The sequence below is a fragment of the Eleutherodactylus coqui genome, chromosome 1, assembly GCF_035609145.1.
Source record: "Eleutherodactylus coqui strain aEleCoq1 chromosome 1, aEleCoq1.hap1, whole genome shotgun sequence".
Lineage (NCBI taxonomy): Eukaryota > Metazoa > Chordata > Amphibia > Anura > Eleutherodactylidae > Eleutherodactylus > Eleutherodactylus coqui.
Genome location: NC_089837.1, coordinates 268,227,133 through 268,779,741, shown reverse-complemented (window position 1 = coordinate 268,779,741; position 552,609 = coordinate 268,227,133). Strand labels below are relative to the sequence as shown.

General features: G+C 46.4%; 1 protein-coding gene across 1 annotated transcript; it reads left to right on the top strand.

The window, feature by feature from the left end:
- Nucleotides 1–109,149: 109,149 nt before the first annotated feature.
- On the top strand, nt 109,150–488,417 carry LOC136633167 (myosin-binding protein H-like). Its single transcript, XM_066608696.1, has 11 exons — nt 109,150–109,437; nt 164,210–164,344; nt 265,696–265,863; nt 358,709–358,797; nt 380,923–381,118; nt 419,571–419,710; nt 422,385–422,544; nt 475,222–475,358; nt 480,884–481,070; nt 482,631–482,662; nt 488,279–488,417. The coding sequence occupies exons 1-10, from the start codon at nt 109,182–109,184 to the stop codon at nt 482,639–482,641; spliced, it is 1,479 nt and encodes a 492-aa protein (XP_066464793.1). The 5' UTR covers nt 109,150–109,181; the 3' UTR covers nt 482,642–482,662; nt 488,279–488,417.
- Nucleotides 488,418–552,609: the final 64,192 nt, after the last annotated feature.

The window sequence follows — 552,609 nt, the reverse complement described above, 5'->3', positions numbered from 1 at the left end:
AACTATGCAAAATGGTGAACATATGTTTTTCCGGTATCTCTAAAGTAACCACGACTTCATAAGATTTCCGTGTGAACACCAGATAAACACCAGTACCAAATTAACTCAGGCGAAGCCGGGTATATCAGCTAGTAATTATATATATACAGCTGGTATAACTTATACCAGCTATACATATATAATTACAATTCCTTCTCTACTCACCTCTGCAGCAGTCTCTGGGCAGCCTGTATTGGGAAGTCCCCCGTACTTTGATCACATGACCAGATCCTGGTCATGTGATCTGCAGCCACAGGTCCTACCTCAGCTCCTGTGCATCCAGCTCTCCGGAGGTGAGTAGAGCCGCACTAGCCCCTCCCCCTGGTAATTGCTGGCCGGCAGAGACTGATAGACAGCAGCTGTGAACACTCACAGCTGCAGTCTATCAGTGGGAGGGCCACGCGCCGTGGGAGTCTGCAGCCTGTAATTAGCTGCCGATTCCACGTATAACAGCTCTCCCCTCTGCTCTTGCCGACCTGCGGAGCTGCCTCCCGTCTCTCTCCTCTTCTCTCCCTCCTCTCCTCTCCCTTCTCAGCCATCATACGGTCGACAGCGCCGGTCCCCTGGGCCCCCTAAGCTCAAGGGCCGGGTCACTGTTGCAACCCCTGCTTCCCCTCACCGTACGCCAGTGGTACTGGTGTTTATCAGGTGTTCACACAGAAAATTTTATGAAGTCGTGGTTACTTTGGAGATACCGAGGAAAAAAATATGTTCAACTTTTTTCATGGTTCTTTGCGTTACCCAGGAAACACCACGTGGAGGTAACCATGCGATGTATATAAAATAAAAAAATAAAATTAAAAAGATTTGTGAAAAACAAATAAGAAAACAATTGAATTTTAAAAGGAAATAATAATTTCTCATTAAAACTAAAAAGGTAGTTTTTGAAAATGTCACCCTACAGAATGTGCCACCTTGCACACTCTCCTCATTTTTACCCTGGTAGGTAACTCCTTTTTTTATTCAAATTTCCGAACCAGACTAAAGGTTGCAGACCCTTGTTATATTTAATAGCATACTCCATCCCAGCAGTCCATGTCCACTTCCTTTTGTACTTTACAGCCTTTCAATACATATGACAGTCAGTTTTATTCTTGTCAGTATATACTCATTTCTAAATGCGTTTTGTTTTGCTGAGAAGATAACTGTCTCATATATTGCAGGGTACAGATATGTTATTAGTTACATAACATAGGAATGGCCATGCCAAATTTCAAGTTTGTGCAGTAAAGATGTCTGTTATTAATTACATTACATAGGGGGTCACTTACTTTTATGTATAGGATTGAATAATCAAGTTGTAACCCTTTGAATTTCCAATATTTAGTACGTAGAGAATGGTCATGGCAAATTTCACATTTGTGCGAGTGAGTCAGTGAGTGAGTCAGTGAGTCTTTTGCGCTTAAAATTGAAAGAGGAAAAACTAATGGGTTCCAACTCGATTATTCAATTCTAAGCGCAAAAGAATTAGCGTCCAAATTAAACGTACGTAATCTAATTCTCTCACTTGAAATTTGGCACGAGCATTGATTATGTCATAAAGAGGAAAAGCTAATGGGTCCCAACTCGAGTAATGACATAATAATTAATGCTCGTGCCAAATTTCAAGTGAGAGAATTAGATTACGTACGTAAAATTTGGACGCTAATTCTTTTGTGCATAGAATTGAATAATCGAGTTAGGGCCCAATAACTTTTCCTATTTATGACACAATCAATGCTCGTGCCAAATTTCGAGTTTCTATAACACCAGAAAGTGAGAGAATTAGATTCCGTACGTAAAATTTGGACGCTAATTCTTTTTTGCTTAGAATTGAATAATCAAGTTGGGACCCATTAACTTTTCCTATTTATGACACAATCAATGCTCGTGCCAAATTACGAGTTTCTATGACACCGGGAAGTTGGAGAATTAGATTCCGTACGTAAAATTTAGCAGCTAATTCTTTTGCGCTTAGAATTGAATTATCGAGTTGGGACCTAATAGCTTTTCCTATTTATGACACAATCAATGCTTGTGGCAAATTTCATCTTTCTATTACACCAATAAGTGAGAAAATTAGATTCCATACGTAAAATTTGGACGCTAATTCTTTTGTGCATAGAATTGAATAATCGAGTTAGGGCCCAATAACTTTTCCTATTTATGACACAATCAATGCTCATGCCAAATTTCGAGTTTCTATAACACCGGAAAGTGAGAGAATTAGATTCCGTACGTAAAATTTGGACGCTAATTCTTTTGTGCTTAGAATTGAATAATCAAGTTGGGACCCATTAACTTTTCCTATTTATGACACAATCAATGCTCGTGCCAAATTACGAGTTTCTATGACACCGGGAAGTTGGAGAATTAGATTCCGTACGTAAAATTTAGCAGCTAATTCTTTTGCGCTTAGAATTGAATTATCGAGTTGGGACCTAATAGCTTTTCCTATTTATGACACAATCAATGCTTGTGCCAAATTTCATCTTTCTATTACACCAATAAGTGAGAAAATTAGATTCCATACGTAAAATTTGGACGCTAGTTCTTTTGCGCTAGAATTGAATAATCAAGTTGGGACCTCTTTACTCATCCTATTTTGAACATAATCTATGCTCTTACCAAATTTCATGTTTCTACGACATCAGGAAGTTGACGAATTAGCGGCGAGTCAGTCAGTGAATCAGTGAGTGAGTCAGTGAGGGCTTTCGTCTTTATATATATATATATAGATTACCCATACACATCAACAAATCAGAGATGCAGGTCCAGAATTGCAATCAACTCCTATGATTAGCTTCACCTGGTCTGGGATTGTCTCAATATGCAGCTCCTCCAACAGCGCGTCCCCACTTTTCTAGTGAGCACGTGCGTGTGCCTATAATGCTTTGCATCAGTCACATGATCAATGTGCCCATAATGCTTTGCATCAGTTATATGATCAATTATCGTTGCATATAAACTATGGAGGAATAAAGGAACGTTTTATTTGCATCTTCTATGCTGTCACCGCTACCTATTTTCTTCTCAGTGTATAGGCAGAAAAAAAGAGAGATTTTACTCAGACTGTATGTCAAAATGCCACTACACAGAATGTCCACCTCTCAGACGCTGCTCATAACACACAGATCAGATAGATTCCTCTCAGTGTATAGGCAGATAGGAGAGAGATTTATCTCAGACTGTGGCCTTAGTCACACGGGCGATTTTGCCGCGATTTGCGGATCGCATGACCGGGGCCGAAAAATCGCCCGAAAAAAACTGCTCCTAGCTGCGTTTCAATAGAATCGGGCCGGAGCTGTCCAGCGTATTGAATTCAATGGAGCTGGCAATACAGCTGGCTCCATTGAAAGCAATGCGCTGCGGGCGATCTCACGATGAATTGTCGGGAAGGGCTTAAATATATAAGCCCTTCCCTGCAATTCATCCAGAAATGTGTAAAAATAAAAAATATATATATATATACTCACCTTGTCCCGGCAGATGGAGTTCAGCGCGGCTGGCTGGCAGTGGGTGTGAGTGAGAGCTGCCCCTGATTGGCTCAGCGCTGAGCCAATCAGAGGCAGCTCTCACACCCATTCATGAATTCATGAATGGGTGTGAGTGAGAGCTGCCCCTGATTGGTCCCTGGGCTGAGCCAATCAGAGGCAGCTCTCACTCACACCCATTCATGAATTCATGAATGGGTGTGAGTGAGAGCTGCCTCTGATTGGCTCAGCGCTGAGCCAATTAGGGGCAGCTCTCACTCACACCCACTCACACCCACTGCCGGCCGGCCGCGTTGAACTCCGTCTGCCGGGACAAGGTGAGTATATATATATTTTTTATTTTTACACATTTCTGGATGAATTGCAGGGAAGGGCTTATATATTTAAGCCCTTCCCGACAATGCATCCCGCGAAAGCCGGCAGCCCATTGCTTTCAATGGAGCCGGCTGTATTGCCGGCTCCATTCAATTCAATGGGCAAACATAGTTCTTCTCTGCCACAGCTGTTACAGCTGTGGCAGAGAAGAATGATTTGTCTAGTACATGCTCTCAATGGGGTCGGCGCTGCTGCCGCCGGCCCCATTGAGCGCATGTAGAGAAGAGACCAGGAATCGCAGATCGCAGATAGGTGCGATCTGCGATTTCTGTTCTATAATTTATCGGACGAGCGCATAAAAAGCACTCATGTGTCCGATACCATTGCAAAGCAATGGTTTTATAAAATCGCCGGACGCATGCACATGCGCAAATCGCGCGAAAAAACGCCCGTCTGACTAAGGCCTCTATGTGAAAATGTCACTACACAGAATGTCCACCTCTCACATGCTGCTCATAACAAACAGATCAGATAGATTCCTCTCAGTGTGTAGGCAGATAGGAGAGAGATTTATCTCTGTATGTGAAAATGACACCCCACAGAATGTGCCACCTCACACACTCTCCTCATTTTTACCCTGAAAGGTAACACCCCTTTTTATTCAAATTTCCTACCCAGACTGAAGGTTGCAGCCCTTGTTATACTTAAAGGCATACTCTATCCAAGCAGTCCATGTCCACTTCCTTTTGTTCTTAACAGCCTTTCAATACATATGACAGTCGGTTTATTCCTGTCAGTATATACTCATATTTCTAAATGCATTTTGTTTTGCTGAGAAGATAACTGTCTCATATATTGCAGTGTACAGATATGTTATTAGTTACATAACATAGGAATGGTCATGCCAGATTTCAAGTTTGTGCAGTACAGATGTGTGTTATTAGTTACATTACATAGGGGGTCACTTACTTTTATGCATAGGATTGAATAATCAAGTTGTAACCCTTTAAATTTCCAATATTTAGTACGCAAAGAATGGTCATGGCAAATTTCACATTTGTGCGGTAAAAATTTGTGTAATTATTTGTTGCATCGGGAAGTGAGAGAATTAGATTACATACGTAAAATTTGGATGCTAATTCTTTTGCGCTTAGAATTGAATAATCAAGTTGGGACCCATTAACTTTTCCTATTTATGACATAATCAATGCTCGTGCCAAATTTCAAATTTCTATGACATCGGGAAGTGAGAGAGTTAGATTCCGTACGTATAATTTGGACGCTAGTTCTTTTGTGCTAGAATTGAATAATCGAGTTGGGACCCTTTTACTGTTCCTATTTTGGGCCTAACCTATGCTTGTGCCAAATTTCATGTTTCTACGACATCGGGAAGTTGGAGAATTAGTGGCGAGTCAGTCAGTCAGTGAGTGAGTCAGTAAGGGCTTTCATCTTTATATATATATATATATATATATATATATATATATATATATATATATATATATAGATAACATTTTAAGTGAAAAGGTTAAGCTTGTTACAAATGCATATGACCGTATGAGACAATATGTCTGCTTTAGAACGCATATTGAATGCAAGGTAGCGTCTAACATCATGGCCGTGAAGCCGTATCCTTATGCATCATCGCGCGATATCCCACTTGACCGGTGCTAGCTGAAACGCACAGTGGAACACATCGTTGTCTTTCTGTGATCCATGTCCAATGTGTGCCTCGGCGTGATGACTCACGTCACATTTAGGTCCACATATGAACACCCCTACATTTCTGTATATAAGTAAGTACTTTTGTTTTTTATCGTTAGGCTTGAGAAAGGAGTATATGAACTCTAAAACGCATTGCCTGTTACATGCACTATCCTTTTAACACTGGCTGTGATTTGAAACCTGTTAATGAAGAAACAAAAGAAGAAACGTCACTGTTTGCATCCTTCAAAGCTGAATGGTTGAGTCCAGATCTCCCCAGTGAAGTAAGTGATCTCCATTTTGCTTCAGCTTACATCATATTTACAGGTGTATAGTAGCGAAAGGAGGTTGAACGTTTTCCTGTTGTATACTGTTTTTTACCTAGGCTGGATACCCCAGATCGCTTCTCCCTGCTGCTCTCCTGACATGATTGGGATTTTATGCCTGATGAATCACAAAATCTGTAGTGGACCCTTTTGGTGTGGAGTTCTGTCTATTGACAGACTTCATACCAGACAATTAAGTCCACCTTTACTTGGACTTCTCTTTATAAAGTGTTTTTTCCAATTCTGGAGTGCAAATACCTCACCTTGCCAACATAAAGTAGACATGTGGTAAATGTTGTTTATTAACTATGCTCTATCGTATGACAAACGATCTTACAAAAAAAATGTCAAATTTTCAAAAATACCTTTGGATTTTTAAAAATACATTAAAGGGGTTGTCTCGCGCCGAAACGTTTTTTTTTTTTTTTTCAATAGGCGCGAGACAAACCCAAGGGATGGGTTAAAAAAAAAAAAAATATATATATATTACTTACCCGAATCCCCGCTCTGCGACGACTTCTTTCTTCCTTCTCCAAGATGGCCGCCGGGATCTTCACCCACGATGCACCGCGGGTCTTCCCCATGGTGCACCGTGGGCTCTGTGCGGTCCATTGCCGATTCCAGCCTCCTGATTGGCTGGAATCGGCACACGTGACGGGGCGGAGCTACGATGACGACGCGGGACCAGCTCTCCGGCACGAGCGGCCCCATTCACCAGGCAGAAGACCGGACTGCGCAAGCGCGTCTAAAAACGCCAGAAGACAGAGAATTTAGACGGATCCATGGCGGCGGGGACGCTAGCAACGGAGCAGGTAAGTGAATAACTTCTGTATGGCTCATAATTAATGCACGATGTATATTACAAAGTGCATTAATATGGCCATACAGAAGTGTATGACCCCACTTGCTGCCGCGAGACAACCCCTTTAATGCAAAACATATTGAGTAAAACAGCACTAACATAAAGTACAATGTATCACGAAAAAACATTATCAGAATCGCTAGAATGAGTGAAAACCTTGTGCATAAAGTGACACAGATCCGATAAAGGGTTAATTAAGTTCTAGGACATGACACATTTCTCTGTTTTAACACTGGATTTAGATTGATTATTTACACTTTTCAGATTTGAAGCTGTTAATCCCTTTGGCTTGTTTTTCTTTGAAAGAAGCAGGCATGTATTCAGGGGTTGTTGTTTAATACATCTCAGATAATAAATTTAACCTTCTTGACAGGACACCACCTGTCATTGCTCAATCCAACCATTCCAATAAGATATACATAGAGTTATTCATATGAAAGTACATATCCATCTGGCATCCTTGGAAGATTAACTACTTGGCTGACATTTACAGTGCACTAATCCTGACAAGTGCAATCAGTTTAGGTCCTTATCATATACTTTTCTTTTTCTCCAGGCAGATTGGACTTTTATTTGGTAACTTGTGAAACTAAATATACTTTTTGTTAATTTGCAAATTATAGGTAGATTTATTGCAGTTAGGAAAATACCCTTGACAGATCAGCAATCTAATCTCTTGGTGCTGCAAATGTATTTTTATGTGGTAATAAATTTGGAGTGCTTTTACTTCTCCAAGTGAATCTGAGTCTATTTTTTCTTGACATGCACATTTTGTTTGTAGGAAATTTTGGTTGAAATCTTTATCCTTTTTTTATTTGTAGAAAGATCTGAAATTTACAGAAATTTGGAAGAATTGGCAATTTTCAAACCTTGAGTTTCTGCTTGTAAAATAAATGTTAATTAACTTGTCTTACAATATCTTGAAATATCTTATTTTTATGTCACAATCATTTCATAAATGTATTTTTAATGCTTCATTGCCACTTAGACAATCACATGAGCAGTGGGGGCAGTATCTTGCTCGATAGCAAAGGCAGAATTCATTGCCCTAACTAAACCTGGATTTGTCACTGAAGACAACTCAGTTCCACTCCATAGCAGTCCGGTTTCGTAGTTCACAGGACTACTGCAAATAGAGACAATGGTGGGGGATGTCAGAGACAAAACACATAATGGGTTAATGGGTACTGTAAAACCAAATGTCCTTTAGCCAAGTGCCTTGAACTGTTTCTGACAGACCCAGGGGCCTGTAATGATGATGCCATATGTCTCTGGATTAAGAACATCGAAACAGTTGGAGCTGATCGTGCTTGCCGGATGATCAGATGATCCTCTTTACTGGTGGTCTGTCAATGGCATCCTGAGCACTGTTGCCTTGTGTCACGCATCCAGTGGCCCCAACACCTCCTAACAGTCTGGTTAGAATGGCCCAGGTGGTGGGCAATTTGTAGATACAACCAACCAGCCTCTTGAATTCCAGTGATTCACCCCCTCTTAAACTCTGTTAACGAGGCAAAATTACTTTGATTGCATCATAGAGGCATGTCTAGTAATCAACAAGCTCTATTCAAGGTCCACTACGCAAAAGTAGCCTCTGTGAGGCTTTTTTATAGTCCAAGGGTGGAACCATTTATAGGGCCTCAGATGGCAAGACTATTTATCTAATCATGCCACAACTCAAATCATTTGCATATCTGTCTAACATGTACATTTTGCAGCAAAACAACTCTTATTTCTAGGTGCTTGATTTTTGTTTTGACAAACAGGGTGTCCAGCTCATTTGGATTCATGACAAGGGTTGCTCATTGTGTTCAGCTGATTTTTGCAGAATCGGATCAGGTCAGCTGACTCAATTTTTGGTAAAAATTGCTGGAAAATTTGGTTTTCCCATAATGCGTGGTGGTGCGCCCTCAATGAATGTGGCTCACTGGTTTGCACTGTTGCCTTGCAGGGCTGGAGTGCAAGGTTCAAATTTACTCAACAACAACATCTGCATGGACTTTGAAAAACTCCATAGAGAAGTTGCCCTTGGGCAGTTTTGAACCTAAGAATCCAGCACTGCAAAGCATCCCTATTAATAAATGAGCCACCACACTTGTTTGTTCTTCTGCATAGGAGAAGTAGGAAAAAAAACACAAAAAGGGTATCAATATTCCATACAGATTTGAACCTAGAAGTCCAGCACTGCAAGGCAGCAGTACATATAATTGAGCCACCACATGAAAAAGAACAAAAAAAGGACATAAAAGTTCCATGCATATATTGTCCATAGTCAGACTTGCACAATAAAATATCAATATTTGCAGCTGATGCAAAACTATGTAAAGTAATTAACACAAGAAAATAGTATACAGTTGCAAATGAATCTGATAAGCTGGAGGCTTGAGCAGAAAAGCTGAAAATGGGGTTTAACACTGATAAATTTAAGGTTATGCATATCCACATAGAAAATACATGCCACCATTACATGCTAAATAGGAAAACGCTAGGTAAAACTAACATGGAAAAGGACTTGGCGAACTCTGCCTGAGAATGTGATGGTGGCAAACTTACTAAAATAGTTTGAGGAGCCTGGACACCTTTCTTAAGTGTAACAGTATTACATGTTATAGTCACTGATTACTCAGAAGGTTGTTGATCCTGGTAATTTTTTCTGATTGCCAGCTTGGAGTCGGGATGGATTATTCTCCCTAAAATGTGGAAAATTAGCTTCTATCTCCATGTTTTTCTCTGGATCAACATTGTTGGGTAATAGACTGAACTAGATGGACAAATGTTTTTTCTTCAGCCTTACAGACTAAAATAATATGTCACTGCTCTTACAGTAAATAGCCCCCTGTATCTTGGAGTAAAAGACTTCTTTCCTCTAGACGTAGAGGATGCCCCCTTGTTACAGTTACAGTCCTGGGTAAAAATAGATAGTGAGAGGGATCTCTGTATTGTCCCCTGATATATCTATGCATAGTTATTAGGCCAACTCCCAGCCATGTTTTTTTCTAAACTAAATACCCCAATTTTTATAACCTCTCTGGGTATTGTAGTCCACCCATTCCATTTATTACTTTAGTTGCCCGCTTTTGAACCTACTCAAGCTCTAATATGACCTTCTTGAGTACCAATGCCCCAAACTGTATACAATATTTTATGTGTTGTCTGACCAGTGGTTTGTAAAAAGGGAAGTACAATGTGCTTGTCATGTGCCCCTAGCCCTTTTTTGATGCACCCCAGGATCCTTTTTGCCTTGGCAGCAGCTGCCTGACACTAATTGTTCCAGTTAATTTTACAGTTAACTAGAATCCCCAAGTCCTTTCCATGTCAGTTGTACCCAGTGGTTTCTAATTTAGGGTGTAATGTTGACATGTATTTTCCATGCCCATGTACATATCCCTACATTTATCAGTGTTTTTAGCTTAATTTTCTACTTATCTGCCCAATTCCCCAACATATCCAGATCGATTTTGCAACCGCATTCTGTCTTGTCATGTCAATTATTTTGCATAGTACTGTATCATTTTCAAATATTGATATTATACTGTACTATCTTTCTAAAAGAATAGGACTAGAGATGAGCGAACGTACTCGTCCGAGCTTGATACTCGTTCGAGTATTAGCGTGTTCGAGATGCTCGTTACTCGTAACGAGTACCACGCGATGTTCGGGTTACTTTCACTTTCATCTCTGAGACGTTAGCGCGCTTTTCTGGCCAATTGAAAGACAGGGAAGGCATTACAACTTCCCCCTGCGACGTTCAAGCCCTATACCACCCCCCTGCAGTGAGTGGCTGGCGAGATCAGGTGTCACCCGAGTATAAAAATCGGCCCCTCCCGCGGCTCGCCACAGATGCGTTCTGACATAGCTGAGGGAAAGTGCTATCGTGTTGGAGCTGCTATAGGGAGAGTGTTAGGAGTTATTGTAGGCTTCAAGAACCCCAACGGTCCTTCTTAGGGCCACAGCTAACCGTGTGCAGTACTGTGGAGGCTGCTTTTTGCAGTGTTGCAATTTTTTTTTTTTTGGTATATCGGCCGTGCAGAGCATTGCGCCCTGCAGTAATACTCCAGGGACAGAAGTGCGTAGGCAGGGACAGAAGACATATTAATATTATTGATTGAATATAGGCAGTGGGCCTTTGCTAAAAAAATTTGGGCAAAAAATCTATTTGGCCTGCCTGTCACTGTGCTCAGTGTTCTGGGTCTGTGTGTGCTGGGTGTAGTAGTTCTACAAAATCATACGCAGCCAGCTAAGTGTTACAGCAGGCTTGCACCAAATTATTTCCTGGCTCTGTCTGGGCTCTGAAATCACCGCTGTGTTGCAGTTGACAGTGCAACACTCTGCAGTTCTGTGACATACTCCAGGGACAGAAGTGTGGAGGCAGGGACAGAAGACATATTCATTGAATATAGGCAGTGGGCCTTTGCTAAAAAAATTTGGGCAAAAAATCTATTTGGCCTGTCTGTCACTGTGCTCAGTGTTCTGGGTCTGTGTGTGCTGGGTGTAGTAGTTCTACAAAATCATACGCAGCCAGCTAAGTGTTACAGCAGGCTTGCGCCAAATTATTTCCTGGCTCTGTCTGGGCTCTGAAATCACCGCTGTGTTGCAGTTGACAGTGCAACACTCTGAAGTTCTGTGACATACTCCAGGGACAGAAGTGTGGAGGCAGGGACAGAAGACATATTCATTGAATATAGGCAGTGGGCCTTTGCTAAAAAAATTTGGGCAAAAAATCTATTTGGCCTGCCTGTCACTGTGCTCAGTGTTCTGGGTCTGTGTGTGCTGGGTGTAGTGATTCTACAAAATCATACGCAGCCAGCTAAGTGTTACAGCAGGCTTGCGCCAAATTATTTCCTGGTGTTCCGTAAACGAAGTCAGCCTCCAACCACAGGCCAATAAGCGGCACATTTAATTACAGCGTTCTGTTTCTGCACTACTGGTAATACACCATGCTGAGGGGTAGGGGTAGGCCTATAGGACGTGGACGCGGGCGAGGACGCGGAGGCCCAAGTCAGGGTGTGGGCACAGGCCGAGCCAGTGCGGTGGCCAGGGGTAGAGGCATGGCCAGACTGAATAATCCACCAACTGGTTCCCAAAGCGCCCCCTCGCGCCATGCCACCTTGCAGAGGTCAAGGTGCTCTACGGTGTGGCAGTTTTTCACAGAGACGCCTGACGACCGACAAACAGTGGTGTGCAACCTTTGTCACGCCAAGATCAGCTGGGGAGGCACCACCACCAGCAGGCGCAGGCATATGATGGCCAAGCACCACACAAGGTGGGACGATGCCCGTTCACCGCCTCCGGTTTGCACCACTGCCTCTCCCCCTGTGCCCCAACCTGCCACTGAGATCCAACCCCCTCTGAGGACACAGGCACTACCGTCTCCTGGCCTGCACCCACAGCCTCACCTCCGCTGTCCTCGGCCCCATCCAGCAATGTCTCTCAGCGCAGCGTCCAGACGTCGCTAGCTCCACTGTTTGAGCGCAAGCGCAAGTACGCTGCCACGCACCCGCACGCTCAAGCGTTAAACGTGCACATTGCCAAATTGATCAGCCTGGAGATGCTGCCGTATAGGCTTGTGGAAACGGAGGCTTTCAAAAGCATGATGGCGGCGGCGGCCCCGCGCTACTCGGTTCCCAGTCGCCACTACTTTTCCCGATGTGCCGTCCCAGGCCTGCACGACCACGTCTCCCGCAACATTGTACGCGCCCTCACCAATGCGGTTACTGCCAAGGTCCACTTAACAACCGACACGTGGACAAGCACAGGCGGGCAGGGCCACTATATCTCCCTGACGGCACATTGGGTGAATTTAGTGGAGGCTGGGACAGAGTCAGAGCCTGGGACCGCTCAAGTCCTACCCACCCCCCAAATTGCGTGCCCCAGGTCGGTGGTGGTATCTGCGGCGGTGTATGCTTCCTCCACTAAACCACCCTCCTCCTCCTACGCAACCTCTGTCTCGCAATCAAGATGTGTCAGCGGCAGCACGTCGCCAGCAGTTGGTGTCACGCGGCGTGGCAGCACAGCGGTGGGCAAGCATCAGCAGGCCGTGCTGAAACTACTCAGCTTAGGAGAGAAGAGCACACGGCCCACGAACTGCTGCAGGGTCTGACAGAGCAGACCGACCGCTGGCTTGCGCCGCTGAGCCTCCAACCGGGCATGGTCGTGTGTGACAACGGCCGTAACCTGGTGGCGGCTCTGCAGCTCGGCAGCCTCACGCACGTGCCATGCCTGGCCCACGTCTTTAATTTGGTGGTTCAGCGCTTTCTGAAAAGCTACCCACACTTGTCATACCTGCTCGGAAAGGTGCGCCAGCTCTGCGCACATTTCCGCAAGTCCCACACGCACGCTGCCACCCTGCGGACACTGCAACATCGGTTTCATCTGCCAGTGCACCGATTGCTGTGCGACCTGCCCACACAGTGGAACTCTACGCTCCACATGTTGGCCAGGCTCTATGAGCAGCGTAGAGCTATTGTGGAATACCAACTCCAACATGGTCAGTGTAGTGGGAGTCAGCCTCCTCAATTATTTACAGAAGAGTGGGACTGGTTGGCAGACATCTGCCAGGTCCTGGGAAACTTTGAGGAGTCTACCCAGATGCTGAGCGGGGATGCTGCAATCATTAGCGTCACCATTCCTCTGCTATGCCTCTTGAGAAGTTCCCTGCAAAGCATAAAGGCAGACGCTTTGGAATCGGAAATGGAGGCGGGGGAAGACAGTATGTCGCTGGATAGTCAGAGCACCCTCATGTCTATATCTCAGCGCGTTGAGGAGGAGGAGGAGGGGGAGGAGCATGAGGAGGAGGGGGAAGAGACAGCTTGGCCCACTGCTGAGGGGACAGATGCTGCTTGCCTGTCATCCTTTCAGCGTGTATGGCCTGAGGAGGAGGAGGAGGAGGAGGAGGAGGAGGAGGAGGAGGAGGATCCTGAAAGTGATCTTCCGAGTGAGGACAGCCATGTTTTGCGTACAGGTACCCTGGCACACATGGCTGACTTCATGTTTGGATGCCTTTCTCGTGACCCTCGCGTTACACGCATTCTGGCCACTACGGATTACTGGGTGTACACACTGCTCGACCCACGGTATAAGGAGAGCCTTTCCACTCTCATTCCCGAAGAGGAAAGGGGTTAGAGAATGATGCTATACCACAGGGCGCTGGTGGACAAACTGATGGTAAACTTCCCATCCGACAGCGCTAGTGGCCGAAGGCGCATTTCCGCGGCCCAGGTAGCAGGGGAGGCGCAGAGATCAGGCAGCATGTACAGCGCAGGCAGGGGAACTTTCTCCAAGGCCTTTGCCAGCTTTATGGCTCCCCAGCAAGACTGTGTCACCAGTCCCCAGTCAAGGCTGAGTTGGCGGGAGCACTATAAAAGGATGGTGACGTAGCCGATCGCACGACCATCCTCGGTGATGCCTCTGCCCCCTACAACTACTGGGTGTCGCAGCTGGACACGTGGCCTGAACTCGCGCTGTATGCCCTGGAGGTGCTTGCTTGTCCTGCGGCTAGCGTCTTGTCAGAGAGTGTGTTTAGTGTGGCTGGGGGAATCATCACGGATAAGTGTACCCGCCTGTCAACCGACAGTGCCGACAGGCTTACACTCATCAAGATGAACAAAGCCTGGATTTCCCCAGACTTCTCTTCTCCACCAGCGGACAGCAGCGATACCTAAACAATACGTAGGCTGCACCCGCGGATGGAAGCATTGTTCTCTATCACCATCCAAAACGGGGACCTTTTTGCTTCATCTATCTGTGTATAATATTCCTCCTCCTCCGCCTGCTCCTCCTCCTGAAACCTCACATAATCACGCCGAACGGGCAATTTTTCTTAGGCCCACAAGGCTCAGTCATATAATTTTTCTAAACAATTTTTATACGTTTCAATGCTCATTAAAGCGTTGAAACTTTCACCTCAACCAATTTTTATTTTTACTGGGCTGCCTCCAGGCCTAGTTACCAATTAAGCCACATTAACCAAAGCGATTAATGGGTTTCACCTGCCCTCTTGGTTGGGCATGGGCAACTTTTCTCAGGTACATTAGTACTGTTGGTACACCAATTTTTGGGGGCCCTCGCCTACAGTGTAATCCAATTAATTTTTTGCCCACCTGCATTACAGCTGACGTTACATCAGCTGTGTTGGGCACTGCAATGGGATATATTTATGAACCGCCGGTGGCTTCCTGGCACCCACCCATGCTGTGGGACCACAGGGAGTTGTAACTGCATGTGTCCACTTCTAAAGAACCCCAGTCTGACTGGGGCATGCAGTGTGGGCCGAAGCCCACCTGCATTAAACATGACATTATTACCTCAGCTGTGATGGGCAATGCAATGGGATATATTTATGTACCGCCGGTGGCTTCCTGGCACCCACCCATGCTGTGGGTCCACAGGGAGTTGTAACTGCATCTGTCCACTTCTAAAGAACCCCAGTCTGACTGGGGCATGCAGTGTGGGCCGAAGCCCACCTGCATGAAACATGACATTATTACCTCAGCTGTGATGGGCAATGCAATGGGATATATTTATGTACCGCCGGTGGCTTCCTGGCATCCACCCATGCTGTGGGTCCACAGGGAGTTGTAACTGCATGTGTCCACTTCTAAAGAACCCCAGTCTGACTGGGGCATGCAGTGTGGGCCGAAGCCCACCTGCATTAAACATGACATTATTACCTCAGCTGTGATGGGCAATGCAATCGGATATATTTATGTACCGCGGGTGGCTTCCTGGCACCCACCCATGCTGTCGGTCCACAGGGACTTCACAATAGGGAGTTGTACCTGCCTGTGTCTATGAATTAAAAAGCCCGGTCAGGTTGGGGCATGCAGTGTGGGCCGAAGCCCACCTGCATTTAATCTGACGTTACCTCTGCTGTCCAGGGCACTGCAATGGGATACATTTATGTACAGCGGGTGGGTTCCAGGGAGCCACCCATGCTGTGGGTGCACACGGAATTCCCATTGCGGAGTTGTACCTGCCTGTGACTATTTATAAAAAACCGCGGTCTGACTGGGGCATGCAGACACCTTGACAGAATGAATAGTGTGTGGCACATAGGTTCCCCATTGCTATGCCCACGTGTGCAGCTCCAGATGGAGGTGGCACAGGATTGGATTTCTCATTGCTTATGTACAGCATTGTGGACTATCGCCCCGCCCCTTTTAAAGAGGGTCGCTGCCTAGCCGTGCCAACCCTCTGCAGTGTGTGCCTGCGGTTCCTATGGCAGACGCACTTATAAATAGACATGAGGGTGGCGTGGCATGAGGGCAGCTGAAGGCTGGGAAGGGACAGTTTTGTGTGCGCTGTGGACACTGGGTCGTGGGGGGGGGGGGTTGGGCAGCATGTAACCCAGGAGATGTGGCAGCGGAGTGTCATGCAGGCAGTGATTGTGCTTTGTTGGAGGTAGTGTGGTGCTTAGCTAAGGTATGCATTGCTAATGAGGGCTTTTCAGAAGTAAAAGTTAAGAGGGGGGGGGGGGCACTCTTGCCGCTATTGTGGCTTAATAGTGGGACCTGGGAACTTGAGATGCAGCCCAACATGTAGCCCCTCGCCTGCCCTATCCGTTGCTGTGTCGTTCCCATCACTTTCTTGAATTGCCCAGATTTTCACAAACGAAAACCTTAGCAAGCATCGGCGATATACAAAAATGCTCGGGTCGCCCATTGACATCAATGGGGTTCGTTATTCGAAACGAACCCTCGAGCATCGCGAAAGGTTCGTCTCGAGTAACGAGCACCCGAGCATTTTGGTGCTCGCTCATCTCTAAATAGGACCCAATGCTGACCCCTGTGGTACCTCACTAATAAAAGTGACCCAATCAGAGTATGTACGATTAATAACCACCCTGTGCTTTCCATCATTGAGACAGTTAATTACCCACGTAGGGTCTGTTTAGACCTAACGATTTCTCCTTTGAACAAGCGAATGATGTCAGAGTTCACTCAGGCAGCCTGTGTATACAGGCAGATATGTTGTTAGCTTATTCATACAAGAAACCCTAAACCGTACAGAATATTCAATGTGTGGTCTGACCAGTGTTTTGTAAAGAAAAAGAACAGTATTCTCGTTATGTGCCCCTATATGTCTTTTGATTGGAGATGAGCGAGTACACTCGTCCGAGCTTGATGCTCGTTTGAGTATTAGGGTACTCAAGATGCTCGTTACTCGAGACGAGCACCACACTGTACTCGAGTCAACTCCATTTCCCTCCCCGCATGATTAGCGCCATTTTCTAGCCAATAGACATCCAGGGAAGGCATTACAACTTCCTCCTGTGACGTGCCAGCCCCATCCCACCCCCCTGCAGTGAGTGGCTGGTGAGATCAAGTGACACGCTGGCAGAGATTAGGGAAAGTGCTGCTGCTCATTCAGGGAAAGTGTTAGTGTAGGATCCTGTCCTCAAGAACCCCAATGGTCCTTCTTAGGGCTACATCTGACCTTGTGCATTACTGTTGTGGCTGGCTGGGAGCAGTTTTGCACAAAATTTTTTTTTTCCATCTCGGGCTGTGCAGGCCATTACAGCTATAGCGTTCTCAGTCTGCAGTCTATTATACAGAGTATAGGGAAAGTGCTGCTGCTGATATAGGGAAAGTGTTAGCAGAGGTGCTGTCTTCAAGAACCCCAATGGTCCTTCTTAGGTCTACATCTGAATGTGTGCATTTTACTTGGTGCCTGCTGGGAGTTGTAGTGCTGCCTACTATATTTGTATTACGCAGCTAGGCCTGTTTGCAGCCTTTCATAATATTTTTGTCTGGCTGGAGTGTGCAGTAAAATAATGCTCTGACAGTGAAAGTGCACGCAAATAATTCCTGGCCTCCTGCGACCTAACTTATTTATACCATTCTGTGTCTGCAGTGAATTTGAGGCAGAGCGTTGGGCCACAGCCATTTCTACAGGGAAAGCTGTTATTTACACTATACACTCCGTATCCTCAGTGCAAAAAAACAAAATCTCCTTCTTAGGCCTTAGTCAGACGGGCGTTTTTTCACGCGATTTGCGCATGCGCATGCGATTCGCACATATATAGAACCAATGGTTCGCTATGGTATCGGTCACATGTCCGCTTTTTATGCGGATATGCGATAAATTATAGGACACGACGATTCGCAGATCGCGCCTATCTGCGTTCGGCGTTTTATGTGCGCACCAAAATCATTTTTTTTCGCCGGCCAGTCTGTTTCATGCGCATTTTGATGCGCACGGCGATTTTTCTCCGGTCAGACGGGCGTTTTGCTGCGACGATTAACGCGGCTAGGTGCAGATTTTTCCCGCGATTTTTCGCCCCCGGTCACGCGATTTGCGCATGCGCATCCAACATGCGATCCGCAAATCGTGCAAAACAACGCCCGTCTGACTAAGGCCTGAGGGCTACATCTCACCGTGTGCATTTTTCTTGGGCCCTGCTGGGAGTTGTAGTGCTGCCTCCCATATTTGTATTACGCAGCTAGGCCTGTTTGCAGCCTTTCATAATATTTTTGTCTGGCTGGAGTGTGCAGTAAAATAATGCTCTGACTGTGAAAGTGCACGCAAATAATTCCTGGCCTCCTGCGACCTAACTCATTTATACCGTTCTGTGTCTGCAGTGAATTAGACAGCGGTCTAACAGCAAAACAGTACCGTTATATTACCGGGGCCACTGCAAAGTATTTCAGCTTAGCCGCAGTGCAGAGCGTCTCACAATACCATTTCCGTTGGTGGGGTTGAGATCGCCGCAGTTACCAGCACTATCCACTGTCTTTAGAATCTTCTCCCCCTTCACACAGCCTCTATAATCTACAAGTCTCTGTGAGCAGTAAATTACCCCTAGGTATCAGCACAAGACAGTGTGTTACTTTTTGCGAGTCACAGCATAGAGCCTCCGCTATCTACAAGTCTCTGTGTGCGGTGAATTAAGACCCAGTTGTCAGTGCTGTACAGTGGGGTAATTTATTTGGCCCCTGCTCTATTCGTAATCCGCCATGATGAGGGGTAGGGGTATGGGTCGAGGAAGTGGACGCGGACGTCCAAGTTAGGGTGTGGGCACAGGCCAAGTTCCTGGTCCAGGTGAATCACAGCCGGCTGCTGCGGGATTAGGAGAGAGACAAGTTTCTGGGGTCCCCAGCTTCATATCTTAATTTATGGGTCCACGTGGTAGACCTTTATTACAAACATCCAGATAATCAGTAAAGTTGGAGAGCAGCACAACCTTGTAGTAGTAGATAAAGATGGATACGCTCTTGGTGCACGGTCCAGGAATGGGTCCAGACTTGAAGATCCCCACAAAACCAGGATATAACCAAACAGGAGAGAGGACCAGCATACAGGAAACTTTGCAAAAAAATCATCTTCTTTATTCCCCAGTACAATGCATAAAAACTGCGAAGTTTCGACCAAATAGAATAGGTCTTTTTCAAGCATGCAGTATATGGGCAATAAGCCCCTTTATATAGTAACAAACAACACCCACATTCAATTAAGAGTACACACCCACAACCTTATAGAGCATGATAGGTCCAGAAACAAGTGATAGCCAGCTGTAGTAAATAAATTATCAAATTGCAATATAACCATGCACTTAACTCACCAATATAATCAAGCATGTGTCCTAATTAGCGTCCCTCATCACGGGCTGCGCATGTACAACTAAGCATCCAATCAGCGGACTGCCCATACCCATCATCGACCAAAAATCGGCATTGCGCAAGCGCATGTAGTGGCGTACGTCATGCGCCGGTATATTGCAGCGACCAATCCAGGCGCTGCCCTTACCCTTTATGTGCATCTTATATTCGCTGCGCATGCGCCGTCGCTCTTGTCAGGAGATACTTCCGCACAATATTCGCGTCATGCGCCAGTATATTACAGCCACCAATCAAGGAGCTGCCCTTACCCTCAATGCACATTTCATATTCACTGAGCACGCGCCATCACTCATGCCGGAAGATACTTCCGCATAATGTTCGTCAGTGCTGACAGGCAACCAATTATAGCGACGCCCATACCCATACTGAGCCCAATGTAGCTACAGCGCATGTCCCTTATCCAACAAAAAGCTGTAACATATTCACTCCTCAAAGTGCAGCGTCTCCCAAAAATACAAGAAGACTTCTAACAAGGTTCAATCAGAGTGAAGCTAATATTCGCCTCAATTCAAGATACTACACAAGACATCGTATACTGCTCAAATATTGCCAAAAATGTATTAGATCAAAAATAAGCATCGAAGCAAAACCACATGTTAAAAAGGAACAAAATATCGGGAGACTAGTGCAGGTATATATTGCATAGATTGTATAAAGCAACTGAATAGTCTTGCAAGTTCCAATATGAGTGCTTCACAGCTTTAGGTAACAGCTTCACATAGTAGAATCTGGACCTCAGATCATGATCTATAAAAAACACAATATCAAAAAACAGACATAATAAAATCATCTAACATATATACCTATATAAAAATTAAAAAGTCCATGTGTAACTCAATGTACAAGTCGGAGACAAACTTACATACGGAAAAAGGAAAACAACATTACAACTATATCATAGGCATAATAGCCAAAAGTTGCCTCATTATTACAGAAAAGGTAGGGTGTTATATTCTTTATTCAAACCATTTGGACTTAATGTGTCAAGCACATGTATCCACTTTAGCTCCAATTTTTTTAACAATCCTTCCCTGTCTCCACGCCTATAGAGGGGAGGAACCTCGTCTATAACCCTATATCTAAATTGGCACACAGTATGTCCGGCTTCTGTAAAATGTCTAGCAACTGGCGCCTCTCTGTTTTTTGTTTGAATAGTACTCTTGTGTTTTGACATACGCTGGCGAACTTTCACCAACGTATAGCAAACCACATGGGCAAACCACCAAATACATGACGAAGGATGAATTGCATGAAAAGCGTCGTCGAATACTAAATTGTTGTCCAGTTCTAGGGTGAGAAAATTTATCTCCCCTGATCAAGTTACTGCATGAGGCACAGTTCATGCACGGAAAGCATCCTTTTTTATCAGAAGGTAGGAGGCCTCTCTTTTTAACAACGCAACTCGACCTATCCGTCCGAACAACTCGAATGTTTTTACCTCTGCTAAACTTCTGCTAAATAAATGTTACAAGGGTCTGCCTATACTTCTGCCACATAAATGTTACAGGGGTCTGCCTATACTTCTGCTACAGAAATGTTACTAGGGTCTGTCTATACTGTTACTACAGAAATTATACTGGGGTCTGCCTATACTTCTGCTACATAAATGTTACAGGGGTCTGCCTATACTTCTGCTACATAAATGTTACTGGGGTCTGTCTATACTTTTACTACAGAAATGTTACTGGGGTCTGCCTATACTTCTGCTACAGAAATGTTACTGGGGTCTGCCTATACTTCTGCTACAGAAATGTTAATGGGGTCTGCCTATGCTGCTGCTACAGAAATGTCACTGGGGTCTGTCTATACTGTTACTACAGAAATGTTACAGGGGTCTGCCTATACGTCTGCTACAGAAATGTTACTGGGGTCTGTCTATACTTCTGCTACACAAATGTTACTGGGGCTGCCTATACTTCTGCCACATAAATGTTATAGGGTTCTGACTATACTTCTGCTACAGAGATGTTACTGGGGTCTGTCTATACTGTTACTACAGAAATGTTACTGGGGTCTGTCTATACTGTTACTACAAAAATGTTACTGGGGTCTGCCTATACTTCTGCTACATAAATGTTACAGGGGTTTGCCTATACTTCTGCTACATAAATGTTACAGGGGTCTGCCTATACTTCTGCTACATAAATGTTACTGGGGTCTGCCTATACTTCTGCTACAGAAATGTTACTGGGTCTGTCTATACTGTTACTACAGAAATGTTACAGGGGTCTGCCTATACGTCTGCTACAGAAATGTTACTGGGGTCTTTCTATACTTCTGCTACATAAATGTTACTGGGGTCTGCCTATACTTCTGCCACATAAATGTTACAGGGGTCTGCCTATACTTCTGCCACATAAATGTTACAGGGGTCTGCCTATACTTCTGCTACAGAAATGTTACTGGGGTCTGCCTATACTTCTGCTACACAAATGTTACTGGGGTCTGCCTATACTTCTGATACACAAATGTTACTGGGGTCTGCCTATACTTCTGCCACATAAATGTTAAAGGGGTCTGCCTATACTTCTGCTACAGAAATGTTACTGGTGTCTGCTTAAACCTTTGCTACAGGAATATTACAGGGCTCTGCCTATACTATGGGTGCACTAAGTATTCCCATCGCGGTGTTCTACCTGGCACAAATACACTGACTGACTGGGCCATGAATTGTGGGCCGAAGCCAACATGTATTTTCTCTCGTGTTACCACAGTTATCCGCGGCACTGGTTTGGGCCAAAGAAGAGCAGCGATACAGCAGACGTTGACAGCTGCACTAGCATTGGAGTCCGCTTCATGCCCGTGATTGCTGAGCGTGTGGGCAGAGGCCTATGTCTTGGGGGTAATACAAGAGCGCAGGTTGGGCCCATGGAACTTCTTTCTGGTTAATGCAGTTTTTAGAGCGGTGAAAGCAAACGTAACTGATTTAATGAGATGTTCACAGCTGCAGTAGCATTGGAGTCCGCTTCATGCCTGCGATTGCTGAGGGTGTGGGTCAGGGTCAGGTTCGGTCCCAGCCTCCATCTTGTGTGACCCAAGGTGCCGCGAGTGACATAGCAATGGGGAATCCATGTGTCCACACACTACTCATTCTGTTTGGGTGCCGGATACCTCATCGACAACGGAAGGGGAAGGCCATCTGCACTAGTCTGCACCCTACCCCAGTCAGTCAGTGTATTAGTGCCAGACAGGTAAAACACCGCTATGGGAAGTCTGTGTGCACCCACAGCATAGGTGAGTCCAAGGAACCCCAAGACATGAACCATGAAGAAATCAGAGTGCCCAAACAAAATCCCCGTATATGCTATTATCTTGAAACCTAAAAATTGCAAGACACTCAAAATATGCAATTTAAAATTGTACTACCAAATGGTCAGCATTAATAAATAAACAAATAATATAAAACGTAAAAGATTGGTTAAAACTGGATTAACAACATAATTAAAATATTTATAACGATTTGATAATGGAAAATTATAACTATATAATCCAATATTTGTATGACTATAATGAATGGAGCATAAACTAATATGAAATAAATGTAGCCTGTATATTACATTCTATTAGCAAACATTATTATTCTATAATATATTAATTTTTTTCTAAGATGTTTTGAGATGAAATATCCAATACATCTCCTTCTTGCGTAACTCTGAAATGGATCTATGCATAATGTGTTCAAGTAGTGTGATTTTTAAACTATTACATTGACTATTATGTCTCTCTCCAAAATGTCACGATAGACTTGGATTTTTTTATAATTATTTTTTATATTAAATCCATGCTGATTAAGCCTAGTGCATAATTTATTTGTAGCTCTTCCTATGTATTTATACCCACATGGGCATTCTACCAAATACACGACATATTGAGTATCGCACATCATTCTTTGTTTAATAGATAGGGTGTCTCCTACTTCAATCTACTTCTACTTCAGAGAAGCCCCCTCTTAGTGATGGGGAAAGACCTTATTTTATCTGGGTGTCAGATGGAAACATGAAACACCAACCAGGATAGTAATTTTCAGCTTAATATTTAATCATGTAAAGCAGCAAAGTAACAGGCAATAATACTGGTGACACGTTTATGTGCACACAGACTCTTTCACCAAACCATATAAACACAGACCATATCATACACACTTATATACAAAAATATATTACCAATTGTGATGGGGTAATTATGGTGTAAGTCCGCTGTTAACTCTGGCTGAAAGTGGGTGGCCACAGGGTGATGTCACACGGTGATGCGACAAAGTCGGCCTGCCGTAGTCCAGGTCACATGGGGTCCCAATGGAACGCATGTTATGCGGTCCACATAGTTAAAACTACTATGGTGAATCTGCTTCGGGGTCCCTCTTATGTGGCGCGCGGATACCTCAGGCTGGTGGGGACAATCACGTGACGGTGCTACACAGTGACGTCAACATGTTGACGCCCAATGACACGTGGCATCTAAATGGAACGCATTTTCTGTGTTCCACAGTGCTGGCATAAAAGTCAATGGCATGATCCTGAATATGGGGATGCACTAGAAAGACTTTATTGACAATCAGATGGGCAAACAATGTACATGGAGGCAGTTTTATGTGCTGGAAATAGAAAACACCCAGTGCATTGTAAATAATAGATAAAAAAAACAATCTGATAAAATTTGGGAAGAATTAGTGTGTGTGTGTGTGTGTGTGTGTATGTATAATATATATATATATATATATTCTACAGTGATTAAAAGTACTGGAGGAAAAAAATATGGTATTATGGTTGAAACTCATCTTTAAACTGTTTTATTGGTATTAGGTAACAACATATGGTGCAAAGATTTATCTTGCTACACACAAATACAACGCCTGTATATATAGAACACAGCACACCGGGTATCCATATGTGATGAGATATCAGTCAAGTAATTGTGAGCTGTCTAGAACTGAAAACCTAGGAGGAAGCCATTAAGGATCCCCCGGTTGCTCATGTAATAGATATAAACACACACATTGTATCCATAGCAAGTGCAATCTTATATTTGCCTGTATAGCATTAAGAAATATGACCTTTAACAAACATTAGATAATAAACAATCTTAATAAAGGAAAAATTGAAGAAATAATAGACGCAATGCCTCAGTCTTGTGCATGTTAACCTTAAAATTCCTAAGCTGGCCAAAGCGTGCAAATTCTCCCAGGATGACCGGGAGAGAGGTTTTGGGGCTGTGATATGTGCATGAGGAGGTCGTCAGCGTAGAGGGCTGTTTAGTATTGCCCATGCCCAATAGTAATGCCATGCATGTCTGCGTTTTTCTGAAGAGCTATGGTCAAGTGTTCCATTACAACTGCATATAGCATTGGGGAAAGTGGGCAGCCCTGTCTAGTTCCATTTTTAATGGAGAATGATTCAGATAAAAGGCCATTGGCCCTTACCTGCACTGTAGGATCAGAGTAAAGGGCCATCAGTTTCCCAAGGAACTTGGGACCCAAGCCAATTTGCTCCAGAGCGCAGTATAGGAACCCCCAATGCACCCTGTCGATTGCCTTCTCAGCATCGATGAACAGTAAGCATAGCAGTAGTTTTAGGTTTAAGGCTCTTGAAATCAGGAGAAGGGTTTTATTGGTATTATCCTTGGCCTCCCTGCCCGGGACGAATCCCACCTGGTTATTATGTTTGATTGAGGGTAGAAGAGGGCCCAACCGGTTTGCTAGGATTTTGAAAAATAATTTGACATCAACATTAATCAGTGAGATGGGGTGGCAGTTTTCACACACCAGAGTATCTTTTCCCGGCTTGGGTATCATTGTGATATACACCATAAGTGCCTGACGTGGGAATGGAGAAGCTAGGGACATTTGATTAAAGACCGATGTAATGAAAGGGGAGAGCAGCCCCCGGAATCATTTGATGAATCGGGGCGTAAATCCATCAGGGCCGGGGGATTTACCCCCCGGGGACCCTTTAATGACTTCCTCTACCTCTTCCTTAGATATATCTCTCTCCAAGAAACCACTTGTGTCTGCAGGGATCAGGGGAGGGCAGTTTCTCGCACATAAGACTGGAAATGTGCACGTAGGGCCTCTGGTGCCATATTGTCCAAATTACCTTCAATTTGATATAACTTCTTATAGTAGTCCCGAAAGGTGTTTGCTATTTTAGTTGGATCATACGTTTTCTACCCTGATTTCCTGTTAATTGAGGGTATGTAAGTGTGTCCACTTTTGTGTGCAGAAGACGTGCCAGGGGGCGTCCACATTTATTGTAGTGTTCAAAGGAATGTTTTTGGAGTAGGTCGAGGGACCACAGATATTTTTGATCTAGTACGCATCTCAATTCTTCTCTGTCGTTAAGTAATTCAGTCAGGGCAGACTCGGATCTATTGTTTTTGTGTGTGGCTTTTAGGATATTGATTTTGTCAATCAATGTTATGATTTTATGGGAGTTTTCCCTTTTTAAATGTGTCCCGTGTTTGATTAAGACCCCCCCCCCTTATCACGCATTTTAGGGCGTTCCATTGTGTTGGAGGGGGTGTAGGGTCCTATGTGTGGTGTAATAAGAAGTCAGATATTGTTCATTTGATGTCTTCGCAGCAGATCTTCGTTGTCATTAAACCTCCATTTCCGTGGTCAGACCATATCATATTGCCAATAGATGCCTTTGGATGTAGTGTCAGGGCATGATGGCTCAAAAAGAAAACATCTATACGGCTGTATGATTGATGTGTGGGTGAGTAATAGGAATAATCCCTATCTTGTGGGTGCAAGATCCGCCATATGTCAACTAGTTGGAGTAGGTGGAGGGTCCTGTTAAAAGACCTGATCTGGACCACAGGGAGGTGGTCCCTGGGGGTTGAGCAGTCTATTGTTGGGTTTAAAGGCAAATTGATGTCCCCTCCTACTACCATTATACCCTTTGCAAAATCTAACAGAGACTGGAGTAGAGTCCGACCCATCTGAATTTGTCCTCGGTTGGGGAGGTACCAGTTGACCAATGTGAAAACCCATGCTTGAAAAAGACCAACATTTGGTCGAAACGTTGCGTGGTCATGTTTTACCTGTATATGGAGAAATAAACTTGCCAAAGGTTTTATGCACTGAAGAGGAATCTGCTGCTGTGAATCCGTATTAAGTTCTGCTCCAGACCCTGAGTTTGAGAAAGACATACCTGCCCTCGGGATTACGCGGAAGCCCATGACCTCGTGCGGCAGAGTCCTGTGGATGGCGATCGATGCTCCCTTCGCTTTTGTGGTTGGGTTCGTGCTGTGGAACCAGGAAGTATACTGCCTGTCCTTGATGATTGGGATGTGCCCAGACCGAAAGTGAGTCTCCTGTAGAAGCAATATTTTAGCCCTTTGTTTATGTAACTGATACAAAATCTGGGACCCCTTTTGTCGGGAATTCAAGCCCCTTGCAATTAGGGAGCATAAATTCAATGGGGCCATTAACTCTGTGTTCTACTATCTGTATTTCATATACGATGTGAGGAAATTTCTGCCCGATACAAAGCCACCGAGCCACCGATATAGGCTTCCATGTCATTTTCGGTTGGGATCGTGTTGATGCGAGAATGCAGGTCTTTGAGTTCTTTCATGGACTTGTGAATGGGGCTGATGCAGGGGGGGTTGCAAAGGTCTCTGTGTCAGCTGCACTAGAGGGGCTGCTTGCCACACCATTTATTTTAAAGCACTGTGGGGCTGAGGAGCAATTTCATTTTGGGGTTTCCTGTTGGCAAAGCCCTCTCATTTATGAGGGGAACAGAGGTCTCTCTGTCAAGAACCGGGGTCCCAGGGAGAGCAGGGACATCCTTTGGTTGGTCCTGCTGTCTCTCAGCCTCAGTAAGGGTGCCTGTCCACAGGCGATTTTGAATTGCGTTCCCCACAGCGATAATTCGGCCGCAGGGAATGCAATGCACTCTTTCCATAGCATTGCTATGGAAAGCACTGCCACCCTTTCCACGAGCAGAGAATCATAGCGATTCTCCGCTCGCGGCCAGCTGCGATTCTCGGTAGTCAGCCTATCTGTCAGATGGTCTGACAGCGCAGATCCGTCTGCAGGCTCCTGCTCCCAGGCGGTGGCTCCCATGGCGGACATCCACCCTGGAATACCGTAATGCTCGTGGACAGGCAGCCTAAGGGGTGGGGAGGTTGCTCCAGGGATTGACCGTGCAGCCCCAGATAGATGCTGAGCTGGGAGCTTTGTCTGGCACTGAGTCAAAGAGTTAAGCCACCTGCAGATGGCCGGGTCACATCCTGCTGCGAGAATTCTCACAACGAGATGCGGACCCATGCCTCTGCACAGCCCTGCGGCTTACCCGCTCACAGCTTCTCCTGTCTGCGCTATGTGCTGGCTGCCATCCAGCCAACGCATGTGCAGAGCAGAGCCGGCCTGTTACCACTGACATTTCTGTGCGGGCCTCTGCGAGACCCACACAGAAATAGAACATGCCATGATTTGTTTTCCGCGTGTGTTGTGTAATGCAATCCTATGCAGGTGGGCATGGGCGGAAATTCTGCAGGAAATCTCGCTGCAGAATTTCCGCCCATGTGCGGGGGCCTTAGACTGAGCCTGGAGCTGTGTCTGGTACTGAGCCAGAGGCTGAACAGCATGCTGTGTCTGGCACTGAGCCAGAGAGTGAGAGCGAGCAGGGAGCCGTGTCTGACACTGAGCCAGAAGCTGATACCAGGGCTATGCTGGGAGCTCTGGCCACATAGAGCCTGCAGGGAAAATGGTGGTGCCCACTACTGGGGCCTGGACTGGTTTGGGGCTGTGTCCTGCAGTTTCTCTGCTCCCTGCCATTCCGCTGGACCTCATTAGCTGTTTCTCTGGTGGTTTGTGCACAGGAAGAGAAGAGCGGGTAAGTGCTGTGGCTGCATCATGTGGCATGGTGGCTGAGCTATTCCCCCGAGAGGGGTCTGTTGCTCTCACCTGGAGTGCAGGGATGTCATCGGTGGCTGGGGAGCTCCGTCCATTGTCCATTGCTGCTTGCTGTAAGGGAGGGGGAGATGCTCCTTATGCCATAGCTGGATCTGTGGCCTGTGTGTTGGTCCGTTCAGGGGCCCTCTCCTTTCCCTCTGTAATAAATTTGCGGATACTGCAGGCAGAACCGGGGCTCTGAGTGGTCTTCCGGTGACCCTTGGACTTTTTCTGGTTGCCCATGGATCCTCTCCTCCTTGTTGCCTGGGGTTTTCAGTAGGTTTTCTGGGACCTGTTAGGGAGCTCAAGCTAAGTGCTTCTTCTTCCCTCCATAGCCAGACCACGCCCTTCATGGTTGAAACTTATAATAGTGTGTACATGGAATCCTCAATTGTTGCATCTGATGTCACAGAAGGACTAAATTAAAAGTAATTTATACCAATAAAATATATAATCTAAAATATAATTTACATGTAAAAATGCATATAATCTATACATAAAAAGCTTTAAGTTCAGAACTAGATTTTTTCTAAAACTTCATTAAGGCCCTGAGGCTATAGCGTTCCCAGATTAAAAATCCAATAAATTTCCCTACTTTTTAAAAGAGAGAATATTCCTGGTCTCACACTCTCAAGGGGCGTTATTTTCAAAACAGAAACATTATTTTTTGTGATGATATAAAAAAATGCATTGAAACACAATCCCTCTCCAGCACGGGAGCCTACACCTCCACCTCCACCAGAAGCCATTCAGGAGGAGGCAGTCGGTAAGTGTAAATAGTCTGTGCAACTTTTCTCAACTCCCAATTGACGACCTAAATAGGGCTGCCACACACTTGTGATTGCGTTTTGGGCTTTACGTGATTGTCAGTGGGACTTTCTAATGTTAAAAACGCAATGCGCCAACAACGCTGTGGCGTCCGTTCCATTTTTGTAACATGAAAAGTCACATTGTCAATCTGGTTACCCAAAAACACCATTGCAAGTGCGTGGGAGACCTAATTCAGCTTTTGGGTCACTACTAGAGATGAGCGAACGTACTCGTCCGAGCTTGATACTCGTTCGAATATTAGCGTGTTCGAGATGCTCGTTACTCGTGACGAGTACCACGCGATGTTCGAGTTACTTTCACTTTCATCTCTGAGACGTTAGCGCGCTTTTCTGGCCAATAGAAAGACAGGGAAGGCATTACAACTTCCCCCTGCGACGTTCAAGCCCTATACCACCGCCCTGCAGTGAGTGGCTGGCGAGATCAGGTGTCACCCGAGTATAAAAATCGGCCCCTCCCGCGGCTCGCCACAGATGCGTTCTGACATAGAGGAGGGAAAGTGCTGTCTTGGTGGAGCTGCTATAGGGAGAGCGTTAGGAGTATTTTATGCTTCAAGAACCCCAACGGTCCTTCTTAGGGCCACATCTAACCGTGTGCAGTACTGTGGAGGCTGCTTTTTGCAGTGTTGCACATTTTTTTTTTTTGGTATATCGGCCGTGCAGAGCATTGCGCCCTGCAGTAATACTCCAGGGCCAGAAGTGGTGGTTAGGCAGGGACAGAAGACATATATTGTGAGGCAGGGACAGAAGACATATATTGTGAGGCAGGGACAGAAGACATATTGATTCAATATAGGCAGTGGGCCTTTGCAAAAACATTTGGGGAAAAAAATCTATTTGGGCTGCCTGTGACTGTCCTCAGTGTTCTGGGTCTCTGCTGGGTGTAGTAGTCCTCCTAATTCATACGCAGCCAGCTAAGTGTTACAGCAGGCTTGCGCAAAATTATTTCCTGGCTCTGTGTTGGCTGTTAAATCACCGCTGTATTGCAGTCCACAGTGCAACACTCTGCAGTTATTTGACATACTCTAGGGCCAGTAGCGGTGACGCAGAGAGAGAAGAGATATATTGATTGAATATAGGCAGTGGGCCTTTGCAAAAACATTTGGGGAAAAAAATCTATTTGGGCTGCCTGTGACTGTCCTCAGTGTTCTGGGTCTCTGCTGGGTGTAGTAGTCCTCCTAATTCATACGCAGCCAGCTAAGTGTTACAGCAGGCTTGCGCAAAATTATTTCCTGGCTCTGTGTTGGCTGTTAAATCACCGCTGTATTGCAGTCCACAGTGCAACATTCTGCAGTTATTTGACATACTCCAGGGCCAGTAGCGGTGACGCAGAGAGAAGAGATATATTGATTGAATATAGGCAGTGGGCCTTTGCAAAAACATTTGGGGAAAAAAATCTATTTGGGCTGCCTGTGACTGTCCTCAGTGTTCTGGGTCTCTGCTGGGTGTAGTAGTTCTCCAAATTCATACGCAGCCAGCTAAGTGTTACAGCAGGCTTGCGCAAAATTATTTCCTGGCGTTCCGTAAGCGAAGTCAGCCTCCAACCACAAGCCAATAAGCGGCACATTTAATTACAGCGTTCTGTTTCTGCACTACTGGTAATACACCATGCTGAGGGGTAGGGGTAGGCCTATAGGACGTGGATGCGGACGAGGACGCGGAGGCCCAAGTCAGGGTGTGGGCACAGGCCAAGCCAGTGCGGTGGCCAGGGGTAGAGGCATGGCCAGACCGAATAATCCACCAACTGGTTCCCAAAGCGCCCCCTCGCGCCATGCCACCCTGCAGAGGTCAAGGTGCTCTACGGTGTGGCAGTTTTTCACAGAGACGCCTGACGACCGACAAACAGTGGTGTGCAACCTTTGTCGCGCCAAGATCAGCTGGGGAGGCACCACCACCAGCATGCGCAGGCATATGATGGCCAAGCACCCCACAAGGTGGGACGATGCCCGTTCACCGCCTCCGGTTTGCACCACTGCCTCTCCCCCTGTGCCCCAACCTGCCACTGAGATCCAACCCCCTCTGAGGACACAGGCACTACCGTCTCCTGGCCTGCACCCACACCCTCACCTCCGCTGTCCTCGGCCCCATCCAGCAATGTCTCTCAGCGTCCAGACGTCGCTAGCGCCACTGTTTGAGCGCGAGCACAAGTATGCCGCCACGCACCCGCACGCTCAAGCGTTAAACGTGCAAATTGCCAAATTGATCAGCCTGGAGATGCTGCCGTATAGGCTTGAGGAAATGGAGGCTTTCAAAAGCATGATGGCGGCGGCGGCCCCAGCTCGGTGGTGGTATCTGCGGTGGTGTATGCTTCCTCCACTAAACCACCCTCCTCCTCCTCCTACGCAACCTCTGTCTCGCAATCAAGATGTGCCAGCAGCAGCACGTCGCCAGCAGTCGGTGTCGCGCGGCATGGCAGCACAGCGGTGGGCAAGCGTCAGCAGGCCGTGCTGAAACTACTCAGCTTAGGAGAGAAGAGGCAGACGGCCTACGAACTGCTGCAGGGTCTGACAGAGCAGACTGACGGCTGGCTTGCGCCGCTGAGCCTCCAACCGGGCATGGTCGTGTGTGACAACGGCAGTAACCTGGTGGCGGCTCTGCAGCTCGGCAGCCTCACGCACGTGCCATGCCTGGCCCATGTCTTTAATTTGGTGGTTCAGCGCTTTCTGAAAAGCTACCCACACTTGTCATACCTGCTCGGAAAGGTGCGCCGGGTCAGCGCACATTTCCGCAACTCCAAGACGGACGCTGCCACCCTGCGGACCCTGCAACATCGGTTTCATCTGCCAGTGCACCGATTGCTGTGCGACGTGCCCACACAGTGGAACTCTACGCTCCACATGTTGGCCAGGCTCTATGAGCAGCGTAGAGCTATTGCGGAATACCAACTCCAACATGGGCGGCGTAGTGGGAGTCAGCCTCCTCAATTATTTACAGAAGAGTGGGCCTGGTTGGCAGACATCTGCCAGGTCCTTGGAAACTTTGAGGAGTCTACCCAGATGCTGAGCGGGGATGCTGCAATCATTAGCGTCACCATTCCTCTGCTATGCCTCTTGAGAAGTTCCCTGCAAAGCATAAAGGCAGACGCTTTGCACTCGGAAACGGAGGCGGGGGAAGACAGTATGTCGCTGGATAGTCAGAGCACCCTCATGTCTATATCTCAGCGCGTTGAGGAGGAGGAGGAGGGGGAGGAGCATGAGGAGGAGGGGGAAGAGACAGCTTGGCCCACTGCTGAGGGTACACATGCTGCTTGCCTGTCATCCTTTCAGCGTGTATGGCCGGAGGAGGAGGAGGGGGAGGAGCATGAGGAGGAGGGGGAAGAGACAGCTTGGCCCACTGCTGAGGGTACACATGCTGCTTGCCTGTCATCATTTCAGCGTGTATGGCCGGAGGAGGAGGAGGAGGGGGACTTCTCTTCACCAGCAGACAGCAGCGATACCTAAGCAATACGTAGGCTGCACCCGCGGATGGAAGCATCGTTCTCTATCACCATCAAAAACGGGGACCTTTTTGCTTCATCAATCTGTGTATAATAATCCTCCTCCTCCTCCTGCTCCTCCTCCTGAAACCTCACATGATCACAACCTCACATAATCAGTTGAAACTTTCACCTCAACCAATTTTTATTTTAACTGGGCTGCCTCCAGGCCTAGTTACCAATTAAGCCACATTAACCAAAGCGATTAATGGGTTTCACCTGCCCTCTTGGTTGGGCATGGCCAATTTTTCTGAGGTACATTAGTACTGTTGGTACACCAATTTTTGGGGGCCCTCGCCTACAGTGTAATCAAATTAATTTTTAGTCCACCTGCATTACAGCTGACGTTACATCAGCTGTGTTGGGCACTGCAATGGGATATATTTATGTACCGCCGGTGGGAGCCACCCATGCCGTAGGTCCACAGGGAGTTGTAACTGCATGTGTCCACTTCTAAAGAACACCAGTCTGACTGGGGCATGCAGTGTGGGCCGAAGCCCACCTGCATTAAGCACGACATTACCTCAGCTATGTTGGGCACTGCAATGGGATATATTTATGTACCGCCGGTGGCTTCCTGGCACCCACCCATGCTGTCGGTCCACACGGAGTTGTAACTGCATGTGTCCACTTCTAAAGAACCCCAGTCTGACTGGGGCATGCAGTGTGGGCCGAAGCCCACCTGCATTAAGCACGACATTACCTCAGCTGTGTTGGGCAATGCAATGGGATATATTTATGTACCGCCGGTGGCTTCCTGGCACCCACCCATGCTGTCGGTCCACACGGAGTTGTAACTGCATGTGTCCACTTCTAAAGAACCCCAGTCTGACTGGGGCATGCAGTGTGGGCCGAAGCCCACCTGCATTAAGCACGACATTACCTCAGCTATGTTGGGCACTGCAATGGGATATATTTATGTACCGCCGGTGGCTTCCTGGCACCCACCCATGCTGTCGGTCCACACTGAGTTGTAACTGCATCTGTCCACTTCTAAAGAACCCCAGTCTGACTGGGGCATGCAGTGTGGGCCGAAGCCCACCTGCATTAAGCACGACATTACCTCAGCTGTGTTGGGCACTGCAATGGGATATATTTATGTACCGCCGGTGGCTTCCTGGCACCCACCCATGCTGTCGGTCCACAGGGAGTTGTAACTGCATGTGTCCACTTCTAAAGAACCCCAGTCTGACTGGGGCATGCAGTGTGGGCCGAAGCCCACCTGAATTAAGCACGACATTACCTCAGCTGTGTTGGGCACTGCAATGGGATATATTTATCCCATGGTGGGTTCCAGGGAGCCACCCATGCCGTGGGTCCACAGGGAGTTGTAACTGCATGTGTCCACTTCTAAAGAACCCCAGTCTGACTGGGGCATGCAGTGTGGGCCGAAGCCCACCTGCATTAAGCACGACATTACCTCAGCTGTGATGGGCAATGCAATGGGATACATTTAGGTACCGCCGGTGGGTTCCAGGGAGCCACCCATGCTGTGGGTGCACACGGAATTCCCATTGCGGAGTTGTACCTGCCTGTGACTATTTATAAAAAACCGCGGTCTGACTGGGGCATGCAGACACCTTGACAGAATGAATAGTGTGAGGCACATAGGTTCCCCATTGCTATGGCCACGTGTGCAGCTCCAGATGGAGGTGGCACAGGATTGGATTTCTCATTGCTTCTGTACAGCATTGTGGACTATCGCCCCGCCCCTTTTAAAGAGGGTCGCTGCCTAGCCGTGCCAACCCTCTGCAGTGTGTGCCTGCGGTTCCTCCTCATGGCAGACGCACTTATAAATAGACATGAGGGTGGCGTGGCATGAGGGCAGCTGAAGGCTGGGCAGGGACAGTTTGGTGTGCGCTGTGGACACTGGGTCGTGCGGGGGGGGGGGGGGGGTGGTCAGCATGTAACCCAGGAGATGTGGCAGCGGAGTGTCATGCAGGCAGTGATTGTGCTTTGTTGGAGGTAGTGTGGTGCTTAGCTAAGGTGTGCATTGCTAATAAGGGCTTTTCAGATGTAAAAATTGTTGGGAGGGGGGGCCCACTCTTGCCGCTATTGTGGCTTAATAGTGGGACCTGGGAACTTGAGATGCAGCCCAACATGTAGCCCCTCGCCTGCCCTATCCGTTGCTGTGTCGTTCCCATCACTTTCTTGAATTGCCCCGATTTTCACAAATGAAAACCTTAGCGAGCATCGGCGATATACAAAAATGCTCTGGTCGCCCATTGACTTCAATGGGGTACGTTACTCGAAACGAACCCTCGAGCATCGCGATAATTTCGTCCCGAGTAACGAGCACCCGAGCATTTTGGTGCTTGCTCATCTCTAGTCACTACCCACTCTTTTTTTCCACTGCGAAATTCACCCCGCTTTTTTCAGCAGGGGGCTATGGGACTTAAAATCGCGAGGGCCCAAAATCTCCAGATTGCGCAAATTTGCAATGTAGCGCAATCTCGATTTTAACATTACAAGTCCCATAGACCCCTGCAGATTTAAAAATGCTGCTAATTTTGCAGTGACCTAAAAAAGGTCGTGGTTAGTCACCCTTTGATGTACCCTCCAAATTTTCTAACACTCCATTTTTCTCCTTGTCAGCTCAAGACCCCCCTGCAACTGCAACCACATCTGCAGAGGGGTCCCCATGGAGCCTGCCTTCCCTGATGTCACCACAGCCTCTGGTGGAGGTGGAGAGACCCAGTCTGGACCCTGGCCGCCCTGTGACTGGTAAGGACGGCACACTTGGGCCTCTACACAGTAACATCCTGATAGCATTTTTCTGACATTTTTGGTAGTACACACATTCACCAGAGTAGGCTACATAAATTTAAACACACAGTAGGAGAGCAAGGCACACATTTACACATGCCTGATCGCTTGTCTTTCTCTTTTGCCACAGTGTGGAGAGATGTCCCCCCTGATGAGAGGGTGGCGTGGTTCTTCCACGAAATCCGTCTATGCCACCTGCAGATTGATTTTCTGCAGCAGGGGCTAGACGGATTGCGTGAAAGGCTGGCCAGCCTCCATCAGTGGGGAGTGCATCACTTCCCGACGATGGAAACGAGGTCGCTCCACTGTCATGCCAGCTCCCCACAGTCCCCATCCCCACCATCGCCCTTGGACCTTTCAAGAACAATATGAAAGTCTTTGTGGGGGTGCAGAAGGGTCCGTTTTTGCCCATCATGGCAGCTGGCCCATCATCAGAAGAGCCATGTTTCGCGACGTCCCTCAAAAGACAGTTTTGAGCCATGTTGGCTCACTGCCCATTTTTGCCCAAAATTTGAGCCATGTTGGCTCACTGCCATTTTTTTAATAAAAAAGTTTTGAGCCATGTTGGCTCCCTGCCATTTTACAATAAAAAAGTATTTTCACAACACAAAGAAGCAAACGTGTTTTTATTTCTTTATTAATAAATCTTTGTTGTCACATGCACATACAAGGTAATAAAGACTTAACACTAGTAAACACACACAGTATGCTCCTAGGCAACTCATGGATCAAACTTGGAACTCTTGCGGGAGCTTTTATCACTTCTCTTGGACGGTACAAAGGCTCCAGCAGAGATCCATGGTTAGAGCCTGCATTGAGTGGTTTTTATTGCGTGTCACGGACAGCATTTCAACCCTCAATACTCATTTCAACCACATTACACAGTGGGACATGCGACAGTAGTTAGAGAAATCACACAGTTAGGGCTCAGCTACACGGGCGCATCGGCGCCCGTGTTTACTGCAGCCAGTAGACGGCCGTACCTGAAGACGGACGTCTCTCTGCAGCGCCGGGAGGAAGAACATGTGACCGGCTTCATTGCCGGTCATGTGTTCTTTCATCAGCGCTGGAGAGAGACGGCTATCTGCAGGTATGTCTTCTCAGTCACACGGGTGCATCGGCGTCGGTGTACGGGTGCCGATGCGCCTGTGTGACTGAGCCCTTAGGTGTTTGTAGTCTCTAATCTCCACAGGAACACATTTGCAGCCTCAAGACCCCCCCCCCCCCAACAAAGGAAAACAAAAAAAAAGGTTAAGGGTTCCCTTGGCTACGGGCCCCAAATGAGGTATTGGTTTACTACCTTGCCCTACTTCAGCTAACTGTTTTAAAAGTGTGTCTCATTTTGAAAGCTGAAGGTGGGCAAGTTAGTACAAGCTCGCAATCCACGTCAAGGATCCTCGTTACTTGCGAGTCCCTAACTAAGAGAATGTGCCAATAATCAGCTAACTACAAAAAAGGGGGCACAGCCAGCTTAAAAAAAAAAAAAATACAATCTTGAGAAACCATCTCATCAGCCTCCTCGAGCATGTTCCAACTGCCATGGAAGTGCTCCCTGTGGAGATAGGAAATACTCCGTGAAGAGGTTCCTGACGAGGACAGCAGATTGTGCTGGCCTACCATGCTGCACAGCCTCCTCCAAAACTTCGCCCCCAAAAGCAGTGGGTAAAGGATGCGCAGCATTCAAAACTGTATCATGTCGCCGGCAGAAATTATGAAGAACCACACAGGCCCTAATTACCGCAGACATGTTCTCAGGAGCCAGCTAAATGGTACTTAGCAAGACTCACCAACGATTAGCGAGAATATCAAATGCACACTCCACATAACGCCGGGCACGTGTGAGGCGGTAATTAAAGACCTGCCTCCTGGTGCCAATGTTCCTGCAAGCAAAGGGCCGCATGACATTATTAGACAGGCCAAATGCCTCATCTGCCACAAAGAAATGGGGCTGCTGTACCTGATGAGCCAGGAAGGGCCTGGGGCGCAGGAATAGAAAGCTGCTTTTCCCTCAGCAGCCTACCCATTCTGGACGTGCTGAAAATGCGAGCATCAGCAGCACTTCCAAAGGCCCCAATATCAACCAGCAGGAATCGATATTTACTGTCAGCAACAGCAAGGAGGACCACTAAAAAGAACTGCCGATAGTTGAAATATTGTGAGCCCGAGTTAGGTGGCTACTGGACATGAATATGCTTCCCGTCCAACGCCCCAATGCAGTTTGGGAACTGCGCAGCACTCATAAATCCCTCGGCGACGTCCAGCCAATCTTGATGGGAGGGAGGAGCCATCACCAAAGGTACAAGACACTGCCAAAGGACGTCACAGGTCTCCCTGACGATTCCCCCAATGGTAGAGCGGCCAATCAAGAACTGCGAATGCTGCGAAGAATAGGAATTCCAAGTAGCCAGAAATCTGTGGGAGAAGAGGAAATAAAAATGTTGCAACTTTGCAACATGACATGAACTTTCTATATATAGAAATGCATCATTTTACTAAACAGACTACAAACATAAGGCCTCCTTCACACGGCTACAAATCGCATGTATGAGAAGCCCATGGTTTCCTATGGGCTCCCACCCACTGGCGATATTTTCTTTCTTGTGCTGCGAGAGCACGAGAAAGCCCTCGCATCGCAGCGCAAGAAAGAGGCCGGTATAGAACCGGCATATCGCAAGTGGTTTCAATGGGGCCAGCGACAGCAGCGCTATCCCCATTGAAAGCATAGGGAGAATGCCGCGGACGTCTGCCACAGCTATGACAGCTGTGGCAGGAGTTTCCTTCATCTCCGCACAGCTGTGGCAGAAGTCCGTGGCATTCTATTCCATTGCTTTCAATGGGATCGGCACTGCTGCCGATCCCATTGAAATCAATGGTTTCAGCCAAGCCACACAGAATGATTATCGGGGAAGGGCTTGAAATATAAGCCCTTCCCTTATAATCATCAATAAGTGGTGAAAAAAAATCAAAAAAATTTATTACTCACCTCACCTGTGCTCAGCCGTGTCCTCCTGCTGGCTCCCCGGCACTGCTATGAAGCTCTTTCAGCAGTCAGGGATTTAAAAATCCCCGCCTCCTCAAAGGGCTGTGCAGATTGGCTGAGGGCTCAGCCAATCGCAGCTACTGCTTAGCTATTGGCTGAGCGCTCAGCCAATCACACATAGCTCTTAGCTAGTCATTCATGAATGACCCAAAAAAAGGCAACAAAACAAGGGTTGGCCAGAAATGGCCCAAATAAAGGAAAAAATACACGCCTGTATTACTGCTGTAAGATCGTGCAATTATTTAGAAGCTGTCATAACACTACTAAGATTTGAAGAATGGTGATCGATCCACCATCACTTTATGAGGAGCTCACCGTGGAACAGAGGTGAGACTAATTATTCTGCTGCATCAACGATCCCTTGATACCGACTACTCAAGTGCTGTCAAACACACCGCAGCAAGATGTGGAAAAACAAAGGACAGCAATAATTAAAAATGGATGAGGAAGGGGTGGGGCTGATATACGTTGTCCTTGTCTGCAGGGGGAGGAGGATGAAAGAGCCAGGAGGAGGAACTGAGCTCCTGCTCCTTCCCCACCCCTCCCCACTATTTGCAATAGGAGGGGGCGAGACGGGGGCGGAGCAAAGTACCGCTGCTTAGCTCCGCCCCTATCCTGCCCTTCCCATTGTTAATAGTGGTGAGGGGTGTTGAAAGGGCAGGAGCTCAGTTCATGCTCCTGGCTCTTCTATCATCCTCCACCTGCAGACAAGGACAACGTATATCGGCTCGGCATGAAAACACGAGCAATATGGGGTTGTCTGAATAAGCCCTAACATGTATAGACAAAGGTACAAAGGCTACACAGGGAAGGGATGAAAGATAACGACAGATGATGTGACCCAGAGACAGATGAGAACTTACCGCAGAGTAACCAGGAGTCTTTCCTCAGCAGAGATACTGTCACGCATGTTGGTATTTTCTGTGCGTAATCCCGGCACGCACCACCTCCAGAAGTTCATCGAACATGCTGACCGACAAACGACAAAAGGCAATGAACCTGTCCGGGTACTGCCTCAGTTCCCCGTACAGCGAGTGAAACATCCCAATACGTTCCCGCAGCTCCACCAGGGGACCAGTACCTCCTAGTCCTCCTCCTCCTCCTCCTCCTCCTGACCGGCCCAGGACTATCGCTAGCCCTAGGTTGGTCACTAGCAAGGTAGCCAAACACATCCTCTGGCAGCCGAGCAGAAAGCCTAGATAGACGCATCATCAACCAGGTAAAGAAAATATCATCTCGCGACGACATCTCTCCAGCTCCAGTAATGTCACGAACATCCAGGTAGAACCAGAAGCAGAATGAAGAACAGGCCTCATTAGCAGCTATTTATAACACCTTGTAGTGGGCTGCGGCATGATTACATGCACGGCGAAAAAGTTCCGGCCGGCCCAAGATTCATGCGCATTTTGATGAGCACGGCGATTTTTCTCAGGTCAAACGGACGTATTGCTGCGACGATAAAACGCGGCTAGGTGCAGATTTCTCGGTGAATCGTCGGCCCCGGTAACGCGATTTGCGGATGCGCATCCGTTATGCGATCCGCAAATCGCGCGAAAAAACGCCCGTCTGACCGAGCCCTCAGGGGGTTGATCATTCTTTATAGGGACTTCCTTTCTTCTGTGAACTCTTCTTCTGCAGCATTTGCACCTGTTCAACCCGCATCTGTAGGCACCTTGCAGGGGTCTAGACTGTGGTAATAGTTTATTGTTTCTCTTTTGTGTGTTATGGGCCCTATTATGAGGACAGGATTGAACAATGATATTTTTGAGTGTTTTAGTCTTCCAAAAAACCACTGACGGTTTCTCGGGTATCTTATTACACAAAAACGGATCTCCCTTTAAGATATTCCAATGTCGTTGTAAGACTTTCTTGATTTTAACGTGTTGTGTAGAGATGAGCGAGCACCAAAATGCTCGGGTGCTCGTTACTCGGGACGAAATTATCGCGATGCTCGAGGGTTCTTTTCGAGTAACGAACCCCATTGAAGTCAATGGGCGACCCGAGCATTTTTGTATATCGCCGATGCTCGCTAAGGTTTTCATTTGTGAAAATCGGGGCAATTCAAGAAAGTGATGGGAACGACACAGCAACGGATAGGGCAGGCGAGGGGCTACATGTTGGGCTGCATCTCAAGTTCCCAGGTCCCACTATTAAGCCACAATAGCGGCAAGAGTGCCCCCCCCCCCAACAACTTTTACTTCTGAAAAGCCCTCATTAGCAATGCATACCTTAGCTAAGCACCACACTACCTCCAACAAAGCACAATCACTGCCTGCATGACACTCCGCTGCCACTTCTCCTGGGTGACATGCTGCCCAACCCCCCCCCCCCCCCACGACCCAGTGTCCACAGCGCACACCAAACTGTCCCTGCCCAGCCTTCAGCTGCCCTCGTGCCACGCCACCCTCATGTCTATTTATAAGTGCGTCTGCCAGAGGAAAAGCAGGCACACACTGCAGAGGGTTGGCACGGCTAGGCAGCGACCCTCTTTAAAAGGGGTGGGGCGATAGTCCACAATGCTGTACAGAAGCAATGAGAAATCCAATCCTGTGCCACCTCCATCTGGAGCTGCACACGTGGGCATAGCAATGGGGAACCTATGTGCCACACACTATTCATTCTGTCAAGGTGTCTGCATGCCCCAGTCAGACCGCGGTTTTTTATAAATAGTCACAGGCAGGTACAACTCCGCAATGGGAATTCCGTGTGCACCCACAGCATGGGTGGCTCCCTGGAACCCACCGGCGGTACATAAATGTATCCCATTGCATTGCCCATCACAGCTGAGGTAATGTCGTGCTTAATGCAGGAGGGCTTCGGCCCACACTGCATGCCCCAGTCAGACTGGGGTTCTTTAGAAGTGGACACATGCAGTTACAACTCCCTGTGGACCGACAGCATGGGTGGGTGCCAGGAAGCCACTGGCGGTACATAAATATATCCCATTGCAGTGCCCAGCACAGCTGATGTAACGTCAGCTGTAATGCAGGTGGGCTAAAAATTAATTTGATTACACTGTAGGCGAGGGCCCCCAAAAATTGGTGTACCAACAGTACTAATGTACCTGAGAAAAATTGCCCATGCCCAACCAAGAGGGCAGGTGAAATCCATTAATCGCTTTGGTTAATGTGGCTTAATTGGTAACTAGGCCTGGAGGCAGCCCAGTTAAAATAAAAATTGGTTGAGGTGAAAGTTTCAACGCTTTAATGAGCATTGAAACGTATAAAAATTGTTTACAAAAATTATATGACTGAGCCTTGTGGGCCTAAGAAAAATTGCCCGTTCGGCGTGATTATGTGAGGTTTCAGGAGGAGGAGCAGGAGGAGGAGGAGGAATATTATACACAGATTGATGAAGTAAAAAGGTCCCCGTTTTTGATGGGGATAGAGAACGATGCTTCCATCCGCGGGTGCAGCCTACGTATTGCTTAGGTATCGCTGCTGTCCGCTGGTGGAGAAGAGAAGTCTGGGGAAATCCAGGCTTTGTTCATCTTGATAAGTGTAAGCCTGTCGGCACTGTCGGTTGACAGGCAGGTACGCTTATCTGTGATGATTCCCCCAGCCGCACTAAACACCCTCTCTGACAGGACGCTAGCCGCAGGACAAGCAAGCACCTCCAGGGCATACAGTGCGAGTTCAGGCCACGTGTCCAGCTTCGACACCCAGTAGTTGTAGGGGGCAGAGGCGTCACGGAGGACGGTCGTGCGATCGGCTATGTACTCCCTCACCATCCTTTTACAGTGCTCCCGACGACTCAGCCTTGACTGGGGAGCGGTGACACAGTCTTGCTGGGGAGCCATAAAGCTGTCAAGGGCCTTAGAGAGTGTTCCCCTGCCTGTGCTGTACATGCTGCCTGATCTCCGCGCCTCCCCTGCTACCTGGCCCTCGGAACTGCGTCTTTGGCCACTAGCGCTGTCGGATGGGAATTTTACCATCAGTTTGTCCGCCAGGGTCCTGTGGTATAGCATCACTCTCGAACCCCTTTCCTCTTCGGGTATGAGAGTGGAAAGGTTCTCCTTATACCGTGGGTCAAGCAGTGTGTACACCCAGTAATCCGTAGTGGCCAGAATGCGTGTAACAAGAGGGTCACGAGAAAGGCATCCTAACATGAAGTCAGCCATGTGTGCCAGGGTACCTGTATGCAACACATGGCTGTCCTCACTAGGAAGTTCACTTTCAGGATCCTCCTCCTCCTCCTCCTCAGGCCATATACGCTGAAATGATGACAGGCAAGCAGCATGTGTAACCTCAGCAGTGGGCCAAGCTGTCTCTTCCCCCTCCTCCTCATCCTCCTCATGCTCCTCCTCCTCAACGCGCTGAGATATAGACAGGAGGGTGCTCTGACTATCCAGCGACATACTGTCTTCCCCCGGCTCTGTTTACGAGCGCAAAGCGTCTGCTTTTATGCATTGCAGGGAACTTCTCAAAAGGCATAGCAGAGGAATGGTGACGCTAATGATTGCAGCATCGCCGCTCACCATCTGGGTAGACTCCTCAAAGTTTCTAAGGACCTGGCAGATGTCTGCCAACCAGGCCCACTCTTCTGTAAAGAATTGAGGAGGCTGACTCCCACTGCACCGCCCATGTTGGAGTTGGTATTCCACTATAGCTCTACGCTGCTCATAGAGCCTGGCCAACATGTGGAGCGTAGAGTTCCACCCTGTGGGCACGTCACACAGCAGTCGGTGCACTGGCAGATGAAACCGATGTTGCAGGGTGCGCAGGGTGGCAGCGTCCGTGTGGGACTTGCGGAAATGTGCGCAGAGCCGGCGCACCTTTCCGAGCAGGTCTGACAAGCGTGGGTAGCTTTTCAGAAAGCGCAGAACCACCAAATTAAAGACGTGGGCCAGGCATGGCACGTGCGTGAGGCTGCCGAGCTGCAGAGCCGCCACCAGGTTACGGCCGTTGTCGCACACGACCATGCCCGGTTGGAGGCTCAGCGGCGCAAGCCAGTGGTCGGTCTGCTCTGTCAGACCCTGCAGCAGTTCGTGGGCCGTGTGCCTCTTCTCTCCTAAGCTGAGTAGTTTCAGCACGGCCTGCTGACGCTTGCCCACCGCTGTGCTGCCACGCCGCGCGACACCGACTGCTGGCGACGTGCTGCTGCTGCTGACACATCTTGATTGCGAGACAGAGGTTGCGTTGGAGGAGGAGGAGGGTGGTTTAGTGGAGGAAGCATACACCGCCGCAGATACCAGCACCGAGCTGGGGCCCCCAATTCTGGAGGTGGGTAGGACGTGAGCGGTCCCAGGCTCTGACTCTGTCCCAGCCTCCACTAAATTCACCCAATGTGCCGTCAGGGAGATATAGTGGCCCTGCCCGCCTGTGCTTGTCCACGTGTCCGTTGTTAAGTGGACCTTGGCAGTAACCGCGTTGGTGAGGGCGCGTACAATGTTGCGGGAGACGTGGTCGTGCAGGGCTGGGACAGCACATCGGGAAAAGTAGTGGCGACTGGGAACTAAGTAGCGCGGGGCCGCCGCCGCCATCATACTTTTGAAAGACTCCGTTTCCACAAGCCTATACGGCAGCATCTCCAGGCTGATAAATTTGGCTATGTGCACGTTTAACGCTTGAGCGTGCGGGTGCGTGGCGGCGTACTTGCGCTTGCGCTCAAACACTTGCGCTAGTGACGGCTGGACGGTGCGCTGACAGACAATGGTGGATGGGGCCAAGGACAGCGGAGGTGAGGGTGTGGGTGCAGGCCAGGAGACAGTAGTGCCTGTGCCCTGAGAGGGGGGTTGGATCTCAGTGGCAGGTTGGGGCACAGGGGGAGAGGCAGCGGTGCAAACCGGAGGCGGTGAACGGCCTTCGTCCCACCTTGTGGGGTGCTTGGCCATCATATGTCTGCGCATGCTGGTGGTGGTGAGGCTGGTGGTGGTGGCTCCCCGGCTGATCTTGGCGCGATAAAGGTTGCACACCACTGTACGTTGGTCGTCTGCACTCTCAGTAAAAAACTGCCAGACCTTTGGGCACCTCGGCCTCTGCAGGGTGGCATGGCGCGAGGGGGCGCTTTGGGAAACAGTTGGTGGATTATTCGGTCTGGCCCTGCCTCTACCCCTGGACACCGCACTGCCTCTTGCAACCTGCCCTGCTGCTGCCCTTGCCTCCCCCTCTGAAGACCTGTCCTCAGTTGGCGTAGCAAACCAGGTGGGGTCAGTCACCTCATTGTCCTGCTGCTCTTCCTCCAAATCTTCTGTGCGCTCCTCCCTCGGACTTACTGCCCTTACTACTACCTCACTGATAGACAACTGTGTCTCATCGTCATCGTCCTCCTCACCCACTGAAAGGTCTTGAGACAGTTGCCGGAAGTCCCCAGCCTCATCCCCCAGACCCCGGGAACTTTCCAATGGTTGGGCATCAGTGACGATAAACTCCTCTGGTGGGAGAGGAACCACTGCTGCCCAATCTGAGCAGGGGCCCGAGAACAGTTCCTGGGAGTCTGCCCGCTCCTCAGAATATGTCATTTTCATGGAGTGAGGAGGCTGGGAGGAAGGAAGAGCAGCAGCCAGAGGATTCTGAGTTGCAGCAGTGGACGGCGCAGAACTGTGGGTGGACGATAGATTGCTGGATGCACTTTCTGCCATCCACGACAGGACCTGCTCACACTGCTCATTTTCTAATAAAGGTCTACCGCGTGGACCCATTAATTGTGCGATGAATGTGGGGACGCCAGAAACGTGCCTCTCTCCTAATCCCGCAGCAGTCGGCTGCGATACACCTGGATCAGGAGCTCAGCCTGTGCCCACACCCTGACTTGGGCCTCCGCGTCCTCGGTCGCGTCCACGTCCTCTAGGCCTACCCCTACCCCTCAGCATGCTGTATTACCAGTAATGCAGAAACAGAACACTGTAATTAAATGTGCCGCTTATTGGCCTGTGGTTGGAGGCTGACTTCGCTTACGGAACACCAGGAAATAATTTTGCGCAAGCCTGCTGTAACACTTAGCTGGCTGCGTATGAATTTGGAGAACTACTACACCCAGCAGAGACCCAGAACACTGAGGACAGTCACAGGCAGCCCAAATAGATTTTTTTCCCCAAATGTTTTTGCAAAGGCCCACTGCCTATATTCAATCAATGTGTCTTCTGTCCCTGCCTAACCACCACTTCTGGCCCTGGAGTATGTCAAATAACTGCAGAGTGTTGCACTGTGGACTGCAATACAGTGGTGATTTAACAGCCCAGACAGAGCCAGGAAATAATTTTGCGCAAGCCTGCTGTAACACTTAGCTGGCTGCGTATGAATTTGGAGAACTACTACACCCAGCAGAGACCCAGAACACTGAGGACAGTCACAGGCAGCCCAAATAGATTTTTTTCCCCAAATGTTTTTGCAAAGGCCCACCGCCTATATTCAATCAATATGTCTTCTGTCCCTGCCTAACCACCATTTCTGGCCCTGGAGGATGTCAAAGAACTGCAGAGTGTTGCACTGTGGACTGCAATACAGCGGTGATTTAACAGCCCAGACAGAGCCAGGAAATAATTTTGCGCAAGCCTGCTGTAACACTTAGCTGGCTGCGTATGAATTTGGAGAACTACTACACCCAGCAGAGACCCAGAACACTGAGGACAGTCACAGGCAGCCCAAATAGATTTTTTTCCCCAAATGTTTTTGCAAAGGCCCTCTGCCTATATTCAATCAATATGTCTTCTGTCCCTGCCTAACCACCACTTCTGGCCCTGGAGTATGTCAAAGAACTGCAGAGTGTTGCACTGTGGACTGCAATACAGCGGTGATTTAACAGCCCAGACAGAGCCAGGAAATAATTTTGCGCAAGCCTGCTGTAACACTTAGCTTGCTGCGTATGAATTTGGAGAACTACTACACCCAGCAGAGACCCAGAACACTGAGGACAGTCACAGGCAGCCCAAATAGATTTTTTTCCCCAAATGTTTTTGCAAAGGCTCACTGCCTATATTCAATCAATATGTCTTCTGTCCCTGCCTAACCACCACTTCTGGCCCTGGAGTATTACTGCAGGGCGCAATGCTCTGAACGGCCGATATACCAAAAAAAAAAAATGTGCAACACTGCAAAAAGCAGCCTCCACAGTACTGCACACGGTTAGATGTGGCCCTAAGAAGGACCGTTGGGGTTCTTGAAGCCTAAAATACTCCTAACACTCTCCCTATAGCAGCTCCACCAAGACAGCACTTTCCCTAAAGTATGTCAGAACGCATCTGTGGCGAGCCGCGGGAGGGACCGATTTTTATACTCGGGTGACACCTGATCTCGCCAGCCACTCGCTGCAGGGGGGTGGTATAGGGCTTGAACGTCGCAGGGGGAAGTTGTAATGCCTTTCCTGTCTTTTTATTGGCCAGAAAAGCGCGCTAACGTCTCAGAGATGAAAGTGAAAGTAACCCGAACATCGCGTGGTACTCGTCACGAGTAACGAGCATCTCGAACACGCTAATACTCGAACGAGTACGTTCGCTCATCTCTAGTGTTGTGTACTATATTTTGTAATAAATAAAGATTTAGCAGGAGACTTTTTCTTTTTCTCCATGTTCCAGCTCACTTGAGTTTCTAGAGGGTCCTTTCTGATAAACTTCATTAACTAATTGGGCTGGATAATTTTTTTCCTTAAATCTTTTTAAGGTTAGTGCTTGTTCTTTATAGTCCTCCATCCAGGAACAGTTGTCTAAAATGAATTTGATCGCATCTGAAATAATTCTCTTCTGATTTTCCGGAATTAGGATGTACCTAGTAAGAAAAAAAATCTATGTTATTTAGGCCTTTCTCATTAGGAATGTTTGAATATAACAACTTAACATCTAGGGTACATAAAATGCATCCCTGTTGCCACTTTACAGTTTTTTTAAAGGCTTAAGAAATGTCCGGTATCTCTTATATATGCTGGTAATGCAATAACAATCTTCTGCAGCTGGTGATCTATGTACTCTGTCACTGTTATGTCTATGGTATCTGTCTCTTCCTGAAACTAAAGTGTGACCATCCCCTGCTGCTTCATCTCTGCTTAAATAGCACCATTGCTAACTTCTTGGATATTTCCACTGTTATGTCTATGGTACGTGTCTTTTCCTGCAACTGTAGTGTGCCCACCCCCGCTGCTTCATCTCTGTTTAAATTGCACCATTGCTACCTTCTTGCATATTTCCACTGTTATGTCTATGGTACGTGTCTCTTGCCTATATTGAATACAGGTCATATTTTGTGCATCTTTTGTGTACCCTCCCCCATATAGTATCATCCCCCACTTCTATGTAGACTTTAAACGAAAAATATATCCACAACAGCAGCACTTTAAATCCCCATAGCGGTGGGACGAACCTGCGATGCAGCAGCCACCGGGACACGGATCAAATCCCAAAGTTGCAGAAATAAAGATGAAGTGGCAGCATCAAATGGTGCAAAGAAATGCAAGTGCGTTTATTTTCCAATACAAAAAGTATGGGAAAGTAAACGCACTTGCATTTCTTTGCACCATTTGATGCTGCCACTTCATCTTTATTATCTACTAGCTGATATACCCGGCTTCGCCCGAGTTAATTTGGTACTGGTGTTTATCTGCTGTTCACACGGAAATCTTATGAAGTCGTGGTTACTTTAGAGATACCGGAAAAAAATATGTTCACCATTTTGCGTAGTTCTCTGTGTTACCCAGGAAACACCACGGGAGGTAACCATGCGACGTTTCCTTTATATAAAATGACATCAGGAAATGAGAGAATTAGATTCCATACATAAAATTTGGACACTAATTCTTTTGCGCTTAGAATTGAATAGTCGAGTTGGGACCCATTAACTTTTCATATTTATGACACAATCAATGCTTGTGCCAAATTTCATGTTTCTATGACATTGGGAAGTGAGAGATTTAGATTATGTACGTAAAATTTGGACGATAATTCTTTTGCGCTAGAATTGAATAATCGAGTTGGGACCCATTAGCTTTTCCTATTTATGACATAATCAATGCTCGTGCCAAATTTCCCGTTTCTATGACACCGGAAAGTGAGAAAATTACATTCCGCACGTAAAATTTGGACGCTAATTCTTTTGCGCATAGAATTGAATAATGGAGTTGGGACCCATTAGCTTTTCCTATTTATGACATAATCAATGCTCGTGCCAAATTTCCCGTTTCTATGACACCGGAAAGTGAGAAAATTAGATTCCGTACGTAAAATTTGGACGCTAATTCTTTTGCGCATAGAATTGAATAATGGAGTTGGGACCCATTAGCTTTTCCTATTTGTGACATAATCAATGCCCGTGCCAAATTTCACGTTTCTATGACACCGGAAAGTGAAAAAATTACATTCCGCACATAAAATTTTGACGCCAATTCTTTTGCGCTAGAATTGAATAATCGAGTTGGGACCTACGAACTTTTCCTACTTATGACATAATCAATGCTCGTGCCAAATTTCACGTTTCTATGACACCGGAAAGTGAAAAAATTACATTCCGCACGTAAAATTTCGATGCCAATTCTTTTGCGCTAGAATTGAATAATCGCGTTGGGACCCATTAGCTTTTCCTATTTATGACATAATCAATGCTCATGCCAAATTTCACGTTTCTATGACACCGGAAAGTGAGATAATTAGATTCCGTACGTAAAATTTGGATGCTAATTCTTTTGCGCATAGAATTGAATAATCGAGTTGGGACCCATTAGCTTTTCCTATTTATGACATAATCAATGCTCCTGCCAAATTTCGAGTTTCTATAACACTGGGAAGTGAGAGAATTAGATTCCGTACGTAAAATTTGGACGCTAATTCTTTTGCGCATAGAATTGAATAATCATGTTGGGACCCATTAACTTTTCCTATTTATGACATAATCAATGCTCGGGCCAAATTTTAAGTTTCTATGACATTGGAAAGTGACAGATTTAGATTACGTACGTAAAATTTTGACGCCAATTCTTTTGCGCCAGAATTGAATAATCGAGTTGGGACCCAATTATTTTTCCTATTTTGGAGATAATCTATGCGTGTGCCAAATTTCATGTTTCTACGACATCGGGAAGTTGGAGAACTTTTGGCGAGTCAGTGAGTCAGTGAGTCAGTGAGGGCTTTCAGCTTTATATATATAGATGTACACTTTAAGTGTGGAGGTGTTATTTATGTAAGCAAGCCATAAAACCTCTGGGTGGGTCACTAGCTAGTTGCTTAATGGATCTAATTGAACTAGTCCCTCCCAGGTGTTGGCTGTTGCTTGGTCTTAAAAGTAGTAGCCATTCACTAACACGTATGTGGCAGTGTACGCATGTGGCTATTCCTTGTGATGAAGTGTGACCATGATCAAGTGTAACTTTTATGCAGTTTAACATGGCAGTTCAACAGGGCAAGAGACAGGTATGCCGCATAAATTGTCCTAAAACCCTGAACTTCCTGACCATCACTACTACTATAGTGTCTATTCTTATCTCCTCCATTCTCCAACCATGTACAGTTCGCATGCACTCTTCACTTTCCTAAAACGTCTCAATCCCCCTGAAGCCACAGTGAAACATAACTATCGCCTTCATAAATCCCCTCATCACCTGCTCAACCTCGCTATCCTGCTGTTACTTGCAGCAGGAGACATCTCTCCCAATCCTGGTCCACCCTCTACTGCCCCTAACTATTACTCCCCACCTGCCCCACTAAGACACCCTTCTAGCCCAACTACTAGTCCCTGCATATCCTCCCCAGTTTCCTTTCAGACCTTAGTCACACGGGCGTTTTTTCACGCGATTTGCGCATCGCATGACGGATGCGCATGCGCAAATCGCGTGACCGGCGCCGAAAAATCGGCCGAAAAATCGCCCGAAAATCTGCTCCTAGCCGCGTTTCATTAGAAACGGGCCGGAGCTGTCCAGCGCATTGCATTCAATGGAGACGACAATACAGCGGCTCCATTGAATGCAAGCGCTGCGGGCGAGTGTGGGATGAATTGTCGGGAAGGGGTTAAATATATAACCCCTTTCCTGCAATGCATCCTGAAAAGTGAAAAAATAAAAAAAATGTATGTACTCACCTGCTCCCGGCAGCTGGAGATCCCGGCGGCCGGCCTGCAGTGGGTGTGAAGGGGGTGTGACTCAGGCTTGCCCCTGATTGGCTCAGCGCTGAGCCAATCAGAAGCAAGTCTCAGTCACACCCATTCATGAATTCATGAATGGGTGTGACTGAGATCAGCCTCTGATTGGCTCAGGCTGAGCCAATCAGGGGCAAGCCTGAGTCACACCCCCTTCACACCCACTGCAGGACGGCCGCGGGGATCTCAGGCTGCCGGGAGCAGGTGAGTACATCCTTTTTTTTTATTTTTTCACTTTTCAGGATGCATTGCAGGAAAGGGGTTATATATTTAACCCCTTCCCGACAATTAACCCCGCGCACGCCGGCAGCCCATTGCTTTCAATGGAGCGGCTGTATTGCCGCTCCATTGAATTCAATGGGCAAACATCGTTTTTCTCTGCCACAGCTGTTCCAGCTGTGGCAGAGAAGAATGATTTGTCTTCTATATGTTCTCATTGGGGTCGGCGCTGCTGCCGCCGGCCCCATTGAGCGCATATAGAGAAGAGAACAGGAATCGCAGATCGCAGATAGGTGCGATCTGCGATTTCTGTTCTCTAATTTATCGGACGAGCGCATAAAAAGCGCTCATGTGTCCGATACCATTGCAAAGCAATGGTTTTAAAAAATCGCTGGACGCATGCGCATGCGCAAATCGCGGCAATAAACGCCCGTGTGACTGAGCCCTCAATGTGCGCTCTGGAATTGCCAGTCAGCATGCAACAAACTCCCCACCATCTATGACTTTTTCACTGCTGAATCCCTAGACCTGCTATCTACAGAAACGTGGATACAGCAGTCTGACATGGCCTCCCCTGCTGCACTGTCTTACAGTGGCCTGCAGTTCTCCCATATTCCGAGACTGGAAGACAGGTGAGGGGGAGGAGTAGGTGTTCTTCTCTCCCTGCAATGCATCCTCCAGGTCATCCTCCCCGTACCCTCACTCACTTTCCCATCATACGAGGTACATGCCCTATGACTTTTCAGTCCACTGTCCATGTGAATAGCAGCTATCTACCGCCCCCCAGGTGCTCCTCGCCTGTTTCTGGACCACTTTGCCACTGGCTCCCCTACTTCCTCTCCTGCGAAATCCCTAACCTCATCCTGGGAGACTTCAACATCCCAACTAATGACCCCATCTCCCCATCTGCCTCTCAGCTTCTATTGCCCACCTCCTCCCTTGGTCTCTCACAACTCACAGCCTCTCTCACTCACAGGGATGGCAATACTCTTGATTTTGCCTTCTTCTGTCTCTGCTCTGTTTACATCTTCACTAATTCCCCTCTCCCACTCATATCCCCGCTGCTAAAGAAATCAATTCTTGACTTGACTGATGCTGTCAACTATCGACCAATCTCCAACCTCCCCTTCATCTCCCAACTACTAGAACGCCTATTTTACTCTCGCCTTATAAGCTATCTCTCAGAAAACTCTTCTTGACTATCTACAGTCCGGCTTCCGCCCCCTACACTCGACAGAGACCTCCCCGACTAAAGTGTCAAACGACCTCCTGATGGCCAAATTGAGGGGCGACTACTCCCTACTGATCTTCTTCGATCTCTCTGCAGCATTTGACACTGTTGACCACAAATTCCTCCTCAGTATGCTTTGCTCCTTTGAACTAAAGGACGATGCCCAGCTATATATCTCCTCCCGTGACATCACAGCAACATTCCTCCAGAATGCCACTGATTGTCTGCTTGCTGACTCTAACACTATGTCCTCTCTCCATCTAAAACTGAACCTCTCAAAAACTGACGTACTGGTGTTTTCGCCCTCTACTAACCAACCTCATCCTGACATCTCCATCTCAGTGTGTGGCACCACCATAACTCCAAGACACCACGCCCGCTGCCTTGAGGTTATATTCGACTCTGATCTCTCCTTTACCCCTACATCCAATCTCTTAACCGAACATGCCAGCTGCACCTCAAGAACATTGCAAGAATACACCCTTTTCTCACCGTGGACACGCTAAAAATGCTCACTGTTGCCCTTATCCACTCTTGGCTCAATTATTGCCACCTCGCTGTTGATAGGCCTTCCCTGCTCCAGACTCTACCCACTCCAATCCATCCTGAATGCGACAGCCAGGCTCATTTTCCTGTCCAGCTACGTGGACACCTCTGCCCTGTGCCAGTCACTGCACTGGCTGCCCGTCAAATAGAGAATACAATTTAAACTCACTACCCTCATCCACAAAGCACTCCACAGCACCGCCGTGCCCTATATTGCTTCCCTCATCTCAATTCACCACCCAGCCGCGCCTTTCGCTCTGCTAACGAAAACAGACTAAGTGCCCCTTTAATTTGAACCTCTCATTCCTGCCTCTAAGACTTCTCCAGAGTTGCACCAGTCCTCTGAAATGCTCTACCAAAAAAATATCCGGGCAATCACTGACACACTAAACTTCAGGCGTGCTCTAAAAACGCACCTGTTCAGGAAAGCATACCATGTCCCCTAAACCAAACCCCTCTGTACTCTGCCTGATAACATACTCCCTGCCCTACCGACTGCAGTTCCTGCTAGCTGTAATCAACCGGCACCTGTAGTCATACCGATTTCGCCACTATACGGCCTGACCATTGCTTATATGTATAGCACCCCTCACCCCTACTATTTCCATCAATTGATTACTTCGTGTAACTGTGGTCCTGTTTTATTTTTTATTTTATTTCCCCTGTCTTGTAAGCGCTGCGGAATATGTTGGCGCTATATAAATAAAGATTTTTTTCATTACTCTAATAATGTACTTGTCACAGAGTCTACTCCCGAAATTATGGGACGCCCAAGTGAAATTTTTTTGTTCTTATGGACTTTAGGTAGAAAATAGAAGTAAGGTGTTTCAGGATGTTTTATTAATATGTAGTCTCTTTCTTTCTTGGTTAAGCACTTTGATTCCAGAGCATTATCAACAAGGAACTGAAGGGATTTTATGACTTCGTCTGTGGGATTGTGGTCAAATTTCACATAGTAGTTTTTATCTCCCAGTATCCTCAGTGATTCTTCGTTGTAAAATTTGCTATCCGTACTTACAGTAGCCCCTCCCTTATCAGCTTTTTTTATTATTATGTCGCTGTTATTGGCTAGACCAATTAAAACACTGTTCTATTTTTTAGCTATATTAGTAAAATGTTTTTTTTAGGGTCACGCATTTTAGTCAGATCATGTAAGACGTTCTGGTAAATTACCTTTACTTTCGATGGGATAAAATGTACTTTTTGGATTTAAATTTGTTGAATTTATAGTGAATCTATAGTGGAATTGGTATGATGTGGGGTAGTAAGAATTGGTTCTTTAAGGGGCCCTGAAAGTTTACTAATGGCAAAATGACATGTCAAGGTAAGTTTTTTGATGTATTGATTAAAATTTACAAAGAGATCAAATAGATTAGAAAACGATGGGGGACTCTAGGACAACCCTTTAGCTAAAACATCGAGTTCTTTACTCTTTAAAATATAGCTAGACATATTAAAAATCCCTACACTTTCTTCCTCTTCAGTTGTTACTTCCTGGTTAAGGTATTTATTTTAAGTTTTTGGTGGAGTTTTTTACACCTTTCTCCTTTTGATAGCCTTTTCTGGTTGGGATGAGGGTCCTGGCCGGTGTATAAAATTGGGTAATTTGGGGTCTGGGTATTGGTATGGGCATTTTTATTTTGGAAGCAGTGCTTCTTGTTTTTCTTGGGTATACCACAGATTAGGGGGGTGGTTGGATTTTTTTCCCACATTGGGTTGGTGCTTTCATTATTTTTGGATCGGACCTGGGGGGGGGGGGGGAGGGGATACAAAACTCGATCTTGGTTTACTAAGGGGGATGCGGGACCTCTTTCTAAAAAAGAGGAGTGAGGGGGGTGGAGAGAACCTGTAGGAGATTTAAGGAGACAAGTTTCCACTGTACAGGGGGTATGTAATTGAGTGGAATTCATATTTGATCCACACAAGGCAGGAGATAAGATTGGAATTGATTCTACTTCTACCATGGATGGGGGGGCTATAGACTCTACAGGGTTTTATGGGTTAGAATGAAAATTATTCGAGGTGCTATCATGGAGAATATAAGATTCATTATTCATCTCAGATTTTTGCAGCTTCAAATAGTGGTAGTTGTTGATGTTGTTGGGGGAATTGACGATTTCATTGTTATTTTTGGGGCAGAGGGAGATACATTTTTTTGTTGAATGTGCAATATGAGGGAATTCTATGATGAAAGGAGGGATTACTTTTTTTGTTATTACCCCTTGTGTAGTTAGTACTATGGTAAAAGCTTTTATTTGTAAAAGTTGTGGTTTGTCCTGTCCAATTGTGTGAAGGGGGTTTGACCCAGTGTGGATGGGGGTTAGAATCAGGAGGGGTCAAGCTGGATTTTTTATATTCCCATGGGAACATCTTATTTGTCTTGAAATCTGATAAATCTCTCTTAAATGTATTAATCTTATAGCATCTAATTGCAGGGGTTTAATCCTATTACACGTTTACAAGAAAAAAATGGGGGTTTACTGTTGCAATTCTCCTAGGGGTAAGGGCTTGCTATCTGACTTGTATGGGAAAGCAATCTGGGTTCTATCCCATCGTAGGGGTCCAAACAAATGTTTGATAATACTAGCTCCATTTTTCGATCCAACAATATCAACAAAACCTCCTATAAAGTACCAGCAAGTAAGTATCTTATGCCTGCATGGCTCTCTAAAATGTTTCCTTCTCATCCAAATCTATGTTTTTGTAATTATGCAGATATCAGGATCTTATCCCATATGCTATAAACTTGCCTAGTCACCCAAGCACATTGGAAAAGAATCGAGAAATTCTTAAATTCCAAATTTAGTCTGGTTCCAACTATCTCCTTGGTCTGCACTCTTGAATGCTAATAAAATAGGCCTACACGAAAAATACTGACAGATATCAGCTCATATTCTTTCACCTGATAAATGGACTATTGTAGTTGGAAGTCTTCCACTATTCCTTTTCCCAAAACTCTTGCCAAAATTAACTGAATTCAATGTTTTGAAAAATTGACCACTATTATTGAAAACAAATTGCCCAGATTTGAGGCCATATGGTTAGAATGGACTGCTAACTGGCTTATGTAAATGCTCCTATTATAGCCGAGTATCTGGGTCACTGTTAAGATCCAGGTTCTGTCCTCCATTTTGTCTCCTGTCAGCCATTTAATGAACTTTAGCTTAACACTCTTAAGAAGCCGAGATGAGGACTCATCTGGGCGCACAGCCAAGTTTTGTTATCTCAGCAGTTCTCATGAAATATAGCTTGTTTAGTTGTCTCAGCAGTTCTTATGAAATGTAGCTAGTTCTCAGCAATTTCTAGTTCTCTGTATTTTTACCTCGGAACTGTGTATGCAATTAAAATGTTGTGCGTCAACACCTATTATCAACCGTCGCCCTCGATCCACAAAACAACTTGCATAAGCTTTGGCATAAAGTCATGTATACTCCCTTCTCTTTCCTTAAAAAGCTCTATGCCTGCAGAATAAACTTAGAATTCTTTGAACACAGCAACCTGTCTGTGTCTCACTGACTTCTCCAGGCCTGAAATAATTTCTACTAATTTGAAACTCAGCAACATATCATTGGGGTCCCTGGAATGTCTCTAACAGTCACATTTGATAACGTTTTTGGTTAAATAGGCTACATAACGTGCTACATTACTTCCTTTCTTCTCAGCTATAATGTAATATATACCCTTAGTTGACAGTTATCTCCTTGTCACTCACATTAGATTTTAGTGACTTTACATTGTACTGCTGCTTTCTCATTTATCTACTGACTCTGCATTGTTATTTGTCCCTGAAATGCTAGATCCCCTTTCTTTCTTTGTATTACTTGTCAAAAATGTAATAAAGAGTTTTTAAAAATTCTCCCTTTTTAACCCCTTAGTGACAAAGCCCGTTTGCGCCTTAATGACCAACTAGCTTGTTTTTTGTGGAATAAGTTGCATTTTTATTGGCATTTTTGGTTACATATAATGTACTGTATAAGGGCATATTTCGGCCAGCCTATTTCATGCTACTGTGTGATTCGGGGCTCCGCGTATTGCCAGCGGGTGGGGAAAGGCAGCTGAGCTGTCTTCCTCTTCCCTCCCCTCGCCGCCTCTTTGAATGGGAGGAGACAGGGTGGGAGCTAGTGTGCTGAGCTCCTGCCCCCTCTCCACCCCTTGCTGCTGTTTGCAATGAGAGGGCAGGGCAGGGCGGAGCTTGGCTCCACCTTCTCCCATTGTAAAAAGCAGCAAGGGGCAGAGAGGAGAAGAGAAGGGGAAGAAGTTTAGCAGCAATGCTGTTAAACTCCCTCCCACCTCCCTTCTCTGGCAGCTGTCATTGGCTCCCGTAGGAGTCTATGCAGCTGCTGCTAGCATTAACACCTTCCCGCTGCAGGACACAGCCGGCGTCCCGCTGCAACAGCGGGGGGGGGGGGGGGGCATCGGAGATGCGCCCCCCTGCTGTTAACCCCTTCCCTGCCGCAATCTAAGTAGATCATGGCAGGGAAAGAGTTCACAGCAGGAGCGGACTCCCTTTGTGTCTCCGGCCGGCACTCGCGATGTCATCGTGAGAGCCCAGCCTGTCACCATGGCAACAGGGCGCCAGACACTGGCGTCCTGTATTGCCTATGCCTATGATCGCTGTATAAGCAATAAGGCATGGCAGAGCAGTAGCCCTGCCATGCCTTATGACAGCGATCATCAGGGCAGTGGTTAAAGTCCCTCAGAGGGACACAAATGTTGTAAAAAAAAACAAAGATTAAAAAAATGAATAAAAAAAATGTAAAAAAAGAGTTTAAAAACCATTTTTTATGCTTTTTCTCAGATTAGCATAAAAAATGGTAAAAAAAAATAAAACCCCACATATTTAGTATTGTCACGTCCCTAACGACGTGCACAATAAGTTGCACATGCTTTTGACTGTGCACGCAAAAAAACGCAAAAAAAACCCCTAAAAAACTGAGGCAAAATGCTAATTTTTAGCATTTTGCTTCACTAAAAACGCAATAAAAGTGATCAAAAAAGCCGTATGTACCCCAGTATGTATCAGTAAAAACTACAGCTCGTCTCGCAAAAAATAAGCCCTCACAGAGCACCGTACATCAAAAAATAAAAAAGTTTTGAATGCAGCGATTTAGAATAGAAAAAAGATTTCCAAAAAAAGGGTTTTTATTGCAGAAAAGTGGCAAAACCTAAAAAAATGTAAGAATTTTGGTATCTTTGCAACTGTACCGGTCCGCAGAAAAAATGGATTGTGTCATTTATGCTGCATGATTAACGCTGTAAAAAAAAAAATCTATGGCAGAATTGATGCGTTTTCTCTCCCTGCTATCATAAAAAAAAAAGTTTTACAATGTAGTCTATGTATCCAAAAGTGGCACCCATAAAAACTACAGTTCGCCACGCAAAAAACAAGCTCTCATACCGCCGCGTCGATGGAAAAATAAAAACGTTATGGCTTTTGATAAACGGAGAAGAAAATCCGCCAAAAACCATTGTAACCATTATTAATCTGTTTACTGAACTCCCAGACAGTGATCTAGGCCATTTGCAAGCAAATGCGGTAGAGGATAAAGTGTCACATTAAATAATGATCTCCCCAGACTTAAGGTATGGCTTGATCCACTATATTCCCCAGGAATCTTGTTATATGCAAATGGTTTGACAGGGATAGTGCAATCTCTTTGAAACATTCAAAAACAAATATACACCTACCTCCGATAAAGATTGTATAATGAAGTATTCTGGTAAAACCAAATACCCAACCCTCTTTTCCCTGAACATAGAACCCTGACGAGACTTGATACAATCATATTTTGCTCTACTGGATAACACAGTACCAAACTGTTTTTTCTTGATACAGTTGAAACGTGGTTGGGTCCATTCTCAGGGTATATTTATGGTGTGATATCTATCTACGAGGCTTTTTGTGCCCAAAGTCATGCTACAGTGGCTGTTTTCTCCACCTCAGGTTTTTGCTGATAAGATACGGGTTGGAAATATCCAGGGGATAAAACTATAACTTATTGTGTGTCCATATTTGTATGGGCAGGGGGTTCTTTTAACCCCTTAACTTAAGGACATGGCCTATTTTGGGCTTAAGGATGCAATGATTTTTGGCAAATTTTCATCTCCATTTTTTAAAAGCCATAACATTTTTACTTTTCTATCGACGCGGCCGTATAAGGGCTTGTTTTTTGCACGGCGAACTGTAGTTTTTGACAGTGCCATTTTTGGGTACATAGACTATATTGTAAAACTTTTATTATTTTTTTATGAAGTGGGATTTTAATTTTTTTTAACCTTTTTTTATGCTAATATGAGAAAAACCACAAAAAAGGTTTTTTTTAACATTTTTTTAACATTTTTCTTTTTTGTACATTTTTATTGTCTTTTTTTACACCATGTGTGTCCCTCTGGGGGACTTACACCACAGCACTGATGATCGCTCTGATAAGGCATTGCAGGACTATTGTCCTGCAATGCCTTGTCGCTTATTACAGCGATCACAGGCAGTGGCAATACAGGACGCCGGTATCTGGCGTCCTGTTGCCTTGGCGACCAGCCGGGCTCTCTGCAATTACATCTTCACAGTGGGAGCGCGCTTCCTCTGTGAACCCTTCCTATGCCCCGATCTACATAGATCGCGACAGAGAGGTGGGTTAACAGCGGGCGGCGCATGTCCGATGCACCGTGGCTGCTGCAGCGGGAGGCCGGCTATCACTGACAGCCAGCTCCCACTGCCGGATAGCGCGAGATCGCTTTTGATCTTGCGCTATCCCCAGGGCGTAAGTTTGTGCCCTCTTGCAGAAAGTACCCCACTGCCAGGACGTAAATTTACGCCCTGGAGTGGGAAGGGGTTAAAGTATTTAAATAAAAGTTACATTTTTAAAAAATATTTTTATTATTTTTTTCTATTTGAATTTAGAAAACCTTTACTCAGTGATTTCTAACATTATAGGGCAGCTAGAATAACACAACTGACTCGTTGACTGTTAAATAGGTTATGCACAATGAGTCCAGTTAGAAACACATCTAGTTGCAACATGCTTACTAGCCACATTTATTTGGGCAACTGTTCCAATATTTTACTTAGTTCCCTCATCACATTGTATTACTTTTTATTCAATAGAACTGTGGAGAGCAGTTTGATTTAAACTTCAACTTCTATTTTTAGTGTAAATGCTCACTTCCCTCTTAGTAAATCCCTTGTTCCCTCGGGTGCAGTCATTTAGCACTTCTCATGTTGAATAGCTAAGGGGTTAACATGAGTATATGATTTTCTCATTCACAACCATCTTATTTTGGTTAGTTCCTTTATAAATCTATTTCACCCCCTTATGTAAAAATATTCAGGGTACAAAAGGTTTCCTCCTTTTTAAAATCTACACATGGAGTTGAAACCAATTAGGTTGTCATTAGAGATGAGCGAGCACCAAAATGCTCAGGTGCTCGTTACTCGAGACTAGAGATGAGCGAGCATACTCGTCCGAGCTTGATGCTCGTTCGAGTATTAGGGTGCCCGAGATGCTCGTTACTCGAGACGAGCACCAGGCGGTACTCGTCTCGATTAAACGAGCACTGACCATTGAATTCAATGGAGCCGGCAATACAGCCGGCTCTATTGAAAGCAATGGCCTGCCGGCGAGCGCGGGATGAATTTCGGGAAGGGCTTAAATATATAAGCCCTTCCCTGCAATTCATCCAGAAATGTGTAAAAAAAAATATATACTCACCTTGTCCCGGCAGAACAATGTTAGCCCATTGAATTCAATGGAGCCGGCAATACAGCCGGCTCCATTAAAAGCAATGGGCTGCCGGCGATCGCGGGATGAATTGTCGGGAAGGGGTTAAATATATAAGCCCTTCCCTGCAATTCATCCAGAAATGTGTGAAAAAAAAATATATATATACTCACCTGGTCCCGGCAGACGGAGTTCAGCGCGGCCAGCGGCAGTCCTCCTGAACTGCTCTGAACAGCTGTGAGTAGTATTCAGCAGCTGGGGATTTAAAATCCCTGCCTGCTGAATGAGCTGCCTCTAATTGGTCACAGCCTGACCAATCAGAGGTAGATTCCACTCACACACCCATTCATGAATTTATGAATGGGTGTGTGACTGCTGCCTCTGATTGGCTCAGCGGGACCAATCAGATGAGAGGCAGCAGTCACTCACCCATTCATAAATTCATGAATGGGTGTGTGAGTGGAATCTGCCTCTGATTGGTCAGGCTGTGACCAATTAGAGGCAGCTCATTCAGCAGGCAGGGATTTTAAATCCCCGGCTGCTGAATACTACTCACAGCTATTCAGAGCAGTTCAGGAGGACTGCCGCTGGCCGCGCTGAACTCCGTCTGCCGGGACCAGGTGAGTATATATTTTTTTAATTTTTACACATTTCTGGATGAATTGCAGGGAAGGGCTTATATATTTAAGCCCTTCCTGACAATTCATCCCGCGATCGCCGGCAGCCCATTGCTTTCAATGGAGCCAGCTATATTGCTGGCTCCATTGAATTCAATGGGCTAACATCGTTCTTCTCTGCCACAGCTGTTACAGCTGTGGCAGAGGAGAATGATCTTTATGCTGACAGTGCGGGGGGGAGGGAGGGGGGGGGGTCTCACTCTTGCCACTATTGTGGCTTAATAGTGGGACTTGGGAACTAGAGATGCAGCCCAACATGTAGCCCCTAGCCTGCCCTATCCGTTTCTGTGTCGTTCCCATCACTTTCTTGAATTTCCCAGGTTTTCACAAATGAAAACCTTAGCGAGCATCGGCGATATACAAAAATGCTCGAGTCGCCCATTGACCTCAATGGGGTTCGTTACTCGAAACGAACTCTCGAGCATCACTGAAAGTTCGACTCGAGTAACGAGCACCCGAGCATTTTGGTGCTCGCTCATCTCTACTCGAGACGAAATTTTCGCGATGCTCGAGGGTTCGTTTCGAGTAACGAACCCCATTGAAGTCAATGGGCGACTCGAGCATTTTTGTATATCACCGATGCTCGCTAAGGTTTCCATTTGTGAAAATCTGGGCAATTCAAGAAAGTGATGGGAATGACACAGCAACGGATAGGGCAGGTGAGGGGCTACATGTCGGGCTGCATCTCAAGTTCCCAGGTCCCACTATTAAGCCACAATAGCGGCAAGAGTGGCCCCCCCCTCCCAACAATTTTTACTTCTGAAAAACCCTCATTAGCAATGCATAACTAAGCACCACACTACCTCCAACAAAGCACAATCACTGCCTGCATGACACTCCGCTGCCACTTCTCCTGGGTTACATGCTGCCCAACCCCAAGACGCTAGCCGCAGGACAAGCAAGCACCTCCAGGGCATACAGCGCGAGTTCAGGCCACGTGTCCAGCTTCGACACCCAGTAGTTGTAGGGGGCAGAGGCGTCACGGAGGACGGTCGTGCGATCGGCTACGTACTCCCTCACCATCCTTTTACAGTGCTCCTGCCGACTCAGCCTTGACTGGGGAGCGGTGACACAGTCTTGCTGGGGAGCCATAAAGCTGTCAAAGGCCTTGGACAGTGTTCCCCTGTCTGTGCTGTACATGCTGCCTGATCTCCGCGCCTCCCCTGCTACCTGGCCCTCGGAACTGCGTCTTCTGCCACTAGCGCTGTCGGATGGGAATTTTACCATCAGTTTGTCCGCCAGGGTCCTGTGGTATAGCATCACTCTCGAACCCCTTTCCTCTTCGGGTATGATAGTGGAAAGGTTCTCCTAATACCGTGGTTCGAGCAGTGTGTACACCCAGTAATCCGTAGTGGCCAGAATGCGTGTAACATGAGGGTCACGATAAAGGCATCCTAACATGAAGTCAGCCATGTGTGCCAGGGTACCTGTACGCAACACATGGCTGTCCTCACTAGGAAAATCACTTTCAGGATCCTCCTCCTCCTCCTCAGGCCATACACGCTGAAAGGATGACAGGCAAGCAGCATGGGTACCCTCAGCAGTGGGCCAAGCTGTCTTTTCCCCCTCCTCCTCATGCTCCTCCACCTCCTCCTCAACGCGCTGAGATATAGGCAGGAGGGTGCTCTGACTATCCAGCAACATACTGTCTTCCCCCGCCTTCGTTTCCGAGCGCAAAGCGTCTGCCTTTATGCTTTGCAGGGAACTTCTCAAGAGGCATAGCAGAGGAATGGTGACGCTAATGATTGCAGCATCGCCGCTCACCATCTGGGTGGACACCTCAAAGTTTCCAAGGACCTGGCAGATGTCTGCCAACCAGGCCCACTCTTCTGTAAAGAATTGAGGAGGCTGACTCCCACTACGCCGCCCATGTTGGAGTTGGTATTCCACTATAGCTCTACGCTGCTCATAGAGCCTGGCCAACATGTGGAGCGTAGAGTTCCACCGTGTGGGCACGTCGCACAGCAGTCGGTGCACTGGCAGATTAAACCGATGTTGCAGGGTGAGCAGGGTGGCAGCGTCCGTGTTGGACTTGCAGAAATGTGCGCTGAGCCGGCGCACCTTTCCGTGCAGGTCTGACAAGTGTGGGTAGCTTTTCAGAAAGCGCTGAACCACCAGATTAAAGACGTGGGCCAGGCATGGCATGTACGTGAGGCTGCCGAGCTGCAGAGCCGCCACCAGGTTACGTCCGTTGTCACACACGACCATGCCTGGTTAGAGGCTCAGCGGCGCAAGCCAGCGGTCGGTCTGCTCTGTCAGTACCTGCAGCAGTTCGTGGGCCGTGTGCCTCTTCTCTCCTAAGCTGAGTAGTTTCAGCACGGCCTGCTGACGCTTGCCCACCGCTGTGCTGCCACGCCGCGCGACACCAACTGCTGGCGACGTGCTGCTGCTGACACATCTTGATTGCGAGACAGAGGTTGCGTAGGAGGAGGGTGGTTTAGTGGAGGAAGCATACACCGCCGCAGATACCAGCACCGAGCTGGGGCCCGCAATTCTGGGGGTGGGTAGGACGTGAGCGGTCCCAGGCTCTGACTCGGTCCCAGCCTCCACTAAATTCACCCAATGTGCCGTCAGGGAGATATAGTGGCCCTGCCCGCCTGTGCTTGTCCACGTGTCCGTTGTTAAGTGGAGGGCTGGGACGGCACATCGGGAAAAGTAGTGGTGACTGGGAACCGAATAGCGCGGGGCCGCCGCCGCCATCATGTCTTTGAAAGCCTCCGTTTCCACAAGCCTATACGGCAGCATCTCCAGGCTGATCAATTTGGCTATGTGCACGTTTAACGCTTGAGCGTGCGGGTGCGTGGCGGCGTACTTGCGCTTGCACTCAAACACTTGTGCTAGCGACGGCTGGACGGTGCGCTGAGAGACATTGGTGGATTGGGCCGAGGACAGCGGAGGTGAGGGTGTGGGTGCAGGCCGGGAGACGGTCGTGTCTGTGTCCTCAGAGGGGGGGTTGGATCTCAGTGGCAGGTTGGGGCACAGGGAGAGAGGCAGTGGTGCAAAGCGGAGGCGGTGAATGGCCTTCGTCCCACCTTGTGGGGTGCTTGGCCATCATATGCCTGCGCATGCTGCTGGTGGTGAGGCTGGTGGTGGTGGCTGCCCGGCTGATCTTGGCGCGACTAAGGTTGCACACCACAGTTCGTCGGTCGTCTGCACTCTCAGTGAAAAACTGCCAGACCTTTGAGCACCTCGGCCTCTGCAGGGTGGCATGGCGCGAGGGGGCGCTTTGGGAAACAGTTGGTGGATTATTTGGTTTGGCCCTGCCTCTACCCCTGGCCACCGCACTGCTTCTTCCAACCTGCCCTGCTGCTGCACTTGCCTCCCCCTCTGAAGACCTGTCCTCAGTAGGCTTAGCAAACCAGGTGGGGTCAGTCACCTCATCGTCCTGCTGCTCTTCCTCCGAATCCTCTGTGTGCTCCTCCCTCGGACTTACTGCAATTACTACTACCTGAGTGATAGACAACTGTGTCTCATCGTCGTCGTCCTCCTCACCCACTGAAAGCTCTTGAGACAGTTGCCGGAAGTCCCCAGCCTCATCCCCCGAAGCCCATCGGTTGGGCATCGGTCACGACAAACTTGTGAACCGAGAGCAAGGCAGGTGGTTTGGTCTCCGCAACCAGAAAGGACGCACACAGGGTGGTCAAGTTAAGAAAAATGTATTTACTACAGGTTAATAAAGGCAAGTTAATGGTAAAAGAACAGGAATAAGGACAAGCAAAATACACAGTATAGTTGGAACAATTCAAGTTAGATTTCACAATATATTCCACGTTTACTATGTCCACCTCCACAGCATGGACACTGAAAGGACAATAGTCCCAAAACTATCCCTAACTGACCCTAACTTCACATTTGGGTGCGCACCCCTCTTACCGGTGGTCCGGGTGGACTGCTTACAGTTTGTAGAAGCGTGCGTTGGGGCCCAATGTCGTTCTTTCCTTGTATAGTGAAGCGTCCTCTCCTCATGGTTATCACAACATCCGAGGCAATAAGATTCTTCTCAGCAGGCAGGAAAACAAAATGGAGGCAATGAAATCCAACAGCAAGTAGCTCAGCACACTGACAGTCCTGCAAAATCCATACACATAGGTGTGATATAAGCCAGGGGTTGTGCAGTTACCGTCCGGTACTCAACAGCACTGCCAGTCTTTAGCTTTGGTGGCAATGTCCACAGCCACAATGTCAGTATTACTGGTTAGCCACTGGGCACAGTCCTTTCAGCATGGCTCCACTGAACATACTGTCTCTTTACACTCTGTCTGCCTCTGGACTGAATTACACACAGGTTAGCTGCACAGGAAAGTCCTCTAAGATCTCCACACACTCTCCATGCAGCACAGACACTTGGCTCTCTCTCTGTAAAGATGGCTGCTGCTCTCTCTGTGTCGTCACATCCTGCTTCCTTTTCATACTGTGTCTGCAGACAGGCAGGCTGACCTCATAGGGGTGTGTCCCTCCAGCATCACATTCCCATTGCAGGGGCTGCTGTCTTAAAGGACCAGAATCACAGAAACACATAAACACTCAACTTTAACACAGTATAAACAAATGAAACTTGGCACATCATTGGGCTGTATATTAGGACAAGTATATATGCACAGAAGCAGCACTCCTATTGCCATAAGGCTGGGACACAGTCTGTATATTACATATTCCCCCCCACTTTAAGATTGGCAGTCCCTGCCAATGACTGAATATCCAGAGGGTTGTACTTTTATGCGCAAAGTGGTAGTGTACCGTTGTATGGCAGGCCAAACAAACTCATCCTGCAAATACCGAACAGGGAGGGTGCCAGCATTTGTCCTAGTGGTCCGTCTGAGGACCTGTGAAATACTCTGGGGCACTTCAGCCATGGGCTGAGAAGTACTAGCAGACTCCGCACCAGTGGGGGCACAGGCTGGAGGCTCAGTAGTCACCGATGGAACATCCTCAGGAGCAAGGATTGGCCAGCAATCATCCTCATTGTCATAGGCCCATTCCACACCACCAGTCTCTGACTGTGGGAGCTCGTTGACATTGGCAGTTCTGGTACAATTTGTTTCTTCAGAATGACATAGGCGCAGCATATTTCTGTGAAGTACTCGAACACAATCAGCTCCTTCCTTCTGGACTTGGTACACTGGCCCATTGGCATACTTGCGGCAAACAACACGATATGGCACAGCCTCCCATCTGCTTTCCAGCTTCCCTTGGGGCTTCTTGACACGCACCAGAACCAGGTCGCCTGGCTGCAATGGTGCTTCTTGCACTGGGGTCTTATCAGAATGAGAATGCTCTCGTAGACGCTGCCGCACCAATCGATGGATCGTCTCAAGTCTCTGCCGATGTGCTCGTACCCAGGAGTTTGGATCCCTTGGAGGGAACCCATCCACATCAATCAGCTGTAATTCTCCCATACTTCGCCCAGAACGCCCAAAGAAGAGAGTATAAGGGGAGTACCTCGTTGTAGAATGGACCTGATTATTATAGGCCCAGACCATCTCAGACAAGAACTGAGGCCATTGTAACTTCTTGTCTTCCTCCAGCGTCCGCAGCATCTGTAGCAGAGTTCTGTTGAATCTTTCACAGGCCCCGTTCCCTTGCGGATGGTATGGAGTTGTGTGCGACTTCTTTATTCTATAGATACGTTGAACTTCCTTCATTACATGGCCCTTAAAGCAGGCTCCCTGATCGGAGTGGATGCGTTGAGGACACCCATACACTCGAATGAAATCTTGACACAGAGCCCGAGCTGCTGACTCAGCTGTCTGGTCCTTGGTGGCGGTTACCACTGCAAATTTGGTAAAGTGGTCCACCATTACGAGGCAATACTGATGCCCGCTGTTGGATGGGCCCACCATTAGATAGTCTATCATGACGATTTTCAAAGGTTCCTGGGTCACTATGGTTTGCAGGGGAGCCCTCTGTTCTATTGCCTTATGGATCTCACAAGTTTGACAGCTGCGGCATACTTCTTCAACCATTTGACGGAGACCATGGCAGTAAATCAGACGCTGTAACCAACTAAAGGTCTTCTCGTGACCAAAGTGACCATTCTTGTTATGAGCCTCCATCGCCAATGAGCTAGCCAGTTCACTAGGCACCACAATTTGGTATCGAACGTCGATTTCAGAAGGTAGATAAACCTTTCGGCAAAGAACTCCATTTTTCATCTCCAACTTCTCCCACTGACTCAGAACCGATAATATCTCCCGTGTCAGTCGTTCTCTTTCCTCTCTACAGGGCTTCTTGCCTTCCTCAACAAACTTGATCATCCGTGCCAGCCCCTCATGGGCCTGCTGCATCTGTGCCCATTCCTGTCTTGAGGGACCAAAGAAAGGAGCCACTTCAGTCCCTTCCATTTCACACTGATTAGCGGTGGCCAAGGCCTGTGAAAATCTGCTGAAGTCAGGCACCTCCACATGCTCTAACTCGTGATCCACATCTCCTGTGGGGGTCTGGGTAGTTACCCTAGAAAGTCCATCAGCATTCTGGTTCTCTGTCTTGGACCGATACTTAATGTGATAATTGAACTTAGACATTCGGGCTATCCACCTCTGCTCTAAAGCCCCAAGCTTGGCATTTTCTAGATGAGCTAATGGGTTGTTGTCAGTCAGTACTAAAACTTCAGCCCCAGTCAAGTATTCAGAGAATTTCTCAGTCATGGCCCATACTAGTGCCAACAGCTCCAACTTAAATGAACTATAATTCTTAGGATTTCTTTCAGAATCCCGCAAAGACCGGCTGGCATATGCTATAACCCGCTCCTGGCCATCCTGAACCTGGGAAAGCACTGCTCCGAGACCATACAGGCTCGCATCCGTATATAGCTGGAACGGTAAGTGGTAATCAGCGTACGCCAAGATTGGGGTCGTTGTCAGAGCATCCTTCAATTCCCGGAAGGCTTTTTCCTATTCAGTTCCCCATTTCACAGGCCGGTTCTTCGGACCACCGGATGTGCCCCGTAGGAGGGCATTTAGTGGTGCTGCTGCCCTGGCAAAATCCTTAATAAACCGTCGATAGTAACCGGCTACTCCAAGAAACGCCCTCACTTCTCGCAGGGTAGTTGGTGTTGGCCAATCCTGAATAGCCGCTATCTTGTCCCTCGACGGTCTTACCCCTTCTCCTGATACGCGATGACCCAAGTAATCAATTTCAGATTGGAACAACGGACATTTGCTGGGTTTTAATTTGAGCCCATGTTCCCGCAGTCGTCGAAATACTTGACCCAGTTGGTAGAGATGGTCTTTAAAGGTTGCAGAATACACTATAATGTCATCCAAGTAGATGAGAGTGAACTCAAAGTTGAAGTCACCGAGACATTTCTCCATCAATCTCTGGAACGTTCCGGGTGCATTTGTCAGCCCGAAGGGCATCCGGTTAAATTCATGTAGTCCCATGGGCAAGATGAAAGCTGTCTTCTCCTTGTCTTTCTCAGCCATCGGCAGCTGCCAATACCCACTAGCCAGATCTAGTGAAGAGAAGTACCGAGCTCTCCCTAGCGCTGAGAGGGACTCCTCAATCCGGGGTAAGGGGTAGGAATCTCTCACGGTGCAGGCATTTAACTTCCGATAGTCTACACAAAACCGAAGAGACCCATCTTTTTTTTTAACTAACACCACTGGAGCTTCCCAGGGACTTTGGCTTCCTTGGATGATCCCACCTTGCAGCATCTTAGTCAACAGTTCTTTCACTTCCTGATACAACTGTGGAGGAATTTGTCGGTAGCGCTCTCTAATTGGAGGGGTGTCTCCTGTGGGAATCTCATGGCAGACCCCAGTTGTACATCCAAAATCTTCAGCGTAACGCGTGAAAGTGGCTCTGTTTTCCCACAACAGCTCATCTATCTTCTGGACCTGTTTTGGAGAACACGAATAAGTCTCCATCTTCATCTGTTCTCGAATTGCACAGCCATTCCATTCAGAGGAGGGACCCTCATCTTCTCCCATAGACACGGTTATGGTCCACTCATCTCTTTCAGCCGGCTTCAGATGCATCGGCGTTACCCCCTTTACTTCTTCCGGAGTTACATAGATGTTAGCCAGCATCCTTCCTGGTGTCAGATCTACACTCTGGTCCCGGGTGTTTACACATCGGAGTGGTACTCTCCCATTGCGAACTATTGCCAAGGAACGGGCTACTAGCGGATCAACACCTCTTTCGACTGCCGGCAGTGGTTCTACCAAGACAGCTATGCCCTCTAACTTCTGACAGGTGCCTACAGGCATGGACACTATCATCTCCCGACAGGGTGGCAGTGTAACTTTTGTATGCATAGGGACAGAAATTCGTGCCAGAGGACGCTGTGCATCCGAGCTTTCCTGTAAGCCTCATATCTGGATCAGCCGCTGGAACGCTGCTCGAGTAGGCCCATGGGTGGTAGTTTGTTTCCAATAACCATGACCTTTCTTTTCAAAGAGGATCTGATCCAATTCTTTTAGCACATTCATCCCCAAAATGACAGGGGCCTTTACTTCATGTGGCTCCTGTACCACCACAATGCCTTTCTTACCTAGATCTTGACCACATAACCGGACATTCATCCAGGTCACTCCCACTACTGGGACTGGTAACTGGTTGGCTGCGACCACTCGTACGAATGTATGGGGATCATATTTCACATGTTGTCGGAAGTACCGTTCATAACAATCTCTACTCAGAGTCGTTACTTGAGAACCCGTGTCAATCATCCCGATAACCGGAATACCTTCTAATTCCATTTGGATGACAGGACTTGCAGCAATTAGGTCATCATCAGGGCATTTCCCCCACATAATCTCCTTCTCAGTCTCCCCTACTCCGTGCCCTACAGGAGCAGGGGACCTTAGTTTAACGGCAGTCTCTCATAAGCTTGTCGCAGGTCTGGACATCTGGCAGCAACGTGGCCCATCCGTCCACACTCCCAGCAGCGTATTTCCCGTCGTTCTGGACATCGATTTGGGCCCCTTCGGTAAGCCCCTTGGTTTCTCCTGAGCGCTGTACTAAATTATTGGGACCCCTTCGGTAGGTCCTGTTCTCATCCCTCCAGCAGGGTTGTGGGTGGTTCTGACCTTCTTGGTGTGGACGGCCCACTCCTTCATCTCTAGTTCTCTGGAAGTCTGCAATTCTCATAGAGTTTTCATCACAACAGGTTTGCAAGCGTTCCATTTGCTCTTGCAATTTCTGCATTACTGTTAGAATTTCTATAGCTGGCACTCTTTCTACTGTTTCTAGACTGGAGCTAGCCCCCTGCGACAAAGTGACTCCAACTGCGGTCTGGGGCTTTGGGACAATACTATTGGCACGTGAGATGGCCTCTACCTGCACGTCATGAAATTTAGCATTAGTCTCTCGTCGTATAAAGTCCTGCATAGCAGCAGTCAAACTGCCGTCATGGATCCCCAGAACAAACTGGTCACGGATAGTCCGATCAGGGTTACAGAAGGCCGGTGAGCCTCTTTCCTTCCCTTGAATATCTCGAATCAGTTCTTGTAGGGCATTTGCATATTGGGGGAAACTTTCATTCTCCTGTTGCACTCTCTGGAAGAATCGAGCCTGCAGCGATCCCAGCAATGCTGTTTCTCCATAGATGGTATCTAGAATCTGTACCACTTGCTCAAATGTCTGCCTTTGATCGAATGGCCTTAATATCACTGTGGTCTTAGCATCACCTTGTAACGTCAATATTGCTAACTCTACTAGTACTTCTGGTGCGGTCTGGTACATTCGCTGGACCATTCTTATCTGCTCCACCCACATACTCACAGACATTTACTGACTCACTATAGCCCCTGCTGGCATTCCTCCTCTGGCACCATTCCCTCTAACTGGTGCGTTACCGTCCATTCTGGAAAGCGGATCCTGCCGACTAACGCCAATTTGTGAACCGAGAGCAAGGCAGGTGGTTTGGTCTCCGCAACCAGAAAGGACGCACACGGGGTGGTCAAGTTAAGAAAAATGTATTTACTACAGGGTAATAAAGGCAAGTTAATGGTAAAAGAACAGGAATAAGGACAAGCAAAATACACAGTATAGTTGGAACAATTCAAGTTAGATTTCACAATATATTCCACGTTTACTATGTCCACCTCCACAGCACGGACACTGAAAGGACAATAGTCCCAAAATTATCCCTAACTGACCCTAACTTCACATTTGGGTGCGCACCCCTCTTACCAGTGGTCCAGGTGGACTGCTTACAGTGTGTAGAAGCGTGCGTTGGGGCCCAATGTCATTCTTTCCTTGTATAGCGAAGCGTCCTCTCCTCACGGTTATCACAACAACCGAGGCAATAAGATTCTTCTCAGCAGGCAGGAAAACAAAATGGAGGCAATGAAATCCAACAGCAAGTAGCTCAGCACACTGACAGTCCTGCAGAATCCATACACCCCGGTGTGATATAAGCCAGGGGTTGTGCAGTTACCGTCCGGTACTCAACAGCACTGCCAGTCTTTAGCTTTGGTGGCAATGTCCACAGCCACAATGTCAGTATTACTGGTTAGCCACTGGGCACAGTCCTTTCAGCATGGCTCCACTGAACATACTGTCTCTTTACACTCTGTCTGCCTCTGGACTGAATTACACACAGGTTAGCTGCACAGGAAAGTCCTCTAAGATCTCCACACACTCTCCATGCAGCACAGACACTTGGCTCTCTCTCTGCAAAGATGGCTGCTGCTCTCTCTGTGTCGTCACATCCTGCTTCCTTTTCATACTGTGTCTGCAGACAGGCAGGCTGACCTCATAGGGGTGTGTCCCTCCAGTATCACATTCCCATTGCAGCGGCTGCTGTCTTAAAGGACCAGAATCACAGAAACACATATACACTCAACTTTAACACAGTATAAACAAATGAAACTTGGCACATCATTGGGCTGTATATTAGGACAAGTATATGCACAGAAGCAGCACTCCTATTGCCATAAGGCTGGGACACAGTCTGTATATTACAAACTCCTCCGGTGGGATAGGAACCATTGCTGCCCATTCTGGGCAGGGGCCCGAGAACAGTTCCTGGGAGTCTGCCTGCTCCTCAGAATGTGTCATTGTAATGGAGGGAGGAGGCTGGGAGGAAGGAGGAGCAGCAGCCAGAGGATTCAGAGTTGCAGCAGTGGACGGCGCAGAACTCTAGGTGGTCGATAGATTGCTGAATGCACTTTCTGCCATCCACGACAGGACCTGCTCACACTGCTCATTTTCTAATAAAGGTCTACCGCGTGGACCCCTTAATTGTGAGAAACGGCAGAAACGTGCCTCTCTCCTAATCCTGCAGCAGTCGGCTGCGATACACCTGGATCAGGAGCTCGGCCTGTGCCCACACCCTGACTTGGGCCTCCGCGTCCTCGCCCGCATCCACGTCCTCTAGGCCTACCCCTACCCCTCAGCATGGTGTATTACCAGTAGTGCAGAAACAGAACGCTGTAATTAAATGTGCCGCTTATTGGCCTGTGGTTGGAGGCTGACTTCGCTTACGGAACGCACAGCAGAGCCAGGAAAGAATTTTCGCAAGCCTGTAGTGAGACGTAGGTGCGTATGACTGAGCTAGTGGAATTCACAGCGCAGAAGCAGTCAAGTGTCCAAAGGCCACTAGTAGGCCTTAAGTGTTTTGCTTCTATTTTTTTAAAGGCTGAGCTGAGACAGCAGACAGATACTGCAGGCAGCGTATATATGTATACTGTTTCCCTCTGGACGGGATGACGGCGGTGATGTAATGGGCAACGCAGAGCCAGGAAAGAATTTTGCGCAAGCCTGCTGTAACACTTAGCTGCGTATTAATTAAGACTACTACCCCCAGCAGAGACGCAGTACACTCAAGACGGTCACAGGCAGCCCAAAGATAGTATTTTTCCCAAATTTTTTTGAAAAAGCCCACTGCCTATATAGACAGTATATCTCTTTCACCTTTCCCACTGTCCCTGCCTCACCACTACTGGCCCCATACTATGAAAAATTACTGCAGACTGTTTCCCTCTGGACGGGATGACGGCGGTGATGTAACGGGCAATGCAGAGCCAGGAAACACTTTTGCGCAAGCCTGCTGTAACACTTAGCTGCGTAATAATTAGGACTACTACCCCCAGCAGACACGCAGTACACTGAGGACGGTCACAGGCAGCCCAAATATATATTTTTTTCCCAAATTTGTTTGAAAAAGCCCACTGCCTATATAGACAGTATATCTCTTTCACCTTTCCCACTGTCCCTGCCTCACCAGTACTGGCCCTATACTATGTACAATGACTGCAGACTGAGGACGCAATGCTCTGCATGGCCGATATACAAAAAAAAAAAAAAAAGTCCAACACTGCTAAAAGCAGCCTCAACAGTACTGCACACGGTCAGATGTGGCCCTAAGAAGGACCGTTGGGGTTCTTGAAGCCTAAAATAACTCCTAACACTCTCTCTATAGCAGCTCCAGCATCAGCAGCACTTTCCCTGATCTATGTCAGAATGCATCTGTGGCGAGCCGCGGGAGGGGCCGATTTAAATACTCGGGTGACACCTGATCTCGCCAGCCACTCACTGCAGGGGGGTGGTATAGGGCTTGAACGTCGCAGGGGGAAGTTGTAATGCCTTCCCTGTCTTTCTATTGGCCAGAAAAGCGCGCTAACGTCTCAGAGATGAAAGTGAAAGTAACTCGAACATCGCGTGGTGCTCGCCTCGAGTAACGAGCATCTCGAACACGCTAATACTCGAACGAGTATCAAGCTCGGACGAGTACGTTCGCTCATCACTAGTTGTCATTAACAAGCACAAATATTTTCTCATATATGCATTGTTCTACTATCATATTATGCAGATCATTGATAATTAAGTTCACTAAGTGTATTTGAGGAGAATGCTAAATACATAAATGCTAGAATCATGGGCCACAGACCTACCAGATGAAGAGGTTCTGATGGTTCACACACACCACTACCGGTCCCCCCTTCCTTCCTCCCACCTAGTTCCCAAAGAGCAATTTAATATCATGAAGAAATTTCCACCTATCTAAGAAAAAAGTTGCTGCATCAATCAAGAACAAACTTTTCTCTTTCTTGAAAATCTAAGTATCTATGGAATCACTAGCTACCATTGTTTGAATTACTGTTATGTTCTTATTATGAACCTAATAACATTGATTATTTTCCAAATTATTATAATATCAAATGATTTATTGCAAAATTTTGAGATTGAAATTTACAATTCAAGAATGTTGTGGCTTAATTGTTAATGAATTATCTTGAAAAACCTAATAAAAACAAGTTGGATTAAAAAAAAGGTTTTAATTCAATCTGCTCAATTCAAAACTGTGTGTACATAATGATTGTACAATCGTAATTAAAAAATAATAACAGGGGCGTGGCCAGCGCATGGAGGGATAAGGAAGCAGCCTTGAGAGCTCCCGCGGCATCCACCCGTAACCAGACCCCAGACACCGACGAAACCCACCTCAGGAACTCTAGCAGCGGTCATGGGAAGGCGCAGGACCGATAGAACAGAGGCGCCGGCGGAGGACAGCAGCGGAGGGACGATGGAACGCTACCTCTGCACTCCGCGTTCAGCTGCCGGCAGACCCAAGATGGCGCCGGAGCGCCACGTGCAGGAGACTCCGGCGGCTCAGCCAGGAGTGGGGAGCCCCGCTGAAGCAGCCAGCGGCACCACAGCTGACAGAGGATCTCCATCACAGAGTCCCACAGCCCACGGGGAAAGCAGGAGGAGCGGCCCCATGATCTTCTCCAGCGCCCATGGAAGGGCACTTGTGAGTACCACAGGCAGCAGCTGCGCTGCACACCAGCACTCCTCACCCCCCCCCCCTCCTGAACAAATGAGACAGACACCTGAGAGGAGTAGTAGTCCCCCCTGGAGCGAGACACACTCCCCCACAGACTTCTCCACAGTGACCCCTAAGAAAGCAAGGAGGGTGCTGCCGGCAATGTTACCACATGAGGCAGGGGAGGATAGCTGGAAAGCCCACATAATGGCGATCCCCACAAGAGATGAACTGAGCGCCCTCTTTTCTAAATTCGAAGCATCCAATAAGCAGGCTGTAGAGTCAATCCATACAGAGGTACACCAAATTGGCCATAGGCTGCACCAGGTGGAGGAGGTGCAGGAGGAGACGGTGGCCATTTTGGAATCACATAAGCAGGCGATTCAGGCTCAGGCAGATCAGATTGCTAATCTTACCTCTTTATGCGTATTTTGGACAGACCACCTGAGCGCCCGATTGAACTCGATAGGATCCACAGAGCACTAGGCCCAAGAGCGACTGATGTAAACCATCCGAGAGACGTCATATGCAGGGTCCACTTTTATCGGGACAAGGACACTATACTCCGTAAAGCAAGAGACCAGCCAGACCTCCTAGTATGCGAGGGCAAACCCATCATTATATTACAGGACTTAGCCCGTCACACACTGCAACTGAGAAGGGCTTTGCGACCTCTCCTGACGGCACTTAAAGATCACGGGATCCAATATCGCTGGGGATTCCCATTCTCGCTGTCAGCAAAAAAGGATGGCAGATCTGCGATTTTCCGTTCTCTTGGCGACCTGCCCAAATTCTTAGGAACTTTCGAATTGCAAATGATTGCACTCCCTGAGTGGCCCCTGCCTCCTAGCTTGCTTACGCAGACCACACGGGAGCAGTGGCAAACAGCCCGCCCTAGAAGACAATGAGAGGACCGTCGAGGAGGGGGCCACACCACATGAACAGAGACCCCTATTCCATGAAAGTTTATTTGTATGCGCCCTCCGTGCAGGAGATACTTAAGGCTGGGGTGCCTGCCTGACGCTTTTGCGTGTGGGATGGCAGGGTCTGTCCTCGGCCGTCTCCCCGTCTCCGGCCACTTGTCGGGGGGGGGGGGGGGCTCCCGTCGAAGCCCACAATGTCTGTTTCAGCCTTCCTGTTCAAGAGGCCCAGTTCTGAGGGGGCCTACTGTTTATAGTTTGCATAACTGTACCGGGACGTCGGTGTCCGGGGTTCAGCAACAGAGACCTTTTTGAGGTCTTAAGTTTGAGTTTCGATAATTTTAGAGGGTGGTCGTAGCCGGGGGGTGTCACCTGACCCTTGATGTGCTTTCACTCTCCCCACTGGGTGACTAGTTGCGCATTTGAACGCGACTTCTGGCGAATCGCTGGTTCTGCTGATTCACCAACTGCTGGCCGTCTTGGCCGCTCACTACCTCTTCTCCCTTTCTTACCCCTGAGTTTCCCCTTCCCTTTCTCTTTTACACTCTGCTGTCTTTCCTTCCTACATTTCTTGCCTGCCCGGTCTCTGAACTACACCATACGACACTCACATTATGTCTAACCTCACATTCGGCACCTTCAATGTGAGGGGCCTAAACAAACCAGCCAAAAGGGAGCAAATTTTAGACTATCTACACAAACAACACATAATGATAGTATTATTACAAGAAACGCACTTCCATGCGGGGAGCGTCCCCAGATGCAAGCATCGCCACTACACGACCTGGTTTCACTGTCCCCACCCGCAAAAAAAGGTGGGAGGAACCTCTATTGCCATCCACAGAAATTTTCCACACAAACTCCTCTCCTCAGAGATTGACCCCGAAGGATGTTTTCTGTTCATAAAAATACAGCTGGGTACGGAGGTTTTCACAATCGCTAATGTTTATTTCCCAAATCAGGCGCAGGTTCGCTTTGGGATCCGGATGCTGGGGGCTATGGCGTCCTTTGCTGACGGGTCTTCTATAATCCTGGGAGGCGATTTTAACCTGGGACTGAATCCTGGCCTCGACTCATCAGAGGGTAAGTCCGCTATATCACACACAGCAACACGCAGACTAGTGAGGGAGCTGACATTAGTAGACATGTGGCGTGTGCTACATCCCAAGGTCAGGGACTATAGTTACGACTCCTCGGCACATAATAGCTACCACCGCATAGACTACCTATTCCTCTCACATAGACTTTTAGATAGGGGCCCGGGGTGCTCAATAGGGGCGTTTTTGTGGTCTGACCATGCTCCGGTCTGGGGGTCCCTGGAGGGGGGTCGGAGGGACAACACAAACAACAACTGGAGGCTCAACGATAATTTACTGAACGACGGGGTCTGCCTACAGGAGATCCAGGTGGCGATAGAGCAGTTTAAAGCCAATCATCAACTGGACGATACCCCAGCCCCAATTAAGTGGGAGGCTCTTAAATGCATGCTGCGAGGTATTTTTATATCCCATGGGGCATGCCTGAAAAAAGAAAGAAGTACTACACTTGAGGGTCTGCTCGCTAGACTGGGTCTCCTGGAGTCATCCAACAAAGCGGCACCTTCGGACCAGGGGGCGGCAGAGATTTCAGACGTCCGCAGCCAAATCCTGCTCTTGCTAGATCAAACCTCGCTATGTCAGAGAGATAAGGCAAAGGTCAGTTTTTATGAATACGGGAACAAGTGTAGCAGAGGGCAAGCTAGGGCTCTTAATCCAAGATCCCCACAGACTTACGTATTTTCTATCCAGTCACAAAAAGGGGTACAGGTACATACAAATACGGAAATCCTAGATAGTTTTCATTCTTTCTATCATAAACTATACAACCTACAGAAAGATCGCACAGGAAGCCCAGAAGAAATAGCAAAGGGTCAGGACACCTATCTACTACAAAACTGCCCCAAAATCATCCCTGAAACCGATGGCCACTCACTAGAAGAGGACTTCTCACTTGAGGAACTTAGCGATGGTATTCGGGCCCTCAAGGTGGGAAAGAGTCCTGGACCCGATGGCTTCACCCCACGTTTCTTTAAGATCTGCGGGGAAGCGTTAGCCCCCATAATGTTAGATGCCTTCAACGCCATATCACATGAATGCTTTTTCCCACCACAGGACTGCAGGCCATTATAACAGTCATCCCTAAACCAGGAAAGGACCCCTCTGCCTGTGGTAGCTACAGGCCTATATCATTGCTAAATATAGACACCAAAATCTATTCTGGGATGTTGGCGGCTCGTCTTAGACCACTTGTCCCCTCGCTGATAGACAGGGACCAGGTGGGATTTGTCCCCGGAAGGGAGGCGGGGGACAACACAATTAGAACATTGGCTATTGTATCATGGGCGTATCGCTCGGGAGACCCACTGTGCCTGCTATCGGTGGACGCCGAGAAGGCTTTTGATAGGGTGGATTGGAGGTTTCTAGAGGCGGCCCTGCGGATGGTGGGCATAGGCCCGCGCTTTTTGAGTAAGGTACTAGCCCTCTACCATGGCCCTACAGCTAAGGTACGGGTCAACGGACAACTTTCTCAGCCAATAAGTATTAACAATGGCACTAGGCAAGGTTGTCCCCTGTCTCCCTTCCTTTACATACTGGTGATGGAGACATTAGCAAGCGCCTTGAGAGCCAATTGCAGCATACAGGGGGTCAGGGTGGGCCAGACAGAACATAAGGTTGCTCTGTATGCAGACGACCTGCTGATTTACGTCACCAACCCCAGAATAGCACTCCCCTGTATCCTAAATGAGTTTGAGGTATTTAGTGGAGTCTCTAACTTCAAAGTAAACCTTAATAAATCCGAAATATTAAATGTAACCTTGCCCAGAGGAGAGAAAGAATCTTTACAACTAGCATTTCCCTTCGCATGGAGAGAGGAAGGGATCAGATACCTAGGGACAGTCATAACAGTGGAACCTGATAAGCTTTTTGAAAAAAACTACACCCCGCTGCTTACAGCCCTTGAAAAGGACTTGGATAGATGGAGGTCTCTGCCGCTGTCCTGGTTTGGAAGAATAAATACAATCAAAATGAACTCCCTCCCCAAATTTTTGTATGTCTTTCAGACAGTCCCTATAAAATTAACAGGCGCATTTTTGGCCCGGATACGGAGATTAGTTATGAGATTTATCTGGGGTAACCACAGGCCTAGGCGTAGATGGAAGGCCCTTTCAGGCCCGAAAGCAAGTGGAGGAATGGGAGTCCCCAATTTTTCACTTTATCACAGGGCATCCTTGACCAGATGTGTGTTAGACTTGTTCCACAGTAGGGACCAGAAAAGATGGGTGGGGGTGGAGCAAGACTCAGCGCTTTTTGGGGGGCGAGGGTGCATTTGGATCCCGGGGAAAGACAGACACAGAGACCTGGGATTCTCGCCTTTCATCGAGAACCTACTCAGTGCCTGGATTGGCCCAGCTATCAAGTCTGAGCTGATTACATTCCCGGGTCCACTCACCCCACTAGTAGGTAACCCGGAACTACTGGCTTTCCTAAAGGGCACACCCCTGACAGCTGGGATGACAGACCCAATCCCCAGGATAAAGGACATTCTGACGGACACAGGGCTAAAGAGCCTGCGGGAGGTATTGGAAGGAAGAGGTCCCCCAGCCGGAGCATGGTTCCAATACCTACAGCTATGCCACTATGTTAAGTCCATGGGCTGCCAGCAACAACTGAGGAGACCAATCACGGCTTTTGAAAAGATATGTATGTCTAAACCAGAGACCCCACAGACTATCTCCTCACTATATAGCTCCCTTCTAGAGAAAGACACATCAGGGGGAAATAGGACCCTAAAACTGACCTGGGAGAGAGAACTAGGAATAGATTTTCAGGCGGAGTCCTGGGAAAAGGCTTATATAATGACCCATAAATTAAGCGTCTCCAGCAGACTACAGGAGCTTAATTATAAGATTCTGACCCGAATATACCCCCAGTATCCGGATCTCTGTTGGAGGTGTCTCAGCGAACGGGGGACCTTTGTTCACCTATGGTGGTCATGCGCACAAATCCAACCACTGTGGCGCGAGGTGGAAGCTCTATACACAGTTGTTTGCAAAGGGCCGCTTAACCTCACCCCTGAGGTGGCACTCTTATCCATGCTCCCAGGGTCAGTGTCACGAGCAAAGGGCTCCTTACTGCGCTTTTTCCTACTGGCTATGAGACAGATCATTCCCAGGAGATGGAAATCGGCAACCCCCCCATCATGTTTGATGTGGCTGGAAGCTATAGATAATCTAAAGCAAATGGAGGAACTTTGTGCCAAGGACAAACTGAGGTACTCTAAATTTTACAACACCTGGGCAGTGTGGCTGCAGTTTCGGGCTTAACCTAGACTAGACACGTGGTTGGGTGGTGGCGTTGCTGCTCTCTAACGCTTCAGAACACCCTCAAGCATAAACAATGAATCTTGCATTTTTGACGAATCTATATATAGGTGGTCATAGACCGGACAGGCATCTTCATCAAATTCTCTCTTCTCCCTCTCTTCTCTTTTCTCTATTCTCTCTTTTTTCTCTCTCCCCCTCTCCCAACTCCCTAACCCCCCACCCAAATCCCTACATTGCTCCCTTCCCCTCCCCTCCCCCCCCCCAGGGTTCGCCTGGGTTAGCTATTGGGCCCGGGAGACCCCTACACCCTTCCAGTCCTCCAGACTAGGGATTTATAGCAATTTACAACAGAGGACTGTAGCCCATTTTGTTGTGTCATATTAGATTTCAATTTTTCATAAATAAATAAAAATGGCTGGGACAATAAGAGCCGGTGGAATTATCAGGGAGTAGAGTTTGTGGTTAGGTTTTGATTGTTGAATGACAAACCCTGCAATGATACCCTATTGTACTGTCCGTCACAGCTAATAAAATACTTTTTGAACCATAAAAAATAATAACACATGTTGCTTCTTTCATGATTTTATTGGTATTTATAACATACATTCTCAAGTTGCAATACATCTAAACTAACAACAAGAGAGGGAAAGATAAGGAGATACAGAGGAAGAGGGGGAAAGAAGCACAGAGAAAAGGAAGAGGACAGGACAGAAAGGAGGGGTGGTGGGTTTGAAGGAACAAAAGTAATAAGAGAAGGATTTCTGGCATTGACAAGGCTTTTCCACACACTTGATGTTCCATCAGATGGATTTCCACCTCCTCAGGATGATCTGTCGCATAGCAAGTAAGAGAAATCAAAAAATCAGAAGGCAGCGTTCTACAGTGGGAAGGGGTATTTATAATTTATTGATTTTTAAATATTCTAATATTATATAATATTTTAACTTACCCTGACGTGACCGGGATTCCCTAGGGAGCACTGGTGCGTCAAAGATCAAGGTAGGTAGAACAACCAGGTAGGTTAGAAATCTCAGTTCTTGGTGTATCCAAGTCTCCCTTGGGGACAGGGAGCTCAGGTGCATCCAAATGTTGGTAGCTGGCATGGGGAGTATAGTGGTCACTGGTCCTTACGACATCCCATCATGTAGCGCATCAAATGGGGAGTCTGAGTATATATGCTTGGATTATGGATTATGCTTGAAAAAGGCTTGTGTTTATAGCCGAAACACGTCACATTTGTTTTAAAAGAATAAAACTTTCTGAGGATTTATCAGGACCAGTTCCTTTCATCTACCTCTGTACCCTATACAACGCTGTTCTGGATTAGGGGTGCACTTCTGGGAGGACCCCCTGTGAAGTAGGTTCTGCACTTTTTTACTTCCTTTTGGAGTGTGTTCACTGGAGCGCTGGGAATTTTTATTGGTTTATGATAAAGTAAGAGAATTCGCAATAGGGATCTCTTAGTTTGGGCTAATGATCCTGGAATCATTGACAACAAGGCCATTTTGGGAGTTAAACTAACTGAGTACCTACAAACGGAGGCATAGAGGGCACCGACCTGCCAAAGGAGGTGTATTTTAGGACATGACCATCACTGATGGTTCCCTTATCCTGAAGACACCTCCAGCAAACATCCGGATACTGGGGCTAAATTCTGTCCAACTCCACTGGGGTCCTATACTATCAAAGTAAAATTTTGTAATTAAGTTCCTGAATCCTACTGGACATGTTCCTTTTGTGGGTCAGAATGTAGGCCTTTCTCAATGACTCCTCCCGGGTAACGCTACCTAGCTCTCTTTTTCATCTCCATTCTAGAGTGCCGCACTCGTCTCGTGTATCGTCTTCAAGGAACAGTTGATATAGGGCAGAAAGTTTAAGTGGATTATAGGTGCTGGGTATCCCTGAGGAACCTGTCATAATGACAAAGTTGCAAGTATTGGTACCATGGTCCAGTCAGGTACCAATGGGAGACCTCCAAACTTTCCTGAAGGGACTTAAGTCTCAAACCTGGAACCAAGTTGTGAACCCTAGGGGCATCATCAATCATCCTAACCATTACTGAGGACACACGGAAGAATGCTGGGACATCTGGATTACCAACCAGTGGTATGAGAAGGCCTGGTCTGGAAATCAATCCAAGTTTGTTAGCAGGGACAACCCAGGCCCCAATCAGGCTATAGAGGAAAGGCAAAAGCCCCAAATTCCTGTGTCTCCTATTTCCCTGTAGCCAAAGCAACCCTAGCCCTCTGAATGGAGCCATGTCTTATTTGGCCTTCACCCACAGTTTTTGGGCTCCACTGTGAAATAGCTCCAGTACGTGTTTGGTCAGAAAGGCCCTATAGTATAATGAAAAATTAGGCAAGCTCATACCTCCACTCTCCTTAAGACCGGAAAGAGTCCTCCATTTCCGCCTAGGCCTACAACTTCCCCAGACACACCTCATCATGGATTTCCTCATTCAAGTCAAGAAGGCCCCTGAGAGTTATATAGGTATTGTCAGGAGCATGTGTAAGAACCTAGGTAAGGAATTCATTTTGTCTGTGTTAATCCTTCCAAACCATGACAGCGGAAGAATTTTCCGCCTATCAAAGTCTGATTCTATGGCAGTCAAGAACAGTTTGTAGTTTCTGTCAAAGAGTTTGTTTATTTCCACTGTAATCACGGTCTCCAAATATTTAATCTTATTCTCCCTCCAAGAGAGAACGCAGAATTCAAGGCATCTACTTCATGTTTTGCTAGGGTCACATTCAGAATTTCTGACTTGTTTAAGTTCACTTTATAGTTAGAGACCTTCCCAAATATTTCAAATTCTTTTAGGATACAAGGAAGTGCCATTCTGGGATTAGTAATGTAAACCAACAAATTGTCAGCATATAGAGCTGTTCTGATTGTCCTATCAAAAAAATGTTGGTACTGTGTTAGCCAGTAGACAAAATGTGATTGTTTTCAGCAAGAAAAAACATGTTATCTTGTAGATATGATACTTTTCAATGGCTAACAAATAAACATGACGGTAATGCGAGCTTTCGAGCTAAAGCAGGGTTCTGCTTCAGGCTTAAATTAAATAGATCTGAAGAGGCATGCATATTTATACACACATACTTATGACAAGGCACAGACATGGCTGTGAATAATTTGCACTTAAAAGAATACTAAGACAGAAATACAAACATCTTTAAATAGTCACTGATAAGGGAATGATGGTTTTATAGTCCCTGAATTAGTGTTTTTTTTCACCAGGCCAGCAGCGTTATCTGTGGCATAGATTTCTCATACTTCCCAGTCACGCATTAATCCTCGTGAAGAATTTTGCCCTTTATTGAAAGTGTCAAAAGTTGTTATAAATTTATATTCCCAAATTCTTCTATGGCTTTGTGACTTGAAATTGCCTTTCAGTTTCATAACTTTCATATCTTCTATGTCATGTTCATGACTAGAAAAAAGCTCCGCCACAGGGAATTCTGTCTTTCTCTGTTTAATTGTGTGACGATGAGACCTCATCCTCGCTTTAAGTTTTTTCCTGTTTCTCCAACATAAAGACCCCAACAGGACATTTACTACACGGGATTAGGTACAAAACATCAGACATGAAACATGTTAATGTCCCCAGGATCTTACAGTCCCATTATTTGTTGGGGTTTGCATCCTGTCCCCAGTCTGTAGATGTGAGCAGGTCTTGCAGCTCCTTACGTTACAGGGATAAGTACCTTTTTGTGTGTCAGAGGGCAATGCTACAAAGTCCCTCAAATTTTGAGGTTGCCTATAACACATTGTCCTATCTTGAGCCCCTGTATATTTGGGTTTGCCCTATGAGCATTTGCCAGGGTCTCCATCACTAAGATATAAAGGAAGGGAGACAGGGGGACAGACCTGCCTCGTACCGGAATTAATCTTAATCGGGTCTGATAGCTGTCCGTTAACCTGGACCCTTGCTGAAGAGAGAGACATAACCCAACTCAGAAATCTATGGCCTAAGCCAATTTTTTTAGGATTGCCTCCATGAAACGCCAGTCCACCCTGTCAAACGCCTTTTCTGCATCAACTGTAAAAATGCATAATGGATCCCCAGAATGGCGTGCTTGTGATAACCAGGCCACTGTTTGTATTGTGTTATCCCCTGCCTCCCTTACTGGAATAAAGCCCACCTGATCCTTGTGTATCAGTGAGGGGATAATAAACTGGAGGCGAGCGACCAACTTCCCGGTGTAAATCTAAAGTTGGGGCAAGTATAGCCGAGGCAGTGGGCCAATCAGGGAGTGCAAGCATAGGTAACTCAAAAGTCCCTAGGAATTTATAAAGAGCACCTAGAGTGCGGAAGATGGCAGACTTCCCATACTTTTTAGCTGATAAGGAGAATGGGAAACTCCAGCGATAAAGGATCACCCTGTCTTTAAGTGCTGTTAGAAGCGGTCTAAGGGCCCTCTGTAGAATAAGTGTGTGACATGCCAAGTCCTGCAGGATGATGACCGGTTTGCCTTCATGGACGAGGAGGTCTGTTTTTTCCTCTGGCTTTGCAGAGTATAATGTACTTATCCTTGAAAAGATCCTTTGTATCCTTTATACAGACCCTTCATCAGGCTTCATTAGCCTAATGAAGGGTTGATAAGAAGGACCTGAAAGTTTACTGTAACTTCATGTATTTTTGTTAGCCATTAAAATTGGTTTTACACGCTTATCGATGGAAATATGTGATCTGTGGTAGTTAATAAATACTCTTATTCCAGTTAACATAATATACTTTATAGAGTAGATCTCCTGATAGGTAGTCCATCTATGATTCCTTATGTTTGTAGAGTGGAATATCTACCAAGAACTGTGTCTGATCACTCTCTACTCTGTCATTCATTATGAATGGTGGGGAATTTGGTTTGGATAGAATTTGGAGTTTAAGCCCTATTTTGTTGAACCTTCTTGATGATAATGCTAGAACGGAGGAGGTTCTATTGCAAACTTTTCTGATTAATATTGGTTCTTCAGTGCCTGCGGTGTGGGACACTATGAAGGTTTTTATATGTGGTCACTATATACTGAAAATTAGTTTACATAAATCTAAATCTTAGGAGATTTATTAGGGCTCTTCAGCGAGAGCTTTGGATGCAGACCAAAGCCATGTATATTCTCCCACTAATCAGGCGGAAATAAATTAAAAAGAGACACAGTCTCAACTTGTGGATCATCTGAGAGATGTTCAAAAAATAAACATCTTTTTATGAAGTGGGAGATCTTTGAGGAAGGGGAAGCAAGGGGTTGTTTTTTTGGCTTCTGTCTTTAAGGAACAGGAATCATCATCTTATGTGGCAGCATTGTGAAGGTGTGATAATTCTATGGTTACAAAGGAGGATGAAAGTTTGTAGACATTTTTCCTCTTTTTAAAAAGCTTTATGGTTTTAAATTAAGTGTGGATTATGAGGATCTTTATAAATATTTGGCTGCAATTGCCAACTTTGTCAGATGATGAGACATAGGTATTAGAGGCTCCTCTGACACTGAATGGGTTAAGGGGTACAGTAGCAGCACTTTATAATGAAAAGAAATCTGGGTTAGATACGCTAACAAATGAATTTTTTAGCCACTACCACGATATCCTTCTGCCACATTTATTGACAATGTTTAATGAATCATTGCAGGAAGGTATACTTCCACCATCAATAAGAGATACAACAATTATCTCAATTCCTAATCAAGGAAAAGATTTGTCTCTTCCTTATTTCTATTGTGAAGTATCTCTGTTGACCACTGATGTTAAAATCTTGGTGAAAGTACTTGCGAATAGATTACTTTTATTAATGATTCATTTAATACACGAGGATCAGTCCAGCTTTCTTCCAAACAAATCAACTGCTATTAATTTAACCCCTTAACCCCTTGAGTGGCACGCCCGGAAAAGTTCCGTGACGAGCTCCACTGCTCATAGCAACATAGCCCGGAAGATTTCCGGGCTATGTATCACTATGGGAGCTGCAGAGCACAATGCCACAAGCTGTGACAGTGTGCTCTGCCTGCACAGACCCAGAGAGAACAAAGCAAGGGCTTTGAAAAACCAGCAGAAGATATTGCAGATATGTCGGCAATCTCCTGCACTGGTTTGTTTACAGGTTGCCATAGAGACCATCGGCTTGTCAGAAGCAAGCCGATGGTCTCTGTGGCAGGGAGAGCTGGTTGTTAGCTGTCAGAGGACAGCTAGGTACCTGCTCTTACAGCAGAGATCAGAGAAAACCTCCGATCTCTGCTGTGTTAACCCTTTACATGCTGCAGTCTATGTGACTGCAGCATGTAAAGGGCTGTCACTGCAGCATGTAAAGGGCTGTCACCATCGGACCCCCGGAATGTAATCAGGGGTCCTGATGGGTCCCTGTGGAAGTCCCCTAAAGGGACAAAAAAAAATAAAACATTTTTAAAAAATTAAAAAAAAAAAAAGTAAAAAAATTATTAAAAAAAATAAAAAAAACACTTGTCTCCCTTTACTTTGTAAAAAATCAAAAATACAATCACACATGTGGTATCCATGTGCGTCGTAATGACCCAGAGAAGGAAGTTAATACATTATTTAACCCCTTAATGACATGGCCCCTTTTTTCTTTTTTCCCCATTTCTTTTTTTCCTCCCCCCTGTTTAAAAAATCACAACTTGTCCCGCAAAAAACAAGCCCTTATATGGCCATGTCAATGGAAAAATGAAAAAGTTATGGCTCTTGAGACGCAACTGCAAAACTAGTTGAAATTCAATGATTAGACCATTTTAAAAAACCTGCCCTGGTGGGCACGACAGGGTGGTAGGAAACCTGCCACTCAAGGGGTTAAAGACGTGGCCTTTTTTTCATTTTTGCTTTTTCCTCCCCACTTTTAAATCATCATAACTATTTTATTTATGCATCGATGTACATGTCTGAGGGTTTGTTTTTTCCTGGAATAAGTTGTATTTTTCAATGGTACAATTTAATGCACCATATAATGTACTGAAAAACTTTTTAAAATTCTAAGTGGAGTGAAATGGAAAAAAATGAAATTCCACCATTTTTGGTGGGGGTTGGGGGAGATTGTTTCCACAGTGAACACACTGCAGCAAAAATTACACAACTTTATTCTGTGGGTCAGTATGATTACTATGATGCCAAATTTATATCTTTTTTTTTTGCTATACTACTTCTGAAATATAAAATATCTTTGGAAAAAAATATATCCTTCTTCTGACAGTCCTAACTTTTTATTATTTTTCCAGCATAGTTGTGCAATGGCTCGTTTTTTGTGGGAATTCCTGTAGTTTCTATTGGATTACATATGACTTTTGGATAGCTTTTAATTACATTTTTCCTAGGAGACGGGGTAATCAAAAAAGCGCAATTCTGGCGTTTCCTATTTTTTTTATTGTGCAAGGTAAGATTTGCTAATTCCTGATGCATTCTGGAAAAATCAAAGAGTCCACAGTGAGTTAGACAATTACTGGGTTTAGCCAGGTTTAGCTGTTCAAGGACATCACCTGACCATATTTTGGAGCTCCTGGGAGGTAATTCACTCATCCTGGAATGCACTGTGAATATGTAGAGAGTCATAGTGAGTGGGACCATTACTGGGTCTAGATTAGAGGAAATCGCCAGACCACACCCGGTTAAGTTTCACACTTAGTAGCTTCTTATAGGTTATGTATCATCACAAGAATTCTTGACTTTTAGAAGCTCGGTAGTGGACATAAACATGGAAGGGGAGTGCAGCCATATGCAATGTATGCTATATGTTTACAGACCCACCAGAAGAAAGTCGCCCCTCCGCCATCTTTTTTTCTAAACCAAATCATCCCAATTTAGATAACCTCTCTGGGTATTGTAGTGCATCCATTCCGTTTATTATTTTAGTTGTCCACCTTTCTACCCACTCAAGCTCTGATATGTCCTCCTTGAATACTGGTGCCCCAAACTGTACACAATATTCAGCTATACAGCTATTTTCCTTTAGGTACTCCAGGATAGCATCTCTTAGAAACCCTTGAAATATTTTACAAGCAATAGGAGTAAGACTTACCAGGCTGTAACATCCAAGTTCTTTTTGACTCCTTTTTGAATATCTGCACTACATTGGGTTAAGTGCCAATCCATGGTACCAACACCATCACCATAGAGTCTTTAAATATAAGAAACAATGGTCTGTCTTTCACATTATTTAATTCCCTTAAAAAGCTGGGGTGTATGGCATTGGGACCTAGTGATTTGTCCATTTCAATCATTTTAAGACTGTTCTGTACTTCTTCCTTGGTTTTACTGGTGACTAGAGATGAGCGAGCACACTCGTCCGAGCTTGATGCTTGTTCGAGTATTAGGCTACTTGAGATGCTTGCTACTCGAGTCGAGCACCACGCGGTACTCGAGACAATTTCATTTTCCCTCCCCGCATGTTTAGCGCCATTTTTTTAGCCACTAAACATGCAGGGAAGGCATTACCACTTCCTGCTGTGACGTCTCAGACCTGTGCATGTCTACAGCAGTCAGTGGCTGCCGGGATCAGGTGACCACCGAATACTGAAGCTGGTGCCGCCCGCGGCTCGCCTCAGACGCATGCTGGCAGAGGTTAGGGAAAGAGCTGCAGCTGAGATAGGGAAAGTATTAGAGTAGGGATCCTCTCTTCAAGAACTCAACGGTCCTTCTTAGGGCTACTCCTCATTGTGTGCATTACTTTTTTCGCTGGCTGGGAGCAGTAGTGCACCAATTCTTTTTTTCAAGCATCTAGGCCTGTGCAGACTATTTCACATATCCCATTCGCTGTGTGTGCTGAATTAGCCAGATTTCTCATCGCTAAACATTGTTCTAATTTTTTCTGGGGCTGTACAGACTATCCCACATATTCCATTCGCTGTGTGCGGTGAAGTAGCCACAGTTATCTGCAGTATCCACTGGGTTAATAGTTTTCTGCCCCTGTGCAGAGCATCTCACAATACACTTTCCTTGTGTGCGGTGAAGTAGCCGCAGTTATCTGCACTATCCACTGGTTTACCTTTTTCTTCCACTCCATACAGCCTCTCTTATCTACAAGTTTTTTTGAGTGGTAAATTACCCCTAGCTATCAGCGCATGACAGCGGTTTAATTTTTTCTGTCACAGCATAGAGCCTCCAGTATCTACAAGTCTCTGTGTGCGGTGAATTAGCCCCAGTTCTTAGCGCTATACAGTGGGGTAATTTATTAGGGCCCAGCTCTATACTTTATCCGACATGAATGGCTATTCAAGGACCTCATACACGGTAGAAGATGTACACTGGATGGCATTGTCAATTATAGAGCACATTCTAAATGAGGACCGTACAGATAGATTAGATGAAGGTAGTATATGCAAAAATTCAAATAGATAAACAGTAGTTAAATGCTAATGACTTTTCCAAAGTACCTGACTCCAAAGTTACTAATCCTAAATCACGCTTACGACACTACACTTAGAACTCAATACTGTTATGTCAACCATGCACACTCAGCTTGCATGCTCACTAAAGGCTGACACTTGGCCCATGTAAAGGGGCCTTTAGCTTTGGGTTGATAAAACGCTTCTGTTCCTTCTCTATTTGGAATGGACATAGGAAGTTCCACTGATGCAATTTGAAACACACTGGTTGAGTAACCCTAGCCCCGATTACTCACCTAGGCAAAGCAATGAAGACTGCAACCATAAAGCAAAAGGGAGGAGACACAAATTAGATATTAGAAAAAACTTTCTGACAGTGAGGGTGATCAATGAGTGAAACAGGTTACCATGGGAGGTGGTGAGTTCTCCTTCAATGGAAGTGTTCAAACAATGGCTGGACAAATATCTGTCCGGGATGATTTAGTGAATCCTGAACTGAGCAGGGGGTTGGACCAGATGACTTTGAAGATCCCTTCCAATTCTACCAGTCTATGAGTCAAGCAGACTATTAGTGTTTTTTAAATGTAACAATGCATATCAACTAGAGATGAGCGAGCACCAAAATGCTCGGGTGCTCGTTACTCGAGACGAAATTTTCGCGATGCTCGAGGGTTCGTTTCGAGTAACGAACCCCATTGAAGTCAATGGGCGACCCGAGCATTTTTGTATATCGCCGATACTCGCTAAGGTTTTCATTTGTGAAAATCTGGGCAATTCAAGAAAGTGATGGGAACGACACAGCAACGGATAGGGCAGGCGAGGGGCTACATGTTGGGCTGCATCTCAAGTTCACAGGTCCCACTATTAAGCCACAATAGCAGCAAGAGTGGCCCCCCCCCAACAACTTTTACATCTGAAAAGCCCTCATTAGCAAGGCATACCTTAGCTAAGCACCACACTACCTCCAACAAAGCACAATCACTGCCTGCATGACACTCCGCTGCCACTTCTCTTGGGTTACATGCTGCCAAATCCCCCCCCCCATGACCCAGTGTCCACAGCGCACACCAAACTGTCCCTGCCCAGCCTTCAGATGCCCTCATGCCACGCCACCCTCATGTCTATTTATAAGTGCGTCTGCCACAGGAAAAGCAGGCACACACTGCAGAGGGTTGGCACGGCTAGGCAGCGACCCTCTTTAAAAGTGGCGGGGCGATAGCCCACAATGCTGTACAGACGCAATGAGAAATCCAATCCTGTGCCACCTCCATCTGGAGCTGCACACGTGGGCATAGCAATGGGGAACCTATGTGCCACACACTATTCATTCTGTCAAGGTGTCTGCATGCCCCAGTCAGACCGCGTTTTTTTATATATAGTCACAGGCAGGTACAACTCCGCAATGGGAATTCCGTGTGCACCCACAGCATGGGTGGCTCCCTGGTACATAAAAATATCCCATTGCATTGCCCATCACAGCTGAGGTAATAATGTAATGTTTAATGCAGGTGGGCGCCAGGAAGCCAGCGGCGGTACATAAATATATCCCATTGCAGTGCCCAACACAGCTGATGTAACGTCAGCTGTAATGCAGGTGGGCTAAAAATTTATTTGATTACACTGTAGGCGAGGGCCCACAAAAATTGCTGTATCAACAGTACTAATGTACCTCTGAAAAATTGCCCATGCCCAACCAAGAGGGCAGGTGAAACCCATTAATCGCTTTGGTTAATGTGGCTTAATTTGTAACTAGGCCTGGAGGCAGCCCAGTTAAAATAAAAATTGGTTCAGGTGAAAGTTTCAACGCTTTAATGAGCATTGAAACGTATAAAAATGTTTAGAAAAATTATATGACTGAGCCTTGTGGGCCTAAGAAAAATTGCACGTTCGGCGTGATTACGTCAGGTTTCAGGAGGAGGAGGATGAATATTATACACAGATTGATGAAGCAAAAAGGTCCCCGTTTTGGATGGTGATAGAGAACGATGCTTCCATCCGCGGGTGCAGCCTACGTATTGCTTAGGTATCGCTGCTGTCCACTGGTGGAGAAGAGAAGTCTGGGGAAATCCAGGCTTTGTTCATCTTGATGAGTGTAAGCCTGTCAGCACTGTCGGTTGACAGGTGGGTACGCTTATCCGTGATGATTCCCCCAGCCACACTAAACACACTCTCTGACAAGACGCTAGCCGCAGGATAAGCAAGCACCTCCAGGGCATACAGCGCGAGTTCAGGCCACGTGTCCAGCTTCAACACCCAGTAGTTGTAGGGGGCAGAGGCGTCACCGAGGATGGTGCTGCAATCGGCTACATACTCCCTCGCCATCCTTTTACAGTGCTCCCGCCAACTCAGCCTTGACTGGGGACCGGTGACACAGTCTTGCTGGGGAGCCATAAAGCTGTCAAAGACCTTAGAGAGTGTTCCCCTGCCTGCGCTGTACATGCTGCCTGATCTCTGCGCCTCCCCTGCTACCTGGGCCGCGGAAATGCGCCTTCGGCCACTAGCGCTGTCGGATGGGAATTTTACCATCAGTTTGTCCACCAGCGCCCAGTGGTATAGCATCATTCTCGAACCCCTTTCCTCTTCGGGAATGAGAGTGCAAAGGCTCTCCTTATACCGTGGATCGAGCAGTGTGTACACCCAGTAATCCGTAGTGGCCAGAATGCGTGTAACGCGAGGGTCACGAGAAAGGCATCCTAACATGAAGTCAGCCATGTGTGCCAGGGTACCTGTACGCAACACATGGCTGTCCTCACTCGGAAGATCACTTTCAGGATCCTCCTCCTCCTCCTCCTCTGGCCATACACGCAGAAAAAATGATGGCAGGCAAGCTGCATCTGTACCCTCAGCAGTGGGCCAAGCTGTCTCTTCCCCCTCCTCCTCATGCTCCTCCCCCTCCTCCTCCTCCTCTGGCCATACACGCTGAAAGGATGACAGGCAAGCAGCATCTGTCCCCTCAGCAGTGGGCCAAGCTGTCTCTTCCCCCTCCTCCTCATGCTCCTCCCCCTCCTCCTCAACGCGCTGAGATATAGACATGAGGTTGCTCTGACTATCCAGCGACATACTGTCTTCCCCCTCCTCCGTTTCTGATTCCAAAGCGTCTGCCTTTATGCTTTGCAGGGAACTTCTCAAGAGGCATAGCAGAGGAATGGTGACGTTAATGATTGCAGCATCCCCGCTCACCATCTGGGTAGACTCCTCAAATTTTCCAAGGACCTGGCAGATGGCTGCCAACCAGGCCCACTCTTCTGTAAATAATTGAGGAGGCTGACTCCCACTGCGCCGCGCAAGTTGGAGTTGGTATTCCACTATAGCTCTACGCTGCTCATAGAGTCTGGCCAACATGTGGAGCGTAGAGTTCCACTGTGTGGGCACGTCGCACAGCAGTCGGTGCACTGGCAGATGAAACCGATGTTGCAGGGTCCGCAGGGTGGCAGCGTGTGTGTGGGATTTGCGGAAATGTGCGCAGAGCTGGCGCACCTTTCCGAGCAGGTATGACAAGTGGGGGCAGCTTTTCAGAAAGCGCTGAACCACCAAATTAAAGACATGGGCCAGGCATGGCACGTGCGTGAGGCTGACGAACTGCAGAGCCGCCACCAGGTTACGGCCGTTGTCACACACGACCATGCCCGGTTGGAGGCTCAGCGGCGCAAGCCAGCGGTCGGTCTGCTCTGTCAGACCCTGCAGCAGTTCGTGGGCCGTGTGGCTCTTCTCTCCTAAGCTGAGTAGTTTCAGCACGGCCTGCTGACGCTTGCCCACCGCTGTGCTGCCACGCCGCGTGACACCGACTGCTGGCAACGTGCTGCTGCTGCTGACACATCTTGATTGCGAGACAGAGGTTGCGTAGCAGGAGGTGGAGGGTGCTTTAGTGGAGGAAGCATACACCCCCGCAGATACCACCACCGAGCTGGGGCACGCAATTCGGGGGGTGGGTAGGACGTGAGCGGTCCCAGACTCTGACTCTGTCCCAGCCTCCACTAAATTCACCCAATGTGCCGTCAGGGAGATATAGTGGCCCTGCCCGCCTGTGCTTGTCCACGTGTCTGTTGTTAAGTGGACCTTGGCAGTAACCGCGTTGGTGAGGGCGCGTACAATGTTGCGGGAGACGTGGTCGTGCAGGCCTGGGACGGCACATCGGGAAAAGTAATGGCGACTGGGAACTGAGTAGCGCGGGGCTGCCGCCGCCATCATGCTTTTGAAAGCCTCCGTTTCCACAAGCCTATACGGCAGCATCTCTAGGCTGATCAATTTTGCAATGTGCACGTTTAACGCTTGAGCGTGCGGGTGCGTGGCGTCGTACTTGCGCTTGCGCTCAAACTGTGGTGCTAGCGACATCTGGACGCTACGCTTAGAGACATTGCTGGATGGGGCCGAGGACAGCGGAGGTGAGGGTGTGGGTGCAGGCCAGGAGACGGTACTGCCTGTGTCCTCAGAGGGGGGTTGGATCTCAGTGGCAGGTTGGGGCACAGGGGGAGAGGCAGTGGTGCAAACCGGAGGCGGTGAACGGGCATCGTCCCACCTTGTGGGGTGCTTGGCCATCATATGCCTGCGCATGCTGGTGGTGGTGCCTCCCCAGCTGATCTCGGCGCGACAAAGGTTGCACACCACTGTTCGTCGGTTGTCAGGCGTCTCTGTGAAAAACTGCCACACCGTAGAGCACCTTGACCTCTGCAGGGTGGCATGGCGCGAGGGGGCGCTTTGGGAACCAGTTGGTGGATTATTCAGTCTGGCCCTGCCTCTACCCCTGGCCACCGCAGTGGCTCGGCCTGTGCCCACACCCTGACTTGGGCCTCCGCGTCCTCGCCCGCGTCCTATAGGCCTACCCCTACCCCTCAGCATGGTGTATTAGCAGTAGTGCAGAAACAGAACGCTGTAATTAAATGTGCCGCTTATTGGCCTGTGGTTGGAGGCTGACTTCGTTTACGGAACCCCAGGAAATAATTTGGCGCAAGGCTGCTGTAACACTTAGCTGGCTGCGTATTTATTTGGAGAACTACTACCCCCAGCAGACACGGACCCAGAACACTGAGCAGAGTGACAGGCAGGCCAAATAGATTTTTTCCAAATATTTTTTTCTAAAGGACCACTGCGTATATTCAATCTATAATATGTCTTCTGGCCCTGCCTACACAATTCTGTCCCTGATGTGTGTGTCACGGAACTGCAGTGTTGCACTGTTATAAACTGCAACAGAGCGGTGATTTCAGAGCCAGGAAATAATTTGGCGCAAGCCTGCTGTAACACTTAGCTGGCTGCGTATTTATTTGGAGAAATACTACCCCCAGCAGACACGGACCCAGAACACTGAGCAGAGTGACAGGCAGGCCAAATAGATTTTTTTCAAATAATTTTTTCAAAAGGACCACTGCGTATATTCAATCTATAATATATGTCTTCTGGCCCTGCCTACACAATTCTATCCCTGGAGTATTACTGCAGGGCGCAATGCTCTGCACGGCCGATATACCAAAAAAAAAAAAAAGTGCAACACTGCTAAAAGCAGCCTCCACACTACTGCACACGGTTAGATGTGGCCCTAAGAAGGACCGTTGGGGTTCTTGAAGCCTACACTAACTCCTAACACTCTCCCTACAGCAGCTCCAACACGATACCACTGTCCCTCAGCTATCTCACAACGCATCTGAGGCGAGCCGCGGGAGGGGCCGATTTTTATACTCGGGTGACACCTGATCTCCCCAGCCACTCACTGCAGGGGGGTGGTATAGGGCTTGAACGTCGCAGGGGGAAGTTGTAATGCCTTCCCTGTCTTTCAATTGGCCAGAAAAGCGCGCTAACGTCTCAGAGAGGAAAGTGAAAGTAACCCGAACATCGCGTGGTACTCGTTACGAGTAACGAGCATCTCGAACATGCTAATACCCGAACGAGTATCAAGCTCGGACGAGTACGTTCGCTCATCTCTAATATCAACATTATCCACCAATATATCCCCTTAGCACAATATATTTAACCTCTAGATAGAAAGTACAATGTAGCACAATGTATGGGCTAAACGATTACTGTGACTTAATATAAAGCACAAATAAACAAATGCAAATAGAATAGAGAAAGATGCATTCAGCAATTCCACTAATCCCAAGTCACACTTACAACATGGTACCTTTAGAACATAGTACAGTTATGTCAGCCACACACTCTCTCTTAAGTTTGGGTTGATAAAACACGTAGTTGTAGTGCTTCTGTTCCTCCTCTATTTGGAGGAAGAGACACTTCAAAATATTGAAGAAAAATACATTTTCAGTTTACTTGCAGAAGCAGAGGAATGAAAGCATGTGACCCAAAGAAGCAAGAGAAGTCAGTCAATACCCATACTCCTTAGGAACCGATACTAAGCTCTCATGCAGGAGAACAACGTAGAGGTACAGCAAGAAATGAAGTGTTGTTGTGAAGAAAAGGAGAGTGATGGTTGTGAGGAATTCCCTATTGAGAGGAACAGAGGCAGCTGTCTGCAGATCTCACAAGAGGCATACTGTCTTCCAAGCGCACAAATCAACGATTTGTCTGATAGGCTATCAAGACTCTTTAGTCCTACAGACCATTACCTATTCCTATTGATGCATGTAAGCACAAAAGACACTGCAAAAATGGATCTTGCAACTATCTGCAGAAACTTTGAAGACCTCAGCAGGAAAGTGAAGGAACTAGGGGCATAGGTAATCTTCTCATCCATCCTCCCAGTGGATGGCCATGGAATAGGGTGATGGAACAAGAATCTAGAGGTGAACAACTGGCTACGTCGATTGTGCAGTCAGCAATACTAAGAATAGTTTGGGTGGATCACCTGAAATATATGATGAAGCTTAGATGCTATAACTTGGATCAGGAATTTTCTGTTTTTTACTCAAACGGGAGTGGGTAGATAGACTTCTGAGACTCGTTTTCCTTCCAGAGATGGCTGGAGAATGGCATAACTCCCTAAATGCAATGATCATACCTGATTCACAAGGTAGGCCCGTGGAGCACCCCATACTCGTACTCTTGTTTCTTTTTCTTTTTACTTTTTACGTTTCCTTCTTCTCCCTCCCAGCCTAGATTTGCCCCTCTGTTCTACTGCCACAGTTGAAGGTGTTGGGGAAAAGACCCCCTTGGTATGTCATCCCGTGTCCAAATTGAAATAAATCTGAAGATTGAAAGAATTAAAGAGTACCAATTGGTAGGGAGAAAAAGACGCACACCCTCTGTCGATAGTATACAGGATTGTCTCCAAGTTTATTGCATCTCCAACAGCTCTTTTTATAAGCATAACACATAATCAAAGTTATGTTGATTCTGAGCCAAATAATTACATAAATGTCTTTACTTAAAGTCTATTACTTATCTATTAGCTGATAGTTCAAAGTCTATTCTCAATAGGTACTTTTTCCTTATAGTCAGCTAACTTCTATATAGTTGTGCTTATTATAACTTTATTTATGGCATTTATCAGCTGGGAGCTTTATCTTATCCTCCTCCTGACTAAATATCAGCTGTTGTTTATTACTGTATGAGGTTATCCTGACTTGCTATAATGACATAAGGTCATACGTGCTATTCTAATACAAGAAAATGAACAGTCTTTTAGGACAGTAAGATTTAAAGGTAATATCGCACAAAATGGGGTCATGAGCAATTTTCCCCACAAAGGGTTAACCCTATGTTAGGACTGGAGCTCTCCACACCAGTGGGAATGATAGTTTAGAGAATAAACCCCACTAGAGAGTAGGTCTTTCTTAAAAGCAGGACCTATTTGAGTGAGATGGCCTTTCGAGGTGGCGATTCTTGCTTATGAGGGTTGGTTAAGAATTTGCTTTGACAGTCAGCTTTGACCACCGGTTAGCTTCTGCAATTTCATTTATTGTACCATATACCCCATGTTCATTCTGTACTTGTAATGGATTTTAATAAAAACCTTTTGAACATAAATAGATCATGGGAGAGATCTCTGTATTGACCCATGATATATTTATTAGGTCATCCTTTAGTCGTCTTTTTTAGAAACTAAATAACCACAATTTCGATAACTTCTTTGCGTATTGTAGATCACCACATTTCATTTATTAATTTGGTTGCTCGTCTAAACCTGCTCAAGCTCTGATATGTCCTTCTTGAGCACCAGTGCCTAAAGCTGTACATTATATTCCAGGTGTGGTCTGAACATTGATTTGTAAAGAGGAAGAACAATGAGGGACATTTAAAAAGGCTTCTATGCAGTTTTCTGGCATAGGAAGGTTGCAAAACTTGATGCAAAGCTGCTTCCACAAACATTTTGTGGCTTTTACGAAAAGTGGGCAACGCTCATTAGAAGAGATGTGGCCATCCTGGACTAAAAAAAGACCACTCACCATCTTCGTTATCTCTTCTCTAAATGGGATCCAGTTCTTAACTTGGGGTTTCCAGAACTGGCCACTATAATACAGATGAGGTCTGACCAAAGAAAATTAGAGGAGGATAATTACCTCACGTGATCTAGACTGTATGCTTCTCTTAATACATCCCAGAATTGTGTTTGCTACTGTATCATGCTGTTGACTTATGTTCAGTCTGTGATTTATTAGTATACTCAAGTGTTTTTCACATGTGCTGCTGCTTAGCTCAATTCCTCTTATTCTGTATGTGCTTTTTTCGTTTTTCTTGGCTAGATGTAGGACCTTTCATTTCTCCTTGTTAAATACCATTCTGTTAGTTGCCACCTACTGTTCAAGTTTGTCTAGATCTTTTTGAATCCTCTCTCACTCTCTTCTCTAGTTTTAGCCATCCCTCCTAGCTTTGTGTCATTGTCACACTTTATCATTTTCCCATGAATTCCCTTTAGATCATTTGTAAAAATATTGAACAACACTGGGCTTAGGACAGAGTCTTGTAGTAGCCCACTTGCCACATTCATTCAATTGGATGTTGACCACTCTTTGAGTACCATTACTCAGCCAGCTGTGAATCCACCTAACAGTTGCCTTGTCGATCCTATATTTGGTCATTTGTTCAATAAGGATGGTATGAGATACTTAGTATACCTTGACTTTAGTAAAGCATTTGACAGTTTCTACTGCATTTGCTGGATCAAACCCGTCAGTGATACTGTCATAAAAGGAAATTAGATTTGTTTGGCATGGCTTGTTTGTTGCGAACCTATGCTGGCTCTGGTTAATTACTTCATTCTCATCCAAGTACTTGCATACATGCTGTTTAAAAATATGTTTAAAGATCATTCCTGGTAAAAAAAAAAGTCAGGCTCGCAGGCCTGTAGTTTCCTGAGTCCATTTTCTTCCCTTTTTTGAAGATAGGGACAACATTTGCCCTTCTAAAATCCTCTGGGACCTCTTATGTTCTTTTGGAATTTTCAAATATTATGGCGAGTGGTTCAGCAGACTTGAATTTATTTAAATTAGTTAAGTATTACCTCACCATTTCTTTGTTTCTAGATAACCTGCATTCTTTTATTTCACCAGTTTCACTGAGGCAAGAATAGTCCAAGAGCTTTGACCTTTTCACAAACTGGACTATTTAAAATCTAACTTTTATTAGTACAAATTAAAACGTATATGGGAAAACTAAACAAACACCTCACAAATTTTCAAATAGTTGATTTGATATAGGACAATTACCACATTTTTTCAAATGTAGTAAGTTCAACTGTTAAGTTGAAAATAGGTACCAGGATGTTGATGTAGCTGCGTACCTGAAAATATTTAAGCCAAGAACACCCTGGAACTATAGACTCTTCCCGCTAGATCAGCAAGAGTCCGCATATCTAATGATCGCACCACATTGCATATTCTGGGGAACTCCACTGATGCAAGAAATGAGAGATAAGTAGGTAACATTATAGAAGGTAGTTGAGGATTTCCCAATAGTGGTGTGAGGGGGGACCAGGCACTGAGATTAGGCTACTCTGTTTAACAATTTTCCTCCATGACTGTAAAAGAATCCGTAAGAAGGTAGATTTTCCCAATTTATCCCAACCTGATCCCTAGGGGGGCCAGAATGTTCCCTGAATCTGAAGAGGATTCAGAGTCATTTCTATTGTCACCCAAAGTTTGGTTGTGGAATGGTGAAAAAAATATAGGACACAGTTACATATAGTATTTTTATGGTACAGGTCTATAATGGGCAGGCCAGTCCCCCCTTCCCTCTGTGATTTAGAACATGTTAGTGTTCTATTTTTAATGCGAGGCAAGGTATGTCTCCAGATTAAATTTAGTGATCATCTTTCACAGCTACTCAAAGTAATACTTAGGTCTATTCCAGTGGATAGTCTGGAACATATATAAGATTTTACTAAGAATATCAATTTTTTATTGCCTAAATTCTTCTGAACCAAGAGAGAGGAAGACCATGCCACCCTCTGAGTTCTGATTTAAGGATCAAGAGAAGGGCTTTATAGTTTAGATCAAAGGTTTAGCTCAAGATAATTTGGTTTAAGTCAGCTGTGCGCTGAATCCCTAGGTATTATATAGATCATAGACAACAACACATGTTATACTTAAAACAGATCAAATGTCATTGGGTGAAACAGTCAATCATAGCCAGGTGCAACATACATAATATAATCACAGGTTTGGGAGTGTCATACCCAACATTATGTTCAGGCTGCCACCGGTGCAGATGCATGTCACTGATGTGGATCACTTCCTGGATTGCTGATGCAGTTCTCACGAGACTAGCAGGGTTCCTCTGTCCCACGTCATCACTAGCAGTCTTCAGAGGCAGTAGCAATGTTTGTAGTGTGCTATCTCTGACAGTGAGGGCTTGGTTGCTATGGTGATGTGCTATAGGCACCGGAGGCTTGCACATGCGCTGTGAGCATTAGTGGAAGACTGCTAGTGATGACGTGGGACAGAGGAACCCTGCTAGTCTCGTGAGAACTGCATCAGCAATCCAGGAAGTGATCCACATCAGTGACATGCATCTGCACCGATGGCAGCCTGAACATAATGTTGGGTATGACACTCCCAAACCTGTGATTATATTATGTATGTTGCACCTGGCTATGATTGACTGTTTCACCCAATGACATTTGATCTGTTTTAAGTATAACATGTGTTGTTGTCTATGATTGGTGTAGGTGGAGCTTTGGGGGCTATTTAATGTTGGAGTCTGTGTATGTTATTTAGAACTTGATAAAGACCCTTGGATGGAGGGTTGAAACGTCGTGTGGGCACAATAAATATTTATTCTTTTATTTAACCCCTGGAGTGCTGCTCTCATACATACTTTGCTGCTGAAATTGTGATCCAGGATCCAGGATCTTTGATGAGCGTGCACCAGCTGGTGAGGACTGTCTTCCCTGCATATTTGAAGGTGAAGTGTGTGCTGTGATCAGTGTTATATATTGGATTATAGGTATTATATAGATGTATTGTTGCAACTGAAGGGGAATATTTCCTGGAGGAGTCTAGCTTCTCTTCTCTCTGGGGGATGGAGATGTTTAAAATAATGGGTTTTTGTAAATTAATTTTAATGTTTCTGATTCTACTATATCTACAAATTTCTTGCAAGATAACAGGAAGACCTACTCAAGAGACAGGAACTTATAGCAATAGATCATCCGCGAAAAGGGACAGTTTGTGCTCCTGGTCCCCTATGAAAATTCCATGAATAGAAGTGTTTGTGAGAAGAATATGACTCCATGATCTATCCTATGTGTAGCAATTTTGTATCAGGTAACCATCTTGTATGCCTCTTTCATTTACATTAATTTTCCTTTAAAATGAACGAGGCCAGAGCTACCTGGAGATAATGATGAAGCATCCAGACTGACCAGCATGTCAAGATGACTTTTGTCTCGCTGTTCACACATGTTCCTGAATATTTATACTAAACATTTTATTGTTATACATTCCTATACCCATGTTCTGAGAAGCCAATCATATATGATTAGCTTCTGCCTGCGAGAAGTCTGTTTGGCGATTTAAATGTTAAATTTGTTATCATGCATATTTATATTTGTGTCTTAGTTTTACAAATCAATTGTAATAAATGAATTATAATAAATTAGAATTATTGTAATTAAGGCATATGCCTCTATAAAACACTGAGGCCTGTCAATTAATAAACAGATAACTTTTTATCACATCCTGTTGTATTGTGGTATAACAAGTTAGTTCCAAGCTTGACTTGACTATAAAAAACCTAATTTGAAACCCAAAGACATACTTTGGAACGTAATCTTTAAGCTTTCACTAACAGATATGTTGTTCCTAAGGGCATTTACCAAGGATCCATAACCAGTATATATAGATAAGAGGAGATTGGACAGTCCTGTCTTATTACATTCCTCATCGTGAAGGGCAGTGAAAGAAGCCTGTTGACTCTTATTTGAGCTGTAGGATTGCTATAAAAGGACAAGATGCAGGATAACATTCTGGGGGCTAGGTCTATTACAGAAAGAGTGGCTTTTAGGAACTCCCAATGAACCCTATCAAAAAGCTTTTTCAGCATCTCTAGATAAAAAGGATAATAGGGTATCGGATCTACGGATCTTTGAAATCAGAGAGAAGTTTTTAATATTATCCTGAGTTTCTTGGCCCAGGACAAAGCCAGCTTTTTACTTATGTATAAGGAGAGGAATAGGTACTTAAGTGATGGGTAATCATTTTAGAGAATATTTTAATATTGTTGTTTATTAAAGAAATGGGAAAAAAGTGACAAAATGTCGAGGGGTCCTTCCCTGGCTTAGGTATTACAATTAAAGGGGTTGTCCCGCAGAAGCAAGTGGGGTTATGCACAGGACAGGTTAAGACAGGAATCCCCTTTTGTAAGGTCCTTTCTCACGAGCAGCGTCCTGGCTCCTCCCCCTTCTCAACGTCATCATGTAGCTCCGCCCCTGTCACATGGTGCCGATCAGCCAATGAGGTGGCTGGAATCGGCAATGGAGCTCAGAGAGCTGAAGAACATCCACAGTGGACCATGGTAGAAGACCCGCAGTGCACCATGGGAGAAAACCGTGGTGCACCTTGGGAAAGGACCGGCGGCCATCTTGAAAGAAGAATTTTTATAAGTTCACGAAACGAGCTAATGGTGAGTAGAAAGGCTCTTTAAAAACGCTTTCCACGGGTAGTGTAGTATGTTTGCTTTAGAAGGGGGACTGGGAAGAGAACAAATTTACATTTCTGCCACGGGACAACCCCTTTAAGTGTGCTTGGAGGGCCTGAGGGGTAAAGGCACAGCCCCGGGAGACAACTGTTAAGAAAATTGTAGATCAATGTATTAGTTAATTGTTCTTTTATTGCATTGTAGACTAGAAATATATAGCATGATGCTAGTATAAGTAGTGAAGGGGTTAAATGAAACCCTTCTATAGCCCTGCATGTTTTCTGATGGGACAGATAAGAGATAAGACAGTCTCCTAGACCACCCATGTATGCATGTTTACATGCAGACAGGAAATAGGACAGACTTCTAGACCCCCCTTGCATTCCTTTTTCCTGAATTCATAACGGTTTCATTGTATGTTATAGTTACACCTTAAGAGGTGTAACTTTTCACAGGGGGGGCAGTAAAAGTCTAACTAGAAAATTCAGCCCTATTCACAAGAAAGACTTATGCTAAAATAATAATCTTTATTAGAATAAAAAAGAGACAGTAGACTCAGGGCACAACACAAAACAAAGAGTTGGAAAGGATGTTGCAGCCACTCAAGGGTGGTCAAGCCACCAGGTGGCAGCGCCTCCGACCAACCTAGGACAAGACGTCGTTAGCTACAAAAATACTCTTGTTAGAGAGATATACTTATTGGAACTAGAACTATGGATCGTGTCACTGTATGGGAATGATAAATCCTCAACCAGAGGATAAGATGATCATACACTTTGTTCAGATATTTCAGTCAGACCGAAACTGATGATAGTGTCACGGTCACGTCTCCATATGTAGCTAACGCAACAAATACTTAGTAAGGACTTGCGTGTCTTAGTGCAAGAACTACAGAATTTTCTCACTAGGTACACTATTCTTAGGTTTATTGCATCACACTTTTGGTCTCGGGTTATTGCATCGTACTATCGTACGAGATTATAGTACGATGCAATAACCCGAGACCAAAAGTGTGATGCAATAAACCTAAGAATAGTGTACCTAGTGAGAAAATTCTGTAGTTCTTGCACTAAGACACGCAAGTCCTTACTAAGTATTTGTTGCGTTAGCTACATATGGAGACGTGACCGTGACACTATCATCAGTTTCGGTTTGACTGAAATATCTGAACAAAGTGTATGATCATCTTATCCTCTGGTTGAGGATTTATCATTCCCATACAGTGACACGATCCATAGTTCTAGTTCCAATAAGTATATCTCTCTAACAAGAGTATTTTTGTAGCTAACGACGTCTTGTCCTAGGTTGGTCGGAGGCGCTGCCACCTGGTGGCTTGACCACCCTTGAGTGGCTGCAACATCCTTTCCAACTCTTTGTTTTGTGTTGTGCCCTGAGTCTACTGTCTCTTTTTTATTCTAATAAAGATTATTATTTTAGCATAAGTTAAGAGGTGTAACTTAAATTAATCATTTTTGTTTTAGCCTATCATGTATTCTTATTAATCTTGGAGGTATATACTTTTCCTGTGATGGTACATAAGCTGCGAACACCTTAGAATAAAGTAGAAATCATCTGATACTGCACAGGCTGGTGTGATTTGTATTTCTCCTGGGCGTAGACTTCTACACGAGATCTGTGATCATCTTCTCTTTGATAAACACATAAATTCTCCTTACAACAACCTTAAAAGCCTTGAGCATTAAGTCTGATGCCAACTCTCTACTTGCTTTATAATAGAATCATAGAATAGTAGAGTTGGAAGGGACCTCCAGGGTCATCGGGTCCAACCACCTGCTCAATGCAGGATTCACTACATAATACCAGAAAGATGTCTGTCCAGCCTCTGTTTGAAGACTTCCATTAAAGGAGAACTCACCACCTCCCATGGCAACCTGTTCCACTCATCTGATCACCCTCACTGTCAAAATGTTTTTTCTAATATCTAATCTGTATCTCCTTCCCTTCAGTTTCAATTAATTATATCTTATTATTGATTGCCTCTAAAGTTGTCTGGCGCTCTCCTTGACTTTTATTTTCTGAATCCTCACTATCGAAAAGTTTTTCTAATATCTTATCTGTATCTCCTTCCTTTCAGTTTCAATTCATTGTTTCTAGTCTTTCCTTGTGCAAATGAGAATATGGTTTGATCCCTCTGCACTTTCACAGCCCTTAAGATATTTGTAAACGGCTATTAAATCTCCTCTCAGCCTTCTTTTTAGCAAAACTTTTTTTTTTTTATCTAGGAGTGAGTCTGTTAGATCCCGGACTCTTACCAGCCTTCAGGGACTGCAAGGCCTTCTTTAGTTTGTCTGATCAAGAATTGAAGTCTTTTCTTTGCAAATAAACCCAGGAGAGTTAGGCCCTAAATATCAATCAATGTTGTTTTGTATTGATGCCCCCGAAGAGATAGTTGGAGTAAAAATATTATATAATTTAGCGTAATAGGAGTGAAACTCTTCGAGGATCCCCAGAAGTGCATGTACTAGGCCACTGTAGGAAAAGTTATTGGAAAGAATGTGGGAGTGGGATGAACAGGGATATAATGCTCTAGCCAACCATCTTTCACATTTGTCCCCATATTTGTAGTATCCCGCCCTCTTCCTGACTCTAAGATATAAAGTTTTTAGGTTGAGGAGTAGCAGAATATTGTGACTGAGAGAAGATTCGGAAAGCTTATGAATATCCCCCTAAGGACACATTTTAATGCTTCTCACTGAATGCGGGCTTATGAGGAATCCAACTGGTGATCAGATTTTAAATTGTTGATGGTTTTCCTGATGTCTGCACTATCCGTTAATAAATTATCATTTAGATGCCAATTAGAGCCTTTGTTCTTTTTAGTCTTATAACCAAGAGAGCCATAGACAGGCATATGATCCGACCACAGAAAAACATCATCATGCATCTAGGGTGTCTGTCCAGGTGATCATGTGAAGCAAAAAGCTAATCTAATCTATAGGAGTTGTGTGCCATGGAGTGCAAACTATAATCTTTTGAGTGAGGATGGAAAATTCTCCTTAGATCTATCAATTTGCAGATTGCAGATTAGAAAACAGAAGAGCAGCTCATGGAGGTATCTATAGAGGGGCAAACATGAGATTAAAAGTCTCCTTCCAGTATGATACTGAAACCCTCAGCAAATTTAGCCAGTTTCTGAAGAGCTTTGGTCCCAAAAGAAATTTGCTTCTGGTTGTGAAAATAGTGGTTAGCAATAGTATACATGGGCCCAGAAATCAGGATCTTTAGAAAGATGTATAGTCCCACTTTGTCAATAAGTGAAGCTGCACAAGTGGAATTGAAGGATTTGTGAAAAGCTATTGATACTCTGCATGCTTTACAGCTTAAATGAGGAGCATTTAGTATTTATTACTAGTATTTATTTTCACAACTAGAAACACCAATGGCCACAAAATGGGTCTCTTGAAACCTAGCTATCATGATTTTCTTCTTGTTGTGTCTGTATAGAATTTCGCTACGGTTCTCTGATTTATTGAGATCTCTGGCATTATAAGTACAAAAGAACAGGAACACCATCTCATCCTAAACAAGCTATAGGTTATAAGGTCAGCAGGCCAGTCCCGCAGAAGAAAAGGAGTGAAGCAGGAAAAGGAGGAGAAGAGAAAAAGAGAGGACATAGGAAGGTATAAGTATTGGAACAAAAAGTAACAGAATCTTGGGCCCCAATTTAAGACTAACATTTGACAGTTGTCACTACAACATATTGTGTTGCAAGCCCTAAGTGAGGGGGAAAAAAAACAGTAGCAAGTCGCCATCTCCGTTGCAACCCATGCATCTAAAATTGATCCCCTAGGGAATAAGTTGTAGAATCTAGGCATTTGAATAAGATATGGAAGAAAACAATTTCAGTTGCAGAGATCCCTCAGGGCTCCTTCGTTTAATGATAACTAGTAAACAGAACTGTGAAAATAGAGCCCAGGAAGAACCAGTCCCACCCCTGCTCCAACCATGCCTAACACTCTCACATAACAATGAACCATTGGACCATTTATACTTGGGGATGATCAAATAACTTGAGCAGAAATTTAGGACAGCACCTCAGCATTCATGCAGTTGACCTCGCACCGGGCCAAACAAAGAACATAAGATGAAAACTCTTGCAGAGATGAGAATATATTCCCTAAGTAGTCAAGGAATGGGCTCTTGTAGAGCTTCGTCTTGCCTCAGATTCAGTAGGGTACCATTTCTCTCTGGGTGGCAGGTGTGGAGGCATAAGTGACTTTGGCCAATTCAGTAGTGTAATCATAGGTAGCTCAAATGTGGCAAGGAATATAGAAAGATCTGCCATCGCACTTGACACTGAAATGGAAGGGGTAACCCCATCTGCATGTTATGTCCTTCTCCTTTAGGACCGCGAGTAGTACACATAAAGCCCTGTGGCGCTTAAGTGTCCACCTAGCTAGATTATGGATGGCAGTGAGCGTAACGTCTTTGAACTTGAAAGGACCCTTTTCTTCTCCTCATAAAAATGGATCTTCCAAATCACTTCATATGAGTGAGAAGGGTTTGAGACCTTGGGGCCTAGGAATCTGTTGAGCCTGTCAATTTCCACATGGGACATAGCAGTACATCAAATAACGCATTTTTGTGCCCACTCTTCCAATCATGCTGGCTCTACCTCCTCGCTCAACCCTTTAATGTGGATATTGTTGTGATGGTTTTCAATATCGTCCAAATGCGTAAGGATATCATTTATCTGATTTGAGTGTTCCTGTAGGACTGCATGATGATCGTTTATATGTGTAAACATCTGATCTTGATTGACCTCAACCTCTGCTAAATTATGTCTTATGTGTTGTACCTCACCTCTTTCTGTAGGGACTCCAGAGCCTGCGTATTAGACGACTCCAAGTAGGCGAACAAGCTGTCCAAATTCTTTTTGGTGGAGATGGCCTTAAGGGCCTACCAATGCCAATCAACTAGGTCCTCAGTGTTTGGGGAGCAGGAGGAATTTCTCCCCGCTGGAACATATGGAGGAGAGGGGCCAGAGGAGCAGTGGGACCACTGCATGCTAGAAGTGTGTTGAAGGGCCAGTGTGTGTAAGGAGCCTAGCAGACTTCCGCTTACCACCTTCTCTGTGGAAGGCTGCAGGGTTCCATAAGGGGACCTCCCCGCTGTCCCACTCCTACATATTGGAGGGTCCAACGCAGGAGACACGAACGTGGAGTGCGGCTGCCATCGCCATCTTGGGAGACTGAGCCATGCTGTGCTGACAGGGCTGAACACTGAAATATAGCACTACGGAGCCCAAATCATTTTCTGCTGGGGCAGAGGTTCTTTTGCACTGACCTATCTTCCAGAGTAGATGCTAAGAGGTACCTATAAAGTTAATTATATGTTGGGGTCTCCAGGACTGCTGGAACCACGCATAGTAATTTGCCATCCGCTAAGCCATGCTTCCCCTTTCCATGATCTATTTATACTCCGGACTATGACTGTAACAAGGGAGCATAGTCTACATATAGAGCAGTGGTCGCCAACCAGTGGCTTGCAATTCCGTGCTATAACTTGCCAAGGTAGTCCTGAGTTATAACCATATGCACTGGCAATTGACATTAATGCAGACATATACAAACCGCCAAACAGCTCCAATTCAGATGGCTTAATACTTACTGCACATGTACATTAGAACTACATGCTGCTTTTCAGCGTGACACGTGTTGCATGGCCAAAGCTTGGAATATAGCTCAGTTATATTGCATATGAATGCAAGTGAATAGGGTCATCGGGTTTGGATTTCTTGTGATTGTTTGGTCATGGTAACTTCCCAGTCATGTCATGATCACATTCAGTTACAGTAAGTTGCAATGTAGCAGGGCCATGGTGCAATATTTAGTCAAATAATAATAATAATAATCTTTATTTGTATAGCGCCAACTTATTCCGCAGTGCTTTCAGGCATGGAATAAATGCAAAACAATACAACAATTACAATGTGAGGTACATTCAGTTTGAAACAAATAGGGTGGGGTTGGTACAGGAGGTCAAAGGGGGGTGGGGAGTAGCGAGGCATGGGGAACAGCACGCAAAATAAATTTACTATCAGAGATATACATATCTATAATCAATACTCTAAGCACATTAAATAATGCAAGGTTCTTGGTATATAATTCGAATCCCAATGGAATTATATCTCAATAGAAATATATAGATGCACGTTAAACCATGGCTGGCTCCTAACACTAATACTAGGTGGTAAATCTCATCGTTGGTAAAAAGGCCAATGTAATTCATATGAATGTTATCCTACCTTCCCTGGTTTTATTTGTAAGCTTAGTCCCAAGAGAGGAGCATTCTGAGAGGTAGGAACCCAACTTTCCCTGGTTGAGATTTACCACCTGGTATTAGCGTTAGGACCCATCTGAGAGCTTGGTCACCTGGACGTTGGTAAATGGGCCAATGTAATTCGGTCAAATTATATACCAAGAACCTTGCATTTATTTAATGTGGTTATAGTATTAATTATAGATATGTATACCTCTGATAGTAAATTTATTTTGTGTGCTGTTGCCATTTTTGGTTTCTGCTTCTACTGTATGTTGCAGCCATGCTTTAACGCTAACCCATATATTTCTATTGAGATATATATTTCCATTGGGTAGTGCTGACCTATTTTATATTTTTTTTATAACAAAAGAGATGGATGCAATTCCTCGCCTTCTTGCTCTCTATATTGGGAGATTGCTCCATGCACCATTTTTTTCCCACCCAGAAATTCTGCAATATTTTTATGAATTATGGTTTAAAGTTCCCTGTATTAAAATCACATAAACCAAAATTAAATTCAAGACATTTATCTTCCTAGATTGATCATTAGTAATTTATATTAGTCTATAGAGGATGCTAGGACTGGTTATACCTCTGAAACTTGTCAGGAGAAGCTATTTTTGTCCTAAGAATTTGAGTGCCCAAATGCTCTAAATATACAGAGACAGTTTGTACTAAAACAGATGGTAAAATGCCTGACAGGAGCCTATATAAATCAGAACTCTCTAAGGTTTTTACTGTCACACTGCTGCTGTAAGGGAAAGAGACTCAATCATGCCAGCAAAGGTCCCCATAAAAAAGTCCCCAGCACCCTCTAAAGCTGTACAGGGCAAGCCTGCAGCTGCAAAGGTGGCTGCTCCATCACAGACAGTTGAAGAATCTAGCACTAAAGACCTTGATAATCTCGCATTAATTCCAGAAACGCCTGCTCCGCTTACTGAGGCTCCTGGAGCGGATTACACTGCCCCTGCTCCAGAGGTTATTGCAGAAGCTGCCGAGACTGTGAAGGAGACACCTCCTCCAAAAGACGGTAAGGACATTCAGTCCATGAACTAAGATGCACATTTCGAGAGTAGTGTGGAGGGTTAAATGTGTTGTGAGACTATGGACATTAGACTGCTGTTCCCACCTGCTGTTTTATCTGTGGTTTTATTTTCATATAATAATAATAATAATGAAGACCATGTTAGTAACAGCTTCCTGCTGACTGTAGCCCTTATTCTTGCTTAGCCTTCCATCATGTATAAAAAAGGGACCTTTGTCTGAAGAGTGGGATATATTTGGCATATATGCCCCAATCTTTCTGAGGACATACTCTGAACATGACAAAAAAAATTGTATGGATATATATGTATATATTAAAGTAAAGTAACTGTGTGAACAGGACATACGTTCACAGACTGTCATTACAGTATTAGATTAGGGAAACAGCAGTAAGAGCTCTGGAGCCAAGCCATCCAATCACGCCTGAACCTCTCCTTTTTGTTAAAGGCACTAGTATACACGCTTTCATACCAGCAGTTATTAACTGACTTTATAATATTGCAGATAGAGGAGTTGGAGCTACCAAGATGTGTATAATTGGAGTGCATAGAATATTTGGAGGTTGATCTGCATCTAAGTTCAATAGAGCTAGAGCAGGGTTGGGAGGAATCTGAATCTTGCTAAAGTTTGTGATAAGGTGAAAGGCCTGGCCTCAGAGACTGAAGATATAGGGCAATCCCACCACAAATGCAGCAGTGAACCATCCGTGGACCCGTGTCTCCAGCAACACTTGGAGAAATGGGGAGCCATTTTATTTAAAGTGCAGGGAGTTAAATACCATCTATGCAGAATTTTGTGAGCGTTTTCAAAGTGGTTTGCTTATTGGCAAGTTAACTGAATTAAGGAATATGTTTTGTACCACTGGTTTGTCCGAGATCTGGATTTTTAGATCATCTTCCCATTTCGTGTTCATATTCTCCATATAATGCATAAAGAGCTGATTTAATATGGCATAGGGATAAGCCTTTGTTAGAACCTTGAAGTGATAAAAGCCAGGCATCAAGTTTTGATGGCACACTGATTCTTGTAGGGAGGGGATGTGGGATGGCTTTGTAAGGTGGCTAATTTGCAAGTGTTTGAAATAATCTAATTTAGGGATGCTAAATATTTGGGATATTTCTAAAAATGTTTGCAAGTGCCCATCTTCCCAGAGCTGGTTAATATGGGTTAGGCCTAACTGTTTCCAAATGAAAAAAGATAAATTCTCAATGGCAATTTTAAGTACCCTTATTCCAGCTTTGTGGAGTGGGAAGGATATTAATTATATTTTTTTTGCTACCACGTTCCCCACATTGGTAACTGCAAGAAGAGTGGCTAAAGTTAGAGAGGGTATAGAGATTTTAAAAAATGAGCTAACAGATAGTATTGGTTAAATCTATAGTTCTCAATAGTGACCCACTATTTTATAAATTTAGTCACGCAAATCTAAGTTGATCTAATATGGTCGCTCCGTAACACTGAATAATGGAAGGGGATCTGAGGCTGCCATTTTTCCAATAGATGTGGAGGATATTTCTTCTGAGCCTGGGTTTCTTTTTCCCCCAGATGAAGGCCAATAGTGCAGATTGGATATCTTGAAAATAAGTGATTGAAAGGAAAATGGGAATGTTGTGAAGCAGCTATAATATTTGGGGGAAGATTATCATTTTAATAGCTGATATTCTGCCAAGCAAAGAGATCCCATATGTTTCTAGTTTATTTAGTTCTGTTTTGTTGGATGAAAGAAAGAGCTTAAAATTCTGGTCAAAGAGTTTGGACAAAGGGAAGGTTAGATGCATGCCTATATAGGAAAGAGCTTCTTCAGTCCAGAAAAAAAAAATATTTTTTTTTGTGGGGGAAGAGACTACAAATTTTTTAATACCTATAATGAGAATTTGGGATTTGGAGTTAATTGTGTAGTAAGAGTTCTCAGGAAACTTGTTGATTAATGATGTTTACTGCCGGCAAAGATAGAGTTGGCTTCAATAAGGCTAGTATGACGTTGTTGTCATAAAGACCAATTTTATGCCCTTTAGTACTCACCCAGAAATGTCTGGGGATGCCCTAATCTGTTCCGCGAAGGGTTCCATTAGCAGAGCCAATATTAATGGGGACATGGTGCAATTCTGTCTAGTACTATTAGCCTGGGTTCGCACAGGGTGGATTTGCTGCGGTTTTGCCGCGGATTGCCGTCGCATATCCGCACTGCGGCAAAATCACAGCATTTGCAGTGCAATGCAGCACAAATGAGTTTTCCAAAAAGCTGTTCTCACAGGGCGGATTTTTTCCGCACAGCCGCAGTGCGGAGATGCAACTGCGGCGCGGTTTTCAAAGATGCAGCATGTCCATTATTCTGTCTTTTCCGCAGCGCTTTTTTGTTCATAGACCTCTATGGATGCAGCAAAATCCGCGGCAAAAAGTAAAAAACGCTGCGAAAAAACCGTGTGCGGATTTTTCCGCAAGAAAATCCGCAAGCCAAAATTAACCTTTAAAGCGGTTTTGCCGCAGAAGCATTTCTTCTGTGGCAAAACTGCAACGGAAAAACCGCGGCAAAACCACAGCAAATTCGCCCTGTGTGAACCCAGCCTTACTGATCAAAAAGGTTTTGGACGTGAAGCTTAAAAAATATAGGGACATTGTGGCAGACAGGAAACTTCCCCTGAAATCAATCTTCTCAGGGACAACCCATAGGTAGTCCCAATGTACCCTGAGGGATCTGGAAGAGACAAAACCCCTGCTCAAGCTGGTTGAAAAAATGATGCATCAGGCCATTATAGATAGACCTTTAACTGAACATTTCTTCAGAAATTCGCAAAGGCTGGTTTTAGGATAATACATTCATATGCATACCACTAGGTGTCAGGGATCGTTTAGAGACAATAGGCAGATGGTATGGCAGAACCATATCTTGGATGAAGTAAATTTGTAGAATTTGTAGAAAATGAGAAGAAGGCAGTATACAGTGCTTCTTAGGTGATTTGTTATGTAATCCAGGGGAGCAATATACAAAACACTGTGTCTCTTTAGAGACTTGATATGATCTTTCTGTTGAAGAATTACAGTAGGTATCCCTTTAAAAATGGGAGTACAGGCCTATTATTAAACAGACATGACAGTGCACAGTACCTTTCCCTATCTTGCTTTATGCAGCCTCTACATTGTTTTTTCCAGTGAGGAAGTCCTTCCCTCTCTTTCCCAGGCTTGAAATAATAGATTCAATCTGCCCGACAAGATGGCAGCCGCTGTATGAACAAAGCCCTGTGAAGCCAAAATAGTGGATCCTGGTGGTGCTGGGCCTGTAAAGAGAATCTTTCTGGACTCCAGTCGCAAAAGGTCTGACCACCTTCCCTCTCTGGGGCTCTGGCTCTGGTTAGAAGCACTGTCATGTCATGTGTATAGAAAGAGCTTTCTCTCTCCTCTTTTCAGCGCTGCAATCGGGAGTGCCGCAGGTCAGAGCACAAGCTAAGATGGGATGACAGATATCGGCAATCCCTGTTATCCCTGACAAAGAGCAGGAGTGGCAGCCACCGCGGTCAGGTGAGCTGCAGGGCTGGGCCTCCACTGGGCGGCAGCATGTGGCAAATCTTGGCCAGAAGCACCAAAGCTTCAGTAGGCCACAACAGACTGCAAGAGCACTAAATGTGTTCCAGGGAACTCTCACCTAGGATGGGAAAAGGATAGCTAACACTAGAGAAAAGAGGATTCAAAAAGATCTAGACAAGCTGGAACAGAGGGCTTCAACTAACAGAATGCAAAGTCCTACCCTGGGCAAGAAAGAGAAAAAAAGACACAAATTAGAACAAGTTCAGAGAAGAGCTAATGGGATGATGAGTGGTCTGCAAACCATGTCCTTTAAAGAAAGGTTAAAGGATCTGGGAAATAAGAAGGCTGAGAGGAGACTTAATAGCTGTCTACAAATATGTGAAGGGCTGCCACAGTGCAGAGGGATCAAACCCTATTCTCATTTGCACAAGGAAAGACTAGAAACAATGAATTGAAACTGAAAGGAAGGAGATACAGATAAGATATTAGAAAAACTTTTCGATAGTGAGGATTCAGAAAATAAAAGTCAAGGAGAGCGCCAGACAACTTTAGAGGCAATCAATAATAAGATATAACGACTCACCTGGTGCCAGACATGTCACCCTAAGGTGATCATGTCAGCACCCAGTGTCCCGGTAGGCATATAGCATTTACTTTACAAATAAATGCAAAATCCACTGAATTGAAATAACTGGAGAGCTGCAGATTTCACCAAAACTCCATTCCTCATAAGAGGTCGGATAGTACAAAGATAAAGTAAGAAAAAAAACGGTAATCCTGCGCTGCTTCTCATTAAAGAGGACTGATTTTTAAAAAAAATTTCAACGGTCAACTTCAGATTAGAGACAAAACATTTATTAGTACAATAAAAGGTCACAGCCTCATATAAAAAAACAGGCAATACTTGCGGAACAATATGCAACGCGTTTCGGCATGCTAGACGCCTTTCTCAAGCATCAGAAGAAGGCGTCTAGCACGCCGAAACGCGTTGCAAGTATTGCCTGTTTTTTTTATATGAGGCTGTGACCTCTTATTGTACTAATAAATGTTATGTCTGTAATCTGAAGTTGACCGTTGACATTTTTAAAAAAAATCGGTACTCTTTAATGAGATGCAGCGCAGGATTACTGTTTTTTTCTTACTTTATCGATAGTGAGGGTGATCAGATGAGTGGAACTGGTTGCCAAGGGAGGTGGTGAGTTTTCCTTTAATGGAAGTTTTCAAACAGAGGCTGGACAGACATCTGTCTGGGATGGTTTAGTGATCTTGCATTGAGCAGGGAGTTGGACCCGATGACACAGGAGGTCCCTTCCAACTCTACCATTCTATGTGATCTGAATATTGCCAACCACAGTCCATTATTCTCTTACTTAGGTCAAGTGACATTTTAAATAATTATTTCTTTATTAAAATTATTATGTAGTAATTAACATAACAAACTTGAGAAGTAACAGCCTAGGTCTAAAACAAAAACTCTATAAGTAAAAAAGGGTGTTAAATGGAGTGTGTACATTAACATTATTTGCATGAGTCCACAAAAAGATGAGTAAAGATTAAAAAGAATAATAAAAGGAGTAGGAGTAAACTGTCCACCATGACTGAGTACCATAGAAAGGAAAAAGAAAAAGAAAAGAACAGTGGTTGAAGAGATCAAAACAGACCATATTGTCTCTCACGCCATATGGGCCCAGCCTAAACAATGCATCTCTGAAGAAATAACAATGTAGGTAATGTGTACACTATGTTTTTTTTTAGACAAATATTTAATCCAAGGTGCCCAGGAAAAAATGAGGAGGTTTTAGTAACGTATCTATAAAAATTTAGTCTCTCCAAATGATACGTAAGATTAATGGAATTAATAATTTTGATCAAAGAGATGCATCTGAAGATTCCCATTTTTCTGCATTTCAAGTAAGATGCAAGAAAGATATCGGAGATAAACTTCCATCTTTTTATTCAGTTATTATCTGTAGACTAAAAGCCAAGAGCCAGGTCCAGGCCTACAAAAAATGATGTGGTACAGTATAAGTAAAATAAAAAATTATGTTCCAGAAAGAACAAATGACAGGGCAGGACCACCACAAAAAAGTAGGTACCCTTGAGACCATAAACTCTCCAACATGTTTCAGGGATAGAACTATTTATTTTGGTGAGTCCAGCAGGAGTTAGATACCAATGCTTGTTAAACATTTTTAGTTCAAGACAGGGCCATCGTTCAATCCTCCAGTTGGAATCAATGTTTAAAGCTTTGTTCCAATAATTGCATATGAAAAGATTTGCTTCGAGGAGCTAGGGAAAAAAATAAGAGATGGAAATGTCCTTGGATGCCCGAGTAGGCTAGAAAAAAATAAATAAAATCAGACTTGGTTCCCCATCTAGGGATCAATGCGGGAATCTTAGAAAGGCAAAAAACATACTACTAGGTATTGGAAACGACTTACAAAGTGTAAGAAAATTTAATATATAAAATTGTTAAGAATAGTCTGGAGTTTGGGATAGAAATTGCTGCAATTCTAAAAATTTAGAGAATGCGTGGCAAAATCATCATTTTAACCGCTGCTATCCTTCCCACCCAGAAAATAAAGGGTTTATAAAGTAATTTTAGAGTTATGGAATGTTTCTAAGCATGGGCAAATAATTTTTGATGAATGTTTAGGAACTAGAGTTTGTTAAATGAATACCTAGTTAAGGTATGGAATGGTCATTCCATACATATGGGAAGGAATCACATATGTTTTTTAGTTTTATCATCAATCCCAACACCCAGCAATTGGGATTTTGTAATGTTTACACTAAAATGTGAAATATTTCCAAAATCAGACATTTCTGATTTGGCCTGTTTTTTAAAGAGGAGATTATCCCCCTCTACTCTTCCTTAGTCCGACCACATCTGGAATACTGTGTCCAGTTTTGGGCATCCCACTCAAAAAGAAATAGACAAACTGGAGCAAAGTCAGAGAAGAGTTACAAAGATGGTGAGCAGTCTGCAAATCATGTCCTATGAGGAACAGTTAAAGAATCTGGGAATGTTTAGCTTGCAAAAAGGAAGGCGGAGAGGAGACTTAATAGCTGTCTACAAATATCTGAAGGGCTGTCACAATGCAGAGTGATCAGCCCTATTCTCATTTGCACAAGGAAAGACTAGAAGCAATGGGATGAAACTGAAAGGGAGGAGACACAAATTAAATTTTAGAAAAATCTGTGAGGGTGACCAATGAGTGGAACAGGTGGCCACTGGAGGTGGTGAGTACTCCTTCAATGGAAATCTTCAGACAGAGGCTGTAGAAATATCTGTCTGGGATGATTTAGTGAATTCTGCACTGAGTAGGGGGTTGGACCCGATGACCCTGGAGGTCCCTTTCATTCTATAATTCTATGAGATAGGGTCCTTTAACCCCTTGAGTGGCACGCCCGGAAAAGTTCCGTGACGAGCTCCACTGCTCATAGCAACATAGCCCGGAAGATTTCCGGGCTATGTATCACTATGGGAGCTGCAGAGCACAATGCCACAAGCTGTGACAGTGTGCTCTGCCTGCACAGACCCACAGAGAGCAGTGCAGGGCTTTGAAAAACCAGCAGAAGATATTGCCGGCATATCGGCAATGTCCTGCTTTGTTTACAGGTTGCCATAGAGACCATCGGCTTGTCAGAAGCAAGCCGATGGTCTCTGTGGCAGGGAGAGCTTGGTGCTTGGCTGTCAGAGGACAGCTAGGTACCAGCTCTTACAGCAGAGATCAGAGAAAACCTCCGATCTCTGCTGTGTTAACCCTTTACATGCTGCAGTCTATGTGACTGCAGCATGTAAAGGGCTGTCACTGCAGCATGTAAAGGGCTGTCACCATCGGACCCCTGGAATGTGATCAGGGGTCCTGATGGGTCCCTGTGGAAGTCCCCTAAAGGGACAAAAAAAAATAAAAAATTTTAAAAAAATTAAAAAAAAAAAAAAGTTAAAAAATTATTAAAAAAATTAAAAAACACTTGTCTCCCTTTACTTTGTAAAAAAATCAAAAATACAATCACACATGTGGTATCCATGTGCGTCGTAATGACCCAGAGAAGGAAGTTAATACATTATTTAACCCCTTTAATGACATGGCCCCTTTTTTCTTTTTTCCCCCATTTCTTTTTTTCCTCCCCCCTGTTTAAAAAATCACAACTTGTCCCGCAAAAAACAAGCCCTTATATGGCCATGTCAATGGAAAAATGAAAAAGTTATGGCTCTTGAGACGCAACTGCAAAACTAGTTGAAATTCAATGATTAGACCATTTTAAAAAACCTGCCCTGGTGGGCACGACAGGGTGGTAGGAAACCTGCCACTCAAGGGGTTAAAGTTCAGGTGACATCATTTGCATAGATGCCTACTTTGTGTTTCTGATGTACTAATTTAATTTCTTTGATGTTATTATTTGTTCTAATATGTTCAGCTAGAGATCCATAAGATTTATCACCGTGACAGCCAATTTCCCTTAGCTTAATTATTAGAACCGTATCACCGAAGGGAACCACTGATTATTAAAATATAACTTTTATTCAAATTAAATAAAAACGTGCGTGATCAAACTTGTGAATTGTGTGCCTCTTCTTTACTAGGATAACACCGATATATTGATATTTTGTCGTAATGTTTTGTTTTTATGTTTATGTCCTCATATTTATTGCTGACTGTAAATTAGAACATAAAGATCCTGCACAGTAAACTTTACTGTGTGGGAAAGAAAGATTCCTTTATTCTTTCTTATTTATTGTTCTGTTTCGCAAATATACGGCTCCGTTCACCTTATTAGATTTATTTAGTAAGCAAGCCTCAATGGACAACCAATTTTCAGTTGTCAATTCTTATATATATTTGCCCCACCAGTGGTTTGGTCAAGTCCCAAGGACTGTGACGTTGTATTGACCAGTCACCTATGTCCTATTAACACACTGATGTCAAATTTCTTACAGTCAGTCTCTGGTATTTAATGGGACATTCACAAAACCATATATATCAGTGTCCAGCGCTGTAATTTCAACTAATGGCGCTGCATTAAACGGCTGTATATATATGTCTTGCATTCATTCATCATTCAGCCATACTGTTTACTTGTGAATGGCTTATATGAGGCTGTCATGGATCCACATATAGTTGACAATGTGGAAACTATCAGCCCTTTATTTGCATATTTGTATTCAGCATATCAAGTTATGGGGACTGAGTGTTAGTCTGATGGACTTAAATTTTATCACCCATCAAGACTCTCTTTAACCCCCTTTTTCTAGCAGTCATATTCAACATCTAAAGTTCTAGGGACTGAATATTAATCTGATGGATTTAGATTTTATCACCCATCAAAGCTCTCTTTGTCCCCATCTAATTACTATAGAACACCATCAACGCATTTCTACAGCTAGCATCGGTGTAGCTGCGTTATCAGGATGGTATAAATCAATATAGATGTGAACAGCCTGACCGACTGTGAATGAATGAGCATAGATAGTCTGTAGCCTCACTCCCAGGCTTTAAATAGCTCAAACCACGCCTCCCCTGTCAGGGGGCCCGTCACTGTTGCTCCAATGAGCTCACTCTGTCCAATGCAATCACATGGATAGCTGTGTACAGAGTGCAGGACTTCATTAACCCCTTATGGGATGATGTTTGTCGTTAATCTGTATATATGTTAGGACACTTCAATCAGAACAAGCACTTGCATTAGGTAATGTATCTTTTCATTGCACTGCCGATGCTTTTATTCAAAATGCATTTTAGGCAGGGATCTAAAATGTAATCATGGATATGGAGGATACTGGAACAACCCAGCCATTACTCCATTGATTCTCATATTATATTTAAATAGGAGTACTGAATGTAGTAGATGTTTGTTGTTTATATAAAACTCCCAATTATTATATACTAGCTGATATACCCAGCTTCGCCCGAGTTAATTTGGTACTGGTGTTTATCTGGTGTTCACACGGAAAATCTTCTGAAGCCGTGGTTACTTTAGAGATACCGGAAAAACATATGTTTACCATTTTGCATAGTTCTCTGCGTTACCCAGGAAACATCACGGGGAGGTAACCATGCGACGTTTCCTTTATATAAAATGACATCAGGAAGTGAGAGAATTAGATTTCATACGTAAAATTTGGACGCTAATTCTTTTGCACTTAGAATTGAATAATCGAGTTGGGACCCATTAACTTTTCCTATTTATGACATAATCAATGCCCGTGCCAAATTTCACATTTCTATGACACCGAAAAGTGTGAAAATTACATTCCGTATGTAAAATTTGGACGCTAACTCTTTTGCGCTTAGAATTGAATAATCGAGGTGGGACCCATTAACTTTTCCTATTTATGACATAATCAATGCCCGTGCCAAATTTCAAGATTCTATGACATTGGGAAGTGAGAGAATTAGATTTTGTACGTAAAATGTGGACGCCAATTCTTTTGCGCTTAGAATTGAACAATCAAGGTGGGACGCATTAACTTTTCCTATTTATGACATAATCAATGCCCGTTCCAAATTTCATGTTTCTATGACACCAAGAAGTGAGAGAATTAGATTCCGTACGTAAAATTTGGACGCTAATTCTTTTGCGCATAGAATTGAATAATCTAATTGGGACCCATTAGCTTTTCCTATTTATGACATAATCAATGCTGTTGCCAAATTTCACATTTCTATGACACCGTAAAGTGAGAAAAATACATTCCGTATGTAAAATTTGGACGCTAATTCTTTTGCGCATAGAATTGAATAATCGAGTTAGGACCCATTAGCTTTTCCTATTTATGACATAATCAATGCTCCTGCCAAATTTCGAGTTTCTATGACACCGGGATGTGGGAAAATTACATTCCGTACGTAAAATTTGGACGCTAATTCTTTTGCGCATAGAATTGAATAATCGAGTTGGGACCCATTAGCTTTTCCTATTTATGACATAATCAATGCTCCTGCCAAATTTCGAGTTTCTATGACACCGGGATGTGGGAAAATTACATTCCGTACGTAAAATTTGGATGCTAATTCTTTTGCGCTTAGAATTGAATAATCGAATTGGGACCCATTAGCTTTTCCTATTTATGACATAATCAATGCTCGTGCCAAATTTCACGTTTCTATGACAGTGGAAAGTGAGAAAAATACATTTCGTACGTAAAATTTGGACGCTAATTCTTTTGCGCATAGAATTGAATTATGGAGTTGGGACCCATTAGCTTTTCCTATTTATGACATAATCAATGCTCATGCCAAATTTCACGTTTCTATGACACCGGAAAGTGAGAAAATTACACTACGTACGTAAAATTTTGACGCTAATTCTTTTGCGCATAGAATTGAATAATCGAGTTGGGACCCATTAATTTTCCTATTTATGACATATTCAATGCCCGTGCCAAATTTTAAGTTTCTATGTGAGAAAATTACATTCCGTACATAAAATTTGGACGCTAATTCTTTTGCGCCTAAAATTGAATAATCGAGTTGGGACCCATTAGCTTTTCCTATTTATGACATAATCAATGCTCATGCCAAATTTTGAGTTTCTATGACACCGGGAAGTGAGAGAATTAGATTACGTACGTAAAATTTGGACGCTAATTCTTTTGCGAATAGAATTGAATAATGGAGTTGGGACCCATTAGCTTTTCCTATTTATGACATAATCAATGCTCGTGCCAAATTTTGAGTTTCTATGACACCGGGAAGTGAGAGAATTAGATTACGTACGTAAAATTTGGACGCTAATTCTTTTGTGCATAGAATTGAATAATCGAGTTGGGACCCATTAACTTTTCCTATTTATGACATATTCTATGCCCGTGCCAAATTTTAAGTTTCTATGACATTGGGAAGTGAGAGATTTAGATTACGTACGTAAAATTCCGACGCTAATTCTTTGCGCTAGAATTGAATAATCGAGTTGGGACCCAATTTCTTTTCCTATTTTGGAGATAATCTATGCTTCTGCCAAAATTCATGTTTCTACGACATCGGGAAGTTGGAGAACTTTTGGCGAGTCAGTCAGTGAGTCAGTGAGGGCTTTCAGCTTTATATATATAGACTAGCTGATATACCCGGCTTCGCCCGAGTTAATTTGGTACTGGTGATTATCTGGTGTTCACACGGAAAAGCTTATGAAGTCGTGGTTACTTTAGAGATACTGAGGAAAAAAAATATGTTCACCATTTTGCATAGTTCTCTGCGTTACCCAGGAAATACCACGGGGAGGCAACCATGCGACGTTTCCTTTATATAAAATGACATCAGGAAGTGAGAGAATTAGATTACATACGTAAAATTTGGACACTAATTCTTTTGCGCTTAGAATTGAATAATCGAGTTGGGAGCCATTAGCTTTTCCTATTTATGACGTCATCAATGCTTGTGCCAAATTTCCCGTTTCTATGACACCGGAAAGTGAAAAAGTTACATTCCGTACGAAAAATTTCGACGCCAATTCTTTTGTGCATAGAATTGAATAATCGAGTTGGGACCTATGAACTTTTCCTATTTATGACATAATCAATGCTCGTGCCAAATTTCACGTTTCTATGACACCGGAAAGTGAAAAAATTACATTCCGCACGTAAAATTTGGACGCTAATTCTTTTGCGCATAAAATTGAATAATGGAGTTGGGACCCATTAGCTTTTCCTATTTATGACATAATCAATGCTCGTGCCAAATTTCCTGTTTCTATGACACCGGAAAGTGAAAAATTACCTTCCACATGTAAAATTTGGACGCCAATTCTTTTGCGCTAGAATTGAATAATGGAGTTGGGACCCATTAGCTTTTCCTATTTATGACATAATCAATGCTCGTGCCAAATTTCCTGTTTCTATGACACCGGAAAGTGAAAAAAATCACATTCCGCACGTAAAATTTGGACGCTAATTCTTTTGCGCATAGAATTAAATAATGGAGTTGGGACCCATTAGCTTTTCCTATTTATGACATAATCAATGCTCGTGCCAAATTTTACATTTCTATGACACCGGAAAGTGAAAAAATTACATTCCGCACGTAAAATTTCGACGCCAATTCTTTTGCGCTAGAATTTAATAATCGAGTTGGGACCCAATTTCTTTTCCTATTTTGGAGATAATCTATGGTCCTGCCAAAATTCATGTTTCTACGATATCGGGAAGTTGGAGAACTTTTGGCGAGTCAGTCAGTGAGTCAGTGAGTCAGTGAGTCAGTGAGGGCTTTCAGCTTTATATATATAGACTAGCTGATATACCCGACTACGCCCGAGTTAATTTGGTACTGGTGTTTATCTGGTGTTCACACGGAAAATCTTGCGAAGTCGTAGTTACTTTAGAGATACTGAAGAAAAACATATGTTCACCATTTTGCATAGTTCTCTGCGTTACCCAGGAAACACCACGTGGAGGAAACCATGCGACGTTTCCTTTATATAAAATGACATCAGGAAGTGAGAGAATTAGATTACGTACATAAAATTTGGACACTAATTCTTTTGCGCTTAGAATTGAATAATTGAGTTGGGACCCATTAACTTTCCATATTTATGACACAATCAATGCTTGTGTCAAATTTCATGTTTTTATGACATTGGGAAGTGAGAGATTTAGATTATCTACGTAAAATTTGGACGCTAATTCTTTTGCGCATAGAATTGAATAATGGTGTTGGGACCCATTAGCTTTTCCTGTTTATGACATAATCAATGCTCGTGCCAAATTTCCCGTTTCTATGACACCGGAAAGTGAAAAAATTACATTCCGCACGTAAAATTTTGACGCCAATTCTTTTGCGCTAGAATTGAATAATCGAGTTGGGATCCATTAGCGTTTCCTATTTATGACATAATCAATGCTTTTGCCAAATTTCACGTTTCTATGACACCGGAAAGTGAAAAAATTACATTCCGTACGTAAAATTTGGACGCTAATTCTTTTGCGCCTAGAATTGAATAATGGAGTTGGGACCCATTAGCTTTTCCTATTTATGACATAATCAATGCTCGTGCCAAATTTCCCGTTTCTATGACACCGGAAAATGAAAAAATTACATTCCGCACGTAAAATTTTGATGCCAATTCTTTTGCGCTAGAATTGAATAATCGAGTTTGGACCCATTAGCTTTTCCTATTTATGACATAATCAATGCTTGTGCCAAATTTCCCGTTTCTATGACACCGGAAAGTGAAAAAATTAGATTCCGTACGTAAAATTTCGACGCCAATTCTTTTGCGCTAGAATTGAATAATCGAGTTGGGACCCATTAGCTTTTCCTATATATATGACATAATCAATGCTCGTGCCAAATTTCACGTTTCTATGACACCGGAAAGTGAAAAAATTACATTCCGCACGTAAAATTTGGACGCTAATTCTTTTGCGCCTAGAATTGAATAATGGAGTTGGGACCCATTAGCTTTTCCTATTTATGACATAATCAATGCTCGTGCCAAATTTCCTGTTTGTATGACACCGGAAAGTGAAAAAATTACCTTCCGTACGTAAAATTTCTACGCCAATTCTTTTGCGCTAGAATTGAATAATCGAGTTGGGACCCATTAGCTTTTCCTATTTATGACATAATCAATGCTTGTGCCAAATTTCCCGTTTCTATGACACCGGAAAGTGAAAAAATTAGATTCCGTACGTAAAATTTCGACGCCAATTCTTTTGCGCTAGAATTGAATAATCGAGTTGGGCCCCATTAGCTTTTCCTATATATATATATGACATAATCAATGCTCGTGCCAAATTTCACGTTTCTATGACACCGGAAAGTGAAAAAATTAGATTCCGCACGTAAAATTTGGACGCTAATTCTTTTGCGCATAAAATTGAATAATGGAGTTGGGACCCATTAGCTTTATCTATTTATGACATAATCAATGCTCGTGCCAAATTTCACGTTTCTATGACACCGGAAAGTGAAAAAATTACCTTCCGCACGTAAAATTTCGACAACAATTCTTTTGTGCTAGAATTGAATAATCGAGTTGGGACCCATTAGCTTTTCCTATTTATGACATAATCAATGCTCGTGCCAAATTTCACGTTTCTATGACACCGGAAAGTGAAAAAATTACATTCCGCACGTAAAATTTTGATGCCAATTCTTTTGCGCTAGAATTGAATAATCGAGTTGGGACCCATTAGCTTTTCCTATTTATGACATAATCAATGCTTGTGCCAAATTTCCCGTTTCTATGACACCGGAAAGTGAAAAAATTAGATTCCGTACGTAAAATTTCGACGCCAATTCTTTTGCGCTAGAATTGAATAATCGAGTTGGGACCCATTCGCTTTTCCTATATATATGACATAATCAATGCTCGTGCCAACTTTCACGTTTCTATGACACCGGAAAGTGAAAAAATTACATTCCGCACGTAAAATTTGGACGCTAATTCTTTTGCGCCTAGAATTGAATAATGGAGTTGGGACCCATTAGCTTTTCCTATTTATGACATAATCAATGCTCGTGCCAAATTTCCTGTTTGTATGACACCGGAAAGTGAAAAAATTACCTTCTGTACGTAAAATTTCTACGCCAATTCTTTTGCGCTAGAATTGAATAATCGAGTTGGGACCCATTAGCTTTTCCTATTTATGACATAATCAATGCCTGTGCCAAATTTCATGTTTCTATGACACCGGAAAGTGAAAAAATTACATTCCGCACGTAAAATTTTGATGCCAATTCTTTTGCGCTAGAATTGAATAATCGAGTTGGGACCCATTAGCTTTTCCTATTTATGACATAATCAATGCTTGTGCCAAATTTCCCGTTTCTATGACACCGGAAAGTGAAAAAATTAGATTCCGCACGTAAAATTTGGACGCTAATTCTTTTGCGCTAGAATTGAATAATCTAGTTGGGACCCATTAGCTTTTCCTATATATATATGACATAATCAATGCTCGTGCCAAATTTCACGTTTCTGACACCGGAAAGTGAAAAAATTAGATTCCGCACGTAAAATTTGGACGCGAATTCTTTTGTGCATAAAATTGAATAATGGAGTTGGGACCCATTAGCTTTTCCTATTTATGACATAATCAATGCTCGTGCCAAATTTCACGTTTCTATGACACCGGAAAGTGAAAAAATTACCTTCCGCACGTAAAATTTCGACAACAATTCTTTTGTGCTAGAATTGAATAATCGAGTTGGGACCCATTAGCTTTTCCTATTTATGACATAATCAATGGTCGTGCCAAATTTCATGTTTCTATGACACCGGAAAGTGAAAAAATTACATTCCGCACGTAAAATTTTGACGCCAATTCTTTTGTGCTAGAATTGAATAATCGAGTTGAGACCCATTAGCTTTTCCTATGTATGACATAATCAATGCTCATGCCAAATTTCACATTTCTATGACACCGGAAAGTGAGAAAATTAGATTCCGTACGTAAAATTTGGACGCTAATTCTTTTGTGGTTAGAATTGAATAATCGAGTTGGGACCCAAATACTTTTCCTATTTATGACATTCAATGCCCGTGCCAAATTTTAAGTTTCTATGACATTGGGAAGTGACAGATTTAGATTATGTACGTAAAATTTCGACGCCAATTCTTTTGCGCTAGAATTGAATAATCGAGTTGGGACCCAAATACTTTTCCTATTTTGGAGATAATCTATGCTCGTGCCAAAATTCATGCTTCTACGATATCGGGAAGTTGGAGAACTTTTGGCGAGTCAGTCAGTCAGTGAGTCAGTGAGTCAGTGAGGGCTTTCAGCTTTATATATATAGATGATGCATTATGTGACACCATGCATAATGTTCAAATGATATATATAAATCACTTTGACACAAATACATGTCTAGACGAGATGCAGCCACTGTTTCATGATCACCATGTCATATTTGCATGTGATTTGTTTCCATCCATCTAATATATGTGACATATACTTTATTGTATCACTAGGACACAAAATCCCTCTGGTTAAGACACCATGCTTGATGTTCAAAAGAGAGTGTCAGTCACTCTGATAATCACAGGCATGTTATAAACGGGTGCATGCACTATTTTCACCCTATCATCTATATATGTGGTTCCATTGCAACCATCTGTACAATTAACTAAGTTATATGTTGGCACTCATCAATTGTTATTATCATTGGGAATAGATGATAGATTCTGTTAGATATAATGGGCATACCCCCCGTCGGGGAAACAAACCCCAGTCTCCTGTGTGACAGGCGGGGATACTCACCACTATACTAACGAGGAGTTTATTCATTTGATACATAAGGTATGCACTTGTCTACAAACCACATGGAGGTGACATACACACAAAGTGGTCGTCACATAGTACCGTCTCACCTATATGGGCTATTGGAAGTCAAAAAACTCCATTACAACATAGTAACATAGTAACATAGTATGTAAGGCCGAATGAAGACATTGTCCATCTAGTCCAGCCTGTCTATCCTACTGTGTTGATCCAGAGGAAGGCAAAAAACCCCAAGGCCAGAAGCCAATTAGCCCTTTTGGGGGAAAAATTCCTTCCCGACTCCCTAATGGCAATCAGACTGTTCCCTGGATCAACCCCTAATAGTTCCTACCTGCCTGTATACCAGGATTGACACTTAACCTAATATTTATATCCTGTAATATACTTCTTCTCCAGAAAGACATCAAGTCCCCTTTTAAACTCCTCTATCGATTTTGCCATCACCACAGTCTAACTGCTCTTACAGTAAAGAACCCCTTTCTGTGTTGGTGATGAAACCTACTTTCCTCTAATCGTAGCGGATGTCCTCTTGTTACCTTTGTGGTCCTGGGTGTAAACAGATCACGGGAGAGATCCATGTGTTGTCCCCTCATGTACTTATACATGGTTATTTGGTCGCCTCTTAACCTTCTTTTTTCTAGAGTAAATAGTCCCAATTTGGATAGCCTCTCTGGGTATTCCAGTCCCGTCATTCCATGTATTAGTTTAGTTGCCCTTCTTTGAACCCCTTCAAGCACTGTGACATCCTTCCTGAGCACCGGTGTCCAGAATTGTACGCAGTATTCCATGTGAGGCCTGACGAGTGCCTTATATAGTGGAAGGATAATGTTCTCGTCCTTCGCCCCTATACCTCTTTTAATGCACCCCAAGACTTTATTTGCCTTTGCAGCAGCTGACTGGCATTGGTTACTCCAGTTTAGTCTATTATCCACTAATACCCCTAGATCCTTTTCCATATCACTTTTCCCCAGCGGTACCCCATTAAGTGAATATTTGTGACATCCGTTCCTCCTGCCCATGTGCATAGTCTTACATTTTTCAACATTGAACTTCATTTGCCATTTTTCTGCCCAAGCCCCCATCTTATCCAGGTCCGTTTGTAGCCACACATTGTCTTCCGTTGCATTAATTATATTGTATAATTTTGTGTCATCTGCAAATATTGATATTTTGCTGTGCAGCCCCTCTATCAGGTCATTAATAAATATGTTGAACAGAGTGGGGCCTAATACTGAGCCCTGTGGCACCCCGCTAGCGACTGTGGTCCAATCAGAGTACGAACCATTTATTACCACCCTCTGCTTTCTTTCGTTGAGCCAATTTTTTACCCACTTACACACGTTTTCGCCCAGTCCGAGCTGCCTCATTTTGTATATTAGCCTATTATGTGGCACGGTGTCAAAGGCTTTAGAGAAGTCCAGATATACAAGATCAATAGATTCTCCCTGGTCCAGCTTAGAGCTTACTTCATCGTAGAAACTGATCAGATTTGTCTGACATGAGCGACCCTTCATGAATCCATGCTGTTGAGGAGTTATTCCCTTAATCTCCTTGAGGTACTCATCGATGGCGTCTCTCAGAATCCCCTCGAAAATTTTTCCCTTTACTGAAGTGAGACTTACTGGCCTGTAGTTACCAGGCTCACTTTTGCTCCCTTTTTTGTAAATTGGAACCACGTTGGCAATGCGCCAGTCCAATGGTACTACTCCGGTCTTGATAGTGTCTAGAAATATTAGGTATAGCGGCCTAGCTATCTCGTCACTTAGTTCCTTTAGTATCCTTGGGTGTAATCCATCTGGGCCCGGTGATTTATCAATTTTAGTTTTCTTTAGACGCTTCCGCACCTCCTCCTGCGTTAGGTATGAGATATTTTGTGAGGGGTTCGTTTTATTCCCCTGCATCTCGTGTGGCATTTCCTTTTCTTTGGTGAACACACTTGAGAAGAAGCTGTTTAGTACATTTGCTTTCCCTTCGTCATCATCAATGATTTCTCCTGCATTGTTTTTTAAAGGGCCAGCGCTCTCCCTGCAAATCCTTTTGCTGTTTATGTAGTTGAAAAATAGCTTCGGGTTGTTTCTGCTCTCTTTTGCGATCCGTCTTTCTGCTTCCTCCTTGGCAGTTTTGATCGTATCTTTGCATATTTTGTTTTTTTCCCTGTATGATTTTAGTGCTTCTTCGCTGCCTTCTTGCTTTAGTAGTTTGAACGCTTTCTTCTTTTCGTTTATTGCCCCTCGTACCGTCTTGTCGAGCCACATTGGTTTCCTTTTAGCTGAGTTTCTTTGATTTTTAAAGGGAGTGAACTGCTCACATGAGGTGATTAGGATCCTTTTGAACTTTTCCCATTTTTCCTCCGTACTGATATTTTTGAGGATGTTGTCCCAATTAATGTTACCGATAGTAGTTCTAAGCTCATCAAATTTTGCTTTACTAAAGTTTAGTTTCTTTGTCTCTCCCTGATAAGGCTTCCTATTAATTGACAGCTGGAAGTTGATTATATTGTGGTCGCTGTTCCCCAAGTGCCCCTCAACCTGCACCCCCCTTATACGTTCCGGTTTGTTAGTTAGTACTAGGTCCAGAATGGCTCTCCCTCTTGTTGGTTCCTGCACAAGTTGGTTTAGGTAATTGTCTTTAATTACTCTCAAGAACTTATCACCCCTGTGAGATTTGCAGGTTTCGTTCTCCCATGTTATATCTGGGTAATTAAAGTCCCCCATGATAATTACTTCGTTTCGTTTTGACACCTCATCTATCTGCCTTAGTAGTAAGTCTTCAGTTTCTTCTGTTGCTTTTGGTGGTCGATAGAAGACCCCTATCAGGATTTTGTTATTTTTTCCTCCCTGTATTTCTACCCACAGAGATTCCACCTGTTCGTCTCCTACCCCTATATCCTCCCGTAGCCTCGGCTTCAAGTTCGATTTGACGTACAGACATACCCCTCCCCCTTTCTGGTTCCTTCGGTCTCTTCTGAAGAGATTGTACCCCTGCAAATTCACCACCCAATCGCACTTATTATCAAGCCATGTTTCAGTAATTCCGACTATATCATAACTTTCATCAGTCATTCTTGCTTCAAGCTCGCCCACTTTACCGATCAGACTTCGTGCATTCGTGATCATACAATTTATATCATTTTTTTTGTTTTTTAAATTTGTTTTGTTGCTATTCGTACTTATGGCTGATCTATCAGTTCTAACTGTACTAACCCCACCCCCTGCTCGTCCCCCATTCCCTTTGCTTGGACCCAGATCGCTAATTACACTGGCTACCCCACTATTTCTCGTTTTGCCCTCCCCCCCAGTCCCTAGTTTAAACACTCCTCCAGCCTTCTAGCCATCTTTTCCCCCAGAGAGGTGGCGTAAATAAATTGTACCTTTAAGACACGCAGAACATTTATATAAAGGCTACAAATGATAGTTTCTCATTTAGACCTTTAGGGGAACAGCAATCCATTCTGTGGATCCATCGCGTTTCTTTTTGCAGTAATTTCTGATCAACATTTCCTCTCCTTCCATTATCCCTGATTTTCTCCAAGCCCTGAAATTTTACGGATTCTGGGTCGTTATTATGTTTTTCTCGCACATGTATGGCCAAACTCGTATTATCTCCCCTGTTGATGTTTCCGATGTGTTCTAAGACACGTCTCCTTAATTGGCGTATGGTCTTTCCAATATAATCAAGTGAGCAAGTACAAGTGGCTTTATAAATGACCCCAGTAGTTCTACAATTTATAAAGTCCCGTATTTGGTAGATTTTACCAGTGGACGAACTGGTAAATAAGGCTCCACGTTTAATAAATCTGCAGGCTTTAGATCCAGTGCTCGTTTTAGTACTGTTGAGCGATCCACTTTCTGTTTTCTTCTTCTAGTTATCCTTTCTATCCCAAAATATGCCAAATCTCTCATATTTCTGCCATGGACTTCTATGAAATGTTTCGCTACTCCTGAATGGTTTTTGTTGCCCTTTTCTATATTCCTAATGTGTTCTGTCATGCGCGTTTGTAGTTTACGTATAGTACAACCCACGTACATAAGCTTACATTCTGTGCACATTACTATGTAGATTCTATTAAAGGAATTACAGTTCATATACCCTTTTATCTGAAATTGTTTTTCACCAGAGCTATCACAAAAACCATTACATTTATGTGCATATTTGCATGTGCTACATTTTACACTTCCACATTTCACGAATCCATTGTGTGTTAGCCAGTTTTTATTAGTACTTGTTGTCTTTGAAGAGAATGAACTGGAAGATAACGTATCACCTAAATTCCTACTTCTTTTGGCTACAACCCTTACACCCCTACTCAGAATGTCTCTAGTTATTCTATCTTGGTATAGTACGGGTAGATATTTCAAAAATATTTTTTTGATATTATAAAACTCTTCACTGAACCTTGTGGAGAACACTAATTGATTGTCTCCACTCCTATTTTTACTTTCTGAATCTTCTAACAGCTGATTTCTATGTTTCTTTTCTATTTTATGGGATGTTTTCCCAAGGAGACTTTTTTTTATACCCTCTTTCTTTTAACCTATTAGTTATTTCAATTTCCGTTGTTTTGTAATCTTTATTTAAAGAGCAAGATCTTTTGGCTCTGATCAATTCTCCCATTGGGATTGCGTTGATCACATGCTGTGGATGTGCGCTTCGTGCATGCAGTATTGTGTTTCCTTTCTTTTCTAAAGGGTTTAAATATAATTTTCCCATCCTCATTAGATCCTATTACAGTTAGATCCAAGAAGGATATATTTTCCTTCCATTAGCTGGTAAACTTCAGATTATACGTGTTCTTATTAATATAAGCCCCAAACTCTTTTAAGGTCATGTTCATATCCTTCTGTGCCTTCCTTGTCCAGATAATAATAATATCATCGATGTAACGAGCATACCACACCATGCGGTCCCTAAATGGATTATCATAGCAAAAAGTAAATTTGGTCTCCCAAAAACTCATCATTAAATTTGCGATAGTTGGTGAGAAACGGGAGCCCATTGGTGCTCCCGATATTTGTAAGTAGTATTTACTATCAAACAAAAAAATTGTGAGTAAGTAGAAATTCAATAGATAATAAAATAAATTCCTTTAATTCTGTTGTATAATCACTGTGAAAATCCAAATGATATTTGACAGCCATCAGGGCCGCATGGTGTAGTATGCTCGAGTATAAGTCAATCCCATCGCATGTAATCCAGCATGAATCAGGATCCCACTTAAATTCCTCTAATTGCTGTATGATCATTTACTGTCACGTAAAAAACCCGGCACCCTCTTGACCAAAGCCTGCAGGGATCGGTCTACCTACGAGCTAAGACGCTCACAGGGTGAGCCGATCCCTGCTACTATTGGCCGAAAGGGAGGGGGAAAAATTTGTTTATGAACTTTTGGTAGTCCATAAATAACGGCCATAGTCGGATATTCCGGGACCAAAAAATTGGCTTCTCTATCCTCCAATACGCCCATATTGAGACCTCTTGATACAAGATTTTTCAGTTATTTCAGACATTCTTCTGTTTGATCCACTTCCATCTATATATATAAAGCTGAAAGCCCTCACTGACTCACTGACTCACTGACTGACTGACTCGCCAAAAGTTCTCCAACTTCCCGATGTCGTAGAAACATGAAATTTGGCACACGCATAGATTATCTCCAAAATAGGAAAAGTAATTGGGTCCCAACTCGATTATTCAATTCTAGCGCAAAAGAATTGGCGTCAAAATTTTACGTACATAATCTAAATCTGTCACTTTCCAATGTCATAGAAACTTAAAATTTGGCCCGAGCATTGATTATGTCATAAATAGGAAAAGCTAATGGGTCCCAACTGGATTATTCAATTCTATGCACAAAAGAATTAGCGTCCAAATTTTACGTACGGAATCTAATTTTCTCACTTTCCGGTGTCATAGAAACAGGAAATTTGGCACGAGCATTGATTATGTCATAAATAGGGAAAGCTAATGGGTCGCAACTCGAATATTTAATTCTATGCGCAAAAGAATTAGCGTCGAAATTTTACGTGCGGAATGTAATTTCTTCACTTTCCGGTGTCATAGAAACGGGAAATTTGGCACGAGCATTGATTATGTCATAAATATTAAAAGCTAATGGGTCCCAACTTGATTATTCAATTCTATGCGCAAAAGAATCAGCGTCCAAATTTTACGTACGGAATCTAATTTTCTCACTTTCCGGTGTCATAGAAACGTGAAATTTGGTACGAGCATTGATTATGTCATAAATAGGAAAAGCTAATGGGTCCCAACTCCATTATTCAATTCCATGTGCAAAAGAATTAGCGTCCAAAATTTACGTGCGGAATGTAATTTTCTCACTTTCCGGTGTCATAGAAACAGGAAATTTGGCACAAGCATTGATTATGTCATAAATAGGAAAAGCTAATGGGTCCCAACTCCATTATTCAATTCTAGCGCAAAAGAATTGGCGTCCAAATTTTACGTACATAATCTAAATCTCTCACTTCCCAATGTGATAGAAACATGAAATTTGGCATGGGCATTGATTATGTCATAAATAGGAAAAGTTAATAGGTCCCACCTCGATTATTCAATTCTAGCGCAAAAGAATTGGCGTCGAAATTTTACGTACGGAATGTAATTTTTTCACTTTCCGATGCCATAGAAATGGGAAATTTGGCACGAGCATTGATTATGTCATAAATAGGAAAAGCTAATGAGTCCCAACTCGATTATTCAATTCTATGCGCAAAAGAATTAGCGTCCGAATTTTACGTACGGAATGTAATTTTTTCATTTTCCGGTGTCATAGAAACGGGAAATTTGGCACGAGCATTGATTATGTCATAAGTAGGGAAAGCTAATGGGTCCCAACTCGATTATTCAATTCTATGCGCAAAAGAATTAGCGTCCAAATTTTACATGCGGAATGTAATTTTTCACTTTCCGGTGTCATAGAAACGGGAAATTTGGCAGGAGCATTGATTATGTCATAAATAGGAAAAGCTAATGGGTCCCAACTCGATTATTCAATTCTATGCGCAAAAGAATTAGTGTCCAAATTTTACGTGCAGAATGTAATTTTTCACTTTCCGGTGTCATAGAAACGGGAAATTTGGCAGGAGCATTGATTATGTCATAAATAGGAAAAGCTAATGGGTCCCAACTCGATTATTCAATTCTAAGCGCAAAAGAATTAGCGTCCAAATTTTATGTACGTAATCAAATTCTCTCACTTCCTGATGTCATTTTATATAAAGGAAACGTCGCATGGTTACCTCCCCGTGGTATTTCCTGGGTAACACAGAGAACTATACAAAATGGTGAACATATGTTTTTCCTCGGTATCTCTAAAGTAACCACGACTTCATAAGATTTTCCGTGTGAACACCAGATAAATACCAGTACCAAATTAACTCGGGCGAAGTCGGGTATATCAGCTAGTTCTTTTATAAACAGTCTCATTGGTCAAGATTTTGTTTATTTGCGCAGCGTAAAATGCAGAGTCCATTATTATGATGTTTCCTCCTTTCTCTGATTTTTTTATGGTTATGTTCTCATTATCGGTTAGTGCTTTCAACTCCTTTCTTTCTTTGGATATTAGATTATCTTCTTTATTTTTAATTTTTTCTTATTTTCTTTATAAATCTAAAAGTTCTTGTTCCAGCACGAACTGAAAATCACTCATATGGTCAGATCTGGATTCAATGGGATAGAACTCTGGGTTTGAGATCTTGAAATTCACTTTATTCCTTTCTTGTTGTTGTACTTTTTGTGTATATCCACTTTCTTTTTCAAGATCTGTCAAATCAATTAAAGCCATAATTTCTTTCATATTTTTTCCCACAAATTCATTTTTCATATCCAGTTCCAAGTTTGATTGTTTTTCATAATAATATCCTAGTTCTTTTTTTATATGGAAATGTCTTTTTACAGTGAGAGATCTTATAAAGCGATTGATGTCTAATGTTACTGAATGTTACTGTGGCCTGTCTTGACTGCTACTACTACTGAAATGGAACGAATACTGTGCTCCCCCTATACTGCTGCTAGTGATATGTTACTGGGGCCTGTCTAGACTGCTACTACTACTAGAGATGAGCGAACGTACTCGTCTGAGCTTGATACTCGTTCGAGTATTAGCATGTTCGAGATGCTCGTTACTCGAGACGAGTACCACGCGATGTTCGAGTTACTTTCACTTTCATCTCTGAGACGTTAGCGCGCTTTTCTGGCCAATAGAAAGACAGGGAAGGCATTACAACTTCCCCCTGCGACGTTCAAGCCCTATACCACCCCCCTGCAGTGAGTGGCTGGCGAGATCAGGTGTCACCCGAGTATATAAATCGGCCCCTCCCGCGGCTCGCCACAGATGCATTCTGACAGAGATCAGGGACAGTGCTGCTGGTGCCGGAGCTGCTATAGGGAGAGCGTTAGGAGTTATTTTAGGCTTCAGGAACCCCAACGGTCCTTCTTAGGGCCACATCTAACCGTGTGCAGTAGTGTGGAGGCTGCTTTTTGCAGTGTTGCACTTTTTTTTTTTTTGTATATCGGCCGTGCAGAGCATTGCGTCCTACAGTAATTTTGCATTGTCCAGGGCCAGTAGTGGTGAGGCAGGGAGAGAAGACATATTTAGTGTATATAAGCAGTGGGCCTTTCCAAAAACATTTTGGAAAAAAAATCTATTTGGGCTGCCTGTGACCGTCCTCAGTGTACTGGGTCTCTGCTGGGGGTAGTTGTCCTAATTCATACGCAGCCAGCTAAGTGTTACAGCAGGCTTGCGCAAAATTCTTTCCTGCCTCTGTGTTGCCTCTTACATCACCGCTGTATTCCTGTCTACAAGTGTACTGGGTCTCTGCTGGGGGTAGTTGTCCTAATTCATATGCAGCCAGCTAATTGTTACAGCAGGCTTGCGCAAAATTCTTTCCTGCCTCTGTGTTGCCTCTTACATCACCGCTGTATTTCTGTCCACAAGTGTACTGGGTCTCTGCTGGGGGTAGTTGTCCTAATTCATACGCAGCCAGCTAAGTGTTACAGCAGGCTTGCGCAAATTCTTTCCTGCCTCTGCTGTGCGTTCCGTAAGCGAAGTCAGCCTCCAACCACAGGCCAATAAGCGGCACATTTAATTACAGCGTTCTGTTTCTGCACTACTGGTAATACAGCATGCTGAGGGGTAGGCCTAGAGGACGTGGGAGCGGGCGAGGATGCGGAGGCCCAAGTCAGGGTGTGGGCACAGGCTGAGCCAGTGCGGTGGCCAGGGGTAGAGGCAGGGCAGACCAAATAATCTACCAACTGTTTCCCAAAGTGCCCCCTCGCGCCATGCCACCCTGCAGAGGCCAAGGTGCTCTAAGGTGTGGCAGTTTTTCACAGAGACGCCTGACGACCGACGAACAGTGGTGTGCAACCTTTGTCGCGCCAAGATCAGCTGGGGAGCCACCACCACCAGCATGCGCAGGCATATGATGGCCAAGCACCCCACAAGGTGGGACGAAGGCCGTTCACCGCCTCCGGTTTGCACCACTGCCTCTCCCCCTGTGCCCCAACCTGCCACTGAGATCCAACCCCCCTCTGAGGACACAGGCACGAGTGCCTACCGGCCTGCACCCACACCCTCACCTCCGCTGTCCTCGGCCCCATCCAGCAATGTCTCTCAGCGCAGCGTCCAGACGTCGCTAGCGCAACTGTTTGAGCGCAAGCGCAAGTACGCCGCCACGCACCCGCACGCTGAAGCGTCAAACGTGCACATAGCCAAATTGATCAGCCTGGAGATGCTGCCGTATAGGCTTGTGGAAACGGAGGCTTTCAAAAGCATGATGGCGGCGGCAGCCCCGCGCTACTCGGTTCCCAGTCGCCACTACTTTTCCCGATGTGCCGTCCCAGCCCTGCACGACCACGTCTCCCGCAACATTGTACGCGCCCTCACCAACGCGGTTACTGCCAAGGTCCACTTAACAACGGACACGTGGACAAGCACAGGCGGGCAGGGCCACTATATCTCCCTGACGGCACATTGGGTGAATTTAGTGGAGGCTGGGACAGAGTCAGAGCCTGGGACCGCTCACGTCCTACCCATCCCCAGAATTGCAGGCCCCAGCTCGGTGCTGGTATCTGCGGCGGTGTATGCTTCCTCCACTAAACCACCCTCCTCCTCTTCCTACAACGCAACCTCTGTCTCGCAATCAAGATGTGTCAGCAGCAGCAGCACGTCGCCAGCAGTCGGTGTCGCGCGGCGTGGCAGCACAGCGGTGGGCAAGCGTCAGCAGGCTGTGCTGAAACTACTCAGCTTAGGAGAGAAGAGGCACACGGCCCATGAACTGCTGCAGGGTCTGACAGAGCAGACCGACCGCTGGCTTTCGCCGCTGAGCCTCCAACCGGGTATGGTCGTGTGTGACAACGGCCGTAACCTAGTGGCGGCTCTGCAGCTCGGCAGCCTCACACAAGTGCCATGCCTGGCCCATGTCTTTAATTTGGTGGTTCAGCGCTTTCTGAAAAGCTACCCACACTTGTCATACCTGCTCGGAAAGGTGCGTCGGGTCAGCGCACATTTCCGCAAGTCCAACACGGACGCTGCCACCCTGCGGACCCTGCAACATTGGTTTAATCTGCCAGTGCACCGACGGCTGTGCGACGTGCCCACACGGTGGAACTCTACGCTCCACATGTTGGCCAGACTCTATGAGCAGCGTAGAACCTGCTCATAGCACCTGAACCAATTTTTATTTTAACTGGGTTGCCTCCAGGCCTAGTTACCAATTAAGCCACATTATCCAAAGCGATTAATGGGTTTCACCTGCCCTCTTGGTGGGGCATGGGGAATTTTTCTGAGGTACATTAGTACTGTTGGTACACCAATTTTTTGGGGCCCTCGCCTACAGTGTAATCCAATTATAAGTGCGTCTGCCATGAGGAGGAACTGGAGGCACACACTGCAGAGGGTTGGTAGGGCCAGGCAGCGATCCTCTTTAAAAGGGGCTGGGTGATAGCCTACAATGCTGTACAGAAGCAATGAGAACTCCAATCCTGTGCCACCTCCGTCAGGAGCTGCAAATGTGGGCATAGCAATGGGGAATCCATGTGCCACACAGTATTCATTCTGTCAAGGTGTTGCATAGCTCAATCCACACTGCAAGGGGAAAGCCGTCAGCGCTCTGCCCTCTACCCAAGTCAGTTAGTGTCTTTGTGCCAGACAGGTCAAGCACCGCGATGGGAACTAAGTTTGCACCAACAGCATAGGTGGGTTCTAGGAAGCCCAAGACATGAACAAAAAATTGATCTGAGCGGCCAAACATGGCAGACTTGCCCCGTGCCCACGACATAGGCCTCGGCCCACAGCTTCAGCAATCCTAGGCAGGAAGCGGACTTTCACTGCACCCAGGACATAGGCCCCTGCACAAACCCTCAGCAATCGTGTGCCTACAGCGGACTCCAATGCTAGCGTAGCTGTGCACGTCTCATTAGCGCTGTACTGCTCCTGTAGTTTGTCCCAATGCAGTGCCCCAGATAGTAGAGCTAACGTCAGATTAAATACAGGTGGGCTTTGGCCCAAACTGCATGCCCCAGTCAGACTGGGGATCTTTATAAGTAGACACAGGCAGGTACAACTCCGTGTGGACCGACAGCATGGGTGGGTCCCAGGAAGCCACCGGCGTTACATAAATAAATCCCATTGCATTGCCCAGCACAGCTGAGGTAACGTCAGATTAAATGCAGGTGGGCTTCGGCCCACACTGCATGCCCCAGTCTGACCCGGGTTTTTAATACATAGACACAGGCAGGTACAAATCCCTAATGTGAAGTCCGTGTGTACCCAAAGCATGGGTGGCTCCCTGGTACCCACCGGCGGTACATAAACAAATCCCATTGCAGTGCCCAGCACAACAGAGGTAACGTCAGATTAAATGCAGGTGGGCTTCGTCCCACACTGCATGCCCCAGTCTGACTGGGGTTTTTAATACATAGACACTGGCAGGTACAAATCCGTAATGTGAAGTGCCTGTGGACCCACAGCATGGGTGGCTCCCTGGAACCCATCGGCGGTACATAAATGTATCCCATTGCAGTGCCCTGCTCAGCAGAGCTAAAGTCAGATACAATACAGGTGGGCTTCGGCCCACAGTGCATGCCCCAGTCAGACTGGTAATATGTACCTTAACAGTAACCGCGTTGGTGGGAATGTGGTGGCGACTGCGGACCTAGTAGCGCGGTTTTATTTAGTTGGTTTTCGGAATGTGGCCAGGATTAAGTGGGCCGTGGCGGGGGGATGGTGGGGGGCTCTCTTGTTGTGTCATTAAAGGTGAAATTCTTGGACTGTCACCAGACGGACCGATGCAAAGGTATTTTCCAAGAATGTTTTCATTGTTGGAGAAAAAGGGGGATGTTTTTGAGGCACTACGTGTCCTCTCCATGTGTCAGTGGTTATATGCACCTAAACAGTAACCGTGTTGGTGGGAAATGGCCTCGCCGCCATCATATCTTTGGGAAGCCTCCGTTTCCACACCCCAGTGACATAGCATTAGCAGCGGTACAGGCAGAGCCCAGAATTAGTAACATTTCAGCGGTAGCATTAGAGACAGGCCCCGTTAACATATCACTAGCAGCATTATAGGGGGAGCACAGTATTAGTTCCATTTCAGTAGTAGTAGCACTCAAGACAGGCCCCAGTAACAATTCCGAAGCAGCAGTATAGGGGGAGCACAGTATTAGCTCCATTTCAGTAGTAGTAGCAGTCAAGACAGGCCACAGTAACATTCCCGTTGCAGCAGTTTAGGGAGATAACAGTCTCTTGCACATTTCAGTAATTGCAGTATAGACAAGGAGCCAGTTACATTTATGTAGCAAAAGTGTAGACCAAGCCCACACACCTTGCTGTACCATGAGTGCAGGCGAAGCCCTTAAAAATTACTAGGATTACACTGTAGGCAAGGGCCCAAAAAAATTGGTGTACCAACAGTACTAATGTACCTCAGAAAAATTGCCCATGCCCAACCAAGAGGGCAGGTGAAACCCATTAATCGCTTTGGTTACTGTGGCTTAATTTGTAACTAGGCCTGGAGGCAGCCCAGTTAAAATAAAAATTGGTTCAGGTGCAAGTTTCAACGCTTTAATGAGAATTGAAACGTATAAACATTGTTTACAAAAGTAATATGACTGAGCTTTGTGGGCCTAAGAAAAATTGCCCGTTCGGCGTGATTACGTGAGGTTTCAGGAGGAGGAGCAGGAGGAGGAGGATGAATATAATACACAGATTGATGAAGCTAAAAGGTCCCCGTTTTTTATGGTGATAGAGAACGATGCTTCCATTCGCAGGTGCAGCCTACGTATTGTTTAGGTACCGCTGCTGTCCGCTGGTGGAGAAGAGAAGTCTGGGGAAATCCAGGCTTTGTTCATCTTTATGAGTGTAAGCCTGTCGGCACTGTCAGTTGACAGGCGGGTACGCTTATACATGGTGATTCCCCCAGCCGCACTAAACACCCTCTCTGACAAGACGCTAGCCGCAGGATAAGCAAGCACCTCCAGAGCATACAGCGCGAGTTCAGGCCATGTGTCCAGCTTCGACACCCAGTAGTTGTAGGGGGCAGAGGTGTCACCGAGGACGGTCGTGCGATCTGCTACGTACTCCCTCACCATCCTTTTACAGTGCTCCCGCCAACTCAGCCTTGACTGGGGAGCGGTGACACAGTCTTGCTGGGGAGCCATAAAGCTGGCAAAGGCCTTGGAGAATGTTCCCCTGCCTGCGCTGTACATGCTGCCTGATCTCCGTGCCTCCCCTGCTACCTGGCCCTCGGAACTGCGCCTTCTTCCACTAGCGCTGTCGGATGGGAATTTTACCATCAGTTTGTCCGCCAGGGTCCTGTGGTATAGCATCACTCTCGAACCCCTTTGCTCTTCGGGTATGAGAGTGGAAAGGTTCTCCTTATACCGCGGGTCGAGCAGTGTGTACACCCAGTAATCCGTAGTGGCCAGAATGCGTGTAACGCGAGGGTCACGAGAAAGGCATCCTAACATGAAGTTAGCCATGTGTGCCAGGGTACCTGTACGCAACACATGCCTGTCGTCACTACAAAAATCACTTTCAGGATCCTCCTCCTCCTCCTCAGGCCATACACGCTGAAAGAATGACAGGCAAGCAGCATGGGTATACTCAGCAGTGGGCCAAGCTGTCTCTTCCCCCTCCTCCTCATGCTCCTCCCGCCTCCTCCTCCAAAACGCGCTGAGATATAGACATGAGGGTGCTCTGACTATCCAGCGACATACTGTTTTCCCCCGCCTCCGTTTCCGAGCGCAAAGCGTCTGCCTTTATGCTTTGCAGGGAACTTCTCAAGAGGCATAGCAGAGGAATGGTGACGCTAATGATTGCAGCATCGCTGCTCACCATCTGGGTAGACTCCTCAAAGTTTCCAAGGACCTGGCAGATGTCTGCCAACCAGGCCCACTCTTCTGTAAAGAATTGAGGAGGCTGACTCCCACTACGCCGCCCATGTTGGAGTTGGTATTCCACTATAGCTCTACGCTGCTCATAGAGCCTGTCCTATATGTGGAGTGTAGAGTTCCACTGTGTGGGCACGTCGCACAGCAGTCGGTGCGCTGGCAGATTAAACCGATGTTGCAGGGTCCGCAGGGTGGCAGCGTCCGTGTTGGACTTGCGGAAATGTGGGCTGACCCGGCGCACCTTTCCGAGCAGGTCTGACAAGCGTGGGTAGCTTTTCAGAAACCGCTGAACCACCAAATTAAAGACGTGAGCCAGGCATGGCACGTGCGTGAGGCTGCCGAGCTGCAGAGCCACCACTAGGTTACGGCCGTTCTCACACACGACCATGCCCCGTTGGAGGCTCAGCGGCGAAAGCCAGCAGTCGGTCTGCTCTGTCAGACCCTGCAGCAGTTCGTGGGCCGTGTGCCTCTTCTCTCCTAAGCTGAGTAGTTTCAGCACGGCCTGCTGACGCTTGACCACCGCTGTGCTGCCACGCCACGCGACACCGACTGCTGGCGACGTGCTGCTGCTGACAAATCTTGATTGCGAGACAGAGGTTACGTAGAAGGAGGAGGAGGAGGGTGGTTTAGTGGAGAAAGCATACACCGCCACGGATACCAGCACTGAGCTGGGACCCGCAATTCCGGGGGGTGGGTAGGACGTAAGCGGTCCCAGCCTCCACTAAATTCACCCAATGTGCCGTCAGGGAGATATAGTGGCCCTGCCCGCCTGTGCTTGTCCACGTGTCCGTTGTTAAGTGGACCTTGGCAGTAACTGCGTTGGTGAGGGCACGTACAATGTTGCGGGAGACGTGGTCGTGCAGGCCTGGGACGGCACATCGGGAAAAGTAGTGGCGACTGGGAACCAAGTAGCGCGGGGACGCCGCCGCCATCATGTTTTTGAAAGCCTCTATTTCCACAAGCCTATACGGCAGCATCTCCAGGCTGATCAATTTGGCTATATGCACGTTTAATGCTTGAGTGTGCGGGTGCGTGGCGGTGTACTTGCGCTTGTGCTCAAACAGTTGCGCTAGCGACGGCTGGACGCTGCACTGAGAGACATTGCTGGATGGGGCCGAGGACAGCGGAGGTGAGCGTGTGAGTGCAGGCCGGGAGACTGTCGTGCCTGTGTCCTCAGAGGGGGGTTGGATCTCAGTGGCAGGATGGGGCACAGGGGGAAAGGCAGTGGTGCAAACCGGAGGCGGTGAACGGCCTTCGTCCCACCTTGTGGGGTGCTTGGCCATCATATGCCTGCGCATGCTGGTGGTGGTGAGGCTGGGGGTGGTGGCTCCCCGACTGATCTTGGCGCGACAAACCTTGCACACCACAGTTCGTCGGTCGTCTGCACTCTCAGTGAAAAACTGTCAGACCTTTGAGCACCTCGGCCTCTGCAGGGTGGCATGGCGCGAGGGGGCGCTTTGGGAAACAGTTGGTGGATTATTCGGTCTGGCCCTGCCTCTACCCCTGGCCACTGCACTGCCTCTTCCAACCTGCCCTGCTGCTGCACTTGCCTCCCCCTCTGAAGACCTGTCCTCAGTAGGCTTAGCAAACCAGGTGGGGTCAGTCACCTCATCGTCCAGCTGCTCTTCCTCCGAATCCTCTGTGCGCTCCTGCCTCGGACTTACTGAAATTACTACTATCTCACTGATAGACAACTGTGTCTCATCGTCATCATCCTCCTCACCCACTGAAAGCTCTTGAGACAGTTGCCGGAAGTCCCCAGCCTCATCCCCCGGACGCCGGGAACTTTCCAAAGGTTGGGCATTGGTCACGACAAACTCCTCCGGTGGGAGAGGAACCATTGCTGCCCAATCTGGGCAGGGGCCCGAGAACAGTTCCTGGGAGTCTGCCTGCTCCTCAGAATGTGTCATTTTTATGGAGTGAGGAGGCTGGGAGGAAGGAGGAGCAGCAGCCAGAGGATTCAGAGTTGCAGCTGTGGACGGCGTAGAAGACTGGGTGGTCGATAGATTGCTGGATGCACTTTCTGCCATCCACGACAGGACCTGCTCACACTGCTCAGTTTCTAATAAAGGTCTACCGCGTGGACCCATTAATTGTGAGATGAATCTGGGGATCCCAGAAACGTGCCTCTCTCCTAATCCCGCAGCAGTCAGCTGCAATACACCTGGACCAGGAGCTCGGCCTGTGCCCACACCCTGACTTGGGCCTCCGCATCCTCGCCCGCGTCCACGTCCACGTCCTCTTGGCCTACCCTTACCCCTCAGCATGGTGTATTATGAGTAGAGCAGAAACAGAACGCTGTAATTAAATGTGCCGCTTATTGGCCTGTGGTTGGAGGCTGACTTTGCTTACGGAACACACAGCAGAGCCAGGAAACAATTATGCGCAAGCCTGTAGTGAGAACTAGGTGTGTATGACTGAGCTACTGGAATTCACAGGGCAGAACCAGTCAAGTGGCCAAAGGCCAGTGGTAGGCCTTAAGTGTTTTGCTTCAATTTTTTAAAATGGTGAGGTGAAAAACCAGACAGACACCGTATGTAGCGTATATATGTATAATCTTTCCCTCTGGCGGGATGACGGCGATCATGTAATGGACACAGCAGAGCCAGGAAACAATTATGCGCAAGCCTGTAGTCAGACCTAGGTGCGTATGACTGAGCTACTGGAATTCACAGCAAAGAACCAGTCAAGTGACCAAAGGCCAGTGGTAGGCCTTAGGTATTTTGCTTCAATTTTTTAAAATGGTGAGGTGAAAACCAGACATTGTATGCAGTGTATATATGTATACTCTTTCCATCTGGCGGGATGACGGCGATCATGTAACGGACACAGCAGAGCCAGAAAACAATTATGTGCAAGCCTGCTGTAACGCTTAGCTGGGTAAAAATGAGCGACTACTACCCCCAGCAGACACGCAGTAAACTGTACACGATCACAGGCTTGGCTGGGTAATAATGAGCGACTACTACCCCCAGCAGACACGCAGTAAACTGAAGACGGTCACAGGCAGCCCAAATATAGTAGTTTTTCCCTATTTTGGGGAAAAAGCCCACTGCCTATATAGCCTGTATATGGATTTCCCTGTTGGAGGATAACTGTGGTTATTGAAAGCACAGTGCAGCCAGAAAAAATTATGCGCAAGGCGGGGAATCAATGAGCGACTACTAGTACCCCCAGCAGACACGCAGTAAACTGAAGACGGTCACAGGCAGCCCAAATATAGTATTTTTTTCCAATTTTGGGGAAAAAGCCCACTGCCTATATAGCCTGCATATGGATTTCCCTGTTGGAGGATGACTGTTGTTATTGAAAGCACAGTGCAGCCAGAAAAAATTATGCGCAAGGCTGGGTATTAATGAGCGACTACTAGTACGCCCAGCAGACACGCAGTAAACTGAAGACGGTCACAGGCAGCCCAAATATAGTATTTTTTCCCAATTTTTGGGAAAAAGCCCACTGCCTATATAGCCTGTATATGGATTTCCCTGTTGGAGGATGACTGTGGGTATTGAAAGCACAGTGCAGCCAGAAAAAATTATGCGCAAGGCTGGGTATTAATGAGCGACTACTAGTACGCCCAGCAGACACGCAGTAAACTGAAGACGGTCACAGGCAGCCCAAATATAGTATTTTTTTCCAATTTTTGGGAAAAACCTCTGCATATATAGCCTGTATATGGATTTCCCTGTTGGAGGATGATTGTGGTTATTGAAAGCACAGTGCAGCCAGAAAAAATTATGCGGAAGGCTGGGTATTAATGAGCGACTACTAGTACCCCCAGCAGACACGCAGTAAACTGAAGATGGTCACAGGTAGCCCAAAGATTTTTTTTTCCAATTTTTTTGAAAAAGCCAACTGCCTATATAGTCTGTATATCTCTTTCCCTGTACCACTGTCCCTGCCTCACCAGTACTGCCCCTATACTTAGTAAAATGACTGCAGACTGAGGACGCTATGGTCTGCACGCCCGATATACAAAAAAAAAAAAAATTTAGCAAAACTGCTAAATGCAGACACAACAGTACTGCACACGGTCAGATGTGGCCCTAAGAAGGACCGTTGGGGTTCTTGAAGATGAAGATAACAGCCTAACACTCTCCCTATAGCAGCTACAGCAAGACGGCACTTTCCCCAATTTCTCTCAGCGTGCATCTGTGGCGAGCCGCGGGCGGCCCCAGTTTATATACTCGGGTGTCACCTGATCTCCCCAGCCACTCACTGCAGGGGGGTGGGATAGGGCTGGAACTTCACAGGAGGAAGTTGTAATGCCTTCCCTGTGTTACTATTGGCCAGAAAACGGCGCAAAATTTTCTGGGAAGAAAATGGAAGTGACTCGAACACCGCGTGGTGCTCGTCTCGAGTAACAAGCATCTCGAGTACCCTAATACTCGAACGAGTTTCAAGCTCCGACGAGTACGCTCGCTTATCTCTAGTTTTAATGTTTTGATGGCTAATAGAATTTCAGACACAGTGATTGGTGTAGAAAGAGAGGCAAATTGGTTTGGTGACAGGCACCTGAGATTAATGTTCTACAGAAAATTTCAATTGGGCTTGATGTGTATCTTCTCTTAGTTTATATAGAGTGAAATAATATGAAGCAAATGCATTAGCAATTTCCTGGGGATGAGTAATTTTATGTCCACCAGAATCCAAAAGATATCTTATATTTTCCTTAGATTTAAGACTTTTTTGGTCAATAGTGCCAGAGTACGGTTATTGTAATATAAAGAGACTGAGAAAGTGTCCCCCCACCTGTCCAGTATCAATCAGCTGCCGTTCACAACACTAGAAAAGTTGAGCTGACATCCTTTCCCCCTTGAATCTACTATAATGATAGCTACATAGATACCCTGTTTCCCCTACAATAAGACCTACCCGAAAATAAGCCCTAGCTATATTTTTGTTGAGGCTTGAAATAAGCCCTAGCTACACTAGGCTCAGTCCAGGTCCAGGTGCATCCTGCTCCTCTTCATAGCTCCAGCACGTGCGCGCTTTTCGCAGTCCTTGGCACTTATACAATATCACTTCCTGGTTATGTGATTCATAAATCCCGCTTCCACGAAGCGATGGCTATGATTGGTTTATCGACCGCTGCTTAGCCAATCAATACAGTGCTGGATGAACCAATGTGATGGCTGTGATTGATTGATCCAGCACTTCATTGATTGGCTGAGCAGTAGTCAAAGAACCAATCAACAGCCATCTCATTGTGGAGGTGGGATTTATGAATCCTATAACCAGGAAGTGATGTTGTATGAGCATCGAGGACTGCAGGAAGCACGCACCGGAGCTATGAAGAGGCAGGCTCGGCCCAGGTTACTCCCACTATGAAGAGGAGTGGGAGTTACCTGGACCGAGCCTGCCAGGTAAGTATAATAAGACATGCTCCGAAAATAAGACCTAATCCCTCTTTTTGGGCAAACATTAATTGACAGGGTCTTATTTTCAGGGAAACACGGTATAAGCCAATAGATAGATATTGTATGTAGAGACATTAAGCTGTCAGACATTTTGTGTGTCAGGCCATGGGCCTAACTCCGCTTCCATTTTATGTTTGTTATTTACCAGGATACTGAGAAGCTGGATAAATTACAATGGTCTAATCTTCCCTTCCTCCTCTGTATCTGATAAGCCTTTGTTGTACAAGAGGACAGGAAATCCTTTGTCCCAGTGGCCATAAACTAGCTAATGACAAGCAGATGCTAAATTGACCCCATTCTGGTGTGGAGTGACACCTTGAATGGTTCACGCAGACATCCTGGAGCCCAACTTCATATTAGAAGGGAGTCTTCTAATAAAGGATATTTGGGCGTATGAAGGTCCTATACTCATATGAATCAAATTTTCAGAATCGAGTGGCCCAGCCAAACAAAACACATCTACACGTAGTAAGATCCAAGGCCCAGAACACCCAGATTATCATATCTGGGAAAATGATAGATCTGTCCATATTTGTGTGTAAACTCTACGCGTAATTAAAATCATGAATAAAAATATGGCGGGCAAATATTCACGATTGGCCGCCCTCTCGCCAAGATATGACTGAAACTAGGGAATTATGATTTTTCAGAGTTCCTAAAAATGTAACCCTCCCTTCTCTGTATGACCTTAGAGGGGGTGCGGAGAAGGTGTGTACTGAGGGACCCTTTAAAATGTGGGACCCCACAAATCCAAATTGTCGATCCACAGAACTGTACTTCAGTATATGGGCATCCCTCGGTTCTGGATCTCCACCATCCAGACCCCTTTTGGCCTCAAAATCTGGTACCTTTCTTTTAATTTCTCCTGTTTATTTTATTATTATTCTCCCATCCAGCAACCTTTTTTGTATATCTTTGTACATTTTATATATATTGCACTGCTTGACATTTCTAGAATAAATCTGCAATTTATCAGTTCAAGTCCTGAACGTTTTAACAATGTACCATATACTCCAAATATTGTATTCATAATTTGGGTTCCAGTTTACCATTAAGAAACTGGTGGTGGGAGCATTTATTTCTAATGCGTATTGTAGAGCTTTGGAGTGCTTTAGAATAGATCAGGTGGACGATTTAAGCTTTGCTTCGCATGTGCGCAGGAGCTTGGGAAAGCTGGGTACAAATCAGCTTGTATTCTAACAACTTCAAGCTTGCAATACTGCAAAGGGATCAAGGACAGAGGTGGGATCGACAGGTATCATCCCTTCTTCTCTCTGCCCCTGTCCAGTATGGGACAAATTGGTTTGCAGTGCAGGGCCAGGCGGATTGCTGTAGAATTCTGGCTGTAGGTGATGGTCACTTGTCTGGTTGACTTGCAGAGTCTCGGAGAGTTGGGTACCAGTCGCTCCACAATCTAAGCCTTCTCCTCACCTGTACGTGACAGTTGTCATGTGCGTAAAACTGCATAATAATTTTTTGAAAGATATGTTTTACTGTCAAAGATTCAAACAGTGTCCACTGATAATGCAATCAGTCTGTGCTACCCTGTCAACAAGTGTACTCTGTTCCCCAGGAGAAGAGGCAAGAGAGTTCAGAGAGCTGCTCAGTGGATTAACCCCAGCAGTGCCCCTTTGAACTGAACTGCAGATCAGAGATTGGAGCTTCAGAAAGATCATTGGCATATTCCCTGTGTATTCTGGGAAAAGCAAAAGAATCACTGTAAATGGGAAAATTGTTGGGATTAGCAGGGTCTAGCTGCCAGACCATGCGCTGTATGGCAGTTGTACATTTAGTAATATCCTATAAGTTAGGTATCTTCACTACAATTCGTAACTTTTAGAAATTTAGAAGTGAACAACAACTGACAACATGGAAAAGGAGAGGAGCCATTTGGTGAGCTGCAATGTATGCTATATGTTTACAAATCTACCATAGGAAAAGCCAACTTCACCTGCCAGAAATGTAAGCTTGTGTATCTACTGGAGTAAAAGGTGCAAAGTCTTCAGGAGAGAATAGCTACTATGAAACTCATTAAGGGACATGAGGATTTCCTAGACAAAGTAGAAGAAAGTCTTCAAAATGTTGAAGGAAAAGAATTATCCAATGTACCTGCAGAAGCAGAGGAATAGAAGAATGTGACCCAAAGAAGCAGGAAGATCAGGAGTAAGCCAGCACCCATACTGCTCAAGAACCAGTACCAGGTTCTCACACAGGGGGGCCTGGTACTGGTTCCTGAGCAGAAAGAGAAAGAGGTACAGCAAGAAATGACTCTACCCACAAAGAACAGAGCAGAGGAGAAAGAGTTAGAGAAAAATGACTTTACCCACAAACAACAGAGCAGAAGAGAAAGAGGTACAGCAAGAAATAACTCTACCCAAAAAGAACAGAGGAGAGGAGAAAGAGGTACAGCAAGAAATTACTTTATCCACAAAGAACAGAGCAGAGGAGAAAGAGGTCCAGCAAGAAATTACTTTACCCACAAAGAGCTGTGTAGTAAGCGCACAGAATCCTCTTGAATGGAGAAATAGAAGTGCTCTTGTGAAGAAGAAAAGGAGAGTGGTGGCTGTGGGGGATTCCCTATTGAGAGGAACAGAGGCCGCTGTCTGCAGAACTGACACCTCACGAGAGGTGTGCTGTCTTCCAGGTACACAAACCAAAGATGTGTCTGATAGGTTATTGGATGCTTATAAAATGAAAATGGTGAATTGGTTAAGAATGATGTTGAGAAGGCCGAACTTTTAAATTCCTATTTTATATCTGTTTTCTCTCAGAAAGTAGATGGAACATAAACTGTTCTTCCCTGTGCTATTGGGGGAATAAAAGAATGCAGGCTATCTATAAGCAGAGAGATGGTGAGTGAACACATAGCTAACTTAAATGAATTCAAGTCTCAAGGTCCAGATGAATTGCATCCTAGAATACTATAGGAAGCAGCGGAGGTAACTGCTGAACCACTCGCCATAATCCTTGAAAATTCCTGGAGAACCGGAGAAGTCCCAGAAGATTGGAAAAGGGCAAATGTTGTCCCTATCTTCAAAAATGGGAAGAAGGTGGATCCAGGAAACTACAGGCTTGTGAGCCTGACTTTTATACCGGGAAAGATCTTTGAACAAGTTATTAAACAGCATGTATGCAGGTACTTGGATGAAAATGGAGTAATTAACTAGAGCCAGCATGCATTTGTAACAAACAGGTCATGCCAGACAAATCTAGTTTCCTTCTATGACAGAATTATTGACTGTGATGGATATAGTATATCTTGACTTTAGTAAAGCATTTGACCAAGTATCTCATACATTACTTATTGAAAAAAATGACTAAATATGGGATTGACAAGACAATTGTTAGGTGGATTCACAACTGATTTGTGCTTGTACTCAAAGAGTGGTCATAAATGGCTGCACATCCAAGTGGAAGTATGTATCAAGGCCAAAAGGCTCTGTCCTAGGTCCAGTGTTGTTCAACATTTTTATAAATTATCTGAAGGGAATTGATGGAATACTGATCAAATTTGCCGACAACACAAACCTAGGAGTAATAGCTAACGCTAGGGAAGAAAGAGAGAGTGTATTCAAAAAGATCTAGGAAAGCTTGAACAGTGGGCGGCAACTAACAGAATGGTATTTAACAAGGAGTAATGCAAATTCCTACATCTGGGCAAGAAAAATGAAAAAAGCACATACAGAATGGAAGGACTCTAGAGATGAACGAGCGTACTCGTCCGAGCTTGATGTTCGTTCGAGCATTAGGGTACTCGAGATGCTCGTTACTCGAGACGAGCACCACGCGGTGTTCGAGTCACTTCCATTTTCTTCCCAGAAAAGTTTGCGCCGTTTTCTGGCCAATAGAAACACAGGGAAGGCATTACAACTTTCTCCTGTGAAGTTCCAGCCCTATCCCACCCCCCTGCAGTGAGTGGCTGGGGAGATCAGGTGACACCCGAGTATATAAACTGGGGCTGGCCGCAGCTCGCCACAGATGCACGCTGAGAGACATTAGGGAAAGTGCCGTCCTGCTGTAGCTGCTATAGGGAGAGTGTTAGGCTGTTATCTTCATCTTCAAGAACCCCAACGGTCCTTCTTAGGGCCACATCTGACCATGTGCAGTACTGTTGAGGCTGCTTTTAGCAGTTTTGCACATTTTTTTTTGTATATCGGGCGTGCAGACCATAGCGTCCTCAGTCTGCAGTCATTTTACTAAGTATAGGGGCAGTACTGGTGAGGCAGGGACAGTGGTACAGGGAAAGAGATATACTGGCTATATAGGCAGTGGGCTTTTTAAAAAAAAAATTGAAAAAAAAATCTTTGGGCTGCCTGTGACCGTGTTCAGTTTACTGCGTGTCTGCTGGGGGTAGTAGTCGCTCATTAATACCCTAGACTGCTACTACTACTGAAATGGAACTAATACTGTGCTCCCCCTATACTGCTGCTTTGGAATTGTTACTGGGGCCTCTCTTGACTGCTACTATTACTGAAATGGAACTAAGGCCTTAGTCAGACGGGCGTTTTTTCGCACGATTTGCGGATCGCATGACGGATGTGCATCCGCAAATCGCGTGACTGATGCCCGAAAATCGCCCGAAAATCTGCTCCTAGCCGCGTTTCATTAGAAACGGGCTGGAGCTGTCCAGCGCATTGCATTCAATGGAGCTGGCAATACAGCCGACTCCATTGAAAGCAATGCGCTGCGGGCGAGTGTGGGATGAATTGTCAGCGCTGAGCCAATCAGGGGGCAGGTCTGACTCAAACCCCCTTCACACCCACTGCCGGCCGGCTGCGCGGAACTCCGGCTGCCGGGAGCAGGTGAGTATGTATATATTTTTTATTTTAACACTTTTCTGGATGAATTGCAGGGAAGGGCTTATATATTTAAGCCCTTCCCGACAATTCATTCCGCGCACGCCGGCAGCCCATTGCTTTCAATGTAGTCGGCTGTATTGCCGGCTCCATTGAATTCAATGGGCAAACATCGTTCTTCTCTGCCACAGCTGTTACAGCTGTGCAGAGAAGAATGATTTGTCTTCTATATGTTCTCAATGGGGTCGGCGCTGCTGCCGCCGGCCCCATTGAGCGCATATAGCGAAGAGAACAGGAATCACAGATCGCAGGTAGATGCGATCTGCGATTTCTGTTCTATAATTTATCGGACGAGCGCATAAAAAGCGCTCATGTGTCCGATACCATTGCAAAGCAATGGTTTTAAAAAATCGCCGGACGCATGCGCATGCGCAAATCGCGCCAAAAAACGCCCGTCTGACTAAGACCTAATACTGTGTTCCCCCTATACTGCTGCTAGTGATATGTTACTGGGGCCTGTCTAGACTGCTACTACTACTGAAATGGAACTAATACTGTGCTCCCCCTATACTGCTGCTTTGGAATTGTTACTGGGGCCTGTCTTGACTGCTACTATTACTGAAATGGGCGGTTGGGCAGCATGTTACCCAGGAGAAGTGGCAGCGGAGTGTCATGCAGGCAGTGATTGTGCTTTGTTGGAGGTAGTGTGGTGCTTAGCTAAGGTATGCCTTGCTAATGAGGGTTTTTCAGAAGTAAAAATTGTTGGGGGGGCCCACTCTTGCCGCTATTGTGGCTTAATAGTGGGACCTGGGAACTTGAGATGCAGCCCAACATGTAGCCCCTCGCCAGCCCTATCAGTTTCTGTGTCGTTCCCATCACTTTCTTGAATTTCCCAGATTTTTACAAATGAAAACCTTAGCGGAGCATAGGTCCCATACAAAAATGCTCGGGTCACCCATTGACTTCAATGGGGTTCGTTACTCGAAACGAACCCTCGAGCATCGCGGGAAGTTCGACTCGAGTAACGAGCACCCGAGCATTTTGGTGCTCGCTCATCTCTAGAAATCAAGTCTTGTCTCAAGCACACCTGACGCAACTAATCAAGGGCTTCATTAGTTGCATCAGGTGTGCTTCAGATGAAATTCTTCAAATATTTAGACTGGATAGGGCTTTGTTGACTACCATTTGATTGTATGTTAGAAGCATGACTTAAGGTGTTTTTACACCTAATTAGTTATCATTTGAATGAGCGAACAATGTTAGAGTTCACTTGTTCGCTTGTGAAGCCTGTTTATACAGGCAGATAAAATGTATGCTCATTCTTTACCTAAATCAATCGGTTATTTATATTCACTGTATGACTGAACTAGAATGACTTTAAACTGAACAATGAGCAAACAAGCCAATGATGATTTTCATGCTTACATGAAATGAACAATGAGCGAACAAATATCATTCATCGTTCGATCATTGGTTGTGTTTACACTGAATGATTATTGTTCATTTTTGCTAATTTACATGCTATTTGAATGATAATCACTCCATGTAAAAGGACCTTAGGTCAAGAGAAAAGATCATTACTTTGTGCAATCAAGAAAAGAATACCAAAAAGATAGCAAAGACACTGAATTATCTGAATTATACAGTTGGAAGCATAGTTTTCAAGATCGAAATTAAAGAAACACTTGCTCCACTAAATGGACCTGGCACAAAGAGGCAGCTGCCACCAGATTCCTGAGGAGGCAGGAGGTCAGAAACCCTCGAATGACTACAAAACACCTGCAGCAAGATTTGGCGGCATGAGTCACTGAGGTTTCTGTTTGCACAGAAAGGTGTATTCTAAACATTGAAGGTGTTCATGCCCAAACACCAAGGCACTCAAAAGCACAAGAAAAGTCAGTTTCGATGTGCTCAAAACCATATAAATAAGAGACAGTTTCAGGTCTATAGAGTAGCAGTATGCTTGCAAGAGGAGGATTGATGCATATGCTAAAAAGAATACCCTGCAAACTGTGAAGCATCACAGTGGTTCATTGAGAAGAAAGTGTCACACCTTCTGCGAGGAAGCTGAAGCTTGGGTGTCATTGGACCTTCAAACAGTACAATGATCCCAAGCAACCCTCAAAATGCATCAAGACTTGCTTGTAGAGGAAGTCCTGGAAGATTCTAGAGTCTTCTTCACAGTCGCCTGACTTGAACCCTATAGATATTTGCTGGGATTAGAAGAAAGTGGTTGTAGCACGCAAATGCAAGTATATTAGGGAATTGGAGGCCATTGCCGAAGAGGAATGGGCTAATATTTTTTTAAAGAACCTACTGCTTGTAAATTTGGGCAAATAAACCAAATTTTAAATGGGAGTTGAATAATTTTGATTGCAACTGTAATATATACAGTTCATGTATGTAATATACACACTGTACACAGTTACTGTAGATAAGCATTCACAAGCACAGTTTAAATTTCCTGTTTTGGATATAAATACGGTTTAGTCACTTAGCTACTTAATTGAAAAAGAGATATGTCCTTCATGTTCAACCATGGAAAGAGAGTGAGTGTGGATGGAATTTGTGCTAGAAACTAGTTTCTAAACACTGGCTACATAGTGTGCTAGAGGAACCAACTACCAGTTTGGTCAGTGAAGGTTAGTAGTCAAGTTCTTCATGGTAATGATTGTACATAGAGAATTTCATTGAACGGTTGGAAAACTCAATACCTTCAGGATAAGCACTGGTTCAATAGTTTATAGGTTTATTATAAAATGTATATTGAAATTAAAACTTTTGTATTTTTAATGAATTGTGAATGCGCTAATGTGATTTCAATAAACACTGGAGACTTTTTACCATAGATTTCACACCTAATCATAATCTCTTTACAAATGCATGTATTTGTACATAAACTTGACATTTTTAATTGAATGTTATAAAAATGTTCAACCATTTACTTTCTAGTCTTGTGTCCTATTACAGAGATAGCTGGAAGACTGCTATTTTTTTACAGTCCATCAGTCAGGCAGATTATAAGTATCTGATTGACAGGAGCCTGAGTACAGAGCACTCAGGCTATCTCTTGAAGTCCCATAGAAATGAATGAAGCAGTAGTATGCATGTGTATCCACAGCTCCATCCATTTGAAGATAATCTGGTGATCTGGCCATTCTTGTGATCGTGGGGTTCCCAGCAGTCAGACCACAACTGATCAGATACTTAGCTCCTACATAATGGCTCAAGTGACTTTTGAGCGATAATCGTTGTGTCATTTGCAGCGCAAGATGATCGCTCAAGATGAGCAATCACCGAGCGCTCGGAGCGGAGGATGCAGAAGACAAGCAAGGTGTCCCGCTTGTCTTCTGCAGCCAGCTGTTCCCCGCTCCAACCACCTGGCTGTCATACAGCCGAGCGATCGGAGCAGAGAATGCAGAAGACAAGCGGGGTGACCCCGCTTGTTTTCTGCCTCCACCTGTTCCCCACTCTGAGTACCCAGCTATCATACAGCCGAGCGGAGGATGCAGAAGACAAGTGGGGTGTCCCCGCTTGCCTTCTGCATCTAGCTGTTTTCTGCACAGAGCGCCCAGCTGTTATACAGCCGAGCGCTCCGTGCCGGGTATGGAGAACAGAGCTGGACCGCTCTGTTCTTTATACCCAGCTGTCATCAGGGAGCGGGATAAAGCTGAAACAATAGTATCAGCTGTATCCCGCTGTGAATCCCTGATAAGACTCATCGTTGTCTTTCAGCAGGCTGAAAGACAATGATGAGCGACAGCTTAACAAAAACCGCACGATGTCAGTGCAGTTACACACAACGATAATCCATCAAAACACGCCTTTTGAGCGAATTTTGAGCGATAATGGTTGTGTCTAAATTGGCCTTTATGAATAGGCGATAATTTAGTCTTATAGGGACTATCTCCTTAAACAACTTAATTTGTATACAAGCTCGAAGGAAATTAAGAGTGGGGCATGCCAAAGGTATAAATGAGGTTCAGAAAAAGTGTTTTAATAAAAAGCTAATCACAGGCACAATTTAAGGCACAATTTGAGATTATTTGGGGAAGAATCAAAATAATTTGATGAGTAAGTAGATGCTACGAACAAACTTTCAGCACATGTGGTTGAAAAATCATCAGTAAATGCCTATAAATATAACTGAAATAAACTTAATCTATCCTAATGCCAGTGACAGATGAGTGTATACTAGCCCTTATACAGATGTGTCCTGGCCTGACCCCATGTCCCTTGACCTGAACTCAGACATTTTAGGAAACCATAATGCTTAGAGTTTGGATCAGGATACCTGTTGGTCAGGCCAGGACACTCATCCATATTACAGACATATACAGGGTAAATGCAGCTGGTAAATGCTTGTCTGCTGCCATCTTTAGAGCCCATTCACAGGGGTGTATTTTTTACTGGCTGAGTACAAACTGACTGCGGATTCATTGAATCAAATTGGTGTATTCAAAGGTGCATATTTTAAAAACTCACAAAAAAAATCATAGCATGTTTTATCTGGGCCAAAAAGACCATGAAAGGCTAAGGGAGGGTAAAACGGCGGTGAATATGTATGCTACATGCGTATTCACTACTTTTTTATGCATGTTTCCAGGCGACAGTGTAAAAAAAGGTGACATTAATTGGGCCACCTTACTTTTTTTTGCACTAGTGAAAAAAATGAAGTGAATATGGAAGTAATACGGATGTAAAAATGCGTACACTCATCAAAGAAGCTTGCAACATGCACATGCAGTGATAACTGTGTGATTTTCACAGATCAAAATTGCATACCCCTGTGTGAATGAGCTCTTTTGGCTATGTTCCCAGGGCAGTTTCAGATGGCCGTATGTGCAACTATGCTCACTGCGACGGAGCGTAGTTGCACATGAACGAGTTTATTGTTTTTCTCTCTTCAGCCATTCAAACTCTGCATCATAACGCAATAGTTTGAAAAAATATCTGGAAGAAAGGTTTAACTATGTGTGGGACATATAGGGCAAGTCCTTTATTTTTTCGCCCATACTATTAAGGTGCGAGAATCCCGATAGTGAAAACAAAACCATTGAAATCAAAGGTTTCGTTTTGTCCCGTTATTCCGCCTTGATTATCACGGCCACATAATGAGACTAAAACACATATGTCCGTGTAAGCACTGAGACAAAGATAGAGAGATTTATTTATTTTTGAATATTCAATGAGAAAATTTTATGTAGAGGCAGACTACATGGACCATGAGGTATTTTTCTGCTGTTAATCTTCTATATTTCTAAAGAAAAATTCCATATAAAAACAAGGTTGTTAGCATGTGAAAATATAAAACATTTTGTAATTTATATAGGTTATTTGATGTTAACAGTGAAGTTATATTATAAATAGAGATGAGCGAACGTACTCGTCCGAGCTTGATATTCGTGCGAATATTAGGGTGTTCGGGATGCTCGTTACTCGTAACGAGTACCACCCGGTGTTCCGGTTACTTTCAGTTTCCTCTCTGAGACGTTAGCGCGCTTTTCTGGCCAATTGAAAGACAGGGAAGGCATTACAACTTCCCCCTGTGACGTTCAAGCCCTATACCACCCCCCTGCTGTGAGTGGCTGGGGAGATCTGATGTCACCCGAGTATAAAAATCGGCCCCTCCCGCGGCTCGGCTCAGATGCCTTGTGAGTTAGCTGAGGGAAAGTGGTATCGTGCTGGAGCTGCTGTAGGGAGAGCGTTAGGAGTTAGTGTAGGCTTCAAGAACCCCAACGGTCCTTCTCAGGGCCACATCTAATAGTGTGCAGTACTGTGTTAGCACTGTATTTTTATTTTTTTTTCCAAAATTGGATCTGCAGAGCATTGCGCCCTGCAATAGGGACAGAAGTGGTGGTTAGGCAGGGAGAGTGTTAGCAGTGAGTGTAGGCTTCAAGAACCCCAACGGTCCTTTCTAGGGCCACATCTATCCGTGTGCAGTACTGTCCAGGCTGCTGTTAGCAGTGTTGCATATTTTTTTTTTTTTCTCAAAACCGGCTGTGCAGACCATTGCACCCGGCATTAATACTACAGGGATAGAATTGTGTAGGCAGGGCCAGAAGACATACATTATTCATTGAATAGACGCAGTGTGGCTTTTCCTTTGAAAAACAAGGGAAAAAATTCTATTTCGCCTGCCTCTGACAGTCCTCAGGGCTCTGGGTACGTGTGTGCTGCGTGCAGAACGTTAAAAAAAATCAGACGCAGCCAGCTACGTTTTACTGCAGGCTTGCGCCAATTTTTTTCCTGCATGGGAAATCCCTGATCTGCTGTAGCGAATAACTTTGCATCACTGCAGTTCTCTGACACATTTGCAGAGCCACAACACAGTTATTAAACTTAGTAGTATTCATTGAATACACGCAGTGTGGCTTGTCCTTTGAAAAACAAGGGAACATTTTTTATTTTGGCTGCAGGCTTGCGCCAATTTTTTTCCTGCATGGGAAATCCCTGATCTGCTGTAGCGAATAACTTTGCATCACTGCAGTTCTCTGACACATTTGCAGGGCCACAACACAGTTATTAAACTTAGTAGTATTCATTGAATACACGCAGTGTGGCTTGTCCTTTGAAAAACAAGGGAAAAAATTCTATTTTGGCTGCAGGCTTGCGCCAATTTCTTTCCTGGCTTGGAAATCACTGGTAATACAGCATGCTGAGGGGTAGTGGTAGGCCTAGAGGACGTGGACGCGGCCGAGGACGCGTAGGCCCAAGTGAGGGTGTGGGCACAGGCCAAGCTCCTGATCCAGGTGTGTCGCAGCCGACTGCTGCGCGATTAGGAGAGAGGCACATTTCTGGCGTCCCCACATTCATCGCCCAATTAATGGGTCCACGCGGGAGACCTTTATTAGAAAATGTGAGTAAAAGAAATGAAAAAGGAGGGTGGAGCAAGACCCAGTGAGGGTAGTGGAATATTTATGGAGTACAAAGAGTTTTCAATGATTGAGTATTTTGAATGGTGGAGGTGCTGCCAACCAGATGACGCTCCACCAGTGTGGGCGTAAGTGTAGCGAAAAGGATGTGAAAAGAACTGGTATGGAGGCGCAACACTCTAAGCTACTAGAAGATGTAGATCAAAGTCCAATGTGTGATGGTGAAAGCACTTCTTTTTTATTATTTTTTCAGAAATTAAAAACCAGCAATGGAATACGCGTTTCGGGGAAGAACCCCTTTGTCAGTTCGGCTGGATAGGACAACTGGATGCCTAGGGGTGACACGATTCCAAAGATGTATAGAATGTGTCGGAGGTCCTGTGTGCAGGAGGACAGGGGAGAAAAAAAATGCTTTAACCCTGTCCTCCTGCACACAGGACCTCCGACACATTCTATACATCTTTGGAATCGTGTCACCCCTAGGCATCCAGTTGTCCTATCCAGCCGAACTGACAAAGGGGTTCTTCCCCGAAACGCGTATTCCATTGCTGGTTTTTAATTTCTGAAAAAATAATAAAAAAGAAGTGCTTTCACCATCACACATTGGACTTTGATCTACATCTTCTAGTAGCTTAGAGTGTTGCGCCTCCATACCAGTTCTTTTCACATCCTTTTCGCTTTATTAGAAAATGAGCAGTGTGAGCAGGTCCTGTCGTGGATGGCAGAAAGTGCATCCAGCAAGCTATCATCCACCCAGAGTTCTGCGCCGTCCAGTGCTGCAAATCCGAATCCTCTGTCTGCTGCTCCTCCTTCCTCCCAGCCTCCTCACTCCACTACAATGACACATGCTCAGGAGCGGGAAGACTCCCAGGAACTGTTCTCGGGCCCCTGCTCAAATTGGGCAGCAGTGGTTCCTCTCCCACCAGAGGAGTTTATCGTCACTGATGCACAACCATTGGAAAGTTCCCGGGGTCCGGGGGATGAGGCTGGGGACTTCCGGCAACTGTCTCAAGACCTTTCAGTGGGTGAGGAGGACGATGACGATGAGACACAGTTGTCTTGCAGTGAGGTAGTAGTAAGGGCAGTAAGTCCGAGGGAGGAGCGCACAGAGGATTCGGAGGAAGAGCAGCAGGACGATGAGGTGACTGACCCCACCTGGTGTGCAACGCCTACTCAGGACAGGTCTTCAGAGGGGCAGGCAAGGGCAGCAGCAGGGCAGGTTGCAAGAGGCAGTGCGGTGGCCAGGGGTGGAGGCAGGGCCAGACCGAATAATCCACCAACTGTTTCCCAAAGCGCACCCTCGCGCCATGCCACCCTGCAGAGGCCAAGGTGCTCTAAGGTCTGGCAGTTTTTCACAGAGACGCCTGACGACCGACTAACAGTGGTGTGCAACCTTTGTCGCGCCAAGATCTGCCGGGGAGCCACCACCAACAGCCTCACCACCACCAGCATGCGCAGACATATGATGACCAAGCACCCCACAAGGTGGGACGAAGGCCGTTCACCGCCTCCGGTTTGCACCGCTGCCTCTCCCCCTGTGCCCCAACCTGCCACTGAGATCCAACCCCCCTCTCAGGACGCAGGCACTACCGTCTCCTGGCCTGCACCCACACCTTCACCTCCGCTGTCCTCGGCCCCATCCACCAATGTCTCGCACCGCACAGTCCAGCCGTCGCTAGCGCAAGTGTTTGAGCGCAAGCGCAAGTACGCCGCCACGCACCCGCACGCTCAATCGTTAACCGTCCACATAGCCAAATTTATCAGCCTTGAGATGCTGCCGTATAGGCTTGTGGAAACGGAGGCTTTCAAAGCTATGATGGCGGCGGCGGCCCCGCGCTACTCAGTTCCCAGTCGCCACTACTTTTCCCGATGTGCCGTCCCAGCCCTGCACGACCACGTCTCCCGCAACATTGTACGCGCCCTCACCAATGCGGTTAGTGGCAAGGTCCACTTAACAACGGACACGTGGACAAGCACAGGCGGGCAGGGCCACTACATCTCCCTGACGGCACATTGTGTGAATTTAGTGGAGGCTGGGACAGAGTCAGAGCCTGGGACCGCTCACGTCCTACCCACCCCTGGAATTGCGGGCCCCAGCTCGGTGGTGGTATGTTCGGCGGTGTATGCTTCCTCCACTAAAGCACCCTCCTCCTCCACAACCTCTGTCTCGCAATCTAGATGTGTCAGCAGCAGCAGGACGTCGCCAGCAGTCGGTGTCGCGCGGCGTGGCAGCACAGCGGTGGGCAAGCGTCAGCAGGCCGTGCTGAAACTACTCAGCTTAGGAGATAGGAGGCACACGGCCCACGAACTGCTGCAGGGTCTGACAGAGCAGACCGACCGTTGGCTTGCGCCGCTGAGCCTCCAACCGGGCATGGTCGTGTGTGACAACGGCCGTAACCTGGTGGCGGCTCTGCAGCTCGGCAGCCTCACGCACGTGCCATGCCTGGCCCACGTCTTTAATTTGGTGGTTCAGCACTTTCTGAAAAGCTACCCACGCTTGTCAGACCTGCTCGTAAAGGTGCGCCGGCTCTGCGCACATTTCCGCAAATCCCACACGGACGCTGCCACCCTGCGCACCCTGCAACATCGGTTTAATCTGCCAGTGCACCGACTGCTGTGCGACGTGCCCACACGGTGGAACTCTACGCTCCACATGTTGGCTAGGCTCTATGAGCAGCGTAGAGCTATAGTGGAATACCAACTCCAACATGGGCGGCGCAGTGGGAGTCAGCCTCCTCAATTCTTTTCAGAAGAGTGGGCCTGGTTGGCAGACATCTGCCAGGTCCTTCGAAACTTTGAGCAGTCTACCCAGGTGGTGAGCGGCGATGCTGTAATCATTAGCGTCACCATTCCTCTGCTATGCATCTTGAGAAGTTCCCTGCAAACCATAAAGGCAGCCGCTTTGCGCTCGGAAACAGAGCCGGGGGAAGACAGTATGTCGCTGGATAGTCAGAGCACCCTCCTGTCTATATCTCAGCGCGTTCAGGAGGAGGAGGAGGAGCATGAGGAGGATGAGGAGGAGGGGGAAGAGACAGCTTGGCCCACTGCTGACGGTACCCATGCTGCTTGCCTGTCATCATTTCAGCGTGTATGGCCTGAGGAGGAGGAGGAGGAGGAGGAGGAGGATCCTGAAAGTGATCTTCCTAGTGCGGACAGCCATGTGTTGCGTACAGGTACCCTGGCACACATGGCTGACTTCATGTTAGGATGCCTTTCTCGTGACCCTCCCGTTACACGCATTCTGGCCACTACGGATTACTGGGTGTACACACTGCTCGACCCACGCTATAAGGAGAACCTTCCCACTCTCATTCCCGAAGAGGAAAGGGGTTCGAGAGTGTTGCTATACCACAGGACCCTGGCGGACAAGCTGATGGTAAAATTCCCATCCGACAGCGCTAGTGGCAGAAGGCGCAGTTCCGAGGGCCAGGTAGCAGGGGAGGTGCGGAGATCGAGCAGCATGTACAGCCCAGGCAGTGCAACAGTCTTTAAGGGCCTGGACAGCTTTATGGCTCCCCAGCAAGACTGTGTCACCGCTCCCCAGTCAAGGCTGAGTCGGCGGGAGCACTGTAAAAGGATGGTGAGGGAGTACGTAGCCGATCGCACGACCGTCCTCCGTGACGCCTCTGCCACCTACAACTACTGCGTGTCGAAGCTGGACACGTGGCCTGAACTCGCGCTGTATGCCCTGGAGGTGCTTGCTTGTCCTACGGCTAGCGTCTTGTCGGAGAGGGTGTTTAGTGCGGCTGGGGGAATCATCACAGATAAGCGTACCCGCCTGTCAACCGACAGTGCCGACAGGCTAACACTCATCAAGATGAACAAAGCCTTTATTTCCCCAGACTTCTCTTCTCCACCAGCGGACAGCAGCGATACCTAAGCAATACGTAGGCTGCACCCGCGGATGGAAGCATAGTTCTCTCTCACCATCCAAAACGGGGACATTTCTGCTTCATCAATCTGTGTATAATATTCCTCCTCCTCCTCCTGCTCCTCCTCCTGAAACCTCACGTAATCACGCTGAACGGGCAATTTTTCTTAGGGCCACAAGGCTCACTCATATAATTTTTCTAAAAATTTTTTATACGTTTCAATGCTCTTAAAAGCGTTGGAACTTTAACTTGAACCAATTTTTCGTTAAACTGGGCTGCCTCCAGGCCTAGTTACCACTTAAGCCACATTAACCAAAGCGATTAATGGGTTTCACCTGCCATCTTGGTTGGGCATGGCCAATTTTTACTGAGGTACATTAGTACTGTTGGTACACCAATTTTTTTGGGCCCTCACCTACAGTGTAATCATAGCAATTTCTATGTTCTTCGCCTGCACTCATGGTACAGAAAGGTGTGTGGGGTTGGCCTACACTTTAGCTACATAAATGTAACTTGGGCCTTGGCTATACTGCAGCTACTGAAATGGAACTAAGACTGCGCTCCCACTATACTGCTGCTTCGGAATTGTTCCTGGGGCCTGTGTAGGCTGCTACTATTACTTAAATGGAACTTAGACTATGCTCCTCCTATACTGCTGCTTCGGAATTGTTACTGGGGCCTGTCTTGAGTGCTACTATTACTGAAATGGAACTAATACTGTGCTCCCCCTATAATGCTGCTAGTGATATGTTAGTGGGGCCTGTCCTAATGCTACGGCTGAAATGTTACGAATTCTGGGCTCTGCCTATACCGCTGCTAATGGTATGTCTCTGGGGTGTGGAAACAGAGGCTTCCCAAAGACATGATGGCGGCGAGGCCATTTCCCACCAGCACGGTTACTGTTAAGGTGCATATAACCACGGACACGTGGAGAGGACACGTAGTGCCTCAAAAACATCCCCCTCCTCCTCCAACAATGAAAACATTCTTGGCAAATGCCTTTGCATTGGTTCGTCTGGTGGCAGTCCAAGAATTTCACCTTTACCGACACAACAAGAGAGCCCCCCCACCATCCCCCCGCCACGGCCCACTTAATCCTGGCCGCATTCAGAAAACCAACAAAATACAACCGTGCTACTAGGTCCGCAGTCACCACCACATTACCACCAACGCGGTTACTGTTAAGGTACATATTACCAGTCTGACTGGGGCATACAGACACCTTGACAGAATGAATAGTGTGTGGCACATAGGTTCCCCATTGCTATGCCCACGTGTGCAGCTCCTGATGGAAGTGGCACAGGATTGGATTTCTCATTGCTTCTGTACAGCATTGTGGGCTATCGCCCCACCACTTTTAAAGAGGGTCGCTGCCTAGCCATGCCAACCCTCTGCAGTGTGTGCCTGCAGTTCCTCCTCATGGCAGACGCACTTATAAATAGACATGAGGGTGGTGTGGCATGAGGGCAGCTGAAGGCTGCGCAGGGACAGTTTGGTGTGCGCTGTGGACACTGTGTCGTGCAGGGGGGAGAGGGGTTGGGCAGCATGTAACCCAGGAGAAGTGGCAGCGGAGTGTCATGCAGGCAGTGATTGCGCTTTGTTGTAGCTAGTGTGGTGCTTAGCTAAGGTATGCCATGCTAATGAGGGCTTTTCAGAAGTAAAAGTTGTTGGGAGGGGGGGGGCCCACTCTTGCCGCTATTGTGGCTTAATAGTGGGACCTGTGAACTTGAGATGCAGCCCAACATGTAGCCCCTCGCCTGCCCTATCCGTTTCTGTGTCGTTCCCATCACTTTCTTGAATTGCCTAGATTTTCACACATGAAAACCTTAGTGAGCATCGGCGAAATACAAAAATGCTCGGGTCGCCCATTGACTTCAATGCGGTTCGTTACTCGAAACGAACCCTCGAGCATCGCGATAATTTCGTCCCGAGTAACGAGCACCCGAGCATTTTGGTGCTCGCTCATCTCTAATTATAAAGTTTAAAAATTCTGATATTTTTTAATAGCGGAGAGAAGACCATTGTACAATAATAGAAAAATTGGCAATTTAAGAAACAGTTGGCAGCTTTGTGAAAACTGAGCAAAAGTAAAGTGTAGCAGCTACCCTTGGCAACCAATCAAATTCCAGTTTTCATTTTTCAAATATCCTTTGGTAAATGAGAGCCGTGATCTGATTGGCTCGGGGAATTACTTGAGCTTTCTTTTGCACTTGTTGTTGTTGTTAGCCGTTTAGTCGGTAACGGCCCTCAGCAAACCTAAAGGCAAGTTTTCGGTTTTGCACTGCTTCTTTCAGTTGTGTGATATCCATGCCAGTATCAGATTTGACAGTAGCAAGCCAGGTCTTCTTTTGCCACTGATCTGTCTAAGCTGGTCATCTTGCCCTCTAGTGATATATCAGGTTTTATACTATTCAGGATTTCTCTGTTTGTTACTCTTGCTGTCCAGGATAAATGGCAAAGGTTCCTTTGCACTAGTTTTCCCAAAAGTAGGAAAATATTTGGGAACTTCCCATTTGAAAATGAATTACAAATTTTCTTTTCTCTATATGGCTTAGATAATCACATTACGTGGTATCAAAAATATTTCTTATTAGAGTTTTTATTTTTTGTTTGACTGGATGTTTTTAATTTATTTTCAGAACCACCTTGTGCACCGGGGCATTTGACAGTGGATGGGATTGAAGATACCTCTTTATCCTTGAGATGGAAGGTTCCTGAGACAGAAGGAAGCTCTGTCATAGATGGATATTTGATTGAATACCGAAAGCAGGGCAGTAAGTTCAGATAAATGTTTCAAATATGTAATGTATTTCTGGATATAGTTCTGTAGCTGAGACATGTGATATAACTAATTCAGATTTTTCAGATATGAAAGTCTTTAACAGTGCTAAAATTCCTTTAAATACAGTTTTTTTTTGCATATTTTTACATTACACTTGTCAACATGCACAATATGATTGGTCATAGAGGGCTAAAATGCCATACCAAAAAAAAATAAGCCTGAGGAGGAATTTTACCTGAGCACCCTGCGTGGTGCAGCGTTGCATTTTGTTTCCTGAATGGACTTTTTTGTGTTGCATTTCCTTGTTGCCTGGAGCATAATAAAGACTGAAGTAAGTTTTTGCACGTTTGGAGTCCAGAGTGTCTGTGCCGACCCCATCCCCCTGACGGACTATTACAGCGGCTTGAACTGCAGATCATCTGTGTGGGTTTCCCACTGTGAGGTACTGAGGGGCGTGATAGTGGATGGTTGCTACATCGCCCCTAGGTTCCGCTATTATGCCTAGTAGGGCTGGAGGAAGTGCATGTCCCGCTGTTTGAGACATAAAAAGCTTTTCTTTAAAAGTATCTGGGCCTGTTTTTTGGAATGGATGTCAGGTTGGTAGTGGGGCCATCCATTCCACTTCCTCCACTCCAGGTTGTGGGCGAGGTCAATCAGCACAGGGGCTGAGGCTGAGCCAGGCTAGGGGTAGATATAAATAGCAGTGTGCATGGACACAGGAGGGGAATAAGATGGCTGCTGGACCCTGGCAGCCTGTGATACCTGCATTTGTGTTAACTATTCTGGACTGAAATAAACGCAGGTCACGCCTGCTTTTGGACTTTATCCATTGGTTTCCGCCTTTGACTGTCGCCCACCCGCACTCTACCGAGCTGTCCTCCCACATATGGTGTTTCGGGTGCGGGCAGGGAATAGGCGGCCCTAAAAAGACATACGCAAGAAATTGACACCTGCGTCTAACGCTGTATGTCCTGGGTAAAAGCCGCTGGTGCCCTACTTAAGACTGCTGCCATGGAGGACCTGGTGCGACAGCTGGTGCAGGTTTGTCTACAGCAACAAAACGCCCAGGCAGAGGCAAGGCAGCTGCAGCAAGAGACTAATCGCCTGCTAATGGAATAAATGGCAACACTGCTAGAGGCGATGATGATACAACGGCCTGCGGTCACAGCAAGTCAGAGCACCCACCCACAAGGGGGGCAACCAACCGCAAGGGCCTCGGTGCAAGCTACGCTGAAGAACATGACTGCCGCAGATGACGTGGAAGCCTGAACGTCTTCGAGAGGGTTGCAGAGCGAGAAGGGCTGCCCATGGAGCAATGGGCAGATGTGTGGTCCCTTTTCTGTCGGCGGAGGCCCAAAAGGCCTACTTCAACCTAAGTGAATTGGACTCCCATAACTACGCCAAACTGAAGGCCGAAATCCTTGCGCGACTCGGAGTGACCATACAGGTGCGTGCAGGCCGGGTACATGCCTGGAGGTACTCGGAGATTCCCAAATGCATGACTTAATACACCTTGTCTCCAAGTGGCTTCAACCAGAGAACTGCACTCCTGCGCAAATGGTTGAGAGGATCGTTTTGGATATCTTCCACCGTTCCTTTCCACCTGTGGTGCAGAGTTGGGTGGAACAGGCTGGGCCAACTGACACCAACCACCTCGTGAACCTAGTTGAGAGGTACTGTGCCACGGAGGAACTGTTACAAGCCTCTTCGAGACGGGGCCGCGGCAGAGAGGAAAAGGGTTCCCGTCAAGTTGGTAAGACTGTATCTTGTTCGGCTCCCAGGGGGCCCGTGTGGAAAAAGGGAGGGGGGGGGGCTCAGGTGGCGAGCCAGCGGTTGGCCCACATCAGGGTGCTCGAGAGCGGGACCCCGGATGCCTACAGTGCTGGTGGTGGCACGAATGGGGTCATGTTGCGGCACACTGCCCCCTAGGCTCTGAGCCCATGGACTGCAGCTCCGGGCGAAGGGTCTCCCTGTACGCATGCCCCTTGATAGCCGCCGAAAACCTGTCTGTGGATGAGCCACAGGTATGTTCGGTGAACATTGAGGACTTTCTGGTCCAGGCTTTGTTGGACTCCGGAAGCCTTGTGACCCTGGCTCGTTGGTCAGCGCAACCTCTTACAATGGAGGCCGAGTGGGTGTACTGTGCATCCACGGGGACACTCAGGAGTACCCCACCGCTACTGTACAAATAGCCACCCCTTGCGGCACCGCTACCCACGAGGTAGGAGTGGTTAAGGCCTAATGCATGAGGCTATTATTGGAAGGGACTTTCTACTGTTCTGGGCCATGTGGAGGAAAAGTACTTTGGACAATAGGAGTGTGGCTAATAATGTTGGGTGTCAGGAGGTAGGCCCTGAGCCGTATGACCCGTACACTGATGTCGATAGTCCCCTAGCTGTACTGGCTGGTGACACATAAAGCTTGGCAGAAGTTCCTGCCATGCCGGACCTTGAGGTGTCGCGTGAAAATTTTGGGTCTGCTCAGCTGAAAGACCCAACATTGATCAGGGCCCGGGGTACCTCAAACTCCAGGTGGGAGTGAAGCTTACCCTTATATGGCTGTTAACAATGACATGTTGTACAGAGTGGATAAGGTGCGCGGGGAAGAACTGGAACAGCTGGTGGTACCTCAACCCTATCTCCGAGTAGTTCTCGACCTGGCTCATAAACATGTACTTGGAGGTCATCTGGGGGCGGAAAAAACCCACGAACGAGTGCTGCAAAGGTTCTATTGGCCCGGGGTACATGAGGAGGTTAAGCGGTATTGTGCCTCATGTCCTATATGTCAATTAACGGCTCCTAAACCTCATTTCAGGAGTCCATTGGTGCCCTTACCCGTTATCGAGGTACCATTTGACCGGATTGCCATGGATTTAGTCGGTCCAGTAGTGAAGTCCGCTAGGGGACATCAGTATATACTGGTCATTGTAGACTATGCCACGCGGTATCTGGAGGCAATTCCTCTGAGAAACACCTCCTCCAAACTCATTGCCCGAGAGCTGTTCCAGATGTTCTCCCGCACCGGTATTCCCAAAGAGATCCTTACCGATCAAGGAACTACGTTTATGTCAAAAGTAATGAGACAGATGTGCAAACTTCTAAAGATTAGACAACTGCGTATATCACCCGCAAACTGATGGCCTGGTTGAAAGGTTTAATAAAACTTTGAAGAGTATGTTAAAAAGGGTGGTCAGCCAAGATGGGAAGGATTGGGATTGTTTTTTTGCCAGCCTTGATGTTCGCAATACGTGAGGTTCCCTAATCCTCCACAGTTTGTTTTCCGTTTGAACTGCTGTATGGTAGACACCCACGCGGTCTCCTCGACCTCGCCAAAGAAACTTGGGAAAGTGAACACACCCCCTACAAAAGTGTTTGGTAGAACATATTTCAGTAATGCAGGACAGAATAGCAGCTGTCATGCCCATTGTAAAGCAACACTCGGAACAGGCACAAGTGGCACAGAGTCGAGTCTATAACCGGTCGGCCAAAGTCAGAACCTTTTGCCCGGGAGATAGGGTGTTAGTCTTGGTGCCTACAGTAGAGAGCAAATTCTTAGCCAAATGGCAGGGGCCCTATGAGGTGCTTGAGCGCATAGGAGAAGTCAATTATAAAGTGTACCAACCTGGCAGGAGGAGGCCGGAGTAGGTATACCATGTGAATTTGCTTAAACCCTGGAAAGAACAAGAGTCTCTGGCAGCAGTGAATGCGCCGAGCAGCCAGGTTTTTGTGAAGTCCATGGACAAAACTCCTGAGGTAGCTATCTCAGGGTCCCTATCTAAAGTGCAGAAACAGGAGGCAAAGGAGTTGGTCCTTCGAAACACGGATGTGTTTTCAGAACTACCGTGATGTACGTCAGTGATCAAACATGACGTCGTCACGGAACCTTACGTACGGGTCCGAGTGAAACCCTATAGAATTCCTGAAGCACGTAGACAGGCTATGTCAGACGAAGTAAAGAAGATGTTGGACCTTGGGGTCATTGAAGTGTCAAAAAGTGATTGGTCTAGTCCCATTGTCCTGATTCCTAAGCCCGATGGCACCTTGAGGAGTTTGACTCCTACCCGATGCCACGAGTAGATGAGCTAATAGAAAGGCTATAGGACATGCTCGGTTCTTCTCTACCTTGGACCTGACTAAAGGGTATTGGCAGGTACCACTTACTGATGAGGCCAAAGAAAAGACTGCCTTTTCTACTCCCGAGGGGCTCTTCCAGTATGTGTGCCTGAGCTAGATCATATTTTCCTCCAGCAGATTTCGGGGTATTCTGTAGCTTCCAAATTGTATAGGAAAACAGTATGCGCACACTGCCCCAAGTTGGACGCAAGATATCAGTCTCATGTCCAAAATGGCTCTCTGAACAGAAACGTCCAGACAGCCTCATTTATTGAAACACATAATACCTGCCCTTTATGGGCGTTTAACAGATTACATCAGTAACATATATACATTCTTATTCGCTGGGTTATATAGAATTCCCCGCCTCCCCCTCTCCACACCTCTCTCAAGTCCGGTCTACATAGGAGCCTTTGTCTTAACATGCGGTCAAAACTGAAAGTATCTCTTTTGTTGGAGAAGTTTCTGTGTGGGGGATGGGAAAGGGCTAGGAATCCACCCAGTATTGAATACAGGTATACATGTAGTACTAGGACTTTTAACTCTTAGAGGCTGCTTGTGCAACGTATGTATTATGCAGTCATTAGCCTCTAAGAGTTAAAGTCACTACAGCTGCGTAATACATCTAGTTTAGTACAAATCAATAGACATTTTATGCTAACTAATCATCATGTCTATCACATGCCTACCTTTTGGGCTACATGGGGCACCAGCTACGTTCCAAAGAATGATGGATATCATCCTGAGATCTCACCATCGGTATGCCTCCGCCTATCTGGATGGAATCATTATATTTAGTAATGACTGGGACAGTCACTTGGCAAAAGTACAGGAGGTAGTTGATTCCCTCAGGGATGCAGGGTTAACGACAAACCCCAAGAAGTGTATGTTGGGAGTGGAAGAAGCATGTTATTTGGGGTATGTGATAGCAAGAGGAGTGATTAAGCCCCAAATTAATAAAGTAGAGGCCATCCAAAACTGGCCCCAACCATTGACCAAGAAACAGGTGAGAGCGTTTCTAGGGATTGTAGGCTACTCCCGCAGGTTCATTCCTAGCTTTGCCACCATAGCAGCGCCCTTGACAGAGCTAACAAAGGGAAGAAGTTCCACCATGATCAAGTGGAATGACGAGGCCGAGCAGGCATTTCGGAAGTTAAAGACAGCCCTGTGTAGAGAGCCGGTCTTAATTACTCCCGACTTCAGCAAAACATTCATAGTACAGACAGATGCTTCTGATGTAGGTGTGGGGGCTGTCCTTTCCCAAGTGGTTAGAGGTGAGGAGCACCCAGTCACCTATCTTACTAGGAAACTTACCCTCGCTGAGAGAAATTATAGCATTGTGGAACGAGAGTGTCTGGCGATAAAGTGGGCTTTAGAGTCCCTACAGTACTATCTGCTTGGACGACATTTCAGATTGGTGACAGACCACTTTCCTCTCACCTGGATGAGTCAGGCCAAAGAGCGAAACGCTCGGGTGACGAGGTGGTTCCTTACTTTACAAAATTTTAAATTTGACGTAGAGCACAGGGCTGGCAAGCTACAAGGAAATGCCAATGCGTTGTCCCGAACCCACTGCTTGGTTAGTAAATGTGTTCGCCCCTATGGGTTTGAGCAGAGGGGGAGGAAATGTGAGGTACTGAGGGGCGTGATATTGGATGGTCGCTACATCGCCCCTAGGTTCCGCTATTATGCCTAGTAGGGCTGGAAGAAGTGCATGTCCCGCTGTTTGAGACATGAAAAGCCAGGAGTGCAATGTAATCTCCAGTAAGTACTTGCTGGAGGTCTTTTCTTTAAAAGTATCTGGGCCTGTTTTTTTGAAATGGATGTCAGGTTGGTAGTGGGGCCATCCATTCCACTTCCTCCACTCTAGGTTGTGGGCGAGGTCAATCAGCACAGGTGCTGAGGCTTAGCCAGGCTGGGGGTAGAAATAAATAGCAGTGTGCACGGACACAGGGGGGGGGGGGGGGGGAGATGGCTGCTAGACCCTGGAAGCCTGTGATACCTGCTAGAGCTGAAAACCCTGCTGTGTGGTGCACCTGTGGAGCAAGACCTGGACAGGCAGGGACTGCCTAGTGTTATTGCCGGACTGTTATTTTTTGTGCCTGAAGCTAAGGCTGCATTTGTCTTAACTATTTTGCACTGAAATAAATGCAGGTCACGCCTGTTTTTGGACTTTATCCACTGGTTTCCGCCTTTGACTGTCGCCCACCCGCACTCTACCGAACTGTCCTCCCACACCATGCAGATTCTGCAATTCAAATTTGCTTGTGCACATTGGGCCAAAGGCTGTGTTAACGCTGCTGTCAGAGAGTCCTTTAGAGCCTCTGTTGGCAGTTCTGTCAAATTCAAATGAAAGAATTGTGCATAACAATCAAAGCAGAAAACAGGATGCTCCTAGTATAATATTGTTTTGTATTGTGGTGGTGTTGGAATGACCTGTATGCTCCCACCTATCTTTTATGAAGACAATTGTCTATGCTTTCCAGCACTTCTAGTGCTTCAATGTGATGTGTATGAAATCTGGGTGTGCGGAACTCCTTTAATCTTTAAGGAGATGGCTTATTTTGGCCATAAGGACGCAATGATTTTTGGAAGATTTTTATCTCCAGCTTTCAAAAACAATAACTATTTTTATTTTTCTGTTGACATGGTCATACAAGGGCTTGTTTTTTGCACAGCGAACTGTAGTTTTTATTGGTACCATTTTTGGGGACACTGTAACTTTTATGATTTTTTTTTTGAGAGGAGGGAAAGAAGCACCTCAATTATGCCATTGATTTTTTTTTCCAGCGGAGGAGGAGCTTTTTTTTATTATAAATTTAAAATCGTCTTTAAAGACCACACTACGGGTAAATATATGTAAAAGAGATGAACATGAAGAGAAACAATAATAATATCCTCATAGGGGTTTTTATGGGACACTAAAAATCTATTACTGAGGCAAGTAAATGAAGTAGCAAATCACAGGGAGGTAATTATTATGGGGGAATTTAACTATCCTGATATAAACTGGGAAGCTGAAACCTGTGGATCTCATAAAGGTAAAAAGTTTCTGTCCATACCGTAAGATAATTTCGTTACCCAACTTGTACAGGATCCAACTAGACAGGCAGCCATTTAGGACTTCACTTGCCTCTCTATACTAAACTTTAGGCAGGCAAAGATCAATCGGCTTAAAGATGCTCTTTAAGTTTAACTTTATTGACTGGGATAATGGTCTTTAAAGTAAGAATGCAGACAATAAATGGGAAATATTTAAAAACATCTTAAATAATGTGAGCGGTCCATACCATACAGGAATAAAGAAATTAGGAATAGGAGAAAAACAATATAGCTCAATAAAGATATAAAGGGGGCAATAAGCAATAAAAAGAAAGCATTTAAACTACTAAAACAAGAAGGCATTGAAGAACCACTAAAACCTATTATGAAAAGGATAGATTTTGTAAAAAGCAGTTAAAAGCGGCAAAGTTGGAGAAAGAGAGGCTAATTGCCAAAGAGAGTAAAACTTCCCCTAAACTGCTCTTCAAATATATAAATAATAAAAAGATTAATACTAAAAGTGTTGGCCCTTTAGTAAATAATGTAGGAGAAATTGTAGTTGATGAGGAGAAAGCAAATCTATTAAATAGTTTTTTTCTCCAGTGTACTCACAGAGGAAAATAAAATGTCAGATGATATGCAGTGATAAGGTAAGTGCTCCACTAAATGTCACCAGTTTAACACAGGAAGAAATCTTAAAAATATTAAAATTAACAAATTCCCTCAAGGCCCATTTACATGGGCTAAAAAAAATCGCTAATCGCGATCGTGGTTTTTCGGGCACTGTTAGCTGATCGTTAAAATCAAGCTAACCTAAAAATCGTTGCTCACTTTTATCAATAGTTCTCCGGGGGGGGGGGGGGGGGAGTGCTGATAGCATTGTTTTCCCTTTGAGAACAAGGGATCTGAGCACAGATAATAGCCTTTGGCTATTAGCTGCCTTCAGTGAAAGCTTCATTTGCATACATAATTGGTATTTAAGTAGCTGAGTAGCTGCTTAAATACTAACTAATTTTTATGCAAAATGATCGCTCAAAGCTGTCACTCAAACTGTTGTTTGAGCAATCTTTGAGCGATCATCGACCCATGTAAACCAGCTTTTAGAGAATTAAGTAATTTGACAGACCATTGTTTTTTATATTTATGAACTCTATAGTGACAGTGTCTCATACACTTAATTAGAACATAGCCAGTGTGGTGACAATATTCAAAAATCACAGAACAGTGAGCGCAGAAACTACAGGACAGTAAATCCTACTTTTATTGACGGTAGTAAGGTTGGAATATAAACTGAAAATGCTTGGTCTGGGTGATAATGTTTGTAAGTGGGTAATAGAGATGAGCGAGCGTACTCATCCGAGCTTGATGCTCGTTCGAGTATTAGGGTGTTCGAGATGCTCGTTACTCGAGACGAGCACCACACGGTGCTCGACTCCATTACATTTCCTTCCCTGAGAAATTTGCGCGCTTTTCTGGCCAATAGAAACACAGGGAAGGCATTACAACTTCCTCCTGTGACATTCCAGCCCTATCCCACCCCCCTGCAGTGAGTGGCTGGGGAGATCAGATGACACCCGAGTATTTAAATCTGCCCCGCCCGCGGCTCGCCACAGATGCACGCTGAGAGAGATCAGGGAAAGTGCTGTCTTGCTGTAGCTGCTATAGGGAGAGTGTTAGGTGTTATTTTAGTCTTCAAGAACCCCAACGGTCCTTCTTAGGGCCACATCTGACTGTGTGCAGTACTGTTGAGGCTGCTTTTAGCAGTGTTGCACAATTTTTTTTTTTTGTATATTGGGCGTGCAGACCATAGCGTCCTCAGTCTGCAGTCATTTTACAGAGTATAGGGGCAGTACTGCTGAGGCAGGGACAGTGGTACAGGGAAATCCATATATAGGCTATATCACAGGCAGTGGGCTTTTTCCCAAAAAGTGGAAAAAAATACTATATTTGGCCTGCCTGTGACCGTCTTCAGTTTACGGCATGTGTGCTGGGGGTAGTAGTCGCTGATTAATACCCAGCCTTGTGCATAAGGGACACCAAAGGGACAAAAGGTTTCAATAGCGACTTATGGAATACCTTGTGAACCCTCCATGTGGCTGGCAACCCCAGCTCGTAGGCGAGTGGGTTCACCACACGTGTGATGGCAAACGGCCCCACGTAACGTGGCGCCAGCTTCAAGGACGGGACCCGCAATTTGAGATTTTTAGAAGACAGGTATACCTTCTGTCCCACCCTGTAAGGTTCAGACACAGACAGACTCTTCCCAGTACGCAACTGCATACGGGCCCCCGCTGCCTCCAAGTTTCTCTGTACCTCTTTCCATACTCCCTGAAGCGTATCTGTGGCATCATCAGCTGCCGGACAGACAGATGGAGTAGGGATTGCTCTAAGGAAGCGAGGGTGCTGACCGTATACACAAAAAAAGGGAGACACCCCAGTGGAAGAACAAAGGCGGTTGTTTAGTGCAAACTCTGCCAACGGCAGGAACTCTGCCCACTGATGAGCCTTTTCGCTAGCAAACAACCGTAAATATTGCACTAAATCTTGGTTCTTCCGCTCAGTCTGACCATTAGTCTGTGGGTGGAACGCTGAAGAGAAGGAAAGCGACGTTCCCAGGTTTCTGCAGAAGGCACGCCAAAACTGCAACACGAACTGAACCCCGCGATCAGATACAATATTTTGGGGGACCCCATGTAGGCGGATTATTTCCTTTACAAAAATCATGGCAAATTCTTTTGCCGAGGGTAGCTTTTTTAACGCCACAAAATGTGCCATCTTTGAGAATCGGTCGACCACCACTAAGATAGTGGTGCACTTCTGGAATTCTGGTAGGTCAGTGATGAAATCTACCGATAAGTGCGACCATGAACTGGAAGGAACCGGTAGCGGTCTCAGAGGACCCTCCGGAGGACGCCGACGACTCTTATTGCGAACACAGACCGAGCAACCCCTCACAAAGTTGCGGATCTCCTGAGACATGCCTGGCCACCAAAAGTGTCTGGAACAAAGCTCCAGGGTCCCCTGAAACCCTGGATGCCCGGCGAGAACCAACAAGTGAGACTCATCCATGACTCTAGGGCGTAGGGTCTCTGGCACAAACCATCTGCCCTCCGGCACCCCTGAAGGGGCGTCCTGCTGAGCATCCTGTAGTTGAGGGACAAAGTTAGACTCTACAGCTGCCACCACCACGCCGGGGGCTAAGATATTCTCGGGAGTCATGGTCTCACTATCCGGTACCCCGAAACTCCGTGACAGGGCGTCCGCCTTCACGTTCTTCTCCCCTGGGATATATGTCATGACGAAATTAAACCTGGTGAAAAACAACGCCCACCTGGCTTGACGAGCTGTGAGTCTCTTAGCATTGGCGAGATATACCAGATTCTTGTGATCAGTGTACACGGTAATTGGGTGTCTAGCCCCCTCGAGAGCCCATTTGATAGCCAATAATTCGCGGTTACCCACGTCGTAGTTCCGTTCTGCTGAATTAAACTTCCGCGAAAAGAACGCACATGGGCTATAACCAGATCTCCCACTGACTTCCTGCGACAATACTGCTCCTGTCCCCACCTCAGACGCATCTACCTCAATGAAAAAGGGTAGTCGTGCGGCTGTATTAGCACCGGGGCAGTCGTAAATGCCCTCTTTAGATGACTAAAGGCCTCAAGGGCTGCAGGTGACCATTTTACCAAGTCGGCCCCCTTCTTGGTCAGGTCGGTCAGGGGTTGCGCAATAACCGAGTAATTCCTAATGAATTTGCGGTAAAAATTTGCAAAACCTAAGAACCTCTGGAGGGCCTTGAGGTTGTCTGGTCTGACCCATTGGGAGATTGCTGCTACCTTATCAGACTCCATCTGAATCTTCGTGGGTGAAATTACATAACCAAGGAAAGATACTTGGTTATGTGCATTTCTCTAACTTGACAAAAAGTTGATACTCGCGCAAACGGGTCAGGACCAACCTCAGGTGCCGCACATGTGAATCCCAGTCAGGCGAGTACACCAGAATGTCATCAAGGTAGATGACTAGAAATACCCCGAGGAAGTCGTGAAAGACAGCGATCATAAAACCCTGAAACACAGCGGGAGCGTTACAGAGACCGAAAGGCATGACCAGACATTCAAAATGTCCTAACGGGGTGTTGAATGCCGTCTTCCATTCATCTCCCTCTCTAATGCGAATTAAATTGTAAGCCCCCCGCAGGTCCAGTTATTCAGTTACGGCACTCTGCCCCCCCACGAGCGCCAGGTGGGGTGCCCTGATCTTCCCGCACCCCACTGTCCCTGCCTACTTGCCTTGGCCCTGGCTAACCCCAGGCGGACAACTGGGCGGCGGTCCCTGCGCTGGCTAGGGACCTGGCGACTACCTAGATGGAACTACTAACGGGGGACAGAGTGCCGACAGAAGAGGCAGGTGGAACAGACCAACAGAACTTACAAAGCAGAGCAATGCTGGAGATGGAGCTCACAGGAAAACTGAAAGGACACTGACAAGCAACTAGAGCAGACTGAGACAGACCTGACTAGAGGCTAGCAGAACCAATAACTGGCAGTGAGCTCAGGTCACTGCCAGCCTTTTAACTTAAAGCCTCCGCCCGAGGGGGGGAGAGTGGGAGGAGCCGACTCTCCCCCTGTTGCATATGGAGGGTGGAGGAGAGCGGGCGGCACCCTACGGGCGGACACGCCCACGCCGCTTCACGCTGGCTGCTCCACGCGTCCGGCAGAGCCCCGACAGCAGAGTTCCGGGACGCCAGAGCCGACATCGGAGAGTCGCGCGCTGGCTGCGGGGACCGAGCGCCGCCCTGCATGGTAACAACACCACGCTGAGGGGTAGGGGTAGGCCTAGAGGATGTGGATGGGGGCGAGGACACGGAGGCCCAAGTCAGGGTGTGGGCACAGGCCGAGCTCCTGGTCCAGGTGTATCGCAGCCGACTGCTGCGGGATTAGGAGAGAGGCAAGTTTCTGGGGTCCCCAGATTCATCTCATAATTAATGGGTCCACGCAGTAGACCTTTATAAGAAACTGAGCAGTGTGAGCAGGTCCTGTCGTGGATGGCAGAAAGTGCATCCAGCAATCTATTCACCACCCAGTCTTCTACGCCGTCCACAGCTGCAACTCTGAATCCTCTGGCTGCTGCTCCTCCTTCCTCCCAGCCTCATCACTCCATGAAAATGACACATTCTGAGGAGCAGGCAGACTCCCAGGAACTGTTCTCGGGCCCCTGCCCAGATTGGGCAGCAATGGTTCCTCTCCCACCGGAGGAGTTTGTCGTGACTGATGCCCAACCTTTGGAAAGTTTCCGGGGTCCGGGAGATGAGGCTGGGGACTTCCGGCAACTGTCTCAAGACCTTTCAGTGGGTGAGGAGGACGATGATGATGAGACACAGTTGTCTATCAGTGAGGTAGTAGTAAGGGCAGTAAGTCCGAAGGAGGAGCGCACAGAGGATTCGGAGGAAGAGCAGCTGGACGATGAGGTGACTGACCCCACCTGGTTTGCTAAGCCTACTGAGGACAGGTCTTCAGAGGGGGAGGCAAGTGCAGCAGCAGGGCAGGTTGGAGGAGGCAGTGCGGTGGCCAGGGGTAGAGGCAGGGCCAGACCGAATAATCCACCAACTGTTTCCCAAAGTGCCCCCTCGCGCCATGCCACCCTGCAGAGGCCGAGGTGCTCAAAGGTGCGGCAGTTTTTTACTGAGAGTGCAGACGACCGATGAACTGTGGTGTGCAAGGTTTGTCGTGCCAAGATCAGCCAGGAAGCCACCACCACCAGCCTCACCACCACCAGCATGCGCAGGCATATGATGGCCAAGCACCGCACAAGGTGGGACGAAGGCCGTTCACCGCCTCCGGTTTGCACCACTGCCTCTCCCCCTGTGCCCCAACCTGCCATTGAGATCCAACCCCCCTCTCAGGACACAGGCACGACCGTCCTCGGCCCCATCCAGCAATGTCTCTCAGCGCAGCATCCAGCCGTCGCTAGCGCAACTGTTTGAGCGCAAGTGCAAGTGCGCCGCCATGCACCTGCACGCTCAAGCGTTAAACGTGCACATAGCCAAATTGATCAGCCTGGAGATGCTGCCGTATAGGCTTGTGGAAACGGAGTCTTTCAAAAACATGATGGCGGCGGCGTCCCCGCGCTACTCGGTTCCCAGTCGCCACAACTTTTCCCGATGTGCTGTCCCAGCCCTGCACGACCACGTCTCCCACAACATTGTACGCGCCCTCACCAACGCGATTACTGCCAAGGTCCACTTAACAACGGACACGTGGACAAGCACAGGCGGGCAGGGCCACTATATCTCCCTGACGGCACATTGGGTGAATTTAGTGGAGGCTGGGACTGAGTCAGAGCCTGGGACCGCTCACGTCCTACCCACCCCTGGAATTGCGGGCCCCAGCTCGGTGCTGGTATCTGCGGCGGTGTATGCTTCCTCCACTAAACCACCCTCCTCCTCCTACGCAACCTCTGTCTCGCAATCAAGATGTGTCAGCAGCAGCACGTCGCCAGCAGTCGGTGTCGCGCGGCGTGGCAGCACAGCAGTGGGCAAGCGTCAGCAGGCCGTGCTGAAACTACTCAGCTTAGGAGAGAAGAGGTACACGGACCACGAACTGCTGCAGGGTCTGACAGAGCAGACCGACCGATGGCTTTCGCCGCTGAGCCTCCAACCGGGCATGGTCGTGTGTGACAACGGCCGTAACCTGGTGGCGGCTCTGCAGCTCGGCAGCCTCACACACGTGCCATGCCTGGCCCACGTCTTTAATTTGGTGGTTCAGTGGTTTCTGAAAAGCTACCCACGCTTGTCAGACCTGCTCGAAAAGGTGCGCCGACTCAGCGCACATTTCCGCAAGTCCAAGATGGACGCTGCCACCCTGCGCACCCTGCAACATTGGTTTAATCTGCCAGTGCACCGACTGCTGTGCAACGTGCCCACACGGTGGAACTCTACGCTCCACATGTTGGCCAGGCTCTATGAGCAGTGTAGAGCTATAGTGGAATACCAACTCCAACATGGGCGGCGTAGTGGGAGTCAGCCTCCTCAATTCTTTACAGAAGAGTGGGCCTGGTTGGCAGACATCTGCCAGGTCCTTGGAAACTTTGAGGAGTCTACCCAGATGGTGAGCGGCGATGCTGCAATCATTAGTGTCACCATTCCTCTGCTATGCCTCTTGAGAAGTTCCCTGCAAAGCATAAAGGCAGCCGCTTTGCGCTCGGAAACGGAGGCGGGGGAAGACAGTATGTCGCTGGATAGTCAGAGCACCCTCATGTCTATATCTCAGCGCGTTTTGGAGGAGGAGGAGGAGGAGGAGCATGAGGAGGAGGAGGAAGAGACAACTTGGCCCACTGCTGAGGGTACCCATGCTGCTTGTCTGTCATCCTTTCAGCGTGTATGGCCTGAGGAGGAGGAGGAGGAGGATCCTGAAAGTGATCTTCCTAGTGAGGACAGCCATGTGTTGCGTACAGGTACCCTGGCACACATGGCTGACTTCATGTTAGGATGCCTTTCTCGTGACCCTCGCATTACACGCATTCTGGCCACTACAGATTACTGGGTGTACACACTGCTCGACCCACGGTATAAGGAGAACCTTTCCACTCTCATACTTGAAGAGGAAAGGGGATTCGAGAGTGATGCTATACCACAGGACCCTGGCAGACAAGCTGATGGTAAAATTCCCATCCGACAGCGCTAGTGGCAAAAGGCGCAGTTCCGAAGGCCAAGTAGCAGGGGAGGCGCGGAGATCAGGCAGCATGTACAGCGCAGGCAGGGGAACACTCTCCAAGGCCTTTGCCAGCTTTATGGCTCCCCAGCAAGACTGTGTCACCGCTCCCCAGTCAAGGCTGAGTCGACGGGAGCACTGTAAAAGGATGGTGAGGGAGTATATAGCTGATCGCACGACCATCCTCCGTGATGCCTCTGCTACCTACAACTACTGGGTGTCGAAGCTGGACACGTGGCCTGAACTCGCGCTCTATGCCCTGGAGGTGCTTGCTTGCCCTGCGGTTAGCGTCTTGTCAGAGAGGGTGTTTAGTGCGGCTGGGGGAATCATCACGGATAAGCGTACCAGCCTGTCAACTGACAGTGCCGACAGGCTTACACTCATAAAGATGAACAAAGCCTGGATTTCCCCAGACTTCTCTTCTCCACCAGTGGACACCTTGGTTGGGCATGGGCAATTTTTCTGAGGTACATTAGTACCGTTGGTACACCAATTTTTTTGGGCCCTTGCCTACAGTGTAATCCTAGTAATTTTTATGGGCTTCGCCTGCACTCATGGTACAGCAAGGTGTGTGGGGTTGGCCTATACTTTTGCTACATAAATGTAACTGGGGCCTTGTCTATACTGCAACTTCTGAAATGTGAAAGAGACTGTAATCTCCCTAAACTGCTGCAACGGGAATGTTACTGTGGCCTGTCTTGACTGCTACTACTACTGAAATGGACCTAAGACTGTGCTCCCCCTATACTGCTGCTTTGGAATTGTTACTGGGGCCTGTTTTGACTGCTACTACTACTGAAATGGAACCAAGACTGTGGTCCCCCTATACTGCTGCTTCACAATTGTTACTGGGGCCTGTCTTGACTGCTACTACTACTGAAATGGAACTAAGACTGTGCTCCCCCTATACTGCTGTTAGTGATATGTTACTGGGGCCTGTCCAGACTGCTACTATTACTGAAATGGAACTAATACTGTGCTCCCCCTATACTGCTGCTAGTGATATGTTACTGGGGCCTGTCTTGACTGCTACTATTACTGAAACGGAACTAATGCTGTGCTCCCCCTATACTGCTGCTAGTGATATGTTACTGGGGCCTGTCTTGACTGCTACTATTATTGAAACGGTACTAATACTGTGCTCCCCTTATACTGCTGCTAGTGATATGTTACTGGGGCCTGTCTGGACTGCTACTACTACTAAAATGGAACTAATACTGTGCTCCCCCTATACTGCTGCTAGTGATATGTTACTGGGGCCTGTCCCTAATGCTACCGCTGAAAAGTTACTAATTCTGGGCTCTGCCTATACCGCTGCTAATGCTATGTCACTGGGGTGTGGAAACGGAGGCTTCCCAAAGACATGATGGCGGCGAGGCCATTTCCCACCAACGCGGTTACTGTTAAGGTGCATATAACCACGGACACATGGAGAGGACACGTAGTGCCTCAAAAACATCCCCCTCCTCCTCCAACAATGAAAACATTCTTGGCAAATACCTTAGCATTGGTCCGTCTGGTGGCAGTCCAAGAATTTCACCTTTAACGACACAACAAGAGAGCCCCCCCACCATCCCCCCGCCATGGCCCACTTAATCCTGGCCCCATTCCGAAAACCAACTAGGTCCGCAGTCACCACCACATTCCCACCAACGCGGTTACTGTTAAGGTACATATTACCAGTCTGACTGGGGCATGCACTGTGGGCCGAAGCCCACCTGTATTGTATCTGACGTTAGCTCTGCTGAGCAGGGCACTGCAATGGGATACATTTATGTACCGCCGATGGGTTCCAGGGAGCCACCCATGCTGTGGGTCCACAGGGACTTGACATTACGGATTTGTACCTGCCAGTGTCTATGTATTAAAAACCTAGGTCAGACTGGGGCATGCAGTGTGGGCCGATGCCCAACTGTATTTAATCTGACGTTAGCACTACTATTCGGGGCACTGCATTGGGACAAACTACAGAAGCAATACAGCGCTGATGAGACGTGCACAGCTACGCTAGCATTGGAGTCCGCTGTAGGCACGCGATTGCTGAGGGTTTGTGCAGAGGCCTATGTCCTGGGTGTAGTAAAAGTCCGCTTCCAGCCTAGGATTGCGGAATCTGTGGGCCGAGGCCTATGCCGTGGGCGCTGTGCAAGTCTGCCATGTTTGGCCGCTCAGATCAATTTTTTGTTTATGTCTTGGGTTTCCTAGGACCCACCTATGCTGTTGGTGCAAACTTAGTTCCCATGGCGGTGTTTGACCTGTCTGGCACTGACTGACTTGGGTAGGGGGCAGAGCGCTGACGGTTTTCCCCTTGCAGTGTGGATTGAGCTATGCGACACCTTGACAGAATGAATACTGTGTGGCACATGGATTCCCCATTGCTATGCCCACATTTGCAGCTCCTGACGGAGGTGGCACAGGATTGGAGTTCTCATTGCTTCTGTACAACATTGTAGGCTATTGCCCCGCCCCTTTTAAAGAGGGTCGCTGCCTGGCCCTGCCAACCCTCTGCAGTGTGTGCCTCCGGTTCCTCCTCATGGCAGACGCACTTACAAATAGACATGAGGGTGGTGTGGCATGAGGCCAGCGTGTGGCATGAGGGAAGCTGAAGGCTGCGCAGGGACACTTTGGTATGCGCTGTGAACACTGGGTCGTGCGGGGGGGTTGGGCAGCATGTTACCCAGGAGAAGTGGCAGCGGAGTATCATGCAGGCAGTGATTGTGCTTTGTTGGAGGTAGTGTGGTGCTTAGCTAAGGTATGCCTTGCTAATGAGGGTTTTTCAGAAGTAAAAATTGTTGGGGGGGGGGGGGTGGCACTCTTGCCGCTATTGTGGCTTAATAGTGGGACCTGGGAACTAGAGATGCAGCCCAACATGTAGCCCCTCGCCTGCCCTATCTGTTTCTGTGTCGTTCCCATCACTTTCTTGAATTTCCCAGATTTTCACAAATGAAAACCTTAGCGAGCATCGGCGATATACAAAAATGCTCGAGTCGCCCATTGACTTCAATGGGGTTCGTTACTCGAAACGAGCCCTCGAGCATAGCGGGAAGTTCGACTCGAGTAACGAGCACCCAAGCATTTTGGTGCTCGCTCATCTCTAGTGGGTAAGTAAGTGGCTCAGTGAGAGAAATCAGAGGGTAGTTATTAATGGTGCATATGCTGATTGGGTCACTGTTAGTAGTAGAGTAGCACAGTGGTCAGTATTGGGCCCTATTCTAAGTGTCACAATTGCACACTAAATCAGAAACCACTGGCAAAAGTGACATGGAACAGGGCTTGGGGGATTCTAGTTAGCTGTAAGTTTAACTGGAGCGACCAGTGTCAGGCAGCTGCTGCAAGGCAAGCAGGATCATGGGCTGCATCAAAAGAGGTCTATGGGCATATGATGAGAACTTTCCTCTTCCTCTTTACAAATTACTGGTAAGGCACAAATGAAATATTGTGTACAGTTTTGGATACCGATACTGAATATGGACATATCAGAGCTTGAGTGGGTTTAAGGACGGGAAGCTAAATTGATAAATAGAAGGGACAAGCTACAATACCCTGAGAGGTTATCAAAATTGGGGTTATTCACTTAGAAACAAGATGACTGAGGGGCTAGAATAACTATAAATGGCTATATCAGGGAACAATACAGAGATCTCACCCAAGATCTCACCCAGGACTGCGACTCTAACATGGCATTCTCTATGTCTAGAGGAAAGCAGTAGATAGGGGGTTCTTTACTGTAACAGCAGTGAGACTATGAAACTCTCTGCCTTAGGGCATGGCGATGGTGAATTCTATAAAAGAGCTTAAGAGGGACCTCAATGCCTTTCTTGAGCCTCACAAAATTACATGCTATAGTCACTAATTACTTCAGATGGGTTGTTGATCCAGGGATTATTCAGATTGCCAGACTTGGAGCCTGGAAGGATTTTTTTTCCATTAGATGAGGAAAACTGGCTTCTACATCATTGGGTTTTTTCTTTTTGCCTTCCTCTGGACCAAAACTGGAAAGGGCAGGGGGTGTAATTTGGAAGCTCAAATCCTGGATCGAAATGAGTGACTGGCAACACTGAGATCCATTAACAACATGGAAAGGAGTTTGCTGCTTACTAAGCAGGCACTTGTTGGGGTAGAGGCAGGGGCAGATGGTAGTACGGAAGAGCAGGGGGAGCAGGCAGCTAGCTGGGTGACAAATAGGAGGGGTAGAGAGAAGAGAACCAGGGAGGCTATTCCTTAACTGGCACAACCCAACAAGTTTGCAAAGTTGGCAGATGAGGGAGATGCAATTACAGAGCCAGCACCGCTGCAGCATGACATGCCCTCTGAATGCCAAGGAGATGACTGCTCCAGTGAGAAGGAGATGGGGAGTGCAGGGCAGGTTAGACAGGTCCTAGTGGTGGGGAATTCAATTATAAGGGGGACAGATAGGGCAATCTGCCATAAAGACTAGGATCGTCAAACGGTGTGTTGTCTTCCTGGCACTCCAGTTCGACACATCACGGCTTGGATTGACAGATTACTGGGAGGGGCTGGTGATGATCCAGCGGTCATGGTGCACATTGGCACCAATGAACGAATTAGAGGTCAATGGTGGACCCTCAAAAATGATTTCAGGGACCTAGGATTCAAGCTTAGGACGAGGACTTCCAAGGTAGTTTTCTCGGAAATACTACCTGCACCACAAGCCACATTAGAAAAGCAGCAGGATCTTAGTGAGGTAAACAAGTGGCTCTGAAGTTGATGTAAGAAGAAGGGGTTTGGGTTCCTGGAGAACTGGGCTGACATTGCTGTCGGCTACAGGCTCTACCATAGGGGCTGGCTGCATTTTAATGGGGAAGGTGCAGCTGTGCTGGGGGAGAAGATGGCTAGGAGGCTGGAGACGTGTTTAAACTAAGGGCTGGGGGAGGGCAAAGAGCGAAACAAAGGGGTAGACAGTGTAGATAGCGACCTGGGACCAAAAAATGGAAAAGGGGGCCCGAAGGGGGAGGGGTCAGTACAGCTAGAACTGACAGAACATCCAATAGTACCATTAGTAGCAAAATGAATATAAAGAACAACCACTGTATAAATTGTATGGCAATGAATGCAAGAAGCCCGATTGGTAAAGTGGGTGAGCTTGAAGCGAGAATGTCTGATAAAAATTACAATCTAGTAGGAATAACAAAAACATGGCATAATGATAAGAGCTATTGGGCAGTGAATTTACAGTGTTACAATCTCTTCAGAAGAGACAGTGGAAACCAGAAAGGAGGAGGAGTATGTCTGTATGTTAAATCGTACTTAATGCCAAAGCTACGAGAAGATATAGGTTACAGTGCTCAGCCAATCAGAGGCAGCCCATTCAGCAGGCGGGGATTTTAAATCCCCGCCTGCTGAATACTACAGAGGGAAGTTCAGGAGAAGAGCCAGCTGGACGCGGCTGAGCCCTGGCTGCTGCAGAGAGGTGAGTATAGATTTTTTTTTATTTTTTACACTTTTTTAGGATGGTTTGCAGGGAAAGGCTTATATTTTAAGCCCTTCCCCTAAAATTACTACAGTGCTTGCCGGCAGCCCATTGCTTTCAATAGAGCCGGCTGTATTGCCGGTTCCATTGAATTCAATGGGATAACTTCGCGCTCCTCTGACAGCTGTGGCACAGCTGTGGCAGAGGATAGCGGGCAGCACTCTTTTTGAGCGTCGAAACGCCCGTGTGACCGAGCCCATTTGTGCGGATGAACACTGCTAGCAGCGTTTTTTTCCGCCGTGCCGCCAGCTTCAGTCCCACGACTTTTTGAGAGCATCAGTTATGCGCACAAAAAATCGTGGGACAAAACGCCCGTGTGTCTGAGCCCTGACTCCTCATCAGCATGGGTTCATGAGGGGTCGATCATGTCAGACTAATTTGATCAGCTTCTACGATGAAGTATGTTCTAGGTTGGACCTGGGAGAGTCTATTGATCTCATTTATCTGGATTTCTCTAAAGCGTTTGACACCGTGCCACATAATAGGTTGATATATAAAATGAGACAGCTCGGACTGGGCGAAAATGTGTGTATCTGGGTAAAGAACTGGCTCAGAGATAGAAAGCAGAGGGTAGTAATAAATAGTTCATACACGGATTGCTAGTGGGGTGCCACAGGGTTCAGTATTAGGCCCCATTCTGTTCAACATACATATCAATGACCTGATAGGTGGACTGCACAGTAAAATATTAATATTTGCAGATGATGCAAAATTATACAAGTCAATTACTACAACGGAGGACCATATGCGGCTACAAAACGACCTAGATAAGCTGGGGGCTTGGGTAGAAAAATGGCAAATGAAGCTCAATATTGATAAATATAAGGTTATGCACATGGGCAAGAGAAACAGATGTCACCAATATATACCGGGGTACTGATGGGGAAAAGTAATATGGAAAAAGACCTGGGGCTACTAGTGGACTGTAGACTTAACTAGAGCAATCAATGCCAGTCAGCTGCTGCAAAAGGAAAAAAAAAGAATTAGGGTGCATTAAAAGAGGCATAGGGCCAAGGGACGAGAACATAATTCTTCCACTATGCAAGGCACTTGTCAGGCCTCACATGGTATACTGTGTACAGTTCTGGACACCGGTGCTCATGAAGGATGTTGCAGTGCTTGAGGGGGTTCAAAGAAGGGCAACTAAATTAATAAACGGAATGAGAGGACTAGAATCGCAAGAGAGGCTAAAAAAAAATGAGATTTTTCACCCTGTAAATAAAACGCTTAAGGGGCTTCCAAATAACTATGTAGAAATATATGTTATTCACCGAGGCAGTAATTCTTCAAATAAATTCTAGAGCAATCACTGAGGAAGAATGTATTCTTCAAATAAATTCTAGAGCAATCACCGAGGAAGAATTGATGTAGAAATACAGGGGAGGACAATACATGGATCCCTCCCATGATCTGTTTATACCCAGGACTGAGTCGGTAAAAAAAAGGGCATCCTCCACATCTAGGAAAAAACAGGTTTTATCACCAACATAGAGAGTAGTTCTTTACTGTAAGAGTAGTGAGACTGTGGAACTCTCCATCTAAGGGCTCCTTCCCACGAACACATATACGGCGACAGCGTTTTTATGTTTTCACACCTACTCCGTATAAGCACCTGAATGAGTTTTTTTCGGCAATCAGGGCCAGCATTTTCTCGTCCATTCACACGACCGCGAGAGTCGTTTTTAGTGAAAAAATATGCTGCACCCCAGAAAACCCTCGCTCTGCCAAAATCCTCGGGATGCCTTCCAGTGCCTAAGTAGAGGCACCTGTAAGCTTTTCGGAGCATTGGACACTGCAAAAATGCCTCCCCCTCCCTTCTCTTTCCCTGCTCCTATAGGAGTCTATAGGACCCGCCGTCGTATATTGGCCAAAACATAGTTCCATAACTATGTTTTGGCTAAGCGTATATACGCCGGACGCTTATATGTTCTTTTTTTTAAGCTCTGCCGACGTATTTACGCGCTGTATATTCGACCGTGTGAACGGCTGCATTGGAAATCAATGCTTAACATGGGTACTGTATATGCCCCCGGGCATGAAAACGCACCGTATATGTGCTCGTGGGAATACAGCCTGAGGATGTGGTGATAGCAGAATCCATAAAGGAGTTTAAGAGGGACTTGATGTCTTTCTAGAGCACTACAATATTACAAGATATAGACATAAGGTGATCAGCGGGGTTGTTTATCTCAAACGTTGATCCATGCCATATGGAGTCAGGAAGGAAAACTTTTCTCCATAGGAGTTAATTGGCTTGCAGGGTATTTTTTGTCTTCCTCTGGACCAATAAGGGCGAGGTTAAACCAGGCTAAACTATATGGACATTGTTTTCATTCAGCCTAACATATTATGTTATTTTTAGAGATGAGCGAGCACCAAAATGCTCGGGTGCTCGTTACTCGGGACGAAATTTTCACGATGCTCGAGGGTTCGTTTCGAGTAACGAACCCCATTGAAGTCAATGGGTGACCCGAGCATTTTTGTATATCGCCGATGCTCGCTAAGGTTTCCATTTGTGAAAATCTGGGCAATTCAAGAAAGTGATGGGAACGACACAGCAACGGATAGGGCAGGCGAGGGGCTACATGTTGGGCTGCATCTCAAGTTCCCAGGTCCCACTATTAAGCCACAGTAGCGGCAAGAGTGGCCCCCCCCTCCCAACAATTTTTACATCTGAAAAGCCCTCATTAGCAATGCACACCTTAGCTAAGCACCACACTACCTCCAACAAAGCACAAACACTGCCTGCATGACACTCCACTGCCACTTCTCCTGGGTTACACGCTGCCCAACCCCCCCCCCCCCCCGCATGACCCAGTGTCCACAGCGCACACCAAAGTGTCCCTGCGCAGCCTTCAGCTGCCCTCATGCCACACCACACTCATGTCTATTTTTAAGTGCGTCTGCCATGAGGAGGAACCGCAGGCACACACTGCAGAGGGTTGGCATGGCTAGGCAGCGACCCTTTTTAAAAGGGGCGGGGCGATAGCCCACAATGCTGTACAGAAGCAATGAGAAATCCAATCCTGTGCCACCTCCATCTGGAGCTGCACACGTGGGCATAGCAATGGGGAACCTATATGCCACACACTATTCATTCTGTCAAGGTGTCTGCATGCCCCAGTCAGACCGCGTTTTTTTATAAATAGTCACAGGCAGGTACAACTCCGCAATGGGAATTCCGTGTGCACCCACAGCATGGGTGGCTCCCCGGAACCCACCGGCTGTACATAAATGTATCCCATTGCAGTGCCCTGGACAGCAGAGCTAACGTCAGATTAAATGCAGGTGGGCATCGGCCCACACTGCATGCCCCAACCTGACCGGGGTTTTTAATTCATAGACACAGGCAGGTACAACTCCCTATTTTGAAGTCCCTGTGGACCGACAGCATAGGTGGGTGCCAGGAAGCCACCGGCGGTACATAAATATATCCCACTGCATTGTCCATCACAGCTGAGGTAATGTCATGTTTAATGCAGGTGGGCTTCGGCCCACACTGCATGCCCCAGTCAGACTGGGGTTCTTTAGAAGTGGACACATGCAGTTACAACTCCGTGTGGACCGACAGCATGGGTGGGTGCCAGGAAGCCACCGGCGGTACATAAATATATCCCATTGCATTGCCCATCACAGCTGAGGTAATGTCATGTTTAATGCAGGTGGGCTTCGGCCCACACTGCATGCCCCAGTCAGACTGGGGTTCTTTAGAAGTGGACACATGCAGTTACAACTCCGTGTGGGCCGACAGCATGGGTGGGTGCCAGGAAGCCACCGGCGGTACATAAATATATCCCATTGCATTGCCCATCACAGCTGAGGTAATGTCATGTTTAATGCAGGTGGGCTTCGGCCCACAATGCATGCCCCAGTCAGACTGGGGTTCTTTAGAAGTGGACACATGCAGTTACAACTCCCTGTGGACCGACAGCATGGGTGGGTGCCAGGAAGCCACCGGCGGTACATAAATATATCCCATTGCAGTGCCCAGCACAGCTGAGGTAATGTCATGTTTAATGCAGGTGGGCTTCGGCCCACAATGCATGCCCCAGTCAGACTGGGGTTCTTTAGAAGTGGACACATGCAGTTACAACTCGCTGTGGACCGACAGCATGGGTGGCTCCCTGGAACCCACCGGCGGTACATAAATATATCCCATTGCATTGCGCATCACAGCTGAGGTAAAGTCAGGTTTAATGCAGGTGGGCTTCGGCCCACACTGCATGCCCCAGTCAGACTGGGGTTCTTTAGAAGTGGACACATGCAGTTACAACTCCGTGTGGACCGACAGCATGGGTGGGTGCCAGGAAGCCACCGGCGGTACATAAATATATCCCATTGCATTGCCCATCACAGCTGAGGTAATGTCATGTTTAATGCAGGTGGGCTTCGGCCCACACTGCATGCCCCAGTCAGACTGGGGTTCTTTAGAAGTGGACACATGCAGTTACAACTCCGTGTGGACCGACAGCATGGGTGGGTGCCAGGAAGCCACCGGCGGTACATAAATATATCCCACTGCATTGTCCATCACAGCTGAGGTAATGTCATGTTTAATGCAGGTGGGCTTCGGCCCACACTGCATGCCCCAGTCAGACTGGGGTTCTTTAGAAGTGGACACATGCAGTTATAACTCCGTGTGGACCGACAGCATGGGTGGGTGCCAGGAAGCCACCGTCGGTACATAAATATATCCCATTGCATTGCCCATCACAGCTGAGGTAATGTCATGTTTAATGCAGGTGGGCTTCGGCCCACACTGCATGCCCCAGTCAGACTGGGGTTCTTTAGAAGTGGACACATGCAGTTACAACTCCCTGTGGACCGACAGCATGGGTGGCTCCCTGGAACCCACCGGCAGTACATAAATATATCCCATTGCATTGCCCATCACAGCTGAGGTAAAGTCAGGTTTAATGCAGGTGGGCTTCGGCCCACACTGCATGCCCCAGTCAGACTGGGGTTCTTTAGAAGTAGACACATGCAGTTACAACTCCCTGTGGACCCACTGCATGGGTGGCTCCCTGGAACCCACCGGCGGTACATAAATATATCCCATTGCAGTGCCCAACACAGCTGATGTAACGTCAGCTGTAATGCAGGTGGGCAAAAAATTAATTGGATTACACTGTAGGCGAGGGCCCCAAAAAATTGGTGTACCAACAGTACTAATGTACCTCAGAAAAATTGCCCATGCCCAACCAAGAGGGCAGGTGAAACCCATTAATCGCTTTGGTTAATGTGGCTTAATTTGTAACTAGGCCTGGAGGCAGCCCAGTTAAAATAAAAATTGGTTCAGGCGCAAGTTTCAACGCTTTAATGAGCATTGAAACATATAAAAATTGTTTACAAAAATTATATGACTGAGCCTTGTGGGCCTAAGAAAAATTGCCCATTCGGCGTGATTATGTGAGGTTTCAGGAGGAGGAGCAGGATGAATATAATACACAGATTGATGAAGCTAAAAGGTCCCCGTTTTTTTGTTTTTTTTAACAATTTGTTCTTTATTGGATTTTCCTTGATAAGACATATACAGGGTAAACAATGAAACCTTTACATATTTGAACAATTTAGAGAAGAAAGAAGATAGGTCCTCTACATTTGCGTGCTGTTTGATCGAATGTCGTTCGATAATATTTAAAGACATTTGTACACAACATGAGGCCTACATTTGAGTATGTATATTCTTGTACTTATGTCTAAATAAAAAAGACAATTCTGTGAAACTTGGTTTCTGTAGAATACAAACAGGGAAGGAAGAGGAAGGGTGGGGGGTAGTGGCTATTTAGGGAAGAAGCGTATCCATGGGTTCCATTTATTTAGGTAAGGTCCCCGTTTTTGATGGTGATAGAGAACGATGCTTCCATCCGCGGGTGCAGCCTACGTATTGTTTAGGTACCGCTGCTGTCCGTTGGTGCAGCCTACGTATTGTTTAGGTATCGCTGCTGTCCGCTGGTGGAGAAGAAAAGTCTGGGGAAATCCAGGCTTTGTTCATCTTTATGAGTGTAAGCCTGTCGGCACTGTCGGTTAACAGGCGGGTACGCTTATCCGTGATGATTCCCCCAGCCGCACTAAACACCCTCTCTGACAAGACGCTAGCCGCAGGACAAGCAAGCACCTCCAGGGCATAGAGCGCGAGTTCAGGCCACGTGTCCAGCTTCGACACCCAGTAGTTGTAGGGGGCAGAGGCGTCACGGAGGACGGTCGTGCGATCGGCTACGTACTCCCTCACCATCCTTTTACAGTGCTCCCGCCGACTCAGCCTTGACTGGGGAGCGGTGACACAGTTTTACTGGGGAGCCAGAAAGCTGTCAAAGGCCTCAGAGAGTGTTCCCCTGCCTGTGCTGTACATGCTGCCTGATCTCCGCGCCTCCCCTGCTACCTGGCCCTCGGAACTGCGCCTTTTGCCACTAGCGCTGTCGGATGGGAATTTTACCATCAGCTTGTCAGCCAGGGTCCTGTGCTATAGCATCACTCTCGAACCCCTTTCCTCTTCGGGTATGAGAGTGGAAAGGTTTTCCTTATACCGTGGGTCGAGCAGTGTGTACACCCAGTAATCCGTAGTGGCCAGAATGCGTGTAACGCGAGGGTCACGAGAAAGGCATCCTAACATGAAGTCAGCCATGTGTGCCAGGGTACCTGTACGCAACACATGGCTGTCCTCACTAGGAAGATCACTTTCAGGATCCTCCTCCTCCTCAGGCCATACACGCCAAGCTGTCTCTTCCCCCTCCTCCTCATGCTCCTCCCCCTCCTCCTCCTCAACGCGCTGAGATATAGACAGGAGGGTACTCTGACTATCCAGCGACATACTGTCTTCCCCCGCTCTGTTTCCGAGCGCAAAACGTCTGCCTTTATGCTTTGCAGGGAACTTCTCAAGAGGCATAGCAGAGGAATGGTGACGCTAATGATTGCAGCATCACCGCTCACCATCTGGGTAGACTCCTCAAAGTTTCCAAGGACCTGGCAGATGTCTGCCAACCAGGCCCACTCTTCTGTAAAGAATTGAGGAGGCTGACTCCCACTGCGCCGCCCATGTTGGAGTTGGTATTCCACTATAGCTCTACGCTGCTCATAGAGCCTGGCCAACATGTGGAGCGTAGAGTTCCACCGTGTGGGCACGTCGCACAGCAGTCGGTGCACTGGCAGATTAAACCGATGTTGCAGGGTGCGCAGGGTGGCAGCGTCCGTGTGGGACTTGCGGAAATGTGCTCAGAGTCGGCGCACCTTTCCGAGCAGGTCTGACAAGCATGGGTAGCTTTTCAGAAAGTGCTGAACCACCAAATTAAAGACGTGGGCCAGGCATGGCACGTGCATGAGGCTGCCGAGCTGCAGAGCCGCCACCAGGTTACGGCAGTTGGCACACACGACCATGCCCGGTTGGAGGCTCAGCGGCGCAAGCCAGCGGTCGGTCTGCTCTGTCAGAACCTTCAGCAGTTTGTGGGCTGTGTGCCTCTTCTCTCCTAAGCTGAGTAGTTTCAGCACGGCCTGCTGACGCTTGCCCACCGCTGTGCTGCCGTGCCGCGCGACACCGACTGCTGGCGACGTGCTGCTGCTGACACATCTTGATTGCGAGACAGAGGTTGCGTAGGAGGAGGAGGAGGAGGAGGAGGGTGGTTTAGTGGAGGAAGCATACACCGCCGCAGATACCACCACCGAGCTGGGGCCCGCAATTCTGGGGTTGGGTAGGACGTGAGCGGTCCCAGGCTCTGACTCTGTCCCAGCCTCCACTAAATTCACCCAATGTGCCGTCAGGGAGATATAGTGGCCCTGCCCGCCTGTGCTTGTCCACGTGTCCGTTGTTAAGTGGACCTCGGCAGTAACCGTGTTGGTGAGGGCGCGTACAATGTTGCGGGAGACGTGGTCGTGCAGGGCTGGGACGGCACATCGGGAAAAGTAGTGGCGACTGGGAACTGAGTAGCGCGGGGCCGTGGCCGCCATCATACCTTTGAAAGCCTCCATTTCCACAAGCCTATACGGCAGCATCTCCAGGCTGATCAATTTGGCTATGTGCACGTTTAACGCTTGAGCGTGCGGGTGCGTGGCCGCGCACTTGCGCTTGCGCACAAATACTTGCGCTAGCGACGGCTGGACGGTGCGCTGAGAGACATTGCTGGATGGGGCCGAGGACAGAGGAGGTGAGGGTGTGGGTGCAGGCCGGGAGACGGTAGTGCCTGTGTCCTGAGAGGGGGGTTGGATCTCAGTGGCAGGTTGGGGCACAGGGGGAGAGGCAGTGGTGCAAACCGGAGGCGGTGAACGGCCTTCGTCCTACCTTGTGGGGTGCTTGGCCATCATATGTCTGCGCGTGCTGGTGGTGGTGAGGCTGGTGGTGGTGGCTCCACGGCTGATCTTGGCGCGACAAACCTTGCACGCCACAGTTCGTCTGTCGTCTGCACTCTCAGTGAAAAACTGCCACACCTTTGAGCACCTCGGCCTCTGCAGGGTGGCATGGCGCGAGGGGGCGCTTTGGGAAACAGTTGGTGGATTATTTGGTCTGGCCCTGCCTCTACCCCTGGCCACCGCACTGCCTCCTCCAACCTGTCCTGCTGCTGCACTTGCCTCCCCCTCTGAAGACCTGTCCTCAGTAGGCTTAGCAAACCAGGTGGGGTCAGTCACCTCATCGTCCTGCTGCTCTTCCTCCGAATCCTCTGTGCGCTCCTCCCTCAGACTTACTGCCCTTACTACTACCTCACTGATAGACAACTGTGTCTCAACGTCATCGTCCTCCTCACCCACTGAAAGGTCTTGAGACAGTTGGCGGAAGTCCCCAGCCTCATCTCCCGGACCCCGAGAACTTTCCAAAGGTTGGGCATCGATCACGACAAACTCCTCCGGTGGGAGAGGAACCATTGCTGCCCATTCTGGGCAGGGGCCCAAGAACAGTTCGTGGGAGTCTGCCTGCTCCTCAGAATGTGTCATTGTAATGGAGTGAGGAGGCTGGGAGGAAGGAGGAGCAGCAGCCAGAGGATTCAGAGTTGCAGCAGTGGACGGCATAGAACTCTGGGTGGTCGATAGATTGCTGGATGCACTTTCTGCCATCCACGACAGGACCTGCTCACACTGCTCATTTTCTAATAAAGGTCTACCGCGTGGACCCATTAATTATGAGATTAATCTGGGGACGCCAGAAACGTGCCTCTCTCCTAATCCCGCAGCAGTTGGCTGCGATACACCTGGATCAGGAGCTCGGCCTGTGCCCACACCCTGACTTGGGCCTCCGCATCCTCGCCCGCGTCCATGTCCTCTAGGCCTACCCCTACCCCTCAGCATGGTGTATTACCAGTAGTGCAGAAACAGAACGCTGTAATTAAATGTGCCACTTATTGGCCTGTGGTTGGAGGCTGACTTCGCTTACGGAACGCACAGCAGAGCCAGGAAAGAATTTTGCGCAAGCCTGTAGTGAGACGTAGGTGCGTATGACTGAGCTAGTGGAATTCACAGCGCAGAAGCAGTCAAGTGTCTAAAGGCCACTAGTAGGCCTTAAGTATTTTGCTTCTATTTTTTTAAAGGCTGAGCTGACACAGCAGACAGATACTGTAGGCAGCGTATATATGTATACTGTTTCCCTCTGGACGGGATGACGGCGGTGATGTAACGGGCAACACAGAGCCAGGAAACAATTTTGCGCAAGCCTGCTGTAACACTTACCTGCGTATTAATTAGGACTACTACCCCCAGCAGAGATGCAGTACACTCAAGACAGTCACAGGCAGCCCAAAGATAGTATTTTTCCCAAATGTGTTTGAGAAAGCCCACTGCCTATATAGACAGTATATCTCTTTCGCCTTTCCCACTGTCCCTGCCTCACCAGTACTGGCCCTATACTATGTAAAATTACTGCAGACTGTTTCCCTCTGGACGGGATAACGGCGGTGATGTAACGGGCATCGCAGAGCCAGGAAACAATTTTGCGCAAGCCTGCTGTAACACTTAGCTGCGTAATAATTAGGACTACTACCCCCAGCAGAGACGCAGTACACTCAAGACGGTCACAGGCAGCCCAAAGATAGTATTTTTCCCAAATTTGTTTGAAAAAGCCCACTGCCTATATAGACAGTATATCTCTTTCACCTTTCCCACTGTCCCTGCCCCACCAGTACTGGCCCTATACGCTGTACAATGACTGCAGACTGAGGACGCAATGCTCTGCACGCCTGATATACAAAAAAAAAAAATTTTGCAACACTGCTCACAGCAGCCTCAACAGTACTGCACACGGTCAGATGTGGCCCTAAGAAGGACCGTTGGGGTTCTTCAAGCCTAAAATAACTCCTAACGCTCTCCCTATAGCAGCAGCAGCATCAGCAGCACTGTCCCTGATCTATGTCAGAATGCATCTGTGGCGAGCTGTGGGAGGGGCAGATTTTAATACTCGGGTGTCACCTGATCTCCCCAGCCACTCACTGCAGGGGGGTGGTATAGGGCTGGAATGTCGCAGGAGGAAGTTGTAATGCCTTCCATGTCTTTCTATTGGCCAGAAAAGCGCGCTAATGTCTCAGAGATGAAAGTGAAAGTAACTCGAACATCGCGTGGTGCTTGTCTCGAGTAACGAGCATCTCGAACACCCTAATACTCGAACGAGCATCAAGCTCGGACGAGTACTTTCGCTCATCTCTAGTACCTTCTCATTAGCCATGTTTTGTAGGCTGCTACATTGTGAGAAAAAAATCGCAGCATGCTGTCGCCTGTGTGAAAGAGGCCGAGTACAGATAAAACAAAAGTTAAGATTCAAAAAAATAATCATAGAATTGTGCAATAAAAACAAAGAAAAACATATACATAATAAAAAGTACAAAATACTATAGAGAATAAAACCGTTGGGTAGGAAGGAAGCCCACAATCCAGGTTTTAGGAGATGTTTTATTACCGTATGTCTCATTGACAATTTATTATTTCAGTGTTATTGCATGAAGACGATAGAGACTCTTTAGCTGAAAGGAAAGTCACTCCTTGAAAACTATTGTGTAGAGTCCCGCATGTGGGCCATTGAAACTCAATGGAACTACTCTGCGTTAAAGAGACAATTATGTTTTGGTTTGTCTGAGAAAATTAAAGACACTTTCTGAGGCTATTATTTTAGCCATTCATGGAATGAGGAGTGAGACAGAGGACCAATGAATATTCTGAATCTATAACTATTGTGGTGTCTAATCCAGAGGAGCCTATGCAGTTGGGTACATCTATATATATAAAGCTGAAAGCCCTCACTGACTCACGGACTCACTGACTCACTCACTGACTGACTGACTAGCCAAAAGTTCTCCAACTTCCCGATGTCGTAGAAACATGAATTTTGGTAGGAGCATAGATTATTTCCAAAATAGGAAAAGTAATTGGGTCCCAACTCGATTATTCAATTCTAGCGCAAAAGAATTGGCGTCAAAATTTAACGTACATAATCTAAATCTCTCACTTCCCAATGTCATAGAAACTTAAAACTTGGCATGGGCATTGATTATGTCATAAATAGGAAAAGCTAATGGGTCCCAACTTGATTATTCAATTCTATGCGCAAAAGAATTAGCGTCCAAATTTTACATACGGAATCTAATTCTTTCACTTCCCGGTGTCATAGAAACTCGAAATTTGGCACGGGCATTGATTATGTCATAAATAGGAAAAGCTAATGGGTCCCAACTCCGTTATTTAACTCTATGCGCAAAAGAATTAGCGTCCAAATTTTACGTACGGAATGTAATTTTCTCACATAGAAACGTAAAATTTGGCACGGGCATTGAATATGTCATAAATAGAAAAAGCTAATGGGTCCCAACTCGATTATTCAATTCTATGCGCAAAAGAATTAGCGTCCAAATTTTACGTACGGAATGTAATTTTCTCACTTTCCGGTGTCATAGAAACGTGAAATTTGGCACGCGCATTGATTATGTCATAAATAGGAAAAGCTAATTGGTCCTAACTCGAATATTAAATTCTAGCGCAAAAGAATTAGCGTCCAAATTTTATGTACGGAATACAATTTTCTCACATAGAAACTTAAAATTTGGCACGGGCATTGAATATGTCATAAATAGAAAAAGCTAATGGGTCCCAACTCGATTATTCAATTCTATGCACAAAATAATTAGCGTCAAAATTTTACGTACGGAATGTATTTTTCTCACTTTCCAGTGTCATAGAAACGTGAAATTTGGCAGGAGCATTGATTATATCATAAATAGGAAAAGCTAATTGGTCCTATCTCGAATATTCAATTCTAGCGCAAAAGAATTAGCGTCCAAATTTTACATACGGAATCCAATTTTCTCACATAGAAACTTAAAATTTGGCATGGGCATTGAATATGTCATAAATAGAAAAAGCTAATGGGTCCCAACTCGATTATTCAATTCTATGCGCAAAATAATTAGCGTCAAAATTTTATGTACGGAATGTATTTTTCTCACTTTCCAGTGCCATAGAAACGTGAAATTTGGCACGAGCATTGATTATCTCATAAATAGGAGAAGCTAATGGGTCCCAACTCCATTATTCAATTCTATGCGCAAAAGAATTAGCGTCCAAATTTTACGTACGGAATGTATTTTTCTCACTTTCCAGTGTCATAGAAACGTGAAATTTGGCAGGAGCATTGATTATATCATGAATAGGAAAAGCTAATTGGTCCTATCTCGAATATTCAATTCTAGCGCAAAAGAATTAGCGTCCAAATTTTACATACGGAATCCAATTTTCTCACATAGAAACTTAAAATTTGCCATGGGCATTGAATATGTCATAAATAGAAAAAGCTAATGGGTCCCAACTCGATTATTCAATTCTATGCGCAAAAGATTTAGCGTTAAAATTTTACGTACGGAATCCAATTTTCTCACATAGAAACCTAAAATTTGGCACGGACATTGAATATGTCATAAATAGGAAAAGCTAATGGGTCCCAACTCGATTATTCAATTCTATGCGCAAAATAATTAGCGTCAAAATTTTACGTACGGAATGTATTTTTCTCACTTTCCAGTGTCATAGAAACGTGAAATTTGGCAGGAGCATTGATTATGTCATAAATAGGAAAAGCTAATGGGTCCCAACTCGATTATTCAATTCTATGCGCAAAAGAATTAGCGTCAAAATTTTACGTACGGAATCCAATTTTCTCACATAGAAACTTAAAATTTGACACGGGCATTGATTATGTCATAAATAGGAAAAGTTAATGGGTCCCAACTTGATTATTCAATTCTATGCGCAAAAGAATTAGCATCCAAATTTTACGTACGGAATGTATTTTTCTCACTTTCCAGTGTCATAGAAACGTGAAATTTGGCAGGAGCATTGATTATGTCCTAAATAGGAAAAACTAACGGATCCCAACTCGATTATTCAATTCACTGCAAAAGAATTAGCGCCAAAATTTTACGTACGGAATGTATTTTTCTCACTTTCCAGTGTCATAGAAACGTGAAATTTGGCACGAGCATTGATTATGTCATAAATAGCAAAAGCTAATGGGTCCCAACTCGATTATTCAATTCTATGCGCAAAAGAATTAGCATCAAAATTTTACGTACGGAATGTATTTTTCTCACTTTCCAGTGTCATAGAAACGTGAAATTTGGCACGAGCATTGATTATGTCATAAATAGGAGAAGCTAATGGGTCCCAACTCGATTATTCAATTCTATGCGCAAAATAATTGGCGTCAAAATTTTACGTACGGAATGTATTTTTCTCACTTTCCAGTGTCATAGAAACGTGAAATTTGGCACGAGCATTGATTATGTCATAAATAGGAAAAGCTAATGGGTCCCAACTCCGTTATTTAACTCTATGTGCAAAAGAATTAGCGTCCAAATTTTACGTACGGAATGTAATTTTCTCACATTGAAACCTGAAGTTTGGCAGGAGCATTGATTATGTCATAAATAGGAAAAGCTAATGGGTTCTAACTCGATTATTCAATTCTATGCGCAAAAGAATTAGCATCCAAATTTTACGTACGGAATGTAATTTTCTCACTTTCCGGTGTCATAGAAACGTAAAATTTGGCACGAGCATTGATTATGTCATAAATAGGAAAAGCTAATGGGTCCCAACTCCGTTATTTAACTCTATGCGCAAAAGAATTAGCGTCCAAATTTTACGTACGGAATGTAATTTTCTCACATAGAAACGTAAAATTTGGCACGGGCATTGAATATGTCATAAATAGAAAAAGCTAATGGGTCCCAACTCGATTATTCAATTCTATGCGCAAAATAATTAGTGTCAAAATTTTTTGTACGGAATGTATTTTTCTCACTTTCCAATGTCATAGAAACGTGAAATTTGGCACGAGCATTGATTATGTCATAAATAGGAAAAGCTAATTGGTCCTAACTCGAATATTCAATTCTAGCGCAAAAGAATTAGCGTCCAAACTTTACGTACGGAATCCAATTTTCTCACATAGAAACGTAAAATTTGGCACGGGCATTGAATATGTCATAAATAGAAAAAGCTAATGGGTCCCAACTCGATTATTCAATTCTATGCGCAAAATAATTAGCGTCAAAATTTTACGTACGGAATGTATTTTTCTCACTTTCCAGTGCCATAGAAACGTGAAATTTGGCACGAGCATTGATTATGTCATAAATAGGAGAAGCTAGTGGGTCCCAACTCAATTATTCAATTCTATGCACAAAACAATTAGCGTCCAAATTTTACGTACGGAATGTATTTTTCTCACTTTCCAGTGTCATAGAAACGTGAAATTTGGTGCGAGCATTGATTATGTCATAAATAGGAAAAGCTAATGGGTCCCAACTCCGTTATTTAAATCTATGTGCAAAAGAATTAGCGTCCAAATTTTACGTACGGAATGTAATTTTCTCACATAGAAACGTGAAATTTGGCAGGAGCATTGATTATGTCATAAATAGGAAAAGGTAATGGGTCCCAACTCGATTATTCAATTCTATGCGCAAAAGAATTAGCGTCCAAATTTTACGTACGGAATGTAATTTTCTCACTTTCCGGTGTCATAGAAACGTGAAATTTGGCAGGAGCATTGATTATATCATAAATAGGAAAAGCTAATTGGTCCTATCTCGAATATTCAATTCTAGCGCAAAAGAATTAGCGTCAAATTTTACATACGGAATCCAATTTTCTCACATAGAAACTTAAAATTTGGCATGGGCATTGTATATGTCATAAATAGAAAAAGCTAATGGGTCCCAACTCGATTATTCAATTCTATGCGCAAAATAATTAGCGTCAAAATTTTATGTACGGAATGTATTTTTCTCACTTTCCAGTGTCATAGAAACGTGAAAATTGGCAGGAGCATTGATTATATCATGAATAGGAAAAGCTAATTGGTCCTATCTCGAATATTCAATTCTAGCGCAAAAGAATTAGCGTCCAAATTTTACATACGGAATCCAATTTTCTCACATAGAAACTTAAAATTTGCCATGGGCATTGAATATGTCATAAATAGAAAAAGCTAATGGGTCCCAACTCGATTATTCAATTCTATGCGCAAAAGAATTAGCGTTAAAATTTTACGTACGGAATCCAATTTTCTCACATAGAAACCTAAAATTTGGCACGGACATTGAATATGTCATAAATAGGAAAAGCTAATGGGTCCCAACTCGATTATTCAATTCTATGCGCAAAATAATTAGCGTCAAAATTTTACGTACGGAATGTATTTTTCTCACTTTCCAGTGTCATAGAAACGTGAAATTTGGCAGGAGCATTGATTATGTCATAAATAGGAAAAGCTAATGGGTCCCAACTCGATTATTCAATTCTATGCGCAAAAGAATTAGCGTCAAAATTTTACGTACGGAATCCAATTTTCTCACATAGAAACTTAAAATTTGACACGGGCATTGATTATGTCATAAATAGGAAAAGTTAATGGGTCCCAACTTGATTATTCAATTCTATGCGCAAAAGAATTAGCATCCAAATTTTACGTACGGAATGTATTTTTCTCACTTTCCAGTGTCATAGAAACGTGAAATTTGGCAGGAGCATTGATTATGTCCTAAATAGGAAAAACTAACGGATCCCAACTCGATTATTCAATTCACTGCAAAAGAATTAGCGCCAAAATTTTACGTACGGAATGTATTTTTCTCACTTTCCAGTGTCATAGAAACGTGAAATTTGGCACGAGCATTGATTATGTCATAAATAGCAAAAGCTAATGGGTCCCAACTCGATTATTCAATTCTATGCGCAAAAGAATTAGCATCAAAATTTTACGTACGGAATGTATTTTTCTCACTTTCCAGTGTCATAGAAACGTGAAATTTGGCACGAGCATTGATTATGTCATAAATAGGAGAAGCTAATGGGTCCCAACTCGATTATTCAATTCTATGCGCAAAAGAATTGGCGTCAAAATTTTACGTACGGAATGTATTTTTCTCACTTTCCAGTGTCATAGAAACGTGAAATTTGGCACGAGCATTGATTATGTCATAAATAGGAAAAGCTAATGGGTCCCAACTCCGTTATTTAACTCTATGTGCAAAAGAATTAGCGTCCAAATTTTACGTACGGAATGTAATTTTCTCACATTGAAACCTGAAGTTTGGCAGGAGCATTGATTATGTCATAAATAGGAAAAGCTAATGGGTTCTAACTCGATTATTCAATTCTATGCGCAAAAGAATTAGCATCCAAATTTTACGTACGGAATGTATTTTTCTCACTTTCCAGTGTCATAGAAACGTGAAATTTGGCAGGAGCATTGATTATGTCCTAAATAGGAAAAACTAACGGATCCCAACTCGATTATTCAATTCACTGCAAAAGAATTAGCGCCAAAATTTTACGTACGGAATGTATTTTTCTCACTTTCCAGTGTCATAGAAACGTGAAATTTGGCACGAGCATTGATTATGTCATAAATAGCAAAAGCTAATGGGTCCCAACTCGATTATTCAATTCTATGCGCAAAAGAATTAGCGTCAAAATTTTACGTACGGAATCCAATTTTCTCACATAGAAACTTAAAATTTGACACGGGCATTGATTATGTCATAAATTGGAAAAGTTAATGGGTCCCAACTTGATTATTCAATTCTATGCGCAAAAGAATTAGCATCAAAATTTTACGTACGGAATGTATTTTTCTCACTTTCCAGTGTCATAGAAACGTGAAATTTGGCACGAGCATTGGTTATGTCATAAATAGGAAAAGCTAATGGGTCCCAACTCCGTTATTTAACTCTATGTGCAAAAGAATTAGCGTCCAAATTTTACGTACGGAATGTAATTTTCTCACATTGAAACCTGAAATTTGGCAGGAGCATTGATTATGTCATAAATAGGAAAAGCTAATGGGTTCTAACTCGATTATTCAATTCTATGCGCAAAAGAATTAGCATCCAAATTTTACGTACGGAATGTAATTTTCTCACTTTCCGGTGTCATAGAAACGTGAAATTTGGCACGAGCATTGATTATGTCATAAATAGGAAAAGCTAATGGGTCCCAACTCCGTTATTTAACTCTATGCGCAAAAGAATTAGCGTCCAAATTTTACGTACGGAATGTAATTTTCTCACATAGAAACGTAAAATTTGGCACGGGCATTGAATATGTCATAAATAGAAAAAGCTAATGGGTCCCAACTCGATTATTCAATTCTATGCGCAAAATAATTAGTGTCAAAATATTTTGTACGGAATGTATTTTTCTCACTTTCCAATGTCATAGAAACGTGAAATTTGGCACGAGCATTGATTATGTCATAAATAGGAAAAGCTAATTGGTCCTAAGTCGAATATTCAATTCTAGCGCAAAAGAATTAGCGTCCAAATTTTACGTACGGAATCCAATTTTCTCACATAGAAACTTAAAATTTGGCACGGGCATTGAATATGTCATAAATAGAAAAAGCTAATGGGTCCCAACTCGATTATTCAATTCTATGCGCAAAATAATTAGCGTCAAAATTTTACGTACGGAATGTATTTTTCTCACTTTCCAGTGCCATAGAAACGTGAAATTTGGCACGAGCATTGATTATGTCATAAATAGGAGAAGCTAGTGTTTCCCAACTCAATTATTCAATTCTATGCACAAAACAATTAGCGTCCAAATTTTACGTACGGAATGTATTTTTCTCACTTTCCAGTGTCATAGAAACGTGAAATTTGGCAGGAGCATTGATTATATCATAAATAGGAAAAGCTAATGGGTCCCAACTCCGTTATTTAAATCTATGTGCAAAAGAATTAGCGTCCAAATTTTACGTACGGAATGTAATTTTCTCACATAGAAACGTGAAATTTGGCAGGAGCATTGATTATGTCATAAATAGGAAAAGGTAATGGGTCCCAACTCGATTATTCAATTCTATGCGCAAAAGAATTAGCGTCCAAATTTTACGTACGGAATGTAATTTTCTCACTTTCCGGTGTCATAGAAACGTGAAATTTGGCAGGAGCATTGATTATATCATAAATAGGAAAAGCTAATTGGTCCTATCTCGAATATTCAATTCTAGCGCAAAAGAATTAGCGTCAAATTTTACATACGGAATCCAATTTTCTCACATAGAAACTTAAAATTTGGCATGGGCATTGTATATGTCATAAATAGAAAAAGCTAATGGGTCCCAACTCGATTATTCAATTCTATGCGCAAAATAATTAGCGTCAAAATTTTATGTACGGAATGTATTTTTCTCACTTTCCAGTGCCATAGAAACGTGAAATTTGGCACGAGCATTGATTATCTCATAAATAGGAGAAGCTAATGGGTCCCAACTCCATTATTCAATTCTATGCGCAAAAGAATTAGCGTCCAAATTTTACGTACGGAATGTATTTTTCTCACTTTCCAGTGTCATAGAAACGTGAAATTTGGCACGAGCATTGATTATGTCATAAATAGGAAAAGCTAATGGTCCCAACTCGATTATTCAATTCTATGTGCAAAAGAATTAGCGTCCAAATTTTTCGTACGGTATCTAATTCTTTCACTTCCCGGTGTGATAGAAACTCGAAATTTGGCACGGGCATTGATTATGTCATAAATAGGAAAAGCTAATGGGTCCCAACTCGATTATTCAATTCTATGCGCAAAAGAATTAGCGTCAAAATTTTACGTACGGAATCCAATTTTCTCACATAGAAACTTAAAATTTGGCACGGGCATTGAATATGTCATAAATAGGAAAAGCTAATGGGTCCCAACTAGAGATGAGCGAGCACCAAAATGCTCGGGTGCTTGTTACTCGAGACGAACTTTTCGCGATGCTCGAGGGTTCGTTTCGAATAACGAACCCCATTGAAGTCAATGGGCGACCCGAGCATTTTTGTATATCGCCGATGCTCGCTAAGGTTTTCGTTTGTGAAAATCTGGGCAATTCAAGAAAGTGATGGGAACGACACAGAAACGGATAGGGCAGGCGAGGGGTTACATGTTGGGCTGCATCTCAAGTTCACAGGTCCCACTATTAAGCCACAATAGCGGCAAGAGTGGGCCCCCCCCCTCCCAACAACTTTTACTTCTGAAAAGCCCTCATTAGCAATGCATACCTTTGCTAAGCACCACACTATCTCCAACAAAGCACAATCACTGCCTGCATGACACTCCGCTGCCACTTCTCCTGGGTAACATGCTGCCCAACCCCCCCCCCCCACAACCCAGTGTCCACAGCGCACACCAAAGTGTCCCTGCGCAGCCTTCAGCTGCCCTCATGCCACACCACCCTCATGTCTATTTATAAGTGCGTCTGCCAGAGGAACCGCAGGCACACACTGCAGAGGGTTGGCACGGCTAGGCAGCGACCCTCTTTAAAAGGGGCGGGGCGATAGTCCACAAGGCTGTACATAAGCAATGAGAAATCCAATCCTGTGCCACCTCCATCTGGAGCTGCACACGTGGGCATAGCAATGGGGAACCTATGTGCCACACACTATTCATTCTGTCAAGGTGTCTGCATGCCCCAGTCAGACCGCGGTTTTTAATAAATAGTCACAGGCAGGTACAACTCCGCAATGGGAATTCCGTGTGCACCCACAGCATGGGTGGCTCCCTGGAACCCACCGGCTGTACATAAATGTATCCCATTGCAGTGCCCTGGACAGCAGAGCTAACGTCAGATTAAATGCAGGTGGGCTTCGGCCCACACTGCATGCCCCAGTCAGACTGGGGTTCTTTAGAAGTGGACAGATGCAGTTACAACTCCCTGTGGACCCACAGCATGGGTGGGTGCCAGGAAGCCACCGGCGGTACATAAATATATCCCATTGCATTGCCCATCACAGCTGAGGTAATAATGTCATGTTTAATGCAGGTGGGCTTCGGCCCACACTGCATGCCCCAGTCAGACTGGGGTTCTTTAGAAGTGGACAGATGCAGTTACAACTCCCTGTGGACCCACAGCATGGGTGGGTGCCAGGAAGCCACCGGCGGTACATAAATATATCCCATTGCATTGCCCATCACAGCTGAGGTAATGTCATGTTTAATGCAGGTGGGCTTCGGCCCACACTGCATGCCCCAGTCAGACTGGGGTTCTTTAGAAGTGGACACATTCAGTTACAACTCCCTGTGGACCCACAGCATGGGTGGCTCCCTGGAACCCACCGGCGGTACATAAATATATCCCATTGCATTGCCCATCACAGCTGAGGTAATGTCATGTTTAATGCAGGTGGGCTTCGGCCCACACTGCATGCCCCAGTCAGACTGGGGTTCTTTAGAAGTGGACACATGCAGTTACAACTCCCTGTGGACCCACAGCATGGGTGGCTCCCTGGAACCCACCGGCGGTACATAAATACATCCCATTGCAGGGCCCAACATAGCTGATGTAACGTCAGCTGTAATGCAGGTGGGCTAAAAATTAATTTGATTACACTGTAGGCGAGGGCCCCCAAAAATTGGTGTACCAACAGTACTAATGTACCTCAGAAAAATTGCCCATGCCCAACCAAGAGGGCAGGTGAAACCCATTAATCGCTTTGGTTAATGTGGCTTAATTGGTAACTATGCCTGGAGGCAGCCCAGTTAAAATAAAAATTGGTTGAGGTGAAAGTTTCAACGCTTTAATGAGCATTGAAACGTCTAAAAATTGTTTAGAAAAATTATATGACTGAGCCTTGTGGGCCTAAGAAAAATTGCCCGTTCGGCGTGATTATGTGAGGTTTCAGGAGGAGGAGCAGGAGGAGGAGGAGGAATATTATACACAGATTGATGAAGCAAAAAGGTCCCCGTTTTTGATGGGGATAGAGAACGATGCTTCCATCCGCGGGTGCAGCCTACGTATTGCTTAGGTATCGCTGCTGGTGGAGAAGAGAAGTCTGGGGAAATCCACGCTTTGTTCATCTTGATGAGTGTAAGCCTGTCGGCACTGTCGGTTGACAGGCGGGTACACTTATCCGTGATGATTCCCCCAGCCGCACTAAACACCCTCTCTGACAAGACGCTAGCCGCAGGATCGGCTACGTACTCTCTCACCATCCTTTTACAGTGCTCCCACCGACTCAGCCTTGACTGGGGAGCGGTGACACAGTCTTGCTGGGGAGCCATAAAGCTGTCAAGGGCCTTAGAGAGTGTTGCCCTGCCTGTGCTGTACATGCTGCCTGATCTCCGCGCCTCCCCTGCTACCTGGCCCTCGTAACTGCGCCTTTGGCCACTAGCGCTGTCGGATGGGAATTTTACCATCAGTTTGTCCGCCAGGGTCCTGTGGTATAGCATCACTCTCGAACCCCTTTTCTCTTCGGGTATGAGAGTGGAAAGGTTCTCCTTATACCGTGGGTCAAGCAGTGTGTACACCCAGTAATCCGTAGGAAGATCACTTTCAGGATCCTCCTCCTCCTCCTCCTCAGGCCATACACACTGAAAGGATGACAGGCAAGCAGCATGTGTACCCTCAGCAGTGGGCCAAGCTGTCTCTTCCCCCTCCTCCTCATCTTCCTCCTCCTCCTCCTCCTCCTCCTCACCGCGCTGAGATATAGACAGGAGGGTGCTCTGACTATCCAGCGACATACTGTCTTCCCCCGCCTCTGTTTCCGAGCGCAAAGCGTCTGCCTTTATGCTTTGCAGGGAACTTCTCAAAGGCATAGCAGAGGAATGCTGACGCTAATGATTGCAGCATCGCCGCTCACCACCTGGGTAGACTCCTCAAACTTTCCAAGGACCTGGCAGATGTCTGCCAACCAGGCCCACTCTTCTGAAAAGAATTGAGGAGGCTGACTCCCACTGCGCCGCCCATGTTGGAGTTGGTATTCCACTATAGCTCTACGCTGCTCATAGAGCCTGGCCAACATGTGGAGCGTAGAGTTCCACCGTGTGGGCACGTCGCACAGCAGTCGGTGCACTGGCAGATTAAACCGATGTTGCAGGGTGCGCAGGGTGGCAGCGTCCGTGTGGGACTTGCGGAAATGTGCGCTGACCCGGCGCACCTTTCCGAGCAGGTCTGACAAGCGTGGTCGCTTTTCAGAAAGCGCTGAACCACCAAATTAAAGACGTGGGCCAGGCATGGCACGTGCGTGAGGCTGCCGAGCTGCAGAGCCGCCACCAGGTTACGGCCGTTGTCACACACGACCATGCCCGGTTGGAGGCTCAGCGGCGCAAGCCAGCGGTCGGTCTGCTCTGTCAGGCCCTGCAGCAGTTTGTGGGCCGTGTGCCTCTTATCTCCTAAGCTGAGTAGTTTCAGCACGGCCTGCTGACGCTTGCCCACCGCTGTGCTGCCACGCCGCGCGACACCGACTGCTGGCGACGTGCTGCTGCTGCTGACACATCTTGATTGCGAGACAGAGGTTGCGTTGGAGGAGGAGGAGGAGGAGGAGGAGGGTGCTTTAGTGGAGGAAGCATACACCGCCGCAGATACCACCACTGAGCTGGGGCCCGCAATTCTGGGGGTGGGTAGGACGTGAGCGGTCCCAGGCTCTGACTCGGTCCCAGCCTCCACTAAATTCACCCAATGTGCCGTCAGGGAGATATAGTGGCCCTGCCCGCCTTTGCTTGTCCACGTGTCCGTTGTTAAGTGGACCTTGCCAGTAACCGCGTTGGTGAGGGCGCGTACAATGTTGCGGGAGACGTGGTCGTGCAGGGCTGGGACGGCCCATCAGGAAAAGTAGTGGCGACTGGGAACTGAGTAGCGCGGGGCCGCCGCCCCCATCATACTTTTGAAGGACTCCGTTTCCGCAACCCTATACGGCAGCATCTCCAGGCTGATCAATTTGGCTATGTGCACGTTTAACGCTTGAGCGTGCGGGTGCGTGGCGGCGTACTTGCGCTTGCGCTCAAACACTTGCGCTAGTGACGGCTGGACGGTGCGCTGAGAGACATTGGTGGATGCGGCCGAGGACAGCGGAGGTGAGGGTGTGGGTGCAGGCCAGGAGACGGTAGTGCCTGTGTCCTCAGAGCGGGGTTGGATCTCAGTGGCAGGTTGGGGCACAGGGGGAGAGGCAGCGGTGCAAACCGGAGGTGGTGAACGGCCTTCGTCCCACCTTGTGGGGTGCTTGGCCATCATATGTCTGCGCATGCTGGTGGTGGTGAGGCTGGTGGTGGTGGCTCCCCGGCTGATCTTGGCGCGACAAAGGTTGCACACCACAGTTCGTCGGTCGTCTGCACTCTCAGTGAAAAACTGCCAGTCCTTTGAGCACCTCGGCCTCTGCAGGGTGGCATGGTGCGAGGGGGCGCTTTGGGAAACAGTTGGTGGATTATTCGGTCTGGCCCTGCCTCTACCCCTGGACACCGCACTGCCTCTTGCAACCTGCCCTGCTGCTGCCCTTGCCTCCCCCTCTGAAGACCTGTCCTCAGTAGGCGTAGCAAACCAGGTGGGGTCAGTCACCTCATTGTCCTGCTGCTCTTCCTCCGAATCCTCTGTGCGCTCCTCCCTCGGACTTACTGCCCTTACTACTACCTCACTGATAGACAACTGTGTCTCAACGTCATCGTCCTCCTCACCCACTGAAAGGTCTTGAGACAGTTGGCGGAAGTCCCCAGCCTCATCCCCCGGACCCCGGGAAATTTCCAATGGTTGGGCATCAGTCACGATAAACTCCTCTGGTGGGAGAGGAACCACTGCTGCCCAATCTGAGCAGGGGCCCGAGAACAGTTCCTGGGAGTCTGCCGGCTCCTCAGAATGTCTCATTGTAATGGAGTGAGGAGGCTAGGAGGAAGGAGGAGCAGCAGCCAGAGGATTCTGAGTTGCAGCAGTGGACGGCGCAGAACTGTGGGTGGACGATAGATTGCTGGAAGCACTTTCTGCCATCCACAACAGGACCTGCTCACACTGCTCATTTTCTAATAAAGGTCTACCGCGTGGACCCATTAATTGTGCGATGAATGTGGGGACGCCAGAAACGTGCCTCTCTCCTAATCCCGCAGCAGTCGGCTGCGATACACCTGGATCAGGAGCTCGGCCTGTGCCCACACCCTGACTTGGGCCTCCGCGTCCTGGGCCGCGTCCACGTCCTCTAGGCCTACCCCTACCCCTCAGCATGCTGTATTACCAGTAATGCAGAAACAGAACGCTGTAATTAAATGTGCCGCTTATTGGCCTGTGGTTGGAGGCTGACTTCGCTTACGGAACGCCAGGAAATAATTTTGCGCAAGACTGCTGTAACACTTAGCTGGCTGCGTATGAATTTGGAGAACTACTACACCCAGCACAGACCCAGAACACTGAGGACACTCACAGGCAGCCCAAATAGATTTTTTCACACAAATTTTTTTGCAAAGGCCCACTGCCTATATTCAATCAATAATATGTCTTCTGTCCCTGCCTAAGCACTTCTGGCCCTAGGGTATGTCACAGAACTGCAGAGTGTTGCACTGTGAACTGCAATACAGCGGTGATTTCAGAGCCCAGACAGAGCCAGGAAATAATTTTGCGCAAGCCTGCTGTAACACTTAGCTGGCTGCGTATGAATTTGGAGAACTACTACACCCAGCACAGACCCAGAACACTGAGGACACTCACAGGCAGCCCAAATAGATTTTTTCCCACAAATTTTTTTGCAAAGGCCCACTGCCTATATTCAATCAATAATATGTCTTCTGTCCCTGCCTAAGCGCTTCTGGCCCTGGAGTATTACTGCAGGGCGCAGTGCTCTGCACGGCCGATATACCAAAAAGAAAAAAATGTGCAACACTGCAAAAAGCAGCCTCCACAGTACTGCACACGGTTAGATGTGGCCCTAAGAAGGACCGTTGGGGTTCTTGAAGCCTAAAATACTCCTAATGCTCTACCTATAGCAGCTCCAACAAGATAGCACTGTCCCTGATCTCTGTCAGAATGCATCTGTGGCGAGCCGCGGGAGGGGCCGATTTATATACTCGGGTGACACCTGATCTCGCCAGCCACTCACTGCAGGGGGGTGGTATAGGGCTTGAACATTGCAGGGGGAAGTTGTAATGCCTTCCCTGTCTTTCAATTGACCAGAAAAGCGCGCTAACGTCTCAGAGATGAAAGTGAAAGTAACCCGAACATCGCGTGGTACTCGTTACGAGTAACGAGCATCTCGAACACGCTAATACTCGAACGAGTATCAAGCTCGGACGAGTACGTTCGCTCATCTCTAGTCCCAACTCGATTATTCAATTCTATGCGCAAAAGAATTAGCATCAAAATTTTACGTGCGGAATGTATTTTTCTCACTTTCCAGTGTCATAGAAATGTGAAATTTGGCACGAGCATTGATTATGTCATAAATAGGAAAAGCTAATGGGTCCCAACTCCATTGAAAAATTCTATGCGCAAAAGAATTAGCGTCCAAATTTTACGTACGGAATGTATTTTTCTCACTTTCCAGTGTCATAGAAACGTGAAATTTGGTACGAGCATTGATTATGTCATAAATAGGAAAAGCTAATGGGTCCCAACTCCATTGAAAAATTCTATGCGCAAAAGAATTAGCGTCCAAATTTTACGTACGGAATGTATTTTTCTCACTTTCCAGTGTCATAGAAACGTGAAATTTGGTACGAGCATTGATTATGTCATAAATAGGAAAAGCTAATGGGTCCCAACTTGATTATTCAATTCTATGCGCAAAAGAATTAGCGTCCAAATTTTACATACGGAATGTAACTTTCTCACATAGAAACTTAAAATTTGGCACGGGCATTGAATATGTCCTAAATAGGAAAAGCTAATGGGTCCTAACTCGATTATTCAATTCTATGCGCAAAAGAATTAGCGTCCAAATTTTAAATACGGAATGTAATTTTCTCACATAGAAACTTAAAATTTGGCACGGGCATTGATTTTGTCATAAATAGGAAAAGCTAATTGGTCCCAACTCCATTATTCAATTCTATGCGCAAAAGAATTAGCATCAAAATTTTACGTACGGAATGTATTTTTCTCACTTTCCAGTGTCATAGAAACGTGAAATTTGGCACGAGCATTGATTATGTCATAAATAGGAGAAGCTAATGGGTCCCAACTCCAATATTCAATTCTATGCGCAAAAGAATTAGCGTCCAAATTTTACGTACGGAATGTAATTTTCTCACATAGAAACTTAAAATTTGGCACGGGCATTGATTATGTCATAAATAGGAAAAGCTAATTGGTCCCAACTCGATTATTCCATTCTATGTGCAAAAGAATTAGCATCAAAATTTTACGTACGGAATGTATTTTTCTCACTTTCCAGTGTCATAGAAACGGGAAATTTGGCATGAGCATTGATTATGTCATAAATAGCAAAAGCTAATGGGTCCCAACTCTGTTATTTATTTCTATGCGCAAAAAAATTAGCGTCCAAATTTTACGTACGGAATGTAATTTTCTCACATAGAAACGTGAAATTTGGCACGAGCATTGATTATGTCATAAATAGGAAAAGCTAATGGGTCCCAACTCCATTATTCAATTCTATGCGCAAAAGAATTAGCGCCCAAATTTTACGTACGAAATGTTATTTTCTCACATAGAAACTTAAAATTTGGCACTGGCATTTATTATGTCATAAATTGGAAAAGCTAATGGGTCCCAACTTGATTATTCAATTCTATGCGCAAAAGAATTAGCGTCAAAATTTTACGTGCGGAATGTATTTTTCTCACTTTCCAGTGTCATAGAAACGTGAAATTTGGCACGAGCATTGATTATGTCATAATAGGAAAAGCTTATGGGTCCCAACTCGATTATTCAATTCTAAGCGCAAAAGAATTAGCGTCCACATTTTACGTATGGAATCTAATTTTCTCACTTCCTGATGTCATTTTATATAAAGGAAACGTTGCATGGTTACCTCCCGTGGTGTTTCCTGGGTAACACAGAGAACTGCGCAAAATGGTAAACATATGTTTTTCCGGTATCTCTAAAGTAACCACAACTTCATAAGATTTCCGTGTGAACACCAGATAAACACCAGTACCAAATTAACTCGGGCGAAGCCGAGTATATCAGCTAGTTATCTATATATATAAAGCTGAAAACCCTCACTGACTCACTGACTCACCGACTGACTCACTGACTCACTGACTGACTGACTTGCCAAAAGTTCTCCAACTTCCCGATATCGTAGAAACATGAATTTTGGCAAGAGCATAGATTAGCTCCAAAATAGGAAAAGTAATTAGGTCCCAACTCGATTATTCAATTCTAGCGCAAAAGAATTGGCGTTGAAATTTTACGTACATAATCTAAATCTGTCACTTCCCAATGCCTTAGAAACTTAAAATTTAGCACGGGCATTGATTATGACATAAATAGGAAAAGCTAATGGGTCCCAACTCGATTATTCAATTCTATGCGCAAAAGAATTAGCGTCCAAATTTTACGTACGGAATCTAATTTTCTCACTTTCCGGTGTCACAGAAACGGGAAATTTGGCACGAGCATTGATTATGTCATAAATAGGAAAAGTTAATAGGTCCCAACTCGATTATTCAATTCTATGCGCAAAAGAATTGGCGTCAAAATTTTACGTGCGGAATGTAATTTTTTCACTTTCCGGTGTCATAGAAACAGGAAACTTGGCACGAGCATTGATTATGTCATAAATAAGAAAAGCTAATGGGTCCCAACTCGATTATTTAATTGTATGCGCAAAAGAATTAGCGTCCAAATTTTACGTACGGAATGTAATTTTTTCCCTTTCCGGTGTCACAGAAACGGGAAATTTGGCACGAGCATTGATTATGTCATAAATAAGAAAAGCTAATGGGTCCCAACTCCATTATTCAATTCTATGCGCAAAAGAATTAGCGTCCAAATTTTACGTACGGAATCTAATTTTTTCACTTTCCGGTGTCATAGAAACGGGAAATTTGGCACGAGCTTTGATTATGTCATACATAGGAAAAGCTAATGGGTCCCAACTCCATTATTCAATTCTAGCGCAAAAGAATTGGCGTCAAAATTTTACGTGCGGAATGTAATTTTTTCACTTTCCGGTGTCATAGAAACAGGAAATTTGGCACGAGCATTGATTATGTCATAAATAAGAAAAGCTAATGGGTCCCAACTCGATTATTCAATTCTATGCGCAAAAGAATTAGCGTCCAAATTTTACGTACGGAATGTAATTTCTTCCCTTTCCGGTGTCATAGAAACAGGAAATTTGGCACGAGCATTGATTATGTCATAAATAGGAAAAGCTAATGGGTCTCAACTCCATTATTCAATTCTTTGCGCAAAAGAATTAGCGTCCAAATTTTACGTGCGGAATGTGATTTTTTTCACTTTCCGGTGTCATAGAAAAGTGAAATTTGGCACGAGCATTGATTATGTCATAAATAGGAAAAGCTAATGGGTCCCAACTCGATTATTCAATTCTATGCGCAAAAGAATTAGCGTCCAAATTTTACGTACGGAATGTAATTTCTTCACTTTCCGGTGTCATAGAAACGGGAAATTTGCCACGAGCATTGATTATGTCATAAATAGGAAAAGCTTATGGGTTCCAACTCGATTATTCAATTCTAGCGCAAAAGAATTAGCGTCCAAATTTTACGTGCGGAATGTAATTTTCTCACTTTCCGGTGTCATAGAAACGGGACATTTGGCACGAGCATTGATTATGTCATAAATAGGAAAAGCTAATGGGTCCCAACTCCATTATTCAATTTTATGCACAAAAGAATTAGCGTCCAAATTTTACGTGCGGAATGTAATTTTCTCACTTTCCGGTGTCATAGAAACGGGACATTTGGCACGAGCATTGATTATGTCATAAATAGGAAAAGCTAATGGGTCCCAACTCCATTATTCATTTCTTTGCGCAAAAGAATTAGCGTCCAAATTTTACGTGCGGAATGTAATTTTCTCACTTTCCGGTGTCAAAGAAACTGGAAATTTGGCACGAGCATTGATTATGTCATAAATAGGAACAGCTAAAGTGGGTCCCAACTACATTATTCAATTCTATGCGCAAAAGAATTAGCGTCCAAATTTTACTAGTCTATATATGTAAAGACGAAAGCCCTCACTGACTCACTGACTCACTCACTGACTGACTGACTCGCAAAAGTTATCCAACTTCCCGATGTCGTAGAAATATGAAATTTGGCACACGCATAGATTATCTCCAAAATAGGAAAAGTAATTGGGTCCCAACTTGATTATTCAATTATATGCGCAAAAGAATTAGCGTCAAAATTTTACGTGCAGAATGTATTTTTCTCACTTTCCAGTGTCATAGAAACGTGAAATTTGGCACGAGCATTGATTATGTCATAATAGGAAAAGCTTATGGGTCCCAACTCGATTATTCAATTCTATGCGCAAAAGAATTAGAGTCGAAATTTTACGTACGGAATGTAATTTTCTCACTTTCCGGTGTCATAGAAACGTAAATTTTGGCACGCGCATTGATTATGTCATAAATAGGAAAAGCTAATTGGTCCTAACTCGAATATTCAATTCTAGCGCAAAAGAATTAGCGTCCAAATTTTACGTACGGAATCCAATTTTCTCACTTTCCGGTGTCATAGAAACGTGAAATTTGGCACGAGCATTGATTATGTCATAAATAGGAAAAGCTAATGGGTCCCTCCTCGATTGTTCAATTCTAAGCGCAAAAGAATTAGCGTCCACATTTTACGTATGGAATCTAATTTTCTCACTTCCTGATGTAATTTTATATAAAGGAAACGTTGCATGGTTACCTCCCGTGGTGTTTCCTGGGTAACACAGAGAACTGCGCAAAATGGTAAACATATGTTTTTCCGGTATCTCTAAAGTAACCACGACTTCATAAGATTTCCGTGTGAACACCAGATAAACACCAGTACCAAATTAACTCGGGCGAAGCCGAGTATATCAGCTAGTTATCTATATATATAAAGCTGAAAGCCCTCACTGACTCACTGACTCACCGACTGACTCACTGACTCACTGACTGACTGACTTGCCAAAAGTTCTCCAACTTCCCGATATCGTAGAAACATGAATTTTGGCAAGAGCATAGATTAGCTCCAAAATAGGAAAAGTAATTAGGTCCCAACTCGATTATTCAATTCTAGCGCAAAAGAATTGGCGTCGAAATTTTACGTACATAATCTAAATCTGTCACTTCCCAATGCCTTAGAAACTTAAAATTTAGCACGGGCATTGATTATGACATAAATAGGAAAAGCTAATGGGTCCCAACTCGATTATTCAATTCTATGCGCAAAAGAATTAGCGTCCAAATTTTACGTACGGAATCTAATTTTCTCACTTTCCGGTGTCACAGAAACGGGAAATTTGGCACGAGCATTGATTATGTCATAAATAGGAAAAGTTAATGGGTCCCAACTCGATTATTCAATTCTATGCGCAAAAGAATTGGCGTCAAAATTTTACGTGCGGAATGTAATTTTTTCACTTTCCGGTGTCATAGAAACAGGAAACTTGGCACGAGCATTGATTATGTCATAAATAGGAAAAGCTAATGGGTCCCAACTCCATTATTTATTTCTTTGCGCAAAAGAATTAGCGTCCAAATTTTACGTGCGGAATGTAATTTTCTCACTTTCCGGTGTCAAAGAAACTGGAAATTTGGCACGAGCATTGATTATGTCATAAATAGGAACAGCTAAAGTGGGTCCCAACTACATTATTCAATTCTATGCGCAAAAGAATTAGCGTCCAAATTTTACTAGTCTATATATATAAAGACGAAAGCCCTCACTGACTCACTGACTCACTCACTGACTGACTGACTCGCAAAAGTTATCCAACTTCCCGATGTCGTAGAAATATGAAATTTGGCACACGCATAGATTATCTCCAAAATAGGAAAAGTAATTGGGTCCCAACTCGATTATTCAATTCTATGCGCAAAAGAATTAGAGTCGAAATTTTACGTACGGAATGTAATTTTCTCACTTTCCGGTGTCATAGAAACGTAAATTTTGGCACGCGCATTGATTATGTCATAAATAGGAAAAGCTAATTGGTCCTAACTCGAATATTCAATTCTAGCGCAAAAGAATTAGCGTCCAAATTTTACGTACGGAATCCAATTTTCTCACTTTCCGGTGTCATAGAAATGTGAAATTTGGCACGAGCATTGATTATGTCATAAATTGGAAAAGCTAATGGGTCCCTCCTCGATTGTTCAATTCTAAGCGCAAAAGAATTAGCGTCCACATTTTACGTATGGAATCTAATTTTCTCACTTCCTGATGTCATTTTATATAAAGGAAACGTTGCATGGTTACCTCCCGTGGTGTTTCCTGGGTAACACAGAGAACTGCGCAAAATGGTAAACATATGTTTTTCCGGTATCTCTAAAGTAACCACGACTTCATAAGATTTCCGTGTGAACACCAGATAAACACCAGTACCAAATTAACTCGGGCGAATCCGGGTACATCAGCTAGTTATCTATATATATAAAGCTGAAAGCCCTCACTGACTCACTGACTCACTGACTGACTGACTTGCCAAAAGTTCTCCAACTTCCCGATATCGTAGAAACATGAATTTTGGCAAGAGCATAGATTAGCTCCAAAATAGGAAAAGTAATTAGGTCCCAACTCGATTATTCAATTCTAGCGCAAAAGAATTGGCGTCGAAATTTTACGTACATAATCTAAATCTGTCACTTCCCAATGCCTTAGAAACTTAAAATTTAGCACGGGCATTGATTATGACATACATAGGAAAAGCTAATGGGTCCCAACTCCATTATTCAATTCTAGCGCAAAAGAATTGGCGTCAAAATTTTACGTGCGGAATGTAATTTTTTCACTTTCCGGTGTCATAGAAACAGGAAATTTGGCACGAGCATTGATTATGTCATAAATAAGAAAAGCTAATGGGTCCCAACTCGATTATTCAATTCTATGCGCAAAAGAATTAGCGTCCAAATTTTACGTACGGAATCTAATTTTCTCACTTTCCGGTGTCACAGAAACGGGAAATTTGGCACGAGCATTGATTATGTCATAAATAGGAAAAGTTAATGGGTCCCAACTCGATCATTCAATTCTATGCGCAAAAGAATTGGCGTCAAAATTTTACGTGCGGAATGTAATTTTTTCACTTTCCGGTGTCATAGAAACAGGAAACTTGGCACGAGCATTGATTATGTCATAAATAAGAAAAGCTAATGGGTCCCAACTCGATTATTTAATTCTATGCACAAAAGAATTAGCGTCCAAATTTTACGTACGGAATGTAATTTTTTCCCTTTCCGGTGTCACAGAAACGGGAAATTTGGCACGAGCATTGATTATGTCATAAATAAGAAAAGCTAATGGGTCCCAACCCCCATATTCAATTCTATGCGCAAAAGAATTAGCGTCCAAATTTTACGTACGGAATCTAATTTTTTCACTTTCCGGTGTCATAGAAACGGGACATTTGGCACGAGCTTTGATTATGTCATACATAGGAAAAGCTAATGGGTCCCAACTCCATTATTCAATTCTAGCGCAAAAAAATTGGCGTCAAAATTTTACGTGCGGAATGTAATTTTTTCACTTTCCGGTGTCATAGAAACAGGAAATTTGGCACGAGCATTGATTATGTCATAAATAAGAAAAGCTAATGGGTCCCAACTCGATTATTCAATTCTATGCGCAAAAGAATTAGCGTCCAAATTTTACGTACGGAATGTAATTTCTTCCCTTTCCGGTGTCATAGAAACAGGAAATTTGGCACGAGCATTGATTATGTCATAAATAGGAAAAGCTAATGGGTCTCAACTCCATTATTCAATTCTATGCGCAAAAGAATTAGCGTCCAAATTTTACGTGCGGAATGTGATTTTTTTCACTTTCCGGTGTCATAGAAAAGTGAAATTTGGCACGAGCATTGATTATGTCATAAATAGGAAAAGCTAATGGGTCCCAACTCGATTATTCAATTCTATGCGCAAAAGAATTAGCGTCCAAATTTTACGTACGGAATGTAATTTCTTCACTTTCCGATGTCATAGAAACGGGAAATTTGCCACGAGCATTGATTATGTCATAAATAGGAAAAGCTTATGGGTTCCAACTCGATTATTCAATTCTAGCGCAAAAGAATTAGCGTCCAAATTTTACGTGCGGAATGTAATTTTCTCACTTTCCGGTGTCATAGAAACGGGACATTTGGCACGAGCATTGATTATGTCATAAATAGGAAAAGCTAATGGGTCCCAACTCCATTATTCATTTCTTTGCGCAAAAGAATTAGCGTCCAAATTTTACATGCGGAATGTAATTTTCTCACTTTCCGGTGTCAAAGAAACTGGAAATTTGGCACGAGCATTGATTATGTCATAAATAGGAACAGCTAAAGTGGGTCCCAACTACATTATTCAATTCTATGCGCAAAAGAATTAGCGTCCAAATTTTACTAGTCTATATATATAAAGACGAAAGCCCTCACTGACTCACTGACTCACTCACTGACTGACTGACTCGCAAAAGTTATCCAACTTCCCGATGTCGTAGAAATATGAAATTTGGCACACGCATAGATTATCTCCAAAATAGGAAAAGTAATTGGGTCCCAACTTGATTATTCAATTCTATGCGCAAAAGAATTAGCGTCAAAATTTTACGTGCGGAATGTATTTTTCTCACTTTCCAGTGTCATAGAAACGTGAAATTTGGCACGAGCATTGATTATGTCATAATAGGAACAGCTTATGGGTCCCAACTCGATTATTCAATTCTATGCGCAAAAGAATTAGAGTCGAAATTTTACGTACGGAATGTAATTTTCTCACTTTCCGGTGTCATAGAAACGTAAATTTTGGCACGCGCATTGATTATGTCATAAATAGGAAAAGCTAATTGGTCCTAACTCGAATATTCAATTCTAGCGCAAAAGAATTAGCGTCCAAATTTTACGTACGGAATCCAATTTTCTCACTTTCCGGTGTCATAGAAACGTAAATTTTGGCACGCGCATTGATTATGTCATAAATAGGAAAAGCTAATTGGTCCTAACTCGAATATTCAATTCTAGCGCAAAAGAATTAGCGTCCAAATTTTACGTACGGAATCCAATTTTCTCACTTTCCGGTGTCATAGAAATGTGAAATTTGGCACGAGCATTGATTATGTCATAAATAGGAAAAGCTAATGGGTCCCTCCTCGATTGTTCAATTCTAAGCGCAAAAGAATTAGCGTCCACATTTTACGTATGGAATCTAATTTTCTCACTTCCTGATGTCATTTTATATAAAGGAAACGTTGCATGGTTACCTCCCGTGGTGTTTCCTGGGTAACACAGAGAACTGCGCAAAATGGTAAACATATGTTTTTCCGGTATCTCTAAAGTAACCACGACTTCATAAGATTTCCGTGTGAACACCAGATAAACACCAGTACCAAATTAACTCGGGCGAAGCCGAGTATATCAGCTAGTTATCTATATATATAAAGCTGAAAGCCCTCACTGACTCACTGACTCACCGACTGACTCACTGACTCACTGACTGACTGACTTGCCAAAAGTTCTCCAACTTCCCGATATCGTAGAAACATGAATTTTGGCAAGAGCATAGATTAGCTCCAAAATAGGAAAAGTAATTAGGTCCCAACTCGATTATTCAATTCTAGCGCCAAAGAATTGGCGTCGAAATTTTACGTACATAATCTAAATCTGTCACTTCCCAATGCCTTAGAAACTTAAAATTTAGCACGGGCATTGATTATGACATACATAGGAAAAGCTAATGGGTCCCAACTCCATTATTCAATTCTAGCGCAAAAGAATTGGCGTCAAAATTTTACGTGCGGAATGTAATTTTTTCACTTTCCGGTGTCATAGAAACAGGAAATTTGGCACGAGCATTGATTATGTCATAAATAAGAAAAGCTAATGGGTCCCAACTCGATTATTCAATTCTATGCGCAAAAGAATTAGCGTCCAAATTTTACGTACGGAATCTAATTTTCTCACTTTCCGGTGTCACAGAAACGGGAAATTTGGCACGAGCATTGATTATGTCATAAATAGGAAAAGTTAATGGGTCCCAACTCGATTATTCAATTCTATGCGCAAAAGAATTGGCGTCAAAATTTTACGTGCGGAATGTAATTTTTTCACTTTCCGGTGTCATAGAAACAGGAAACTTGGCACGAGCATTGATTATGTCATAAATAAGAAAAGCTAATGGGTCCCAACTCGATTATTTAATTCTATGCACAAAAGAATTAGCATCCAAATTTTACGTACGGAATGTAATTTTTTCCCTTTCCGGTGTCACAGAAACGGGAAATTTGGCACGAGCATTGATTATGTCATAAATAAGAAAAGCTAATGGGTCCCAACTCCATTATTCAATTCTATGCGCAAAAGAATTAGCGTCCAAATTTTACGTACGGAATCTAATTTTTTCACTTTCCGGTGTCATAGAAACGGGACATTTGGCACGAGCTTTGATTATGTCATACATAGGAAAAGCTAATGGGTCCCAACTCCATTATTCAATTCTAGCGCAAAAGAATTGGCGTCAAAATTTTACGTGCGGAATGTAATTTTTTCACTTTCCGGTGTCATAGAAACAGGAAATTTGGCACGAGCATTGATTATGTCATAAATAAGAAAAGCTAATGGGTCCCAACTCGATTATTCAATTCTATGCGCAAAAGAATTAGCGTCCAAATTTTACGTACGGAATGTAATTTCTTCCCTTTCCGGTGTCATAGAAACAGGAAATTTGGCACGAGCATTGATTATGTCATAAATAGGAAAAGCTAATGGGTCTCAACTCCATTATTCAATTCTATGCGCAAAAGAATTAGCGTCCAAATTTTACGTGCGGAATGTGATTTTTTTCACTTTCCGGTGTCATAGAAAAGTGAAATTTGGCACGAGCATTGATTATGTCATAAATAGGAAAAGCTAATGGGTCCCAACTCGATTATTCAATTCTATGCGCAAAAGAATTAGCGTCCAAATTTTACGTACGGAATGTAATTTCTTCACTTTCCGATGTCATAGAAACGGGAAATTTGCCACGAGCATTGATTATGTCATAAATAGGAAAAGCTTATGGGTTCCAACTCGATTATTCAATTCTAGCGCAAAAGAATTAGCGTCCAAATTTTACGTGCGGAATGTAATTTTCTCACTTTCCGGTGTCATAGAAACGGGACATTTGGCACGAGCATTGATTATGTCATAAATAGGAAAAGCTAATGGGTCCCAACTCCATTATTCATTTCTTTGCGCAAAAGAATTAGCGTCCAAATTTTACGTGCGGAATGTAATTTTCTCACTTTCCGGTGTCAAAGAAACTGGAAATTTGGCACGAGCATTGATTATGTCATAAATAGGAACAGCTAAAGTGGGTCCCAACTACATTATTCAATTCTATGCGCAAAAGAATTAGCGTCCAAATTTTACTAGTCTATATATATAAAGACGAAAGCCCTCACTGACTCACTCACTGACTGACTGACTCGCAAAAGTTATCCAACTTCCCGATGTCGTAGAAATATGAAATTTGGCACACGCATAGATTATCTCCAAAATAGGAAAAGTAATTGGGTCCCAACTTGATTATTCAATTCTATGCGCAAAAGAATTAGCGTCAAAATTTTACGTGCGGAATGTATTTTTCTCACTTTCCAGTGTCATAGAAACGTGAAATTTGGCACGAGCATTGATTATGTCATAATAGGTTAAGCTTATGGGTCCCAACTCGATTATTCAATTCTATGCGCAAAAGAATTAGAGTCGAAATTTTACGTACGGAATGTAATTTTCTCACTTTCCGGTGTCATAGAAACGTAAATTTTGGCACGCACATTGATTATGTCATAAATAGGAAAAGCTAATTGGTCCTAACTCGAATATTCAATTCTAGCGCAAAAGAATTAGCGTCCAAATTTTACGTACGGAATCCAATTTTCTCACTTTCCGGTGTCATAGAAACGTAAATTTTGGCACGCGCATTGATTATGTCATAAATAGGAAAAGCTAATTGGTCCTAACTCGAATATTCAATTCTAGCGCAAAAGAATTAGCGTCCAAATTTTACGTACGGAATCCAATTTTCTCACTTTCCGGTGTCATAGAAATGTGAAATTTGGCACGAGCATTGATTATGTCATAAATAGGAAAAGCTAATGGGTCCCTCCTCGATTGTTCAATTCTAAGCGCAAAAGAATTAGCGTCCACATTTTACGTATGGAATCTAATTTTCTCACTTCCTGATGTCATTTTATATAAAGGAAACGTTGCATGGTTACCTCCCGTGGTGTTTCCTGGGTAACACAGAGAACTGCGCAAAATGGTAAACATATGTTTTTCCGGTATCTCTAAAGTAACCACGACTTCATAAGATTTCCGTGTGAACACCAGATAAACACCAGTACCAAATTAACTCGGGCGAATCCGGGTATATCAGCTAGTTATCTATATATATAAAGCTGAAAGCCCTCACTGACTCACTGACTCACTGACTGACTCACTGACTCACTGATTCACAGACTGACTTACTGACTGACTCGCCAAAAGTTCTCCAACTTCCCGATATCGTAGAAACATGAATTTTGGCAAGAGCATAGATTAGCTCCAAAATAGGAAAAGTAATTAGGTCCCAACTCGATTATTCAATTCTAGCGCAAAAGAATTGGCGTCGAAATTTTACGTACATAATCTAAATCTGTCACTTCCCAATGCCTTCGAAACTTAAAATTTAGCACGGGCATTGATTATGACATAAATAGGAAAAGCTAATGGGTCCCAACTCTATTATTCAATTCTATGCGCAAAAGAATTAGCGTCCAAACTTTAAGTACGGAATGTAATTTCTTCCCTTTCCGGTGTCACAGAAACGGGAAATTTGGCACGAGCATTGATTATGTCATAAATAAGAAAAGCTAATGGGTCCCAACTCTATTATTCAATTCTATGCGCAAAAGAATTAGCGTCCAAATTTTACGTACGGAATCTAATTTTTTCACTTTCCGGTGTCATAGAAACGGGAAATTTGGCACGAGCTTTGATTATGTCATACATAGGGAAAGCTAATGGGTCCCAACTCGATTATTCAATTGTAGCGCAAAAGTATTGGCGTCAAAATTTTACGTGCGGAATGTAATTTTTTCACTTTCCGGTGTCATAAAAACAGGAAATTTGGCACGTGCATTGATTATGTCATAAATAAGAAAAGCTAATGGGTCCCAACTCGATTATTCAATTCTATGCGCAAAAGAATTAGCGTCCAAATTTTACGTACGCAATGTAATTTCTTCCCTTTCCGGTGTCATAGAAACGGGAAATTTGGCACGAGCATTGATTATGTCATAAATAAGTAAAGCTAATGGGTCCCAACTCCATTATTCAATTCTATGCGCAAAAGAATTAGCGTCCAAATTTTACGTACGGAATGTAATTTTTTCACTTTCCGGTGTCATAGAAACGGGAAATTTGGCACGAGCTTTGATTATGCCATACATAGGAAAAGCTGATGGGTCCCAACTCGATTATTCAATTCTAGCGCAAAAGAATTGGCGTCAAAATTTTACGTGCGGAATGTAATTTTTTCACTTTCCGGTGTCTTAGAAACAGGAAATTTGGCATGAGCATTGATTATGCCATACATAGGAGAAGCTAATGGGTCCCAACTCGATTATTCAATTCTATGCGCAAAAGAATTAGCGTCCAAATTTTACGTACGGAATGTAATTTCTTCTCTTTCCGGTGTCATAGAAACAGGAAATTTGGCACGAGAATTGATTATGTCATAAATAGGAAAAGCTAATGGGTCTCAACTCCATTATTCATTTTTTTGCGCAAAAGAATTAGCATCCAAATTTTACGTGCGGAATGTAATTTTCTCACTTTCCGGTGTCAAAGAAACTGGAAATTTGGCACGAGCATTGATTATGTCATAAATAGGAACAGCTAAAGTGGGTCCCAACTACATTATTCAATTCTATGCGCAAAAGAATTAGCATCCAAATTTTACGTGCGGAATGTAATTTTCTCACTTTCCGGTGTCAAAGAAACTTGAAATTTGGCACGAGCATTGATTATGTCATAAATAGGAACAGCTAAAGTGGGTCCCAACTACATTATTCAATTCTATGCGCAAAAGAATTAGCGTCCAAATTTTACTAGTCTATATATATAAAGACGAAAGCCCTCACTGACTCACTGACTCACTCACCGACTGACTGACTTGCAAAAGTTCTCCAACTTCCCGATGTCGTAGAAATATGAAATTTGGCACACGCATAGATTATCTCCAAAATAGGAAAAGTAATTGGGTCCCAACTCGATTATTCAATTCTAGCGCAAAAGAATTGGCGTCAAAATTTTACGTACGTAATCTAAATCTGTCACTTTCCAATGTCATAGAAACTTAAAATTTGACCCGAGCATTGATTATGTCATAAATGGGAAAAGTTAATAGGTTCCAACACGATTATTTAATTCTATGCGCAAAAGAATTAGCGTCCAAATTTTACGTACGGAATCTAATTCTCTCACTTCCCAGTGTTATAAAAACTCAAAATTTGACAGGAGCATTGATTATGTCATAAATAGGAAAAGTTAATGGGTCCCAACTCGATTATTCAATTCTATGCGCAAAAGAATTAGCATCCAAATTTTTCGTACGGAATCTAATTATCTCACTTTCCGGTGTCATAGAAACAGGAAATTTGGCACGAGCATTGATTATGTCATAAATAGGAAAAGCTAATGGGTCCCAACTCGATTATTTAATTCTAGCGCAAAAGAATTGGCGTCAAAATTTTACGTGCGGAATGTAATTTTTTCACTTTCCCGTGTCATAGAAATGGGAAATTTGGCACGAGCATTGATTATGTCATGAATAGGAAACGCTAATGGGTCCCAACTCCATCATTCAATTCTATGCGCAAAAGAATTAGCGTCCAAATTTTACGTACAGAATCTAATTTTCTCACTTCCCGATGTCATAGAAACAGGAAATTTAGCACGAGCATTGATTATGTCATAAATAGGAAAAGCTAATGGCTCCCAACTCGATTATTCAATTCTAAGCGCAAAAGAATTGGCGTCGAAATTTTACGTACGGAATCTAATTTTCTCACTTTCCGGTGTCATAGAAACGTGAAATTTGGCAGGAGCATTGATTATGTCATAAAGAGGAAAAGCTAATGGGTCCCAACTCGATTATTCAATTCTAGCGCAAAAGAATGTGTCCAAATTTTATGTACGTAATCTAATTCTCTCACTTCCTGATGTCATTTTATATGAAGGAAACGTCGCATGGTTACCTCCACGTGGTGTCTCCTGGGTAACGCAGAGAATTATGCAAAATGGTGAACATATGTTTTTCTGGTATCTCTAAAGTAAGCACGACTTCATAAGATTTTCCGTGTGAACACCAGATAAACACCAGTACCAAATTAACTCGGACGAAGCCGGGTATATCAGCTAGTGTAAAAATAAAAACACAAAGAAAAAACATTTATCTGAGGGTTGTTGTTTTTATTGTGTCTAGGTCGATCACTTTGTTCAGTATTGCCCTGAATGTAATATTCAGTTGGAAAACTAACTGTCCTCTAAGTTAGCGGGGAGATGCCTCTGGGCCCACAAATTGCCTACATGTCATCTTTCAGGCTAGTTTTTGCGGTGTTGTTTTTGATAGTGTTGCTAGAATTAATTTGATTTGTCAAGATTTGGCTGTTCATTTGTCTTTTTTTTTAAAAAAACCTTCAGATCATCTAATCCGTTTTGGCATTCGATGTTTCTCCTTTTGCTCCAAAAATGTATTAAATAATAGTGTTATTGATTTACATCTGAAAATAGGAATGTCCTATTCAGAAGAAAGTATTTTGTATGTAATGGAGTCTCTCCCCACAGAAGTAGTACTGGGGCTACCACGTTTGCAACTGCACAACCCTGTTGTTGATTGGGATCAAGGGGATGTAGTTAGGTGGAATCCTGATAGTTGGCATAGATTTTGTCTGTCAAAAGAGACACAATTCAGGTCAAAGCATTGCCAGAATTTGTTGAAGGTTTCTTGGTTATATTGTTTAACCCCTTAAAACATGACGTACACTTACATCCTGTGTGATGCCATCGGCCCTCCGTGATGTAATCACTGAAGGCTGATGGGTTGACATGGCAACCGGACACCAGACACTGGTGTCCCAGCATTCCATTGCCTATGACTGCTCTTGTAAGCGATAATGCATTGCAATACACTATCATATTGATCATAGCTGTTATGATTAAAGTCTCCTACATCATATCCGTAATGACCTGTACAATAAATTGAGCACACTATTTATCCTGCATGGCAAAAACTATAAAACAAAAAATGTTATTTTTTGTATGTCTTACCTCCCAAAAAATGCAATAAAAGTGATCAAACAAGCCATATGTACCCCAAAATGGTATCAATCAAAACTATAGCTCGTCGTGCACAAAACAAGCCCTGAGGTCCGTCCATGAAAAAATAAGAACGGTATGGGACTTTAAATACAAATATGTAGAAAAAAAATTAATTTCCATAAAAAAAAGTTTTTATCATGGAAAAACCTAAAAAAATCATAATAATTTTGGTATCACTGTAATTGTACTAACCTGCAGAAAAAATGTCTTATGTAATTTATGCTGCCTGATTTAGGGCTCGTTCAGACGAGCGTGTTTTGGTGCGTGCGTACGCACGCACAAAAACACGCTTGTATTTACAACACTGCATTCCCTATGGTGTGTGCACATGTCCGTACTTTGCAGGTGCGTGCCTGCAAAGATAGGACATGCGTGCACCATAGGGAATGCACGCATTGTTTTCAATGGAGCCGCGGCTGCTGCCGGCGGCTCCATTGAAAACAATGACCTGCTGGCTCCCTGCATTCCTTTTCAGGTAAGGACTTTACATATAAGCCCTTTCCTGAAAAAGAAAGATTTTGGTGTAAAAAAAAAATAAAAATGCAGCCATTCTCTTCAATGGAGCCGCTTCTGCTGCCGGCGGCTCCATTGAAGGCAACGGTCTGTTGGCACCACCAAATTGTTTTTCAGGGAAGAGCTTAACATATAGGCTCTTAACTGAAAAGGAAAAATTTTGGTGAAAAAAAAAAAATGCAGCCATTCACTTCAATGTAGCCGCTGCTGCTGGCGGCGGCTCCATTAAAGACAATGGTCTGCTGGCACACCTGAATTCTTTTTCAGGGAAGAGCTTAACATATAGGCTCTTAATAGGGATGAGCGAGTATACTCGCTAAGGCACTACTCGCTCGAGTAATGTGCCTTAGCCGAGTATCTCCCTGCTCGTCCCTAAAGATTCGGGGGCCGCCGCAGCTGACAGGTGAGTTGCGGCAGGGAGCGGGCGGGAGAGAGCGAGAGAGAGATCTCCCCTCCGTTCCTCCCTGCTCTCCCCCGCAGCTCCCCGCCCAGCGGCGGCACCCGAATCTTTCGGGACGAGCGGGGAGATACTCGGCTAAGGCACATTACTCGAGCGAGTAGTGCCTTAGCGAGTATACTCGCTCATCCCTAGCTCTTAACTGAAAAGGAAAAATTTTGGTGCAAAAAAAAAAAATGCAGCCATTCACTTCAATGGAGCCGCTGCTGCTGGCGGCAGCTTCATTGAAGACAATGGTCTGTGGTACACCTGAATTGTTTTTCAGGGAAGGGCTTTACATATAAGCCCTTCCCTGGAAATCAATTAAAAGTGATTTAAAAAATAAAAAAAATAGATACTCACCTCCATTCAGCTGCTGGGGCACAGCGGCGTCTTCTCCTGCTGTCCCCTGCACTGTGGTGCTGAACTGTTGATCTACCAGCAGCCGGGGATTTAAAATCCCCGCCTGCTAAAAGAGCTGAATGTGATTGGCTGAGGTGCTCAGCCAATCACAGGCAGCTCTCCCCGAATGAATGACAGGTGAGAGCTGCCTGTGATTGGCTGAGCACCTCAGCCAATTACATTCAGGTCTTTCAGCAGGCGGGGATTTTAAATCCCTGGCTGCTGATAGATCAGCTGTTCAGCAACACAGTGCAGGGGACAGCAGGAGAAGACGCAGCTGTGCCCCGGCAGCTGAAGGGAGGTGAGTACCTATTTTTTTTCTTTTTTTACTATTTTAAAAGGCTTTTCAGGGAAGGGCTTATGAAGTCCTTCCCTACAAAGCCACTAACAGCTGCCGGGGCTCAGCGGGGACTTCTGCCGCTATCCCCAGCTCTGTAGCGCTGCTGAGCTATCAGCAGCTGGGGATTTAAAATCCCCTCCTGCTGGTAGCTCTGATTGGGATTGGCTGAAGCAATTCAGCCAACCACAATCAGAGCTACCAGCAGGTGGGGATTTTAAATCCCCGGCTGCTGATAGCTCAGAACTACAGAGCCTGGGACAGCGCTAGAAGTCGCGGCTGAGCCCCGGCAGCTGAAGGGAGGTGAGAATTGTTTTTTTTTAAATTTTTTGCACTATTTTAAATGGCTTTTCAGGGAAGGGCTTATGAAGCCCTTCCCTAAAAAAACATTGACAAGATGCCGCCAGCAGGATTCTCTACCGCAGCTGTCATGTCTGACAGCTGCGGTTGAGAATTGAAGAATTCCTTTTGCTGCATCTGCCACAGATGTGGCAGATGTAGCAGCAGGGAATTCTTTTTTTTTTTTTTTCAAATCAATTTTTATTCAAGTTTTTCTAACAGACAAGTCATATAGGGTATCAAAAACAGTTATCTTATCACTCAATGCAAGAAACAAACCTTCATTAGGATCATATTACAAGCTTAAATTAAGGTATAGCTGTTTGCTTACATTCAAACTAAGTACGCATTTTGCATCTCAATCGTCCGGTACTTCGCACTACTTAGCGCTAATCCTGAAACCAGGGCGTTGAGATTAAACATCAAACATAAAATTCTTAATAAACAATTAAGTGGAGAATGGGGGAGGGGTAAGTGGGAGGGGGGAGGAAAAAGGGGGGGTGAGGGAGGTGAGGGGGGGGGGGGTTCAGGTGGTGGAGGCAGTAGGAGAGGTACTTCCATGAGAAAAGCTGTCCAAGAGCCTCAAGCTACGCCAGGGGTTCCAGATTTTGGTAAATCCGTCATGTGTACCATTCTTCCAACTCAATAGCTCTTCTAGATTAAAGAGACTATCTACTCTTTCTTTCCATTGTTTTAGTGAGGGGGGTGCTTCGCATTGCCAGTGCAGTGGTATTAATGCTTTAGCTGAGTCTATCAGAAATGCCATCAGTTTGTCCTTTCTGGGGTGAAATGTTGTTGAAGGCTTCCAGAGGAACAGTATCTCTGGTGAGAGTGTAAAGTTTGGTTTAATTTTCCTCAAGATCTCCTCAACTCCCTTCCAGTAGGATTTTAGGGGGGGGGGGGGGCAGTTCCACCATAGGTGGAGGTACAACCCCTCCTCCCTACCGCACCTCAAACATTTATCGTGGGGGGCTAATTTATAAGCATAGAGCCACTGCGGGGTCTTATACCACCTTACAAGCAGTTTATAATGCGCTTCCTGAGCCATAATGCAGGGGGAGATACCAAAAGAAGTTGCTAATATTGAATTGATGTCTTCTTGGGATAAAGAAACGCCAAGCTCTTTCTCCCAGGAGCCAATGAAAGCTGGTTTAGTTATACTCTGAGGTGTTATGTAGCGTGTACGTAGAGGAGCAATTTTCCTTGATTTCGGATCTTTATTATTCAGGGTGGTCTCAAAGGGAAGCATAGGTCTAGCCACTTTATATCTTTTAATGAATTCTCCTATTACACTGGTCACCATTGCTTGGTGTAGAAAAGATAGCTTATGCGAGGGCAGGAGGATTTGGAGTATCTCTGAAGGGGAGAGATGCGCTATGGAAAGCAAGTCTCCAATCTTGAGGTTCTGAATTTTTTCCAGACTGACTCAGTGACTGGATCAGCCCTGAGGTCCAGTTATTTGTATATTGTATTCAGGGGGGAAGGTTGGTGAGGGTGACGGAGCTAGTCTCTCTCTAACCCCGTCCCATACTTCACTTGGACCTCTCAGCAAGGGATTAAAGTTTTTTGTTCTATAGAGATTTTTTTCGGGAATCCATAAATCCCCTTCCGAAGCCTCCTTGTTATATTGCAAGGCCATTGCTGCTAGTAATTTGTCTCCTATCGGGTTCACTAGATTCATCCAGTAACCTAGATGCGCGGCCCTGTAATAATCGCTTATGTTGGGAAGGTCGATGCCTCCCTCAGGCCCCCTCCTTATCATTAGGCTATAGGCCAGTCTCGGCCTCCGTTGTCTCCATACAAAGCCAGAGAAAATGGTGCGGATGGTTTTAAAAAAGCTTTTAGGGAGGTGGATAGGAAGCATCCTTATTCTATATAGCACTATTTGAAGTATATAAGACTTCAGGATGTTCTTTCTACCGAACCACGATATAAATGGTATATCGTATGCTCTCAGGAGGTTCTTAATTTTGTTTACCAGTGGTATGAAGTTAGCTTTGAACAGGTCTTCCGCTCTTTTTGTAATAATCACTCCTAAATAGTCCAGTGATACCTCTGACCACGTAAAGGGGGAGGGTATTAGAAAGGGCGCGGGGGATAGAGATATTTAATACTGTGGATTTATGGAAGTTGACTTTGAAATTTGAAATTTCTCCGAAGAGGTTCAGCAGCCCCACCAGCCCGGGGAGACCCTCAATAGGGTTGGTGATCAAAAAAACCACATCATCGGCAAATGCCGCTGTGAACAATACCTTGTCCCCGATAGAAAGGCCTTTAATGTTTGGATTTTGTCTCACTTCAACTAGGAGAGGCTCCAGAGCTAGAACAAATAGTGTGGGGGAGAGAGGGCATCCCTGCCGTGTACCATTATTTATTTCAAATGGCAGGGACATAGCTACGTTTACTCGCAGTCTTGCGTGGGGTTTAGCATAGAGTGTAAAAATAGCAGAAACAAAGACTGGTGGTAGATTGTAATTAAGCAGTACACTTTTCATGTATGTCCAATTCACCCTATCAAACGCCTTTTCTGCGTCTGTGCCTACAAAGGCTAGGGGAATTTGGTGTTTTGGGGCATAACGAGGTGCGTGTAGTAGTCTATGGCAGTTGTCTTTGCCCTCTCTCCCCCTCACGAACCCTGCCTGTTCCCCGTCAATCAGGGAAGGGACCAGAGTCTCGAGTCTTTTCGCCAAAAGCTTTGCCCACAACTTTACGTCCAAATTAATAAGCGAAATCGGCCTATAATTTCCGCACAGTGTGGGGTCTTTATTTTCTTTCGGGTTAAGGGTAATCTGGGCCTCCTGTGCCTGTCTAGGTAGTTCTTTACCTCCCAGTAAGGCGTTAAAGAGATCCGTTAGCCTTGGCACCAGCACTGCTTGTAAGGTTTTATAATAAGCTCTGGTCAACCTGTCAGGGCCTGGACTTTTGTTAGGCGGGCAGGAATCTATCAGGTTTTTTACCTCCTCTTGGAAAACCGGGGTCAGCAGAGATTCCGCTTCCCGGTGATCTAGCTTAGGCATGTTAACTTTCTGGAGGAACCTGTCAATTTGCTCTTGCATACCCTGATTCCCTTCTCCAGTATGGGATGCTTGTATGTTGTATAATTTTTTATAGAACATCTGGAATTCTTTGGCAATTTCCTCAGAGGATGTAGCCAATGTGCCAGATGTGGTTTTGATGGCTCTAATTGTGTTCTTGGCCCGGGCTTTTTTAATTAGTGCTGTCATAAATTTGCTGCCTTTATTTCCTTGCGCGTACACAACCTGCTTCATGAAGAGGTTCCTTTTGTTGAACCTCGATTCAAGGCAGAGTTTCAAATCTTTTCTTAAGTCTTCTAGTTTCTCCAAGTTATCAAGGGTCTGCGAAAGTTTGACGGATTGTTCAAGCTTAGCTATTAAAGCGAGTTTTTTATCTATGTCTTTTTGTAATTTTTTCTTAACTCTGGAGCCTAGTGCGATTAAGAGGCCTCTGACATAGGCCTTATGAGCCTCCCAAACTGTGGGGGTGCCGACCTCTCCGTTCGCATTCAGAAGAAAGTATTCCTCAATGGCTTTAGAGAGCTTTATAGCCTCTTCTTCTGAGTCCAACAGTGATGGATTTAGTCTCCATCTCCACTCTTTGCAGGGTGAGTGGATGGGTCTGAGCAGGATGTGTATGGGGGCGTGGTCAGAGATGGTCAGCGGATCTATTATCGTTTTATTTAGACACTCCAACAGTCCCTTGGATATCAGCAGGTAGTCCAGTCTCTGGAAAGAGGAATGGACCGAAGAAAAAAAAGTGTAGTCCCTCACTGAGGGGTTAAGGAGACGCCATACATCGATCAGTCCCAATTCCTGGAGGCCTCGGTTAAGTTTTCTTAATTTGACCTGCGAGATCTGGGATTGGCCTACAGATGAGTCTAATACCGGGTTAAGGGTGACATTAAAATCGCCCCCCAATATCATGTGACCTATTGCAAAATGTTTGAGTGTGTCTAACTGTTTAAGTAACCACGTGACTTGGTCCGAGTTTGGAGCGCATAAATTTGCTATAGTGATTTTAACATTGTCAAGCAGACCTTTAAGAAATAACACCCTTCCCTCTCCGTCCGAATATTGGGACTCACATACAAAATTAACAGACTTGTGAAGTATTATGGAGACTCCTTTAGATGGCGAAGAGGGGTGGGAGTTATGATAGCATTGAGGGTACTGTCTGCCTGGCAATGCGAAGCACTTGTCCCCTTTAAAATGCGTCTCCTGCAGGAGAACAATTTTCGAGTTGTACCTTTTTAGCAGCAATGCGATGTTGTGGCGTTTCAGAGGCGAGTTGAGGCCCTTGACATTGAATGATGTGAGCCGTAGATCATTCATAGTTTGCCGTAAGTAGGAAGGTAGAGCGGTATCTGAGAAAAGAAAATAATATTAATTGGCAATTATACTTTTGCGATGAACCACTGGGGTCCTCACCTGAGGGGTAGGGGGGGGGGGGGGAGTAAGGGAAAGAGGGGGAAGGGATGGATGGGCAGGTTAAAGAAACAAAAGTCAAGTATAAACAATAATGAACTTTGGCTCTCTACGCCCTGTTAAGGAGAGGTCCGGTGTGGTCCCCGTCCTCCTCCGGGGGGGGGGGGGGGGGGAGAGTTTCAATCGGTGTTGTACCAGTGACCCCTAATACCGGGGTCACTAGGGAAACTATCAACGGCCTGACCTGGCAGGCGCCCTCCAGGACTATTTGTGTCCTGCAGGGGGAAAGACAATTGTTCCCGAACTGGGAAAACCTCCGAGTCGCCACCCAAGGGAGAGTGGGGGGGTCTAGGAGTATGTGGTATCAATCCATCTTCATCGGCGGGCAAAGTGCCGGCTGATTTCTCTCTCCCTGCCGAGATAAGGAACTCGGGGCAATATTGGGGGGCGAGTCCCCTCCCGTTCTGTAAGCCAGGGTCTCTTAATGACTGTTGTGCATCACCCTGAGAAATACTATTCGCACAATATTGTCTAAGGGGGGGGGGGGGTGAGAGAGGGAACAACTAATTAAAGGCAAGAGTTTAGTAGGGACTAAAGTCTCTTTCAGGTATCTATTTCTGCGACGTCTTCTTTTGATTTTTCCCTTCTATTCTTCGGCGATTTAGGGTTGCTCACAGTTTGCCAATTCTCCTGCGCAGCTAGACTGGTGAATCTTGGTAGGTCGGGCAAAGGTAACCATCCTTGGAGCTGTATGGGTTCTACCTCTAGTAGTTGCCATAGCCGTTGCAGATCTTCTGGGGAACGCACATTGAGCCTGCGACCTTTGTAGGTAACTCCTAGCCCAAACGGGAACAGCCAAGCGTACTTTATGCCGTTCTCTCTTAATATTTCCAGGAGCGTACGCAGTGCCCGGCGCTTCGCTAGGGTTGAGGGCGCTAAGTCCTGGAATAGCTGTATAAGGGTGTCGGCATAGCAGAGTTCTTTTTGCTGTCTCGCTGCTCTCAATATTGCAACAGCATCTGGAAACATGAGCAATTTGCAGACCACGTCCCTTGGGGGGTCTGATGCAGGGGGTAAAGGACGCAGGGCTCTGTGTATCCACTCAATGTTAATAGCTGCGGCTCTTTCTGCTCCTAATAATGAGGTGAAAATCTCTGTTGCAAGTTTGTGGAGACAGTCAGTAGCCCAGGATTCAGGGAGCCCTTTGATGCGCACGTTGCTGCGCCTGTTCCTGTTCTCTAAGTCTTCTTGCATTATCAGGGTTTTGTTAAGCTGCTCATGCTGTTCTTTTATGATTTTCTCCATCTCACACGAGTGTGTGATAATGGAGGCAGAGGTGGATTCTAAGTCCTCTACACGTCGCCCCATTTGCTTCAGGTCCTCCTTGATCTCTGTGAGATCTGACTTGAGTGGGAGCAGGGCTTGGGAGAATAAGTCTCTCATAAATGCTCTAGAGACATTCTCTCCCTCTTCCTCCTCTGATGACCCCCCCCCCTCCTCCTCTGCCTTACTGTGCGATGCTGCAGATGCTGCAGAGTCCCAGGCCGGCACCATCTTTAGCTGGGAGCGGGGGGAGCGCGCGCTCCGTTCTTTAAGGTACTTCTGCATATCGGTTTGTCCCTTTTGCGATCGGGGTGTTCCTGAGGGTTCCCCTCCTCTTTCCTTCGTAATCTTCCCCATCTGCGCTGCTTGTAGCTGCTGTAATTAGCCCTGGAAGGCACCGCTGAGACGGAGCTCTGTACTCAGACCACCATCCCGCTCAGCGGCCAGGCTCCGCCCCAGCAGGGAATTCTTTTAACTAGCGGGGATGAAGGATACATCAGCTGCATGCGGCAGATGTGTTCTTCATGCCAGCGGGGGGGGGGGGGGTCACAGCAGCGGCGGAGAGGTAAGTTTTTTTTAAATTCTTTTTTTGGTTTTTCAGGGAATGGCTTATATGTAAAGCCCTTCCCTGGAAAAGAATGCAGGGGACCGGCAGAGCATTGTTTTCAATGGAGCTGCCAGCTGCAGCTGCGGCTCCATTGACAACAAGCACGCAGCTGTGTTCATGCGTGCTTTTGCTCGAACCTAGGTGCGGACGTATGTATGCACCTAAGTACGCACCAAAACACGCTCGTCTGAACAAGCCCTAACACTGTAAAAAAATGGCAGAATTGATGTGTTTTTTCTCTCTGCTCTTAAAAGAAATTTATAAAAGTTTTACAATACAATATTTGTACCCAAAAATATTATCAAAAAAGCAAAAAATAAGCCCTTATGGCTATGTTTACGGAAAAATAAAAAAGTTGTGGCTTTTAAAAAGTGGAAATGAAAATCTTCAAAATATTGTTGTGTCCTTTAGGCCAAAATAGGCCATCTCCATAGGAGTTGAAGAGGGTGCTTTTAAATTGCTTCTGCAGAGGCCAAAGGATTGCACCATTAATCTCGTCCTTGACTGTAAACTTCCTTAAAGTCACATGAAAAATTTGTTGGGATCTTAGAGACAGGTCTTAAAAATCTATATTGCTGATAGTCTCAAAAAAGGTCATATATGTCCCTTGAACTCCCCTCTAGCTGCCATTTTTTTTGTTAAGAAAAAGGGTGGGGGACTGGTTCGTGCCTCGATTTAATAAGATCACAAAACATAATCCCTATTCGTTGCCACTGTTTTTTAAATAGCTGACTGGAGCCAGCTGGTTCTCAAAATTAGGTTTGCGCGGGGTGTATAATCTGATACAAATGAGGGAAGGGGATGAGTATAAAATGACATTTAATACTCCAAAGGGTCATTTAAAAAATGTGATAACGCTTTTTGGTCTGACTAATGTGCCTGCAGTATTTCAGGAGGGGTATCATCTCTCCTTAAGGAGAAGGTGAGTGAGGAGACTTATTTGCGGTATTTCAGACTAATATAAATGAAGTGCCTCATGAGTTTATTGGATATTTCATATTTCAATATCTGAATGATTGTCTTACTTAGAGGAGGTGGAATTAGAGAAGGTGACTCAAATCCAACAAGTTTTGCAAGTACTTTGTGATGGTAACTGATTTGCTAAGAGAGATAAGTATCTTTTCACTGTCCAAAATATCTCCCTTTTGGGTCATGTCCCAACTCCTTTAGGTTTCATAATAGATCTAGCTAATGTTCGTGCCATACTGGATTGGGAACAGAAGGAAAATCTTTAGGCACTGTTAACCAAAGGAGTAGTGGTGTTGGATATTTCATTGGACCTCAAGGCTCAGGATCTGGCTCCGTTAGGTCTTTTAGATGGAAAGCTTTGTCCCTCTACATTTGTGACTCTAGTTGTTGTCAGAAATGCTTGATTCTGTTCTGACAGGTTTTCTAGAGATTAATAATTATTTTACTGGGGAACAAAATTTTTGTTGCATCCATAAAAACACTCATTCTTACTTAATTTGAGTGCGCTGATCTCAAATCTGAAATTGTTTTTTCTCTGTAAGCTACAGTTTTTTTTACAATTCAAGATTTTAGGTTTTTATCTTATTGCAAAATTTTCAACATTTAGTTTAACATAATGAAGTAGAATGTCTTCTTGGACATCATCCTGGTGAGAATATAACTATATAATATATTAAATACATTAATACACTAAAAAATATGATTGCATCAGAATTTGTCTACAATTTTGAAAAAGAACAAATTAAAAACACTTATTTTAAGCATAAAATTTGCGCAAAACTCATTTACATGCTATTCAGGCAAGAATTTGTGTTTGTAGCTCTTGCATTTGTGTACTTGCTGAGGACAATCTCGTTTGATGCTCCAGCAGTAGTCTGCCATCATATTCCTGTCCCATCGCCCCTGATAACGCTCTTCCATCACCTTCAGATCTTGATGAAAGGGTTCTCCTTGCTAATCACCAACAGGTCCAAGCTTTTCGGGAAACTCATCAAGGTGACTGTTAAGTAAGTGAATCTTAACGCTCATGTTACATCCAATGTTGCAGAAAGCCAACAGCATCCTTTGAACCAGAAGTTCATAGTTTTCTGCTTTTTTGTTGCCAAGAAGTTCTTTGTAACGGCCGCAAAAGACAGCCATGCTGCTTTCTCCTCCTTATTCATCTTCCTGGCAAATTCTTAATCACGTATGAGGGTTCAAATTTGAGGTCCATCGAACACAACTGCTTTTATCTTCTCGAAAGACAAGGCAGGATAAGCAGAAACAATATGTTGAAAGCACTCACTTTCTCTATTCAAAGCCTTAACAAACTGCTTTATTAAGCTAAGTTTGATGTGAAGCAGGGGGGAAATTATCCTGTCTCGACCAACTATAGGTTCATTCAAAATATTTTGCATCCTTACTAGAGATGAGCGAACGTACTCGTCCGAGCTTGATACTCGTTCGAGTATTAGCGTGTTTGAGATGCTCGTTACTCGTGACGAGTACCACGCGATGTTCGAGTTACTTTCACTTTCATCTCTGAGACGTTAGCGCGCTTTTCTGGCCAATAGAAAGACAGGGAAGGCATTACAACTTCCCCCTGCGACGTTCAAGCCCTATACCACCCCCCTGCAGTGAGTGGCTGGCGAGATCAGGTGTCACCCGAGTATAAAAATCGGCCCCTCCCGCGGCTCGCCACAGATGCGTTCTGACATAGTTTAGGGAAAGTGCTGTCTTGGTGGAGTTGCTATAGGGAGAGCGTTAGGAGTATTTTAGGCTTCAAGAACCCCAACGGTCCTTCTTAGGGCCACATCTAACCATGAGCAGTACTGTGGAGGCTGCTTTTTGCAGTGTTGCACTTTTTTTTTTTTTTGTATATCGGCCGTGCAGAGCATTGCACCCTGCAGCAATACTCCAGGGCCAGAAGTGGTGGTTAGGCAGGGACAGAAGACATATATTGTGAGGCAGGGACAGAACACATATATTGTGAGGCAGGGACAGAAGACATATTTATTGAATATAGGCAGTGGGCCTTTGCAAAAACATTTAGGGAAAAAAATCTATTTGGGCTGCCTGTGACTGTCCTCAGTGTTCTGGGTCTGTGCTGGGTGTAGTAGTCCTCCTAATTCATACGCAGCCAGCTTAGTGTTACAGCAGGCTTGCGCAAAATTATTTCCTGGTTCTGTGTTGGCTGTTAAATCACCGCTGTATTCCAGTCCACAGTGCAACACTCTGCAGTTATTTGACATACTCCAGGGCCAGTAGCGGTGACGCAGAGAGAGAAGAGATATATTTATTGAATATAGGCAGTGGGCCTTTCCAAAAACATTTGGGGAAAAAAATCTATTTGGGCTGCCTGTGACTGTCCTCAATGTTCTGGGTCTGTGCTGGGTGTAGTAGTCCTCCTAATTCATACGCAGCCAGCTAAGTGTTACAGCAGGCTTGCGCAAAATTATTTCCTGGTTCTGTGTTGGCTGTTAAATCACCGCTGTATTCCAGTCCACAGTGCAACACTCTGCAGTTATTTGACATACTCCACGGCCAGTAGCGGTGACGCAGAGAGAGAAGAGATATATTTATTGAATATAGGCAGTGGGCCTTTCCAAATACATTTGGGGAAAAAAATCTATTTGGGCTGCCTGTGACTGTCCTCAGTGTTCTGGGTCTGTGCTGGGTGTAGTAGTCCTCCTAATTCATACGCAGCCAGCTAAGTGTTACAGCAGGCTTGCGCAAAATTATTTCCTGGCTCTGTGTTGGCTGTTAAATCACCGCTGTATTCCAGTCCACAGTGCAACACTCTGCAGTTATTTGACATACTCCAGGGCCAGTAGCGGTGACGCAGAGAGAGAAGAGATATATTTATTGAATATAGGCAGTCGGACTTTGCAAAAACATTTGGGGAAAAAAATCTATTTGGGCTGCCTGTGACTGTCCTCAGTGTTCTGGGTCTGTGCTGGGTGTAGTAGTCCTCCTAATTCATACGCAGCCAGCTAAGTCTTACAGCAAACTTGCGCAAAATTATTTCCTGGCTCTGTGTTGGCTGTTAAATCACCGCTGTATTCCAGTCCACAGTGCAACACTCTGCAGTTATTTGACATACTCCAGGGCCAGTAGCGGTGACGCAGAGAGAGAAGAGATATATTTATTGAATATAGGCAGTGGGCCTTTGCAAAAACATTTGGGGAAAAAAATCTATTTGGGCTGCCTGTGACTGTCCTCAGTGTTCTGGGTCTGTGCTGGGTCTAGTTGTTCTCCTAATTCATACGCAGCCAGCTAAGTGTTACAGCAGGCTCGCGCAAAATTATTTTCTGGCGTTCCGTAAGCGAAGTCAGCCTCCAACCACAGGCCAATAAGTGGCACATTTAATTACAGCGGTCTGTTTCTGCACTACTGGTAATACACCATGCTGAGGGGTAGGGGTAGGCCTAGAGGACGTGGACGCGGGCGAGGACGCGGAGGCCCAAGTCAGGGTGTGGGCACAGGCCGAGCTCCTGATCCAGGTGTATCGCAGCAGACTGCTGCGGGATTAGGAGAGAGGCACGTTTCTGGCGTCCCCACATTCATCTCACAATTAATGGGCCCATGCGGTAGACCTTTATTAGAAAATGAGCAGTGTGAGCAGGTCCTGTCGTGGATGGCAGAAAGTGCATCCAGCAATCTATCGTCCACCCAGAGTTCTGCGCTGTCCACTGCTGCAACTCTGAATCCTCTGGCTGCTGCTCCTCCTTCCTCCCAGCCGCCTCACTCCATTACAATGACACATTCTGAGGAGCAGGCAGACTCCCAGGAACTGTTCTCGGGCCCCTGCTCAGATTGGGCAGCAATGGTTCCTCTCCCACCAGAGGAGTTTATCGTGACTGATGTCCAACCTTTGGAAAGTTCCCGGGGTCCGGGGGATGAGGCTGGGGACTTCCGGTAACTGTCTCAAGACCTTTCAGTGTGTGAGGAGGCCGATGACGATGAGACACAGTTGTCTATCAGTGAGGTAGTAGTAAGGGCAGTAAGTCCGAGGGAGGAGCGCACAGAGGATTCGGAGGAAGAGCAGCAGGACGATGAGGTGACTGACCCCACCTGGTTTGCTACACCTACTGAGGACAGGTCTTCAGAGGGGGAGGCAAGGGCAGCAGCAGGGCAGGTTGCAAGAGGCAGTGCGGTGTCCAGGGGTAGAGGAAGGGCCAGACCGAAGAATCCACCAACTGTTTCCCAAAGCGCCCCCTCGCGCCATGCCACCCTGCAGAGGCCGAGGTGCTCAAAGGTCTGGCAGTTTTTCACTGAGAGTGCAGACGACCGACGAACTGTGGTGTGCAACCTTTGTCGCGCCAAGATCAGCCGGGGAGCCACCACCACCAGCCTCACCACCACCAGCATGCGCAGACATATGATGGCCAAGCACCCCACAAGGTGGGAAGAAGGCCGTTCACCGCCTCCGGTTTACACCGCTGCCTCTTCCCCTGTGCCCCAACCTGCCACTGAGATCCAACCCCCCTATCAGGACCCAGGCACTACCGTCTCCCGGCCTGCACCCACACCCTCACCTCCGCTGTCCTCGGCCCCATCCACCAATGTCTGTCAGCGCACCGTCCAGCCGTCGCTAGCGCAAGTGCTTGAGCGCAAGCGCAAGTGCGCAGCCACGCACCCGCACGCTCAAGCGTTAAACGTGCACATTGCCAAATTGATCAGCCTGTAGATGCTGCCGTATAGGCTTGTGGAAACGGAGGCTTTCAAAGGTATGATGGCGGCCACGGCCCAGCGCTACTCAGTTCCCAGTCGCCACTACTTTTCCCGATGTGCCGTCCCAGCCCTGCACGACCACGTCTCCCGCAACATTGTACGCGCCCTCACCAACGCGGTTACTGCCAAGGTCCACTTAACAACAGACACGTGGACAAGCACAGGCGGGCAGGGCCACTATATCTCCCTGACGGCACATTGGGTGAATTTAGTGGAGGCTGGGACAGAGTCAGAGCCTGGGACCGCTCACGTCCTACCCACCCCCAGAATTGCGGGCCCCAGCTCGGTGGTGGTATCTGCGGCGGTGTATGCTTCCTCCACTAAACCACCCTCCTCCTCCTCCGCAACCTCTGTCTCGCAATCAAGATGTGTCAGCAGCAGCACGTCGGCAGCAGTTGGTGTCACGCGGCGTGGCAGCACAGCGGTGGGCAAGTGTCAGCAGGCTGTGCTGAAACTACTCACTTAGGAGATAAGAGGCACACGGCCCACGAACTGCTGCAGGGTCTGACAGAGCAGACCGACCACTGGCTTGCGCCGCTGAGCCTCCAACCGGGCATGGTCGTGTGTGACAACGGCCGTAACCTGGTGGCGGCTCTGCAGCTCGGCAGCCTCACGCACGTGCCATGCCTGGCCCACGTCTTTAATTTGGTGGTTCAGCGCTTTCTGAAAAGCTACCCACGCTTGTCAGACCTGCTCGGAAAGGTGCGCTGGGTCAGCGCACATTTCCGCAAGTCCCACACGGACGATGCCACCCTGCGCACCCTGCAACATCGGTTTCATCTGCCAATGCACTGACTGCTGTGCGACGTGCCCACACGGTGGAACTCTACGCTCCACATGTTGGCCAGGCTCTATGAGCAGCGTAGAGCTATAGTGGAATACCAACTCCAACATGGGCGGCGCAGTGGGAGTCAGCCTCCTCAATTCTTTACAGAAGAGTGGACCTGGTTGGCAGACATCTGCCAGGTCCTTGGAAACTTTGAGGAGTCTACCCAGATGGTGAGCGGCGATGCTGCAATCATTAGCGTCACCATTCCTCTGCTATGCCTCTTGAGAAGTTGCCTGCAAAGCATAAAGGCAAACGCTTTGCGCTCGGAAACAGAGCCGGGGGAAGACAGTATGTCGCTGGATAGTCAGAGCACCCTCCTGTCTATATCTCAGCGCATTGAGGAGGAGGAGGAGCATGAGGAGGATGAGGAGGAGGGGGAAGAGACAGCTTGGCCCACTGCTGAGGGTACACATGCTGCTTGCCTGTCATCCTTTCAGCGTGTATGGCCTGAGGAGGAGGATCCTGAAAGTAATCTTCCTAGTGAGGGCAGCCATGTGTTGCATACAGGCACACATGGCTGACTTCATGTTAGGATGCCATTCTCGTGACCCTCGCGTTACACGCATTCTGGCCACTACGGATTACTGGGTGTACACACTGCTCGACCCACGGTATAAGGAAAACCTTTCCACTTTCATACCCGAAGAGGAAAGGGGTTCGAGAGTGATGCTATACCACAGGACCCTGGCGGACAAACTGATGGTAAAATTCCCATCCGACAGCGCTAGTGGCCGAAGGCGCAGTTCCGAGGGCCAGGTAGCAGGGGAGTTGCAGAGATCAGGCAGCATGTACAGCACAGGCAGGGGAACACTCTCTAAGGCCTTTGACAGCTTTCTGGCTCCCCAGCAAGACTGTGTCACCGCTCCCCAGTCAAGGATGAGTCGGCGGGAGCACTGTAAAAGGATGGTGAGGGAGTACGTAGCCGATCGCACGACCGTCCTCCGTGATGCCTCTGCCCCCTACAACTACTGGGTGTCGAAGCTGGACACGTGGCCTGAACTCGCGCTGTATGCCCTGGAGGTGCTTGCTTGTCCTGCGGCTAGCGTCTTGTCAGAGAGGGTGTTTAGTGCGGCTGGGGGAATCCTCACAGATAAGCGTACCCGCCTGTCAACTGACAGTACCGACAGGCTTACACTCATCAAGATGAACAAAGCCTGGATTTCCCCAGACTTGTCTTCTCCACCAGCGGACAGCAGCGATACCTAAACAATACGTAGGCTGCACCCGCGGATGGAAGTATTGTTCTCTATCACCATCAAAAACGTGGACCTTTTAGCTTCATCAATCTGTGTATAATATTCATCCTCCTCCTCCTGCTCCTCCTCCTGAAACCTCACATAATCACGCCGAATGGGCAATTTTTCTTAGGCCCACAAGGCTCAGTCATATAATTTTTGTAAACAATTTTTATACGTTTCAATGCTCATTAAAGCGTTGAAACTTTCACCTCAACCAATTTTTATTTTAACTGGGCTGCCTCCAGGCCTAGTTACCAATTAAGCCACATTAACCAAAGCGATTAATGGATTTCACCTGCCCTCTTGGTTGGGCATGGGCAATTTTTCTGAGGTACATTAGTACTGTTGGTACACCAATTTTTGGGGGCCCTCGCCTACAGTGTAATCAAATTAATTTTTAGCCCACCTGCATTACAGCTGACGTTACATCAGCTGTGTTGGGCACTGCAATGGGATATATTTATGTACCGCCGGTGGCTTCCTGGCACCCACCTATGCTGTGGGTCCACACGGAGTTGTAACTGCATGTGTCCACTTCTAAAGAGCCCCAGTCTGACTGGGGCATGCAGTGTGGGCCAAAGCCCACCTGCATTAAGCACGACATTACCTCAGCTGTGATGGGCAATGCAATGGGATATATTTATGTACCGCCGGTGGGTCCCAGGGAGCCACCCATGCTGTGGGTGCACACGGAATTCCCATTGCGGAGTTGTACCTGCCTGTGACTATTTATAAAAAACCGCGGTCTGACTGGGGCATGCAGACACCTTGACAGAATGAATAGTGTGTGGCACATAGGTTCCCCATTGCTATGCCCACGTGTGCAGCTCCAGATGGAGGTGGCACAGGATTGGATTTCTCATTGCTTCTGTACAGCATTGTGGGCTATCGCCCCGCCCCTTTTAAAGAGGGTCACTGCCTAGCCGTGCCAACCCTCTGCAGTGTGTGCCTGCGGTTCCTCCTCATGGCAGACGCACTTATAAATAAACATGAGTGTGGCGTGGCATGAGGGCAGCTGAAGGCTGGGCAGGGACAGTTTGGTGTGCGCTGTGGACACTGGGTCGTGCGGGGGAGGGGGTGGTTGGTCAGCATGTAACCCAGGAGAAGTGGCAGCGGAGTGTCATGCAGGCAGTGATTGTGCTTTGTTGGAGGTAGTGTGGTGCTTAGCTAAGGTATGCATTGCTAATGAGGGCTTTTCAGAAGTAAAAATTGTTGGGAGGGGGGGAGGGCACTCTTGCCGCTATTGTGGCTTAATAGTGGGACCTGGGAACTTGAGATGCAGCCCAACATGTAGCCCCTTGCCTGCCCTATCCGTTGCTGTGTCGTTCCCATCACTTTCTTGAATTGCCCAGATTTTCACAAATGAAAACCTTAGCGAGCATCGGCGATATACAAAAATGCTCGGGTCGCCCATTAACTTCAATGGGGTTCGTTACTCGAAACGAACCCTCGAGCATTGCGATAATTTCATCCCGAGTAACGAGCACCTGAGCATTTTGGTGCTCGCTCATCTCTAATCCCTACTTCCAGAGCTTCACATTTCGGCACTCCTTCTTTTTCCCCCGAGTTCGTCTGTCTCACAAAAACAGAAAGCAAGGATACTTCGTGAGGCCTCTCTGTTGTCCAAGGAGGAAATTTACCATTTTAACATTTTAAGATCCACACAAATGATCCAGTTATGTCAATATAATCTTCTCGCAGAAGAACCAAATGACTATTTGGAACCGCTGCATAAACATTCCCGTTGTGTAAGAGAACACATTTCAGACTCCTTTTAGAGCTATCAAGAAATAGCTGCCATTCTGTTGGACTGTTAGTGTTAACACCTAACTGGCTGAGAAGACTACTGATATCATGACAGTAAACAAAGTGTTTGTCTTCAGAAAAGAAATCCACAAAAATTTGTTCATGCTTCCTGAAATGGGATACTTTAGCTGATCGGTGAAGTACATTCTTTTCTTGAAGCCTGGAGGCTAATAACTGAGCTGCTTTCTTTGATAGGCCCAAATCCCTTACTAAGTCATTCAATTCCGGTTGGCTAAACTGCTGAGGGGTTAATGACTGCTTGGCATGAGAAGAAGATTCTTCAGATTCTACAACCTTTTTCTCATGCATCCTATCAAAATCCCCTTGATTATCATGTTCACTTTCTTTGTCCATAGAAGAGACAAAACCTGGGATAGGTCGTATTGCTGAAGGAATATTAGGATAAGTGATCATCTGCCGTTCTTGCCGATGCCCTTTGTATTGGTCAGGCAGAAATAACAGTCACTGCTGTGGTCCTTGGATTCATGCCACACCATTGGAATACCAAAATGCATGCCTTTGCGTTTTCCTTTTGTCCAGTGATGAAGCATTTCCTCACAATTATGACACACCATATCAAGAGCCCAATTCTTGTTCTGATCACCAAGGGGAACTTAAAAATAGGCAATATATGCACGTGTCACAAATGATGAAATATTGCGCTTTTGACGTTGAAGTGTGTAGCAGCGACATACATAACAGAAGGTGTCAGGACTATTCTTACATTTATGCCTACTCGAAGAAGCCATGATTCAATCTAAAAAAAAACAAAATAACATTGTGCTTTTATCAGATAATAATTTTTTACATTTAAAAACAACTACAATTATGTAAAAGTGATGTTTGTAGAACATTAATTACCTTGTAGTTATGTTCTAAGCGTTGTTGCCTTTTAAGTCTAATTTAAAAACCAATGAGTGCCATTAACTGTAACAAAAAGAAATTTAAATTGCATGAAAACTAGAGCATGCACAAAAAAATGGATTTCAGATTTGGAATCAACGATGCAGAAATATATAGAAATAGTCCTAAAACCTCATGCAACAGAAAATGAAAAAAAAAAATGTTCCCCAGTGAATACTTAGAGACTTATAGCAAGGACTTTCTTGTGGCCCACTTTGAGCTGTGATGTGCACAGTTACGTTAGTGATTGTAATGTTCAGAGCCAAGTCTCCTCATAATCTTCTTGCTAGGAAATAGTTGCAGTTACCAGTACCCAAGAAACTGTGGACCCACTTGTGCACAGACTTACCTACCTCTGAAGGAAATACTGTTATTTGGGTGGTGGTGGATTGATTTAGTAAAATGTCTTATTTTACTGCCCTACGTCTTTCCAATGCGAAAACCTTGGCTTAACTGTTTATTTCTAGAGATGAGCGAGCACCAAAATGCTCGGGTGCTCGTTACTCGAGTCGAACTTTCAGTGATGCTCGAGAGTTCGTTTCGAGTAACGAACCCCATTGAAGTCAATGGGCGACTCGAGCATTTTTGTATATGACTGGTGCTCCGCTAAGGTTTTCATTTGTGAAAATCTTAGCAAATCACCAAAGTCATGTAAAAAACACAGAAATGGATAGGGCAGGCGAGGAGCAACATGCAGGGCTGCATTTCAGGCTCCGAGGTCTCACTATTAAGCCACAATAGTGGCAAGAGTGAGACCCCCCCACACACACACACTGTCAGCATGACGATCGTTCTCCTCTGCCACAGCTGTAACAGCTGTGGCAGAGAAGAACGATGTTAGCCCATTGAATTCAATGGAGCCGGCAATACAGCCGGCTCCATTGAAAGCAATGGGCTGCCGGCAAGCGCGGGATGAATTTTCGGGAAGGGCTTAAAAATATAAGCCCTTACCTGAAAAAGAAAGATTTTAGTGTAAAAAAGAATAAAAATGCAGGCATTCTCTTCAATGGAGCCGCTGCTGCTGCCGGCGACTCCATTGAAGACAATGGTCCGCTGGCACACCTGAATTCTTTTTCAGGGAAGGACTTTACATATAAGCCATTCCCTGGAAATGAATTAAAAGTGATTTAAAAAAAAAAAAAAAGATACTCACCTCCCTTCAGCTGCAGGGGCACAGCCGCGTGTTCTCCTGCTGTCCCCTGCACTGTGGTGCTGAACTGCTGTCATTCAGCTGAGAGCTGCGCTGAGCCAATCAGAGGCAACACTCACTCACCCATTCATGAATTCATGAATGGGTGTGAGTGAGATCTGCCTCTGATTGGCTCAGCGCTGAGCCAATCAGGGGCATGTCTGACTCACACCCCCTTCACATCCACTGCAGGCCGGCCGCGCTGAACTCCGTCTGCCGGGACAAGGCGAGTATATATATATTTTTTATTTTTACACATTTCTGGATGAATTGCAGGGAAGGGCTTATATATTCAAGCCCTTCCCGACAATTCATCCCGCGATCGCCGGCAGCCCATTGCTTTCAATGGAGCCGGCTGTATTGCCGGCTCCATTGAATTCAATGGTCAGTGCTTGTTTAATCGAGACGAGTACCGAGTGGTGCTCGTCTCGAGTAACGAGCATCTCGAGCACCCTAATACTTGAACGAGCATCAAGCTCGGACGAGTATGCTTGCTCATCTCTATTTATTTCTCATATTATCAGGTTACATGAATTGCCTTTTAACATTAAGTAATCGAGGCTCAGCAGCATGAATAGGTGCAAATCAGCAAACTGTTTATTCTCCCATAACGTATGAGACAATAGCTATGTTTCGACCTCCACGGTCTTTAAAAGACCGTGGAGGTCAAACGTAGTTATTGTCTCATATGTTATTGGAGAATATAGAGTTTGCTGATTTGCACCTATTCATGCTGCCGAGCCTCTATTATTTAATCTCCATTGGAATACTCTGAGGACTTGGTTTTGGATCCCTTTGCTCGGCTTGGCATGGTTAACTGTCTGACCCGGAGTGGGTGAATGTGTGGTGCTGGGGTGGCATTCCTGTTGGACTGAATATTGCCTTTTAACATTGTCTCTAATTAAGAAGTTCAGTTCAGGTTGAAATTTTTTTGTTCACCATGCAGTCACTTAGGATTCCAGTTGCCATTTTCCTCAGCATATTATCCTGAGACTAATTCCTGCAGAAAGAAATCTAGCTGATAGTCACTACTCCTCAAGTACTAACAAACCATTAGACTTGTTTCTGATTTAAGTTCACTTCTTAGGGTGACTACCCACTACAGTTTTTTTTTTTCACAGGGGTCTATGGGACTTGTAAGGTTAAAATCGCGCAAAATTGCGATTTCGCGGTAAATTAAACATTAAAAGTCCCATAGACCCCTGCAGAAAAAAAAAAACGCTGTGAATTTCACAGTAAAAAAAAACTGTAGTGGGTAGTCACTAGAGATGAGCGAACGTACTCGTCCGAGCTTGATACTCGTTCGAGTATTAGCGTGTTCGAGATGCTCGTTACTCGTGACGAGTACCACGCGATGTTCGAGTTACTTTCACTTTCATCTCTGAGACGTTAGCGCGCTTTTCTGGCCAATACAAAGACAGGGGAGGCATTACAACTTCCCCCTGCGACGTTCAAGCCCTATACCACCCCCCTGCAGTGAGTGGCTGGCGAGATCAGGTGTCACCCGAGTATAAAAATCGGCCCCTCCCGCGGCTCGCCACAGATTTGTTCTGACATAGAGGAGGGAAAGTGCTGTTGGTGCCGGAGCTGCTATAGGGAGAGTGTTAGGAGTATTTTTGGCATCAAGAACCCCAACGGTCCTTCTTAGGGCCACATCTAACCGTGTGCAGTACTGTGGAGGCTGCTTTTTGCAGTGTTGGACATTTTTTTTTTTTTGTATATCGGCCGTGCAGAGCATTGCGCCCTGCAGTAATTATACATACTCCAGGGCCAGTAGTGGTGGTGAGGCAGGGACAGAAAACATATATTGTGAGGCAGGGACAGAAGACATATATTGTGAGGCAGGGACAGAAGACATATATTTATTGAATATAGGCAGTGGGCCTTTCCAAAAACATTTGTGAAAAAAAATCTATTTGGGCTGACTGTGACTGTCCTCAGTGTACTGGGTCTGTGCTGGGTGTAGTTGTCCTCCTAATTCATACGCAGCCAGCTAAGTGTTACAGCAGGCTTGCGCAAAATTATTTCCTGGCTCTGTGTTGGCTGTTAAATCACCGCTGTATTCCAGTCCACAGTGCAACAGTGTGCAGTTATTTTACATACTCCAGGGCCAGTAGTGGTGACGCAGGGACAGAAGACATATATAGTGTATATAGGCAGTGGGCCTTTCCAAAAACATTTGTGGAAAAAAATCTATTTGGGCTGCCTGTGACTGTCCTCAGTGTACTGGGTCTGTGCTGGGTGTAGTTGTCCTCCTAATTCATACGCAGCCAGCTAAGTGTTACAGCAGGCTTGCGCAAAATTATTTCCTGGCTCTGTGTTGGCTGTTAAATCACCGCTGTATTCCAGTCCACAGTGCAACAGTGTGCAGTTATTTTACATACTCCAGGGCCAGTAGTGGTGACGCAGGGACAGAAGACATATATAGTGTATATAGGCAGTGGGCCTTTCCAAAAACATTTGTGGAAAAAAATCTATTTGGGCTGCCTGTGACTGTCCTCAGTGTACTGGGTCTGTGCTGGGTGTAGTTGTCCTCCTAATTCATACGCAGCCAGCTAAGTGTTACAGCAGGCTTGCGCAAAATTATTTCCTGGCGTTCCGTAAGCGAAGTCAGCCTCCAACCACAGGCCAATAAGCGGCACATTTAATTACAGCGTTCTGTTTCTGCACTACTGGTAATACACCATGCTGAGGGGTAGGGGTAGGCGGAGGCCCAAGTCAGGGTGTGGGCACAGGCCGAGCCAGTGCGGTGGCCAGGGGTAGAGGCAGGGCCAGACCTAATAATCCACCAACTGTTTCCTAAAGCGCCCCCTTGCGCCATGCCACCCTGCAGAGGTCAAGGTGCTCTACGGTGTGGCAGTTTTTCACAGAGACGCCTGACGACCGACGAACAGTGGTGTGCAACCTTTGTCGCGCCAAGATCAGCTGGGGAGTCATCACCACCAGCATGCGCAGGCATATGATGGCCAAGCACCCCACAAGGTGGGACGAAGGCCGTTCACCGCCTCCGGTTTGCACAACTGCCTCTCCCCCTGTGCCCCAACCTGCCACTGAGATCCAACCCCCCTCTGAGGACACAGGCACTACCGTCTCCCGGCCTGCACCCACACCCTCACCTCCGCTGTCCTCGGCCCCATCCAGCAATGTCTCTCAGCGCAGCGTCCAGACGTCGCTAGCGCCACTGTTTGAGCGCAAGCGCAAGTACGCCACCACGCACCCGCACGCTCAAGCGTTAAACGTGCACATTGCCAAATTGATCAGCCTGGAGATGCTGCCGTATAGGCTTGTGGAAACGGAGGCTTTCAAAAGCATGATGGCGGCGGCGGCCCCGCGCTACTCGGTTCCCAGTTGCCACTACTTTTCCCAATGTGCCGTCCTAGCCCTGCACGACCACGTCTCCCGCAACATTGTACGCGCCCTCACCAACGCGGTTACTGCCAAGGTCCACTTAACAACAGACACGTGGACAAGCACAGGCGGGCAGGGCCACTATATCTCCCTGACGGCACATTGGGTGAATTTAGTGGAGGCTGGGACAGAGTCAGAGCCTGGGACCGCTCACGTCCTACCCACCCCCAGAATTGCGGGCCCCAGCTCGGTGCTGGTATCTGCGGCAGTGTATGCTTCCTCCACTAAACCACCCTCCTCCTCCTCCTACGCAACCTCTGTCTCGCAATCAAGATGTGTCAGCAGCAGCACGTCGCCAGCAGTCGGTGTCGCGCGGCACGGCAGCACAGCGGTGGGCAAGCGTCAGCAGGCCGTGCTGAAACTACTCAGCTTAGGAGATAAGAGGCACACGGCCCACGAACTGCTGCAGGGTCTGACAGAGCAGACCGACCGCTGGCTTGTGCCGCTGAGCCTCCAACCGGGCATGGTCGTGTGTGACAACGGCCGTAATCTGGTGGAGACTCTGCAGCTCGGCAGCCTCACGCACGTGCCATGCCTGGCCCATGTCTTTAATTTGGTGGTTCAGCGCTTTCTGAAAAGCTACCCACACTCGTCATACCTGCTCGGAAAGGTGCGCCGGGTCAGCGCACACTTCCGCAACTCCAAGACGGACGCTGCCACCCTGCGGACCCTGCAACAACGGTTTAATCTGCCAGTGCACCGATTGCTGTGCGACGTGCCCACACGGTGGAACTCTACGCTCCACATGTTGGCCAGGCTCTATGAGCAGCGTAGAGCTATTGTGGAATACCAACTCCAACATGGGCGGCGTAGTGGGAGTCAGCCTCCTCAATTCTTTACAGAAGAGTGGGCCTGGTTGGCAGACATCTGCCAGGTCCTTGGAAACTTTGAGGAATCTACCCAGATGGTGAGCGGGGATGCTGCAATCATTAGCGTCACCATTCCTCTGCTATGCCTCTTGAGAAGTTCCCTGCAAAGCATAAAGGCAGGCGCTTTGCACTCGGAAACGGAGGCGTGGGAAGACAGTATGTCGCTGGATAGTCAGAGCACCCTCATGTCTATATCTCAGCGCATTGAGGAGGAGGAGGAGGGGGAGGAGCATGAGGAGGAGGGGGAAAAGACAGCTTGGCCCACTGCTGAGGGTACACATGCTGCTTGCCTGTCATCCTTTTAGCGTGTATGGCCTGAGGAGGAGGAGGAGGAGGAGGAGGATCCTGAAAGTGATCTTCCTAGTGAGGACAGCCATGTGTTGCGTACAGGTACCCTGGCACACATGGCTGACTTCATGTTAGGATGCCTTTCTCGTGACCTTCGCGTTACACGCATTCTGGCCACTACGGATTACTGGGTGTACACACTGCTCGACCCACGGTATGAGGAGAACCTTTCCACTCTCATTCCCGAAGAGGAAAGGGGTTCCAGAATGATGCTATACCACAGGGCGCTGGTGGACAAACTGATGGTAAACTTCCCATCCGACAGCGCTAGTGGCAGAAGGCGCAGTTCCGAGGGCCAGGTAGCAGGGGAGGCGCAGAGATCAGGCAGCATGTACAGCACAGGCAGTGGAACATTCTCCAAGGCCTTTGCCAGCTTTCTGGCTCCCCAGCAAGACTGTGTCACCGCTCCCCAGTCAAGGCTGAGTTGGCGGGAGCACTGTAAAAGGATGGTGAGGGAGTACGTAGCCGATCGCACGACCGTCCTCCGTGATGCCTCTGCCCCCTACAAATACTGGGTGTCGAAGCTGGACACATGGCCTGAACTCGCGCTGTATGCCCTGGAGGTGCTTGCTTGTCCTGCGGCTAGCGTCTTGTCAGAGAGGGTGTTTAGTGCGGCTGGGGGAATCATCACGGATAAGCGTACCTGCCTGTCAACCGACAGTGCCGACAGGCTTACACTTATCAAGATGAACAAAGCCTGGATTTCCCCAGACTTCTCTTCTTCACCAGCGGACAGCAGCAATACCTAAGCAATACGTAGGCTGCACCCGCGGATGGAAGCATCGTTCTCTATCACCATCCAAAATGGGGACATTTTTGCTTCATCAATCTGTGTATAATATTCCTCCTCCTCCTCCTGCTCCTCCTCCTGAAACCTCACATAATCACACCGAACGGGCAATTTTTCTTAGGCCCACAAGGCTCAGTCATATCATTTTTGTAAACAATTTTTATATGTTTCAATGCTCATTAAAGCGTTGAAACTTTCACCTGAACCAATTTTTATTTTAACTGGGCTGCCTCCAGGCCTAGTTACCAATTAAGCCACATTAACCAAAGCGATTAATGGGTTTCACCTGCCCTCTTGGTTGGGCATGGGCAATTTTTCTGAGGTACATTAGTACTGTTGGTACACCAATTTTTGGGGGCCCTCGCCTACAGTGTAATCCAATTAATTTTTAGCCCACCTGCATTACAGCTGACGTTACATCAGCTGTGTTGGGCACTGCAATGGGATATATTTATGTACCGCAGGTGGGTTCCAGGGAGCCACCCATGCCGTGGGTGCACACGGAGTTGTAACTGCATGTGTCCACTTCTAAAGAACCCCAGTCTGACTGGGGCATGCAGTGTGGGCCAAAGCCCACTTGCATTAAACATGACATTACCTCAGCTGTGATGGGCACTGCAATGGGATACATTAATGTGCAGCCGGTGGGTCCCAGGGAGCGACCCATGCTGTGGGTGCACACGGAATTCCCATTGCGGAGTTGTACCTGCCTGTGACTATTTATAAAAAACCGCAGTCTCACTGGGGCATGCAGACACCTTGACAGAATGAATAGTGTGTGGCACATAGGTTCCCCATTGCTATGCCCACATGTGCAGCTCCTGATGGCGGTGGCACAGGATTATATTTCTCATTGCTTCTGTACAGCATTGTGGGCTATTGCCCCGCCCCTTTTAAAGAGGGTCGCTGCCTAGCCGTGCCAACCCTCTGCAGTGTGTGCCTGCGGTTCCTCCTCATGGCAGACGCACTTATAAATAGACATGAGGGTGGTGTGGCTATGAGTGCAGCTGAAGACTGTGCAGGGACACTTTGGTGTGCGCTGTGGACTCTGCGTCGTGCGGGGGAGGGGGTTGGGCAGCATGTAACCCAGGAGAAGTGGCAGCGGAGTGTCATGCAGGCAGTGATTGTGCTTTGTGTGAGGTAGTGTGGTGCTTAGCTAAGGTATGCATTGCTAATAAGGGCTTTTCAGAAGTAAAAGTTGTTGGGAGGGGGGGGGGGGGGCACTCTTGCCAGTATTGTGGCTTAATAGTGGGACCTGGGAATTTGAGATGCAGCCCAACATGTAGCCCCTCGCCTGCCCTATCCGTTGCTGTGTCGTTCCCATCACTTTCTTGAATTGCCCAGATTTTCACAAATGAAAACCTTAGCGAGGTCGCCCATTGACTTCAATGGGGTTCGAAACGAACCCTCGAGCATCGCGATAATTTCATCCCGAGTAACGAGCACCCGAGCATTTTGGTGCTCGCTCATCTCTAGTAGTCACCCTTATTAATAGAAACGGAAAAACTGAAAACTACACATTTCAACCAATAAATGGGGTCTTCCTCAGGTATTCAAGCACGAGAAAAAAAACTAATATTTTAAAGTCAAAACAAGCATAAACCCGAGTTGTTTGATTATGGCTGCAGAAACTAAATGACGGATGGATTATCGTTTGGCGTTCAGTTGTTGATGGCATTTACCCGAGATTCAGCGAGAATCGGAATAATATTATTCAGTGAAAAGGGACCTAGCATACGAGGACACTATATTTGTGGATGTGTCACAAGAGGTGATTATCACTGTACAAGAGAAAGAGCGGGAACAGAAGTCCTGGGGATTGTGTCTCTGAGCTTTTAAGACACCAGCGACACCCCTGGCTGTTCATGCTGTAGCAATGGTTCTTTTAAAGGGGTTGTCTGGCCGTGGCAAATACATGTATGGACTTCTGTATGGCCATTATAGAGCTTTTTGTAAATCAGCCATGCAGAAGATATATACGTACCTACAGGAGTGCCCCCCCACCCCCTGTGTTGATTATCCAGTCAACCTTGGTCATGAAAAAAATCCTTCTCTTGTCAGGCAGGCTTGCAGGGCTTGTCATGCCACGAATGCGTCTATTAATTTGCGCAGTAGCAGCTCGTCGGCTGTGATCGCACGGCTGCTTCTAGCAGTAGCGGTCGACATGCCGGTGAAGCGCAGCTGCTGCTTGGCGCATGCACAGTGCACTCACTTTCTGGTTTTAGCTTCCAGAGTGAGTGACTGTCTGCTACTGCAATCACAGAGCCACAGAAACAGGGCTGGAGCATTTACCGGCAACTGTCAAAGGCGGAAGGGTAAGAGGGGAGAAGAGGGGAGGGTTGGGGTGGGTGTTAGTATTACTGGTACTAGTGCTGCCACCGACTGACCGGCCCACTGACCCAACCAGCCAGCATTCCCAACCACCCAGCCAGCCAACATAACCAGCCAGCCACCATACCCATCGAGCCACCATACCCAACCAGCCAGTCAGCCACCACACCCAACCAGTCAGCCACCCACCCACCCAGCCAGTCAGCCACCCACTCAGTGTAATCCTGCCTGTGCAGGGAGGGGAGGAGGTGAGCTGTGACTATAGTGAATGTTGGATCCTGTGTTATCTATATATAGTTGTCTCCTCTCAGTGTAATCCTGCCTGTGCAGGGAGGGGAGGAGGTGAACTGTGACTATAGTGAATGTTGGATCCTGTGTTATCTATATATAGGTGTCACCTCTCAGTGTAATCCTGTCTGTGCAGGGAGGGTAGGAGGGGAGCTATGACTATTGTGAATGGTGGGCTCTGTGTTCTCTACACATAGTTGTCACCTCTCAGTGTAATCCTGCCTGTGCAGGGAGGAAAGGAGGTGAACTGTGACTATTGTAAATGGTGGATCCTGTTTTACCTATATATAGGTGTCTCCTCTCAGTGTAATCTTGTCTGTGCAGGGAGGGGAGGAGGGGAGCTGTGATGTTTGTGAATGGTTGTCCTGTGTTATCTATATATAGGTGTCACTTCTCAGTGTAATCCTGCCTGTGCAAGGAGAAAAGAAGAAGAGCTGTGACTATTGTGAATGGTGGATCCTGTGTTACCTATACATAGGTGTCTCCTCTCAGTGTAATCCTGTCTGTGCAGGGAGGGGATGAGGTGAGCTGTGACTATTATAAATGGTGGTCCTGTGTGATCTATATATAGGTATCACGTCTCAGTGTAATCTTGCCTGTGCAGGGAGGGGGCTTGTGACTATTGTGAATGGTGGATCCTGTGTTATCTATATAGGGGTCACCTCTCAGTGTAATCCTGCCTGTGCAAGGAGGAGAGGAGGTGGGCTGTGACTATTGTGAATAGTGGATCCTGTGTTACCTACATATAAGTTTCTCTTCTCAGTGTAATCCTGTCTGTGCAGGAAGGGGAGAAGGGGAGCTGTGACTATTGTGAATAGTGGATCCTGTGTTACCTATATATAGGTGTCTCCTCTCGATGTAATCCTGTCTGTGCAGGAAACAGAGGAGGTGAGCTGTGACTATTGTGAATGGTGGATCCTGTGTTGCCTATATATAGGTGTCACGTCTCAATGTAATCCTGTCTGTGCAGGAAACAGAGGAGGTGAGCTGTGACTATTGTGAATGGTTGGGGTGCTGACAACTAATCGCTGTGGGGTCGGGGTGCTGACACTAGTCACCGCAGAGGTTGGGATGCTGACTGCTAATTGCCGCGGGGTCGGGGTCCTGACAACTAGTCGCCGCAGGGTTGTGGTGCTGTCAAGTGGGTATCCTTGTTTCACAGAGCAGTGGCTGCAGGAGATTTGTCTCCCCGCTCTCCCCAATTCGGCTGCTGTTTACACTGAACTCTCATCGTTCAGAATTTTATCCTGAACGATGAGTGTGTATAGACATTCTCTCCTGGCCCTGCCCCCTCTAAGTACACTGTACAGCAGGAGAACATACCGCACTGTAGAGGGACTTAGCGGAGGTAGGCCCTGGGCGGGGAGAGACAGTAGATTAGTTCAATAGAGGTGGGCAGGGCATGTCCCCTATATTGGCCCCAGTAGTAATGATGACCCCTCACAGTGGTCTCAGTAGTAATAATGTCCCCTATATTGGCTCAAGTAGTAATAGTGACCCCCACAGTGGCCTCAGTAGTAATAATGTCCCCTATATTGGCTCAAGTAGTAATAGTGACCCCCACAGTGGCCTCAGTAGTAATAATGTCCCCTATATTGGCCTCAGTAGTAATAGTGATCCCCCATGGTGGCCTCAGGAGTAACAGTGACCCCCACAGTGACCTCAGTATCAATAGTGAACCCCACAGTGGCCTTAGTAGTAATAATGTCTCCTATATTGGCCCCAGTAGTAATAGTGACCCCACAGTGATCTCAGTAGAAATAGTGATCCCCACAGTAGCCTCAGTAGCAATAATGTCCCCTATATTGGCCTCAGTAGTAATAGTGATCCCCCACAGTGGCCTCAGGAGTAACAGTGACTCCCACAGTGACCTCAGTATCAATAGTGAACCCCACAGTGGCCTCAGTAGTAATAATGTCTCCTATATTGACCCCAATAGTAATAGTGACCCCCACAATGGCCTCAGTAGTAAAAATGTCCTCCTACATTGGTCTCTGTAGTAAAAGTGACCCCGAGAGTGGCCTTAGTAGTAATGATGTCCCCTATATTTGCCCCAGTAGTAATAGTGACCCCCACAGTGGCCTCAGTAGTAATCATGTCCCCTATATTGGCCTCAGAAGTAGTAGTGATCCCCCACAGTGGCCTCAGGAGTAACAGTTACCCCCACAGTGGCCTCACTAGTAATGATTTCCTCTATATTATAGTAATAGTGGCCTCTACAGTGGCCTCAGTAGTAATACTGTTCCCTATATTGGCCTCAGTAGTAATAGTGACCCCACAGTGATCTCAGTAGAAATAGTGACCCACACAGTAGCCTCAGTGGCAATAATGTCCCCTATATCAGCCCTAGTAGTAATAGTGACCTCCACAGTGGCTTCAGTAGTAATAATGTCCTCCTATATTGGCCTCCATAGTAAAAGAGACCCCCACAGTGGTCTTTGTAGTAATGATGTCTCGTATATTGGCCCCAGTAGTAACAGTGATCCCCCACAGTGGCCTTAGTAGTAATACTGTCCCCTATATTGGCCTCAGTAGTAATAGTGATCGCCCATGGTGGGCTCAGTAGTAATAATGTCCCCTATATTGGTTTCAGTAGTAATAGTGACCCCCACAGTAGCCTCAGTAGTAATAATGTCCTCTATATTGGCCCCAGTAGTAATAGTGACCCCCACAGTGGCCTCAGTAGTAATAATGTCCCCTATATTGGCCTCAGTAGTAACAGTGACCCCCACAGTGACCTCAATAGAAATAGTGACCCCCACAGTGGCGTCAGTAGCAATAATGTCCCCTATATTAGCCCCAGTAGTAATAGTGACCCCCACAGTGGCCTCAGTGGTAATAATGTCCCCTATATTGGCCACATAGTAATAGTGACCCCCACAGTGGCCTCAGTAGTAACATTGTCATCCTTTATTGGCTTCCGTAGCAAAAGTGACCTTCACAGTGGCTTCAGTAGTAATGATATCCCCTATATTGGCCCAGTAGTAATAGTGACTCCCCGAGTGGCCTTAGTTAATAATGTCCCCTATATTGGCCTCAGTAGTAATATTGATCCCCACGGTGGCCTCAGGAGTAACAGTGACCCCCACAGTGGCCTCAGTGATAATGATCCCCCCTATATTGGCCCCAGTAGTAATAGAGATCCCTACAGTGGCCTCAGAAATAATACTGTCCCCTATATTGGCCTCAGTAATAATAGTGACCCCACAGTCTATACACTGGCCAGCATTCATAATGCCTATCAAGATGTATAGGCTGCCCATCCCATAGGCACAAATGTATCTCCATAACATTAGAGGTGCAGGCTTTAAACTGCATCCTGATAACAAGCTGGATGGACCCTCTTTTCTTGGGTCTACAGAACACAGCGTCTGTGGTTTCTGACATAAACTTCAAATTTTGATTCATCTGACCACAGAACAGTTTTCCATTTTGCCTCAGCTCATTTTAGTTTCAAAAGTTTTTATTTGATTTTTATATAACTTTACACAAGAAAAAGCTTGTAGGGGTGACTTTAGTCACAGAGGTTATCTCTGATCTCTGCTGTAAGAGCTGATGCCTAGCTGTCCTCTAACATCCATCATGCGATCCGCAAATCGCGGCAAAAAACGCCCATGTGACTAAGGCCTTAACTTGCATTTGTGGATTGCTCAGCTAAATGTGTTCAGACAATGATTTCTGGAACCATTTCTGAACCCATGCAGTGATCCGCATTATAGAATCATGCCTGTTTTAACCCCTTGAGTGGCGGGTTTCTTACCACCCTGTTGTACCCACCAGGGCAGGTTTTTTAAATGGGCCAATCATTTAATTTCAACCAATTTTCCAGTTGCGTTCCAAGAGCCATAACTTTTTCATTTTTCCATTGACATGGCCATATGAGGGCTTGTTTTTTGCGGGACAAGTTGTACTTTTTGATGGCATCATTTTTGGGTATATATAATGTATTGCATAACTTTTGTGAAAAAAATTGTAGGAAGATGAGGGGAAAAAAAAGAAATCCTGCCATTTGTTTTTTCGATTTCATTTTTACGGCGTTCAGCGTGCAGGCGTGATAACCTTATTCACACGATTCAGGCAATACCGAGTTTGTACAGTGTTTTTATGTTTTGCTATTTTTGTACATTTAAAACATTTTTTTTCTTAAAGGTTTGCTTTTGTGTCGCGCAATTCCAAGAGCCGTATTAATTTTATTTTACCATTGCAAGAGCTCTAGAAGGCCTTGTTTTTTGCGGGATGAACTCCAGTCTTCATTTACCGACTTTTTTGGAACATGTATAATTTTAATCACTTTTTATTCCATTTTTTCCACTGGCAAGATTAACAAAATCTGTAATTCTGGCATGTTTTTTATTTTTATTTTTCACTGCATTCTCTGACCAGTATAAATAATGTATTAAAGTAATTCTACAGGCCGGTACGATTATGCCAATACCAAATTGTAATCGTTTTTTTTCTTTTTCATGACTTTTTCACACTTAAAAAAAAAAGGAATACAAGTTTAAATCACCCTCCTTTTGCCATATCTATAATAAAAAAAAATTAAATCATAAAAGAAAAATACATATTTGGTATCGCCGCATCCGTAAATGTCTGATCTATCAAAGTAGTGCATTATTAACCCTGCACAGTGAACTTAGTCTGAAAAAAAAATAAAGAACGCCACAAATGCACTTTTTCAGTCACCCTGTCTCCCAGAAAAAAATGCAATAAAAAGCGAACAAAAAGTCGTATGTACTCCAAAATGGTACCAACGTTAACTAAAGGAAGTCCCGCAAAAAATAAGCCCTCGCTCAAGTATGTCAATGGAAAAATAAAAAAGTTATTGTGCACAGAAGATGCAGCAGAAAATAATTTTAAAAAATTAAATGTCCTTGAAAAAAAAGTGCTACAGTAAAAAAAAGTATACACATTTGGTATCGTAGTAATCATACTGACCCATAGAATAAAGTTATCATGTCATTTTCATTGTAGTTTGTGCGCCGTAGAAACAAAACACACTGAAGGATGGCGGAATGTCATTTTTCTTTCATTTTACTCTACTTAGAATTTTGTAAATGTTTTTCAGTACATTATATGGTACTTTGAATTGCACCATTGAAAAATACAACTCGTCCCGCAAAAAACAAGCCCTCATACAGCGACGTCGATGGATAAATAAAGGAGTTCTGATTTTTTAAACGGGGGGAGGAAAAAAAGAAATGGGGAAAGAAGAAAAAAAGGGTCCGCGTCATTAAGGCGTTAAATATTGTACTAACTTCCTTCTCTGGGTCATTACGACGCATGGATACCACATGTGTAATTTTATTTTTAATTTTTCACAAAGTAAAGGGAGACAAGTGTTTTTGTTGTTATTTATTTAATTTTTAAAAATAATTTTTTACTTTTTTTTTTTTTTTTACCTTTTTTTACTTTTTGTCCCTTTAGGGGACTTCCACAGAGACCCATTTGGACCCCCTGATCACATTCTGGGGGGGTCTATTGGTGACAGCCCTTTACATGCTGCAGTCACATAGACTGCAGCATGTAAAGGGTTAACACAGCAGAGATCAGAGGTTATCTCTGATCTCTGCTGTAAGAGCTGATGCCTAGCTGTCCTCTAACATCCAAGCACCAGCTCTCCCTGCCAAAGAGACCATCGGCTTGCTTCTGACAGGCCGATGGTCTCTATGGCAACCTGTAAACAAAGCAGGATATTAGAAGCAGGAGATTGCCGGCATATCGGCAATATCTTCCTGCTTCTCAAGGTCCTGCACTGGTTCTCTGTGGGTCTGTGCAGGCAGAGCACACTGCTACAGCTTTTGGCATTGTGCTCTGCAGCTCCCATAGTGATACATAGCCCTGAAATCTTCCGGGCTATATCGCTATGAGCAGTGGAGCTCGTCCTGGAAAATTTCCGGGCGTGCCACTCAAGGGGTTAATGCAGTGATGCTTGAGAGCATCCAATATTAACCGTCAACCTTGTCCCTTGTACACATACATTTCTTCCGATTTTTTTGAATCTTTTGATAATATTATGTACTGTGGATGATGGGATATTCAAAGTCTTCACAATTTTAGGGCTTATTCACATGTCCGTATATCGGCCGGGTTTTCACGCCCGGCCCATATACGGTGTCCCTTTCTGCAGGGGGAGGAGGCAGGCCGGGAGCAGTGCACCGAGCTCCCGCCCCCTCTCTGCCCCTCACCACTGTTTACAATGGGAGGGGTGTGGGCGGAGCTAAGTTCCACCCTGCCCCACCCTCTCCCATTGCAAATAGTGGCGAAGGGCGGAGAGGGGGCGGGAGCTCAGTGCACTGCTCCCGACCCAGCCCACCTCCTCCCCCTGCAGAAAGCGACACCGTATATCGGCCAGGCCTGAAAATCCGGCCAATATACGGACGTGGCAATAAGCCCTTATGTTGAGAAATATTTTCTGAAATTGTACCACAATTTTCAGATGCAGTCTTTCACAAATTGGTGAAGTCTAACCATTTTTTCCTGCAATGCTTTATCATAGCGATCATAGGAGTTATGGCACAAGTCCCCTACAGGGACATAAAAAGTGTAAAAAAAGACAAAAATAGTGTTAAAAAAAGTAGAAAACACCCTTTTTTGTGCTTTTTCTCCTATTAGTATGAAAAATTTTAAATCCTACAAATCTGGTATTGTCGTATACATAATTACTTGAACAACAAATTGAACACACTTTTTATCCTGCACAGCAAAAAGCGTAAAAAATAAATTTAAAAAAACTGAGGTAAAATGCTTATTTTTTTATTTTGCCTCCGAATAACTGCAATAAAAGTGATCAAAAAAGCTTTATGCACCCCAAAATAGTACCCATAAAAACTCAAAAAACAAGCCCTCACAGAGCTCCATCCATGGAAAAATTAAAAAGTCATAGGTCTCATTTATACAATATACAATTTCCAAAAAAAGGGTTTTTTGCGGAGAAGTGGAAAAACTAAAAAAAAAAAAATTATATGATCAGAATCGTACCGACCAGCAAAAAAAAATGTATTGTGTCATTTATGCTGCATGATTAGGGCTTATTCACACAAGCATATATCAGCCGCGTTTTCACTGCTGGCCGATATACACTACCATCTGATGCAATAGATTCCAATGCATCAGATCACACAGGCGTATTCCCATGGCATAAAATCGTCTCTCTCCTCCTCCCCTCCAGCTATTTGCAATGGCTGGCTGCAGACAAGGGGCGATAGGGGTTGGGAACTTAGCTTTGCCCGGTCCCCTCCAATTACAAATAGCCAGAGGGGAGGAGAAAGGAGGTGAGCTGGCCAGGTAGGCACTCATGGTTATTGGTATGGTTAGGTGCTATACTAGTCTGGGGACAAACTTTTTCTAAATCTGTGGGCCTGATTTGGTTGTGTTTATTATATGACTTGTGGGATGAAGCAGCCCAGGGCCCTGCCCATTGGCTGCAGACCCTCAGTACCGCCTCTAGGGAGGACCTATCTCTCACCACTTATACTCATGCTAGTACCGCTAGACACTCATGCCCTGACCTACCATCCAGGCCAGAGGCGCTGCTGTTTTTTTGTTTTCATTAGATAGGTCTTTATGTAGGGGTGGGGAACAACCTCTGATATATCGAAGGGAGGATTTCTGGTGTGGCAATAAGTATTCCTATCGTTGCACACTGGGCTATATTGGCCAACTCTTTGACTTCCCCACATCCTAGTGACCCAACCAAGTTTCCTGTATGAGGACACTGACAGGGGATCACTGTTGTGTGTTGGTTTCTGACCTATCTCCTTTTAGGGGTCACTGCATCAATGTTGCTTCACCCATAATGCTACACTGTTTGGTGACTCAGATCACAATCTAGTATTAGTTCAGTCAGCTAATATCTACGCACCCATATCTCCTGAAAATCCGCCACACAGGCGGTGAAATGCATAGAGCCTTTAGGGATGCTCTTTTGTCGACAGCAATTAAGCTTAATACATTTTGATTATTGAGGAAAATTCATCTTCTTTGTCCTACTACACCGGACCTGCATATTAGGGATACAGGTGTACATTGGGTTCTATCTCACATTATTCATATCTTATAGGACTGTACTTGAGAGCTGTGTCTCTCCTAGTTTTCGTTTATGTCTGAGTCTGTTTATATGTGTGTTCGTCACTGGGTTTTTGGGGGCACACTTACCCCAAAACTTATCCCATCGGCCTAGCCCTTGTGTGTATGTTTTTTAGATTTTTATCATTAAAGATTATGCATTTTAAAGAGTCTAGTCTGTGAAGGGTGTTGTATCCATAATGACTTGAGCAACAAATTGAACACACTTTTTATCCTGCACAGCAAAAAGCGTAAAAAGAAAATCCTAAAAAACAGAGGAAAAATGCTTATTTTTTTCATTTTGCCTCTGAAAAAAACGCAATACAAGTGATCAAAAAAGCTGTGTGTACCCCAAAATAGTACCCATAAAAACTCAAAAAACAAGCCCTCACAGAGCTCCATCCGTGGAAAAATTAAGAAGGTATAGGACTCAGTTATATGAATGCAACAATTTAGAAAAAAAATACAATTTCCAAAAAAGTTTTTACTGCGGAAAAGTGGAAAAATCTAAAAAAGAGAGAAAATTTTGGTATCGTTGTAATCGTTCAGACCCGCACAAAAATGTTTTGTGCCACATATGCTGCATGATTAAGGCTTATTCACACAAGCGTATTCATACCATCTGATGCATTGGTACTCGCTAAAGGCCATGCTCGCTCGAGCAATTGCCCTTAGCGAGTATGCTCGCTCATCTCTATTCTGTACCATGGCCTAGACAGTAATAAAGGCTTCTTTCAGTCACTATTTGTCTCTGTACACTTTCTCCATCCAGCTGCTACCTCTGCCCCTGTCAGTGTCCCCTTTTATGCCCCACAAAGTAATAAAGCCCTTCTGTGCTCCTCACAGTTCACAGCCCCCCGCTTCTGAACCAGGGCTGTCGTTAGGGTAGTTGGCACCTTGTGTGGAACTCTCTTGCTGCCCTCCCTAAACCAAATATCCATTTTTATCTGCAATTATGGACATTTTATGGACAAGTTATGAATGAAGTTTTTGGTTGTTTTTTTTGCAATATGCTACATGATCAAAAACTGCACTACAATACTTCATGTTTTTTTTGTTTTTTTTAATGCAAAATGTGGATGCAAACCTGCATGCAATAACTTAATCTAAAAACTATGATATCTTCCTTTGGCCGCCTGGAGAAGGGCGGAAATTCGGCGGCGGGATTTCCCGAGGAATTTCCACCCCTGGACACCTGCATAGGATTGCATTACAGCACGCAATCCTATGCAGATGGCCGCGAATCACGCGCAGCAAACAAACCACGGCATGTTCTAATTCTGTGCGGGGCTCGCAGGCCGCCGCCTCCGCTCTGCGTAAGCGCCGGCTGACCGGCAGCTGGCACATGAAAGGAGCCGGAACTGCGGGAGCGGGTGAGTCCGCGGTGCTTTCTGCAGGCGCTCGGGTTGGGTCCCGCTGCGAGAATTCTCACAGCGGGATCCAACCCGGCCGTCTGCAGGCGGCCTTTCAAAGACATATTTGTTAGCACTGTATGCAATCTCACAATGTTTTTTCATTCAGGAATATTTATACTGTGTGTTATATATACCATACATTTATATAGATTAAGTCATACATACACATGCAGGCATATATATATATATATATATATATATATATATATATATATATATATATATATATATAAACATGACAAACACACTGGCACATAAATATAGAGGTGTGTGTGTTATATATATCACAGATGCAAACATATTCATGGGTACTTATATGCACATGGACACATCTGTATACACAGGCTCAAACTGTGGTGTATACTACATGTATTTTACTCATATACAGTGACATACATAAACATGAGCACATAATACAAATATACACAGGCATGTATATGCACACAGGCAAATACAGTAGACACTTACTTTCAACTTTACTGCAGAAACAAGTGTCTAACAGGAGCGAACTGCGGCTGGAGCTTCCTATTCCTAATGACTTTAGAATAAAGTTAAAATTATATCTATACTATATCTGGTGCAAGCTGTAAAAATAAATCCACCTAAAAATGGTAAAATTGCTTTTTTTTACGCATTTCCTCCCTGTAAAAATGTAGTAAAAGTTATTCAATACATTTTATGTTCCCAGAATTGGTTGTTATAAAAACCTGAACTAATTCTGCAAAATACAAGGTCTCACTTATTTACATTGCTGAAAAAATAAAGTTATGACTGCTGAAATATAAAATAGGGAAATGATTTACTGGTCCTTAACACTAAAATTAGATATGACACTTTGCGCTTATTCACACAAGCATATATCGGCAGCCGTTTTTTACGGCTGGCCGATATACGTCACCATCTGATGCATTGGATTCCAAGGCGTATTCTGTGGAATCCGGCAAATATAGCGCAGGACACATTTACACCGGGCAGGAAGGGTAGCCCTGGAACTATCTTCCCGGCCGGAATACGTCAGCCGCTGCATAGACTCCTATGGGAGCCAAAGACAGCAGCCGAAAAAGTGAGGTCTGAGGGAGTTTAGCAGCATGACAGCTAAACTCCCTCCCCCTTCTCTCCTCCCCTCCATTTCTCTCTGTGGACAAGGGGGGGGGGGGGCTTAGCTCCACCCCTGCTCCGCCCCCACCATTGCAAACAGTCGGAGGGGAGGAGAGAGGCAGAGAGCTGGCGAGGGGGAGGTAAGGCATTGCGGCCTCGGCATATATGCACTGGGCTCAAATGAATTTTGTGTCAAATGTATGAGACATAAATTCAAACTCTCCAATGAAAAACTGACATTTGTAGAAGGGTTTTTCTAATTTTATTGTGACTGTAAGGTGGTTATTTATTTTTTTACTGCTCTCTAATTTAGTAAATTCAGAATTTTAATGTTTTAAGAAAAAACAACTTTTTTGTCAGATTACTCTTTGTTTGCAGACAATAGTTAAAAGGAATATTCTGGGCTTCTTTGTCCAATTCTGTCCATAATTAGGAGTCGGAAGTGTGGTTCTCCATTGTAGCTCATAGCAGGGCACTCCCTAATATGATGATCATTTGCAATACTAGGAAAGAAGTAATCTTCATGAGACAACCCCTTTAACAATTAATAAGTGCTAATAATTGTTATTGGAGCAATGTATCATTAAATTAATGTGTTTTGTTTTAGGTGAAGACTGGGTGTCCGTGAACAAAGAGCCCAGTATTCCCACTCGTTACAAAATTACAAATTTGAATACTGGTGATAAGATTTTAGTTCGTGTCAAAGCAATAAGCAAGGCTGGATGCAGTGATCCAACTACTCTGGAAAATGATGTTCTGATTCGTGAAATAGTAGGTAAGACACTTTGAATGTTAAATATTTTTTACACACTCACTAATAATTGTTAACAAGTAATATTATTACAAGTTAAAATGTTCTATTTCTTGGTATATAAGTATATCTTAACCCCCTTGGCAAAATGCACTGTATGTACAAGTATATGCTTTTGCCACCATTGGGTCTGTGCAGTCTGCAGTAATAATCCTGCATCAGTATTACTTCCCCATGAATAATGCATATCCCCTGTTCCTTTGTACAGTCCTTGAAAAGAATAAATTATATGCCAGTTGGTGGACTGCTGACACACATATTTATACATTTGAATGAGATCATGAGGAAAGCCTCTCATTTAAAGATAAATAATAGAGATGAGCGAGCACCAAAATGCTTGGGTGCTCGTTACTCGGGACGAAATTATCGCGGTGCTCGAGGGTTCGTTTCGAGTAACGAACCCCATTGAAATCAATGGGCGACTCGAGCATTTTTGTATATCGCCGATGCTCGCTAAGGTTTCCATTTGTGAAAATCGGGGCAATTCAAGAAAGTTACGGGAACGACACAGCAACGGATAGGGCAGGCGAGGGGCTACATGTTGGGCTGCATCTCAAGTTCCCAGGTCCCACTATTAAGCCACAATAGCGGCAAGAGTGCCCCCCCCCAACAACTTTTACTTCTGAAAAGCCCTCATTAGAAATGCATATCTTAGCTAAGCACCACACTACCTCCAACAAAGCACAATCACTGCCTGCATGACACTCCGCTGCCACTTCTCCTGGGTTACATGCTGCCCAACCCCCCCCCCCCGCACGACCCAGTGTCCACAGCGCACACCAAACTGTCCCTGCCCAGCCTTCAGCTGCCCTCATGCCACGCCACACTCATGTCTATTTATAAGTGCGTCTGCCATGAGGAGGAACCGCAGGCACACACTGCAGAGGGTTGGCACGGCTAGGCAGCGACCCTCTTTAAAAGGGGCGGGGCGATAGCCCACAATGCTGTACAGAAGCAATGAGAAATATAATCCTGTGCCACCGCCATCAGTGCATCGGTGCACTGGCAGATGAAACCGATGTTGCAGGGTGCGCAGGGTGGCAGCGTCCGTGTGGGACTTGCGGAAATGTGCGCAGAGCCGGCGCACCTTTCCGAGCAGGTCTGACAAGCGTGGGTAGCTTTTCAGAAAGCGCTGAACCACCAAATTAAAGACGTGGGCCAGGCATGGCACATGCGTGAGGCTGCCGAGCTGCAGAGCCGCCACCAGGTTACGGCCGTTGTCACACACGACCATGCCCGGTTGGAGGCTCAGCGGCGCAAGCCAGCGGTCGGTCTGCTCTGTCATACCCTGCAGCAGTTCGTGGGCCGTGTGCCTCTTATCTCCTAAGCTGAGTAGTTTCAGCACGGCCTGCTGACGCTTGCCCACCGCTGTGCTGCCACGCCGCGCGACACCGACTGCTGCCGACGTGCTGCTGCTGACACATCTTGATTGCGAGACAGAGGTTGCGGAGGAGGAGGAGGGTGGTTTAGTGGAGGAAGCATACACCGCCGCAGATACCACCACTGAGCTGGGGCCCGCAATTCTGGGGGTGGGTAGGACGTGAGCGGTCCCAGGATCTGACTCTGTCCCAGCCTCCACTAAATTCACCCAATGTGCCGTCAGGGAGATATAGTGGCCCTGCCAGCCTGTGCTTGTCCACGTGTCCGTTGTTAAGTGGACCTTGGCAGTAACCGCGTTGGTGAGGGCGCGTACAATGTTGCGGGAGACGTGGTCGTGCAGGGCTGGGACGGCACATCGGGAAAAGTAGTGGCAACTGGGAACTGAGTAGCGCGGGGCTGCCGCCGCCATCATACCTTTGAAAGCCTCCGTTTCCACAACCCTATACGGCAGCATCTCCAGGCTGATAAATTTGGCTATGTGCACGTTTAACACTTGAGCGTGCGGGTGCGTGGTGGCGTACTTGCGCTCCAAAACTTGCGCTAGCGACGGCTGGACGGTGCGCTGAGAGACATTGGTGGATGGGGCCGAGCACAGAGGAGGTGAGGGTGTGGGTGCAGGCCAGGAGACGGTAGTGCCTGTGTCCTGAGAGGGGGGTTGGATCTCAGTGGCAGGTTGGGGCACAGGGGGAGAGGCAGCGGTGCAAACTGGAGGCGGTGAACTGCCTTCGTCCCACCTTGTGGGGTGCTTGGCCATCATATGTCTGCGCATGCTGGTGGTGGTGAGGCTGGTGGTGGTGGCTCCCCGGCTGATCTTGGCGCGACAAAGGTTGCACACCACTGTTCATCGGTCGTCTGAACTCTCAGTGAAAAACTGCCAGACCTTTGAGCACCTCGGCCTCTGCAGGGTGGCATGGCGCGAGGGGGCGCTTTGGGAAACAGTTGGTTGATTTTTCGGTCTGGCCCTGCCTCTACCCCTGGCCACCGCACTGCCTCTTGCAACCTGCCCTGCTGCTGCCCTTGCCTCCCCCTCTGAAGACCTGTCCTCAGTAGGCGTAGCAAACCAGGTGGGGTCAGTCACCTCATCGTCCTGCTGCTCTTCCTCCGAATCCTCTGTGCGCTCCTCCCTCGGACTTACTGCCCTTACTACTACCTCACTGATAGACAACTGTGTCTCATCGTCATCGTCATCCTCACCCACTGAAAGGTCTTGAGACAGTTGCCGGAAGTCCCCAGCCTCATCCCCCGGACCCCGGGAACTTTCCAAAGGTTGGGCATCGGTCACGACAAACTCCTCCAGTGGGAGAGGATTCGGAACCCTTGCTGCCCCTTCTGGGCAGGGGCCCGGGAACAGTTCCTGGGAGTCTGCCTGCTCCTCAGAATGTGTCATTGTAATGGAGTGAGGAGGCTGGGAGGAAGGAGGAGCAGCAGCCAGAGGATTCAGAGTTGCAGCAGTGGACAGCGCAGAACTGTGGGTGTTTGATAGATTGCTGGATGCACTTTCTGCCATCCACGACAGGACCTGCTCACACTGCTCATTTTCTAATAAAGGTCTACCGCGTGGACCCATTAATTGTGAGATGAATGTGGGGACGCTAGAAACGTGCCTCTCTCCTAATCGCGCAGCAGTCGGCTGCGATACACCTGGATCAGGAGCTCGGCCTGTGCCCACACCCTGACTTGGGCCTCCGCGTCCTCGCCCGCGTCCACATCCTCTAGGCCTACCCCTACCCCTCAGCATGGTGTATTACCAGTAGTGCAGAAACAGAACGCTGTAATTAAATGTGCCGCTTATTGGCCTGTGGTTGGAGGCTGACTTTGCTTACGGAACGCCAGGAAATAATTTTGTGCAAGCCTGCTGTAACACTTAGCTGGCTGCGTATGAATTAGGAGGACAACTACACCCAGCACAGACCCAGTACACTGAGGACAGTCACAGGCAGCCCAAATAGATTTTTTTTCCCAAATGTTTTTGGAAAGGCCCACTGCCTATATTCAATAAATATATGTCTTCTGTCCCTGCCTCACCGCTACTGGCCCTGGAGTATGTAAAATAACTGCAGACTGTTGCACTGTGGACAGGAATACAGCGGTGATGTAACAGCCAACACAGAGCCAGGAAATAATTTTGCGCAAGCCTGCTGTAACACTTAGCTGTCTGCGTATGAATTAGGAGGACAACTACACCCAGCACAGACCCAGAACACTGAGGACAGTCACAGGCAGCCCAAGTAGATTTTTTTTCCCAAATGTTTTTGGAAAGGCCCACTGCCTATATTCAATAAATATATGTCTTCTGTCCCTGCCTCACCGCTACTGGCCCTGGAGTATGTAAAATAACTGCAGACTGTTGCACTGTGGACAGGAATACAGCGGTGATGTAACAGCCAACACAGAGCCAGGAAATAATTTTGCGCAAGCCTGCTGTAACACTTAGCTGGCTGCGTATGAATTAGGAGGACAACTACACCCAGCACAGACCCAGTACACTGAGGACAGTCACAGACAGCCCAAATAGATTTTTTTTCCCAAATGTTTTTGGAAAGGCCCACTGCCTATATTCAATAAATATATGTCTTCTGTCCCTGCCTCACCACCACTACTGGCCCTGGAGTATGTATAATTACTGCAGGGCGCAATGCTCTGCACGGCCGATATACAAAAAAAAAAAAAAAAGTGCAACACTGCAAAAAGCAGCCTCCACACTACTGCACACGGTTAGATGTGGCCCTAAGAAGGACCGTTGGGGTTCTTGAAGCCTAAAATACTCCTAACACTCTCCCTATAGCAGCTCCGGCACCAACAGCACTTTCCCTCCTCTATGTCAGAATAAATCTGTGGCGAGCCGCGGGAGGGTCCGATTTTTATACTCTGGTGACACCTGATCTTGCCAGCCACTCACTGCAGGGGGGTGGTATAGGGCTTGAACGTCGCAGGGGGAAGTTGTAATGCCTTCCCTGTCTTTCTATTGGCCAGAAAAGCGCGCTAACGTCTCAGAGATGAAAGTGAAAGTAACTCGAATATTGCATGGTACTCGTCTCGAGTAACGAGCATCTCGAACACGCTAATACTCGAGCGAGTATCAAGCTCGGACGAGTACGTTCGCTCATCTCTAATAAATAACCCTGTTTTTTTTTATAGCTCCCGATTGTAAGATTGAGCACTCTCTCCATTTTCCCTGTGTACTTTTCAGAATCTGGACCCCAAATCTGAATACCATACTCGAGATATGCTATTACAAGGGATTTATAGAGGGGTAATATTACATTGCCATCATAGATTTTATTTCTCTTTTTATGCACCCTAAAATCTCATTTGCTTTTGCATCTTATGCTTGACATTGAGTACTGCTGCATAATTTATTTGTAACCAGAATATGCAAGTCCCTTTCTTGTTCTGTTCTCCCCAGCTCTATGCTATTTAATGTATATGCAGTAATAAGATTCCTGTCATCTAGATTGATTTCTTTATACTTATCAATATTATTGTGATAGGTCACCTTATATACTGTATAATAAATGCTGGGAATTACATTGTATTACTAAATTGACAACATGCACAATGTAATTCACAGGTTTCTGACATTCTCTTGTTTTATGAAGCCATGCCTAGGGGTGTCCCTTACCCTTTTGCTGCCCGAGGCAATGAGCAAACTGGCTCTCTCAAGCCCCCCAAAACACTCACCACTTTACTGATTTCTGGACCTATTCCTGGACCAATGCCTTAATCTATATTACAGAATCATGCTTGTTTTTAATGCAGTGAAGCCTGAGGACCCGTAGATTTTGAGCATGCAATATTGTCTCTTGTACACATGAACTTCTTCGAGTCTTTTGATGATATTATGTACTATAAATAATGGAATATTCAAGGTCTTTGCAATTTTACATTGAGAAACATTTTTCTGAAATCGATTCACAATTTTTAGACACAGTTTTTCAGATTGGTGAACCTCTCGCTATCTTGGCCTCTGAGAGACTCTGGCTCAGTAACATGCCCTTTTTATGCACAGTCATTTGACTTGGTAGAAGATTGACTCTCCAGCTGCTTTTCATTAGTAGCACTCACTTTTCCAGCCTTTTGGTAACCCCATCCCAACTTTTTTTTAGATGTGTTCCTGCCATGAAGTTAATTTTTTAAAAATGAAATGGAAAAATATCTCCCTTTTAACTTCTAATATGTGTTTTATTGTGAAAAAATATGGTAATATGAGCTTACCAAATCATTGCATTCTTTTTTGTCTTAACATTTATTTACATTTTACTAGAGATGAGCGAGCACCAAAATGCTCGGTTGCTTGTTGCTCGAGTCCAACTTTCCGCGATGCTCGAGAGTTCGTTTCAAGTAACGAACCCCATTGAAGTCAATGGGCGACTCAAGCATTTTTGTATATGACCGATGCTCTCCTTAGGTTTACACTTGGAAAACCTACGAAAGTGATGGAACGCCACAGAAACGGATAGGGCAGGCGAGGGGCAGCATGCAGGGCTGCATTTCAGGCTCCCAGGTCTCACTATTAAGCCACAATAGCGGCAAGAGTGTGCCCCCCCCTAACAATTTTTACTTCAGACAAACCCTCATTAGCAAGGCACACCTTAGCTAAGCACCACACTACCTCCAACCAAGCACAATCACTGCCTGCGGGTCACACTGCTGCCTCTTCTCCTGGGTTACATGCTGCCCAACCCCCCGCACGACCCAGTGTCCACAGCGCACACAAAAATGTCCCTGCGCAGCCTTCAGCTGCCCTCATGCCACACGCTGGCTTCATAGCCACACCACCCTCATGTCTATTTATAAGTGCGTCTGCCATGAGGAGGAACCGGAGGCACACACTGCAGAGGGTTGGCAGGGCCAGGTAGTGACCCTCTTTAAAAGGGGGGGGGGGGCGATAGCCCACAATGCAGTTGAGAATCAATGAGAAATTGACGTGCGATCTTCATTCCAATAAAGTGCCAACCTCCGTCAGGAGCTGCAAACGTGGGCATGAGTTACATAGCTATGGGGAATCCATGTGCCCACACAGTATTCATTCTGTCTAGGTGTCGGATAGCTCAATCGACACCGCAAGGGGAAAGCCATCTGCACTCTGCCCCCTACCCAAGTCAGTGAGTGTGCCAGGCAGGTAAATCACCGCAATGGGAAGTCTGTGTGCACCCACAGCATAGGTGGATCCTAGGTGACCCAAGACATGAACCATGAAGAAATCAGAGTGCCCAAACATGGCAGACTTTCACTGCGCTGAGGACATAGGCCTCTGCACAAACCCTCAGCAATCGAGGGCATGAAGCGGACTTCGATGCTAGTTCAGCTGCGAAGGTCTCATTAAATCAGTTACGCTTTCTTTCACCGCTCCAATGACTGGATTAGCCAGGAAAAAGTTCCACAGGTCCAACCTGGCGTACTTGCAGTTTCCCCGGGATCTAGGCCTCGGCCAACAGCTTCAGCAATTGTAGGCATGAAGCGGACTTTGATGCTAGTTCACCTGCGACGGGCTTATTAAATCAGTTACGTTTGCTTTCACCGCTCCAATGACTGGATTAGCCAGGAAAAAGTTCCACAGGCCCAAGCTGGCGCAGTTGCAGTTCCCCCGGGACCTAGGAATCGGCCAACAGCTTCAGCAATCGTAGGCATGAAGCGGACTTCGATGCTAGTTCATCTGCGACGGGCTTATTAAATCAGTTATGTTTGATTTCACCGCTCCAATGACTGGATTAGCCAGGAAAAAGTTTCACAGGCCCAAGCTGGCGCAGTTGCAGTTCCCCCGGGACCTAGGAATCGGCCAACAGCTTCAGCAATCGTAGGCATGAAGCGGACTTCGATGCTAGTTCATCTGCGACGGGCTCAATAAATCAGTTACATTTTCTTTCACCGCTCCAATGACTAGATTAGCCAGAAAAAAGTTCCGCAGGCCCAACCTAGCGTACTTGCAGTTCCCCCGGGACTAAAGCCTCGGCCACAGCTTCAGCAATCGTAGGCATGAAGCGGACTTCGATGCTAGTTCATCTGCGACGGGCTCATTAAATCAGTTACATTTTCTTTCACCGTTCCAATGACTGGATTAGCCAGGAAAAAGTTCCACAGGCCCAACCTGGCGTACTTGCAGTTTCCCCGGGACCAAGGCCTCGGCCAACAGCTTCAGCAATCGTAGGCATGAAGTGGACCTCGATGCTAGCACAGCATTGAATGTTTCATTAATGCAGTAACGCTCCTCTTCTTTGGCCCAAACCAGTGTATCAGACAACTGTGGTAACACGAAAGCAAATACATGATGCCCAGTGCTGATCCCCTGACCCCAAGCAGGAGGAGGAGGTGGCCTTACAAAGCCAAGAAACCATGACCAGGACCCACTGTAGCCTGTGTGGGAAGTATGTGAGCGTACCAGTGGTCAGGCTCGGTCCCAGCAAACACACTATGTGACCCAAGGTGTCGTGAGTTACATAGCAATGGGCAATCCGGGTCCCCTCACACTATTCATTCTGTGTTGGTGTCGGATAGCTCAAGGGGAGAGCCATCTGCACTCTGCACCCTACCCAAGTCAGTCAGTGACTTTGTGCGTGAAAGGGAAAAACATCGCAATGGGAAGTCTTTGTGCACCCACAGCATAGGCGAAGGGTGCACAAAGGAACCCAAAAAAAGTAATAAACATGAAGAAATTACAGTGCCCAAACATGGCAGACTTTCACTCCACTGAGGACATAGGCCACTGCACACACCCTCAGCAAACGCGGGCATAGAGTGGACTCCGATGCTAGTACAGCTGTGAACGTCTCATTAAGCCAGTAACGCTCCTCTTCATTGGCCCAAACGAGCTTCACAGATAACTCTGGTAACACGAGAGAAAATACATATTGGCCTTGGCCCACAATTCATGCCCTAGTCAGTGAGTGTTTTTGGGCCTGATAGGTTAAACGCCGCGATAGGAAGTTTGTGTGCACCCATAGTAAAACAAACCCCTGTAACATTCCAAGAGAAAAGGTATAAGTAGACCCCAGTAACATTTCGGTTGCAGTAGTATAGGCAGACCCCAGCACCATTTCTTTAGTAGAAGTATAGGCAGACCCCTGTAACATTTAAGTGGCAGCAGTATAGGCAGACACCAGTAATATTCTTGTAGCAGCAGTATAGGCAGACCCCTGTAACATTTACGTGGCAGAGGTATAGGCAGACCCCTGTAACATTCTTGTAGCGAAAGTATAGGCAGACCCCTGTAACATTTAAGTGGCAGCAGTACAGGCAGACCCCTGTAACATTACTATCTTGTAGTAATAGTATAGGCCAACCTCTGAAACATTGGGGTACCATGAGCGTAGGCCAGAAAAATTAGTTGGATAAGAGTGTTGGCATGGGCCCGAAAAATAAGTGTACCAAGAGTACAAGTGTACCTCTGAAAAATTTATCAACCGAGAGGGCAAGTGAAACCCATAAATATTTTTGAAAGATACAGCTCACTGTTGCTTAATTTGTAACAGAGCCTGTAGCCTCCAACTGTACGCCAATAATTCCATAATTATTTACACCGCTCTATGCCTGCCGTCAAGTTCACGCACAGCGTACGGACACAGCCACTGATAGAGGGAAAGTCATATACAGGCTATATAGCCTGTATTCTTTTTCAAAAAAATTACAAGAAAAGCTCCTTCGTTGGGCTACCCCTGACCGTCTGAAATTGACTGGGTGTCTGGTGGGAGTTGTAGTGCATCACTATTGCACGGCTAGGCCTGTTTGCAGCCTTCTGTATTCTTTGTTTCTGCCTGGAGTTAGCGTTACATAATCGCTGTCAGCCTCCAACAGTACGCCAATAATTCCATAATTTTTTACACCGCTCTGTGTCTGCCGTCAGCTTCAGGTACAGCGTGCGGCGACAGCCCCTGATAGAGGGAAAGTCATATACACGCTATATAGCCTGTATTCTTTTAAAAAAAAATTACAAGAAAAGCTCCTTCGTTGGGCTACCCCTGACCGTGTGCATTTTACAGGTTGTCTGGTGGGAGTTGTAGTGCATCACTATTGCAGAGTCAGACCTTTTTCCAGCCTTCCGTATAATTTTTTTACGGCTGCAGTTTACATTACATAACCGCTGTCAGCCTCCAACTGTACGCCAAGAATTCCATAATTATTTACACCACTCTGTGCCTGCCGTCAACTTCACACACAGCGTGCGGCGACAGCCCCTGATAGATGGAAATTCATATACAGGCTATATAGCCTGTATTCTTTTTCAAAAAAATTACAAGAAAAGCTTCTTCGTTGGGCAACCTCTGTCCGTCTGAAATTGACTGGGTGTCTGGTGGGAGTTGCAGTGCATCAGTATTGCACAGCTAGGCCTGTTTGCAGCCTTCTGTATTCTTTGTTTCTGCCTGGAGTTAGCGTTACATAACCGCTGTCAGCCTCCAACTATACGCCAATAATTCCATAATTTTTTACACCCTCTGGATCTGCCGTCAGCTTGAGGCACAGCGTACGGTCACAGCCACTGATAGAGGGGAAGTCATATACAGGCTATATAGCCTGTATTCTTTTTCAAAAAAAATTACAAGAAATGCTCCTTCGTTGGGCTACCCCTGACCGTTTACATTTTACAGGTTGTCTGGTGGGAGTTGTAGTGCATCACTATTGCAGAGTCAGACCTTTTTCCAGCCTTTCGTATAATTTTTTTATGACTGCAGTTTACGTTGCATAACAGCTGTCAGCCTCCAACTATACACCAAGAATTCCATAATTATTTACACCGCTCTGTGCCTGCCGTCAACTTCACGCACAGCGTGCGGCGACAGCCCCTGATAGAGGGAAAGTCATATACAGGCTATATAGCTGTATTCTTTTTTAAAAAAAATTACAAGAAAAGCTCCTTCGTTGGGCTACCCCTGACCATTTGAAATTGACTGGGTGTCTGGTGGGAGTTGTAGTGCATCACTATTGCACGGCTAGGCCTGTTTGCAGCCTTCTGTATTCTTTGTTTCTGCCTGGAGTTAGCGTTACATCACCGCTGTCAGCCTCCAACAGTACGCCAATAATTCCATAATTTTTTACACCGCTCTGTGTCTGCCATCAGCTACAGGTACAGCGTGCGGCGACAGCCCCTGATAGAGGGAAAGTCATATACATGCTATATAGCCTGTATTCTTTTTCAAAAAAATTACAAGAAAAGTTCCTTCGTTGGGCTACCCCTGACCATTTGAAATTGACTGGGTGTCTGGTGAAAGTTGTAGTGCATCACTATTGCACGGCTAGGCCTGTTTGCAGCCTTCTGTATTCTTTGTTTCTGCCTGGAGTTAGCGTTACATAACCGCTGTCAGCCTCCAACAGTACGCCAATAATTCCATAATTTTTTACACCGCTCTGTGTCTGCCGTCATCTTCAGGTACAGCGTGCGGCGACAGCCCCTGATAGAGGGAAAGTCATATACACGCTATATAGCCTGTATTCTTTTTCAAAAAAATTACAAGAAAAGCTCCTTCGTTGGGCTACCCCTGACCGTGTGCATTTTACAGGTTGTCTGGTGGGAGTTGTAGTGCATCACTATTGCAGAGTCAGACCTTTTTCCAGCCTTCCGTATAATTTTTTTACGGCTGCAGTTCACATTACATAACCGCTGTCAGCCTCCAACTGTACGCCAAGAATTCCATAATTATTTACACCACTCTGTGCCTGCCGTCAACTTCACACACAGCGTGCGGCGACAGCCCCTGATAGATGGAAATTCATATACAGGCTATATAGCCTGTATTCTTTTTCAAAAAAATTACAAGAAAAGTTCCTTCGTTGGGCTACCCCTGACCATTTGAAATTGACTGGGTGTCTGGTGGGAGTTGTAGTGCATCACTATTGCACGGCTAGGCCTGTTTGCAGCCTTCTGTATTCTTTGTTTCTGCCTGGAGTTAGCGTTACAATACCGCTTTCAGCCTCCAACTGTACGCCAATAATTCCATAATTATTTACAACGATCTATGCCTGCCGTCAAGTTCACGCACAGCGTACGGACACAGCCACTGATAGAGGGAAAGTCATATACAGGCTATATAGCCTGTATTCTTTTTCAAAAAAATTACAAGAAAAGCTCCTTCGTTGGGCTACCCCTGACCGTCTGAAATTGACTGGGTGTCTGGTTGGAGTTGCAGTGCATCAGTATTGCACAGCTAGGCCTTTTTGCAGCCTTCTGTAATCTTTGCTTCTGTGTGGAGTTCGCGTTACAATATCGATGTCAGTCTCCAATTATATGCCAATAATTCCATAATTATTTACACCGCTCTGTGCCTGCCATCAACTTCATGCACAGCGTATGGCCACAGCCACTGAGAGAGGGAAAGTCATATACAGGCTATATAGCCTGTATTCTTTTTCAAAAAAATTACAAGAAAAGCTCCTTCGTTGGGCTACCCCTGACCGTGTGCATTTTACAGGTTGTCTGGTGGGAGTTGTAGTGCATCACTATTGCAGAGTCAGACCTTTTTCCAGCCTTCCGTATAATTTTTTTATGGCTGCAGTTTACATTACATAACCGCTGTCAGCCTCCAACTGTACGCCAAGAATTCCATAATTATTTACACCACTCTGTGCCTGCCGTCAACTTCACGCACAGCATGTGGCGACAGCCCGTGATAGAGGGAAAGTCATATACAGGCTATATAGCCTGTATTCTTTTTCAAAAAAATTACAAGAAAAGCTCCTTCATTGGGCTACCCCTGTCCGTCTGAAATTGACTGGGTGTCTGGTGGGAGTTGCAGTGCATCAGTATTGCACAGCTAGGCCTCTTTGCAGCCTTCTGTATTCTTTGCTTCTGCCTGGAGTTCGCGTTACAATATCGCTGTCAGCCTCCAACTATACGCCAATAATTTCTTAATTATTTACACCGCTCTGTGCCTGCCGTCAACTTCATGCACAGCGTACGGCCACAGCCACTGATAGAGGGAAAGTCATATACAGGCTATATAGCCTATATTCTTTTTCAAAAAAATTACAAGAAAAGCTCCTTCGTTGGGCTACCCCTGACCGTCTGAAATTGACTGGGTGTCTGGTGGGAGTTGTAGTGCATCACTATTGCACAGCTAGGCCTGTTTGCAGCCTTCTGTATTCTTTGTTTCTGCCTGGAGTTAGCGTTACATCACCGCTGTCAGCTTCCAACAGTACGCCAATAATTCCATAATTTTTTACACCGCTTTGTGTCTGCCGTCAGCTACAGGTACAGCGTGCGGCGACAGCCCCTGATAGAGGGAAAGTCATATACACGCTATATAGCCTGTATTCTTTTTCAAAAAAATTACAAGAAAAGTTCCTTCGTTGGGCTACCCCTGACCATTTGAAATTGACTGGGTGTCTGGTGGGAGTTGTAGTGCATCACTATTGCACGGCTAGGCCTGTTTGCAGCCTTCTGTATTCTTTGTTTCTGCCTGGAGTTAGCGTTACAATACCGCTTTCAGACTCCAACTGTACGCCAATAATTCCATAATTATTTACACCGCTCTATGCCTGCCGTCAAGTATACGCACAGTGTACGGACACAGCCACTGATAGAGGGAAAGTCATATACAGGCTATATAGCCTGTATTCTTTTTCAAAAAAATTACAAGAAAAGCTCCTTCGTTGGGCTACCCCTGACCGTCTGAAATTGACTGGGTGTCTGGTGGGAGTTGTAGTGCATCACTATTGCACGGCTAGGCCTGTTTGCAGCCTTCTGTATTCTTTGTTTCTGCCTGGAGTTAGCGTTACATAACCGCTGTCAGCCTCCAACAGTACGCCAATAATTCCATAATTTTTTACACCGCTCTGTGTCTGCCGTCAGCTTCAGGTACAGCGTGCGGCGGCAGCCCCTGATAGAGGGAAAGTCATATACACGCTATATAGCCTGTATTCTTTTTCAAAAAAAATTACAAGAAAAGCTCCTTCGTTGGGCTACCCCTGACCGTGTGCATTTTACAGGTTGTCTGGTGGGAGTTGTAGTGCATCACTATTGCAGAGTCAGACCTTTTTCCAGCCTTCCGTATAATTTTTTTACGGCTGCAGTTCACATTACATAACCGCTGTCAGCCTCCAACTGTACGCCAAGAATTCCATAATTATTTACACCACTCTGTGTCTGTCGTCAGCTTCAGGTACAGCGTGCGGCGACAGCCCCTGATAGAGGGAAAGTCATATACACGCTATATAGCCTGTATTCTTTTTCAAAAAAATTACAAGAAAAGCTCCTTCGTTGGGCTACCCCTGACCGTCTGAAATTGACTGGGTGTCTGGTGGGAGTTGCAGTGCATCAGTATTGCACAGCTAGGCCTCTTTGCAGCCTTCTGTATTCTTTGCTTCTGCCTGGAGTTCGAGTTACAATATCGCTGTCAGCCTCCAACTGTACGCCAATAATTCCATAATTATTTACACCGCTCTGTGCCTGCCGTCAACTTCATGCACAGCGTACGGCCATAGCGACTGATAGAGGGAAAGTCATATACAGGCTATATAGCCTGTATTTTTTTCAAAAAAATTACAAGAAAAGTTTCTTTGTTGGGCTACCCCTGACCATTTGAAATTGACTGGGTGTCTGGTGGGAGTTGTAGTGCATCACTATTGCACAGCTAGGCCTGTTTGCAGCCTTCTGTATTCTTTGTTTCTGCCTGGAGTTAGCGTTACATCACCGCTGTCAGCCTCCAACAGTACGCCAATAATTCCATAATTATGCACAGCGTACGGCCACAGCCACTGATAGAGGGAAAGTCATATACAGGCTATATAGCCTGTATTCTTTTTCAAAAAAATTACAAGAAAAGCTCCTTCGTTGGGCTACCCATGACTGTGTGCATTTTACAGGTTGTCTGGTGGGAGTTGTAGTGCATCACTATTGCAGAGTCAGACCTTTTTCCAGCCTTCCGTATAATTTTTTAATGGCTGCAGTTTACGTTACATAACCGCTGTCCGCCTCCAACTGTATGCCAAGAATTCCATAATTATTTACACCGCTCTGTGCCTGCCGTCAAGTTCACGCACAGCATACGGGCACTGCCACTGATAGAGGGAAAGTCATATACTGGCTATATGGCCTGTATTCTTTTTCAAAAAAATTACAAGAAAAGCTGCTTCGTTGGGCTACCCCTGACCGTCTGAAATTGACTGGGTGTCTGGTGGGAGTTGTAGTGCATCACTATTGCACGGCTAGGTCTGTTTGCAGCCTTCTGTATTCTTTGTTTCTGCTTGGAGTTAGCGTTACAATACCGTTGTCAGCCTTCAACTGTACTTGAATAATTCCATAATTATTTACACCGCTCTGTGTCTGCTCTATTCGTAATCCACCATGCTGAGGGGTAGGGGTAGGGTTAGAGGACGTCGACGTGGGCGCGGAGGTCCAAGTGAGGGTGTGGGCACAGGCCGAGTTCCTGGCCCAGGTGAATCGCAGCCGGCTGCTGCGGGATTAGGAGAGAGGTAAGTTTCTGGGGTGCCCAGCTTCATATCACAATTTTTGGGTCAACGTGGTAGACCTTTATTACAAACAGAGCAGTGTGAGCAGGTCCTGTCGTGGATGGCAGAAAATGCATCCAGTAATGTATCGACCACCCAATCTTCTACGCCATCCACTGCTGCAACTCTGAATCCTCTCGCTGCTGCTCCTCCTTCCTCCCAGCCTCCTCACTGCATGAAAATGACACATTCTGATGAGCAGACAGACTTCCAGGAACTGTTCTTGGGCCTCTGCCTTTATTGGGAAAAAATGGTTCCTCTTTCACCTGAGGAGTTGGCCGTGACCGATGCCAAACCTTTGGAAAGTTCCTGGGGTCCGGGTGATGAGGCTTGGGACTTCCGGCAACTGTCTCAAGAGCTTTCAGTGGGTGAGGAGGACGATGATGATGAGACACAGTTGTCTATCAGTGAGGTAGTAGAAAGGGCAGTAAGTCCGAGGGAGGAGCGCACAGAGAATTCGGAGGAAGAGCCACTGGACGATGAGGTGACTGACCCCACCTGGTTTGCTAAGTTAACTGATCAGAACAGGTCTTCAGAGGGGGAGGCAAGTGCAGTAGCAGGACAGGTTGGAAGAGGCAGTGGGGTGGCCAGGGGTAGAGGCAGGGCAAGAGTGAAAAATCCCCCAACTGTTTCCCAAGCACCCCCTCGCGCCAAGCCACCGTGCAGAGGCCAAGGTGTTCAAAGGTGTGGATGTTTTTCAGTGAGAGAGCGGACGAACAGTGGTGTGCAACCTGTGTTGCGCCTAGATTAGCCGGGGAGCCACCACTACCAGCTTCACCACCACGAGCATGCGCAGGCATATGATGGCCAAGCACCCCACAAGTTGGGATGAAGGCCGTTCACCGCCTCGGGTTGCACCACTGCCTCTTCCCCTGTGCCCCAACTTGCCAATCAGAACCAACCCTCCTTCAGGAAACAGGCACGAGCGCCTCCCGGCCTGCACCCGCACCCTCACCGCACCCGCACCCTCACCTCCGCTGTCCTTGACCCCATCCACCATCTCAGCGCATCGTGCAGCTGTCGCTAGCGCAAGCGCAAATACGGTGCCATGCACCCGCATGCTCAAGCTTTAAACGTGCACATTGCGAAATTGATCAGCCTGGAGATGCTGCCGTACTGGCTTGTGGAAACGGAGGCTTTCAAAAAGCCCTACACCAGCACGTCTCCCGCAACATCAATCGTGCCCTCACCAACACTGTTACTGGGAAGGTCCACTTAACCACAGACATGTGGACAAGTACTGGCGGGCTGGGCCACTATATCTCCCTGACAGCACACTGGGTGAATTTGGTGGAGGCTGGGACTGAGTCACAGCCTGGGAGCGCACACGTCCTACACACACCCAGAATAGCAGGTCCTTCCTTGGTTTGGGTATCTGCAGCGGTCTATGCCACCTCCTCTAAACCCTCCCCCTCCTCCTCCTCCTACACAACCTCTACCTCTCAATTAAGAATTGTGAGCAGCACGTCGCCAGCAGTCGGTGTGGCGTGGCGCGGCAGCACAATGGTGGGCAAGCGTCAGCAGGCCGTTCTGAAACTCCTCAGCCTAGGTGACAAGAGGCACATGGCCCCTGAACTGTTGCAGGGTCTGGCAGAGCAGACCGACCTCTTGCTTTCGCCGCTGAGCCTCCAACCTGGCATGGTCATGTGTGACAATGGCCGTAACCTGGTGGCGGCTCTGCAGCTCGCCAGCCTCACACACGTGCCATGCCTGGCCCACATCTTCAATTTGGTGGTTCAGCCATTTCTGAAAAACTACTCGCACTTGTCTGACTTGCTCGCCAACTTGCGCCGCGTCTGCGCACATTTCCGCAAGTCTACCACGGACGCTGCCACCCTGCGGACCCTGCAACATCGGTTTATTCTGCCAGAGCACTGACTGCTGTGCGATGTGCCCACACGGCAGAATTCTACGCTGCACATTTTGGCCAGGCTCTATGAGCAGCATAGAGCAATAGTGGAATACCAACTCCAACATTGGCAGCGTAGTGGGAGTCAGCCTGTTCAATTCTTTACCGAGGAGTGGGCCTGGATGGCAGATATCTGCCAGGTCCTTGGAAACTTTGAGGAGTCTACCCAAATGGTGAGCGGCGATGCTGCAATCATTAGCGTCACCATTTCTCTGCTATGCCTGCTGAGAAGTTCACTGCAAAGCATAAAGGCTGACACTTTGTGGTCGGAACAGGAGACGGGGGAAGAGAGTATGTCGCTTGATAGTCAGAGCACCCTCCTGTCTATATCTCAGCGCGTTTTGGAGGAGGAGGAGGAGGGGGAGGAGCAGGAGGAGGAGGAGGGGGAAGAGAAAGCTGGGCCTACTGCAAAGGGTACCCATGCTGCTTGCCTCTCATCTGTTCAGCGTGTAGGGCCTGTGGAGGAGGAGGATCCTGAAAAGGATCTTCCTAGTGAGGACAGCTATGTGTTGCATATTGTTACCCTGGCACACATGGCTGACCTCATGTTAGGCTGCCTTTCTCGTGACCCTCGCGTTAGACGCATTCTGGCCACTACGGCTTACTGGGTATACACCCTTCTTGACCCACGGTATAAGGAGAACCTTTCCACTCTCATTCCCGAAGAGGAAAGGGGTTCGAGAATGATGCAATACCACAGGGCCCTGGTGGACAAACTGATGGTAAACTTCCCATCTGACAGCGCTAGCGGCAGAAGGCGCAGTTCTGAGGGCCAAGTAGCAGGGAAGGCGTGGAGATCAGGCAACATGTTCAGCGCAGGCAGGGGAACACTCTCCAAGGCCTTTGCCAGCTTTATGGCTCCCCTGCAAGACTGCGTCACCACTCCCCAGTCAAGGCTAAGTCGGAAGGAGCACTGTAAAAAGATGGTGAGGGAGTACATAGCCGATCGGACCACCATCCTCCGTGATGCCTCTGCTCCATACAACTTGTGGGTGTCAAAGCTGGACACGTGGCACGAACTTGCGCTGTATGCCCTGGAGGTGCTTGCTTGCCCTGCCGCTAGCGTCTTGTCAGAGAGGGTGTTTAGTGCAGCTGGGTGAATCATCACGGACAAGCGTACCCGCCTGTCAACTGCCAGTGCCGACATGCTTTCACTCATAAAGATGAACAAAGCCTGGATTTCCCCAGACTTCTCTTCTCCACCACCGGAGAGCAGCGGAACCTAAAGATTCTTTTCGCTGCACCCGCAGATAAAAGCACTCTTCTCTATCACCGGGAAAATGGGGCATTTCTCTTTGTCAATCTGTCTCTGACATTAGTCTTCCTCATGCTACTCCTCCTCCAGAAACAACATGTCATTGCGCTGAACGGCCAATTTTTCTGCGGCCCAAAAGGCTGATCTACATCTACCAATGTTTTTACAATTTTTTAAAGTTTCAAAAGTATTGATACTTTAACATGAACCAATTTTTTAAACAGGGCTGCCTACAGGCTCTGTTACAAATTAAGCAACAGTGAGCTGTATCTTTCAAAAATATTTATGGGTTTCACCTGCCCTCTCGGTTGATACATTTTTCAGAGGTACACTTGTACTCTTGGTACACTAATTTTTCGGGCCAATGCCTACACTCATGGTACCCCAATTTTTCAGAGGTTGGCCTATACTATTACTACAGAAATTTTACTGGGGTCTGCCTGCCTATACTTCTGCTACAAGAAAGTTACAGGGGTCTGCCTATACTGCTGCCACGTAAATGTTACAGGGGTCTGCGTATATTGCTGCCACAAGGATGTTACTGGGGTTTGCCTATTGTGCTGCCACGTAAATTTTACAGGGGTTTGCCTATACTGCTGCCACAAGGATGTTACTGGGGTCTCCCTATACTGCTGCCACGTAAATGTTACAGGGGTCTGCGTATATTGCTGCCACAAGGATGTTACTGGGGTTTGCCTATAGTGCTGCCACGTAAATTTTACAGGGGTTTGCCTAAACTTCTGCTACAGAAATGTTACCGGGATCTGTCTATACTGTTACTACAGAAATGTTACAGGGGTCTGCGTATACTGCTACCACAAGGATGTTACTGGGGTCTGCCTATACTGCTGCCACATAAATTTTACAGGGGTTTACCTATACTGCTGCCACAAGGATGTTACTGGGGTCTGCCTATACTACTGCCATGTAAATTTTACAGGGGTTTGCCTATACTGCTGCCACAAGGATGTTACTTGGGTCTTCCTATACTGCTGCTACATAAATGTTACAGGGGTCTGCCTATAGTTCTGCTAGAGAAATGTTACTGGGATCTGCCTATACTGTTACTACAGAAATGTTACAGGGGTCTGCCAATACTTCTGCTACATAAATGTTACTGGGGTCTGCCTATGCTTCTGCTACATAAATGTTACAGGGGTGTGCTTATTCTGCGGCGACAGAAATGTTACTGGGGTCTGCCTTTACTTCTACAGAAATGTTACTGGGGTCTGCCTATACTTCTATTACAGACATGTTACAGGGTCTGCCTATGGTTGTGCTACATAAATGTTACTGGGCTCTGCCTATACTGCTGCTACATAAATGTTACTGGGGTCAGCCTATACTGTTACTACAGAAATGTTACTCGGCTCTGTCTATACTGTTACTACAGAAATGTTGCTGGGGTCTGTCTATACTGTTACTATTGAAATGTTGCTGGGGTCTGTCTATACTGTTACTACTGAAATGTTACTGGGGTCAGCTTATACCTTTGCTACAGGAATATTACAGGGGTCTGTGTATACTATGGGTGCACTAAGTCTTCCCATTGCGGTGTTCTACCTATCTGGCCCCAAAAAAACCCAGAGTGACTAGGGCAAAGGTTGTGGGCCGAGGCCAACATGTATTTTCTCTCACATTACCACAGCTATTCGGGGCACTGCAATGAGATTTCTTTATGTACCGTCTGTGGGTTCCTGCTAGCCACCCATGCTGCGGGTGCACACAGACTTCCCATAGCGAGGTTGTACCTGCCTGGCACTTTTAAAAAAAACCAGACTGACTAGGGCATGGAGTGTGGGCCGAAGCCAACACGTATTTTCTCTCACGTAACCCCAACTATCCGGGGCACTGCAGTGGGATTTCTTTATGTACCGTCTGTGGGTTCTTGGGAGCCACCCATGCTGCGGGTGCACACAGACTTCCCATAGTGGAGTTGTACCTGCCTGGCACTTTAAAAAAAACCCAGACTGGCTAGGGCATGGAGTGTGGGCCGAAGCCAACATGTATTTTCTCTCACGTAACCTCAGCTATTCAGGGCACTGCAATGGGATTTCTTTATGTACCGTCTGTGGGTTTCTGGGAGCCACCCATGCTGTGGGTGCACACAGACTTCCCATAGCGAACCTGCCTGGCACTTTAAAAAAAAAACACAGACTGACTAGGGCATGGAGTGTGGCCCAAAGCCAACATGTATTTTCTCTAACGTAACCTCAGCTATCCGGGGCATTGCAATGGGATTTCGTTATGTACCGTCTGTGGGTTCCTAGGAGCCACCCATGCTGTTTGTGCACACAGACTTCCCATAGCGATGTTTTACTTGTCTGTCCCCAAAACACTGACAGACTTGGGTAGGGTGCAGATGGTTTACCCCTTGTGTTGTCGATGAGGTATCTAACACCCAAACAGAATGAGTAGTTTGTGGACACATGGATTCCCCATTGTCACTATGTCACTCGCAGCACCTTGGGCCACACAAGGTGTTTGCTAGGACAGAGGCTGACCCAGGGCCCGCTCACATACTTCCCACACTGAGCATTGTGGAGATGTGTAGAAGTGCTGGACTGGCAGCTGACTCCCTTTTATGCCCACGTTTGCAGCACCTGACAGAGGTGGCACAGGATTGGAATGAAGATCGAACATCAATTTCTCATCGATTCTCTACAGCATGGGGGGCTATCGCCCCCCCCCCCCTTTTAAAGATGGTAGCTACCTGGCCTGGCTGCCAACCCTCTGCAGTGTGTGCCTCTGGTTCCTCCTCATTGCAGACGCACTTATAAATAGACATGAGGGTGGTGCGGCTATGAAGCCAGCGTGTGGCATGAGGGCAGCTGAAAGCTGCACAGGGACACTTTTGTGTGCGTTGCGGACGCAGGGTCGTGCGGGGGGGGGGGGGGGGCAGCATGTAACCCAGGAGAAGAGGCAGCGGTGTGTCCCGAAGGCAGTAATTGTGCTTGGTTGGAGGTGTGCCTTGCTAATGAGGGTTTGTCTGAAGTAAAAATTGTTGGGGGGGGGGGGCACTCTTGCCGCTATTGTGGCTTAATAGTGAGACCTGGGAACCTGAGATGCAACCCTGCATGATGCCCCTCGCCTGCCCTATCCGTTTCTGTGTCGTTTCCATCACTTTCGTAGGTTTTGCAGATTTTCACAAATGAAAACCTTAGCGGAGCATGGGTCATATACAAAAATGCTCGAGTCGCCCATTGACTTCAATGGGGTTTGTTACTCGAAACGAACTCTCAAGCATCGCGGAAAGTTCGACTCGAGCAACGAGCACCCGAGCATTTTAGTGCTCGCTCATCTTTAGTATTAATACTTTTGAAACTTTGAAAAATTGTAAAAACATTGGTAGATGAGCCTTTTGGGTGGCAGAAAAATTGGTCGTTCAGCGCGATGACATGTTGTTTCTGGAGGAGGAGTAGCAGGAGGAGGACTAATGTCAGAGACAGATTGACAAAGCTAAATGCCCCATTTTTCTGGTGATAAAGAAGAGTGCTTTTATCTGCGGTTGCAGCGAAAAGAATCTTTAGGTTCCGCTGCTCTCCGCTGGTGGAGAAGAGAAGTCTGGGGAAATCCAGGCTTTGTTCATCTTTAGGAGTGTAAGCATGTTGGCACTGACAGTTGACAGGCGGGTACGCTTGTCTGTGATGATTCCACCAGCTGCACTAAACACCCTCTTTGACAAGACACTAGCAGCAGGGCAAGCCAGCACCTCCAGGGCATACAGCGCAAGTTCATGCCACATGTCCAGCTTTGACACCCAATAGTTGTATGAAGCAGAGGCATCACGGAGGACAGTGGTACGATCAGCTATGAACTCCCTCACTATCTTTTTACAGTGCTCCTTCCGACTAAGCCTTGACAGGGGAGTGGTCACACAGTCTTGCTGGGGAGCCATAAAGCTGGCAAAGGCCTTTGAGAGTGTTCCCCTGCCTGAGATATAGACATGAGGGTGGTCTGGCTATCAAGCGACATACTGTCATCCCACGTCTCCTGTTCCAATTGCAAAGTGTCGGCCTTTATGCCTTGCAGCGAACTCCTCAGCAGGCATAGCAGTGGGATGGTTACACTAATGATTGCAGCGTCGCCGCTCACCATTTGGGTAGACTCCTCAATTTTTCCAAGGACCCGGCAGATGTCTGCCATCCAGGCCCACTCCTCGGTAAAGAATTGGGGAGGCTGACTACCACTACGCCGCCCATGTTGGAGTTGGTATTCCACTATTGCTCTACGCTGCTCGTAGAGCCTGGCCAACATGTGCAGCATAGAATTCCACCGTGTGGGCACATTGCACAGCAGTCGGTGCTCTGGCAGATTAAACCGATGTTGCAGGGTCCGCAGGGTGGCAGCGTCTGTGGTGGACTTTCAGAAATGTGTGCAGAGGCAGCGCACCATGTCGAGCAGGTCAGACAAGTGCGGGTAGTTTTTCAGAAACCGCTGAACCACCAGATTGAAGACATGGGCCAGGCATGGCACGTGTGTGAGGCTGCCGAGCTGCAGAGCCGCCACCAGGTGACGGCCATTGTCACACACGACCATGCCAGGTTGGAGGCTCAGCGGCGAAAGCCAGAGATCAGTCTGCTCTGTCAGACCCTGCAACAGTTCGGGAGCCATGTGCCTCGTCACCTAGGCTGAGTAGTTTCAGCACGGCCTGCTGACGCTTGCCTACGGCTGTGCTGCCGCACCGCACCACACCGACTGCTGGCGACGTGCTGCTCACATTTCTTAATTGAGAGGTAGAGGTTGCGTAGGAGGAGGAGGAGGAGGAGGAGGGTGGTTAGTGGAGGAAGCATACACCGCCACAGATACCACAACTGAGCTGGGGCCCGCAATTCTGGGGGTGGGTAGGACGTGAGCGGTCCCAGGCTCTGGCTCTGTCCCAGCCTCCACCAAATTCACCCAATGCGCCGTCAGGGAGATATAGTGGCCCTGCCCGCCAGTACTTGTCCACGTGTCCGTGGTTAAGTGGACCTTCCCAGTAACCGCGTTGGTGAGGGCACGATTGATGTTGCGGGAGACGTGCTGGTGTAGGGCTGGGACGGCACACCGGGAAAAATAGTGGCGACTGCGGACCGAGTAGCGTGGGACCGCCGCTGCCATCATGTTTTTTAAAGCCTCCGTTTCCATAAGCCTGTACGACAGCATCTCCAGGCTGATCAATTTGGCAATGTGCACGTTTAAAGCTTGAGCGTGCGGGTGTGTGGTGGCGTATTTGCGCTTTCGCTCGAACGCTTGCACTAGCGACAGCTGGACACTGCGCTGAGAGACATTGCTGGATGGGGTCGAGGACAGCGGAGGTGAGGGTGTGGGTGCAGGCCGGGAGGCGCTCGTGCCTGTGTCCTGGGAGGGGGGTTGGATCTGAGTGGCAGGTTGGGACACAGGGGGAGAGGCAGTGGTGCGACCCACCTTGTGGGGTGCTTGGCCATCATATGCCTGCGCATGCTGGTGGTGGTGAAGCTGGTAGTGGTGGCTCCCCGGCTGATCTTGGCGCGACACAGGTTGCACACCGCTGTCCGTCAGTCGTCCGCGCTCTCTTCCAACCTGTCCTGCTGCTGCACTTGTCTCCCCTTCTGAAGACCTGTCCTCAGTTGGCTTAGGAAACCAGGTGGGGTCAGTCACCTCATCGTCCAGCGGCTCTTCCTCCGAATCCTCTGTGCGCTCCTCCCTCGGACTTACTGCCCTTACCACTACCTCACTGATAGACAACTGTGTCTCATCATCATCGTCCTCCTCACCCACTGAAAGCTCTTGAGACAGTTGCCAGAAGTCCCCAGCCTCATCACCCGGACCCCGGGAACTTTCCAAAGGTTGGGCATCGGTCATGACAAACTCCTCAGGTGAGAGAGGAACCTTTTTTTTGTAATCAAGGCAGGGGCCTGAGAACAGTTTCTGGGAGTCTGCCTGCTCATCAGAATGTGTCATTTTCATGGAGTGAGGAGGCTGGGAGGTAGGAGGAGCAGCAGCGAGAGGATTCAGAGTTGCAGCAGTGGACGGCATAAAAGACTGGGTGGTCGATACATTGCTGGATGCATTTTCTGCCATCCACGACAGGACCTGCTCACACTGCTATGTTTGTAATAAAGGTCTACCACATGGACCCATAAATTGTGATATGAAGCTGGGGACCCAAGAAACTTGCCTCTATCTTAATCCTGCAGCAGCTGGCTGCGATTCACCTGGGCCAGGAACTCGGCCTGTGCCCACACCCTCACTTGGAGCTCCGCGTCCTCGCCCGCGTCCACATCCACGTTCTCGAGCCCTTTCCCTCAGCATGGTGGATTATAAATAGAGCAGACACAGAGCGGTGTAAATAATTATGGAATTATTTGCGTACAGTTGGAGGCTGACAGCAGTATTGTAACGCTAACTACAGGCAGAAACAAAGAATACGGAAGGCTGCAAACAGGCCTAGCCATGCAATAGTGATGCACTACAACTCCCAACAGACAACCTGTAAAATGCAGACAGTCAGAGGTAGTCGTAAGAAGGAGCTTTTTTAAAAATTTGTTTGAAAAAGAAAACAGGCTATATAGCGTGTATATGACTTTACCTCTATCAATGGCGGTGGCCGTACGCTGTGCGTGAAGTTCACGGCAGACACAGACCAGCGTAAGAAATTATGGAATTATTGGCATACAGTTGGAGGCTGACAGTGGTATTGTAACGCTAACTCCAGGCAGAAACAAAGAATACGGAAGGCTGCAAACAGGCCTAGCTGTGCAATACTGATGCACTGCAACTCCCAGCAGCCACCCAGTAAATTTCAGACGGTCAGAGGTAGCTGTAAGGAGGAGCTTTTATTTAAATTTTTTTGAAAAAGAAAACAGGCTATATAGCGTGTATATGACTTTCCCTCTATCAGTGGCTGTGGCTGTTCGCTGTGCATGAAGTTCACGGCAGACACAGACCGGTGTAAAAAATTATGGAATTATTGGCATACAGTTGGAGGCTGACAGCGGTAATGTAACGTAAACTGCTGCCATAACAAAATTATTCGGAAGGCTGGAAAAAGGTCTGACTCTGCAATAGTGATGCACTACAACTCCCACCAGACAACCTGTAAAATGCACACGGTCAGGGGTAGCCCAACGAAGGAGCTTTTCTTGTAATTTTTTTGAAAAAGAATACAGGCTATATAGCCTGTATATGGCTTTCCCTCTATCAGTGGCTGTGGCCGTACGCACACGGTCAGAGGTAGGTCTAAGAAGGACCGTTGGGGTTCTTGTAGACAGGATCCTACACTACCACTGTCCCTGTCTCTGCACCACTTTCCCTATACTCTGTATTACAGTCTGCAGACTTAGAACGCTATAGCTGTAATAGCCTGCACAGCCCGAGATGAAAAAAAAAATTTTTGGTGCAAAACTGCTCCCAGCAGTCACAACAGTAATGCACACGGTCAGATTTGGCCCTAAGAAGGACTGTTGGGGTTCTGGAGGACAGGATCCTACACTAACACTCTCCCCATAGCAGCAGCAGCACTCTCCCTGATCTCTCCCAGTGTGTGTCTGAGGCGAGACGCGGGCAGGACCGCTTTAAATACTCGGCGGTCACTTGATCTCACCAGCCACTCACTGCAGGGGGGTGGGATAGGGCTGGAACGTTACAGGAGGAAGTTGTAATGCCTTCCCTGCATGTCTTTTGGCCAGAAAATGGCGCTAAACATGCAGGGAAGGAAATGGAATTGACTCGAGTAACGAGCATCTCGAGTACCCTAATACTCGAACTAGCATCAAGCTCGGATGAGTATGCTGGCTCTTCTCTACATTTTACACAATGTTTCAATATTTTTGGAATTGGGGTGGTACATTATGCATAGTAACATAGTAAGAAGGCTAAAAAAAGACAAATGTCCATCGAGTTCAGACTGTTTCCACCTCCTCTTGTTGATCCAGAGGAAGGCAAAAAAAAAAACCAATGAGGTAGAAACAAATTTACCCCACTTTGGGGGAAAGAATTTCTTCCCGATTCTATAATGACAGTCAGAATAATCCCTGGATCAACTTTTGAAGTTTCCTACCTGACTCCAAGATCCAGATCAACAGCCCCTCTGGTTATTTATTGTCTATATCCTGCAATGTTGTAGCACTCCAAAAGACTTCTAGTCCCCTCTTAAACTACTCCATTGGTTTTGCCATCACTACTTACTCCGGCAGAGAGTTCCATAATCTCACAGCTTTTACAGTAAAGAACCCCCCTCTGTGTTGGTGATGAAACCTTCTTTTCTTTAAACGTAGAGGATGCCCTCTTGTTACAGTCATAGTCCTGGGTATAAACAGATCATGGGAGAGATCCTTGTATTGTCCCCTAATGTATTTATACATAGTTTTTTGGTCATCCCTTATCCGCCTTTTTTCCAGAGTGAATAATCCCAATTTTGATACCCTCTCTGGGTATTCCAGTCCTCCAATTCTGTCTATTAATTTAGTTGCCCGTCTTTGAACCACCCCAAGCACTGTAATGTCTTTCCTGAGCTCCAGTATCCAGAACTGTACACAGTAATCCATGTGAGGCCTGACAAGTGCCATATACTGCACTACTGAACTAGCATGGGAATTTAAATTTAAAAAAAGTAAAAATAAGATTAATAGAGTGTGTTTCAGAAAAAGGCATTGTGGCACCTGTAAAAGTCTATTTCATTATTACATCACATTATTTATCCGACATAGTGAATGCCATCAGAGAAAAAAATATGCAATGCCCGAAACTGAACGAAAAGCGATCAATTAGTTACATATATGTATATATGGCATAGGTTTTGAGAGGGACACCCTTTCAATCCCTTAATGACCGACCCATTTTAGGCCTCAAAGCAACCTTCCCGTCCTGGGCAAACAAAGATTGTTATACTAGTTCTCTGACTACCTGATGCACTCTGTGCATGAGTATCCACTAGTAATAAAGCTGCTCTGGCTGTCCAGTGCTGCTTACAGGGAGTGAATTAGGAAATACAAAGAAATTCAGACCTTGAATTCAATGAATGCTTGAGCACTGCCTCCGATTGGCTGAGCGTAGGGACCAATCTCAGGCAGTTCTCAGCTGTCATTCAATGGCAGAGCGCTGCCTCTGATTGGTCACAGCGCTCAGCCAATCAGAAGCAGAGTTTTCTTCTGGTGAGGATTGTTAAATCCCCTGCGAGAATAAAATGCTTTAGTACAGTTCCGGCTTTACAGAAAAAAGACACGCTGGACACCAGAAACCCCCGCTAGGTGATGCATTAATTTTTTTTTCTTTCACCTAAGGCTTATTTTCAGGGAAGGGCTTGTATTTAAAGCCCTTCCCCCGAAAACCACTGCGGGGGATGCCGACATCTCACTGCTTTCAATGGAGCTTTCAAAAGCTGCAGCGTTAAATTCAATGGGATAGCATTGCAATCCTCTGCCACAGCTGGTGACAGCTGTGGCAGGGGAATTCTTCATCCCCACGGGGAGTCTCCTTGTCACTGAACACTGTAAAATGCTGTCACAGTGTTCAGTGATGAGGGGACTTCCCGCTGAGATAAAGAAATCCTCTATCACAGCTGTGGCAGAGGATCGCGATCCTCTCTGTATGTTATTAATGGGACCGCCCAGCTGCCACCTACCCCATTGACCACAAGGTAAAACATCCAAGGGTTTCACATCCAAGGAATCCCCTGCAGTTGTCACAACCGCAGTAGGGGATAGCGATGGTACCGCACTTTATGTGCGAATTTTGAACGCACCCAAGTGCAATTTTTAGAACGTGCAGCCCGCTTCGGTCATGCAAATTTTTGACGCATGCGTTGTGTGTTCGTTTCATGCAAAAAAAGCACAAAAAAAAACGCCCGTCTGACTGAGCCCTGAGAGTGGAAGTGTTACTTCCTCTATTCAACCCAGTAATCACGTGACCACAAGGTGCCCACCTGCACAGCACATCTGCAAGGTCCTAGCAGACCTAGATCAGGTCTGCTAGTAACATAGTAACATAGTTCGTAAGGTCGAATGAAAACAATGTCCATCTAGTCCAGCCTGTTTATCCTCCTGTGTTGTTGATCCAGAGGAAGGCAAAAAAAAAACCAAGAACAGAAGCCAATTAGCCCTTTTGGGGAAAAAATTCCTTCCCGACTCCCTAATGGCAATCAGACTATTCCCTGGATCAACCCTTAATAGTTCCTACCTGCTGTATACCCGGATTAACAATTAACCTTAGATTTATAACCTATAATATCCTTCCTCTCCAGAAAGACATCAAGTCCCCTTTTAAACTCCTCTATGGATTTTGCCATCACTACTTCCTCAGGCAGATAGTTCCACAGTCTAACTGCTCTTACAGTAAAGAACCCTTTTCTATGTTGGTGATGAAACCTGCTTTCCTCTAAACGTAGCGGATGCCCTCTTGTTACCGTCATAGTCCTGGGTATAAACAGATCATGGGAGAGATCCTTGTATTGTCCCCTCATGTATTTATACATAGTTATTTGGTCGCCCCTTAGCCTTTTTTTTTTCTAGAGTAAATAATCCCAATTTGGATAGCCTCTGTGGGTATTCCAGTCCCGTCATTCCATGTATTAGTTTGGTCGCTCTTCTTTGAACCCCCTCCAGTACTGTAACATCTTTCCTGAGCACCGGTGACCAGAACTGTGTGCAGTATTCCATGTGAGGCCTGACTAGTGCCTTATATAATGGAAGGATAATGTTCTTGTCCTTCGCCCCTATACCTCTTTTAATGTACCCCAAGATTTTATTTGCCTTTGCAGCAGCTGGCTGGCATTGGTTAATCCAGTTTAGTCTACAATCCACTAGTACCCCCAGGTCTTTTTCCATATTACTTTTCCCTAGCTGTACCCCATTTTGTGTATTTTGGTAACAATCGTTTTTGCTGCCCATGTGCATAACCTTACATTTATCAACATTGAACTTCATCTGCCATTTTTCTGCCCAAGCCCCCAGCTTATCTAGGTCCTTTTGTAGCTGTGCATTGTCCACCGTTACATTAATTATATTGTATAATTTTGTGTCATCTGCAAATATTGATATTTTGCTGTGCAGCCCCTCTATCAGGTCGTTGATAAATATATTGAACAGAATGGGGCCTAATACTGAACCCTGTGGCACGCCGCTAGCGACTGTGGCCCAATCAGAGTACGAACCATTTATTACCACCATCTGCTTTCTATCATTGAGCCAATTTACCCAATTACACATGTTTTCACCCAATCCGAGCTGTCTCATTTTGTATATTAGCCTATTATGTGGCACAGTGTCAAATGCTTTAGAGAAGTCCAGATATACGAGATCAATAGATTCTCCCAGGTCCAGCCTAGATCCTACTTCATCATAGAAACTGATCAGATTTGTCTGAAATGAGCGACCCTTCATGAATCCATGCTGGGGAGGAGTTATTCCCTTGTTCTCCTTGAGGTACTCATCGATGGCGTCTCTCAGAATCCCCTCGAAAATTTTTCCCGTTATTGAAGTGAGACTTACTGGTCTGTAGTTACCAGGCTCACTTTTGGTCCCCTTTTTGTAAATTGGAACCACGTTGGCAATGTGCCAATCCAATGGTACAACACCGGTCTTGATAGTGTCTAGAAATATTAGATATAGCGGCCTAGCTATCGCATCACTTAGTTCCCTTAGTATCCTTGGGTGTATTCCATCTGGGCCTGGCGATTTATTGATTTTAATCTTCTTTAATCGGTTCCTCACTTCCTCTTGCGTTAGGTATGACATATTTTGTGAGGGGACTACTTTCACTACAACGGTGTGTTTTCTCCTGTAACTGGGGCTTCTATGGATGCCCCAGCTGCAGTAGAAAAGTGTGAAATAAAATTTAAAAAAAAAAGGAGACAATGCAAATGGTCATCACAAGGAACATAGATGTAAACAAATGTTAATAATGTTAACAATGCAAACAATGCGTCTTATATGACATCACGAGGAACATAGATGTTAACAAAAATAGTTACAAAAATAAATTTAACAAAATATATAGTTATGTATATAATGAAAATGACCCACCGCCAACTAAAGCCATTTCTATATGCACCCTGTAATCTGAGACTATATAAATTATATATCAAACCGTCCAAAACAAAAGTAGCAATGAGAAACCCATGGTTTCAAATGAAATCTTTCCCATGAGTAATGTTTTGTCGCCTGCGATATTGCTAGATTACAAAAATTGCTAGATTAGTGGCATGCTCTATACAGCTGCGATTTTGTGATTCAATGAATGGCTCTGATTGGTGCATCGACCGCTGGCTCTGATTGGTTCTCCAGTGCTGGCTCAGCCAATCAGAGCAATTTCTTGAAGGAAGTGGGGCTTTCAATCCCCGCTGTGAGCAAGAGATGCTCTGTTGAAGGCTGACAACTGCACAGAAGCTTGCAGGAATGCCGGAGAGCATCGGGAGGGACCTGAATGGCACCTGCTAGGTTAATATCGATTTTCTTTTACGTAGGGTAGCTTGGGCATTTAGCGCTGTCAAAAATAGAGCACAAAGCTGTGCCATGTTTTCAGCTGCTCTGAAAACTCTGCCCATTCATTACAATGGGCAACACACAGCGTTTAAAACCCTGAAATGCCCAAAAATACAACATGCAAAGCTTGAAAAACGCGGCACTGAAAAGTGCGGAGATTGAGCATCTGTCTGTGCCTGTGTGAGTGGTCCCATTGAGAACAATGTGATCACTGTACGTAATTAGCGTGATGCTGAAAGTGCCTGTGTGAGGAGGGCCTAAAGAGTAAAAAGATAAGAATAAGTTGCCACAGACATCAGTGCTGGAATATAAGGATAGGATCTGCTTGACAATGCAAGGTATATGTCCTTCAACCCTTTAACTATCAGGCTTTTTGGGGGTTTTCATTTTAGATTTTTTTAACCCAAGTTTCCAAGAGCTCAAACCATTTTATTTTTCTGTCAACGTAGCCATATAAGGGCTTTTTGCTGGATGAGTTATATTTTTTAAATCTTTTTTACCTTTTAATGCACAATAAGGGCTTATTCACATGGACATATATTGGCCGGGTTTTCACGCCCTGCTGATATACGCTGCCCCTTTCTGCAAGGAGAGGAGACGGGATGGGCCGGGAACTAGTGTGCTGAGTTCCTGCCCACAGGGCCGGGCAGAACCTAGCACCACCCTGCCCCGTCCCTCTCTTTGCAAACACTGGGAGGAGGCAGAAGCTCAGTACACTAGCTCCTGTCATGTCCTGCCTCCTCCCCTTGCAGAGAAGGGCAGCATATATCGGCCGGCTGATATGCGAATAAGCCCTAAAATGTATTGGAAAACGTTTAACATTTTTTAAGTGGGGTAAAATGTGGGAAAAAAATGCAAATGCTATTTTTCATGCATTTGTAAGATTCATAGTGCAGTAAAAATGACATGTTGACTTCACTCTTCAGTACCTTTACAATGCTACTATGTTTATAATTAAAAAAAAAAAATTATTACAATATTCAATTAAGAAAAAAAGAGTCCAATGACTTTTTTATTTTTCCGTTGGTAGTGTTGTGTGAGGGCCATATTTTTTTTTGTGGGGCGAGCATATAGTTGTTTTTTTTGTTAGGATTTATGGGTACGCCACACAAAGAAACAAAAATCAAGCAGGGCTCAAGGGAAAGGTATACAAATCTAAAAACCCGAAATGTATAAGAAGGGGAAATGCCACTTACATGATGGGTGAGTATAAATCTACTACATAAATCTCCAACCACCCTAAAAAGATCCAGGATAGTACTTTAATAAGAGCGCAGAGTTCAAATACTCCAATCATGGTTTAAGTGCCCAAAGGATCTATTAATTAAAAGGAACATACGCCAAGGTATCAGGACAGGCAGACAACCCGTTTAGCCTTTTTCAAACTGACAGAAATCACAGGTGTGCATATATATATATACTAGCTGATATACCCGGCTTCGCCCGAGTTAATGTGGTACTGGTGTTTATCTGGTGTTCACACGGAAAATCTTATGAAGTCGTGGTTACTTTAGAGATACTGAGGAAAAACTTATGTTCACCATTTTGCATAGTTCTCTGCGTTACCCAGGAAACACCACGTGAAGGTAACCATGCGACGTTTCCTTCATATAAAATGACATCAGGAAGTGAGAGAATTAGATTACGTACATAAAATTTGGACACTAATTCTTTCGCGCTTAGAATTGAATAATCGAGTTGGGACCTATTAACTTTTCATATTTATGACACAATCAATGCTTGTGCCAAATTTCATGTTTCTATGACATTGGGAAGTGAGAGATTTGGATTATGTACGTACAATTTGGACGCTAATTCTTTTGCGCTAGAATTGAATAATGGAGTTGGGACCCATTAGCTTTCCCTATTTATGACATAATCAATGCTCGTTCCAAATTTCCCGTTTCTATGACACCGGAAAGTGAGAAAATTACATTCCGCACGTAAAATTTGGACGCTAATTCTTTTGCGCATAGAATTGAATAATGGAGTTGGGACCCATTAGCTTTTCCTACTTATGACATAATCAATGCTCGTGCCAAATTTCCCGTTTCTATGACACCGGAAAATGAGAAAATTACATTCCGCACGTAAAATTTCGACGCCAATTATTTTGCGCTAGAATTGAATAATCGAGTTGGGACACATTCGCTTTTCCTATTTGTGACATAATCAATGCTCATGCCAAATTTCCCGTTTCTTTGACACCAGCAAGTGAGAAAATTACATTCCGCACGTAAAATTTGGACGCTAATTCTTTTGCGCATAGAATTGAATAATCGAGTTGGGACCCATTATCTTTTCCTATTTATGACATAATCAATGCTCGTGCCAAATTTCTTGTTTTTATGACACCAGAATGTGAGAAAATTAGATTCCGTACGTAAAATTTGGACGCTAATTCTTTTGCGCATAGAATTGAATAATGGAGTTGGGACCCATCAGCTTTTACTATTTATGACATAATCAATGCTTATGCCAAATTTCCTGTTTCTATGACACTGGAAAGTGAAGAAATTACATTCCGCACGTAAAATTTCGACGCAAATTCTTTTGCACTAGAATTGAATAACGGAGTTGGGACCTATTAACTTTTCCTATTTCTATGACACCAGAAAGGGAGAAAATTAGATTCCGTACGTAAAATTTGGACGCTAATTCTTTTGCGCATAGAATTGAATAATCGAGTTGGGACCCATTAGCTTTTCCTATTTATGACATAATCAATGCTCGTGCCAAATTTCACGTTTCTATGACACCGGAAAGTGAGAAAATTACATTCCGCACGTAAAATTTAGACGCTGGTTCTTTTGCGCATAGAATTGAATAATCGAGTTGGGACCCATTAGCTTTTCCTATTTATGACATAATCAATGCTCGTGCCAAATTTCCCGCTTCTATGACATTGGGAAGTGAGTGATTTAGATTATGTACGTTAAATTTCGACGCCAATTCTTTTGCGCTAGAATTGAATAATCGAGTTGGGACCCAATTTCTTTTCCTATTTTGGAGATAATCTATGCTTGCGCCAAATTTCATGTTTCTACGACATTGGGAAGTTGGAGAACTTTTGGCGAGTCAGTCAGTGAGTCAGTGAGGGTTTTCAGCTTTATATATATATATATATATATATATATATATATATATATATATATATATATATATATATATATATATATATATATATAAGATAGATTTACTTGGCGAATCACTTACCATACAGTAAGCATACAGATGCTTAATACGTCATCTTTCCTGGCCAAAACGGCGCCAAGACCTGCAATCTACCCACATTTGATGAATGATACCGTGCAATAGGTATGTAATTTGTTTAGTCCTATTTATACCCATGTTTGTTAATGTTTTTGTATGCTTGATAAAGGCGTATATTGCGCCGAAACGCGTCGCATGTATTAGGATCCCGCAAGTATATTTTTTATATATCAAATTGAGGAGGTTGTTACCTCATTTTGTTTACTCATATAAAATAAAAAGTGTTTTATTTGTCTCTTTTGGAAATACTAACTATTGAGACATGTATTATTGATTTGGCATTTTAAGCAGCGCAGGTCCATAGCTTTTTTCTGTAGTATCTTTGAATTCATCCGACCTCCTAGGAGGAACGGAGTTACATTGCGACCTGCAGCTCTCCAGGAATTCTGGATTTTCCTGTTTATCTGCCTTTGGTATACCCTGGATAAAGTAACCTTTACAAGTACACCAGGATGTCAGGTGCAGGCATAATCACCTGAGGGTGATATGCCTTGCACCAGGTGAGTTACCACACGAGCATCTTTGTGGTACATTTACATAGTGTGTTGGCGCTCTCCGTGACCCCTATTTTCTATCTGTTTTACGGTTTTCCATCTGGAATCTGGACTTACTTTTTTTGGATTGAGCGACAACATGGACTTCTTGAAGAATGAGTGGGCTTTGCTTCCTTCACGCTTCTTGGTGGAATTACAGAAATTTGAAAAAACATCTGAACCGCCCACCTTTGCATCTATCCCGTTAAGGTTTGAGGGTGACTTCGAGTGGGGTGGTTTCCCTGATGAACAACCTCAGCTCAAAGGGATTTTGAAGTATGACTTAAAAAACAGTGTACATATTTTATGGCGTCATGCGTTGGATTGGTTATCTTTAAACGTTTATATTGAGAAGAAGATTGTACCTAGGGGTCTTCGAGTTAATATAGGACCAGCATTTCAAGGAGATAGTACCTTCTCAGGAGAATGGCAATTGATGTTAGGCACGTTTACTGATTTAATTCTAGCAAAGATTTTGGCGAAAAGAAAAAGTTTGATTATTGATGCCTTAAAAAGAGTAGTATTCTTAGCAGATTTCTGTAATGATGAAGATTTTAAGTTTACCTTGAATACACTAGAAGGTTTAGAAAAGAATATTCTTTATAGGAAATTTAATAAACTAGGTCGTGATGCATTTGATTATGCACAAAAAAGATATTTTGCATGGGAATGCAAAAAAACAAAAACAGATTCCAAACCAAAGAAAAGGCATCAAAACTTTAACCAAAATTATAATAAATATCATTACCATAATCCTGCATATAGGAGGGAGGAAAGAAATCAGGGTAACATCTCGGACATACCAAACAATAGGAGTGATACATCACAAAGCAATTCATTCGGGAGGAACTGGTCTGGAAAAACCAGTATTTTCACTAACCGATCACATTCATACACTAGAAAATCTAATAATGGTGGTTTTAAATACCTAACCCCTGATAAGTACAGAAATAAGAACGAGGATAGAAAGAAAAGCCAAAATAATCCTATTGATAACGGGCAGACCAAGGATAATAATAATGATAATGATAAAGATAAAAACAGTGAGAAAAATCATGATAGGAACCACATTATTATTAATGAGAGTCGGGGGCCTCACCCAACTTCAGCTAGACAGTTGAAGGTGAATAAATCAACTCAGGTTACAAGAGTATCACGACTCTCAAGTATCCCTGAAATGGTAGAACTTGATTTGAATCAAGAACTACCATTGATAGATCTATCAAATCAGAGTTCCCCCTGTTTATCACCTATGATGAGAACCTCAATACTCCCCAAAAAATTAAATACAGGGGATGAAAATTCTGGTAAAAAAGAAAAGGTTTACTCTATTGATGCGGTGGACCTCGAAAGAGTCCTCCTGAGATCCCCTTTGGCGGACTCCCCACCAGACTTTATTGATCTGGTGTCAGGGAATCTTTCTACAGAGAACCAAATAGGAGAGATACAAAAGAATTAAAAAACCCCTAGTAGAATATATGCAAGTAAAGATTCCCTTTTTCCCTTTCTGGAGCCCATGACACCCCGAGTGGTACACTCCCAACATACGATCGGGGCAAAGAGCAAAATTTTCCAATTTTATCAACCACTTCCAGTTGCCAAGTCTTCGAGGAAACGAAACCTCGAAGACGTAGAGGCAAAAGAGGGGGAAGAAAATCAAGGTCAAAATCAGAAAAATACCTTGAAGAAACCAAGGAAGATCAATATGACCCAGTGATTGATAATGAGCAAGCTAGGTTGTTGGGTATCTTCAATATTTCTAATCACATTTTGAGGATAAAAGAGGCGGAGGTTTTGGCTAAAGGTTTGTCATTTAGTCCGTCAGTAAATGCAAATTTGTTTGATCTTTTCGTTGATCTCAACCATTTTATAAGGAAATTAACTGTTACTCGTTTCTTTTCCATCCAAAAATTAAAAAATGAATATAACGGTAAGGAAAAAGAAAAAGATGCAGTTGAAGCCTTTAAATTGGAGGACCCTATATTAACAGATCTGAAAGCACCTAGTAATTTTTTCCCAATAGAGAGCAAAGGGAACCATATAGATTTATTTTACCAAAATGTACTACATGAATTTTCTACACTCTGTGCTAAAGATAAAGGTATGAAATATAATCTGGATAGAAAACACCACATAGCAATAAAGAGTCTGGTAGATAACCCCGATATTGTTATAAAAAAAGCAGACAAAGGGGGGGGTATCGTTATTATGAATTATGATTATTATAACGATGAGTCTCTACGCATCCTAGAAGATCCTACTTATTATCGAAAATTGGATAGAGACCCCACGCCACTTATTTCTTCTAAATTACGTACATTTGTGGATGCAGCAGTGGGTAGGAATTGTCTAACGAAAAAAGAGAGGGATTATATTTGTGTTTCTAATCCCGAAGTACCTTTTTTCTACTTTTTACCAAAGGTACATAAGAACACTAATACACCTCCGGGGCGTCCAATAATTGCAGGTATTAATTCAATTACAAGTAATCTGTCGCACTTTATAGATTCACATCTACAGAAATTTGTTACAGCTTTACCCACCTATATTAGAGACACAAGCCATATTTTGGCAACAATTAAAGGAATACCGTGGAAGTGTACCTATATATGGTGTAGTCTGGATGTGACTGCTTTGTACACAAATATTCGCCATAATCAGGGCATAGAAGCAGTACAATATTTTTTGGAGCAGGATCCTTTGATGCCATCACAACAAAAAAATTTTTTATTAGATGCAATATATTTTATATTAACTAACAATTATTTTATGTATAATAAGATTTTTTTTCAACAAACGAGCGGTACGGCCATGGGTACTAAGTTTGCGCCGAGTTATGCAAATTTATTAATGGGCTATTTTGAGCAAAAATTTTTTAGGAATGATCACATTGTTTTACATAGACGTTTTATTGACGATATTCTCCTGATCTGGGACGGTGCAATAAGCGATTTAGAAATTTTTATTAGAGAATTGAATGAGAATGATTTTAATTTAAATTTTACACATCATATCGATGACACAGAGATAGTGTTTTTAGATCTGGTTATATCATCAAAAAATGGCTATATAAGTACAAAGACACATTTTAAGCCTACTGATTGCAACAGCTTCTTGAATTTTGGCAGTTGCCACCAGAAAAGCTGGAAACTAAACATACCTCAGGGACAATTTAAGAGGATAAGAAGAAATTGCTCGTCACTGATAAACTACGAAAAACAGTCAAAGATCCTCACAGCCAAATTTAAACAAAAAGGTTACCCACAAGAATTAGTTAGGGCAGCATATGAAAAAAATCGTCAAGAGTTGCCTTGGGCAACATCAGACACAAGTAATGGTGATATATATATAAATAAAACAAAGAAAACATTTGGAAATGGAGAACCTTTATTTATCACAAAATATAACACACAACATAAGGAGATTGAAAAGGCCATGAGAAAACATTGGCCTATTTTGAAACAAGACCCCTTTCTCAAACTTGATATACTGGATAAACCGAGGGTCATCTATCGCAAAAATAAGACCTTGCAAAATATATTGGCCCCTTCATACCCTAAAAGATTAAGGGGGGCCGAACAAGAACCATTACACTCGAATAGGCTGATAGGTACCTTTAAATGTTTGAAAACTCGGTGTAAATGTTGTCCACTATTGGTACAAGGTAAAAAAGATATTGTACTGAAACGTGAAAATAGGGTGATGAGGATTAATCAATTTCTGAATTGTAGTTCCTCGTTTTTGATATACTTGTTGGAATGCCCGTGTGACCTACAATATATAGGGCGAACTACAAAATCGTTGAGAGTCAGAATAAACCAGCATAGATATAATATCAAGAGAGGCTTTCAAAAGCATAGCGTTTCTCGTCACTTTATGGAGAGACATCACAAGAATGCATCTCTATTGAGAGTAACTCCATTAGAGATGATAACTTCTGCCTCCTTTGCCCGCCTAAAAGCACGCGAAATGTTTTGGATTTTCCGGCTGGATACTTTGTTTCCCAAAGGCTTAAATGAATCTCTGGAGAAAATATTTTGATACACCTTTTATATATAATTATGCTTTTTGTATAGGTATATTAATGGGGAGCCCTTTTTTTTTTTTTTTTTTTTTTTTTTTTTTTTTTTTTTTTTTTTTTTTAATGGGAATATGTAATTAATATCTTACTGTATAGAGTTATATTTATAACATCATTTAGAAGATCATTATAAGATAGAATGATTAGTATCGGTTTTATCGGATTATTAATTATTGCTAGTTTTTTGTATATTGATAGGAACCCCTATTTATATTTATATATGGCTTATAATATGTATATAATATTTTTTTCCTTAGGAATGATAGTTATGAATAATTTATATGTAATATATGATCACCAATTGATGATGTTAATTTAGGTTTTTATAGCTATATAGGTATTTGGTTTCATGCATATTAACTTGATATATTATTATAACAAAGGATTTAAATTAAGATATGCATGAAATAACTAATCAAAACTGTTTTTAGTTTCATCCAATAGTTTCATGTATATTCCGCACATAGTTCCATTATAAATTTCATGAATAGCTGCATGAAGCATTTAATTTTAAATGCTGTAGCTTTATTTAAACAGTCAAGTATATTTTTAAACACATAGCGCTATGACAAGTCACATGATCGGCCGTCTCCACGCCTCCTGGAGCGCAGCGTTGCGTTCCATCTCGGCAATCCTTGAGCCACGTCATCACGGCACGTATTGGGAGCTGGGGAGCGCTGCGTTGCGCTTCATGATGAGAATCGCGGAGCTGCGTCGTGACGGCGTGCGTCCCCAGCTAGAAATGAACTGGGCTTAATGAGACCTAGGGAGGCGGGGTCCGGAGCAACATCGGAGACATTATGATCTCCGGTGCCGGCCGCATACGTCACATCCGGAGCGCCGTATTGAGCGTGGAGATGCTTAATACGTCATCTTTCCTGGCCAAAACGGCGCCAAGACCTGCAATCTACCCACATTTGATGAATGATACCGTGCAATAGGTATGTAATTTGTTTAGTCCTATTTATACCCATGTTTGTTAATGTTTTTGTATGCTTGATAAAGGCGTATATTGCGCCGAAACGCGTCGCATGTATTAGGATCCCGCAAGTATATTTTTTATATATCAAATTGAGGAGGTTGTTACCTCATTTTGTTTACTCATATAAAATAAAAAGTGTTTTATTTGTCTCTTTTGGAAATACTAACTATTGAGACATGTATTATTGATTTGGCATTTTAAGCAGCGCAGGTCCATAGCTTTTTTCTGTAGTAACTTACCATACAGTGTTAGCCAGCACTTGCTGATGTCAGTTATCATGTGCTGCAAGCTGAAAGCACTTTATGGGTCACCCTGCACTTCTGGCTTGAGTTTCACTGGAGGCTTTACTATGCATAGCATCATACAATAGTTAATTATTAGAGATGAGCGAGCACCAAAATGCTCGGGTGCTCGTTACTCGGGACGAAATTATCGCGATGCTCGAGGGTTCGTTTCGAGTAACGAACCCCATTGAAGTCAATGGGCGAACCGAGCATTTTTGTATATCGCCGATGCTCGCTAAGGTTTTCATTTGTGAAAATCGGGGCAATTCAAGAAAGTGATGGGAACGACACAGCAACGGATAGGGCAGGCGAGGGGCTACATGTTGGGCTGCATCTCAAGTTCCCAGGTCCCACTATTAAGCCACAATAGCGGCAAGAGTGGGCCCCCCCCTCCCAACAATTTTTACTTCTGAAAAGCCCTCATTAGCAATGCATACCTTAGCTAAGCACCACACTACCTCCAGCAAAGCACAATCACTGCCTGCATGACACTCTGCTGCCACTTCTCCTGGGTTACATGCTGACCAACCCCCCCCCCCCCCCCGCTCGACCCAGTGTCCACAGCGCACACCAAACTGTCCCTGCCCAGCCTTCAGCTGCCCTCATGCCACGCCACACTCATGTCTATTTATAAGTGCGTCTGCCATGAGGAGGAACCGCAGGCACACACTGCAGAGGGTTGGCACGGCTAGGCAGCGACTCTCTTTAAAAGGGGCGGGGCGATAGTCCACAATGCTGTACAGAAGCAATGAGAAATCCAATCCTGTGCCACCTCCATCTGGAGCTGCACACGTGGGCATAGCAATGGGGAACCTATGTGCCACACACTATTCATTCTGTCAAGGTGTCTGCATGCCCCAGTCAGACCGCGGTTTTTTATAAATAGTCACAGGCAGGTACAACTCCGCAATGGTAATTCCGTGTGCACCCACAGCATGGGAGGCTCCCTGGAACCCACCGGCGGTACATAAATGTATCCCATTGCATTGCCCATCACAGCTGAGGTAATGTCGTGCTTAATGCAGGTGGGCTTCGGCCCACACTGCATGCCCCAGTCAGACTGGGGTTCTTTAGAAGTGGACACATGCAGTTACAACTCCGTGTGGACCGACAGCATGGGTGGGTGCCAGGAAGCCACCGGTGGTACATAAATATATCCCATTGCAGTGCCCAACACAGCTGATGTAACGTCAGCTGCAATGCAGGTGGGCTAAAAATTAATTTGATTACACTGTAGGCGAGGGCCCCCAAAAATTGGTGTACCAACAGTACTAATGTACCTCAGAAAAAATGCCCATGCCCAACCAAGAGGGCAGGTGAAACCCATTAATCGCTTTGGTTAATGTGGCTTAATTGGTAACTAGGCCTGGAGGCAGCCCAGTTAAAATAAAAATTGGTTCAGGTGAAAATTTCAACGCTTTAATGAGCATTGAAACGTATAAAAATTGTTTACAAAAATTATATGACTGAGCCTTGTGGGCCTAAGAAAAATTGCCTGTTCGGCGTGATTATGTGAGGTTTCAGGAGGAGGAGCAGGAGGAGGAGGAGGAATATTATACACAGATTGATGAAGCAAAAAGGTCCCCGTTTTTGATGGTGATAGAGAACGATGCTTCCATCCGCGGGTGCAGCCTACGTATTGCTTAGGTATCGCTGCTGTCCGCTGGTGAAGAAGAGAAGTCTGGGGAAATCCAGGCTTTGTTCATCTTGATGAGTGTAAGCCTGTCGGCACTGTCGGTTGACAGGTGGGTACACTTATCCGTGATGATTCCCCCAGCCACACTAAACACACTCTCTGACAAGACGCTAGCCGCAGGACAAGCAAGCACCTCCAGGGCATACAGCGCGAGTTCAGGCCACGTGTCCAGCTTCGACACCCAGTAGTTGTAGGGGGCAGAGGCGTCACCGAGGACGGTCGTGCGATCGGCTACGTACTCCCTCAGCATCCCTTTACAGTGCTTCCGCCAACTCAGCCTTGACTGGGGAGCGGTGACACAGTCTTGCTGGGGAGCCAGAAAGCTGGCAAAGGCCTTGGAGAATGGTCCCCTGCCTGTGCTGTACATGCTGCCTGATCTCTGCGCCTCCCCTGCTACCTGGCCCTCGGAACTGCGCATTCGGCCACTAGCGCTGTCCAATGGGAAGTTTACCATCAGTTTGTCCACCAGCGCCCTGTGGTATAGCATCATTCTCAAACCCCTTTCCTCTTCGGGAATGAGAGTGGAAAGGTTCTCCTTATACCGTGGGTCAAGCAGTGTGTACACCCAGTAATCCATAGTGGCCAGAATGCGTGTAACGCGAGGGTCACAAGAAAGGCATCCTAACATGAAGTCAGCCATGTGTGCCAGGGTACCTGTACGCAACACATGGCTGTCCTCACTAGGAAGATCACTTTCAGAATCCTCCTCCTCCTCCTCCGGCCATACACGCTGAAAGGATGACAGGCAAGCAGCATGTGTACCCTCAGCAGTGGCCAAGCTGTCTCTTCCCCCTCCTCCTCATGCTCCTCCCCCTCCTCCTCCTCCTCTGGCCATACACGCTGAAAGGATAACAGGCAAGCAGCATGTGTACCGTCAGCAGTGGGCCAAGCTGTCTCTTCCCCCTCCTCCTCATGCTCCTCCCCCTCCTCCGCCTCCTCAACGCGCTGAGATATAGACATGAGGGTGCTCTGACTATCCAGCGACATACTGTCTTCCCCCGCCTCCGTTTCCGAGTGCAAAGCGTCTGCCTTTATGCTTTGCAGGGAACTTCTCAAGAGGCATAGCAGAGGAATGGTGACGCTAATGATTGCAGCATCCCCGCTCAGCATCTGGGTAGACTCCTCAAAGTTTCCAAGGACCTGGCAGATGTCTGCCAACCAGGCCCACTCTTCTGTAAATAATTGAGGAGGCTGACTCCCACTACGCCGCCCATGTTGGAGTTGGTATTCAGAAATAGCTCTACGCTGCTCATAGAGCCTGGCCAACATGTGGAGCGTAGAATTCCACTGTGTGGGCACGTCGCACAGCAATCGGTGCACTGGCAGATGAAACCGATGTTGCAGGGTCCGCAGGGTGGCAGCGTCCGTCTTGGAGTTGCGGAAATGTGCGCTGACCCGGCGCACCTTTCCGAGCAGGTATGACAAGTGTGGGTAGCTTTTCAGAAAGCGCTGAACCACCAAATTAAAGACATGGGCCAGGCATGGCACGTGCGTGAGGCTGCCGAGCTGCAGAGCCGCCACCAGGTTACGGCCGTTGTCACACACGACCATGCCCGGTTGGAGGCTCAGCGGCGCAAGCCAGCGGTCGGTCTTCTCTGTCAGACCCTGCAGCAGTTCGTGGGCCGTGTGCCTCTTCTCTCCTAAGCTGAGTAGTTTCAGCACGGCCTGCTGACGCTTGCCCACCGCTGTGCTGCCATGCCGCGCGACACCGACTGCTGGCGACGTGCTGCTGCTGACACATCTTGATTGCGAGACAGAGGTTGCGTAGGAGGAGGAGGAGGGTGGTTTAGTGGAGGAAGCATACACCGCCGCAGATACCACCACCGAGCTGGGGCACGCAATTCTGGGGGTGGGTAGGACGTGAGCGGTCCCAGGCTCTGACTCTGTCCCAGCCTCCACTAAATTCACCCAATGTGCCGTCAGGGAGATATAGTGGCCCTGCCCGCCTGTGCTTGTCCACGTGTCTGTTGTTAAGTGGACCTTGGCAGTAACCGCGTTGGTGAGGGCACGTACAATGTTGCGGGAGACGTGGTCGTGCAGGGCTGGGACGGCACATCTGGAAAAGTAGTGGCGACTGGGAACCGAGTAGCGCGGGGCCGCCGCCGCCATCATGCTTTTGAAAGACTCCGTTTCCACAAGCCTATACGGCAGCATCTCCAGGCTGATCAATTTGGCAATGTGCACGTTTAACGCTTGAGTGTGCGGGTGCGTGGCAGCGTACTTGCGCTCGCGCTCAAACAGTGGCGCTAGTGACGTCTGGACGCTGCGCTGAGAGACATTGCTGGATGGGGCCGAGGAGAGCGGAGGTGAGGGTGTGGGTGCAGGCCAGGAGACGGTAGTGCCTGTGTCCTCAGAGGGGGGGTTGGATCTCAGTGGCAGGTTGGGGCACAGGGGGAGAGGCAGTGGTGCAAACCGGAGGCGGTGAACGGCCTTCGGCCCACCTCGTGGGGTGCTTGGCCATCATATGCCTGCGCATGCTGGTGGTGGTGGCTCCACAGCTGATCTTGGCGCGACAAAGGTTGCACACCACTGTTCATCAGTCGTCAGGCGTCTCTGTGAAAAACTGCCACACCGTTGAGCACCTTGACCTCTGCAGGGTGGCCTGGCGCGAGGGGGCGCTTTGGGAAACATTTGGTGGATTATTCGGTCTGGCCCTGCCTCTACCCCTGGCCACTGCACTGGCTCGGCCTGTGCCCACACCCTGACTTGGGCCTCCGCGTCCTCGCCCGCGTCCATGTCCTATAGGCCTACCCCTACCCCTCAGCATGGTGTATTACCAGTAGTGCAGAAACAGAACGCTGTAATTAAATGTGCCGCTTATTGGCCTGTGGTTGGAGGCTGACTTCGCTTACGGAACGCCAGGAAATAATTTTGCGCAAGCCTGCTGTAACACTTAGCTGGCTGCGTATGAATTAGGAGGACTACTACACCCAGCAGAGACCCAGAACACTGAGGACAGTCACAGGCAGCCCAAATAGATTTTTTTCCCCAAATGTTTTTGCAAAGGCCCACTGCCTATATTCAATAAATATATCTCTTCTCTCTCTGCGTCACCGCTACTGGCCCTGGAGTATGTAAAATAACTTCAGACTGTTGCACTGTGGACTGAAATACAGCGGTGATTTAACAGCCAACACAGAGCCAGGAAATAATTTTGCGCAAGCCTGCTGTAACACTTAGCTGGCTGCGTATGAATTAGGAGGACAACTACACCCAGCAGAGACCCAGAACACTGAGGACAGTCACAGGCAGCCCAAATAGATTTTTTTCCCCAAATGTTTTTGCAAAGGCCCACTGCCTATATTCAATAAATATGTCTTCTGTCCCTGCCTCACAATATATGTCTTCTGTCCCTGCCTAACCACCACTTCTGGCCCTGGAGTATTACTGCAGGGCGCAATGCTCTGCACGGCCGATATACCATAAAAAAAAATGTGCAACACTGCAAAAAGCAGCCTCCACAGTACTGCACACGGTTAGATGTGGCCCTAAGAAGGACCGTTGGGGCTCTTGAAGCCTAAAATACTCCTAACGCTCTCCCTATAGCAGCTCCACCAAGACAGCACTTTCCCTAAAGTATGTCAGAACGCATCTGTGGCGAGCCGCGGGAGGGGCCGATTTTTATACTCGGGTGACACCTGATCTCGCCAGCCACTCACTGCAGGGGGGTGGTATAGGGCTTGAACGTCGCAGGGGGAAGTTGTAATGCCTTCCCTGTCTTTCTATTGGCCAGAAAAGCGCGCTAACGTCTCAGAGATGAAAGTAAATGTAACTCGAACATCGCGTGGTACTCGTCACGAGTAACGAGCATCTCGAACACGCTAATACTCGAACGAGTATCAAGCTCGGACGAGTACGTTCGCTCATCTCTAATCACCTGTAATGGAACAATGACTTGGCACCACCACTAGATTTAAAAGGGTTGCCAGACTGTTGGCCTAGTGATATCCTGGTTACCTGTCATGCGGGCTTCTAATGCAGAAACACCAGCAGGTTTATAGGACAAGTTTAGAAACAACAATGTGACCGATGCAGAATGAAGTAAACAGCAGACCAGGGGCCTGGGATGGTGGCATAGGAGTATTGCAGTAGTGGGGAGGTGAGTATTGTTTTCTTTTTTTAATATAGATAGAATTCTTCCGGCCACTGCCACCAATCTTTTTATTATTTAAAAGGCCCCTTTATTACAAAAATCGAGAGAGAGGAATATGAGATGACTAAATCTAAATAATATATAGATGACTGCTATAAGATTATGATAATTAAAGTGCCTCTATATAGATAAGTATACAAAATCAGTATTCTGAAAATAAATAAACGAATAAAAATATGAATAAAATAATAGTAAAATAGTACCAAAGAATAATATAATGCTTTTGAAAGTGAATGCTTTTGAATGTATGCAGCCAAATAAATAATCACTATTTAGAAAATTAGTAAGGCAAATCCATGCAATCCTTAATAAAAATTGACAAAAACAATTGTGGGTCACAAAAATGTATAATAAAAATAATTAAAATGAGAAAAAAAGGCCAAAAGCAGGGATGCAAGATGCCATGGATGAATATGGAACACATAAATAAATACAACAATAGGTTGATTTATGATAATACATAAAATCAGACGTTTTCGAGGGTATGCAGAGGGTCCAGAGTGTGGAGGGGCCCGGCCACAATGAAGGCTTCGCATATTCCTGTCAATCATCTAAGCCCTCTCTATTACGAATGATTTCAACACGCTACTGTAATCTGGGTGGCGCCATTCTTCCTACAGGTCATGTGACTACTGAGCAATGTCACATGACCTCTAGGAGAAATGGCGCCACCCACATTATAGCAGCATGTCACCAGCATTAATAACACAGGGCTTGGATGATGGTGCTGGACCCGTTGGACGTTCACTCGGCCCCCCCTTTTTTTCTACCCTGATGTCAGTTACCATGTGCTGCAAGCCAAAAGCACCTTACAGGTCACCCCACTTAGATATCTGAAGCTACTGGACTGGACCTGCTGGCCATTAATTCATGCATATATTGCATAATTCTAGCCTGACAAAGCTAGTTGATAACCAATATCATCACCAAATCCCATAGTGGTGGTCACATGATATGCCATTCAGAGGTTTGGGAAAGGTGAGGGGGGGCACCTCTATGGGATCTGGCGATCATATTGGTTATCAATCAGCTTTCATCGAATCCTGAAATCATCAAATCATGCTCCTAAATCTTAGTAGATTTAGGATTTTGTGAAAGCTGGGTGATAACCAATATGGTTATCAAATTCCATAGGTGCTGCCATCCAACTTTCTGAGACTCCTGAATGGCATATCATCTAGTATGCTCTCTCTCTCTCTCTTGCAACCCTGAATTTTAACCCTGCCTAATAGCTGGATAACAGTATTTTTTAAATTGTATTTATTTTATTTTTTTGGGGAGGGGATTCTAATTCTTGCTATATGTAATGTATTGGTGACCCTCCCTACATATTTTAAATTACACGAGCATTCAAGCAAGTATATCACATAGGTGAAGCCATGTGTAAAGTATTGCCAGTGCAGCGTCCCATAGGGTAACCCCAGACACATGACATATGCTGAGGAACTGGGAGGGTAAAGTGTTGGCTTGTCACTTACGAGGTTCCCTCCCAGAGGGACACACATAGCCAAGGCCAGGGCAGTGCTGGGACCCCCCTGGCATGGGGATGCCCAATAAACAGGGTAACAAATGTAGAGGAATTTGTCACATGTGATGCCATTATTCTGATACTCCCGGGGACCATCAGCGGGATAAATAAGTGTGCCACAGACATTTTAAGTACGTCAGGTCCCCGGGAACGGTCAGGGCCTGGAAATAACTTTACAGAAAATTTCACTTTAGTAGTACAAGGCATAAATTCAAAAGATACACTAGTACAGGTAAAACAAAAGATATGAGGTCAAGAAGGAAATTCAGGATGATACCGATCCTGCAGTCCAAGTTATCTGTCAGGCACCGCTCCTAGAAGGGGAACACTCCAGAAGAGGAAAGGGATAGGGTTACTCCACAGGCTCTCTGGCAGACAAAGACCTCTACTCAGCGGGACTCAGACTTCAGGATACTTGAGTGTGAAACACAGACAATTGAGTACCTCTGCACTAGGCCTTGACTAACAACTTGTGCTTGACTCAATATCTCTTTGGGGCTCACTTACAATTCAAACTGTAGACATACATTCCAGGAAAACCTCTCCTCTTCTTCCATCTTCAACGCAGGAGGGCTGAAGGGGCCCCCAAGTGTCTCTGTGTTAGATGGACCCCAGGATGAAGACCCAGATGGCAGACCTCTTCCCGCTCTCGAGCACTCACATTTATACCTTCTCTCATACCACGTGACAGGATAGAATTGATACATTCACAAGCAGACAGCTTATATTCTGTAGACAGTTAACCCATCACACACTGCAGCTGTGCAATATACAGAACAGAATGACAAGACAATACATGTATGACATTATGGAGGGGGCCAGGAAAGTATGTACTGGGCCACTACAGTTTCCCCCTACTTAAAAATAAGCTGACCCTGGTGCCTCCAAAGCAGAGTGTATGAATCCGGAGTCAAGTCATCTTCAGTGTGTTACTTCCAATGAGCTTGAGAGGCCTCTGTGCAGTCATGGAGTGTGCAAGGCAAAACCTATAAACACAACTCCTACCCCTGGTTACCTATTTACAGGATTAAGCCACTCCTAGTGTACTGTGACTAAAAGAAGTGTAAATTTTTGAGTAAGGTTTTGTATTATGACAGCGTGTAAGGACTATGACTTGCAAGTACATTTGAAAATGCAACTAGGCTAAACAGAATTCAGGAACACTAGTATTGTTATAGGGTTATATTCATGACTCTTTTCCCTAAAGACTAAAAGAAGTGAGATCAGTGGAAGGAACATTGCTGTCTCTGTTTGAAAAATGTAACAAAAAACCGCAACTAGAGATGAGCGAGCACGCTCAGATACAGCAGTTACTCGAGCGAGCATTGCTCTTCTCGAGTAACTGCTTACTGGTCTGAGTGTGCTTGGGGGGGAGGGCGGCGGAGGTAAGCGGGGGGAAGAGTGAGAGAGATCTCTCTCACCCCCGCTACCCCACGCCACCCACCGCTCCCCCCTACCGCTCCCTCGAGCACGCTAGGACCAGTAAGCAGTTACTTGAGAAGAGCGATGCTCGCTCGAGTAACTGCTGTATCCGAGTGTGCTCGCTCATCTCTAACCGCTACCAAACTGCAAAAATTAGAAAGGGCAACTGTCAGCAAAAAGAACAAGAGAAGAGTGGAATGAATGTCACTTTCTCTGAGACAAGTAGAACAAGGTGAAAGGAAGGCCCTGCCCACTGAGACCGACTAGACGAGCTACAAACACTGAGATGCGACATAGGGAACGCAAGAAACCTCCAGTTATACACATGAATTATTCATATGAATCACACACACAGTGGCATATCTAACTAAACATTTTTAAATTAGCATATTATCTTTGGGACAATATCATTACTTAAATTGGGCAAGTGTCAGAAAAGCTAAAGCTAATAATGAATTGAGGCTTGCAACAGAGGCTAAAAAGCAATAAAAAAGGATTTTGGGGGTATTTCAAAAGCAAAACAAAAATGTCAAAGATGTTATTAGATGCTTACAAGATGAAAATTGTGAATTGGTTAAGAATAATGTTGAGAAGGCTGAACTATTTTGTATCTGTCTTCTCTCAAAAAGTAGATGGAACATCAACTGATCTTCCCTGTGCTATTGGGGGAATAAAAGAATGCAGGCTATCTATAAGCAGATAGATGGTGAGGGAACACTTAGCTAACTTAAATGAATTCAAGTCTCAAGGTCCAGATGAATTACATCTTAGAATACTAAAGGAAGTAACGGAGGTAATTGCTGAACCACTCACCATAATCTTTGAAAATTTCTGGAGAACAGGAGAAGTTCCAGAAAATTGGAAAAGGGCAAATATTGTCCCTATCTTCAAAAAGGGGAAGAAGGTGGATCCAGGAAACTACAGGCCTGTGAGCCTGACTTCTGTACCAGGAAAGATCTTTGAACAAATTATTAAACAGCATGTACAGTATGCAAGTACTTGGATGAAAATGGAGTAATTAACTAGAGCCAGCATGAGTTTCTAACAAACAAATCATGTCAGACTAATCTAATTTCCTTCTATGACAGAATCACTGACTGGGTTGATCAGGGAAATGCAGTGGATATAGTTTATCTTTACCTTAGTAAAGCATTTGACAAAGTATCTCATACCATACTTATTGAAAAAATGACAAAATATAAGCAACTGTTAGGTGGATTCAGAAATGGCCAAGTGATCGTACTCAAAGAGTTGTCATAAATGGCTGCACATCCAAGTGGAAGAATGTATCAAGTGGGGTACCACAAGGCTCTGTCCTAGGCCCAGTGTTGTTCAACATTTTGATGAATGATCTGCAGGAGGGAATTGATGGGAAATTGATTTTGCAGATGATACAAAGCTAGGAGGGATAGCTAACACTAGAGAAGAGACGGCATTTAAAAAGATCTAGAAAAGCTTGCACAGTTGGCAGCAACTAATAGAATGATATTTAACAAGAAGAAATGCAAAGTCCTACATCTGGGGAAGAAGAATGAAGAAAGCACATACAGAATGGGAGGAATTGGGCTAAACACCAGCACATGTGAAAAAGACTTGGGTTTACTAATAGATCATAGACTGAACATGAGTCAACAATGTGATGCAGCAGCCAAAAAGGCAAACACAATTCTGTGAGGTATTAAGCATAGAGTCTAGATCATGTGAGGTAATTATCCCTCTCTACTCTTCCTTAGTCAGGCCTCATCTGGAATACAGTGTCCAGTTCTAGGCACCCCACTTTAAAAAAGACATAGACAAACTGGAGCAAGTTTAGAGAAGAGTTACAAAGATGGTGAGCTGTCTACAAATCATGTTCTATGAGGAATGGTTAAATGATCTGGGAATGATTAGCTTGCAAAAAAGAAGACTGAGAGGAGACGTAATAGCTGTCTACAAATATCTGAAGGTCTGTCACAGTGCAGAGGGATCAGCCCTATTCTCATTTGTACAAGGAAAGACTAGAAGTAATGGGATGAAACTGAAAGGGAGGACATGCAAATTAGATAATATAAAAAACTTTCTGACAGTGAGGATCAATGAGTGGAACAGGTTACCAAGGGAGGTGGTGAGTTCTCCTTCAATGGAAGTGTTCAAACAAAGGCTGCACAAATATGTGTCTGGGATGATTTAGTGAATCCTGCACTGAGCAGGTGGTTGGACCCGATGACCCTGGAGGTCCCTTCCAACGCTACCATTCTATGATTCTAGAATTAATCTTTACATCTATAATCTTTACATCGCTGCACTCCAAGTCCCAAAACTTTTTTATTTTTTCATGGATGTCCATCTGTGAGGACTTGTTTTTCGCGTGACCAGCTGTAGTTTTTATTTGTATCATTTTAGGATACATACGGCTTTTTAAATATTTTTTTAATGCATTGATTGTAAGGTAAAACAAACAAAATAAGCATTTTGCCTCCTTTTTTTTTACGTTTTTGCTGTGCCGGATAAATAGTGTGTTTAATTTATAGTACAGGTCATTACGGAAAGAATGATACCAAATATGAGGGTAATTATTGAGGGGAAGGCCTTAGTCAGACGGGCGTTTTTTCGCGCGATTTGCGCATGCGCATGCGTCCGGCGATTTTTTAAAACCATTGCTTTGCAATGGTATCGGACACATGAGCGCTTTTCATGCGCTCGTCCGATAAATTATAGAACAGAAATCGCAGATCGCACCTATCTGCGATCTGCGATTCCTGTTCTCTTCTCTATATGCGCTCAATGGGGCCGGTGGCAGCAGCGCTGAGCCAATCAGAGGCAAGTCTGACTCACACCCCCTTCACACCCACTGCAGGCCGGCCGCTCTGAACTCTGTCTGCCGGGACAAGGTGAGTATATAGATTCTTTTTATTTTTACACTTTTCTGGATGAATTGCAGGGAAGGGCTTATATATTTAAGCCCTTCCCGACAATTCATCCTGCGCTCGCCCGCAGCGCATTGCTTTCAATAGAGCCGGCTATATTGCCGGCTCCATTGAATTCAATGCGCTGGACAGCTCCAGCCCGTTTCTAATGAAACGCGGCTAGGAGCAGATTTTTCGGGCGATTTTTTTGGCCCCGGTCACGCAATTTGCGGATGCGCATCCGTCATGCGATCCGCAAATCGCGCGAAAAAACGCCCGTCTGACTAAGGCCTAAATGTGGAAACAAAGGGTGTTTTTTTTAAACTTTTTTTATATACTACTTTTTTTTACACTTTTTATCACTATGATTGCTATGATAAGGCATTGCAGGGTTTTCTGTACTGCAATACCTTATTGCTTGTCATAGCAATCATAGGCAATAACAAGCCATTGGCCCTCCGCAATTGCATTGCAGGGGGTCCGCTGATGTCACAGAGGGAGCGCCCTCTCTCTGTCAACCCTTTACATGCTCTACATAGATCACAGCATGTAGGGGGTTATCAGCAGGGGTCGCTATTGTTATGTAACCCGCTGTTGCAGCGAGAGGCTCAGGTTCTGATCCCATGCTATCCAGGGCGTAAGTTTACGTCCTGTTGTGTTACGTACTCCACAGCTAGGATGTAAACTTATTCCCTGTGGTGTTAAGGGGTTAAGATTGCAACATGCTCTTTGTGGAATCCGCTTGTGGAGGCCCACAGCGGACATTGTGGGTCATTTTCCTAGCAAGACAACGAGTAGGGTGATCCCATAGCTACTAGTCACAGGATTTGTGCAGCTTGGGTATTCTTTGAAACCACAGGTGATGTCTAAGGAGTGGTCATCTGTGAGTTCTGCATATACCGTAGTGTTTAAAATGTGGCAAGAACATAAACAACCTCAACACAACGTGTATCAACAGCTAACTTCCACAACCCACTGCCTTGCAGAGCCCAACTGGGCGAGAAAACAAATAGTCAGCCTCATCCTGCTCCCTCTTCTGCCTCTGAGCATAGAGAGGGAGTTTTGTGTAAGGACAGTAGCAGGCCTACTTCAGGCCTCTCATCTGCAATTGACAACCGTGCTGCAGAGCCAGAAGCGCAGTTGAGTCGCTACTAGAGATGAGCGAGCACCAAAATGCTCGGGTGCTCGTTACTCGGGACGAAATTATCGCGATGCTCGAGGGTTCGTTTCGAGTAACGAACCCCATTGAAGTCAATGGGCGACTCGAGCATTTTTGTATATCGCCGATGCTCGCTAAGGTTTCCATTTGTGAAAATCTGCGCAATTCAAGAAAGTGATGGGAACGACACAGCAACAGATAGGGCAGGCGAGGGGCTACATGTTGGGCTGCATCTCAAGTTCCCAGGTCCCACTATTAAGCCACAATAGCAGCAAGAGTGCCCCCCCCAACAACTTTTACTTCTGAAAAGCCCTCATTAGCAATGCATACCTTAGCTAAGCACCACACTACCTCCAACAAAGCACAATCACTGCCTGCATGACACTCCGCTGCCACTTCTCCTGGGTTACATGCTGCCCAACCACCCCCCCCCCCCCCCCCGCACGACGCAGTGTCCACAGCGCACACAAAAATTGTCCCTGCGCAGCCTTCAGCTGCCCTCATGCCACGCCACACTCATGTCTATTTATAAGTGTGCCTGCCATGAGGAGGAACCGCAGGCACACACTGCAGAGTGTTGGCACGGCTAGGCAGCGACCCTCTTTAAGAGGCGCGGGGCGATAGCCCACAATGCTGTACAGAAGCAATGAGAAATATAATCCTGTGCCACCGCCATCAGGAGCTGCACACGTGGGCATAGCAATGGGGAACCTATGTGCCACACACTATTCATTCTGTCAAGGTGTCTGCATGCCCCAGTCAGACCGCGGTTTTTTATAAATAGTCACAGGCAGGTACAACTGGGAATCCCCAACTCCGCAATGGGAATTCCGTGTGCACCCACAGCATGGGTGGCTCCCTGGAACCCACCCGCTGTACATAAATGTATCCCATTGCAGTGCCCTGGACAGCAGAGCTAACGTCAGATTAAATGCAGGTGGGCTTCGGCCCAAATTGCATGCCCCAGTCAGACTGGGGTTCTTTAGAAGTGGACACATGTAGTTACAACTCAGTGTGGACTGACAGCATGGGTGGCTCCCTGGAACCCACCGGCGGTACATAAATATATCCCATTGCAGTGCCCAGCACAGCTGATGTAACGTCAGCTGTAATGCAGGTGGGCAAAAAATTAATTGGATTACACTGTAGGCGAGGGCCCCAAAAAATTGGTGTACCAACAGTACTAATGTACGTCAGAAAAATTGCCCATGCCCAACCAAGAGGGCAGGTGAAACCCATTAATCGCTTTGGTTAATGTGGCTTAATTTGTAACTAGGCCTGGAGGCAGCCCAGTTAAAATAAAAATTGGTTCAGGTGAAAGTTTCAACGCTTTAATGAGCATTGAAACGTATAAAAATTGTTTGCAAAAATTATATGACTGAGCCTTGTGGGCCTAAGAAAAATTGCCCGTTCGGCGTGATTACGTCAGGTTTCAGGAGGAGGAGCAGGAGGAGGAGGAGCCAGAAAGCTGTCAAAGGCCTTAGAGAGTGTTCCCCTGCCTGTGCTGTACATGCTGCCTGATCTCTGCGCCTCCCCTGCTACCTGGCCCTCGGAACTGCGCCTTCGGCCACTAGCGCTGTCGGATGGGAATTTTACCATCAGTTTGTCCGCCAGGGTCCTGTGGTATAGCATCACTCTCGAACCCCTTTCCTCTTCGGGTATGAGAGTGGAAAGGTTCTCCTTATACCGTGGGTCGAGCAGTATGAACACCCAGTAATCCGTAGTGGCCAGAATGCGTGTAACGCAAGGGTCACGAGAAAGGCATCCTAACATGAAGTCAGCCATGTGTGCCAGGGTACCTGTACGCAACACATGGCTGTCCTCACTAGGAAGATCACTTTCAGGATCCTCCTCCTCCTCCTCAGGCCATACACGCTGAAAGGATGACAGGCAAGCAGCATGGGTACCCTCAGCAGTGGGCCAAGCTGTCTCTTCCCCCTCCTCCTCATCCTCCTCATGCTCCTCCTCAACGCGCTGAGATATAGACAGGAGGGTGCTCTGACTATCCAGCGACATACTGTCTTCCCGCTCACCATCTGGGTAGACTCCTCAAAGTTTCCAAGGACCTGGCAGATATCTGCCAACCAGGCCCACTCTTCTGTAAAGAATTGAGGAGGCTGACTCCCACTGCGCCGCTCATGTTGGAGTTGGTATTCCACTATAGCTCTGCGCTGCTCATAGAGCCTGGCCAACATGTGGAGCGTAGAGTTCCACCGTGTGGGCACGTCGCACGGCAGTCGGTGCACTGGCAGATTAAACCGATGTTGCAGGGTGCGCAGGGTGGCAGCGTCCGTGTGGGACTTGCGGAAATGTGCGCAGAGGCGGCGCACCTTTCCGAGCAGGTCTGACAAGTGTGGGTAGCTTTTCAAAAAGCGCTGAACCACCAAATTAAAGACGTGGGCCAGGCATGGCACGTGCGTGAGGCTGCCGAGCTGCAGAGCCGACACCAGGTTACGGCCGTTGTCACACACGACCATGCCCGGTTGGAGGCTCAGCGGCGCAAGCCAGCGGTCGGTCTGCTCTGTCAGACCCTGCAGCAGTTCGTGGGCCGTGTGCCTCTTATCTCCTAAGCTGAGTAGTTTCAGCACGGCCTGCTGACGCTTGCCCACTGCTGTGCTGCCGTGCCGCGCGACACCGACTGCTGGCGACGTGCTGCTGCTGCTGACACATCTTGATTGCGAGACAGAGGTTGCGTAGGAGGACAAGGAGGAGGAGGGTGGTTTAGTGGAGGAAGCATACACCGCTGCAGATACCACCACTGAGCTGGGGCCCGCAATTCTGGGGGTGGGTAGGACGTGAGCGGTCCCAGGCTCTGACTCTGTCCCAGCCTCCACTAAATTCACCCAATGTGCCGTCAGGGAGATATAGTGGCCCTGCCCGCCTGTGCTTGTCCATGTGTCCGTTGTTATGTTGACCTTGGCAGTAACCGCGTTGGTGAGGGCGCGTACAATGTTGCGGGAGACGTGGTCGTGCAGGGCTGGGACGGCACATCGGGAAAAGTAGTGGCGACTGGGAACTGAGTAGCGCGGGGCCGCCATCATACTTTTGAAAGCCTCCGTTTCCACAGCCCTATACGGCAGCATCTCCAGGCTGATAAATTTGGCTATGTGCATGTTTAACGCTTGAGCGTGTGGGTGCGCGGCGCCGTACTTGCGCTTGCGCTCCAACACTTGCGCTAGCGACGGCTGAACGGTGCGCTGACAGACATTGGTGGATGGGGCCGAGGACAGCGGAGGTGAGGGTGTGGGTGCAGGCCAGGAGACGGTAGTGCCTGTGCCCTGAGAGGGGGTTGGATCTCAGTGGCAGGTTGGGGCACAGGGGGAGAGGCAGCGGTGCAAACCGGAGGCGGTGAACGGCCTTCGTCCCACCTTGTGGGGTGCTTGGCCATCATATGTTTGCGCATGCTGGTGGTGGTGAGGCTGGTGGTGGTGGCTCCCCGGCTGATCTTGGCGTGACACAGGTTGCACACCACTGTTCGTCGGTCGTCTGCACTCTCAGTGAAAAACTGCCAGACCTTTGAGCACCTCGGCCTCTGCAGGGTAGCATGGCGCGAGGGGGCGCTTTGGGAAACAGTTGGTGGATTATTCGGTCTGGCCCTGCCTCTACCCCTGGACACCGCACTGGCTCTTGCAACCTGCCCTGCTGCCACCCTTGCCTCCCCCTCTGAAGACCTGTCCTCAGTAGGCGTAGCAAACCAGGTGGGGTCAGTCACCTCATCGTCCTGCTGCTCTTCCTCCGAATCCTCTGTGCGCTCCTCCCTCGGACTTACTGCCCTTACTACTACCTCACTGATAGACAACTGTGTCTCATCGTCATCGTCCTCCTCACCCACTGAAAGGTCTTGAGACATTTGCCGGAAGTCCCCAGCCTTATCCCCCGGACCCCGGGAACTTTTAAAAGGTTGGGCATCGGTCACGACAAACTCCTCCAGTGGGAGAGGATTCGGAACCCTTGCCGCCCATTCTGGGCAGGGGCCCGGGAACAGTTCCTCGGAGTCTGTCTGCTCCTCAGAATGTGTCATTGTAATGGAGTGAGGAGGCTGGGAGGAAGGAGGAGCAGCAGCCAGAGGATTCAGAGTTGCAGTAGTGGACGGCGCAGAACTCTGGGTGTTCGATAGATTGCTGGATGCACTTTCTGCCATCCACGACAGGACCTGCTCACACTGCTCATTTTCTAATAAAGGTCTACCGCGTGGACCCATTCATTGTGAGATGAATGTGGGGACACCAGAAACGTGCCTCTCTCCTAATCCCACAGCAGTCGGCTGCGATACACCTGGATCAGGAGCTCGGCCTGTGCCCACACCCTGACTTGGGCCTCCGCGTCCTCGGCCGCGTCCACGTCCTCTAGGCCTACCCCTACCCCTCAGCATGGTGTATTATCAGTAGTGCAGAAACAGAACGCTGTAATTAAATGTGCCGCTTATTGGCCTGTGGTTGGAGGCTGACTTCGCTTACGGAACGCACAGCAGAGCCAGGAAATAATTTTGCGCAAGCCTGCTGTAACACTTAGCTGGCTGCGTATGAATTAGGAGGACAACTACCCCCAGCACAGACCCAGTACACTGAGGACAGTCACAGGCAGCCCAAATAGATTTTTTTTCCCAAATGTTTTTGGAAAGGCCCACTGCCTATATTCAATAAATATGTCTTCTGTCCCTGCCTCACCACTACTGGCCCTGGAGTATGTAAAATAACTGCAGACTGTTGCACTGTGGACAGGAATACAGCGGTGATGTAACAGCCAACACAGAGCCAGGAAAGAATTTTGCGCAAGCCTGCTGTAACACTTAGCTGGCTGCGTATGAATTAGGAGGACAACTACCCCCAGCACAGACCCAGTACACTGAGGACAGTCACAGGCAGCCCAAATAGATTTTTTTTCCCAAATGTTTTTGGAAACGCCCACTGCCTATATTCAATAAATATGTCTTCTGTCCCTGCCTCACCACCACTACTGGCCCTGGACTATGTATAATTACTGCAGGGTGCAATGCTCTACACAGCCGATATACAAAAAAAAAAAAAAGTGCAACACTGCAAAAAGCAGCCTCCACACTACTGCACACGGTTAGATGTGGCCCTAAGAAGGAACGTTGGGGTTCTTGAAGCCTAAAATACTCCTAACACTCTCCCTATAGCAACTCCAGCAAGACAGCACTTTCCCTGATTTCTGTCAGAACGCATCTGTGGTGAGCCATGGGAGGGGCCGATTTATATACTCGGGTGACACCTGATCTCGCCAGCCACTCACTGCAGGGGGGTGGTATAGGGCTTGAACGTCGCAGGGGGAAGTTGTAATGCCTTCCCTGAATTTCTATTGGCCAGAAAAGCACGCTAACGGCTCAGAGATCAAAGTGAAAGTAACTCGAACATCGCGTGGTACTCGTCACGAGTAACGAGCATCTCGAACACGCTAATACTCGAACGAGTATCAAGCTCGGACGAGTACGTTCGCGCATCTCTAGTTGCTACTATCACCACCACCTTCACCAACATGGACATTTACCCCATATCCTTGCATGCACTAGGTCAGCAGCCAGCCCTTCATCCCCAAGCTATGGGAACATTAATAAAAAATACCACCCCAGCCATCCAGAGCACAGATCCTGAACACAAGCATTGCACAGCTGCTTGAAGTGGAAATACTGCCTTTCAGGCAAATGGACACAGATGCTTTCCACAATGTGATGCCCAGTGCTAACCCACAGCACCAAATGCCCAACCACCATTTCTTTGCCCAAAAAGTTAATCCCTTCCCTGGACTACTATGTGAGTAATAACATGTATCTGGTGTTGCAGAACATTGTTAGTTGCAGGGTGCATCTGGCCATGGACATGTGGTCCAGCAAGAATAGACAGGAGCTAAGCATATGGGCTGAGTCTGGTTATGTAAGTATTGTACTTACCTCCTCTGTCGTTCCCCAGGTGTGAGCAATGGAAGTCGCTGCTGCAATGCATTGAGCAACGCTGCTAAGTAGTCTGCCCATTATACAATGCATTAAATAGAGGCTTTTAGCAGTGATACCGGGAGAAAGTAAGCATAACACTTACATCCCTGGCTTAGCTTGTAGTTGTAGGGCTAAAACTAGGTGAGAGATTTCCTTTAATATTACCCTCAGCTAATGTCCTGTAGTTGGGACATGAAGCTGAAAGTGGTGGCCCTCATTTCATGGTACCCCAAAGACTTGCGGGACATTCATCCATGGCTATACCTTTCTCAGCTTCCCTCCTCCTTTTTCCTCTTCCTCCACCTTTTCATTTCACCTTCTAACACCCCTCACATTGACACAAAATTTAGCCTCCATATGGTGCTGCACATTGAATACGCCAATAATCCTCCCTAACGCCAACAATCCTCCCTAAAACGAATATGTCTATTGGAGCACAGCCACATAGCCGAAGAGCTTTGATGGCTCTGCAGGTCCAGGTTAAGATGTGGCTGACTATGCACAAAATGAAGCCAGGCAAAGTCATGAATGACAATGGGGCCAACCTGCTAGCAGCCCTTTGCCTCAGAAATTTCACACACGTATCTTGCCTGGCCCATGTGATGAACCTGGCGGTGCAGCGCTTCCTAAACAATTACCCAGGTTTACATCCAAGTACTGAAAAAATGTCAGGATTACACTGAAAGGTAAACACCTATATGTAAATAACATTCACCATTCACAATTAGTGATAAGCCATGACTATCTACTCACTCTCCATGCAAAATGACATCTGCACATGTAGTGGCCCAGCGGTTACTACAGAACACTAGCAACACACTTGTGCTGTCTCACCTGTCTGTATGCCGTTTCTGGACACAGAAGGTGCCATCTGTGGGAGAGATGCTTCCTTATCTCCGACATTGTATGTTTATGAGAGATAGCCTACAGCCTATCGATAATATCCTACACCATCTTTTTCTGCTCATGTGGCCATGTTTTATCTTCCCTGGCAGAGGGACCTTCTAGCTGCCCTATGGGAATTTCCACTTTTTGCTCTGTGGCTAATGAGTATAGATGGAATACTGCCTCCATTTTCCCTCCAAATTCTCTGAGCGTGTGGCACTTGCCACTTTACTTAGGTAGCCATGGGGCTCCTAAGCAATAGGGCATAGTTAGTGGTGCAAAGCTGGGGGTGCTAGCAGCTATGGGGGCTGAATCTGCAGGCGCAATGACTGGTGCAGCAGCATCTGCCTGGTAAGTGATAGCTGGCTGGTTTTCAGCAGGGTTATTCTCCGCAAACGACATCTTGAATTATAGTTAAGGACACAGAAGGAACTATCCTGTTCATAGGATGCCAGAAATTTGGGGGTTTTAACACCCCAATACACTTACAGTTGGTATGGCCGGAGGCCTTTTGTTGTCATGTTGGCGCCACACTCTGTTTGGACACTCTGGATGATGATGACGCAGAAATAATGGAGACCCGTCCAGTATAGCTTAGTAACCTGAGAGTGAGCAGTTTTACTAACTTTGGTCAACTTTACAACTTTCTGTGGAGGGCTTTATCTCAGGTGAATAAGGATGTAATATAAGTCAGGCAAGATACAGTAAGATTGATTTGATAATTCGCTGGTTTTCAATGCTCTATTATTTAGCTGAAGACTGTTTTACTAGACAATTCTCCCCACTAGTGAAGTTAGATGAACAGATTTAAGTTTGCTTTAACTGAAGGTATACTTGTGAAGCAAAGAGACTAGTGACTATATGCTGATCCCGGCTCTGATTTCACTGGGTAGCTGTAACTCACTGTTTGATGAAGATGCACCTTGAAAAGGGTCTTCTGGAACTCTGCTGTAGAATAGCAAGGGAGCAGGTAGTACACCACACTCTACCTTGGCTAGAAATAACTCGCTGAATACTCCTCCTCTTCAACCACGGAACTGCAACCTTCTCCTTACTCTCTCCTGGCTGAGTCTGCTAACTGCTCTGCGTCACTTCTTTTTATCATCTGTCTCTCTCTATCTACCCACTTACATAGGGACATGTATGTTTGTTTCCCACCCTTGGGGTTCTGCACCAGTGAGATTAAACCTGACTGTCAGCCAATGAGAGGCCAGCTGGTGTCAGTGATGAGCTCTAGCTTAGAGCAGAAGGGGAGACACAGGGTCTCTCCCACAGATGGCACCTTCTGTATCCAGAAATGGCATACAGACTGGTGAGACAGGACAAGTGTGCTGCTAATGTTCTGTAGTACCCGCTGGGCCACTACAGCTCCCCCCTACTTAAAAACACAGTCGCCTTTGGCTGTACTGAGCTGTGAGGGGCGGAAATGTGTGCCTACCAGGTATGTGTGACAGTACATAAATTTTGAGTTTTGGTTGGGTTAGGACTGAATCCTAGTTCCCAGCTTGCTATGAGGCACCTACATAGCTCTTCTCTGCAAAGGCACAGAAAAAAATGCATAGCATTCAATGTAATAATAACATTAGAGAAATGTACTTGTTGTTAGACAACAAGCATGGCACAACATTATTTTTGAGTCCTGCACAAAGTTTAGCATGTATAATCTGGAAGAAAACATGCAACAGCTTGATTCAAAAGTAATGTTGTGCCATGCTTGTTGTCTAACCTAAAACTCTCTTTCTTACAGGTTGCCTGCCATACAGTACATTTCTCTAATGCTATTACCACTGTAAGTGTATTGGGGTGTTGCACAGTTCACATAATATGCATAGAACAGTGAAGCATTCCTCAAAATGCTATACATACTGGTAAGTAAGCTTAAGAAAGATGGTAGCCCCCATAGTCATGTATAGACAACAGAATAAAAAAATTGTGTCACTTTGAGACTAAAATTAGGGACCCTATAATATGGTTTTATCGGAGGTATATCGATGACATTATAGTGATTTGGAATGGCTCAGAGAAAGACTTATTCAATTTTATTACAAGCCTTAAACTGAATCATTGTGGTTTTGAATTTATTTGTCATGTAAAGATACAGAATATTACGTTTTTAGAATTACATATTTATAAACCAAGGATCTAGGATGTTTAAATATTTTTTCTTTATTTAAATTAAAAAAGGAGGAGTAATTAACATTACAAACTTTACAAACTTGAGAGGTAACAGTCCCAGAATAAAACAAGCTCATTAAATCTCGCATGCTAATTATACATACAATTTTTTTTTACGGGTGTTTGGGCCGTAAAAGCACGCCCGGCTAGAATAGTAAAGCTTCGGAGTCTGTGTATGTGAAAAGCTCCATCGTCATGCGCTGCGACTCTGATGAACATGACGTACGACGTCATCCCGTATGGCTGCACGTCACTCCGTCGTGCAATCCTGGATGGCGTGGTCACGTGTGGCATACAACGTCACGACGTTCTGCGTCAACACGTTCTCGCAACCAACCCTACATCACGTGCCACACGTGACCACGCCATCCAGGATTGCACAACGGAGTGACGTGCAGCCATACGGGATGACGTCGTACGTCGGGTTCATCAGAGTCGCAGCGCATGACGATGGAAATGCGCCGATGACCTATCACCCCCCTCAAGGGTATTTGGAATTACCAACATCAATGTGTGGAAGATAAAACTTCTCTATATAAATCGCTTATGTTTTAATGTATGTATAACTTGATAAGGGTACAGAGTGTACCGAAACGCGTTGTTATCTGATCGTTTGGTGGATTTGTCATACCAATATCGGGTTGACTCGTTATACCACTGTTTGGCTGAATTTTAATAAATTTAAAAGGAGAAAATTCTGGACTGGAAGATTCATCTTTTGCAGTCATTAAGACCTGTGGGAAGCAGGAGGGGGAATATTGGGAATCATAACCCCCTCCTCCAAAGTAAGTCTCCTTCTTTTGAAAGAATATTTTTATTGTGTTTTTTAAAAGGTTCTGTGAGCGCAGGAAAGAATTTTTACTTAATGAACAATTTTTACTTAATGAACAATTTCTTTGCATTTTGACATTTTGATCACTTTCTATACAATTTTTTGTAAGGCGAGATAAGCAAAATTAGCTATTTTCGCCATGTTTTTTTAGATTTTTTTTTCATGGCATGCACTATTTTCTCTGGGTTATTATGAATGCAGTTATACTACATGAGTGATGTTTTTCTTTTTCTTTACAAAGTACAGTGAAAAAGGTGGGTTTTTAATGTTTCTATTTTTATTATGTTTTTACAACTTTTTTCTTAATATTTTTTAATTTTTAATTTTACTTGAATATCACCATATTTATCATTCTATACTTCAGTAAAGTAGTACATTAAAAAACCTATGAGGCCACCACAGCTGGCAGACCTGGAGTCTATATTAAAGCCTCCGGGGTGCCATAGCAACCCAGCGTATTCTGAGAGGCTATAAATATTGATTAACTCTGACCTGAAGGTGCTTTCAGTTGGAACGATTATAATTCAAATGAGTGAAAATGAATGATAACACTGGATCACAGCAAAAAACATTTTGTCTTCTATGTGTCCTATACTAAACTGAATGTGTAGAGTCCACATCTCTAGTTGGATTTTGCCTAGGATGTCAGGTTCTGAAGTTATACACAGTATCATTGGATATTCATACAGATGAGAGAAACTGACACAACTCGCACAGTACACAACTAAATCATGCGTCAAAACTGAGAGATTACAAAAACTTGTTCACATTAACAAACGTTTAAATAAAAAGTTTACTTGAGTGTTTACTCAATGCAAATACACTGTTCAAAAGTTCTTTAGGCACTTGCTTTTGCACTTCTGAGTGTTTGTCGCTGACCGCTTTAGAAACCTGCAGTAGTCGCCCATCATGTTGGGGTTGAAGTGGCCCCAATACCTTTTTTTTTTTCCATGGTGGCAATATCCTGGTGGAATCTTTTCCCATGTTCATCACTTACGTCACCCCAAAAAAATCCAGATTAGAATGTAAGAAATTTATTTTGAATGACAGCCGAGTTGCTGATACGCTACTAACATGTTGCTTAGAAGTTCAGCATTGTTGTCAGCCCGATAGTTGCCAAGAAATGTTTTGCACAACTAGCACAAATGCATCCCAAGCGGCGAGTTCAAATGTGCTCAATTTGGATCTGAATGTGTCATCACACAATAATTTAATGGATTTTAGTAGATTTCAGGACTAACAAAAATTCCTGTTTGGCTTGTGTTTTGGTTTTTCCAAAGTTGTCCTTCAGATACTGGAAACTATTTCCATTATGGTCCATAACCATGACAAAGTTTTCCATTAGGCCCAGGTAGTGTGAAGTGGTGGAAGGTACACTATCATTGATTACAAAGTGGGGCATGTAGTGCATTGTATCTGCCAACAGTGTGCTCAACTCTGCATGGCCGTTGCGTCACTTTGTAATGATTGCTGTCATCACGACTATTCCATAGGCACAAAAAGCACAAGTGTTTTATGTTCCCAAACTGTAGACCCAGCAGGAGTGCCACAACTTTCAGCTCATCGCAAATGTTCCAGTTATGATTTGAATAGTTGATAAGCTTCAAAAGGAGTTCGATTGACTTGTATGTCTCTTTCATTCCCACAGCATGAGCAATGGGAACAGAAGGCTTTTCATTGCCATTGTGCATCAATACAGCTTTCAGGCTAGCTTGACAAAATCTATAAATAATCTCCACTGCTCAGGTACATAGTTGCACTCTAGCTCCAGCATAAGGCCCCCTGTCCACAGGGAGGCGGAATATCACTAGCAATATTCCACCGCCGGGGAGCAGGGAAGAGAACTGACAGTTCTCTGCGGTGAGCCTATATAATTGATAGGCTCACTGTAGAGAATTGTGGCAAATCGCAGCATCTTGTGATTTGAGTCCAGCAAGCAGAGAATCACTATGATTCTCCACTCGTGGACAGGGGGCTACGCTTTCCATAGCAATGCACTATCATCTGTGGACAGGAGCCCTAAGGCCATTCACGTCAGTACAGAAACAAACGTAATTTTCCAGCTTGTAATATGATGCTAACTTTGCATGATTGACAATCACAAAAGTGTGAAGCTGTTGTACATTTTTCCTTCACAGACTAGACTATGTAAAATAAATGTTATTAGAATTAATAAATATAATAATATATTTTCATCGTTTATGCAGCACAAATGATCAGCAATGAGCTCATCACTCATCGTTCAGTTTAAACAGTGGCCGTTCAGTAGTGAACAGGCACTGTGTTATCTCAATGGAGAGGGACGGGGGGCAAGAGGAGAGAAATCTCCTGCACTGCCCCGACGCCCTGCTGGCCGCTCCGTGAGCGAGACATCTCTGCTAGCTCCCGTGCTCCTGCAAGGAAACACAGGGACGAGTGTCGGGCATCGTTGGCTCAACATTCGATCTGTGTAAATGGACCTAATCCCACTGATATACATTGTTAGGAGGTTGCAGTACATTTAAAGATTACAGGGCTGTCACTTTAAAGATGAGGAAGCAACCAAAAGCTACTGCCTCTGCATATACATAACAAAGCCCCACGCATTAAGTATGTGAAGTGTCCCAGAACATCATTCTGGACCGCTCCATAAATGTCATACATGTTTTGTCTCATGTGGATGCACTGTGCAAAACTGTCATGTCAATTTTCTGTATGTGTATTGCACAGCTGTGGCGTCTGAAGGGTTATCTATATATATAAAATTGAATGTATGTCTGTGTGTCTGTATGCGTGTCTGTCTGTCTGTCCTTTATACGCTACTACACCATACATCCGATCGCCATGAAACTTTGGGAAGTTGTTGAGTACACTCCTGGGAAGATTATAGGCATGGTACAACTATCCTAAGATAAATGGTGCGCGTGCGAGCATCGTCGACAGTTACGCCCCCCACGTAGATCGTTCTATTTCCGTCATTGCCACTTATTCTCTCACTTCCCGATGTCGTAGAAACATGAAATTTGGCACGAGCATTGATTATGTCATAAATAGGAAAAGCTAATGGGTCCCAACTTGATTATTCAATTCTAAGCACCAAAGAATTAGCGTCCAAATTTTACGTACGGAATCTAATTCTCTTACTTCACAATGTCATAGAAACTTGAAATTTAGCACGAGCATTGATTATGTCATAAATAGGAAAAGTTAATGGGTCCCAACTCAATTATTCAATTCTAAGCGCCAAAGATTTAGCGTCCAAATTTTACATACGGAATCTAATTTTCTCACTTCCCAATGTCATAGAAACTTGAAATTTGACACGAGCATTGATTATGTCATAAATAGGAAAAGCTAATGGGTCCCAACGCGATTATTCAATTCTAAGTGCCAAAGAATTAGCGTCCAAATTGTACGTATGGAATCTAATTCTCTCACTTCCCAATGTCATTAAAACTTGAAATTTGGCACGAGCATTGATTATGTCCTAAATAGGAAAAGTTAATGGGTCCCAACTCGATTATTCAATTCTAAGCGCAAAAGAATTAGTGTCCAAATTTTACGTACGGAATCTAATTCTCTCACTTCCTGATGTCATCTATATATATAAAAATGAATGTATGTCTGTCTGTCTATCCTTTATGCTTTACTACACCATTCATCCAATCGCCATGAAACTTTGGGAATTTGTTGAGTACACTCCTGGGAAGATTACTGGCATAGTACAACTATCCTACGATAGGTAGCACGCGTGCGAGCATCGTCGACAGTTATGCCCCCCAGACAAAGATTGTTTGATTTCCATTTTAAGCACGAAAGCAAAAGGCATTACGAGCAACGGGATGTGTGTTCAACTACAAAATGATGCATCCGCCGAACGTTTTGCAAGACAATTGCTGGATATTGAGAATGCTGAGGTAAAATGAAAGCTGTGCAGGGATTGGTTGCTATTTCTCATACTGCTGAGGTAACATGAAAGCTGTGCTGTGATTGGTTGATATATATTATACTGGTGAGGCAACATGAAAGCTGTGCTGTGATTGGTTGATACTTTTTATACTACTCAGGTTACATGAAAGCTGTGCTGTGATTGATTGCTATATATTATACCGCTGAGGTAAAATGAATGCTGCGCTGTGATTGGTTGCTATTTTTTATATTGCTGAGGCAGAATAAAAGTTGCGCTGTGATTGGTTGTTATTTCTCTTTCTGCTGAGGTAACATGAAAGCTGCGCTGTGATTGGGTGTTATATATTATAAAGCTGAGGTAACATGTAAGCTGCGCTGCGATTGGTTGTTATCTAGATATACAAAAACGAATGTATGTATTTATGTCTGTCTTCGCAGCAACGCGCGGTGGGTAAGCTAGTCGTTAATAAAATCTTTGCCTGTCAGCTCTAGCTGCTGAATGTAACTATTCTACTGTGTCATGTGGTACAAGTTAGCTTATAAATGTGAGTATCTGAGAGCGGAAAAGGTTATTGATGATCATCCATCTGCCCATGCTGCTGGAGGACCCACAGTGATGCAGGGAAGCACCTCCTTCAGCTTCCTTGTGTCAAAAATGGAGAAGAAGGAGAGGCTCTCCTTGCAGGAGTTGAGGATCTTTCCTCTTCCCCCATCCATTGGAGAATCTGCAGGAGCACAGGGAGACTCCTCTGGGTTCCTCGTGTTTAATATGAAGGAGAAGGGGATACGCCGGTACCAAATGTGAGTCACATGGGATAAATGAGTGAGTCCATTCCAAAGAGAGAGCGCACTATTCCAGTTCACTAAAGACAGGTACCCATCCACATCACAGGTATTTTTTTCTTGTGCAGCCGTGTGTTAATAAGATCACCGTACAGAAGTACGTAATTGTGACATCCACACAGATGTTGTACAGGGTGCATCTAGACCTTGAATAATTTTGTGCTTCAAGTGCTCAGCTGAAACCAATTAATATCATAATTCATACCATTTGCAACACAAGTATCATCAAATTTTGGGGAAAAGAAAACTCCTGTACTGTATATAAAAATCCACAAGAAAGAAGGGAGTTTTTGATAGGTGATTAATACATCCTCACTATCCATCATCAAAGTGGACCTATTTCTGTAATATACTGTCTCCCCATCCTGATAAATCAGTCACAGGTTGGAGGTGACTGAAGAAACGCGTCGACTGTGGGAGAATAAATTAATTTCTGCACGACACACAAAAACAAGTTGATTGTGCATAATTTATATACTTTTTGTCCACCAAGAGAATCTGTTGATATTGCAACTACAGTGTTGATACTTTACTGATCGTAAATTGATCATTTAGATTGATATATAACTGTGTATGTTTGTCAGTGAGCTTAATTTTTAACAGAATGAATAAAAGTTATATTTTATGTTTAAAATTAGTTAGTGGGCTCTTCCCAGTGTAAATAATTAAGTTCAAAAAGAACCCTACTGTCACAGTGATTAGTGAAATAAAAAGTATGACAGGTTTTTTGTCAGGAGGTGTTGGCACGTCTCCCTGGCTTGTTGAAGCCAACATGGTATTCTCAAATGAAAATTTTGAACCGAGCGGTTCTAGTGTTTCCATAAATCAAGCCTTTCAACGTCTCACTTCAACCTATAAAGAGTTCACCTGCTCATGGTGGGAGGTCCAAGGTTTAACAAAGTACCCTGAGCATAAAATTATCCCACGTGGGTTGAGAATTCAGATACTACCACCACCCAAACTGCGGACAACATCATTTATGCAGCAGTGGGAAAGGGAAGCATCCGAGTGTTCCTTTCGGTTCATGCGTTTACTCCTAGAAGAAGAAAAAAAATTCACATGAGAAAAACAAGCTATTAGATGAAGCGATAAAAGAAGCCAACAACTTCTCTGAGGAAATTGATTTTGACAAAAAGAGAAGACCCTCAAACAAACAATTGATAAATATACCAACTACTTGAAAGAGAGAAAACACCATCAATTTAACCGAGACCATCGAGATTTCTCTGAGAATAAGGCTTATGATTACAGATCACAAACTGAATCAGAGGCCAGCACCTCAGAAAGTGAATTATCTGGGAACAAATCGTTACGCAGAGGACAATACTTTGAAAGGACAAAAGGCAGAAACTTCTCACGTGGTAGAAACAGGGGTAGGGGAAGAATATATAATCCAACTGGAGATCGTTTTTTAGGCCCAATGTCTACCTATCTACTACGCGAACGCAGGGGACCACCTCAATAAACTTAATGGATGAAGGGACCACTAATAAGAATACAGTGACTCTACCGGATCCTGAGAAAGATATGACCATCATTAATTTGTCAAAGAAGATTCTGTCTATGGACGAAATTGCAGTCCTCAAAAAAGGTCTGTCATTCGTGCCTACACATCAGTTTGATCTGTTTACGTGGGAGAAAGACTTAGCGCTATTTCTTAGAAAGCTACACTGGCGTAAGTATTACGCCATCCAAGAACGTAAGAAAAGCGCTGAATTGAATCTTGATCCAAGCGACATCACTGCTCTTAACGACCTAGAACAACTCTCACAAGAAGCTCGCAGACCCATAGGGGAAGGCCCCTTTACGAACTTGAAGAATAAAAGTACTAGTATGCCGCCTGTTGGTGATAATCCACACATTGATATATTTGAAACTCTGGTAAAACAAGAACTTCAATTACTATCACAAGAAAAGTGTTTCCATCACCAAAATCTCTCAGTAAAAAGCCTTGGTCTCCTTAGAAAAAGATCACAACATTGTAATAAAACAATAAGATAAAGGAGGAAATATTGTCATCATGGATAAATCAGATTACCAAGAAATGTGTTTACAGCTCCTAAAAGATACTTCAGGCTATGGTAAACTCTCAAAGGATCCTACTGATGAATTCTCACAACAATTAAAAGAAATATTAACCAAGGCTTTAGAAAATCACTTGATTGACAACAGAGAATTTGAGTTCTTGCATATCAGTCATCCTCAGGTGGCGACGTTCTACGTAGAGATGAGCGAGCACCAAAATGCTCGGGTGCTCGTTACTCGAGACGAACTTTTCGCGATGCTCGAGGGTTCGTTTCGAGTAACGAACCCCATTGAAGTCAATGGGCGACCCGAGCATTTTTGTATATCGCCGATGCTCGCTAAGGTTTTCATTTGTGAAAATCTGGGCAATTCAAGAAAGTGATGGGAACAACACAGCAATGGATAGGGCAGGCGAGGGGCTACATGTTGGGCTGCATCTCAAGTTCACAGGTCCCACTATTAAGCCACAATAGCGGCAAGAGTGCCCCCCCCCAACAACTTTTACTTCTGAAAAGCCCTCATTAGCAATGCATACCTTTACTAAGCACCACACTATCTCCAACAAAGCACAATCACTGCCTGCATGACACTCCGCTGCCACTTCTCCTGGGTAACATGCTGCCCAACCCCCCCCCCCCCCACGACCCAGTGTCCACAGCGCACACCAAACTGTCCCTGCCCAGCCTTCAGCTGCCCTCATGCCACGCCACCCTCATGTCTATTTATAAGTGCGTCTGCCAGAGGAACCGCAGGCACACACTGCAGAGGGTTGGCACGGCTAGGCAGCGACCCTCTTTAAAAGGGCGCGGGGCGATAGTCCACAATGCTATACAGAAGCAATGAGAAATCCAATCCTGTGCCACCTCCATCTGGAGCTGCACACGTGGGCATAGCAATGGGGAACCTATGTGCCACACACTATTCATTCTGTCAAGGTGTCTGCATGCCCCAGTCAGACCGCGGTTTTTTATAAATAGTCACAGGCAGGTACAACTCCGCAATGGGAATTCTGTGTGCACCCACAGCATGGGTGGCTCCCTGGAACCCACCGGCTGTACATAAATGTATCCCATTGCAGTGCCCTGGACAGCAGAGCTAACGTCAGATTAAATGCAGGTGGGCTTCGGCCCACACTGCATGCCCCAACCGGACCAGGGTTTTTAATTCATAGACACAGGCAGGTACAACTCCCTATTGTGAAGTCCCTGTGGACCGACAGCATGGGTGGGTGCCAGAAAGCAACCGGCGGTACATAAATATATCCCATTGCAGTGCCCATCACAGCTGAGGTAATAATGTCATGTTTAATGCAGGTGGGCTTCGGCCCACACACTGCATGCCCCAGTCAGACTGGGGTTCTTTAGAAGTGGACACATGCAGTTACAACTCCCTGTGGACCCACAGCATGGGTGGCTCCCTGGAACCCACCGGCGGTACATAAATATATCCCATTGCATTGCCCATCACAGCTGAGGTAATTATGTCATGTTTAATGCAGGTGGGCTTCGGCCCACACTGCATGCCCCAGTCAGACTGGGGTTCTTTAGAAGTAGACACATGTAGTTACAACTCCGTGTGGACCGACAGCATGGGTGGGTGCCAGGAAGCCACCGGCGGTACATAAATATATCCCATTGCATTGCCCATCACAACTGAGGTAATAAATTCATGTTTAATGCAGGTGGGCTTCGGCTCACACTGCATGCCCCAGTCAGACTGGGGTTCTTTAGAAGTGGACACATGCAGTTACAACTCCGTGTGGACCGACAGCATGGGTGGATGCCAGGAAGCCACCGGCGGTACATAAATATATCCCATTGCATTGCCCATCACAGCTGAGGTAAGAAATTCATGTTTAATGCAGGTGGGCTTTGGCCCACACTGCATGCCCCAGTTAGACTGTGGTTCTTTAGAAGTGGACACATGTAGTTACAACTCCTTGTGGACCGTCAGCATGTGTGGGTGCCAGGAAGCCACCGGCGGGACATAAATATATCCCATTGCATTGCCCATCACAGCTGAGGTAATAAATTCATGTTTAATGCAGGTGGGCTTCGGCCCACACTGCATGCCCCAGTCAGACTGGGGTTCTTTAGAAGTGGACACATGCAGTTACAACTCCCTGTGGACCCACAGCATGGGTGGCTCCCTGGAACCCACCGGCGGTACATAAATATATCCCATTGCATTGCCCATCACAGCTGAGGTAATAATGTCATGCTTAATGCAGGTGGGCTTTGGCCCACACTGCATGCCCCAGTCAGACTGGGGTTCTTTAGAAGTGGACACATGTAGTTACAACTCCGTGTGGACCGACAGCATGGGTGGGTGCCAGGAAGCCACCGGCGGTACATATATATATCCCATTGCATTGCCCATCACAGCTGAGGTAATAATATCATGTTTAATGCAGGTGGGCTTCGGCCCACACTGCATGCCCCAGTCAGACTGGGGTTCTTTAGAAGTGGACACATGTAGTTACAACTCCGTGTGGACCGACAGCATGGGTGGGTGCCAGGAAGCCACCGGCGGTACATAAATATATCCCATTGTATTGCCCATCACAGCTGAGGTAATAAATTCATGTTTAATGCAGGTGGGCTTCGGCCCACACTGCATGCCCCAGTCTGACTGGGGTTCTTTAGAAGTGGACACATGCAGTTACAACTCCCTGTGGACCCACAGCATGGGTGGCTCCCTGAAACCCACTGGCGGTACATAAATATATCCCATTGCATTGCCCTCACAGCTGAGGTAATAATGTCATGTTTAATGAAGGTGGGCTTCGGCCCACACTGCATGCCCCAGTCAGACTGGGGTTCTTTAGAAGTGGACACATGTAGTTACAACTCCGTGTGGACCGACAGCATGGGTGGGTGCCAGGAAGCCACCGGCGGTACATAAATATATCCCATTGCATTGCCCATCACAGCTGAGGTAATAAATTCATGTTTAATGCAGGTGGGCTTCGGCCCACACTGCATGCCCCAGTCAGACTGGGGTTCTTTAGAAGTGGACACATGCAGTTACAACTCCCTGTGGACCCACAGCATGGGTGGCTCCCTGGAACCCACCGGCGGTACATAAATATATCCCATTGCATTGCCCATCACAGCTGAGGTAATAATGTCATGTTTAATGCAGGTGGGCTTTGGCCCACACTGCATGCCCCAGTCAGACTGGGGTTCTTTAGAAGTGGACACATGCAGTTACAACTCCCTGTGGACCCACAGCATGGGTGGCTCCCTGGAACCCACCGGCGGTACATAAATATATCCCATTGCATTGCCCATCACAGCTGAGGTAATAATGTCATGTTTAATGCAGGTGGGCTTTGGCCCACACTGCATGCCCCAGTCAGACTGGGGTTCTTTAGAAGTGGACACATGTAGTTACAACTCCGTGTGGACCGACAGCATGGGTGGGTGCCCGGAAGCCACCGGCGGTACATATATATATCCCATTGCATTGCCCATCACAGCTGAGGTAATAAATTCATGTTTAATGCAGGTGGGCTTCGGCCCACACTGAATGCCCCAGTCAGACTGGGGTTCTTTAGAAGTGGGCACATGTAGTTACAACTCCGTGTGGACCGACAGCATGGGTGGGTGCCAGGAAGCCACCGGCGGTACATAAATATATCCCATTGCATTGCCCATCACAGCTGAGGTAATAATGTCATGTTTAATGCACGTGGGCTTCGGCCCACACTGCATGCCCCAGTCAGACTGGGGTTCTTTAGAAGTGGACACATGCAGTTACAACTCCCTGTGGACCCACAGCATGGGTGGCTCCCTGTAACCCACCGGCGGTACATAAATATATCCCATTGCATTGCCCATCACAGCTGAGGTAATAATGTCATGTTTAATGCAGGTGGGCTTTGGCCCACACTGCATGCCCCAGTCAGACTGGGGTTCTTTAGAAGTGGACACATGTAGTTACAACTCCGTGTGGACCGACAGCATGGGCGGGTGCCAGGAAGCCACCGGCGGTACATATATATATCCCATTGCATTGCCCATCACAGCTGAGGTAATAAATTCATGTTTAATGCATGTGGGCTTCGGCCCACACTGCATGCCGCAGTCAGACTGGGGTTCTTTAGAAGTGGACACATGTAGTTACAACTCCGTGTGGACCGCAAGCATGGGTGGGTGCCAGGAAGCCACCGGCGGTACATAAATATATCCCATTGCATTGCCCATCACAGCTGAGGTAATAAATTCATGTTTAATGCAGGTGGGCTTCGGCCCACACTGCATGCCCCAGTCAGACTGGGGTTCTTTAGAAGTGGACACATGCAGTTACAACTCCCTGTGGACCCACAGCATGGGTGGTTCCCTGGAACCCACCGGCGGTACATAAATATATCCCATTGCATTGCCCATCACAGCTGAGGTAATAATGTCATGTTTAATGCAGGTGGGCTTTGGCCCACACTGCATGCCCCAGTCAGACTGGGGTTCTTTAGAAGTGGACACATGTAGTTACAACTCCGTGTGGACCGACAGCATGGGTGGGTGCCAGGAAGCCACCGGCGGTACATATATATATCCCATTGCATTGCCCATCACAGCTGAGGTAATAAATTCATGTTTAATGCAGGTGGGCTTCGGCCCACACTGAATGCCCCTGTCAGACTGGGGTTCTTTAGAAGTGGGCACATGTAGTTACAACTCCGTGTGGACCGACAGCATGGGTGGGTGCCAGGAAGCCACCGGCGGTACATAAATATATCCCATTGCATTGCCCATCACAGCTGAGGTAATAATGTCATGTTTAATGCAGGTGGGCTTCGGCCCACACTGCATGCCCCAGTCAGACTGGGGTTCTTTAGAAGTGGACACATGCAGTTACAACTCCCTGTGGACCCACAGCATGGGTGGCTCCCTGGAACCCACCGGCGGTACATAAATATATCCCATTGCATTGCCCATCACAGCTGAGGTAATAATGTCATGTTTAATGCAGGTGGGCTTCGGCCCACACTGCATGCCCCAGTCAGACTGGGGTTCTTTAGAAGTGGACACATGCAGTTACAACTCCCTGTGGACCCACAGCATGGGTGGCTCCCTGGAACCCACCGGCGGTACATAAATATATCCCATTGCATTGCCCATCACAGCTGAGGTAATAATGTCATGTTTAATGCAGGTGGGCTTCGGCCCACACTGCATGCCGCAGTCAGACTGTGGTTCTTTAGAAGTGGACACATGTAGTTACAACTCCGTGTGGACCGTCAGCATGGGTGGGTGCCAGGAAGCCACCGGCGGTACATAAATATATCCCATTGCATTGCCCATCACAGCTGAGGTAATAAATTCATGTTTAATGCAGGTGGGCTTCGGCCCACACTGCATGCCCCAGTCAGACTGGGGTTCTTTAGAAGTGGACACATGCAGTTACAACTCCCTGTGGACCCACAGCATGGGTGGCTCCCTGGAACCCACCAGCGGTACATAAATATATCCCATTGCATTGCCCATCACAGCTGAGGTAATAATGTCATGTTTAATGCAGGTGGGCTTTGGCCCACACTGCATGCCCCAGTCAGACTGGGGTTCTTTAGAAGTGGACACATGTAGTTACAACTCCGTGTGGACCGACAGCATGGGTGGGTGCCAGGAAGCCACCGGCGGTACATAAATATATCCCATTGCATTGCCCATCATAGCTGAGGTAATAAATTCATGTTTAATGCAGGTGGGCTTCGGCCCACACTGCATGCCCCAGTCAGACTGGGGTTCTTTAGAAGTGGACACATGCAGTTACAACTCCCTGTGGACCCACAGCATGGGTGGCTCCCTGTAACCCACCGGCGGTACATAAATATATCCCATTGCATTGCCCATCACAGCTGAGGTAATAATGTCATGTTTAATGCAGGTGGGCTTTGGCCCACACTGCATGCCCCAGTCAGACTGGGGTTCTTTAGAAGTGGACACATGTAGTTACAACTCCGTGTGGACCGACAGCATGGGCGGGTGCCAGGAAGCCACCGGCGGTACATATATATATCCCATTGCATTGCCCATCACAGCTGAGGTAATAAATTCATGTTTAATGCAGGTGGGCTTCGGCCCACACTGCATGCCCCAGTCAGACTGGGGTTCTTTAGAAGTGGACACATGCAGTTACAACTCCCTGTGGACCCACAGCATGGGTGGCTCCCTGGAACCCACCGGCGGTACATAAATATATCCCATTGCATTGCCCATCACAGCTGAGGTAATAATGTCATGTTTAATGCAGGTGGGCTTCGGCCCACACTGCATGCCCCAGTCAGACTGGGGTTCTTTAGAAGTGGACACATGCAGTTACAACTCCCTGTGGACCCACAGCATGGGTGGCTCCCTGGAACCCACCGGCGGTACATAAATATATCCCACTGCATTGCCCATCACAGCTGAGGTAATAATGTCATGTTTAATGCAGGTGGGCTTCGGCCCACACTGCATGCCGCAGTCAGACTGGGGTTCTTTAGAAGTGGACACATGTAGTTACAACTCGGTGTGGACCGTCAGCATGGGTGGGTGCCAGGAAGCCACCGGCGGTACATAAATATATCCCATTGTATTGCCCATCACAGCTGAGGTAATAAATTCATGTTTAATGCAGGTGGGCTTCGGCCCACACTGCATGCCCAGTCTGACTGGGGTTCTTTAGAAGTGGACACATGCAGTTACAACTCCCTGTGGACCCACAGCATGGGTGGCTCCCTGGAACCCACTGGTGGTACATAAATATATCCCATTGCATTGCCCTCACAGCTGAGGTAATAATGTCATTTTTAATGCAGGTGGGCTTCGGCCCACACTGCATGCCCCAGTCAGACTGGGGTTCTTTAGAAGTGGACACATGTAGTTACAACTCCGTGTGGACCGACAGCATGGGTGGGTGCCAGGAAGCCACCGGCGGTACATAAATATATCCCATTGCATTGCCCATCACAGCTGAGGTAATAAATTCATGTTTAATGCAGGTGGGCTTCGGCCCACACTGCATGCCCCAGTCAGACTGGGGTTCTTTAGAAGTGGACACATGCAGTTACAACTCCCTGTGGACCCACAGCATGGGTGGCTCCCTGGAACCCACCGGCGGTACATAAATATATCCCATTGCATTGCCCATCACAGCTGAGGTAATAATGTCATGTTTAATGCAGGTGGGCTTTGGCCCACACTGCATGCCCCAGTCAGACTGGGGTTCTTTAGAAGTGGACACATGTAGTTACAACTCCGTGTGGACCGACAGCATGGGTGGGTGCCAGGAAGCCACCGGCTGTACATATATATATCCCATTGCATTGCCCATCACAGCTGAGGTAATAAATTCATGTTTAATGCAGGTGGGCTTCGGCCCACACTGAATGCCCCAGTCAGACTGGGGTTCTTTAGAAGTGGGCACATGTAGTTACAACTCCGTGTGGACCGACAGCATGGGTGGGTGCCAGGAAGCCACCGGCGGTACATAAATATATCACATTGCATTGCCCATCACAGCTGAGGTAATAAATTCATGTTTAATGCAGGTGGGCTTCGGTCCACACTGCATGCCCCAGTCAGACTGGGGTTCTTTAGAAGTGGACACATGCAGTTACAACTCCCTGTGGACCCACAGCATGGGTGGCTCCCTGGAACCCACCGGCGGTACATAAACATATCCCATTGCATTGCCCATCACAGCTGAGGTAATAATGTCATGTTTAATGCAGGTGGGCTTCGGCCCACACTGCATGCCCCAGTCAGACTGGGGTTCTTTAGAAGTGGACACATGCAGTTACAACTCCCTGTGGACCCACAGCATGGGTGGCTCCCTGGAACCCACCGGCGGTACATAAATATATCCCATTGCATTGCCCATCACAGCTGAGGTAATAATGTCATGTTTAATGCAGGTGGGCTTTGGCCCACACTGCATGCCCCAGTCAGACTGGGGTTCTTTAGAAGTGGACACATGTAGGTACAACTCCGTGTGGACCGACGGCATGGGCGGGTGCCAGGAAGCCACCGGCGGTACATATATATATCCCATTGCATTGCCCATCACAGCTGAGGTAATAAATTCATGTTTAATGCAGGTGGGCTTCGGCCCACACTGAATGCCCCAGTCAGACTGGGGTTCTTTAGAAGTGGACACATGTAGTTACAACTCCGTGTGGACCGACAGCATGGGTGGGTGCCAGGAAGCCACCGGCGGTACATAAATATATCCCATTGCATTGCCCATCACAGCTGAGGTAATAAATTCATGTTTAATGCAGGTGGGCTTCGGCCCACACTGCATGCCCCAGTCAGACTGGGGTTCTTTAGAAGTGGACACATGCAGTTACAACTCCCTGTGGACCCACAGCATGGGTGGCTCCCTGGAACCCACCGGCGGTACATAAATATATCCCATTGCATTGCCCATCACAGCTGAGGTAATAATGTCATGTTTAATGCAGGTGGGCTTTGGCCCACACTGCATGCCCCAGTCAGACTGGGGTTCTTTAGAAGTGGACACATGTAGTTACAACTCCGTGTGGACCGACAGCATGGGCGGGTGCCAGGAAGCCACCGGCGGTACATATATATATCCCATTGCATTGCCCATCACAGCTGAGGTAATAAATTCATGTTTAATGCATGTGGGCTTCGGCCCACACTGCATGCCGCAGTCAGACTGGGGTTCTTTAGAAGTGGACACATGTAGTTACAACTCCGTGTGGACCGACAGCATGGGTGGGTGCCAGGAAGCCACCGGCGGTACATAAATATATCCCATTGCATTGCCCATCACAGCTGAGGTAATAAATTCATGTTTAATGCAGGTGGGCTTCGGCCCACACTGCATGCCCCAGTCAGACTGGGGTACTTTAGAAGTGGACACATGCAGTTACAACTCCCTGTGGACCCACAGCATGGGTGGCTCCCTGGAACCCACCGGCGGTACATAAATATTTCCCATTGCATTGCCCATCACAGCTGAGGTAATAATGTCATGTTTAATGCAGGTGGGCTTTGGCCCACACTGCATGCCCCAGTCAGACTGGGGTTCTTTAGAAGTGGACACATGTAGTTACAACTCCGTGTGGACCGACAGCATGGGTGGGTGCCAGGAAGCCACCGGCTGTACATATATATATCCCATTGCATTGCCCATCACAGCTGAGGTAATAAATTCATGTTTAATGCAGGTGGGCTTCGGCCCACACTGAATGCCCCAGTCAGACTGGGGTTCTTTAGAAGTGGGCACATGTAGTTACAACTCCGTGTGGACCGACAGCATGGGTGGGTGCCAGGAAGCCACCGGCGGTACATAAATATATCCCATTGCATTGCCCATCACAGCTGAGGTAATAAATTCATGTTTAATGCAGGTGGGCTTCGTCCCACACTGCATGCCCCAGTCAGACTGGGGTTCTTTAGAAGTGGACACATGCAGTTACAACTCCCTGTGGACCCACAGCATGGGTGGCTCCCTGGAACCCACCGGCGGTACATAAATATATCCCATTGCATTGCCCATCACAGCTGAGGTAATAATGTCATGTTTAATGCAGGTGGGCTTCGGCCCACACTGCATGCCCCAGTCAGACTGGGGTTCTTTAGAAGTGGACACATGCAGTTACAACTCCCTGTGGACCCACAGCATGGGTGGCTCCCTAGAACCCACCGGCGGTACATAAATATATCCCATTGCATTGCCCATCACAGCTGAGGTAATAATGTCATGTTTAATGCAGGTGGGCTTCGGCCCACACTGCATGCCCCAGTCAGACTGGGGTTCTTTAGAAGTGGACACATGTAGGTACAACTCCGTGTGGACCGACGGCATGGGCGGGTGCCAGGAAGCCACCGGCGGTACATATATATATCCCATTGCATTGCCCATCACAGCTGAGGTAATAAATTCATGTTTAATGCAGGTGGGCTTCGGCCCACACTGAATGCCCCAGTCAGACTGGGGTTCTTTAGAAGTGGACACATGTAGTTACAACTCCGTGTGGACCGACAGCATGGGTGGGTGCCAGGAAGCCACCGGCGGTACATAAATATATCCCATTGCATTGCCCATCACAGCTGAGGTAATAAATTCATGTTTAATGCAGGTGGGCTTCGGCCCACACTGCATGCCCCAGTCAGACTGGGGTTCTTTAGAAGTGGACACATGCAGTTACAACTCCCTGTGGACCCACAGCATGGGTGGCTCCCTGGAACCCACCGGCGGTACATAAATATATCCCATTGCATTGCCCATCACAGCAGAGGTAATAATGTCATGTGTAATGCAGGTGGGCTTCGGCCCACACTGCATGCCCCAGTCAGACTGGGGTTCTTTAGAAGTGGACACATGCAGTTACAACTCCCTGTGGACCCACAGCATGGGTGGCTCCCTGGAACCCACCGGCGGTACATAAATATATCCCATTGCATTGCCCATCACAGCTGAGGTAATAATGTCATGTTTAATGCAGGTGGGCTTCGGCCCACACTGCATGCCGCAGTCAGACTGTGGTTCTTTAGAAGTGGACACATGTAGTTACAACTCCGTGTGGACCGTCAGCATGGGTGGGTGCCAGGAAGCCACCGGCGGTACATAAATATATCCCATTGCATTGCCCATCACAGCTGAGGTAATAAATTCATGTTTAATGCAGGTGGGCTTCGGCCCACACTGCATGCCCCAGTCAGACTGGGGTTCTTTAGAAGTGGACACATGCAGTTACAACTCCCTGTGGACCCACAGCATGGGTGGCTCCCTGGAACCCACCGGCGGTACATAAATATATCCCATTGCATTGCCCATCACAGCTGAGGTAATAATGTCATGTTTAATGCAGGTGGGCTTTGGCCCACACTGCATGCCCCAGTCAGACTGGGGTTCTTTAGAAGTGGACACATGTAGTTACAACTCCGTGTGGACCGACAGCATGGGTGGGTGCCAGGAAGCCACCGGCGGTACATAAATATATCCCATTGCATTGCCCATCACAGCTGAGGTAATAAATTCATGTTTAATGCAGGTGGGCTTCGGCCCACACTGCATGCCCCAGTCAGATTGGGGTTCTTTAGAAGTGGACACATGCAGTTACAACTCCCTGTGGACCCACAGCATGGGTGGCTCCCTGGAACCCACCGGCGGTACATAAATATATCCCATTGCATTGCCCATCACAGCTGTGGTAATAATGTCATGTTTAATGCAGGTGGGCTTCGGCCCACACTGCATGCCCCAGTCAGACTGGGGTTCTTTAGAAGTGGACACATGTAGTTACAACTCCGTGTGGACCGACAGCATGGGTGGGTGCCAGGAAGCCACCGGCGGTACATAAATATATCCTATTGCATTGCCCATCACAGCTGAGGTAATAAATTCATGTTTAATGCAGGTGGGCTTCGGCCCACACTGCATGCCCCAGTCAGACTGGGGTTCTTTAGAAGTGGACACATGTAGTTACAACTCCGTGTGGACCGACAGCATGGGTGGGTGCCAGGAAGCCACCGGCGGTACATAAATATATCCCATTGCATTGCCCATCACAGCTGAGGTAATAAATTCATGTTTAATGCAGGTGGGCTTCGGCCCACACTGCATGCCCCAGTCAGACTGGGGTTCTTTAGAAGTGGACACATGTAGTTACAATTCCCTGTGGACCCACAGCATGGGTGGCTCCCTGGAACCCACCGGCGGTACATAAATACATTTCATTGAAGTGCCCAACACAGCTGATGTAACGTCTGCTGTAATGCAGGTGGGTTAAAAATTAATTTGATTACACTGTAGGCGAGGGCCCCCAAAAATTGGTGTACCAGCAGTACTAATGTACCTCAGAAAAATTGCCCATGCCCAACCAAGAGGGCAGGTGAAACCCATTAATCGCTTTGGTTAATGTGGCTTAATTGGTAACTAGGCCTGGCGGCAGCCCAGTTAACATAAAAATTGGTTCAGGTGAAAGTTTCAATGCTTTAATGAGCATTGAAACGTATAAAAATTGTTTAGAAAAATTATATGACTGAGCCTTGTGGGCCTAAGAAAAATTGCCCGTTCGGCGTGATTATGTGAGGTTTCAGGAGGAGGAGCAGGAGGAGGAGGAGGAATATTATACACAGATTGATGAAGCAAAAAGGTCCCCGTTTTTGATGGGGATAGAGAACGATGCTTCCATCCGCGGCTGCAGCCTACGTATTGCTTAGGTTTCGCTGCTGTCCGCTGGTGGAGAAGAGAAGTCAGGGGAAATCCAGGCTTTGTTCATCTTGATGAGTGTTAGCCTGTCGGCACTGTCGGTTGACAGGCGGGTACACTTATCTGTGATGATTCCCCCAGCCGCACTAAACACCCTCTCTGACAAGACGCTAGCCGCAGGACAAGCAAGCACCTCCAGGGCATACAGCGCGAGTTCAGGCCACGTGTCCAGCTTCAACACCCAGTAGTTGTAGGGGGCAGAGGCGTCACGAAGGACGGTCGTGCGATCGGCTACGTACTCCCTCACCATCCTTTTACAGTGCTCCCGCCGACTCAGCCGTGACTGGGGAGCGGTGACACTGTCTTGCTGGGGAGCCATAAAGCTGTCAAGGGCCTTAGAGAGTGTTCCCCTGCCTGTGCTGTACATGCTGCCTGATCTCCGCACCTCCCCTGCTACCTGGCCCTCGGAACTGCGCCTTCGGCCACTAGCACTGTCGTATGGGAATTTTACCATCAGTTTGTCCGCCAGGGTCCTGTGGTATAGCAACACTTTCGAATCCCTTTCCTCTTCGGGTATGAGAGTGGAAAGGTTCTCCTTATACCGTGGGTCAAGCAGTTTGTACACCCAGTAATCCGTAGTGGCCAGAATGCGTGTAACGCGAGGGTCACGAGAAAGGCATCCTAACATGAAGTCAGCCATGTGTGCCAGGATACCTGTACGCAACACATGGCTGTCCTCACTAGGAAGATCACTTTCAGGATCCTCCTGCTCCTCAGGCCATACACGCTGAAAGGATGACAGGTAAGCAGCATGTGTACCCTCAGCAGTGGGCCAAGCTGTCTCTTCCCCCTCCTCCTCATCTTCCTCCTCCTCCTCCTCCTCCTCACCGCGCTGAGATATAGACAGGAGGGTGCTCTGACTATCCAGCGACATACTGTCTTCCCCCGCCTCTGTTTCTGAGCGCAAAGCGTCTGCCTTTATGCTTTGCAGGGAACTTCTCAAGAGGCATAGCAGAGGAATGGTGACGCTAATGATTGCAGCATCGCCGCTCACCACCTGGGTAGACTCCTCAAACTTTCCAAGGACCTGGCAGATATCTGCCAACCAGGCCCACTCTTCTGAAAAGAATTGAGGAGGCTGACTCCCACTGCGCCGCCCATGTTGGAGTTGGTATTCCACTATAGCTCTACGCTGCTCATAGAGCCTGGCCAACATGTGGAGCGTAGAGTTTCACTGTGTGGGCACGTCGCACAGCAGTCGGTGCACTGGCAGATTAAAGCGATGTTGCAGGGTCCGCAGGGTGGCAGCGTCCGTTTGGGACTTGCGGAAATGTGCGCAGAGCCGGTGCACCTTTCCGAGCAGGTCTGACAAGCGTGAGTAGCTTTTCAGAAAGCGCTGAACCACCAAATTAAAGACGTGGGCCAGGCATGGCACGTCTGCTCTGTCAGACCCTGCAGCAGTTCATGGGCCGTGTGCCTCTTATCTCCTAAGCTGAGTAGTTTCAGCACGGCCTGCTGCCGCTTACCCACCGCTGTGCTGCCATGCCGCGCGACACCTACTGCTGGCGACGTGCTGCTGCTGCTGACACATCTTGATTGCGAGAAAGAGGTTGCGTTGGATGAGGAGGAGGAGGAGGGTGCTTTAGTGGAGGAAGCATACACCGCCGCAGATACCACCACCGAGCTGGGGCCCGCAATTCTGGGGGTGGGTAGGACGTGAGCGGTCCCAGGCTCTGACTCTGTCCCAGCCTCCACTAAACTCACCCAATGTGCCGTCAGGGAGATATAGTTGCCCTGCCCGCCTGTGCTTGTCCACGTGTCCGTTGTTAAGTGGACCTTGGCAGTAACCGCGTTGGTGAGGGCGCGTGCAATGTTGCGGGAGACGTGGTCGTGCAGGGCTGGGACGGCACATCGGGAAAAGTAGTGGCAACTGGGAACCGAGTAGCGCGGGGCCACCGCCGCCATCATGCTTTTAAAAGCTTCCGTTTCCACAAGCCTATACGGCAGCATCTCCAGGCTGATAAATTTGGCTATGTGCATGTTTAACGCTTGAGCGTGCGGGTGCATGGCGGCGTACTTGCGCTTGCGCTCCAACACTTGCGCTAGCGACGGCTGGACGCTGCGCTGACAGACATTGCTGGATGGAGCCGAGGACAGCGGAGGTGAGGGTGTGGGTGCAGGCCAGGAGACGGTAGTGCCTGTGCCCTGAGAGGGGGGTTGGATCTCAGTGGCAGGTTGGGGCACAGGGGGAGAGGCAGCGGTGCAAACCGGAGGCGGTGAACGGCCTTCGTCCCACCTTGTGGGGTGCTTGGCCATCATATGTCTGCGCATGCAGGTGGTGGTGAGGCTGGTGGTGGTGGCTCCCTGGCTGATCTTGGCGCGACAAAGGTTGCACACCACTGTTCGTTGGTCGTCTGCACTCTCAGTGAAAAACTGCCAGAGCACCTCGGCCTCTGCAGGGTGGAATGGCGCGAGGGGGCGCTTTGGGAAACAGTTGGTGGATTATTCGGTCTGGCCCTGCCTCTACCCCTGGACACCGCACTGGCTCTTGCAACCTGCCCTGCTGCTGCCCTTGCCTCCCCCTCTGAAGACCTGTCCTCAGTAGGCGTAGCAAACCAGGTGGGGTAAGTCACCTCATTGTCCTGCTGCTCTTCCTCTGAATCCTCTGTGCGCTCCTCCCTCGAACTTACTGCCCTTACTACTACCTCACTGATAGACAACTGTGTCTCATCGTCATTGGCCTCCTCACCCACTGAAAGGTCTTGAGACAGTTGCCGGAAGTCCCCAGCCTCACCCCCCGGACCCCGGGAACTTTCCAAAGGTTGGGCATCAGTGACGATAAACTCCTCCAGTGGGAGAGGAACCACTGCTGCCCAATCTGAGCAGGGGCCCGAGAACAGTTCCTGGGAGTCTGCCCGCTCCTCAGAATGTGTCATTTTCATGGAGTGAGGAGGCTGGGAGGAAGGAGGAGCAGCAGCCAGAGGATTCTGAGTTGCAGCAGTGGACGGTGCAGAACTGTGGGTGGACGATAGATTGCTGGAAGCACTTTCTGCCATCCACGACAGGACCTGCTCACACTGCTCATTTTCTAATAAAGGTCTACCACGTGGACCCATTAATTGTGCGATGAATGTGGGGACACCAGAAACGTGCCTCTCTTCTAATCCCGCAGCAGTCGGCTGCGATACACCTGGATCAGGAGCTCGGCCTGTGCCCACACCCTGACTTGGGCCTCCGCGTCCTCGGCCGCGTCCACGTCCTCTAGGCCTACCCCTACCCCTCAGCATGCTGTATTACCAGTAATGCAGAAACAGAACGCTGTAATTAAATGTGCCGCTTATTGGCCTGTGGTTGGAGGCTGACTTCGCTTACGGAACGCCAGGAAATAATTTGGCACAAGCCTGCTGTAACACTTAGCTGGCTGCGTATGATTTTGTAGAACTACTACACCCAGCACAGACAGACCCAGAACACTGAGCACAGTCACAGGCAGGCCAAATAGATTTTTTGCCCCAATTTTTTTAGCAAAGGCCCACTGCCTATATTCAATCAATATGTCTTCTGTCCGTGCCTACGCACTTCTGTCCCTGGAGTATGTCACAGAACTGCAGAGTGTTGCACTGTGGACTGCAATACAGCAGTGATTTCACAGCCCAGACAGAGCCAGGAAATAATTTGGCGCAAGCCTGCTGTAACACTTAGCTGGCTGCGTATGATTTTGTAGAACTACTACACCCAGCACAGACAGACCCAGAACACTGAGCACAGTCACAGGCAGGCCAAATAGATTTTTTGCCCCAATTTTTTTAGCAAAGGCCCACTGCCTATATTCAATCAATATGTCTTCTGTCCGTGCCTACGCACTTCTGTCCCTGGAGTATGTCACAGAACTGCAGAGTGTTGCACTGTGGACTGCAATACAGCAGTGATTTCACAGCCCAGACAGAGCCAGGAAATAATTTGGCGCAAGCCTGCTGTAACACTTAGCTGGCTGCGTATGATTTTGTAGAACTACTACACCCAGCACAGACAGACCCAGAACACTGAGCACAGTCACAGGCAGGCCAAATAGATTTTTTGCCCCAAATTTTTTAGCAAAGGCCCACTGCCTATATTCAATCAATATGTCTTCTGTCCGTGCCTACGCACTTCTGTCCCTGGAGTATTACTGCAGGGCGCAATGCTCTGCACGGCCGATATACCAAAAAAAAAAAAAGTGCAACCCTGCACAAAGCAGCCTCCACAGCACTGCACACGGTTAGATGTGGCCCTAAGGAGGACCGTTGGGGTTTTTGAAGCCTAAAATACTCCTAACACTCTCCCTATAGCAGCTCCACCAAGATAGCACTTTCCCTCCTCTATGTCAGAGCGCATCTGTGGCGAGCCGCGGGAGGGGCCGATTTTTATACTCGGGTGACACCTGATCTCGCCAGGCACTCACTGCAGGGGGGTGGTATAGGGCTTGAACGTCGCAGGGGGAAGTTGTAATGCCTTCCCTGTCTTTCAATTGGCCAGAAAAGCGCGCTAACGTCTCAGAGATGAAAGTGAAAGTAACCCGAACATCGCGTGGTACTCGTTACGAGTAACGAGCATCTCGAACACGCTAATACTCGAACGAGTATCAAGCTTGGACGAGTACGTTCGCTCATCTCTAGTTCTACGCCATACCCAAAGTTCATAAGGGCCTGTCCCCGCTTAAAGGTTTCCCAATAGTCTCTGGGATTAACAGCAAAATATTACACAAAATCCAAGTGTCTATATCGACAAAGTTCCTCGGAATTTCGTAGAGGCATTGCCTTCATACGTCCAAGACACCACGGACGTACTCAGGAAACTAGATGGCATCTGCGTCCCAGACACAGTTTATCTTGCGAGCTTATATGTAGAAGCTCTTTATACATCTATTCCCCATCATGGCGGCCTCAAAGCAATAAAGCAGTTCCTCAGACAAAGGCTTCAACATTTCAGTCTGCATAACATGTTCATAATAGAACTATTACAGTTCGTCCTTGAACATAATTATTTTCTTTTTAATGGCAAATTCTCCCACCAGCTCAGGGGTACCGCGATGGGGAACCCATGTGCGCCCACTTACGGAAATCTTTACCTGGGCTGGTGGGAGGAAAAATTTGTCTTTGAGGAATCCAACTTAAAGTGGACAAATATGGTAGACATCTGGCTGAGGTACATTGACGATGTGCTTATACTGTGGTCAGGGAATACTGATTCCTTTCAAGATTTCGTCAACATGTTGAATAAAAACGATCTCGGGTTGAGGTTCACATCAGAGATTAACTCCCAATCAATCACGTTCTTGGACCTCCAAATTTCCAAAACCTCGACTGGCACCTTGGCAACTACTATCTACAGGAAGCCCACAGCTACCAACAATCTTCTCCATTATCAAAGCCACCATTCATGGGCCCTTAAAAAGGGCATTCCAAAGGGGCAGATTTTCAGGACGAAAAGAAATTGCTCTGAACCCCAGGAATTCGAAGTAAAAGCTAGAGAAATGGCGGATAGGTTCACAAGACGAGGTTATCCAGAGAACGTGATTAGAGAGGCGCAAACGGCAGCAAGAACAAGAACTGAGCTCCTATCAAGAAAAGTGAAAGAACAGGGTGAAGGTCTAATACGGATGATAGCAACATACGATGAAAAATCCGCCAAAGTTAGGGGAATTTTCCAAAAATATTGGAACATTCTAAGAAGGGACACTGACCTCACAAGATGTTTATCTGAGCAACCCTCTATTACATACCGGAGGGGGAGGAGCTTGAGGGACAGATTGGTGCACAGCCACTATATTCCCAAAGTGGACCCACAAAACTGGCTGGATCAACACCCAATTTCAGGCTCTTTCAGGTGTTCGGGCTGCAAAGCCTGTCCTTTTATGGAGAGGACCAAAACCTTGACTGGTGCAGCAACGGGTAAAACCTACTCCATTAGGAGCTTCATTAACTGCAGAACCACAGCCGTTATATATGTCGCAACATGTCCTTGTCCAAAGGATTATGTAGGTAAGACGATACAACAATTGCGAAGAAGAGTGCTCTCACATATAGGAAACATAAACAGGAACGGGAGCAGTAGTTTAGCGAACCACATCCGAGACGTACATGGGAATGACCCCCATAAGGTGGTATTTAGAGGAATCGAGACCCTGCGTTTGATGGCACGTAGAGGCAATGTAGATCGCGATCTACTTCAGAAGGAATCAAGATGGATCCATCGCTTGAATTCAGTTGCTGCAAATGGCTTGAATGTATGTTTGTGGTTTGCTCCTTTCATTTAAGTGCTAATAGATACCATGAATATAATATGAGGACCTCAAAAATACATTTGTAAAATAAATATGGTTGTAATAACACAGTTTATAATAGCAACATTTTGAGATGAATGGATCAAATAAAAACAAATAACCGATGTCGGCTCCGGCGTCCCGGAGCTCTGCTGTCGGGGCTCTCCCGGCGGCGTGGAGCAGCCAGCGTGCAGCGGCGTGGGCGTGTCCACTCATAGGGTGCCGCCCGCTCTCCTCCACCTTCCATATGCAAAAGTGGGAGAGTTGGCTCCTCCCACTTTCCGCCCCTGGGCGGAGGCTTTAAGTTAAAAGGCTGGCAGTGACCTGAGCTCACTGCCAGTTATTGGTTCTGCTAGCCTCTAGTCAGGTCTGTCTCAGTCTGCTCTAGTTGCTCGTCAGTGTCCTGTCAGTTTGCCTGTGAGCTCCATCTCCAGCCTTACTCTGCTTGTAAGTTCTGTTGGTCTGTTCCACCTGCCTCTTCTGTCGGCACTCTGTCCCCTGTTAGTAGTTCCATCTAGGTAGTCGCCAGGTCCCTAGCCAGCGCAGGGACCGCCGCCCAGTTGTCCGCCTGGGGTTAGCCAGGGCCGAGGCAAGTAGGCAGGAACAGTGGGGTGCGGGGAGATCAGGGCACCCCACCTGGCGCTCGGGGGGCAGAGTGCCGTAACATAATAACTGGCCCTTAAAAACTGTTTGTTATGGAGGCGATCAGTTCCCTTACGAACCAGCTCAACTACAGGATGCTCAGCAGGACGCTCCTTCGGGGGTGCCGTAGGGCAGATGGTTTGTGCCAGAGACCCTACGCTCTAGAGTCATGGATGAGTCTCACTCGTCGGTTCTCGCCGGGCACCCAGGGTTCCAGGGAACCCTGGAGCTTTGTTCCAGAAACTTCTGGTGGCCAGGCATGTCTCAGGAGATCCGCAACTTCGTGAGGGGTTGCTCGGTCTGTGCTTGCAATAAGAGTCGGCGGCGTCCTCCAGAGGGTCCTCTGAGATTGCTACCAGTTCCTTCCAGTCCATGGTCGCACTTATCAGTAGATTTCATCACTGACCTACCAGAATCCCAGAAGTGCACCACTATCTTAGTGGTGGTCGACCGGTTCTCAAAGATGGCACATTTTGTGGCGTTAAAAAAGCTACCCTTGGCTAAAGAATTCGCCATGATTTTTGTAAAAGAAATAATTTGCCTACATGGGGTTCCCCAAAATATTGTATCTGATCGCTGGGTTCAGTTTGTGTCGCAGTTTTGGCGTGCCTTCTGCAGAAACCTGGGAACGTCGCTTTCCTTCTCTTCAGCGTTCCACCCGCAGACTAATGGTCAGACTGAGCGGAAGAACCAAGATTTAGTGCAATATTTACGGTTGTTTGCTAGCGAAAAGTCTCATCAGTGGGCAGAGTTCCTGCCGTTGACAGAGTTTGCACTAAACAACCGCCTTTGTTCTTCCACTGGGGTGTCTCCATTTTTTTTGTGTATACAGTCAGCATCCTCGCTTCCTTACAGCAATCCCTACTCCGTCGGTCTGTCCTGCAGCTGATGTCGCCACAGATACGCTTCGGGGAGTATGGAAAGAGGTACAAAGAAACTTGGAGGCAGCGGGGGCCCATATGCAGTTGCGTAGTGGGAAGAGTCTGTCTGTGTCTGAACCTTACAGGGTGGGACAGAAGGTATACCTCTCTTCTAAAAATCTCAAATTGCGGGTCCCATCCTTGAAGCTGGCGCCACGTTACGTGGGGCCGTTTGCCATCACACGTGTGGTGAACCCACTCGCCTACGAGCTGGGGTGGCCAGCCACATGGAGGGTTCACAGAGTATTCCATAAGTCGCTATTGAAACCTTTTGTCCCTTCGGTGATGGGTCCCGCGGCCGGCGCGCGCCGCTCCGATGTCGGCTCCGGCGTCCCGGAGCTCTGCTGTCGGGGCTCTCCCGGCGGCGTGGAGCAGCCAGCGTGCAGCGGCGTGGGCGTGTCCGCCCGTAGGGTGCCGCCCGCTCTCCTCCACCTTCCATATGCAACAGTGGGAGAGTTGGCTCCTCCCACTCTCCGCCCCTGGGCGGAGGCTTTAAGTTAAAAGGCTGGCAGTGACCTGAGCTCACTGCCAGTTATTGGTTCTGCTAGCCTCTAGTCAGGTCTGTCTCAGTCTGCTCTAGTTGCTCGTCAGTGTCCTGTCAGTTTGCCTGTGAGCTCCATCTCCAGCCTTAGTAAGTTCTGTTGGTCTGTTCCACCTGCCTCTTCTGTCGGCACTCTGTCCCCTGTTAGTAGTTCCATCTAGGTAGTCGCCAGGTCCCTAGCCAGCGCAGGGACCGCCGCCCAGTTGTCCGCCTGGGGTTAGCCAGGGCCGAGGCAAGTAGGCAGGGACAGTGGGGTGCGGGGAGATCAGGGCACCCCACCTGTCGCTCGGGGGGCAGAGTGCCGTAACAAGGTTAGTCTCAAGATTTAAACCGCAAGGTTGCATCGTGTCAACTTCAAAAATCCAACTTGGTTCCCTTAATCTCCTTCTCCTCTTTCTGTCACTCCCTCTGGGATTAATTGGTTCACAATCAATAATTTGAAATCTGAGTTAGCTGATAGAGTGATGTTTCTCTAGGAAATGTTTGGCTACTGGTACATCTGTTCTCCCAGTGCGTATCGTGCTCTTGTGTTTTGAAATGCGATTCCTACATTCAGTAGTAGTCTCTCCTACATACAGTAGCCCGCAAGGGCATGTAATGACATAAATGACAAAAGACCTATTACAGCTGAACCTATACCTAATTGGGTACTGTCTACCTGTTCGTGGATGGGTGAAGGAGTTGTCTTTCACCATATTGTGACAACTAGTGCACCCTAGACAGGGAAAGTTCATTTTTAAGGAAGCCAGCAGTCTGTGTCAAAGATCTTTTAAGAGTATGGTTAGTATGGACTAATTTGTCCCTAAAATGTATTCCTCGTTGGTAAGACATTAACGGTGGTAGCTGGAATTCTGGCACCTCAGCATAACACCCTCCCAGTAAAGACCAATGTCTCTTCAGTGACGTGCCCCGCGCATGCGCCGGCCCGAAGAAAAAAGATTCGACCGCGACGGAGAGAAGATGGAGCCACGGCGAAGGGAAGAACCGGAGCGGGTGAGTAAATTCTGATTTTTGTCTCCCGCGGATCCGGATGGCTTCCATAGGCTTTAATAGAAGCCCGCGGGAGACCCACACGAAAATGGAGCATGGTCCAGATTTTTTCATGCTCCATTTTTAAAAAAATCACTTTTATTGACCATCCGCGGGTATTTATCTACCCGCGGGTGGTCAATGCATCCCTATGGGGTGCTGATCCGCAGGCAGGAGAAGAGTTAAAATCCGCTGTGGATTTTAATTCTTCTTTTGCCCGTGGACATGAGGCCTAAGAAACCCCTGAAATATTTTTTCAATTTTTGAAGTGAGACTAACCCACCTGTAGTTACCAGGCTCTCTTCTTGACCCCTTTTTGTATATTGGACCACATTGACAATATGCCAATCCAATGGCACAGCCCCGTTCCCAATAGAGTCCCTAAATATAAGAAATAATGGTCTGTCTATTACGTGACTTAATTCAGTTAGAACTCTTGGGTGTATTCCATCTGGGCCCGGCAATTTGTCGATTTTAATCTTTTTTTGCAGGCTCTGCACTTTTGCCTGCGTTAGGTGAAGGTGATAATTTAGTGGATGGTTCATTTTATCCCCTTGCATCCCTTGTGATATTTCTTTTTCTCTCATCAATGTACTTGAGAAAAAACTATTTGCTCTCCCCACAACAACTTCTATGATTTCTCCTGCTTTATTTGCTAAAGGGCCAGTACTTTCAGTGCAAATCCTTTTACCATTTACATAATTAAAAAATATGGGTTATGTTTGCTCTCTTTGGCAATCAGTCTCTCTGGCAGTTTTTATATTTTCCTTAGATATTTTATTTTTTTTTCTGTATGTTTTTAGCAATTCTTTACTACCTTCTGGTTTTAGTTAAACGATCGGTCTATCTCAAATTATATAAGCCTAGCAACTGCTGACACCAGCTTACCGACATGCTCAGATGTGCCAAGATGCTTCAGGAACACACTGCTGCCAGGATGTGTTGCAAATGAGATGCTGGAAGGCATGATGCAGGTAATGGTGCAGCAATTATAATGTTGCTATGCATCAGTACGTGGGCTAATCTACTACGCCTTTGCCAAACTGTAGTAGGCCTATAATGTAAGATCTAGACATCCTAGGCAAATTTTGACTCCAGATTCGGATTCAGGGCACCCAATTTGCTGTAAACAGGATGTTTTACTCCCAGTAGCAAAATCTTTGTTTATCAGTGTAATTGTTCGGTCTAAGCAAGATCCAACTAAAAATGATACATTCATTTTTTGTTTGCAGGCATAAAAACATTGTTGACTTGTTCAATTATTCAGTTTTTCACATTTGCTTATTTAGTAATTTAGTATTTGCCTGATGGACTGCGGATCATAAGCTCCCATAAAGATGAATGGAGCCACATCCATGCACGATCTGCGATAAAATGGAGCATGCTGCAATGTATTATCCGCACATGGCATCTGCAAATCATTTAAAATCAAATCCGCAGGTGTTAAACGATGTGTGGAACCCCTATGCTCCTCTCTATGGGCCTCTTGAACTGCGGATCACCCGCGCAGATTTTGCAAATGAAATCCGTCTGTGAACATTGGGCCTAACAGCAGAACTACCTACTGATCTAATATACTCTTTAAAGGTTTGTAACAAATTCAAACAGTATTATTGAGAAGTAATAAACAAGGGTAAATTGGAGCACTTTTTGATTATTTTGGTGTTCTACTGAACTCAATACTGTTTGCTTTTGTATACTCTTCTATTTTGTTGTTTATTTTATAGTGTGACAAATATTTTAATAAAAATTTAGAAAGAAGAAACACTACATGGTAAGCATTGTAGACACATAAGTATATCCTAAAAAATCTCAATAAGGGCGCCCACCCACTGGCGATTTTTTTTTTTCTTTGCGTTTTTTCTGCAGAGCAATTAGAATTGAATGTACTCCTGTCCACTGGCGTTTTGCGTTGCGTTGCGTTTTTAACATAGGAACTGTCAGTTGCATATGTGTCCTTATTTTTCTCCTAATGCACCCATGAAAGTCAATGGAAATTAATGGAAAAGCCGCGAAAACGCAGCAAAAAACGCCGCGAAAAACGCGGGAAAACGCCGCGAAAACGCGGCGTTTTTCACGCACGAAAATCGCAAACGCCAGTGGGTGGGCGCCCTAAGATTGCAGTTTATTTGAAATCTTGTCATCACATGTAAGAAGAATGTTATCATTTTGTTCAAAACTTTCTTTTAGATCGTCCAAAAATCCGGCTTCCAAGATACCTTCGTCAAACCTTTTTAAAACATGTTGGAGAGGCAGTAAATTTGGTTATTCCTTTCCAGGTAATGTGATTCATCTTTCTTTGTTTTAGCCCATGTTTACACATGGTATGTTGTTTTGCATTTTCAAAGCTGTAGCATGTCCTATATATTATGGACTTTTGGATATTTTGCCACAGATTTCACTTTCTGCAATATACTGTGACATCTGAGGCCTATCTGCATTTCTCCTTTACATGACTAAAGGTAGAGAAAATAGATAGTATAGGCAGCACTCCACACAGCGATTTATAATAAATATACGACCTTTATTAAGCCCATGGTCTTAAGCGTCAGCGACGTTTCAACCCAATCTGGGTCTTTTTCAAGCTGACAGCTCACAAGCAAACACTACAATTTATATACAAGGACACACCCTCCATCACCAATACAACCAATGTATGCAATATAATCATTACCGGCAGGTGTGTGGACATCCGATTTGTGCGCTCTGTCATGGCTCCTATGCTGCTCCCATGTATATACTCCTCATAGTACATGTGGAATAAAGCGCCGGCGTCCTCCGGCCATGACCGCGCATGTGCGGAGTCCTGGGAGTCTCATGAGAATCAGAGACTCATGACGCGGGGATCTCGGGTAAGCCCCGGCTCCTGGCGCATGCGCCCTGCTGTGAGCAATCATCTCAGAGCTCCGGGCGGAAGAAAATCCAAGCAGGACTTCAGCTGCCCGTCCATCTTTCCCAATGTGCTTGGATTCTCTTATGCCTATGTGACAGCACCCCCACCCCTGGCAAGAAGTCTATGTGACAGCACTCAACAGTGACAAGCCTATGTGACAGCACCCTACTGCGACAAGTCTATGTGACAGCACACCCCACGTTGACAAGTCTATGTGACAGCACACCCCACAGCGTTAAGTCTATGTGACAGCACACCCCACGTTGACAAGTGTATGTGACAGAACACCCCACAGCGACAAGTGTATGTGACAGCACACCCCACAGTGATAAGTCTATGTGACAGCACCCCCACCCCTGGCAACAAGTCTATGTGACAGCACCCCACGGCGACAAGTCTATGTGACAGCACTCAACAGTGACAAGTCTATGTGACAGCACACTCCACAGTGACCAGTCTATGTGACAGCACACTCCACAGCAACAAGTCTATGTGACAGCACACTCCACAGTGACCAGTCTATGTGACAGCACACTCCACAGCAACAAGTCTATGTGACAGCATACCCCACAGCGACAAGTCTATGTGACAGCACACCCACCCCTGACAAGAAGTCTATGTGACAGCAATCAACAGTGACAAGTCTATGTGACAGCACACCCCACAGCGACAAGTCTATGTGACAGCACACCCACCCCTGACAAGAAGTCTATGTGACAGCAATCAACAGTGACAAGCCTATGTGACAGCACACCCCACAGTGACAAGTCTATGTGACAGTACATCCCACAGTGACGAGTTTATGCGACAGCACACCTGACAGCGACAAGTCTATGTGACAGCATACTGCAGACCCAATGCAGCCCCTGATCCAAAGCAGCCCCCAAACCCCAGCTCACCCCGACCACCGGCAGGCTCAAGACCCCTGGCAGGCCACTAAGCCCAGCATGCCCAGACTCACGGAAGGCCCCGGCCCATGGCAGACCCAAGACCCCCGGCAGGCCACTAAGCCCAGCAGGCCCCGACCCACGGCAGGCCCTGACGCACGGCAGACCCAAGACCCCCACCAGGCCCAAGACCCCTAGGAGGCCACTAAGCCCAGCAGGCCCCGACCCATGGCAGGCCCAAGACCCCTGGCAGGCCACTAAGCCCAGCAGGCCCCGACCCATGACAGGCCCCAACCACCCGCAGGCCCCGAGCTCAAGCATGCCCTGACTCCTGGCAGGCCCTGACCTCCGGAAGGCTCCAACTCCCGGCAGGCCCTGATCCCAAGCAGACCCCGACCCCAAGCAGGACCCGAACCCAAGCAGGCCCCGACCCCATCAAGCCCTGACCATGTAGCTCTGACCAATTTGTGCTCCGGTACGGCTTGGTATCCAAGTCTGGTCCTGCTTTTTCTTCTCAACGTGGCCTGTTCAGGAAGTGATTCGGCAGCGCGGTCATGGTACGCAAAAGGTCGTCCGTGCATGCGCAGTCGATTTAAAGAGTGAGAACGGCGTAGTGTTGCTACTGCGCATGCGCTGAGAGTCAAATGCTCGTCCACGAGCCCGGGAACCGATCTGCGCATGTCCAACTATGGAAGAAGAAAGAAGAAGCGCTATGGTCGGAACCAGGACAACGAAATCGTCAACACGGGGGTGGGGGGACACGCCTGAAGGTAAGTATATAACTTCTGTATGGCTCATATCCAATGCACTATGTATATTACATAGTGCATTGTTATGGTCATACAGAAGTGTACACCTATACTTTTGTCTATGGGACAACCCCTTTAAGGTATTCCTTATGGCAATAATTACACCAGCCTTTTTCTTATCCACATTGGCTGTGAATATGGAAAAATTTGCATGTTTCATGGCAGGAGGTGCAGAGGCTTTAAAATATGACTCCTGTAAACACATCATGTCTGCCCCAGATTTCAGCGCCTCTCTCCAGATAGCTCTTCTCCTAAAAGGAGAATTAAGGCCCCCTACATTGAAGAAGAAAATCTTTAGTGACATTTATTTTTAAAATGTATTGCGGTGAAATGCTCGCATATAGAGCATTTAAGAAAACTGAACAATAAAACAAAGCACAAAAATAACATTTTGAGGACATAACAGACGATACGACCTGTCCTCAATAGGGGAGTGGGAAGTCTCTTAAAGTCTAGCAGCCTCCTATATTTTCAGTAAAAAAAAAACTGTGCATGGAAAAAAGGAAAGGAAGCAGCATCAACAGCTCATTTTTTCCTGTTCTAGATGGAGTTGTTCCCTGAGGGCCCGGAAATTTGGGAAGCCCGTGGATCAAGAGCCAAGGGGATGTCCCAAGTTTTGAAAATTTCTTTTTCTGACTCCAGATTAGGGATAAGATGTGTTTTGCCATCTTTATTGATCAATAGTTTTATGGGGAACCCCCATTTGTAGGCTATTCCAGCTTGTCTGAGAGCCATTGTCACAGGCTGTAGAGATCTTCTGGCTTGCATGGTAGTCTGGGAGAAGTCCGAGAAAAGCTTGATTTTCGAGAAGGGATCTGGGAGCTGAGGCACCTTTCTTGATGCCGAGATTAAAGCCTTCTTAAGATGGTAGAAATGGATATGGGCAATTGTATCTCGAGGCGTTGCCTCCAGTAGGAATCTGGGTTTAGAGAGTCTATAAATTCTGCCAATAATAAAATCCTCCAGAGGAGTGTCGGGAAGAACCTTTAGGATAAGACGTGTGGCAAAGTCTTTTAAGCTCTCCGGGGACACAGACTCAGGAATCCCCCGAAATTTAATATTGTTTCGCCTGCTGCGATCTTCTATATCCGCTATTTTCGCCTTCAGTTGGTGCTCCTCCTCTTCCAGAGAATAATGTGTCAATTAGGTTATTGTGGGATTTAGTGAATTCTTGCATTTCGTTTTCAGTGTGGTCAACTCTCTCTCCCAGGTCTTGAACAGATTTAGTAAGAGCAGAACACATAGTACCCATGTCAGCGTGGATGGAGTCACTCAATGTGAGGATAATATTTTTAATAAAGTTCTCAGAAGCGGGGTTCGTCAGTATATGGAAACTCTGCGATCTGCTCTTTTGCACTCTGAGCCATCGGTATAAACATAGAATTGTCCTGGAAGTCACTTCTTTCCGCTGGAGATAGCCTAATATTTGAGTTGCTACCAGGAGTAGTTGTTCCGGTAATACTGCCAGGAGAGGTTGTCTTACTATGCCTTCTGACACACATTGATTGGGGAAATTCATCTGTGTGTTTGTTATGCATAATAATCCCTTCCTCCTCCTCTCCCTTCTCCTTTGTGCACGATCCTGGGGGTGACACAGTCCTTCCAGATGTTATATCATTTGATGAGATCTTGTCCCTTCTCATGGACTGGGGAGCTGATTAAGCCGCAGGAGCTGGTGCATAGGACCTAGCCACACCAGCAAAGGATCGCCTGCTGTCCGGGTGTCTCACTCCTTAACCCTGCTTCTCTTTCTCATCTGGGGATCCTGCTGACACAGGGCCCCCCACTGAAGGCACCTTCCGATGCCCCTTTCCAAGATCTGCTGCTTGCCGGATATTATTGGGGATTGCACCACCACTGCCCCTTCTGCTCCCCCTCTCTGTTCCCCTCTGTGGCTCAGGAGCTCTCTGGGTTTTTTAGGACTCCCCCCAACTTGTTGCTGTTCCTAGCAGCAGCGCCGGGACTGGACCGCGGTGAGCAGTTTCTGCTGTTCCCTCGGTCTGTCTCAGTGCCATCTTAGAGGGGATTTCCTCGGAGGTGAAAATGGCTCCCAACTTCTTTGGCTGGGCTTTAGAAGCCGTTGTTTTGGTGGCTATCAGGGCCCAGGGATCCTCAGCAGCCGGCATGGGTTAATTCTCTCCTTTCCCTGTGCTGTGGTGTTGTTTATAGGTGGCTACAGCATGGAGCCTTCTCTCATGCTGCCATCTTCCTCCGGCTCACAAGCCTCTCCCCCGGGTCTAAATAATTTCTGAGTGACACAGAAGGACACAACTACTTTATGGATTGGGAGGCATAATTACTTTATAGGGCCTATAAAAGGGCAATGGAGGCAGTAGCACAATGGGGAGAGTATGCTGAGCCAAATCATGGCTGCAAGAACTATACATGGTGGTCTGGGCCCAGACAGAGAAGAAAAGGAAAAGTGGGTGTCTCGAGTTAAATACGACATCATCTAATTATCTTTGATCACTGGAGGTAACTGCACTGTAATCAATATCACTGGGTAGAAGAAAATTGCTATGTTGTGTTATAGATATGCTGACCCAATATATATTATATATTTTTGGGTGAGGACAAAACATATGTCTTAAGGCTTGTGCCCCTGATATTTTAATCTTCTTTGAGTGGCTACCTGGAAGCACTGGTAGGTGAGTATTCCTTTCAGAGGGTAGGGGGTCATCAGCACTTTGGTATACTTTATTGCAGGCCAAAGTGTGGGGCATAGTTTTATTAATGGTTGTTATTCAGGTTCACAGCTTGGGGGCATATGTTTGTTCAATGGCATGGCTGGGGGCATACTTATATAAAGTGGCATTGTCCGGGATCAAACCCAGGACCTCTTGTACTCCAGCTGGCAGCTCTCCCTACTGACCCATCCAGCCCTTCGACTGCTAAAGCATAGCAATGTTCCCTGGCCTGTTCCCCTGTTTGAGCTCCACCCATTTCCCAATTAGACTTACTATAAAAGCCTGACACTGCCACTTGTTATTGCAATGCACAACCTTAGTCACGCTCCTCTCCTGCCTGCTCCTCTGCAAAGCTAACTGAAACCTACCAATACCGACCTCTGGATTTCCTCCTGACAATGATACCCCCCTCCTTCTTTGTACCGCAAATTGAGACCTACCGATACCGACAATTGGCTTTCCTCCTGACAATGCTACCAGCCTCCTCTTCTGTACCGTAACTTAGGTACTACTGATATTGACCTCTGGCTTTCCTCCTAACACTGCTACCCGCCTTCTCCTTTGTATTGTGACCTGAAACCATCTGTTGCCGACTCCTGGCTCTCCTTTGACTACTACCTGGACCTGTACGGCTACTATACCCACGGCTCCAAACCTAGCACCAGAAACGCCACAAGCATACTGTGGGAAAGTATTTTTATTCAGTAGGATAACCTTTTTATTTGGGGATACTATATGTGACAACATCATGTTTAGGGGAACAGTGTGACGATGTGATGCAAAGCGAGAAACAGAAATGCTGTATTTATGTAATTAGCTGGGGTCTGGTGCCGTATTACTAGAGGCTGTGTGCTACCTCTTCAGGCCAAAATTTGCATGCTGCCCCATGCTGCTATAGTGTCCACATGGGCCAATATTCGTGCACGTAGATTTCAACACCTAGTGGAATCTATGCCATGAGAAATTACTGTGGCCATTCAGTGTATTAAGGAATTCAGTGAATAGTTGCCTCTTCCTTTTTTTCTTGGCTACCAAATAGTTGAAATTGAAGAAATTCTCTTGCTTTGATGATCTAAAGCTCTCAAAGGTCAAACAAATTAAAATCCCATTTTACAGGGGCACCCTAAATTTCTTGAGGGTATGATTGCATCTATACCCAAGCCTCATAAGTTTCTCTGGTTGCTTTCTAATTGTGGGTCAGTTTCCTTCCATAATCTGAATGCTACAATGTTAAGAAGTATATTAGCTCACAGACTTAACCCTTTCCAAACCAATTTTGGATTCAGGGTTTTCCTAGGGGGCTTTCTCTTTCTACCATTATACAATGGCGCCATCTGCTGGCTAGAGCTAGTGCTGCAGTATGTGACATGCCGGAGAGGCCCCTGACAACAGAGCTGCCGGCAATATACAGTAAGAATACCATGCCGAACATCTGCCGACATCAGAGCTGCACAGGCTTCAATCAGAATGTAGGAAGAAGTCAGACATTGGATTGGAAAAGGTTAATACTTAGCATTTATTAACATATTCATAGGGACCAGGTGGAATTCATTCCCAATAGGCAGGTAACATAGTATGTTAGGTTGAAAAAAGACATATACCCACCTAGTTCAGCCTGTTACTCCCCTAATGTTGATCCAGAGGAAGACAAAAAACCCAATAAGGTAGAAGCCAATTTTTGTATTTTAAGGAGAAAAAACTCCTTTCTGACTTCAAGACTGGCAATCACTGGCAATCAGAATAATACTTAGATTAACAACCCTTTTCAATTAATTAATGACTATAACATGTAATATTCTAATGCTCAAGAAAGGTGTACACACATCACTTAAACTCTTTTATCGAATCCATCATCACCACGCCTTCAGGCAGAGAATTCCATGGTCTCACTGCTCTTACAGTAAAGAACCCCTTTCTATGTAAGTCTAGAAACCTTCTTTCCTCTAGACGTAAAGGATGCCTGCTTGTTACAGTCACAGTTCTTTGTATAAATAGTATAGTAATTATTAGGAAATTATAGTACCAGTGTTTCTGATGGCACAATGCGCCACACAGCTCTGCTACATAATACATCCATTATGATCCTCACACATCACACACACACAGCTTTACTACATTCATCCTCACCACATACATTACACACACAGCACATTACACACACAGCTCTTCAACATGCTACATCCATTTTTTCCCCACACATCACACACAGCTCTACTACATCCATCTTGATTTCCACACTTTACACACACAGCTCTTCAACATGTTACGTCCATTATGATCCCCACACAACACAAACACAGCTCTATTACATCCATCTTGATTCCCAAACATTATACACACAGCTGTGTTACATGGTACATCCATTATGGTCCCTACACATCACACACACAGCTCTACTACATGCATCCCGATTTCCACACATTACACACACAGCACATCATACACACAGCCCTACTACATCTATCCTGACCCCACACATCACACACAGAGCACATTACACACACAGCTCTGCTACATGATACATCCATTATGATCTCCACACATCACACACAGCTCTACTACATCCATCTTGATTCCCACACATTACACACAGAGCTGTACTACATGGTACATCCATTAGGATTCCTACACATTACACACACAGCTCTACTATATCGATCTTGATTCCCACACATTACACACACAGCACATTGCACACACAGCTCTCCTACATCCATCCTGACTCCACACATTACACACACAGCTCTACTACATCCATCTTGATTCCCACACAAGACAAACACAGCTTGGCTCCTCCCACAGCAGTGACATCACCGCAGATCCTTTAGCTCACCAGATCTCTATGGTGGCGGTAGGTCGGTGTCTTCTGTCGGGACCGCTAAGTTGTGTCTGAGATAATAACAGCTTAGTTGTTTTCTCATTTTGTTATTTTTGTCCTCCTCACAGACAGATATTTGTCCAGTCTTTGTTTGAACACTTCCATTGAAGGTGAACTCACAACCTCCTGTGGTAACCTGTTCCACTCATTGATCACCCTCACTGTCAGAAAGTTTTTTCTAATATCTAATTTGGGTCTCCTCCCTTTCAGTTTCATCCCATTGCTTCTAGTCTTTGCTTGTGCAAATGAGAATAGGGCTGATCCCTCTGCACTGTCACAGCCCTTCAGATATTTGTACACAGCTATTAAGTCTCCTCTCAGCCTTCTTTTTTGCAAGCTAAACATTTCTAGATCCTTTAACCGTTCCTCATTGGACATGATTTGCAGACCGTCATGTGCCCCTCTTTTAATGCACGCTATGATCCTATTTGCCTTGGCAGCAGCTGCCTGACACTGTTTGCTCCAGTTAAGTTTACAGTTAACTAAAATCCCCTAGTCCAATTTAATTTCAGTTTTATTCAGTGGTTTTCCATCTAGTGTGTAATGGTGACATGTATTTCCCATGTGCATAACCTTACATTTATCTGTGTTAAACTTCATTTGACCACTCTGCCAGCCTAAGGTCTGAAAATTGTCCTGAAGAATTCATCCTGGTACCTAATAGCAGTCAGGGTGTCATTGGCTATCACATAAAGATTAGTGTGATCCCCCAGGAATATGCCTTCCCCAACCATCACTGACCCACTGCCAAACAGTTCAAACTTGATGACACTTTCAGGTCTGTCACTTATGCTTATTGTGAACCTGCTCTCATCTGTGAACAGAACAGGGCAAAAATTCTTGTATTCTCTTTTGAATGCCATTTGACCTGCATGTTGTCGGGAAGTGAGCACAGGTCTCAGTACAGGATGTTTTGCCCTTGTAGCACTCTCATGGAGTCTGTTTCTGACAGTTTGTTTAGAAACATGTAGACCATTAGCCTGCTGGAGGTCATTTTTTTTAAAAGTGCCAAAATTGGGAAAATTTTCAACTGTAATATCTCAAACATGTGCAAACATACTGTACAAATTTTTGATAAGACAAATATTTCCATCTGTTTACTTTATTCTGGGCGCACATTTGAAAAACTTTAGATTTTTTTTTAACCATTTAGGACGTACAAATTTAAGATTTCTTATCTACATTTTGAGGAACACTTTGTTTTCCTACACCAAGCCAAGATTGCAAAGGCTAATAGGTGTCAGAATGACAGATACCGCAACAAATGACCTCATTTTAAAAACTAAACCCCTTAGTATATTCACTGAGGGGGGTCATGAGTATTTTGACCCCACAGTGTTTTCCAGGAATTAATGCAATTTAGAGGAGAAAAAATAAAATTTCATATTTTTGCACGTGTCATTTTAAAGACATTTTTTCTATAGTGCACATGAAAATGAGGATTTACACCCCAAAAAGGATACCCCCTTTTGTCCTGTGTTCAGAAATATACCTATTGTGGCCCTAATCTTATGTCTGTATGCACAACAGGGCCCAAACCGAAAGGAGGCAGCTGGTGGATTTCAGAACTGAAATTTTGCTTGAAGGCATTTTAGGTCCCATAGCACACTTGTAGAGCCCTGGAGAGGCCCAAACAATAAATAGTAGTCAGGAACAAGGAAATCTAAAATTTCCTGGGTCCCCCCAGCTTCTGCGCCTACGTCCAGCACTTTGCCGACGGGCGCATGTGCCGAAGTTGAGGAAAGGTACGCAAATAAAGATCCCATCGGGGGACATCGTCGGAGGCCTTAGGTAAGTAATTTTACATCCCCTCACGGTTTGGATGCATGACAGGAGGTGAAATTTTAACTTGTTTTACTTTTATGTGATCGCCGTTATCTATTGGATAGTGGCGATCACGTGACCAAGGGTACTGTGGCACCCTGTGAAATCTCCAGGCTGTCGACTATGTTTGGTAGTCAGGAGCAGGGAGATTTTAAATTACCCTGGCAATCTGCGGCTTTTGCTCATTCGTTTGCCATTTTGGTGACGAGTGCTTGCGCGACGCCGGAGTAAGGTCCACGGATAAATCAAGAAGCCTTAGGTACATAATTTTATCTTCTCTGAAGGATATGATCGCTGTTTTCCATTGGTGATATCTCTATGCTCCCGGCTACACATGCTAGCCGGGAGCAGAGGGATTTTAAATTTCCCGGGGCGCAAGCCCTTCTGGGCTCGTGCCTGACATCATACGCAGAGAATGACGTCAGGTCCTGGAAGGACCAGATCAATGCATGACATCACGGAGGACAGGGATGAGTATTTTCACCTCCCCTCGTAGATCCAATCCATGAGGGGAGGTGAAAGTTTAACTTTATTTACCTTTTTTGAATTTTTCCATGAACGCCGTTATTCATTGTATAGCAGCAATCACAGGCCTCAGGACTGGTCACTGCGGTCCCTGGTGACATCTTCTCCCTCCTGGCTACCTTCAGTGGCTGGGAGCCAGGAGATTTTAAATCCCCCACATCTATCTGGTCTTCTGCGCATGCGCTGTCATTTTTCCTTAGGTGCGTGTGAGCAGAAGACGGCTGAACGTCCTTTTCAGACCAGGTTGTTGTGGGACATCGTGGAGGACGGGGGTGAATAGTTTGTGTCCCTCATGGATGTGATCCGTGAAAGAAGCTGCAACTCTAACTTATTTTCACTTTTTATTTACTTTCATATGATCGGTGTTATCCACTGGATAGCGCCGATCGCATGACCGGGGGTCAGATATCCCGGCCCCCCATGACAGCTCCAGGCTGTCGGCTACCTCCGGCAGCTAGCAGCATGGATCTGTCATGTCCTCAGCCCATGTGGCTTTAATCCTCAGAGGAATCATGTTTTTTACATCCCTGAGCATTAAAGCCCATGTAGCTAGGAAGTAAAAAGGCAATGCGGCTGTCACTAAGGGGTTAAGGACATTTATAGCCAGCAGGAGTTGAGGATTTCAGCTTAAGTTCACAATGGCTAAATATTCTGACTCCTATCTGCTGTGTTACAAGGGAAAGGTTAAATAGCGAATGATGGTGACTGAGGTGTCCAGTTAGCCGTACACAGACAATCACGCACAGGGGGCGTCACCTGGCTGTCAAACAGCCTAACAGTTGACCACACCCTCCACTTCTGGTGGCATCAAGATACACCAGTACCCATTGCAGTTTCTGCTGCATGGCTTCTGCAGCTGAAACAAGGGCTTTTGTCCTTGAAAATCTTGACTAACTTTTAACAGCCAGGTTTCTGATGCTGTAATGTTCAAGGCTCCGCATATTACATTTGGTGGTCATGCCTTATACTTACCACTTTATGAACTTTCATTGTTTGTTTTATTAAATAGTTCTGGGACATCTGTTACATGCGTACAGAAAGTAGAGATGTGAAACTTTGGGCAACTTTTCCATCACATGTGAACATGGCCTTAAATTGCAATGTAAATAACAACATACATTAATCAACCATAACATTTAAACCACTGAAAGTGTTATGGTATCCTACCCGATGGTACGCCAGCCCGGGTTGCCCTAGAACTTACCCGCAACCCCTGTCCCTGCCTACTTGCCTCCACTCCTGGCTAATCCCAGGCGGGCAACTGGGCGGCGGTCCCTACACTCACTAGGGACCGAGAGGGAGGACTGGCGTACCAAGATGGAACAGGGTAGAATACCGACAGGAACTAAGCCAACAGCAAATAACCGCAGACTGAGGCAGATGGGATGACCTGGCAGAACTAGCAAACAAGCTGACGAACAGGAGACTGACAGAGGCAGGATGCAAGCATGCTGACAGAAACCAATAACTGGCAGTGAATGCACCTCACTGCCAGCTTTATAAACAGGCCCAGGGGTGGAGAGAGGGAGGCGCTACCTCCCAGCAGGATCTACTATACAGGAACTCGTGCACGGACCCGCAATCACAGGTGCGCGTGTGCGGCGCCGCCCGTACCCACGAGCGTGCGTACCGCGCCGACCAGCCACCCGCACCCTCGGCAGCCGGACAACAAGCCAGGGGGGCGCACCCTAACCGCGGGACCCAGCGCCCGGTCACCCCGGGAGGACCCGCAGCCGCCGCATGGTAACAGACAAATGAAGTGAATAACATTGATTTTCTTGTGACAATGGAATCTATCAAGAGGTTTTTAAGTGAACAATCAATTCTTGAAGCTAATGTGTTGGAAGCAGGTACAGTAAATGGGAAAATATAAGGATCTGAGACACTTTAACAATAGCTAAATCATGATGTTTAGATGACTAGGTGAGTGTATTTCCAGAATGGCATGTCTTGTAGGACGTTTCGGGTATGTAGTGGTTATTACCTACCAAAACTGGTCCAAGAAAGGGCAACTAGTGAACTGGAAGTATTGTGATTCATGTGGAACAAAAGCTAGCCCATCTGGTTTACTGTAGCACAAATGGCTGAAAAAGTTAATTTTGACAAATAGATATGTGGTGCCCCACGGTGACCAAGACACAAGGCCCACACTGAGGAGCTGTGGGGGTAGAGGTGTCACTTGTCATGAAGGCTCTACCAGACTCCTCCCCGAAGGGACGCATGGAACCTCGGCCAAGGCACTAGATGACGCCACCGTTCCTTTCACGCTGATGATTCTCCAGCGGTAAAATAATGAGTCCACCCACAGATAAACTTGAAAAACTCAATCACTGGGAATGGGCAGTGACTGATGAACTTTACTTCTGCTTTGGCAGGATACAACTTACTCACTCGTGCAGGTGAAGAAAACTTTTAGAAGATGGTCAGGGAGGAACAACTCAGGATGATACTGGGCCTACAGTCTAAGTTATCTGTAATGCTCCGCTCCTGGACACACACACTCCGGGACTCAGAATAACTCCAGAGGGAGACACAGCTCTCTGCTGACACTCACTTAGTACTCTTGTGATAGAGGCTGCATGCTGGACTCCTTTTCTCCTCTCACTCCTCAGAGGTAGTGCCTAGAATGGTGTTAATCTGCATACCTCTCCTCCACTTCCATCACTTCACCACATGAGGGTTGAAGGTACCCCCATGTGGCCGACATTCTTCCTCTTCTGTTAGCCGTTGAAGTAGAAGGACCACACCTCACTCTCAATCACTCCTATTTAAAAAGTACAAACATCACGTGACGAGACAGACTTGTTACTTTTTCCAGACATATCCCAGCCACTTTCAGACATTAACCTCTTGCATACTGCAACTGTGCAATCACATAACAGCAGACAAGACACTTTGTACAGTGCATCCACATAAAATACATAACAGCCAGTAATGGGAGAAGTCAGGAGTGGGGCGATGCTTAGCTCCACCTCGCCCCTCCCATTGCAATCAGCTGATGGGGAGGAGAGAGGAGGTGAGCCAGCGAGGGGGAGGGAAGGGGAAGGCTCAACAGCAAGGCAGCCTCAGCGTATAAGCGCCAGGGCCCATGCCATCTAAATGGGTGCACAAACGTTAGATTTGTGCACCCTTTCACAAGCTTTTACACCTCACATCGTAGCGTATATCGGCCGGCCGCGAAAATGGCAGCCGATATAAGCTTGTGGGAATAAAGCTGGCATTCTTGGATGCAACTCGCATCTCACAGGACATGGACAGTCCGTCTGTGTGCTTTCCGATGTGTGGGAGACCACATTTCTATGTTTTATTCTTGTTCGGAACTGACATGAAAATAGAACATGCTACACATTTTCCATCTCGCAGCACAACTGTGAGATAAAAAATGTCCATGTAAATAGACCCATTGAACACAACGCACAAATTTTGTGCAATTTTATCACCTGTGTGAAAGCACCCTTATGATAATGGCCTTTTTCAGCAGGATAATGCACCTTGGGAAACTGGAAAAATGTTCATCATAGGCCATCAGTTACAGATCAGTGGGGGTCCGATTACCGACACCCCTACAAATCTGCTGAATGAAGGGGACAGGGTTGCTTGCGCAACTGAAGTTACCTCTTCATTGTTGGCCAGCTGCAGCTCCATGCATTTTGTAGTGAATGGTGCTGAGCAGCAGTATAAGGGCGCCCACCCACTGGCGTTTTTTTACATGCGTTTTGCGTTTTTCCTGCACAGGCATAGAGATAACATGTGTTCCTGTCCACTGGCGTTTTTTTTGCGTTGCGTTTGCGTTTTTAACATAGGAACTGTCAGTTGCATATGTGTCCTTATTTTTCTCCTAATGCACCCATGAAAGTCAATGGAAATTAATGGAAAAGCCGCGAAAACGCCGCGAAAAACGCGCGGAAAAATCGCGGTAAACGCGGCGGAAAACGCAAACGCCAGTGGGTGGGCGCCCTAAGGCGCAGAGTCAAAAAATGTACAGAGCTGTATCGTATAAGCAATGAAGAGGCTGCGGCCACAGCCCATTTAATCAGCTAGTTGGATGAGGTGCCTTTGGTATTGATTAGAGATGAGCGAGCACCAAAATGCTCGGGTGCTCGTTACTCGGGACGAACTTTTCGCGATGCTCGAGGGTTCGTTTCGAGTAACGAACCCCATTGAAGTCAATGGGCGACCCGAGCATTTTTGTATTTCGACGATGCTCGCTAAGGTTTTCATGTGTGAAAATCTGGGCAATTCAAGAAAGTGATGGGAACGACACAGCAACGGATAGGGCAGGCGAGGGGCTACATGTTGGGCTGCATCTCAAGTTCACAGGTCCCACTATTAAGCCACAATAGCGGCAAGAGTGGGCCCCCCCCCCTCCCAAAAACTTTTACTTCTGAAAAGCCCTCATTAGCATGGCATACCTTAGCTAAGCACCACACTACCTCCAACAAAGCACAATCACTGCCTGCATGACACTCCACTGCCACTTCTCCTGGGTTACATGCTGCCCAACCGCCCCCCCTCCCCCCCACAGCGCACACCAAAGTGTCCCTGCGCAGCCTTCAGCTGCCCTAATGCCTCACCACCCTCATGTCTATTTAGAAGTGCGTCTGCCATGAGGAGGAACCGCAGGCACACACTGCAGAGGTTGGCACGGCTAGGCAGCGACCCTCTTTAAAAGTGGCGGGGCGATAGCCCACAATGCTGTACAGAAGCAATGAGAAATAGAATCCTGTGCCACCGCCATCAGGAGCTGCACACGTGGGCATAGCAATGGGGAACCTATGTGTCACACACTATTCATTCTGTCAAGGTGTCTCTGCATGCCCCAGTCAGACTGGTAATATGTACCTTAACAGTAACCGCGTTGGTGGTAATGTGGTGGTGACTGCGGACCTAGTAGCGCGGTTTTATTTTGTTGGTTTTCGGAATGTGGCCATGATTAAGTGGGCCGTGGCGGGGGGATGGTGGGGGGTCTCTCTTGTAGTGTCGGTAAAGGTGAAATTCTTGGACTGCCACCAGACGAACCAATGCAAAGGCATTTGCCAAGAATGTTTGTTTTCCCTGTTGGAGGAGGAGGGGGATGTTTTTGAGGCACTACGTGTCCTCTACACGTGTCCGTGGTTATATGCACCTTTACAGTAACCGCGTTGGTGGGAAATGGCCTCGCCGCTATCATGTCTTTGGGAAGCCTCTGTTTCCACACCCCAGAGACATACCATTAGCAGCGGTATAGGCAGAGCCCAGAATTCGTAACATTTCAGCCGTAGCATTAGGACAGGCCCCACTAACATATCACTAGCAGCATTATAGCAGGAGCGCAGTCTTCGTTCCATGTCAGCAATAGTAGCACTCAAGACAGGCCCCACTAACATATCACTAGCAGCATTATAGCGGGAGCGCAGTCTTCGTTCCATGTCAGCAATAGTAGCACTCAAGACAGGCCCCACTAACATATCACTAGCAGCATTATAGCGGGAGCGCAGTCTTCGTTCCATGTCAGCAATAGTAGCACTCAAGACAGGCCCCACTAACATATCACTAGCAGCATTATAGCGGGAGCGCAGTCTTCGTTCCATGTCAGCAATAGTAGCACTCAAGACAGGCCCCACTAACATATCACTAGCAGCATTATAGCGGGAGCGCAGTCTTCGTTCCATGTCAGCAATAGTAGCACTCAAGGCAGGCCCCACTAACATATCACTAGCAGCATTATAGCGGGAGCGCAGTCTTCGTTCCATGTCAGCAATAGTAGCACTCAAGACAGGCCCCAGTAACAATTCCGAAGCAGCAGTATAGTGGGAGCGCAGTCTTCGTTCCATTTCAGCAATAGTAGCACTCAAGACAGGCCCCAGTAACAATTCCGAAGCAGCAGTATAGTGGGAGCGCAGTCTTCGTTCCATTTCAGTAGCTGCAGTATAGCCAAGGCCCAAGTTACATTTATGTAGCTAAAGTGTAGGCCAACCCCACACACACTTCTGTACCATGAGTGCAGGTGAAGAACATACAAATTGCTATGATTACACTGTAGGTGAGGGCCCCAAAAAATTGGTGTACCAACAGTACTAATGTACCTCAGTAAAAATTGGCCATGCCCAACCAAGATGGCAGGTGAAACCCATTAATCGCTTTGGTTAATGTGGCTTAAGTGGTAACTAGGCCTGGAGGCAGCCCAGTTTAACGAAAAATTGGTTCAAGTTAAAGTTTCAACGCTTTTAAGAGCATTGAAACATATAAAAATTGTTTCGAAAAATTAGATGAGTGAGCCTTGTGGCCCTAAGAAAAATTGCCCGTTCAGCGTGATTACCTGAGGTTTCAGGAGGAGGAGCAGGAGGAGGAGGAGGAATATTAGACACAGATTGATGAAGCAGAAATGTCCCCGTTTTGGATGGTGAGAGAGAACGTAGCTTCCATCCGCGGGTGCATAATACGTATTGCTTACGTATCGCTGCTGTCCGCTGGTGGAGAAGAGAAGTCTGGGGAAATCCAGGCTTTGTTCATCTTGATGAGTGTTAGCCTGTCGGCACTGTCGGTTGACAGGCGGGTACGCTTATCTGTGAGGATTCCCCCAGCCGCACTAAACACCCTCTCCGACAAGACGCTAGACGCAGGACAAGCAAGCACCTCCAGGGCATACAGCGCTAGTTCAGGCCACGTGTCCAGCTTCGACACCCAGTAGTTGTAGGGGGCAGAGGCGTCACCGAGGATGGTCGTGCGATCGGCTACGTACTCCCTCACCATCCTTTTACAGTGCTCCCGCCGACTCAGCCTTGACTGGGGAGCGGTGACACAGTCTTGCTGGGGAGCCATAAAGCTGGCCAGGCCCTTAAAGACTGTTGCACTGTCTGGGCTGTACATGCTGCTCGATCTACGCACCTCCCCTGCTACCTGGCCCTCGGAACTGCGCCTTCTGCCACTAGCGCTGTCGGATGGGAATTTTACCATCAGCTTGTCCGCCAGGGTCCTGTGGTATAGCAACACTCTCGAACCCCTTTCCTCTTCGGGAATGAGACTGGGAAGGTTCTCCTTATAGCGTGGGTCGAGCAGTGTGTACACCCAGTAATCCGTAGTGGCCAGAATGCGTTGAATGCGAGGGTCACGAGAAAGGCATCCTAACATGAAGTCAGCCATGTGTGCCAGGGTACCTGTACGCAACACATGGCTGTCCGCACTAGGAAGATCACTTTCAGGATCCTCCTCCTCCTCCTCCTCCTCAGGCCATACACGCTGAAATGATGACAGGCAAGCAGCATGGGTACCCCCAGCAGTGGGCCAAGCTGTCTCTTCCCCCTCCTCCTCATCCTCCTCATCCTCCTCCTCCTCCTCCTGAACGCGCTGAGATATAGACAGGAGGGTGCTCTGACTATCCAGCGACATACTGTCTTCCCCCGGCTCTGTTTCCGAGCGCAAAGCGGCTGCCTTTATGGTTTGCAGGGAAGTTCTCAAGATGCATAGCAGAGGAATGGTGACGCTAATGATTGCAGCATCGCCGCTCACCACCTGGGTAGACTGATCAAAGTTTCGAAGGACCTGGCAGATGTCTGCCAACCAGGGCCACTCTTCTGAAAAGAATTGAGGAGGCTGACTCCCACTGCGCCGCCCATGTTGGAGTTGGTATTCCACTATAGCTCTACGCTGCTCATAGAGCCTAGCCAACATGTGGAGCGTAGCGTTCCACCGTGTGGGCACGTCGCACAGCAGTCGGTGCACTGGCAGATTAAAGCGATGTTGCAGGGTGCGCAGGGTGGCAGCGTCCGTGTGGGACTTGCGGAAATGTGCGCAGAGCCGGCGCACCTTTACGAGCAGGTCTGACAAGCGTGGGTAGCTTTTCAGAAAGCGCTGAACCACCAAATTAAAGACGTGGGCCAGGCATGGCACGTGCGTGAGGCTGCCGAGCTGCAGAGCCGCCACCAGGTTACGGCCGTTGTCACACACGACCATGCCCGGTTGGAGGCTCAGCGGCGCAAGCCAACGGTCCGTCTGCTCTGTCAGACCCTGCAGCAATTCGTGGGCCGTGTGCCTCCTATCTCCTAAGCTGAGTAGTTTCAGCACGGCCTGCTGACGCTTGCCCACCGCTGTGCTGCCACGCCGCGCGACACCGACTGCTGGCGACGTCCTGCTGCTGCTGACACATCTAGATTGCGAGACAGAGGTTGAGGAGGAGGAGGAGGAGGGTGCTTTAGTGGAAGAAGCATACACCGCCGCAGATACCACCACCGAGCTGTGGCCCGCAATTCTGGGGGTGGGTAGGACGTGAGAGGTCCCAGGCTCTGACTCTGTCCCAGCCTCCACTAAATTCACCCAATGTGCCGTCAGGGAGATGTAGTGGCCCTGCCCGCCTGTGCTTGTCCACGTGTCCGTAGTTAAGTGGACCTTGCCACTAACCGCATTGGTGAGGGCGCGTACAATGTTGCGGGAGACGTGGTCGTGCAGGGCTGGGACGGCACATCGGGAAAAGTAGTGTCGACTGGGAACTGAGTAGCGCGGGGCCGCCGCCGCCATCATAGCTTTGAAGGACTCCGTTTCCACAACCCTATACGGCAGCATCTCAAGGCTGATAAATTTGGCTATGTGGACGGTTAACGATTGAGTGTGCGGGTGCGTGGTGGCGTACTTGCGCTTGCGCTCCAACACTTGCGCTAGCGACGGCTGGACTGTGTGGTGCGAGACATTGCTGGATGGGGCCAAGGACAGCGGAGGTGAGGGTGTGGGTGCAGGCCATGAGACGGTTGTGCCTGTGTCCTGAGAGGGAGGTTGGATCTCAGTGGCAGGTTGGGGCACAGGGGGAGAGGCAGCGGTGCAAACCGGAGGCGGTGAACGGCCTTCGTCCCACCTTGTGGGGTGCTTGGCCATCATATGTCTGCGCATGCTGGTGGTGGTGAGGCTGTTGGTGGTGGCTCCCCGGCTGATCTTGGCGCAACAAGGGTTGCACACCACTGTTCGTCGGTCGTCAGGCATCTCTGTGAAAAACTGCCAGACCTTAGAGCACCTCGGCCTCTGCAGGGTGGCATGGCGCGAGGGTGTGCTTTGGGAAACACTTGGTGGATTATTCGGTCTGGCCCTGCCTCTACCCCTGGCCACCGCACTGCCTCTTGCAACCTGCCCTGCTGATGCCCTTGCCTCCCCCTCTGAAGACCTGTCCTGAGTAGGCGTTGCACACCAGGTGGGGTCAGTCACCTCATCGTCCTGCTGCTCTTCCTCCGAATCCTCTGTGCGCTGCTCCCTTGGACTTACTGCCCTTACTACTACCTCACTGCAAGACAACTGTGTCTCATCGTCATCGTCCTCCTCACCCACAGAAAGTTCTTGAGACAGTTGGCGGAAGTCCCCAGCCTCTTCCCCCGGACCCCGGGAACTTTCGAATGGTTGGGCATCAGTGACGATAAACTCCTCTGGTGGGAGAGGAACCACTCCTGCCCAATCTAAGCAGGGGCCCGAGAACAGTTCCTGGGAGTGTTCCCGCTCCTGAGCAGGTGTCATTGTAGTGGAGTGTGGAGGCTGGGAGGAAGGAGGAGCAGCAGACAGAGGATTCGGATTTGCAGCAGTGGACGGCGCAGAACTGTGGCTGGACGATAGGTTGCTCGAAGCACTTTCTGCCATCCAGGACAGGACCTGCTCACACTGCCCATTTTCTAATAAAGGTCTCCCGCGTGGACCCATTAATTGGGCGATGAATGTGGGGACGCCAGAAACGTGCCTCTCTCCTAATCGCGCAGCAGTCGGCTGCGACACACCTGGATCAGGAGCTCGGCCTGTGCCCACACCCTCACTTGGGCCTACGCGTCCTCGGCCACGTCCACGTCCTCTAGGCTTACCCCTACCCCTCAGCATGCTGTATTACCAGTGATTTGATTTCCCAGGCAGGAAATAAATTGGCGCAAGCCTGCAGGCCAAATATAATTTCTTTTCCTTTTTAGCAAAGGGAAGACCCCACTGCGTATATTCAATGAACAAGAAGTTTAATATCTGTGGTGTGGCCCTCAAAAAGTGTCACACAACTATAGTGTAGCAGAGTTATTAACTCTAGCAGAGCAGGTATTTGCCAGTCAGGAAAGACAATGGCGCAAGGCTGCACTCAACCGTAGCTGGTTGCGTCTGATTTTTGTACGTTGTCCACGCAGCACACACGTACACGGAGACCTTAGGACTGACACAGGCTGGCCAAATATAATTTTTTGTCCTTTTTAGCAAAGGGAAGACCCCACTGCGTATATTCAATGAACAAGAAGTTTAATATCTGTGGTGTGGCCCTCAAAAAGTGTCACACAACTATAGTGTAGCAGAGTTATTAACTCTAGCAGAGCAGGTATTTGCCAGTCAGGAAAGACAATGGCGCAAGCCTGCAGTAAACCGTAGCTGGTTGCGTCTGATTTTTGTACGTTGTCCACGCAGCACACACGTACACGGAGACCTTAGGACTGACACAGGCTGGCCAAATATAATTTTTTGTCCTTTTTAGCAAAGGGAAGGACCCACTGCGTATATTCAATGAACAATAACTTTTAGAACTGTAGTGTGGCCCTGAAAAAGTGACACACAACTTTAGTGTAGCAGAGTTATTAACTCTAGCAGAGCAGGTATTTGCCAGTCAGGAAAGACAATGGCGCAAGCCTGCAGTAAACCGTAGCTGGTTGCGTCTGATTTTTGTACGTTCTCCACGCAGCACACACGTACACGGAGACCTTAGGACTGACACAGGCTGGCCAAATATAATTTTTTGCCTTTTTAGCAAAGGGAAGGACCCACTGCGTATGTTCAATGAACAATAACTGTGTTGTGGCCCTGCCTACACAATTCTGTCCCTGTAGTATCAATGGAGGGTGCAATGCTCTGCACAGACGATTTTTAGAAAAAAAAAAAAATGCAACACTGCTAACAGCAGCCAGCACAGTACTGCACACGGTTAAATTTGGCCCTAGAAAGGACCGTTGAGGTTCTTGAAGGCTACACTCACTCCTAACACTCTCCCTGCCTATACACCACTTCTGTCCCTAATGCCGGGTGCAATGCTCTGCACTGCCGATTTTGAGAAAAAAAAAAAAAAAACACTGCTAGCAGCAGCCTGCACACAGGTAGATGTGGCCCTGAGAAGGACCGTTGGGGTTCTTGAAGCCTACACTGACTCCTAACGCTCTCCCTACAGCAGCACCAGCACAATAGTACTTTCCCTCAGCTAACTCACAAGGCATGTGTGGCGAGCCGCGGGAGGGGCCAACTTTTATACTCGGGTGACATCAGATCTCCCCAGCCACTCACAGCAGGGGGGTGGTATAGGGCTTGAACGTCACAGGGGGAAGTTGTAATGCCTTCCCTGTCTTTCAATTGGCCAGAAAAGCGCGCTAACGTCTCAGAGAGGAAACTGAAAGTAACCAGAACACCGCGTGGTGCTCGTTACGAGTAACGAGCATCCCGAACACCCTAATATTCGCACGAATATCAAGCTCGGACGAGTACGTTCGCTCATCTCTAGTATTGATGCCTTCTCCTAAAGATAGCCCATCAGTATCAAAGTCCTGGAAAACCCCTTTTAATGTTTTGGTTGATCAGTGTATCAGAGCTACATTTTTTAAAATTTTAAGGCGATTTATACTATTGTCTCATACTAACATATGGATGAAATATGGTGCTGCGAGATGCATATATAGTTAAGAAAAATTAACTTATTCTATTAGTTTGTTATGCTTTCAGTCATTTCTTCTTATTAACCACAGCAATAAATGCTGACAAACTAGTGTATGCTTTACAGCCCCATTTAAGTCGATGTAAATATCTTTGCCATTTAGCTTACAGGACTCCTTGAAATGGCAGTGGAATCCTACCCATCTCTAGAATGAAGATCTGCAATATAAAGCTATAGATCACACTTTAAGTTTCTTAAATGCTGATGTCAAATAGTTTTCTTTCTCACAGGGTAAGCCAAAACCGCAAGTTCATTGGACTAAAAATGGACAACCTCTAGATCCAAAACAAGCGAGTGTCAGGAATGGACCAAGTGATACCATTCTTTTTATCCGCAAAGCTGAACGAAAAGATTCAGGAATTTATGAAGTTACAGTACAAATTGATGACTTGGAGGATAAAGCAAAGATTGACATAAAAATTGCAGGTAATTATTTATATATGAAAATCAAATGTAAGAACTTCATTTTCATTTTTATAAATACTACTGAGAAGCAAGAGATCAAAGGGTTGATATGTTGATGTGTGGTTCTGCAACGTGTCATTTTTCTGCAATGGTGATGTATGAACGAAGGAATTAAAGGGGTTGTCTGGTTATTGAACAAGGCCTTTTTAATAGGAGCCCCTGGGGTAAAATAATTACAGGCTGCAGCATCCTGTTCTTGAGCATGTGAGCGCGGATGTCCGGGGAATGGGCGGTGACGCTGCAACCTCTCATTGACTGCAGGAGTCACCTGATTTCCTGTGACATCATCAGTCACAGGAATCTCCAGGACGACAGTGAGCTGCAGCGCTGGATCCCAGTGGCTGCGGAGGGATATGTATCTTTCTGTTTATTATTTTACCCCATCGGGTCCTATTGAAAAGGGGTTGTCCAGTAATTGGACAACCCATTTAATGCCAGCTTACCTGGTTGTCTAGGGTAGTGATAAGGTTACTGCCTGATTTCTTTGTATTGTTGGCATGGTGCTCGGTCGAGTAATCAGTTACTCGACAAGACCGATGCTCGATCGAGCATCAGCCTTATACGAGCGTGCTCACTCATCTCTATTTAGTAATAATAAATTGGTCCTTTATATAACCTCTGCGGATTTGAACTTTTGAGAGATGTCGTTGACAAATTGGCGGATCTGGATGAAGCGGTTTTTCTTGTTTGAGGTCGCCGTGTAAAGTAAGTGTATTTATTTTTAATTACTAGTGCTTGTAATGTCTGCCTTGCCAGGGATCTAGCTGGCCTACCTGGATTATTATTATGCTGAGCTACCTTGGACTTCAGGTGTAACAGCCTGCCCTTATCCTGGGTGTGTCACCTCCAATTTGGAATTTTACTTTTCATTTAAATTTAAACCTCTGGAGCACTGACCTTGTTCTAATTAGTGTTCTCTTTCTCTGCCTGGGTACTGTGAGTAGTGTAAGGTTGCCAAGCGTGTTTTGTAAGCAGAGAGAAGCTCTCCAGCTGTTAGAAAGGGTTATATCTTGTATAGTTTATGCTGGAAAGGCAAGAATTTAATTTTGTTCCTGCTTTGTTTTGTTTAGCTTGTAACCTTATTAATAAATCTGACCAAGTATTGGATGACACCTGCTCCTTGCTGCTTGGCCACATTTTGGATAAAAGTGAAATGCGTCATTAGCAAAGGCTATCCCAAGCTTAAACATTGCAGTATGTTTTCCACTGTTAAGTGTTGGGAACCCAACTGGCCCTGGAAAAAAATTATAAAGTGGCCCCATGTTGTAGTTGGACCCAAACCACAGTAGCAAGTAGGGAGAGCTCAAGTACTGTAAAGGGGTCGGTAAACTTCCAGCTGCACCTACATTGCGTGTAGGAGGGGAGAAGCCAACGTAGTGTGCATAGCTTGTAGCACATATTCAACAAAAGCACAGAACATATTAAAACTGGAGATATACATTAAGGTGCCACCTATTTTTACCTGTTAAGCCTCCATTACACAAATGTTCTTGAACTTCATTGACTGGCTTGCCTTTCTAATGGACATTTATTACAAGAGTCCTGTATCTGCATGATTATTGCAAGAGCCTTATATTGACTGACAAACAGGTTCACGCTGTAATAGCTAGGATCAGCAAAAATTCCCTAGATGACATGGTCAATAACGACTACATCATCTAGGTGCTTAGACAGAGAGAAGGGGGTTCGCTCTGTCCTTAGTGGCACTCCGCAAATGCAATTGCAGGACTCCGATAGATAGCTATAGAAGCCTGAGGCCTAGGAAAGGCCTTTAACCCCTTAATGACGCGGCCCTTTTTCTTCCATTTTTGTTTTTTTCTCCCCCCTTTTTTGTTTAAAAGGATTTTATTCACAGGTTTTCAAAACATAGTACTTGTATACATGAACTCAATTGTGGTGCAAGAAGATGCATTTGATCTCTATAAGATCATATACGCTCTTTTCAATTTTACTGTTCAGTAACAAAACATTAAAACAAGTAGACAGAGACAAGGACAGTCCTGGTGAACAAGAGGACATGGGGTTTCTTCCCACTTTTAAAAAATCGTAACTCCTTTATTTATCCATCGATGTAGCTGTATGAGGGCTTGTTTTTTGCTGGACGAGTTGTATTTTTTAATGGTACTATCTAATGTACCATATAATGTACTGAAAAACTTTTTAAAAATTCTAAGCGGGGTTAAATGAAAAAAAATAACATTCCGCCATCTTTCAGTGCATCTTGTTTCTACAGCACACAAACTGCAAGAAAAATGACATGATAACTGTATTCTATGGGTCAGTACTAGAGATGAGTGAGCATGCTCGCTTAAGGCTGATGCTCGAGTGAGCATCGTTCTTCTTGAGTAACTGATTATTCGTCCGAGCAAATGCGGGGGGGGCGGCGTTGTTGAGTGGAGGGGGAAGAGAGCGATTTCTCTCACCCTCCCCCCGCTGCCCCCCACATTTGCACGGATGAGTAATCAGTTACTCGAGAAGACCGATGCTCTCTAAAGCATTAGCCCTAAGCGAGCGTGCTCGCTCATCTCTAGTCAGTACGATTACTACGATACCAAACTTGCATAGTTTTTTTTTTTGCTGTACTACTTTTTTTCAAAGACATTTAATTTTTTACAATTATTTTCTGCCGCCATCTTCTGCGCACAATAACTTTTTATTTTTTTGTCGACATCATTGTGCAAAGGCTCATTTTTTGTGAGATGTCCTGCAGTTTATGTTGGTACCATTTTGGAATACATATGACTTTCTGTTAGCTTTTTATTGCATTTTTTCTGGGAGACAGGCTGACTAAAAAAGTGCATTTCTGGCGTTCTTTATTTTTTTTTCGGACTACTTTCATCATATGGTGTAACTAATGCACTACTTTGATAGAGTTAGATTTTTGTGGCCGATGTTTTTTTTTTTTTATGAATGTAACCCGGATCCTATCTTCATTACTGCTCTTGTATATTACAGAAATCCTAAAACCAGGCAAGGATCGAATGGCTTGCAAGACCTATGAACCAACTGCTCTCCTCAGTTCTGATCTAAAAAAAACTTTGCTAGAGTCCTTTCTGTCTGTCTTGATTGGTGGCTACCTGCCCTTATCCACAAGGAGCAGGTGGACTTTGTACCACTACGTCAGGTTGTACATAATGCTAGGAGAGCAAGTGATGTTATAGAGGTTCTCAATTCTGCAGGGGACCCAGCCCTTCTGCTCAATCTTGACACCAAAAAGGCTTTTGATTTGTTGGGCTGGCCCTTATTGCTAAGTGCTTTCAAGACATATGGCTTCCAGGAACCATTTCAGGTCTTCATTTTCACTACCTTTATACATGGCACTTTGAGACTTCCCTATTTAGTGGTACCCAGATATTTGCCTACACACCATTTGAGAACCTCTGTAAACTTAGCATTTCTACCAAGGGCCTGATATCTACTATTGATAGAATTCTTATTAAGCCGTCTTCTGATTACCTTTCTGAACATTCATATATTTTTCAGTGAGAGAGGTATTTGGATGAAATCCTGATGACGTGTAGGGACATGTTGGAAAAGGGCTGATAAAACTTCTCTATGTGTCAATAATAGGGAAGATCAATATGTTACTTTTCTCTGGTATCACACTCCAGAGCTCCTGCACAAACTTAAAGGGGTTGTCCCGCGAAAGCAAGTGGGGTTCAGCACTTCTGTATGGCCATATTAATGCACTTTGTAATGTACATCGTGCATTAATTATGAGCCATACAGAAGTTATTCACTTACCCGTTCCGTTGCTAGCGTCCCCGTCTCCATGGTGCCGTCTAATTTCAGCGTCTAATCTCCCGATTAGACGCGCTTGCGCAGTCTGGTCTTCTCCCTTCTGAATGGGGCCGCTCGTGCCGGAGAGCTGCTCCTCGTAGCTCCGTCCCGTCACGTGTGCCGATTCCAGCCAATCAGGAGGCTGGAATCGGCAATGGAACGCACAGAGCCCACGGTGCACCATGGGAGAAGACCTGCGGTCCACCGTGGGTGAAGATCCCGGCGCCCAACTTCGCAAGGTAAGTAAGAAGTCACCGGAGCGCGGGGATTCGGGTAAGTACTATCCGTTTTTTTTTTTTTAAACCCCTGCATCGGGTTTGTCTCGCGCCAAACGGGGGGGCTTAAAAAAAAAAAACCCGTTTCGGCGCGGGACAACCCCTTTAATCCTTTGATTCCCTCAACCTATTGGAGGTGCAGCATTTCTGTTGGGACTCGTTTTCATGTCTACTTGGATTGTCCTTTGCTAACCCAATTCTGGGGTGCTGTCTGAACACTTATCTGTCAAATTCTCCTAGTCATTACTTTGTCTCCCAAAGCTGATTTGCTCAATGTGTTTCCTGTCGTTTTGGGGGAAAAAACTTGACAAATCTACTGCTTCACATGCTGACAGCATCATGTTGCTTAATAGCTTGGCATTGGAAGCAACCTACCTTGATAAAGCATATTTAACCTATTGTTCCCTCTGTGTCTTGTCCTGTTGTATGTTGTCACCCCTTTGTTCTTTTTACTTTTAAACAATCTCTTTTTATTGAAAAACAAGATTGATACAATACAAGAAGACTTAGGGTGGTTTCACATCTGCACTCGGGGGTAACGGTTCCCTGCTCCGTTTGGGGAGATGGAAAGGGGAATTCCCTGGCTAAATGGCTCCTTCTTATACAAGACGTGATAAGTAGTTTACCAACCAATAAGGAAGAAATAAGAGATGTCGTTGTAGTGGGGGAAAATTTGTGTGTCTCTGGTGTCTTTAGGCACAATTCTTGAATAACTTTTATTGCAGCTTTCGTAATAGGACTGAAAGGATGTTTCAGCGTTCTTATGGGTCAGTTTGATCAAAGGGAATGTTTATCTTCAGGATATAAGAGAGCTTTTGGTTGATTATATTGGGGTCTACTAAAGAGACATCAAGTTATGTGGATCGCCTTGTAATATTACTGGGCGTCTGGTAGGCCGAAAGCTCCCTGCTGTTTCTTTTGAATCAAATAAGAGTGGGCAGGTGTGATCTATGGTTATTCCACATGTATTCACCAAAGCATTCATGCAATTTATTAAAGAAGTGTTTAGGAATGGGGATTGGGATGGTTTACAGGGTGCAAAGGATAGTTGGGAAAACATATGTAGCAAGAGTTTTGTTGCCCACTCATTAGATGAGGAGTATATTTATGTGATGTACCTGGTATTGTTTATTTTTAAGAAGAGGAATAATAGTTAGCTTATATAATAAGGTTCAGGATTTTTCCTCATTTTGGTATGGTGATTGGGCCTGCAAGGCCTGATTGGGAAGTTGTGTACCAAATAATAAGGATGCTACAGAGTTCCCTTTTGGATTTTTTTCTATTGCATACAGATTTATTGCAGCCACAAAAAATTAATTGGTGAAAAACAACTAGAAATATTCTAGCTTCGGTTTTGGGCGAACACTTTGTCATTTCACAATATTCCTTCCACCTACCTGTAACAGGTAGCAAATTATCTTTCTTTTCAGCACTACTTTCAGTATCACTGGAAGTATTATCACTGAAAACAGCCACTTCTATTTTATTGGTCACTTTCATTGCTGAAATCTCCTTCACCATTGCTCTCCTCATTATTGACTTTCTCCATCTGTCACTCTACAGCATGACAATTTATAGCGCTGCACTGCAAGAAGACATGGCTGGCACAATGACAAAATACATTATGTCATCATGCTGGGCAGCTCCTGGCATCACAGTATAAGCCATGTACCGGGGTGGGCTCCCCAGGATACAGCGAAGTCACAGACAAGGAAAACGTCTCCAACACCAGTTCAGGCGCAAACCAAATTTTACTAAAGCACTGTGGCCCACATGACTACAAACCCAACAAAATTCACATACACTCAGCCAGATGGCTGAGGCCCTTGTGCTGTACAGCGCTGTACTCCCCTAAAATAGACTATGCTTTTACCTAATGGGCAGGCCTCAATAAACCGGCCCCTTGTTACCTATTAATACCGCTACTCAGGAACAAAGAAAAGGGAGAGTGATCTGAGTACCGGCGGTGCAGCACAACAGCTGACAAACTTAACCACACTGACTCTATCCCCCCAAACCCAATACAATAAGGAAAATGTATAAAGATCAAAAGACCAGCGGCTATATAGCCAGGTGAATGTTCCCCAGAAGCTTCTTACTGAACAGCTGGATGTGGCATGCCAGCCTATATGTAGATCCTGCTGAATTTGTCCTGACACGGTCCATAAACCTATCTAGTCTAACTACAGGCCAAACGCAGTTCCAAGTAACTTGGCGCCAAAATATGGTGTCTTGCGTGCACATAGTTTTCTTACTGGTCCGGTCTGCTGTATGATCAGCCAAAGAGTCCAGACGGATGAGGGGCCCCCCAGCACCAGTTGTTAAGCAACATCCCCGGCAGCAAGTCTTCTCCCATCCAGCGGGCATATGGTCAAAATCTGAATCCGCTCTGCTGCAGCTCCGGTCTCCTCAGGACACGACCTCCTTCCCTCTTCCGTAGGCTCCACTGAGATGGCTCCCTCAACCAACTGTCACCTCACAGTGTACGCACGCTTCTAATTTTCTCTCTTCCCATGCGCACGCTGTAACCAAGCAACGGGTGCTCCAATCACAGGCGACCATGGTCCTGTCACCTCGCAGCTTGACCATAATCTTTTTTGTACAACAACGACCTCTTGTGGACGAATAATAAAACACACAGCAAAGGACTATATACAGTAACAAGAACAATGTACACATTCTCACAACCCTCTCACAACAGCTCCTAGAGCGGAGTAATCTGCATGTCAGACAAGGTCTGACATAGGATTGGAAAGATATAGTATTTGTTTCCTTCATGAGATCCACAGGTGTTAGTTTCCCAGTTTATACCAGATAGTTAAAGTCCTTCATAAAAATTACATCATTGCGATCTGCTGCTTTATATACTTTCCTTAGTAATAGATTTTCAATTACTTCTGTTATATTAGGTGGCTTATAGGTTAAAACTAGAGATGAGCGAGCACACTCGTTAAGGTACAATACTTGAGCGAATATAGTCCTTTTCGAGTATCTACCTGCTCGTCAGAAAAGATTTGGGGGCCGGCGAGGGGCGGCGAGAGAGAGCGGGGGGAACGGGGGGGGGGGGGGATCTCTCTTTCTCCCACCCCCCCTCCCTCCTGCTCAGTCCCGCAACCCACCGCTCACCCCTGGCGGCACCCGAATCTTTTCTGACGAGCAGGCAGGTACTCGAAAAGTACGATACTCGCTCGAGTATTTTTCCTTAACGAGTATGCTCGCTCATCTCTAGTTAAAACTCATATTGGGATTTTATTATTATTTTTACCTCCATGTATTTCTACCAATAGAGATTCCCCATGTTCAGTTCTCTCACATGTATGTCCATGTAATGTGGGCATAACAGAGGACTTTACATATAAACAAACTGCTCCCCCTTTCTGGTTTTTACTATCCCTTCTGATCAGACTGCGATCCTGTAAGTTAAGTGCCCAGTCACAGCTTTCATCCAATCCAGTCTCAGTTATTCTCAATATGTCTGTTTTCCTCAGACATTATTACTTTTAGTTTGTCAGTAGAGATGAGCGAGCACCAAAATGCTCGGGTGCTCGTTACTCGAGACGAATTTTTCGCGATGCTTGAGGGTTCGTTTCGAGTAATGAACCCCATTGAAGTCAATGGGCGACTCGAGCATTTTTGTATATCGCCGATGCTCGCTAAGGTTTTCATTTGTGAAAATCGGGGCAATTCAAGAAAGTGATGTGAACGACACAGAAACGGATAGGGCAGGCGAGGGGCTACATGTTGGGCTGCATCTCAAGTTCCCAGGTCCCACTATTAAGCCACAATAGCAGCAAGAGTGGGTCCCCCCCAACAACTTTAACATCTGAAAAGCCCTCATTAGCAATGGATACCTTAGCTAAGCACCACACTACCTCCAACAAAGCACAATCACTGCCTGCATGACACTCCGCTGCCACTTCTCCTGGGTTACATGCTGCCAATTCCCCCCCCCCCCCACGACCCAGTGTCCACAGCGCACACCAAACTGTCCCTGCCCAGCCTTCAGCTGCCCTCATGCCACGCCACCCTCATGTCTATTTATAAGTGCGTCTGCCACAGGAAAAGCAGGCACACACTGCAGAGGGTTGGCACGGCTAGGCAGCGACCCTCTTCAAAAGGGGCGGGGCGATAGCCCACAATGCTGTACAGAAGCAATGAGAAATCCAATCCTGTGCCACCTCCATCTGGAGCTGCACACGTGGGCATAGCAATGGGGAACCTATGTGCCACACACTATTCATTCTGTCAAGGTGTCTGCACGCCCCAGTCAGACCGCGTTTTTTTATATATAGTCACAGGCAGGTACAACTCCGCAATGGGAATTCCGTGTGCACCCACAGCATGGGTGGCTCCCTGGAACCCACCGGCGGTACATAAAAATATCCCATTGCAGTGCCCATCACAGCTGATGTAATGTCGTGCTTAATGCAGGTGGGCTTCGGCCCACACTGCATGCCCCAGTCAGACTGGGGTTCTTTAGAAGTGGAAACAGATGCATTTACAACTCCCTGTGGACCCACAGCATGGGTGGCTCCCTGGAACCAACCGGCGGTACATAAATATATCCCATTGCATTGCCCAACACAGCTGAGGTAGTAATGTCATGTTTAATGCAGGTGGGCTTCGGCCCACACTGCATGCCCCAGTCAGACTGGGGTTCTTTAGAAGTGGAAACAGATGCATTTACAACTCCCTGTGGACCCACAGCATGGGTGGCTCCCTGGAACCCACCGGCGGTACATAAATATATCCCATTGCATTGCCCAACACAGCTGAGGTAGTAATGTCATGTTTAATGCAGGTGGGCTTCGGCCCACACTGCATGCCCCAGTCAGACTGGGGTTCTTTAGAAATGGAAACAGATGCATTTACAACTCCCTGTGGACCCAGAGCATGGGTGGCTCCCTGGAACCCACCGGCGGTACATAAATATATCCCATTGCATTGCCCAACACAGCTGAGGTAGTAATGTCATGTTTAATGCAGGTGGGCTTTGGCCCACACTGCATGCCCCAGTCAGACTGGGGTTCTTTAGAAGTGGAAACAGATGCATTTACAACTCCCTGTGGACCCACAGCATGGGTGGGTGCCAGGAAGCCACCGGCGGTACATAAATATATCCCATTGCTTGCCCATCACAGCTGAGGTAGTAATGTCATGTTTAATGCAGGTGGGCTTCGGCCCACACTGCATGCCCCAGTCAGACTGGGGTTCTTTAGAAGTGGAAACAGATGCATTTACAACTCCCTGTGGACCCACAGCATGGGTGGCTCCCTGGAACCCACCGGCGGTACATAAAAATATCCCATTGCATTGCCCATTACAGCTGATGTTATGTCAGCTGTAATGCAGGTGGGCCAAAAATTTATTGGATTACACTGTAGGCGAGGGCCAACAAAAATTGGTGTACCAACAGTACTAATGTACCTGAGAAACATTGCCCATGCCCAACCGAGAGGGCAGGCGAAACCCATTAATGGCTTTGGTTAATGTGGCTTAATTGGTAACTAGGCCTAGGGGCAGCCCAGTTAAAATAAAAATTGGTTGAGGTGAAAGTTTCAACGCTTTAATGAGCATTGAAACGTATAAAAATTGTTTAGAAAAATTATATGACTGAGCCTTGTGGGCCTAAGAAAAATTGCATGTTCGGCGTGATTACGTGAGGTTTCAGGAGGAGGAGCAGGAGGAGGAGGATGAATATTATACGCAGATTGATGAAGCAAAAAGGTCCCCGTTTTGGATGGTGATAGAGAACAATGCTTCCATCCGCGGGTGCAGCCTACGTATTGCTTAGGTATCACTGCTGTCCGCTGGTGGAGAAGAGAAGTCTGGGGAAATCCAGGCTTTGTTCATCTTGATGAGTGTAAGCCTGTCGGCACTGTCGGTTGACAGGTGGGTACACTTATCCTTGATGATTCCCCCAGCCACACTAAACACACTCTCTGACAAGACGCTAGCCGCAGGACAAGCAAGCACCTCCAGGGCATACAGCGCGAGTTCAGGCCACGTGTCCAGCTTCAACACCCAGTAGTTGTAGGGGGCAGAGGCGTTACCGAGGACGGTGCTGCATTCGGCTACGTACTCCCTCACCATCCTTTTACAGTGCTCCCGCCAACTCAGCCTTGACTGGGGACCGGTGACACAGTCTTGCTGGGGAGCCATAAAGCTGTCAAAGGCCTTAGAGAGTGTTGCCCTGCCTGTGCTGTACATGCTGCCTGATCTCTGCGACTCCCCTGCTACCTGGGCCGCGGAAATGCGCCTTCGGCCACTAGCGCTGTCGGATGGGAAGTTTACCATCAGTTTGTCCACCAGCGCCCTGTGGTATAGCATCATTCTCGAACCCCTTTCCTCTTCGGGAATGAGAGTGCAAAGGCTCTCCTTATACCGTGGATCGAGCAGTGTGTACACCCAGTAATCCGTAGTGGCCAGAATGCGTGTAACGCGAGGGTCACGAGAAAGGCATCCTAACATGAAGTCAGCCATGTGTGCCAGGGTACCTGTCCGCAACACATTGCAGCATCCCCGCTCACCATCTGGGTAGACTCCTCAAATTTTCCAAGGACCTGGCAGATGGCTGCCAACCAGGCCCACTCTTCTGTAAATAATTGAGGAGGCTGACTCCCACTGCGCCGCGCAAGTTGGAGTTGGTATTCCACTATAGCTCTACGCTGCTCATAGAGTCTGGCCAACATGTGGAGCATAGATTTCCACTGTGTGGGCACGTCGCACAGCAGTCGGTGCACTGGCAGATTAAACCGATGTTGCAGGGTCCCCAGGGTGGCAGCGTGCGTGTGGGAGTTGCGGAAATGTGCGCAGAGCTGGCGCACCTTTCCGAGCAGGTATGACAAGTGGGGGTAGCTTTTCAGAAAGCGCTGAACCACCAAATTAAAGACATGGGTCAGGCATGGCACGTGCGTGAGGCTGCCGAGCTGCAGAGCCGCCACCAGGTTACGGCCGTTGTCACACACGACCATGCCCGGTTGGAGGCTCAGCGGCGCAAGCCAGCGGTCGGTCTGCTCTGTCAGACCCTGCAGCAGTTCGTGGGCCGTGCGGCTCTTCTCTCCTAAGCTGAGTAGTTTCAGCACGGCCTGCTGACGCTTGCCCACCGCTGTGCTGCCACGCCGCGTGACACCGACTGCTGGCGACGTGCTGCTGCTGCTGACACATCTTGATTGCGAGACAGAGGTTGCGTAGGAGGAGGAGGAGGGTGGTTTAGTGGAGGATGCATACACCGCCGCAGATACCACCACCGACCTGGGGCATGCAATTCGGGGGGTGGGTAGGACGTGAGCGGTCCCAGGCTCTGACTCTGTCCCAGCCTCCACTAAATTCACCCAATGTGCCGTCAGGGAGATATAGTGGCCCTGCCCGCCTGTGCTTGTCCACGTGTCTGTTGTTAAGTGGACCTTGGCAGTAACCGCGTTGGTGAGGGCGCGTACAATGTTGCGGGAGACGTGGTCGTGCAGGGCTGGGACGGCACATCGGGAAAAGTAGTGGCGACTGGGAACCGAGTAGTGCGGGGCCGCCGCCGCCATCATGCTTTTGAAAGCCTCCGTTTCCACAAGCCTATACGGCAGCATCTCTAGGCTGATCAATTCTGCAATGTGCACGTTTAACGCTTGAGCGTGCGTGTGCGTGGCATCGTACTTGCGCTTGCGCTCAAACTGTGGCGCTAGCGACGTCTGGACGCTACGCTGAGAGACATTGCTGGATGGGGCCGAGGACAGCGGAGGTGAGGGTGTGGGTGCAGGCCAGGAGACGGTACTGCCTGTATCCTCAGAGGGGGGTTGGATCTCAGTGGCAGGTTGGGGCACAGGGGGAGAGGCAGTGGTGCAAACCGGAGGCGGTGAACGGCCTTCGTCCCACCTTGTGGGGTGCTTGGCCATCATATGCCTGCGCATGCTGGTGGTGGTGCCTCCCCAGCTGATCTTGGTGCGACAAAGGTTGCACACCACTGTTCGTCGGTCGTCAGGCATCTCTGTGAAAAACTGCCACACCGTAGAGCACCTTGACCTCTACAGGGTGGCATGGCGTGAGGGGGCGCTTTGGGAACCAGTTGGTGGATTATTCGGTCTGGCCCTGCCTCTACCCCTGGCCACCGCAGTGGCTCGGCCTGTGCCCACACCCTGACTTGGGCCTCCGCGTCCTCACCCGCGTCCACGTCCTATAGGCCTACCCCTACCCCTCAGCATGGTGTATTAGCAGTAGTGCAGAAACAGAACGCTGTAACACTTAGCTGGCTGCGTATTTATTTGGAGAAATACTACCCCCAGCAGACACGGACCCAGAACACTGAGCAGAGTGACAGTCAGGCCAAATAGATTTTTTTCAAATATTTTTTTCTCAAGGACCACTGCGTATATTCAATCTATAATATATGTCTTCTGGCCCTGCCTACACAATTCTGTCCCTGGACTGTTTGACGGAACTGCAGTGTTGCACTGTTATTAACTGCAACAGACCGGTGATTTCAGAGCCAGGAAATAATTTGGCGCAAGCCTGCTGTAACACTTAGCTGGCTGCGTATTTATTTGGAGAACTACTACCCCCAGCAGACACAGACCCAGAACACTGAGCAGAGTGACAGGCAGGCCAAATAGATTTTTTTCAAATATTTTTTTGAAAAGGACCACTGCGTATATTCAATCTATAATATGTCTTCTGGCCCTGCCTACACAATTCTGTCCCTGATGTGTGTGTCACAGAACTGCAGTGTTGCACTGTTATTAACTGCAACAGACCGGTGATTTCAGAGCCAGGAAATAATTTGGCGCAAGCCTGCTGTAACACTTAGCTGGCTGCGCATTTATTTGGAGAACTACTACCCCCAGCAGACACAGACCCAGAACACTGAGCAGAGTGACAGGCAAGCCAAATAGATTTTTTTCAAATATTTTTTTGAAAAGGACCACTGCGTATATTCAATCTATAATATATGTCTTCTGGCCCTGCCTACACAATTCTATCCCTGGAGTATTACTGCAGGGCGCAATGCTCTGCACGGCCGATATACCAAAAAAAAAAAAAAGTGCAACACTGCTAAAAGCAGCCTCCACACTACTGCACACGGTTAGATGTGGCACTAAGAAGGACCGTTGGGGTTCTTGAAGCCTACACTAACTCCTAACACTCTCCCTACAGCAGCTACAACACGATACCACTGTCCCTCAGCTATCTCACAACGCATCTCAGGCGAGCCGCGGGAGGGGCCGATTTTTATACTCGGGTGACACCTGATCTCCCCAGCCACTCACTGCAGGGGGGTGGTATAGGGCTTGAACGTCGCAGGGGGAAGTTGTAATGCCTTCCCTGTCTTTCAATTGGCCAGAAAAGCGCGCTAACGTCTCAGAGAGAAAGTGAAAGTAACCCGAACATCGCGTGGTACTCGTTACAAATAACGAGCATCTCGAACACGCTAATACTCGAACGAGTATCAAGCTCGGACGAGTACGTTCGCTCATCTCTATTTGTCAGCTTTCTTGTTCAGATCTCTAACACTCACCATGCAGTTTAGAGGTTTTTGGTTATTTTTTATTTTAAGTGTGTTTCAGAGATGAGCGAGCACCAAAATGCTTGGGTGCTCGTTACTTGAGACGAACTTTTCGCGATGCTCGAGGGCTCGTTTCGAGTAATGAACCCCATTGAAGTCAATGGGCGACCCGAGCATTTTTGTATATCGCCGATGCTCGCTAAGGTTTTCATTTGTGAAAATCTGGGAAATTCAAGAAAGTGATGGGAACAACACAGAAACGGATAAGGCAGGCGAGGGGCTACATGTTGGGCTGCATCTCAAGTTCCCAGGTCCCACTATTAAGCCACAATAGCGGCAAGAGTGCCCCCCCCTCCCAACAATTTTTACTTCTGAAAAACCCTCATTAGCAAGGCATACCTTAGCTAAGCACCACACTACCTCCAACAAAGCACAATCACTGCCTGCATGACACTCCGCTGCCACTTCTCCTGGGTTACACGCTGCCCAACCCCCCCCGCACGACCCAGTGTCCACAGCGCACACCAAAGTGTCCCTGCGCAGCCTTCAGCTGCACTCATGCCACACGCTGGCCTCATAGCCACACCACCCTCATGTCTCTTTATAAGTGCGTCTGCCATGAGGAGGAACCACAGGCACACACTGCAGAGGGTTGGCATGGCCAGACAGCGATAGCCCACAATGCTGTACAGAAGCAATGAGAAATTCAATCCTGTGCCACCTCCATCAGGAGCTGCACACGTGGGCATAGCAATGGGGAACCCATGTGCCACACACTATTCATTCTGTCAAGGTGTCTGCATGCCCCAGTCAGACCGGGGTTTTTTATAAATAGTCACAGGCAGGTACAACTCCGCAATGGGAATTCCGTGTGCACCCACAGCATGGGTGGCTCCCTGGAACCCACCGGCTGTACATAAATGTATCCCATTGCAGTTCCCTGGACAGCAGAGCTAACGTCAGATTAAATGCAGGTGGCCTTCGACCACACTGCATGCCCCAGTCACACTGGGGGTTTTTATAAGTAGACACAGGCAGGTACAGCTCCCTATTGTGAAGTCCCTGTGGACCCACAGCATGGGTGGCTCCCTGGAATCCACCGCCGGTACATAAATAAATCCCATTGCATTGCCCATCACAGCTGAAGTAACGTCTGATTAAATGCAGGTCGTCTTTGGCCCACACTGCATGCCCCAGTCTGACCGGGGTTTTTAATAAATAGACACTGGCAGGTACAAATCCCTAATGTGAAGTCCCTGTGGACCCACAGCATGGGTGGCTCCCTGGAACCCACCGGCGGTACATAAATAAATCCCATTGCAGTGCCCTGCTCAGCAGAGCTAACGTCATATACAATACAGGTGTGCTTCGGCCCACAGTGCATGCCCCAGTCAGACTGGTAATATGTACCTTAACAGTAACCGCGTTGGTGGGAATGTGGTGGCGACAGCAGACCTAGTAGCGCGGTTATATTTAGTTTGTTTTCGGAATGTGGCCAGGATTAAGTGGGCCATGGCGGGGGGATGGTGGGGGGGCTCTCTTGTTGTGTTGGTAAAGGTGAAATTCTTGGACTGCCACCAGACGGAACAATGCAAAAGTATTTGCCAAGAATGTTTTCATTGTTGGAGGAGTAGGGGGATGTTCTTGAGGCACTACGTGTCCTCTCCACGTGTCCGTGGTTATATGCACCTTAACAGTAACCGCGTTGGTGGGAAATGGCCTCGCCACCATCATGTCTTTGGGAAGCCTCCGTTTCCACACCCCAGTGACATAGCATTAGCAGCGGTATAGGTAGAGCCCAGAATTAGTAACATTTCAGCGGTAGCATTAGGGACAGGCCCCAGTAACATATCACTAGCAGCATTATAGGGGGAGCACAGTATTAGTTCCATTTCAGTAGTAGTAGCAGTCCAGACAGGCTCCAGTAACAATTCCGAAGCAGCATTATAGGGGGAGCACAGTATTAGTTCCATTTCAGTAGTAGTAGCAGTCCAGACAGGCTCCAGTAACAATTCCGAAGCAGCAGTATAGAGGGAGCACAGTATTAGTTCCATTTCAGTAGTAGTAGCAGTCAAGACAGGCCACAGTAACATTTCCGTTGCAGCAGTTTAGGGAGATAACAGTCTCTTTCACATTTCAGTAGTTGCAGTATAGACAAGGCCCCAGTTACATTTATTTAGCAAAAGTGTAGGCCAACCCCACATACCTTGCTGTACCATGAGTGCAGGCGAAGCCCATAAAAATTACTAGGATTACACTGTAGGCGAGGGCCCAAAAAAATTGGTGTACCAACAGTACTAATGTACCTCAGAAAAATTGCCCATGCCCAACCAAGAAGGCAGGTGAAACCCATTAATCGCTTTGGTTAATGTGGCTTAATTTGTAACTAGGCCTGTAGGCAGCCCAGTTAAAATAAAAATTGGTTCAGGTGCAAGTTTCAACGCTTTAATGAGAATTGAAACGTATAAACATTGTTTACTAAAGTAATATGACTGAGCCTTGTGGGCCTAAGAAAAATTGCCCGTTCGGCGTGATTACGTGAGGTTTCAGGAGGAGGAGCAGGAGGAGGAGGATGAATATAATACACAGATTGATGAAGCTAAAAGGTCCCCGTTTTTGATGGTGATAGAGAACGATGCTTCCATCCGCGGGTGCAGCCTACGTATTGTTTAGGTACCGCTGCTGTCCGCTGGTGGAGAAGAGAAGTCTGGGGAAATCCAGGCTTTGTTCATCTTGATGAGTGTAAGCCTGTCGGCACTGTCGGTTGACAGGCGGGTACACTTATCCGTGATGATTTCCCCAGCCGCACTAAACACCCTCTCTGACAAGACGCTAGCCACAGGACAAGCAATCACCTCCAGGGCATAGAGCGCGACTTCAAGCCACGTGTCCAGCTTCGACACCCAGTAGTTGTAGGGGGCAGAGGCGTCACGGAGGACGGTCGTGCGATGAGCTACGTACTCCCTCACCATCCTTTTACAGTGCTCCCGCCGACTCATCCTTGACTGGGGAGCGGTGACACAGTCTTGCTGGGGAGCCATAAAAGCTGTCAAAGGCCTTTGAGAGTGTTCCCCTGCCTGTGCTGTACATGCTGCCTGATCTCCGCGCCTCCCCTGCTACCTGGCCCTCGGAACTGTGCCTTCTGCCACTAGCGCTATCAGATGGGAATTTTACCATCAGTTTGTCCGCCAGGGTCCTGTGGTATAGCATCACTCTCGAACCCCTTTCCTCTTTGGGTATGAGAGTGGAAAGGTTCTCCTTATACCGTGGGTCGAGCAGTGTGTACACCCAGTAATCCGTAGTGGCCAGAATGCGTGTAACGCGAGGGTCACGAGAAAGGCATCCTAACATGAAGTCAGCCATGTGTGCAAGGGTACCTGTACGCAACACATGGCTGTCCTCACTAGGAAGGTCACTTTCAGGATCCTCCTCCTCCTCCTCCCTAGGCCATACACGCTGAAAGGATGATAGGCAAGCAGCATGGGTACCCTCTGCAGTGGGCCAAGCTGTCTCTTCCCCCTCCTCCTCATGCTCCTCCCCCTCCTCCTCCTCCTCAACGCGCTGAGATATAGACACGAGGGTGCTCTGACTATCCAGCGACATACTGTCTCCCCCCGCCTCCGTTTCCGAGCGCAAAGCGTCTGCCTTTATGCTTTGCAGGGAACTTCTCAAGAGGCATAGCAGAGGAATGGTGACGCTAATGATTGCAGCATCGCCGCTCACCATCTGGGTAGACTCCTCAAAGTTTCCAAGGACCTGGCAGATGTCTGCCAACCAGGCCCACTCTTCTGTAAAGAATTGAGGAGGCTGACGCCCATGTTGGAGTTGGTATTCCACTATAGCTCTATGCTGCTCATAGAGCCTGGCCAACATGTGGAGCGTAGAGTTTCACCGTGTGGGCACGTCGCACAGCAGTCGGTGCACTGGCAGATTAAACCGATATTGCAAGGTCCGCAGGGTGGCAGCGTCCGTGTTGGACTTGCGGAAATGTGCGCTGACCCGGCGCACCTTTTCCGAGCAGGTCTGACAAGCGTGGGTAGCTTTTCAGAAACTGCTGAACCACCAAATTAAAGATGTGGGCCAGGCATGGCACGTGCATGAGGCTGCCGAGCTGCAGAGCTGCCACCAGGTTACGGCCGTTGTCACACACGACCATGCCCGGTTGGAGGCTGAGCGGCGAAAGCCAGCGGTCGGTCTGCTCTGTCAGACCCTGCAGCAGTTCGTGTGCCGTGTGCCTCTTCTCTCCTAAGCTGAGTAGTTTCAGCACGGCCTGCTGGCGCTTGCCCACCGCTGTGCTGCCACGACGCGCGACACCGACTGGTGGCGACGTGCTGCTGCTGACACATCTTGATTGCGAGACAGAGGTTGCGTAGGAGGAGGAGGAGGAGGAGGAGGAGGGTGGTTTAGTGGAGGAATCATACACCGCCGCAGATACCAGCACCGAGCTGGGGCCCGCAATTCTGGGGGTGGATAGGACGTGAGCAGTCCCAGGCTCTGACTCGGTCCCAGCCTCCACTAAATTCACCCAATGTGCCGTCAGGGAGATATAGTGGCCCTGCCCACCTGTGCTTGTCCACGTGTCCGTTGTTAAGTGGACCTTGGCAATAACCGCGTTGGTGAGGGAGCGTACAATGTTTCGGGAGACGAGGTCGTGCAGGGCTGGGACGGCACATCGGGAAAAGTAGTGGCGACTAGAAACCGAGTAGCGCGGGGCCGCCGCCGCCATCATGTTTTTGAAAGCCTGCATTTCCACAAGCCTATACGGCAGCATCTCCAGGCTGATCAATTTGGCTATGTGCACGTTTAACGCTTGAGCGTGTGGGTGTGTGGCGGCGTACTTGCGCTTTCGCTCAAACAGTTGCGCTAGCGACGGCTGGACGCTGCGCTGAGAGACATTGCTGGATGGGGCCGAGGACAGCGGAGGTGAGGGTGTGGGTGCAGGCCGGGAGACGGTAGTGCCTGTGTCCTAAGAGGGGGGTTGGATCTCAGTGGCAGGTTGGGGCACAGGGGGAGAGGCAGTGGTGCAAACCGGAGGCGGTGAACGGCCTTCGGCCCACCTTGTGGGGTGCTTGGCCATCATATGTCTGCGCATGCTGGGGGTGGTGAGGCTGGTGGTGGTGGCTCCACGGCTGATCTTGGCGCGACAAACCTTGCACACCACAGTTCGTCGGTCGTCTGCACTCTCAGTGTAAAACTGCCACACCTTTGAGCACCTCGGCCTCTGCAGGGTGGCATGGCGCGAGGGGGCGCTTTGCGAGACAGTTGGTGGATTATTCGGTCTGGCCCTGCCTCTACCCCTGGCCACCGCGCTGCCTCTTCCAACCTGCCCTGCTGCTGCACTTGCCTCCCCCTCTGAAGACCTGTCCTCAGTAGGCTTAGCAAACCAGGTGGGGTCAGTCACCTCATCGTCCAGCTGCTCTTCCTCCGAATCCTCTGTGCGCTCCTCCCTCGGACTTACTGCAACTACTACTACCTGAGTGATAGACAACTGTGTCTCATCATCATCGTCCTCCTCACCCACTGAAAGCTCTTGAGACAGTTGCCGGAAGTCCCCAGCCTCATCCCCCGGACCCCGGGAACTTTCCAAAGGTTGGGCATCGGTCACGACAAACTCCTCCGGTGGGAGAGGAACCATTGCTGCCCATTCTGGGCAGGGGCCCAAGAACAGTTCCTGGGAGTCTGCCTGCTCCTCAGAATGTGTCATTGTAATGGAGTGAGGAGGCTGGGAGGAAGGAGGAGCAGCAGCCAGAGGATTCAGAGTTGCAGCAGTGGATGGCGTAGAAGTCTGGTTGGTCGATAGATTGCTGGATGCACTTTCTGCCATCCATGACAGGACCTGCTCACACTGCTCATTTTCTAATAAAGGTCTACCGTGTGGATCCATTAATTGTGAGATGAATCTGGGGACACCAGAAACGTGCCTCTCTCCTAATCCCGCAGCAGTCGGCTGCGATACACCTGGATCAGGAGCTCGGCCTGTGCCCACACCCTGACTTGGGCCTCCGCGTCCTCGCCCGCGTCCACGTCCTCTAGGCCTACCCCTACCCCGCAGCATGGTGTATTACGAGTAGAGCAGAAACAGAACGCTGTAATTAAATGTGCCGCTTTTTGGCCTGTGGTTGGAGGCTGACTTCGCTTACGGAACGCACAGCAGAGCCAGGAAACAATTTTGCGCACGCCTGTAGTGGGACTTAGGTGCGTATGACTGAGCTAGTGGAATTCACAGCGCAGAAGCAGTCAAGTGGCCAAAGGGCAGTGGTCGGCCTTAAGTATTTTGCTTCAATTTTTTTAAATGGTGAGCTGAAACACCAGACAGATACTGTATGCAGCGTATATTATGTATACTGTTTCTCTCTGGCGCTATGATGGCGGTAATGTAACGAGCACAACAGAGCCAGGAAACAATTTTCCGCACGCCTGTAGTGAGACGTAGGTGCGTATGACTGAGCTAGTGGAATTCACAGCGCAGAAGCAGTCAAGTGGCCAAAGGGCAGTGGTAGGCCTTAAGTATTTTGCTGCCGCGAGACAACCCCTTTAGGTATTTTGCTTCAATTTTTTTAAATGGTGAGCTGAAACACCAGACAGACCCTGTATATTATGTATACTGTTTCCCTCTGGCGCTATGACGGCGGTGATGTAACGGAGACAGCAGAGCCAGGAAACAATTTTGTGCAAGCCTGCTGTAACGCTTAGCTGCGTATTAATTAGGACTACTACCCCCAGCAGACACACAGTACACTGAAGACGGTCACAGGCAGCCCAAATATAGTATTTTTCCCCAATTTTTTTGAAAAAGCCCACTGCCTATATAGACAGTATATCTCTTTCACCTTTCCCACTGTCCCTGCCTCACCAGTACTACCCCTATACTCTGTACAATGACTGCAGACTGAGGACGCAATGCTCTGCACGCCCGATATACAAAAAAAAAAAAAATTGTGCAACACTGCTAAAAGCAGCCTCAACAGTACTGCACACGGTCAGATTCAACCCCCGTTGGGGTTCTTCAAGATGAATATAACACCTAACGCTCTCCCTATAGCAGCTAAAGCAAGACAGCACTTTCCCTGATCTCTGTCAGAATGCATCTGTGGCGAGCCGCGGGCGGGGCAAATTTTAATACTCGGGTGTCATCTGATCTCCCCAGCCACTCACTGCAGGGGGGGTGGTATAGGGCTGGAACGTCACAGGAGGAAGTTGTAATGCCTTCCATGTATTGCTATTGGCCAGAAAAGCGCACAACTGTCTCAGAGATGAAAGTGAAAGTAACTCAAACATCGCGTGGTGCTCGTCTCGAGTAACGAGCATCTCGAACACCCTAATACTCGAACGAGCATTAAGCTCGGACGAGTACGCTCGCTCATCTCTAGTGTGTTTCTATTTACAGGTTTGACAGTTCTAACTGCACTAATCCCTCCCACTTCTCCACCCCCATTATCATTACTTAGTCCAAGACCACTGTTTACATTATCTTACCCTCTATCTTTCTGGTTACCCTTTCCCCCAGCCCATCATGTCCCCAAGCACAGCTGCACCCTCTGCATTGATATAGCTCATCCCTACAGCAGAATCACAAAGTCAACCCAGTTTTCCAAGAACCCAAACTCTTCCTTCCTACACCAATTCTTGAGCCACTTGTTTACCTCTCTAATCTCCTGTTGCCTTTTTGGTGTGGCAATAGTACAGGTAGTATTTCAGAAAAAATATTTTAAGGCCTACCACTTACCTGTAACTTTGTCACACCTTGACCGCTTGATCATTACTGGCACCTCTCAGTAATTTGTCAACCCAATCCACGATACCTTGAGCACCAGGAAGACAACACACTGTTCAGCGATGCTGGTCTTTGTGACGGGTTGCCCTGTCTATACCCTTAATAATTGAGTCCCCCAATACCCTGCATTCCTATTCTCTTTTTTACTGGAGCAGACTGGTGGTCATGCTACAGCAGTGCTAACCCTGTAATGGCAAGTTTAAAAATGCCAACTTTTAAACTTGTTGGGGTGTACCAGTTAAGGACTAGCCCCGCTGACACCTTTTCCTCTACTCTTTTTACTTGTCACCCAGTCAGCTGCCCGATTACCCTGCACTTCTATGCTACCATCCTCCCCAATATCTGTTCCAGTGAGTGTGTGCTCAGTGAGCAGAAAACTTCTCTCCATGTTGTCAATGGATCTCAGTGTTGTAAGCTACTCATTTTGATCCAGGATCTGGGTTTACAAATGTGCAAGATGCACACATATCGTACAAAAACAGTTGGTAGGTTCTACTTTTACCAGTACAATAACAACCTGCATGACAATATATTGTTGCAAAATCACAACAAAGGCTCACATATTTGTGGAGATATTAACATACAAACATGATGCAAAATGCTTAAAAGTCAAATCTAACCTAATTTCAAAGTCAAATATTTCAATGTGGGACAATTCCAAATTTATTTTTTGTTATACCACTGGAAAGAGCATAATTTTCTCTACAAGAATCATCTTTTTCAATTTTGGATTTTTTTGTGTAAGGAAGAAAAATCCCTTTGAACATGGTGCAATTTCTTCCGCAGAATCAACATTAATTACAGCATTTTTCTGCTATGGAGATTGTGCAAAGTTTGTCATGTAGCTATTAGGGGAAAACAGTAGCTGTGATGCTGAAATTTAACATACGAGATCGAGCATGGAGCGAATTCTTCCTGATTTTGGCACGCCATATTCGATTACTTTTTTTTCCTTAATCTGAAAAACAAGAACGTTAAAACAATTCTTGTGAAAAAAAGCATGCAGATGGCTAGGGCAGGCTACTTCACATGAAAAGATAAGGAGAATTGCGCTTTAGTCAAAAAAAACTAAAAACGAACAAGGTACTTAAAACTGACAACTGGCATTACCACAAATATGAATAATGAATAAAATACATAAAACAGTTACAGTATATTACGTTTTTAGGAATGGATAACAAGATTGTTAACATAAAATGAACATGTTAATCACTACTTCAATGGTTAGGCATAGCATTGAATATTAGTTCGCACATTACACAATGTAATTTTGAAGCCACTTTGAGCTTAAATTGTGATTCACATATTGTGGTGTGAGTATTGATAGTAAATTTTTCGTGTTCACAGGCACAAGTTGAGCTCGTAAGTTAAATTTCAGTATCACAGCTACCATGGTTCTGCAATGGCCACATGTCAAACTTTGCAAAATGTTTGCTTTTAACGCAAAGGGCTGTGGTGCTAAAGGTATATGATATATGTAGCTAAAACTTTACAGAACCTCGTTTCAAACATATATGTACATCTATGTAAATTTTCAGCAAAATTGGAGATGGTTGAGTGTGGACCCCTGGTCCAGTTGACATAGAATAACGCATAACACATCTAAGACATAGCGCACTTCAGATCACAACACACACACACTCACATGTTCTCAACCTTACTTTTTGTTTGCTTTATATAGCTCTTAGCTGCAATACTTTTCCTCCTCCCATTTGAAAAGGCCCCGTAAGGAAACTGTGCAATTGTGCTACAATAATGCTAATTCTAGACTGTAACTTTAAGTCATTTGGCAAGCATCCTGCTTGCCTATCTGGTTGCATGTGCAGATGTACTAAGATTATACTACACAGCCACTTAACTAAGGGCATGTTATATAAAGAAGTTGATGCACCTTGGGGAGTATTTAGAGTGAAGGGGAAGAGTAGCACTTGCCACTAATGTGTAATACCATGGGGATGAGTAGTGTACTAAGAAGTGCTGCATCACCCTAATTTGGTTGCAGATAGCTATGAGAACTCTAAGACTGTAGGAGAGTTGGGCAATGGTCCTGTATATTGTGACTGGTGAGACACCTGTGAATACAGTGTGGGTGAGCCATGCCCGGTAAGGATCCCACATATGATGGCAGAGCACTGCCTATAGAGTTCATGGGGAAGCTATAAAAGTGTGGTCTGATCTGTGCTGACCAGCTTGTTTGCTGTTCTGAGAAATTCTGCGGGGGCCGGACTGCAGAGAGTGAGTGTGTTTACTGAGAGGAGTACAGTGGGACCCGCTGGTGTGTGATGAGCCACACTGCCGGCCTGAGACAATAGTGTAAATCCTGCTAAGTAGAAAATCGCCTGATATGCCAGTGAAAGTAAGAGATTGTGCACTCAGGTAAAACTGCACCAAAGTGCGAACAAGGGGCTGTGTGGTACAGATTTATTGGGTATTAGTGTAATATGTCTCCACCAGAAGTATGGGTGGGTGGAGACATAGGTTGGCTACCCTGAGTAGCTGGGGACAGCCAGGTGACGCCCACAGCATCGACCTGAAAGCTGTCCATGCTACTGTCTGATCCTCGCTGCTGTCCCCTGCTGACACCTGTCTGTGCCGCTCCTGGTGACAGCTGTGTCTGCCTGCACTCCCGTCCCCTGTTGATGCCGGAGATGCTGTCTTCCTCCGTGCCGACCTTGTGTCCGTTGATGCCATCCACCGCTGACAGCTGTATTTGACAGCGCTCCCCTTGAGAAGCCGCCGCAGCGTGAATGCCGAAGCCGCTCTAGAAGGAGCCACCGCAGCGGGACTGCCGAAGCAGCTTCCAGTAGCTGGCCACCAAAGAAGAGGAGCTGCCTCAGCCACCCTGTCGGAGACACTTTCAGAAGCTGGTCGCCAAAAAATCAGGAGCAGCCGCAGAGGGACTGCTAGAGCCGTTATCAGGAGCTGCCCTGCCAGGAACTTCAGTGGCGCCGGTTCCAGCAGCCTATTTAGTTGCCGTCGGGGAGAGTGCTGGAGAACACAGCAGGAGCGGGAGCTCAGGGGGGCACGTCTCTGACAGCCAAACAGCAGCTGTAAGCATTCCCTTTTATTCAGGGCAGCCAACCTATTTTTCAGGTAGAGACATATTACACTAATACCCATTTATTGCTCTAGGTAACGCCAAAGCCAGTGGGGTAATGTTTCTGCATACTGCCAAGCTACTTCCACTGTAAAAACATGTTACCAATAAGCTCGCTACCCTACTTGAAAGACTATAACTGCGTTGCCTCATAGTGAGTAAACACTTGTTCTAGTTGGTCTAGGTGGTAAAAATAGACCGATAGAATTTGTGTGGATTTATTTAAAGTGCAGCAATTGAGAACATTTTGAAAACATTGTCATTTTTTCACATTTTCAACAGAATTATCTCAAATATGCGTGAACATACTGTACAAATTTTTGATGAGATATATATTTACATCTGTTTACTTTGTTCTAGAAGCACACTGGAAAAAACTTCAGTTTTCTTTAACCGTTTAGGAGATGTACAAATTTAACATTGATTATTAACATTTTGAGCAACTTTTTGTTTTCCTGCATCAAGTCAAGATCCCAAAGGCTCTTAAGTGTCAGAATGATAGATATCCCCCAAAATGAGCCCATTTAAAAAAATGCACACCTTAGTGTATTCACTGAGGGGTGTTATGAGTATTTTGACCCCACAGTTTCTTTTCAGAAGTTAATGCAATTTAGAGGAGGAAAAATAAAATTTCATATTTTTGCAAATATATCATTTTAAAGACAGGTTGTTCTATAGTGCACATAAAAATGAGGATTTGCACCCCAAAATTAATACCACTGTGTGTCCTGTGTTCAGAAACATACCCATTGTGGTCCTAATATTATGTTTGTATGCACAAGGGGGCCCAAAACAAAAGAAGCAGCTGGTGGCTTTCAGAGCAGAAATTTTGCTTGAAGGTGATGTAGGCCCCATTGCACACTTGTAGAGCCCATAAGTGGCCAAAACCACAGAGAAACCCCACAAATGACCCCATTTTAAAATACTAGACCCCTTAATGAATTTACCTAGGGATGCACTGAGTATTTTGACCCCAAATTTTTTGAATAAATCTAAGCAAAGCAGAAGGAAAAAAATTATAATTTTCATTTTTTTCAATTGTGTCATTTAAAAAAAAGTTTTTTTGCACAGCAGAAAATGGATACGCCTGTTTGTCCTGTGTTCAGAAATATACCCATTCTGGCCCTAATCTCATGTCCGTATGCACAACGGGGCCCAAACCGAAAGGAGCATTAAACTTCAACTGTTTTTCAACTTTTACATGATCGCCATTATCTATTGGATAACGGCGATCACGTGACCGGTCACCGCGGCCCTCAGTCACTGTTCCAGGCTACCTTTAGTAGCCAGGAGCAAGGAGATTTTAAATTTCCTAGGCCCTCACCAGCTTCTGCACTTGCATCCACCACTTTGCCGTTGGGCGCATGCACCGAATTTGGGGAAAGGTCCGCAGATAAAGATCCCATCGTGGGACATCGCTGAAGGCCTTAGGTAAGTAATTTAACTTCCCCTATTGGATCGGATCCATGATGGGAAGAAAAATTTTACCTTTTTTTACTTTTACAAGATCGCCGTTATCAATTGGCCAGCGGCCCTCGGTCACTGCTCCAGGGTCTCGGCTACCTTTAGTAGCCATGAGCAGGGAGATTTTAAGTTTCCCTCCACAGCTTTCCCTCCAGCCGAAGTTGGGGAGATGTCCATAATAAGGATCCATCAGGGAACATCGTCAGGAGCATTAGGCAAGCATTTTCACTTCCCCCTCACGGTTTGGATCCGTGACGAGAAGTGAAATTTTATCCTTTTTTAACTTTTACATGATTGCCGTTATTTATTGGATAACGGTGATCATGTGAGCAAGAACCTACATTTAGTAGCCAGGAGCAGGGAGATTTCAAATTACCCTGGCAATCCGCAGCTTTTCCACATGCATCTGCCATTAGATTAGATGAATCCGGGGGCCTTAGGTACGTAATTAAATCTCCCCTCATGGATATGATCCATGAGGGGAGATGAAACTTTAACCATTTTTTCTACTTTTACACTTATTTTTTTACTTTTACATGATCGCCGTTATCCTTTGGATAACAGCGATCATGTGACCGGGAAATGCACACAGTGGTTTCCAGTGATAACTCTCTGCTCCCGCCTACTAACAAAGACCAGAACGCTGTGGGACATCAAGGAGTACAGGGGTGAGTACTCTCAGCTCCCCTCACAGATCCAATCTGTTAGGGGAGCTGAAATTTTAACTTTTTTAAACTTTCTATTTACTTTAATGCATACATTGGATAACGGCGATCACATGACCGGGGTCGCTCCCCACAGCCCCCTATGACAGATCAAGGGTGGTCAGCTACCTCCGGCAGTCGACAACATGGAGCTGTCATATCCACAGCCCGCATGGTTTTAATCCCCAGAGCGAGCCCTTGGGATTAAAGCCCGCTTAGGCAGGACATAAAAAGTCTATAGGGGGGATCGCTAAGGGGTTAACCACGCTGTATTTGCATCATAGTCTGAGCCATCTTTGAGTGGGGTCCAGTCTGCACACTACATCCTAAGCAAGGTTCAGTTTTACCTCCCTGCACATTAACCCCTTAGTGACGAAGCCTGTTTGCACCTTAGTGACGGAGCCAAATTTTGGAAATCTGACATGCGTCGTTCAACATAGCATAACTCCGTAAAGGTTTTGCATATCCAACTGATTCTGACATTGTTTTTTCGCCACATGTTGTACTTCATTTTGGTTGTAAAAAGAGACCGATATAATTTGTGTATATTTATTAAAAGTACCAATATTGGAAAAATTTTGAAAAATTTGTCATTTTTTCACATTTTTCAACTGTAATATCTCAAATATGTCCAAACATACTGTACAAAATTTTGATAAGATCTGTTTACTTTATTCTGAATGCACATTTGAAAAACTTTTGTGTTTTTTAACCATTTAGATGACGTACAAATTTAACATTACTTTTCAGCATTTTGAGGAACACTGTTTTCCTGCACCAAGCCAAGTTTGCAAAGGCTCATGAGCGTCAGAATAATAGATACCCCCCCCAAATGACCCCATTTTAAAAACTACACCCCTTAATGTATTCACTGAGGGGTGTCATGAGTATTTTGACCCCATTTTTTTTCAGGAATTAATTCAATTTAGAGGAGAAAAAATAAAATTTCATATTTTTGCAAATATGTCATTTTAAAGACATATTTTTTTCCTATAGTGCCCATGAAAATGAAGATTTACACCCCAAAATGGATACCCCTGTTTCTCCCGTGTTCAGAAATATACCCATTGTGGCCCTAATCTTATGTCTGGATGCACAACGGGGCCTAGAATGAAAGGAGTAGTCAGTGTCTTTCAGAACATAAATTTTGCTTGAAGGCATTTTAGGCCCCATAGCACTTTTGTAGAGTTCTTAAGCGGCCAAAACCAAAGAGAACCCCCACAAATGACCCCATTTTGAAAACTAGACCCCTTAACGAATTTATCTAGGGGTGTACTACCCATTTTGACCCTACAGTTTTTGAATGAATTCAAGGAAAGCAAAAGGATAAAAATGTGATTTTCGTTTTTTTGGCAATTCTGTCATTTTAAAAACAGCTTTTTTCGTACAGCACACACATAAATGAAGACTTGCACCCCAAAATGGATACCCCTGTTTGTCCCGTGTTCATAGACATACCCATTGTGGCCCTAATTTTTTGTCTGGATGCACAATGGGGCCCAAAATGAAAGGAACAATCGGTGGCTTTCAGAACAGAAATTTAGTATGAAGGTGATTTAGGCCCTACTGCCCACTTGTAGAGCCTTTGAGCGGCTAAAACGACAGAGAACCCCAACAAATGATCCCAATTTGAAAACTAGACCCCTTAACGAATTTATCTAGGGGTGTACTGTGTATTTTTACCCTACAATTTTTTTTAGCAGTTGTATCAATTTAAAAACTGTTTTTTTGTACAGCACACATAGGAATGAAGACTTTCACCACAAAATGGATACCCCTGTTTGTCCCGTGATCAGAACCATACCCCTTGTGGCCTTAATCTACTTAAAGGACACATGGCAAGGCCTGTAATGGAGGGAACACCAGTTGAATTGCAGGGCACAACTGTATACATTCCAGGCCCCATTGCCCACTTGTACAGAATAAAAATTGACACCTTAACCCCCCCCCCCCCCCCACCACCACCACCACACACACACACACTCCGTGCCCTTTTCGGCGTTCCCCAAATCTTAGATAAAAGTAATAATGTGAACTGTATAGTATTTCCAAAGACACGGCTAATTACGTAGGCTGGTTGGGATGGGTACATGGGGCAATAAAACCGTGTATACCTCCTCCTCTCATGCTTTTTGGGGGTATTTCGTGACCTCAGTAGTGGGTATGGGGTGTAAAAGGTGGCGCTCTGTGAGTCTCCGTAAGCTTGATGAGGTGCAGCGGTCTCACACAGAAGATGCTCAACAAGGTGCTCCTGGAACTGCAGGAAGGCGAACGTTCCCAGGGCTTCTTGTAAATTGCGTATTACAGGTAGCGGTCTGAATAACGCCAGGCTCACGCAGCCGTAGGTGGAATCCGTTTGCGGAGGCCCGCAGTGGATCCCAGCTGTGAGCCCGGCTGTGACCCTGCGTACGGCCACGTAATGTACTGCGCATAACTGCCTACTCACACAGGCGGTCATGCGCAGTACTTTTTTTTTTTTTGTATTTACTGCACCGTCGCTTAGCGATGACACGGGTACCCGCAGCCCGTATAGAAGGTAGTTGCATATGGGCTGTGCGTATATCCGTGACCATGGAGCACAATGGGCTCTATGTTGCGGATATCCGTGGTAAAATAGAACCTGCTGTGTTCTCTTTTCTGCGAGTGGATTACGCAATTCTGACCCACTAATGTGAGCGGAATTGTGTAATCCAATGCGATTGATCTGCGTATTACCGCGGATCAGACACATGTGGAATCCGTAATTCCTATTCGGTCATGTGAGACCGGCCAAAGGTAGATCGCTACCTTTTTATCACGTGACTGGCGACCTCTCAACAAGGTCACTGCTCCAGGATCTCGGCGACCATTGGTCGCTGGGAGCAAGGAGATTTTACATTTCATGGGCTCCCTGACTCCTGCGCATGTGTCCGGTGTTTTGCCGGCGGTCACATGTGCAGAATCCGGGAAAGTTCACGGAGGAAGATCGCGTCGGGGTGCAAATACGGAGGCCTCCGGTAAAAAGTTTCATCTCACCGATCACATCGGTGAGGAGAGATGAACCTTCACCTTTTTTTACTTTTACGTGTTCGCCATTATCCATTGGATAATGGCGAATACGGGATAAGGAACCGCTCACCGCGGCCCCCCGTGAAATCTCCAGGCTCTCGGCTAAGTTTTGTAGCCAGGAGCAGGGAGATTTTAAATTACCCTGGCAATCCACGGCTTTTGTGCGGCACCTGCCATTTTGGCGACGGGCACGTGCGCAGAAACTGGGGTAAGGTTGGCGGATAAATCCGCGGGCCTTAGGTACATCATTCCATCCTCCCTCACTAATATGATCCGTGGGGGGAGATGAAACGTAAGCTTTTTTAACTTTTTAAAACTTTTTTTTTTACTTTTTACACTTTTTTTTTACTTTTTACACTTTTTTTTACTTGAAATGATCACTGTTATCCATAGAAGCCAGGAGATTTTGAATGTGCCGGGGCTCCCAGCCTTCTGTGCATGCGCGTGATGTCATACGCCTGGCGCGCATGCGCAGAAGAGTGGCGTCGGGTCCCGGAGGACCCATTTGTCGCGGGACATCGCGGACAAGCCGGGTGAGTATTTTCAGCTGCCCTGATGGATCCGATCCATCAGGGCAGCTGAATCTTTAACATTTTTCACTGTTTTATTTACTTTATTGCAATCATAACTATCCAATGGATAGCGCCGATCGCAATGCCGGGGGGGACTGCCCGCTGCCCCGGATGACAGCTCCATGCTGTCGGCTACCTGCGGGCACTGACAGCATGGAGCTGTCACGTCCTCAGGCAAGTGGGCATTAATCCTAAGAGGACACATAATACTACGTCCTCTAGGATTAAAGCCCACTTACTGAGGATGTAGTTTCCCTATGGGGCCGTCACTAAGGGGTTAATCAGTGGGAGACTGAGGCAAAGAGTATTGTACAGGCACACAGTTATTTCTGTGATTGGACAGTGGTTTACTTATGCTTCTTCCTGATCAACAAAGACTCAATTAGGTGAGGGGTGGAGGTGTGGCACTCTGACTTCAGGCTATAAGGGCTCTCACCCACTTACGTTTTTTTAATGTAATTGTCAATGGGACTTTCTAATGTTTAAAAATGCATCACACAAAAATTGCAAAGCACAAACTTGACAATTACGTTAAAAAACACAGCGATTTCGCAGCGTTAACGAAACACAAATGGGTAAGAGCCCTCAAATGTTCACTTTTTTTGTAAAATAAAAGCAATTTGTTGAAATAATTGTTTATAATTAGAGATGAGCGAGCACCAAAATGCTCGGGTGCTCGTTACTCGGGACGAACTTTTCGCGATGCTCGAGGGTTCGTTTCGAGTAACGAACCCCATTGAAGTCAATGGGCGACCCAAGCATTTTTGTATTTCGCCGATGCTCGCTAAGGTTTCCTTGTGTAAAAATCTGGGCAATTCAAGAAAGTGATGGGAACGACACAGCAATGGATAGGGCAGGCGAGGGGCTACATGTTGGGCTGCATCTCAAGTTCACAGGTCGCACTATTAAGCCACAATAGCGGCAAGAGTGGGCCCCCCCCCTCCCAAAAACTTTTACTTCTGAAAAGCCCTCATTAGCATGGCATACCTTTGCTAAGCACCACACTACCTCCAACAAAGCACAATCACTGCCTGCATGACACTCCACTGCCACTTCTCCTGGGTTACATGCTGCCCAACCGCCCCCCCTCCCCCCCACAGCGCACACCAAAGTGTCCCTGCGCAGCCTTCAGCTGCCCTCATGCCACACCACCCTCATGTCTATTTAGAAGTGCGTCTGCCATGAGAAGGTACCGCAGGCACACACTGCAGAGGGTTGGCACGGCTAGGCAGCGACCCTCTTTAAAAGGGGCGGGGCGATAGCCCACAATGCTGTACAGAAGCAATGAGAAATAGAATCCTGTGCCACCGCCATCAGGAGCTGCACACCTGGGCATAGCAATGGGGAACCTATGTGCCACACACTATTCATTCTGTCAAGGTGTCTCTGCATGCCCCAGTCAGACCGGGCTTTTTAATTCATAGACACAGGCAGGTACAACTCCCTATTGTGAAGTCCCTGTCGACCGACAGCATGGGTGGCTCCCTGGAACCCACCGGCGATACACAAAAATATCCCATTGCATTGCCCAACACAGCTGAGGTAGTAATGTCGTGCTTAATGCAGGTGGGCTTCGGCCCACACTGCATGCCCCAGTCAGACTGGGGTTCTTTACAAGTGGAAACAGATGCATTTATAATTCCCTGTGGACCCACAGCATGGGTGGGTGCCAGGAAGCCACCGGCGGAACATAGAAATATCCCATTGCATTGCCCAACACAGCTGAGGTAGTAATGTCGTGCTTAATGCAGGTGGGCTTCGGCCCACACTGCATGCCCCAGTCAGACTGGGGTTCTTTACAAGTGGACACATGTAGGTTAAACTCCGTGTGCACCTACAGCATGGGTGGCTCCCTGGAACCCACCGGCGATGCACAAAAATATCCCATTGCATTGCCCAACACAGCTGAGGTAGTAATGTCGTGCTTAATGCAGGTGGGCTTCGGCCCACACTGCATGCCCCAGTCAGACTGGGGTTCTTTACAAGTGGACACATGTAGGTTAAACTCCGTGTGCACCTACAGCATGGGTGGCTCCCTGGAACCCACCGGCGATACACAAAAATATCCCATTGCATTGCCCAACACAGCTGAGGTAGTAATGTCGTGCTTAATGCAGGTGGGCTTCGGCCCACACTGCATGCCCCAGTCAGACTGGGGTTCTTTACAAGTGGAAACAGATGCATTTATAATTCCCTGTGGACCCACAGCATGGGTGGGTGCCAGGAAGCCACCGGCGGTACATAGAAATATCCCATTGCATTGCCCAACACAGCTGAGGTAGTAATGTCATGCTTAATGCAGGTGGGCTCCGGCCAACACTGCATGCCCCAGTCAGACTGGTAATATGTACCTTAACAGTAACCGCGTTGGTGGTAATGTGGTGGTGACTGCGGACCTAGTAGCGCGGTTTTATTTTGTTGGTTTTCGGAATGTGGCAAGGATTAAGTGGGCCGTGGCGGGGGATGTTTTGGAGGCACTACATGTCCTCTCCACGTGTCCGTGGTTATATGCACCTTAACAGTAACAGCGTTGGTGGGAAATGGCCTCGCCGCCATCATGTCTTTGGGAAGCCTCTGTTTCCACACCCCAGAGACATACCATTAGCAGCGGTATAGGCAGAGCCCAGAATTAGTAACATTTCAGCCGTAGCATTAGCGACAGGCCCCACTAACATATCACTAGCAGCATTATAGGGGGAGCACAGTCTTAGTTCCATTTCAGTAATAGTAGCAGCCTACACAGGCCCCAGGAACAATTCCGAAGCAGCAGTATAGGAGGAGCATAGTCTTAGTTCCATTTAAGTCATTTTAGCAGCCTAAACAGGCCCCAGGAACAATTCCGAAGCAGCAGTATAGTGGGAGCGCAGTCTTAGTTCCATTTCAGTAGCTGCAGTATAGCCAAGGCCCAAGTTACATTTATGTAGCTAAAGTGTAGGCCAACCCCACACACACTTCTGTACCATGAGTGCAGGCGAAGAACATACAAATTGCTATGATTACACTGTAGGTGAGGGCCCCAAAACATTGGTGTACCAACAGTACTAATGTACCTCAGTAAAAATTGGCCATGCCCAACCAAGATGGCAGGTGAAACCCATTAATCGCTTTGGTTAATGTGGCTTAAGTGGTAACTAGGCCTGGAGGCAGCCCAGTTTAACTAAAAATTGGTTCAAGTTAAAGTTTCAACGCTTTTAAGAGCATTGAAACATATAAAAATTGTTTAGAAAAATTAGATGAGTGAGCCTTGTGGCCCTAAGAAAAATTGCCCGTTCAGCGTGATTACGTGAGGTTTCAGGAGGAGGAGCAGGAGGGGGAGGAGGAATATTAGACACAGATTGATGAAGCAGAAATGTCCCCGTTTTGGATGGTGAGAGAGAACGTAGCTTCCATCCGCGGGTGCAGCCTACGTATTGCTTACGTATCGCTGCTGTCCGCTGGTGGAGAAGAGAAGTCTGGGGAAATCCAGGCTTTGTTCATCTTGATGAGTGTTAGCCTGTCGGCACTGTCGGTTGACAGGCGGGTACGCTTATCTGTGATGATTCCCCCAGCCGCACTAAACACCCTTTCCGACAAGACGCTAGCCGCAGGACAAGCAAGCACCTCCAGGGCATACAGCGCTAGTTCAGGCCACGTGTCCAGCTTCGACACCCAGTAGTTGTAGGTGGCAGAGGCGTCACGGAGGACGGTCGTGCGATCGGCTACGTACTCCCTCACCATCCTTTTACAGTGCTCCCGCCGACTCAGCCTTGACTGGGGAGCGGTGACACAGTCTTGCTGGGGAGCCATAAAGCTGTCCAGGCCCTTAAAGACTGTTGCACTGCCTGGGCTGTACATGCTGCTCGATCTCCGCACCTCCCCTGCTACCTGGCCCTCGGAACTGCGCCTTCTGCCACTAGCGCTGTCGGATGGGAATTTTACCATCAGCTTGTCTGCCAGGGTCCTGTGGTATAGCAACACTCTCGAACCCCTTTCCTCTTCGGGAATGAGAGTGGGAAGGTTCTCCTTATAGCGTGGGTCGAGCAGTGTGTACACCCAGTAATCCGTAGTGGCCAGAATGCGTGTAACGCGAGGGTCACGAGAAAGGCATCCTAACATGAAGTCAGCCATGTGTGCCAGGGTACCTGTACGCAACACATGGCTGTCCGCACTAGGAAGATCACTTTCAGGATCCTCCTCCTCCTTCTCCTCAGGCCATACACGCTGAAATGATGACAGGCAAGCAGCATGAGTACCGTCAGCTGTCTCTTCCCCCTCCTCCTCATCCTCCTCATGCTCCTCCTCCTCCTCCTGAACGCGCTGAGATATAGACAGGAGGGTGCTCTGACTATCCAGCGACATACTGTCTTCCCCCGGCTCTGTTTCCGAGCGCAAAGCGGCTGCCTTTATGGTTTGCAGGGAACTTCTCAAGATGCATAGCAGAGGAATGGTGACGCTAATGATTGCAGCATCGCCGCTCACTACCTGGGTAGACTGCTCAAAGTTTCGAAGGACCTGGCAGATGTCTGCCAACCAGGCCCACTCTTCTGAAAAGAATTGAGGAGGCTGACTCCCACTGCGCCGCCCATGTTGGAGTTGGTATTCCACTATAGCTCTACACTGCTCATAGAGCCTAGCCAACATGTGGAGCGTAGAGTTCCACCGTGTGGGCACGTCGCACAGCAGTCGGTGCACTGGCAGATTAAACCGATGTTGCAGGGTGCGCAGGGTGGCAGCGTCCGTGTGGGACTTGCGGAAATGTGCGCAGAGCCGGCGCACCTTTACTAGCAGGTCTGACAAGCGTGGGTAGCTTTTCACAAAGCGCTGAACCACCAAATTAAAGACATGGGCCAGGCATGGCACGTGCGTGAGGCTGCCGAGCTGCAGAGCCGCCACCAGGTTACGGCCGTTGTCACACACGACCATGCCCGGTTGGAGGCTCAGCGGCGCAAGCCAACGGTCGGTCTGCTCTGTCAGACCCTGCAGCAGTTCGTGGGCCGTGTGCCTCCTATCTCCTAAGCTGAGTAGTTTCAGCACGGCCTGCTGACGCTTGCCCACCGCTGTGCTGCCACGCCGCGCGACACCGACTGCTGGCGACGTCCTGCTGCTGCTGACACATCTAGATTGCGAGACAGAGGTTGAGGAGGAGGAGGAGGGTGCTTTAGTGGAGGAAGCATACACCGCCGAACATACCACCACCGAGCTGGGGCCCGCAATTCTGGGGGTGGGTAGGACGTGAGCGGTCCCAGGCTCTGACTCTGTCCCAGCCTCCACTAAATTCACCCAATGTGCCGTCAGGGAGATGTAGTGGCCCTGCCCGCCTGTGCTTGTCCACGTGTCCGTAGTTAAGTGGACCTTGCCACTAACCGCATTGGTGAGGGCGCGTACAATGTTGCGGGAGACGTGGTCGTGCAGGGCTGGGACGGCACATCGGGAAAAGTAGTGGCGACTGGGAACTGAGTAGCGCGGGGCCGCCGCCGCCATCATAGCTTTGAAACAACCACAACCCTATACGGCAGCATCTCAAGGCTGATAAATTTGGCTATGTGGACGGTTAACGATTGAGCGTGCGGGTGCGTGGCGGCGTACTTGCGCTAGCGACGGCTGGACTGTGCGGTGCGAGACATTGGTGGATGGGGCCGAGGACAGCGGAGGTGAGGGTGTGGGTGCAGGCCAGGAGACGGTAGTGCCTGTGTCCTGAGAGTGGGGTTGGATCTCAGTGGCAGGTTGGGGCACAGGGGGAGAGGCAGCGGTGCAAACCGGAGGCGGTGAACGGCCTTCGTCCCACCTTGTGGGGTGCTTGGCCATCATATGTCTGCGCATGCTGGTGGTGGTGAGGCTGTTGGTGGTGGCTCCCCGGCTGATCTTGGCGCGACAAAGGTTGCACACCACTGTTCGTCGGTCGTCAGGCGTCTCTGTGAAAAACTGCCAGACCTTAGAGCACCTCGGCCTCTGCAGGGTGGCATGGCGCGAGGGGGCGCTTTGGGAAACAGTTGGTGGATTATTCGGTCTGGCCCTGCCTCCACCCCTGGCCACCGCACTGCCTCTTGCAACCTGCCCTGCTGCTGCCCTTGCCTGCCCCTCTGAAGACCTGTCCTGAGTAGGCGTTGCACACCAGATGGGGTCAGTCACCTCATCGTCCTGCTGCTCTTCCTACGAATCCTCTGTGCGCTCCTCCCTCGGACTTACTGCCCTTACTACTACCTCACTGCAAGACAACTGTGTCTCATCGTCATCGTCCTCCTCACCCACTGAAAGGTCTTGAGACAGTTGCCGGAAGTCCCCAGCCTCATCCCCCGGACCCCGGGAACTTTCCAATGGTTGTGCATCAGTGACGATAAACTCCTCTGGTGGGAGAGGAACCACTGCTGCCCAATCTGAGCAGGGGCCCGAGAACAGTTCCTGGGAGTCTTCCCGCTCCTGAGCATGTGTCATTGTAGTGGAGTGAGGAGGCTGGGAGGAAGAAGGAGCAGCAGACAGAGGATTCGGATTTGCAGCACTGGACGGCGCAGAACTCTGGGTAGATGATAGCTTGCTCGAAGCACTTTCTGCCATTCACGACAGGACCTGCTCACACTGCTCATTTTCTAATAAAGGTCTCCCGCGTGGACCCATTAATTGGGCGATGAATGTGGGGACGCCAGAAACGTGCCTCTCTCCTAATCGCGCAGAAGTCGGCTGCGACACACCTGGATCAGGAGCTCGGCCTGTGCCCACACCCTCACTTGGGCCTACGCGTCCTCGGCCGCGTCCACGTCCTCTAGGCCTACCCCTACCCCTCAGCATGCTGTATTACCAGTGATTTCCAAGCCAGGAAAGAAATTGGCGCAAGCCTGCAGCCAAAATAGAATTTTTTCCCTTGTTTTTCAAAGGACAAGCCACACTGCGTGTATTCAATGAATACTACTAAGTTTAATAACTGTGTTGTGGCCCTGCAAATGTGTCACAGAACTGCAGTGATGCAAAGTTATTCGCTACAGCAGATCAGGGATTTCCCATGCAGGAAAGAAATTGGCGCAAGCCTGCAGCCAAAATAGAATTTTTTCCCTTGTTTTTCAAAGGACAAGCCACACTGCGTGTATTCAATGAATACTACTAAGTTTAATAACTGTGTTGTGGCCCTGCAAATGTGTCAGAGAACTGCAGTGATGCAAAGTTATTCGCTACAGCAGATCAGGGATTTCCCATGCAGGAAAAAAATTGGCGCAAGCCTGCAGTAAAACGTAGCTGGCTGCGTCTGATTTTTTTTAACGTTCTGCACGCAGCACACACGTACCCATTGCCCTGAGGACTGTCAGAGGCAGGCGAAATAGAATTTTTTCCCTTGTTTTTCAAAGGACAAGCCACACTGGGTGTATTCAATGAATAATGTATGTCTTCTGGCCCTGCCTACACAATTCTATCCCTGTAGTATTAATGCCGGGTGCAATGGTCTGCACAGCCGGTTTTGAGAAAGAAAAAAAAAATGCAACACTGCTAACAGCAGCCTGGACAGTACTGCACACGGATAGATGTGGCCCTAGAAAGGACCGTTGGGGTTCTTGAAGCCTACACTCACTGCTAACACTCTCCCTGCCTAACCACCACTTCTGTCCCTATTGCAGGGCGCAATGCTCTGCAAATCCAATTTTGAAAAAAAAAAAAAAAATACAGTGCTAACACAGTACTGCACACTATTAGATGTGGCCCTCAGAAGGACCGTTGGGGTTCTTGAAGCCTACACTAACTCCTAACGCTCTCCCTACAGCAGCTCCAGCACGATACCACTGTCCCTCAGCTAACTCACAAGGCATCTGAGCCGAGCCGCGGGAGGGGCCGATTTTTATACTCGGGTGACATCAGATCTCCCCAGCCACTCACAGCAGGGGGGTGGTATAGGGCTTGAACGTCACAGGGGGAAGTTGTAATGCCTTCCCTGTCTTTCAATTGGCCAGAAAAGCGCGCTAACGTCTCAGAGAGGAAACTGAAAGTAACCGGAACACCGCGTGGTACTCGTTACGAGTAACGAGCATCCCGAACACCCTAATATTCGCACAAATATCAAGCTCGGACGAGTACGTTCGCTCATCTCTATTTATAATAGATCAAATAATACCCATATTCAAAAAGCACAGTATTTCTAAACCATAAAATGTCATGTGAATTATGTCATTAACATGTTTTTAACATAATTTCCACAATTGTAACACATTTTTTTTAACACTTTTTGTTTTACTGTATTGTTTTATTGAAGAACATCCTGGTCCCCCCAAAAGTATTAAGGTTGCGGATGTGTGGGGATTTAATGCGGCTCTGGAGTGGACCCCACCAACAGACGATGGTAACACAGAAATTACTGGTTATACTGTGCAGAAGTCTGATAAAAAAACTGGAGTAAGGATTTGCTATTTTGAATGTTTCCTAAACAAAATTTTGCTATTTAAAGTGTGGGCTCCTTCACATGGGCGCAATACACAGAGAATAGAACCAATTGATTTTCAATCGGTTTGTTCACATTTCCGTATTTTGCGCAAATAAAATGCAGCATGCTCTACTTTTCTGTGCATTTATGCACCAAAAGTCCCCTTAGAAGTCAATAGGGAATGCCTAAATCTGGGCACAATGCACAAGGTGATGCGTAGTATGCTGTGCAATTTCACTAGAAAAAGAAGGAATCTGAAACTAATTATCCATTTGAACTTGTTTGCGGCATGCAAATGAACATATACTGCGGGCAGAAAAAGTACATATGTCGATATGCACGCAAAAAAATCATGGCTCGGTACGCAAAAACGCAGCACTGAGTCGCAAACAAATGCAAATATGCCTCTGTGAAGGGGCCCTGACAAGCTTTTACACACAGACTTTGCTATTTACCCCATTCTTCTAATTTCTGATTACTCTTCTAATTACTTATGTATCGGCTAGGATAAGCTTGAGTGGTGCAATCAACAGAGAAAAGACATTTTTAGTACAGAATTCATATATCAGAATACATCCTTGTTCATTGGCTCATATAAAGCGATCTAGTACCCATAATATATAATACTGTTTCTTAAAAAAATACAAAAAGGTATCCAGAGCACTTTTAAAATCTTTCAGCAAATCAACCATTACAACAACCTCTAATCTACAGCTAAATATACATTTCTTGTAAGATTTTGCTGTTGATTTGCAGCAGATCTGCTAAAGGTGAAACTGCAGCAATGCCATATGTGAAAACACCTTTAGGGCTTATTCACACGAGCGTATATTGACTGGCGTTTTCACGGCCGTCCGACATACACTATCATGTGATGCACCGGCTTGGCATATATGCCGTTGGGCAGGGGAAGCTCTGCTAAGCTGTCTCCCCCTTCCCTCTTCCTCGCCGGCTCACCTCCTCTCTCCTCCCCTCCGGCTGTTTGCAATAAGAGGTGGCGGGATGGGGGCGGAGCTAAGCTCCCGCCATCCTCCTCGCAGCCAGCAAACAGCGGCAAGGGGTGGAGAGAAGAAGAGAAGGGGGGGGGGGAGTTTAGCAGTCATGCTGCTAAACTCTCTTTCACCTCCCTTCTCCGGCCGCTGTCATCAGCTCCCATAGGAGGACTATCCTTCCTGTCCGGTGTAAAAGCGCCCAGCTGGGCGCTTTCTAGTCGCAGCAATACGCCCGTGTAATCTGATGCATTGGAATGCAAAGCATCAGATGGTAGCGTATATTGGCCGGCTGATATATACTCGCATGAATAAGCCCTTACAGACAGTCTCTTGCTCTTAGGGTATGTTTACACAGTGGAATCTGATATGGAGTTTTCTGCATAGATTTCTTCTCCAAAACCATGGCAGAAATCTGTTACTAGGACGCATATTATGTTGCATATTTTTCCTCAGATGCACCAATAGATTTAGCCCTTTCAACAGGCAAAATCCACATGCGGATAATTAAGGTACCCATATACGTCTTTTGTTCTGGTTTTTCATTAGGTTTCTTAATCCTATTTTTTAACCCTTTATCCTGGCACTCCAAAACTCAAATCTTTTCTATTTTCCTGTTAATGTAGCTGTATAATAGCTTGCTTTTTTGCAGAACAAGTTGTGCTTTTCACTTCCACTATGGGGTACATATCACTTGCTAATGGATTTTATTGAGGCCCATTGTCCATGGGCAGATTTGATTTGAGGAATCCGCGTGGGAGATCCGCATATCAAGCCGCCCTAGAGAAGCATGGACGTCCGCAAATGGATTTAAGCATGCAGATTTGTTTTGTGGACCTTTTGGTCCGGAAAACAAATCACAGCATGCTCCAATTTTGTGCGGTGCCTGTATTGACGCCTTCCACTGAAATCAATAGAAGCTGTCCGATTCGCAGCTGACCACAAGCTGACACTGCGGACGGATTGCGGATTCGCGGGAAAGCAGTAGATTTAAAACATAAAAATTCTGTACTGCGCATGTCCGACAGCACACCATGCGGACCATCTGCAGTACAGATAACGCGGAAGTGGGCAGGTCCGTGCGGACGCCTCCGACTTCCCGCACAGGTACGCAGAGTCCTCGGTTGCAGGCAGGGTGGGATTGGGTCTAAGGCTGTCTGTCCATAAGAGCCGCCGCAGGAGCACACTAAAGTCACCACGATTTGCTACGATGAACCTATCATAATGATTGGTTAATTGCAGAGAATCGTGGCAAGTCGCGGCATGCCGCGATTTTTAGACTCGAGCGGAAAATCCCTATATATTTCCCGCTCATGTACATTGGGCTGCGCTTTCCATAGTTATCCTATGGAAAGCTTTTCAAGTGTGATCCGCGTGCGATTTATCACCGCGGATCACGCTATGAAGTATCGTCCGTGGACAGCCAGCCTAACTCTTTCTGGGAAGGAAAGAAAGATAAATAGTAATTCTGTTGTGTATTTTTATGGTTTCAATTTTGGGCCATTCATAAATAACATTCTGCCTTTACTATTTATTAGTTTGAGAATGGAAAACATTCAACATTTTTGAAAATACACAAAATACTGTAAATGCATTAACTACTCTCACTGATTCACATATGTTCAGCTTTTTTATTTTTATATTTTTCATGTTTTAGGAATGGTTTACAGTTCTTGAGAACTATCATCAAACTAACTGTACTGTTTCGGACTTAATCATTGGAAATTCCTACTACTTCAGAGTGTTTTCTGAAAATTTTTTTGGCATTAGTGAAAAATCTGCAGTTACTAAAGGTTGTGCTACTATAAAGAAAACAGGTGAGTTATTTCTTTATTGTTTATACCATGCAACATTAGATTTTATGTTATATTCAATTTCCTGCTGTGATCACTGAGGAATTGTAGGCAGCTTAACAAAGAGGAGATTCTGCTCTAAGTACTTGAAAGAGGTGCAGTACTGTAATGTTTAAGTCACATGGGCGAGTGCGATTTTGGTTAGTGAAAAACACTTGTTTTTACATTGGTTTTTGTTCTCCTCTGCACTTCCTGGTTCCAGTCGTCTCCATAGTAACCTGCATTAAAAACGCATTGCACTCGCTTGAAAATCACATGGCATTTGATTTTGATATGTTTTTTTAACGCTCCCATAGGAAATACTGAGCGATCACATTAAAGTAAATAAAAAGTAAAAAAAAGAAATAGAGTTTCAGCTTCGCTCATGGATAGCATCCATGAGGGGCGCTGAAACTACTCACCCCCATGTCGCGACGATCTGGTTCCGAAAAGGACCTTCGGATGTCTTTTGCGCATGTGCGCCAAAGGAAATATGGAGACGTATATGCAGAAGACCGGATCATCGCGGGACATTTGAAATCCCCTGGCTATTGAAGGTAGCCGAGAAGCAGGAGATGTCACAGGGGACCGCGGTGAATGGACCCCGGGCCCATAATCGTCACTATTCACCTCCCCTAATGGTTCGGATCCATGAGGAAATTAATCACCGAAAAAGAACTAAAATTGAACTTTTATTGATTATCTATATATATAAAATTGAATGTATGCGTGTGTGTCTCTGTCTGTCTGTTTGTCCTTTATGCGCTACTACACCATTCATCCGATCGCCATGAAACTTTGGGAAGTTGTTGAGTACACTCCTGGGAAGATTATAGGTATAGTACATTTATGCTATGATAAATAGCGCGCGCGAGCGTCGTCGACAGTTACGACCCCCCACCCACGTAGATCGTTCGATTTCCATCATTGCCACTAATTCTCTCACTTCCCGATGTTGTAGAAACATGAAATTTGGCACTAGCATTGACTATGTCATAAATAGGAAAAGGTAATGGGTCCAAACTCGATTATTCAATTCTATGTGCCAAAGAATTAGCGTCCAAATTGTACGTACGGAATCTAATTTTCTCACTTCCCAATGTCATAGAAACTTGAAATTTGGCACGAGCATTGATTATGTCATAAATAGGAAAAGCTAATGGGTCCCAACTCGATTATTCAATTCTATACGCCAAAGAATTAGCGTCCAAATTTTTACGTACGGAATGTAATTTTCTCACATAGAAACATTAAATTTGGCACGGGCATTGAATATGTCATAAATAGGAAAAGTTAATGGGTCCCAACTCTATTATTCAATTCTATGCGCAAAAAAACTAGCGTCCAAATTTTACGTACGGAATGTAATTTTCTCACATAGAAACTTGAAATTTGGCACGGGCATTGAATATGTCATAAATAGGAAAAGCTAATGGGTCCCAACTCGATTATTCAATTCTAGCGCAAAAGAATTAGCGTCCAAATTTTACGTACGGAATCAAATTTTCTCACTTTCCGGTGTCATAGAACGTGAAATTTGGCAGGAGCATTGATTATGTCATAAATAGGAAAAGCTAATGGGTCCCAACTCGATTATTCAATTCTATGCGCAAAAGAATTAGCGTCCAACTTTTACGTACGGAATCTAATTCTCTCACTTCCTGATATATATAAATGAATGTATGTCTGTCTGTCTGTCCTTTATGCGCTACTACACCATTCATCCAATTGCCATGAGACTTTGGGAAGTTGTTGAGTACACTCCTCCTAAGATTACTGGCATAATACATCTATCCTACAATCGGTGGAGCGCGTGCGAGCATCATCGACAGTTATGCCCCCCAGACAAAGATCGTTTGATTTCCATCTCAAGCACGAAAGCGAAAGGCATTACGAGCAACGGGATGCGTGTTCAACCACAAAATGTTGCATCCACCGAACGTTTCGCAAGACAATTGCTGGATATTGAGAATGATGAGGTAAAATGAAAGCTGCGCTGTGCTTGGTTGTTATATATTATACTGCTGAGGTAAAATGAAAGCTGTGCTGTGATTGGTTGCTATTTCTTATACTGCTGAGGTAACATGAAAGCTGTGCTGTGATTGGTGGCTACTTCTTATACAACTGAGGTTGCATGAAAGCTGTGCTGCGATTCGTTGTTATATATTATACCACTGAGGTAACATGAAAGCTGCGCTGTGATTGGTTGCTATATATAATACCGCAGATGTAACATGAAAGCTGCGCTGTGATTGGTTGTTATATATTATACTGAGGTAACATGAAAGCTGTGCTGTGATTGGTTGTTATATATTTTACTGAGGTAACATGAAAGCTGCGCTGCGATTCGTTGTTATATATTATACCACTGAGGTAACATGAAAGCTGTGCTGTGATTGGTTGTTATATATTATACCGATGAGGTAACATGAAAGCTGCGCTGTGATTGGTTGTTATATATTATACCGCTGAGGTAACATGAAAGCTGCGCTGTGATTGGTTGCTATTTTTTATATTGCTGTGGCAGAATAAAAGTTGCGCTGTGATTGGTTGTTATTTCTCTTACTGCTGAGGTAACATGAAAGCTGTGCTGTGATTGGTTGTTATATATTATACCACTGAGGTAACATGAAAGCTGCGCTGTGATTGGTTGTTATCTAGATATATAAAAACGAATGAATGTATGTCTGTCTGTCTTCGCAGCAACGCGCGACGGGTAAGCTAGTCTATATATATAAAATTGAATGTATGTCTGTCTGTTTGTTTGTTTGTCCTTTATGCGCTACTACACCATTCATCCGATCGCCATGAAACTTCGGGAAGTTGTTGAGTACACTCCTGGGAAGATTATAGGCATAGTACAACTATCCTATGATAAGTGGCGCACGTGCGAGCGTTGACAGTTACGCCCCCCCCCACGTAGATCGTTCGATTTCCATCATTGCCACCAATTCTCTCACTTCCCGATATCCTAAAAACTTGAAATTTGGCACGAGCATTGATTATGTCCTAAATAGGAAAAGCTAATGGGTCCAAACTCAATTATTCAATTCTAAGCGCAAAAGAATTAGCGTCCAAATTTTACGTACGGAATTTAATTCTCTCTCTTTTCAATGTCATAGAAACTTGAAATTTGGCACGAGCATTGATTATGTCATAAATAGCTAAAGGTAATAGATCCCAACTTGATTATTCAGTTCTAAGCGCAAAAGAATTAGCGTCCAAATTTTAAGTACGGAATCTAATTCTCTCACTTCCCAATGTCATAGAAGCTTAAAATTTGCAAGAGCATTGATAATGTCATAAATAGGTAAAATTAATAGGTCCCAACTTGATTATTCAATTCTAAGCGCAAAAGAATTAGCGTCCAAATTTTACGTACGGAATCTAATTCTCTCACTTTCCAATGTCATAGAAACTTGAAATTTGGCGCGAGCATTGAATATGTCAGAAATAGGAAAAGTTAATAGGTCCAAACTCAATTATTTAATTCTAAGCGCCAAAGAATTAGCGTCCAAATTTTATGTACGGAATTTAATTCTTTCACTTTCCAATGTCATAGAAACTTGAAATTTGGCACGAGCACTGTTTATGTCATAAATAGGTAAAGTTAATGGGTCCCAACTCGATTATTCAATTCTGAGCGCAAAAGAATTAGCGTCCAAAGTTTACATACGGAATCTATTTCTGTCACTTTCCAATGTCGTAGAAACTTCAAATTTGGCACGAGCATTGATTATGTCAGAAATAGGAAAAGTTAATAGGTCCCAATTTGATTATTTAATTCTAAGCGCCAAAGAATTAGCGTCCAAACTTTACGTATGGAATTTCATTCTCTCACTTTCCAATGTCATAGAAACTTGAAATTTGGCACGAGCATTGATTATGTCAGAAATAGGTAAAGTTAATGGGTCGCAACTTGATTATTCAATTGTAAGCTCAAAAGAATTAGTGTCCAAATTTTACGTACGGAATCTTATTCTCTCACTTTCCAACGTCATAGAAACTTGAAATTTGGCAAGAGCATTGAATATGTCATAAATAGAGATGAGCGAACGTACTCGTCCGAGCTTGATACTCGTTCGAGTATTAGCATGTTCGAGATGCTCGTTACTCGTGACGAGTACCACGCGATGTTCGAGTTACTTTCACTTTCATCTCTGAGACGTTAGCGCGCTTTTCTGGCCAATAGAAGAGGGAAGGCATTACAACTTCCTGCGACGTTCAAGCCCTATACCACCCCCCTGCAGTGAGTGACTGGCGAGATCAGGTGTCACCCGAGTATAAAAATCGGCCCCTCCCGCGGCTCGCCACAGATTTGTTCTGACATAGAGGAGGGAAAGTGCTGTTGGTGCCGGAGCTGCTATAGGGAGAGTGTTAGGAGTATTTTTTGCTTCAAGAACCCCAACGGTCCTTCTTAGGGCCACATCTAGCCGTGTGCAGTACTGTGGAGGCTGCTTTTTCCCTTGTTGCACTTTTTTTTTGTATATCGGCCGTGCAGAGCATTGCACCCTGCAGTAATTATACATACTCCAGGGCCAGCAGTGGTGGTGAGGCAGGGACAGAAGACATATATTGTGAGGCAGGGACAGAAGACATATATATATTGAATATAGGCAGTGGGCCTTTCCAAAAACATTTGGGGAAAAAATCTATTTGGGCTGCCTGTGACTGTCCTCAGTGTACTGGGTCTGTGCTGGGTGTAGTTGTCCTCCTAATTCATACGCAGCCAGCTAAGTGTTACAGCAGGCTTGCGCAAAATTATTTCCTGGCTCTGTGTTGGCTGTTAAATCACCGCTGTATTTCAGTCCACAGTGCAACAGTCTGCAGTTATTTTACATACTCCAGGGCCAGTAGTGGTGACGCAGGGACAGAAGACATATTTATTGAATATAGGCAGTGGACCTTTGCAAAAACATTTGGGGAAAAAAATTTATTTGGGCTGCCTGTGACTGTCCTCAGTGTTCTGGGTCTGTGCTGGGTGTAGTTGTCCTCCTAATTCATACGCAGTCAGCTAAGTGTTACAGCAGGCTTGCGCAAAATTATTTCCTGGCTCTGTGTTGGCTGTTAAATCACCGCTGTATTCCAGTCCACAGTGCAACAGTCTGCAGTTATTTTACATACTCCAGGGCCAGTAGTGGTGACGCAGGGACAGAAGACATATACAGTGTGTATAGGCAGTGGGCCTTTCCAAAAACATTTGGGGAAAAAAATCTATTTGGGCTGCCTGTGACTGTCCTCAGTGTACTGGGTCTGTGCTGGGTGTAGTTGTCCTCCTAATTCATACGCAGCCAGCTAAGTGTTACAGCAGGCTTGCGCAAAATTATTTCCTGGCTCTGTGTTGGCTGTTAAATCACCGCTGTATTCCAGTCCACAGTGCAACAGTCTGCAGTTATTTTACATACTCCAGGGCCAGTAGTGGTGACGCAGGGACAGAAGACATATTTATTGAATATAGGCAGTGGACCTTTGCAAAAACATTTGGGGAAAAAAATTTATTTGGGCTGCCTGTGACTGTCCTCAGTGTTCTGGGTCTGTGCTGGGTGTAGTTGTCCTCCTAATTCATACGCAGCCAGCTAAGTGTTACAGCAGGCTTGCGCAAAATTATTTCCTGGCGTTCCGTAAGCGAAGTCGGCCTCCAACTACAGGCCAATAAGCGGCACATTTAATTACAGCGTTCTGTTTCTGCACTACTGGTAATACACCATGCTGAGGGGTAGGGGTAGGCCTAGAGGACGTGGACGCGGGCGAGGACGCGGAGGCCCAAGTCAGGGTGTGGGCACAGGCCGAGCCAGTGCGGTAGCCAGGGGTAGAGGCAGGGCCAGACCGAATAATCCACCAACTATTTCCCAAAGCGCCCCCTTGCGCCATGCCACCCTGCAGAGGTCAAGGTGCTCTACGGTGTGGCAGTTTTTCAGAGACGCCTGATGACCGAAGAACAGTGGTGTGCAACCTTTGTCGCACCAAGATCAGCTGGGGAGCCACTACCGCCAGCATGCGCAGGCATATGATGGCCAAGCACCCCACAAGGTGGGACGAAGGCCATTCACCGCCTCCGGTTTGCACCACTGCCTCTCCCCCTGTGCCCCAACCTGCCACTGAGATCCAACCCCCCTCTCAGCGTCCAGATGTCGCTAGCGCCACTGTTTGAGTGCAAGCACGCCGCCATGCACCCGCACGCTCAAGCGTTAAACGTGCAAATTGATCAGCCTGGAGATGCTGCCGTATAGGCTTGTGGAAACGGAGGCTTTCAAAAGCATGATGGCGGCGGCCCGGCGCTACTCGGTTCCCAGTTGCCACTAGTTTTCCCGATGTGCCGTCCCAGCCCTGCACGACCACGTCTCCCGCAACATTATACGCGCCCTCACCAACGCGGTTACTGCCAAGGTCCACTTAACAACAGACACGTGGACAAGCACAGGCGGGCAGGGCTACTATATCTCCCTGACGGCACATTGGGTGAATTTAGTGGAGGCTGGGACAGAGTCAGAGCCTGGGACCGCTCACGTCCTACCCACCCCCAGAAATGCGGGCCCCAGCTCGGTGGTGGTATCTGCGGCAGTGTATGCTTCTTCCACTAAACCACCCTCCTCCTCCTCCTACGCAACCTCTGTCTCGCAATCAAGATGTGTCAGCAGCAGCACGTCGCCAGCAGTCGGTGTCGCGCGGCTCGGCAGCACAGCGGTGGGCAAGCGTCAGCAGGCCGTGCTGAAACTACTCAGCTTAGGAGAGAAGAGGCACACGGCCCACGAACTGCTGCAGGGTCTGACAGAGCAGACCGACCGCTGGCTTGCGCCGCTGAGCCTCCAACCGGGCATGGTCGTGTGTGACAACGGCAGTAACCTGGTGGAGGCTCTGCAGCTCGGCAGCCTCACGCACGTGCCATGCCTGGCCCATGTCTTTAATTTGGTGGTTCAGCGCTTTCTGAAAAGCTACCCACACTTGTCATACCTGCTCGGAAAGGTGCGCCGGGTCAGCGCACGTTTCCGCAACTCCAAGACGGACGCTGCCACCCTGCGGACCCTGCAACATCGGTTTAATCTGCCAGTGCACCGATTGCTGTGCGACGTGCCCACACGGTGGAACTCTACGCTCCACATGTTGGCCAGGCTCTATGAGCAGCGTAGAGCTATAGTGGAATACCAACTCCAACATGAGCGGCGTAGTGGGAGTCAGCCTCCTCAATTCTTTACAGAAGAGTGGGCCTGGTTGGCAGACATCTGCCAGGTCCTTGGAAACTTTGAGGAGTCTACCCAGATGGTGAGCGGGGATGCTGCAATCATTAGCGTCACCATTCCTCTGCTATGCCTCTTGAGAAGTTCCCTGCAAAGCATAAAGGCAGACGCTTTGCACTCGAAAACGGAGACGTGGGAAGACAGTATGTCGCTGGATAGTCAGAGCACCCTCATGTCTATATCTCAGCGCGTTCAGGAGGAGGAGGAGGGGGAGGAGCATGAGGAGGAGGGGGAAGAGACAGCTTGGCCCACTGCTGAGGGTACCCATGCTGCTTGCCTGTCATCCTTTCAGCGTATATGGCCAGAGGAGGAGGAGGAGGAGGAGGAGGAGGATCCTGAAAGTGATCTTCCTAGTGAGGACAGCCTGGACAGTACTGCACACTATTAGATGTGGCCCTCAGAAGGACCGTTGGGGTTCTTGAAGCCTACACTAACTCCTAACGCTCTCCCTACAGCAGCTCCAGCACGATACCACTGTCCCTCAGCTAACTCACAAGGCATCTGAGCCGAGCCGCGGGAGGGGCCGATTTTTATACTCGGGTGACATCAGATCTCCCCAGCCACTCACAGCAGGGGGGTGGTATAAGGGCTTGAACGTCACAGGGGGAAGTTGTAATGCCTTCCCTGTCTTTCAATTGGCCAGAAAAGCGCGCTAACGTCTCAGAGAGGAAACTGAAAGTAACCGGAACACCGCGTGGTACTCGTTACGAGTAACGAGCATCCCGAACACCCTAATATTCGCACGAATATCAAGCTCGGACGAGTACGTTCGCTCATCTCTAGCTGTTATCTATATGTATAAAATTGAATGTATGTCTGCGTGTCTGTCTGTTTGTCCTTTATGCGCTACTACACCATTCATCCGATCGCCATGAAACTTTGGGAAGTTGTTGAGTACACTCCTGGGAAGATTATAGGCATAGTACAATTATGCTATGATAAATGGCGCGCGTGCGAGCGTCGTCGACAGTTACACCCCCCCACAAAGATCGTTTGATTTCCATCACTGCCACTAATTCTCTCACTTCCCGATGTTGTAGAAACATGAAATTTGCCACGAGCATTGATTATGTCATAAATAGGAAAAATTAATGGGTCCCAACTCGATTATTCAATTTTAAGCGCCAAAGAATTAGCGTACAAATTTTACGTACGGAATCTAATTTTCTCGCTTCCCAATGTCATAGAAACTTGAAATTTGGCACGAGTATTGATTATGTCATAAAAAGGAAAAGCTAATGGGTCCCAACACGATTATTCAATTCTATGCGCCAAAGAATTAGCGTCCAAATTTTCCGTACGGAATCTAATTTTCTCACATAGAAACTTGAAATTTGGCACGAGCATTGAATATGTCATAAATAGGAAACGCTAATGGGTCCCAACTCGATTATTCAATTCTATGCGCATAAGAATTAGCGTCCAAATTTTACGTACGAAATGTAATTTTCTCACAAAGAAACTTGAAATTTGGCACGGGCATTGATTATGCCATAAATAGGAAAAGCTAATGGGTCCCAACTCGATTATTCTATTCTATGCGCCAAAGAATTAGCGTCCAAATTTTACGTACAAAATGTAATTTTCTCACATAGAAACTTGAAATTTGGCACGGGCATTGAATCTATATATATAAAATTGGATGTATGTCTGCGTGTCTGTTTGTCCTTTATGTGCTACTACACCATTCATCCGATCGCCATGAAACTTTGGGAAGTTGTTGAGTACACTCCTGGGAAGATTATAGGCATAGTACAATTATGCTATGATAAATGGCGCGCGTGCGAGCGTCGTCGACAGTTACACCCCCCCACAAAGATTGTTTGATTTCCATCACTGCCACTAATTCTCTCACTTCGCGATGTCGTAGAAACATGAAATTTGGCATGAGCACTGATTATGTCATAAATAGGAAAAGTTAATGGGTCCCAACTCGATTATTCAATTCTAAGCGCAAAAGAATTAGCGTCCAAATTTTACGTACGGAATCTAATTTTCTCGCTTTCCAATGTCATAGAAACTTGAAATTTGGCATGAGCATTGATTATGTCATAAATAGGAAAAGTTAATGGGTCCCAATTCAATTATTCAATTCTAAGTGCAAAAGAATTAGCATCCAAATTTTACGTACGGAATCTAATTCTCTCACTTCCTGATGTCACCTATTTATATAAAAAGGAATGTATGTCTGTCTGTCCTTTTTGCGCTACTACACCATTCATCTAATCGCCATGAAACTTTGGGAAGTTGTTGAGTACACTCCTGGGAAGATTACTGGCATAGTACAACTATCCTGCGAGCATCGTCGACAGTTATGCCCCCCAGACAAAGATCGTTTGATTTCCATCTCAAGCACAAAAGCAAAAGGCATTACGAGCAATGGGATGCGTGTTCAGCTACAAAATGATGCATCCGCCGAACGTTTCGCAAGACAATTGCTGGATATTGAGAATGCTGAGGTAAAATGAAAGCTGTGCTGTGATTGGTTGCTATTTCTTATACTGCTGAGGTAAAATGAAAGCTGTGCTCTAATTGGTTGCTATTTCCTATACTGCTGAGGTAACATGAAAGCTATGCTGTGATTGGTTGCTATATATTATACTGCTGAGGTAACATGAAAGCTGCTGTGCTGTGATTGGTTGTTATATATTATACCACTGAGGTAACTTGAAAGCTGCGCTGGCATTGGTTTTTATCTAGATATATAAAAACGAATGTATGTATGTATGTCTGTCTTCGTGGCAACGCGCAACGGGTACGCTAGTATGTCATAAATAGAAAACGCTAATGGGTCCCAACTCGATTATTTAATTCCATGCGCCAAAGAATTAGCGTCCAAATTTTACATACGGAATCTAATTTTCTCACATAGAAACTTGAAATTTGGCACGGGCATTGAATATGTCATAAATAGGAAACGCTAATGGGTCCCAAGTCGATTATTCAATTCTAAGCACCAAAGAATTAGCGTCCAAATTTTACATACGGAATCTAATTTTCTCGCTTCCCAATGTCATAGAAACTTGAAATTTGGCACGACCATTGATTATGTCATAAATAGGAAAAGCTAATGGGTCCCAACTCGATTATTCAATTCTATGCGCCAAAGAATTAGCGTCCAAATTTTACGTACGAAATGTAATTTTCTCACATAGAAACTTGAAATTTGGCACGGGCATTGATTATGTCATAAATAGGAAAAGCTAATGGGTCCCAACTCCATTATTCAATTCTATGCGTAAAAGAATTAGCCTTCCAAATTTTACGTACGGAATGTAATTTTCTCACATAGAAACTTGGAATTTGGCACGGGAATTGAATGTCATAAATAGGAAAAGCTAATGGGTCCCAAGTCGATTATTCAATTCTAAGCGCAAAACAATTAGCATCCAAATTTTACGTACGGAATCTAATTCTCTCACTTCCTGATATATATAAATGAATGTATGTCTGTCTGTTCTTTATGCATTACTACACCATTCATCCAATTGCCATGAGACTTTGGGAAGTTGCTGAGTACACTCCTGGGAAGATTATAGGCATAGTACAACTATCCTACGATAGGTGGCGCGCGTGCGAGCATCGTCGACAGTTATGCCCCCCCAGACAAAGATCGTTTGATTTCCATCTCAAGCACGAAAGCAAAAGGCATTACGAGCAACGGGATGAGTGTTCAACCAGAAAATGATGCATCCGCCGAACGTTTCGCAAGACAATTGCTGGATATTGAGAATGCTGAGGTAACATGAAAGCTGTGCTGTGATTGGTTGCTATTTCTTATACTGCTGAGGTAACATGAAAGCTGTGCTGTGATTGGTGGCTACTTCTTATACTACTGAGGTTGCATGACAGCTGTGCTGTGATTGGTTGTTATATATTATACCACTAAGGTAACATGAAAGCTGCGCTGTGATTGGTTGCTATTTTTTATATTGCTGAGGCAGAATAAAAGTTGCGCTGTGATTGGTTGTTATTTCTCTTACTGCTCAGGTAACATGAAAGCTGCGCTGTGATTTGGTTGTTATATTTTATACTGCTAAGGTAACATGAAAGCTGCGCTGTGATTGGTTGTTATATATTATACCACTGAGGTAACATGAAAGCTGCGCTGTGATTGGTTGTTATCTATATATATAAAATTGAATGTATGCGTGTCTGTCTGTCTGTCTGTGTGTCTGTTTGTCCTTTATGCGCTACTACACCATTCATCCGATCGCCATGAAACTTTGGGAAGTTGTTGAGTACACTCCTGGGAAGATTATAGGCATAGTAAAACTATCCTACGATAAATGGCGCGCGTGCGAGCGTAGTCGACAGTTACGCCCCCCCAACGTAGATCGTTTGATTTCCATCACTGCCACTGATTCTCTCACTTCGCAATGTCGTAGACACATCAAATTTGGCACGAGCATTGATTATGTCATAAATAGGAAAAGTTAATGGGTCCCAACTAGAGATGAGCGAACGTACTCGTCCGAGCTTGATACTCGTTCGAGTATTAGCGTGTTCGAGATGCTCGTTACTCGTGACGAGTACCACGCGATATTCGAGTTACTTTCACTTTCATCTCTGAGGCGTTAGCGCGCTTTTCTGGCCAATAGAAAGACAGGGAAGGCATTACAACTTCCCCCTGCGACGTTCAAGCCCTATACCACCCCCCTGCAGTGAGTGGCTGGCGAGATCAGGTGTCAGCCGAGTATATAAATCGGCCCCTCCCGCGGCTCGCCACAGATGCATTCTGACATAGAGGAGGGAAAGTGCTGTTGGTGCCGGAGCTGCTATAGGGAGAGTGTTAGGAGTATTTTAGGCTTCAAGAACCCCAACGGTCCTTCTTAGGGCCACATCTAACCGTGTGCAGTAGTGTGGAGGCTGCTTTTTCCCTTGTTGCACTTTTTTTTTCTTTTTTTGTATATCGGACGGGCAGAGCATTGCGCCCTGCAGTAATTATACATACTCCAGGGCCAGTAGTGGTGGTGAGGCAGGGACAGAAGACATATATTTATTGAATATAGGCAGTGGGCCTTTCCAAAAACATTTGTACTGGGTCTGTGCTGGGGGTAGTTGTCCTCCTAATTCATACGCAGCCAGCTAAGTGTTACAGCAGGCTTGCGCAAAATTATTTCCTGGCTCTGTGTTGGCTGTTACATCACCGCTGTATTCCTGTCCACAGTGCAACAGTCTGCAGTTATTTTACATACTCCAGGGCCAGTAGCGGTGAGGCAGGGACAGAAGACATATATTTATTGAATATAGGCAGTGGGCCTTTCCAAAAACATTTGGGAAAAAAAATCTATTTGGGCTGCCTGTGACTGTCCTCAGTGTACTGGGTCTGTGCAGGGTGTAGTTGTCCTCCTAATTCATACGCAGCCAGTTAAGTGTTACAGCAGGCTTGCGCAAAATTATTTCCTGGCTCTGCTGTGCGTTCGGTAAGCGAAGTGAGCCTCCAACCACAGGCCAATAAGCGGCACATTTAATTACAGCGTTCTGTTTCTGCACTACTGGTAATACACCATGCTGAGGGGTAGGGGTAGGCCCATAGGACGTGGATGCGGGCGAGGACGCGGAGGCCCAAGTCAGGGTGTGGGCACAGGCCGAGCCAGTGCGGTGGCCAGGGGTAGAGGCAGGGCCAGACCGAATAATCCACCAACTGTTTCCCAAAGCGCCCCCTCGCGCCATGCCACCCTGCAGAGGTCAAGGTGCTCTATGGTGTGGCAGTTTTTCACAGAGAAGCCTGACGACCGACGAACAGTGGTGTGCAACCTTTGTCGCGCCAAGATCAGCTGGGGAGCCACCACCAGTATGCACAGGCATATGATGGCCAAGCACCCCACTAGGTGGGACGAAGGCCGTTCACCGCCCCCGGTTTGCACCACTGCCTCTCCCTCTGTGCCCCAACCTGCCACTGAGATCCAACCCCCCTCTGAGGACACAGGCACTACCGTCTCCTGGCCTGCACCCACACCCTCACCTCCGCTGTCCTCGGCCCCATCCAGCAATGTCTCTCAGCGCAGCGTCCAGACGTCGCTAGCGCCACTGTTTGAGTGCAAGCGCAAGTACGCCGCCACGCACCCGCACGCTCACGCGTTAAACGTGCACATTGCCAAATTGATCAGCCTGGAGATGCTGCCGTATAGGCTTGTGGAAACGGAGGCTTTCAAAAGCATGATGGCGGCGGCGGCCCCGCACTACTCGGTTCCCAGTTGCCACTACTTTTCCCGATGTGCCGTTCTAGCCCTGCACGACCACGTCTCCCGCAACATTGTACGCGCCCTCACCAACGCGGTTACTGCCAAGGTCCACTTAACAACGGACACGTGGACAAGCACAGGCGGGCAGGGCCACTATATCTCCCTGACGGCACATTGGGTGAATTTAGTGGAGGCTGGGACAGAGTCAGAGCCTGGGACCGCTCACGTCCTACCCACCCCCAGAATTGCGGGCCCCAGCTCGGTGGTGGTATGTTCGGCGGTGTATGCTTCTTCCACCGACCGCTGGCTTGCACCGCTGAGCCTCCAACCGGGCATGGTCGTGTGTGACAACGGCCGTAACCTGGTGGCGGCTCTGCAGCTCGGCAGCCTCACGCACGTACCATGCCTGGCCCATGTCTTTAATTTGGTGGTTCAGCGCTTTCTGAAAAGCTACCCACACTTGTCATACCTGCTCGGAAAGGTGCGCCAGCTCTGCGCACATTTCCGCAAGTCCCACACGGACGCTGCCACCCTGCGCACCCTGCAACATCGGTTTAATCTGCCAGTGCACCGACTGCTGTGCGACGTGCCCACACGGTGGAATTCTACGCTCCACATGTTGGCCAGGCTCTATGAGCAGCGTAGAGCTATAGTGGAATACCAACTCCAACATGGGCGGCGTAGTGGGAGTCAGCCTCCTCAATTCTTTACAGAAGAGTGGGCCTGGTTGGCAGACATCTGCCAGGTCCTTGGAAACTTTGAGGAGTCTACCCAGATGGTGAGCGGGGATGCTGCAATCATTAGCGTCACCATTCCTCTGCTATGCCTCTTGAGAAGTTCCCTGCAAAGCATAAAGGCAGACGCTTTGCACTCGGAAACGGAGACGTGGGAAGACAGTATGTCGCTGGATAGTCAGAGCACCCTCATGTCTATATCTCAGCGCGTTGAGGAGGAGGAGGAGGGGGAGGAGCATGAGGAGGGGGAAGAGACAGCTTGGCCCACTGCTGAGGGTACCCATGCTGCTTACCTGTCATCCTTTCAGCGTGTATGGCCGGAGGAGGAGGAGGAGGAGGATCCTGAAAGTTATCTTCCTAGTGAGGACAGCCATGTGTTGCGTACAGGTACCCTGGCACACATGGCTGACTTTATGTTAGGATGCCTTTCTCGTGACCCTCGCGTTACACGCATTCTGGCCACTACGGATTACTGGGTGTACACACTGCTCGACCCACGGTATAAGGAGAACCTTTCCACTCTCATTCCCGAAGAGGAAAGGGGTTCCAGAATGATGCTATACCACAGGGCGCTGGTGGACAAACTGATGGTAAACTTCCCATCCGACAGCGCTAGTGGCAGAAGGCGCAGTTCCGAGGGCCAGGTAGCAGGGGAGGCGCAGAGATCAGGCAGCATGTACAGCGCAGGCAGTGGAACATTCTCCAAGGCCTTTGCCAGCTTTATGGCTCCCCAGGAACACTGTGTCACCGCTCCCCAGTCAAGGCTGAGTTGGCGGGAGCACTGTAAAAGGATGGTGAGGGAGTACGTAGCCGATCGCACGTACGTCCTCCGTGACGCCTCTGCCCCCTACAACTACTGGGTGTCGAAGCTGGACACGTGGCCTGAACTCGCGCTGTATGCCCTGGAGGTGCTTGCTTGTCCTGCGGCTAGCGTCTTGTCAGAGAGGGTGTTTAGTGCGGCTGGGGGAATCATCACGGATAAGCGTACCCGCCTGTCAACCGACTGTGCCGACAGGCTTACACTCATCAAGATGAACAAAGCCTGGATTTCCCCAGACTTCTCTTCTTCACCAGCGGACAGCAGCGATACCTAAGCAATACGTAGGCTGCACCCGCTGATGGAAGCATTGTTCTCTATCACCATCAAAAACGTGGACCTTTTAGCTTCATCAATCTGTGTATAATATTCCTCCTCCTCCTCCTCCTCCTGAAACCTGACGTAATCACGCCGAACGGGCAATTTTTCTTAGGCCCACAAGGCTCAGTCATATAATTTTTGTAAACAATTTTTATACGTTTCAATGCTCATTAAAGCGTTGAAACTTGCAGCTGAACCAATTTTTATTTTAACTGGGCTGCCTCCAGGCCTAGTTACCAATTAAGCCACATTATCCAATTCACCAATTTTTTGGGGCCCTCGCCTACAGTGTAATCCAATTAATTTTTTGCCCACCTGCATTACAGCTGACATTACATCAGCTGTGCTGGGCACTGCAATGGGATATATTTATGTACCGCCGGTGGGTTCCAGGGAGCCACCCATGCTGTCGGTTCACACGGAGTTGTAACTACAAGTGTAAGCTTCTAAGGAAACCCAGTCTGACTGGGGCATGCAGTGTGGGCCCAAGCCCACCTGCATTTAACATGACATTACTTCAGCTGTGATGGGCAATGCTATGGGATATATTTATGTGCCGCTGGTGGCTTCCTGGCACCCACCCATGCTGTCGGTCCACAGGGACTTCACAATAGGGAGTTGTACCTGCCTGTGTCTATGAATTAAAAAGCCCCGTCAGGTTGGGGCATGCAGTGTGGGCCGAAGCCCACCTGCATTTAATCGGACGTTACCTCAGCTGTGATGGGCACTGCAATGGGATACATTAATGTACAGTCGGTGGGTTCCAGGGAGCCACCCATGCTGTGGGTGCACACGGAATTCCCATTGCGGAGTTGTACCTGCCTGTGACTATTTATAAAAAAACGCGGTCTGACTGGGGCATGCAGACACCTTGATAGAATGAATAGTGTGTGGCACATAGGTTCCCCATTGCTATGCGCACGTGTGCAGCTCCTGATGGCGGTGGCACAGGATTATATTTCTCATTGCTTCTGTACAGCATTGTGGGCTATCGCCCCGCCTCTTTTAAAGAGGGTCGCTGCCTAGCCGTGCCAACCCTCTGCAGTGTGTGCCTGCGGTTCCTCCTCATGGCAGACGCACTTATAAATAGACATGAGGGTGGCGTGGCATGAGTGCAGCTGAAGGCTGCGCAGGGACACTTTGGTGTGCGCTGTGGACACTGCGTCGTGCGGGAAGGGGGGGTTGGGCAGCATGTAACCCAGGAGAACTTGCAGCGGAGTGTCATGCAGGCAGTGATTGTGCTTTGTTGGAGGTAGTAAAAGTTTGTTTCAGAAGTAAAAGTTGTTGGGAGGGGGGGGGCACTCTTGCTGCTATTGTGGTTTAATAGTGGGACCTGGGAACTTGAGATGCAGCGCAACATGTAGCCCCTCGCCTGCCCTATCCGTTGCTGTGTCGTTCCCATCACTTTCTTGAATTGCCCCGATTTTCACAAAAGGAAACCTTAGCGAGCATCGGCGATATACAAAAATGCTCGGGTCGCCCATTGACTTCAATGGGGTTCGTTACTCGAAACGAACCCTCGAGTATCGCGAAAATTTCATCTCTAGTCCCAACTCAATTATTCAATGATTGATGATGTCATAAATAGGAAAATGTAACGAGTCCCAACCGATTATTCAATTCTAAGCGCCAAAGAATTAGCGTCCAAATTTTACGTACGGAATCTAATTTTCTCACTTCCCAATGTCATAGAAACTTGAAATTTGGCACGAGCATTGATTATGTCATAAATAGGAAAAGCTAATAGGTCTCAACTCGATTATTCAATTCTAAGCGCCAAAGAATTAGCGTCCAAATTTTACGTACGGAATCTGACTTTCTCGCTTCCCAATGTCATAGAAACTTGAAATTTGGCACGAGCATTGATTATGTCACAAATAGGAAAAGTTAATAGGTCCCAAATCAATTATTCAATTCTAAGCGCCAAAGAATTAGCGTCCAAATTTTACGTACGGAATCTAATTTTTACACTTCCCAATGTCATAGAAACTTGAAATTTGGCACGAGCATTGATTATGTTAAAAATAGGAAAAGCTAATGCGTCCCAACTCGATTATTCAATTCTAAGCGCCAAAGAATTAGCGTCCAAATTTTACGTACGGAATCTAATTTTCTCACTTCCCAATGTAATTTGGCACGAGCATTGATAATATCATAAATAGGAAAAGGTAATGAGTCCCAACCAATTTATTCAATTCTAAGCGCCAAAGAATTAGCATTCAAATTTTACGTACGGAATCCAATTCTCTCACTTCCCAATGTCATAGAAACTTAAAATTTGGCACGAGCATTGATTATGTCATAAATAGGAAAAGTTAATGGGTCCCAACTCGATTATTCAATTCTAAGCGCCAAAGAATTAGCGTCCAAATTTTACGTACGGAATCTAATTTTCTCACTTCCCAATGTAATTTGGCACGAGCATTGATTATATCATAAATAGGAAAAGGTAATGAGTCCCAACCAATTTATTCAATTCTAAGCGCCAAAGAATTAGCATCCAAATTTTACGTACGGAATCTAATTCTCTCACTTCCCAATGTCATAGAAACTTAAAATTTGGCACGGGCATTGATTATGTCATAAATAGGGAAAGTTAATGGGTCCCAACACGATTTTTCAATTCTAAGCGCCAAAGAATTAGCGTCCAAATTTTACGTACGAAATCTAATTCTCTCACTTCCTGATGTCATCTATATATATATATATATATATATAAAAATGAATGTATGTCTGTCTGTTTTTCCTTTATGCATTACTACACTAGATATATAAAAACGAATGTATGTCTTCGCAGCAACGCGCGACGAGTAAGCTAGTCTATATATATAAAATTGAATGTATGCGTGTCTGTGTGTCTGTCTGTGTGTGTGTCTGTGTGCGTGTCTGTTTGTCCTTTATGCACTACTACACCATTCATCCGATCGCCATGAAACTTTGGGAAGTTGTTGAGTACACTCCTGGGAAGATTATAGGCATAGTAAAACTATCCTACAATAAGTGGCACACGTGCGAGCGTTGTCAACAGTTACGCCCCCCCCCCACGTAGATCGTTTGATTTCCATCACTGCCACTAATTCTCTCACTTCGCGATGTCGTAGAAACATGAAATTTGGCACAAGCATTGATTATGTCATAAATAGGAAAAGCTAATGAGTCCCAACTCGATTATTCACTTCTAAGCGCCAAAGAATTAGCATCCAAATTTTACGTACGGAATCTATTTTTCTCACTTCCCAATGTCATAGAAACTTGAAATTTGGCACGAGCATTGATGATGTCATAAATAGGAAAATGTAATGAGTCCCAACCCGATTATTCAATTCTAAGCTCCAAAGAATTAGCGTCCAAATTTTACGTACGGAATTTAATATTCTCACTTCCTAATGTCATAGAAACTTGAAATTTGGCACAAGCATTGATGATGTCATAAATAGGAAATGTTCAAGGGTCCCAACCCGATTATTCAATTCTAAGCGCCAAAGAATTAGCATCCAAATTTTACGTACGGAATCTATTTTTCTCACTTCCCAATGTCATAGAAACTTGAAATTTGGCACGAGCATTGATGATGTCATAAATAGGAAAATGTAACGAGTCCCAACCGATTATTCAATTCTAAGCGCCAAAGAATTAGCGTCCAAATTTTACGTACGGAATCTAATTTTCTCACTTCCCAATGTCATAGAAACTTGAAATTTGGCACGAGCATTGATTATGTCATAAATAGGAAAAGCTAATAGGTCTCAACTCGATTATTCAATTCTAAGCGCCAAAGAATTAGCGTCCAAATTTTATGTACAGAATCTAATTCTCTCACTTCCCAATGTCACAGAAACTTGAAATTGGCATGAGCATTGATTATGTCATAAATAGGAAAAGCTAATAGGTCCCAACTCGATTATTCAATTCTAACCGCAAAATAATTAGCGTCCAAATTTTACATACGGGATCTAATTTTCTCACTTCCCAATGTCATAAAAACTTGAAATTTGGCACGAGAATTGATTATGTCATAAATAGGAAAAGTTTAAGGGTCCCAACTCGATTATTCAATTCTAAGCGCCAAAGAATTAGTGTATAAATTTTACGTACGGAATCTAATTTTCTCACTTCCCAATGTCATAGACACTTGAAATTTGGAACGACCATGGATTAGGTCATAAATAGGAAAAGATCAAGGGTCCCAACTCGATTATTCAATTCTAAGCGCCAAAGAATTAGCGTCCAAATTTTACGTACGGAATCTAATTTTCTCACTTCCCAATGTCATATAAACTTGAAATTTGGCACGAGCATTGAATTTGTCATAAATAGGAAAAGTTTAAGGGTCCCAACTCGATTATTTAATTCTACGCGCCAAAGAATTAGCCTCCAAATTTTACGTACGGAATCTAATTTTCTCACTTCCTAATGTCATAGAAACTTGAAATTTGGCATGAGCATTGATTATGTCATAAATAGGAAAAGTTAATGGGTCTCACCTTGATTATTCAATTCTAAGCGCAAAAGAATTAGCATCCAAATTTTACATATGGAATCTAATTCTCTCACTTCCTGATGTAATTTGGCACGAGCATTGATTATGTCATAAATAGGAAAAGTTAAAGGGTCCCAACTTGATTATTCAATTCTAAGCGCAAAAGAATTAGCGTCCAAATTTTATGTACGGAATCTAATTCTCTCTCTTCCCGATGTCATAAAAACTTGAAATTTGGCACGAGCATTGATTATGTCATAAATAGGAAAAGCTAATTGGTCCCAACTCGATTATTCAATTCTAAGCGCAAAGAATTAGCGTCCAAATGTTATGTACGGAATCTAATTCTCTCACTTTCTGATGTCATCTATATATATAAAAATGAATTTATGTCTGTCTGTTTGTCCTATATGCATTACTGCACCATTCATATAATTTTCATGAAACTTTGAGATGTTGTTGAGTACACTCCTGGGAAGATTACTGGCATAGTACATCTATCCTACGATAGGTGGCGTGCGTGCGAGCATCGTCGACATTTATGGCCCCCCAGACAAAGATCGTTTGATTTCCATCTCAAGCACGAAAGCAGAAGGCATTACGAGCAAGCGTGTTCAACTACAAAATAATGCATCCGCCGAACGTTTCGCAAGACAATTGCTGGATATTGAGGATGCTGACGTAAAATGAAAGCTGTGCTGTGATTGGTTGCTATATATTATACTGCTGAAGCAACATGAAAGCTGTGCTGTGATTGGTTGCTATTTCTTATACTTCTGAGAAAACATGAAAGCTGTGCTGTGATTGGTTGCTTTATATTATACTGCTGAGGCAACGTGAAAGCTGTGCTGTGATTGGTTGCTACTTCTTATACTACTGAGGCTATATGAAAGCAGTGCTGTGGTTGGTTGCTATATATTATTCCGCTGAGGTAAAATGAATGCTGCGCTGTGATTGGTTGCTATTTTTTATATTGCTGAGGCAGAATAAAAGTTGCGCTGTGATTGGTTGTTATTTCTCTTACTGCTGAGGTAACATAAAAAGATGTGCTGTGATTGGTTATTATATATTATACTGCTGAGATAACATGAAAGCTGCGCTGTGATTGGTTGTTATCTAGATATATAAAACGAATGTATGTATGTCTGTCTGTCTTCGCAGCAACGCGCGACGGGTAAGCTAGTCATGTTATAAAAAACTATTGGCAGACAATACAGAACATAAAGAATGAAACACTATAAGGTAAGGTATGGGTTTATGGCTGTTCACCCAAACCATATATAGTTTGCATGATGGATAGAAAGGGAACAGTGATGGTGTATGTAGAGACAAAATTGCCATCTATACATGCAGCAATATTACCTGTGCTGGTTTCAGCATAGATAAATTTTCAGAGAGACATGTGTCTCTACAGTAAAGACCCATTTAGACACAACGATTATCGCTCAAAATTCACTCAAAAGCCGTCTTGCATGCTGTGTTCTGATGTCCATGGTACTGAATTCTCCACGGGGAGCCCATGGCTTACCAATGGAGCTAATTACAGAGCTCAGACCTCCTACTGAGTTCTGCAACAGCTCATGGAAGCTCATTTGTATGCAAATGAAGCTAATAAATTACTAAAAGCAATTAGTGCCTATTAAGGCCCATTTAGACACAATGATTATCATTCAAAAGTTGTCTTTTGAGCGATAATCGTTGTGTGTAACTGCACTAACATTGTGCAATTTTCGTTAAGCAGTCGCTCATCGTTGTCTTTCAGCCTGCTGAAAGACGACGATGAGCCTTATCAGGGATTCACAGCAGGATACAGCTGATACTATTGTTTCAGCTGTATCCCACTCCCTGATAACAGGCTGAGTATGAATAACAGAGCGGTCCAGCTCTGTTCTTCATACCCGTCACCAAGCGCTTGGCTGTATAACAGGCGGGCACTTCATGCAGAAAACAGCTGGATGCAGAAGACAAGCGGGGACACCTCGCTTGTCTTCTGCATCCTCCGCTCCGAGCGCCCGTCTGTATAACAGCGGGGCACTCGGAGCAGGAAACAGCTGGATGCAGAAGACAAGTGGGGACACCCTGCTTGTCTTCTGCATCCTCCGCTGCCAGCGCAAGGTGATCGCTAATCTTGAGCCATCATCTTGCGCTGCAAATGACACAACGATTATCGCTCAAAAGTCACTTGAGCGACATCTTTTGAGCAATAATCTTTGTGTCTAAATGGGCCTTTAGTACTCTATGCAAAACAATCGCTGATCTGTCAGTCTTTTGAAAGATATCTGTGTATAAATGGGTCTTAACATCTCACTGGTATCATGGGTGTTGCATAGCTGCGGTAGCTGAAGAGTTAATGTCTGGGTGATGTCTGAGAATGTATCTTTTTGTTTGTCATGTTTGCTTGCTATGTATATGTTTTGCAAGGTGTTTGCAAGAGAATCTTTTCCTGAGCCTTGGCAAGAGAGAGGTCAGAGATGTAGTGTTAATGAGAGCCTGCTTATGTGCACACATCTTCAGCCTGCGAATAGAAGAGGCCGAGCGGATAACCATTGCTGGGACTGCCTGAAGGAACTTCTCTATAGCACGGAACCAGAGGACATGTGAGCGGGGGCCAGTAGAGAGTACGGAGAGAGAGAAAGTCTGCCAGGAGAAAAAGTCGCACAGATAACTTTGCCTGAAAGTCTCCCTGCCACAACACTGTCCTCTGTGAAGTTTGTACCCATCCACAGAAGGATGTTTCTTTGGACTGTTCCTTTATATGCAAGTTTGAAGTAAACGGACCTTCCTGACCATTCCCGGGTTTGTCCAGAAAAATACCCTTGTTGTTGGACTCTATTTATTTCCCACGAAGAGCCACAGCGGTAGGACGGAGCGGTGGCTGTACACGTGACAACCTGAAGTTAAAGGTAATTGGCAAACAGGTTACCAACTTCACTTCCTGTGCTGCCCACTAACCTGGGGATGGAACTGTAGAGCCACCGTGACAAGTGCCATCTCTACCCCTGTTGTTTCCCTCAGCTGTGGGCCCGCTCCTCGGACGCTGTGGGCCGTGCCACTATATAAGAGAGATTTATCTAGCAAACTTCGTGAGCACTGAAAAGTGCTTGCTAGATTGCCTCTATGATAGTCTCCATCGCATAGATCTTAAAGAGCGATATATCTAGCACTCTTCATGAGCACTGAAAAGTGCTGGCTCTATACTAGTTTGCATCAAATCTAATAGAGTAATATATCTTGCAAGAAGCTAGCAAAAGTGCTTGCTAGATTAACTCTATACTAATCTGCATCAACACGTTTCCTTGGCTATGGTAATTTTAAGCCAATTCATCAGGATGCAATAAAGACAATAGGTAGGAGTAGAGGACCTCACAGCCATGGTGCATAGCTGTGTGGTCAGGATAAAGTGCTGTAGGGTGTTAGATATGTCAGTTCTTAAGTATCCGTAACTCCACCTCTCCTTCATAGAAACTCATCCTCAGTGTTCCAATCAGCGCTGACCTGTCAATGACAGGTTCCCTACCCAGATCTCATGATAGAAATGGGAGTTTGCGCATGTGCCTTGATGCTCCATCAGCATTAAAGGGGCAGAAGAACATGGGCTATAGATACCTGTTCCGCTGTTGTAAATGTGTACTGGTAATGTGGTGGTCTGAGCACTGCTTAAGTGCTGCGCATAGCCTGATTTTAACACGCAGGGCTGTTAAACACCTTGCATGATGCCATCATTTTGCACATGCGCACTGCAGACACAGCGTTTTGGTATTATAATACATACGGCTGATAAGTAGCGCTGTACCCCAGTAGCAAACCATGTCTACAAGGTTAAAATGCATGGAGCTAACTAATACTCATTCTACAGGTACATTAGATAGAGTGGACTACATTTTTAATGCTAGATGAACTAGCACATGTGTTAGTAATGGTTTAGTCAAGTCTCTCAATTTTCTTTTCTTAAAAGCAGAGAACCATCTCCCTGAGGTCCATGTAGGATTGTTAGATCCATGTAGGATGATAAGATTAAAAAGTGAAGCTTATGCATCTATTATGTATATAACCCCATATCACACAGCCATCAGAGAATATATAAGTGAGGAAATATTCTGTCTGGATCATATTTGCCATCAGTAAAGGATGTTTTTGATTTTTTATATAATAGGGTAATAATAATTAGAGTTATGGTTCATTTGCTTCTTCCATCTTAGTAGAGTCTATTTTTGCCATCATATATCACTTGAGGACGAAATTCTGCATGCACGTAATTTTGGATTATAGATCCCACCAATCATGCCCTTATATGAAGGAAGCAAATGATAGGCATTCATTTAATCCGTTAGTGAGCAACCCATAGTGTTTTTACCTCCTGGCCTGCTGGGCTTTAATCCCCGAGGACGTAAAAACATGCATCATCTGGGGATTAAAACCCTGCAGGCTCTGGATGTGACAGCTCTAAAATCTTTCTGACAGTGAGTGTGATCAATGAGTGGAACAGGTCACCACCGGGGGTGGCGAGTTCTCCTTCAATGGAAATGTTCAAACAAAGGCTAGACAAATATCTGTCTGGGATGATTTAGTAAATCCTGCATTGAGCAGGGGTTGGACCAGATGACCATGGAGCGATCAAAAAGTTGTACGTATATGAAAAAGATACCAACACAAACTACAGGATGTCCTGAAAAAATGAGTCCTTGCGCAACTAACTACTGAGAAGTTTGCTGTAAAGCATAAAGGCCGACGCTTTGCGGTTGGAACAGGAAACGGGGGATGACAGTATGTCGCTTGATAGCCAGACCACCCTCATGTCTATATCTCAGCGCGTTTTGGAGGAGGAGGAGGAGGGGGAGAAGCAGGAGGAGGAGGGGTGAAGAGACAGCTGGGCACACTGCACAGGGTACCCATGCTGCTTGCCTGTCATCTGTTCAGCGTGCGTGGGCTGAAGACGAGGAGGAGGATGCTAGGAAGGACAGCGATGTGTTGCGTTCTGGTACCCTGGCACACATGGCGGACTTCATGTTAGGCTGCCTTTCTCGTGACCCTTGCGTTAGGCGCATTCTGGCCAACACGGATTACTGGGTGTACACCCTTCTCCACCCACGGTATAAGGAGAACCTTTCCACTCTCATTCCCGAAGAGGAAAGGGGTACGAGAGTGATGCAATACCACAGGGCCCTGGTGAAAAAAGTGATGCTAAACTTCCCATCTGACAGCACTAGCGGCAGAAGACGCAGTTCCGAGGGCCAACTAGCAGGGGAGGTGCGGGGATCAGGCAGCATGTCCAGCGCAGGCAGGGGAACACTCAACAAGGCCTTTGCCAGCTTTATGGATCCCCAGCATGACTGTGTCACCACTCCCCAGTCAAGGCTGAGTCGGAAGGAGCACTGTAAAAAGATGGTGAGGGAGTACGTATCGTACCACCATCCTCTGTGATGCCTCTGCTCCATACAACTATTGGGTTTCAAAGCTGGACACGTGGCACAAACTTGCGCTGTACGCCCTGGAGGTGCTGGCCTGCCCTGCCGCTAGCGTCCTGTCAGAGAGGGTGTTTAGTGCAGCTAGGGGAATCATCACAGATAAGCGAACCCGCCTGTCAACTGCCAGTGCCGACATGCTTACACTCATAAAGATGAACAAGGGCTGGATTTCCCCAGACTTCTCTTCTCCACCGGCGGAGAGCAGCGGAACCTAAAGATTCTTTTCGCTGCAACCGAAGAAAAAGCATTCTCTATCACAGGAAAAAAAGGGGGAATTAGCTTTGTCAATCACTCTCGGATATTATTACTCCTCCTCCTCACATCCATCACGCTGAACTGCCAATTTTTCTGCGGCCCAAAAGGCTCTGCTTATAATTTTTTTTACAATTTTTCAAAGTTTCAAAAGTATTGATACTTTAACAGGAACCAATTTTTTCACAGGGCTTTTTTTCACAAATTAAGCAACAGCAAGCTGTATCTTTATTAAATGTTTCTGGGTTTCACCTGCCCTCGCGGTTGAGCAATTTTTCAGGGGTACACTGGTACTCTTGGTACACCAATTTCTCTGGCCCTCACCTATGCTGTTATCTAACTAATTTTTCCGGCCTTTGCCTACACTCATGGTTTCAGGGGTTCGCCTATACTCTTGCTACAGAAATATTACAGGGGTCTGCCTATACTTCTGCTAAAGTAATGTTGCAGGGGTCTGCCTATACTTTTGCTACAGAACTGTTACTGGGGTCTGCCTATACCGTTGCTACAGGAATAAGATATATATATATAGAAAAGCGCTCACTGAAAGGATACTGAAGGATGCAGCTGTTAAGCAAATCCAACTTCTAGGGTCTGGGGGTTCGATATTCTCAGATGGAATAAAAGGTTGCAGGTGCTTATAAGAAAATCTCACATGATATGTGAGAGAGCAGCCAGAGGAAACTCCGATCACGTGGTGAGGGAGACAAAGTTCAAATGCAAGAAAAAAAAGGGAAAAATCCTCAGCGCTCACACCTTGCTATGTGCAAAGGATGAATAGATGAAAAGAATTGTGAAACTTACTTGGTAGAGGTGCCTATAGCCCAGGCGCCTCTGAATCCAGGTTAGCTTATCACGTAATGATGAGTATCCACGGCAATGGAGATATTTTCACAATTTTAATATGTGCAGGGATAAAATACACATTCATATATATATAGGTAAAATACCTGATAAGAGATGTGTCTTGTGACGAGTCAGATCTCCCGTTTGCATGAGAGGAGGAGGAAAGGGGAGGGAAAGGGGAGGAGGGACGCTCAGGTTTGACGTAATAGCCATGTGATAAAGTGTCACGGGAATTCTGGGTGTGTGTTTGGAGCATGTCAGGTGGTTTTATGGGAAAGCCGTAACTTCTATGGGTTCACTAGTATTGTATCGCTTGGCGCGTGGTACTATGACGTGTTCTATAGAGTAGCGTGTTGAATTACGTGATGACGTCACCAAAAAGGTGACGCTCTAAGGTATCCCACGTGATGACGTACTTTACGTACGGAACGTTCATTGATATAATAGGGGACATTCAGTCTCCAGTTTATCACAGGGTACATGGCGCTATTGCACGTCATATTTTATGTAACACGTTCCAACGTATTAGCGTATGGAGCGTTTAGTTTATAGATAGGAAACCCTTGTTTTCAAACATAGACTTGATGTCATATTGCTTAATGCGTGGCACCCTGATGTGCCGTGAGTATACAGTACATACAATGATTTATGATATATATTACATAACTAATAACATATTGTTCCTATAATGCATTTTGTGACGTGATTCAGAACATATGTATATTATATCATATAATGATGACGCAATTTTCACATGATTATTGTAAGTTAAAAATAATAATAATAAAATTACATTGTAAAATACTTCAATATTGCTAAAACAAAATATTAAAATGATTATCATCACTACTTAAAAGATATGTTGATGTTTATACTAACGTACTACTCACACAATGATTATATAGTATGCTCCCAAAGTCATGTAGTACTAGGTATTTATATAAATGAGCTGTATGTCACATTGAAGGCTATCGTTCTGCCAAAATGTGATTATTTATTTATCTATACATGTGAGTTGAATAAACATTATATTCTCATGCAATCATAAAAAGGCATTTTATTCTTTGTGGAATTATCATTTTTTCTCTGTATGTAATTTAGTGTCTTCTGATAGTTATTTTATTAAAATTTCTCCAAGGTCTCGTTTAAGCCGTGTGGTACCAGTGTATTGAAGTGGAAGATATAAAACATCTCTTTCGTTTTAAGTTTTGAAAATTCACCATTTGTTATTTGTTCAATCGGAGTGATTTTAAGTTGAGCAGGATCTGATGAGTGATGCGTGAAAAAATGTTTTGACTCGCTGTGTTTGAGGAAATTATTTTTTATGTTCGATCTGTGTTGATTAAGACGACAGCGTAAGGTATTAACTGTACGTCCAATGTATTTCAGTTTACACGGACATTCTATCATATATATGACATAGTTACTGGCACAATTCAAAAATTGATTAATATGGAAAACTGGAGTGTCGGTGTTTGATTCTATTTCTTTTCGTTTATGACAGATGTTTTCACAGCATTTACATGTTGGTCTACCACATCTGTATACTCCTGTTATTTGTGTAAAGGGGTTGGATCTATTTATTTTTGATTTGGATCTAAATTGCCGTGGTCGTGAGGGGGCTAGCATGTTTGCTAGGGTACGGCTCCTTCTAAAAATAATTCTAGGGTAAGGAGATATATCAGAGGCACGATATGGATCCGATTGGAGGATGTGCCAATGTTTCTTGACTATATCTTTGAGTTCTTTATGATATGAATTATATCGAGTTATTAGATTACAATCTTTATTTTGATGTATTTCTTTACCTTTTAGTGTGTCATTTGGGTTTGATAAATGAAGATCCCTATTTTCTATTTTCGCCCTGGTGTAAGAATTGGAAATCAGAGTTTTTGGATATTTTTTATCTGTGAACCTCTCAACCAAAATTTCAGATTGTGTTTAGAGATGAGCGAGCATACTCGTCCGAGCTTGATACTCGTTCGAGTATTAGGGTGTTCGAGATGCTCGTTACTCGTAACGAGTACCACGTGATGTTCGAGTTACTTTCACTTTCTTCCCTGAGAAATTTGCGCGCTTTTCTGGCCAATAGAAAGACAGGGAAGGCATTACAACTTCCCCCTGCAACGTTCAAGCCCTATACCACCCCCCTGCAGTGAGTGGCTGGCGAGATTAGGTGTCACCCGAGTATTGAAATCTGCCCCTTCCACGGCTCGCCTCAGATGCATTCTGACATTAGTTCAGGGAAAGTGCTATCGTGTTGGAGCTGCTATAGGGAGAGTGTTAGGAGTATTTTAGGTTTCAAGAACCCCAACGGTCCTTCTTAAGGCCATAAATCTTCTCTATATGCGCTCAATGGGGCCGGCGGCAGCAGCGCCGACCCCATTGAGAACATATAGAAGACAAATCCTTCTTCTCTGCCACAGCTGTAACAGCTGTGGCAGAGAAGAACGATGTTTGCCCATTGAATTCAATGGAGCCAGCAATACAGCAGGTTCCACTGAAAGCAATGGGCTGCCGGCGATTGCAGGATGAATTGTTGGGAAGGGGTTAAATATATAACCCCTTCCCTGCAATTCATCCAGAAATGTCTTACAATAAAAATATATACCGGCGTATAAGGCGGAGGGGGCGTATAAGACGACCCCCCAACTGTCACCTTATACGCCGGCAATACAGTGGAGCAAAGAATAAAAATCATTACTTACTTCTTCCGACGTTCTGCGGCGCTCCTGCAGGCTGTCACTCCCTCCTGGTGTTCTGCGGTGCTCCTGCAGGCTGTTGCTCCCTCCTGGTTCCCGGCAGAGCATTGATTTCTCTACGGAGGGCTTTAAATCCCCGCCTCCAGAAACACACGTGCCTTCAGCCAATCACAGCCAATGACAATGATGTCATTGAATGGCTGTGATTGGCTGTGTTTCTGGAGGCGGGGATTTCAAGCCCTGCGTCCAGAAAGCAATACTCTGCCGTGGACCAGGAGGGAGCAACAGCCTGCAAGAGCGCTGCAGAACGTCAGAAGAAGTAAGTAATGATTTTTATTCTTTGCTCCACTGTATTGCCAGTGTATAAGGTGACAGTTGGGGGGTCGTCTTATACGCCCCGTCGCCTTATACGCCGGTATATATTTTTATTGTAAGACATTTCTGGATTAATTGCAGGGAAGGGGTTATATATTTAACCTCTTCCCGACAATTCATCCTGCGATCGCCGGCAGCCCATTGCTTTCAGTGGAACCTGCTGTATTGCTGGCTCCATTGAATTCAATGGGCAAACATCGTTCTTCTCTGCCACAGCTGTTACAGCTATGGCAGAGGAGAACGATCTTTACGCTGACAGTGCGGGGGGGGGGGGCACTCTTGCCGCTATTGTGGCTTAATAGTGGGACCTGGGAACTTGAGATGCAGCCCACCATGTAGCCCCTCGCCTGCCCTATCCGTTGCTGTGTCGTTCCCATCACTTTGTAGAATTGCCCAGATTTTCACAAACGAAAACCTTAGCGAGCATCGGCGATATACAAAAATGCTCGGGTCGCCCATTGACTTCAATGGGGTTCGTTACTCGAAACGAACCCTCGAGCATTGCGAAAATTTCGTCCCGAGTAACGAGCACCCGAGCATTTTGGTGCTCGCTCATCTCTAATTGTGTTTCATATTCTCGAATCGTTGAACAGTTGCGTCTAATACGTTTGAACTGTCCGGAAGGGACATTTAACCTCCACTGCTTTGCATGGATTCTTCTAAAATCTAAAAAACTATTTGCGTCCACAGTTTTGAAATGGGTTTTGGTGTGTATCTTTCCTGTATCTATATATATATCTAGGTCTAGAAAGGTCGCTTTAGTATAGCTACTAGACCCCGTAAATTCTAAGTTCCATGTATTCAGATTCATATTCTGAATGAAATTGGTAACTTCTTCTATCGTTCCATCCCATATCATAAGGATGTCATCTATATATCTCTTATAGAGTACGATATGGGGATCAATGAGAGATTGTTCAAATGCGCCCATGTATAGATTAGCATAGACTGGTGCGCATTTTGTGCCCATCGCAGTCCCACGCGTTTGGATGTAAAAGTTATTATTAAAGGTAAAGAAATTATTATAAAGGATGAAGTGTATAGCATCTAAAATAAATTGTTTTTGTTTGGGGGGAATTATTTGATCATTATCCAAATGTTCTTTGACTGCTTGTAGGCCCTGAATGTGTGGAATATTTGAATAAAGGGCGCTTACGTCCAGGGTTACCCAGACGTATGACTTTTTCCACTGGATATTCTGTAAAAGTTGCAAGACATGTGAAGTGTCCTTCAAATAGGACGGTAAATTGACTACCAAACGTTATAGTTGCTTATCTATATATTGTGAGAGTTGACTGGTGAGTGAATTGATGCCGGCTATGATCGGCCTACCTGGGGGATGTGTGATGGATTTATGGATCTTGGGAAGAAAATAAAAGTACGGAATTTCAGGGTGTTTGGAATTTTGGGAATGTCCCCTATTATATCAATGAACGTTCCATACGTAAAGTACGTCATCACGTGGGATACCTTAGAGCGTCACCTTTTTGGTGACGTCATCACGTAATTCAACACGCTACTCTATAGAACACGTCATAGTACCACGCGCCAAGCGATACAATACTAGTGAACCCATAGAAGTTACGGCTTTCCCATAAAACCACCTGACATGCTCCAAACACACACCCAGAATGACGTGGTTCCATACGCTCCTCCCACATCATAGAAGGATTCCTGTGACACTTTATCACATGGCTTTTACGTCAAACCTGAGCGTCCCTCCTCCCCTTTCCCTCCCCTTTCCTCCTCCTCTCATGCAAATGGGAGATCTGACTCGTCACAAAACACATCACTTATCAGGTATTTTACCTATATATATGAATGTTTTTTTGTAATCCTTACACTTGAAAAAGGCAGTCCGGCCGAAACGCGTTGTGTATTTTATCCCTGCACATATCAAAATTGTGAAAATATCTCCATTGCCGTGGATACTCATCATTACGTGATAAGCTAACCTGGATTCAGAGGCGCCTGGGCTATAGGCGCCTCTACCAAGTAAGTTTCACAATTCTTTTCATCTATTCATCCTTTGCACATAGCAAGGTGTGAGCGCTGAGGATTTTTCCCTTTTTTTTCTTGCATTTGTTGCTACAGGAATGTTACAGGGGTCTGCCCATACTTCTGCTACAGAAATGTTACAGGGCTCTGCCTATACTTTTGCTACAGAAATGTTACTGTCGTCCGCCTATACTTTTACTTGAGGAATGTTACAGGGGCCTGCCTATTCTTCTGCTACAGAAATGTTACTGGGGTCTGCCTATACCTTTACTACAGGAATGTTACAGGGGTCTGCCTATACTTCTGCTACAGAAATGTTACTGGGGTCTGCCTATACTTTTACTACAGAAATTTTACTGGGTCCATCTATATTTTTACTACAGATGTGTTACTTGGGTCTGCCTATACCTTTGCTACAGGAATGTTACAGGGGTCTGCCTATACTTCTGCTACAGAAATGTTACTGGGGTCTGCCTATACGTTTGCTACAGAAATGTTACTGGGGTCTGCCTATACCTTTGGTACAGAAATGTTACTGGGGTCTGCCTATACTTTTTGCTACAGAAATGTTACTGTCGTCCGCCTATACTTTTACTACAGGAATGTTACAGGGGTCTGCCTATACTTCTGCTACAGAAATGTTACTGGGGTCTGCCTATAACTTTGCTACAGGAATGTTACAGGGGTCTGCCTATACTTTTACTACAGAAATGTTACTGGGGTCTGCCTATACCTTTGGTACAGGAATGTTACAGGGGTCTGCCTATACTTCTGCTACAGAAATGTTACTGGGGTCCGCCTATACCTTTACTACAGGAATGTTACAGGGGTCTGCCTATTCTTCTGCTACAGAAATGTTACTGGGGTCTGCCTATACGTTTGCTACAGAAATGTTACTGGGGTCTGCCTATACGTTTGCTACAGAAATGTTACTGGGGTCTGCCTATACCTTTGCTACAGAAATGTTACAGGGGTCTGCCTATACCTTTGTTACCAGAATATTATAGGGGTCTGCCTATACGTTTGCTACAGAAATGTTACAGGGCTCTGCCTATACTTTTGCTACAGAACTGTTACTGGGTCCGCCAATACTTTTACTACAGAAATGTTACAGGGGTCTGCCTATTCTTCTGCTACAAAAATGTTTCTGGGGTCCGTCTATACTTTTACTGCAGGAATGTTATTTAGGTCTGTCTATACCTTTGCTACAGAAATGTTACAGGGGTCTGCTTATATCTTTGCTACAGAAATGTTACTGGGGTCTGCCTATACCTTTGCTACAGAAATGTTACTGGGGTCTGCCTATACCTTTGCTACAGAAATGTTACTGGGGTCTGCCTATACCTTTGCTACAGGAATATTACAGGGGTCTGCCTATACTTTTGCTACAGAAATGTTACAGGGCTCTGCCTATACTTTTGCTACAGAAATGTAACTGGGTCCGCCTATACTTTTACAACAGAAATGTTACACGGGTTGTCTATTCTTTTACTACAGAAATGTTACTTGGGTCTCCCAGGCCTCACAGAGGAAACTGAGGGCGCTGAGCAGACACCTTCAAAAATTAAATGTAATAGACTCCTGGCGACACCTCTACCCAACCTCTCAAGACTTCACCTATTATTCCACAGTGCATTCTTCTTATCAGAGGTTGGACTACCTCTGCGTCTCTTCCAGGCTCCTGTCCTCCCTAAAGAGTGCCACCATTGAGCCCATGACGATCTCTGATCACGCTCCCTTACATATTAATATCCGATCTTTCCAAGAAGGCCCGAAAGAGTGGAGATGGCGCCTCAACGATTCATTATTAGATACACCAGAAAACCAAACACTAATAGCGGAGTCGCTCCAAGAATATTTCCAGCTTAACAACAACGGCGAAACAAGTACCCCGATAGTGTGGGAAGCCCATAAAGCGTTTATAAGAGACCGCCTTATCGACTTAGGGACAAGAACCAAAAAACAGCAACAAAAAGAAATCGATGAGAAACGCACACAGATAGCGGCCCTCGAACAAGTTGCTAAAAGCACCCAAAATAAAGATAACTTAGAAAAATTAACAGATCTGCGACGAGAGCTACGAAATTCCCTTGAGTCGAGATTTAATAAGAAACACCTCTACTTAAAACATACGCTCTACGCGCATGGAAATAGAGGGAGTAAATTTGTGACAGCCTTAATAAAAAAAAAACGCAGCAGAAATCACAAATTCAATAAAAACCCAAACAGGGGATGTGGCGTCCTCATCAACGGGAATTGCGGGGGAGTTCCACCAATTTTATTCGTCACTCTACGACTTACAGGGACAAAACCCCAACACAGACCCACAGCAAGCTAAAGTACAAATTAATGCATTCCTAGACTCAGTACACTTACCCAAACTGGGAATAGAGGGCGCTCAATCCCTTCTGACCCCAATAACCCAACAGGAAATTGAAGATACAATAGATTCCTGTGCACAGGGAAAAAGCCCCGGCCCAGACGGCCTCACCTTGACTTACTTTAAAACGTTTAAATCAATTCTAATCCCGCAGTAAACAAGCCTATTCAACGCACTACTACAGGGGGAACCCCTACCTAAACAGGCATTAGAAGCTCAGATTACGTTAATATATAAAGAAGGCAAGGACCCCCAAGAGTGTAGTAGCTACAGGCCGATACCTCTAATTAATTTAGATTTGAAATTATGGGCCAAGCTGCTATCCAAATGTCTGGAAGACTACATACCCTCGCTAATTAATAGCGAACAAGCAGGCTTTGTGAAGGGAAGGGAAGGCCGCGATAATTGCTACCGTCTACTACACGCGATAAGATATGCACGGACTCAGAATATCCCAATGGTCATCGCTAGCACTGACGCTGAAAAAGCGTTTGATAGGGTTAGCTGGATATACATGGCAGCGGTGCTGGAAAAGTTCGGCCTCCCTGAACCCTTCATCAGAGCCATATTTTCCCTATACTCCAATCCATATGCCAGAATAAAGACCAATGAAATACTATCAGCACCAGTAGATATACATAATGGGACTCGACAGGGGTGCCCACTAGCCCCTTCTCTCTTTATCTTAACCCTCGAACCTCTTCTACAGAGTATTAGACAAGACCCACATATACATGGCTTAAAGTGTGGCCAAAACACCCTTTCGACCGCAGCATTCGCAGATGATATAGCAATAGTCATCACCGAGCCAGAAAAAAGTCTGCCCAATTTGATCACACAATTAAAAGATTTTGGGAAAATATCAAACTTTAAAATCAACTTCTCCAAGTCCACCATCTTAAATATTTCAGTACCAGAATTGACCTACCACAATTTAAAATCTCGCTCCCCCTTCACATGGTCAAACTCGGCAATCGATTATCTTGGCATTAAACTAACCAAAAAAACCGAAGACCTCTACAACATATAACTTTAAGCCTCTCATATCACACATAAAAAGCAAGTTATCCACCTTTGACTTCCCTTTTTTATCGTGGTTCGGTAGAAAAAACATTATAAAATCATATGTTTTACCAATAATCTTGTATAAAATATGCATGATCCCGATTTCCCTACCTAGAACCTTCTTTGAAAGCATAAGGAGAGCTTTCTCCAGCTATGTTTGGAGACAGAGGAGACCGCACTTAGCATATAGTCTGATGGTAAAGCGACGATCGGAAGGAGGAATTGACTTACCCTCTGTAAGGGAATACCATAGGGCAACCCAGTTAAGCTACTGGATGGAGCTGGCTTACCCTACGAAAGATTGTCTGCTATTTAACCTTTCAGAGAAATCACACGGCCCATCTTTAACCCCTTCATGACATGGCCTATTTTGGCGTTGAGGACCAAGCGATTTTTTGGTATTTTTCCATCTCCATTTTTCAAAAGCCATAACTTTTTTATTTTTCCGTGGACGCGGCCGTATAAGGGCTTGTTTTTTGCGTGGCGAACTGTAGTTTTTATCGATGCCAATTTTGGGTACATAGACTATATTGTAAATTTTTTTTTTTTTTTTTAATGATAGCAGAGAGAGAAAACGCATCAATTCTGCCATAGATTTTTTTATTATTTTTTTACACCGTTAATCATGCAGCATAAATGAGACTTTCCATTTTTTCTGCAGACCGGTACGGTTACAACGATACCAAAATTCTAACATTTTTTTTAGGTTTTCCCACTTTTCTGCAATAAAAACCCTTTTTTTTGGAAATCTTTTTTCTATTCTAAATTGCTGCATTTAAAGTCACGTAACTTTTTTATTTTTTGATGTACAGAGCTCTATGAGGGCTTATTTTTTGCGAGACGAGCTGTAGATTTTATTGGTACCATTTTGGTGTACATACGACTTTTTTGATCACTTTTATTGCGTTTTTAGTGAGGCAAAATGCTAAAAATGAGCATTTTGCCTCAGTTTTTTAGCTTTTTTTTTAGCGTTTTTTTTGGTGCACAGTCAAAAGCATGTGCAACTTATTGTACGCATCGTTACGGACGCGACAATACCAAATATGTGGGGTTTTATTTTTTTTTTACCTTTTTTTATGCTAATCTGAGAAAAAGCATAAAAAAGGGGTTTTTTACTCTTTTTTTTACCTTTTTTTTAATTCATTTTTTAAATCTTTCTTTTTTTTACACTGTTTGTGTCCCTCTGAGGGACTTTAATCACTGCCCTGATGATCGCTGTCATAAGGCATGGCAGAGCTACTGCTCTCCCATGCCTTATCGCTCATACAGCGATCTCAGGCATAGGCAATAGAGGACGCCAGTGTCTGGCGTCTTGTTGCCATGGTGACAGGCCGGGCTCTCGCGATGACATCGCGAGTTCCGGCCGGAGACACAGAGGGAGCCGCGCTCCCGCTGTGAACTCTTTCCCTGCCGCGATCTACTTAGATCGCGGCAGGGAAGGGGTTAACAGTGGCGGGCGCATCTCCGATGTCCCCCCGCTGCTGCAGCGAGACGCCGGCTGTGACTGACAGCCGGCTCCCGCTGCGGGATAGCGCTGGATCATATGTGATCCCGCGCTATCTCCAGGACGTAAGTTTACGCCCTGTTGCGGGAAGTACCCCGCTCCCAGGACATAAACTTACGCCCTGCAGCGGGAATGGGTTAATGGAGGACTTATGGTACCCCACGAAATCCAAATATAAAACAACAAACTTTAACCCCCTCCTTAGGGGCCCCTGCGAGGCCTGGGACGACCTTAGGGAGTCCCTAGCCCCTACACCCTCCCCGCTCTCCCCACTGAGAGCCTTACATAAGTTGATAGGGGTCCCCCCAGACCCTGCAACGGAGAGCCTTTGGAAAAGCTTTTCCGCAAGGAAGGTGGAGGAGATACAACTTCAAGCTCACAAAAAACCTGAAGAGATCCTCCAGAACCTACTTCCCAATCACAAATTCTCCTACCTACAGACAGCCCACATAATCAGCTCTATAGGGAAATTCCTGAATACTTACAAATCTACAAGACCCAAAACCCCCTTCGAAAAGATCCTGAGTGAAGGGTCCACTGTACCAAGAAAAATTTCTAATTTAAGGAGAAAGTTCATCTCCCCAGCCACAGCTACCAAGACTGCATTCTTAGCATCATGGGAAAAGGAACTAAATATATCACTCTCCCCAGCGGAAGTAAAACTTATATTAAACACGGCATTTGGCCTTTCCCCATGTGTACTAATGCAAGAATGCCACTATAAGCTCTTGGTACGGTGTTGTAAAACCCCCCAATGGTTAGCCGCCTATAAACTAACCACCCAAGACAAATGCTGGAGGTGCAATCAGGGAGTGGGCTCATACCTCCATATATGGTGGGAATGCCCCCTTATTATCCCATTCTGGAAGGGAGTAGAAAAAATGCTAAAAGGCATATCTCCAAACTTAAAACTCAGTGCTGATCTGATCTTTCTCTGGAGACCCTCTGCAGCTTTCCATCCTATGAGGAACAAACTAGTTGCCCTAGCCATTGATGCAGCAAAGGCTCTGATCCCCCTATTGTGGCTAAAGGAATTTCCCCCATCACTGAATCAGTGGAGGGAAAAAGTAGACCTAATCTGCAACATAGAAGAACTAGCAAGCTGGGGAAGAGGAAAACAGGATGAATTTATCCAGAGATGGAGCCCGTGGAAGGCCCTGGTGTGAAGGGATTGATGAGGGTCATATGAAGATGGTTTGTGCTGTACCTTCTCAGAGGACCCCCCCCCCTCCCTGACAGATTACCACATACACATAAAGATGAACTAGCATAAGCAAACAAACTAAAATACACCTATAGAGAGATATGAAGTATAGAAGAGACGATCTGATTGCCAAACTAAGATTGCTTACAGCAAGCACCGAGAGTCCCATGGAACAGACAAACGAGCAAAAAACTCGGATGCCAAGCACCTCACTCCTCCCACACCCCTTACCCTCTCCTATCTACCCCTCCCCCGCGGTCCCCTCCACTCCCACGTACCCCCCCCCCCCCCCCACTGTCTTGTCTAACAGTCTAATATGCACCAAGAACTATATACGAGAGACATTAGAATACCCGGCGTAAGGGTAAAAGTTGGTGCTAAACATTATGTTTATTTACAGTTGTTATTTGTTACGGCTGCCATACAGCTCCTAGCCCAATGGGACTAGGCTTCAAACTGATTCTTATATATGCCAAGTTACATGTATGTTTATACAATGCAACAAAAAATCTAATAAAACTGATTTTCAAAAAAAAATAAATGTTACTTGGGTCTGCCTATACCTTTGCTACAGGAATGTTACTGGGGTCTGCCTATACCTTTGCTACAGAAATGTTACTGGGGTCTGCCTATATTTTTGCTACAGGAATGTTACAGGGTTCTGCCTATTCTTCTGCTACAGAAATGTTACTGGGGTCTGCCTTCACCTTTGCTACAGAAATGTTACTGGCGTCTGCCTATACCTTTGCTACCGAAATGTTACTGGGGTCTGCCTATACCTTTGCTACAGGAATGTTACAGGGGTCTGCCTATACTTCTGCTACAGAAATGTTACAGGGGTCTGCCTATAATTTTACTACAGAAATGTTACTGGGGTCTGCCTATACTTCTGCTACAGACCTATTACAGGGGTCTGTCTATACCCTTGCTACAGGAATGTTACAGGGGTCTGCCTTTACTTTTACTACAGAAATGTAACTGGGGTCTGTCTATACTTTTACTACAGGAATGTTACTTGGGTCAGCCTATACCTTTGCTACAGAAATGTTACTGGGGTCCGCCTATAGCTTTGCTACAGAAATGTTACTGGGGTCTGCCTATATCTTTGCTACAGAAATGTTATTGGGGTCTGCCTATACCTTTGCTACAGAAATGTTACTGGGGTCTGCCTATACCTTTGCTACAGAAATGTTACTGGGGTCTGCCTATACCTTTGCTACAGAAATGTTACTGGGGTCTGCCTATATTTTTGCTACAGGAATGTTACAGGGGTCTGCCTATACTTCTGCTACAGAAATGTTACAGGGTTCTGCCTATTCTTCTGCTACAGAAATGTTACAGGGTTCTGCCTATTCTTCTGCTACAGAAATGTTACTGGGGTCTGCCTTCACCTTTGCTACAGAAATGTTACTGGCGTCTGCCTATACCTTTGCTACCGAAATGTTACTGGGGTCTGCCTATACCTTTGCTACAGGAATGTTACAGGGGTCTGCCTGTACTTCTGCTACAGAAATGTTACAGGGGTCTGCCTATAATTTTACTACAGAAATGTTACTGGGGTCTGCCTATACTTCTGCTACAGACCTATTACAGGGGTCTGTCTATACCCTTGCTACAGGAATGTTACAGGGGTCTGCCTTTACTTTTACTACAGAAATGTAACTGGGGTCTGTCTATACTTTTACTACAGGAATGTTACTTGGGTCTGCCTATACCTTTGCTACAGAAATGTTACTGGGGTCCGCCTATAGCTTTGCTACAGAAATGTTACTGGGGTCTGCCTATATCTTTGCTACAGAAATGTTATTGGGGTCTGCCTATACCTTTGCTACAGGAATGTTACTGGGGTCTGCCTATACTATGGGTGCACAAAGACTTCCCATCGCGGTGTTTTACCTATCTGGCACAAATACACTGACTGACTAGGGCAGAAATGTGGGCTGAGGCCAAGGTCCTTGGCGGGGTGAAACTCTCCCATGTTTGTGCACTCTAATTTCTTCCTGTGTAATACCATCTTTGTGCACTGACAGCATAGGTGAGCCCAAGGAACTCAAAGACTTTCCCTTGTGGTGTTTAGCTATCTGTGTGGGGACACATGGATTTCCAATTGGTCCTCGGCGGAGTGAAAGTCTGCCATGTTTGGGCACTGTAATTGCTTCATGTTTAATACTTCCCTTGGGTTCCTTTGGCTCGCCTATGCTGTGGGTGCACAAAGACTTTCCATAGCGGTGTTTTACCTGTCTGCCACAAATACACTGACTGACTTGGGTAGGTTGCAGATGGCTTTCCCCTTTGTTGATTGAACTATCTGACACCTACACAGAATGAATTGTGTGGGGACACATGGATTTCCCATTGCTATGTAACTCAGGGCACCTTGGGACCTTTTCATACCGATATACTATCAGTAAGAACCCTAATGGTTTGAAATTCGTGATTATCGAGATATCCTTTCTTTTAAAACCCCAAAAGTCATGTCACAATTTTAAAAAAACATCCTGAAATGTCACCTTTTTTATTTGTGGATTTTGAATTTATATCCAAAGTAAATATATTTGACTTAGAACTTAGTCACCTGAAGTGCAATTTTAACCCATTAAAGACATAAGAGTTAGTAAATCATATTCCTTTTTGTGTTCCAGCAGTCATAACTGTTTTATTTCTTCATCAGTGTAGCTGTACAGTATTTTGTGGATCGAGTTCTAGTTTTTATAGAATCCGTAAGATGAGAAAAAGTTGCCCGCGCTCTCAGGACCCGAACCCCCGGATCAAGCTGCAAACATCACTCGCTTCAACGTTTTATTAATGCAATCTCTGCATACTCAGTGCTGTTAAGTGCAACGCGTTTCGTCGTAACCTACGACTTTATCAAGCACAAACAGCATAAAATTACATATTTTCGCTAAAAACAACTCACATTTAAGTAGTGGCATCCTCTACGTCCCGGTATGGTGGGAGTAACCAGTCCAGGCGTCCCCACAAAGCGGAGCGCAGCGGGAGGGGCGGGCGTCCGCGCGGCGTCTCCATGCGTGATGACGTCATGACGTCAGACGTACTCGGGGTGGAGCTATGTCCTCCATTTCCTATTCGTTCTATGGCCTGTCGATCATAGCGCATAAGTCTCGGGAACCCTGGCTATGCATTAGCACTGGGCGCCGTACCTAGCTCCTCCTCATGTGACGTGGATGTATAAGTCACATGTGGGGCTCCTATGTTTACGCCGTCTCCTAGGTGACTCCGGGGACATGATGTCACCTAGTTTAACAGTGTTTCCTGGTTATATGTGCCGTACCCATTGTACACGTATAGCGCTATTATGGACATGCTGTTCCCAACTGTTATTTCTTACGGTGTTTATTAGATTGCTGTTATAACTCTAATGGTCCTTAGTGGGCAGTAACCCTTTGTAAACCACTATGTGGGTTATTTAAAATAACACAGAAGCCCAGCAGCCATACGGACGAACCAGGGGGTTTTATATGCTAACGAGGAAGTGGAGGTGTTGGTGAGGCCTCTATCCAGGGGCATTCACCAAACACCGGGTGAGTTAATCTCAATACCTTCTTTCTTAATTATAGCACTCCCAGGAGAGTGTTATATCTATTTCTGTTTAACTCCTGGCCTACATCTATAGCGCTTCCCTGGCGTGCATTTGTCTAGTTTTTATAGAAACCAATTTTGGGTACATATAATGTATTGAATAAGTTTTTTTTCTGCAGTGCAATGTGAAATAAAAGTTATTTCACCATTGTTTTTTGCGATTTATTTTTATGATGTTTACAGTGCAGTATACGCATGTTACCTTTATTCTTTAGGTGAGTAAGATCATGACTAGAGATGAGCGAACGTACTCGTCCGAGCTTGATATTCGTGCGAATATTAGGGTGTTCGGGATGCTCGTTACTCGTAACGAGTACCACGCGGTGTTCTGGTTACTTTCAGTTTCCTCTCTGAGACGTTAGCGCGCTTTTCTGGCCAATTGAAAGACAGGGAAGGCATTACAACTTCCCCCTGTGACGTTCAAGCCCTATACCACCCCCCTGCTGTGAGGGGCTGGGGCGATCAGATGTCACCCGAGTATAAAAGTCGGCCCCTCCCGCGGCTCGGCTCAGATGCCGTGTGAGTTAGTGAGGGAAAGTGCTGTTCTATTGGAGTTGCTGTAGGGAGAGTGTTTGTAGTGAGTGTAGGCTTCAAGAACCCCAACGGTCCTTCTTAGGGCCACATCTACGTGTGTGCAGGCTGCTGTTAGCAGTGGAAAATTTATTTATTTTTTTCTCAAAATCGGCAGTGCAGAGCATTGCACCCGGTATTAGGGACAGAAGTGGTGCTTAGGCAGGGAGAGTGTTAGGAGTGAGTGTAGCCTTCAAGAACCTCAACGGTCCTTTCTAGGGCCAAATTTAACCATGTGCAGTACTGTGCTGGCTGCTGTTAGCAGTGTTGCATTTTTTTTTTTTCTAAAAATCGTCTGTGCAGAGCATTGCACCCTCCATTGATACTACAGGGACAGAATTGTGTAGGCAGGGCCACAACACAGTTATTGTTCATTGAATATCCGCAGTGGGGCCTTCCCTTTGCAAAAAAGCGAAAAAATTATATTTGGCCTGCCTGTGTCAGTCGTAAGGTCTCCGTGTACGTGTGTGCTGCGTGGAGAACGTACAAAAATCAAACGCAACCAGCTACGGTTTACTGCAGGCTTGCGCCATTGTCTTTCCTGACTGGCAAATACCTGCTCTGCCAGAGTTAATAACTCTGCTACACTAAAGTTGTGTGATACTTTTTCAGGGCCACACCACAGTTATTAAACGTATTGTTCATTGAATATACGCAGTGGGGCCTTCCCTTTGCAAAAAAGCGAAAAAATTATATTTGGCCTGCCTGTGTCAGTCCTAAGGTCTCCGTGTACGTGTGTGCTGCGTGGAGAACGTACAAAAATCAAACGCAACCAGCTACGGTTTACTGCAGGCTTGCGCCATTGTCTTTCCTGACTGGCAAATACCTGCTCTGCCAGAGTTAATAACTCTGCTACACTAAAGTTGTGTGACACTTTTTCAGGGCCACACCACAGTTATTAAACGTATTGTTCATTGAATATACGCAGTGGGGCCTTCCCTTTGCAAAAAAGCGAAAAAATTATATTTGGCCTGCCTGTGTCAGTCCTAAGGTCTCCGTGTACGTGTGTGCTGCGTGGAGAACGTACAAAAATCAGACGCAACCAGCTACGGTTTACTGCAGGCTTGCGCCATTGTCTTTCCTGACTGGCAAATACCTGCTCTGCCAGAGTTAATAACTCTGCTACACTAAAGTTGTGTGACACTTTTTCAGGGCCACACCACAGTTATTAAACGTATTGTTCATTGAATATCCGCAGTGGGGCCTTCCCTTTGCAAAAAAGCGAAAAAATTATATTTGGCCTGCCTGTGTCAGTCCTAAGGACTCCGTGTACGTGTGTGCTGCGTGGAGAACGTACAAGAATCAAACGCAACCAGCTACGGTTTACTGCAGGCTTGCGCCATTGTCTTTCCTGGCTGGCAAATACCTGCTCTGCCAGAGTTAATAACTCTGCTACACTAAAGTTGTGTGACACTTTTTCAGGGCCACACCACAGTTATTAAACGTATTGTTCATTGAATATACGCAGTGGGGCCTTCCCTTTGCAAAAAAGCGAAAAAATTATATTTGGCCTGCCTGTGTCAGTCCTAAGGTCTCCGTGTACGTGTGTGCTGCGTGGAGAACGTACAAAAATCAAACGCAACCAGCTACGGTTTACTGCAGGCTTGCGCCATTGTCTTTCCTGACTGGCAAATACCTGCTCTGCCAGAGTTAATAACTCTGCTACACTAAAGTTGTGTGACACTTTTTCAGGGCCACACCACAGTTATTAAACGTATTGTTCATTGAATATACGCAGTGGGGCCTTCCCTTTGCAAAAAAGCGAAAAAATTATATTTGGCCTGCCTGTGTCAGTCCTAAGGTCTCCGTGTACGTGTGTGCTGCGTGGAGAACGTACAAAAATCAGACGCAACCAGCTACGGTTTACTGCAGGCTTGCGCCATTGTCTTTCCTGACTGGCAAATACCTGCTCTGCCAGAGTTAATAACTCTGCTACACTAAAGTTGTGTGACACTTTTTCAGGGCCACACCACAGTTATTAAACGTATTGTTCATTGAATATCCGCAGTGGGGCCTTCCCTTTGCAAAAAAGCGAAAAAATTATATTTGGCCTGCCTGTGTCAGTCCTAAGGTCTCCGTGTACGTGTGTGCTGCGTGGAGAACATACAAAAATCAAACGCAACCAACTACGGTTTACTGCAGGCTTGCGCCATTGTCTTTCCTGACTGGCAAATACCTGCTCTGCCAGAGTTAATAACTCTGCTACACTAAAGTTGTGTGACACTTTTTCAGGGCCACATCACAGTTATTAAACGTATTGTTCATTGAATATACGCAGTGGGGCCTTCCCTTTGCAAAAAAGCGAAAAAATTATATTTGGCCTGCAGGCTTGCGCCAATTTATTTCCTGCCTGGGAAATCAAATCACTGGTAATACAGCATGCTGAGGGGTAGGGGTAGGCCTAGAGGACGTGGACGCGGCCGAGGAAGCGGAGGGCCAAGTGAGGGTGTGGGCACAGGCCGAGCTCCTGATCCAGGTGTGTCGCAGCCGACTGCTGCGCGATTAGGAGAGAGGCACGTTTCTGGCGTCCCCACATTCATCGCCCAATTAATGGGTCCACGCGGGAGACCTTTATTAGAAAATGAGCAGTGTGAGCAGGTCCTATCCTGGATGGCAGAAAGTGCTTCGAGCAAGCTATCATCCACCCAGAGTTCTGCGCCGTCCAGTGCTGCAAATCCGAATCCTCTGTCTGCTGCTCCTCCTTCCTCCCAGCCTCCTCACTCCACTACAATGACACATGCTCAGGAGCGGGAACACTCCCAGGAACTTTTCTCGGGCCCCTGCTCAGATTGGGCAGCAGTAGTTCCTCTACCACCAGAGGAGTTTATCGTCACTGATGCCCAACCATTGGAAAGTTCCCGGGGTCCGGGGGATGAGGCTGGGGACTTCCGGCAACTGTCTCAAGACCTTTCAGTGGGTGAGGAGGACGATGACGATGAGACACAGTTGTCTTGCAGTGAGGTAGTAGTAAGGGCAGTAAGTCCGAGGGAGCAGCGCACAGAGGATTCGGAGGAAGAGCAGCAGGACGATGAGGTGACTGACCCCACCTGGTGTGCAACGCCTACACAGGACAGGTCTTCAGAGGGGGAGGCACGGGCAGCAGCAGGGCAGGTTGCAAGAGGCAGTGCGGTGGCCAGGGGTAGAGGCAGGGCCAGACCGAATATTCCACCAAGTGTTTCCCAAAGCGCCCCCTCGCGCCATGCCACCCTGCAGAGGCCGAGGTGCTCTACGGTGTGGCAGTTTTTCACAGAGACGCCTGACGACCGACGAACAGTGGTGTGCAACCTTTGTCGCGCCAAGATCAGCCGGGGAGCCACCACCAATAGCCTGACCACCACCAGCATGCGCAGACATATGATGGCCAAGCACCCCACAAGGTGGGACGAAGGCCGTTCACCGCCTCCGGTTTGCACCGCTGCCTCTCCCCCTGTGCCCCAACCTGCCACTGAGATCCAACCCCCCTCTCAGGACACAGGCACGACCGTCTCATGGCCTGCACCCACACCCTCACCTCCGCTGTCCTCGGCCCAATTCAACAATGTCTCGCACCGCACCGTCCAGCCGTCGCTAGCGCAAGTCTTTGAGCGGAAGCGCAAGTACGCCGCCACGCACCCGCACGCTCAATCGTTAACCGTCCACATAGCCAAATTTATCAGCCTTGAGATGCTGCCGTATAGGGTTGTAGAAACGGAGTCCTTCAAAGCTATGATGGCGGCGGCAGCCCCGTGCTACTCAGTTCCCAGTCGCCACTACTTTTCCCGATGTGCCGTCCCAGCCCTGCACGATCACGTCTCCCGCAACATTGTACGCGCCCTCACCAATGCGGTTAGTGGCAAGGTCCACTTAACTACGGACACGTGGACAAGCACAGGCGGGCAGGGCCACTACATCTCCCTGACGGCACATTGGGTGAATTTAGTGGAGGCTGGGACAGAGTCAGAGCCTGGGACCGCTCACGTCCTACCCACCCCCAGAATTGCGGGCCCCAGCTCGGTGGTGGTATGTTCGGCGGTGTATGCTTCTTCCACTAAAGCACCCTCCTCCTCCTCCTCCTCCTCAACCTCTGTCTCGCAATCTAGATGTGTCAGCAGCAGCAGGACGTCGCCAGCAGTCGGTGTCGCGCGGCGTGGCAGCACAGCGGTGGGCAAGCGTCAGCAGGCCGTGCTGAAACTACTCAGCTTAGGAGATAGGAGGCCCACGGCCCACGAACTGCTGCAGGGTCTGACAGAGCAGACCGACCGTTGGCTTGCGCCGCTGAGCCTCCAACCGGGCATGGTCGTGTGTGACAACGGCCGTAACCTGGTGGCGGCTCTGCAGCTCGGCAGCCTCACGCACGTGCCATGCCTGGCCCACGTCTTTAATTTGGTGGTTCCGCGCTTTCTGAAAAGCTACCCATGCTTGTCAGACCTGCTCGTAAAGGTGCGCCGGTTCTGCGCACATTTCCGCAAGTCCCACACGGACGCTGCCACCCTGCGCACCCTGCAACATCGCTTTAATCTGCCAGTGCACCGACTGCTGTGCGACGTGCCCACACGGTGGAACTCTACGCTCCACATGTTGGCTAGGCTCTATGAGCAGCGTAGAGCTATAGTGGAATACCAACTCCAACATGGGCGGCGCAGTGGGAGTCAGCCTCCTCAATTCTTTTCAGAAGAGTGGGCCTGGTTGGCAGACATCTGCCAGGTCCTTCGAAACTTTGAGCAGTCTACCCAGGTGGTGAGCGGCAATGCTGCAATCATTAGCGTCACCATTCCTCTGCTATGCATCTTGAGAACTTCCCTGCAAACCATAAAGGCAGCCGCTTTGCGCTCGGAAACAGAGCCGGGGGAAGACAGTATGTCGCTGGATAGTCAGAGCACCCTCCTGTCTATATCTCAGCGCGTTCAGGAGGAGGAGGAGGAGCATGAGGAGGATGAGGAGGAGGGGGAAGAGACAGCTTGGCCCACTGCTGACGGTACCCATGCTGCTTGCCTGTCATCATTTCAGCGTGTATGGCCTGAGGAGGAGGAGAAGGAGGAGGAGGAGGAGGAGGATCCTGAAAGTGATCTTCCTAGTGCGGACAGCCATGTGTTGCGTACAGGTACCCTGGCACACATGGCTGACTTCATGTTAGGATGCCTTTCTCGTGACCCTCGCATTCAACGCATTCTGGCCACTACGGATTACTGGGTGTACACACTGCTCGACCCACGCTATAAGGAGAACCTTCCCACTCTCATTCCCGAAGAGGAAAGGGGTTCGAGAGTGTTGCTATACCACAGGACCCTGGCGGACAAGCTGATGGTAAAATTCCCATCCGACAGCGGTAGTGGCAGAAGGCGCAGTTCCGAGGGCCAGGTAGCAGGGGAGGTGCGTAGATCGAGCAGCATGTACAGCCCAGGCAGTGCAACAGTCTTTAAGGGCCTGGCCAGCTTTATGGCTCCCCAGCAAGACTGTGTCACCGCTCCCCAGTCAAGGCTGAGTCGGCGGGAGCACTGTAAAAGGATGGTGAGGGAGTACGTAGCCGATCGCACGACCATCCTCGGTGACGCCTCTGCCCCCTACAACTACTGGGTGTCGAAGCTGGACACGTGGCCTGAACTAGCGCTGTATGCCCTGGAGGTGCTTGCTTGTCCTGCGGCTAGCGTCTTGTCGGAGAGGGTGTTTAGTGCGGCTGGGGGAATCATCACAGATAAGCGTACCCGCCTGTCAACCGACAGTGCCGACAGGCTAACACTCATCAAGATGAACAAAGCCTGGATTTCCCCAGACTTCTCTTCTCCACCAGCGGACAGCAGCGATACGTAAGCAATACGTAGGCTGCACCCACGGATGGAAGCTACGTTCTCTCTCACCATCCAAAACGGGGACATTTCTGCTTCATCAATCTGTGTCTAATATTCCTCCTCCTCCTCCTCCTACTCCTCCTCCTGAAACCTCACGTAATCACGCTGAACGGGCAATTTTTCTTAGGGCCACAAGGCTCACTCATAATTTTTCTAAACAATTTTTACATGTTTCAATGCTCTTAAAAGCGTTGAAACTTTAACTTGAACCAATTTTTCCTTAAACTGGGCTGCCTCCAGGCCTAGTTACCACTTAAGCCACATTAACCAAAGCGATTAATGGGTTTCACCTGCCCTCTTGGTTGGCCATGGCCAATTTTTTTGATGTACATTAGTACTGTTGATTCAGCAATTTTTGTGGGCCCTCGCCTACAGTGTAATCAAATGAATTTTTAGCCCACCTGCATTACAGCTGACGTTACATCCGCTGTGTTGGGCAATGCAATGGGATATTTTTGTGTACCGCCGGTGGGTTCCAGGGAGCCACCCATGCTGTAGGTGCACACGGAGTTTAACCTACATGTGTCCACTTGTAAAGAACCCCAGTCAGACTGGGGCATGCAGTGTGGGCCGAAGCCCACCTGCATTAAGCACAACATTACTACCTCAGCTGTGTTGGGCAATGCAATGGGATATTTCTATGTACCGCCGGTGGCTTCCTGGCACCCACCCATGCTGTGGGTCCACAGGGAATTATAAATGCATCTGTTTCCACTTGTAAAGAACCCCAGTCAGACTGGGGCATGCAGTGTGGGCCGAAGCCCACCTGCATTAAGCACAACATTACTACCTCAGCTGTGTTGGGCAATGCAATGGGATATTTCTATGTACCGCCGGTGGCTTCCTGGCACCCACCCATGCTGTGGGTCCACAGGGAATTATAAATGCATCTGTTTCCACTTGTAAAGAACCCCAGTCAGACTGGGGCATGCAGTGTGGGCCGAAGCCCACCTGCATTAAGCACAACATTACTACCTCAGCTGTGTTGGGCAATGCAATGGGATATTTCTATGTACCGCCGGTGGCTTCCTGGCACCCACCCATGCTGTGGGTCCACAGGGAATTATAAATGCATCTGTTTCCACTTGTAAAGAACCCCAGTCAGACTGGGGCATGCAGTGTGGGCCGAAGCCCACCTGCATTAAGCACAACATTACTACCTCAGCTGTGTTGGGCAATGCAATGGGATATTTCTATGTACCGCCGGTGGCTTCCTGGCACCCACCCATGCTGTGGGTCCACAGGGAATTATAAATGCATCTGTTTCCACTTGTAAAGAACCCCAGTCTGACTGGGGCATGCAGTGTGGGCCGAAGCCCACCTGCATTAAGCACGACATTACTACCTCAGCTGTGTTGGGCAATGCAATGGGATATTTTTGTGTATCGCCGGTGGGTTCCAGGGAGCCACCCATGCTGTCGGTCGACAGGGACTTCACAATAGGGAGTTGTACCTGCCTGTGTCTATGAATTAAAAAGCCCGGTCTGACTGGGGCATGCAGAGACACCTTGACAGAATGAATAGTGTGTGGCACATAGGTTCCCCATTGCTATGCCCACGTGTGCAGCTCCTGATGGCGGTGGCACAGGATTCTATTTCTCATTGCTTCTGTACAGCATTGTGGGCTATCACCCCGCCCCTTTTAAAGACAGTCGCTGCCTAGCCGTGCCAACCCTCTGCAGTGTGTGCCTGCGGTTCCTCGTCATGGCAGACGCACTTCTAAATAGACATGAGGGTGGTGTGGCATGAGGGCAGCTGAAGGCTGCGCAGGGACACTTTGGTGTGCGCTGTGGGGGGGAGGGGGGGCGGTTGGGCAGCATGTAACCCAGGAGAAGTGGCAGTGGAGTGTCATGCAGGCAGTGATTGTGCTTTGTTGGAGGTAGTGTGGTGCTTAGCAAAGGTATGCCATGCTAATGAGGGCTTTTCAGAAGTAAAAGTTTTTGGGAGGGGGGGGGCCCACTCTTGCCGCTATTGTGGCTTAATAGTGGGACCTGTGAACTTGAGATGCAGCCCAACACGTAGCCCCTCGCCTGCCCTATCCGTTGCTGTGTCGTTCCCATCACTTTCTTGAATTGCCCAGATTTTCACACATGAAAACCTTAGCGAGCATTGGCGAAATACAAAAATGCTCGGGTCGCCCATTGACTTCAATGGGGTTCGTTATTCGAAACGAACCCTCGAGCATCGCGAAAAGTTCGTTCCGAGTAACGAGCACCCGAGCATTTTGGTGCTCGCTCATCTCTAATCATGACAACACCAAATTTATACAGGTCTTATTATGTTTTACCACATTTACACAATATAAGCCTTTTTTTTGGACAAAAATGCTTTTTGTGTGATGCTACATTCCAAGCCCAGAGAATTTTTATTTTTCAGTCAACAGAGCTCTAGGAGAGCATGTTTTTTGTTGGAAAACTTGTAGTTTTTATTGCTACCATTTTGAGGCATATACAACTTTAATTTTTTTTTATTCCTGCTTTGGGGAAGAAAGATGATCAGAAAACTGCTACTTTGGCTTTTTTTTTTTTACAGAATTTACATATTATATTATATTTTTTTTGGAAAAACATTTAGATACCACAGTCCTGAATGTCTGCAGCATCTGCAGGGTTAAGCAGTATAGGAGGAGTCATTAGATAAGCAAGTCATTATCATTTCTCTCCTTTTCTGAGCAAAACCTGCTCTGCCTTGGCTGGTATCTCCCCCCCCCCCCCCCCCCCCCCCCCCCGCTTTGCACACAGTTACTGAAGCAGCGTCCTCTCGGTTCAGCGCCAGGCCACACTCATTTTTTTTTATTTCCTCAGGGCCACAGCATAACAACATGTAAAAAAAAATGAAAAGTTCTGAAAAAAAAGTGATTGCCCTGTATATCTCTTGAGATCTCTATATATGCTGTGACCACGTACACAAGACCTAGTAAAACAGCTAATTAAGAGCAATCCAATAAGAATTTTGCTGCTTTGCTCAGAACAAACTGGAGACACACAGAATACCTATGTAATGACCTTTACTAATGTGTACTGTGGCTATAGTGTTATAATTGAAAAGATGCCACGTGTGCCAAAATTTGGTGAATCGGGGTTGAGCATGATCACTAAACACTGGCTGATTGGTTGATGCTCATATAAAAAGGAAACTTTATTCTGCTTAGTGAGCTGAGCTGATGTAAGAGGGAAGATTGTGGAAGCTGGAGCCTGTGCTGCCTGAGATCGGTGAAGAGCAGGAACACCACAGCCCTGAGCCGATGGAGTGTGATGCCAACAATCGAAACTGCAGAAAGTAAGCTCAGGAAAGCACTATGTCCCAAAATTGAAGAGGACTAACTCTAGATAGTACAATGTGAGACATCCTGTGGAACGAACCAATTAAAGAGAGAATAGTTAGTAGGCCTGCTCCAGCATTCATAAATTATGTTACAGAGATTGGACCGTTAGAGACAATTTCTACCCGCTTGAGCTCTTTATTTCTCGACTGAGATAGTTTACTGGGGAAAAGTTGAAAGGCACCTGTGGGTTGTATACATCTTCACCTAAGGAGAGACTGTGTGTTAGGGTTCCATAATCTGTATTTCTGTTAGCTTGTATCAAACGTAGCAATGTACAGTATTATTGCTATTGCTCCAAAGGATATTACTGTGTTTAAATGTAAGGCTTAAAAAAGACATATGTCCATCCAGTTCAGTCTATTACCCCCCAAGTTGTTCACTTTTATTTCTGTATTTTCAAATAAATATTTTACATTTTGGTTACTCATCTGCTGCATTCTATCCTGAGCCTTGCGATGTAATACCCCGCCTTGTGACTCCTACAACATAAAGATAACTGTGCATAACATTTTCGGTAAATAAACCATCACAAGAGGCAGAGATTGGGTACACACTGACAGCAAATCTGAGAGCAGTGTTCCCTACAGCTAAGAAGACCTAACAACATGCACTGGATTTCATATCATGCAAGTGCGATATTTCTTGTAAAGTCCCATAAAAAATAATTGATGATTCTTGAGGCCTCGGTCACACAGACGTTTTTTGGTCCGATTTGCAGACGCGCTTGCGATCTGCAGATATATAGACCCAATGCATCGCAATGGGAGCGGGCACATGTCCGTTTTTTATGCGGATGTGCAATAAATTGTAGGACACAACGATTCGCAGAACGCGCCTATATGCATTCTGTGTAAATCGGTGTTCTATATATGCGCCGATCCCATTGAGAACATATACTAAAGATCGTTCTCCTCTGCCACAGCTGTGGCACAGCTGTGGCACAGCTGTGGCAGAGAACGATGTTTGCCCATTAAATTCAATGGAGCCGGCAATACAGCCGGCTCCATTGAAAGCAATGGGCTGCCGGCAAGCGCTGTATGAATTTTCGGGGAAGGGCTTAAAATATAAGCCCTTCCCTGAAAGCATCCTGAAAATGTGTAAAAAAAAAAAAAATGTATACTCACCTTTTTGCTGCAGCCGGAGTTCAGTTCTAAAATCCCAAAACAGATACCCAGGCTGTCAACTGAATGGAAGTATTCACAGCTATTGATGAAATTCACAGAAAGGGACTTCAACACGTTTCTGCTCATTCCTGTTTTCAAGAGCAAATGCAATAAAACCTACATATAACATTGATGCTGTTTTGTAATACTGTGCATTCTTTTTACGCTGATATCTAATATAAGAATATTGCTCTGTATGAAACAAACCTTTTAATAAATACAATTGTTAAACATAATAATGTGGAGCTCTCTTCTGGGTATCTTATTTTATTATTACATTGATTTTATGCCACACTTAAGCCTCCCTCACACAGGCTTTTCCCCTGCGATTATAATGCTTTCAGTGGAGCCTCTCAGACAGGCACTCGATTGTGGAGCTTTTCAGCAGAGTCTATTCTATTTTTCAAGCAGAATCTGCTCTATTTTTCAGCGTTTAGCGCACCTCATCAATGATGGGAGTGCTAAAATCCAGCGTCGGCCGCAACATCAAATACAAAAGTAAATGCCACAATCGCAAACTCAGCGCTTTGCCAAATGCCTGTGTGAGGGAGGCCTTAATGTGGCAAGTTACCTTAACTCATTAATTCTTATATTTATTTTTATATTTAAATAGAAAGTACTTACAAGCATCCTGAATATAAAGAGAGTGATTTGGCAGAAGCTCCAAAGTTTACTCAATCCCTCAACGATAGGACAACAACAAATGGATATACTACTAAACTGTTTTGTAGTGTACGTGGTAGTCCCAAGGTAAGAAATTCTGAATTACAGCACATAATATTATATATGCTGTAATAGCTTTAGTAATATTGAAATGCCACCAAAGAGTTTAAGTATGGTTGAGCTTTGGCATAGGCTTCCATTCAGATGAGTCACGGAAAATGGCATATAAATAAAAATACTTAAATAAAAAAGGGTTAGCATCTGCGACTCTATTTTATGCTGCTTAACTGAGTACTGTAGGAAAATATGACAGGTTTGCTTTGACCCCTTCAAGCCACAGGGCTTTGTTGTTTTTTTTTCTTTTTGCTTTTTTTTTGTTTTATTTCTTCTACCTGCTCTCAAAAAATCATAACATTGTTTTATGTGTTTTATTTTTCAATTGTACCATTTAGCGTATCACATAATGTATTGGAAGTCTCTTAAAGGTTTCTCTAAGTGGGTTGAAATGAGCAAAAGAAATTGCTATAGGTGGTTGCTTTTAGGGCACTCAGAGTGTGAAAACATGACGTTATCATTTTCAATGAACTCAGAAAAAGTGTGTAGGAAGAACCCAATGCTGGATGTTCTTAAGGACAGAAATGTCCAAGAAGGTTGGGAAATATTGCGAAATAAGATTCTCAAACCACAATCGTTAACAATCCCTAAAAGAAGGAAGAATGGGGAGACCAGAATGGATGAACACAGAACTTGCACACATGTTAAAAACAAAGAAAAATATGGAAAGAGGGGGGAATATCTAAATAAGAATATAATGCGGTCTGCAGAAACTGTAGGGCAAGTGTCAGAAAAGATAAAGCTAATAATGAATTGAGGCTTGCAACAGAGGCCAAAAACAATAAAAAGGGATTTAGGGGTATGTCAAAAGCAAAGGAAAAGTTAAAGATGCTATTGCATGCTTACAAGATGAAAATGGTAAATTGGTTAAGAATGATGTTAAAAGCCGAACTTTTAAATTCCTATTTTGTATCTGTTTTCTCTCTAAAAGTAGAGGGAACATCAACTGATATTCCCTGTGCTCTTGGGGGAATAAAAGAATGCAGGCTATCTGTAAGCAGGGAGATGGTGAGGGAACACTTCGCTAAGTTAAATAAATTCAAGTCTGAAGGTCCAGATGAATTACATCCTAAGATACTAAAGGAAGCAGAGGAGGTAATTGCTAAACTACTCGCCACAATCTTTGAAAATTCCTGGAGAACAGGAGAAGTCCCAGAAGATTGGAAAAGGGCAAATGTTGTCCCTGTCTTCAAAAAAGGGAAGAAGGTGGATCCAGGAAACTACAGGCCTGTGAGCCTGCCTTCTATACCAGGAAAGATCTTTGAACAAATTATTAAACAGTATGTATGCAAGTACTTGGATAAAAATGGAGTTATTAACCAGAGCCAGCATGGGTTTGTAACAAACAAGTCATGCCAGATGAATCGAATTTCCTTCATGACAGAATCAATGACTGGGTTGATCAGGGAAATGCGGTGGATATAGTTTATCTTGACCTTAGTAAAGCATTTTACAAAGTATGTCATACTATACTTATTGAAAAAAATGACCAAATATGAGATTGACAAGGCAACTATTAGGTGGATTCACAACTGGCTGAATGATAGTACTCAAAGAGTGGTCATAAATGACTGCACATTCAAGTGGAAGAATGTATCAAGTGAGGTACCACAAGGCTCTGTCCTAGGCCCAGTGTTGTTCAACATTTTTATACATGATCTAGAGGAGGGAGTTGATAGGAAACTCCCTCCTCTAGATCATGTATAAAAATGAATTTGATCCATCAGGATCAAATTTGCCGACGACACAAAGCTAGGAGGGATAGCTAACACTAAAGAAGAGAGATTATTCAAAAAGATCTAGAAAACCCTGCACAGTGGGCAGCGACTAACAGAATAGTATTTAAGAAAGAGGAATGCAAAGTCCTACATCTGGGCAAGAAAAATGAAGAAAGCAGATACAGAATGAGAGGAATTGAGCAAAGCAGCAGCACATGTGAAAAAGACTTGGGTATACTAATAGATCATAGACTGAATGTGAGTCAACAATGTGATGCAGCAGCCAAAAAGGGAAACGCAATTCTGGGATGTATTAAGAAAATATAGAGTCTAGATCACATGATGTAATTATCCCCCTCTACTCTTCTTTAGTCAGACCTCATCTGGTATACTGTGTCCAGTTCTGGGCACCCCACTTTAAAAAAGACACAGACAAACTGGAGCAAGTTCAGAGAAGAGTTACCAAGATGGTGAGCGGTTTGCAAATCATGTCTTACGAAGAACAGTTTAAGCATCTGGGAATGTTCAGCTTGCAAAAAAGAAAGCTGTCTACAAATATCTGAACGGCTGTCACAGTACAGAGCGATCAGCCCTATTCTCATTTGCACAAGGAAAGACTAGAAGCACTGGGATAAAACTGAAAGGGAGGAGACACAAATTAGATATTAGAAAAACTTTCTGACAGTGAGCGTGATCAATGAGTGGAACAGGTTACCATGGGAGGTGGTGAGTTCTCCTTCAATGCAAGTGTTCAAGCAAAGGCTGGACAAATATCTGTCTGGGATGATTTAGTAAATCCTGCACTGAGCAGGGGGTTGGACCCGATGACCCTGGAGGTCTCTTCCAACTCTACCATTCTGTTATACTATGATCTTTACTTTCCAAGTCAGTACGATTACAGAAATACTAAATTTACTGTATTTTTTTGGACTATAAGATGCATGTGACTATAAGACATACCTCAGTTTTAAACAACAAAAAGTAGGAAAAAATATTTCACACTAATTAAAATTTACTTACACCATGGTTGGTGTAAGGAAGTGGTTTAGTCAATACTAGTGACTTTGATGGTCTAGTGAGTGCCTCCTTATTTGGTATTCTAGTGTAGGTAAGTGGGTTAATACTTAAACATCCACTCTTGATAAATTTAGTGTGTCCTCATCTTTTACTATTGAAACAAATTGCAATAGGGCATGTGGACAGCATTACATCCTGTGGGGAACTTGAACCAAAAGAGCTATGATATCTACAATAATGAATTGGAATACTTCTGTGCTTCAATGCATTATCATTTACAATAACAATCACAGACTATATCTGTTACCATACAGCGCGGCACGGGGTCCCGCGGTCGGCGCGCGTCGCTCCGGCGTCGGCTCCGGTGGCCTGGAGCCCTGTGTCGAGGTTATCCCAGCAGCTTGGGGCGGCCGGTGGGCGGTGGCGTGGGCGTGTCCGCCCGTAGGGTGCCGCCCGCACTCCTCTGTTCTTCTTATACAGCAGTGGGTGGAGTTGCCTCCTCCCACTCTCCGCCCCTGGGCGGAACCTTGTGGTTAAAAGACTGGCAGTGAAGTGAGCTCACTGCCAGTTATTGGTTCTGCATGCACCTAGCCAGTCTGTCTGCGGTTATCCTCAGCCAGTCCCTAGTTGCCGGTCAGCTCCTTCTGGTTCCCTATTGCTCTGTTTGTTCTTGCTAGTTCGTTTAGCCTCTAGTCTAGTCTGGCCCAGTCAGCACTAGTTGCTATCCAGCATCCTTCCAGTTTGCCTGTGAGCTCCATCTCCAGCCTTGTAAGTTTTGTTGGTCTGATCCATCTGCCTCCCCTGTCGGCACTCTGTTCCCCCTATTACGTAGCTTTCTTCTTGTCAGCCGCCAGGTCCCTAGCCAGGGCAGGGACCACCGTCCAGTTGTCCGCCTGGGGTTAGCCAGGGCCGAGGCAAGTAGGCAGGGACAGTGGGGTGCGGGAAGATCAGGGCACCCCACTTGGCGCTCGGGGGGCAGAGTGCCGTAACAATATCAGAACACAACATGTAACAGGTTAACAGCAGGGATTGGTGTTCTCACCGATCTTCACTGTTGCAACAGTAGGAGACAGCACACAAAGCATATAACCATTTGCGTATTCGAGAAGAGGATGAGTAGACAACAGCGTTACTTCCGAGGGTCATTCTAAAAAATCCTCTCATGCTGTTTGGTTTAACAAATGCTCTGGTGGTTTTCCAATCATTTATTAATGACATTCTTCACAATTTAATTGGCTGGTTTGTTTTTGTTTATTGAGATGATATTCTCATTTACACTCTAGACTTATCTTCTCAAAAAACTCATGTGTGTGAAGTTGTGCAAATTCTCACAGAGAATGAATTGTTTGCTAAGAGAGAAAAATGTTTGCCATCCAAAAGATCTAATTTCTTGGTAACATAATTACTCCTCAGGGGGTCAAAATGGATGCAGTAAAGGCTCAGGCCATTCTTGACTGAGTTCAACCCGAAACTTTTAAATATCTCCAACACTTTTTTGGGTTTGTCAATTATTATTGAATGTTTATCTGGGTGTTTTCTGAGAGTGTCAAATCCCTCACTGATAATCGTTACAATGTTGAAACTGTTGCTTTAGGCTGTGTTCACACTGAAGATAGGGCTGTCTGTTTTTCAATGAAAAGCAAATGGAAAGCTTTCAGTTTGCTTTTCATTTTTTTGAAAAACCTGAGATCAATGGGGAAAAAAAAACAAAATCGTAATTCCATTTTTTGCCCGTTTCTCTGCTCCAAAAACAGAACAAGAGATTGAAAGCCCTAATGCCAATTTGAATACAGCATTAGGGTTCAGTCAGACGTGCAGGTTTTTTTTGCGCACCTATGTTCAAAAGGCACGTGACCGAAGCTCCTATTGCTTTAAATGGGGCCGGCACTACTGCCACCTCATTAAAAGCAATGGGATGCAGGCAATCCCCGCAGTAATTTTCAAGGAAGGGCATGAAATATAAGCTCTTCCTTGAAATTCAACCCTAGCTGCTGTAAAAAATAAAAAATATATATACATCACCTCTCCACCGCTGTCGGGGCTCTGGCGCATCTTCTTGCTGGCTCTCTGGCACTGTTCTGAAGCACTTTCTCCTGGACGGGGATTTAAAAATCCTCACCTCCTGAAGGTGCTGGGTCTGATTGGCTGAGCACTCAGCCAATCAGAGGCAGCACTCAGCCATTCAGTGAATGACAGCTGAGCGCTGCCTGTAATTGGTCACAGCCCTCAACCAATCGGAGGCAGCGCTTTAATTTAAATTTGAGAACTAAAAAGTTGATTTGGCTCAGATTTTCCAGAATAGGGTCTAAAGACACATAAGTATTTTTTATTACTTTGGTGCGCTGCTCTTTATAACTTCATAATATGAACTGAGTTAAACTGGAGCTAACATTACTCCTGACATGTCTGTTATGGTAGATATGTACATTCCCCATTACATTATTCTGTATTATTTTTTTTAGAACTTTATATTGTGCCGTTTGTCTGTTGTTCCTCTTAGAAATTGATGAATAAAGTAACTACTGGGTGTTACCAGGGGGCGGAAAGCTAAGTCTAATCAGTTCTGACACAGGTAGGGTATATAAGTTAATACTCAGAAATCTAAACATTTCTAGAAACAAGTATGACCGAGTTTTTGGAAAAGATATTCCTAACATGCTATTTTATTTACTAAAATAGAATGGTCAGGAGATCCGATGGGTCCTGTTTGACCTGAATCGTACAGCTTTGATTTATTTTTTAACTATATATTTGTCTTTTAAGCCTAGAATAGTATGGCTGAAAAACAAAATGGAAATCGGAGAAGATCCCAAATATCGATCTCTTATAAATCAAGGAGTTTGTTCTCTTGAAATCCGCAAGCCTAGTCCCTTTGATGGTGGTGTGTATACATGCAAAGCAATTAATCCGCTGGGAGAGGCATCTGTAAATTGCAAACTGGATGTTAAAGGTAACACATGTTTATAATTTTATTCTTAATTTCGTTTTATGGATTGTAATCACTATAAAGTGGACACTGGAATAAAATCTGCTAAACTGTGAAGTAGGCCAAGTTAATGGTTTTCCAAATTTTAAGCAGGATGGAAACCTGCATGGAAACATAGTGTCTGCCTTTTTGGCTGGATGGAAAAATGCTGGGATCAATGCTTTTCTTTCCAGCTAAAAAAATGACAAGGATGGAAGCCTTGTGAGACAGAGTCAACAGCCATCTCCATTTCATACATGGATCACACCTATAGTTTCATCCAGGCTTCTGTCCTTATGCAATTTTCTCCATAGAAAATGGAAATCTGAAAGAGTAGTGCTGGATGTAAAAACAACATAAAGGTATCCTAACAATTTCTTTTGTATACTGGTAAACTGTCTGGTTTCCTGCACATTCTGCTTTCCCTAAGCCTGATCTTAGTGCAGCATCTGAGGAGCGGGCCTACAGCCGAAGAGACAGCGGGGTAGAGTTTGGGCCTTGTCATGGAGCTCTACTATCTCACACCTTACGGGTAGCATGAGACCCATCCTAGTTGGCTCTGTGGTTTACTCTAAGAGTCTTTTGTCACGGGTGACGCCACTGTTCCTTTCTCTGCGGTGAATCCGGATGATGGAATAAAAGGTCCACACACACACACAGGGAACTTTAAATAGCAAAGCTGGGAACGGTCAGCAGTGCTTGTTTACTTGAAAGGAACAGTTCAACCAATTGCATAACTTCACGGCAGCAGGAATAATGGTGCAGAAATCACAAAGTGGTGCAACAGGGAGGAAAATCACTGGGTCGCAGAATGAGCTACAGTCCTAGATATATGTAGGGTTTTGGTCCCGGTACAAACTCCTTTACACTCGCTAGCTCTCTACCGGTTGGCACTCACATTTTGCAGGCACTCCACACTGCATGGCGGATCCACGCTCTCTCAGAATCATGTGTTTTTTAGTGGTTCTGGGCACAAATGGCATCTCCTGGGTAAAGCAGGCCCAGGGAAGGCTGAGGTTACCTTTCAGCTTCTTCCATTTCTAGCCACACAGAACTGATGGTGTCTGTGTAGCTTACTTGCAGCTCAGAACAGAAGCTCCACTCTGGCTCAGACTGACTTGCAGACACCTTGCAATCACATATAAGAAGCATGATCACGTGACAAACAACAAGATACATTTCTCAGACATCTCACATACCAGACAGTTAACACATTCAGTGCTGCAGCTATGCAATACACATCATATTCATGCAACATGAAAGACATTGACAATACATAGGCATGGGACAAATGCATACATACATTAGGGAGAGGCCCTGTTAACTCTGGGCCACTACATTAGTTTCTTACACAGGGTGCAGGGCTAATATTGGTTATACAATTGTTATGAAAGCTAGAATCATGTGTCAGAAAAGTCATGATTAATCACATTAATTTGATTGACAGCCCAGCCCTAATAGATAATATAGTTTGCTGATGATTTCTTTTTTTGTTCTGCATAACAGTAAAATTATTAACATATTGCAATGTTTTTTTTCTTCTAGTGCCACAGTAAGCACAGATTTTTCATCGCAAGGTAAGTAATAACATATAATGTAGGTAAGGTGCAAACCCGTATTGAAAACAAGCATTATTAAAGTGACAACATTCTTGCTGATTAATTAAAGAGGACCTGTCACCGCTCCTGACTCTTCTGTTTTAGTAATTAAGGCCTTAGTCAGACGGGCGTTTTTCGCGCGATTTGCGGATCGCATGACGGATGCGCATCCGCAAATCGCGTGACCGGTGCCCGAAAATCGCCCGAAAATCTGCTCCTAGCCGCGTTTCATAAGAAACGGGCCGGAGCTGTCCAGCGCATTGCATTCAATGGAGCCGGCAATACAGCGGCTCCATTGAAAGCAATGCGCTGCGGGCGAGTGTGGGATGAATTGTCGGGAAGGGCTTAAATATATAAGCCCTTCCCTGCAATTCATCCAGAAAAGTGTTAAAATAAAAAATATATACATACTCACCTGCTCCCGGCAGCCGGAGTTCCGCGCGGCCGGCCTGCAGTGGATGTGAAGGGGGTGTGAGTCAGACCTGCCCCCTGATTGGCTCAGCGCTGAATTGCAGCCCTTCCCTGCAATTCATCCAGAAGTGTGTTAAAATATACATATATATATATATATACTATTACTTACCTTGTCCCGGCAGACGGAGTTCAGCCACGGCGGCCGGCAGTGGGTGTGAAGGGGGTGTGAGTCAGACTCAGCGCTGAGCCAATCAGGGGGCAGGTCTGACTCACACCCCCTTCACACCCACTGCAGGCCGGCCGCGCGGAACTCTGGCTGCCGGGAGCAGGTGAGTATATATATATTTTTTATTTTAACACTTTTCTGGATGAATTGCAGGGAAGGGCTTATATATTTAAAGGGGTGGTCTCGCGAAACCAAGTGGGGTTATACACTTCCGTATGGCCATATTAATGCACTTTGTAATGTACATCGTGCATTAAATATGAGCCATACAGAAGTTATTCCACTTACCTGCTCCGTTGCTAGGGTCCTCGTCTCCATGGTTCCGTCTAAATTCGCTGGCAGCTTGCTTTTTTAGACGCGCTTGCGCAGTCCGGTCTTCTCCTTCCAGCACGAGCCGCTTCAGTGTGCTCCCCGCTACAGCTCTTCTGTGCATGCGCAGACGAGCTGTCACTGCTCGGGAGCGCGCTGGAGCGGCCATTCTGTACCTTCCTCTGTTAGAGGAAGGTGCAGAAACTGGAGCTGCCCAGCGGAGAAGCCCAGCCCAGCAGAGAAGCCCAGCCTAGCCCAGCAGCCCCGAGAAGCCGCCCAGGTAAGTGATGGGTCGGGGGGTGATCTTGACTAACAGGTGAAGGTCCCGGGCCACAGCGGTAGGCCCCGGAGCCCAGCGCTGGGCTCCGGAACCTAGCGCTAGGCTCCGGAACCTAGCGCTGGGCTCCGGGGCCTTCACCTGGGCTCCGGAACCTAGCGCTAGCTCCGGAACCTAGCGCTGGGCTCCGGAACCTAGCGCTGGGCTCCGGAACCTAGCGCTGGGCTCCTGAACCTAGCGCTGGGCTCCGGAACCTAGCGCTGGGCTCCGGAACCTAGCGCTGGGCTCCTGAACCTAGCGCTGGGCTCCTGAACCTAGCGCTGGGCTCCGGAACCTAGCGCTGGGCTCCGGGGCCTTCACCTGGGCTCCGGAACCTAGCGCTGGGCTCCGGGGCCTTCACCTGGGCTCCAGGGCCTAGCGCTGGGCTCCGGGGCCTAGCGCTGGGCTCCGGGGCCTTCACCTGGGCTCCGGGGCCTAGCGCTGGGCTCCGGGGCCTTCGTCTGTTGTCAGAGTCTAGCGCTGGGGAGCCGGGAGCGTAGCGCTGGGGAGCCGGGAGCGTAGCGCTGGGGAGCCGGGGCGGTAGCGCTGGGGAGCCGGGAGCGTAGCGCTGGGGAGCCGGGGGCTAGCGCCGGTTACCTGCTGCCTGGCGGTGGGTGACTGGTCGACGGCTGCGGTGGGTCCGGTCGGCGGCTGCGGGGCGTCTGGTTGCCATGGAGACACAGCTGGCAGTGTCTCGGGAGCGCGCACGTCGGGCTGCAGCAAGCAAAGGGAAAAGAGCCGGCGGCCATCTTGGGGAAACTTTTATAAGTTGCTGAAACGCTGGAACGGTAAGTACGAACCAGCTAGAAAAGTCATTTACAGGGGGGCTTAGTTATGTATGCTTAATTAGGGGGACTGGGCAAAAAAAAAAATTCACTGCTTCCTCGAGACATCTCCTTTAAGCCCTTCCCGACAATTCATCCCGCGCACGCCGGCAGCCCATTGCTTTCAATGGAGTCGGCTGTATTGCCGGCTCCATTGAATTCAATGGGCAAACATCGTTCTTCTCTGCCACAGCTGTTACAGCTGTGGCAGAGAAGAATGATTTGTCTTCTATATGTTCTCAATGGGGTCAGCGCTGCTGCCGCCGGCCCCATTGAGCGCATATAGAGAAGAGAACAGGAATCGCAGATCGCAGATAGGTGCGATCTGCGATTTCTGTTCTATAATTTATTGGACGAGCGCATAAAAAGCGCTCATGTGTCCGATACCATTGCAAAGCAATGGTTTTAAAAAATCGCCGGACGCATGCGCATGCGCAAATCGCGCAAAAAAACGCCCGTCTGACTAAGGCCTAAATGCGTTCCCCGTGGAATAGCAATGCTGGAGTATATTTTCTCCTAACTAATTTGTGCCATTCCTGTGTTTATTCTTTGTGAATAGTTATGAATAAATTGACAACTGGATGTCAAGTGGCGTGTCCCTGCACATTCTCATACTGTACACTCTCACACTATCCAATCAGTGCTAACAATGATATGCCTCAACTGCTAATATTCAGTTGTCATTTATGCATAAATCTCTTAAAAGAAAAACAGAGAAATATCACAATGCAGAGTTCTAAAAAAGATGCTCTAAAATTGTGCTCTCACAGGGAACGTAAACATTTACTTACTAAAGTCTATCAGGTCACTAAAGAGGAACTGAAAGTTCCTCTTTAGATACAGAATTGTTCTTCCTTACCTTTCCTCTTGGCTAGATATATTCAAATGTATTTCACAATTTAGGAGGGGTGAGTATTGCCCTGCTGCCCCTCTTGCAGATTACAGAGGCTTACGGTCACTATGGAACAAAATCCTATCCATTGTCACTATCCACCACTTTGTGACACCCCCGACAGAGCTCTAGAATGGTTACAAGCTGCACTATTAAAGGGAGCCAAAAGCTCATAAAAGAACTGACTGCTAATAGAAGTCAATTAAAAAATATTGGGAAGCTTCTAGAACAGGGTTCTGATTGGCTGCGTAGCTCCTAGTGACACAGCGGAGAAGGGCCAGTGGCCGTCTTGGGATTGGGGACAAACCAGAAGTGAGTTAGACAAAGTCAGCAACAGAGGCGGCTAGTGACTTTGCGGCGGCTGCTGTGTGCGGAAAGTGGCCAGAACATTGCTATATCCATGCTGGTCAGCAGGAAAGGACTAAAAAAGGGCGTGATTAAAGGAGGTCAAAGTGAGAGGACTAAGAGGGCCCTGGGGACCAAAGATGGAGCTGCCAGACTACTGGGCAAAGAACCCCGCAACACATGGGAAAAAAGGGAGTATCCCTCCCTGTCATTGCTAGACAACGAGGTAAACTGGACTCTCAGAAGCTGATATTCAGCTAAGAGGCTGCCGGCAGTTTTAAGTGTACAAATTCCATGAGGCATAAATCTGCAGGAGTGATCAAATCATCACAAGTACATGTACTCTATGGGGACTGAATAAGATTGTAAAAATTAGCTTTAAAAATTTTTACTAAGTATTCAAAAATAAATAAAAGTAAAAAAAAATTTTTTAAATCCCTCTTTTGCCATACTTATAACAAAAAAATCTAAATAAAAAAATCCAGAACACATTTGATATCGTTGCTTACAGAAAAGTAGGATCTAACGCCTTATTTACCCCGCATGGTAAGCGTTGTCAGAAAAAAACGCTAGAATTTCAATGTTTTTGTCAACCCATCTCCAAGAAAAAATGTAATAAGAAGCGATCAAAAAGTTATATGCACTTCAAAATGGTACCAACAGAAACTACACAAACTTCCACAAAAAATGAGCCCTCGCACAATTATGTCGATTTAAAAAAATAAAAAGTTATAGCTGTCAGGAGATGGTAGCAGAAAATAATAAAAAAAAATAAAATATCTAAAAACTATATAAGTTTAATATCGTAGTAATCATACTCACCTATAGAATAAAGTTATCAAGTCATTTTTGCTGCAGTGTGTATATTGTAGAAACAAGACCCTCCAATGATGGCAGAATTGTGTTTGCTTTTTTCCTTTCACCCCACTTAGAATTTTTTAGAAGTTTTTCAGTACATTATATGGTACCTTAAATAGTACCATTGAAAAATACAATTCGTCCTGTAAAAAAGTCCTCAGATATTTACGTGGACGGCTAAATCAAACCGTTTAAAAGTAGTCCACAAAAAAGGAAAATGGAAAAGGGTTGTGTCCTTAAGGGGTTAATATTCCAAAACCTTTAAGTGTGAATTTCTGTTTGAAACCCTGTAACGTTTAAAGGGGTTTTGTCATTAGAAAAAAAATCAATACTTACTTATTCCTCCCCAGTCAGTCTTCTTACCGCATCTTCTCCTCGACGATCTTCTCCTGGCTCCTCTAGTCCCCCAGGTCAGGTCACCTCACCTCAAGTTGGCCGGATCCTCTTCTTCCTGTTATGTAGTGTCCATTCTCTGCATTCTCCTTCCTGCAGGTCAGTGTACGTTATGTCACTAGTGACGTAGCGTTCACTACCTAGCAGAGAATGCCGTGCTATTTCCGTGCTGTTTCGCCGTGAGTTTTCATATACTGTTGTCGTGAGACAGCATACATGAGCAATCTTGGCAATAGTTAAGCATTTTCTGCTAGGCAGTGAATGCTACATCACTAGTGACGTGGCGTACATTGACCTGCAGGAAGGAGAACGCCGGCAATGTATGTAACACCACAGGAAGAAGAAGATTCGGCCAGGTGGCGGTGACGTGACCCGACGGACTGGAGGAGCCAGGAGAAGATCGGTGAAGAGAAGATGCGGTAAGAAGACTGCCTGGGGAGGAATAGGTAAGTATTGATTTTTTTTTCTAATGACAGAACCCCTTTAAGGAACAAATGCCATCATATGGTGAAAAGTAAAGCTCTTTTTCCTCTTTACTAAAATGGTTTGGATCGAAAAAAATAACAGTCTCTGTCTGGTAGCTGCTGTGCCATTATGTAACCTGCAACTTGGTCACCTACCCATAACTCGTTTCAACAAAATGACCAGTGTTGCAAAACAATGTGATTTAGTGATACTCTATCACAAGTTCTCTTCTGTATGTGTCTTTTGTGGCTACCCAGTGGTTGTGATGTGCATTGCCTTGTCAATGATTTTGCTAGCATCTCGCAATACTGTATTGTATTGTATTGATGTCATGAGAAATTGCAGTCTTTTATCAAATGAAGTTAAGCAAGGAAATATCTGTACATGGTATCAGATTATTTAAATGATATGGCAGGACATGCACAATATTTTCAGTAAAAAAATGACTGTAGCTTTTACTGTGTATTTTCCCATCCTGTTTAAAAAAGCTGGTTAGCATAAACTGTATCAAATTTATTAAAAAGTGCATGACTTTTTCTTTCTTTTTTTATAGGATGGATATCACTGTGCATTCTACCTAAGATCACAAATGTGTATTAATAGGTTTTGTGCTGCTTAACGTAAATGTGTGTATTGTACTGTGCTGCATCGGACTGTATTCAGTTTGCAAATAAAATATATTGGCACAAAAATGTGTGTCATTCGTTCCAACATATATACAGAAAATAAAAAATATCCTAATAACAGCACCTCAGACATATGTGGGTGGGTGAAATATGTACAGATACCTACCAGTTGTGTGGTAGTCGATAGTACTACTCTGCAATCCACTAAAGCCTTAAGACCAATATATAATTCCAAAAAGGAAAAATGCAACCCAGGATAACGGCTGATCCAATAACTGATGTGCAGCCACCTGCAATACAGATCCAGACCGTCAGTAGAAAATCCAGAGTAAAGAACAACAATATGAGATACTTAGTCAGTACCAAATCTGGTCTGCAGTCATTAATATAAATAGATAATAAAGATATAAGAACTAATCAATGACTTACATAAGTGTAGGTAGAGAATATACCCTAACCACTGTCAATGAAACTTCACCTCCAGAAATAACAGTTGGCTATACCCAATCACTTATCATAACATCTGAAATTCAACTACTTGTTTCATGAAGTATTGCAATTACAATAAATCTATTTGCATAAATATTGATTTTATTATGCCCTAGAAAATAGCTACCCTGGGACTTCTGTGAACCCATAGGTATTACGTATTTGAGAAAGAGGAGAACTTGCCATTTACCACGATATTCACTCTTGATGGAGACCAACTGTATAAAATTGGGTCCTAGGCCTAATTTACCCAGAACCTCATACAAAAAGCCCCATTCTACATAGTCGAACACCTTGGCTGCATCTATTGAGGCCAAGACCCATATCTCACACCAAGCTGCTCCCACCTGTGAAATGATCTATGCTCTCCATATATCAGTCGTATTCCTGGGCATGAAGAACACATGGTCCAAGTGTATAATATGTCCGAGTGTATAATGATTAAGACAATTAGCCAATATTTTTACTAGTAATTTGTAGTCTATATTTAATTACGTATTTGAGTCGATATGGCTCACACTTCAAGGGATCTTCATCTGGTTTCAGGAGTATTACTGTAGTAGCATCACGTAAAGACTTTGATAGTGAGCCTTTTTCAAAGGCTCTCTGATACATACTGAGAAGAGGTGGGCCTAGTTGCAGTATGTATTTGGAGTAAACTTCTAGTGGGAAACCCCGAGGGCCAGGGGTTTTACAATGGCCTGTTGTATAGCTCAAATCTTTAAAGTTGCATTTGCATGAGCATTTTATGAATGAATGTCTTGGCTCGACTGTGGGTCTACTAACTTGAGCTCAGAGCATACTAGGCAACTCTGATTTTGTGAGTGTCATCAGACCCACAGATTATATATATATAAAAAAGGTGAAAACCCTCACTGACTGACTCACTGACTGACTAACTGACTCGCCACTAATTCTCTAACTTTTAGATGTCGTACAAACATGAAATTTGGCAGAAGCATCCTTTAGGTCCTCAATAGAAAAAGTAAAGGGGTCACAACTCGAAAATTTAATGCTAAGCGCAAAAGTATTAGCGCCCCTGTGTAATGTACCAAATCTAATTCTCTAACTTCCCGTTGTCGTACAAACATGAAATTTGTCATACAAACATGAAAGCTGTGCTGTGATTGGAGGTTATATATTATACTGCTGAGGTAACATGAAAGCTGTGCTGTGATTGGTTGTTATATATTATACTGCTGAGGTAACATGAAAGCTGTGCTGTGATTGGAGGTTATAAATTATACTGCTGAGGTAACATGAAAGCTGTGCTGTGATTGGCTGTTATATATTATACCGCTGAAGTCAAAGTAACCATGACCTCAGAAAATCTTCCGTGCAAACAACACATAAACACCAGTATTTGTAAGTTAAAACCAGGAGTAGGTCCAAAATACCAAAGAGATATCCTCTCTATTATACTTTTTTCTCTGTAGGTTTCATTCCTGGCTTTGGCTTCTATTTAAATACTGCCATCAGAATGAAGCTTTAGTCATGTTGCAAAGCCAATTAAAAGTTCTGAGAAAGTGACTTTCCAGTATATAACGATCTCCCATTTTTAATGGTAACTGATTAAGTGGTAAATCAGTTCTAAAATTATCTGTGCAGCAAGGGGAGGGTTAATGTGCATTAAAAAAATAACTTGATCGACTCCTTTAATGGTGCTTTCAAATTTGTGGATAAACCTGCACCAAAATCTGCAGGTTTTGTATGCTGTGGATTTGCAAAGGGTGAAGTTGTCAAGCAGGCACACTGGTTTGGCTGTGGGCTAAGTGAGGTGGCAGCACTTGATGAATGCCATTTTTCACGCTTACCCCTCCAAATGGCATACCAGCTTTGCTGTGGGGTCCGGAAACAATCCTAGCTGTGTGGCTGCTGACACTGCCTTGCGTCAAGGCCTGAAGGTCTGAACAGGTGCGCAGTGTCCCCACAGACTTGAGTCATGCCTGGGAGCACAGGTGCATTATGAGGGGAATAAAATTTTGTGCTTAAATTGGGAGCATTCGTGTTTTCTTGCAATTCCCATGATCTTGCTTCAGGACTGTCGCCTTTCCAATCCACCAAGAAAAGCAACTTGCCTCTTTACTTTTTTATATCTAGAATCTCTTGGCTGGTGTGATTGTTATTGGCAAATTCAGCCCAAGGAAGAAGAGAGGATGCAAATTGGTAAAGATATAACTCCAGTGACTGATTAGGGTGCTCAACCAGACCATTAGACTAAAAAAAAGATCACAGAATGTGGTCATACTTGCTAATATACCACTACAAAATACAAGAGGCAGGTAAAAGCACCCCATCCCTCAGCATGCAGACAGCCAAATTTCTATATGGAGGAACATTGCATAGATGCATAAAACTGATGAACAAGCACTCACATACCAACCATATATTGAGTGCAATGGCTGCTTTGCATGGTACTTGCACATAAATAAGACATAGTTTAGCTTGGAAACCTTTGTATAAGTGTAGTACACCATGCAGGCTTACAACTTAGTGATGATGCCACATACGATTCAGCCTGGCAGGTTGCCTTGCACCTCAAAAGTGAACCACACTGGCGATGATACGCTGGACTCCCTGAGTATTGGAAAATATAAAAAAGATGAGATATTGGTTAATATTTTGTCCAATTACATAAGCTTGCAAGCCCACATCATGGGCCCAGTTTTCTAGCAAGTCTCTACACTAATATCGCAGGTGTATATATATATTAATTCCAAAAAATTATAGAATGTCGCCATACTTACTAATATACTGATACAAAATACAAGGGCAGGTATAAGCACCCTATCCCTCACTATGCAGCCAACCAAATTGCTATATGGAGGAACATTGCAGAGGTGCTGCAGCAGTGCTGGGATCGCTGCCGGGTTTACGGAGTCCAGTTCAGGTTTTAGACATGGTTCTGCACCTTCTAGCTTAGTAGATGTGACACAATGTGCTCACATCTGTAGATGATTAGCTGGATATTTAGCTGGGATGAATAGGAAGCTAAGGTGCTGTAAATTGCCATTTGCTCGCTGTCTGAGCTGGCAATTAGTAGCTCCCATGGACAGCATGGTGTCCACTGTTCCTTACTCCGGGTGGCTTCTGTGTGCTGCGGCTTATTCTACTTAAGCTAAGTGCTGTGTTTTGTTTTGTCCTTTATCAGTTTGCCCAAGTAGGGTTACTTAGGTCCCAGAAACGAGTGCAGCCCTGCATCTATCGACGCGATCAGTCTTCCGCATCAGGCAGGGCCCTCTCCCTCATTCGTTATGTATTTAGGGAAAGACTTCCCATTTATTATTTGTTGGTTTGTTTTGACTGCCGCACTGTGAGTAATTATTGTGCACGTCTGCAAGTGTTGGCCCAGCAAGTCCTTTTCAGACATAACAGGTGCAAAATGCTGATGAACAACACTCATACCTACCCTGTATTGAGGACAGTGTAAAGGGTACGGCCGGGAAGAAAATTCTTGTGAGCCGGACTAGAGTGTTCATGCTACCAGGCTCATGGGGGAGTTCCATCGCAGGTACCTGAGAAAGTCAGCCCCTAGAATGTTTACAAGCCATGCTGGAAGGGGGGGACGGGGACTATTGCAAAATTCGAACCTGGGAACCCTGTGCTTTTGGTGGCATCTCTCCCTGGTGAGCTGTTCAGCCTGCGGGACAGCTTCCCTGCCTAATCTTGTCCAGTTTCTTGCTCCTGCAACCCATCACCTAATTAGCTCCGCCCAACACTGATTAGCCACACTATATAAACCTGGCTCTGTCTCTCCCTCAGTGCGTGATTATTGTGCTCCCAGCCAGTAGTCAAGCTTTCCCGACAGCTGCTCCTCCATACTACTACCTGACATACCTACCTGGGTACCAACCTACCTGGGTACCAACCTATCCAAAATCACAGATAGGTTTCTACTTGGGATGAGCGAGTATACTCGCTAAGGCACTACTCGCTCGAGTAATGTGCCTTAGCCGAGTATCTCCCTGCTCGTCCCTAAAGATTCGGGGGCCGCCGCAGCTGACAGGTGAGTTGCGGCGGGGAGCAGGGGAGAGCGGGAGAGTGGGAGAGAGAGATCTCCCCTCCGTTCCTCCCTGCTCTCCCCCGCAGCTCCCCGCCCCGCACCGGCCCCCGAATCTTTCAGGATGAGCGGGGAGATACTCGGCTAAGGCATACCCAATATTGCCTACCCAATAGTTGTATGGAGCTGAGGCATCACGGAGGATGGCGGTACGATCGGCTACGTACTCCCTCACCATCTTTTTACAGTGCTCCCTCCGACTCAGCCTTGACTGGGGAGTAGTGACGCAGTCTTGCTAGGGGGGGCTTTAAAGCTGGCAAAGGCCTTGAAGAGTGTTCCCCTGCCGGTGCTGAACATGCTGCCTGATCTCCGCGCCTCCCCTGCTACCTGGCCCTCGGAACTGCGCCTTCTGCCGCTAGCGCTGTCAGAAGGGAAGTTTACCATCAGTTTGCCCTGTGGTATTGCATCACTCTCGAATTCCTTTCCTCTTCGGGAATGAGAGTGGAAAGGTTCTCCTTATACCGTGGGTCGAGAAGGGTATACGCCTAGTAATCCATAGTGGCCAGAATGCGTCGAATGCGAGGGTCACGAGGAAGGCATCCTAACAAGAAGTCAGCCATGTGTGCCAGGGTACCAGTACGCAACACATCACTGTCCTCACTAGTAAGATTACTTTCAGGATCCTCCTCCTCCTCAGGCCATACACGCTGAACAGATGGGAGGCAAGCAGCATGGGTACCCTCAGCAGTGGGCCTAGCTGTCTCTTCCCCCCTCCTCCTCCTGCTCCTCCCCCTCCTCCTCCTCCAAAACGCGCTGAGATATAGACATGAGGGTGCTCTGACTATCAAGCGACATACTCTCTTCCCCCATCTCCTGTTTCCACCGCAAAGCGTCAGCCTTTATGCTTTGCAGCGAACTTCTCAGCAGGCATAGCAGTGGGATGGTGACGCTAATGATTGCAGCATCGCCGCTCACCATCTTGGTAGACTCCTCAAAGTTTCCGAGGACCTGGCATTTGTCTGCCATCCAGGCCCACTCCTCGGTAAAGAATTGGGGAGGCTGACTCCCACTACGCCGCCCATGTTGGAGTTGGTATTCCACAATTGCTCTACGCTGCTCATACAGCCTGGCCAACATGTGGAGCATAGAATTCCACCGTGTGGGCACGTCGCACAGCAGCCGGTGCTCTGGCAGATTAAACCAGAGTACCAGCTGCTGTGTTGCAGGGTCCGCAGGGTGGCAGCGTCCGTGGTGGACTTGCTGAAATGTGCGCAGACACGTCACACCTTGCTGAGCAGGTCTGACAAGTGTGGGTAGTTTTGCAGAAACAGCTGAACCACCAGATTGAAGGATTGAAGACATGGGCCAGGCATGGCACGTGTGTGAGGCTGCCGAGCTGCAGAGCCGCCACCAGGTTACGGCCGTTGTCACACACGACCATGCCCGGTTGGAGGCTCAGACGCAAAAGCCAGAGGATGGTCTGCTCAGTCAGACCCTGCAACAGCTCGGGGGTAGTGTGCCTCTTGTCACCTAGGCTGAGTAGTTTCAGCACGGCCTACTGACGCTTGCCCACCGCTGTGCTGCTGCGCCACACCGACTGCTGGCGACGTGCTGCTGACATTGGTTAATTGAGAGGTAGAGGTTGCGTAGGAGGAGGAGTAGGGGGAGGGTTTAGAGGAGGTGGCATAGACCGCTGCAGATACCAGAACCGAGGAAGGCCCCGCAATTTTGGGTGTGGGTAGGACGTGTGCAGTCCCAGGCTCTGACTCGGTCCCAGCCTCCACCAAATTCACCCAATATCAGGGAGATATAGTGGTCCTCCCGCCAGAACTTGTCCATGTGTCTGTGGTTAAGTGGACCTTCCCAGTAACCGCGTTGGTGAGGGCACGATTGATGTTGCGGGAGACGTGCTGGTGTAGGGCTGGGATGGCACACCGGGAAAAATAGTGGCGACTGGGGACCGAGTAGCGTGGAACCGTGCGCCGCCATCATGTTTTTGAAAGCCTCCGTTTCCACAGGCCTGTACGGCAGCATCTCCAGGCTGATCAATTTCGCAATGTGCACATTTAAAGCTTGAGCGTGCGGGTGCGTGGTGGCGTATTTGCACTTGCGCTAGCGACAGCTGGACGCCGTGCTGTGAGACATTGCTGGATGGGGCCGAGGACAGCGGAGGTGAGGGTGTGGGTGCCTGTGTCGTGAGAGGGGGGTTGGATCTGAGTGGCAGGTTGGGGCACAGGGGGAGAGGCAGTGGTGCGACCCGGAGGCGGTGAATGGCCTTTGTCCCACCTTGTGGGGTGCTTGGCCATCATATGCCTGCGCATGCTGCTGGTGGTGAGGCTGGTACTGGTGGCTCTGCGGCTGATCTTGGAGCGACACAGGCTGCACACCATTGTTCGTCGGTTGTCCGCGCTCTCACTGAAAAACATCCACACCTTTGAAGACCTAGGCCTCTGCAGGGTGGCTTGGCGCGAGGGAGCGCTTTGGGAAACAGTTGGGGGAGTCTTCTCTCTGGCTCTGCCTCTACCACTGGCCACCCCACTACCTGTTCCAACCTGCCCTGCTGCTGCACTTGCCTCCCCCTCTGAAGGCCTGTCCTCAGTTGGCTTAGCGAACCAGGTGGGGTAAGTCACCTCATCGTCCAGCGGCTCTTCCTCCGAATCCTCTGTGCGCTCCTCCCTCGGACTTACTGCCCTTACTACTACCTCACAGATAGACAACTGTGTCTCATCATCATCGTCCTCCTCACCCACTGAAAGCTCTTGAGACAGTTGCCGGAAGTCCCCAGCCTCATCACCCGGACCCCAGGAATTTTCCAAAGATTGGGCATCGGTCACAACAAACCCCTCAGGTGTGAGAGGAACCATTTTTTCCCAATCAAGGCAGGGCCCGAGAACAGTTTCTGGGAGTCTGTCTGCTCATCAGAATGTGTCATTTTCATCCACCATAGGACCTGCTCACACTGCTCTGTTTGTAATAAATGTCTACCACGTGGACCCAAAAATTGTGATATGAAGCTGGAGACCCCAGAAACTTGCCTCTCTGCTAATCCCGCAGCAGCCGGCTGCGATTCACCTGGGCCAGGAACTCGGCATGTGCCCACACCCTCACTTGGACCTCCGCGTCCTCGCCCATGTCCACGTCCACGTTCTCTAGCCCTACCCCTCAGCATTGTGTATTATGAATAGAGCAGACACAGAGCGGTGTGAATAATTATGGAATTATTGGAGTACATTTTCACGCTGACAGCGGTTATGTAACGCAAACTCCAGGCAGAAACAAAGAGTACGGAAGGCTGCAAACAGGCCTAGCCATGCAGTAGTGATTCACTACAACTCCCAGCAGCCAACCAGTAAAATGCACATGGTCACAGGTAGCCCAACGAAGGAGTTTTTAAAAAAATGTTGTTGAAGAAGAATACAGGCTATATAGTGTGTATATGACTTTCCCTTTATCAGTGGCTGTCGCTGTGCACTGTGCATGAAGTTGACGGCAGACACAGAGCGGTGTGAATAATTATGGAATTATTGGCGTACACTTTCACGCTGACAGCGGTTATGTAACGCTAACTCCAGACAGGAACAAAGAATAAGGAAGGCTGCAAACAGGCCTAGCCATGCAGTAGTGATTCACTAAAACTCCCAGCAGCCAAGGAGTAAAATGCACACAGTCACAGGTAGCCCAACGAAGGAGTTTAAAAAAAAATGTTGTTGAAGAAGAATACAGGCTATATAGCGTGTATATGACTTTCCCTCTATCAGTGGCTGTCGCCGTACACTGTGCGTGAAGTTAACGGCAGACACAGAGCGGTGTGAATAATTATGGAATTATTGGCGTACCCTTAACGCTGACAGCGGTTATGTAACGCTAACTCCAGGCAGAAACAATGAATAAGGAAGGCTGCAAACAGGCCTAGCCATGCAATAGTTATTCACTCCCTGCAGCAGCCAGGTATCTTTTATTTACATTTTTTCAAAAAACAATGCAGCCTATATAGCGTGTATATGACTTTCCCTCTATCAGGCGCTGTCGCCGCACGCTGTGCGTGAAGTTGACGGCACACACCGAGCGGTGTAAAAAATTATGGAATTATTGGCGTCCAGTTGGAGGCTGACAGCGGTTATGTAACGCAAACTGCAGTCAGAAAAAAATTATACGCAAGGCTGCAGAAAGGCCTAGCTGGGTAATAGTGAGGCACTGCAACTCCCAGCAGCCAGGCATTAAAATGCACACAGTCACAGGTAGCCCTAAGAAGGAGCTTTTTTTAAAAAAAAAATTGAAAAAGAATACAGGCTATATAGCGCGTATATGACTTTCCCTCTATCAGGGTCTGTCGCCGCACGCTGTGCGTGAAGTTGACGGCACACACAGAGCGGTGTAAAAAATTATGGAATTATTGGCGTCCAGTTGGAGGCTGACAGCTGTAATGTAACGCAAACTGCAGTCAGAAAAAAATTATACGCAAGGCTGCAAAAAGGCCTAGATGGGTAATAGTGAGGCACTACAACTCCCAGCAGCCAGGCAGTAAAATGCACACGGTCACAGGTAGCCCTAAGAAGGAGCTTTTTTGGGGGTTCTTGTAGACAGGATTCTACACTACCACTGTCCCTGCCTCACCAGTATTGCTCCTATGCTCTGTATAATTGACTGCAGACTGAGAACGCTATAGCGTGCACAGCCCGAGATGAAAAAAAAAAAATTGTGCAAAACTGCTCCCAGCAGCCACAACAGTATAGCACACGGTCAGATGTGGCCCTAAGAAGGACCGTTGGGGTTTTTCAAGACGCTAACACTATGCCTGAGTGAGCAACAGCACCTTCCCTAATCCCTGAGGCGAGCCGCGGGCGAGACCGCTTTAAGTACTCGGCGGTCACTTGATCTCACCAGCCACTCACTGCAGGGGGGTGGGATAGGGCTGGCACGTCACAGGAGGAAGTTGTAATGCCTTCCTTGCATGTCTATTGGCCAGAAAATGGGGCTAAACATGCAGGGAAGGAAATGGAATTGACTCAAGTACCGCGTGGTGCTCGTCTCGGGTAACGAGCATCTCGAGCACCCTAATACTCGAGGAAGCATGAAGCTCGGACGAGTACGTTCGCTCATCTCTAACAAACACCTATATTTGAAAACCCTGTCTGCGAAGGTCAGTCCATAAACATGGCATTATCAAGACTGCTCCTATCTATATATATAAAGGCGAAAGCCCTAACTGACTGACTAATTCTCCAACTTCCCGATGTCGTAGAAACATGAAATTTGGAACAAGCATAGATTATGTCATAAATAGGAAAAGTAAAGGGGTCTCAACTTGATTATTCAATCATAGCACAAAAGAATTAGCGTCCAAATTTTATGTACGTAATCTAATTCTCTCACTTCCCAATGTCATAGAAACTTGAAATTTGGCACGAGCATTGATTATGCCATAAATAGGAAAAGCTAATAGGTTCCAACTAGATTATTCAATTCTAAGCGCAAAAGATTTAGCATCCAAATTTTATGTACGGAATCTAATTCTCTCACTTTCAGTTGTCATAGAAACATGAAATTTGGCACGGCATTGATTATGTCATAAATAGGAAAAGGTAATGGGTCCCAACTCGATTATTCAATTCTAGTGCAAAAGAACTAGTGTCCAAATTTTATGTACGGGATCTAATTCTCTCACTTCCCGATGTCATAGAAACATGAAATTTGGAACAAGCATAGATAAGCTCCAATATAAGAAAAGTAAAGGGGTCCCATTTTAAATATTCAATTCTAGCACAAAAGAACTGGCGTCCAAATTTCATGCACGGAATCTAATTCTCTCACTTCCCGATGTCATAGAAACATGAAATTTTGCACCGGCATTGATTATGTCATAAATAGGAAAAGCTAATGGGTCCCAATTCAATTATTCAATTCAAAGCGCAAAAAAATTAGCGACCAAATTTTACGTACGGAATCTAATTCTCTCAGTTCCCAATGTCATAGAAACTTGAAATTTGGCACGAGCATTGATTATGTCATATACAGGTAAAGCTAATGGGTCCCAATTCGATTATTCAATTCAAAGCGCAAAAGAATTAGCGTCCAAATTTTACGTACGGAATATAATCCTTAACTTCCCGATGTCATTGAAACTTGAAATTTGGCACGAGGATTGTCTATGTCTAAAATAGGAAAAGCTAATGGGTCCCAACTTGATTATTCAATTCTAGCACAAAAGAATTAGCATCCAAATTTTACGTATGGAATCTAATTCTCTCACTTGAAATTTGGCACGGGCATTGATTAGGTCATAAATAGGAAAAGTTAATGGGTCCCAACACGATTATTTAATTCTAAGCGCAAAAGAATTAGCGTCCAAATTTTACATATGTAATCTAATTCTCTCACTTCCCAATATCATAGAAATATTGAAATTTGGCACGAGCATTGATAATGTCATAAATAGGAAAAGCTAATGGGCCCCAACCCGATTATTTAAGTCTAGCGCAAAAGAATTAGCGTCCAAATATTACGTGCGGAATCTAATTCTCTCACTTCCCGATGTCATAGAAACTTGAAATTTGGCACAAGCATTGACTTTGTCATAAATAGGAAAAGTTAATGGGTCCCAAATCAATTATTCAATTCTAGCGCCAAAGAATTAGCATCCAAATTTTACGTACGGAATCTAATTCTCTCACTTCCCGATGTAATAAAAATTTGAAATTTTTCATGAGCATAGATTATGTCATAAATAGGAAAAATTAATGGGTACTAACTCGATTATTTAATTCTAAGCACAAAAATATTTGCGTCCTAATTTTACGTACGTAATCTAATTCTCTCACTTCCCGGTGTCATAGAAACTTGAAATTTGGCATAAGCATAGATTATGTCATAAATAGGAAAAGCTAATGGGTCCCTACTCGATTATTTAATTCTAAGCGCAAAAGAATTAGTGTCCAAATTTTACGTACGTAATCTAATTCTCTCCCTTCCTGATGTCATTTTATATAAAGGAAACGTCGCATGGTTACCTCCATATGGTGTTTCCTGGGTAACGCAAAGAACCATGCAAAATGGTGAACATATTTTTTCCTCAGCATCTCTAAAGTAACCACGACTTCATAAGATTTTCCATGTGAACACCAGATAAACACCAGTACCAAATTAACTCGGGTGAAGCCAGGTATATCAGCTAATACAATATAATAATTTGGTAACTAAAGTAATCTTTGGAGGATCGCCAATCCTATATTCTTAGTACAGATAAACTTTCTGACTGACTAGAGACTGATATCTAAAAACTAGTTGTATAACTATAATAGTAAAGCTTAAACTATTAGGAGCTTTACTATTAGGAGTTATACAGCTAGTTTTTAGATATCAGTCTCTGTAGTCAGAAAGTTTATCTGTACTAAGAATAAAGGATTGGACATCCTACATAGATTACTTCAGTTACCAAACTATTATACCGTATTATATAGGAGCAGTCTTGATACTGCCATGTTTATGGGCTGACCTTTGCAGAATGGGTTTTTAAATATAGGTGTTTGTCCGTCTACATTATAATAAAGGTTTATATTTTATTTAGAATTAATACCAAAGGGTTGATTTTGCTTATGGCAATTCAAATTTAGTGCCATCAAGTATGTGATCAGCTGTCAAGACTGAGACCAAGGGAGATCAGCAGGATCTGGAGGGACAGCCAGCAGGGAGGCAGTGGAGGTGAAAGGACAGGGGTACCTATTACTACTGGGTTGCTAACAGCATTCACTATTACTACTGGGGCCACTAACTGAGGTGACTATTACCATTAGGACTGCTAACAGCATTCACAATTACTATTGGATCCACTAACAGAGGTCACTATTACTACTGGTGGCACTATTACTATTGGGGCTGTTAAGTGGGGTCACAATTACTACTAAGTGCACCATTACTATAAGAGCCTCTAATGGGAGTGCTTTTACTATTGGTGCCTCTAACGGGGCTCACTATTACTACTGGGGCTTCTAATGGGGGGAGGGGTCACTATTACTACTGGGGCTACTAATGGGGAGGGTCACTATTACTACTGTGGCCACTAATGGGGGCATTTTTACTACTGGGGCCACTAACAGGGGTCATTATTACTACTAGGGCCTAGCATAGCACCTAAACACCCCGTCCGTATCCTGTGCGATGTGCGGTGCAAGACACTGTATATTGCAAGTCCTATTCTTGTATGAGGAGGTCACTGAAAGGATGCATTACTGAATACAGAGGGGATGTGGACTGTCATAAAAATGTGTTGTGTACTGGATCCTTCCTTCATCCACTATTTGATATCTGTGGAGAATTGGCACACTGCCATACATATGAGATGTGAATGTGAGAAGCTAAAATTTCAATCATGCTAATAAGTGTATCATGTAGCCTGCATTTGCAAAGATGTTCTACTTTGTCACCAAACAGTTAATAGATAAGGTATCAACAAAGTTGACTTTTGAACTCATTTACATATAAGTGAGAACTCAGGGATTTCCAGGACTTGTAAAACCTGAACTGTACCTGGGCAAAGTCTGCTTAGGCTGTATAATTTAACCATTAATGACCTCAACATATTCACTTCTGTTGAGTTGAAATATAGAATTTAAAATGCTAGGCCACACACTGAATTCCTACAGGCATATATGAAACATTTTAACCAAAAGAAAAGTAAATCTTGACATAAGGCTCTCAGGCTGTTCTCTTGTTAACTTTGTCACAGAAGTAATAAAACTGCCTGATTGTAGAGTAGGTTGTGTTTCAATGTACCTGCTACCATTTTCTCATAATAGCTCAGCATGTAAGACTGAAAATAGTCATATGTCTATTGAGTTCAGCTTATTATCTTGCAATGTTTATTCAGGGGAAGGCAAACAACCCGTGAGAGAGAAGCTAATTTACCTAATTTTAGGGAAAAAATTCCTTTTTGACTCCAAATCTGTCCATCAGAATAAATCCCCGGATCAATGACCCTTCTGAAATAATCAGTCACTATAACATGTAGTATTGTTACACTCTGGAAAGTCATCCAGGCCCCTCTTGAACTCTTTAGTGTTCTTTCATATGAGCAAAATCAAGCCAGGATGCAGCAGAATTTGCAGTTGCAGAAATCATCTTCTAAATCTGGATGGCTAATTGTGCATTTTGATGCGAAAATTGCAGGCAGATTTCAGCCATTACAATTCTTCATCACAATACACATGTTAGCCATGTAGATTTTGGTGCAAAATTTTTAAAAAGGACTGCAGATTACACTGTTCTGGTGGCATAATTCCACCTGTGTGAAAGCACCCTTTAGACCTTTTTCACGGAATGATTTAAAAAAAAAAATAATTCTTTATTTATCATTATTAGAGATGAACGAGCACCAAAATGCTCGGGTGCTCGTTACTCGGGATGAAATTTTCGCGATGCTCGAGGGTTCGTTTCGAGTAACGAACCCCATTGAAGACAATGGCCGACCTGAACATTTTTGTATATCGCCGATGCTCGCTAAGGTTTCCATTTGTGAAAATCGGGGCAATTCAAGAAAGTGATGGGAACGACACTGCAACGGATAGGGCAGGCGAGGGACTACATGTTGGGCTGCATCTCAAGTTCCCAGGTCCCACTATTAAGCCACAATAGCGGCAAGAGTGGCCCCCCCCCAACAACTTTTACTTCTGAAAAGCCCTCATTAGCAATGCATACCTTAGCTAAGCACCACACTACCTCCAACAAAGCACAATCACTGCCTGCATGACACTCCGCTGCCACTTCTCCTGGGTTACATGCTGCCCAACCTCCCCCCCCTGCACGACCCAGTGTCCACAACGCACACCAAATTGTCCCTGCGCAGCCTTCAGCTGCACTCATGCCAAGCCACACTCATGTCTATTTATAAGTGTGTCTGCCATGAGGATGAACCGCAGGCACACACTGCAGAGGGTTGGCACGGCTAGGCAGCGACCCTCTTTAAAAGGGGCGGGGCGATAGCCCACAATGCTGTACAGAAGCAATGAGAAATATAATCCTGTGCCACCGCCATCACATGTGCCACACACTATTCATTCTGTCAAGGTGTCTGCATGCCCCAGTCAGACTGCGGTTTTTTATAAATAGTCACAGGCAGGTACAACTCCGCAATGGGAATTCCGTGTGCACCCACAGCATGGGTGGCTCCCTGGAACCCACCGGCTGTACATTAATGTATCCCATTGCAGTGCCCATCACAGCTGAGGTAATGTCATGTTTAATGCAAGTGGGCTTTGGCCCACACTGCATGCCCCAGTCAGACTGGGGTTCTTTAGAAGTGGACACATGCAGTTACAACTCCGTGTGGACCCATGGCATGGGTGGCTCCCTGGAACCCACCGGCGATACATAAATATATCCCATTGCAGTGCCCAACACAGCTTTTGTAACGTCAGCTGTAGTGCAGGTGGGCTAAAAATTAATTGGATTACACTGTAGACGAGGGCCCCCAAAAATTGGTGTACCAACAGTACTAATGTACCTCAGTAAAATTGCCCATGCCCAACCAAGAGGGCAGGTGAAACCCATTAATCGCTTTGGTTAATGTGGCTTAATTGGTAACTAGGCCTGGAGGCAGCCCAGTTAAAATAAAAATTGGTTCAGGTGAAAGTTTCAACGCTTTACTGAGCATTGAAACGTATAAACATTGTTTACAAAAATTATATGACTGAGCCTTGTGGGCCTAAGAAAAATTGCCCGTTCGGCGTGATTATGTGAGGTTTCAGGAGGAGGAGCCAGGAGGACGAGGAGGAATATTATACACAGATTGATGAAGCAAAAATGTCCCCGTTTTTGATGGTGATAGAGAACGATGCTTCCATCCGCGGGTGCTGCCTACGTATTGCTTTGCTATCGCTGCTGTCCGCTGGTGAAGAAGAGAAGTCTGGGGAAATCCAGGCTTTCTTCATCTTGATGAGTGTAAGCCTGTCGGCACTGTCGGTTGACAAGCGGGTACGCTTATCCGTGATGATTCCCCCAGCCGCACTAAACACCCTCTCTGACAAGACGCTAGCCGCAGGACAAGCAAGCACCTCCAGGGCATACAGCGCGAGTTCAGGCCACGTGTCCAGCTTCGACAACCAGTAGTTGTAGGGGGCAGAGGCGTCACGGAGGACGGTCGTGCGATCGGCTACGTACTCCCTCACCATCCTTTTACAGTGCTCCCGCCAACTCAGCCTTGACTGGGGACCGGTGACACAGTCTTGCTGGGGAGCCATAAAGCTGGCAAAGGCCTTGGAGAATGTTCCTCTACCTGCGCTGTACATGCTGACTTATCTCTGCGCCTCCCCTGCTACCTGGCCCTCGGAACTGCGCCTTCTGCCACTAGCGCTGTTGGATGGGAAGTTTACCATCAGTTTGTCCACCAGCGCCCTGTGGTATGGCATCATTCTGGAACCCCTTTCCTCTTCGGGAATGAGAGTGGAAAGGTTCTCCTTATACCGTGGGTCGAGCAGTGTGTACACCCAGTAATCCGTAGTGGCCAGAATGCGTGTAACGCGAGGGTCACGAGAAAGGCATCCTAACATGAAGTCCGCCATGTGTGCCAGGGTACCTGTACGCAACACATGGCTGTCCTCACTAGCAACATCACTTTCAGGATCCTCCTCCTCCTCCTCTGGCCATAGACGCTGAAAGGATGACAGGCAAGCAGCATGTGTACCCTCAGCAGTGGGCCAAGCTGTCTCTTCCCCCTCCTCCTCATGCTCCTCCCCCTCCTCCTCCTCCTCAACGCGCTGAGATATAGACATGAGGGTGCTCTGACTATCCAGCGACATACTGTCTTCCCCCGCCTCCGTTTCCGAGTGCAAAGCGTCTGCCTTTATGCTTTGCAGGGAACTTCTCAAGAGGCATAGCAGAGGAATGGTGATGCTAATGATTGCAGCATCCCCACTCACCATCTGGGTAGACTCCTCAAAGTTTCCAAGGACCTGGCAGATGTCTGCCAACCAGGCCCACTCTTCTGTAAAGAATTGAGGAGGCTGACTCCCACTACGCCGCCCATGTTGGAGTTGGTATTCCACAATAGCTCTACGCTGCTCATAGAGCCTGGCCAACATGTGGAGCGTAGAGTTCCACCGTGTGGTCACGTCGCACAGCAATGGGTGCACTGGCAGATGAAACCAATGTTGCAGGGTCCGCAGGGTGGCAGCGTCCGTCTTGGAGTTGCGGAAATGTGCGCTGACCCGGCGCACCTTTCCGAGCAGGTATGACAAGTGTGGGTAGCTTTTCAGAAAGCGCTGAACCACCAAATTAAAGACATGGGCCAGGCATGGCACGTGCGTGAGGCTGCCGAGCTGCAGAGCCGCCACCAGGTTACGGCCGTTGTCACACACGACCATGCCCGGTTGGAGGCTCAGCGGCGCAAGCCAGCGGTCGGTCTGCTCTGTCAGACCCTGCAGCAGTTCGTGGGCCATGTGCCTCTTCTCTCCTAAGCTGAGTAGTTTCAGCACGGCCTGCTGACGCTTGCCCACCGCTGTGCTGCCGTGCCGCGCGACACCGACTGCTGGCGACGTACTGCTGCTGACACATCTTGATTGCGAGACAGAGGTTGCGTAGGAGGAGGAGGAGGGTGGTTTAGTGGAGGAAGCATACACCGCCGCAGATACCACCACCAAGCTGGGGCCCGCAATTCTGGGGGTGGGTAGGACGTGAGCGGTCCCAGGCTCTGACTCTGTCCCAGCCTCCACTAAATTCACCCAATGTGCCGTCAGGGAGATATAGTGGCCCTGCCCGCCTTTGCTTGTCCACGTGTCTGTTGTTAAGTGGACCTTGGCAGTAACCGCGTTGGTGAGGGTGCGTACAATGTTGCGGGAGACGTGGTCGTGCAGGGCTGGGACGGCACATCGGGAAAAGTAGTGGCAACTGAGAACCGAGTAGCGCGGGGCCACCGCCGCCATCATGCTTTTGAAAGCCTCCGTTTCCACAAGCCTATACGGCAGCATCTCCAGGCTGATCAATTTGGCAATGTGCACGTTTAACGCTTGAGCGTGCGGGTGCGTGGCGGCGTACTTGCGCTTGCACTCAAACAGTGGCGCTAGCGACGTCTGGACGCTGCGCTGAGAGATATTGCTGGATGGGGCCGAGGACAGCGGAGGTGAGGGTGTGGGTGCAGGCCAGGAGACGGTAGTGCCTGTGTCCTCAGAGGGGGGTTGGATCTCAGTGGCAGGTTGGGGCACAGGGGGAGAGGCAATGGTGCAAACTGGAGGCGGTGAACGGCCTTCGTCCCACCTTGTGGGGTGCTTGGCTATCATATGCCTGCGCATGCTGGTGGTGGTGCCTCCCCAGCTGATCTTGGCACGACAATGGTTGCACACCACTGTTCGTCGGTCGTCAGGCGTCTCTGTGAAAAACTGCCTGACCTTTGAGCACCTTGACCTCTGCAGGGTGGCATGGCGCAAGGGGGCGCTTTGGGAAACAGTTGGTGGATTATTCGGTATGGCCCTGCCTCTACCCCTGGCCACCGCACTGGCTCGGCCTGTGCCCACAACCTGACTTGGACCTCCGCGTCCTCGCCCGCGTCCACGTCCTCTAGTCCTACCCCTACCCCTCAGCATGGTGTATTACCAGTAGTGCAGAAACAGAACGATGTAATTAAATGTGCCGCTTATTGGCCTGTGGTTGTAGGCTGACTTCGCTTACGGAACGCCAGGAAATAATTTTGCGCAAGCCTGCTGTAACACTTAGCTGGCTGCGTATGAATTAGGAGGACTACTACACCCAGCAGAGACCCAGAACACTGAGGACAGTCACAGGCAGCCCAAATAGATTTTTTTCCCCAAATGTATTTGCAAAGGCCCACTGCGTATATTCAATAAATGTCTTCTGTCCCTGTCTCACCACTACTGGCCCTGGAGTATGTAAAATAACTGCAGACTGTTGCACTGTGGACTGGAATGTGATGTAACAGCCAACACAGAGCCAGGAAATAATTTTGCGCAAGCCTGCTGTAACACTTAGCTGGCTGCGTATGAATTAGGAGGACAACTACACCCAGCACAGACCCAGAACACTGAGGACCGTCACAGGCAGCCCAAATAGATTTTTTTCCCCAAATGTTTTTGCAAAGGCCCACTGCCTATATTCAATAAATATATGTCTTCTGTCCCTGCCTCACAATATATGTCTTCTGTCCCTGCCTCACCACCACTACTGGCCCTGGAGTATGTATAATTACTGCAGGGCGCAATGCTCTGCACGGCCGATATACAAAAAAAAAAAAAGTGCAACACTGCAAAAAGCAGCCTCCACACTACTGCACACGGTTAGATGTGGCCCTAAGAAGGACCGTTGGGGTTCTTGAAGCCCAAAATACTCCTAACACTCTCCCTATTGCAGCTCCGGCACCAACAACACTTTCCCTCCTCTATGTCAGAACAAATCTGTGGCGAGCCGCGGGAGGGGCCGATTTTTATACTCGGGTGACACCTGATCTCGCCAGCAACTCACTGCAGGGGGGTGGTATAGGGCTTGAACGTCGCAGGGGGAAGTTGTAATGCCTTCCCTGTCTTTCTATTGGCCAGAAAAGCGCGCTAACGTCTCAGAGATGAAAGTGAAAGTAACTCGAACATCGCGTGGTACTCGTCACGAGTAACGAGCATTTCGAACACGCTAATACTCGAACGAGTATCAAGCTCGGACGAGTACGTTCGCTCATCTCTAATCATTATCACTGATATTTAAACAAATACAATTAAATTGTTGCTTTCACTAATCAGCAAAATACAGACTTCAGTAATAACTCAATATCAGTAAATTAGGTATCTATTCTCTACTATTAGAGATGAGCGAGCGTACTCGTCCGAGCTTGATGCTCATTCGAGTATTAGGTTGTTTGAGATGCTTGTTACTCGAGACGAGCATCACGCGGTGCTCGACTCCATTACATTTCCTTCCCTGGGAAATTTGCGCGCTTTTCTGGCCAATAGAAACACAGGGAAGGCATTACAACTTCCTCCTGTGACATTCCAGCCCTATCCCACCCCCCTGCAGTGAGTGGCTGGGGAGATCAGATGACACCCGAGTATTTAAATCTGCCCCAGATGCACGCTGAGAGAGATCAGGGAAAGTGCTGTCTTGCTGTAGCTGCTATAGGGAGAGTGTTAGGTGTTATTTTAGTCTTCAAGAAACCCAACAGTCTTTCTTAGGGCCACATCTGACCGTGTGCAGTACTGTTGAGGCTGCTTTTAGCAGTGTTGCACAATTATTTTTTTTGTATATCGGGCGTGCAGACCATAGCGTCCTCCGTCTGGAGTCATTTTACAGAGTATAGGGGCAGCACTGCTGAGGCAGGGGCAGTGGTACAGGGGAAGAGATATACTGGCTATATAAGCAGTGGGCTTTTTCCCAAAAAGTGGAAAAAAATACTATATTTGGCCTGCCTGTGACGTCTTCAGTTTACGGCGTGTGTGCTGGGGGTAGTAGTCGCTGATTAATACCCAGCCTTGCGCATAATTGTTTCCTGGCTGCACTGTGCTTTCAGTAACCACAGTCATCCTCCAACAGGGAAATCCATATACAGGCTATATCACAGGCAGTGGGCTTTTTCCCAAAAAGTGGAAAAAAAATACTATATTTGGCCTGCCTGTGACAGTCTTCAGTTTACGGCGTGTCTGCTGGGGTTGGAGTCGCTGATTAATACCCAGCCTTGCGCATAATTGTTTCCTGGCTCTGCTGTGTCTGTTACATGATCGCCGTCATCCCGCCAGAGGGAAAGAGTATACATATATACGCTGCATACGGTGTCTGTCTGGTTTTTCACCTCACCATTTAAAAAATTGAAGTAAAATACTTAAGGCCTACCATTGGCCTTTGGGCACTTGACTGGTTCTTCGCTGTGAATTCCAGTAGCTCAGTCATACGCACCTAGGTCTCACTACAAGCTTGCGCATAATTGTTTCCTGGCTCTGCTGTGTCCGTTACATGATCGCCGTCATCCCACCAGAGGGAAAGAGTATACATATATACGCTGCATACGGTGTCTGTCTGGTTTTTCACCTCACCATTTTAAAAAATTGAAGTAAAATACTTAAGGCCTACCACTGGCTTTTGGCCACTTGACTGGTTCTTCGCTGTGAATTCCAGTAGCTCAGTCATACGCACTTAGGTCTCACTACAGGCTTGCGCATAATTGTTTCCTGGCTCTGCTGTGTCCGTTACATGATCGCTGTCATCCCGCCAGAGGGAAAGAGTATACATATATACGCTGCATACGGTGTCTGTTTGGTTTTTCACCTCACCATTTTAAAAAAATTGAAGCAAAATACTTAAGGCCTACCATTGGCCTTTGGGCACTTGACTGGTTCTTCGCTGTGAATTCCAGTAGCTCAGTCATACGCACCTAGGCCTCACTACAAGCTTGCGCATAATTGTTTCCTGGCTCTCTTGTGCGTTCCGTAAGCGAAGTCAGCCTCCAACCACAGGCCAATAAGCGGCACATTTAATTACAGCGTTCTGTTTCTGCTCTACTCGTAATACATCAGCTAAGGGGTAGGGGTAGGCCTAGATATCGTGGACGGGGGCGAGGACACGGAGGCCCAAGTCAGGGTGTGGGCACAGGCCGAGCTCCTGGTCCAGGTGTATCGCAGCCGACTGCTGCGGGATTAGGAGAGAGGCAAGTTTCTGGGGTCCCCAGATTCATCTCACAATTAATGGGTCCACGCAGTAGACCTTTATTAGAAACTGAGCAGTGTGAGCAGGTCCTGTCGTGGATGGCAGAAAGTGCATCCAGCAATCTATCGGCCACCCAGTCTTCTACGCCGTCCACAGCTGCAACTCTGAATCCTCTGGCTGCTGCTCCTCCTTCCTCCCAGCCTCCTCACTCCATGAAAATGACACATTCTGAGGAGCAGGCAGACTCCCAGGAACTGTTCTCAGGCCCCTGCCCAGATTGGGAAAAAATGGTTCCTCTCCCACCGGAGGCGTTTGTCGTGACCGATGCCCAACCTTTGGAAAGCTCCCGGGGTCCGGGGGATGAGGCTGGGGACTTCCGGCAACTGTCTCAAGAGCTTTCAGTGGGTGAGGAGGACGATGACGATGAGACACAGTTGTCTATCAGTGAGGTAGTAGTAAGGGCAGTAAGTTCGAGGGAGGAGCGCACAGAGGATTCGAAGAAAGAGCAGCTGGACGATGAGGTGACTGACCCCACCTGGTTTGCTAAGCCTACTGAGGACAGATCTTCAGAGGGGGAGGCAAGTGCAGCAGCAGGGCAGGTTGGAAGAGGCAGTGCAGTGTCCAGGGGTAGAGGCAGGGCCAGACCGAATAATCCACCAACTGTTTCCCAAAGCGCCTGCAGAGGCCGAGATGCTCAAAGGTGTGGCAGTTTTTCACTGAGAGTGCAGACGACCGGCCGGGGAGCCACCACCACCAGCATGCGCAGGCATATGATGGCCAAGCACCCCACAAGGTGGGACGAAGGCCGTTCACCGCCTCTGGTTTGCACCACTGCCTCTCCCCCTGTGCCCCAACCTGCCACTGAGATCCAACCCCCTCTCAGGACACAGGCACGACCGTCTCCCGGCCTGCACCCACACCCTCACCCCCGCTGTTCTCGGCCCCATCCAGCAATGTCTCTCAGCGCAGCGTCCAGCCGTCGCTAGTGCAACTGTTTGAGCGCAAGTGCAAGTACGCCCCCACGCACCCGCACGCTCAAGTGTTAAACGTGCACATAGCCAAATTGATCAGCCTGGAGATGCTGCCGTATTGGCTTGTGGAAACGGAGGCTTTCAAAAACATGATGGCGGCGGCGGCCCCGCGCTGCTTAGTTCCCAGTCGCCACTACTTCTCCCGATGTGCCGTCCCAGCCCTGCATGACCACATCTCCCGCAACATTGTACGCGTCCTCACCAACGCGGTTACTGTCAAGGTTCACTTAACAACGGACACGTAGACAAGCACAGGCGGGCAGGGCAACTATATCTCCCTGACGGCACATTGGGTGAATTTAGTGGAGGCTGGGACAGAGTTAGAGCCTGGGACCGCACACGTCCTACCCACCCCCAGAATTGCGGGCCCCAGCTCGGTGCTGGTATCTGCGGCGGTGTATGCTTCCTCTACTAAACCACCTCCCTCCTCCTCCTACGCAACCTCTGTCTCGCAATCAAGATGTGTCAGCAGCAGCACGTCGCCAGCAGTCGGTGTCGCGCAGCGTGGCAGCACAGCGGAGGGTAAGCGTCAGCAGGCCGTGCTGAAACTACCCAGCTTAGGAGAGAAGAGGCACACGGCCCACGAACTGCTGCAGGGTCTGACAGAGCAGACCGACCGCTGGCTTGTGCCGCTGAGCCTCCAACCGGGCATGGTCGTGTGTGACAACGGCCGTAACCTGGTGGCGGCTCTGCAGCTCGGCAGCCTCACGCACGTGCCATGCCTGGCCCATGTCCTTAATTTGGTGGTTCAGTGGTTTCTGAAAAGCTACCCACCCTTGTCAGACCTGCTCGGAAAGGTGCGCCGGCTCAACACACATTTCCGCAAGTCCAACACGGACGCTGCCACCCTGCGGACCCTGCAACATTGGTTTAATCTGCCAGTGCACCGACTGCTGTGCGACGTGCCCACACGGTGGAACTCTACGCTCCACATGTTGGCCAGGCTCTATGAGCAGCGTAGAGCTATAGTGGAATACCAACTCCAACATGGGCGGCGTAGTGGGAGTCAGCCTCCTCAATTCTTTACAGAAGAGTGGGCCTGGTTGGCAGACATCTGCCCGTTCCTTGGAAACTTTGAGGAGTCTACCCAGATGGTGAGTGGGGATGCTGCAATCATTAGCGTCACCATTCCTCTGCTATGCCTCTTGAGAAGTTCCCTGCAAAGCATAAAGGCAGACGCTTTGCGCTCGGAAACGGAGGCGGGGGAAGACAGTATGTCGCTGGATAGTCAGAGCACCCTCATGTCTATATCTCAGCGCGTTTTGGAGGAGGAGGAGGATGGGGAGGAGCAGGAGGAGGAGGGGGAAGAGACAGCTTGGCCCACTGCTGAGGGTACCCATGCTGCTTGCCTGTCATCCTTTCAGCGTGTATGGCCTGAGGAGGAGGAGGATCCTGAAAGTGATCTTCCTAGTGAGGACAGCCATGTGTTGTGTACAGGTACCCTGGCACACATGGCGGACTTCATGTTAGGATGCCTTTCTCGTGACCCTCGCGTTACACGCATTCTGGCCACTACGGTTTACTGGGTGTACACACTGCTCGACCCACGGTATAAGGAGAACCTTTCCACTCTCATACCCAAAGAGGAAAGGGGTTTGAGAGTGATGCTATGCCACAGGACCCTGGTGGACAAACTGATGGTAAAATTCCCATCCGACAGCGCTAGTGGCAGAAGGCGCAGTTCCGAGGGCCAGGTAGCAGGGGAGGCATGGAGATCAGGCAGCATGTACAGCGCAGGCAGAGGAACACTCTCCAAGGCCTTTGCCAGCTTTATTGCTCCCCAGCAAGACTGTGTCACCGCTCCCCAGTCAAGGCTGAGTCGGCGGGAGCACTGTAAAAGGATGGTGAGGGAGTACATAGCCGATCGCACGACCATCCTCCGTGACGCCTCTGCTCCCTACAACTACTGGGTGTCGAAGCTGGACACGTGGCCTGAACTCGCGCTGTATGCCCTGGAAGTGCTTGCACTCCCTGCGGCTAGCGTCTTGTCAGAGAGGGTGTTTAGTGCGACTGGGGGAATCATCACGGATAAGCGTACCCGCCTGTCAACTGACAGTGCAGACAGGCTTACACTCATAAAGATGAACAAAGCCTGGATTTCCCCAGACTTCTCTTCTCCACCAGCGGACAGCAGCGGTACCTAAACAATACGTAAGCAGCACCCGCGGATGGAAGCATCGTTCTCTATCACCATCAAAAACGGGGACCTTTTAGCTTCATCAATCGGTGTATTATATTCATCCTCCTCCTGCTCCGCCTCCTGAAACCTCACGCAATCACGCCGAATGGGCAACTTTTCTTAGGCCCACAAGGCTCAGTCATATTACTTTAGTAAACAATGTTTATAGGTTTCTATTCTCATTAAAGTGTTGAAACTTGCACCTGAACCAATTTTTATTTTAACTGGGCTTCCTCCACGCCTAGTTACAAATTAAGCCACATTAACCAAAGCGATTAATGGGTTTCACCTGCCCTCTTGGTTGGGCATGGGCAATTTTTCTGAGGTACATTAGTACTGTTGGTACACCAATTTTTTTGGGCCCTCGCCTACAGTGTAATCCTAGTAATTTTTATGGGCTTCGCCTGCACTCATGGTACAGCAAGGTGTGTGGGGTTGGCCAACACTTTTGCTACATAAATGTAACTGGGGCCTTGTCTATACTGCTACTACTGAAATGTGCAAGAGACTGTTATCTCTCTAAACTGCTGCAACGGGAATGTTACTATGGCCTGTATTGACTGCTACTACTACTGAAATGGAACTAAGACTGTGCTCCCCCTATACTGCTGCTTCGAAATTGTTACTGGGGCCTGTCTTGACTGCTACTACTACTAAAATGGAACTAAGACTGTGCTCCCCCTATACTGCTGCTTCGGAATTGTTACTGGGGCCTGTCTTGACTGCTATTCCTACTGAAATAGAACTAATACTGTGCTCCCCCTATACTGCTGCTAGTGATATTTTACTGGGGCCTGTCCAAACTGCTACTACTACTGAAATGGAACTAATACTGTGCTCCCCCTATACTGCTGCTAGTGATAAGTTACTGGGGCCTGTCCAGACTGCTACAATTACTGAAATGGAACTAATACTGTGCTCCCCCTATACTGCTGCTAGTGATATGTTACAGGGGCCTGTCTTGGCTGCTACTATTACTGAAATGGAACTAATACTGTGCTCCCCCTATACTGCTGCTAGTGATATGTTACTGGGGCCTGTCCAGACTGCTACTACTGCTGAAATGGAACTAATACTGTGCTCCCCCTATACTGCTGCTAGTGATATGTTACTGGGGCCTGTCCTTAATGCTACCGCTGAAATGTTACTAATTCTGGGCTCTGCCTATACCGCTGCTAATGCTATGTCACTAGGGTGTGGAAATGGAGGCTTCCCAAAGACATGATGGCGGCTAGGCCATTTCCCACCAACGCGGTTACTGTTAAGGTGCATATAACCACGGACACGTGGAGAGGACACGTAGTGCCTCAAAAACATCCCCCTCCTCCTCCAACAATGAAAACATTCTTGGCAAATACCTTAGCATTGGTCCGTCTGGCGGCACTCCAAGAATTTCACCTTTAACGACACAACAAGAGAGCCACCCACCATCCCCCCGCCACGGCCCACTTAATCTGGGCCACATTCCGAAAACCAACTAAATAAAACTGCGCTACTAGGTCCGCAGTCGCGACCACATTCCCAGCAACGCGGTTACTGTTAAGGTACATATTACCAGTCTGACTGGGGCATGCACTGTGGGCCGAAGCCCACCTGTATTGTATCTGACGTTAGCTCTGCTGAGCAGGGCACTGCAATGGGATACATTTATGTACCGCCGATGGGTTCCAGGGAGCCACCCATGCTGTGGGTCCACAGGGACTTCACATTACGGATTTGTACCTGCCAGTGTCTATGCATTAAAAACCCCGGTCAGACTGGGGCATGCAGTGTGGGCCGAAGCCCACCTGCATTTAATCTGACGTTACCTCAGCTGTGCTGGGCACTGCAATGGGATTTGTTTATGTACCGCCGGTGGGTTCCAGGGAGCCACCCATGCTTTGGGTCCACACGGACTTCACATTAGGGAGTTGTACCTGCCTGTGTCTACTTATAAAAAAACCCAGTCTGACTGGGGCATGCAGTGTGGGCCGAAGCCCACCTGCGTTTAATCTGACGTTACCTCAGCTGTGCTGGGCACTGCAATGGGATTTGTTTATGTACCGCCGGTGGGTTCCAGGGAGCCACCCATGCTTTGGGTCCACACGGACTTCACATTAGGGAGTTGTACCTGTCTGTGTCTACTTATAAAAAAACCCCAGTCTGACTGGGGCATGCAGTGTGGGCCGAAGCCCACCTGCGTTTAATCTGACGTTACCTCAGCCGTGCTGGGCAATGCAATGGGATTTATTTATGTAACGCCAGTGGCTTCCTGGGACCCACTCATGCTGTCGGTCCACACAGAGTTGTACCTGCCTGTGTCTACTTATAAAGAACCCCAGTCTGACTGGGGCATGCAGTGTGGACCGAAGCCCACCTGTATTTAATCTGACGTTAGCTCTACTATCCGGGGCACTGCATTGGGACAAACTACAGGAGCAATACAGCGCTGATGAGACGTGCACATCTATGCTAGCATTGGAGTCCGCTGTAGGCATGCGATTGCTGAGGGTTTGTGCAGAGGCCTATGTCCTGGGTGCAGTGAAAGTCTGCTTCCAGCCTAGGATTGCTGAATCTGTGGGCCGAGGCTGAGAGCTGCCCCTGAGCCAATCAGAGGCAGCACTCACTCACCCATTCATGAATTCATGAATGGGTGTGAGTGAGACCTGCCTCTGATTGGCTCAGCGCTGAGCCAATCAGGGACAGGTCTGACTCACACCCCCTTCACACCCACTGCAGGCCGGCCGAGCTGAACTCTGTCTGCTGGGACAAGGCGAGTATATATATTTTTTTTATTTTTACACATTTCTGGATGAATTGCAGGAAAGGGCTTATATATTTAAGCCCTTCCCGACAATTCATCCTGCGATCGCCGGCAGCCCATTGCTTTCATTGGAGCTGGCTGTATTGCCAGCTCCATTGAATTCAATGGGCTAACATCGTTCTGCCGGGACAAGGTGAGTATATATTATTTTTATTTTTACACATTTCTGGATGAATTGCAGGGAACGGCTTATATATATATATATTTTTTTTTTAAATCCAAGTTTTATTGAATTTTAACATAAGGTACAAAAACAGGTATTGATAAATATGTCGGGAACCATAGGTCCCTGGTAAGTCAAGCGGAAAGGTTTGCACCATACATCATGGACCTGGGCCGACAATTCCACTTATGAAAGAACATGTCCCGACAAACGTGTAGACAGACAAAGACTTACAACACAGGGGAGGGGGAGGGGGGGAAAGTCAGGGGAGAGTATGGGGGGGGGGAGATTTACGTGTGATCTGTGCTGGTAATCACGTCCCTTGATGGAGGCCTCTCACATGTGCATGCAAACCAAGGTCTACCGTCGCCGTCTCCCTACCCAAGGGGTGTCAGCACGAGAGCTCTGAGCGTATTCTTCGCCATGGGCCCCAGATTTCAATGAATTTCTCATGGGAACCGTTGGACCAACTGGATAATTCCTCTAAGTTGTAAGTCCGGTCCATTCTGTCCCTCCACTGAGAGAAAACAGGTGCAGTCTTCTGCAACCACAGGGGGGGATAAGCGCCTTGGCACCGTCAATTGCGTGCGCCAATAATCTATGCCTCAGAGGGCTAAAGTCACCAGAGGGCCTCCACAGGAACATCACCTCCGGGGTCAATGTAAAATTGGGTAGTATTATTTTTAGTGCTTCGGCTATCTTATGCCAAAAGGTCCCTAGGCGAGGACAGGACCACCAAATATGGAGGTATGAGCCCGAGTCGTTCTCACATCTCCAACATTTGCTGTTAGAGGTAAGTTTGTGGTCGGCCAACCACTGTGGGGTCCTATACCAACGGACCAATAACTTGTAGTGGGCTTCTTGGTTAATGATGCAAGCGGAGACTCCATAAGCGAACCTTAGAATCAATTGTATGTCTGAAGAGGATAAGGTAATATTTAGCTCCTTCTCCCAAGATGAAATAAACGCGGGTTTACCAGGTGGGAGGGGGGGGGGGGGCGGGAAACAAAGCCTGCGTAAGCAAGCAATCTTTCCGACAGACGTGCTGTTTGCCTCTACTGCCCTCTCAAAGGCTGTGAGGGGTCTAGTGGAAGTGAAGGTTTTCTTGAAGTCCTTAATAACGCCTTCAAATTGAGCTCGTTGAAGGAAAGGTAGGGACTGGTCGGGCAGCAAGGACCCCACTATCTCCCCAGGGTTCAAATGTCTCAGGGACTGAAGCTCTCCCAGGGACTTGTTATTGAATCTTTGCCAGAGTCTGGCCGAACACGGGTCCGGGGGGAGACCCATCAGGGAGGGGAGAGAACAAAGTGGGGAGATTGGAGAGGGAGGGGGTGCTAATACTTCGATTCGGGAAGCCCACGCTTCACTAGGGCCCCTCAGGAGCATGTTGTAGTTCCTATTTCTATAAATGGCTTTTTTAGGGAACCACAGGTTCTCCAGCAGCGAGGGGCCGTACATGGCCGTAGTCATCCGGAACAGGAGCGGGTCTCCTGTTGGCCTGGTCAATCTCAGCCAATAACTAATGTGAGATGCGACGTAGAAGTCAGAGATGTTCGACAGCTCCATCCCACCCTCCTCCCTTCTCTTTGTCAAGAGGCTATAGGGCAATCTGGAACCTCTTTGTCTCCAAATGTATTTGGTAAACATCTTGCGGAGGTTGTTAAAAAAATGTGCAGGTAGATGGACAGGGAGAGACCGGATCTGGTATAAAATAATTGGAAATATGTAGGATTTTATTATATTTCTCCTCCCGAACCAAGAAATGTAAGGGAGATCATAGTTATGCAGAAGGGCTTTAATTTTAGAAATCAGTGGGGGGAAGTTGGCCGCAAAGAGGTCCTCTGTCCTCCTTGTTAACCTTACACCCAGGAAGGCAATTTCAGTATTGGACCAGGAGAACGGGGAGCCAGACATCAAGTTCGCACAACGCGCTCTTGGGATCGAGACGTTGAGGGCCGTTGATTTATTAAAGTTTATTTTAAAGTTTGAGAGGTTCCCAAACTGCTCCAGGCGTGAGGTGAGTCTGGGGAGGCCCGTTAGTAATTAGGAAGATGATATCGTCTGCAAACGCGGCTGCAGACAGAGATTGGTCTCCTACTGTGAGTCCCCGTATCTCCTGGTCCAGTCTGATGCACTGGAGCAAAGGCTCCAATGCCAGGACGAACAGGGAAGGGGAAAGGGGGCAGCCCTGGCGCGTGCCATTTTTTATATCAAATGGCGGTGAGAGAATGTTGTTTATTTTCAGTCTGGCGAAAGGTTCGGCATACAGAGAGAAAATGGCCGCGACAAAGGCTGGTGGGAAGTTAAAGTTAAGAAGAACCGATCTCATGTACCGCCAGTCGACTCTATCGAATGCCTTTTCAGCATCGGTGCTTACTAAGGCGAGTGGGATTTTATTTATGTGGGCGTAATACATTGCATGAAGGATGCGGAAGCAATTGTCCCTCCCCTCCCTCCCCTTCACAAATCCGGCCTGCTCCCTATCCACCAAATTAGGTATGAGGGCCTCCATACGCTTCGCTAGGAGTTTGGCCCATAATTTAGCGTCTAAGTTAATGAGAGAAATGGGACGGTAGCTGCCGCACACCTCCGCGTCTTTGCCCTCTTTCAGGATCAACGTGATGTGGGCCTCCTGAGCTTGTCTCGGGAGGGATCCACCGACCAGGAGGGCATTGAACAATTCTGTAAGACGTGGTACTAGTGTGGTACGGAAGGACTTATAATAGGTAAGGGGGAGGCCGTCAGGGCCAGGGCTTTTGCCCGGGGGGGAAGAGTTCAGGATTTCATCAACCTCCGTTTCCGTAATAGGGACCAGAAGTTGATCAGCTATTTCTGGGTCTAGCTTAGGGAGAGAGAGCTTTTTCAGAAAGTCCTTTATTTGTTTATCAGGTTCGTCCAACTCGTTTTGATCTTGTTGCGGACGTACGTTATAGAGTTGGGAGTAAAAGTGCTGAGGGGGGAGTGGATGAAGAATGCAAAGAAGGAAGGAAAAGAGAGGTAGAGAGAGGATGAAGGTAAAAACAGCAAAATAGCAAAATAACAGCAAAGTGACCGTCGGCTGACATGTGCGAGAGACCTTTGGGACCCCAAACGCGATATAAGAGTTCTTCCCAGAAATGGTATGGTCGCAGGGGACGATCCCAAAGTCCTGCCCGATCTCTTGATGGACGCAACCTATTCAGTCCAGCTGTAAGGCAGGAGTCTCATCTATGCAAACCGAGGTCAAACAAAAGCGAGATTTCACCCGAGCAGCAGCCGGGCTAGGTTAATTCTTCATTCCCCTGCGGGGGTGGGGTCGCGGCTCTTTTTCTTTTTATTCTTCGGTGATTTAGCCGGGGGTGCCAGGCTCCAGGCAGCTGTGGAGGGTAGATTTGTGAGTTTTGGCATCTCTGGTAAAGGGAGCCAGCATGTTACATCTAGGGGCTCCATCTCGAGAAACTGCCAGCAGGCCTGGAGATCCTCCGGGTCACGAATGCTCAGCCTGCGACCTTGGTGAGATACGCCTAAACCGAAGGGGAACAGCCAGGCGTACCTGATCCCCCTCTCTCTCAGCGCATCTAGTAGAGGACGGAGAAGGCGGCGCTTAGCCAACGTAGACGGGGCCAAATCCTGATAAATCTTTATCGAAGCCTCCGCATATTTTAAGTCCTTATAGTTTCTGGCTGCCCTTAGGATAGCGAAAGCGTCCTGGAATGCAAGCACTTTGCAAATAATATCTCGTGGGGGCTCCGAATTTGCTGGGGGGGGTCTGAGGGCTCTATGTACCCTTTCAATCAAAATGGGGGCTGCTCTCTCTGCCCCAAGGAGAAGCGAAAAAATCTCTTTGGTTACCTTTTGGAGGGAGTCTGCAGCCCATGACTCCGGAAGCCCCCTGATGCGTACATTAGATCGTCTGTTACGATTCTCCAGATCTTCCTGCATCAGGAGTGCTTTATTGATATGGTTGTGATGCTCTCACAGGGTGCGCTCTACCTCCGTGGCATGTGTGATAATGGCAGAGGAGGAAGTCTCCAGGTCCTCTACTCGTCTGCCCAGAAGCTTAATGTCTTCCTTAATTTCCCCCAGCTCTAGCATGACAGGGCTCAAGGCTTTCATTATAAGGTCCTTCATGAAGCCTTTAGACACGGCTTCATCATCCTCGCTGTCCGAGGCAGCCCCCTCCTCCCCCTCCTTACTGTGAGCTGCAGCCGATAGCTGGGCCGGCGCCATCTTTACAGGGAACAGCAGAGAGCGGGAGGGTTTCTCCTTCAGGTAGCGCTGCATGTCGGACTGTCCTCTGCTCACACGCGGCGTCCCTGAAGGCTCCGGTCCCTTCTCCCTGCCGACTCTCCTCATTTCTGTGCTGCTGGAAGCTATTGAAGGTCCTGTAACGGAGTCCTGCCGCGGGAGCTACACTCTCACACGGCCATTCACCTCAGCGGCCAGGCTCCGCCTCCACGGCTTATATATTTAAGCCCTTCTCGACAATTCATCCCGCGATCGCCGGCAGACCATTGCTTTCTATGGAGCTGGCTGTATTGCCGGCTCCATTGAATTCAATGGTCAGTGCTCGTTTAATCGAGACGAGTACCGCATGGTGCTCGTCTCGAGTAACGAGCATCTCGAGCACCCTAATACTCGAACGAGCATCAAGCTCGGACGAGTATGCTCGCTCTTCTCTAGTAAGTACATAAGATTCTGCAGATTGCGATAGCCAAATCTCACCAATAATCTACAGTCAATATGCATTTCTTACAATGGAACACTGTATAAATCCTCAAACCTTTTCTGTTCGATCATCAAAACCTACTATAACTAACACATGCAGGTGGGACACATTGGGGATACACAGAGAAAGAAGGAAGAGGAGAAAAAGAAAAATATAGAAATAATAAAGATATTGAAAAATGTAAATGTGTAACTAAAAGAGAGCTAAACAGCTTGGGAGTTAAGTAGCAACCGATACTCCTCAGAGTCCTGAAACACTGACCAATGATACCAGGTTCTCCGAAACCATTCTTGTGTACCTTTTAAAGACGCTGATAGGTTCTCCATTTCCATAATCCATCTTACTGTATTAAGCCACAACGCAGGACCATCTATCTCCAAAGTCTGGAGATTCAGGATCTCGCCGCACCCACCAGATGGCACACCACCGATTTTTTATTTTTTTTTGTAATTCGCCAATGGGATATCACTGTGATCCAGGAGGAAGAAAGCTGGAGAGTTTGGTATGGAGAAATGAGTGAACTTACATACAATCCCCCATACCTCTGACCAGAAGCTCGCCAGCAGAGTCCCATGTTCCGTCCTGCATCTCCAGCATAAAGGGAAGACCGATGGAAATATCTTATGTAAATGGGAGGGCACCCTGTACCACCTGGAAAGAACCTTAAATCCTGATTCTTGTATTTTACTAGATATTGATGAAGAATGAGTGATGTCGAAAATTCTATCTCTTTCCTCAGGAGTTAGTGTGAATTCCAGATCCTCTTCCCATTTTTGAATATATCCCGGTGGTGAGGCTTCCAGTTGTGAATTAAGTATATTATACACTTTAGATAGTGTATGCCTAGAGGGACCCTCTTGACTACAAGTAACTTCAAACTGTGTTTTTGGGTGAGCAAATATACTTGGCTAGGGCAGGGACAAGAGAAAGTGTCTTAGTTGTATAGTCTGCCATAATGGGAGCGGAGCTGGGTCAGTTATTCCAATTAACATGTCCGAGGGAAGCCAGTGGCCTTCTTGTAGAAAATGTTCTGCCCTAAATCTGGCTCCTAAGAGCCATGTATGAAATGCCTTGTTTTCACAGCCTGGGGGGAATATTGGGTTGCCCAAAACCAGGAACATAGGAGATGGCCTGGGAGAGATACGGAATGATTATTGTTCAGAAAATCGTTGAAACAAGTAAGAAGGAATGATGATTGTTCAGTGTAAACACAGTCAACGATTGAACGCCGAACGATAAATTACAAGCATATTCCCCTGAGAGCCCCCTGATTACATATTCAGCAGTCCACGCAGCAGGAGACAATCTGGAAAGCATGGTTGTGAAAGCTTGCTGCTCCTCTCCATTGTAGATTTTTGGAGTTGTAATGCCTGACAAGATATGCTATGTTTATGTCATCAATGACCTGTGAATAGGTCATCAATTTTTAAGACCTGAAAAACTCCTTTAATGATTGAGGGCATCATACTGTTAGCATGAATTTAGCAGGGTACCCGTATAGTATGACAGTGCCGCAATGTTGTTTGTATTTGGTGTGTTCTGTCTCTTTTTCCTATTTGTTTCTTTCCCCCTGCTTTTTCTCAGGTTTTTACTTACCTGGGCAATCAAAGTTCAGATGCTTCTGGAATGAACTGGAACTTGCTGGAAGATTTATGGCTCTGTCTCTGCTAGCAGCTGATTGGTCCCCTGGACTTTAGGAGAGAATTCTGGTCCATAAATATGCACTGTGCCACGAATGGGCTCCCATTCTGAAGCCCTATAGCTGTGCCACGGATGGGCTCCCATTCTGAAGCCCTATAGCTGAACGTTGCCCCACCCTCTCTCCCCAGTCATGATTCTTTCCTAGTGGACTATTGCAGGTGAACACTTAGTATGTTGTAAGAGTTGTAAAAAGATTTCTAATTGTGTTTATTTCTAACTATTTGTTATTAGTTAAAGGTTTATATTATTTAATGTTTGTGTTACCATCAGACATGAGCGAGCGTACTCGTCCGAGCTTGATGCTCGTTCGAGTATTAGGGTGTTCGAGATGCTCGTTACTTGAGACGAGTACCACGCGATGTTCGAGTTACTTTCACTTTTATCTCTGATACATTAGCGCGCTTTTCTGGCCAATAGAAAGACATGGAAGGCATTACAACTTCCTCCTGTGACGTTCCAGCCCTATACCGCCCCCCTGCAGTCAGTAGCTGGGGATATCAGGTGTCACCCAAGTATTAAAATCTGCCCTGCCCGCGGCTCGCCACAGATGCATTCTTACAGAGATCAGGGAAAGTGCTGGTGATGCTGCTGCTGCTATAGGGAGAGTGTTAGGTGTTATATTCGTCTTGAAGAACCCCAACGGTCCTTCTCAGGGCCACATCTGACCGTGTGCAGTACTGTTGAGGCTGCTTTTAGCAGTGTTGCACAATTTTTTTTTTTTTGTATATCGGGCGTGCAGACCATTGTGTCCTCAGTCTGCAGTCATTTTACTCAGTATAGGGGCAGTACTGGTGAGGCAGAAACAGTGGGAAAGGTGAAAGAGATATACTGTCTATATAGGCAGTGGGCTTTTTCAAAAATCTTGGGGAAAAATACTATATTTGGGCTGCCTGTGACCGTCTTCAGGGTACTGGGTGTCTGCTGGGGGTAGTAGTCCTAATTAATACGCAGCTAAGCGTTACAGTAGGCTTGCGCAAAATTGTTTCCTGGCTCTGCTGTGCCCGTTACATCACCGCCGTCATAGCGCCAGAGGGAAATAGTAAACATAACATATGCTGCATACAGTATCTGTCTGCTGTTTCAGCTCACCATTTAAAAAAAGGGAAGCCAGATACTTAAGGCGTACCACTGCCCTTTGGCGACTTGACTGCTTCTGCGCTGTGAATTCCACTAGCTCAGTCCTACGCACCTACGTCTCACTACAGGCGTGCGCAAAATTGTTTCCTGGCTCTGCTGTGCCCGTTACATCACCGCCGTCATAGCGCCAGAGGGAAACCATAAACATAACATACGCTGCATACAGTATCTGTCTGCTGTTTCAGCTCACCATTTAAAAAAAGGGAAGCCAGATACTTAAGGCGTACCACTGCCCTTTGGCGACTTGACTGCTTCTGCGCTGTGAATTCCACTAGCTGAGTGATACGCACCTACGTCTCACTACAGGCGTGCGAAAAATTGTTTCCTGGCTCTGCTGTCTCTGTTACATCACCGCCGTCATAGCGCCAGAGGGAAACCATAAACATAATATACGCTGCATACAGTATCTGTATGCTGTTTCAGCTCACCATTTTACAAAAGGGAAGCCAAATACTTAAGGCGTACCACTGCCCTTTGGCCACTTGACTGCTTCTGCGCTGTGAATTCCACTAGCTCAGTCCTACGCACCTACGTCTCACTACAGGCGTGCGCAAAATTGTTTCCTGGCTCTGCTGTCTCCGTTACATCACCGCCGTCATAGCACCAGAGGGAAACAGTAAACATAATATACGCTGCATACAGTATCTGTCTGCTGTTTCAGCTCACCATTTAAAAAAAGGGAAGCCAAATACTTAAGGCGTACCACTGCCCTTTGGCCACTTGACTGCTTCTGCGCTGTGAATTCCACTAGCTGAGTGATACGCACCTACGTCTCACTACAGGCGTGCAAAAAATTGTTTCCTGGCTCTGTTGTCTCCGTTACATCACCGCCGTCTTAGCGCCAGAGGGAAACAGTAAACATAACATACGCTGCATACAGTATCTGTCTGCTGTTTCAGCTCACCATTTAAAAAAAGGGAAGCCAAATACTTAAGGCCGACCACTGCCCTTTGGCCACTTGACTGCTTCTGCGCTGTGAATTCCACTAGCTCAGTGATACGCACCTACGTCTCACTACAGGCGTGCGCAAAATTGTTTCCTGGCTCTGCTGTGCGTTCCGTAAGCGAAGTCAGCCTCCAACCACAGGCCAATACGGGGCACATTTAATTACAGCGTTCTGTTTCTGCTCTACTCGTAATACACCATGCTGAGGGGTAGGGGTAGGCCTAGAGGACGTGGACGCGGGCAAGGACGCGGAGGCCCAAGTCAGGGTGTGGGCCGAGCTCCTGATCCAGGTGTATCGCAGCCGACTGCTGCGGGATTAGGAGAGAGACAAGTTTCAGTGGTCCCCAGATTCATCTCACAATTAATGGGTCAACGCGGTAGACCTTTATTAGAAAATGAGCAGTGTGAGCAGGTCCTGTCGTGGATGGCAGAAAGTGCATCCAGCAATCTATAGACCACCCAGACTTCTACGCCGTCCACTGCTGCAACTCTGAATCCTCTGGCTGCTGCTCCTCCTTCCTCCCAGCCTCCTCACTCCATTACAATGACACATTCTGAGGAGCAGGCAGACTCCCAGGAACTGTTCTCAGGCCCCTGTCCAGAATGGGCAGCAATGGTTCCTCTCCCACCGGAGGAGTTTGTCGTGAACGATGCCCAACCTTTGGAAAGTTCCTGGGGTCCGGGGGATGAGGCTGGGGACTTCCGGCAACTGTCTCAAGAGCTTTCAGTGGGTGAGGAGGACGATGACGATGAGACACAGTTGTCTATCACTCAGGTAGTAGTAATTGCAGTAAGTCCGAGGGAGGAGCGCACAGAGGATTCGGAGGAAGAGCAGCTGGACGATGAGGTGACTGACCCCACCTGGTTTGCTAAGCCTACTGAGGACAGGTCTTCAGAGGGGGAGGCAAGTGCAGCAGCAGGGCAGGTTGGAAGAGGCAGTGCGGTGGCCAGGGGTAGAGGCAGGGCCAGACCGAATAATCCACCAACTGTTTCCCAAAGCGCCCCCTCGCGCCATGCCACCCTGCAGAAGCCGAGGTGCTCAAAGGTGTGGCAGTTTTTCACTGAGAGTGCAGACGACCGACGAACTGTGGTGTGCAAGGTTTGTCGCACCAAGATCAGCCGTGGAGCCACCACCACCAGCCTCACCACCATCAGCATGCGAAGACATATGATGGCCAAGCACCCCACAAGGTGGGACGAATGCCGTTCACCGCCTCCGGTTTGCACCACTGCCTCTCCCCCTGTGCCCCAACCTGCCACTGAGATCCAACCCCCCTCTCAGTACACAGGCACTACCGTCTCCCGGCCTGCACCCACACCCTTACCTCCGCTGTCCTCGGCCCCATCCAGCAATGTCTCTCAGCACAGCGTCCAGCCGTCGCTAGCGCAACTGTTTGTGCGCAAGCGCAAGTATGCCGCCACGCACCCGCACGCTCAAGTGTTAAACGTGCACATAGCCAAATTGATCAGCCTGGAGATGCTGCCATATAGGCTTGTGGAAACGGAGGCTTTCAAAAACATGATGGCGGCGGCGGCGGTCCCGCGCTACTCGGTTCCCAGTCGCCACTACTTTTTCCGATGTGCCATCCCAGCTCTGCACGACCACGTCTCCCGCAACATTGTACGCACCCTCACCAACGCGGTTGCTGCCAAGGTCCACTTAACAATGGACACGTGGACAAGCACAGGCGGGCAGGGCCACTGTATCTCCCTGACGGCACATTGGGTGAATTTAGTGGAGGCTGGGACCGAGTCACAGCCTGGGACCGCTCACGTCCTACCCACCCCCAGAATTGCGGGCCCCACCTCGGTGCTGGTATCTGCGGCGGTGTGTACTTCCTCCACTAAACCACCCTCCTCCTCCTCCTCCTATGCAACCTCTGTCTCGCAATCAAGATGTGTCAGCAGCAGCACGTCGCCACCAGTCGGTGTCGCGCGGGGTGGCAGCACAGCGGTGGGCAAGCGCCAGCAGGCCGTGCTGACACTACTCAGCTTAGGAGAGAAGAGGCACACGGCCCACATACTGCTGCAGGGTCTGACAGAGCAGACCGACCCCTGGCTTTCGCCGCTGAGCCTCCAACCGGGCATGGTCGTGTGTGACAACGGCCGTTACCTGGTGGCGGCTCTGCAGCTCGGCAGCCTCACGCACGTGCCATGCCTGGCCCACGTCTTTAATTTGGTGGTTCAGCGCTTTCTGAAAAGCTACCCACGCATGTCAGACCTGCTCGGAAAGGTGCGCCGGCTCAGCGCACATTTCTGCAAGTCCAAGACGGACGCTGCAACATCGGTGTAATCTGCCAGTGCACTGACTGCTGTGCGACGTGCCCACACGGTGGAACGCTACACTCCACATGTTGGCCAGGCTCTATGAGCAGCGTAGAGCTATAGTGGAATACTAACTCCAACATGGGCGGCGTAGTGGGAGTCAGCCTCCTCAATTCTTTACAGAAGAGTGGGCCTGGTTGGCAGACATCTGCCCGGTCCTTGGAAACTTTGAGGAGTCTACCCAGATGGTGAGCGGCGATGCTGCAATCATTAGCGTCACCATTCCTCTGCTATGCCTCTTGAGAAGTTACCTGCAAAGCATAAAGGCAGACGCTTTGCGCTACGGAGGTGGGGGAAGACAGTATGTCGCTGGATAGTCAGAGCACCCTCATGTCTATATCTCAGCGCGTTGAGGAGGAGGAGGAGGAGGGGGAGGAGCATGGGGAGGAGGGGGAAGAGACAGCTTGGCCCACTGCTGAGGGTACCCATGCTGCTTGCCTGTCATCCTTTCAGCATGTATGGCCTGAGGAGGAGGAGGATCCTGAAAGTGATCTTCCTAGTGAGGACAGCCATGTGTCGCATACAGGTACCCTGGCACACATGGCGGACTTCATGTTAGGATGCCTTTCTCGTGACCCTCACGTTACACGCATTCTGGCCACTACGGATTACTGGGTGTACACACTGCTTGACCCACGGTATAAGGAGAACCTTTCCACTCTCATACCCGAAGAGGAAAGGGGTTCGAGAGTGATGCTATACCACAGGATCCTGGCGGACAAACTGATGGTAAAATTCCCATCCGACAGCGCTAGTGGCAGAAGGAGCAGTTCCGAGGGCCAGGTAGCAGGGGAGGCGCGGAGATCAGGCAGCATGTACAGCGCAGGCAGGGGAACACTCTCCAAGGCCTTTACCAGCTTTATGGCTCCCCAGCAAGACTGTGTCATCGCTCCCCAGTCAAGGCTGAGTCGGCGGGAGCACTGTAAAAGGATGGTGAGGGAGTACGTAGCCGATCAGATGACCGTCCTCCGTGATGCCTCTGCCCCCTACAACTACTGGGTGTCGAAGCTAGACACGTGGCCTGAACTCGCGCTGTATGCCCTGGAGGTGCTTGCTTGTCCTGAGGCTAGCATCTTGTCAGAGAGGGTGTTTAGTGCGGCTGGGGGAATCATCATGGATAAGCGTACCCGCCTGGCAACCGACAGTGCCGACAGGCTTACACTCATAAAGATGAACAAAGCCTGGATTTCCCCAGACTTCTCTTCTCCACCAGCAGACAGCAGCGGTACCTAAACAATACGTAGGCTGCACCCACGGATGGAAGCATCGCTCTCTATCACCATCAAAAACGGGGACCTTTTAGCTTCATCAATCTGTGTATTATATTCATCCTCCTCCTCCTGCTCCTCCTCCTGAAACCTCACGTAATCACGCCGAACGGGCAATTTTTCTTAGGCCCACAAGGCTCAGTCATATTACTTTAGTAAACAATGTTTATACGTTTCAATTCTCATTAAAGCGTTGAAACTTGCATCTGAACAAATTTTTATTTTAACTGGGCTGCCTACAGGCCTAGTTACAAATTAAGCCACATTAACCAAAGCGATTAATGGGTTTCACCTGCCCTCTTGGTTGGGCATGGGCAATTTTTCTGAGGTACATTAGTACAGTTGGTACACCAATTTTTTGGGCCCTCGCCTACAGTGTAATCCTAGTAATTTTTAGCCCACCTGCATTAAAGCTGAGGTTACCTCAGCTGTGCTGGGCACTGCAATGGAATATATTTATGTACCCTGTAATCCTAGTAATTTTTATGGGCTTCGCCTGCACTCATGGTACAGCAAGGTGTGTGGGGTTGGCCTACACTTTTTCTACATAAACATATTACCAGTCTGACTGGGGCATGCACTGTGGGCCGAAGCACACCTGTATTGTATGTGACGTTAGCTCTGCTGAGCAGGGCACTGCAATGGGATATATTTATGTACCGCCGGTGGGTTCCAGGGAGCCACCCATGCTGTGGGTCCACAGGGACTTCACATTAGGGATTTTTACCTGCCAGTGTCTATGTATTAAAAACCCTGGTCAGACTGGGGCATGCAGTGTGGGCCGAAGACCACCTGTATTTAATCGGATGTTAGCTCTGCTGTCCAGGGCACTGCAATGGGATACATTTATGTACAGCCGGTGGGTTCCAGGGAGCCACCCATGCTGTGGGTGCACATGGAATTCCCATTGCGGAGTTTTACCTGCCTGTGACTATTTATAAAAAACCCCGGTCTGACTGGGGCATGCAGACACCTTGACAGAATGAATAGTGTGTGGCACATGGGTTCCCCATTGCTATGCCCACGTTTGCAGCTCCTGATGGAGGTGGCACAGGATTGGATTGGCAGAAAACCAATCTTTTTTTATTCTTATTAAAACAACGCGTTTCGACACGGCATGTGTCTTTTTCAAGATGAACTTTTATACTCAGTTATCCAGCCCGACCGTGCTTGCAAAAACGGTGCAAGGATATCCCTGGACGCCGCTCCAAAAAGAAACATGGAGAAGCAAGAAACCTGCTGAAGGCTAACGTGGACAACAGGTGCAGATGGGTTAACTCCTTCACCACCGGATTAACCCTTCTGGCACCGGGTAAGTCCACCTCTCATTTAGCTATAAAAGCATTTTTAAACTGCAAGGGAGGCGCATTTTAAAGTACATTTTCTTTTTCTACAATCTTATAATATACTTGCATTAAAAATGTTTTTGTCTTACAACTAAAAATCAAGTTTAAAGTGGCCAGGGTCTTCCTTCCAGAACCTTTGCAATCAAGTGCCTGTTGTTATGCATTTGGATTCTCTAGTAACAGAAACATGGAAACACTGCTAGTTACCACATGCAACTGCGGTGCTGGCAGTCAGATGCTGCCTTGCAGTTGAATGGAGCAGGGCCATACAATGAAGCATGGAAAGTGTGGGAGAGGAAGTCCTGGTTCCCCTAGTGTGCTCCTCACATGATTAAAATTACAGAAAAAGAAAATAGAAAAAGACAAAAAAAAAAAAAAATCACTGAAACTGGCCATATATTTACAAATGCACTGACACAGGAGGGCAGGTAGAATGCACTGACACAGGAGCACCACATCCCTCAACATGCAGACAGCCAAATTGCTATATGAAGGTACAATTGCACAGGTGCAAGGTACTGATGAACAACCACTCACACTACTCTCTTAGGGCTCCCACACACGTGCGATTGCGTTTTTTGTTAACGCAATTGTCAATGGGACTTTCTAATGTTAAAAACGCAACGCACCAAAAAAGCTGTTGCGTTGCGTTTTTTTACAATAGAAAGTCCCATGGACAATCGCGATAACAAAAAACGCAATCGCAAGTGTGTGGGAGCCCTTATATTGAAGGGTGCGGCTGATTAGTACTTTTCACAAAAAAGGCATATACAGGGTGTCAGGCTACATAGTACATGTAGCACACCGTGAAGGCTTACAACTAGAGATGAGCGAACGTACTCGGTAAGGGCGATTTCGCAATCGAGCACCACGATTTTCGAGTACTTCACTACTCGGGTGAAAAGTACTCGGGTGCGCCGGGGGGCAGGGGGGGGGGGGGGGCGCGGCGGAGCGGGGGGTAGCAGCGGGGAACAGGGGGGAGCCCTCTCTCCCTCTCCCCCCACTCCCCTCTGCAACCCCCCGCTCACCCCCGGCGCACCCGAGTACTTTTCATCCGAGTAGTGAAGTACTCGAAAATCGCGGTGCTCGATTGCGAAATCGCCCTTACCGAGTACGTTCGCTCATCTCTACTTACAACCTATTAATGACGTTGTACTTTAATCCAGCAGGCTGCCTTGGATTTAATTTTTTTTATGAAAAGGAAAAATGGCTTACTTTCAACTTCTGATATGTGTTCTTTGTTCTTTTGTCAATAAAATAGAGTTGTACGAGATTTCCAAATCATTGCATTTTTTCCTTTACATTTATTTATATTTTATAGAGTGTCCCAACTTCTTTGGAATTGGGATCAGGGGCGAAACTATAGAGGATGCAGGGGATGTGGTTGTTACCGGGCCCAGGAGCCTTAGAGGGCCCATAAGGCCTCTCTTCTCCATATAAGGAGCCCAGTACTATGAATAAAGCATTATAGTTGGGGGCCCTGTTACAGGTTTGCATTGGGGCCCAGAAGCTTCAAGTTACGCCTCTGATTGGGATTGCATATACAGTATCATGTCAGTCTATAGTGTAAGTAGCCATGACTAAGGACTGCTGTCTGAAACACATAGGTGTATTCAGTGGTAGTGTCTTGTTTCATGTATGCATTTCTTAACATGATTTTGTAATAAAGGAATGTTTTTATTTGGTTGATCTCTGATGCTGGTATCACACTGCTCGCTACTTGTTGATCAAGATTCAATCATGCTCTGGGACTTTGTTCCAGGCACAGGAGTTCATCATTTATCCAGGTAAGCTGATCTTTCTTCAGTTTGTGCCCTCTATGTGCTCCATACAGCACGGCACCCCCTTTTATGCCATACAAAGTAACAGTGCCTTAACACAGTAATAATTTTGTCATTTTGCCCACCACTAAATAGTAATTACTCCTTTGTGCACAGTAAAAATTCCCTCTCAGTGCACCCTCAAATTAATATTGCCCCCTTAGTACCCTTTCCTCATCTTGATCCAGTAAAATTTTCTGTCTTGCGTACTCCGAAATGTCCTTATTGGTCATGGTAAGCAGTGAGGACTAAATTACCATCTCGTCGGGGAATCAAAATCTGATGTACTCAGTTATGGGGTAGATGGTTCCTTTATAGATTAGGCATCTATTCAGGAAGAGTCGTTTTCTTTGTCTCTATAGGCGATATAATTCAGGATCGGTATCTCCTCTGTGGATTATTTTTAGGATGGTGCCATTGTTCAGGAATTCTTGTAATTGACGGCATGGCTGGTGTAAAAGACTGGCATCTCTATTTCTTCCCAGTGGTCTTCTTCTGTATTGGGGTCTGTTGGTTGATGGGGTAATGCATCAGCATTTCTACTTGCTTTGCTATCATGGTACTTGAATTTGAATTTTGTGATTCTTGAGCCCCATTTTTGCTCTAAAACTCCTAATTTTGCCGTATTTATGTTTTAACAGGTTTTGTCTGTATATGCAACAAAGGAGAATGCAGGCAAATAATCTTTAAATTTTTTGGTTACTGTCCAAACTAATGCAAAAAATTACTGTCACTGTTCTATCCTGTATTTGACTAAGGATGGCTCCTAGTCATTTCATGCTGGTGTCTATATGCAGTCAGAATGGTTGGCTGTAGTCAGGGTATCCTAATTCTGGGGGAGTAGTGAGTCTCTCTTTTAGCTGTTTGACGGCGAGTTCTTGCGCTTCCTCCCTTTGGATCAGTAAAGGCTTCCTTTGTTGTTCCTTGGAGTGTCCTTTAAGTAATTCTTGTAATGATTCTGCTATTCGGGTGAAATTGGGAATAAATCTTTGGCAATATTTTGCAAAACCTAAAAAGCTACGGACTTCTTTCAAGGTTTTGGGGGTTGGCCAATTTTTTACGACTTCTGTCTTTTCTAAGTCTGATTGCACTGCTTCAAAACTAATGACATGGCCTAGCTAATGTACTTGGTTCTGTAATAGGTGGCAGTACTTTTAGTCTGTTTGCTTAAAATCTGGAAAACTTCTGCGAGGTATTGGAAATGCTCTTCATAGTTTTTAGAGTAGATGATGACATGATCCAAATAACAGGTCTTTGTCCTTTTAGGTTGATTAGTTTTGCTATGCTGATAACAGCTTAATAGTCTTTTGGAGAGCTCTCCGTTGAGCTTGGGAAGCCAATGGCACAGATTTTTGGAGGGCTTCCAACATTTCATCATAGCAATTCCGGAGGATGTTCATCATGTCTTTCTTTCACATTCAAAATGAGGACTCCTTCCAGCACTATACTGTGGCCTACCGGTATACTACTAAAAGCATAGGTTATCCATTCATGGGAATGATGTCAAGTAATTGTTCTGGGCATTGTATTAAGACAGGGTTTCCCGAAGTGTGCTCCGTGGAGCCCTTGGGGCTCTGCTGGTGATTATCAGGGGCTCAGACGGAGGGTCTAGGTCCATACTCTACTCACCACTGTAGCGGTGTCCTTCAGCCTGTACTAAGGAAATGAACATCCATGAACTGCAGTTGGCATAGCAGCATGGATCACATGAGCTGGCTCTGGTCATGTGTTCCACATTGCTCTGCCAACTGGAGGTCCTGGAATTCCTTTCCTCAGTATAGGCTGGCTTGATACCGCAACAGCAGTAAGTAGATTGGGGACCGATGGCAGATTATAATAGGGGCAATTAGGGTGACTTCCCCCGGGCGCAAGACTCCAAGGGGGCCCATGGCTGTCCCAATTGTCTGTGTGTAGTAAGTAGTTTAACCACTTTCTCATCCGCACATCTGAAGAGCATAGCAGCAATGGAGGTCCGTAATACTACTGGGGCAACAATGGGGGAGCCTACCGTGTTTCCCCGAAAATAAGGCACCCCCGAAAATAAGACACATTAAGAAATTTGCAGAAATCGCTAATATAAGGCACACCCCAATAATAAGGCATACTAAAGTGTGCAGGCAAGTCGAGAGGCCTGTCCCCTGCTGCCATCCCCGTTGTCTCCTACCTCCTCCTGTGCTGTACGAGTGTGCTGTTGTAAGCTCCCCTTGCTGGCTGGAAAACTCCATACTGTCATTCTGTTGCTGCTGTACACGTCTGCTGTGATGAGCTCCCCCTGGTGGCCGGAAGCTGCAATACCATCCCTGCTTACAAGTGGTACAGGTCTGCAGGTACGTTACTTTTTTTTATGGCTCTGTGTGTGAGTCAGGCAACCATATGTGTGATTCTTAAGGCTGGGTTCTCACAGAGTGTGTTTCCAGCCTTAAGGGGTGAGCATTACAGTCTCCAGACAGTGTGTGGGAGTCGGGTACTTTACAGCGCGTATGTGAGTCAGGTAAACAGTGTGTCATTTTGATTCAATAGGGGGTGTCTGCTTTTTTGCTGAAGAGTCTAAAGTACAAGAAATAAACAATGTTGCTACCGTATATTTTTACCCCTAGACATGAGCGCAAAAAGAAAGAGCTATTCCGTTGAGTACAAGAAAGGAATCGTGGAAGATTCTTGGGGCAAAAACCTTCCTGCTTTGGCCCGAAGATTTTACAAGAAATGGAGTGTCAAGAAATTCAGCAAGAGATTCCGGGTTCAGATGTTTATGATGATGTGCCAGAAAATGATGACATGACTGTCATTGAGTAATTTTTGCTTTGTTTTCACAGTTTGTCTAGCTATATTGGTTTGTGGTGACAACTACGGTACTGTGCAGTATATACGGTAATAAATAGAGATGAGCGAACGCGTTCGTCCGAGCTTGATATTCGTGCGAATATTAGGGTGTTCGGGATGTTCGTTATTCGTAACGAACACCATGTGGTGTTCTGGTTACTTTCACTTCCTTCCCTGAGACGTTAGCGCGCTTTTCTGGCCAATTGAAAGACAGGGAAGGCATTACAACTTCCCCCTGCAACGTTTAAGCCCTATACCACCCCCCTGCTGTGAGTGGCTGGCGAGATCAGGTGTTCGCCTAATATAAAAGTCGGCCCCTCCCGCGGCTCGCCTCAGATGCCTGGTGAGTTAGATGAGGGACAGTGCTGTTTATACCGGAGCTGCTGTAGGGAAAGAATTGGTAGTTAGTGTAGGCTTCAAGACCCCCCAAAGGTCCTTATTAGGGCCACTGATAGCTGTGTGTTGGTTGCTGTTAGCAGTGGCATTTTTTTTTTCTCAAAATCGGCTCTGCAGAGCGTTGCACCTGGCATTAGGGACAGAAGTGCTGCATAGGCAGGGAGAGTGTTAGGAGTGAGTGTAGCCTTCAAGAACCTCAACGGTCCTTTCTAGGGCCATATTTATCCGTGTGCAGTACTGTCCAGGCTGCTGTTAGCTGTGCTGCATTTTTTTTGGGCTTCTCAAAATCGCCTCTGCAAAGCATTCCACCCTCCATTGATACTGCAGGGAAAGAATTGTATAGGCAGGGCCACAACACAGTTATTATTCATAGAATATACGCAGTGCTGCCTTTTGGTGGAAAAACAAGTGAAAACAAATCTATTTGTCCAGCCTCTGTCCGTCCTTACGGGCGGTGGACACGTGTGAGCTGCGTGAAAAACATTGCTAAATCATACGCACCCAGCTACGCTTTACTGCTGGCTTCGCCATTTGCTTTCCTTAATTGGGAAAAAAAATACCTGCTCTGCCAGAGTTATAATAACTCTGCTACCCTCACGTTCTGTGACACATTAGCAGGGACACAGCACAGTTATTAAACTTCTCATGTTCATTGAATATACGCAGTGCTGCCTTTTGGTGGAAAAACAAGTGAAAACAAATCTATTTGTCCAGCCTCTGTCCGTACTTACGGGCGGTGGACACGTGTGAGCTGCGTGAAAAACATTGCTAAATCATACGCACCCAGCTACGCTTTACTGCTGGCTTCGCCATTTGCTTTCCTTAATTGGGAAAAAAAATACCTGCTCTGCCAGAGTTATAATAACTCTGCTACCCTCACGTTCTGTGACACATTAGCAGGGACACAGCACAGTTATTAAACTTCTCATGTTCATTGAATATACGCAGTGCTGCCTTTTGGTGGAAAAACAAGTGAAAACAAATCTATTTGTCCAGCCTCTGTCCGTCCTTACGGGCGGTGGACACGTGTGAGCTGCGTGAAAAACATTGCTAAATCATACGCACCCAGCTACGCTTTACTGCTGGCTTCGCCATTTGCTTTCCTTAATTGGGAAAAAAAATACCTGCTCTGCCAGAGTTATAATAACTCTGCTACCCTCACGTTCTGTGACACATTAGCAGGGACACAGCACAGTTATTAAACTTCTCATGTTCATTGAATATACGCAGTGCTGCCTTTTGGTGGAAAAACAAGTGAAAACAAATCTATTTGTCCAGCCTCTGTCCGTCCTTACGGGCGGTGGACACGTGTGAGCTGCGTGAAAAACATTGCTAAATCATACGCACCCAGCTACGCTTTACTGCTGGCTTCGCCATTTGCTTTCCTTAATTGGGAAAAAAAATACCTGCTCTGCCAGAGTTATAATAACTCTGCTACCCTCACGTTCTGTGACACATTAGCAGGGACACAGCACAGTTATTAAACTTAGATTATTCATTCACTAGAGGCAGTGGGGCCTTTCGTTTTCCAAAAAGGGAAAAAATTATATTTGGCCTGCAGTCTTGCGCCAATTTATTTCCTGCCTGTGAAATCAAATCACTGGTAATACAGCATGCTGAGGGGTAGGGGTAGGCCTAGAGGACGTGGACGCGGCCGAGGACGCGGAGGGCCAAGTCAGGGTGTGGGCACAGGCCGAGCTCCTGATCCCGGTGTGTCGCAGCCGACTGCTGCGCGATTAGGAGAGAGGCACGTTTCTGGCGTCCCCACATTCATCGCCCAATTAATGGGTCCACGCGGGAGACGGTTATTAGAAAATGAGCAGTGTGAGCAGGTCCTGTCCTGGATGGCAGAAAGTGCTTCGAGCAACCTATCGTCAACACGCAGTTCTGCGCCGTCCACTGCTGCAAATCCGAATCCTCTGTCTGCTGCTCCTCCTTCCTCCCAGCCTCCTCACTCCACTACAATGACACCTGCTCAGGAGCGGGAACACTCCCAGGAACTGTTCTCGGGCCCCTGCTTAGATTGGGCAGCAGCGGTTCCTCTCCCACCAGAGGAGTTTATCGTCACTGATGCCCAACCATTCGAAAGTTCCCGGGGTCCGAGGGAAGAGGCTGGGGACTTCCGCCAACTGTCTCAACAACTTTCTGTGGGTGAGGAGGACGATGACGATCAGACACAGTTGTCTTGCAGTGAGGTAGTAGTAAGGGCAGTAAGTCCAAGGGAGCAGCGCACAGAGGATTCGGAGGAAGAGCAGCAGGACGATGAGGTGACTGACCCCACCTGGTGTGCAACGCTTACTCAGGAGGACAGGTCTTCAGAGGGGGAGTCAAGGGCATCAGCAGGGCAGGTTGCAAGAGGCAGTGCGGTGGCCAGGGCCAGGGGTAGAGGCAGGGCCAGACCGAATAATCCACCAAGTGTTTCCCAAAGCGCCCCCTCGCGCCATGCCACCCTGCAGAGGCCGAGGTGCTCTAAGGTCTGGCAGTTTTTCACAGAGACGCCTGACGACCGACGAACAGTGGTGTGCAACCTTTGTTGCGCAAAGCTCAGCCGGGGAGCCAACACCAACAGCCTCACCACCACCACCATGCGCAGACATATGATGGCCAAGCACCGCCTCCGGTTTGCACCCCTGCCTCTCCCCCTGTGCCCCAACCTGCCACTGAGATGCAACCCCCCTCTCAGGACACAGGCACTACCGCCTCATGGCCTGCACCCACACCCTCATCTCCGCTGTCCTCGGCCCCATCCAGCAGTGTAGTTCAGCGCACCGTTCAGCCGTCGCTTGCGCAAGTGTTCGAGCGCAAGCGCAAGTACGCCGCCACGCACCCGCACGCTCAAGCGTTAACCGTCCGCATAGCAAAATTCATCAGCCTTGAGATGCTGCCGTATAGGGTTGTGGAAACTGAGTCCTTCAAAAGTATCATGGAGGCGGCGGCCCCGCGCTACTCAGTTCCCAGTCGCCACTACTTTTCCCGATGTGCCGTCCCAGCCCTGCACGACCACGTCTCCCGCAACATTGTGCGCGCCCTCACCAACGCGGTTACTGCCACGGTCCACTTAACTACGGACACGTGGACAAGCACAGGCGGGCAGGGCCACTACATCTCCCTGACGGCACATTGGGTGAATTTAGTGGAGGCTGGGACAGAGTCAGAGCCTGGGACCGCTCACGTCCTACCCACCCCCAGAATTGCGGGCCCCAGCTCGGTGCTGGTATCTGCGGAGGTGTATGCTTCCTCCACTAAAGCACCCTCCTCCTCCTCCTCTGTCTCGCAATCAAGATGTGTTAGCAGCAGCATGTCGCCAGCAGTCGGTGTCGCGCGGTGTGGCAGCACAGCGGTGGGCAAGCGTCAGCAGGCCGTGCTGAAACTACTCAGCTTAGGCGATAAGAGGCACACGGCCCACGAACTGCTGCAGGGTCTGACAGAGCAGACCGACCGCTGGCTTGCGCCGCTGAGCCTCCAACCGGGCATGGTCGTGTGTGACAACGGGCGTAACCTGGTGGCGGCTCTGCAGCTTGGCAGCCTCACGCACGTGCCATGCCTGGCCCACGTCTTTAATTTGGTGGTTCAGCGGTTTCTGAAAAGCTACCCACGCTTGTCAGACCTGCTCGTAAAGGCGCGCCGGCTCTGCGCACATTTCCGCAAGTCCCACACGGACGCTGCCACCCTGCGCACCCTGCAACATCACTTTAAGCTGCCAGTGCACCGACTGCTGTGCGACGTGCCCACACGGTGGAACTCTACGCTCCACATGTTGGCCAGGCTCTATGAACAACGTAGAGCTATAGTCGAATACCAACTCCAACATGGGCGGCGCAGTGGGAGTCAGCCTCCTCAATTCCTTTCAGAAGAGTGGGCCTGGTTGGCAGACATCTGCCATGTTCTTGGTAATTTTGAGGAGTCTACCCAGGTGGTGAGCGGCGATGCTACAATCATTAGCGTCACCATTCCTCTGCTATGCATCTTGAGAAATTCCCTGCAAACCATAAAGGCAGCTGCTTTGCGCTCGGAAACGGGGGCGGGGGAAGACAGTATGCCGCTGGATAGTCAGGGCACCCTCCTGTCTATTTCTCAGCGCGTACAGGAGGAGGAGGAGGAGCATGAGGAGGATGAGGAGGAGGGGGAAGAGACAGCTTGGCCCGCTGCTGACGGTACACCGGCTGATTGCCTGTCATCCTTTCAGCGTGTATGGCCTGAGGAGGAGGAGGAGGAGGAGGAGGAGGAGGATCCTGAAAGTGATCTTCCTAGTGAAGACAGCCATGTGTTGCGTACAGGTACCCTGGCACACATGGCTGACTTCATGTTAGGATGCCTTTCTCGTGACCCTCGCGTTGCACGCATTCTGGCCACTACGGATTACTGGGTGTACACACTGCTCGATCCACGGTATAAGGAGAACCTGCCCACTCTGATTCCCGAAGAGGAAAGGGGTTCGAGAGTGTTGCTATACCACAGGACCCTTGCGGACAAGCTGATGGTAAAATTCCCAGCCGACAGCGCTAGTGGCAGAAGGCGCAGTACCGAGGGCAAGGTAGCAGGGGATGTGCGTAGATCGAGCAGCATGTACATCCCAGGCAGTGCAACAGTCTTTAAGGGCCTGGCCAGCTTTATGGCTCCCCACCAAGACTGTGTCACCGCTTCCCAGTCACGGCTGAGTCGGCGGGAGCACTGTAAAAGGATGGTGAGGGAGTACGTAGCGGATCGCACGACCATCCTTGGTGACGCCTCTGCCCCCTACAACTACTGGGTGTCGAAGCTGGACATGTGGCCTGAACTAGCGCTGTATGCCCTGGAGGTGCTTGCTTGTCCTGCGGCTAGCGTGTTGTCGGAGAGGGTGTTTAGTGCGGCTGGGGGAATCATCACAGATAAGCGTAGCCGCTTGTCAACCGACAGTGCCGACAGGCTAACACTCATCAAGATGAACAAAGCCTGGATTTCCCCAGACTTCTGTTCTCCACCAGCGGACAGCAGCGATACGTAAGCAATACGTAGGCTGCACCCGCGGATGGAAGCTACGTTCTCTCTCACCATCCAAAACGGGGACATTTCTGCTTCATCAATCTGTGTCTAATATTCCTCCTCCTCCTCCTCCTGCTCCTCCTCCTGAAACCTCACGTAATCACGCTGAACGGGCAATTTTTCTTAGGGCCACAAGGCTCACTCAAATAATTTTTCAGAACAATTTTTATAAGTTTCAATGCGCTTAAAAGCATTGGAACTTTAACTTGAACCAATTTTTCGTTACACTGGGCTGCCTCCAGGCCTAGTTACCACTTAAGCCACATTAACCAAAGCGATTAATGGGTTTCACCTGCCCTCTTGGCTGGCCATGGCCAATTTTTGGGATGTACATTAGTACTGTTGATACAGCAATTTTTGTGGGCCCTCGCCTACAGTGTAATCAAATTAATTTTTAGGCCACCTGCATTACAGCTGACGTTACCTCAGCTGTGTTGGGCAATGCAATGGGATATTTTTGTGTACCGCCGGTGGGTTCCAGGGAGCCACCCATGCTGTAGGTGCACACTGAGTTTTTAATACATCTGTACACTTCTAAAGAACCCGTCTGACTGGGGCATGCAGTGTGGGCCGAAGCCCACCTGTATTACGCACGACATTACTACCTCAGCTGTGTTGGGCAATGCAATGGGATATTTCTATGTACCGCCGGTGGCTTCCTGGCACCCACCCAGGCAGTGGGTCCACAGGGAGTTTAACCTACATGTGTCCACTTGTAAAGAACCCCAGTCTGACTGGGGCATGCAGTGTGGGCCGAAGCCCACCTGCATTAAGCACGACATTACTACCTCAGCTGTGTTGGGCAATGCAATGGGATATTTTTGTGTACCACCGGTGGGTTCCAGGGAGCCACCCATGCTGTAGGTGCACACTGAGTTTTTAATACATCTGTACACTTCTAAAGAACCCGTCTGACTGGGGCATGCAGTGTGGGCCGAAGCCCACCTGTATTACGCACGACATTACTACCTCAGCTGTGTTGGGCAATGCAATGGGATATTTCTATGTACCGCCGGTGGCTTCCTGGCACCCACCCAGGCAGTGGGTCCACAGGGAGTTTAACCTACATGTGTCCACTTGTAAAGAACCCCAGTCTGACTGGGGCATGCAGTGTGGGCCGAAACCCACCTGCATTAACACTTTCCAGTCCACTGTGTGACCTGTGAAGACATTAGGGTTTAAGGCTGTACAGCTCCGTTGTTGGTAGACGTCCGTCGGGGTTCTCTTACTGTATATTGCCAGCCTCTCTGCTGTCGGAGCCTATCCTACGTGTCAGCTCATGCAGTACTGGCTTTAGCCAGCATATAGCGCCGTTGTATAACAGCAGAAAAAGAGTAAGCCCCCTAGGAAAACCATATACAAATTGGATTGGAAAGGGTTAAGCACAACATTACTACCTCAGCTGTGTTGGGCAATGCAATGGGATATTTCTATGTACCGCCGGTGGCTTCCTGGCACCCACCCATGCTGTAGGTGCACACGGAGTTTTTACTACATCTGTACACTTATAAAGAACCCCAGTCAGACTGGGGCATGCAGTGTGGGCCGAAGCCCACCTGCATTAAGCACGACATTACTACCTCAGCTGTGTTGGGCAATGCAATGGGATATTTCTGTGTACCGCCGGTGGGTTCCAGGGAGCCACCCATGCTGTGGGTCGACAGGGACTTCACAATAGGGAGTTGTACCTGCCTGTGTCTATGAATTAAAAAGCCCGGTCTGACTGGGGCATGCAGACACCTTGACAGAATGAATAGTGTGTGGCACATAGGTTCCCCATTGCTATGCCCACGTGTGCAGCTCCTGATGGCGGTGGCACAGGATTCTATTTCTCATTGCTTCTGTACAGCATTGTGGGCTATCGCTCCGCCACTTTTAAAGAGGGTCGCTGCCTAGCCGTGCCAACCTCTGCAGTGTGTGCCTGCGGTCCCTCGTCATGGCAGACGCAATTCTAAATAGACATGAGCGTGGTGTGGCATGAGGGCAGCTGAAGGCTGCCCAGGGACACTTTGGTGTGCGCTGTGGGGGGGGAGGGGGGGCGGTTGGGCAGCATGTAACCCAGGAGAAGTGTCAGTGGAGTGTCATGCAGGCAGTGATTGTGCTTTGTTGGAGGTAGTGTGGTGCTTAGCAAAGGTATGCCATGCTAATGAGGGCTTTTCAGAAGTAAAAGTTGTTGGGAGGGGGGGGGGCCCACTCTTGCCGGTATTGTGGCTTAATAGTGGGACCTGTGAACTTGAGATGCAGCCCAACACGTAGCCCCTCGCCTGCCCTATCCGTCACTGTGTCATTCCCATCACTTTCCTGAATTGCCCAGATTTTCACACATGAAAACCTTAGCGAGCATCGGCGAAATACAAAAATGTTCTGGTCGCCCATTGACTTCAATGGGGTTCGTTGTTCGAAACGAACCCTCGAGCATCACGGGAAGTTCGTTCCGAATAACGAACACCCGAACATTTTGGTGTTCGCTCATCTCTAGTAATAAATGTTCATTTTTTTTGTTAAACAATAAATGTGAATTCTTCTTCATTAAAAAATATGACACCCCCTGAAAATAAGACGTAGCGCATATTTGGGAGCAAAAATTCATATAAGACGCGTCTTATTTTCGGGGGAAACAGGGTATTACTACTGGGGCTGCAATAGGGGTTACTATTACTACTGGGGCTGCAATAGGGGTCACTATTACTACTGGGGCTGCAATAGGGGACACGATTACTACTAGGGCCAATATAGTGGATGCTATTACTACTGTGGCAAATATAAGCGATGGTACTACTACTGGGGCCACCAATATGACGGCCACTAATACTACATGGGGTGGACTTGTTGTGGAATTTACCGTAGCTGTATCAGCAAAGTGGATGAGATTTTGAAAATGTCATCCATACACTGTGGAAAAAATCTGCTCAAAATCCAAGTGGATATTGACATGTGGGGCAGCACGATAATTTTAGCTATAATGTATATCATTAGTCCATCCATTGCTGGATGGCTTGGTGCGCCCTTCGCTTTCATTTGTCTGTGAAGAGATATCTTGTGGACATGAAAAATATTTTGCCCAATTAAAAGTGTGCAACATGTTTGCAATGCAAGTATATGGATGCATGCAGACACTGGTCAGGGTGCCTTCCACACAGTCCTCCTGAAGATTCTTCTGCCCATCTCAAATGCTGCTCAATTCAGTCTCTTTGCAGATTGCTGCACCTTTAAAGCACAAGCAGTACCTTCTACCCAGTCTCACTTGGTAGCAGTGTCAGCAGCACCATAGCTACACTTCAGGCTCCTTCCTCTGTCTAGCACAGCACTTGGTTACTTTTACCAGCTTCTCTCTCTGTGGTCATCTCAACACTTCTTAGCCTAGCTCTCTGCACTTTCACAGTCTCTGCGCTTTAAAATTGTCTTTTATATGCTGAGGTAGCAACCAGTTTATACTAGGCTGATGAGCATGCTCAGTTCTCTTTGGAACAGCCATCTTGATGCTCCATCATGAAGGCCAGTACATCACAGACAGGGCCACCTTACCAGCTGGTTGACTTGATTGTTTGTTTACTAAGCTGTCTACTTCATTGGGCAGTAAAAATGCAGGAAAGCTGTTTGTTCGGTGTGCCAATGTTTTTTGCCGAAGTGTTTTTTAACTATGTAACTATAGGGGGTGCAGAGGTAGCACTTGCTACTGGGCCCTGGAGATTTAGGTGGCCCAAAGACCCCTCTATCACATAGGAAGTCACTCGTATAATAAAAGGCATATAATAGGTAGGTGGCCCTGTTACAGATTTTTGCACTGGAGCTTCTAGTTATGCCTCTGTTTTTTTATATTGGCTTTGATGTAATGAGTGTCAGGTCAGATGTAGTGACACATGGAATTTTAGAGAGGCCTGTTCTTGTAGAATTTAGTGACCAATAAATGGAGCCTATACCACCAAAATGATCTTGAGTTAAATATAAGTTAAGTCTGAAATGTTACTCTGTTCATGTACTCAAGTTTCATAAACTTTGCTCTACTTTTTAAATAGGTGTGTCTGGATTCATTCCAAAGTAACAAGTTACGTGCGTCATTTACAGTAAGTGAGGATATGAGGGAGTATAGAGAAAGAAGGTGAGGCACAACCCTTTCAAGTAAACACTATTAAGAAATAAGGGTTGTATTAGACCACATAGCTGTGGAGAAGTGGAACTGGAGGTAGAAACTGTTGTATGAATGAACTGAAACGCAAAGAGAAGATTTACCTGAATTTACTAGTGTTCTTCTGATAACCTCATTTAAATATAAATGCAATATAATTTTATGCACTCTCACCAGCAACAAGCCAGAGTAGACTGGCAGATTATACACATAATTAAGACAAATTGCTTGTACAAACTAACATTCCTAGTAATGTCTTTGACCGCATTAGACAAAAATATGTCCCTGCCTGGTAAAAGTGATGCTGAAGGAAGAAGCAAAATGTAGCAGGTAGCAGTTCTTGTTCAGGGTACTCTTCCACTCATCTTAATTACTAAGCCAGCCACCTTCTTTTGTCTTTGCATTGGCTAAATCCCTCACTTACTCTCTTTCGCCTTCTTTCACCCATTCACCTACACCCACTTACACCCACTTACCGTCTCACTCACTTATACACACTTACACTCGCACTCACTTACACCCAGTTACACCCACTTACACACACAAAATATACTTATCCACTCTTGTGAGCAGCAGTCCTCTTCACTGCTCCACTTGACAGCTCCTCTGCAGTTGATGATGTCACCTGCAGGCTTAGAGTCAGGACCTCTCTCTGCTGGCGGTCGCACTCTCCGGCCTCCTGCCGCTCCGGGACCTGCTCCTCTTCTCTCTGCCAGAAGGATCCTCCAGGGGCTCTTTCCCAGATGCCCTCATGGTCTTCTTGTGGCTCGGGTGCCGCTCCGATGCTCCCCTGCTCCCTCTCTCTGCTCCTCGGAATCCTGCTGACGTCACTTCCAGTAAGTCAATTTAAGTCACAAAACACATTCATTTTAGAGCAACTTTCATTCATCTTGCATCACAATTATTTTTTATTTGATGGCACCTTTTTTCTTCAGTCATGCGGTACAATTATATTAAAGGGACAGCTCTCCAGTGGAAAAAATAGCGAACAAAATGACAATTTCTAAGTAAATAGGAACTCACCTTTATGCCTACAGCCACGCTTGGGTGAGTCTGACCATAGGCTAGTTAGGATGTTCTTACTTGAATAGGAGATAGACTGCTCTGTATTTCCTATATCCACCAAGGTGGAGAGCAAACAGCCCAGACACCAGAAGGTATAAGTCCAAGGTAAATAACAAAACATACAAAAAAACGACTTATGCTCGAAGGAAATTTGATATAGTTCACAAAGTGAAAAAGAAGAGTGTAGGAGGAGAACACTAATTGCAGGGGGTCTCTCCTTGAGGCCCCCCTATGTGTTAAGAAGATCAGAAGAAAGTCTCTTTTTATCCATGTAGTTCAATTGTAGATTTATTCCGTCACAGTCACAAACAGGATACAAAGGTGTAGCAAGGTGTTTCAAAGCTCACAAAAGTTCTTTCTCAAGCATAAATAAAACATAAAAGAAGCGTACCTAAAAAGTGAAGCAAGTAATTGTGTATAGGGAAAATGTGTGTAGCGCATAGAGATTACATCACTTTTTTTTTTTTTGGGGGGGGGGGGGGGGTTGTATAATTTGTGGTACCACAATGGGTGTGTCCTGTGCAACTATTTACACTTATCTTTTTTGGGATGCTGGGAATCCACCGCTCCTTCTGACTATGTACTTTTCTAGGGTCGGTATATATTGATTTTTTTTGGCAGGGAGATGGTGAGTCATCTGTATAGTTTGTTGAATTATTGAATGCCAACAATATAGGGATGAAATTCTTATATCATTATCATAAATCTGTGATCCAATTTCTTGATCTTAACGATAGGCTGGATAATGAAAGTAGGATTCAGACAGATATTTTTTGCAATGAAACTGCCACAAATAATTTTTTACATTGGCAGAGTTGGCATCCACCAGCACTAAAGAAGGGTATACCTGTTGGACAATATCTAAGGGCAAAAAGAAATTGCTCAGACCCTGTATCATTTAAAGCTGAGTGTGATACATTGTATCTAGAGATGAGCGAACGTACTCGTCCGAGCTTGATACTCGTTCGAGTATTAGCGTGTTCGAGATGCTCGTTATTCGAAACGAGCATCACGCGATGTTCGAGTTACTTTCACTTTGATCTCTGAGACAGCGCGCTTTTCTGGCCAATAGAAATTCAGGGAAGGCATTACAACTTCCCCCTGCGACGTTCAAGCCCTATACCACCCCCCCTGCAGTGAGTGGCTGGCGAGATCAGGTGTCACCCGAGTATATAATTCGGCCCCTCCCGCGGCTCGCCACAGATGCGTTCTGACAGAGATCAGGGAAAGTGCTGTCTTGCTGGAGTTGCTATAGGGAGAGTGTTAGGAGTATTTTAGGCTTCAAGAACCCCAACGGTCCTTCTTAGGGCCACATCTAACCGTGTGCAGTAGTGTGGAGGCTGCTTTTTGCAGTGTTGCACTTATTTTTTTTTTTATATCGGCCGTGCAGAGCATTGCGCCCTGCAGTAATTATACATAGTCCAGGGCCAGTAGTGGTGAGGCAGGGACAGAAGACATGTTTATTGAATATAGGCAGTGGGCCTTTCCAAAAACATTTGGGAAAAAAAATCTATTTGGGCTGCCTGTGACCGTCCTCAGTGTACTGGGTCAGTGCTGGGGGTAGTTGTCCTAATTCATACGCAGCCAGCTAAGTGTTACAGCAGGCTTGCGCAAAATTCTTTCCTGGCTCTGTGTTGGCTGTTACATCACCGCTGTATTCCAGTCCACAGTGCAACAGTCTGCAGTTATTTTACATACTCCAGGGCCAGTAGTGGTGAGGCAGAGAGAGAAGACATTTACAGTGTATATAGGCAGTGGGCCTTTCCAAAAACATTTGGGGAAAAAAATCTATTTGGGCTGCCTGTGACCGTCCTCAGTGTACTGGGTCTGTGCTGAGGGTACTTGTCCTAATTCATACGCAGCCAGCTAAGTGTTACAGCAGGTTTGCGCAAAATTCTTTCCTGGCTCTGCTGTGCGCTCCATAAGCGAAGTCAGCCTCCAACCACAGGCCAATAAGCGGCACATTTAATTACAGCGTTCTGTTTCTGCACTACTGGTAATACACCATGCTGAGGGGTAGGGGTAGGCCTGGAGGATGTGGACGTGGACGCGGGCAAGGACGCGGAGGCCCAAGTCAGGGTGTGGGCACAGGCCGAGCTCCTGATCCAGGTGTATCGCAGCCGACTGCTGCGGGATTAGGAGAGAGGCACGTTTCTGGCGTCCCCACATTCATCTCACAATTAATGGGTCCACGCAGTAGACCTTTATTAGAAAATGAGCAGTGTGAGCAGGTCCTGTCGTGGATGGCAGAAAGTGCATCCAGCAATCTATCGAACACCCAGAGTTCTGCGCCGTCCACAGCTGCAACTCTGAATCCTCTGGCTGCTGCTCCTCCTTCCTCCCAGCCTCCTCACTCCATTACAATGACACATTCTGAGGAGCAGGCAGACTCCCAGGAACAGTTCTCGGGCCCCTGCCCAAAATGGGCAGCAAGGGTTCCGAATCCTCTCCCACTGGAGGAGTTTGTCGTGACCAATGCCCAACCTTTTGAAAGTTCCCGGGGTCCGGGGGATGAGGCTGGGGACTTCCGGCAACTGTCTCAAGACCTTTCAGTGGGTGAGGAGGACGATGACGATGAGACACAGTTGTCTATCAGTGAGGTAGTAGTAAGGGCAGTAAGTCTGAGGGAGGAGCGCACAGAGGATTCGGAGGAAGAGCAGCAGGACGATGAGGTGACTGACCCCACCAGGTTTTCTACGCCTACTGAGGACATGTCTTCAGAGAGGGAGGCAAGGGCAGCAGCAGGGCAGGTTGCAAGAGGCAGTGCGGTGTCCAGGGGTAGAGGCAGGGCCAGACCGAATAATCCACCAACTGTCTCCCAAAGCGCCCCCTCGCGCCATGCCACCCTGCAGAGGCCGAGGTGCTCAAAGGTCTGGCAGTTTTTCACTGAGAGTGCAGACAACCGACGAACAATGGTGTGCAACCTGTGTCGCGCCAAGATCAGCCGGGGAGCCACCACCACCAGCCTCACCACCACCAGCATGCGAAGACATACGATGGCCAAGCACCCCACAAGGTGGGACGAAGGCCGTTCACCGCCTCCGGTTTGCACCGCTGCCTCTCCCCCTGTGCCCCAAGCTGCCACTGAGATCCAACCCCCCTCTCAGGACACAGGCACTACCGTCTCCTGGCCTGCACCCACACCCTCACCTCCGCTGTCCTCGGCCCCATCCACCAATGTCTGTCAGCGCACCGTCCAGCCGTCGCTAGCGCAAGTGTTGGAGCGCAAGCGCAAGTACGCCGCCACGCACCCGCACGCTCAAGCGTTAAACGTGCACATAGCCAAATTTATCAGCCTGGAGATGCTGCCGTATAGGCTTGTGGAAACGGAGGCTTTCAAAAGTATGATGGCGGCCCCGCGCTACTCAGTTCCCAGTCGCCACTACTTTTCCCGATGTGCCGTCCCAGCCCTGCACGACCACATCTCCCGCAACATTGTACGCGCCCTCACCAACGCGGTTACTGCCAAGGTCCACTTAACAACAGACACGTGGACAAGCACAGGCGGGCAGGGCCATTATATCTCCCTGACGGCACATTGGGTGAATTTAGTGGAGGCTGGGACAGAGTCAGAGCCTGGGACCGCTCACGTCCTACCCACCCCCAGAATTGCGGGCTCCAGCTCGGTGGTGGTATCTTGGCGGTGTATGCTTCCTCCACTAAACCACCCTCCTCCTCCTCCTACGCAACCTCTGTCTCGCAATGAAGATGTGTCAGCAGCAGCACGTCACCAGCAGTCGGTGTCGCGCGACGTGGCAGCACAGCGGTGGGCAAGCGTCAGCAGGCCGTGCTGAAACTACTCAGCTTAGGAGAGAAGAGGCACATGGCCCACGAACTGCTGCAGGGTCTGACAGAGCAGACCGACCGCTGGCTTGCGCCACTGAGCCTCCAACCGGGCATGGTCGTGTGTGACAATGGCCGTAACCTGGTGGCGGCTCTGCAGCTTGGCAGCCTCACGCACGTGCCATGCCTGGCCCACGTCTTTAATTTGGTGGTTCAGCGCTTTCTGAAAAGCTACCCACGCTTGTCAGACCTGCTTGGAAAGGTGCGCCGGCTCTGCGCACATTTCCGCAAGTCCCACATGCACGCTGCCACCCTGCGCACCCTGCAACATCGGTTTCATCTGCCAGTGCACCGACTGCTGTGCGATGTGCCCACACGGTGGAACTCTACGCTCCACATGTTGGCCAGGCTCTATGAGCAGCGTAGAGCTATAGTGGAATACCAACTCCAACATGGGCGGCGCAGTGGGAGTCAGCCTCCTCAATTCTTTACAGAAGAGTGGGCCTGGTTGGCAGACATCTGCCAGGTCCTTGGAAACTTTGAGGAGTCTACCCAGATGGTGAGCGGCGAGCGCTGCAATCATTAGCGTCACCATTCCTCTGCTATGCCTCTTGAGAATTTCCCTGCAAAGCATAAAGGCAGCCGCTTTGCGCTCAGAAACAGAGCCGGGGGAAGACAGTATGTCGCTGGATAGTCAGAGCACCCTCCTGTCTATATCTCAGCGCGTTGAGGAGGAGGAGGAGGAGGAGCATGAGGAGGTTGAGGAGGAGGGGGAAGAGACAGCTTGGCCCACTGCTGAGGGTACCCATGCTGCTTGCTTGTCATCCTTTCAGCGTGTATGGCCTGAGGAGGAGGAGGATCCAGAAAGTGATCTTCCTAGTGAGGACAGCCATGTGTTGCGTGCAGATACCCTGGCACCCATGGCGGACTTCATGTTAGGATGCCTTTCTCGTGACCCTCGCGTTACACGCATTCTGGCCACTACGGATTACTGGGTGTACACACTGCTCGACCCACGGTATAAGGAGAACCTTTCCACTCTCATACCCGAAGAGGAAAGGGGTTTGAGAGTGATGCTATACCACAGGACCCTGGCGGACAAGTTGATGGTAAAATTCCCATCCGACAGCGCTTGTGGCAGAAGGCGCAGTTCCGAGGGCCAGGTAGCAGGGGAGGCGCGGAGATCAGGCAGTGTATAATATTCCTCCTCCTGCTCCTTCTCCTGAAACCTCACGTAATCACGCTGAACGGGCAATTTTTCTTAGGCCCACAAGGCTCAGTCATATAATTTTTCTAAACAATTTTTATACGTTTCAATGCTCATTAAAGCGTTGAAACTTGCACCTGAACCAATTTTTATTTTAACTGGGCTGCCTCCAGGCCTAGTTACCAATTAAGCCACATTAACCAAAGTGATTAATGGGTTTCTCCTGCCCTCTTGGCTAGGCATGGGCAATTTTTCTGAGGTACATTAGTACTGTTGGTACACCAATTTTTTGGGGCCCTCGCCTACAGTGTAATCCAATCAATTTTTTGCCCACCTGCATTACAGCTGACGTTACATCAGCTGTGCTGGGCACTGCAATGGGATATATTTATGTACCGCCGGTGGGTTCCAGGGAGCCACCAATGCTGTCGGTCCACACGGAGTTGTAACTACATGTGTCCACTTCTAAAGAACCCCAGTCTGACTGGGGCATGCAGTGTGGGCCGAAGCCCACCTGCATTAAACATGACATTACCTCAGCTGTGATGGGCAATGCTATGGGATATATTTATGTGCCGCCGGTGGCTTCCTGGCACCCACCCATGCTGTCGGTCCACAGGGACTTCACAATAGGGAGTTGTACCTGCCTGTGTCTATGAATTAAAAAGCCCGGTCAGGTTGGGGCATGCAGTGTGGGCCGAAGCCCACCTGCATTTAATCTGACGTTAGCTCTGCTGTCCAGGGCACTGCAATGGGATACATTTATGTACAGCCGGTGGGTTCCAGGGAGCCACCCATGCTGTGGGTGCACACGGAATTCCCATTGCGGAGTTGGGGATTCCCAGTTGTACCTGGCTGTGACTATTTATAAAAAACCGCGGTCTGACTGGGGCATGCAGACACCTTGACAGAATGAATAATGTGTGGCACATAGGTTCCCCATTGCTATGCCCACATGTGCAGCTCCTGATGGCGGTGGCACAGGAATATATTTCGCATTGCTTCTGTACAGCATTGTGGGCTATCGCCCCGCCCCTTTTAAAGAGGGTCGCTGCCTAGCCGTGCCAACCCTCTGCAGTGTGTGCCTGCGGTTCCTCCTCATGGCAGACGCACTTATAAATAGACATGAGGGTGGTGTGGCATGAGGCCAGCTTGTGGCATGAGGGCAGCTGAAGGCTGAGCAGGGACAATTTGGTGTGCGCTGTGGACACTGCGTCGTGCGGGGGGGGGGGGGGGGGGGGGGGTTGGGCAGCATGTAACCCAGGAGAAGTGGCAGCGGAGTGTCATGCAGGCAGTGATTGTGCTTTGTTGGAGGTAGTGTGGTGCTTAGCTAAGGTATGCCTTGCTAATGAGGGCTTTTCAGAAGTAAAAATTGTTGGGGGGGGGGCACTCTTGCCGCTATTGTGGCTTAATAGTGGGACCTGGGAACTTGAGATGCAGCCCAACATGTAGCCCCTCGCCTGCCCTATCCGTTGCTGTGTCGTTCCCATCACTTTCTTGAATTGCCCAGATTTTCACAAATGGAAACCTTAGCGAGCATCGGCGATATACAAAAATGCTCGGGTCGCCCATTGACTTCAATGGGGTTCGTTATTCGAAACGAACCCTCAAGCATCGCAAAATTTTCGTCCTGAGTAACGAGCACCCGAGCATTTTGGTGCTCGCTCATCTCTAATTGTATCATAAATTCAGAAGGAGAGAATATCTTTCTACCCACTTACACAAAGCTTTTAATAGAAACAAGAAAATCATAATACCCTCCTTAATACAAAGATCAACAATCCAAATTTGATGCAAAAGAAAAATATAATAAGATGCATTGGTACCTATGATAGATACACTTATCACATATATAGGATCCTGCGAAAATATTAGCTTATTCAGAAGTCTCACAATCAATCCTAGTATCACTTTTCACTGTGGTCGCAACATCAGAGACATGTTAGTTCACAGCCATTACTCCTCCCCCTTCACTGATCGACCTCTCACAGCTAGATCTATAGTGGGATGCTATCCCTGTGGTAATTGCTCTTTTTGCCATGTACTTTTGAAAACGACAACCTCCTTTCAAAATCCCATAGATAGAAAAGTTCTCCAACCCCTGCAGCATATTCAACCACACGAAAGAAGGGTTTCATAGTCCAGGTTGTGGTAATGCCCCTGATATACACCCATACCCAATCTTGTGCACCTAGGATCCTCAACAGCCCCTACATATGAAAAGAAATTCAAAGGAGGATAAAACTTTTTTTTTATATATGAGGGTGGGGTGTAGTTGTCTATGTTTGATGAGTAACAGAAGGGGCTTTCTTTGTTTAATATGAGTTCCCATTTTCTTCTTTCTTCAGATGTACATCACGTGTTTTGCTGCGTTTCGTCCCGCTACCTGTCAGTCCCTCCAATCTTCTTAGCTGTCTAAGGGTGCTTTTAGATGGAACAATCATTCAAAAAATTATTCAAACAAGCACAAGTGAATGATAATTGTTTGGTTTAAATGCAAGCCAACGACTGAACGACGAACGAGAATCATTCACTTATGGCATAAAAATCATCGTTGGCTTTTTCACTTCTCAATTAGTTTAAACAGCAGTCATTCAGTGTCTCACAACAGAAGAGGATATACTCACCTCTTCTTCTAGGGCCCCAGGACGCAGCTGACAACTGATGCTGGCATTGGCGGTGACTTCCAGGTAAATTGGCCTGGCATAAGCATGTGGCCAATCAAAGGCCACAGCATCACACACCCAAACACTTGGATTCATGGCAATCAGGATATGAGCGCTGATGCCAAAAGCACCTATGGTGATGATGTGGCCTCTGATTGGCTGCAGCGGTGACATGCTTCCGCCCCACCAATTTACATGTAAGTCATCGCTAATGCCAAAACTGGCTATCAGCTGCATCATGGGTCCCCAGGAGAGGTGAGTATACTCTCATTTTTTATTTTAGTCTGGGCCCATCTGGTGGACAGAGTTTTGTTTTAATAAGAGATAAGATGTCAGTAACTACCACACCAAGATGCCAATAGTACTAGACCCACTGCATAATGAGACCAGCAGACAAGAAATACTGCCGGGGGGAGGGTGGGGGTCCTTGATTTCTTAACGTGCAGGAAAGATAAACATGTGTCTCAGCAATAAGAATTCCCCTTATCAAACCTCCTTCTAATATCTACACCCTGTCATCCTGATGATTGTTTACATACTGATTGAAACTAGCAAAATCTAGCCCATAATGTATGACTTTGCAGTTACAGAAATATGATATTGCCACCCCTTGCCTTTTAGCCCTCAAAATAGTA

Bases quoted from the DNA above. Each gene is read 5' to 3' on its own strand.
- LOC136633167 (XM_066608696.1), top strand. From the start codon at position 109,182: ATGCCAGCAAAGGTCCCCATAAAAAAGTCCCCAGCACCCTCTAAAGCT. The intron at 358,798-380,922 runs GTAATGTGATTC...TCTTTCTCACAG, and splicing joins ATTTGGTTATTCCTTTCCAG to GGTAAGCCAAAACCGCAAGT. The intron at 419,711-422,384 runs GTAAGGATTTGC...TTCATGTTTTAG, and splicing joins AGTCTGATAAAAAAACTGGA to GAATGGTTTACAGTTCTTGA.